This window comes from Lepisma saccharinum, chromosome 13, assembly GCF_977018435.1.
Source record: "Lepisma saccharinum chromosome 13, izLepSacc3.1, whole genome shotgun sequence".
Taxonomy (NCBI): Eukaryota; Metazoa; Arthropoda; class Insecta; order Zygentoma; family Lepismatidae; genus Lepisma; species Lepisma saccharinum.
In genome coordinates, this window is record NC_139241.1 from 10,473,415 (window position 1) to 10,964,228 (window position 490,814).

The 490,814-nt window shown below is 38.2% G+C and overlaps 3 protein-coding genes across 7 annotated transcripts; 2 read left to right on the forward strand and 1 right to left on the reverse strand.

Annotated features, from left to right (window-relative positions):
* The first annotated feature begins 4,226 nt into the window (after window positions 1-4,226).
* LOC145997166 (uncharacterized) lies at window positions 4,227-181,600 on the forward strand. Of its 4 annotated transcripts, XM_083133846.1 has the most exons (11): window positions 4,227-4,370; window positions 95,772-95,937; window positions 136,949-137,098; window positions 139,788-139,948; window positions 143,658-143,840; window positions 144,885-144,987; window positions 151,888-152,019; window positions 159,871-160,238; window positions 165,607-165,735; window positions 170,026-170,184; window positions 171,391-181,600. In XM_083133846.1, the coding sequence occupies exons 2-11, from the start codon at window positions 95,822-95,824 to the stop codon at window positions 172,950-172,952; spliced, it is 3,063 nt and encodes a 1,020-aa protein (XP_082989972.1). In that variant the 5' UTR covers window positions 4,227-4,370; window positions 95,772-95,821; the 3' UTR covers window positions 172,953-181,600. The 4 variants fall into 4 exon arrangements, with proteins under 4 accessions (XP_082989972.1, XP_082989974.1, XP_082989975.1 ...); XM_083133848.1 differs by lacking the exon at window positions 151,888-152,019; XM_083133849.1 differs by lacking the exon at window positions 136,949-137,098.
* Window positions 181,601-190,094: 8,494 nt separating this feature from the next.
* LOC145997167 (glycine receptor subunit alpha-4-like) lies at window positions 190,095-476,280 on the reverse strand. Of its 2 annotated transcripts, none has more exons than XM_083133850.1 (11): window positions 342,235-342,450; window positions 299,210-299,361; window positions 229,728-229,795; window positions 224,703-224,850; window positions 222,240-222,330; window positions 221,683-221,765; window positions 217,076-217,210; window positions 215,054-215,252; window positions 211,752-211,856; window positions 202,543-202,660; window positions 190,095-192,718 (listed from the first exon to the last, which is right to left on the reverse strand). In XM_083133850.1, exons 1-11 carry the CDS (start codon window positions 342,291-342,293, stop codon window positions 192,515-192,517), a joined length of 1,362 nt encoding a protein of 453 aa, XP_082989976.1. In that variant the 5' UTR covers window positions 342,294-342,450; the 3' UTR covers window positions 190,095-192,514. The 2 variants fall into 2 exon arrangements, with proteins under 2 accessions (XP_082989976.1, XP_082989977.1); XM_083133851.1 differs by lacking the exon at window positions 342,235-342,450 and adding an exon at window positions 476,212-476,280 and having other exon boundaries at window positions 190,096-192,718.
* Window positions 476,281-478,432: 2,152 nt separating this feature from the next.
* Window positions 478,433-479,020, forward strand: LOC145996695 (protein GVQW3-like). Its single transcript, XM_083133213.1, has one exon. It carries the CDS (start codon window positions 478,433-478,435, stop codon window positions 479,018-479,020), a length of 588 nt encoding a protein of 195 aa, XP_082989339.1.
* Window positions 479,021-490,814: the final 11,794 nt, after the last annotated feature.

The window sequence follows — 490,814 nt, forward strand, 5'->3', positions numbered from 1 at the left end:
GCTCTCTCTCGCTCTCGTTTTAGTAATGTTTTATTTAAATATACTAATCTCTTGGCCTCCAACGGATGTATTTATTTGGGCAAGAGAACGCACATTCATATTGTTGTTGGTTTGGTTTATTTTACTTCGCTTTTCTGCCACATTTGGTTATAGCGAAAATGAGGATGATGTGATGAAATTAAGGAAGGGACCTCTAACAATCCAGGCCGGGATTCGAACCCGTGATGAGCGTGCATTCTTGTTCCTGTGTTGTACTCTGCAGTGAATAATGAAATAATTTGAAATGAAAAATGTATCTCAGAACTCAAGAAGCAAAATTAATATTATTGATGAAACTACAAAAAAGTGTGTTTTGTTACCTGTTTTGTTTCTGTGAATAAAGTGGACTTAAAACACCAAATTAACCAACCTTGGGGGAGTTGTTATCACAGCGCGCTACGGCACCGGGAGTTCCGGGTTCGAACCCCGACCTGGGCATGGGTGTTCCTTGTGTTTGTCCCTTCATTAATTTATCGTATCATCTTCGCAATTAATCAAATGTGAGAAAAATGCACGCTAAGTAACAAAAATCAAGTCAAATCATTGATTGATTGCTTGATTTGGTTTATTTTACTTCGCTTTTCCGCCACTTTTGTCTAATCGCGAAGATGATACAATATAATTGATGAAGGGACACACTCAAAGAATACCCATGGCCAAGCCGAAATTCGAACCCAGAATCTCTCGCTTAGTAGTCAAATCAAATGGTTTTCTATTTTCGAATGTGGTGGGGGTTACGTGTACTTTTTTTTAGTACTCATTCATCATTTTGCAATCTTTTCCTGTTATTGACGTTCTATTTTTAGAAATAATGAGCCCTAAAGGGGGGAGGGGTATGAGCCACACCAATGCCCCCTTGAGCACGCCACTGATTGCTACCCCAAGTTTCGACGTCACCGCACGTCACTGTTCAAGAAGTAGGTGGTGGGTCGGGTCTCGCGTGTGTCAGTGTCCGACGTGCGTTATGTTGGTGTAAGTTTAAAACGTCATTACGCTCATTATGAGTGATCAAAGAGTAAGACTCAGTGGGTCACAATACAAGAAGAGAAAAGCGAAGAAAGATGAAAAGCAGGAAGCATTTCTTTAGAAGGCCCCGAAAATCATTTAAATAAAGTAAAAATAAGGAAAAAACAAGGTAAAAGTTGAAAATGTAATTTATATAATTCATGCCATATCGCTTTGTTACATTTTTTGTATGATGGTATGTACATATCGCTTTATTACATTTTTTGCATACTATCATTTAATTAATACTGCATGCCGTTAATAGTGAGAATAGTAATACAGAAAATAAGGTTTTTTTTTTTTAATTCTTGATAAACGGTTTGGGGGAGCGGCAGAGCTTGCTTGGCCTATGGGCGGTAAAAAGTAAAAGTGTTCCCCTGTGCTTAGCACCACGCCATGAAGGCGTATAGGGGGTATGGGGGTAACGCCCCACACTTTCTTGATCCGGTCGTGAGTGGAGGTGATGTGATCAGCATCACGCCCCTGACCGCCTTTACCCCCCAGGTACCCATGTTATTCGACGCTGGGTGGGTGCCGGGGCCACTTCCAACGTTAGAAAAGTTCCCGGATTTGAACCGGCCGGGGATCGAACCCGGGACCTTGAGCATGGTAGTCAGACGCGTTACCGACTGAGCCACCGCGGCCTATGGGCGGTAAGGAGGTAAATCCGGCCCTGAGTCCAGAGTTCTCTGTTCATAAAGTAAGAACTGTTTTTGACACACGGGGACGTAGCTAGGTTGATAAGTTTGGAGGGGCCCAAATGTCAGAAATTTCTCGATCAAATCATTAAGAAAATTAACAACAACCAACATTATGTATGTATGTGAGGATATACTATCAGTAGCGAAGCGTAGTCTTACGAAGGAGGCAAGCAATGTTTCAGTACAACAAAACATGTAGTACAATGGCACGCCAAGAGGGGGATTAAAGGTTTATAGCCTCATTGGCCCGGTCGCTGGATTTGTCAAAATATCATAATAAAGTGACGGTTCTAAAAATAAACCATATGATCCTCAAACGTCACATTTACTTTCGAAATTCCAGATAACGTTATTCGTATGGTAGTAAACGTCTTACATATGCGAACTTTCCGCATACGACTAAAGGGGTACGTAATTTCTTATTTATTTATTAGTACTTTTATTTGTTCATTATTTTTTAATGTGGGCAAACGGTGACCAAACGGATTTAGGTAAAATAACTCATTTATTTAATTTACACTGCGTGATTGTAATTTAGGATTTGTGGGCACCCTAAAAATCGCATTCGGAGTCAAACATTAAAATAAAAAGTTAAACACAAACTTTAAAAATTTCATTTCAAACCAAAGAAACACATGCATAGACGATGTACTCACCACAATAAATTCCAAACTCCTTTGCATATATAGGAAATTTCCCGCTATCGAACAATTCAACAAATCTTAGGGCCTCAAGGTTCTCAAAACGTGAAGACACTCGCATGCTCTTTCCACAATTGGAAAGCATCCACGCAAGATCACTTTGGAAATCTCTGAAACGACCGGAAGTGATACCAACCTATTTCCTTAATTTTATCCCTCATGGGAAGGAAAGATATATCAGTATGGAGATAGAAATTAAGCGGTGGAATCAGAATCATTATAGCAGAAAGAGTATATACATAATATTTAAGTAATAAAGTGTCATACAGAGGCGGGGCCGGGGCCGGGGGAGGGTTGCCCCCCCCCTTTGGCCCAGTATTCCTAAGAAAAGGAAAGTCAAAGGCAGGAAAATATGACAAAATGAGGAGACTACTAAAAAAAATCCTGGGAGCACCACTTGTGTCATAATAATAAAACTTAAAACATGTTCTTGTGTTCATAATGTGTACAATGTATACGATTTAATTGTGCTGTGTAAATATCAGTAGAGAGTTCTTTTTAGATAGCTTTATTTTCACCCCAAGTTTTATTCAAAAGCAGTCAATTTATTGAATGTGGTTGTAAAATTTGTGAAACAGCTCACTTGAATTACTGTGTAAATAATTTGGCAGTTGCAAACACTGGTGCGGTCAACACTTTTGACGTAATTTGAGCTGCACCGAGCTGGACACAGGGTGCAGACCAAGGTCCGTCGAATCTTCCCTCCCTCCCTGGGTTAACTCTTCACGGGGGTGCAGACATTTCACTTCCTGGAAACACAAACCCCCGCCCTTTACCATCTCGCCCGAACTCCCAATATCCATTTTTTTTACGCGTTTTACAATTCGCGAAATCTAAAATAAATTGTAATATAAAATGATATATATGGAATTTAGAACAATGATAATAACTTATTTTAGTTATTTTATGACTAAGAATTATTTTTATATTCGCGATCTTGTTTACGTGTTCATGAAGACAAATATTCTTTACTCGTAGTTTTTGGTGGCAATATATCCTTCTGCTTTCGGTTGAGCTCGGCTATTTTCGGGAATAACGCAAGCTCAGCAAGCAGAGCTTTTGGCAGAAGCGTTGTGGACGGGTTCCACTCGAATTTCACCCTTCGCCATGTGACTCCTTCGGGTGCGTTATTTTCCCACAGAGCAGCCACAAGCAATGAGGCTGGTGCTTGCTACAGAGCTGCTGAGGGAGTTTGCGGCCGTAATTTTTCGCGAAATCGAGTGCGATGGAAACGAAATAAGGCTAAAACATTAAGTACATTAAATGATATTCGAATAATGCAAGCAGTGCTTGCATTGCTTGTATTATTTCTTCGCCTCTGTATACTATGTAAGTATGGATGGATATATATGGAAAAAGTATACCATGCACTTATCCATCTCTCGAGGTGAGTTTTGAATCTACTGCGTAGATAATCGTTCCCTTTCCATTCTGCAATCCAATAGCTCCGTACAAAGTATATTTTTTAAAGTTGTAAAGTTTCGGTTTTATGACACTACCCAGTCTAAAAGTGACCTAATACGACGAAGCTACCAAAGTTATAAACTCAAACTTTACTGGACTTATTTACTTTCCAAATAATAGCCCCCTACACCTCAGGGCCCTCCTACATTGCGGAGGTTGCGGGGGCGGCCGCTACGCCACTGAGCGGACTCAAAAACTTTGGCATTATTTGCGCCTTTTGACAATACTGCTTCTTGCGCCAACAACCAGGCGGCGCTTTTGCCAAGCTTTTGCCTTAGCTTTAATTCGAATAGTTCCCACGAGAGAGCAGCAAATTTCCGTCATTGAAGATGGCTCTCGAAGTGAGGTGTTAGTTGTTAGGTTAGTGAACGGATACCTGCCGTGCATGGAAACGCGTAATTTGTAATATGATTTTAAGTGACAAAGAAGTGATAGAATTCGGAACGATGAAATCTGAAAGGTAAGTACTTGTGTTTTATATTTCAACAAGTAATAAATACATGTCAAACGATACACCATATGATGATAGGTGGGTGAGGGCGTGTGAGGTAAACAGTGCCGGAATATGTGTGTTCTTGTAATCATTCGTACTATTTCGTCTGCGATACTAGTTTTGTGCAAATATGATTTATTTATTTTCCAACTATTTACCTAAAAAATGTGTACTACAAATTAAGCAATGATAATCCAGTATACCGTTAGCATTAATGATTTCCTTCTCCACCCAATCTAATGGATGGTCCATTAGTAATTTGCGAACCTTATTTGCAAACTTTGCCAAAGGAGAATGTCCCAATATATCCAGCTCTCAAAAATATAATTAACTTACCTTGTATTGTGTTGCCACACAATGTTTTGTAAAAATTGAAAGCAACACGTATCTGTTTCTTTCGGTTGCCAATCCAAGTTCGGTGTATGCGAAATTGTAATTTAAAAAAAAAACAGATGTGGGTTCCGGTGGTGGAGGGTACACCCTCGAAAATTATGTTTTTTTCGTTTTATAATGAAAATTTATTGATCCTTTTTCGAAAAAAAGGTTATTTATACCTGCGGAAACGAGAAATAACATATTTCGTCCAAAACAATGACCAGTGTAATTGAATTCTCTCATGTCCCAGTAGTTCTTTTCGTGCAATGCTCTCTATGCACGCACAAAGCGGTGGAAAACACGCGAAATTGCTGCCAACATGAAAACAGTAAAAAGCTAGGTTAACCAAATGAAAGAATAACTGCAACAAAGATGTAAAATTATTAACAACATCATACCTAACGTGACCAAAACAAACCATTCCTAAAAGGAAAACATTAATAAAAATTCTCCTTGCATACCACCTTATCCACCACACCCTATTTCCAGTGTTTAATGGTTGTGTGTTTCAATTTGAGTATTTTACTAACAATACACTAGCATTAGAAGTAGGGAAGGATATTTGAATCCCAATTATCTGAATCTCATATTGTATACTTAAATGCAAAATGTGCAAATGCTGATGCACGAAAAGTAACATTCCTAATCTTACAACGCAATTAATAAACACCATTAAATCCAACACTCATAATGAAATAAAACCGGTCATAGCTGACTTTGCAGGGTGAAATACATCAAGAGGCACATGAATGTTATACTGCTTTTGCAGGGTTTTTTATTTGTAAGTACCAGTTGTACACACATTCAAAGGGCAGAAAAATGCACGTGATTTTTTAAATTTATAGATTCCAGTTTTATATCTAGCCAAATAACCGAGATAACAGATCCCAATTAATTTCTTAAATGTTCACATAACCAAACCTGCTAATTGTTAGAGCTGAAATTCATTTTTTTAAAAAACTTTTAATAAGACATCTCTGTCAGCTGAAAAGAACAAAAAATGTTCATAATCATTATAATGTTCATGAACCATGCAAAAACTTTTCAACTTTCTTCTACCAGTGATACATATGGTGAATTCTTTATATTTCTGTCATTTCTATTTTTCCAACCACAACATGTTTAAAACCATCACACATGTGTCACTTGGTTCGCTCTAGGGTGGTTTCAATTAAATTTTATGCATGAATTCAGATTGACCTCGGTTATTTATCTTGAAAAGTTTATTGTTCTTACAAGCACATAAACACAATAATAAATGTCTGATGAAGGGAGTGCATGTTCTCCCAAAATGTTATATTAAATATGGTGTTTATCTGCTTGTAAGAACTGTAAACTAAATTAGAAATAATTCTACAATGCAAGCAATACATACATACAAGTAAAAATTTAAACACTTTTTGTTGCTTTCCATTGATGTTGTATTTCTCTAGGTCAATTTTTTTATATATAAACACACACACACATATATTTCGAGTTCACTTATGGAGATTTCCATTCCCCTTTCTTTAAATAAGAAGTACAGGCCATGTGAGAAAGATGCATGACCGTAATTGAAGCGACCACCCTTCAAGAACAGTCTCGCAGTTTAGTCTTGGACTGGAAGCGAAAATGTTTCGAATTTGCACTTCGACTGCAGTGCCAAATACGATCAGTAGATTAAACGGTACTACTTTAGTATACCAGAGACACCTGTCAATGATTTATTTCGCACTTTTTTACATTGCTAACGTACTATTCTGCATTGCGGAACATTTATTTAGGTGAAATAATGAATTTCTAACGAAAATAATGTATATTTCTTACATTAACGAGTACTTACTGTTCTTCCTTATTTCCACACAATATGGCGATAGCTTACCCGTTCATCGCCCGTTGTGCCAGTGTTTTGTCGATTTCGAGTGTGCATGCAGTGTTGCAACATTGTTCACCGAAAAATACCTAAATTTAAAAAAAATTAAAAACTCTATACGAAATTTTTTCACGAAAAAAAGTTCAATTTTTGACATAAAGAGTAATTATTAAACCACTGTCGTTAGCCCAAAAAAACATTGACGTTAGCCCCAAAAATTCACGATAGCCCCATGAACCATCACAGGAACGAGGTATGCCTACTAGGTTAGGTTAGGTTCCATTAGCACTCCTTTCGTTCAATTTAGCATATACGGACGACATGTCATCTTATAGCAAAAAGATGGCGTGAGTTGAAACACTGACTACGGTGTTTATGTCATCAAACACATGGAACATTGTGCTCTCATGCAGAAAGCAAATGGCAGCAGTAGCAATAGCGCGTCGGAAAGAGATTTTCGTAGAAAACCACATGCATTCGCATTAAAATGAATCAAAACTACATTACCGAAGATCAACAACGCTACAGAAAATGATTTGCGTAAGTACTTTCCCCTGTAAATTTGAAGAAATCCGTCTCTGCTATAGTAAAGTGTTACCGATTAAACTAAGAACACACTCAGGAGATGTACTATGTAGAAATTTTCAGCGAAACATGCAGGACTCGAACCTGGGTTTCTGGCATACGTGCCATTGCTCTACCACTGAGCTAACGAGTCGGCCTGCCCTCACCTGATTTTTCGCTATCACTGTTTTTTGTATTGCAAAGTTATTCATTCTGTTACAGTTAAGCCTTCTTTTGGAAGGCCACTCCGCTGCAAGAATTAAATAATTTTAATCCAATTTTATATTAATTAATAAATTTAATGTTTTAAGATCATATTTCAAAATGTGTAGCTTTTGTGTCACCAGTTTTACACCCAAGCCCTTCATTTAAAGAAAAGAAAAGCCCCCCGAGGAAAGAGAGCTGGCATCTGAAGTAGTTTTATTGTTTTCTACCCCTGTGAATGAGTATGTTGATTTTTTGCCAAAGATGCTGATGGCGGTATTTTGGTGTCTGCAAATAACAAACTGGTTAGTGAATTGGTCAGAATCATTGCCAAACCATACTAAATCCCTGACAGGGCCTTTTCGATGGCACAGTGGTAGCATCGTTGCCTTGTAATAAAGGGGTCCCGGGTTCAATACCCGTTTGAGGCACTTAGTGCTTCGAATCCAACTTTAAATTGTAGGTTTGGCCTTACTGTGCATAAAGTAGACTTAAAACACTAAATCAATCAATCAACTAAATCCCTGATTATAGGACTGACCTCTATGTCAAAGTGGTTAGCACAATGTGTACGATGCCAGGTGTCCAAGGCAGGGTTGGCATTTTGCATGTTTTTTTTTTTTCAATAAACCCAACCCAGTTTTTTTTTAGATGAAACCTGAGCAAAACTGAGTTTTATTTGGTTTTTCATGTTATGTTTATAAATATATATACTCCCTCTGTCCCATAATTATAGTCCGGTATGCCAAAGTGGTAGTACAGTAATGACGGACGAAGAGCCAGATGGAAAGCACAATTTGTACTGATCCTTGAGTAATAAAGTTGTATGACTCATTCCCGTGGTTCATGTTCTTCTTCTGTATACACCAATGTCACAGTTTGAATATCGGACAATTATTATGACAACAAACAAAAATGTACCGGACAATAATTATGGGACAGAGGGAGTATTTTAAAAATTAAATACATTATTCCCTGATTCAATTTGTATTGTTTTAGTTCACTGAATCAAAAACTATTTCATATTTTCTGTTAAAAATAGTTTCGTGGTTAAAAATTGTCAATCAAGGTCTCACACCTTGAAATGATTAAACTAAAGACATACATAACCCATGCTGCAATAGACCATTGAGGGCCCAGGCCTACCTACCGACTGCCGGCCGCAATTCCACCTGATCCTACTCCGAGGTGGGAGATCATACACCCAATTACACTACGAATCCCCAGTCGTCCTCGTAAGTTTTCATGTTCTGAAAAATTTGACCAACAGTTTGATTCTACTCTTGCGGAATGGTGTAACAGTTAATATATCTATGATCAGTTCCCAGGGTTGCACATTGCAATACTATACTAATACTTGATAGCTGTGGTGGTTTAGTCAACCTCCGCGACTGAGTGGTTAGCACAGCACTCTTCAATGCCAGGAATCCCGGGTTCGAATCCTGGTTTCGACTTGGATGTTTGTTCCAATGATAATACTGAGAAAATAGAAAGATGCTACTGCTTGGGGGTATTACTTTTATTAAAAAAAAAATTGACTGCCATGCAGAAGACCCGGGTTCAAATCTTGGTGTGATCGAAGGTCGGATTTTTTCCGATTTTGCTATCACCATAATAAAATTCAAGTATAATTCCCAGTTTTCAAGGTGAACTTTCCAAAAATTCAAGGTCACCAAAAGATGTTTTCTCTATTTCAACCTTACGTATTACCGCTTCTCACCACCCACACACATACACACACAAATATATTAACAATATATAGGGTCTGTGTGATTCCAATGTATCCAAAAATTCTAGATCAATTCAAATAAACTGCACATATTCAGACTCAAAATACATTTACAAACACAAGTTACTTATGTTACGGGACATTAGTATGTACGAAAAATTGTTAATTGTATAAGAATTTTAAGCTGAAATTTACCTATTCAACTTCAGGATATATTATCTTGCATAATCTTGTGTCTATCATTTAGATTGTTCTACAAAGGACACTAAGAAAGTAAACGGATCAAGAGAATTCAATTTTATTTTTCACGTAGCTTTCTTTTCCTTCCTCGATAAAAATAAAGTTAATCGGTTAAAAACTTGCCTCAGAGCATTTATAAATTCAATGGGATATGGTTTGATTGATTGAGTTGATGTTTTAAGTCCACTTTATACACAGAAAGGCTAATTGGGACTTTACCTAAAGTTTAAAGTGGGATCTGAACTACTATGTGCCTCCACCGGGTATCAAACCCCAAACCCCTTGATTGCAAGACAACGACGCTACCAATGCGCCATGGGGATGCCCTCAATGGGATATGGTTTAATAAATGCTGCAATTTTTCAAATCTACAGAGAAAAATTCACGCAGAATTCAAGGAATTCCCGGTGAGTGGCCACCCTAGATATGCACGGGGAACTTTACCTTTACCTACTATACAACATACGGTAGCTGCACACATACACACTTTTAAATCTGCTACAAAACAGTTTGTTCAGAGTTGTTCTCCCATTATTTTTGTGGATGTTTCAAGTTTAAATATTTCCTACATGTCTTAACCATGCCAAAATTATAAGGCTGGCATATTTAATTGTCTCGACTGATTTCATCCAAATGGAACACCGTATCCATCCTCCAAAATATCTGGTTGCTATGAAACTAACAGTTTCCATGGACAAGACATTAGTGGCTCGCATTTGGATCCCAACATACATATGCACTACTGTATATTGTTAAAAAAAAATATTTGTCAAGCCATAGCTTAAGAAATGCCCTAAAATAAATGTATTTTCTTAATGTCGAAAAATGTAGTTAAGGGTGATATTTGAAAGTGGCATCAGAATTTGGAGCTACCTCAGAATATGAAAAATCAATTTTTCAACAATGCAAATGCAAAATAAAATCATTCCATTGGTGTATCTATTGGCAACATGAATTTCAGTTTAAAAACTCTAAAATTGCTACAGATATCGTTGTCTCAAAATTGGTGACCCTTCCGACCACAGACTATATTACATTTTTTTTATTAAAAACTTCAAGCTCAAGTAATGTCCTAACGTAGCTGAGACTTGGTTTTCTTAATCTACGAAAATCTAACCTCAAATATTTGCATAACTTAAAGCTCTCGCAAGGCATGTTAAATCAGTCTGCCGTCCACCATCTTTAAACCTGGTGACATTTTTTTCTCAAATACAATGTGACACCAACCCTTTCAGTTATGTTGTAACTCTAAAAATTGCAACTCGAAAGCTTTACATTTATGGCAAGATGTATGTTTGCGATTTTACCACCACTCCTCTCCTAAACTAAGAAATATAATTTTTAAAAGTTTTACTGCAAAATTGCTGACCGATGAATTATCTACAATGACTGAATTTAATTCCCTATACTCCGAGAATGCATTGCCAACAGCATGGTATAGAGTATGCGTGCAACATGAGGAAAATCAGTTTTTCATTCACCATCTTGAAACACATTGTTCAATTTCACTCACATGTAATATCATTGCAGTCTGGCAAGTTTTCTAGCTGCAGAAACATGTTATCATGGTCACTAAATAGATGACGTCTTTCTAAATCTTGCATTATGTTTCGATAATTTTATTGTGAATTTACAGTGCAAGTAATGTCACAATGCTCCTGAAAGTTTTATGCAAAAAGCTCGAAATTGTAGTCTCTAAAAAGGTTTGAAAATGTCAAAAATGGTCAAAATATGAAAGTATACGTATGCATTATATTTACTTGAGTACCCCACACCCCCTATATTTAAGATAAAAAGAAATCGTGGTATATTATGAGAGTACTAGACTTCTTGGGCATAGAGCTCCTAACCACAAATAACATTTATCCTACATGGGCAAGCAACCCATTACGTTCAATCAATGCACTGAACTGGAGGGAGGGAGGGGTCACTGTCTCAGTGGAAGGCCTTGGAAAGATAACAGAACATTTGCACACATACTAAATTTTGAGAAATGAAATGGATCATTTGAAAAGTGTTTGGTTTAATTATACCACAGTTAACCTTTTATACTTTCATGACATTTCAATAAAATGTACTCAATTCTCCTTTGTAATGCTTTATACATGGAAAAATTTATTGTAACAGTTGATCGTCACAGTGGCTTGCCCACATACGGAAGTGACTGATATCTAAAGTGCTCCCACATTTCAAAATTATAAGCTTTGTTCATTCATTGTTTTATCTAAATATTTCAGACCCTTTTAATTTTTTGTTTCTTGGATAAATGTTCATATTATTTCTGTTAAAAGTCTATTTCTAGCATGATTTGAGAAAAATATCATGAAAAAACCTACTGTAACTTGTACCACATTAATTATTTTGAGTATTATAAGGTTGGCTAAGCTTTTATTTTACAAGTTTTCTCAAAATGTTGATAATTCTGGAACCTTACAATTATTTAAAGGAATAATTTACATTATCTGAAAACCCCACATTTTGAGTGGGGGTTTCCTGAAAAAATCCGCGTGGGGAAAAATGGGCTAGGCCCACCCAGGACAACCCTGGTCCAAGGTGTGAAGCTCAGCATGGGTGGTGTTTGTGAATGTCCCTTCCATCAGTTTCATCATATGATCCGATCACTCATCTCCATCATTGAGATTAGCCAAAACTGGCAGAAAATTTATGCTAAGTAACAAAAGTCAAATCAAAATTGTGATGCTACTGGTTTGCAATATCAAACTTCTTCGAAGGTAACAAAGTTTGTCCGGGAGACCGAGATCGATTTCGGGAGACTCCTTTCCATTCTGGGAGGGTTGGCAAACCTAGTGGCAGGAAAGCGAAGTAACATGAAGTAAATTAATCAATTTAAAAGAAAAAGAATTGGGGGAAAATGACTTTACTTTCCCAAATTGATTCCTTATACCTTGTGTCTCAAACTTCTTGATAGACCATTGTGTGTTAAGGTGCAAAAAATGTAAAAACGCTTTATATTACATGAGGAATCTTTTAATAGTAGTCACGGAAATTCCTTATGTGGATAAGGTTTTACCCCTCCTTGTCGATAGTATAAATATTAAATCAAGTCTGAGCATGGCCATCGCTAGAAATTCAGGGTTGCTATGCCTCTGGAAAGCAGGAAAATGTGAGGAAATTTTTCAGATCGTCTGGAATTTCTGTGCGTTTTGGAGTCTGCAGGAGAAAAAGTTGCAAAACGAACAAGCAGTTCACTTCCACTTCTGGATTAAATGATTCCACTCCCAAAAGATATTCAGTTTAGAAACTTGTTTCTTTCATTCTTATGATTCTCAGTCTTGTGCAAAATTATGGTTCCTTCAAATTTCTGTAATAAATTTTCACTTATATAATACTAGATATTAGAAAGAATATCAAAGTAAAACTTGCAGTCCAAATATCTGATTGATAACTAAAGTACATTCACAATATGACCATAATTATCTGAAAGGTTGGTGAAGATGAGGTTATCGTCTATTATTTTATAGATCTTAGTCTTGTTGGCATTTCCTATAGAATTCCTATATGCAACAAAAACTTCACTAAATATGTACCTACTAATAAATGCAAAACTGCAACATTTTCTACGACACTATAAATCCTCTAGAAAATGTAAAATTGTGTATGGTTTAATGAAGATTATGTTATTTATGAACTTTTTCTGTTGTTTTTATATTGTGGAGATCTGTTATGGTGAAATAATGTACCTCTGTTACCTTAGCCTGAAGGCTAGATGCACATGATTGTAGCATCCAAAACATTTGATGCCGATTGTTATTTTACATTTTACTCTTCGAATTTTCATGTGTTCTTGTTTGTGTAGAATGAAATTTGCAAAAAAAAAACTTGTGAAAGTGAATATTCATAATAATTAACAGATTAAATATTTAGTTGAAAAACAAGGTTCAAAAGGAAAAATCATAATGATTAACACGTCTGGAAAAATTTCATTTTTGGACTGGAAAACGTGGAAATATCAGGGAATTTCATAATCAAAAAATCTTAGTAACCCTGAAATTTTTCTAGGGTGGGGGGGTCAAGCCATTGATGAAGCTTGAGTAGTAGAAGTAATAACAATAATAACTTTCACGGTTATAATTGTTATTATTCAATAATAATTATTAAAAATAAAACCAATTATAATCCAATTTTTTATTATTATATGAATGGGGAGACTTTGCTAGGCGATGCACCAGATGAGTGAATATCCTGCATAAAGGTCTTTTTTTTTAAAATATATATTTTAATAAAGTTAGTGTACTGAAATTTATAGTTATTGTATTGCCTTTTTACACACCTCGTTCAAGAAAAGGCTTCAAAAGTTAGGGGTAACTTTTTTCATAAAATCTATGTTGTTTGACCTCTCACGTGAAGTATAATTTTTGTAACTGGAACCATTTATTCTTGGTAGTGTCTGCTGCCACTTTAATTTTCTGCTGTAACCTCAAAAGAGACATGCGCGTGGCAACAGATCCGGTCTTCGTTTTATCGTGATTTCATCATGCTATATATACAATTAGTCTGTAACTCACACTTGTGAATTTTTAGCGATTACTTACACAACATGTTTCAAGATTAGGTCCCTTAACATACTTCTAATAATAAACCTAAATGTTCTCATAGTTAGGTCAGGTTATGTTAGCATTAAAATAATATCGCTAAATGATTTCTAGAAGAAAAATAAAAGTTCTAAATTACCTGTACATTCATTCCCACTAGTCATAAACTTGCATTTTTCTCTTCTTCATCTGGTCTTAAGATTTGTAATATCCTCTTCTCATTGATAAGAGAAGGCATACTAGTATAATTGACGTTCGTACACATAGAGGTGCTGATTGTGCCAGTGACCATTATTTAGTAATTGCTAAATTAAGAGAAAAACTCGCAGTGATAAATCATAAGCAACAAAATCTAAAAGTTATAAAATTTGATACAGGAAAGTTTACTGATGAAAGAATTAAGAAAGATTACCAAATTAAACTGTCAAATAGATTTGATGTTTTGCAGGATTTAAATGATGATGAAAATATAAATAAAACAGACGTAAATAAGAATTGGGAGCACATACGTAATGCAATAGAATCAGCAGCTAAAGAAAGTATAGGATACCATAAACCGAGAAAAAGTAAGGCATGGTTTGATTATGAATGTCATAATCTAATAGAAATAAGAAATCAGGCTAGACTTAGGTGGTTAAATAACTCTGATGATACAAATCTAAACAATTATAATAGAATAAAGTGAGAAGTTAACCGCACGTTTAGAAGTAAAAAAAGATATTACTTGAAAAGCAAAATTAACGAAATTGAAACAAACAGCAAAAATAAAAATATCAGAGATTTATATAAAGGTGTAAATGAGTTTAGAAAGGGGTGGCAACCTAAAGTAAACTTGATAAAAGATAAAGACGGTGATTTTCTAGCTGACCCAAGCGATATTCTAAATAGATGGAAGAACTACTTTAATGACCTTTTAAATGTCCATGTAGGAGATAAATCAGAAGTAAATGAAGTACACACAGCAGAACCTTTAGTTTCAGAACCTAACTTGACTGAAGTTAAAGATGCTATTAAAAGGCTAACAAAGAATAACAAAGCACCTGGCATTGATTTAATACCAGCTGAGTTAATTAAATATGGTGGAAATTCATTAATATGTCAAATTCATAAATTAATTTGTTTAATATGGAATAAAGAAGAAATCCCTCAACAGTGGAAAGAATCCATAATTGTTCCTGTGTTTAAAAAAGGTGATAAAATGAACTGCAATAATTACCGTGGAATTTCTCTACTCTCAACAACATATAAAATATTATCTAATATTCTTTTAACAAGACTAACCCCATATGCTAATGAAATTATAGGTGATTATCAATGTGGATTTAAACGCAACAGATCAACTACAGATCAAATTTTTCACATCAGACAGACACTTGAAAAAAAGTGGGAATATAATCAAAATGTCCATCAGCTATTCATTGATTTCAAAAAAGCATATGATTCGGTCAAAAGAGATAAATTATATAATATACTAGTAGAGTTTGGAATACCTAAGAATCTTGTTAGTATGATAAAAATATGCACCAGTGAAACAGAAAGTAAAATTCGTGTGGTTAGGAGGTCTCAATTAGTGAGTATGCGAAATATTACAAAAATCGGGGAGGAGTCCAGTATTGTAAATTCGCTCCTTCATTAATTGTGGTAGCACCGAGCAGAAAGATTTGGTAAGTAAATGTGTATATATTATCTTCTGTTTTGCATGCTCATGAGGTGTTGTTTTTTTTAGTCGCTTTACTTCGCGTAGGGAGATTTTGACTACGTCTGTAGGGACATTGCCGGAAAATGGTTAGCAACACTGTCGGCTACCAGACGTAGTGAGTCTACGATCATGTTCACTTATGTTTACGTTTATCAGCACGCGCTATGAGTACGCGTGTTGTTTATACTGTTATTGAGCTTGTGTTCTATCCAGTGCAAGTGCTTTATTGTGTGTTAATTGTTATTCATTCATTAGTTATTCCGCTAAACAAATATAGTCTTGAACAAAAGAGTTTTTATGTACGATAATTACGTGAAAACGAACTCTTGCAGAAAAGTGGTCAGGCAATTACGAGAGACAGGATCTCTTGAACCTAAGAAACGTGTCGTATTGCTGTTGAAGGAGGTCATTTTCAATATCTCTTATAACACAGGAGGTTAGTGATCATCATTATTATTACTTTTAAATATCATTTTACGCTTTCGGTTTGCTTTATGCGCCGGGATGCTGTCTTCCCTTTCTGTCAACTGAGGATAAAGTAGCGATGTCGAATCTAAGATTAGATGTCAGAAATAAGGTGCCAGAAATATTTGTATTTGGGAGGACACCTTTTCCAGCATCCTTGCGACAAGGTACGTGCTTATTTCAATTGTAATTGTAACTGTAATTGTGAAAAGTGGAAAACATTACAAAACAAGCCGTTTCTGTTACGGACTTCCTGTAACGCAATTTGCCGGGACCTGTTGCATGAAGGCGCCGCTGGGCGGCCGACGGTCTCGCGGTAAACGACTGAAATAACCTCCGTGTACTTGTTACATTTAAGATACGTATAATGAAATTGTAATTTAGTGTCTCATTTTTTAAAGTTTTGCTGTGGTAGACACATCCGTTTGTTCAATAGTGTAAGATAAAAGTAAAGTGCTCCCCTGTGCTTTACACCACGTCATGAAGGCATATAGGGGGTGTAGGGTTAGGGCCCCACACTTTCTCGATCTCAGCCGAGCTGGGGGTGATGTTATCAGCACCACGCCCCTGACCGCCTTTACCCACCTTCAGGTACCCACTTTATACGACGCTGGGTGGGCGAGCCCGGGTCTCTCGCATGGTAGTCAGACGACCCCTAACGACTGAGCTACCGCGGCTTATCAATGTTCAATAGTGTAACATTATTTTATTTCTTATTTTATAGTTTGATGTTTTACTTAGGAATATATTGATTTTGATTTTCAATTTCCCGTTGCTGTGTAATGACGGGGGGGGGGGGGGGAGCAGCAGATGCCGCGGTTGGCCAGGGCGGCGAAATGGCTAGCGCCGGCCCTGCTCTCGACTCCCATGAGTCTGACGACACCTCTGCCCTTTACCTTTTATTGTTTTTGAAAGAGGAATAGCCTGCCTTAACTATTACAACTAAAAATGTATATATCAGCTGTCTGTGAGGGTTGTGAATGATGTAGTAAGTGGGTCAGACGATTAAGATCAGTCACGTGAGCATGACCACACCTTTTATCCTTATCTTCATGCATCTGACAAGAAAAAGAAAGATAACAGCAGCTGATAGTTACGATTTTCTGCAATTTGAATTGTGTGTTTTCCAATGCTTACATTTACTTACACTGTCTAGGGAATATGTGGAGCAAGGCCGCGCGTAACGGAAGACAAGGGGAGAAAGCGAGTGGGCGGAGCATTGCCGTGAGTTTTGCTGCAAGCGACTGCTAGCTGCAGCCGCGTTTCTCCCTCGCTCCTCCTGTGACTACTTGCGAAGAGATTTGTTTTCGTTCGCTCGCTCCAGACAAAGCATGTGCGAACATGCCATTTTCGATTACCATACCGGTATATATGGACCTTCGGAACAGGGGTGGATCATGCCCCCCTCTGGGAAATGTAAGTCAACCAAAAATTATACATTTCACATGAATTTTCTATGGCTGAGCCGATACCAGTGGTATCTGTAACGCAAAGTGTCGGTTGGAATTTATTTATCGTTACTCCTGCATTTTTTGTCTTTCGCAGGGTCTAATTATCCTGGAAATTATGCAAAATTTAAAGTTTATTTTTATTGTTACTGTAATAACATAACATGCAATCTAATAATTTTATGTAATTGAACATTTTAAAGCAAAAGGGTTGGTAATTGATTCATATAATTAGAGGGAAATACGTACACACAAATATTAACCAATATTTTGAACAACTTTCAATTACAGTAAAACTTCGTTAATCCGGACTAATGGGGAGATAAGTTGACCAGATTAACTGAAATAACCTAAAAGACCAGTAGAAAGTGCATTAAAACTCCGTTTATAGCAACAAAACAAATTTATTATTGTGTGTTTAAAGGGAATAGGCCTAAATACACTATACAGTATGGTACGAAGCCTGCGGGAAACAGAATTTCATCAGCTTGACTGCCTTTTCTTTGGGAAGTTCGCTTGTTGACTTCTAGCCACATTTTATGAGGAAACTTGTAATATAAAGGCTTAGCCAAGCTTATAATGCTCAAAGTAATTAATGTGGTACGCAGAGGTCACTATACATACGGCGCTCACTCTGCGTATCTCTATGGATCCATCTGGCTCAGAGGGCTGCACAACGGCCAGAATCGCTTACTAGGCCCGCCTGGCTGGTCGGGCGGGCGAGTAAAACTATATATAGTGGAACCACAAGCAAAAAAACCTGCGCAGAAGCACATCGCGCCGGCGGGTGCGCGAAAGGGCAGGGGGGAAGGAACATTCAGCCGGCTCACGTCAGCGTTGCCAGGCCTATTGATTTCTCGGGTGAATTCCTTAATAAACTATTGCTATGGAACCTCCAACGGCCAGCTCAAAAACACGTTTCCTGCTCATCTTTACTTGAACATAGAGGGGTGATGTGGAATGGAACTCCACTCAGCCGTGAAAAGTGCTGTTTGAACTGTGAAATTATGTCAAACGCTACTAAATTGAGCTAGGAAATAATTTTATTGCTTTTACTACATTACTATTTTAGATGGCTGTATTTTATCCCACCCTAAACTCTATTTCTATTTTAGTTATTTTACGTCGCTTTTGTGCCTCTACCGGAAAGTACGACAATATGGATGAATGAAAAACTGATGAAATGGATAAAATGACACAGACACAGTGAAAAACGTCCTTGCCTTACTAGGTAGAAACACTGACTTCGTAGCGTGGGCAAATTATGTTATACATGTATGTGTTTGTGTGTGTGTGTGTGTGTATTTCTACCAGATGGGGAGGATGGGTGGCACCCTAGCATAAGCGTTGCTATCTTGAATTATTGAGGAAGACATGCTGTCTAATTCACCAAATATATTTCACATACGTAATGCATTTTTCATTATGGTGCAGGACGCGTGCCTACCCCTATCGATAGCTGTACACCGAACACCAGCAGAAGGCAAATTGATTTGTTATTGTTAGCATTCGACTTGAAAGATTGTGGAAAATCGCTGACAACGAAAGGCGGCACGTTAGCTTCACCTGTGAACACAACTTTCTACCATTTCCTGTCATAAAAATTCCTCGCGATAATAGAGGCATCCCAACCCCTTGTGTCGATGCTGAAAAAGGGCAAATTTGAGGGTGTTTTCCACGCACCCTCTAACCGGAAAATGCGGAAGAGATGAAAGATGTTGGTCGGTTCCTTCGGGCGGTTTACTTTCTTTTGTTTGAAACATGTCCACTCCTGAAATGGAGATCTTCGGTATATTTTTGCCAAACACAGGGTGCTGAGTTTAGCACCATTGTTACAAAAGTATCTGTGACGTTTACACCGTAAACAATGCCCCTTGCCCCCCCCCCCACCAGTGCGCACAACGATGCCGCCCCTCCTCCCCAAGAACATAGTTCATCCGCTACTATTAGATCATCTGATTTTGTAGCAGAACTTCTGGTTTCCAAGGAACAATCTCCCGAATTTTTCAAATCTGACCTGGCAACCCTGCCCCGAACACCGATAACGGCAGGGAAGTTGCGCGAACGCTTTGGACGGAAGGTTTTTTCCTTGTGGTCGAGCTATACCTGGGTTTTGACCAGGGAGTCGTAACGTACCCAATTTGCGTTACACGTTACGTTCCATTTTGTAGGAGGAAGAGTATGGTTCAGCTGCTGGTACCCATGTAACGTAACGAAATGCAATATGTTACAGACTGACGTTACAGAGAACGTAACAAAATGTATTATGGTAGATATTAACGTTATAAAGGAACGGAACGAAATGAGCACATTGGAACATAACGTAATATGCAATATGGTATATACTACCGTTACAAGGATACAAGGAACGTAGTAACGAAATGCATTGTGGTATATACTAGCGTTACAAAAAAACGTAACGAAATGCAACATGGTAGTAAATAACGGTACATAGGAACGTAATGAATGCAATCCTCCGTAACGGAACGAAGTGAAAGGCAATATGGTTAATTAACGTTACATAGGAATGTAACAAAATGTAAACCACTGTAGCGGAACGGAACAAAATGCAGTTGGGTACATACCATCTGCATAAGGAACGTAAATAAATTCAGTATGGTAGATGTTAACGTTACAAGGAAAGAACAATTCACAAATGTTTGCTAGTAACGTTATAGGTGCGTGACAAATATAATCTATTAAACATCAAGGAAGAAAAAGGAATAGCCCAAATCTCTTGCCATTCATTGGAACATTGCGAAAAATAACTCAGTATATTGTGTGGGATTAATGTTTCGTTAAAAATATGGTTGTTTGTAAATTAATGAATTTCCACCAGGGTTGTTAAAGGATCAGGAATTTTAAATCAATTCAATTCAGGTTCAGCAGGGAATATTAGCAAGCATAAATGGATCTGGACCGTAAAGAGCCTTTTTATGTTTAAGGTATTTAAATAAGTTCCAGGAACCTTTTTTCTGGATCAATTGAAATACGGCACAGGGTCCTTCGTTCCGGATCAATTTAAAGACGGTCTAAGTTCCATATTTGAAATGAAACAATACGCAACTTGGACCGAATTTACACTGTGATAGAACAGGTTCCGGTATTGTTGCGGAACCCAATAGAACCCATTAGTTGATGGGTTCGTGGACGTTTAAAAACCCTGATTTGAAAATTACACTTTTGGCTCGAAATTGAATAAACCTTCCATGTAGTGTAGAAATGAGTAGCCATAGGCGTGCGCACGAAGTCCAAAGGGGGGGTTAATGCCCCGCCCTAATCATGGACGTCTGCAGATATTTTCGACGGAGGGAGAAGCGAGGTATTTTTCCATGGGGCATATTACCCCGATAATAGTGTTGCCCCCTCAAGAAACACCACTTGAATTCGAAATTATCGCATTCCTGCATACCCATTATAATAATTAATGTAAATTACTATGACTGGAATCAAATTATACGTGTGAAATATATACTTTTAGCTGACATTCGTTTTCTAAAGGAGAGAGGTGGCCATCCGCACCCCCCTTTCAGATTTCCATGCCCCTATATTATTATACTTTAATCCAGAAAGTTAGGGGAGAGGAATTTTATCGCCGGTTATTAAACTATATTATGCTCTTGAAGAAAATGAAGTATTTTTAAGCCAATGAAAGTTCACAAAACAACTACGGCTAAAGAAGGTGCAGTGGCGCAACCACAGGGGGGGGGGGAGATTGGGCCTCAACCTTGGACGGAAATCAATTCTAAGGGGTAAGGTTGCAAACATTGAACTATGGAAAGAAAGGTTGCAGAATCTAAGAGTTGCAGGACAAAACGATACTAAAGACGGATTTAGTTTTCACGTCTTTCGTGCATTATTTCTTCCAGACGGTCAAGAGCATCTGCAAGGAGGCACAGAAGGGCAATTGCCCCCTTTCGATTTATATCTTTATACAAATGTAAATAAAGTTATATAAAATTGTCTAGCTCGTTTCGCTCGCAATATCTGCTTTTCTTACAGTCTTGTCAATTTCAAACCCTTAGCTATAGTGGAACCATGAGCAAAACAACCTGCGCAGACCCACGACTCCTGTACACCATACTCCCGCTTGTAGGGGAGGGGGAGAGTGGACCATGCTTCCTTATGGCCCGAGGTGGAGGGAAGAAGGGAAAGCTGCGCGGGGACTTTTCGTCCCAAGGTTTTTTTCCTTGTGGTCGATGTATAGGGGACGGCGGCAGTCAGCCCTGGACGCCGAACGATGTAAATAGAAAAAAAAAATGTAAAAGAGAATGTCATGGGCCTCCATGATTTTTTTGCGCCATATTAAATCAATATTGTTTTCAGTTTGCAAAAATTTGGATCTAAAAGTTTTCTTGATCGCTTCGCTAGCAATTTATTTTCTGTAATGCATTGTAAATTACCAGAGGGAGAAGTAACAAGAAGTAAGTACGTCAGACTATTACAAACAGTTGAGTCTTAAATGTATGAACAATTGTTTGGGGGAGAAGAAGCGCACACATTTCAGAGGCATATTTTTTGTTGTTTGTTGTGGGGCGAATGAATTCATTATGTAATGTATTAATATAGGCTATATAAATTGTGTACGTATAATAATAGTGCCATTATTACTACTATTATTAATAGTTTATCCAAGTACTCCCCCCGCAGACAAGAATTTGTGGTTACTCCTCTGAGGGGGTGCATCATTTTCTATGTAATTGAAAACTATCGCGCTTCGTTCTCTGGCAAATTTCTTAAAAATAAAAGTAAGGACATTTTGAACAGGACACTTAATAACATAATGGCGATGTCTTCCATTCCTAACTCCCAGGTGTGGGCAGACGTTGTAACATGCACTTTTAGTGACCATTGATTTCTACCATAAATTGCTACTACTAGATAGTGAACATAGAAGTGCATGTTTGGACACACGCCAGAGATTGTGCTTATGGCAATGGTCATCGTTAGTGCTCGAAAGTTGATGTGTGTGTGTGTTCAGTAGACTTTCAGCTATGCAATTGCGGGCGCGCACTTATGTGTGTGTAACAAATTTACTTTGTTTTTATATAGTCTTGTGCAACGTACGCATACTGTACTTTAGCGAGGACAAGAATTTACATGACCCCAACTCAACCATGCAAAAATTAAACTTTGATAGTTATTGGAGCCCATTTTAATATTACAATTGTGGGTTCAGTATTTTTGAGGTATCGATAAGACATGTGGAACGACTGATTCTAACAAAATGAGTCAAGTTCAAAAGATATGTGGATGCTATTTGTCATCTCCATTTACATTCCATGCTGTTACACGGGATGATTTGGTAGTAGAGTGATTGACTATTCGGTTTCCATTCTTCAAAAACTCATTGTCCAGAACATTAGAAAGTAACATGCTGATTTGGATACACACACAGGCAGACACGTGCGTCCATCAAGGTAATTAATGTACATTAATTTGCATTTGCGTGCGTCTTTTGATAATTTATCAGATGCCATGCAATAATTACTTAGACAAGATAATGACAATGATGTTGCCATTTTTTGATATTTTATTAAGAGAATTTTATAACAAGAGAACTAAACTTAACCTTAGGAAGTAGCGTGTTTGAAAAACAAGAATTGATTTTAGGTTACATATTAGGAGGCTAACAGTAACGTCTGTTATTGAGTGGTGTTCCTGAGTAATGTGCTCTAAATGTTACATTTTGAGGTACATTCTAAAATGGCTGTCAAATTTATCATAAAAAATCTAAAAATTTACACTAATCTCTCACAAAGAAACAGATATCATGGGAATTAATACAATAAAAAAAAATTAGGATTTGTTCACCAACCAAGGAATAACAATATTTGCCATATATTCAACTCCCTACAACATCGAAGCTCAATTTTTTTTAAAAAAATGTAAATATACATATATTTAAAGTATGCATTCGTACTGTATAAGCATAAGAATAGAACGGAGGTTCTGAAAAGTATATATTGAAACAGTTTTTAAAATTTTGTTGAATATCTTTATTATTCTCTTAATCATTCCAAGGTAAATTCTAAAACAAGGAAAAAAAAGACCTTATTACTTAAAAAACTAGAGAAATTTTGTATCTTTCAAAACAAAGCAAATACACTGTCATTTCCTTCAGGTGTCAATTTAAAACTAAACAGAATTCCACAAATTTGACATGAATAAAAATATATTTCATACTCTTGTATAACATCAGTATATCTGTGCAATTTTGTGAACAGGTAAGACAGCTACTCAAAACTAAATTTATTAATTACTAGGAAACATTAAACAAGTACGAGCAAAATTGTTCTTTTAATTAAATTACTTCTTATGGAACCTCTGAAAAGATTTTCTTTGGTTACAGCTACTTATGTATAATGAACTATAAGATCACAAAAAAAATCAAGTAATTATATACATTATTAATCTAGACAGTAATATTCCCCACATTTTCAACATGTTGTACAAGATCTTTCTGTGGTGTATCATTGGATTCCACAAAGTTTGCTACAATGTTTGTAGTCAATTCTGTGCTGCTATTTCTGAGATTGCTTTTTAATGAAGATTTAGTTAGATTTTTTTTCATGAAAATATAATTATTTCTAATAACAAGTATGTCATCAATAATTTCGGTTGCCATATTACACCTGAGTGGGTTTAGTATGAATTTCAGAGATGAAAAGAGTCTCTCGACACTAACTTGTGTTGCAGGAGTAGAGAGAACAATACAAGCCAAAATGTACAATTCGGGACAACTTGATTTTCTAATTTCCCAGAAATTTAGAACATTTTCAGTCCTTTTCAGTCTTCGAGTTGAAACAAAGTAAGTGTCCAATAATGACGCAATATTAAACTTTGGTGCAGATATGGTATTCCGCCGCAATAAATCTTGTTTCTTTAAGTAGTTTGTGACATGGTCACTGTCATCATCTTCAGTGCTGGAATCTTCTTGTTTCTTTACCTCTCCACACACTGATAAGGATTTCATGTGTTCAAGTCTTAACCACAACTTCTGGAGATACACCTTCGCCACATGGATGTTTTCTTCACTTAAAACAGAAAAGTACCTGGGATCCATGTAAATAGAAGCAAGAAATCCTGGATACTCAAATAATGATGGAAGTCTCTCTTCGTTATTGACATATAATGCTTGTTTTTCTCGTTTGTCCATGCCCTCTACTATGTGGCGTGCAAGGTCTGTGTTGATTGTTGATGTTTTAAGGCGACACTCCAGCCATATCCCGTAGAAGTCGCCAAGTAGAATCTGTTCTTCTTGCAGCCTCTTTGTGGCTACTTTGGCTGGTTCCAGTGACGTCAAAATAGCCTCAATGTATATCCAGTCTTCTTGCTTTATTTTAACTTGCTCTTGATAGTAATCCCCTATGAACTTTTTAAGTGTAAAAAGTGACTGGAGCATATCATTTGTGCTGTTCCATCTTGTCGGGACATCAAGGGATGGTACCGGCAGTGATTCTGCATTCAATTGACGCCGTGCTGTAGGCGATCGTAAGACACGGCATGCTGCTTGACATGTCACAATAATATCCTTAACTTCAGGAATGGAATTGAGAGCATCATTTACGACTAAATGAAGAGTATGCGACGCGCAACGAACGGATTGGAGACGATAATCTTTACTCGTCAATTCCATTTCAATATCTTCATCTTCGTAAGTGTCTTGAGAAATATTAGACATCTGTGTTTCTTGATCTTCCCCAATAAGTTTCCCGGCTTTAATCATGTTTGCTCCAGTGTCTGTAGTTAAACTATATATATTCTCCACGGGCACATTATACTTATCCAGAATGTTCAACAATTCGTAACGCAAATTGCTACCTGTTTGAGACACAAATAACTCTTGAACTGACAAAGTACGCAATTGGAGAGCCCCATTTACAACAAACTGAACGTTGACACCAAAGAATGATCGTCCATTTTTCGAAGTAGAATCAACTTTTAGATGTATCAATTTTCCCTCCATTTCGCCGCGTATTGTTTCTCTGATCTGCTGGGCCTGACTGAATAGCATGTTCCGTACACCTTCCTTGTTCACGATAAACCTGCAGAGAATAAAATTTGCTTTCATCCTTAATTGATAAGTTGTTTCTTGATTTTTGAAATTTTCAAGACATTTGTTTCAAACCCAAAATAGAATTAAAATTCTTAAAAATATTTTTCAAATAGTATGAATTAATTATATTATCAAGCTTTCATCAACTAGGCAAATGCTACAAATATGAGAAAGCAGAACACTTTTTTGGTGAAAGTGAAAAAGATTGTTATTTAAAACCATAATAGGTTAACCTCTATCAGTGTGTCTAGAAACTAACGCAGCTTGCATGCAATAAACAGTGTTATTTGATGCAATCAACGCTCTTTAGTAAAGTTTGAACTAATGAGGAAGTTATAACACCACCCTCCCTGGTCACAGCACTGGGCTTTGGCAATAGGTCTTTTTGCTTCATTCAGATATACCTAAGGCTGTGAAAAGGATATATGTGACACCTATATTTTTTTTATTTTCTAAAATATATTAACAATAGTATATAGGGGATATCTAAATAAGTTGTACTGCATGCTCAGTTCCATCCAGCACTGGAAAGCTACAGAATGTTAGCATAACCTGTCTCTAGGCATATGGAGTACAGTGAGTTTGTTTTGTCTCTGCGCAGAGTTAGCACGTGATATGGGACAGATGCCGGCACTTTCGTCCCGTAACGTCTAGCATGCAGACAATTATACAGTATTTATATTACATATTCCGACCTAACCTGTGTTATAAGAGTTTAAAACGAACGCACTGTATATGTAACAACTTTGTAAAATTGAGGAAAATTTGACATAATATTTGAAAACTTTATATTAATTAGTTTTGTTTGAGTGTACAAAAGTGTGTTAAATATCATTTGATGAAAAAATGTGTCTCATACATATCAGTCTTCAGAAAATTACTTTTCCAGACAGTTATACTTAGTTTACTTATTCAAAGAGTAACTGTTGCAGTTGAAATTACTCATGATTATGTCAGTGAGTAACTAGTTTTACAGTTATTTGAAAAACTAACTTAACGTAATTGCATTCCTTCTAAACATTGTAAGGATATACAGAACTCTCTACCTTCATTACATGAGGCTGGATCAATAAAATCAATGTATTTGAAGTAACCTGAAATGAATTTCTAAGGAATTCTAACTAAAGAAGGTAGCTGTAACCGTAGCAGAGTTTCATTTTTGCAATAGATGTAACTTTATGACGTTACTTTTACTATTCTTTAAGACAAATTTTTAACTTTAAAATTTGTAGCGTTGGGGGAAAAAGTTAAATTTCGCAACACTGTTTCAACTATGGGCTCCCGCGTAGCCAAATTATTAGTGATTTAACATTTGGCGCTAGCGGTCCAGGGTTAAATTCCTGGTGGGAGCCCTCCAAAATTTCAGTCCTACCCAGCTACGCGAGGACAGTAGTTGAGCTAGTTAAGGAGCGGGTTCTGTCTTGAAAGCCAGAAATAGCTGCGATGGACTATGCGCGGACCAAGCGTCATCCTTTGAAAAATCAGCTTAGAGTTGTTGGCATTTGAATAATTAGTCTTGTTTGTATACGTCAAATTGATTTAAGGGCCTTTCTCTTAGAGGGGTAGTTTAGCTTCCAACTATTTCTTTTCTGGACGCTTTTGTTTCCTTTTTTTTTTCGGAATCTCCTACTAAGGCAAGAAAGCTGGGCTTCGTTCCATTTTGAATTTAGGACATCCACGCTTTGTTGCAATTCGTCATTTCTAGTTGCTCATTAAAACTTCAGTGTTTGGTTTAATCTTGATTGTTGTCATAATATTACAATGCGATGACATACCACAGACATAAAATCCAAAATAAAATTTCTTAAATATTTATTTTCTTGTAATTAATGATCATTGGGTGTGTTCAATTTTTCGCAATAAAATATCCAACAGAAAGTAACTGCAAAAGTAAGTTATTCTTAAATTGAGTAGCTGCACCGAACCTACTTTTTGAACCAAGCAACTGACTCTAGTAACTTTCCGAACACTGATTAAGACTGTCCGTTACTAACAATGAAAATAATTTCATTCGTATACAATGTGAACATACTAAGGAATACATGTAAAGGACAATCTGACGACATTGATGAAAATACGCACCTGTCAGAAGCTGGCATCGCTTCCAAAAGAGGATTCACTATATCTTGAAATGCTTGGTCATTCATCAGTGAAAAAGGACGTCCGTGCTCCGAGATGAGTCGGATGCAAGACTGCCTGAGGATGTCTGCGGTCATCTTTACATTTAGGAGAATATTGGCTTTCGGATTACTAGAGATAGCATTTCTCATTTTCTTCTTCTGCAGAAATGACAGCTTATCTTGATGCCTCCGCTTGATATGTTTCTCTAGGTTACCACTATGATCTCCCTATAAAGAAAATAGTTTTATTCATACTGAAAGAATTAATATCAAAGTAAAATCTATGTGCGAGTTTGTGTATTCGTACAATATACCCATATACGTAAATATATGGAGACCACTAACTGTCATTATATAACAATATGCTTAATGTATGGAGATTAGTCACAAATTGGAATCCCAGCACTTTTTACGCCTGATTAAAATACTATAGAATACCCTACACATAGTGGATGGTAGTGAGCTCGCCCTGTTGAATAGGATGGGATTTCTGAGTGGAATGTTCAATGCAGCATATTGATCAAGATACAACAACTGAATTACGGCGAAGTAGGTTAGAAACCCTGCGTGCTCAAGAGCAGCTTCGATAAGGCACCTGAATTGTCTAGAGCTGAACAAGGAAATGGGCGATCTTTATTTCCCAAGGCCATTCCGCAAAACTAATGCCACAAGAAGTTTCCTGTGTGGATTTGTGAGCATGAAATTGTAGGTTGATGATAGTACTACAAGACGTCAAGTGGATTTTTTCCGTTTCGTTATTTTATATCGCTTTGCTACCTATAGAGTTTGAATAACTAATTAATCATTTGATGAGCAGACAAACACAAAGTAGCCGATCCCGTGGCAAATTAATTAGCGTAATACAATGCGAAGTCTAAAGTCTGATTAGAACCTGGACTAGAAGATATTGTCTTTATACCACTTCCATCATCTATCGCATCCTTTATCATCGCGATTAACAGTGGTAGACGCGAAATAAAAATAGAACCTTTGCAAGGACGTCCGAAAGAGGGGCAAGGGGTGGACGACCCCCCTGGAAAATGAAAGTCAACCAAAAATTATATATATATATATATATATATATATATATCACATATAATGTCATTTCAGCTACAATAATATATGTTAATTATTGCATGAACATAACTTCAAATTAAAGTAATGTTTTTTTTTAAAAGACAACACTTATGGTGTAGGACATGCACCTTGTTTCCCCCCCTGGAAAAAACTACCTTGCTTGCCCTTCCCTGAAAAAAAATGCGGGCGTCCATGAACCATTGGTATCTACTTCGGAGTATAAAGCGTTGTTTCTTCAATGTATAGCGCGGAAGTAGACCGCAACAGCCTCTTATTTGACAGGAAATAGCAACACGAGAATAGGGATTCCTCGTATTTTAGATTTTCTCAAACTAATTTCAAGTATGTGGTGGAAATTCCTTCTATATAGTATGCAAATCGAGGTTTGCAGTTTGAATGGGCGTATTCCTTTTCTCGGTTTTTCCTGGAGACGATATTTTCAATTACTTTGAAGCATTTTGTACCATTTTTTATTTTTATAAGCAATTTCATTAATTATACATATGATAGAATGATCTAAACATGAAACTCATTGTCTCTTCCAATGATTAACAGTTTTCCTTGCCTTTCATTACGCTAGGCCTCTCAGTCGCTATCTTTGTTGTGAACCTAGATTAAGTGTGGGGCTTATCCTCTATGCTTTCATCATACAGCATGGCTGTGGGCTACATGCTTGACATCTTAACACAACTCCTTTCAAATATTTCTCGGGAAACGTATTTCACCTATCGTCCTACGGGAATCAGACGAACGTAACTACAAAAATGCGGTTTTCAGTTTTGTTAAAAAAAAAATCCTCTGAAGGGTATTTGAAGTAAATCGACATTTTTCCACTTCTAATTCTTATCTGTAAGACTGAGTCACGTTTAACAGTCAGACTTTATGCACAGTAAGGCTAATCGGAACTGAACCTACAGTTTATAAAATTGGATCCGAACCACTGTGTGCCTCCACCGGGTATCGAACCCGGGACCCCTGGAATACAAGGCGACGACGCTACCACTGCGACATCGGGGAAGCCGACCTTCACTTCAAGTATCGCTATCACTTTTTAGTAGTCAAGGAGTATTGCATTCATTTCAATTTGGAGTAAGAGTTCAGCATTCACGTAAATCAGCAAACTTTGAGTTTTAGATACAATGTTCAATAACAACTTATATCGTCACGGCCAACAAAATAATGGCCATGAAAAAATTAGTATCAAGACACCATACTAAAATTGCTGCTTGAAGAACACCGTAAAGACTAAAGTCGTTGCCTGCTCCGTGACTGATCAGCTAAGCTGCTATTTGAAACCCTGGCTAAGGTATGGACGTACCATTGAGTTTGTCCCAATATCTATTCAACCTCAACATAGTAAATAACTGAAGAGGTAGGAAAGCTACGTAAAATTGCCGAAATAGGAAATAAAATACTCCTCTACCCCCCACACATGCATATGGAGCCGAGTTTTGAAATGCCGAAGCAACTATTGCCCACGGTCAGACTATATCAGTTGCTTTCAAACGTTAACATGATGAAATGAACGTTTCTATATGCACCTCCATGCAAATAATTTCATAGAATCCCAAATAAAGTTAAATTAATTAATGTATTGAAACTAGGCATTTGAATTTTCCCAAGGCAAACCTGCAGACATGAAAAGATCTGCCCATAGTCTTCAAGCACCTTTAAATACGCTGGCTCATAGCAGAATGTGATGTGTGAGCAAGAGTGCACTCGTGCACAATCCTACGTGTAATTTACAAACGTTAATTATTTTCCATTTCCTTTCGCCTGCATCCTAACATTTTTTTAATCCACGACAATCAGAGCAAAAAGTTTAGTTAGTTTTTTATGATAAGATTGAATTCCTGCAGAAATGAACAGAAACTACTGTGGGACCACAAGGATATAAACCTGAGCAGACTCGCGGCTCGCGTGCACCGTACTCTCGCGTGGAGGAGAGGGGCACAGTAAAGCATGCTTTCTTATGGCCAGAGCTGAATGGAAGAAGGAAAATCTGTGCGTACACTTTTCGGCGTTTTTTTTTCCCTTGTGGTCGCTCTATACGACGTATAACCCCATTGCACTCTAAACTAAGGCTCTCCGACATTTAGACGAGCTGTTTTCAGTTTCCTTTTTCGAGACCACGTTCTCTACGTTGACCCTCACTGGCAGAACAATTGAGAGGAAGAATGTAACTTATAAGATAGAAAACACTTATGATGTTTAAATAGTAATAACACGATCAAGGTGGCTTCGGTCTAGAACGGCTATGAGATTCGACAAGTTAAGATAAGTCCCATCCTGAAATCCTAAATAACGGAATTTACGGCGAGAACTGAAACATTTCAACCTGCCCGAAGATTGCACTTACCGCAACTTTCTTTCCGCAGCCCGGAATAAGACAGTGAGATTCTCGTCGTATGTCATCAAAGGAGAAAAACATGCGAACGGGATTTTTTCTCTTTCTTCCCTTGGATAGCGAAGAACCTTCTCCTTCCATTGTAACCAATCGTAAAAGACCGAGATTCCCATTCACGCTAGTTTTAAGGATCCCAATTTCTTCATCTACCTCCGCTGTAAAATGTAGTTCTAACCTCCTACCCCTCCCTTAAATCGAACACTGCGAATCTGATTGGCTCCATGTAGAAGCAGCTTGTGGCGTATTTGTACACTGCTGAAAAATGCAGAAGCAGAAATAGTTATTTCCGTGGGTTAAAGCAAGATATATATATATATATATATATATATATATATATATATATATATATATCTTGCTTTAGTATATATATATACTAAAATGACAAAAAGGTAAGTAAAATAACCTAATTCAATTAATCATATACATATACACACCAGAACGATTATCGCCTGCACCATATTACTGAACAAATCCAAAATAAAACTTTATAATCACTCATTCCACTAAATGCCCTTGAGAACTGGAGATAGGTTGTCGTCGTCTTCTTTGTTTGGCACACACCGCCTATTAGCGATTTCTTGCCAGAGGTCCTATTTGGTAGTATTACACTTCTCTTAAGAAAAACACTTGAGGTGTTTTATCAAACTTTCTAGGGTGCACGCAGTGATTCTAATCCATTTCACCAAAAATATACTTTTGTCCCTATGGATTCATGTCTCACCATATGTACGCTTAGATTTATTTATTGATTTATTTATTTCAGATGTTACCCCTAATGAAGTTAAGGAGTTTTCATGTAATGCCCTTGCATTTTCTTTCTTGTGTCCCTCTGCTTTGATACCGAAATGCTCTTTTGTTGTAAAACACACCTACAAATACTTAAAAAAATAATAATTCTAAAACGTATTAGCTAAAAAATACATTTTTCTTGGACTTCTTTATTAGGCACAAATGTGTACACTAAATACATATTCAACAAATACAAAGTGAGATCACTTACCTTTAAGAAGCCGGGTTCGCATCCAGGATAAAACGTTCAATAAATGTTAGTATTAATATCTCCATTTCCTCTCTTCTTTTTCACTTTGAATTCCATCAAATAAACAGGCGTAATTCTGCAATTCCCCATCATTTGACATTTACAATCAGTGAATATGATAACAAAAGTGCTCACATGTCTACAAATGTCTTTATACTTCACTACCTTCGAGACGTTACGTTGTTCACGTCGCAAACAACAGAAAAACGCTTCGCTAAATAGGTAGACTCTCGAATATTTGGCCAGATAAGACGTTTTCATTTTAAGGCATGTCAGACACATTTTAAATGAAGGAACGTTAGAATTTTTTTTAAAAAAATATCTTCGGTATCGTAGATGTGTGATACAAAGTGGAACAATTTTGAAAAAATACAATTTAGTCAGATATTAAATTATGAACGTTGGACTTTACATAGCAGCAACATTAATATTCGGATACACTTAATAAAATAAGGAACAAAGGAAGTAGCTAAAAATGAGTACATAAAAAATATTACGTGGTAGAGTGGCACAGCACGCTACGACGCCAGGGGTTCCGGTTTCGAATCCCGACCTGTGCAGGAGTGTTCTTTGTGATTGTCCCTTCATCAGTTTCACCATTTCGTCGCTCATACTCATCGTTGCTTTCTTAACCGCCAGATTACCATTTCGGATGTACAGACGGGATAAAATGAAATGTACTTCCGTTTTCCTACCAACTCAGAAGCGAGTTGGAAACTCTTCATTGCTCCTGTATAGATAAGAAAGTGGGGGAGGGCAATAGCAGACAAGGCCAGCACGCAAACTTGTTTCCGGCAAAGCGTCTTGTTGGAGTCTTGGCAGTTTGTGGAAGGATTTTGTGTTCCTCCCCCACCCCAACCCCGCCTTTCTCTCTCTCCTTGAGTTTGTGTTTGTGTGTGTGTGTGTGTGTGTGCGCGCGCGCCGACACCTGTTTCATTTTAAGTTTGACGTATTTTTATTGCATCGACTAATTGCTGTCATGACTGGAAATGAAACAGGTTAGCAATGGAGACATAATGAGGGATCAAAAATACAAAAATTCCGGGCATGAGTACTTAGTAGTAGTAAAGGTAAGGTAAAGTTCGTCGTGCGTATAGAACCGTGCCATGAAGGCACATTTAAGGGTTTGTGGCAGTAGGGTGTCGCATATTCTCGAGTTCGGACATTTTGGAGGTCATATGACCAGCACCACGCTCCAGCCGTCTTTACTCCCCAAGGATGTAGAAGAAACGAGAAAATAAAAATGTTTTACATTCTGCGTATGTGACAAGTAATTTTTTGGATATTGTCTTTGAAGTATCTGTTAACATCCTAACCCGCAATTTTGTTTAAGGATAAAACTGGTTGAAGGCCGCGAGTGTTCCTGAGAAGTAATGAACATATCACAGAACGCGCAATAGTTTAGCTCGCGTTTTTCTGAAAAAAAAGAAAGAATGATATACAAATCAATTCTACGAATGCTTACGTCATTGTGACCATGGAGTGCATTTTGCACACTAACGAGGATCTGGCGTCATGACATAAGGTCAGTATAATGGTCTGTGGGGTTTGGACTGTGTCCTATCCATTTACGTTTGTAGTTGTCCTTTCACAAATTTCATCTTAACACACCTTTCATACTTATCTTTGTGATTACCCAAAAGTGGAAGAAAAGCGAAATAAAATAAATAAACACATCGATTATTGTGTCCCTGCGTTTTTCAATCTTTCTTCATGACCGAAAATTTATGTTTCACTGATGTAATGCATCACTTTAATCATGTGAATTATTTTCCGTCATCGTTGTGTGCTTAATCATTCCTTAAAGCATAGACTCTAATGCTGTTGTCCTTAGTGTAATTGATCTTATTGTGTGGAAGTTTTGATGTGGACAAAATAATGGTGAAGAATAAATCTCAATTGATTGTTCGAAATTTAAAATATAATAACTCCGAGGTGACGCATATTAACTGTTCTTAGTTCGATGTCAAAGAACGATTTCTCCTATACATTAAGAAGGATTCCGGCCTCCGTGGTAGAGTGGTTAGCACAGCTTGCTTAAACACCGGCTTTGGCATTGTGTTCATTCGGTGTTCATTGTGAGTGTCCCTTCATTAATTTCATCATTTCATCGACCATCCTCATCGTCGCGTTTAGCCAAAAGTGGCACAAGAAGCGAATTAAAATAAAGCAAATCAATCAATCAATCGATCATAGGGTCTCCGGTTTCATAGAGCAGTATGCAAAGCACTTCGTCATGGATGCCCTCAAAATTCAAATAATAATTTGCAACAGAAAACCTGCTATTAGAGTATTTTAATAGTTTAGGCATATTAACAATTCACGTCAACCAACAATAAACAATTTATTGATTGATTTTCTTTTATTATACTTCGCTTTTTGTGCCACTTTTGGCTAATTTGCAAAGATCAAACATTCATGGCCAGGCCAGGATTCGAACCCGGAACCCCTGGTTCTGAGATTTCGGCCTGTGTATGGGGTTGGTGGCCATCCACCGTCGTGAGGAAATTGAGGAGCTACAAATTAGTAGCGTGACGCGGCCATGGAAACCTGCAAAGACTGAAGACCACAGATTAGCTGAAGACTTGTCTTGTTAACCACGCGTCACCCCATAATTCCAACCTCGGCAGGTGGAAGTGAAGCCGGCAGTCGGTAGGTAGGACGTGGCCCTCACGGACCGTTGCGTCACGGGTTATTATTATTATTATTATTATTATCATCATCTTCAATCAAATAAAGCTTTATCGTTATATATTACCGTATTTCATCGCATAATCGTCGCACCCTGTTTTTCAATCCAAAGAGAGAGAGGAGGGGGGGAAGGCAGAACACAAAATCCTTCCACAAACTGCCAAGACTCCAACATAAAGCTTGCTGGAAACAAGTTTCCGTGGTGGCCTTGTCTGCTACTGCCCTCCCCCACTTTCTTATCTATACAGGAGCAATGAAGAGTTTCCAACTCGCTTCTGAGTTGGTAGGAAAACGGAAGTACATTTCATTTTATCCCGTCTGTAAAGCAGTCCCAATGTCTGCTCCAAGTTGCACAGCTGCTTTCAGAGCCCTTGGTTTGAGAAGAGGGTGGGGGTGAGGAAAGGGTCTTGATTTTTCATACCGAAGCTCCTTCATTTCTTTCTTCCATTTATCTTGGTTGAATTTTCTGAGATACGGAATTTACCTCATTTTGCTTTTCATTACGTTTTATTGCGTTACCCACGGTACGCTTACATGTACTTAACATTTTCAATTTCCTTGCACGTACCGACACCCTTTGGTTAGATACGGCAAATATAAATAGCTGTCGTTCGTCAAATGTTGTTTTTTTGTTTTGTTACCCATTTTTCTCGTACTTCAGTCAGGGATCAATGCAGTTACTCATAACAGATGTAGTCAGGAAGTAGCATGAATTGTTCTTTCCCCGCATTGTAGTTGACCGGTAAAAAACTATGTAACAGTAACAGAAGGCTTTCAAGATTTGTCTGAATATTAAAGTGATCTTTTTTTTCACACCCAAATATAAATAACTAATTTCAGATTTGAAAACGTAACAGGGGTGTAAGGGGTGACCTTCCACGCAGTACATACACCCAATCGTCAAAATCAGTTCCACGTAGTACACCCTGGGCTGCCTTTTGCTGACTAACAAGTCTCTGGCGACTGGCCAGTATAATTCTGTATGTTCTCCTGCTTTTTGTCATGTGTGCTGAGTGCCCCTTTACAGCCTCAGCTTTTAACCTAAGTCAGAATATTTTCATATTTCAGTTATGCGACCTTACAGTTATGTTATTTGTTGTGGTAAGGGGCTGGACCCAGTATAACGTGGCGGGTGCAAAATAGCCTAAGTGCTGAAACACCCAAAATTAAACAAAAAAAGAAAAACGTAACAGGGAATATAGCTTTAATAAATGCGTATAAATATTTCACAATGGATTATATTTATGTACATGTTGTTAATTGTGAAATATTGTGAAGAAATGAAACAAAATGCTACGTTTCGGTTACTAATGTGAGCCACTGTATATGTAATGTTTTTATTTCATTAACAATGTACAATGGTCAAATACAACTTTGCAGACCTCCGTGGCGGAGCGGTTAGCACATCGCAATACGACGCCACAGGTCCCGAGTTCGTATCCCAGCCTATGCATCATTTTCATTTTTCTTTGTGATGTCCTTTCGTCAATTTTGTAATTTCATCACCCATCCTCGTCTTCGCGATTAGCCAAAAGTGGCAGAAAACCAAAGTTAAATATAACAAATCAAAATCAAACATTACTTGGCATGACAAGAATGGATAGGTTATTTTGAAGCTGCTGTTATTAAAAGCAAATTTTATGTAGCTTTCCTAGACAGAAGTTTCAAACACAGAAACTGATTGATTGGATAACGCCTGTGGATTCCTACTCGAGCAGAAAATGTATATGTTTCCATTTATTACTTACAACAATAGCAGACTGATTTCCCGCTAAATCAAAGAAAACTTGCATTCACAGTTACAAATTGACGTGTTGAATGATTTCTCTCACTCCAATTCTGCTTAATCGAACAGCACACCACAACGTGGGTCATTAAATATTTGCAACTTACTCTCGAGTTCCTCAACTAAAAATAAATTGACTGCGAAACAAGACCTCGTCTGCGATAACTATATACCACGTTATATGAAGAGTATACGCAAGTTGAAATTCCATCATAATAATTTGAATTCTTCTAGTAGCTACAAACATATTTTTTCATACATATTTTCTTAGCAAAATATGAAGTTCCTCACTTCAACAAGGATAACATATACACAGTATTCCACAAGAGTTTTTAGTTCGAGCTAGTCGTAATATGAATATACACGTCACTTCATTACTTAGTTTAAAAAAAGTGCCAGGCAATGTGAATTCGACGGCATGCCTGAAATTATTTGCAGTATCTCATGTATCAAGGGGGCTTTTTAAGTAAAATGAAGGACACATACCACATGCTTGGGTCAATTGAGAGTAGTAGAAACGTAATTATACTGCATGTTGCAACTGAAACAGTATCCTCGAAGCCGAAGTCGTTGAGTGATCCACTCATAAACTCTCTACCAAACATTTCAAGTTCGAGTAGACACCTGGGCATGAGCGTTTTCTTTGGTAACCATCCCTTCATAGATTTAATATGATCATCATTAATGTTCATAGTCGCGATTATCTACAAGTGGCAGAAAAGCGATACAAGAACAATACAAAAGTAGAAGAAACAAAAGAGGATAAAAGGATGAACTTAGTTAATGATAGGAAGTTTTATAAAATTACTGTTTCTTGAAGAATCTTGTCCTTTGTTCCGATTGTATTTCTCAGTCACACGTTGCTCAATGTCCATGTCGACTGTCGTTCTTACATTCTTGAAAATTACTTTAATGTCTGCCTATGCTCTTCTTTCAAACGTGGTAGGCGCTCTGTCTGTTTCTACACCACAAAGTTTAATTCATCTCCTGTCCAAAAAGGCACGAATTACTGAAAGTAATTTTCAAAATTGTAAGCAGATGAGGGCCCTTGTAAAATACGTGTACTGTCCTTTTATTCGCTTAGTTTTGAGAATCACTCTCCATACAATTGTTGCCTACTTCAGAGTCCAAAGGCCCTGTCTAGCTACAGACCAGTTGCGCAAACGCGGTTTCATTTGTTTCGTACACAAATTCCATCCTTTATACGTATTTTCTACTTGCTAAAAGCAGCGGCGGCTCAAGGGGGAGAGCCGCCGTGCCATGGCACTACCCTCAGAAGAAATGCATACCTAGCCCCTAGCCCAAGTATTGTTAAATTAATACATTGATAGTTTACAGACAATGAGATTCGAATCTTTCAATCGGTCAAGCTGACGTGACGACCGCCCCAACCACAGACTAGATATGAACCGCCCCAACCTCCTCACTGCATCGCCAGCTGTTTCGTATCCTCGGCGAGGCAGCGGTCGGCGCCACCCAAGGGCTGGCCTAACCAAGTTGAAACGCGTGCAGAGGGTTGGTGAAGTCTCAGCGAGTAACCTTTGCACCATAAGCCGGGAAGAAGGTGGCAGGGGGTGGTGTTAGCCAATGGGGTTAGCCCATAAGACACCAGCCGTGCCCGTTTAGCACAGCGAGGGAACTTTCTCAGTGTTGACACCGTTGCCATCTTCAGAGATAAGTCGCTAAATACGACGGATTTGTACGACCCGTTGGGGAAGTAATTCGTGAAAAAGGTACTATCTACTTTTCTGCCAACATTTGGAGAAACGAACCTAGTATTTTTCCGAAGTTAAATGAACATTTTGATAATAGATAGATGCGCCTAGAGGGCCATCCAGACTTTTTAAAAATATAAAAGTAAAAATTCCTTTGGCATTTCGACAATTTCTTTTTACATCAAATGTAGAATATTTTCAACGTCCAGTTGGAATACGTGTGCATGGGGGAGGAGAAGGTGAGAAGATTTGCTTTCCCTTCCTCTTGTAATTGTGTTTTTAGTGAAGTGTCCTGTAGTGTTTAAAGATAGGTTAGTGAGTGAAGATGAATCGTATTAGTGTGTTATTACTTAAACACACTGTTTTCCACGTTACCAAACAAGGATATACATCTTGGCCAGTGGGGCAACCTCAAGGAGGGGGGCCAAGGCATTGCGGAGGTTTTTTTTCTTCGATTTCTTGATCACGTTGACAGTACCCGCCGGCCGCCACTGGCTAAAAGTGCCTTTCATATCGCCTCAGGGCGTTGTCTACTCGGATGCTTCGTGATCGAAGGTCACGTGTACAAAGTTTCAGATTTTCCGATTTGCGTGGTGCTGCTGCTATCAGTTCGGTTCGCCTTCTCAAGGTCGCGCAGCAAGCAATTATTTTTCGTCTTCCGATAGGAAAAAGCTTGCCTCTCGCTTATGTGGACGAACGCGTGGCACGGATGACTTTTTGGCTCGACCATGGTTGGTCCTTTATGTTTCGTCCTTCAGCATTTTAATCTAAGAACGAATCATTCTCATCGAAAAACATAATGTATTTTTTTTTAATTGATGTAACACATGTAAACCGAGAGCGAGAGATAGATAGATAGATAGATAGAAACGTTTTCCTTCAACAAACGTTTGTTTTCCTATTGTATAAAGTGAACGCACATGTTAAAATTCATCTTGCATAGATATTCAAATTAGAACAAATTCACGTAAAGTGATTAAGTATGCAGAAAAGAAATATATTTGTGATAAATACATAGTTAGTCAGTAAATTCCGATAACCAGAATTCTGTCACGCCGAATGAAACGTTTTGTTTTACAATTTAATGTTTTCACTGACATCCAAAACGAAAATACGTATTATAACTTAATGACTTTCAAGGTGTCAAAATATTGTAATGTTACTATGCTGCCGATCACAATTATGAGAACGCTACGGGTCCCGGGTCCGAATCCCGGCCTGGGCGTGGATGTTTGTGAGTGTGCATTCATCAATTTCATATTGTTATCACCAATCACCATCTTCGAGAATTAGCCAAAAGTGGCAAAAAAAAAGCGAAGTCAAATACAGCAAATCAAAATCAAACAATTATGAGACTTCTTCGAAAACGCCTTCGATAACGGTATTTGCTATTCGTAACGGATATGTGTATCACTTTTTCGAAACAGACTTTTGTGGAGGAAAAGAACTGTAACGTTACAAAAGTAACGAGCACAATTATACGAGAGACCTATGTTATTCTCTCCGGAACACGGCATCGGACACGGTATTGCACATCGGAACGTCTGTATGATACCAGCTATAAATAACGTTGTTGCTTTGAAAAAAGGAGTGTAACGTTTTTTTCAGTAGTGACCTCAATTAAGTTACTGGTTAATTGTAACGTTACTATCACTTTCCACACACACTAAAGTTACTAGTCAATACGTGACGAACCTCTTTCTTACCCTGTAACGTTACTGGTTGCCGGCAATGGATGTAACGTTAAAGTGTCACGTGAAGACCTACTCCTTTAGAGATCAGTTATGGTTCGGTACCGTTATGCACACCTGTAACGTAATGTTCATATACCTGAGGTAACGTTTCTGTTCACGAAAAAAGTTATTCTGTTTCTGGTTGTAACGTAACGGAAACCGTAATTGAAAATACCGTTCCATTTCGTTACGTTACGACTCCCTGGTTTTGACCCGTCAAGCATCGAAAGCCCACAGGTAACTGGAAGGCCTTGCAAGACGAAGCTTGCTTATCTTCAGCGAACTCTCATTCCGGTTTTGCACCGTCTCCAGATACATGAGTCACGCAGTCACCGTTGCCAACTTTTAGATTCTAAACTGTTCTAGGAGCACTTAAAATGTTCATCACTTTTATCAATTTGAAATTGCAGACATTTATTCCTTGCTAGAAAACATTTGTATCGCTCACACCCAGTGGCGACGATTGGGTTCCAAAACTAGAGGGCCAAAGTGCAAATGGGGGGGGGGGGGGCAAGGATAATTTAATTTCCCTTGATACATGAGGTTAGCGTGGTGCAAAAGTAGCAAAAAATGGGGGGGGGGGGCAACTGCTGACACCTGTACAGAAGTACGAACCAAGTTTCGCAAAAAGTGCCATCGTAAATACTTTGGAACTTTGTGTGACTGCTGGTTGTTCTACATTATACTTTTTTGGGGGTGCTCCCCTATGGCGCAGTGGTAGTGTCGTCGCCTTGTAATCAAAGGGTACCAGGTTCGATACCCGGTGGAAGCACATGATGGTTCGGATCCCAATTTAAACTATAGGTCCAGTCCCGATTAGCCTTATTGTGCATAAATTGACCAAATAAATGAATCAATCAATCAAACTGATTTGCTCTCTGGTGTAATTTTACCAATTCATTATCCGAATTAGTTGCTCAAGATGGAAGGACGCACATAAAATGTCAGTGCTTGATAGAGCGGAGGGAAGGGAGTGCGCTAAACCACAATCCTGTCTAGGGGCCCAATGTATCTACCTACAAGCTCTTCTACACAATCGGTTTCAACATCAGCAAATCTTAAAACGATAGTCATTTGCACAATAAATGTGAAATGTTTGATGTAATCAACTGATACAGCTAATTTGACTTTTTTTAAATTAGCAATTTTGACTTTTTTTTAATTAGCAATTTTGACTTTGTTGCACATAAATTGTACCAGTTAACTTTGAATTTTAGGACTTAGATGATAATAATAACTGTGAATCTCATTTTGTTGTTACGTCTTAATGTTCTTGTAATATTAAATATTTGACGCAGTGGTGTAACAAAATCGTAAAGTACGCGTCCGCAAGAAATAAACTTGGGTCCCTCAAGTACAGTCAGCTTCTTCCAGGAAACTTACGTAATTACTTAGAATGGCTGGTTGTGGCTGCACTTACATTAATAACTATACAAATCGATGCTCTAACTCTGAATTTTCACATATTGCAACATATCTTTCTTTGACATTTATGTATTCAAAAGAAGAAAATACAAATACTTACTTATCCCTTCCCCCAAACAGAAGGCGGTACAGGATACAGAGAACACTGGAAGCTAGTGTAGAGCTATCAAGGAGAAGAAACTTTCCTAAAGCACTTGATTTCAGATTTAAGCACATTCCTGAAACATAGAACTTGATCAGGAAATTCGGAAGATAAATCATCTTCGTGCCCGTTACAGAGGGCAATAGCTGCGTCTGAAGTTGTAGGAACGGAGGAACTGCTAATATTATCCATACCCTTCTTCAGTTTAAAACACCAGAAGCATTTAAATGCCCCATACTTTGCTCCGTGGCAGTTTGAGGTGCTTTACCGTTAACATATTAAAATCGGGTAGGCTATGCAAGGTCACGACACAGAAGAAAAATGGATAAAAATGTCCAAGCAATTTTTGCGTTGATGTTTCTCATGAGAAATGAGAATTATTTTGACTTTTTCGGGGCTCCTTAGGCTTAGAGCTCCCGCCCGCCTCTGATTTGACGTATTCATTCAAATTATAACGTTAAACTAGAATATAAAAGCCAGATAAAAAGTTCTAAATTTTATTGCCCACAAAAATTAGCCTTTTCTATCTTTCTCACTTCCATTTATTACGTTTTTCGTATCAACCTCATAGGACGCGAGGCCCAGGGTGGTCGCCCACTTCGCTCGCCCCTTGCTACGCCAATGATTCTACAATCTCAAGGCACCTGCACCTAGCAGAAATTCAAATATTTCCATGCGTAGTGAAATATAATGGCCGTTGGCAACACTGACAGTAGTGCTCGCCGTCTATCTGCAAGAACTACATCGAGTCTCACGGGTCTTCTTAAGACTCGGGTAATAGAAAAACCTGGCAGGCATCGATGCCTGTGCAAAACTGTGACGAGAAGCTCGCTTGCGCGATGTCGAACACCTGGGCTTGACGTGCGTGTTGCATATTATTGTAGGCGCGCCTCCTCTCAGACGGGTTTTCTCCGGGTGCAGCTGGCTCTGAGTAACTGTAAAAAAACAAACTATGTCAATCCATCTGGCCCTGTGTCTGAGTCTCTGAGAGCCAGCAACTGTCTGAGTAACTGAATCTGAGCATCTGAGAGCCCGCAACAAGTCGGAACACGGTATATTATATACCTCCGACAAACTGGCCAACCCCTACCCACAGTTTTAAGGCCCTATTTTTACTTTTCAAACAGGAATGTCGTTGAGGGAAAACAACTGTTGGTTTCCCCGGCTACCAAGGAAAAAACAACCTAGGCCAGAACATTTACAAACATATTTCCATTTTTACATATGTATTTCCATGTGCGTAAAAAGCACACCGCGTATGTTGGGATCCAAATGATGGCCACTAATGTTTTGTCCATGGGAACTGTAAGTTTCATAGCAACCAGATATTTTCGAGGATGGATGAAATCAGTCAAGACAATTAAATATGTCAGCCTTATAATTTTGGCATGGTTAATACACGGAGGAGATATTTAAACTTGAAACATCCACAAATTTAATGGGAAAACATAACTGTGAACAAACTGTATTGAAGCAGATTTAAAAGTGTGTATGTGTGCAGCTACCGTATGTTGTATAGTATATAAAGGTAAAAGTTCCCCGTGCATATAGCACCGTGCCATCAAGGCACATTCAGGGGATATGGGGGTTGAGACCAACATATTCATGATCTCGGCCATTTTGGAGGTGATGTGATCACAACCAAACTCCGGCTGCCTTTACCCCCCAGAACCCATTGATTTGAGGCTGGGTGAGTTCCAGAGCTGCTTTGTGCAGGGACAAGACCGGAAAAATTCCAATCTTAGATCGCCCACCCCAAGATTCGAACCTGGGTCTTCTGCATGGCAGTCAGCCAGCCTGTCTACTTTTTTTTAAATATATATATATATTTGTAATAAAAGTAATACCCCTAAGCAGTAGTATCTTTCTATTTTCTCAATTTTTACACACATCAAATTTCTCTCTATTATCATTGGAACAAACATCCAAGTCCAAACCAGGATTCGAACCCGGGACTCCTGGCATTGCAGCATGCTGTGATAACCATTCCGCCGGGGAGTTTGACTAAACCACCACAGCTCTCAAGTATTAGTATAGTATTGTAATACGAAACCCTGGGAAATGATCATTAACTCTTACGCCATCCAGCAAGAGTATAATCAAACTGTTGGTCAATTTTTTCAGAAAATAATATTTTAGATAATTTAATTATTTGTACCACACTGTGGCTGTGCGGTCATGTTTTGGGCTCCGGCTATGAGACGTGTGCAGGTTTGAGTCTCCTTTAGAAAATATAACAGCTTTTCTCCTGAGATTTCGGCCTGTGTATGAGGCTGGCGAATACTCACCTTCATGATTAAATTAGGGAGCTACGAATGAGTGGCGTAACCCAGTCATGAAAACCTACGACGACGACTGGGGGTTCGTAGTGCTGACCACACGTCACCCCGTAACTAGTTGGATTATCTCCCACCTCAGAGTAGGATCAGGTGGAATTGCGGCCGCCAGTCGGTAGGTATGCCTGGGCCCTCAATGGTCTGTTGCGGCACGGGTTATGTACTTTTAGTTTAATCATTTCAAGTTGTGAGACCTTGATTGCCAATTCTTAACTATGTTATCATAAAATATCAAATAGTTTTTCATTTTGTGAACTAAAACAATACAAATTGAATGTTCCAATATATTACTATCAGGGAAATATATATATTTATAAACATAATCTGAAAAAACCCAGTTTTGCCCGGGTTTTATATGAAAAACCCGAAAAAATCACCCGGGTTGGGTTTTTTCGAAGAGAAAAAACAGGCAAAATGCCAACCCTGTCGTTAAGCCGGACTTCGCTTAATCCGGACAGGCAAAAAATAAAAAAAAAGCAGAATGCAAGGTTTTAAATGTGGCTAGAAGTCAACAAGAGAACTTCCCAAAGAAATGGCAGTCAACCACTGATGAAATTCTGTTTCCCGCAGACTTTGTACTGTACTGTATAGTGCATTTAGGCCTATGCCCTTTAAATACTTCATAATAAACGTGTTTTGTTGCTATCAACGGAGTTTTAATGCACTTTCTACTGTTTTTTTAGGTTATTTCAGGTAATCCGGACTTTCGTTAAACCGGTCAACTTATCCCCCCATTATTCCGGATTAACGAGGTTTTACTGTATACTGTAATTTAAAATAGAAGCTTCCACAAGTAGTTTAGTTTGACAAGGAAAGAAAAGTTATAAGGAACGCAGGCATTTAGTAGTGATGTCCCTCAAATCGCCCAACTATATTTTGTCGCTAGTGCGCGCTAGGCGTAACGGAACTAGCTCTTGTCGAATTATGCAAGGTTTTCCCAGGTCGCCGAAAAAATAAAACAAATGAAGCTCGTAAATGACTTGCAACGCATACCAAGCGTTTTGGTAACGGAGCGAGCAAGGCTCGTGCCTTACGTCGGACCAGAACCCAAAATCAAGTATTTTAAAGGCACAAGGCAGATGCTCTTTTTTTTTCTTTTTTCTTTTCAAGAAAACATCAAACTGATCTTGATTTTGCTGGAAGCTGGATCGGTCGGCGTTCCTTCGCAGAAATCGACCTGGCGTGGAAGGTGACGTCACAACTGTCCGTTACGTCACAATTACAAGATCCCAAGTTCACCAACCTGTGAAAATCTAATAAGGCCATGCGACCGGCGTTTTTTCCGAAGTGGGTGAATTGCGCGCGGGGAAGATTGGCTTCGAGTGACTACGGAGGACTCTCCCAAGTCATTTTCTCATGCCTTGATCGGGACGTGGTTTCAGCGCCAGGAACCGCCTGTGGGTATTTTTACTCTTTTGTAATCGAGGAGTCGCGGGTTCGATACTCGATGGAGGCACATAGTGGTTCGGATCCCACTTTAAACTGTAGGTCCAGTCCCGATTAGCCTTTCTATGCATAAAGGGGACTTACAAACAAACTCGACATATTCATCAGATTCGTTAAATATGCGTGGGTTGGAAATTTAATAGTGGCAACTATTTATTCTCAAATGATACAAAAGAGCACCAGCATATTGTACAACCGTGTCCAGCGATGTGGAACTCGTAGTATACCTGTAGCAGCACCTGCTCTGTTGTTGGGTGGAATGGAGCCGTCTATTGCCTGAAGAATCTCTGGAACAGTTCGGAAGCGAATGTCCTTCATCTTACGGATCAAATCAAAGTCACAGGCGGCTTGAGTCTGGGCAGTATGAGGGGTGGTAGAGCATCTGCCAGCCCCATCGAGCTAACAAATCAGCCACGGGTTGCGCTACATGCGCCCGAGCATTGTCCTGCAAAATGACGGGAGGATTCGGCAGAAAGTGTCCTTCCGCCACGCAGGTCGCAAGTTAGGTTTAAAAAAATGAACAGTAATACCACAGACAAGTTGATAAGGTAATAAAATTAATTTGTCGGTGGTAATACTGCGCATTGACTGTCTGCCCTGGTGGTACGGCGAGAATCACCATAACTTTCACATTAGTGGGGTTCTGACTACACAACTTGAGATCTCCAACGATATTCTATTCCTCTCGGCACTGCGCATGCGCCTAGTGTTGGATGGAAGAGTCCCTTTACTGGGAGGTAGCTTACTAACTAGCAAACTAACATGTGGTATAAGTGAGAAGAACCGGTTCCGTTTCATGGCGTATACACAGCAGTGGTGCCACTATTAAATTTCCAACCCACGTATATGCCTGGTCCTTACAAACCTTTCAAAACACGACATTCTATCCAATCTTGAAATACAGGACTTTTCTCTTGCCATCAAATTTCGTCTCTGAATCATGAATGGACAAGTTCTCACTTGCCGCTTTTTCTATCTGGATCCCAGTACCAACAAATGACACAACTTCTTTTACACAAAAGCTCCAAGGCTATGCTTAGAACAAAGGCCAATTCCTTATGGACTGCAAAACTTCTAGGGGTGCAAGGGGAGTTATTTTTCTGAAGGCGCTCAAATGTCAACGCCCTGGACTGCATATTGCAGACTAACGAGGCTCTGCCGTATGAGCCTGCATCCAGGATAATCCTCTGCGTGACTTGTGTTTGTTCCTTCGTCTATTTAATCTTATCACTAGGGCCCGGAACCTTATGTCCTATAAAACTGTAAAATATGTATGTAATTATGTCATAAAATTTAAAAATATGTCAGAAAAAGGTAGAAATATTCCCAGTAAAGACAAAAATATGCACAACAGTACTTTGGAATATCTCATTATACGGGATTTTATTGTCTTCCAAGGAAGATCGACTATGATGGGGGTGGAGTATTAAATGAAGCCAGAACGTCGCACAACAATGAGAGAACGTTTTCCCTCAATAATGTTTGCATGGCTATTAATTGTCGGCGGGATATTATTATTGTTGTATTTTTAGTTGGTAACAAAATACGGCATCTGCTTTTAAATTCTTCGTTCGTAATTTCCTCATCCATAATGCGCTAAATATACGAAGAAAAATTATAAAATAACAAGAGTATATGCAAGACAATTACTTATACAGAAATATGTCTTATTACGAGAAAATTGAAGAAATATGTTGTAAAAACGCGAAATTGGTAAAATATGTCAAAATATGCTTTATCAAGTTGGTCTATTTCGACTGATTTTCATCAGATACGTAAAGATCTCACCCCAGTACACGATCCGATGCCAAATAAAAAATATGTTTTGACAAAGTCCCGGGCACTACTTATCACCGTTCATCCACATCGTCGCGATTGGCCAAAAGTGGCAGAAATGCAACGTGAAATAAAGCAATCAATGGTTTACCTGTGTATAGTTCGATAAGAGGAGTTTCTCCCCATACTTTACCCTCGTGAAGTATAGGGCGATCCTTCTCAATTACGGATGCTTGTTCACATATCCTTTTTTCTCAATGTATCATGATTGCAATTTAACCTATGCAGACTCCGGCATCAGCTTGTTGTGCCTGACTGCAATTAACTAATTGACTTACTCGAAGAGGGAGCTTGATGGAGGCTTTCATCTGACACGTTTACATGTGAGAGATCGCGTTTCGCTTGGCAAATATTTAATTTAGCCTCGTGGATAAAGTACAGGGTTATTCAGAATGAACTAAACAACTTTATAAATGTTTGCTTCAATGGAAGATTACGTTTGAGTTTTGAGTTGGCGTTTTAAGTCCACTTTGTGCCCAGTAAGACTAATCCTGACTGGACCTACAGTTTAAAGTGGAATCCGAACCACTATGTGCCTCCAACGGGTATCGAACCCGGGACCCCTTGGAAAATTACGTTCAGAGAATCAACTTGCAGTGACAATTGCAAAAATATGGTAGTTGTGTCGTGCCTTTGCACCCAAGTGGAGTGAGCAGGCTACTCAGTCTTATTAAAGTGTGGAAAAAAACCGGGAATGTTAATTAAACCTTAACCATTAGCTTACCCCTCGTATATGAGTTTAAAGACAATAGGCAGCAATATAATTTAAGAGGCAAATGTCTTTTCCAGCCGGCCTCCGTGGCGGAATGGTTAGCACAGCGCTCTACCACACAAGGGGTTCCCGGGTTCGAATCCCGGTCTAGGCATGGGTGTTCTTTGTTAATGTTCGTTCATCTATTTCACCGTATTTTCAGTCATCATAGTCTTCGCTATTAGCCAAAAGTGGCATAAGTGCGAAGTAAGATAAATCAAAGCAAATCCCTCTACAAGGAGAGATGAGATTGGGGACGGGGGGAAGAGAGAAATAGGGAGAAATAAGAGTTAAGACGACAAACGTGAGACAGGAGAAACGATTCACACACACACTCACAGTGAGAGAAGATTAATGAACAAATAGAGGCAGATTGTAAAAAAAATGTGTGTATATATATATATACAGGGTGTTAATTTTAACTTGACATATGAAAATAGCGGGAGTGATATGCATGTGAGGAAAATTTGGTCCAAACAAACCATGATCCTTGTCGGGGGGGAAAGTTAATGGCGTACAAATGAGGCCCCGCACAGGGCCCCCCTGGGGGGCAGGGGGGGCACGTTGTGTTTTTCAAATAGGAACCCCCGAATTTTGTTTCATTTTGGGATTCGCGGAGTCAAAATAAATAATAATTATGCTTGACATGGGTGCAACACATGCGAAATAAAAAAGATATGGCCATGTGTATGTTTGGAAACACGTAAATGTCGTGCATGGAAAAACCGTAACAAGCCCCCACGAAAATACGAAGAATGGCGTGTGCAGAGGAAAATTTCATTGCTGTCGATGGTGTCATTGAAGAGTGGAAGAAGTACCAAAAGAAGAGTGCGGAGGGGATAGGGAGAGGGGGCAGCATGCAACGAACAAAGTGGAAATACATCTGCTGGATTAATGCAGATGGCATGGATATGAAGGAAACACAAAAACGTATTCAGGGATGCCAGAAAAGTGTAGGAGATGGGAAGGATGGAATGCAAATACTATTACCCTCGAACCTGTGGGGTGCTTGTTTCAAGGGAGTCCCCTTGCCTCTCACATGTGGGGTGCTTGTTTCAAGTGAGTCACCGTGCCTCTCACCTGTGGGGTGCTTGTTTCACGTGAGTCCCTTTGCCTCTCACCTGTGGGGTGCTTGTTTTACGTGAGTCCCCTTGCCTCTCACCTGTGGGGTGCTTGTTTCACGTGAGTCCCCTTGCCTCTCACCTGTGGGGTGCTTGTTTCACGTGAGTCCCCTTGCCTCTCACCTGTGGGGGTGGGGTGGTGCGTGGGCATACATGCCTTACCCAAGCAAATGCTCGAAATGGTGACCATGAACGTCGATGCATTTATTTATTCTTGCATGAAATGACTGTTCACAACGCAAAAGTGTGGCGGCATCAATTTGTGTGCAAGCATTTCGTATTCGTTGCATCATGTCGTTGCGCGTTGTGGGTACAGTTTGATACACCATTCCTTTAAGAAAACCCCACAAAAAGAAATCTGGCGCAGTAAGGTCTGGTGATCTAGCCGGCCAATTGACAGGACCACGTCGTCCGATCCAGGGATGATGGAACTTGCGCGTTAATACTTCCCGAGCTATGGCAGCATAATGCGCCGGACAACCATCATGCTGATACCACATGGCCTGTCGCTGTGCAAGGCTTAGATCCTCCAGCAATATCGGTAGTTCGTCCTGCAAGAAATTGCGATACTTTCGCCCATTCAATGTACCGTCAATGAAAAACGGACCAATGAGTTTGTCACCCATGATGCCACACCATACGTTCACTGACCACGGGCGTTGATGTTCAACTTCACGCAACCAGTGTGGGTTGTCGGCACTCCAGTAGTGCATGTTGTGCCGGTTAACCTGGCCATGGTTTGTGAATGTTGCTTCGTCGGAGAACAGAACATCCCGAAAGAATGCCGGATTTCGATGTATTTGACCACGTGCCCATTCACAAAACACCATCCGTGCACGGAAATCATCACCATGAAGTTCCTGGTGCAGGGACACATGGTACGGGTGAAACTTGTGCCTCTTGAGTATGTTCCAAACACTGACATGGGACATCCCACTCTGGCGAGCTATGTTACGCGTGCTGGAATGGGGATCATACGCCACTGCAGCTAATACAGCGATTTCATTATTTTCCCCAGTGACAGTTCTTCGACGCCGTCTTTGTTGCGGACACACGCTTCCTACTGTTGCAAATTGCTTGACAACCCTGGCGAAAGTCGACCGCGAACGCACTCTGTTCGGATAGCGTCTGGCATATTCGGTGACAGCATTGTGCACATTCCGTCGACATTCACCATACATGAATATAATTTCAATTCTGTCTTCCACAGATACACGCTCCATCGTCCTAGGTATACCTGCACTTTTACCCTGCACTCACTTCGAACACGGGCACGTCAACTAACCTTCTGAAGCACTCACGCCCAATAACCACCTACTTCCCCAAGTAAACACGGGCACAGAGAGCTGACTTCAGCGCAAGGTCAAATGGCCTAGTTTGTACCTTACGTGTGGCTGGCGTCTGATAACACAGCTGATCCGACAACGTCGGTGGCGATAACATACTCTTCGCGTGAGTTCTGAAAACACTATTTACATCCCCTACCCCTTCACTTTTCTGGCACAGTTCGTTATTTTGTTTCCCTCATATCCTTGGCATCTGCATTAATCCAGCAGATGTATTTCCACTTTGTTCGTTGCATGCTGCCCCTTCCCCCTATCCCCTCCGCACTCTTCTTTTGGTACTTCTTCCACTCTTCAATGACACCATCGACAGCAATGAAATTTTCCTCTGCACACGCCATTCTTCGTATTTTCGTGGGGGCCTGTTACCGTTTTTCCATGCACGACATTTACGTGTTTCCAAACATACACATGGCCATATCTTTTTTATTTCGCATGTTGTTGCACCCATGTCAAGCATAATTATTATTTATTTTGACTCCGCGAATCCCAAAATGAAACAAAATTCGGGGGTTCCTATTTGAAAAACACAACGTGCCCCCCCCTTGCCCCCAGGGGGGGCCCTGTGCGGGGCTCATTTGTACGCCATTAACTTCCCCCCCCCCGACAAGGATCATGGTTTGTTTGGACCAAATTTTCCTCACAATGCATATCACTCCCGCTATTTTCATATGTCAAGTTAAAATTAACACCCTGTATATATATATATATATATATATATATATATCAGGAGCGTATATTCTAGGCTATCTGCGAAGCCTGAAGTCTAGAGAATAAAATACAGGTAAAGAATCGATCAGAAATGGTAAATAAAATTATTCGTATCGGTGATATGTTGGTGGTGATTGGCAACCTGATTTCTTGTGAGTTGGCAACCTGATTTTTTGTGAGTTGGCAACCTGATTTTTTAAGAGTTGGCAACCTGATTTCTTAGGAGTTGGCAACCTGATTTCTTAAGAGTTGGCAACCTGATTTCTTAAGAGTTGGCAACCTGATTTCTTAAGAGTTGGCAACCTGATTTCTTAGAAGTTGGCAACCTGATTTCTTAGGTGTTGGTAAACTTATTTCTATTCATAGCCTAGGACCATGTAACATAGTGAGATAGCCCAGACATTTGACTCGGTATACGCCACTAATATATATATATATATATATATATATATATATATATATATACATACACACACACACACACACACACACACACACACACACACCCACACCGGGTGGGGCACTTAAAAGTACCACTGGAAATATTTCGTGAACAACAATGAATGTTGAAAAACTACTTTTGCAGATATATAGGTATGAGAGGGGCTCATGAAATTAGTGGACACAATACGTTAAACTACGTAAGGGAGTACGATTTTCAACACAAACTTAGTTTTTTTTTAATGGAAACCCCATTTTATTTTTAGCTCATTTAAAAGTATGGAAAAAATCATTATGAATGGCGTTTGTTACATTGTAATACTTGAAGTAGTTCTCAAGTAATTGCAAGGTGAAGTTGAGCGTGAAGGCGCAACCCCACTATGACTGTCGGCAGAGCCGAGCGTATATGCCATCTTGCATACAGCCTGCACGCTTGTGCTGCATTTTTTCCTACACTCGCCAGAGATAAGTATCATCTCGACCTTTTCAGAGTTTGAAAATGCTATTTTCTCAGACAAAGTTCTGACGTAAGTACACTATCACAAGCGTTTGGTTTAACAGTGTACTTTGTTACCCCCCTTGCTTTATTTGATATCTTAATGATTTGTCATGACCAAACGAGAAGAGTTTGTTGTTCCAGTGTACTAAAAATTATGACGTAAATGAATGAACACCAACTAAAAATTAGAAAGATGTTAATGTAACTGATAGCGGAATGTTTAAAATTTGTACTTTTTAATTAACAAATATTTGTTAACTCAGAAAGATGCATCAGAACCATTTAGATAATTTGCAAACTACACATTTTATTTTTATTGTATCCCGCAGTTGTTGGAACGTAACAAATTTCCTAAGCACAGCACATATTATGGAAGAGTAACATGTTTGTTACGATACACGAATGGCGTCAAAAGGGGGGGGGGGATGGATATGTATGTTATGACACACGAATCAACTTGTGAGAATGTTTGTTTCATGCGTCAACTTCACGTTACAATTACTTCCTACTTGACGTATTACAATGTAACAAATGCCATTCTTAATGAATTTTTCCGTACTTTCAAATGAGTTAAAAATAAAATGGGGTTTCCGTTAAAGAAAAAACTAAGTTTGTGTTTGAAAATCGTACTTCCTTACGTAGTTTAACGTATTGTGTCCACTAATTACATGAACTCCTCTCATACTTATATATCTGCGAAAGCAGTTTTTCAATATTCATTGTTGTTCACGAAATATTTCCGGTGGTACTTTTAGGTGTCCCACCCTCGTATATATTGTATTGCACCGCATAATCGTGGCACCCTGTTTTTTTCAATCCAAAAATTGATGTAAGCCTTTCTTCACGTAATCGCTGCATGAGATGACGAAACAAATGATAGTAACGCAGCAGATTAAATTTGGTAAATCCGTACATCATAATTCACAACACTGTAGTAAATTTTCGCAAGTGTAACATTGCACAAATCAATAACAACTAATGTGTGTTACATTTTTACAGACCCGCAAAAATGCTCGCTTAACTATCCCGAAAAAAAATATTTGCGTCGATTCGGACTATTCACTTTTAACCCATATTCGCGAGTATTTCGTGCATCAGTAATTCCATACACACACACATCCATACACTTTCTTTTCTTTTATTAACACTCAAACTTTCCTTATTTCATGGCTACTATGTAACACCCTACATGCTCATGCAAATTCATCTAATTTTCCTTAGTTGTAGCATTTGAATATATATATATATATATATTTTACGACATAGGGCATCAAGTCATTATTTGTATTAATATTCTTCTAACTAAAATTTTGTATGGCTTAATTGTAACCCTATAAATAATAATAATAATCCTAACATTGCATCAAGAGTTTACTTAATACGATAAGTACCGGCGATGCTGACATTTATTTAAAAAAGGAAAACGCTTCGTATAATGGTCGCACCTCACTTTTTTTCCAAAAAAAAAAGAAAAAAGAAAGTGGCATAAATTATGCGGTGAGATGCTGCATTTCGTATCTTTCTTTGACCCTCTGGTTCTCTCTCTCACTCTTTTCCTGCCTTCGTTTGTTTCTCGGTCTCTAGACATAAAGAGGTAGTTTGGTGCCTATTTCTCCCCTATCATATGTAGATTAATCTTGTCGAGGTAGTCCCGTCTTCCACGTTCAGACAATGTAATTGCTTTTGCATATTAAGATGATTTTTGATTTATTGATTTCGTTTATTTTACTTCGTTTTTCTGCCACTTTTGGCTAATCGTGAAGATCAGGATGACAGATGAAATTGATGAAGGGACCTCACAACGAATACCCATTCCGGAATTCAAACCCGGGACACCTAGCGTCGTAGAACGCTGTGCTGACCACCACTACGCCTATAAATTGTTTCAGTGCCGTGAAATTTGAATAAATAAATTGCCATGTTTATACTGATCACGGGCCCAACTGGTGGCTGACATTATTTTTGCTACATAGCTCTGTTTGTCCACAAATCGTCTTGTGTAGTGTGTGGCTCTATGAGTGTCAACAACCTCAGTTGCGAAGTAAAAGCTGCAGGGGTAACATCGCTCTGCCGTTACAACGTTGCCAAGCGTACGTCTGTTTTTATTAGCTTGTTTGTTCAGTGTTTTGGTGTCTTGTGCAGTAATTTTCGTCCTTTGTGTACTGTTGTGCAACTTTTATTCAGCAACGGCGCTGATCAACTCGCTATCTCCTCCGTTTTACAGTACATTTGGCAACATGCTGTGTATTCGACGCTCATTTGTTACGCCCCTCCAGGAACTTTCGTTGGCTTGTGACACGAAAATGCCCGATGTCAGTCGAAGAGAGTTCAGCTGATCGCTGATTCGTTGTTCCCAGCCGCCAGCTGTAAATACGAGCGATAGCTATAGGGCGCGCTTTAGACGAACGCATTCTTCTTAGCATTTTTCTTCACATTTATGCCCTGACGAAAATGCTACCGTGTAAAGTGAAAAATCTCATGGCATTTCTCAATGATAGGATCCGTCCTATTTCCGTAACAGGGGGGGCTCACGGGTTATCGGGGGGGGGGGCTTTGTAAACCAAGTCCAATTTTGAAAGGTTTAACAGTATTTAATGAAGGTAAATTATATGGGGGGTCATTAAGTCATATGAATTTTAGAACTATCATACAAATACTACATTTTTCTATATCTTTTAAAACATCGTTTTTTTGAAGTGTTGCCTGCTACTGACATCATCCCTCACTACACACCCCATACTACTTTTGATGATGCAGATATTTATATCACACAAGAGAAAATGCACAATACTCAATCATAGTGCCTGCAGTACATTCCACCCCCGGCGGAAGCAATGAAACTCCCCTTCGTTCATAAAACTTGGGAGCTGTTGACCTTTGACGCAGATGCGGAGGGAATTTGCATGATGACATCAAAGTCACAGGTTTCTGTCTAAACGGGAGGTCGCAACAGGGATAGTGAAGTTACAGATAAAGAAGCTGCCCTGTGAAAGAACCTTCTAGAATCTAGAGAAGAGAGTTCTAAATACTTGCCGCTACTTATTCTTCATCTTATAAATAAGATGAACTATATTAGCTGTTGTTCATGTTCTGTGAATTTATCCTTCACGGAAGTTTTGAGCAAAATAATATCTGCTGTATACATTTTTACTTTTCACTGCAAACAAATTACAGGAAGGAGTTTTGCCTAATATCAAAGGGGCTGACGGCACTTGGCCACCCCTGGCTACGGGCCTGAGCATAACCAATCAGAAGCGAGCTCTAGGTCACGAGTGCAGATGCAATGGCGGCCGAGTGAAAAGTAAACAAAATGTATCACTTCACGTTTTTTAAAGCGGATAACTATTCAACCGAGAGGAATAACGTTTCGTGTAAAACGTTATTAGGTACAAAACGATGGCGCTGATTAAATACATACTTTAGAGCGTTTACTGTACACGTATGGAAGAATATTTTAATTGTTTCAATTGTAAACACCGTGAATTCAACATAGATGGTGCAACTCGACGTGTCTTTCGTGCTATATGTATTTAGCATCGTAATCCCAAAAGCTTCCGTGAAAAGTACTATCCGTTATATAAGATTTTTGGAAGCATTTACGTAGTACCATTATGCTAGCAAAAATGTTAAATTAAATGCTTCCGTCTAAGGCGGGCTTAACACACAACGCTTCCCCTCGCACCATCTCTGACTCCTTTGAGCAAAAAGGCTTGACGGCCGCCGAGCTAGACGCTTCAGAGTCTACGACACTTTTTTCTTCCGCTTCGAGAACCTGAAGAAGTCTTTGCCGGAAGAAGCCGAGACGTTCCCCTTCAGTGGTGGCGACGCAGTTTATTTCTGGGTCCAAATATTCAGGTAAAAAATAAAATAAAAAACAGGGAACTATACGTACCCTTTCCCTTGAGACGGGGGAGGGCTGAGATATTAACTAAAGCGATTTAAAAGATTGTAAGGGAAGAAGGCAGTTGCGTGTTTGATCTAAATCCGAATAACGACTACGTCATTCGCTTCTTAACATTCAATATTGTTTTTGTAGCGTATGATGTGGCGTACTCGGCTAATTGATTGGGGCTAGATTCCCCTACCCGTATTTCTGAATACGCTACAGCAAGTCCTTACTGGCCTACTAAAAATCTCAAAAGTCAAAGAATTTCTTCGAAATATTCAACAACTTTGGAAATTCGGGGTTTACCTTAAAAATATTCAAGAGCTCGAAGTCGTAGAATGTCTTACAAATATTAAAAAAAATAAACTCAAAGGTAAGAAAATTTCTTAGAATTATTCAAACTCTTAAACGTCGGGGATTTTGTTAGAAATATTAAAAATATCAAAAGTCGGAACTTCTTAGAAATATTAAAGAGCTCAGAAATATTAGAAGTTTAGAAATATTTTTTTAAAAATACTCAAACGTCATGTAATTCCTTCGAGATATTCAAAACCTCAGAAATTCGAGAAATTCTTAGCTATTTAAAAACGCCGAAACATGAGAGAATTTCCTGCAAATATTTAAAAAAAACTAAAAAAAAACTTGACAAGTCAGAATATATGAAATGTGATTGTTGGTATTTTGAACAATAGATGTTCTTATATGATATGAAATACTTGAAAAGAGTGCTTCTTGCAGCTGTTGTCAATATTTTCATTCCCAAATTTTAATGTTAACCATGTTAAAGTAAGGTAAAACATTATACAATGTTCTTGAAACTTATTTTTAAGAAGGCCTGGTAAACCTAGGATAATCAAAGAATTTGCCTTGGCAAAAATGAATGGGAACCTTGGGAGTAGGCTGAACAGTATGGATTGCATCACAAATCCATTTGGCAAAGCCGTAGAATTGGGTTCCTTGTTTCTGGCATATCGCGTTCGTTGGCTGCCCTGGCGTATGACAGTGCCGTCGTTGTTCTGTTTTGCTCTGAGCCATTTGCAGTTTCTTTTTTAAGGGTCTGAATGAGCTCATTCGAGATTAGCTGTCACGGATAGTGGGCGTCGGTTAATAAATTAATTTACGTCCTGTTCGATGCAGCACTTCGTTTGAGGCTCGGGGAGCAATTTTCGTTGCGGAGAGGGCGTTGTTCCGGAATTCTTTCAGCGAATTATATTTCGCTGTGCACACATGCCATAAAGGGGTGATGTGGAGGTATAGGGCTCCACATATTCTTGATCTCGGCCATAGTTGGGATGACAGGGTTCCTACCCGTCCTGGAAAATCTGGAATTTTAAAATACTCCTTCCAGGCATGGAAACGTTATGAAATTTCACATTTTTCCAAGCTGTACCTGAAATTTTGGAGATTGTCCTGGAAATTCCTTTGTCCCGTTTTATTTGTATGAATTACAATAAGTTTTCATTTAAAACAGGCCAGTGTCATGACAGTGGTTTATTTACTTATGTCACGTTGCTGTGTACTGTAGTCATAGTTTTGTGATAAGTTTTATTTTTGTGATTGAAGTATAATGTATAATGCCCCATGTTTTTGTATTATTTTGTATAGCTCAGAGGTAGAAAATATGATGATAATAATAATGGTTAAGAAAAAGGGTTTGCTCTCCTAAATATTCCAAGTTTTCTAAGGATATTATTCTTGTTTATTTGTAATACAAGATGGTAATTTTTTATAAACGTATATATACACTTGTGTTTATTTTTTCTACCTTTGTATTTTTTCTGTATTGTAAAAATTAAATAACCTTCATTATACTAAGAAATGAAAGGTGTGGAAAGGAGGAGGTGTAGAGGAGTTGGGAACTGCATTAAAAAAATTTAGAACTTTTTTTTTTTTTTTTAATAATGCTTACTTTCTACACTTGTCCTGGAGCAATTGTAGAAAATCCTTGAAAAGTCCTGGAAATGTCCTGGAAAAAATGCATGATTTTGTGTAGGAAGCCTGGATAATGTGATCATCAGTATCACACTCGGCCGCCTTTACCCCCCCACGTTTGCCTCCAGGTATCCATTATATGAGGCTGGGTGGGCCTCAGAGCCCCGCCAAAACAGGAAAATGACTGGGAAAATTCCTAGAAAGATAGAAAGAAACTACATGGAGTAGAAGAAATAATACTAGTAACTTTGGCAGCAGGTATTTGTGGAGCTGATGGATGGAGCGATGTGGATAAATTTGGTAAAGCAAAACTTTCTGAATTAAAACGATGATATTAGGTTCAAACATGGGAGGCTGGTTAGCCATCCTTGCTGCTATAAAATTTCCTATTAAAGTTTGTGGTCTTGTTTGTATTGCAACAATCCTTTGTCTATTATAGTAATACTAGCTGATCCCGGCTTTGCCCGGGTATTTATTTATCCCAATCTTCTATTAGACAGGAAAATAATAAATTCTAACTATAGTGTAAAATGTAACTAATTTTATTTACAGGTATTTAAAAGTATATATACAGTATACAAATTATAATGTAAAATATTTTACAAATTCACTATAATATTAACTTAACTAAAAATTGATTATAAACATCATTTTTAGTTTCACCTCCAGGAGCAAGAATAAATAAATTGAACGGCACAGGAAGTCTCACTATTCATCTTAGCGACCCCGAAAGCTATGGATTCCACACTAATAACGGTCGTTTTCGATTGTTTTTACATGTCACCCCTTCCCACCCCCACCCGTAGGGGTGTCTTACCCCCACAGTATTTTTTTCCAGATTGTAAGTCATAGTCGTTCGAGAGTTATGCCGGAACAAGCATCATATATAAAAACATACATCCATTTATATATATATATAGATAGATAAAATTTAATTCCATCCATATTTCTCTTCTACTTCTTCTCTTACCCAGCAAGTACGTGTTTTTTTTTTACTCCAGATCACCTGCCACGGGATTCGAACCCTGGTCTTTCGCGTGGTAACCAGATGCCCTACAAACTACCGCAGATACTTAAAGTTATAAGCAAGGAAACGTATTTGTATTTTTTTATTATCTAGCGCCGCATTTCTGCCGTTTTGGCTAATCGCGACGATGGTGATGAGTGATGAAATTGATGAACCCATGTCCAGGCCTGGATTGGAACCCAGGACTCCTGACGTCGTAGTGCAGGTATACTATATCCCAGGAATCTCTGGAACAAGCCAACGAAACAAGTGTCTGCGCAAGTAGTGACGCAAGACGGCTCCACTAATGAACACGTGAGAGGGAACGGGATTGCGTGGAGGGGGAAATCGAATGCAGTTCCCAGCTGTTTGCATCAGCGTGTACTTCTTCGCTCCGCCCACCTCCATCCTATCCTTCTGCACGACCTTGCTTCAGAGATCCACTGGATGGAGTGTAAGGAGACATGCTTATTCCCTTGAAGCATCAGTGCTTTTGTGTTTACTGGCAGAAACTGAGGTTGTTTCATTTTCTTTTATTATGTCCGTTGGCGTCAAAATGCACTGTGGCGTCCTCAATGGGGGTTGGTGGGAATCATAACCCCCCACCTTTCGCCCACACAAAGGCAAGAACAGATAAAATCAGAGCTAACTACTAAAGAAAAGTATACGTACCCCCCCCCCCCACCTTGACACGATCCGTCACCTGTGGCGGAGTGATTATCACATCGCGCTACGACGCCAGGGGTCCCTGATTCGAATCCTCGCCTGGGTATGGATGTTTGGAGTGTCCATTCATCAGTTTCATCATGTCATCACTCATCCCCATCTTCGCAAATTAGCCAAAAAGTGGCATAAAAAGCGAAGTAAAATAAAGGAAATCAATCAATCAATCCTCGGCACGGTTGTGCACTAAATTACTAAGTGAAATTATTATTATTTTATTATCATTTATTATTATTTCCATAGGGTTACAATTAAGCCATACAACATTTCATTTTGAACAAAATTAATACAAATAATGACTTGATATAGTAAAAAAAATATGCAAAAGCTACATCTAAGGAAAATGTGATGAATTTACATTAGTATAGGAGTGACTACTTGCCTCCCTTCTTCGCACTCATACATTCTCAATAAAACTTACATCATTCGATTTTACGTTCAGAACTATGAGAAAATAAACATGAATATGTTGAATGATCTCAGATCTGTTTCTGTTAAGCTTCACCAAAACGAAAGGAATTCTACCCAGTTGCTACGGCTTTTCGTTCGTCGAAAATTGTACCGTTGATAGTGGCACGCAAACGTGTCTGGTCAGTTTCGTTTCACCAGATTCCCTATTTCCTTATTCGTAACTGAATCTTTGATTTGAGGAATATAATCCATACTTACCTACATTATTGTTCGAATGTACGGTCGTCTCGCTTACCGCGCTTTCTAGAATTCACCAGCGTGCATCAGACTGGTGCACCAAAAATGACGTCAAATTCGGTGAAATTCGGAAAGCTTCATACTGAAACAAGTGAAAGGTAGGTTCGGAATGCGCACGCATATCTGCGTTTATGCGGGAAAATTCACCATGAGTGACTAAAGCACAGAAGATATTTCATGAATATTATATATCTTCACTTAACGTCATCTTATTTTGCATGTGCAGCACGAATTTAAGTGGTATTATTTTGTAAAGATATCGAATCTCGCAAATGGAAGCATTCCTGCATGTTTCAGCAGAAGGTGGACGCATGTTTTGATGCATCGGCATACTTTTATTGCATGCAAGTGAAGGGGTAGTGGTAGTAGTTAAAATGTCGGCAGTTTATGCCTGCATCCAGTTTATTTGCCCTCCGTGCAACAAAATGGGCGTGACATTCCGTACTATTGCCTACAGAACGCATATCACGAATCGGGAGAAGCTTCTGTGCAGACGACGCCATTTTGATTCACCACCAGTAGCGTAGCGTCCCAATACGCCCGGCGTTCCCTGATTTAAAATTTTAAAAATGCGTAAATGCTGTAAATATAAAGTAAAACGTGACTAATTATATACGTGTTTGAGCATAATGGCATTATAAAAGCTATTTTTCGCGATCCGTCTACAACGCTCCACTAACAGCTCTCCTTGTAGCATTTCTCTAATGTCTTTGCTAGGTTTGGCGTACAGGACCATGCCTGCCTGTAGGCAGAGAGAAGGAGGGAAAGCTTGTGGCTTGGATCTCTACAGCACGGGCGAAATGCCCTCGCCATACGCGGGCGTACGGAGACCTGATTGATTCTAGGGGCCATGTGACCTTTCCTGCCTTCCGATTCAAGGAGCTGTACTTCCGATGCAGACGACAGAAGTAGAATACCTACCCGGTTTTTAGCGCTCGTGCCTCTGCTCATGCTGCGTGATGCTACAATAAGCAATATTGACTGACGTATCTTTCTTTAATGACCACTGCATCGTGTAATTTATCTAACTGCCTAATATTGTGCCAGTGGAAATGTTTAGTATTCGTTTCAAAACTCTTAACATTGTATGATCTCTTGACAAAATTATTTTAAAATGTTTATCAGCATTCTCAAGATACAATAAACAGTGGTCTGAAACTCTGAATTACTACTAATAGGCACTGTTACGTCAGTAGAGTGTACGATTGTTGGATCATCCACCCCCCTTCGTGTCAGTGTGTTTTGCACAGCGCGAGAGGTTTCCGGTTCGAATCCCGAGCCTACGCATGTTTGTTCTTTGTGAGTGTCTCTTCATCAATATCATCACTCATATTCATATTTGCGATTAGCCAAAAGTGATAGAAAGCGAAGTAAAATGAACCAAATCATTCAATAGTTGTATCATCCACAACAATGAAGTCTACTGTTGTTCTAAAGGCGCTTGTGATTGAGGTAGGTTTTTTAATTACTTGCGTCATGCCGAAAGGTTTCCTTGATTATAAAATACTGTTTTGCTACACATGTGTTACGTGTGGAGCAAAATACTCCGAATGGTGTGCGGTGTTTCTGACTTGAGCAATCTAATTAAAAATGGTATAGAACAACAGTGCTCCAAGTATTTATTGCACACTGAGGCATCTTATTTTCTACATAAAACAAGCATGGATCATGTTTTATCGGAACCCGGCTGACTTAATGTAATAAACACAATGAGATTGCGATTTTAAATAGACAATACATATGTCGGCTAATTCCATAAGTAAACTCTTAAGCAAAAAAAAAAAAAAAAAAAAGGCCTACCCTTCCTTCTAACTTGGCGTTCCCATCCGAAATGCTCATGCTACGCCACTGTTCACCACCTACACCACCTCTTGAGGCTGGTGTAAATAGACGACGTCATGGTTTAACCTGGTGAAAGCTTTGGTGCGCCCCGGTGAAATACGGAACGCCGAAGCGTGCATCAGCCGTGCACCAACCCGTCCACCGGTGAAATCTGGAAAGCGCGGTTATTAGCGTCCCAATTCACTCCTTTCTACAGCATTTCTACAACCCAATGTAATCTACGCGTAGATTACGTGTAGAAAACGCATGTAGACGTAAACTTATAGTCTACGGCACATCACTGGATGAGAGTGACGTTAACTCCCGAAAGCGTGGAATCCTTTTCACTCCTAGAGAATCTTTTCATCAATCTAATGCAGTTTTCACGTGATTGTTCTGTGCAGATAGTAACTAAAAATTATTTCCGTTACTAACAATGAATATAATACGCTTTCTGCTTTTTTGTAACTTTCCTGGGAGGGGGGTCAACGTACATGTTCGAACCCTTCCTGATGTCCATGGTCTCCCAACATTAACACTAGGGCCAGGATATTTATGACTTAGCATATTTTTTTTAGTAAGGGTGATGTATTCTCTAAATATATAGAAATTTTTATTATGAAGAAACTAATTGAATTAAGGTGCTTTTTAAGGACATATTTTGGCATATTTGGCCATTTCTACGTGATAAAGCATATTTTGATGGATTTTCGGTCATATTCAGCATATTTTCGCTTTTTCAAGAAATATACAGTCATTTTCCAAATGGATTCGTTCTTACTCCCATGTTCACTCGAGTTTTTTTTTGGACTGCAGCAAAATCTTTTTCATTTTTAATTGAATATTTACAGAAAGTATTCGTTGTGCATTTCAACTCATCAGGGCCCATAAAGTGAACTAAAATTAGTATGTATATGTAAATATTTCAGCATCAGTTAGATATTGATGTTTGAAACAGTCTAGTTATAAGGGAATATTTTTCAAATTATAGCCCCCCCTGGCACTGCCATCAGCCCCCTTGACATTAGGTTAAACTATTGTGTATACTTTGTTTGCAGTGAAGGGTGAAAATGCTCACAACTTTAAGGATAAATCCACAGAACATGAACAATAGGTATTACATTCGCTCATCTTGTTTATGAGCTGAAGTCTAAGTAGCTGCAAGCAGTGGTGGCGATTAGGGGGGAGCGAAGGGGGGCCGTTGCCCCCTCACTTTTCGCCACTTTTGCCCCCGCATTATGCTAAACCTTATCTACAAAGGGAAATATACTCCTTCCCGGTTTTGGAACTCAATCGCCGCCACTGGCTGCAAGTATTTGGAAGATTATGTAGACTTTGTAAGTTCTATCGTAGGATAGCTTCCTTATCTGTACCTTCACAGTCCCTGTTGCGATCTCCCGTTTAGACAGAAATCTGCGACTGTCATCATGCAAATTCCCTTTGTAAGTGCATGAAAGATCAACTGCTCCCAAGTTTTGGGAACGAAGGGGAGTTTCATTGCTTCGGTCGGGTGTGGAATGTACTGTTGGCACTGTGATTGAATATTGTGAATTTTTTTGTGTGATATCAATATCTGTATCATATAAAGTAGTATGCAGTGCTTAAGGGATGATTTCAGCATCAGAGATGTTTTAAAAGGTGTAGAAAAATGTAGTATTTGTATGTTATTTATAATATTTTTATAACTTAATGACCCTCCCCTTCCCTCCACACAATTTACCTTCATTTAATACTGTTAATTTTTTAAAAAATGGACTTATTTACAAGGCCCCCTGATAACCCGTGACCCCCTCCCACCCCGAGATCAATTCTAGCTACGGGCCTGCTCCCGTCTGTGCCTAATCTTCAATAGATATCTATATGTATGGTGTCAAAAAATAGAAGCAATTTTAAGCGTGTTTTTTAAGAAGAAATAAAGAAATCGATTGAAATAAAAATTCTGATTTAATTTTTTTTTTAAAATGATAAAAAAATATTTTTTAAAGAACCTGATTTTTATCCACCCTGACAAACACGCAATATGGCGCCCGTTTGATTTAGTGTTTTAAGTCCACTTTATGCACAGTAAGGCTAATCGGGACTGGACCTACAGTTTGAAGTGGATTCCGAACCACTTGTGCGTCCACCGGGTATCGAACTCGGGACCCCTTGATTACAAGGCAATGACGCTACCACAGCACCAGGGGGGAGGCCCAATATTGCGCCCGTATAAAACGTATGGAAGCGATTTCTCTTCGAACATAAGCAACACTCGCCTTCATCGGAAGAGTTTGGCAATCCTCTGTGGTTCCTCGTAAGCAGGAGAGAGTCTACAAGATTTTTCGTGGCACCGCGCTGGGTCACGTGGCCTCGAGGGAATTTTTCCAGGTGTATTCGCCTTTAGCCTTATGACCCAAACGGTGCGTAATTCTTTTCCTAACAGAAGAAGCATTCGGTAATTTTCATTTTTCTTCCTGTCGAACGGATTATCCTTGCGTTAAGAGGAAGTTATCCTGGCGCTACTCGAGCGTGCAAGGAATCGCACCTTCCTCAAGATCCGTATCAGGTTCCGGTTGTTGAAAGCGAGAACTGTACCAGCTACAAAGCGGTCCCTGCGCCAGTGTTGCAAACCCTACCTTTCCCTGTCGGCGAGTTTGTTAATGGCCCAGGAAGCCATAAATTCTAATGGGTTCTATTGGGTTCCGTTGCAGGACCGAAACCTTCTTCTCGCACAATTTAAATTCGGTCCAAGTTGCGTATTGTTTAATTTAAGAAAAAAAAGGTTCCTGGACCGTCTTTAAATTGATCTGGAAAAAAGGTTCATGGACCTAATTGATTGCTGATTTTCTCTCCTGGACCGGAATTGATTTTATTTAAAATTCCTGAACCTTTAACCTGTCGGTACGCCAACAATGTACGAGCGAGATCAAATGAAAACATTAATTTCTTTTTGTTTTCTATCTACTACTATTGGGGTGTAAGGAGTGTCCGCTAAACTGCATCTCTGCAGGCTAACGAGCGATGGCGCTTGCGATATTTTATTACAAAGAATGTTTTCTGTGATTTGCAGGCTGTCAGTTACAGCAATTAACTGCCGTGTCGAACAAAATAAATTTTCAAAAGAGACATTAGAATCGTGTTGGCTACCGTAAGGGGCAGGATTCGGAAGGAAATATTAATAATTCTGACGTTCGGGACTGTAAGAATTCTCCATTTCATAACCAGGTCGGGAGATTTTGGAGACCGTAAATTTTCGAAATTTCCCGATGCGGTGAAAATCTCGAATTGTACACATTTATTTAACCCTCAAGTGCTTGTTTTTTTTACACTTCTGGGATCAAACCTCTTGATTTCTAGAAATTTAAGACACAGTGCAGAACATTTCAAGAAACCTCTTTTGAAGAACATCCTTGGAAATTTCTCAGCTGTTCGGGATTACGAAAAGTCGGGAACAGATGGCCTCCCCGATGGCGTAGTGGTAACGTCGTCGCCTTGTAATCAAGGGGTCTACATAGTGGTTCGGATCCCACTTTAAACTGTAGGTCCAGGACCTCCCCGAAGGCGCAGTGGTAGCGTCGTCGCCTTGTAATCAAGGGGTCCCGGGTTCGATACCCGGTGGAGGCACATGGCACAGTGGTTCGGATCGCATTTAAACTGTAGGTCCAGTCCCGATTAGCCTTTCTGTGCATAAAGTCGACTTAAAACAACAATTCAATCAATCAGTCAAACTGTAGGTCTAGTTCCGATTAGCCTTCTTGTGCATAAAGTGAACTTAAAACAACAAATCAATCGGGAACTGACCTTCATAATAATTCACACCCATTTTGAATTATTACTTTTTTTTGTAGTGCCCGTCGACATGTAAATACATGGATGAGTGGTACCATGAAGGATAGTAGCATAAGTTGTATCTTTTTATATCTGTTCATTGTGAAAAAGTACAAACATACATAGAACTGTTCATCAACAAAGTGATAGTTTATGGAAAGCAAGCAAAGCGAATGTAAGACTCAAGTCTGAACTTGTATACGATGGTAAAATTAAAGTTTGTGTGAATGTAGGGCAAGATATGAAATCTCACGCAGCTTTTAAGCTGCGTAAGAAGATTCTTAGTCCTGGCACACTTATTGATTTTATTTATGCCAAGAGATCCTGTATAATGTGACGGATGCAAATAGCCAAAGTGCTGACGCACTCAAAACTTTTAGTTCATTCATTCTATCGAGAAGCTTTCTGCATGGGTTGCACAATTTTGCATTACACACCTACGTTTGCCTGAAGTGACATGGGGAAATCTCAGGGATTACTGTCATTACTGAAATTGTGCTGTGGCAAGCTGGCCAGTATAAAAACAGTGGATGTTGAGCAAACGTAGGATCTTCTGGACCCAGCAATATTACAGAGCTGACGAACTCTTATGTACATGCACTAGTATAGGGCCAACGCAGCGGCCCAATGTCCTAGCTAGGTGAAACTTCCACGAGGTTTCCTTCCATATCGGGAGCAGAGATGTCGATTTGACTTTGGCTTCGCGAGACCCGGTCTCCAAACTCAAGGACGGCCTCCGACTTCACACGGCCTCTGCCTCCGAACTCCCATCTCGGCCTCCGAGCTCAATCTCGCTCTCCAGCCTCACACGACCTGTGCCTCCGAACTCCATCTCGCTCTCCAGCCTCACACAGCCTCTGCCTCCGAACTACATCTCGCTCTCCAGCCTCACACGGCCTCTTCCCCCGAACTTCATCTCGTTCTCCAGCGTCACACGGCCTCTGCTTCCGAACTTCATCCCGGCCTCCAGCCTCACACGGCCTCTTCCTCCGAACTCATCGCTCCAACCTCACACGGCCTATTGCCTAAGAACTCCATCTCGCTCTCCAGCCTCACACGGCCTATTGCCTCCGAACTCCATCTCGCCCTCCAGCCTCAGACGGCCTCTTCCTCCGAGCTTCATCTCGTTCTCCAGCGTCAAAAGGCCTCTGCCTCCTAACTCCATCTCGGCCTCCAGCCTCACACGGCCTATTGCCTCCGAACTCCATCTCGGCCTCCAGCCTCACACGGCCTATTGCCCCCGAACTCCATCTCGGCCTCCAGCCTCACATGGCCTATTGCCTCCGAACTCCATCTCGCCCTCCAGCCTCACACGGCCTATTGCCTCGGAACTCCTCGCTCTCCAGCCTCATACGGCCTCTTCCTCCGAACTCCATCCTGGCCTCCAGCCTCACACGGCCTCGGATTCCGAACTCCATCCCGGCCTCCAGCCTCACAAGGCCTCGGCTTCCGAACTCCATCCCGGCCTCCAGCCTAAGACGGCCTCTTCCTCCGAACTTCAACTCGTTATCCAGCGTCAAAAGGCCTCTGCCTCCGAACTCTATCTCGCCCTCCAGCCTCACACGGCCTCTTCCTCCGAACTTCATCTCGTTCTCCAGCGTCACACGGCCTCGGCTTCCGAACTCCATCCCGGCCTCGGCTTCTGAACTCCATCCCGGCCTCCAGCCTCACACGGCCTCTTCCTCCGAACTCCTCGCTCCAACCTCTCACGGCCTATTGCCTCCGAACTCCATCTCGCCCTCCAGCCTCACATGGCCTCTTCCTACGAACTTCATCTCGTTCTCCAGAGTCACACGGCCTCTGCTTCCGAACTCCATCTCGGCCTTCAGCCTCACACGGCCTCTTCCTCCGAACTCCTCGCTCTCCAGCCTCACATGGCCTCTTCCTCCGAACCCCTCGCTCACCAGCCTCACACGGCCTATTGCCTCCGAACTCCATCTCGCACTCCAGCCTCAGACGTCCTCTGCCTCCGAACTCCATCTCCTCCTCCAGTCTCACACGGCCTCTGCTTCGAACTCCATGTTGGTTTCCAGCCTCACACGTCGTCTGCCTCTGAACTCAATCTCGTCCTCCAGCTTCATACAATTTCTGCCTTTACTTCTGGAAATGCCCCTGTTTTTTTTTTGTTTTTCGAAGTTACTTCAGGCAAAGAAAAATGGCAAATATGGAGATTAACTATCATTCATCCTGTCATTTAATCTAGCAAGCTAGAGAACAGCGGCTCTACGAGTTGACTAGGCTTCATCTAGGTTTTGTCTATTTCACAGGCATCTCAATACCAACGCCTTTGTACATACGTAAATAGCAATAATAACATAACTCCGTGACAGAGTGGTTATTACAGGACGCGACGCGGGCCCGAATTCTGATCCCGACTTGGGTATGATAGTTCTTTGAGTGTGTCCCTTCATCAGTTGCACCACTCATCCGCATCGTCGCTATTACGTAGAAATGGCAGAGAAGCGACGGGAAATAATCAAAATACAAACAAACACGATTAATCTTAAAACTTTTGTTTGAAACTAACCTCATCGCTAGCTCAGGGGCGGTTGAAGATGAAAATTTCATCCGGACGAGGTGAATTTTTGTCGCCCCTTACTTTTCACCCTGCCTCCCCCCGTATCTTTCTAACCTGGTCCCCCTACTTTCCACCTTCCTACAATAAAGATCACGACGATGTGATATATTTGCGGTTTTAATGACGAAAAATAGTAGCCTTACTTTTAAATTACTTTAAGTGTTACTTTTAAAGTGTAATAGTTATATGTTTATTTAATATTTAAGATGATGACAACCTCTAAGGTTATATTACTACATGATTTTGCAATATACTTATTATGTTATGCAGCAGTAACTTCAATGAATTCTTGTCAACAATTAATTTCCCTCTCTTTAAAACAAATAGCCAAACATCTGGTGGAGGCACACACATAAAAATGTTTGGTTATAGGTGACGAACAAACGATTGTTTACTAGAACCATTTTTTTTAGTGATCGTGCACATTTCCTTAAGGTTGCCAAAAAAAAATATTCAAAATTACCAAATTTACTCGTAAATACAGTAGTGAAAATTACCAAAGTTTTGTGTTTGCGGTTAACAAAACAGCTCAACGATTTTTTTTTTCTGCGCACATAGTGGTTTGGATCCCACTTTAAACTGTAGGTCCAGTCTCAATTAGCATTTCTGTACATAAAGTGTACTTGAAAATAAACTCAAACATACAGATAGCTGCGTTTATGTAATCAGATATAGGGTTTTGACGCCCCGTCAGTCACCCGCCCCTTAACCCGCCCCTCCACTAGTTTGTCAGGACACAGAAAGGATGCGATTTTTTTCCCCCGTATGAGCTTTTCTATCAGATCGGATAGACTTGAATTGAGACAACGAAAGAACAAGTCACATGTGAGGAAAACAATTTGACTACACTAGTCAACTCTTGAGTTAGTTCAAGTGTACACTGTAAAAAAAAATACACTTTCTGCACATTTTTGGAACACTTCCTAGAAACTACTTTTGATCACTTCTTGTACACATTAAATGTGCACAAGAAGTGTACAGGAAGTGCTTCAATAGTGTACAGGAAGTGCTTCAATAGTGTACAGGAAGTGTACAAAAAGTGCAGCAAAAGAAGTGTACAGGAAGTGTGCAAGAAGTGCTTCCAATGTAAATGTGTCCCAAAAGTGTGTAAGAAGTGTGCTGCAGAAACTACTTTTGATCACTTCTGGTACACTTTACACATTTGGAACACTTGTGAAAATACTTGAGCGACACTTTCAGAACACATTGAAAGCACTTCTTGCACACATGAGATATATCGCAATTCAGTACTCATACTTAGTTTCTAGAATAAAAATACAGTTGAGTCACATTGAACTTGACAATTGAAGGAGGAAAAAGCAACAACTTTCACACAGAACTCAAAGTGTGTCAATTGACACACAAAAGTGCGTAATTTTTTTGACTCCAATGACACATTAAAAATGCATCAAACTGAAAGATGCACCTAAATGCATCGAAATAAATGTGTCAAATGACACATTAAAGTGGATATTTCGGTTGATGCACCTAAACGTGTCGTTGGAGTCAAAAAATTTGATGCATCTTTAGTGTGTAGAGTGACACATTGAAATGCATCAATTTTTTTCTTTTCTTGCATACCTGCAAGGGAAAAGTTCCAATACATTTCTCCACTGTAAAACAAATTTCACTTTTCAAACACTCTCTTGAAGCACTTCACATTTAATGTGCTTCAGAAGTGTTGTATATGCTGAAAAAGTGATGGAAAGGAATATTGTCAATATTATATATTCTGCAAGTGTGTTAAGTGCATTCTAGAAATTATTTTATCATTTATAGTACACTTCCCACATTTAGAACATGCTGAAAACACTTCTTAGTACACAAGGAAATAATTTATCAGTACTGTAATATTTTAGGCGGAGGGAGCTTAGTGTAAATTTCTCTAGTGCAGGGTAATGGGGGTGCTAAGCTACATTTAATTAAAAAATTGAGCTTGTTCACATTTGTGCATATATAAACACACCTTTCTGCTTCAAAGTGGCATGGCCTTGTGAGTTCATGGTTGGTTATATGTGCAAATTTTGAATTGAATATTGAAACTGAAATGACACTTTCAGGAGATATTGAAAATAACTTTTGCACAAAATGAGAGATCATAGCTGAAAAAAGAAAGTAAATAAATTTTTCTTCTCATTTAATCTACATGTTTATGCCTTATCGTGTATACATGCAGATTAACAATCACAAGAATAAACCAAATAGGAAAAAAATTCAATTATGAACAAAAAATAAATGATGCAGGAGTAAAGAAGCATTGTCATTAAACAGAAAAAAATCAACAACCTGTAACCTAAAATGAATATAAAACACAGAAACACTATGAATACCATTTTCAATCACCACACCATTGTTGCTAATGAACAATAAGAGAAACTTAGGTGCAATTCATAGTAACAAATGATACAGAAGATCCTGAGACAGAACATTTATTGTTTGTCACAGATACACTGGTACTTAATGCATAGTCTGCTTTCAATCCTTGAACTTCTCACATAAGATAGATGACTTGAGGTGACAGTCTGTCTTTATGTATGCCTAATAGTATACATATACTGGACTAATACCATACATGTAGCACAACTTTTGGGGTAGTCTAATTCAAAACTATAGTATATGTCAACAAGTGCATAGATAAATGTTCGTAAAGTGGCACACTGCACTTTCTAGCATCTGCAGCTACCGGGACAACATTCCTTCCACTAATAGTGCCAGCTAGGGTGCTTCTTTCTCAAAATCTTTTGTTACCAAACGGTGATAATTCCTGAAAATAAATGAAGCATGCATAAATATCATATTTTTTTCTTGAATTTAATTACAAAACATCACATTTATTCCTGATCAAGTATTATCCAATTAAGCACAATCTCTCTCTTGCAATGAGACTTAACTATGCATCAACCCACAAAAAAAGAAAAAAATACATGGTAGAACAATGCCCTCAAATGGCTGTTGTACACTGACATTAAATTTGACTTATTTAATATCTGCCATGACCCAAGAACACAATGCTTTGACATTCAAGCAGATCCCTGTACCAATTTGCTTCCCTTTTACCTACACTAAATTCCATGACTCCACATCCCTTTGAGGGGTCAAGGCCTGCCAGACAGACAGCTTTTCATTGGATAATATGTGCTTAACGCATTGTGTACCATCAGCACTGTTACTGGTGTTCAAGCTCACAGTATTTTATTTATTGCATGTAGCTCCCCAACTGTTATGATGTTGGGTTAATACAGAACTTTGGAACTCCAAAGAGTTCAAACCAAGAACCACTCATATTAAAGACAACAACAGTAACCAAGAATTCAGCTCTTCTATTTTACTAATGACTACAAAATATTTAGAATCCAACTTGTCAACTTCTAAACCTTTAGTATATTACTTTCACTGTTCCTCCCCTCAACTACAGCAATTAAAGTTTGTATGCGCTTACCTTTGATGCATGAAGACGGGTACACAAAAATACTCCTATACAGGCCAGACTTGAACCCGAAACTCATCACAAGAGCACTTTCTCCTTTATGTTGCATGTCTTTGCACAGGGCCAAGAAAATATTGATGTGAAGTTACTGTAAAACAAAACAAATACCATATTTACTGGTATGAAACAGAGAACATTCAAGGTTTATTTAAATTAGCACTGGGAAAATATTACCATACCCAGGTGGTGTAAATATAATAGCAATAATATTCTTTGTAAAACTATAGAGGAGACAGATTCTGAAATATACTTATAAGCCAAAACAAAGTGATTAAAGATATAGCATACTCAATTTAGTTCATTTATATTACTTTTCTGTTCATAAACGTTTATCCTATACATAAAAAATTGATTTAAAAAATACAAGACGAATTTTTCCTGTTTATATCATATAATATGAATGTGAAACAGTCAACACTTTATCACAGAGGAACATTTCTTGGAGCTTTGAAAATATAATAATTAGGAACTTATGTGAGACTAAAACAGATGAAGAGAATGCATGGTTTTAAATTATGTAATTTGTATATGAATTACAATTGGAAACTCTTCATAACTTATGCCCGACCCTGTGGCCGAGTGGTTAGCACATCGCGCTGCGACGCCAAGGGTCCCGGGTTCGAATCCCGGTCGGGCTTGGTTGTTTGTGAATGTCCATTCATCAATTTCATCATTTCATCACTCATCCCCATCTTCGCAAATTAGCCAAGAGGCACAAAACGCGAAGTAAAATAAACTAAATCAATCAATCTTCATAACTTATCTCTCTTTTCTTCTCTTCCCTCCCCCTCTCACTCTTTTCTCCTTCCCATCCCACCACCTCTCTTTCCCTCACAAAAGGATAGAAAATTTGAGAGGGAGAGAGAAAGGCAGACTGAGGGCTCACTCTATCACTCTCCTCTTCTCTCTCACTCTTTTCTTCCTTCTCTCTTTCCTTTTTCTGTTCCTTCAGAGAAAGGATGACTGTCTCACACACATATTTCTCTGTCTGTCTCCCTCTAGGAGAGAAGAAAAATGGAAGAAATGCAGTGAGAGAGAAAGGGAAGATGACACACACACACACACATATTTCTCTCTCTCTAAATGAGACACACACTCTCATACATATGTGTGTGTGTTGGAGAGAAGAAAAATGATAAATCCAGTGAGAGACACAGAGAGCGAGAGAGAGATAAAGGAGAAGAGGGAATAAAAGACATGAGTGAGGGAAGGAGTCTATTTCGCTCTGACAAAGAGAGAGGCTGAATAGAGAAAGCAAGTGGAAAGAAAAGAGAAAAGAAAGGATGAAACAAAAAGAAAAACAAATAAGAGGAGAAAGAGTTCTCTCTGCTCCTCTACCACTTTCCATGACTAAATGTCATTGTAATAATTAAATTTCCAAGTCTTTGATGTGCATAAAAGTTTGTATGTTAACAGAAAAAAATACCATTCCATATCTCAAGCAATTAAGAAAGTGAAAGAGAATATACATGACTGTTTCTCGTGTTGGCCATTATTTTTGTATAGTTAAGTTACTTAAAATAATTTATCACTTGCACAAAAAAATATTTAGAGTGGTGTATTCTGGATTTTCCATCTGTGGATGACAGTTTGTATTTAAAGGTGGTAGGAAAAATTTAGAGCCAAAATTACTTTATGACTTAAAAATGCATATTCCACATGTCATTAGGATAATAGGCATTGCTACAGACACTTTTGAAAGGAAGCATAAAAAGAGGTAATATGCACAAATAGATAAAATAAAATAAAAGAGACAAGATATAGTTATTGCACATTAAGCAGTATAAAAGCAAAATTAAACAGCAAAATTGACATGATATCCTTATCTATAACATCTATGAGTATAAAAATAATTTTCCACAAGAGAATTCCACTACTGAAAGAGAGAGAGACAGACAGAGAGACTACAAACCTTAACAGTTAAGCATATTGAATTAACCTAAGTCTCATTTATAAAACTGGTATCAAAGGTATGAGGGGGTTAAGATCTGATCATTATGTCATCCAATAAGAAGCTATTCAGATTGTGAGTGATGTTATGAGTTATCAGGATTTTCGAAAGGAGGAGTGGTACATATGCTTATTTTTATTAATGAGCCCTCAATTTGCCATTTTTTCTGCCTTTGATGTTTTTTTTTCAACATTTTTTAAGGAATACTGAGCAAAAGAGGTGGTTATAAGTTGTGACCCCCACCAATCCCCTTTTGATATGCCACATTGATGTTGCGTCAAGCAGTTTAATAAATCTGAGCCTTAAATGTACCTAATGTTGAAGCGAAGGAAATATATTCTGAAGACAGTTTAAATTAATTCAACTTTGACTTCTTCTATTTATATTTGTTAACTCGCAAGTCCAAATTTCAAACACGAGGAATACTTTTATCATGGTAAATTGTCTACGGAAAGTGAGATTTCTTATCACTGATTGATTTGGAAATGCAAATATTCATGTTTCAGATAACAATATGTAACACACACTTACCTTTTGCATCCTTGGTGGGTAGATATCCACAATAAGCACAGAATAATCCTTCTTCAGTCGAATCATATGCCTCACAATTCTCTGCACGACAATAGCTTCTGAATATTTCTCTCTTGTCTTCATGACAGGAATAATAGGTGCCTTAAGAATAATAATAAAAGAAACTTTTGCATGAGAACTAGTGATATCAAAACAAAATACTAGTTGAGTATATCAATTTAATGGCACAGTTAAGAATAATGAACAACAGACAAGTAGCATTTAAAAATATTTTTTTTATAAAGTCCTAGGATGATCATTTCATTCTTATTACTAAGATGAGTGATATATATTTTTTTTATTGTTTAAAGTGATGTTGGTATGGAATGTTAATTCGATATTATCCATTGTCTAGTTCTTGAAACTACACTGGATATGGAAAATATCCAATTAATATTGCGTGCTAATGTGGCGCGCCCAAGGAGAGTTATTGGTGGGGGTTATAACCCCCTTTCGCCTGCACTTAAAAAAAAAAAAGAAGAACGCCAGACGTACGAAAAGATGGCAAAATGAGGACGGACCACAAAAGAAAGTGCGCACGCCACTGATAGAACCATTGTCTCTAGCATTCATGGATTTTTTAATATAATATTTCTTATCTTTCACATATATAAGGTTAAGATATTCTAGATTTTTATTACGCCTACTCCTCTTTTCTAAAAGAAAAAAAAAATAACATCCAGAATGTGTAAATGCCTCTCGTTCGTTTCCATATTTCTTTCCCCCTCACTCGCTTCCCTATTTCTCTCTCTCTCCCATGTACTCGTAATTTTTCCCTTTACCCTCTCCCTCGGTTCTTGTATTCCGCTCCTCTTCGGTGTATGACTATGTATCTCTTCTCTTTCCTTCACTCTCTGTCCGGTTCTTCAATTCTCTTCCTTTCTCATATTCTCTGCCGCTTCTTTCATCTATTTTTCTCTCCTTTAAAGCACTTCTTTCTTATGATGACATGCGAACATGATGTAAATATTTCCAACATCTCCACATAAGAAAAAGTGTTTTAAAAGAAATAAAAGAATGGGAGATGGAAGAAGCGGCAGAGAATGTGAGAAAGGAATAGAATTAAAGAGTCAGACAGAGAATGAAGGAAAGAGAAAAGAGACAGATAAAGATAAAGGAGCGAGTCGGGCACACACACACGGTGAAGAGAGAGAGGAGGAGAAGAGAATTGTTTGAAATGTTGGTTTTAACTACACTTTATGTACAAATAGGTTGGTCGGAACGGACCTATAGTTTAAAGCGTGATCCCAATCACTGCGCAATGTGTCTGCAGCAGGTATCGAACCCGAGATCCTTTGATTACAAGCCAATGACGTAATCAGCCATCGGGAGGGAGACCGAGGACAAGAGAGGAAAGAGGCCGAGTCAGAGACAGGCGGGCGAGAGAGAAATAGAGGAACACAAGAGAGATAAAGCAATAGAAAAACGAGCGAAATAGAGAAGCAAGAATTGGAGAGAATGATATATATCTCTGTGGAGATAATAAAGAGAGAGAGAAAGAGGAACAAGTAGAAAAGAACAAACAGAAATAGAAAATGACAGAGAAAGAAATATAAAAATGGAGAAAGAAATAGATGAGAGAGAGAGAGAGAGAAATATAGAAGCAAAGCAAGCGAAAAGAGGCAGGCAAGGAAGAGGAATAATAACAGAGAGAGAGAGAGAATAAAGAAGAAACAGGCCGAAAATGTGAGGGTAAACATAGGGAAATGAATGCTCGAAAACAGAGGAAATAAACAGGAAGGAAGAGATACTAAAATGAGAAATGAAGAAATCTCCCATTTTGGTGTAATCGTTGGGTCTGACCAGGTTCTTTCCTTTATTCGCGCGTTTATAATTAGGCAGTTAAATCAGAATTTCAGCGAACAAAGAAACATATAAAATGAAATTGTAGAAAACATGCATAAATACTTACTTTTCTTATTCCGAAAATCTTTGGTGGTAGTTCGTTCTCCCCTGAATCTGCACAGAACTACAATACACAGTACACAATGCGAAATGAAGCACTACTGAAACACGTGTCGCGAGAAGACGCCAACCAAGCGAAATGCTTCCGGCGATTGCGAAAGTTGTCTTCAACCCCTCATGCCTCTCAAGATGTACCGTTACGGTGGTGAGTCATGAGGGGTTGTTTGTCCAGAATTTTTCAGTAGCGAGCAGGTGGAAGAGTAAGAATAAACTTAGAACCAAAATAACCATAAGTTGGGACTCTGGGAAAAATTTCCTGTTTTGATTTTATTTTTGTTATTTAGCTTCGTATCACTTCCACTTTTGGCTAATCGCGACGATGAGGATGAGTGATGAAATTGATGAAGAGACACGCACCCATCTCCAGTCCGGGATTCGATCTCGGGACCACTTTCGTCGTAGCTCGTTGTGGTCTTTCATATCTGTGCATCGTTAAAAAGAATAAAAAGACAAATAACTATTCGGAACAAATGACAATTGAAATTTGGTTAAAATGTGGGGCTTATATTCGGGCCAATACGGTATACCTATAAAAAGAAGCGAGGCGAATCCAGTTTCTATCTAATGAACGTACGGTAGTCTATACTTGTTAACAACTCCAAAGTATATTCAATTCAATGTCAATTTTATTGTTTGTAAGGTAATGATAATAACCAGCGCTCTTTTCCTGGTATATTTTAAAATTTATAAACATGCCGCAATATTTTCAATAGTTCTTACGATGAACACAAGAACAAACAGATGTGAAGTGTACCGAAACCTTTCTTCCCAATAATAGAACATTGATAACAACGCTAATAACACGGAAATTTTAACTTTCTATGGCTGAAGGGAAATAGGTCAAATCTTACTCTTAAAATCCTGTGCTTAAAATAATAATTTAATAATCGGGTCGTACATCTCTGCTACACTTAACGTTCCCTAACATTTTTATCGAAGAGAGTTCACCAAAAATGACAAAACGGGTATTATTTTTACAGTGTACAAACAATGTACCAATAATAAAATATTAGTGGCTTGTACGTACATGCATGGGTGGCACCAATTGTGATGTGACATTTTATATATGTTACTGCTTTATATAATGAAATTGATTTATGTTCATAAGATATTAATTTGTCAAAAAAGTATAAAATGACAATTGATATGACCAACAACACAAAATGAAATCATGTGCTACAAAGTGTACAAGAAGTGTACAGACTTACTTTAAACAAAAGTGTACAGAAAGCGTTGAAGAAGTGCACACAACTTTGAATGTGTCCCCAAAGTGTGCAACAAGTGTACAAAATTTCGTCATTTCGGGTCGCACACATCTAGAACACTTTAAGTACACTTTTGCAACACCTTCAGTACACATCTTGTGCATATTATATGCAAGAAAGTGTACCAAAAGTGTACAAGAAGTGTATTTTTTTTTACAGTGTAGAGACAACACTTACGTATTCTCCTCGAGCTTCCAGCGTCCGCATGGACATCTGTAGTTGGCCTGGAATTTAAACTCAATGAAGAACTTTTGCCTTGAGTAAAAGTAGAATAGAATTATTTCATCTGCCCGTGTCGTGCCGTCTGTTTTTCAGTGTACTTTCATAGCTACCGTTACAAGCTTCAACAATGTATAATTATTAATGAATGCGTGAACATTGTTGTGCTCCAAATATATATATTAAAAAATCTGAGGTCGTGTTCACATCGATAAACGCTACATGTACACATTGTTTTTATACATTTGCCCGCATTCACTTGTCTTGGAGAATCTGTATCTCGACAGTTCTGCCCAAATATTAAAAATAAGTAAAAGTGGTTGAGAGCTTGTGCAATAGGAAGTTGTTTCTAGAATGGATTTCTTTAGTGGCGTACTAAGTACATTCTCTTGTGGGATGCAGATGAGCTCTTCCTATGAGCAGTGTTGCCATGATGCGGACAATTTCCCTTTTCACTTTTTAGTCCATTTCTCCCCTCCTTCATCTTAGAAAAATCTATACCTGCAATCACAAGACTTTCTTCTCATCGACTATTATTATTATTTTGTTATTAATTAATCCAAAGAAAGCATTTACAGAAATGCTTGCAGAGATTAAATTAAAATAACAGGAAAATATTATTAATGTAGTTCTACATTTTCGAAAAAAATCTACGAAAATTTTGAGGACAACAGTTACTGTTACGCTTATATAATTTTTGGTATTATAATTTTAAAAGTTGAATAATGAAAGGCATTAATTCTTCCCAAACCAAATTTAAATTATTGTGTTTTTGATACGAATAACTTGCATAACTAATGTCTTTCATACTTGAAAGGACTTGAATCTAATATTTGAGGTTGATGTATCCAATTTTGATATTTTTCATAAAATTTCATTTCCCCCTTATCTACCGCGCTACGACGCCAGGGGTCCCGCGTTCGAATCCCGGCCTACACATGAGAACCCCTTCATCAATTTCATGATATCTTCACTCATCCTCATCTTCGCGACTAGCCAAAAGCGGAAGAAAAGCGACGATGAAAGCTTTCGCCATGGCGACGAGTAGCGGAGGTATGCATACACCAATAATTCATGAAAAAGGCATAAAAGAGAACCTTAGCCCATAATGACAATAGTCAATAAAATAAACACATTTCCATTAATTAGTATTGCATTGAAATAACCGAAGAATTAATGAGTTAGCTTGAAACGTAGTCGGATCATGATTTGAAGTGTTCAACCTGGTGCACTTCCCAGTGGAAATGTAGCTGTCGCCCGTTAGGTTCATCGAAGTCTTATTGTTAATTATAGACATCGTCCATGGAGAAAAACTTAACTTTAGGCGTTACAGGAATGGATAATACAGTTAATCTTGTTCAGTTGACTATTTATTGTCGCCACTTTTTACCTAGCACGTTGTCTCTCCGCCGAAGGTTCCAGGTTCGAGTCGTCGTCTAGGCATGTTCCTTTCTCTGGGAAAGTCCCCATAAGCTTATACAGGCTTGACGAGGAAAATGTTCATATCTTCGCCGGGGTAGATCATTTTAAATGAAATTCTAACAGTAGGGATGGGCTGGACCGAATCTCTGAAAATTGGAAAATCGAATCCTGACGGTTTTGAATTCCTGAAATCGAGGATTCGAATTCAGTATTCAGGATTGGAGATTCCAAGCTAAGATTCTGATTCAAATCCAGTATTCGGCATTCGAGATTTGAAGCCAGGATTCGGATTCGCTTCCAGGAAATCCAGTTTTCTGGATTGGAGATTTGAATTCAGTATTCGGGATTGGAGATTGGAATTTAGTATTCGGGATTTGAGATTGGAATTTAGTATTCGGGATTGGAGATTGGAATTTAGTATTCGGGATTGGAGATTGGAATTTAGTATTCGGGATTGGAGATTGGAATTTAGTATTCGGGATTGGAGATTGGAATTTAGTATTCGGGATTGGAGATTGGAATTTAGTATTCGCGATTGGAGATTGGAATTTAGTATTCGGGATTGGAGATTGGAATTTAGTATTCGGGATTCGAGATTGGAATTTAGTATTCGGGATTCGAGATTGGAATTTAGTATTCGGGATTCGAGATTGGAATTTAGTATTCGGGATTCGACATTGGAATTTAGTATTCGGGATTCGAGATTGGAATTTAGTATTCGGGATTGGAGATTGGAATTTAGTATTCGGGATTCGAGATTGGAATTTAGTATTCGGGATTCGAGATTGGAAATTAGTATTCGGGATTGGAGATTGGAAATTAGTATTCGGGATTCGAGATTGGAATTTAGTATTCGGGATTCGAGATTGGAATTTAGTATTTGGGATTCGAGATTGGAAATCAGTTTTCTGGATTCGAGAGTGGAATTCAGTTTTCTGGATTCGAGATTGGAATTCTGTTTTCTGGATTCGAGATTGGAATTCTGTTTTCTGGATTGGAATTCAGTATTCGGGATTCGAGATTGGTATTCAAGGATTCGGGTAATTGACTTCATATTCAATACCCCGTCCGTAGTTATCAGGCTGCTCTCCGTAAAGCCAAATCCTTTGATTTTTCGCCTTAAAATTCCCGTTTTCTCCCATTTGCAGGAAAAAAGTCTAGTAAAATTTCCCTTGGCGCTGCAACACTGCCCTGTGGACGCGGATGAGCGGAGAGAGAGATGACGAAGCGGCCAAATCCAACGTGAATGAAGCCGAGGCCAGAATCTAGGGAGAGGAAACGGTGTGTGTGAACTTTGCGTCGCCTTAGGGAAAACCTGTCGGATGGCATTCTTTTGTGTCGTCTTCGCAGGTTGGAAAATGGTTTATGCAACAACCGTGTCGAATTATTCCGAGGTAGGGTCGCAGTGCTACATGCTTCTCGCTGCTCACAATGCCGTGGAGCTGCAGGTATTGTTCGAGTGGAGGAAAGATGTAAAAGAGGAGCGCTCTTGCATTGACCTTAGGACTCTGAACGCACAAGAAGGGGGATCTAATTGTTTCTCCGTTCCCCGTGCATATAGCACCGTGCCATGAAGGCACATTCAGGGGATGTGGGGTTAGGGACCCACACGTTCTGGATCTCGGCCATTTTGGAGGTAATGTGATCAGCATCACGCTCCGGCCGCTTTTACCCCCCAGGGTTGCCACCAGGTACCCATTGGTTTGAGGCTGGGTGAGCCCCGGAGCCGCTTTATGCGGGGACAAGGCCGGAAGAATTCCGACCTCTGGAATCGAACCCGGGTCTCACACGTGGTAGCCACACGCCCTACCGACTAGACAGGCAAAAGTACTGAGCTAATTTCTGCTGAAACAGATATTTTTCAGTTGTTTTCTTCGGCCACTCCAGGCAAGTGCTAGGATGGTACCAGAGGTGGAAATGGGTTTCAGTGACTTGGGAAAACAGCACCATTGGCGTCAATAGAACATTCTCAAAGGAGGATCAGTCAGAGTTGATTTCTGAAGTGGTAAGAGAGGATATAAGATTATATGAGTGAGAGAAACATGTAAATCAAGCGAGAGTGAAGGAGGTAGCAAGAGGGAGAGAGAATGAAAGGTACTCGAGAGAGAGAGAGAGCGGGAGAACATGATCGAGACATAAATGAAACAAGATAGAGGAAGAGAAGGAAATAAAAATAAGTGAAACAAGAGGGGGAGGAGAGTAAAATACGCTCGAGAAAGCGATAGAGGGAGAGAAAGTGAAATGAAAAAAGAAGGATAGAGAAAACCGGGGGAAGAGCAATAAATTAGAGAGAGAGAGTAAACGTCACTCGAGACAAAGATAGAGAAAAATAAATAAATGAAACAGAAAAAGAGAGGGAGAAAGAGATGAATGAAACAAAGAGAGAGAGGAAATTGAAGTAAATGAAACGAGCGAGAGAGAAGTAAATAATAAAAAGAGAGATAGAAAATAATATATTTTAGAAGGAAATGGAGGGAGAGAAAGAAAAAATAAACAAGAAAGAAGGATAGAAGGAAAGAGATAAATGAAAGAGAAAAAATAGGGTGACGAAGAAAGGGAAAGAAATGAAACGTGAGGACAGAGAAATAAAATAAACGATAGCGTTAGAAAATGAGTGAAGACCAAGAAGAGTGCATGTTTCCATGTACCTGCACAAAACATGACATTGCATTTAAATAACTTTCTTACATTGAGTTTTCCTTTGTCGATAACAACACAAAGATCCTATCGAGTGGTGTTTTTTACACATTCAAGATTACCTTCAAGAGTACAAACAGGAGCAACTTGAGATACACATTTTTAATGAAGCTTCAAGTTACCAGCACCGTGAGACCACTTAGAGCAAGCGCATTATCATGTCTGGGAGAGTTTTGCTGATAATAATGTTGGTATTGATATCGTTATCCATTTGAAATACGAAATGTCTTTTCCGCCTTTGCAACACAACTGAGGTGTTTTCCATGAGTCTCCGTATTTCAAGTTTCCTGCGAAGGCATTAACAAACGTCAAATTGTAAGAACCTTTCAATTAATTTCCATTGTTGTATGATTTGGACGTAGATTTTTGATACAAACAATGTTCTTAGGTGATAAGTTTTGTAAAATTTCCTGTTTTATTCAATCAAACTGCAAATTGTTCTTGAACCGTATTTTCAAACAAGTTGCTTATTATCTGTTCGACATGCAGTAGGTGAGACATCGAACACGTAAATGAATATCAATACGTATAATAATAGTTAATAATAACATTTGAGTTACATTAAAAAAGGATTGAATATTTCAATTTAGACTATAGACGTTTAATACGAGCGGAGAGTGGAAAATTTTGAGCCTCGCAGGAAAGGTGTGTTTGAGCTACAGTTTCTCATGGTTTCTCTACATAATCACATGATATCTATAATCACCCCCCAGATCAATGCACTTATGCATTCTGTGCTTCAATTTGTTTACAGCCATCTGGTAGAATGCTTTGTCCCACTGAATGACCGCCTTAATGACCTCATCATCCGTGTGGAAGTGACGTCCTCGAAGTGAATTCTTCACAGCAAGGGAACAGATGAAAATGTGACGGGGCCAGGTCGGGGGAATAAGTTGGATGGGGAAGTGCGGTAAAGCCACACTCGACCAAAGCAGCCGTTGCAGTGAGGCCTTTCCGACAGAGGTACCGAATCACGGCCCTGTCGGCCACTCTCTTCTCCGACACTTCATTCATTTTCAACCTGACAAAAGAATAGAAGAAAACATGTGGATTTCATAAAAGTTCGCAATAAATCTCAAACCTTACATCCTCCAAAATTTTAACTACCTAGCTTCACTTCTTCCATGTGAGGTTCAAAACTTTTCACTCTCCCCCCGTATATTTCTTTGAATATTTTGGATTCGACTTTTTAAGGCTAATCGGGGCTGTACCTACAGTTTAAAGTGGGACGTTACTATTACACCGTTAGGGAGGCTTATTTATATTTGATGTGTATTCTGATATATTTATTATCAATTTATTCATTATCAACCTTTGTACGGATTATTTTAAATGTATACATATATTTTGTTATAAATTTCCAAATGAGCAAAATTTACTGTGCACTGTCTGATTGATTTAATTTATTTGGTGCTTTGCATTTTTGTCATTTTTGGCTAATCGCGAGAATGAATGGTGATAAAATTAAATGAATGGACAAAACAAAACAAGTCTTCCAGAGGATTATATGGCTGCATGTACAGACGCCAGAGCCTCGTTAGTGTACAAAATGAAGTTCAGGGTGCACTACGTGGAAGTGAGGTCGACATTTGGGTGTCTTCAGAAAGTGTCACTCCTTCTGTCCAGTGATAAACAGATAAATGAATATGAATACGTATAATTGACTGTAGATAAAAGTCATGTGCTCCTCTTGTGCTTTGCATCACACCATGAAGGCGTAGGGTGTGGAGTTAGAGCCCCACAGTTTCTTGATCACTGTCAAAGGTGGGAGGTGATCTGATCAGCACCACGCCCCTGGCCGCCTTTACCGCTCCCCCCCAGAAGTTCCTCCAGGTACCCACTTTATACGACGCTGGGTGGGCGCCGGAACCACTAGAACAGGTGGAAAAAATCCCGGTTCTCCCATGCCGGGAATGGAACCCGGGTCTCTCGCATGCTAGTCAGACGAAATTGACTGTAGATAAGTAATATTTTTATTTTTAAAGTACACTTTATGCACTGTTAGCCTTATCTGGACCGGTCCTGCATTTTAAAGTGGCATCCAAACCACCATGTCCCTCCACGGGGTATCGAACCGGGGACCCATTGATTACAAGACAACGACGTTACCAATACGCCATCGGGGAGGCCTATGTACACAATTTATAAATTAATATATTTATGTGTGAATGAAATGTGGAAATGAGCCAGAAGGGCGGATAAAAATGGTAAAGTAGGAAACAGTCAATACTTAACAAACCCAGAAAAAGGAAGAAACGTTGATTTCTCGCCTCCAGGTCTGCAGCCAGAGTTTTATTTCAGAGGGGCTCACCCCTTATCAGCAGCCGCCATCTAAAGACATTAATTTCACAGTATATTACAACTTATTATTGAAGATGTTTAATCCTGCTGAGAAAGTAAAATTAATTAAAGCTATACACTATTTAAATTAGATATTTATAGGATTTCGGGAGGCTGTTCAGCCCACGAACCCTTCCCCTGGCTATGTGCTACCATCCTCATGTTCACAGTAGAAGCACAGAATAGTGAAGTTGTTATCTGAACAGCAGTGTAGCCAGAGAGAAGTGATAGATAACAGGCGTTGACGAGAAAGTACTTTTACCAGTGTTTACTGCATAGTTGGCACCCACCATCAATTCATCATATCATTACTCATCCTCGTTTTCGCGATTAGGCAAAAGTGCAGAAAAACGGAGTAAAATAACTGAAATCAATCAACTTAGCAACATTTACTGTGCACTGTTAAAATGATTAATTTATGCACAGGAAGGCTAATCGACGTGGGCGTACCTTGGGACCTAATTTTAAGGGGGCAGAATCAAACTGCCTAATTTTGAGGGGGCAGAATCAAACTCTGCCTAATTTTGAGGGGGCAGAATCAAACTCTGCCTAATTTTGAGGGGGCAGAATCAAACTGCCTAATTTTGAGGGGGAAGAATCAAACTCTGCCTAATTTTGAGGAGACAGAATCAAACTGGGCCTAATTTTGGGGGGGGGACAGAATTTATTGATTGAGTTGGTGTTTTAAGTCCGCTTTATGCACAGAAAGGCTAATCGGGACTGGACCTTCAGTTTAAAGTGTGATCCGAACCACTATGTGCCTCTACCGGGGAGGGTGCAGAATGAAACTGGGCCTAATTTTTGAGGGGGTGAAATAAAACCTGGGGCCTAACTTTGGGGGAAGAGATTCTACAAGTTTTCCATCACGTAAAAATAGCGTCCAGGATTATTTGCTAAATCACAAATATTACTCTTTATTACTTTGCTCCTCATGTCCCCTAACTTGTAAATTTTAATAAACCAGCAAATTTTGGGAGGGCAAGTACCCCCTTTGACCCCGCCAAGTTACGCCTATGTCTGGACCTACAGTTTAAAGTGGGATCCTGTGCACTCTTAAAAGACAGCATAATTACACCGTTGTGCGCCGCAGAATAAATAAATCCCTACAACACTACGAGCGATAAAATTAGGTGAACTAAACGACCTAGTTTAAAAAACGCCAACTCATTTCAATATAAATGATCTCGAAAGTGTGAGGGGCGATCGACTTGAGCGAATGATGGAACCTGTTCCTGAAATATTTTTCTAGTAATAATCCTGTTACATGACCTGGCAGAAGCGCCTCCGGATTTCATGCAGAAAAGTGGGGTGAAGCGCTGCGGGGTCGAAAAAAAGAAAATGAAGCGGATTCTTAGCAACCGCTTCGTGCTTTTTACTTCCTTTCGGATCGTCGTGAAGAATTTTGAATCGAAGTGACATGGCATCCTGTACGAGTCGAGCCATTTCAACAAGCTAATTGGTATTTTTTTTTTTTGTTATTTCCGCTTTGCGTTATGAATAGATATGCTAAATTGCTCTTGCTTGCTTGTTTGTTACTTTAGCACATCACACATGACTCTGAAGATGCCAGGTTGAAAGAGGTGATGAACAAGGGCGTATTTAGGGAGACCCAGAGGCTCTGGACCCCGCCACCCTCCAAGAGACTTACCAAGCACTAAAATTAAACAATGGAAATATACAGGGTGTGGCAGAGAGGACGAACGTTTTTTTTAAAAGAACCAAAATCGTTAATTATTGCTTAAAAAATATTAACAGCAGTGTGTTCATATTGCATTATTAGCATTTGACAACATCAAGTGTGAAAAACAACATCTGTCAAGTGGTGTCCCATTACGGTCTTCAAAAAAGTAAGGACCAATGACGCTAGTCCAATAGTAGCTACACCAAACTGTCACTTTTAGGTTGTGCAGCAGTCTTTCGTGCAGTTCTCTCGGATTTTCAAGAGCCCAATAACGACAATTCTGTTGATTAACCATACCATTGAGATAAAAATAAGCTTCATCACTCATTAAACAAAATCAAGTCTTTTTTCTCAAAAATTGATTCCATCTGGCGCGCGCAGTTCAGCCGCTGTGCATAGTCCCCTGGTCTCAACTTTTGCGCAACGACCAATTTGTAGGGTGAAAATGCAGGTCTTCATGCAAAATACGCCTTACCGAACGATTATCTATGCCAAGTGCAGAAGCATGCTTCCGAGCAGAGCGACACGGACTGCGCAGCAAAGCTTGTCTGACGCGTTTCACATTTTCTGGGGTACGTTCTGTTCGTGAGGCCCCCATCGGTCTTTTATTCATTAATGTACCGCGTGTACGAAGTGCATGTATCAAACGTAAGATCGTGTTACGAGTAGGAGCAGCCTGATTTCGATGGATGTTAAATCGGCGACGAAACTCATGCTGAACTGTCGTAGGCAAAAACGCGGTGCTCTATCGTCCACGGCGCCATGACTTCACCTGGGGGGGGGGGGGGGAAGCAAGCTTAGATCCCACGAAGCGAATGGTACTTGCCGGACATCTGTCCCTCCCCATGAGGCTGAGTACTAGCCATTCCAAAAACGTTCGTCCTCTCTGCATCACCCTCTACTTGTTTAGCATTTATTGTGTAATCTATGATTATAATTTCTTTTGAACTTATTGGAAGGAAAGGATTATTTTGGGATGATTCAGATTGAAAGGACAGTACCAAAGATTTATGCTTGCACACTACTATTTATGATAATATGCATAAAATATTAATCATGAACTTTACTTTTCGCCAACTGAATGTAACATCGCTTTTTTATTCAATACATATTCAATTCTTCATCTATTTGACATTAATTTATTTCTCAGGGCACCTGTTTTTATGCAAATTATGCCAACCTTAACTACAGATGAAAAACTACAGATCTAATCTACAGATAAGCTAGATAATGAATTCGTTCTGTTATATCTGATTTTTATTCGGTCTTTTTACTTATTCATGTAATAATAATATAATATTAATTAATTTGTATATTTTAATTAATGTTAATTGAATTTTGGTGTTTCATTTTGGGATAACTTTGGAAACAGGAATAAGAAAATAATCTGACAGTGGTATACCTCATTCAATGAAGAGGAAAAAAACATCGAATAATAATGGGAATACTTCCGTAACAGCTGAATTGTGATCAAATTACGGCAAAAGCACTGACATTAGAAGACGTGAAACAGATCATTTTTATAGTCCATCGAATGAGAATCATGACCAAAAAAATGGTCTCTTTATGATCATTACTTCCAGGAGGATACCTCAGCTCGTAGGTCTGGAACTGAGGTTTCAGGAGGGGGGGAGCACCGGGGAGGGGGACGGGGACTATAGGATATTGCATTTCTCGTAGTGTTCTAACAGAAGACCAAAATTCGGCTTTTATGGAATTAATCCTGACATTCGATATCACCCCTTCCTCCCTTCATTGACTGGTATATAAGGTGTTTATTGTGAATATTCGTCTGAAGAAGACCCCGTTAGAGGGTGGAAACGTTACGTATGTATATTTTTTATGCTATAAAAGTTTGCCTTGTTCGGCATTTTAATGTTTTATTAACATGGAAACGGGGCTTAACAGTGTTGCATTTAATTGTGTAACATACTTTATTCTCCACAAAATTGAACATACACACGTTTATACGAGGGGCGATCAGGTTGCTCCGACCCTAACATAGAAGGAATGACATTATGATTGATTTTTTATTTTGTTATTGTTTAGTGATCCTTTATATGCTTTAATTCCGAATTGCAAGTCTGAGTGGCGTACAGTTTTCTTTTTACGGGGGTTTAACTGAATTAAGTTGTGTCAATGTTGCAGAATGGAGAAATCTGAGGTGAGAGCGGTGATCAAATATTTTGTGAAGAAGAAGTGGACGGTATCCAAAATTCATGAGGACTTGGTGGATACATTATGGGACAGTGCTCCTTCATACAGTATGGTGAAGAGATGGTATCGTGAGTTTAATTGTGGGAGAGAGCCGTGTGAGGATGAACATGCAGGTGGAGTGCCAAAAACTGTCATGACAACCGAAAACATTAACAAAGTCCACGATATAATGCTGAAGGATCGTCGAGTTACTATCCGTCATGTTGCTGAGATGTGTGGCCTGTCATATGGCACTGTGCAAAACATAATTACCCAGGAATTGCAAATGAAAAAAATTGCTGCAAGATGATTCCCTCGAAACCTTACCCCAGATCAGAAGCGCACCCGAGTGCTCATCAGTCAAGAACTTCTTGACAAGTTTCGTGCTGATATAGAATATTTCCTTGCCCGATTTGTAACTATGGATGAAACATGGGTCCATCACTTCGACCCAGAAACAAAATCACAAAGCATGGAGTGGAAACACCCACATTCTCCACCAACGAAGAAGTTCAAGGTGCAAACGTCAGCCAAGAAGGTGAAGGCCTCAATTTTCTGGGACTGCAAGGGTGTCCTTCTTGTGAACCATCTACAAAGAAGCCAAACCATCACTGGCACATACTACAGTGACCTAATCAAGAAATTACGTGATTCCATCAAGAAAAAGAGGCGTAGGATGTTGACCCGTGGTGTGCTCCTTCACCAGGACAATGCCCCTGTCCACACCTCACACATTGCGAGGGCTGCTATCACAGATGCATCGTTCGAATTGTTGCCCCACCCTCCCTATTCCCAAGATTTGACCCCCAGTGATTTCCATTTGTTCAAACATTTGAAGAATGACATTCGTGGGCAAAAATTTTATGATGATTCTGAGGTGATAAGGGCTGTGGACTCATGGTTGGAGGACCAGTCGGAAGAATTTTTTTTGCAAGGTATCCAGGCGTTGGAGCACCGATGGGAGAAGTGCATTGGAGTTGCAGGGGAGTATGTTGAAAAATAAAAAAAAAATTGAAACCCTATTGCTGCTCTTTCTATGTTAGGGTCAGAGCAACCTGATCGCCCCTCGTATATGCAAGGTCAAAGGTCACATTATGTGACCTTGAAGTGAAAATTTCAATATTTTCATATATAGATATTTTGTATGAAAACTATGCTCCCTTAGCTTCAAAACAAGCTCAAGATGAAAGTTATACCGTAATTGGAAGCAAATTTATGAATTGTTTTATTTGACCTTGTAAGCACATAAGTTTTACATTTGCTACAAGGTTGGCAACCCTGCTGTATGAATACCGTGTATCACTGAAGGCTAAAATTTTACTATGTAAGTTACTTCAAGTCTTACCATCTGCCGAATTTATTTCATGAAAATCTGAAATGGTCGAGTTGAAAAGTTCATTTTTTTGGTGATGATTTGGCATTGAATGACTCATATATGTACATAAAATTAGTTTTAATGACGATTTATTAATAGAAGCAGTGAAAAAGCCACTAATTTTATCTTATAGCCTTTTGGAACATACTTTAAGCTTCAATTTGAAAGAAAAAATGGCATGATAACTGCAGTGCCTTTTAGTGATAATGCAATTTTAGTAACGTCAGACGTTGACACAATAAAAATCAACATTATTTACAATACAATATTTTTTTCTGACTCTCAATGCAAAGGAATCTTGGTGATAACTTTTGAAATGGAATACACATAAAAAAAATTCAAAGTGATATGTCGATTTGACTCTTTAGAAATAACTTTTTCTGTTAAGCACTGCAGGTCAGGCCACCACCATGGCCTTGGCAATGACTGATCCGTGCAAAATTCTGAAACTTTAGCCTCCTGTTTCTCAGTAACTATGAGGTCTAGAGAATAAAAAAAAAATGCATGTGTTCATATCTTGTTAGTATTAACGAATACACTAAGTTTCATTAAGATCTGAATCGGTGGGTGTCATGACCTGGGTGATTTGACGTAGAATCAGTCATCTGTTTTTTCCCGTCATGATCCGCCCCCACTCAGAGGGCTCTGAGCAGGGGAACTTAAATTACAACAACTTGCTGGTTAACGAGGCTCTGGCGCCTGAAGTCGCAGCTGTGATGGTTTTATTGTATTCTGCCATGTGGATTTCTCATAGCCTTATAACTAGAGCCTGGATTTGTATGCAATTACTAGGGCTAGGATTTTCATGACTTAGCATATTTTTTTTTTGGTAAGGGTGATGTGTTCCCTAAATATATAGATATAGAATTTCTGGTATTTTCGTTTCGCTTTTAGGATTATGCAAAACACCTAGAAACTTGGCATCGGTGGACGAGAAAGCTACTTTCCTGTACGTAGCGACACAGTATGTTACCTTGTACAAAAGTATGTATTTTCATTCGATCTTTCTGTGGGCGCTTTTTTTTCTTTACAATTTGTTTCGAAATATACAAAGAGCTCTATTGCATATTTTTATATTCTACAGTAATTCGATGTGAAAAATAATTAATAGTTTACAAAATTGGTTTCTTAAATATGTACACGTTGCTGTGCTTTTTTGAGTTTATAAATTTTGATGCAAATTTGAATTTGAACAACTTATGTCCTTAAAATTATGTTGAATATGTTCAAATAAAATAAATATCTAGCAGAATTCTTGAAATTTCTTGGATACTCTATTATTATTAATATTACATATTCTTTGATACTACATATTTAGCTACATATCCTTTTTATAATACATATTTTATCAATTATTGTTACATGTTTATCCATATTGTGTACTTCGATATTGCATAAAAATCCGGGGTCTACTTATAACCATTCGTCCTCGTCTTTGCGATTAACCAAAAGAGGCAGAAAATAACAAAAATAAAAGAATAGTGCAAATACAGATCCACCATCTACCTTTCGTAACAGATACCAGCGGCGCGTGCCAAATCCTTTTGTATCTCGTGGATGCAGGATCAGGCAGGTAATTTATTCTTATAGTTGCAGCCGGGGTATATCGTAATCCAGTTTTCTTTCCGCTTGTTGTACCTTTCTACACTTTTGTTTTTTTCTCTCGTGTGCCCCATGGCGTGTCCTTTATTCGTGCATCACTTGGTTTACGATTCAATTCCGTACCACTGGCACTCAAACCCATTTCCAGGTAGGTGTCTGAAGTCGCAAGGCTCGGCAAACATTTTCACGGATGTTGAGTTTCAATTATTCCCAAGGCTAAACGGGATTCGGATGCAGTTTGTGGAAAAGCAATAAATTCACGTCGGCATTGTGTGCCTGGTTGGGCGACGTACCTAAGGGAGCTTTCACACCGAAGCGACACGAGCTAATTAAATTTAAAGCAAACCGCGCATGCGCGAACAGATGGAGGCGACACGATGCACGGATATTGGAAAAAAGGCCCAGTCAGATCGACACGCAAGCAACAAGCAACAGGTGCAACTTGTAGTGTCGCTTCGGCTCGATCGGGAGTTTTCAGACCGAAGCGACACGTGTCTCTTGGAAACCAATCTTGAGAAATAAACGAACAGAAGCGACACGACAAGCTGCACGTGTCGCTCTGACTGGGTCGTATTCTCAATAACCGTGCATCGTGTTGCCTCGGTCTGTTGCCCGCGCATGCGCGGTGAATGTTTCGCTTTAGAGTGAAGAGGCTCGTGTTGCTTGTCGCTTAGTGAATGGATGATATTCAGCGAACAACTTCCCCCACAATTCCTTGCGCAGGCCCGCAGCCATGATTGTGGCAAATGTTTTGGAGTGTGTTGGAAGCCCGTTTCATAAGTATTGGGATCACAGCTTTTATGGCAGTGATTCAAGGTACAAATATAACGATTATATGCCAAATGTAGTATTTCACATTTCGCTAAGACTCTTAACAATGACCAGAGTATCTAAAAAGATGCTATTTGCCACAAAACAACGCCATGAGAAACATGCTCCATAGTCCTGTATTTCTTCGTAACACGAAGAAATACAGGACTATGGAGCATGTTTCTCATGAAATCAGTCGGGCCTATCTGATAGTGCAGTGACTAATGCTATCCCTTGTAATCGAAGGATCCAAAATTCGATTCCCGGTGGAGGGGAATTAAAAACAAATTTAAAAGAATATTCTTAAAAAAATGTGAATTAAAAACAAACTTTGTCTCGTGAAAATGATAATTTATAGAAATGTTCTGAAGTACAAAATTGTGTACTATATTTTTTAAGGCCGTAACGTATCGTTGTCACTTTTCGTATGTGTATTGAGACAGCCATAGAAGATATGCTGAAAAGTATATACAAATATACGCATACTGCGAACGCATCCTCTGATTGATAAGCAGCATTTAATTTTCTTTTATTTTCTTTGTGAACGTTATTAGAGATCGTACAGCAACCACACGCGTTGCAAAGCATGTGGATGTAAAGAGTAGCATAAAAGTCAAATAACGTTAGCCATAAACACAGTATTTGCCTTTTAAATACGATTCATATTTCACCTTGGATTGGAAAAATCACGCCATCTTAACCACCGAAGAAACTGTATGAAGGTTCTCTCACAATTAATACATAAACAATGGCATGCACACAAGACAAACTCATTATTTCACCAAAGAAAACTTCATTAGAAAATCCACAAAAATACAATTAAAAATGTTAAACATCGGATCATTTTCATGCACGCAGCATATGCTTCGCTTCACGCTTGCTCTGGTTTGCCGGACTGATGCCGGACCACGTGCGGATTTAGCCAATTTCCCATCATGCTCTGCGTTGCTGACGTCATCCATTCTCCTTGTGGCTTGTCGCATGTCGTTTCGGTCTGAAAGCTCCCGTACATTGAAGGGGTTCGCGTCGCTTGGCGATTCCGTGTGAAATCACCGTGTCGTGTGTTGCTTCAGTCTGCGCGGTCAATTTACAACTCTACGCTGGGAAGAAATTAAGCACTGTCGATGCCATCAGTGTTGGCGGGACTGACAGAGACGATTCCACACAGGTAAAACAGCGGCAGCGAAAAATCAGGCGATACGTTACGTTTCGACCTTACAGCAAGGTCTTCCTCAGACTGAACCAAATTAAAATTAAATAATACTGGAAGATTTACATATTGTGTTGTTTTACAATAAATTCTGCCTAGGTCAGCAGGCTTAATAGCGTTGCTACATAATAATAATAATAATACAGAGTGGACAGTGACATTTCTTAGGAAATGTTTCATGCACTGCTCTTGCATAATGTGGAGGGGCCCCATCTTGTTGGAAGTACAGGTCATGTGAATTAGGCAGTTGTAACTGTGGAACAACTTGAATCATTAGCATTTCGAGATATTTATCGCCTGTGAGTGGTCCATCAAACAAAATTGCTCCTCAAACACCAGAACTTGAAATACCACCCTGAATAGCATGGCCGTATTTAGAGGGGGGGTTTCTAGGGTTCAAACCCCCCCCGAAACTTCTGACATGTTGGATTAATGGAAGTTCAGAAACCAAAATTTGTAACAAATTTTCAATTTTTTTTTCGAAGCATCACAAAAATACATGGAGACAATGTTGAAACGATCGAGCTAGAATTTTCATACATTTGGAATTCTGAAACTTGAGTGAAACAGGATTTATTCTCAGAATCGTAGCCCACCCGCGACCCCTCCATTATCACTTCTGTTGTCATCTTTCCAGTGATGCTCCTGCGTCACAAGGAATATAGATTGAAGATTCCCTTATGATTGTCCCAAAATTCCCTTTCCAGCTTTTAAATTCCCTGTCCGATAAAGTCGAAAATCCCCCTTGATAGGAGTTCAAACCTAGGATCTCCAGTTATGTAGCGCATTACGTTCGCGAGTGAGGTTACAATCCATGCACCAGGCTAAGTTTTTAAAAAGAATAACTGGTTCCACAGTTTTCAAAATTCCAAAAATTTAATTTTATAGTCAAACAACAAAAGCTTTATGACTAAAATTTCCATTTAACTTTTAAATCTTTTCTCTTGAAGGTATCTAAAGTTTAATGACGAAGTATAATAATTGTGCATTTCAGTACACACTGTATGAAACGTAAAAAAAACAAAAAGAAACTTGTGCTGGATATTCACTCATCTGCTGGACTGAGTAAGCTCCCTCAAGGATATAACAATAATATAATAATAATAATTATTAGTATTAGTATTATTATTATGGAATAAAATTGTTTTATTATTATGAAATTTTAATTATTATTGTACAATTATTGTTATTATTTTTATTATTCAAATTTCTGGCGACGCCCATGGGAAGAATTATGAATGAACCCCCCCCGAAATTTTTTCCTGCCTACGGCCATGCTGAATAGTGACACCAGGCTGGTTTAGTTGTTGCTCTAATGTTAAATGCATGTTCTCAGTATACCAGTAAACATGTTAATATGACCGGATAATTTGAAAGAAGCTTCATCAGTCAACATAATGTTATCCTAAATTATTGAATTTTCTCTTAATTTCGTTCAGCATGATCTCACTAAATTGCATCCGCCTGTCTGGGTCGTCCCCCAATAAGCCATGAATTAGCCGTGGACGATACGCTTTAAACCCAATAGTTATAATGAGCATCATTGTTATAGAGTAACGCGACGATTGTGTTTACACAAACCCTATTCCACCTACTGTCCACCTACTTTTGGTTCACTCCAGTGGCCTAACTAAGTCAAAGGTCTGGGGTATGTCACTGTGTCATAAGGTCCTAGGCTATGAATAGAAATAAGTTTACCAACTCATAAGCAATCAGGTTGCCAACTCATAAGGAATAAGGTTGCCAACTCATAAGGAATAAGGTTGCCAACTCATAAGGAATAAGGTTGCCAACTCATAGGAAATCACGTTGCCAACTCATAGGAAATCACGTTGCCAACTCATAGGAAATCAGGTTGCCAACTCATAAGCAATCAGGTTGTCAACTCATAGGAAATCAGTTGAAATCAGTTTGCCAACTCATAGGAAATCAGGTTGCCAACTCATAGGAAATCAGGTTGTCAACTCATAGGAAATCAGTTGAAATCAGTTTGCCAACTCATACGAAATCAGGTTGCCAACTCACACGAAATCAGGTTGCCAACTCACAAGAAATCAGGTTGCCAACTCCAGAATCACAATCATCGTCATATCACTGATATGAATAATTTTATTTACAATTTCTGATCGATTTTTCGCCTGTATTTTATTCTCTAGACTTCAGGCTTCACAGATAGCCTAGCTGGCCTAGAATATACGTTCCTGGTTCACTCTGTATATTTGGAATTGAGTTTGATTTATTAGTTTATAAAAATTATTATTATTTTGATAGTATTCAATGTTTGCATATAATATGTGCTTCTCCTTTCAGAGCACGATGATCCTGGGAGAGGTGCAGCCTGGCCGGGCTGTGGACTGAGGATGGTGGGCGACCCGGGAAGCCCCGAGACGTGGCTTTGGGCTGTGACGGCCGGTAGCGCGGTGGCCCTCGTGGCGGTCATCACGGCATGCATCTGCGGCTGCAGGAGGACTCCCAAGTAAGTACTTGCAATGGACATCTTAAATCACGCTATGTTGTGTCAGATTCCTTTGTGAATGTATAGATGAGAGCGAGTAATGCGAGGGAACCTGTTTCGACGATTCTCATTAGTTGTATTCAGTGCTCGAAGTGGGGGGAATCCTATTTATTTATTTACCCTCAACAGAGACAAGTCTCCAATTGCAGAAGGTAGCAATATAAAATTTATACACATGTACAGTGAACGGCAGTAAAACTGGGACACCCAGATACTGAACCACTCGCTTTCCTCCAATCCCTCTCCCTCTCTTTGAAAGAAAGAGAGGAGAGAGAAACTCTTTTTCTCTCGTCCTCTTTCTCTCTTTCCTTCTGGGCCTCCTCCATGGCGCAGTGGTAGCGTCATTGCCTTGTAATCAAGGGGTCCCGGGTTCGATACCCGGTGGAGGCACAAGTGGTTCGGATCCCACTTTAAACTGTAGGTCCAGTCCCGATTAGCCTTACAGTGCATAAAGTGGACTTAAAACACCAACTCAAACCAACTCTCTTTCCTTCATTCATTCTTTCTTTCTTTCTTTCTTTCTACTTATCTTTCTCTCTTTTTCTTTCTATATTTCTCTCTTCTCTCTTCCTCTTTCTCTCTTTTTCTTTCTATATATCTCTATCTCTTCTCTTTATCTCATTCTCTCTCTTTATCTTTCTCTTCTCCTTCTTTCTTTTACTTTCCCCTCCCCCCTCTCTCTCTCTTTAAAAGAGAGAAGAAAGGAGAAAATACTTTATATCTCTCTCTCCCCTCCTTCCTTCTTCTCTTCCTCGGAGATAGAGAAAGAGAGAGAAAGAGTTGTGTAATCAATTTCATGATCGATTTCGCCGATAGTAGAGAGAGGAAGAAAATAGGAGAAGAAGAAGGATGAAGAATTCTATCTGAAGGAGAGAAAGTGAAAGGGAGAAAGAGAGAGAGAGGAGAGAGAAAGCAGAAATAAAGAGAGAGAGAGAGGAAGGGTGCAGGCCTCTTTCTCTTCCTCTGACCTCCGTCGTGTGTTACCTAACTCGACGGCGCTGATAGAAGTTGGCATTGAACATTTTCTATTAAAATCCACTTGTCGCCGCACAGTTAGGCAACACACATAACGCCTCGCAGGAAAACTACTAGTTCAGAATCTAGGTGTCAACTTGATTTGCGGGTGACTGTACGCATATATAAACACCGAACATACACCCATCCTTTCTCTCACCATCTCTCCCTCCTGCCGCCTCCACACACACACACACACACACACAAATATTCACATACATATCAGTGTTTGGAAGTAACTCAGTTACAAGTAGCAGTTACTTTTTCTGAAGAAATGTAACTGTAACTAGTTACTTTTAAAACCAAGTAGCTGTAACTGAGTTACTTTTTTCGAATAGAAGTAACGTTTCAACAGTTACTTTTACAGTTACATTTAGAGTTCTCGATGACACTTAAGTTGCTATATAAGGGTCGTAAATTATTGGTATTTAGGACTCAAAGTGAACCAGAACCATCCATAAACTACCAGTTTCTGCTGCGATACAAATGTCCATCCTTTGTTACATTAATTCCTGCAAACAATGGAAGAGGAAAAGAGAAAGTTGTCGAACTAGCATTGTCTCCTGTCCATGGCCAGTCCCTAGGCTCTGGGTTCCAAGCATTTCAGAGTGACAGGTATATCACAGGTTTCATCTTTCGTTTGGTAGTACTTAATTGTAAGCGATATGAATAAGTCTGAAGAAGGATGGATTTCCCAGAAGCAGGAAGATGAGATTAGGAGGAGGATTCTTTCCTATTGCTGTCAGTTTGCCATTTCAGTTGTGTGCTGTGAAGTGTCTAGTTTCTGTAGTTTGTTCAGCTGTGGCCTCATAATTGTCCCCCTCGTGTAAGCAGCATCTGATAGATCTCTTTCTTTTTTATTACAATTAGTAATCGATTTGTGTAATTTGTTTGCAAGAAAATTTCCAATAGGAAGTAACTGTAACTGAGTTACTTTTTAAATCGAACAACTGTTACTTTTTTAAGCAAGTAACTGTAACTAGTTACCTTTTAAAAAGTAACTTTCCGAACACTAATACATATATAATACATAGCACATAAAAATACATACATACACACATCTTGCTGACAGAACAAGTTTACTACTAAACTGTAACAACAAATGTTTTCAGATATTTACACATTTCACCTGAACCACACAAAACACGCATCACAAACACTGGTACTATTTTTTTTGGGGGGGGATGCTGTTTTTTAATGTTTTCTTTAATTTTATATATGAAAATGATAAGAGCCACTGCAAGAGCCAAAAATGAAATGTTGGTAACGAACCACACAACTGTCTACAGGCAGACCCTAGACTGTTCTCGCGCTTTTTACCTGGAATCCTTCGCTTATCTCTTTTAGAATCGGAGTACATGCATACGGTCACGGGCACATCTAAGCCGAATATTTGTTGGATGAGTCACTGCTGGAAAATTGAAAGAAAAGCACATTTCCCTCCCAATAATAATAATATTTTACTTCATCTTTATTTCAATAAATTATTAAAATAAATGCAATAAATAGGAGTAGTTGCTCAAGTTACAACCGTCCGACAATATCTTCGCCTGACGAGTCGGTCTTGGAAAACTTCGAAACTTCAGAGAAATTTTTCTCAGTAATGCCTGGCTAGTGCGCGCTACAATCTTGTCATATCAGATAACGTACCCAACCACCACACGAAGTTCCACCCCAAACTCAATTTCAGGGTGTAAGGGGTAACCTTCTGGTAAGGCACCCAAAAGTCGACCCACTTCCACTTCCACTCCTTGGCCAACGAGGTTCTGGCGTCTGGACTTGCAGCCAGTATAATCCTTTGTAGGGGCGTGTTTTGTCCTTATATGAGCTGACATCTTCTTTACAGCCTGAGCTTTTAACAATTTTTAGTCGTTAGACCATGTTTAAGGCGAATAGGGACAATTACGCACCAGGCATGCATTTATACTAATATCGTTGGAATGAGCAATGCTACTAAAAAGATTGATTGATTGATTGAGTTAGTGTTTTAAGTCCACTTTATGCACAGTAAGGCTAATCGGGACTGGACCTACAGTTTAAAGTGGGATCCGAACCACTTGTGCCTCCACCGGGTATCGAACCCGGGACCCCTTGATTACAAGGCAATGACGCTACCACTGCGCCATCGGGGAGGCCACTTCTACTAAAAAGATCTCCGCTAGAAATGAAGAGTATGAATTTCTCCTCATGTGGCAAGTGGAAGCGGTTTCCTAAGTTGATTATTAAGCCTTATACGATTTTTGAAAAATATGATGAATTAGTATTTACCGAATCCCATGTATTCCTTATGGGACTTCAACTTCAAGTTACGGCTCATCAAATGGGAGTTTCGACTTTTCCTACTACTATGACATAGTTCAACGTGTCCTTTTTCCGTCCATGTACTTTTCTACGTCATCGGATGTTTGATATTCCCGAGAGAACGAATAAAATAATGGTCCCATAAGCCTACTGCATTTCTCCTTGCCTCCTACGGCCATCCTGGCAGTGTTGCCAAACCTGATGTGCATAAAGAGCTAAGTTTCACCATTAATATAGCTAAAGAGGACTTTCAAGGAACTAGATTAACGAAGGCTGCATAAAGTGCCTACTAGGGTAATTTTAGTTGTCAGAGGGGGGGGGGGGGGTGCTGCTATTACCGTTATCTTTAAAGTGATGGCAATTTATTCTTAGTTTTCACCGCCTAGATTTGGCGGCATCACCAATCTCAATAATCCAATGATGTTAATATAAAATCGAAAATAAAGGGTTCCCGGATAACAAAATTGTCATCTTCATCTTAGCCACAGCGCTATATATAAAAATACATGGGGAGGAAAGAAGAGGTGGGTGACTCAGCCTATAGCTATACGAATATCACGCCACGTGCAAAATGTACACTCATGGCAAAAGTTGTTATTTATGGGCCGGAGCCAGTGGTGGCAACAGAGTGGGGCAGAGGGCGGGTGCCACAGTTCACAGTCAAACGAGTGCACGAAAGAGCCAGATCTGGCTTCAAAAGAGCGAAGTTGGCAACAGTGATCAGCAGCTGCCCCAGCGAGAAAGACCTAGGGGAAATTGTCCCTCCTCGCCTTAAGGGACAGATCCCCGTGTAATGCGATGGGCGCAAATAGCCTCAGTGCTCAAGCACCCAAGATATTTGTTTGAATGAGAAAAATGAATGAATTAAGGTAGGGGGCACAAATATCATCCCCTAGTCATTTTTGCTTACCTGGAGACCATAATAAATTACGTAAGAACTCCAAAATTTTATATAACCTGCGTCAACTATCTCTTTACCTGGAAACCGAGTCCAAGCGCCTGTATAATCAATTGTTAGTACCAAAAAACAATAATTTCGAAAGTACTCGCATATCGCAAAACAAAAAAGAGCGTGCCTAATTTCGTCCCCCCAAAACAAGGTCGCAAGAAAGAGAGTAATAATGATTTGCCAAGATATTCATGTTACTTACAAAAGGTCATTACAAAAAATTAGTCCAAGGTGGCGAACTGAAAACAAATTTAGAACTACTCAGAAACAATATTATGTTTACTTTAAAAGAAATTTAAGTTATTTCTTGTTTGTAAGATGAACCTTTAGCCTTCGAAGCAAGTATCACAAAAAAATTGCAACGTTTTGGGCGCCGTAGTCGTTGAACGATATGAAACATTTGTACTGCGGATCCCGTGGACTAAATTAGGAACATGACGGGGGACGAAATTAGGAACAACCCTCAAACTAACTTGGCGGTTCCTACCTGTCCAACAAGTGACCTTGACACGCACGCACCCTTCTATAAACGTACCTACGCCAATGACATCCAGCGAAAATAAAACCTACTCTCATACTGGGCTTAAATGACTGCTAACAATGATATTGCAAGAAGTAACCTTATCACGAAACCGAAACTTCTTTATTACACCGGACCATCATTTGTCTTGAGCCCAAAATTTTCACAGCTGGCTCTGTTTGCCTTCCCCAATCCTCAATGCTGGCGCCGATTGTGCTCCGATATACCGAGGCGGACGAAATTGGGTGCGGGGACAAAATTCGGCCCCCCTGCCTTTCTTTTAAAATGAGTAATGAAGTTAAGAGGCGTAATTTCTTAGGAGTCTCTCTTCAATTTTGTTTTAGTTAAGGAGCTTATCCCCGTATTGCGTGACTGTCTAAAATAGCCTATATGCTGAGGTGCCTATACTATGAAAATCAATCAATCAGTTTTCTTACCCATAGCCTCTCTGTGATAGGGCTTTACATACCTTTTCATTTGTTTCAGTTAGTTTCTAAACTGTGTCTTCTTGGAAACAGAAGATGAAAAAGCGCCTGTGAAGAGACGCAGAAATGCTACCCAAAAGCTTCATCTTGTGTGAAATCGTCGAGATGAGAAACGAGATCTCATGCTGTGTGGGGAAAACAGCCGAGATCAGGATGTCTACCTCATGCCTCGCGAATGGCTCCAGTGGCCTTGTTCAGTCGCCGCCTGCCTGCATAAGCGCAATTAAGTTTTTTGGCAATTAAGCATTGTTGCACCGGGAGAGCAAAAGTAGCAATTGCGAAATGCCTGCGTCGTAATGGACTATTTTGGTAATGTCGATTAGCGAGCCACAGGTTTTAAGAAACATTCATCTCTCTCTCTTTCTACAAAGTAACTGTCTGGTATCCTAAACCCGAAGGTTCATTGCAACATACTGTGCAACGGGTACTGTCTTGCTCATTCCCTCCTTTCCGCCCGTCTTATAACGATACAGTACCGCTGCTCGCCGACCTCCATGGAGGAGTGGTTAGCACAATGCATTATGCCAGAGGTCCCAGTTCATGGGTGTTCTTTGTGAGTGTCCCTTCGTCACTCATCCTCGTCATCGCGATTAGCCAAAAGTGGCCAAAAAGCGATGTGAAATAAACCATACTAAACAGTACTGCTGCTCGCTTTCCATTCCGCACGTGTACACGATTGATTGATTAATAGTAATAGATTATATGATGGATTGATTTGGTTTAGTTTACTTAACTTTTCTGCCGCTTTTGGCTAATCACGATGATGTAGATGAGTGATGAAGAAATTGAAGAACAGACACACTCAAAGAACAAACCATCCCTGCCGGGATTCGAACTCGGGACTCTGGCGTCGTAGCACGCTATGATAACCACTTCGCCACGGGAGTTGACATATACAGGGTGTATCAGAAGTGATAACGCAAACTGAACCGGTGAAAAGTGCGCGATGGCAGAAGCAAAACAGTCTCAGTAAACATGGGGTCGTAGGCTATCCGTTTGCGAGGTAATTGCGAATGTAAGGTTAGGATCCCACACGGACTTGATTGTGTGTACACGTCGTACGCTTGTCTCCTTGCCCATTCCGTGGTTTTTTGTTTAAAACTGAACACTGCCGAAAGGGGGTGTTGTAAACAAACCATACGTCCTGAGCAGGGAAGGCTTAACAGGCACGCCACTTGTAAAGTGACAATCCTACTATGTGTACAAACAATGAAGCCAGTAGCGGATCGTAACCATAGGTTGGCAATGATCGCGCAAACTGTTCGTTTGCAACCCCATGTACTGAGATTTTTTTTTGCTTCTACTATCGTGCACTTTTCAGCGTTTCCGTTTGCGCTGTCACTTCTGATACACCCTGTATATCCATCTTGTAAACTCTGTTCACATGAAGTGGCACATTTGATAGGGTTGAACAGTTGAAATATGTGCCACTTTATGTGAACAGTAGTGAACAACAGTCCAGACGGACAAATTTCCTTCCGTTGAATGAGGCATCATTGCCGACACGTCACTTGAGTAAAAACCACTTGCCTCGAGTCTGTCTTGTACAGAATTGGTCAGCTTTTTGTTATTCGCGCCAACAAAACGGAACTAAAATTTCAACAGGAAACACGAGAAAAAAATATTTCACGTTTTGAAATCTGACGACAGATGTTTATGAAAACGCCAATTTTATATTGAGGGTATCTACCAGTCAAGTATGTCAACGGTAGGTCAAGGAAAAGTCAAGAAATTATGCTTTTGGTCAAGAATTTTTGCTATTTTTTTTACAGTATAGTGAACTTACATTGTTATATACCTGTACTGGGATTTGATAAAATTGAATAATTGGAAGTTTAAAATTGTGTTGAATTGTAGTTAGGATTTGTTCATTTTCTTTCCTAAGATTAACATCCTTGTATGCTTGAAGTTTTGTAAAAATATTAAATAAAGTAATGTGGCCATTCCCCATCCAGAATGAAGTCTAAAGCATTAATTTGTACATGCATTAATAACTACATGTAAATCAAGTCAAAATCTCTTGTTAAAGTACAACTTCATTTTTCATCTTAACCGGCCTTGTGTTAGAGGTTTTTTATTGAATAAAAATATATATTCTTCTTAATTTTGCAACTACACCTAAGTAGGGGACGATTAAATAAATGCTAGGAAAAAATGGGGGGGAAGGTCAAGAAAACTGCAAGAGGTCAAGAATTTTGGATTTGTTATTTTGGTAGATACCCTGATATTGCACAGCTAGCAGATTTAACCTCCCCGCAGTGCAATTCTTGCACCGAAATGTTTTTATCGTACATTTGAACTAATGAAACTACCTGTTTAATAGGTTAGTGCGAACTTGGCTTAAGCATTGAACAATTAAGTGCAGGAGGAAGTGAAGGAATCAGAGCGTTGCATTGCATCCTGCCTGTGTCGATCGGGAGATACGTGCCTTCAAGGGTCCCGCTGCGGGGAGTGATGAAGTAAGATTAAGCTGCAAGGGATAAGTAGTTATTGTGCTTACTTGATGGCCATTCATCGTCGCGATTTACCAAAGAAATAGAGAAGCGGCGCGTGTGTTCTTGAGTTGAGTTCTTGTTTTAGGTCCACTTTAGCACAGATAGGCTAATTGGGACTGGACCTACAGTATAAAGTGGGATCCGAATCACTGTGTGTCTCCATCAGGTATCGAATCCTGGATCTTTTGATTACTATACCGCGTTTGGTAGAACCTGTCCCGCTTCCCGCGCTAGGGAGCGCTCGACAGTTTCGGTGCCAATGAGAAACGAGGAAAAAATCGTCTGCTGGGCAGCGAGGAGCGAATGGAAGCCAGAAGAGAGGCGCTTACGTAGACGCTGTTGTGACGTTGCGTATTTTAATTGGCTGCCTGGCTTTGACTTTCCCCAGCACGGAGAAAAGGGAGCGACCAGCTAGCGCGAGAACCGGGACAGGTTGTAACAAACGCGGTATAGGTGATGACGTTAACACTATATGCCATCGGGGACAAAATAGAATTAGGAGAAGAGTGATAGTTTCACACCAAGTGTGCATTCATTTCAATGTCGTCAGAATGGGCAGTGCTACTGAAAAAAAAAAAAAAACATTGTACAAGAGAGTTTGAACATCTTCACATGTTGCAAGTGGAAGTGTTTTTTTGAAGTTGATTGTTAAGCTATTATGTATTTACAGAATCCCATGCATTCCTTATGGAGAAGTAACTTTAACTTACGGCTAATCAAATGGAAGTTTCGCCTTTTCCCCACCACAAACAAAATCTTCAACCTGTCCTCTTTCCGTTCATTTGTTTTTCTACTCCATCGGAAGTTTGATATTCCAAAGAGAACAAGTAAAATTAAACTCTCATAAGCGTAAGTTTCATTCCCTTCTATACAGCGCACAACCCTCTGCAGTTCGCCGCGGTGTGGGAGGGGAGGTAAAGAATAAAACGGGGACTAGAGTAGTACGATAATTTCTGTGATTTAGTGGATAATTCTGTGTCCCATTTATTTATTGAAGCCAACTTCGGTGGCAGAGAGTTTAGCACATCTCGTTAGGATGGTTGGTGTCCCAGGTTCGAATCCTGGACTGGCCATAGGTTTTCTCTGTTTGTCCCTTCATCAGTTGCATCTTATAATTACTCATCCTGATCGCTATTAGCCAAAAGTGGCAGGAAAGCGAAGTAAAATAAATCACTCGATCATTGAAGGCTATCACGGGTTCGATGCGCTTTTTACAGTGCCTCGGATTACACTTTAAACTGTAGGTCCAGTCTCGATTGCCCATAACACCGTCAGTGCGTAAGTAAATTTCTAGACCATACTGCAGAGGGGGCTATTGAACCTTTACATCCTCCGCAAAGATGCGAGAACAGAAGCACGAATTGGCATCGCAATAATTAATATCCCCACTGCACCATCCGCTCCCTTGTGTAGGTCTCGCCCTGCCATGTAAGTCCACGCCTGGAAACGTGGAGAATGCCGAACAAGAAGAACCAATCATGTTGGAAGATATGCGATCGAATTTCGTCGTGCCTCATGTGGGCTGTTCTACGCTCTCAAAAGTCGCAGGATCATGTTTATGGGTTCAGGAGGTCAATGTTAACGGCGTGTTTCTCTTTCGCCTTGACAGCCTCAACTGCTGTAGACCAACGAGGCTCTGGCGCCTGAACAAACCAGGATAATCCTTTGTGAGGTCGTGTTGTCCTGTGTTTGTCCTTGTGTGTGCTGAGTGTCCCTTCACAGCCTCAACTTTAAACTAGTGTGTGGATATTTTATCCCCAGAGAGAGTATAGTTTTGGTTCTTGCCAAGGAATCTATGACTGCATAAGCTTTTTAAAAAATATGAGTGAGGAAGTTTTTGACACACATATGTTATTTTCTTGTTAAGGCCCAGACCTCAGTTTTATTTTAGTTAAGAGGCTTATTATTATTATTATTATTGCAAATTTGAGACTAACTTTGTGCGTGTGAGTGTGTGTGTGCGTGCATGTTCCAGATATTCTTGAGGTAAGTTTATGAAGTGATGATGTTCATATTAATCGTCCAATAACCATGCTTAGATAGTTTTCAGGCTGGTTAAGATAAAGAAGTAAAAGCACTTTACAACGTTAGGAACGTTTCCTATGAAGGGAAAAATTCTAAAGGAGCTGACGAAGGTAGTACTTTATATACGTAAAAAACTCTCCACACGTAACGTTTCAATCCTATATCGGGGCTGACCTCCGTGGCGGAGTGGTTAGCACAGCGCGCTACGACGCCAGGGGTCCCAGGTTCAAAACATTTCATATATATATATTTTTTTTTTACGTAAGTAAAGGATTGCCTTGGTGAGCAGCTTTAGTGTTTTTCTAACATGGAAACAAAAGTTAATCGTGTTACCATTTCCCATAAATGTCAGCACGGCGTGTAATTAAATAATGTGGCAGGAAAATATTGGAAAGCACGTCCTTAATGATGATGGCACGGGAATCGCACGTTAGAGAATGTGACGTGACCGATTAACGCGTCTTGGGTTAGAAAGTTCGGAGAGGATATGGCTTTATCATCAGGAAATTAAAATTTTCCTTTCGTTTACTTGCTGCGGAAAATGCACCTTTTTAAAGTTATTTGTTTTAAAAATAAGAATCGTTGTTTTATAGTAGGATAAGATTTACCAATCATTGGGTTTCGTGATGGTATGTTGATAGTGCGTATACGAGGGCCACACTGAAAGTTTCGGGAAAATGACATAAAGAACAAGAATGAAAGTACATCAATTTTTTATTGCTTTTCAAAATATTCACCCTTTACAGCAATGCATTGTTTTATGCGATGGAAACAATTGTTGAAACAGTTATGCCAGTCTGAAGTTGGTACCTGCGAGACATGAATTTCGTATGCTTCGATAGCCTCTTCGGGAGTGAAAAATCGCTTACCACGCAACTTGTTCTTAATTGTTGGGACCAAAATAAAAAAAAAATCACATGGGGCTAAGTCAGGTGAATAAGCTGGATGAGTCATGAGTTCAACTTGTTCATGGTCCAGAAAGTTCCTTGTGTCAGATGCTGTGTACGAGCTGGCATTGTCATGATGCAGAATGATTCGACGATTGGGGTTTGAAGTTCTGAGCACGTGGAGTACTTGTGGCAGGCAAATTGTGGTATACCATTGTGCATTGACTGTTCTACGATTCTCTAGTGCAACAGTCGCAATGTGACCTGATTTACCGAAAAAAGAGGCAACCATTTTTTTCGACACACTGCGTGCACGAACAATTTTCGTTGGTTTAGGGTGATCCTGGAACACCCACACAGCAGATTGTTGCTTTGTTTCAGGTTCATAAGAGTAAATCCACGATTCATCGCCTGTGACGATGTTAAACACAAGATTTGATGATCCCGACTTGAACCGTTTGATCATATCCTTGCACCACTTCACACGGTCGTCTTTTTGTGCTTTTGTTAAATTGTGTGGGATCCAACGGGCACAAAGCTTTTTCACACCTAAATGATTGTGCAAAATTGTTTGTATTTGACTCATGCCAATACCTAAGGAACCCTGAATTTCGCGATAAGTCACGTGTCGATCACTGTTGATTAGTTCACGAACTGCATCAATGTTTTCTGGCACAATGGCTGTCGATGGGCGGCCTTCACGAATTTCATCACTAAGGCTAACCCGGCCACATCTGAATTCTTGAAACCAGCGATAAATTGTCGTCTTTGATTGGGCATCTTCGTGAAAAGTTTCGATCATTCGAGGAACACACCGTTGCTGTGTTAAACCTTGCCGAAAATCATAATAAATCATGGCACGTAAGTTCTCTCTTGTTAATTCCATTTTTTTTTTTTACAAACACCTCACTTCAAACTTCTATCCTGAAACGAAAACGAATCCGTGTTACATCAGTCCTTGTAATTACAGTCGATAAATATCACAGTTTATAAATATAACAAAATCTAACAGATTGCATAGTTGCCAGTACCTGATTCCTGAAACTTTCAGTGCGGCCCTCGTACAGTACGATTTGCTTTTAGAAGTAATGCTTTTGCACTTCATATTATATGCACGAACGTCACTTACTTCTCCTACTTTTATCTTGACAATTACGTTGCAGTAAAATTTACGTACCTACCTAGATCGAGCAACTCGCTTCCACTTGTCTGTGCCTTGTCGATGGCGTTATGGTAACGTCGTCGCCTTGTAATCAAGGGATCTCGGGTTCAATACCCGGTGGAGCCACATTGCAGAATGGTTCTGAAACTAACACTTTAAACTAAGTCCAGTCCCGATTAGCCTTACTGTACATAAAAACAATTCAATCAATCAACCAATCGCTTTCACTTGTGGAGGCCAGCGACCTCTACGTTCTGTGAGAGTATCCCACCTGCACCTCAAGGCCACTAAACAGTTGAGGGGAATCCGCTTGCGTTGACAGGTATAAAAATACTGCGTTTCTTTCGCGTCCTGTTTCTTTTGCCGATATTACAAATCCACAGTGCTCTGTTACTCACGAATCTGATGAAGAGAGCACGAACGCGACCGACGATGCCTCCCGTGCAAGGAATATCTGTATTAGAGGAAGATTATTTCCATAACACCTTTGGCTGTTATACATTTGAAGCTTCGGAACGAGTCACAACTCTCGAAGCAGCCAAGGAACGAAGCGAGCCACTGACGTCCGCTCAACCCAGAACCTCTCGCTAAGCACCCTGCTCAGGCTCTACACGCCCAATAGGCTCGCTAGATAGACTCGCGTAGTCCGCTGCAGATGTTCCGAAAGTAATTCGACTCTACTAAGATTACCGTATGATAAACTACTGCCAAAATAACAAAATGCAAACATTTTGGAAATGTCTGCTATTGTTACAACAAGAATCTGAAATGAATTCATAATATGATGGTTTGTGTTACCATATTAGCCAAATATAGAAATATAGCTACATATAGTCCAGTATGGCAAATGAAGTCCCGTATCAACGAAGTACATGCGTGCCAAATGTGAAATATATAGTTTGATTGATTTGTTTATTTGATTTAGTTTGCTTCGCTTATCTGCCACTTTTGAGAACGAATGGTGATGACTAGGGATAGGATTTTCATGACTTAGCATATTTTTTTTTGGTAAGAGTGATGTGTTCCCCAAACATATAGAAATTCATATTATGAAGAAACTAATTAAGTTAAGGTGGTTTTTAAGGGCATATTTTGGCATATTTGGCCATTTTTGCCTGATACAACATATTTTGATGGATTTTCGGTCATATTCAGCATATTTTTGCATTTTCAAGAAATATACAGTCATTTTCGAAGTGGATTCGATTCGTTCTTACTCCCATGTTTACTCGAGAGGTTTTTTTATTTTCATTTTTTACTGTAGCAAAATCTTTTTCATTTTTCTTTGAAAATTTAGAGAAAGTATTAATTGTGCATTGCAACTCAGGGCCCATGAAGTGAACTAAAAATAGTACGTATGTGAAAATATCTCAGCATAAGTTAGATATTGATGTTTGAAACAGTCTAGTTATTCAAATTATAGTGCATATTCTGTAAAATGTTAGGTCATAAGAGCATATTTTATTTTGAATATTTTGGTGATTTTTAGGGCATAAAACTCCTAGCTCTAGTGATGACTGATTAGGTGGATGAAGGGACAAAAACACACGTGGACGCGAATTCCATAGAGGACTTTACTGACTGAGAGTCCAGACGTCAGAACCTCGTTAATCTGAAATAATGTAGTCCAGGGTTACTATTGTCATTTGTTGTCATTTGGGTGTGTCCACACAAAGGGTCACCCCGTACACCAATTTCACATCGAACTTTTGTGAATAACAGCCGGTTTTGAATCGTCAGTAGGCGAGATTTCTGGCCTATCATGAACTTAGTTTAAACGGAAAGATAATAGTAAGAATAACAACAACAACAATAATTATTAATCATAAAAATACAGTGTGCTCCAAAAGTCGCGCACTCCAAAAACGGGTTTTCATCATTGTAAATTATCACCACATATTTTTCAAATGTTTCTGATTCTCAGTTTCTTCCATGCAGGGAATTGTAGAAATTAATTAATTCAAAATTTTAAACTGGTAGTGTTTCTAACCAAGAGAATATGCAACTAAAATCTTACTTTTTTCTCTCCTTGAAATCTCAAAAATCCACCAAGTGCTACACTGTGTGTACTACTACTACTACCACTTTCGGTCAGCATGGTGTCTGTCACAAACCTTCGATTCTTAAACCCTGTGATAATTCCGTATCCGTTTTTCTCACCGAAATTGCCATTCTGGATGGAATTACTCTGACTTGTGCAAGTGGCATTCAAAACGTCTCCTTCCGGCACTCGCGCTGTTGTAAAAAATACAACAATGTATAATTTTTAAAAGTAAATGGAGAAGCTTGGTCACCAACAATGGAATCCACCAATATATTCGTTTGTTGGTCCTTCCTCATAGTTACTGCTAAATATGTGGTTTTATTACTCACTCGTGTAGTTGCAACAGAAGAATGAAGCAGTGAATGTCTCTGTTGTACTGTGTCCTATATGTTCAGTAGACATTATAAATATTTTGCCTAAAAAATTGTCTGAAAGTTTTAATTGTTTAAAAATTGTTTCCGCTGTTTATTTTATTTAATGATTAATAGAATTAATTATTCATAGAATTTCTGTCTAAATAACATAAATAAATATTAAATTCTATGTATAGGTAATGTTCAGTAGAGATTAGATTTTACCTAAAACTTGTCAGAGTTTGAAGAGTATATTTTGTTAACCTTTTTATTTTATTCATGATTGATAGAATTAGTGTAAAAAGCATTAATAAATATTAAGAAAATAAGAAAAAACTACTTTATTGAAGAATTGCAATTCTGTGACTGAAAATAGTGAGTGTTGTAAAAAAACAATGCGCGAATACTCATGTGACAGAAATAAGCGCGAGTGCCGGAGGGTTAAACACATGTAAGTGGGCGAGGGTTTATAATGCAGGAAGCTCCCACAATTTTCATATGGTTGCGCGACTTTTGATACACTCTGTAGTAAAAACAGAAAGCATTTGTACTGATTCGAGTGCTAATAATCCCTTTGCGTCGTTGTAATTTGTAAGAATTCTGCACCAAGTGACTTGTTAACGGAATCCTCGAAATAATCCTTATGACGAACAACACACGTCACTCACGATGACATGGCTCTTTGTGGAGAACAGAGGAGACCTCCCACGTAAGATTAGTTCATCCGATTTGCAAACTTCATCCTCAGAAAGAGTGTAATGTTAGGCTGTAACATGACTAATTAGGATACACATTGTGCTTTTACGAACTTCACTTAGCTCTTCTTCCCTCTTTTCTCCCACCTCTCTCTCTCCTCATTTTTCCCGCCTCCTCTTTTTATCCTCTCTCTCTCTCCCTCCGTATCTCATCGTGTATTTTCCTCTTTCCATAATTTTTCTTCCTTCCTTACTTCCTCTCAATATCTCTCTCTCTCTCTCTCTTGTACATGGCTGAGCCGATACCGATACCAGTGGTATTGGTATCGGAAAGTATCGGTTGGAATTCATCTACCGATACCAGCCGATACTTCTCCGGCATTTTGATCTTTCACGGGATCCGCAAAAATGTGCAATTCCTTTTTATTTTGCACAAATTCTGTACGAGAACTACTTTTTTTTTTAGTACATAACATGTATTTTAGTATTATGATGTAATATCTGAATATTCTAAAGCAAATTTCTTAGTAAATTGATGCATATGATTGGAGAAGAATATTTACACACCAATATTGATCAGTACTTTGAACAAATTTTAATTCTTGCAATTTTCAAGTATTGGTGGGTATCAGTAAGAGTATCGGCATGGGTACCGGTTCAAAGCGGTATCGGATATATATATATATATATATATATATATATATATATATATATATATATATATATATATATATATATATTTAAGATAGATAAAGATGCAAGATAGAGAGAGAGAGAACAATCAGGTAACAAATTTGTAGCTTATAGAGTTCTTCAACCGGGTACAAAGTTAGTCGGCCTTGTACCCGTAGTCATCCACTTGCGTCGTGAGTTTGGTAGTGAAGCCGACCTCCTTGACGAAGTGGTTATGACAGCCCGCTACGATTCCAGGGGTCCCGTGTTCGAATCCAAGGCTGTGCATAGTGAGTGTCCCTTCATGAATTTCATCATGTCGCCAACTTGTTTTCATCGTCGCGATTTTGCGAAAAGTGGTAGAAAAGCGACAATAACGAAAATCAAACCAAATAAAAAAAAAAGAACTGGTTTTGCAGTTTTTCCTTCTAGATTTTTGAACAAGGAGGGGGGACGGGTGATTTTTGTAGCTATGAATTTTTCACTCTGGCAATAACGGGGGGAGGGGTGTGTGAAATCACATGTGCTCTCAATATTAACCTTAATACACCATGAGCATTCGCATAACCCCCTAAGCCCCCCCCCCCTTCATTTTCGAATGAGGAGGAGCTCATCAAAAAGGAAACGAGAGGACCGGTCCAGGTTCAAGGGGTTCGCTGTGCTAGCAACCACCGGAGCAACAGAGAGAAAACCAGAGAATGTGTTAGAATATTGACGAGGGCTATGTACTGCAGAATTTTAGATGTCGTCACCCAGGGGTAGAAAATACACAGTTTTTAAAATAATCGATATTTCGAGTTCGCTTACGGAAAATATCAATTACTTTTTTTTAAAAAAAATAACGAGCACAGTATGTGCTTTGTAATGTTTGTGTGTTTTCTGTATCATTAAATGATAGTAATAAATATGCCATAAATGTTTGCACTGTTGCTAACAAAATTTTAAAATCTGCAGTATGGTTATTCATGCTGGTACCGGTAGGACCTTCTTTTGGAAGACCACTCCCGCACAATAATTAATCACTTTTAATCCAATCTTGTTAAATTAAAGTTTTAAGATATTTCAAAATGTGTTGCTTTATGTTAGTTGGGCTTATGGTTTTCTTAGACCCCCCCCCCAAATAGAAACTGGCGTCTAAATTATTCTGCTCCTGTCGTCACCAATCACTTGCAAACTCTATTTTCAGAAGACAGCTTACGTACAGCTCGTGCTATATACCATTTGATTACGATAGTTCAACAGTTCTTCTTGTTCAGCACATACTCTGAACTTTTCAACATCAAAAATATATTCTCAAAGCCGGAATGTCGGTGGCGAAAAAACTCTACATTCATTCAAGAAGAATGTCCATCTGTAGATAAGACAACATTCCCTAACCTGCACATAATGTTGAACATTGCGCAGTGTCTGCTAGTGTTGCCAAACCGGATGCGCATGGAAGAGCCAAGTTGAACCTGAAATATGGCATTTAAGGATCTAGATTTTCGAAAGGGTGTCAAGAAAGAGTCAAGAAGTTATGCTTGTGGTCAAGAATTTTTGCTAGTTTTTATGAATTTACATTGTTATATACCTGTACTTGGATTTGATAAAATTGAATATTTGGAAATCTAAAATTATATTCAGTTGTGGTTAGAGTTTGTTCACTTTGTTTCTTAAGAATTGTATTCTTGTATGCGTGAAGTTCTGTAAAAATATTAAATAGAATAAAGTGGCCATTCCCCATCCAGGATGAAGTCTGAAGCATTAATTTTTACATGCGTTAATAATTAAAGCAATTCTAAATCTCTTGTTAAAGTACAACTTCAGTTTTCATCTTAACCAGCCTTGTGGTAGGGATTTTTCATTTTAATAAAAATATCTATTTTCTTAATTTGCGTTGCGAAAAACGAAAAGGAAGCTCAAGAAAAAGTCAAGAATTTTCAATTTGTTATTTTGGTAGACATCCTGTTTTAAATGCGACCCCTTAATAATCTCGCTGCAACAAGGAGCTCGTCAAACCACCAACTTGGTAAGTGTTAAATATCGTGATGGACATGCTGTGGATACGAATTTATTGGTAATATAATAGTGAAGGGGTTAGATTTGGAGCCAAATTTACTCTGGTGGAGCTAAAACGTTCCTTGGAACATTTTGAAGTTTTAAGAGCCAAAAAAGCCAGATCTGGTTCCAAAAGAGCTAAATTGGCAACCGTGCCAGTGTGTTCGGCCACCAGTGTTGCCAACTTGGCTCTTTTGGGGCCAGAACTGGCCCTTTTGAGTACGTACTCAGCCCCAAAATTCAGCAAAAGCCCCAAGGGGCTTTTTAGCCCTACAGAGAGAAATCTTGCTACAAATCTAGCCCTTTCAGTAATGAAATGTTTTTTTGGTATTTTCAGTAAAGTAAACTCATATTTTCAGCTTAATAAGAACCATTGCAACACGCAAGGAAGAATTCACATAACCGACCCTCCTCTGCACCTGCAAGCTCGTCCTGCGACCCCTCCTGGGGAGCAGGTAGCAAGTGCACATTCTCACACCCCCTTGTGTTGGCATGCTGTGCAGCCCGAGGCGAATTACGGATAGCGTCGATTCCAGGAAATGCCAATCTTTGTTCAGTTGCATTGCATCTGGTCGTTGAAAGTTCACAGAAATGCGGTGCGGAATCGACGAATCGTTCGTAACAGTGAGGCTCGACCAGAGACTAGTTCGTGCGTGTTTCGGTTTCAGAAATTTTGCACCAAAAAACACCCAAGAATTAAGAACCAGATTTTTTTTCAGTACGCAGCCGCACCTTTGTAAATCTAGCCCCTTGGATGTGAATTTTAGCTCCATTTTGGGTGCGATTTAGCCCGTTTTTCTCTCGTACTGTTGGCAACACTGTCGGCCACCGCTGAACAGTCTTTATCTGCAAATGAGAAGTATTACAAGGCTAAGGTAACCATGCGCAAGATAGAATTTCTTCCTTATCACTGAATATAGAAAGGGAAATTGTATTGGACGAATTCAAAGAAAATCTTCAGGAATTTATTCAGAAGTGCAAAAAATTACTTGTATTGAAGTTTCAGGTAAGACAATTATATAATTTGTGTAAGGTCTTAATTGAAAAAGAGCAAAGGATCTAATCGCAAGATGTTCTGGTTGTAGTGAAATTAGGAAAGTGCAAAGTTTCGTTGTAGACAGATTCTCGCTGGCGTAGGGTGACCAGACACATACATTCAAGAAAGACGACAGAGCATGGCGAAAAAGGAGGACAAAGTCATAAAAAAGAGGACACCGCAAAAAATTGCAACACATTTGCTATTACTCATAATTTAAGCAATATAAATGGGTGTTCTTTGTGAGTGTCCCTTCATCAAAATCATCATATCATACCCATCATTGCGATTAGCCAAAAGTGGCAGAAAAGTGAAGTAAAATAAATCAAATCAATCAATCGAAGAGGAATAGCACAGACAACATGCGCTCCAGAAGTCTCAGAGGGCAAAGCAACGAGTTAGAACTTAGAATAATATAATGACTAGTGTGTGGAATTTTGCCTATTGGCCTTTTTAATTCCTTTGTAGTAAATCATAGGCTTTAGTGTTTAAAGTTCGTTTCATGGTATTTGTAGTCCAAAAACGCATTTTTATAGTGCCTATAAATGCCTATTTTGCTTAATCGTGCCAAAAAATGGCTGTTCTTCAATTTTGAAATACTTAAGCTTTTTTTACGTGCATTTGGCTTTCCCTTCATTGAAGAAGGCTTTGTTGATGTTGTACTGACTGATATCTGGTATTCGGCAGATTTGAGGGTCTCAATTGAAACATTGATTAAACTATATATTTTTTGTTACAATGGGGCAGATTGTTTTTCATGATTTGTTCAAATTCGCACAGTCGTTAGCACAAGCTCTTTTTGTGAAAATTAATTAACTCACGATTCCCAGCAAATGTGAATTTCGATGTAAAGAGTATTAATAGTTTGTTAATCGTTAGCGCACTTTTATGTATAAACTGAAGTGCTGACACAGTATAACTGTGCATTGTAAGAAGAATATGAAATAAGTTCACATTCATTGCCTATTTTAATGTTATTTTTAAATTTTAGGGTGCCTTTTTAGTGCCTATTTTCGTGCTTTTTAAGTGCCTATTTTCATCATTTTGGTGCCTATTTCAGAGGGTTTTAGTGCCTATAAATCCGCACCCTACTAATGACTCAGTGTGGCAAAGTGATCGTGTTCAGCTCCCAGGTGCTAGGCGAGCATTGATCTACCCAGTGTGAAAGTATTCTCTATGCAGCACATTTGCTATGGTCGATGTCATACTCTTTCAAAAAAAGGAGAACATTTACCGATTTCTAAAAAATCCGACTGGACACCGGACAGACACCTAAAAAGGAGGACATGTCCGTATAAAAGAGGACGTTTGGTCACCCTACGCTGGCGTCCACAAGTGGAAGCGGCTGACGTATGCTGTGGGTCGATTTTTTGGTTCCTAGTGTTTTCTCCACAAACAGTTAATTTCGTGCAACTTATTTGTATTTATAATTGCGTGCATAGTGAAGTTTCTCATGCACAATACCGACACACATACTCTTACCGAATTCTCACCGATACTGGTGCTTGAGAAAGTAACAATTAAGAGTTGTTCGAGATATTGATTAATATTAATTGGTCATTAATCCACTCCAATTATAATCATCAGTTTACCATAGTTTTGTTTTCTAAGTACACTACAAAAGCATTTAATGTGATGCCTATGTCTTGAAAATAATGTCACTCAGGTGGGCACCTCAAACAAACCTCTGCACGTCGACGTACAGCAGTCCTAGCCTTGTGCAGCATCTCCAGAGGAATTTGCTGTATTGCAGCGCGAATACTCTTCGTTAAGTCACGCAATGTTTCAGGTCGGGTCATGTAGACCTTTGCTGATACAGTCGTTCTGAAGTTTCTTAACCAATTCTGTCGTGTCCCATTTCTTCCATTGTTGAACTGACGCCTGAATCTACGTTGCGTTATAGTGGCAGAATCGTTATTCTTTAAGTAACGTTCCACTGCGAATGCACAATGCTCGTTCGACCAACGCTCCATGGCTACTAGGCTATGCACTGTTGCACACAATTACACACGAATTTGCGCGCCACCTGTCGGGAGATTCTGGTGGCGCGATATTTAAATCGTCTCAGTATTTCTGCCGCACCCTGTAGAGGAGAAGGTCTAAATATGGGCGAAGGTTTAAATATGGTTTTTCGAGTTATCAGCGCTCCCGGGTGCTGCAGCCTGGCAGAGGCTTTGGAAATGGTTATCTGTCAAGGACAAAGGTTGCGGCGCCAATTCGCAAGAGAAAGAGGTGGTTAGTTTCGGCCTTGGACGCTGTTATAGAATTGAGACCTCCGAAAACTTTTTGCAGGTATGTTTTAACTCTGCGTTTTCTGAATTCTCATCTGCTTTGTATAGGTTATGATATTAGCGGTACATAAAACAAATGTGGGTTTTTATAATGCCATGATTTGTTTGCGAAATATGTACCACAGGGAGCGAAAATAAATTGAAGAAAAATAGCGTGATGGTCTAAATATGGGCTATGACATGAGGTCTAATGTTGAGATCACATTTTCAACAAATATTTGGAGGTTTTTCTTAATTTCGATTTTTCCCATTCCGCGTGATTTTCAAAACAACAGATTATTCATAAATATGAATTTTATAATGTTTTAGCGATAAATTTTAATTTTAATTGCTTTTTGTGATATTGCCACTAGGAGCCCATATTTTGAAATATATCATTTTACCATTTTTTGGAATTGCTTTTTTTTAAAAAAAAAAATGGAGACCTTCTAGGCTATACTTTAGTATGCTATTACATTTAAGTGTATATTTCATAGATATGCATTTTAAAGGCAGGTGCTTGATATATTAATTTTTTTCCTCCGAAAATTACAACATAAAAAGGTAGGCCCATATTTAGACCTTTTCCTCTACCTGTTACGTAATCCAAAAATACAGTTTCCTCATATTGTAATATTGGTACAAAGTAAATTTCAGAATAATTAGGCTCCTTGAAACAGTCTCGCGTCATTTTTGCGGACCCTACGAATGATCCTGAAGCTGAGAAAGTATCGGTACATAAAATCCAAGCGATACTTTCAGATGCCGACACCACAGTCCTAAATATACCCTTTTGTCATGATTTTCAATTTTCATACAATTTATTAGATTTCTATGGGCTTCGAAATGTCCAAGGAATGTCGTGCTATGCTTGTACAATTCAAGAAAAGAAATAAATATTTCATTCCACTGTCACGAAAATTTATATGAAACCTGATTTCGTGTTACTGGATCAGTCAATAGAGTGTACCGTGGATCGGCCTGTCGAAGTAGTTCAATAGAATGCGTTTTTAGTCACACTGACCCATTTATTGCTATCTTCGATCCTTTTTCTTGCTACCTTCGTTCAAAGTACAGGAAGTGTTAGCTCGATATGGCTTTCCATAGATGTAACCGCGATAACTGTCCTGATTTCAGGAAAATTTATCAGCTTGTCACGGACCTGTCTGCCACAAGGTGTCAATATACCTGACAGAGGGAAATATTGCTCCCTTATATACTTCATTCATTTCAGTGCATTTAACGCCGCATACACCGAGAAAAAGATTGGTTTATAATCGTCTGGTACGAATTGTCCACGATGGTAATGCTCCGGAATAGTACTATATTATTTTATAGGACAGCTTCGGACAAATATTTCAATTTCTGCTGAAAATCTTTCATCATTTCCACTTTCCGTCTTAAGACTCCTTGCCCCACGAAATCCGGATCGCACCTTTAGTACATGTTTTCAAGACGCAAGCGAAACACTTTTTACTAGGCACAAATTGAATTTGCTGAATTGCAGAAAAGTGTTGAAGACCCGTAATGCAACACACCATTTTAAACCCCACATCATTGTGAAGAATATGTGATCGTGCGTGTGTCTCCTTTGCTGTTGTGTGCCCGTGTCTGTGGTTATGTATTTTCTTTGTATTTTTATTCCCTTGTAATTTTTATACCTATTGTTTTCTTCTTTTTATATTTTGATGTAGACTACTAAATTCAAAAATTGTGTGAACATGGTCAAGTGGAAGAAAAAGACCCGCATCCTTAACTTTGCCAACAAGACGAAATAAAATAAATGAATAAATATAAAGAAACTCGGACTTATCCTTCTCACAGTCTTAACGAGACGTGTGGCCTAGAGATGGCCAATCCTAATTTTTTACTATCCGGAATTCGGATAGTAAAACCTAAGAATTTCGGGCGCAACTTGATGACTAGTCATATTCGGTAGTGTGCATCGCTCCGTATATTTGCCAGACACCAGACAATATGGCCAAAATTCCGATTGTTGAATTCAGATTTCATCACGGTACGCAGGCATTTTTTTTTTCATGGTTCTATTTCTATTTATGTCTGTTAAACACATACTTCGGAATTTTAGTGATTACTTAACGTCATGCTTGCTTGAGAATGTTTTTCTGCATGCTCCTATATATGTTTTTTTTCTGTTGCAACCAGCCATTCGTTTACTGTGTTCTTGATTACGGACCGTCGCTACCATCTAGTTCACATGTGTGCTTTGAAGGGATTTCGTAGTTAGGCGAATCGTGTTTAGGGTTCTTAGTATTCAAATGACATATTTCTATGGTTAGGTTAGACAGGCCTAGCTTAGGGCCCTTAGTATTACAGTAATTTCCGTAAATATTTTCAACATCTCAATCATATTGCTGCTAGGCTCAAGCATGGCACGCCTTTTATTTGTGTCGGCAGCTACATTCCATGTGTGACAGCATTTCACATCTTCTCTTTGTTCCAACCTTGCGGATATGCTCCCCCTGCACCCTTCAAACAGGCTCATAGGAAGGATTTTATTTCGGGGGGGATCATCCCTAATTAGCAGCTGCCATCTTTAGAAGAAAAAGTGGGAGGCAGAACCCTAAAGATGATTTTTTTCAGTATATTACAAATTATTATGCAAGATGTTTAATCCTGCTAATGAAGTTAAATTAATTACCACTGTACACTATTTAAATTAGATATTTGTAGGATTTGTAGAAAGTGTTGCGTTCAAGCTGAATCGATTCGTGTATTAAGTACACGAGCAATGATAACAATAAATACAACACCGAGATAAGCATTCCATTGGAATGTCGAAGCGACGTGTAATGAATGTGTCAGAGCAACGTGCACTGAACTGTTTGTGGTTGCAGTCAGTTGTAATAATAGCATTGCATTGCTCAATACAATAGATACCAATGCTATTGTTTGACGAACCTTGACTTACTAATTCCACTGTGATATGTGTTTAATTCCTGCTTAATGTGCAGTGAGCCTCTCGGTCATTTCTTGTAAGAACTCATTGCGAATAATTAATTGTTGTCTTTATTTGAGAAAGTATAGTCTTCTTATAATGTTCCTGGATGGAGTAATTTTACATTGTTGGGATGTGAATTAGAAGTTAGGTGTTTGGAATATTGTTATATTAGGCAATAGGTGTTAGGCAAGGCTTTGGAATTCAACAACCCATTGTATCTGTCTGGTGGATGTTGTCTTTTTGCCAACATATGCCACCGTGCCTATCACCTATTGCCTAATTATCAATATTCCAAACTTTTTGTGCCTAATAAGATTAAGAGCGCTAGAATATCAACTTTCACTTTCATTTCAAAACACGAGCTTTTGTGTTTTACGTCCACTTTATGCACAGATCGGCTAATCGGCTAAAGTAGAATTCGGGCCGCTGTGCAATGTGCCTCCAACCGGTATCGAACCAGGAACTGCTTGATTACAAAGCCACGCTGTCACCACAATCAGGGAGGCCCTAATTTAAAAACTAATACTACAGCTTAACCAAATATTAAACTCGAGAACTAAAATGAACAGTGATTAGTGCTTCTTTCTTCTCGCTTTTCCCTTCTCTCATGCCTTTTGACATGGCCGTATTTAGAGGGGGGTTTAGGGTTCAAACACCCCCCCCCCAAAAAAAATCCTTTCATCTTTTTGAAAATACTATGGTAGATTCAGCATGCTTTCGATGAGACGCTTAATGTGTCCCTCTATCTGCACGGTTTGTGCATAACATCCACTAAAAGCTTTTATTTTAGTTTCACTCTGGGTAGTGATATATCAGCTGAAAATCTGACTTCAGTGAGAAACTGTGTTGGTACAGTAAGTGAAGTTTTTTTTTTCTCATTATGTATGTCCGAGTGAACCATCCCAAGCCTTTAGCCGCAGTTGTAAAGGGTTTCAGTTTCACTGTGCAGTTGTCAAAGCATTTAAGAGTCCTCATCACAATTTAACCTCTGCTCTTACCCAAGAGACGTCACAGAACTGCTTCAGAGACTTCGGGAAATTTCAGATGAAGAGGTCAGCCAAATCTTTCAAACTGCTTTTGAAAAGTATCAACAGACATTCAATTCTGAAATTGCGTTCCAAGAATAACAAAACGCACCCCACACACGAAAAACGCGAAAACTATCCTCGTAAAATTATAGAGAGGGGATGGGCACCCCTGGCTGGAGCCTCCTCCCCAATTTTCTTCCTTCTGGATACGCCCCTGCTGATATGTTTATGGACGCAAGAATCGAATGAGGCTTTTCCGAACATAAGTCCGTACCCGTTATCGCTTACCATGTCCAGTGAAGGCAGGAAAGTTCTTTCACTTTTCCCTTTCGATAGTCGCTTGAGGAAGTTCCTTATCTTTTTAATTACTGGATGAAAGCTTCGGCTGAAAGTGAATTTATGAAGTTGCACGTTTCGCTTCTTGGCTTCCACGTGCTTCCTCGCGAAGAAACTTTACGTTTCCTTTCTTTATGAATCTCGTTAGTCAAAAGGAAAATGGGAAGACGCACCTGCTGTATTCGTTCCCCTGCCCATGTTCCAGGAACTCTTAAAGCCACAGACGTGAAATTCGTTGGCCAGACGGTCTGATGGTTCACAGACGACATATCGTATAGTTTCGTATCGAGAATGGGAAACTTGTCTCGATATTTGTGCAAGTCAAGAACCTGAATTGGAAGACTGACATTGGTAAACGCTGTAAGTGCCAACATAATTCAATCAGTTTTCCACGTTAAACTGTGCAATGTTCCATGCTTTATAATGTGGTAAACGTGAAATGTAGCTGGTAGCCCTCTAAGTAGTTCAAAGGGCGTGTAAAGAGGTTAGTAGTGTGAACGTTCTTACGGGCTGATGTGCTGAACGATGCGATTTCCCAACACTTTCGCTTTTGGCACTTACAACGTTTACCACTTTTAGTTCTCAATTATCATCAGTAAGGCTCGGAAGTTGATAACCTAACAAAATGACCTATAGAATAGCATTAAAAATGACCTAAAAATAATTTTGAAAGCTTGATTTTTCTCAAATTACGAGAGAGTAGTTGAATAATTCGATGAACCCCGTTGTTTGGCGGTTTAAACTACTGAGGCAAAGGATAAAAGTAGTGCTAATGTAGTTTTCTTAATTTTTGTTTCAAGGTTGCATAAAATACACCAAGGTTTTTCTGTACAAGACATTTACCTTCTTTCAGATAAAGTAATCCAGGCGTTCCCAAACATTTTCGTTTCACTGCGCCATTGATGTTTCAAGATTTCTCCGCGGCGCCCAAGTCTGAAACTAGGCATTTGTAACACTTAACAACGTTCAGTTAGTGTCGTTAGGTTGCTTGCCTTAAGTTTAAAAACAAACACATTTCAAATTCACAAACATTTTAAGTGTAAGAACTACTAAAACCATGTGAAGACTAACAAGTAAGTGTAATTTCAGTGAAAATATTGCAACTTTTCTTTGGGAACCACTGCAGTATTCGGTCAGCATGTGAAAATACAGTTGAATGGCTTATTGCAGAAAGGGACCTGAGTCACTTTTGCACAATTCTGAGAAAGACAAGAAAAATCGTATAATATTGAGAGTGTAAGAAAGAAATGTGCTGTTGTTGGCTCAAATTTTTAGCATAATGAATAGTTAATTTTGCAACCCTAAATGCGCCCTCCTGCAGTATGCTGCTAGAGACAGAGGAGATGAAAAAGTTGTGACTCCGATACCTCAAAAATGTGACTCAGGTCCCTTTCTGCAATAAGCCATTCAGTTGTATTTCGCGTTGTGACTAATCTTTACTATAAACCACAGATTAAAACAATAATAGTGGCACAGCAAGGTAACCTTAAAGTTTCACACAAAGTATTTTAAGTTCGCAATTAGTGTAACAAATAAATGTTACTGTTATAAATGTTACTCCACCCACTCGCTTTTCCCCCCTTTCTACCGTTATGCGCGGCCTTGCTCCACCGATTTCCAAGACAGAGTATAGGTTGATGATCGTAGACAGTGATACACACTTTTGTTTTCCCAACAGGATGGAACGGTAAGCACACAAATACCAACCTCTCAATAGTAGTATATTATACATACTACTACTACCAGTCCAGGCATGATGTTTAGAACATCATGTTTCTAACCTTTATAGCGTGGTTTTTCGTTTAAACATTGTTCGCTTCTATCCACCGTTTAAAACTTAATAAATCAGGGTGTCTACCCGTCAAGAATGTCAAGAAATCAACAGGTAGGTCAAGAAAGTCAAGAAATTATGCTTGTGGTCAAGATTTTTTTTTTTTTCTCAGTATAGTGTACCTGTACCGGGATTTGATAAAATTAAATATTTGGAAATCTAACGTTGTAGAGAGTTCTGCTTAAGATTTTTCGCTTTGTATAAAAATATTAATTAAAGTAATATAGCCATTCCCCATTCAGGATGAAGTCTGAAGTATTGATTTTTACATGCATTAATAATTAAAGCAAGTCTAAAATCTCTTGTTAACGTACAGCTTCAGTTTTTGTCTTAACCACCTTGCGGTAGGAGTTTTTCATTGAATAAAAATATATATTTTCTTAATTTCCAACTATACCTAAGTAAGGGGCGATTAAATACATGTTAAGAAAAATGGAAAAAAGGCCAAGAAAAAGTCAAGAATTTTGGATTTGTTACTTTGATAGACACCCTGTAAATTTGTTAAAGGGACCTTTCAGACCGAAACGACATGTGGCAAGTGACACGGTTACCTTCAGTCTATAAGCAAGCATTCGTCGGAAATGCGCGAACAAAAGACCGATGTGACAGGATGAACAATATTCAGACAACTGATCGTCCCGAGCAACACGTGCAGTTTGTCGTGTCACTTCAGAAGTGACACGTGTCGGGTGTCGGTTCGGTCTGGAAGCTCCCAAAACAAGGTTACCAGATTTTTAAAACAACAAAATTTTTACTGAAGGAAGAACGGGGCGGCAAAATGTACACATTTTAATATAAAACACTTACGTTTGAAATCTCATTAAATTAATACTGTGCAAATAACTTTCGTAATATGGTGACATGCAATGCTTTAGAAATCATTCATTGTTATTTTACCGATGAATGGATTCTTTTTCAGTACATCCTTTTTTTTTAATAACATTTTGTTAAAGTTTATACACGTGTGATTTAAGTTCGCCTTCTTAATGAACATAAATTTGAAAAAGAGCGTTCTTGTCACTTGTCTACAAACCATTCGTGTACGAAAACTCGTTCAGTGAGGACATTAGTTCCAGGTAAGCAGAGAAGAAACTGCAGTGGTCCCTGGTTCGAACCCTGGCCTGGGCATGAATGTTTGTGAGTGTCCATTCATCATATCATATCACTCATTCCCATCTACAAATTAGCCAAAAGTGGCACAAGAAGCGAAGTAAAATAAAGCAAATCAATCAACAGAAGAAACTCCAATATTTAAGCAAATTGCAATATGGTAGATTATTGACATTGAAATGTCAAATCATTTCTACCCAGCAATGCCATAGTTCATAGTAACAGTATGATGAGATGAGTAGCAGATGAGCCGCTGTGGCCTAGTCGGTGGGGCGTTTGACTGCCCGGGATAGATTCGGGTAAAGGCGGCCCCACATCCCCTAAATGTGTCCATAGCACGGTGTTATATGCACAGAGAACTTTATATATCTTTTTACCATAGTGTCAGTAGAGAAGGTATATTGTTGCAGTAATTATGTGCCGATAAGTAATTGTCACAAGAAAGGGACATTTTGTCGTCATGTTTTACGTTAAAAAAACATCGTGACAAAAAAAGGGACTGTCCCGTCTGGTCACCTTATCCCAAAACAAAACAAAATAAAAAAAGCCGACAACTCTGGTAAATACGGGAAAGGCAATCACGTTGGCATATCCGCGTAGAAAGAAAGCTTAAAATCAATTAATGCAATTAGGACTCGAGCACCCTGTCTCGACACTGAAAGGCAGTAACGGACGTCATAACTCCTCACGATTGGCTGTCGTAAAAAAAGCGGAAGGAAACGCCGATGCCTGCGGTCAAAATCCTCCAATATATATTTAAACAAAAAAAAGTGAAGAGGCAATTAATGTTAACGATCCATTAACTTCGGGAGGAGCAGAGCGAATGTCTCAAACCATGTAGCAAGTGTTGCGGCAAGGATTGCCAACCCTCCCGGAATGACGAGATTTAGTATTTTTATTATTATTTTCTAGTTTGCATTTGCAGAGCGAAGAAATTTGTTATTGCAAACCAAACAATTACACTTCACAATATTATAAGGAAGATCGTCAAAAATGAGTCATTGTTTAAGTAAATGGAGGGAGGAATAAATATGAAGTTTACATTGTTGTGTCGAACCGTCTATACAAGAGCTGCAGAAAACTGAAACAAATACATTTTTGCGTCAAAGTCTACACACTTATTTATTTCCCTCCTTCCAATATTGCTAAGTGTAGATTTAGTTCGTAGTATGTTACAGCGGGATTAGTGCGTTACAGTATTCAAATGTATTCAGTGAGTTTCCAATGCTAATTCAGAGGTTCAGAGCAGAAGTGAACAGTTGCGGAGATCGGGGGGGGGGGGAGGCATTTCTACACTTTTGCCCCCGCACTATGCTAAACCTTATCTACAAATTGAAATATACTGTCTTTGCCCCCCCCCCCCCCAGTTTTGGCACCTACAAACCCCCGGTTTTGGAACCCAATCGCCGCCACTGCAAGTGGGTTATCCGTGACTCCATTGAAGACTGCTTTTGAGAAAAAGGCACATTTAGTTAACTTAGTCCTATGTTTAGCTGTTGGAGCACAAACATACTGGTGCCTCTATCAGCAAGAATTTGAAACTGAGGACACTCACCAGGAATTCCTTCAATTCTGGGAATTCTACGTGTATTATTGGCTCCGGAAATTATACGTGAATTCTGCGTGAATTTTTCTCCATAGACGTGAAAAATTGCAACTTTTATTAATTTATACATATTTATAAATGACCTTGGGCAATTTTTTCACAGTTTAAGTTTTATTTTTATCAAGGAAGGAAAAGAAATCCCCCTGGAAAACAGAACAGAATTATCTAAATTCCTTTACTTTTTTAGTGTCCTTAGTAGAACAATCTATCTGACAGACGGAAGATTTTTGCAAGATATATCTTGAATTTGATTAGTTAAATTTGAGTTTGAAATTCGTGTGCAATTATAAAATAACTACCATTTAATTGAATTGGATTATAATTTTTGGATACATTGGAATCACAGACACTCTTTATATTGGTAATGTACTTTTCTGTGTATGTGTGCGGTGGTGAGAGGCGGTAATGTGTAATAGAGGAAACATCTGCTTCTACTCTTAAGTTTATGGAATGTTTGCCTTGAAAACCGGGAATTCTTTTTGAATTTTATCATGGCCTAGAGTGGCCACTCTGTGGAAGATACTTATGTCTAGCACTGAAATGTTGATACTTCACAGTTTTAAATTATACTCGAAAAGTGCAGTTCCGACGCTTGTGCTCTGAACTCATATATTTCTAAATATAGGTATAAATAAACTTATTGTAATTAATTTTGAAGAATTTGTTGTAACATTACGGTTTCAAAAGAGTCTGTGCATTATTATATTCATTTTGTGTTCACAGAAGCAAGACCACAAACAGGTTAACAGCTGATGTTCAGGAAGTAAATCTTCCAGAAAATATTAATCCTAAGGGTTTGGAGGCTGTTTACAAATCTCCTGGAATTTTATTGTTTAAAGTTGGCAAGCCTGGCGGCGGCAGTTTTACTTTCTGTGCTTATTCTCGGTGACGTCATTGATTTGCTCAGCGGGTAATAGACGATGAGAGGCATTCACCGCTGAAGAAGAAAGGAAATTACTCGGAACGCGTTTCGTTTGAAAAATGCCACGCCGTTTAGCAGCTCATATTCGCACGAAATCAGGAATGCGATAATTGGTAGCAATTTCTCACAAACTGCCAATTACGCATTGCGAACTTTGAGGTATTTTTTTTCTGCGCCAGGAAGCAACGTGGGAAACAAATAATTTTTCTGGCGTAGTAAAATATGTTATTTATATTTCTGAGAAGAGTAAAGCAACTGTCCATTAAATCGCTATTGAAATTAACCGTTAGAGAGTTTTGACAATTACCAGACTTTGAAACTCGCGTCATTCCTGGTGCCGCGTATGTAATGTTGTTTTTAAGTGTTAGGCACATCCACGTAGCGGAGTGGTTACCAGACCCTACTACAACCCCCAGGCGTCCTGGGTTCCGTTCCTTCATCATATCATCACTCATCCTCATCTTCGCGATTAGCCAAACGTGGCAGAAAAGCGAAGCAATATAAACCCAATCAATCAATCGAACACACTTTTAACTCCTTATCATCCATGTTGGAAGACGATGACAGTGTTTTAACAAATGTTTTGCCCTTGAAATGTTTTTACTGTCTGTGAAGAAGTTTGTAGGGTATCCCAGGCACATAGCCAGGGGGAGGGCTCGGGGAAATGAAGCCCGTCCCCCCGAAATCCTACAAATATCTAATTTAAAAGGTGTATTGTGGTAATTAATTTTACTTCCTTAGCGGATTAAACATTTTGTACGATAAGTTGTAATATACTGAGGAATTCATCTTCAGGGATTCTACCCCTCCACCTTTTCGCCTTTAGATGGCGGTTGCTGATAAGGGATTAGCCCCCTCCCCTCGAAAATAAAAACCTTTCGACCTTGCACTTTTAACCTGTCTGAAGGGGATCTTTACAACCCTTTTTAAACTTTAAAGTAAGATAAGATGATTTTCCCCCGAAGGGTGCAAGAGGCCGTATGTTCCGACGCAGCTAATGACTTTTCATTGTTGCAGTCAGTGAATTACTGTCAGGGCTGTTTATTGTTTTGTTAAGTTGTGCATCATTTTTTACCTTATGCAGGCAATATTGACCCAGCTTTTTATTTAAACTATTCGAAATGGTATTTGTTCGTCTTAGATAGAATCTGACGTGCGGATTCTCCGCATATTCTTTAACCGCGGTGACCGGGATAATTCCAGTATACTGATAATTTGAACATACGGATAATTCAATCATTCGGATATACGGATAGAAAATTATCCCGGATTTTATCATGATTTGACCATCCCTAATTGCTTCCTTGAAGAAAACCCCTTCAAGAACGTAATACACGCCTCTGCTTTTGCTGTGCGCGGTTTTCCCCTTTCACGATACAAACTCTTGGCATTTAATAAACTTGACGACGTGTTGAAGAACGCCGTGCATTCCGGCAACGCAGGGGCGGGATTACATGGCAAGCAGCTGATTGCTTGAAACTTGGACGACAGTGACAGAGGGGCTTTCTCTTCGTGGTAGAGCAGTTGAACCGAAAACTGTTATCTACCACTTTTCAGAGTCACGAGAGATGTCAGTCGAGTACTGCATGGGACCACTTTTGCTTGGTCGTACTCGTTGCAGTCTCCCATTCTCGAGTGTATACAATAGAATGTCACTTTAATGTGACAAGAATCGTAGACACATATATGTAAAATGTCTACCCTAGTAGTTTCAGCCCACAATCATCTATTTGTATTGGTAAGATCATAGGCGTGCGCAGACCCTCTGATTAGGGGGGCAAAAGCCTTCATGCGTTAAGCCGGAAAAGATAACCTCATTTTATCCCACTGTTTTAGTTTCATTGTATATATATACACAAAGCATTCATTCCCTGACATTCGCTACGAGACTCGGCGGCAAGCGGTCCGGCATCAGCGCTTGTCTTTCCCGGTGAACGGGTCCGCGACAGTCGCACGCTACAGTCTGTTTTTTTTTCGCTCTCCCTGCCTTCGCTCTCTTTCCCTTTCTGTTGACGTCGCAGACCGACGCCAGTATAATCCTCCCTCGGAAGTTGTGTTGTGTCGTGTCCGTGTGTTGAAGATTGTGGCTTAATATGGCACCACAAAAGTTTACATTACAACAAAGGATTTATCTTGTCGAGTTTTACTTCGGAAAGAGGAATTGTGGACAAGTGCGACTACGTTTTGCAACGAAAATCTAAAAAATAAAGTATACAAAGACAATCCGCACACCATCCGTGAGTTAAAAGAGAGTATTGTACGAGAAATCTGGAGAATTACGGTAGACGAACTTGCACGTGTAAATGCCAATTTCCTTCGGAGATGCCAGGAATGTGTTGCAGCAGATAGACATCATTTTCAACACCTTCTGTAGTCAAGGTTAGTACACAATATGAAAACTGTAATTTTAATAGCCGACTCTAGCGACTGTCGCGGACCCGTTCACCGGGAAAGACAAACGCTGATGCCGGGCCGTTTGCCGCCGAGTCTCGTAGCGAATGTCAGGGAATGCTCTGTGTATATAATGCATCAACATAGAGGCACCATAACGAATAAATAAATTGTCTCTGTGCCGCGCTCCTTTTCTTTCAAACAATTGCGTTCGTATATTTAAGACAAAACTGTTTAGCAGCAAGAGTCGGAAGTACATAGTAGTTATAACTTCTCTCTCTGGTAATTTACAATGCATTACTACAGAAAACAATAAAATTGCGAGCGAAGGGAGCAAGAAAATGTTAGATCCAAATTTTTGCAAACTGAAAACAATATTGATTTAATATGGCACAAGAAATTTTACGGGGGCACCATAGCATTCTCTTTTACATTTTTTTTTCATTTAGATCGTTCGGCGCCCAGGGTCAACTCCCACCGCGCCCTACCTATGGCTCGGAACTTGACAAGACTGTAAGAAAAATATAAATTTTACGAAATGTATATTTATTTGTATAAAATTTGATATCGATGAACGCAATTGCCCCTCTGTGTCCCCTTCAGGTATTATTTTCCGTCTGGAAAAAATAATGCAAGAAAGACGCGAAAACTAATTCCATGATGAGCATCCTTTTGTCCTGCTACTCTTAGATTCTACTAGTCTTGCTTTCTTTCTTTTACCTCAATGTTTGAATGTCAACTAAAAAGTATATATTTCACACGTATAATTTGATTTCAGTCATAGTAATTTACAATAATGCGATAATTTCAAATTCAAGTGGTGTTTTTGAGGGGGGCAATGTGCCCCATGGAAAAATACCTTGATCGTCTCTCCGTGGAAAAAAATCTGTGGACGTCCATGATTACGGAGAGGGGGGCAATTGCCCCCCCCCCCCCGTGCGCACGCCTATGCGTAAGATACACTAAACTACAGTTTAACCTGGAGATGGCTATGTTCACTTGAAGCTTAACGCCCACTGATATGCTGAGAAACGCGGCTACAGAACTTCTGTTGTCTGCTTCTATTAAAATCAAATGATGTAACGCCATACAAGTGTATTGTATTTTAGGGCATCAAAGTCAGACACATCAAGTTCCAGATCATCCACACGTTGTCCATTTGCGATAAGAAACTGGGCAATATGGAGGATGAATACCCTCGATCAACACGCCATTGTTCTACACATGTGTTCTTGTGCGCCTTGAGAGACGATAATGAAATGCACAAGCTATTATTTGATAAAATATATCTTTCATGGAGAACAGCATGCATTTCCTATACAAGACAGTCAGCATTTTTCAAGGGTTTTCCAGAACTTTGATACTTGTAGATTAAAGATTAGCGATAATGGAGTGCTTCTTAAGTACTTTCATTTGTAAAGGCTTTCATATTGACAGTATTGATTAATAGCGTTAAAAGGCTAAGAATTGATAAACTATCTGGTTTACAGTCCCAACATGTTTTTCATTGGTTCTTCGTAACCCTAAAGTAATCACCATTCATCCCCGTTTCATTTGTCTCGCTGCACATCTCAGGATTAGTGATCATCCACAATAGGAACGGTTGCCCACTTATTCTTCTCTCCTCTACTTTATGTACACTCACCGGCAATAGAAATGGGACACTTGATCCTGAAATACTCTCTTCGCTGCAAGGCGTTGTGTGTGTTGCCTAACTCTAGGGCGATAAGTGGATTTTAATTGCAAATTTTCAATGGTAGGTTCTGCCACTTACCGCCTTGCAGGGAAAAGAGTATTTCGAGCTAACTGTAGACCAGGCGAACGAGAACAAGTCTCTGCGCAAGTAGTGATGGCTACGCAAGATGGCTCCACCAATGAACAGAGAGAGGAACGGGATTGCGTAATGAGAGACGGGAGTTACCCGATTTCTCTGCTTCGCTCTGGAAGCGTTCCAAACTTTTGAAAGCGACAATACGGTACGGACATGGCAAACGGACCGTATTATTGTCTCCAGTTCCGTACGCTTGGTTTAAGAATTTCTTAGGGACATATTAGGGATAGAACAGCAAGTGCTAATTTTGACAAGCCGTGCATTTAGCGTACTGACTAAGGTCTGGATCGTACGTCCGTACATGCCATGAAATTTCCGTTCATGTACAGTCAGGACCGTACGGTTGGCAACGCTGCGCTTTCACCACTCGATTTCCCTCCTCCTCTGCCGATATGCGCGGTCCGGCTCTGCAGTTAGCTGGGACAGGGCATAGGTGCTCTCCCCAGCTACTTTATTGTCCGGGAATCCTTCATATTCGATTTCATACGACCATCGGTGGAGTATTGAGATGGGTGATGCCGCTGGATCAAGACAGTGAAAACTAAGAATAAGTTGTCATCACTTTGAAGTTAACGGTAAAGCTGACCCCCCCCCCCCTGACACCTAAAATTACCCTAGGAGGCACTTTATCCAGCCTTCGTTAATCTATCTCCTTGAAAGTCAACTTTAGCTTCATTTAAGGTGATAATTTAGCTCTTTCATGCACATCAAGTTTAGCAACTGCAATTTTGGCTGTAGGAGGCAAGGAGAAATGTATTATTTTATTTGTTCTCTCAGAAATATCAAATATCCAATGGCGTAGAAAAGTACATGGACGGAAAGAGGACACATTGAACAATTTCTTGGTTTTAGGAAAGGTCGAAACTCCCATTTGATTAGCCGTAACTTGAAGTTGATACATGGGAATCTGTAAATACTTATTCATCATATTTTTCAAACATCGTGTCTAGCTTAAAAACTGAAAAGGTACTGCTTCCACTTGCAACACGGAGAGAAATTCATACTCTCTTGTCCAGTCGGAGTTTTTTTTTTAGTAGCAGTGACCATTCCGACGATATTGAAATAAATGCACAACTGGTGTGAAAGTGTCACTTCCCCTTAACACATTATAATTTATTTCGATTTGTCAGTCCGTCTGCTTGTAGCAGTAAAATAACTGACTGTTACTTCCTTTAACAATAATAAATATACATTTCTAATTCATGCTCGAGCCCCCTCCCCCTTCTTCACTTCTCATTCCCCCACCACCCCATTCACCAAATAGATTGTCATATCAGAAAGCCAACCTCCGTAATGGAGTGGTTAGCACAACACATACGACTCCAGGAGTCCCGGGTTTTAATTCCAGCGTGCCCATGAGTATTCTTTGTGAGTGTCCCTTTATTAATTCCATCATATCATCACTCATCCTCATCTTCATGGTTAGCATGAAAAGCGAAGTAAAATAATCCAAATCATATCAGAAAGTCTTCGTCACCTTGCTCGATCCCTGGTGGAGACTCAAAATGGTTTGGAACCCACTTTAAACTGTATGTCCATTCCCGATTAGCCTCTCTGTGTATAAAATGGACTTAAAAACAAACTCATATTAGAAAAACCTTCATTTCATTCAAATTTCACCATATGTTTTTCATCTCGAATATATAATAGAATTAGGCATTTACCGTAATGAATTAACAACAACCAATAAGAGAGTGACTCTTCAAAGTGTCAAATATTCATACAAAAAAATTGAATGTCATTCCAGATTTCAGCATAAGCTTTTCATCTCAAAAATAAGAAGAATTAGGAATTTTCTGCAATGAATTATCAGTGACCAAGAACAGAATGATTCTTCAAAGTGTCAAATTTTAATCCATCTAATTTATTGCACAGTAGGAGTAGAGGATGTAGATTACAAGGTAGGGCCTTTGATCTATTATTTTTAGTGATGTGGATCTGATGCTTATACAAACTAAGTTCATCAGACAAAAAATTAGGCACTTAATTTCTGAGACATTATGAACTTCAGACACACTGAACAAGGAATATCTGTCGATAAATAGCTGCATTCTTTGTGTGCTTCAAGGTTCGTGATGAGCAGTTGTGGTGTGCAACAAGTTTTTTGGTTGCCATGGGAAAAGTACAGCAGCCATGACTGATCAAGTTTAACCTAATCAAAGGGCACAGAATAAAATAAAGTTGGGGTGTGTCAAAACTGACATACAAATCTACCAGCACTGGTGGACATCCCAATCAATTGGTAATCATCACGAATTGAGGTAGACAGACGAAACTCGAGGATATAGACTGCTGCATATGTCACGCATTGTGAGTAAACTGCTTTGCAAACAGCAAGATTGCAGTCATTGGAGGTTCCTCACAACCCATTTCTGACAGAATACACACAGGACTACAACATGCCATGGGTACCTAGAAATATGCTCTTTCTAACAGCTGCACATAAGTTGCAGTGGACACAAATACACCAACAATGCATTGTTGACAACTGGAAACTTGTTTTGTGGTCACATTAGTGATTTCTGTTTGTACCTGAATGATCCTGGTGGGTGTCAGGTTCATACTAGACTGAATGATGACCGAAAACTGTGCACAAGGTGTGACTCAAGACTCTTGCCTCGAATATGTGTCATCACCACCATGAGTCGCAGCCCATGTTTCATCCTTCCCCCATCCTATTTCTAACCCTCTGCATGCTACCAAAACATGCAGAAACCTGTCTCTTCAAGTTAACCCTAGCAATACCAAGGGGGGGGGGGGGGAAGGGGCTCTCAGGACCACTGATTCATTTTTTGCGTATTACATGTATATCCATCAATGTATAAATTCAGAAAAAATAGTAATTGTTCTTTGCAATATTTAGAATGACATCGCGTGATTTTTCCCAAATATGTTCATTAAAAAGTTACTTTATTTTGTTGATATTGTTTATGGGCCTCAAAGGCCCACCCCTTGGTAATTCTAAGGAAAGATTTCGCAATGATGTTTTAAAGGTATTTCAATACATGAGAGGATATATTCAATTGCTAAACTATAGTAACAATTTGAAATAATGAATATATGGGTAGTAGAAAAAAAGATAACTTTGCTAGAATTTTGCACAGTTTAAGCATTGTTCCAAGTATCAACATTGTAATTGAAGAAAAGTAATAAATGTTACAGTGATTTACTATAATTACTTAAAAATCATTATGTAATTTATCTTTCATGTATAATCCATAACAAAACATGAAAGTAGTGTCTAATTAGTTAACTTATGTGTACAAATGACAGAAAACACGCATCAGTCCAGTTCAATTGAACTTTCATTCATGGGTCTCTAAGCCCCCCCCCCCCCCTCCTCCCCTTGGTAAGCCGTGTAACAAAAAATACCTTGGCATTGCTAGGGTTAATATAAGAAGGTTTGACTTGAAGTACTGTACTATTCTGTACTTTTGATGCTGACAATTATAATTTTCCATGGATGCTAAAACCAAATTTGAGGGTTCACTAAAAACTAAATTTATAACATATTTGGGTTGGTAATAGTGATTTAGGTTCATTACAGTCAAATGTTCACTACATACAGAGTTGCAAAATAAACCCGCTGTATTTATTTTTGACGAACAACAACACAGAATGTACATAAATAATGGGAATTTATATTTGCTTGTATTATGAGGACACGTTTCTTTACAGGAAAAGAGACACCTGGGTAAACATGCTTTGATATTGCATTTCTGTACAAGTTCCTTCTCATTCTGTATAGTCACATTGCACTTGCTGTTTTATAATGACTGCATGCTACTGACTTTGACTTGATTGAACTACTGCCATTCCTTCATAGCACTAGCACTTGGAGGAATGTCCAAAGTCACACTCTTCTTGTATGTACTGTGCTTTATGCGAGTCTTGTCAGTGTAAGTGTATATTGAAACTTGTATTATATTAAGTTGCTTTTTGTATTTGCAAATTCAAATGTCTTTTGTTATATAATATGTGGGTATTTCCAGCACAATCTGAAAGAACTAACCTAGATGCCTATGCTTTTTTTTTCTTTTAAAATAGTGTGGAAAGAAAAAAGACACTCGGGAATTCTTGTTGGAGTCCAATTGAGTTCATTGAGATCATTCTCTTGTGTATTATATCCATTCACCACCTATTCTCATTTGGATACTGCAGGGAAATTAACTCTTACTCAGTAAACTGAACTCATAATTTATTTTGCGTTACAATTTGGACTGAGCGAATACCACTTTGAACCAATACCGATATACTTACCGATACTGATTCTTGAAAATTTTAACAATTGGAAGTTGTTCAAAGTATTGATCAATATTAGTGGGCGAGTATTCCAAGTATTCCACTCCAACTATAGGCATCAATTTACCAAAGTTTTGCTTTAAAATATTAAAAACTGACATCATAATATTAAAAAATACCTGCTGTGTAATCACAAAATACAGTTTTTTTCACATAATAATGGTACAAAATTAATGAAAATTTCAGGGTCTCACCGATGGCACAGTGGTATCGTCGTCACCTTGTAATCAAGGGGTCCCAGGTTTGATACCCGGTGGAGGCACATAGTGCTTTGGATCTCATTTTAAACTGTAGATCCAGTCCCGATTAACTTTACTGTGCATAAAGTGAACTTAAAACACCAAATCAATCAATCAATCAATCAATGGAAATTTCGAAATTTCAAGGATAATTAGACACTGCGTAAGTGTCGTGCGACATTTTTGCAGACCCTGCGAGCGATCACAATGCTGGAAAAGTATGGACCGGTATAGGCAACAAAATCCAACTGTTGTTTTCCAATACTGATATCACTGGTCTCAACCATAGTTCCAATTTTTCTTGTGTTCACTTTTATATTTGTGCTCGATTTTGCTGAGCACATTGAATGGTGGACTTGCAATCAATCCCACCACTGAAGGTGCCGACCTTGTTGCTTCTTTGTGAGAGTCTGTTCATTAATTCCATGTAATTCTCATCCATCCTTGTCGTCAGGGTTAGCCAAAGAATGGATGAGCCAATGGCAGTTGTATTGATACCGGAATGTAACAGTTGGAGTTTGGGAAGTATTAAATTTTGTTATTAAATGATTATCTTATGTGAAATTATGAATATTTCAAAGCAGAACTGTAATATATTCTGAAATGTACTTCTGCATAGTCAGTAGTACAAGAGGTCCCAGGTTCGATTCCTGGCGGGAGCCTTCAAAATGTTGGTGTTAACCTAGTATCATTAGACAATTGGGAAACTACTTGAAAAGAAGTAGAAGCAATGCGACTCGATGCGCTGACCGTGCATCATCCAATGAGAAACCCACTGTGGCAGGCCTGGCTGTTGAGCTTGAAGTTTAGTTTCTTCTTAAATTGAATAGTTACTGTTTACAAGTATCAATGGAGCCATGGTGGTCTAGTCAGTATGACGTCTGACTGCCACGTGGGAGACCCGGGTTCGATTCCTGGGGTGGGTGATCTAAGGTCGGAATTTTTCCAGCCTTGGCTCTGGAGCTCATCCAGCCTCAAATCAATGTCTACCTGGTGGCAACCCGGGGAAGGGGGTAAAGACAGCCAGAGTGTGGTGCTGATCACATCAACTTCAAAATGGCAGAGATCGAGAATGTGTGGGGCCCCTACCCCCACATCCCCTAAATGTGCCTTCATGGCACCATGCTATTAAGCATGGGGAACTTTATCTGTACCTTTCAAGTGTCAATATTGGTGGGAATTGCTGAGTGTCGTCAATGGAATCATTATGAATTCAAAGTGTTATCAGATCAGCCGTAGCCAAAAGTGGTTAAAAAACTGTGCAAATCAACAAAAACTCAACAGTAAAAATACATAGATGACATAAAATTACACGACAAAGCAAGAACAATGTATAGGCTATAGTTCTTTCTACTGTGTTCACATATTTCTTTTCTGTTGTAAAGGAATGACATTTGTGTAAATTGTCATGGCTTGTGTGAGGTCCATGTTAATTTGTGTAATGAATGTATATTTTGTTTTTGGCACAGGAACGATCTCTTAGGTGTTGAAGGAAGAGTGAAAATAACAAACCCTGAGGAGGCAGCTAATTTTAAACATGACGGAAGCGCTCCTAATATGGGAGATGGGCATATTGCTGTGGATGGAAAGTGTACTGATAATGGCCCTGCAAATAAAAGGTTGTGTAGCCTTATTTGCATGCAGATATTCGAAATAAGACTAAATTTGGGATGTATATACATGTATGCAAATATACTTGACTGATGGTAATAATAAGCACGTGTACAGTGACATTTTTTCTTTCTGACGGAACCTTTCACTTGCTGTCTTGTTAGCACAGTATACTTGATGCACGTCTAGCATGTAAATGAACAAACCTATGAAAGAAATGCACAAGCACATTTTATCTAGAGATATCCATTTGGTAGGTACACGGGGAGAGGTAATCATTAGAATCGACTAACTATTCACTTTTCTGTGCAGTTTTTGGATCATGATTGATTTTGCCACTGAATGCAAAGATTAATAGTAATTTGATTCGAATAGATCATACAAGCACAACGAAAGTTCAGGGACCAAGTGGAATATTAAGCAATATTTCTCAAGTTGCAGTCAATAAATGTATAATTTTGTGTACATATTAATCCCAAAATTGGCTTATTTGAATAAGTAGTTAGGAAAAAAAAATTGATGGTTATTTTATGGTACCAAATTTATTGTTTTGTAGCCCTTTTTTTTTAATGATTGTTTTTAGAATTTATAATTGGCACCTGTAATGGGAACACGTGATATCCCAAAATCTGGATAATTACATCTGCTTAGCATTTCTTCTGGAGCATTCCTGTGAAACTTCATGTGATTTGCTTTTGCTGGTGTCTCGATATTCACAATAGTTTAATAGGTTTACATAGCCAAGAAACCATTGCAGATATCTAGGCAACAACAAAAACAAACTGTTCGTGTGAAAGCTCTAGAAGGAATGTCTCAGATTTTGGAATATCATAGCAGTTTTTCGAAAGAAAAGAAAATACTGAAAAATGCTTTGATCGCATGGGTCAAAGGTCCACCTGGGCCTTAGGTTGTAATTCATTCAAAATTGAAAGTGTGCGAAGATCGAAGTGCCTTATTTACACATTGTCAAATTCTGTAGTAAAGCAGATGGTTACCCCTTGGGTGTGTAGGTGGATCTCTGATCTCATATTCTCAGTTGTGATCCTAAAGGTGGCTCCATGCTCCAAGATCACCCACAGGGTGATGAGAGGCTGGGTGAGCCCCAGAGTGGCTTATGCAGAGATTTAGAAAGAAAAATTACTGCCAATAAGTCTCTCCAACATATCAGACATTTGCCTTGACCAACTAGATTCTAAGTATGGAGAATAAATGTGATTTCCAGGAACTGACCACCATGAAATTTTACTAACACCAAAAAGAACTGATATAAATACTGATTGTGGATGTTATGCTCATAAATTGAAAATATTTTGTGAGGTTCCTGAAATATTCATTTACATTGTTCACTCATGACACCATGGATCTATTGTGTCTTGCTGCTGAAAATAAGGTTTTCATTAGAAATTAGAAGTGGGACAGTTTAATCGGTACTCTATTGGTATCTGCCGATATTACAGATATTTTACCGATCTGATATATCTATAAATATCTTATAATTTAGTGCAAAATTCTGTCATTTTATTGTAATTTTTATTTTTAAAAAGTAAATGTCTAAATATGCAACTTCTTTTGCACTGCAGTCACCTGGAAAGACACATTTATTAAGGAGGTCAATGAACCATTCAGGTCTTCAAGGACCATTTGGAATTTTTTATTGGATTGGTAGAGAGTCAGTTTCGGATGGATACTTTATCAGTATCGGCCAAAATTTCATATTCGCCCATCCCTCTTAGAAATGTAGTTTACAGAAATGAAGGGATGCTATGGAGCTTATCTTGATGTTTCGAATATTGCCAGAAAATGGCATATTGCAACCAGTATCAGAATCTGTACATATACGAGGTGTGGCTAGAAGAAAACCGGATTGACATTGCTGTCAATAAACGGCAAGCACACCAAGGTCAAGCAGTGCATGTGTGCATAACATGATATCCTGCCTATCGACTGTGTGATTGCCCAGAGTGCGTGTATGTTTTCTTATGCTGCGAGTTCATATCCCTGCCTCTAGGCGACACTCAAATCACCCACTTCACTCACAGTGCTTTGTGCAATGTGTTGGCTCCCAAGGTCACGGGATCTTACACAGTGTGTGTGTGTGTGTGACTTCTTTTTGTGGGGTTTCCTCAAAGACAGGGTATTTGTCTCACCAATGCTGCGTGATAACGCAGCTCTAAGCGACAGGCCTATGTTGATGCAAGTGTGACAAGAACTAGACTATCGTGTTGATGTGTGCTGTGTCACCCATGGTGCACACATTGGACATCTGTTTGCGTACAAAATACTGTTTGAGTTCCTCGTTCGTTTTGGCCTGGTTCATTAATGTAACTTCAATACTTTACTTGCAATAAATTTTTGTAACCCCTTACTTATTTTTGAAACACCAGGGTATTCTTCACATATTATTCTACTGGCTTGGAAATTTGGCTGCATGAAACATATATTCAGACTGACCAATGTGCAATAGATAGAAAATATGTGGTTTGGTAGAAAGGTTTGCAAACATAATGTAAGTGTACATCATTAGAGCTGTATTCACAGCATTTTAACCCAACCGGAAATATTAAGTAACATTCATTTTCTACTGTGGATTGCATGAACAACATAGAAGAGAATGTTCCTTGTACTGATACTATCCAAAATGACCTTAATAGAAATATAAAAGTGATATTATTTTCACGAGGTAACTTTTAATTGTAGGGCATCAACAGCTAACAGGAGTCTACCAGCTATTCCAGTTCATAACAATGAAACCGTGGTTCCAGTGGATGGAGATGAACAGTGGGAACCAAATGGCCCCAGTGGGGACACGAGTTCCGAGTTGTATGCCACAGTTGGGGATAACAGTTCAGCAGCTCAGGGTAAGTGGAAGATATTCCCAGTCTTCGTGCCTCATTTTAGAATTGTGTGCGTGAATTCTCGATGGACCAATTTAGTGTGATGTCACTGAATAAGATTAGTCCAAATAAATAATGTCACATGGTGTTTCCCAATCCATACCATCCATAGCAATCCCAAACCATGTGATGCATCAGGATTGGAACAGGACTGGCTTTCCTGTTTTTTTACAAGCAGGGGAGGGGGTGGAGGGAATGTAATCTCATCACATAGTTTCCAGGTGCATGTAAGTAATACTATTTTCATGAAAATTTCCAAGTTCCTTTTTCTTGTTTTCAGTAATTGCATGATGTATACAGTTTCAAAACACACCTTTTGGGGCACTGAAACACCAGCATTGTTGCCAATGCACAGTCTTAATTTATAAAAACAACGATTTTGCTAGTTTCCCCTTAAAGACACCTCATCTGATTGGCTATCGGTAGAAATGAACATTTCTTTTTTCACTGCCATAGATGCCGAGCTAATCCACCTAACCAAACTGAAAATTACCAATGTCATGTTCGTACAAGTGTGTTATGTGCCGTTTTTCATGCTTTGTAAAAAATTTCATTTACACTTCCTGTTACAACTGGCAACACTGCATAGACACTAATGAAATCCAATCCTTGTTCCCCGATTTAAAAATATATAAATGAACAAGGCTTCAATTTGGTATAAGGATTATACGTGTACCACTTCCGGGTCAAATGTTGTACTATCCCCAACTCCGGTTTGCGTTGTAAATGGAACACCCGGTATTTGCTCTATTTATTTATGCAACAGTTTTCAATAATTGATATCAGTGGAATTGGAAAGAGTATGGTTGTTAGTGCAAAGTATCAATTCAGCCTTAGTCCTAACATAAGCTATTAATATGCTATATTAACAATGTATGATAGGAATGCATGTGAAGCACTTCAATTTTTTAAAAGTCAGTACCAGAAGTAAGCACATATTCCTAATGCCAATAGTTAGATTCCAAAACATTGTATGCCAGTGATCAATATCTGTGTACAGTCGTGAATAAAAATACATCCCCATAGAGCCTTCTTAATATCAGTAGTCTTATGGGGGAAGTATTTCTTTCCAGGATTGTACATACACCTTGGTTGGGATGGGCTTTCAAAAAGTACTGTAATGGAATGGGAGGGAATGGTGTAAATGTATTGGATGGACAAATTCTAGCAGGACAAGGTCCTTTCAAACTTTTAACACCCTTAAAAAAACAAGGATTTTGCCTGTGGCATTTACAATTAGAAATGTCACTGTGTACAATGGCCAATAATCTCACAGACAGAGAGAAACAGTGTGGGAGACAGGCCACTGACGTTACCAGAATTTCTGGTGGCCACGCCTGCACTAGGAGGAGCTTCAATATAAAGGGCATTGATTGGCTATTGCAGTCGCATGGATCTCCACTGTGCATACAGGTTCATCAGCCATGGGATATGGTGAACTGTCTTGAGGTTCCCTTGTCTTTGTTTGTAAAGTATTTCACACTTGTCTGTGAAGACAATATTCAACCGCTTCCTTCATAATAATATACTAAAAATGTATAATGTATCTGTGGTGGTAAAATATATATGTAAACTGAATCTCCAAGCAACTTTCTCAACAGGAAAAGTTTTTGTATTTGATAAAAAGAGTGGGGGCTCAGCTTGACCTTTGCAGGGTTGCTACGCATCTGGAAAACCTAGAAAACAGGGAAATGTCAGGGCATTGGGCTTGTCAAGGAAATGTCAGGGAAATTTTGCAGATCGTCTGGAATTTTCGTGCATTTAGGAGTCTGCAAGAGAAAGAGTTGCAAAGTGAACAAGCTGTTCACTTCCACTTCTGGATTTGGTTCTTGTGATTCCACTCCCCAAAAAGATTCAGTTTAGAAACTTTTTTCTTTCGTTCTTATGATTCTCAGTCTTGTGCAAAATTATGGTTCCTTCAAATTTCTGTAATAAATTTTCACTTATATAATACTAGATATTAGAAAGAATATCAAAGTAAAACTTGCAGTCCAGGTATGTGATTGATAACTAAAGCACATTGACAATATGATCATAATTATCAGATAGGTTGGTGAAGATGAGATTTTATAGATCTTAGTCTTGTTGGCATTTTCTGTAGAATTCCTGCATGCAACAAAAATGTCTCTAGATGCTGTGTACTCATAAATGTAAGCAAAAATGCAGCATTTTCTACGACATTATATTGTAAATCTGCTAGAAAATGAAAAATTGTGTATTGTTTATGAACTTTTTCTATTGTTTTTTATATTGTGGAGATCTGTTATGGTGAAATAATGTACCTCTGTTACCTTAGCCTGAAGGCTAGATGCACACACGTGATTGTAGAACCCAATACATTTGATGCCGATTGTAATTTTACATTTTACTCTTCGAATTGTCACGTGTTTTTGTGTGTGTAGAATGAAATTTGGTATAAAAAAAGTTGCGAAAGTGAATATTCATAATAATTAACCGATTATATATTTAATTGAAAAACACAAGGTTCAAAAGCAGAAGTCATGATGATAAACAGGTCTGGAAGGATTTCATTTTTTGACTCGAAAACCTGTAAATGTCAGGGAATTTCATAATAAAAAGATCATAGCAACCCTGCTTTGGCTTTTGCCAGTAAAGCCATTTTCGAAAATTTCTCAAAATTTCTCTTCTTTTGAAAATTGCTATGATATTTCAAAATCTGAAAAAGAAATACCTGCTTAGAATTGTGCATGTGAATGAATCTCCATGTGTTTGCTCTTTAGATATTGACAGTGGTTCCATGGCTACATAAGCCCAACTATTGCAAATATCTAGACAACAGCAAAAGCAAACTAGATGAAGATTCATGTGAATGTACTAAAAGGAATTCTAAACACTTGTTTTTTTTTGTTTTTCTTTCTTTCAGATTTTGAAATATCATAGGATTTTGTTTTAAAGAACCTTGACATTGTAAGTTGTGTGGCAATTAAGTTATACAGAGTTCCCACACACCTGGAAATATGAAAGAAATTTAAATCCCATGGAATTCTCAGGGAAAATCACTTAATTGATCTATGAGTCTCATTGAAGTTAATTTTGACGGTATACAATCAAACTTCGAACTTTGGGGCAGAACCAAACTTGGAACTTAACTTTGAGGGTATACAATCAAACTTAGGACTTTGGGCGCAGAATCAAAGATGGAACTTGAACTTTGAGGGTGTACAATCAAACTTAAGACTTCGGGGGCAGGATCAAGCTTGGGACTTAACTTTGAGGGTGTAGAGTCAAACTTAGGACTTTGAGGACAGAATCGAACTTGGGACTTAACTTCGGGGTGTAGAATCGACAAGATTTCCATCCCATAAAAATAGCATCCAGGACTATTTTGGTAAGTAACTTACATTTGTGCAATCATAAAAAAATACTCCTCAATACATTACTCATCAGGAGGTTAACAAAATTATCCTTCACTTTTAAATTTAGTAGCCTGAATATTGGGCGGGGAAGGCTTGCCCCTGCCAATTCACACCTATGGTAGAAATGAAAAATGGTATGATTATGATGAGAAATGGAGGAGGCCATTGTAAAATAAAGAAATCTGAAAAAAAAAAAAAATGGGGATTCTGGAAAACTTAGGGAAAATACATTCAGAGTTCATGTGGGAACTCTTGTTATACTGTGGAAACGTTACCAATGTGTTTACTTGTTTCAGAAACTAACCGGCCTAGTACCCGTCCTATTAAGAAACGTCCTGCTCCGTGCATTCCGTCTGCATCGTGCCAGAATAGTGCAGGGAAAGCAAGGTCTTCACCGGGGTCAAATAGACAAAGTGGTGACAGCACCAGCCAGTATTCGCCTATCAAGATTGAGCATCCTTATGACCGTGTGAAGAAAAGTAAGTTTTTGAATTCATATTTACCTCTTCTTTTAAGTGCTCTTAAACGGTGCCAGTATGACTTTTTTTTTTTAGTTTAAATCTGTGTCAGTAGCTATTCTTCCTTTTTCTTGTTTGTATTGCTGTGGAGATGCAATACAAATTTTTGCATCCCACTTTAAACTAGAGATTCAGTGTCAATTAGGCACTCTGTGCAGATACTGGACTTAGATAAATCGGTGTTACTTCTCTTTTCAGAAATCACAGTTGTTTTTTTTTTAATATTGTGTTGTGGAACGTGTTTAAGCACGTGCAAACGTGTTTACAAGGACATTCTGACTATTTTAGCTCTTAGTGTGAATTGGAACTCTTCATAGCAATTGGGAAATTTGAAAATAGTTCTGATTATCATGTATGTATTTTCCTCAGATATTGCTGAATTCCTAACTTGATTCAGTAATTATTTTTGTGTATTTAAAGGTATTATGTTAGTAAGTTTAAGAAAATACAAACAAAAAAAATTCTAAACCTTTGGGTGCAGGGACTTTTTTAACACCCTGTAATTTCTAGGTATTGTTCTTGTAAACAGTAAACAAATATATTTTTTTCAAATGGTTCAATATGTAATTCATATTTAAAATTGGGAAAAGTTTGTTTTGTATATATTGAATTTTTCTTTAGTGAATAGTTATTTTCCGTTGCTAATGAATAACATTGGGATTGTGTTGCTAGAAATTAGAATTTTTCTCTCATAGTTTATACCTGTTACAAGCATAAAAACAAATTTTGTTATAACATTTTGGGAAAAACACGCTCCCTTTATCAGGCATTTATTTTCAGTTTGATTCATGCTTTTTTCCCTGTCTTTGTACTCTGAAAAAATGAAAATCGAGGTTGCACTGTATTACATCAAAATTTCAAGCAATTGCTGAAGTTTCGTCCCATAACAACAGTTTTTTTTTTTCAATATTGTTTATTAGGTTGCACTATTTTATTTTATTGAAATCTGACTTTTCTATATGTAAGCTAGAAAACTGCTAAATATACTGTTTGTATAATTTACAGGTGAAAACCCATATGCGCAATTGCAAGCCGATGATGAAGTGGAAACAGACACAGAGAACTGTAACCTCTCGCAGGAGTATGGGGAGAGAAGGGGATCATTAAGGTAGGAATCATGTGATTAGAAATTTGTAGAAAATACTTATTACCGAACGTTTTGCACACATGTTAACCTCTATTCTTATATGTGATGGCTTACTTTCTCTCTGTAGAATTTTTTTTTGTTGTTGCTTTGATTACTTACAAAACTTATTTTAATTTCAATAGAATTCTCTGCAATGAAGATATAATTGTAAAAACCTCCCTATGAAATTTATGGGTTTATTTACCAATACGTGTAAGTGGGTGGGTTATGTGAAGGGAACATGAACACAAAAATCACTGGTAGAAAAGTTATTTGAGAAAGCTCAAAGACCTTCAAATCAGTTTCCTTTGAAGTGACACGTAGTCAGTGCATGGAATACATTTGCTGCTGTTCTGTCTTTTTGAACTGAGTCGACTACTATTCCTTGTAAATTAACTCCCCAACTGTACTCATGATGATGGGTCATAAAGATGATCCTGTATGTGTGTGACTTTTCTTGGCTGATATGCAGTCAGTGCTTCATATTTCATCACCACTGTTTTCTGCCTTCAAGACCAGAGCCCATTGACGTCCGGAAAGGGGGGCAAGGAGGGGCCACCCCCTCCCTTCCTGGAAATGGAATGACCACCTAAAAATTATCTATTTCACACATAATTTCATTTCAGTCACAGTAATTTGTGTTAATTATTATAAATTCGTTGAAGAAACATGATAATTTCAGACTGAAATAGTGTTTTTTAGGGGGAAATGTGCTTCACAATGGGGGGGGGGAACACCTTGCTTTCCCCTCCCTGGAAAAATCCTGCGGACGTTCATGCCAGAGCCCATTACTTCTCTTCAGCTAACTCCTCAATTGTCCTCATGATGCTGGGTCGACACTGAAAATTTCAAATTTCTACCAGGGATCGCACCTGGAACCACTTGCACCAAGTGCAAGAGTGCTAACCACATAGCTATGTAAGATCTTTAGAGCATCATATACATAACATGATATCTGTCTGTTGATTTTCATACTTACATGCTACTTGTGAACATCGAGTGATTACTTTTACTGCAGCATTTGTGGTACAGTTTCAAGTGTACACTCACCTCACTTAATACTCCAGCAGTTTGTTTCTTTATACAGCGTATTTGCAAAAGATACAATCCAGTTTACATGATTGGATTACAATAAAGCTATAATTTCTACACCTTCCCCATGTAATACAATGCTCATTCTTCTTAATAAAGATGGAAAAGCTCCTAACCTTGTATACAAAGAAATAAGTGTATCAATGTACACTGTGTAAGACACATCATATTACTAAAATTGTTGACCCTGTACAATAGCACCTTTTTATCATTCTGCTTAATGCACAAGAAACTTGTAGATAGAACTGTATACAATTGAATGGAGTAGTTGAGCAATATGTTATTGTTACACCTAATATAACAGTAATATTTCAAGCACAAGTAGGTCACTTTTTCTGCAATGTAATCACACCATCGAAACACTTGTCATGCAATTTCAGAGCAACCATTCGAAGACTGCCAAGCAATGAAACGTTCTATTTAAGGATGGTCTTTTTAACGTTGCTACACTTTTTTCCCACTGTTCAGTGTAACGGGAAACTGGTTTTTGATATTTGTCTGGAAATACACAGTACAGTCAATAAGTTCATGGACTGGCCTCATAGTGTTGCTGTGGTGCACTACAGCTAATAGGTTGCACCATAGCAGATAGGTTGCACCATGGGATGGTGCCATGTCAGTTCTCTCGTCCCAGTAAGAGGCAGTTGCTTGCATACAGTGTAAGCAGAAGTACAGTCTCTGTTGTGAAGGGTAGTTGAATGCCACCAGCGAAACTAGAGAATGTCTCAGTTTGAGCAAGGGGCAAATGTCAAGTTCTGCCAAAAATTAGACAAACCCTATAGTGAAAAGTTTCAGATCATGAAGCAAGTATATGGTGACGATGCCTTGGACCTCGGTGCTGTGTTTAAGTGGCAGCAATGCTTTGCGCAGGGGAGAGACAGTTTGGAGGGTGACGAGCGTACTGGTCGGCCACAAACGAGCTGAACTGAACACAAGATCGAAGAAGTAGCAATGTTGGGGTGTGCCATGTGATTTCTGTCTCTTCCCCACATGAAAGCAAAGCTACGTGGGCGTGGATTTCATTCGGCTGAGGAAATGATCACTGCCACAAGAGAAGCCGTACAGGATCTTCCTTCCAATATCTTTCAGCAGTGTTTCCAATAGTTACACCAATGTTGGCAGATGTGTGTGCGTAGCGACTATTTTGAGGGACGATGTGGATATGTGTAAGTGTACGCCATGTTGCGTGGCTGCCTACATTCTGAGGTGCCAGTCCATGAACTTATTGACTGTGGTAGTATGTTCTGACTGTGGTAGTATGTTCTACACTTAGTACTTCTGTAGCTTATGGATAGAAATTCTGTCAACATATTTTTTACTGGAGCAGTTTGGGTGAGTGGTTATGATGACAAAGTCATATCCAGTGGTTCAGCCAGTAATCCTGACTGACATTTCTCTGGTGCTTTCCTCAGTCACCCCAGGCAAATGTTGGGATGGTATCTTTGACAAAGACCACAGACATTTCCTTCCATTGCCCTCCCACTTCCCTATTGCAGCTAATGTAGTGGCATAATTAATTAAGTAAAATCAACCAGCAAGCAAGTTTTGTTAGACATTGAAATTTACTATTAATTGTACTTCCCCATGCTAAAAATGAAACAGGTAAGTTAACATGGTTCTTAGCAGTGTGCACAAATAAATATTATTTTCTCGCGTGTAAGTAGCCTCTCGTTTATGTAGTGGCAGTCAGTTCTACTCACATTCATTAGTAAAGGAGTGAAAAGAACAGGACGTGGTGCACAATGACTTAAACTTTACAAAGAATTTTTAAATATTCCATATGTATATACATAATACAGGTAAGTTGTTCATTCTAGACAGTGTCCAAAAGAGAAATCTGGTTTTTGGAGATTAAATATTTTTATTAGATTAAGAATCAGAATCAGAATCTATTAGTACAACTCTATGTGTGCACCATTAATAGCACACCAGACATCAACACGGTATTCTACCTCAGACCACACTTGTTCTTCTTAAAGGTTGGCATAACCACTTTTTGAAGATGCAAAATATTGTAATACAGTTATTTTTAGTGGTTTTTATTTTTCCTGCGACATTTCATCCTGGTTTCCCAGAACTTTTCCCACCAAGATAAACACACACACACACACAACCTTACACAACCTTACATGGCCAGTCACCCTACATTTCTGTAGGTGACTAGAAGTTGGAGGTGTAAGAGTGCCTAGCCAACCTCATATAAGGTTGTGTGTTGTGTTTATCTTGGTGGACAATCGCACGTTATTTCAAATTATCCAAGTAAAAGGTTAAAAAATTTGAATTACATATGAATTTTTAACATTGGTTACAATAGGAATTTCAAGGGGAATAAACTTCAGTTCGAATTTCAGACTAATTTAATTATCCAAGTTCGAATTAAAAAGATGTATTTGCAATGATTGTGCATTTCACAAGCTTGTTTATTCTTTTGGAAGTGTAATACGAGGGTCACTATTTATATTTTGAGCCTAACAATGAAAAAACAGGAATTTGGCATTGAGAACTGCTTTATTGTTTTTCGAAGTATTCTCCTTTATGGTCAATACACTTTTGCATTCGTTCGAACCAATTGTCAAAGCAGTTTTTCCAATCTTCTTGAGACACCTCCATAATATGGTTTTTGAACGCATCAACGGCATCTTCCGCCGACGAAAATCGTTGTCCACGCAATTTATTCTTGACATTCGGGAACAATTAGAAGTCATTGGGTGCCAAATCAGGACTGTATGGCGGATGACCCATCAATTCGATTTTTTGACTGATTAAATTCGTTATACCAGCGTTTCACAGTGGCAAAGGATGGGACTTCATCGCCAAATGTGGAAGTAAGTTGATCGATGCACTCTTGTCTTGATAATCCACGTCGAAAATCGTAAAAAATCATCGCACGAAAATGTTCACGAGTTAATTCCATTTTATTGTTGTTGTGCAATCTCCAAGGCAACATAAACAACACAAATGAAGCTATTGACAAAACATTTGAAGTACGTTATGGTCAATAATGCCAGACGATTCCCTGCAAACGTCAAATCGCGCCTAACTTCAATCAATGTTGGCAAGGCTCAAAATATAAATAGTGGCCCTCGTATATTACCTTTAGTGTCATTGACTGTTTTGGCTACCATATGTATTTGTGTGACGGTAAATCACATGGTAGAAAATAAAACTGTTATTGAACCCACCAAAGACTTGATACTTCTTTCTGTGATGATTGTGTAGAATAGAGGGTGAGATTTTAAAATACTACTTAGGTCTGTCAGTCTAAAGAGGGACATAGAAATCTGGTAAACAAGCTACTTGGGAAGGTAGTATGCACTTATCATACAAGTACTAAATTATTTTTTTTCAGATTATTGTAGATAATCTTCACTCCTCACTAACACTTTTCATTTCTTACATTTAAGGGTGACATGCACTGTTTTACTATGTGTTGATCTGTTTTTAGAAGTTATTGCTTGATTTCTTTAATATTTTTTTTCCTCTTAGTTATTTAGTTTGGTGGTGGTTTTGTTGATATTTTATTTGCTAGTACAAGTTCTATATTATTTCATTCTTGCTTCTGTATTTAATATGAGCCGATTCTGAGATCTTGGGGGCTTTCAGATTTGATTCCAGTGGTTTTAGTTCTATTTTAAATAGTCCAGTTGCAATCATCTTGTTACTGCAAGAAGTAAACTTAAAGGAGCGTGACAAAACCTATGATATTGAAATTTTAAAATTTAATTCTCTGCAATTATGATTGTACATAACACATGTTTGTGAAATTTAATGTGTGTTTGCAATTGCTTTTTTTGTTGCTAATTTGCAACACAGAATTCACCAAACTATTTTATTGCAAAATTGTATATTCCCCAGCGATTTGAGGCAATGAACTCCAGTACTCTTGCCTCGACATAGTTCAAGTTCTCAGCCATGGAAAAAGTGCCATTGACTCGAAAACTGATAATCTAATGTTGTCATAGGTTGAGAGGAATGCTTACCCTGCTCTCATACATTGTGTGCTAATAATTCATCTGTTTTCTGATAGAAAACCGAGAAGTTTAACCTGACAGCTGCAGTGACTAATCTTAGGCCTGCTTTAGATGAAAGCGTTTTTCTCGACGTTTATGCCATGACCAAAATGCTACTGTACAAAGTGAAAAATCTTACGGCATTTCTGATACCACGACATATTTCATGGCATTTCTCAAGGATATAATCAGTCCTATTTCCATAGCATTTTTTGAAGCACAACCAATCAGAAGTGAGCTCTAGGTCACGAGCAGGGGTGCCCCCTAGGCACGTCATGTGGACAAAATTTTATATCAATTCTATATATCTTCACCCAAAAATCGGGGGATAGTTTATTTTGATTGACTTGTTATTAGTTTTTATTAGGGATGGGACCGATTAATCGGTACTCTATCAGTATCTGCCGATAAATGTCGATAAATATTTGATAATTTAGTGCAAAATTCTGCCATTTTGTTGTAATTTTTATGGATAATCTCCATGCCGTAATTTCTAAAAAAGTAAATGTCTAAATATGCAATTTCTTTTTCACTGCAGTCACCTTAAAACACACATTTATTAAGGAGGTCAATGAACCTTTCAGGTTCTTCAAGGACCATTTCTAATTTTATATCGGATCGGTAGAATATCGGTTATCAGTATCGGTAAATTTTATATCTTTACTTATCGATATCGGACAAAATTTCATGTCGGGCCATCTCTAGTTTTTATGTACAGTTTCTCTACCTACCTGTGGGTGATCGCGATAATGGGGTTGGAATGAAACATCAGCTCTTATGCTTTTAGAATCTGTTCAGAAGAGGGGGAAGAGGGACGTGCTGTTCGCATTAATACTACGTTAGTCAAACAGACAAACTGTTAAGAATAAGATGCAGTACGCTAACAATGGCAGTGAACCTGAGCAGTTTTGTACGTTTTATGTTAGCAAACATGAAAGCCTAATGTACCTAACGTAAACATATGTTGCTTAAATATGTCTGTATTATATTGTTCCGCAAATTTTGCCTGACCAAAATAATTTGAGTAAATAATTCGGCATAAAGGAGGGGGGGCAAGGGTAGTGTTCTACCTTGGGGAGGAGTGCATCATAGGCTTTTGGAGGGGGGGATTGGCACCCCTGGTCACGAGTGTGTAGATGCAATAGTGGCTGAGTGAGATGTAAACAACGTATCACTTCACATTTTTAAAAGCCAATAACTATTCAACAGAGAGGAAGGGCGTTTCATATAAAACAGTATTAGGTACAAAACAATAGCGCTGCTTAAATACGTACTTTATAGCATTTACTGTACACGTATGGAAGAATATTTTAGTTGTTTCAATTGTAAACACAGTGAACTCACTATAGATGGAGTAACTTGACGTGCCTTTCGTTTGTTATACATTGTAATCGCAAAAGCTAACCGAAATGTTATATGAAGTGCTTCCATGTAATGTACTATCTGCTGTAAGATTTTTGGAAGCATTTACATAGCATTTATGCTAGCATAAATGTTAAAGGAAATGCTTCCGTCTAGAGCGGGTCTTGATCCTTTTTCTTTCTTTAATGTATCTTCTTCAGTTTGATACAGTTTCTGCATTGATCACCGCATCCTCTCACAATAATAATAATAATATATCAGTATCCGATCATGACTTTTGGGCCACCCTGTCGTATTTGCTTAAAAATGTAGCAAAAAATGTGAATTGGCTCATTTCATTTTCCTGTTTCTATCTCCTGTTTGCCTTGCTAGTGTTCTTGGGAAGCGGTGTCTTACTCTGAAGCTTAATTATTTCTAGCATTCTTAGTCTTGGTATTGGCATGGAGTCTTCCTTGAACTGCTCAAGATGGAACACTCCACATACTTTAGGAAGAGCCTGGGATGTGGCCGTTACGAAAGACGAGAGTGGATCTCAGCCTCTCCTGTCTAGGTGAGTATCCCTCTACAATGAAGGGAGACAAACGGCTGCTGTCATGACGAGTGATGTTCCTTAGGAGACCTTTTTCTTTTGTAGTGCTTCTCTGCTGATATACCTGATATGTTCTGAGAGCATGCTTTACTCTTGTAGACAATTGTACTGTTTGTTACCATACGGTATTCTGTATACTCCCAAGTTTTTGTAATTCGCGGTAGTCTTGGTCCTGACCACCTCAAACTTTTGAATTATTATTACGATATTTACTTCTCTTGCAGTCACGGCAGACAAAAATGTTTCCTTTGCTTGTGCCTGCATATATATACACATGGTGGTTCAAAAGTCTGGCACTACCCATATAATTTCTATAGATATTATTGGACATGAATAAGACCAAGTTCTGCAACTTTTGATGCATGTTACGCATCCCGTCCACCATCTTGGAGGTGTCATATTTGATTCAAGTTAAATTTTTCAAATGGGAATAGGGGCATGTGACATATCAAAATCATGTGAAATTTTCTGCCAAATTGAATGGTGAAATCCATTTGAAGATATCTAGAATAATTTTCAAGTTATTGCATATGATATGTTACATTAGGTAGGAACAGCTCCTGACAGAACATGCTCAATATGTATACTTTTTCAGCTACATGCATCGGCAAACGTTGCTCTCAGTCCATATGAACCCAAATTAGTGCCAGGTGTAATTATAAAACAACGCGAGAATAATGCGTTCCTGCAACTGCCACACACATTTTACCACAGTTGCATAAATCTGACAATTTACATACCCCCCCCCCCCCCAAAAGATGTTTCATAGAGTTAAATTCTGTGGGCGTGTTGGTCATCCAACAGACCCCACCACCCCAATGACCAGGGAAATGAAGACCAAGATGCACACAAACAGGAGCAGCGTAGGGAGGGGTGTACCATCCTGCTGGAAGAAGTTAGGACAACCACCAGCTTCATTTATGCATTGCTAAAACCATGGTTGCTGTTTCAGGGCGCTTCCTGTGTGAATCAATTTCTGGACGAGGTTCACTAGCACCACTACACTATAAATAAAGATTGGCCTCTACTCAGGGTGTCTGTGGTTGAAGTTACCTGGAACTTCCCTTGCATTCCGTCCACCACAATGTAATCTAGTGTCAATATGCTTTTCTTTCATCAAAGACATCACATTTCACTGCATTACAAGGAACAAACGTTGATGAGTACCATGCAATTAACAATAGCATTCTTTATCTTTAATAGAAAATAACTTGGAAACAATTAATATCTTAAAATTGATTTCACCATTCGATTTGGATGAAAATTTTGCATGATTTTGATGGATCACATGCCCCTATTTCCATTTGAAAAAATAAGTTGAATCTAATATGGCGGATCCAAGATGGTTGACGGAGTGTGTAGCAAGCATCAAAGATGCATCACTTGGCCTCCTAGGTATTGCATATGGTTGGTTACCTTCATGTCCAATAATATCTGTAGAAATTATATGGCTGGTTCCAGACTGGTAAAAATAAATCCCTGGAGGGTAAAAGGCATCCAGAGCATGGTGCTCATCACATCACCCCCCTCTCCGAAGCGAGAAAAAACTGACCGAGATCATAAATGGGTTAGGCTCTGTCTCCACATCTCGCTACCTGCCAAGAAGGAACATCCATTGTTTGAATTACAAGGTGTTTTTATCGATTCATTGCGACATAGTGGTAACATCGTTGCCTTGTAATCAAGAGGTCCAAAGTTCAATACCCAGTGGAGGCACATAGTGGTTTGGATCCCACTTTAAACTGTAGATGCAGTCTCGATTAGCCTATCTGTGCATAAAGTAAACTTAAAAACAAAACTCCAACAAACACAACAATGGTAATTTTCTCCCAACCTGTGCAAATGATTAGGTATATGCTGAAGAAAACATTACTCACTACACTTTTAGTTCTCTCTGCTACTGTCATAATGCAATATTGGTTTCTGACACTTTGATTCTAACAGATAAATATAGAGGTAATTTTGAAACTAGAGGAAGCAGGACATAAACTTCCATGTTGTTTTTGCTCTTGTCAATACTGGAATTTTTTTTAAAAAATTTTTGTAGTCAATATCTCTATAGTAATTACCAGTGCTAGGATTTTTATGACCTAAAAAGACCAAAAAATGCAAAGTAAAATATGCTATTACGACCAAAAATTTTACAAAATATGCACTATAATTTGAATAATATTCCCTTATAACTAGACTGTTTCAAACATTAATATCTAACTTATGCTGAAATATTTACATATACATACTAATTTTAGTTCTTTATGGGCCCTGATGAGTTGAAATGCACAATGAAAACTTTCTGTAAATTTTCAATTAAAAACGAAAAAGATTTTGCTGCAGTTAAAAGAAAAAACCCTCGAGTGAACATGGGAGTAAGAATGAATCCACTTGGAAAATGACTGTATTTCTTGAAAAAGCGAAAATATGCTGAATATGACCGAAAATCCATCAAAATATGCTCTATCATGCAGAAATGGCCAAATATGCCCTTAAAAAGCACCTTAATTTAATTACTTTCTTCACAATATGAATTTCTATATATTTAGGTAACATATCAACCTTACCAAAAAAAAATACGCTAAGTCATAAAAATCCTAGCCTTGGTAATTACATTAAGTGGTGAACAATGAAATGGATTGAGGACATGAAACACTAAAACACTTTGTAGTGTGTAGCACTAACCACTAAAGGATCCTGGCATGTTACCAGTAAGGTACTGAAATTGTGATTTGGATGATGATAATGAAATAACATCTATGGAAAAGAGTGGAATACATAAGTGTGAACTAAATTAATTTTAAATATAAAATATTTCAGGTTTATCAATAAGGCAAGGTTGCTTGGCAGTCTAAAAATATAATTTATGCATGCACCTTTTCAACTTTGTGTCCTGGTCACTGTATGCACTCATATCAATGTGTAATGTGTTGAGCTTTTTTTGCTTTTCCAGTGCATGTAGAATGGTAGACAGCTATAAAATTACTAATACGAATAAGTGATATTCCACCAATTCAATTTAAAATTGCATATGTTCCTTGAATAATAAGACTGGTTCATTATAGTGCAAAAGGTACTAGGGATGGCCAAATCCGGATAAAATTTTACCCGGATGTCAGATATTTTCTATCCAGATTATATGGATTATCCAGATATCTGATAATGCATTTATTTTTTCAGACTAATGACTGTCTGTCACCTGGACCCACAACCAGTATAATGCTCTTTGTAGTTTGTGCAGTGTCATGCTTATGTGTTTGTGATGTCCTTTCATCTCATATCATCTAATAATCAATCATTAGATGTTCGAATTACTCACAAGATTAACAATATAGATTCAGTTTTATTTATGTTTTTTGCGAGTATAGTTCATTCGAAAGAGGAAGATTTTGAACTAGATATGACATAATCAAGAGGGGAGGGAGGGGAAATCATGAACAAAATACAGCCGGTCCGACTGCTTCCACATTAGCAAGGGAAGCTCGTTGCAGACAACCTGACTGTGAAATAGTGCACGTTTTTTAGAATGTTAAAGGTTTTTACAGTTTTTAAAATTTATACAGGAGGACCAATAAATTTTTATAATAGGTTTTAACTTAGGTAACGATGGCTTTTAAGCACGTAAATTGTCAGTGTGTAATTGATCTTCCTATATTTTTTCCCCGCTCACATTTCACCTAATCCTTGATCCTGTTGACTATGGAAGAAATATTTTGACGAAGCCAAGACCCTATGAATTGCTTATAACCTGAAGAAGAGAGAAGTTATCTCTCGAAACGTCGTAATTGAAGAACGAGCTATACTCGCAAAAAACGTAAGTAAAACTGAATCTATATTCTTAATCAATCATTCATCTTCATCATCATGATTAGCCAGAAAAATAAAAGATAACTCCCATGGATTGATTGGTACAGATTAAAATTGAATATGAGGGGAGCTTCTTCTAAGACCAACACTTGAACAGGTCTTCTGTAGTAAATTTTTTTTCTGGAAAAATATGTTATCCTGTGAAGGTAGACTTCTTATCAAAATTAAAATCTGAGATTGATAATCTCCAGGCTGTATAGAAGCACTCGGCAAACATAAGAACAGAACACAGGACAACACACAACCTCGTGAAGGATTTATACTGGCCGTAAGCCCAGGCATGAGAACCTTGTTAGTCTGCAAGAATTCAGTCCCCTGGTATACTATGTGGAAGAGAGATTGATTTTTGCATGCCTTCCCTGATGGTCAGTAGTGGCCTACATGTTGTTGGTAAAATTGCTCATAATTTTTTGGTAAAATTGCTCATAATTTTACCTATCTTTTATTTGTATAAATTCTGTATTATTGTTTTTAATGACTTGTACAAAGGTGTAGTTCATATATATCCTCTTTTTAAAGTAAATGGTTAAATTCACACAATTTTTTTGAAAAGAAATCTGTTAAAGTCACATGGTTACATATGGTAATTAGGAAAGTGAATGAACCATTCCGATCGTTCCAGTATAAGGAAAAAATTCTTATCACTATATACCTACTTCATAGTAACATTGCTTAATGGTAATTTGTGCTCACTATTCAAGTGTGGTTTGAGTTGTTCTTGCTGCAGAAATTGTGCACGATTCTTCAGTTTGGTGCTGGTTTTCATTTCCTTTTCTAACACCAAGTTTTGTAGCAGCACTGTTCTAATCTGTGCCCACAGACCCCACATGGAGAATGTAGCATACCTGAATCCAATTTCTGCACAGAAAACAGGACATGACCTGGACAAGATAATGAAGAGTGTGCTTGTTTATTTTATTTCAAAAGTGTGCGTGGCATTCTTGGCACCAAGGAATGTGAAATATGTTGCACATGCGAGAAATTACTTTGTACGATTGTAACTTTCCATAAACAATCACATCCTTCATAGCTAAATTTCATATTTTTGTACAATGGCTGTGTTATTCAGTTTTCGTGTACAGGAGTGTGTCACACTGGCCAAATTCTGTGAGCAAATATGTTACGGAGCTTTCTGACTGAAGCAACAGCTTGTCATGTCACTTCAGTACGAAATATTTCATTTTTTTTCTGTAGGTTTCTTTCAAATTGACACATGGATCTTGTTGCTTGTCTATTTGGTCTGAAAACTTTGTAATGTTCTTTAGATCTTGAACATTTTGCTCTGATAATGAATTTATAAGTGATGAAAAATTAGGAAATAAGTAAATATTACTAGGCCAATTTTTACTATGTTGCTTTTACTTGCCACTACTTAAATACGTTACACTATTGCAATTGTTTAATTAGAGCTGTGGTAGTCTAGTCGGTATGGTGTCTGACTGCCACACAGGAAACCAGGGTTCGATTCCTGGGCTGGGTGATCTAAGGTCAGAATTTTTCTGGCCTTTCCCTGCAGAAATTGGCTCTGGGGATCACCAGTCTCAAATCAATTGATACCTGGGGGTAAAGGCAGCTAGAGCATGGTGCTAATCACATCACCTCCAAAATGGCCAAGATCGAAAATGTGTGGGACCCTACTTTCATATCCCGTAAAATGTGCCTTCATGGCACAGTGCTACATGCGCTGGGAACTTTACCTTATCAATTATTTAATTGTTTGTACGAAGATGGAAGGGGTTATAAATATACCTGTCATACATTTCCTGTTGTTATAATTTAAATGCAACTCAGTTTCCAATATGGCTTTGTCATCATCTTTCACAACTGTTGTGTAGAACTTTTGGAGGAAGAGGTTAAGGTGGAGGCAAGTGCTTGTGACATATCGTATTAGGAACAGCAAATTATATTATATATGTACAGGGAGTATTCCATTCTGAGGGCCTCCCCGATGGTGCAGTGGTAGCATCGTCACCTTGTAATCAAGGGGTCCCAGGTTCGATACCCGGTGGAGGCACATAGTGGTTCGGATTCCACTTTAAACTGGCGCATAGTGGTTTGGATCCCACTTTAAACTGTAGGTCCAGTCCCAATTAGCCTTACTGTGCATAAAGTGGACTTAAAATACCAACTCAAAGTATACCAGTCTAAAAATCCTGGGATTGTCAGCAAATTTACAGTTTCTGGAAAAATCATGCAAATGTACTTTTTTAGGGAAAAATAAGTTTTTTGGTAATTGTACAGTAAAACTAGATTTTGAGAACAAAAATATTTAAATTTGATTTGGACAAATATACATCAGTTTAATGTACAATATAATTACAGTACAAATTGTACATACGTATTACATACTCTACAAAAAGGGGCCATGTTTTGATCATGTAGAAATCTACTGCAATATGTGGTAAGTGGCAATTCCAACTTTCCTGTTGCAATTTGAGGGGAGAGTGTTTGGTAAATAGTTAGATATATCACTATATTTTGCTATAAATCTGTTTTATGTGCATTATAATTGTTATGAATGTTCTAATCATTAGTTTAATCATTTTGAGTATTACATAGAAACTCACCCTGATACTTAACTTGCTTCTTTCCAATTACCCAACCGTCAGTTACTGTTCAATTCTCTTCACATTGTTAACTTTCCATGTAAAGAGAATATTCTAAAACTTGGTTAAATGGGATCTACATGTGTGTGTTTAGCTAAAGTATAGTGGCCTTACGCAAGACATGTTCATTTACAATAATTGTCCAAATGATTTTCCGGGTTCGATACCTTGTGGAAGTACATTGCACAGAGGTTTGTATGCCTCTTTAAACTGTAGGTCCAGCCTCTTGCTCCCCCCCAAAAAAATTAACCACTTAGGGGAGCAAAGTAATAAAGAGTAATATTTGTAATTTCAGAAACGTCACAGTTATTTAGCAGATAATCCTGGATGCTGTTTTTATGGGATGGATAACTTTTCGATTCTCTTCCCTCAAAGTTAAGCCCCATGTTTGATTGTACCCCCTCAAAATTAGGCCCCAAGTTTAATTCTGTCCCCTCAAAATCAGGCCCAGTTTAATTCTGCCCCTTCAAAATTAGGCCCAGTTTTGTTCTGTTCCCTCAAAATTAGGCACAGTTTATTTCTACCCCCTCAAAATTAGGCCCCAGGTTTAATTTTGCCCCCTCAAAATTAGGCCAGGTTTAAATCTGCCCCCTCAATATTAGGCCCAGTTTTGTTCTGTCCCTTCAAAATTAGACCCAGTTCAATTCTGCCCCCTCAAAATTAGACCCAGTTTAATTCTGCCCTCTCAAAATTAGACCCAGTGTAATTCTGCCCCCTCAAACTTAGGTCCCAAGTTATGTCCATGAATCCAGTCCCAATTAACCTCTGTGCATAAAGTGGGCTTAAAACAAAAACTCCAAATGATTTTGTCTGTAAAAGTAAAGGAATTTGTTTTTTATGAAATTGTAGACACCGTAATGCAGAACAATGTAAAATCAAAATACTGTTGGGATTAAGTTTAAAATTTACAATATTGTAACCTTGTAGCAGATTCTGTTAAGTCTTGGCTAGACTTTTGGCTGTCGCGAAGACAGTTGGTTTTTTTTCTTCAAATTGTCCTCTCTTTTCCAAAAACCATTATGATATTCCAAAATCTGAAAAATGTCATCAACTTAGAATTACTTTTACGACATTCAGATTTTCTTTCGCTGTTATCTAGATATTATCAATAGTTTAATAGACTTACATAGTAAGTAGACAAACTATTCCAAGTTGATATAATGTTTCAGATTTTGAAATATTATAATGGTTTTTCGAAAAGAGAAGAAAATTTGAAAAAATAATAAAAAAAATAATAAACCTTGCCATGGCATCACCTGAAGGTCCAGCTAAGCCTCAATAACGGCTGACCCGCTAGATTTTGTAGGAGATGTTGCAACACTGCTATTATAATTATTTACAATTACAGAAACGAGGATGTAACTAGTATCCACCAATCATTGTCAAGTGGAGTGAGCGAAGACTCACCACGGCCATCTTCGTCTCTGTCGAGCAACCCCATACCCCCACCAAGGTCACGTGGCACGCGGAAATCATCTTCGCACAACTCTTTGATGTCGCCAACGTCGGTCACTGCTCTGCCTGGTAGCATAGAATCCAATGACGACGACAGCCCTACCTCCGTTCCTGACATACCCGCAGCCACTGCCATTGCAGGTGGGATATCGGCCAATCAGGATCTTCCGTACATGACCCCACCAATCCCGAGGGACACGCCTCCTCCAGTGTTTCCAAATCAGCAGGCCAACTTCAGTGGCGACTCTCAGGACTCAAATAGTGAGTATTATATTAAGTGCCAGCAATTTGAAAATCGTTTTCAATGTATCATCATAGAATAATGGAACCATTTTTGTCGGTTCAGTGTCTTGGGTATTCTGTTCTTATATCTTATTTATTTTGTATAGACTGAACATGGTGTATCATTAGCGTACGCAGGATTTTATCAGGGGGGGGGAAGTTATACTTTCTGCAAATTCACATTACCATTGTTTTATTATACTTTGATTAAATAATAATAATACACATAATTAATTAATAATACTTATAATTAATTAGTTGAATTAGTACTACTAATAATAATACCACTACCACTATTAAGTAGTAGAGATCGACATAAATATAATATTTATGAAAGCAATAGAACGAAATTACTTTCTAGTCATTCGATTTTTAAGAAATTCTGGGAGCATTTTTTTCTTTCCTTGTTACGAAATAATTGTCTAGTCAACAAGCTGAGACATTTTAAAGAGAGACATTCAGAAACTCAAAAGTGCCGCGGTAAACAATGGGAAAGGGGACTGGTGACTGTATTCTTGTCTGCCTAGTCCTTACCGCTTACAATGAACCAATAAAAAAAAAAAGTGTTCCCCTGTGCATAGCACCACGCCATGAAGGCGTATAGGGGGTGTGGGGGTAACGCCCCACACTTTCTTGATCCGGTCGTGAGTGGGGGTGATGTGATCAGCATCACGCCCCTAACCGCCTTTACCCCCCAGGGTTTCCCCCAGGTACCCATGTTATTCGACGCTGGGTGGGTGCCGGGGCCGCTTTCACCGTTAGAAAAGTTCCCGGATTTGAACCGGCCGGGGATCGAACCCGGGACCTTGAGCATGGTAGTCAGACGCGTTACCGACTGAGCCACCGCGGCCACTACAATGAACCAATAACTTTCTTTAGTTAATTAATTCTCATTGTTCACACAAAAAAAACAAAAAACATATTCATTGAACACTGTTGCGGCTGAGGTACAAAACAACATTTTTCTCTCTTAAATCATAATTGCTCTCATATTTTATTTTCAATAATTTCAAGTTTATTTTGAAGGCATTGACTCTGAAAGACGTGTGTTTGGAATGTTGTGCTTTTCTCCGTGCTGCATTGGAATAATAATTCAAATTATTATTATTATTAATAGTAGTAGTTGTAGTAGTAGTAGAAGTATTGTCGCATATCGTTGACTGATAAATGTGCCATTTTTTATTTTTTAGCAGCATTTTTCATAATATTTAAAATGCTCAAGGGGGGTGTTTAAACCCCATAAACCCCACCCCCTTGCATACGCCACTGCAGTGTATGCGAATTTCTGGAAGTAGGCTGGCTATGTTAACAGCTACTCAACTGCGTTCTAGGACTGAGCCAATATTGGTGCCAACATAATCATATTGGCTGATGCCAATGGTATCCGTATCAGAAAGTATCGTTTGGAATATATTTTCCAATACTGGTTGATACTTTTCTAGCATTTTGATATTTCGTCTGATCTGCAAAAAATGCCGTGCTTCAATTTTGCAGAGCCTAATTATCCTGAAAAGTATGCCAAATTTGACGTTTATTTTGTCCTACAGTGGTTCCAGACAGAGAATGGACTTGGAAATTCTATTTTTATCTTTTCTGTCGAAAGCCAGGCAGGGTCACATGAACCGCCGAACCAATCGGCTTTGTCCAGTTGCCGTGGTGAGGGTAAATTCTCGTGGTATTCTGCGTTGCCAATTTTTTCGTTTTGTGTCATTTTTTAAACAAGTGGCACCCCCAACCAGGTCAAGCATGGCGGTTGCCGCAGCACAGCAAGTGAATGGGTCTTCGATTCCCAGCCTCTCCCTGAAATGAGAGTGAAGCGGGCATGTTGACAGGAAGAGGTGTCGTGTACGACTGGACGGAAATCAGTTGGGTAGCAACCGGTAGCAACACCCCTTTTTTCCCCTTGAACTGGAGGCAGAAAGTCTGAGTTTCCTCAAGTCCATTCTTTGGCCAGGCAGACTTTAGTTTTGTATGAAAAACTGGATTTTGTGATTACATAACATGTAAAAATAATAATAATAAACTGTGGCGTAAGAAGCCCATTGATAGCCTGGGCCTACCAACTGGCTGACGGCCTCACTCCCACCTGATCCTACACACTCACTCCCTCGAGGTGGGAGATCATTCAAACAGTTACGAAGTGACATGTGGTCAGTACGACAAATCCTCAGTCGTTGTTGTAGGTTTCTATGACCTGTTTACGCTAATCATTCATAGCTCCCCAATTTCCTCATGATGGTGGGTGGCCACTGGTCCCATACACAGGGTGAAATCTCAGGAAAAGTTATGATTCTTCCAAGAGACTCGAACTTGTATGCATCCTGTAGCCAGAGCCCAAAGCATGATGCCTTAGGCCACGGTGCAGGAACACGTAACATGTATTTACGAGGGTTACTTTTTAAGTAAGGTCCGTTTTGCAATAAAAAAGAAGTAAGTAAATAAAAAAAATTATTTTCTAATTTACACACACTTCTCTCTATTTTTCTACATAATTTCCTTGCCGGTTAAAACATTTATCGTAATGAACTAAGAGTTTTTGGATACCCTCCTCATAGAACTCTGCTGCCTGTGATGATAGCCAGTTACTCACAGTCGTTTTTACTTCTTCATCAGTGTCTAAATGCTTGCCGCCCAGGAAGGTCTTCAGATGGCGGAAGAAGTGGTAGTCGCTAGGTGCAAGGTCAGAACTGTAGGGTGGATGATCGTAAACCTCCCAGCCAAAAGATTCGATCAGAGCTTGAGTTTGAGCTGCAGCATGTGGCCTTGCATTGTCATGAATCAGTACGACGGATGCTGCTCAAAGAATGCCAGGAGCCTACGCACACTCTCATTCCCACGCGCACGTGCAATTTCAAACGGTATTCACAAACAGACCTTGCACATAGCGACTACCACCTCTTCCACCATCTGAAAACCTTCCTGGGTGGTAACCGTTTAGACACTGATGAAGAAGTTAAAACGACTGTGAGTAACTGGCTATCATGACAGGCTGGCAGAGTTCTATGAGGAGGGTATCCAAAAGCTCGTAGTTCGTTACGATAAATGTTTAAACCGGCAAAAAAATTATGTAGAAAAATAGAGAAGTGTATGTAAATTCAGAAAATAAATGTTTTTTTTAAATAAATTTACTTACTTCATTTTTATTGCAAAATAGACCTTACTTAAAAAATAACCCTCGTATTTTAATATTCTGACGTGATTCTTGTATGTTACAAAGCAAAACACTTGATAAATTGCTGCATATAATTAGAGTGGGATACTTAACCACTAATTTTAATCAATATTTTGAAGAACTGTTAATTGATACAATTTTTAAACATTGGTGTGAGTGGGAATCTGTAAGAAACATCTTCGGTATGGGTGTCAGTTCAAAGTGGTATCAGGTTGGCTGTACTGCCTTCTCAAATGATAGGAGCTGCGTTTGGAAATGGTTGTTAATATGGCTAAGCCAATACTCTCGTCAATTTGCACTTATACTAATACTTGAACATTGAAATAATAGTTCAGAATATTTATTAGTTTTAAAATATGGCCTTTAAATGGATCAGTTTCTTTTATTTAAAATATTCAGAATTTATCAGAAGATAATTATTTAATCGCAAACTCAATTTTTCTCTCCTGTGCTGTTGCCAAATTAATGAAAATTATTTATTCTCCATAATTTCCAGTATATTTAGACCACAAAAAGGTCTTGTGAGGCATTCTTGCAGACTCCATGAGGCATTCGGGCTGCAGAAAATTTATCAGCTGATATCAGTGATTCAATACCAACCAATACTTTCTGGTAGTACTGGTAAAAAAAAAAAAAATAAATAAAGTGCTCCCCTGTGCTATGCACCACGCCATGAAGGCGCATAGAAGGTGTGGGGTTTGGGCCCCACACTTTCTTGATCATGGCCGAAGGTAGGGGTGGGGGGTAAAGGCGACCAAGGGTGTGGTGCTGGTAGTACTGGTATTTGCCAATAATGATCGTGATACAGTGACGGCAAATAGGAGGTGGGGTGGGGTGGGGAAGTTGCCCCCCACACACTTTTTGTCACTTTTGCTCCCACACTATGCTAAACCTTATGTACCAAGGGAAAGTAAACTGTCCTTGCCCCCCCCCCCTTCCCCGAAGTTATATCAGTATCTCCTACATACCAGCCGATACTTTTCTTCATGGGGTCAGCAAAAATGTAGCGTTACACTTTGCAGAGTCTAATTATCTTTGAATATCTGTAACAACTTTTCGTTGTTTCAATTTTCAAGCATCGGTATCAGTAGAAATCCGTAAAAGTATCAGCATTGCTATCGGTTCAAAATGGTATCAGCTCAGCTGTAAAAGAGATCCAAGAAGAAGAAGAAGAAGAAAAAAATGCAATTCCTACAATAATGAAATTAAAACCTTTTAACATTTTGTAAGTACAGTGGAACTGAACCTCTGTTATTTGGTTTTCAGGGAATTGTGGCCAGTTGTTGTGATTTTGCAGACATGAAATTTTTTGCATCAAATCATCAATAGCAGAATTGTAGCTCAATGAATAATCAACCATTCATCTACGAATATTCACACCATCAACGTGTAACATAAAGCTATTTTACAATCCCACTACAAGGTTTTTCCTACAAGGTAGGCTTACCAGCTTGTATAAGAAACCTGCGTCCAAATGTTGACATATTTGTGGCAGAAGTCTCCTTCCAGCAATTGTTAAGAATGTATTGTGTAATTTTCATTTTTTTTTCTGTTTGATCTTGTATTTATTTTGTTTAGTTGTTGTTTTGCTGCTGTTACTGTTTCAGTATAAATGGTCATTCAGTACTGTATCTGAAACATTAGGTAAATAAGAGGGAAATATTTATAGAAAATAACATAATGTAGATTGGTTTATATTACTCACTTTTAAATAAAATAAACAACGTTAAATTGTGTTAAGTTAAGTTTAACACTACTTACGTGAGTGAGTATGAAGCTTTTTTGGAACAACGTTTCAGGGTCCTACTGCCCCCTTCATCAGGTTTGTAAATATTTTTCTAAGCACTGAACATAGTGCCGCGTTAAAATATTTACGAACCTGATGAAGGGGGCAGTAGGACCCTGAAATGTTGTTCCAAAAAAGCTTCATACTCACTCACGTAAGTAGTGTTAAACTTAACTTAACACAATTTAACGTTGTTTATTTTATTTAAAGAAAATAGAAAGAGAGAGAGAGAGAAAATTTTGTATGATTTTGTTTATTGAGACCAGAAAAGTAAGATGCAAGAAGTGAAAAGTGTAACTGCATGTACTTGTGCTGATTTGTTCATTTATTCACCTTTTTAACTATTCTTTAGAGGTCCTTTTTTTAACAAACCTGTCTTTGTGTTGCAGAAGGATACACGAGTATCAGTGTGAGGGAACCACTTGCGGAAATCAAAGCTCAGACACGAGGGGCAACGCCACGGAGCAGGATTCATGAGATAACTGACCCTCATTACTCTACGGTATCCGATGATTCAGGCAAGTTCGCAGTTGATCATTTGCATGATTGATTAATTAGGTTTATTTTACTTAGTTTTTCTGCTAATTTTGGCCTACCGCGAAGGTTGGGATGAGTTCTGATATGATGAAACTAATAAATGGATACTCATATGGAAAGTCCATGCCTAGGCCAGGATTCGAACCCAGGACACCTGGCATCATAATGCACTGTCCTAACCATTTGGACATGGAGGGTCGGCTGATTATTTGCATGAGAAATTATTAACTTTCTGACAAATTCAGTGTGCATGCGCTTATTTTTGCCATGATAGTGCATTATAGTATTTTTTGGTAATTCATTCTAATGAGTTCTAGCTTCAATTTTCCGCCCACTTTTTGTTGGCGATCACTTTTGTTCCCTGTCTGGTGGCTTTATCATGCATGCCTCAGTAGAATGAATTATCTATCTCCGCATAACGGCCAAACAGATATCTTTAGGTACAATGTGTATTTTTTGGTGTCCAAAATATTTAGAATGTTCATTCTTAGGGAGATTTTACATTGATATGACCTGTAACACACGGCATGTTCCTAGGCATCTGAATGCAAGTCACTTAACCCATCCGAATACCATTTCATTTCAATATTTTTTCCTGTGAAATACGATTTAATTCCAGCCTCCGGCCATGGAAGTTGAAGGACAGTACGGAACTTTAAATTTCTTAAAAACTATTCAACTAATTTACATGAAATTTTAGATTGTTACAGTGGAAGACCATTAGTACATGTTAGAATAAACAAATTAATTGTAAATCTAATATAAATTACCTAATAGTTCTGCTTTATGTGGTATAGCTTGAAACATTCCGGCATGTGCAGTGCAACTTTACATTTCTCACACTCCCAACGGCTACTTGACTTCTTGTTTTGTGCAGAACACACTTTGCACTGTCTTGATGGATTCTGTTTTATAGCATTTGGAGGGATTTGCTGAAGGAAATGTTCCCAATTGGCACACTGAAGTCTCATAGGTGTGTCTCCGGAAGGGCATCCTCTTCGGGCATATTCTGGCAGGGCAAGTTCCTCCAAGATTTGCTCTATTACCAGAAGTCTGAATTCGTTAAATTTGAAACCCTTGATAGATGGCCTAATCTTCTTGTATATGACATATGCATTGTAGAAAGCTAAGTCTAACATATAGAAAAATATTTTCTTATATGCCTTCAAGTAACGACGCATGATTGGAAATGATGCCAGCTGCTGATCCATTCTATCAACCCCACCCATTCCCTTGTTGTAGTCAATCACTACCATAGGTTTCGAAATAGGTTCTTTTGTCTTTCTGTTCTTCTTCCCTGCGTTTGTCATATTTATGTCATCATGGTATGGTAGACAACAATGAGACAGATTTCCGGTCAATCCACTTGATGGCAATCATATTTTGGCTGTACATAGCAGAAGCCTCACCTTTCTTCAACTGTTTGGCTTTCAGTTCCTTTGGCATTTGTTTCCTGGGTAGGCGTACAGTACCCACAACGTTTGTCTTTGCATCTAACAATTTATTGCACAAAATGGGAGATGTGTACCAGTTGTCGATATACAGAGTGTAGCCATTATGGAGTGAAGGTTGCATGAGATGGAGTACAATGTATTCATGTTCAGGGATGTTTTGCTTTGTATTTTTTTTGCCTGTGTATATGCTAAATTGGTGACAGTAGCCAGTAGAGGATTCACACAATTTGTAATATTTTATCCCAAACCTAGCCCTCTTAGTTGGATTAAACTGGACAAAAGAAAGTCTTCCCCTGCACTTCACAAGACTTTCATCAATTGCAGTGTCTTGTTCAGGTGTGTAAACATGCTGGAATCTACTACTGATATACTCCATAGGTTGTCTGATTTTGGCTAGCTTATCTTCTGGATTCAAATTATTGTTATTTACAAAATGTAAATACCTCATGATCAAAACAAATCTTTTGAATGGCATGACAGTAGCAAAAAATGGAGTTTCTGAGAGTTTTCTAGTACTCCAGTAGCTTTGCAGGCTTTCTTTTTTTACCTGGGACTGAAGGACACACACTGTTGTGTCAAACCATTTAGATTCACTACTATTGGATTGTTGATCACCATTGAGTTCTGCATTGTTTATTTTGCTTTGTGCATAGATGTTCGTTTCCCTAGATATACTAGCCCATAAATCATCCTGAAGGAACTTTTTCACTACATCGCAAGCTCTGGGAGAATCCCCTAATGAACGCAGAACAATGTTATTTACACCAGGCTTACCTGAAAATGGTAATTTCTTTGGTATTTCATTTTGGGGACACGATTCCGACCATTTCCAGTCTTCGAACTTGCTTCTCTTGGGGGTTTCAACAATTTCCCCCTCACTTTCACTACTTCCACCAGAGGGACCACTTTCACTAATGCTACAAGAATCACTCTCTTCATTCCCGTCATCAAAATCCACATTTTCATCTTCGTCACTATCAAAAAGCAAATCTTCTTCTATCAACGAATCTTCAACAAATCTTCTTCGCGACATGTTTCCAAGACGTAACAAACGAAGGTTTGTTTATATGAGAAATTACTGAAGAAAACAAGCTTGAATCGGTATGAAAAATTTAGCATCACAAACATAGACGTCACAGATTCAACAGATCATACAACCTCTGCTATCTATGAGCAAAAGAAGAAACTACGTGATGAAAATCGGGAGGCAGTCAATTCGACGGCTAGGTATGGCAAGCAAACTTCAAGTCGGGCCGTCGAATCGACGACTAGGTATGCGGATGGGTTAAGAAACCCTAAGATATAATTGCAACATTTCACACTGGAGTGATTCAAAGACGCTGCACATGTCACTTGCTGCTAGCATGTCACACAGACAGAGCCATTCTTCCTGTACCCTGTCCCGGCTGTTTCTGGAGCTAGCTGTGCATCGCTGTAAGAGAATGGTTGGGAGGGGGGGAGCAAATCAAGTGGGCAGAAGCAGTACATGCTGCTCGAAGGCTGGTAACTGCAGTTGCTCCCCCTCACTCTTCATGCAATACCATTCCCTCTCGCATGTTCATTGGTGGAGCCATCTCACGCCACTACTTGTGCAGAGACTTGCTTTTGTTCTCTTGCTCCAGTGATACGTGGGACAGGGTATAGAGCATGTTCAGGAAGTGCCTATTCCAGTGTGCAGTTTGTGGAAAGTGTTGTTATCACTTTGGTGTAAAATCTCCCTAAATGTTAATGTTGAAATTATGGTTGACTGTTTTCCACTTTGAACTTGTACCGATACTCCTGTTAATTTCCAGCAATGCTTGGAAATTGTGACAGGTTGTATAAAATATCAATAAACCCTTTGTGGATGAGTGACGGGCATAGCCCATCATCCAATTTTTGTCCAATAAGACTGGCAACAGGTTCAATTCCAGGGTGGTCCATCAAGTGACGGATTTTTTTTTTTACTTTATCCCTGCATAAAGTGGCTAGAAGTTCATACAGTGTGTACAACGTTGGAGGGTAAAGATAACCAGGGTATGGTATAAATCACGTCGCCTCCATAAAATGGCTCACACTGAGACTGTGCAGGGCCCCATGTGCCTGCATGGGATGGTACAATGAGTACGAGAAACTTTACCATAGAATAATTTAGATCCGTATGCGTTTGATTGATTGAATTATTGTGTTAAGTCCACTTTATGCACATAAAGGCTAGTCGGGATTGGACCTACATTTTAAAGTGGGATACGAACCACCGTACCATGTGCGGCCACCAGGTATCAAACCTGAGACCCCTTGATTACAAGATGAGAATGTTATCATTACACCATCGGGGAGGCCCAGACCCATGAAGGTGTTTCAGCAACTTAACTGCAAATTTCATTTCAAAAGTATACTTTTGCATGTAATTTTGTGTCATTTCATGACAAAATGAATAAGAAAATGCCTTCCCGTTCTTTATTATCATATAATATTTTCTCACACTTTGTGTTCCATCAAAAACAAAATATATATGTCCATAGAGATTCAGTTTGATCTGATGCCTATACAACTCACATCAGCCTTCTCTTGAAGTAAGTACTAGTTTTCGTCAAGGTGAATCTTTAGCAAAATAACATTTGAACTCGTTTGTTTCTAGGCCTCCCCGATGGCGCAGTGGTAGCGTCGTCGCCTTGTAATCAAGGAGTCCCGGGTTCGATTTCCGGTGGAGGCACATAGTGGTTCAGATCCCACTTTAAACTGTAGGTCCAGTACCGATTAGCCTTACTGTGCATAAAGTGGACTTAAAATGCCAAATCAATCAATCAATCTATCTATCTTTTGTTTCCACTCCAGACGAGATGTATGCAGCTATTGAGGATCCGACTCAAGTGTACACGAGCGGAAGTGAAACATACGCACAGATACATCCGCCGGGTGAGAATTTCCACCATCCTCCACAACCACCAAGTGTCGACAGCTTGAAGCATGTGGCCCAGGCACATTCTCGTCAGGGTGAGTTCTGTAGTCATAGTGAAATGATAATTGAATTTGTTAGTGATACATAGTGATTTATGACTGCAGTGTACATGTCCACAAACTTTCTCCATACTTATATTTACATGCCCCCTGCCTTAAAATTCTGATACGTTTTCCAGTTTGTTTTTTATTGGTTGTGAAATTGAAGCTAGTGATAAATTAATGTATTTTTAACCACCACACAAAACAAATAGTGAAATCCCGATTTTTACATTTTCAGCTGGGTTCCCTGAAAAATATAAAATCGAGGTTCGGCTGTAAACAGCATGATAAAAGACACTTAAAATGTCCAAGGTTATGACTGGAGCCAGGGTTGAGAGATTAGTAGCAGATTTTGTGATGTCACTACTCTAGTGATGGAGTTGAAAGCTTGGACAGACTTTGAAAGTGTCTTTTATCATGCTGTTTATTTGTTTTGTGTCATGTGTAACAAAAATGTAGATATCACTTGACATAAGAAGTTTTTTAATGTCATATGTTAAATTAAAGCACACACTCACTCCCTCTCCCTTTCCCCCCATCACTTGCTGCAAGGGCTGGACCCTCTGCTTTGCCATGTATGTAATGTTATTTTAAGTATTGAATGTGCCAATTTGAAGACAGAGTTCACAATAAAATACCTTAACTTTCATTCAGCACTTAAATACGTTTTAAGAAAATCTGCACATTGGTAATTACGTCCTGACATCACAATGCAAGGTTCAGTTGCCTTCAGGTATACATACCTATAAAGGAGCTTTCAGAGCAGAGTGACTTATGCTGAACATCTGAACATTAATAGACAGATAAACCACCAGATCCAGTTTCTACAATTAATTCACAACACATCAACCTTTAAATTATGTAGAAGATTTTTTTCAGTTCAACGCCATTGTTACTATTTACTGTAATAAGGGAATTGCGTCTAGTGCTATATTGGGAAACCTTGTAAGCAATATCTCTCTTCATGGGAGATTGTCACTGTCAATCTTTGATGAGAGCATATTATGTACAAACACACTTATTTTGTTAATTCTTAAGTATAGTGTTTGTAATTTAAGTGATTCCAATCACTCTTCATATTTAAGATTTCTGAGTTTTCATACAAGGTATGAATAGGGTATTAGAGTAAATATGGTGTTCTTGAAGAATGTAGGGTATTAGAGTAAATATGGTATACGAGTTAACTTTTCTTTTTTCCAGCATCGTCATCCAGTGCAACCAGCTCTGTGGCTAATTTGGGGTCTCCAAAGCCAGAGAAGCGCCAAGCGAACTCCCCTCTCCCTCCCCCTCCCCCTCCTGCCTCTGAAGCATCCGAACTGTACTCGGTGGTGGACAAATCGAGAAAGCTCTCTCGAGGTGCAGAGGAGTCTACTTCAAAATGCGTGGAGGAAATGTATGCCAAAGTGAACAAGAAGAAGAGTGCAGGTTCCTTGGCTACTTCGAAGCAGAGCGAATCGAATGCCGGTGCGGTTGGCTATTCGGAACCTTCCGCTGGAAACTGGACGGGAGATGGAGCCGAAGTGAGACGACCCATGTTGCAGCAACCGGTGATGTCGCCGTATCCTTTGCTGGGCGACGATAATTTTCAGAGACATTCTGTGGACATGTGGTTAAATAAAAGTGAACCGATGGAGGAGAAGTTCCATGATGCACTGGGGGCGAGACCGAAAAGGAAGCAGAGCACCGATTCCAACGAGATGAAGGATTCTACTTCCGTGTCGAGTTCCGACCATGACGTCGTCGTAGATGAGCCGTTTGAGAACTTTGGTAGCAGGAAGAGTAGGAATACGGGATACGAAACCGTAGCTGGCGGAGTTGTATCAGATAATATAAAGAGTGACGAAAGTGATCCGGGGTACGAAATCGTGAAACATAAAAGCGTGAGTAATAGTGCTGTCACGTCAAGAATAGGGTCGAGATTAAGATCTGCCCAGGCAACGGATGAGGAATGCGAACCGGGGTACGAAAGTGTGAAACGGGAAGAGGCAAGCGGGTATGATCCTGGGTACGAAGTTGTGAAATCTATGTTGCAAAGAAATAACACGTCGTTGGATTCCGATCCCACGTACGAAGAACTGAAACCAAAGAAAGGTGTTTACGGTGATAGTTTGCCTGAACCTGGATATGAAGTTGTCAAATCTGAAAATGCCGCAGCAGTGGAAACTGACAGCGACCCAAATTATGAAAAAGTTTCAAATGTTCAGGAAGCAGGCTTCCATTCCTCCGCGTATCAGAACTATGAAACTGTGAGATCCATGAGGCAAACACGTGAAGAAATCGTGGAACCAAACTACGAAGTGTTAGCCGACGTGAATAGAACGGAAGGTAGCATGTACGAACCCAACTATGAGACACTGCATCACAACAACGATCAGGACCAGGATGATCCGAACTATGAAAGCGTGAAATATTTTGGCGTGTCATCTTCGTCTCCTTACAGCCCTCCTTACGAAAGACTTCATAACGAAGAGAATAAGGATTCGGACAATGACACCGTACCGGGTTACGAAAAGGTGAAGAAGCAGTCGGCTGCTTCTTGTGCAGGCAACAGATACGTTCAACCCGAGCCGGAAGGACCCGAGTTCACAGAGATTGATTTGGGACATGGTGACGTGGCTCCTGTGGAAAATAACGGTGGGTATTTGCAGCAAGAAGATGCACTTCATGACAGCCCTTGTGCCATGTATGCTCAGGTGAGAAAAAACAAAAAAGCATCTACTGATCAGTCAGTGAGTGATAATTCACATTCAGGTACCGTATAAGGATTCTTTTGTGAAATATTCTATTGTAGTACTTCTATTATCGTTAGCCCTGTAAATATGTTTTTAGTGCTTTTTAAACCAAAGTGAACTCTGCGTAGTAGTTTAATTGATGATAATATTCAATTTGTGTGTGACTGTGTGTGTGTGTGTGTGTGCGAGTGTGTTTGTTGACATACATGTGCATTTAATAACTGATAAACAACTGTTATCAGAGCAGAAACCTAGTAAATGGATTTTTTTTAAAAGTTGCATTTTCATCTGTGCATTTTATTTAAATTTGTATATATTTTATGTATTGTATAAACGTATATATACAGGCATTTCTAAACACAGTTCGACGACAGTACAATATGCTATGCTTATTCAGATGTGGTAAGAACACATGAAAAAAGTGTACCAACTTCGAATAGTTTTTGGAAAATTTCATCTTGACACACCTTAACAGCAATTGTTCGTACTGTATTCTTAGGAAACTTTCCATGGGTACTTCTTCCAACTAAAGATTTTATATTTTATGTATGGTAATAAATGGGATTAATTAGATGCCATTGCTGTTATAACCTTAGATGCCATTGTATAGTAAACAGAATATAACATGAGCAGTGTTATTTTTTGTTATATTTACTTGCTTTGACTTTGTGTCTTCTTTGCTTAAAAATTTTGATGAAATCGTTCTGTTTGCTTTTATTGTAAAAATATACATACTTTTTTATGTAACAAGAAGTGATTATATATATTGTACATATGACTCATGTTATTTAAGTTTTTAAAAAGTTTCTGATCATGTTTGCATTTCTTTGCTTTATTTACATTGAAGAGTTTTCTTTGATCGTGGAGTATTGGAGTAGAAAACAATAGAATGCACTATTTTCATGCTTTCCCCTCCCACAGAAAAGTATTCCACATATATTTTGAATAATAGGTTTGCTAAATTTGTCTAAATTGGCACAAGTAAATTCATAATTTGTTGTACACAACATTTCTGCATTGAAGGAATCACTCGTACTGATTCTAACCAATCTGACAATCATTGTGACAGTTTAAAATTGCCCAGAGTAGTAATAAATATTTATATATTAATTCACTCATAACAATATCATGCCAATCTGTCAGTGTGTTATTGGCATTGGCGATTAATATGTCAGATAACAATTGTATTGATATGAATGAATATCATTTCACTCACAGTTGAAATTACTAACTCTGGAGCATTCCCAGATTTTGCATTTTCCCACATTATGCACTCAATCTTGATGGTCTCAACGTAGCAAAATGTTACAAAATTTTCATCCATTTTGCTTTCCCATATTTTAAGTTTTATCAACTTGGTCTCTTGAAAAAATGTAAAGTCAAGGTTCCATTGTATATACATGCAACTACCAAAAGAACATAATTTTTTTTATCATTCTGACCGAAACATGGAAACTTTCAATAGTATTTAAAAATAAATATTTGTCTTGTACATGACAAGTTCTTTACAACACTAACATATTAATTGCCATTCGTACCTTTAACTTCCTCATTTTGCTTTGTAAGAGAGGTTTAACACTGAAGCAATGCATGTTGCATGTCATTTGAGAACGTTGGATGCAGGCTATGGTGTGAATGGTTGTTACTGATTTGCCTTTTCCAAAGTGACATGTCACATACTAACTTTGTTGTGAAATCTCCCTAAGAAGGGCAGCTAGTGGACAATGCAATAAAGAGGGTACACTGTAAAATATTTGAAGGAATTTGCCAGCATTCTGTCTATGTTTAACAGATAAGTTTGCCATTAAAGCTTGGCCGACGGCAGCCAAGCCATTTTCGAAATTTCTTCTCCTGTTGAGAAACCTCTATAATTTCCAAATTGTGAAAATTATATCTACTTAAAATTCCTTTCCGAGGGTTCACGTGAATCTTCATGTGGTTAGTTTTGCTGTAGTCTACACATTCACTATAGTTTCATGGCTACATAAGCCTATTAAACTATTGATAATATCTAGACAACATCATTATATCTAACCAGTGATGATGAATACTGCCTGTATATATACATAATTTTAATCACAATTCTAGGCTGTTGAGGAAAAGGACTTAAAGCCAAATAATGCAATTTTACAGCAGACTGCTTTTTACATGACTGTTTAGAAGCCCAATAAAAAATTATACTGATAATATTGATTCAGTGTGACTTGGATAAAAGCAACAGAATATCGCAGTGACTTATGTGCCTTTTCCCCGAACACCCTAGAATCACTGATAATACATGCTTGTTGTAGCAGTAGAACTTTTGTCTTTCATCATTTTGATTAACTGTCTTGTCTTTCATCATTGTGATTAACTGTCTTTCTGTTGCATAAAAAATAATTATAAAACAACATACAGTGCAACCCCGATTTTAGTTTCCAGGTTTTTACACTTTACACTATTATCAATCTTCATGGTTTAAACAGATCAACATGCTATATAATTTTCCCAGATTGTTCATTTCCCCACATTTTTTTTTTTTTTCGTGGTTTCCTGAAAAACAAAATCGAGGTTCCCCTGTAGAATCACCACAGACTAAGTGGATCATTCTCTCTCTTGTGATACGTGTAATAAACACACTGTGCTCAAATCTTCAATGGCTGCTTGCATTTCTTACTATATATGTACCAGTGCGAAACAGTGGATGTGTCAATAGCAGCTAAGTAAATTTATACAGTTTACCATAATGTACTCTTAAGACTGAAGTGTGACATTCTGGTTGTACAAAAAATGTAGTTGTCAGTGTAAATTTGTATGTTGTAATTTTATACTATATTGACGCTGTAAGGATTCTTCTTTATATATGCTTAGTGAAAGAGATAAACCAGGCATGTTGCTAACCTTGTACGAAGTTAGCCATTTTTTTTATAGAAAGTAAGAATGTTTTTTAAAAATATATGTTCGAAGAAATGTTTGTACTTTTTTTCCAAATCGTATGATTTTTTTCGAAAATTTCATGAAATTTTAACATAATTTTTGTATATTCATTGTTTGATAATATTTGTCTTAAGTAAAAGTGTTCATGCAATTTGTTAACTCCCAATGCAAGAGTGACATTTGAGGTAAGTAAATTGTGCATTGAAACAATTGAATTTTTTAAACATTGATTTATATTTGGATATGAAACTACAGTGTCATGGGTTTTGTGAAGTAGTTTTATGTGCTCTTTTTATGCATTAGTTCTTGTTGCAACTGTTTCTTGTGATTCATTGAGATGTAATATGATGTTCAATATACCATATTTCACCACATAATTGTCACAGATTTTATGCCAGGTTTTTTTTCTGAAAAAAAGAGTAGGTTTTGACATAATATGAACTTTTTTAATTGTGGCAGGATTACTGGTACTTAAAAATAATTTATTATTAAACTGATTAGGATGTATGGAATGACATAACAATTGAATATAGTTCAAATCAACAAAGGCTACATCATTTATTTTTGACAATTTAGCAAAAATTTTTCCCTTCTGAGAATAAAGTTTTTTTTTATTTGTGCATTATAGTAGAAATATTAAACTTCAGACAAATTACTACAGTGTACTACAAAGTACAGAATTACAAAATTTAGTCTTCTGTGCTGCTATCATTGGTTTCATTATCTGAAATACTGATGTGACGATTACGGACCGAAAAGCAGGGTGTGATGATTTTGCAGTGAAATATGGTAGTTTGCCTTGCAGATATGGCTATTCTTCAAAATGATTTAAATTATATTAACTGCTTCATTTCATCATAGTTTGAATTTTCCTTTAGTTCAGTTTGGAATGTCCTCCCGCCACCTATCTTCTCTGTTTAATGTAATAGGTGCTCATATACAGTTACTATATACATTGAAAGAACAAAGAATATAAAAAAAGACATTGTTGTAAATGACATTAACCTCTTAATCTATGTTTATATGTGTGTGTGCATATATAAGATGGTTCACTTATCAATACAACAAACAAGAGTGGGTTTAAATTTTTGCCCAGTTTCATATATTTTTAGATTCTGATTTATAAGAGATAGAATATATTTGTGAACATTCAGTGTGTTTTGCTCTGAGAAAAATTAAATTAGCGACAAAGGCTATAAAGAGAAAGCTCATGTAAAATATAAATTTTCTTATTCTTACATTCTTTTTTACAAGAAAATTTTGAGATTTTCAGTCTTGTAAAGTAGAAAATATCACATTCCAGCCTTTTTTTTTTTCTTAAAAATTATTTGGGTGTGTGATATAGGCTTACTTTTGTAAATTATCAAAATAGATTTGCATCTGATGTGTCTACATGAGAAAACAAAATTAAATAGTTTAACTTGTTTCAAGAGCATGAGAATAATCATTAAAATTTGCAATCAATTAATTAAATTCTTTAAATTTGAAATAACCAGTGCAGGGTGGCTACTCACCGGGAACTCCTTGAGTTCCGGGAATTCTGCGTGAATTATTGGCTCCGGAATTATACATGAATTCTGCTTGAATTTTTCTCTGTAGACGTGAAAAATTGCAACATTTATTAATCCAAATCATATTGAATTTATACATATTGATAAAAGTCCTGAGGCAAGTTTTTCACAGTTTAGTTTTTATTTCTATCAAGGAAGGAAGCGTGGAAAATGAAACAGAATTCTCTCAACCCATTTACTTGTTATTGTCCTTTGCAGAACAATATCGGACAGATGGACAATATCTTGAAGATGATTAGGTAAATTTTAGTCTGAAATTCTTATACAATTAACAATTTTTCGTAGATTAGAATACAAACCTGAACATTTGTGACTTGTGTTTGTAGATGTATTTCGAGTCTGAGTATATGACGTGGCAAACGTAAACTCGGCACCTTAAATTAAATATTTTAAATGTAATATACCGTTTAATTTAATTTAATTTGAATTTTTGGATACATTGAGATCACACACACACTTTATACTGTTAATTTATTTGTGTATGGGTGGTGAGAGGCAGTAATACGAAAGTTGAAATAGAGAAAACATGTGCTTGTAGCCTTGCATTTTTTGAAAATTCACCTTGAAAACCGGGAATTATACTTGAATTTTATCGTGGCCTTCGAGTAGCAACCCTGCAGTGAAAAGTGGCATAGGGAAACATGTAGCTACAATATGGATATTTTTTGCTGCTTATTTGAATAATATATATTTTGTTAAAGTTGTGAATAGGTTGAAAGCTCATTGAAATCTGTCCAGAATTGTGAAATTAATTCTCATGGTTAAATGTTAATGACTTTTGCTTCCCTAAACATTTTGCCTTTAAAAAAATGTCTTAGAAATTCTTGAGAACAGACATAACACAAGTCATTAGAAATATTGCTTGAATCAAAATAATTTATATTTACATCGAAATAGTTTAAGAGGTTAACATGAAACTGAAGTCGCAATGAATTATAGTTGATATATGTCAGATGTTTGTATGTAAATATTTGTTGATCTAAGTTGCATTTTGGAATGGCAGATGTTGGCCAGTTACATTCATGTTTTTTATACCAGATTCATTATTACATTGACAAGAAATAAAGTACAAGTGCACACTCGTCAGTATTAATTGCATAGGAATAAATACTTGTGATTTGTTGATGTGAAGAGTTCTACCACAGACAGTGAATGCAACTACGCAAGTGTAGGTAATAACAGTATGTTGCATCTCCTGCAAATTCAGGTAATATTTTATTTGTAAATAAGTTGCAGCAGTGTCTTGTTGAAACTTTCAAAAAATTATATTTTTTGTAATGTCGCATCAGAGCTGACTGTTGTTAGGCATTCATTTGCAGTATTCAATAGCTGTAGAATTTTAAGTGTTCTTCGCTAAAATTAGAATTTCTAACATATAGTTGCTTATTTGATATAGAGTCTAAAGTGCCAGTGGTTTTTTTTCATGTGTTTTCCTTCTTTTGAATTTAAGTGTCATAGACTGAGATGTGACTATGCCATTGGGAACGCCCTGTTGTTCTTTTCTGAAACTAATAACAGAGTCTTGTAACTCTCTATTTACAGAGTGAAATATCTTACATTTTTCAGCTATTGTTACAAGGCTTTTGTTGTTCAACCATACTCAAGTTGATAAATGATATAAATATGAGAAATTTCAACTCACCATGCCAAGAATACACGTTTTGTTTAAATTGCAGTTACTTCATAATTTGAATCGAGATATTTTGTTTCGTGGACCAACTATGCAACATAATGTGAATGTGACTATTTAGTTACTACATTAATAAGAACTGAGGAGTAAAAATGACAGCTACTTGTGAAAAGAAAAAGAAAATGGTGTCAGCTGACTCCATGCAAAGGAAATTGAAATGTATTAATCCCCAAAATTTGAAATACGTTGCTTTAAGATGTGAGCCACAACAGAAGTAAGTCATAGAAAAGATGATATATTTATGAATGGGTGAAACCTTTTATGGTGAAGCATAGGAACTATCAAATATTTGGGTTAATTTATGAGAAATCTGGAAAGGTTTGTGTTAGGAAGGAGTGTGTTGCCACCTAATGCCGATGCATGTCACTTGAACACCGACCAATCACGTGAAGGCTTATGCAGCATGCGACATCTGCCGTAAATCATTGCTGTGGCCAGTTCATTCTTAAGTGACATGACTCCCCTGTCGCTTGTCACTTCAGTGTGAAAACTCAGTAAGACATCCAGTAACAGATGTGCTTCTGTTATTTTGGAACTGTTTAAAATTTATTTCAGCTTTCTGTGCCAGGAAATTATTCGCATACAGATTCATACAAGCAAGATTACTCTCTGCAAGATTAGGCCAATTCGTGTTCCATACATGTACATTCTTATACATCATCATCAGAATCATCCTCAAACCTATTTCTGGGTCAGCATAGAAGTCTCGTTTTCCACCATTCCCCTATCTTTACTGTATACAATTCTTCACACCCTCTGTACTACCTAACCTTTATGCATCTTTGCTTTTCTTGTAACCTTTTTACCAATCCTTGAGCACTGCCAGTCTCATCTATTTTAAATGCCCAATCCACCAAAAAGTACAGGGTGCCCCACAAAAAGGTAACCAAATTTATTAAGCATTTTGCAACTTTATAGGGGACACTATAACTCGCAATTAATTGCATTTTTGTCCATCCCCTTATGTAATAATGTGCCTACATTTTCTTTTATTAACAAACTCTTTAGAATATCATGTTATGCATAATTTAGTTGTATTTGTGTATTTTAAAGTAAGATTATTTAAGCTTCGGCTACATTATTTTCAGATGAATGGAAATGATATATATTTTTTGTATTCGATAATTACTGGGACATCTTTGTGCTAGAATTTTTAACAGAAATACGATTGTCTACTGAGATAAACTTAGTCATGTCGTTTAGTAACGTAAAGCAAAAGGCATAAGTGTAACAGCTTCTGCCATAAGTAGGGGACTGTGTCAGCAACAACCAACCACGTCGGTGAACTGGCCACTACCAATGCCAACACTTGCTGCACCCAATGCCAATGGCCTCTGCATGTTATGACATATTCCCTTCTTGCACACCAGCCTGTTCTTGTTTCCTTCTGTGATGAAATGGGCAACATGAGACCATTGGCAAGTGTCCACGTTACTCAACTTGCACTGCCGGGTATTCAGTACAGTAATGCCTTTTGCCTTATAATTCTTACTTAAAATTTCATTTTGTGAATACAGTGAAACCTTGATTTTACGTTCTCAGATTTTACATTTTCCCGCATTATACCCAACATAGCAAAATGTTATAAAATTACCTCGATTTTACATTTTCCCCCATTTTAAGTTCTTGCAGCTTGGTCCCCTGAAAAAACGTAAAATTGAGATTCCACTGTACTTCAGAATTGAACTGCACACATTAGTGATTAAACACCGTTCTGAGAATAGTTCGAACAACAGAACTATATTTTAACTATAAAATATCTAAAACTGTGCAGACCATCTCCAAAGTTATAATTCTATTTCGTAATCACTAAAGGTCACAGTAAAGGTGTAATCTCAGGCTATCACCCAAGTGAATTCTGGAAGGACTTCCAAGCTTTCAAGAGCTAACGTCACTTTCATCTTCAGAGTAATGAGATCTGATGACAGTGACGTTGGCTCTCAAAAGCATAGAAATCCACAGCTCACCTGGTTGATAGCCCGAGAGAATTATTCATCATTCGCCGCCAGGAAAGCTTCAAGCCTTACTTCAAGTATATTAGCTTCTAAAAATACTGTTACTTTTATTGTTGTTATTTTCTTTGTTAATGAACTTAAGTTTCGTTAATAACGGGAAACTTCCCTTGCCATGCAGGTTTGGTCATCACAGTACCCTCGCAGTGGTTGTACCCTATTCTTCTGATTCCTAACGCAACCACATGATGAGGTACTGTGTATGAATTCGTAAAAATGAGAAAAAAAATGTAATACTAGCAGCTTCTCAAGCTTGGCAGGAACATTACCTGCTATCCAGCATAGTTTGATCCATTCTGTACCCACCGTAATCTTGTAACCAAAAGAGCACGGTTATCTGTTCCTGGGAGTAGTTCTCCGAGCTCTTAAGACATGTTGAGCAAGGCAGCCGTAGGTATTTTCACTATGATGTAGTTTCTTGTAGCTTAGCTCTTCATGTTGAACATTACTCACCCATATTCAGTGTTTGGTGTTTATCTGGTCCAAGGTGCTTTTTTTTTTTCTTCAGTCACATAACAGTGATTGTTCTCATGGTATTTATTAGTCAAGAATGTAAGAACATTGTTTCTGATGTTGTTATTTTACAAATTTGTATCATTTTCAATATGTGTGCATTGCACTAGTATTTATTAGGGCTGAGCCAATACTCTTACTGATGCTTAAAGATTGTAACAATTAAAAGTTATTAAAAATATTAATCAACATTAATATGTAAGTAATCCAGTACAAATTATGTGCATCAATTTACCAGATTTTTGTTTTAAAATGTGCAAAGAATTACAGTAAAGTATATGAAATAGCTGTCACTTTATCCCAGAATCCATTTCAAATTTTGAATCATTTGCATCTTTATTAGACTCCTCGAAAGTCTGATATTTTTCAGTCAGACTTTTCATAGCTCTTTACTTTAAATAATGTTATTCATCATGATTCATCATTTACACAGTTTGTTTATATTGCTTAATTGTAAAATGGATTGCAAAATTTTGGAAATCACTTTTTTTTTTAGCTTATTTCCGATGCACCTTCTTCCAGCTAAGCACCATTTTTGCTTCTTTCATCTGATGGTAAGATATGAGTAGGATAACTGGGTGATCATTTCTAGTACTACCAGCAAGGAAATGTTCCGAAAGTACAGTGTGTTTTAAAAGTCCTGCAGGATTCTAAAAACTTATAACTTTTAAAGTAATAGGTTTATTACAATGAAATATTGTTTTGTTTCAAAGAGGAAACTTTAAAAGTAATGTTGATGTTTGGTTCATCGTCAGATTTTCAGCTGGACACCATTCACGTTGAAACACTCTTGCAACCTTCGTTTGAATCTGAGAATTGCGTTCTGATGGAGCTCATCCAGAATGTTGTTGTTCTTGGCCTCCCACTATGTGGCAAGTCTGCTACACTTCCCACAGCCTTAAACTTTTCGTACCATCTCTGGATACTTGTCTCTGCTGGAGGTGGTTTTCTGGAACCTTCTCCACACCAAAATACAAGATTTTAACAAGCCATCACACGCACTGAGCTTTTTCGTGCATCAATGCCATTTTGGAATCACCTGCGCACACGTCATTCAGCAGTGTGAACAGAGCAAATTTTTAAGTCTTCCTCTGTGTAAAAAAAAAAAAAATGTCACTGTAACAAACCAATTACTTTAAAGCTATAGCTTTTCCGAACCCTGCAGAACTTTTAAAACACTCTGTACATTATTATTATTTTCCACAGTCATAGCAGAATTGAATATATGTAAATAAAGTGCTTCACATTTTGTAAATGGTACACCATGAAGGCTTTAGCACTTAGTTGTCTCTTTGGTATATTCTGTAGTTTCAAATAAACAAATGTATTTTATTACAATCAAAAGATGGGAAGTATATGCAAATGGTTTCATGCAAGAATTATGATGCTCTTTTCTTCAAAACATTAGTGTGCATGCGGGGAGGGGGGTATAGATTGAACGGAAATATTTCATTGAATCATTAATAAAAATATATATTCTACTTCTGTTAGGTTTTAACATGAGGAAATAATTCCTTATTACATAGTTCCTAAAAAATTGTATGAATGTGTAATGCCAATTAAATGTATTTGCTGTCAAGACAAACAGAGTTAATTTTGAAAGATTTTCAATAAATACCTGCCGAGTTGAATGTGTTGCTTGTAAAGAGAAAGATTTTGCACCACAAGCTACACAGTTGACGAAACAACAGCATATCCTAACAGTTAGGTATGAGTTTGTACCATAAGATCATGAAAAGGATAATCGGAACTATAGGTGACAAAGATATCAAGAAACAAATGCATTTTTTAAAGACAGATTAGCATGCATTTTATTTATCTATCAACGTTCAGTATCTCTATTGTTCATTTTGTACATTTTTCCACCTTCATGCATTCAATAAGCTGAATCCCACACTGAACGACATAAGCCTAAAGTAAAGTAAAGTAAAGTAAAGTTGGGACCCCACAATTTTTTATCACAGCCGAAGGTGATGTGATCAGCACCATGCCCCTGGCCACCCAGAGTTTCCTCAAGGAACCCACTTTGTATGATGCTGGGTGGGCACCGGAGCCACTTGAACAGGTGGAAAAAGTCCTGGTTCTCCCCCACCGGAGATGGGATCTCGGGGTCTCTAGCATGGTAGTCAGATAATCTAAGGACTAAGATACCACCTAAATTATTAAAAGTTTCAATCAGATTATCTCTGTCTTGTAATTTATTTTACAACAGTTCAGTTGCTTTCAAATTGATCTAATGTTCACGAAACAGCATAGATCACTGTGATCCATTCAAAATTATATATAGAATAGAGATATTTCAGCGTTTTAATGTGCTGCTGGACCATTGGTTTATCTCATCAAAGGCTTTTTCAAAAATATGTCTAATTTGGAAAAGCCTCTAAGATATTCCAAAGTCTGTAAAATGTCATCCGTTTGGAATTTCTTGTAGAGCATTCAAGTGTGTGGGTCAAGTTTCACTGTAATAGTTTGTGGCACTATAAGCATTTCTGTTCTAGAAACTGATGAATGGAAACCATATGAAGAATATTCATAATTTTCATACACAAACTACCACTTACAAGGAACAGGGTAGCTTCAATGCATTTAATTATTTTTCATTTAGTCCTCGTGCAAAATATTTACCGTATCTTCCAAATAATCTTTAGTGGTGAGGATATTATTACCGTCACAATTTTTGTGTATAAATACGAATGAGGGAAACAACATTTTCATGCATTTCACACAGCATTTTTACAACATCCAAAAGTTTGCATCATTATTCAAATAGCCTTCAAAAAATACACTGTGGCCCAAACAAAACTATACCTGAACATTATTATCATCTTTGTTTGGGCCACCCTATGTGTTCCCATTTAATATATCACTACAAACTAGCTGCTTCTAGGTTTCTTGTTTTTGCTTTGTGTCTGTCAATTTCCTGCAAATTAGCTTCCGTTATATGCATGTTGTTGATTGGTGATAAAAGAAAGTCAACATGCTGAAATCGGAAGCGGAACTTTCTTTGCTCAGAATACCTGTCAACAGTGGTGTTACATAAACGTAACAGGGTACAATGTCTTGTCTTGTCGAAGGAAATAGAAGTAATTGTGTTTGATTGGTGCAACGTGCACGGCACAAGTAAATGGTACTCACTTTAGCCAGTATAGGTGACAAAGAAGAGGCAGTAAAGGAAAATTCTTTATTGTGGTATGATGTTCCTATTTAAAATTAATTATTGTGAATACTGCATGGCGGGGAATGTTTTCTATTAATGTGCAATATATATATATATATATATATATACTGTCAAGGTTAGGTTTATCACACATTGTATAATTGAGTATGTACTTCCACGTTGGTGTTTTCATTGTTATCAGATTAATTTGAAAGAGCTACTGCCTTCATTAGCGCAGGTTGTGTCATATAGGACAGAGTTGATAACATGTTACAGCTTTTACTTCCATTTGGCAGTAGCAGTTGGGAATATGGAACTTCACCTACACAATTAATACTATTACTTTTATTATTGATATGATATGTAAATTCACACATTTCTACTGATATATTTTAGAAGGAGGTTCATTCTAGCATCTCACCTTCAAAGATAATTGAAAAGTTGTTCTTTTTAGTTAACCCTGCATTAGGTATGCAATTTTCTGTAACATACTGTCACCCAACCTTTAAACTGTCTTTTAAAGCCTGATATATTCTGCGAACTATACTGCCAGTGGCATACATATATACATGGTGGCACGGAGCTGATTGACACATTTCAAATGGTCATAGGTAATATATGGAAACAGGGAAAATAAGCAAAACCGTCTATAAATACATCCAAGTATGCTATTTGTAACTTACAGTTATAAGCTTATTTTTAAAAAAAACTACATTGGGCAGATGTCCTCCGTTTACATCAATGCTGTTGCAAGCGTGTCTGGATATTGCGTCCATAGGACCTTATCAACAGCAGCAACTCCCGTCAACAATGGCTTGTTTGAGTTTTTGAATAGTCATGGTACGTTGCTTCAAATTTCTTCACCTAAAGTCATATGGTATTCCGAGACCGTACATGTCCATGTCGACCAACATTGAACTGTCGTCTAAAGACACACTGCACTCCTGTCACAGACTTAGTTTTTTAATAACTGTGTAGCACTTTGTTTCATTGCAACTGACTACATATGAAATGGCATTCTCTCCTCTACCGTTCCCTTTCCTGTGAATCTCCCAGTGCAATATTCAAATTTGAAATGTGTCAGTCAGCTCCAGGCTACCCTGTATATACGTATGTATAGAGATTGTCATAAAATTTGAAGTTGTTGGACTTCTATTTTGTTGTACTTGGTGTTTTATTTCTGTTATATGTAATTAATATATAATAAATACATACAATAAATTAGAATTCTTGAGCTAAACCAGGTCAAATTTTCAGAATATGCCACTGTATACAGAATGTTCTTTCTTTGTCTTTGATCTAAGTTCGGCTGTGTAGTTTTGCTGCACTTCTAAGCAACGTAATATTATAAAGTTGTCAGTTCCATGCGTGGGTGACAGTTGTTACCCATGTGCCTGAATATACGTAACAACTGAAAAAGTATCATGTTTACTTTCATCACTAACACACACTTACATGTTCCCCCATTCCTCACTAACCCATCTCTGTGCAACATCAGAATCTACTGTGTGATCTGTCTTTAGATGCTCTGATGTCCTTGTCACTTATGACACTGGTCACCCACACACGTAATGGAGGGTTAAGAATTAAGATGTGCATTGATATTAGTGGTACTGGTTTTTTCCAAACTTGTAGCAGTTTAGCAATCTGTTTCACAAGCAGATAGTGTAACGTACTTAATCCGTAACACCCTTTCAAATTTTCTTTGACATCCTGTCGTCACTCTGAAGTCAATATTGAACACGCATGCTATAAGTAAGCAAGTTTAATTTTGTGGCACAGTATCTCTTTGAGGGTCAAGAAGCTTTTGTTTTCGTGATGTGCTATCAATGCTTCAATTGTTATGGTAAGTATTAGCTGGCTTTTGCACTTAGCTCCACAATTGATCTAACAATGCAGAGTTACGATGACTTTGAGATTCCCAGTGGGGACCAATCTGGAACCACTCGCACCAAAGAGAAGTGCTAACCAATCGCCTTAGTGGGGATACATATAAGTAAGTAATATGCATTATGTGTACACATCCTGAATTTGATAGACTTTAAGAGTAGACTCTGCCCGTGTCCGAAAGGTGCAAGACCATACTTGAAGCGAGCATCCTCCGAGAACGGTCTCACAATGCGGTCTTGAAGCTGTGGACTGGAAGCAAAAGGTCTTTCGAATTGCACTTCGACTACAGCGCCAAATATGATCAGTAGATAAAGCTGAGAACACATTGTTTTCCCAGCATTTTCTTATACATAAATTTCCTCACATTAGAAGAACTTCAACCAACAACTTGTTGGCTTTTTTACCTCGGTGATTTCAAACAAATGAACAACGAGTGCAGGAGTCACATGATCAAGCCTGCAACAATCCATGCTCTGTGCTGTGGTCTCGATTGCTCACGTACTTGGAGCTTTCGAATTGCACTAGGTGTCAACTTCTGTCAAAACCATTCAAGTCTGCTGTTTGTACCTTTCAGCCTCTGTTTGGTATAATTAATATTCCTTTTTCTCTTTTCCGTATTCATTCTGCTTATAATAATGATTGTTAAGTTTTGGCATCTACAATATCTCAAGTTTCGCCACTTTTTTTGATGGGTGGATTCTGTTCAGTGTGGTTGAGGGATTCTCATTCAAACTAAGTGCAACTAGATTTGTATGCATATTAATAAATAATTTGTTATTACTTTAATGAACTTGACTGGATAAAAACCAGCAGAAGGAGCATTTCTTTCTTAAACAAAAATTAATAACTAATTTTGAACAATTTAAGTGCAAATGAATGTCACACAACTTGACTGCCCTGTCTTTGAAAAATAGTAAATTATATTTATGTACAACTCAGTTAAATATTTCTGCATTATGCTGTGTACTAATCTTTCTCTCGTCCTTTATTTACTAATTAAATGACTCAGAGTAGAAAATTATTTTCATAAAGTAGTTGGGTGCAATTGTGTTGAGATAAAATGATTGCGTTAGTCTTTTTTTTTTTTTTTTTTTTTTTGCATTCTGTTCATCATAGGCAGACTACATGTAAATTGTTATACTTTAACTGTACTAAGGCAACAATTACAGGTAAAGTTTCATCTATCTTTATGTGTATAGTATAATATATTGTTGTATTATTAATGTTTGGCTTAATAACAAAAGACATTATATATGTATATACATAACATTACAAGTTAACATTGAAATGTAAAATTTTCATAAACTTTTATCATTTATTGTATAGGTACTTGTATGAATTTAATTGTGAAAATGCTATTTATTTATTGTAGTTTCTTAATAAAATGTAGTTGTTGACATATTAACTGTTTATAGAAAGTGTAACAACATATAGTTGTTTGAATGATGTGGTGCTTCTTTTTTCTATAAATAAAATTTCAATTCAAGAATAGAAATTACTATACATTTGGACAGTGAATATTACAGGAGCCTAAAGCAATACAGCATGTTTGTAATTGCTTGTAAATTGTGATAACCAATAAAGAAACAATTTAGAGCAATTTTTAAACAAGTGATCTATTTTTTTGTTTCCTATATGATCTGGTATGTACACGTACTTCTTTTTTCCAATCAGGAAACCCGCCACAAATATTTGGTCATGTGCTTTGATGAAGGAAGTGAACAGTGGTGGCGATTAGCGAGTGCAAGGAGGCAGTTGCCCCCCACTTTTTTGCCACTTTTGCTCCCGCGCTATTCTAAACCTTACCTCATATGTATCAAGAGAGAGTAATCTGTTGTTGCCCCACCCAGTTTTGGAACCCAATCGCCGACACTGGAAGTGAATATATCTTTCAGAATTCGTACAAAATTTGAATGCTTTGTACTGGAGTGCATAGTGCCCACAGGGAAATTTGGTGGTGGGATCATTATGGACTGAGGGTGTTTTCACATACTACAGGGTGTCTACCAGTCAATAAAAACTAAAGAAATCAAGAAGTCAATAAAAAGTCAAGAAACCATACTTGTGGTCAAAAATATTTGCTGTCACTATGACTTGACTGATTTATTTTATTTGACTTCACTTTTCTGCCTTTTTTGGCTAATCGTGAAAATGAGGATGAATGGTAGTAAGATAAGATGGATGAAGGGACAATATAAGGATGAAAACACCAGCCTTGCATAAAATTATACTGGTTGTGAGTCCAGACGACACGAGCCTTGCTAGGCGGCCAAATGTAGTCCAGGATGCATCATTAGATAAAGAAAGCAAGTGCAATACTCTTGTTAAATACAGCTTTAGTTTTCATCTCAACTGGCCTTAAATAAATATGTATTATCTTGATTGCTAATTTCAAACTTTACCTAAGTAGGGGTCGAATAAATAAAGGTTAAGAAAAATTTAAAAAGTCTAGGATTTTCGATTTTGGTAGACACTCTGTAGTATAACGTGGCACATTGGTGTTTGTTCATGGCCATTGTACTTGCAATCATACTGTACAAATCTAAACAAGAAGATGCCCGCAACATTATGCCGATTTTACAGAATGAGCCCCTGTTACTAGCAGGATGGCAATGCCAGGTGTAATTTTGCTACCGTTTGAGGTGGTATCAAGACAACAACACTTGAACTGGCCTGCTCAGAGCCCTGACCTCAATCCCATTGAACACATTTGGAATGAGTTGGACCTGCGAGTGAGGTCTCGGGAGATACAGCCAACGTACATTGCCCACCTGTACTTTTGCAACATGAATGGTGAAATATTCCAGAGGACACCCTCCACAATCTAGTCAAGAACTTGCCTCGAAGAGTGGCTGTTGTTATAGCAGCAAGAGATCGCACAACCAGGTTTGACAGAGCACGGACCCCAGATAAACATTTCCATTGACTTCCAATGGAATAATTACAAACCAGAAGTGTCCATGACTGTTCAATGGCACATTACGATTATGAATATCAGTAATGATGAAGGAAACTAATGAAATGTTTAGTATTAAAAGTTATAAAATTAGTTTTACAGTTAATTTTTGCTGCAAACAACTTACACAATGGTCATTAATTATCATAAAAATAAATATGTGAAGACTTACATCTGTTTTATTTATGTCTCATACATAATATAAATCTTCATATATTAATATTATTAGTACAAAACAAAAAATAAGATGCAGCAAAACACTGAAATCTTAAAAGTGCAATTATAAATGACAAATTGCAATGAAGTGTGGATTTTCTAAATTTGATATGCAACAAAGCTTAGCTTCCTTGACTTGAGGTGATTCCACAAAATTCATTTCACCTTAGCATCCAGGGAAGACATCTGGCTGGAAAGAGGGTTGCCAAATGTAGCTCTTCCCAATGTTAAAATTTTAAGGCTAACAATTTATGTGTTGAAAGTAACTGTTGATAACATTATTTCTACTGTAAAAAGTAACTCTGTTTTATGTGCAAATACTTACTTTTAAAAGTAGCTAGTTACAGTTAGAATCCCTCAAAAAGTAATTACTTCCAAATGCTGGTAATATTGATACACGGTATACAGTAGAATGAACTATGAACCACAATTCAGTATTCCCACAATATTTTCATTACACTTTTTTCTTCATAATACACACTTTCATTTAATCAAGCTAAGCAGGTAAGGCCCACTATTTTTAGTGAATATTAATATTATTAGCAGTTTATTGTAATTGCATTGAGCATCTGTTTTATTGTACAGGGTGCCTGAGAAGTCCTCACACCCCTAAATGATGATAGTACATATTATATATGTCACATTTATTTAGTTTAACATATGTGCCTATTTATTTACATCATAACTTACTTGCGAATTTTACATTATATTACAATACATCGTTTGCCCTGTGCACTGTCATTTGATTAGTAGCCATTCCTCAACATCGTAACTACGTCCGCTCACATCAGCCCTGTGTGCAACAACTGACACGAACTCAAGTGAGCATTCCTTGTGACGTTCAGAGCAGGGATGCCAACCATGAAAACGGAATTATTCCTAAGCAACCAAATACCAGGCAATTTTCGACAGTCACAACAGGATACATACAAGAAGGTGTACAGGGACTTCTTGGACACCCTGTAGATAACACTGGCACTGCAGGAAGATAAAACCACACACACATTGAGAGAATGATAAATTACATTTATTTGTATATTGTATGAACAAACAATGATCCTGGAAATGACAATGTACCAGAACAATTCATAAATACATTTGAACAATAGTGAATACAGCTGTTCCCACACTTTCTTTATTGAAGCATATATGTCATGTAGTACTGCAGCACATAAAAAAACATGTTACAAAATATATAAACATAATAAGTTTCCATCTGCATGTAAAATCAATACAGTCTTTAAAACATTCATCACCAGAAAATAAGTTAAACACTGCAGGTACCTGAGAATCATACTCCTAATTTATATGTTTTTGGGTAAAGTACATTAGAGATAGAGATTGAGTAGGGGTGTGATGTGTATTTAAGCATTGTAAGCAATGTTTACAAATAAAGAAAATAATATCTAATTCTGCATGTAATCATACAGGGTGAAATGTTATGTATTCAAATGTTGTGCCTGAATCACACAAGGCTAGATTTCCTATGGAATTTTCCAGTTAGACTTGGACTAGTTGTGTAGTACTTGCTCATCTGCTAGTTTTCACCTCATGCAATACATGTGATCTCAGGATCTTGTCTCTATATGTTATTGATAATGTAAAACAGTTAATGTTGAGTTGATACCACTTTGAATCAATACCAGTACTCTTAGTGATTCCCACCAATCGCAATGCTTGAAAATTGTAACGATTAAAAGATGTTCAAAATATTTATTGATATTAGTGTGTAAGTATTACAGGCTAATTATATGCATCAATTTACCAATAGTTTTGCATTAAAATATTTAAGAATTACATCAGAAAATATGTGTTATGTAATCACAAAGTCCCGTTTCTGCACAAAACTTGTGCAAAATAAATTAATAATTAGGCTTCACAAAAGTCTCACATGGCATTTTTGTGGACCCTCATGAAATACCAAAATTCTGGAAAAAAATATTGGCACGCATCGATAAATAAATTCCAACCAATACTTTCCAATACCGATACATCGGCATTGGTATCGGCTCATCCCTAAATACAGTACAATATACTTCATGAATATAAATTAGCAATTATATTGAAGTAAATAATCATTGGTAACTTGATTTCAGGCAAATCTTAAGTAAAACTGTGTAAACACTGAAATCCATTCACAACCAATTGTGTTGTGCATAATATTATACTATAGTTTGTACAGTGGAATCCATGAGTATTACTGTGCAAATTGTCCATCACCATGTTTGTGCACTTTAGTTGACTGAATAAGAGCTTCAAGAATTAAAAGAAAACTCAAAACAAGCTGTTGACAACGTTTGCACCAGCATACATAAAAATCCATCGTGTAAAAACACACAGGATGCAAGAGAAAAATTAATGAATATAGTCATGGACAATTTGTGCAGTAATACTCATGGATCCAACTGTAAATGTATATGCATAATCTTTTCATACTTACACATAAGTAATCATCATTGTGTGGAAACATTGAAGAGACAAACATAATAAATAAATACTCAGCAAGCATACAAAATAGTAAATACACTTGATCAGGAACTTTCAGGAGGAAACCAAGTTGAGCACTTTGTTTAAAATTCTTTTCAGTGAGTGAGAGCATAAAAAATTACCTAAAATTTAAGTATGTATGTAAAGTTCCAAGTTTCCCATAGGAAACTTTTTCTTCTTGTGGTTACGTCCTGTTAACAAGCAGCCATGGCCAGTAAAATATATTGAAGACAACAAATGCAAGTGGAATTAATATGGCACTACCATATTCCACTGCCTTCAGAGTTCGTTTGGTGGGTCCTTCTTTCCATAAGACGTCATCCGAGCCGAAAGTACATTGACCGTTAACAGGTACAGGGACAGTTGATTCCATATCACCATCCGTGTTCTGTGAAATGCATGACAATGCGTAAAATTACTTCATGATCTGCAATGATAAATGATCTAGCATTTTCAATAACTATGTTTAATAGAAATATACAGGGTATCTATAAAAGAACTCCGGGGTTTTAAACAATCATAATGAGAAAATGGTATTAGATAACTCGGGTTAGTTAATTACTTTGAAATCAGTAGCTCATCAAGTTTTATTCACGCCATTTGGAGTTTATTCCAACAAAGGTTCGCAATGCTGCACGGTGTTGACCTTGAAGTGGCCGAGCCGAACCCAGTCAGTGCAGTTCAGTGCAATGGAGACGCCGCCACAGAAGGTGCAGTGTGTGATAAGGGTTGTAGAAACTGGATCTGTTATTACTGTACAGCAGAATTTTCGACGTCAGTATGGTGGTGTTTAGCCTTTGGGCAAAACCATTCGTCAATGGCTTAAGGCATTTAAAGAAACTGGAAGTGTGGATTGCACGGCCTCCAAGAAGTCCGGACCTTACTCCCTTATACTTTTTCCTATGGGGACATGTGAAGAACATGGTTTATGCGGAGAAAATTCAAGATGTCAACCATCTAAGGCAAAGAATTATCGCATCTGTGGCAACCATCACCCCAGACATGCTGGCCAGGACGTGGCAAGGAGTTGATTATCGTTTGGATGTGTGCCGTGCTAGAAACGGGGCATACATTGGAATTTACTAAATTGTAAACAAAACTTGATAACATTACCTTCAAAAATATGTATTTACTTTTTCCTGAGTTTCAGTTTTTAATAAAATATTTAGCTTCAAAACCCAGGAGTTATTTTATAGATACCCTGTATTTAAGGCATGGTTGGCCCTTTTAGCCGATGCCAGCAAAGCAATTTTTGAAATCTTACCTTTTGAAAATCTGCTACAATATCCAAAGTTGAAAAAATTGTCTTCTCAGAATTCCTTCTAGAACATTCATGTAAATGTTTGTGTGGTTTGCTTTTGCTGATGTCTAGATACCAATACTTTAAAAAAACTCAATATGCTGACCAAGGCAGAAATTTATTTTATTATAAAACATAAACTAAACGTAACGTTTCAACCTTCTAGCAAGGTCTTCTTCAGACTATGTACCAAGTACAAATGTAACAAGGTACAATAAAGGACGATATATATACACAAAAATAACTCCCCTCTAAACTATTAGAAAGTTGTTTTCCTGGAACATTCCAGCAGGTGGCCTTCCTTTGTCAACTGTAGTTTCACCTGACAGGCTATGTAGCTAAACATTTTCTTTCATCTGGAAGGTGGTTGGACTCTTTTATCTCACGCTCTTTTTCCTTTTTCTTCATTCTTCTTTCTCCTTCTCTCCTCTTTCTCCCTTGTCCTTTCCACTCTTTCTAACACCTTCTTCCATTCTTTATTTATCATCAGTCCCCCATTCCAGTTCATTGTGTCTTCTTCACCTTTCTTCTCTATTTCCTTGGCCTCCTTCCAATTTCTCACTAGTATTCTCTTCTCCCCTCCTATCTGCTTAGCCTCATCCCACTCTATGTCATGTCCTGTTTCTCTCGTGTGTTTAAATATCGCATTTCTCTCTTCTCTCTTAAGTCGTACATCATCCCTATGTTGTTTCAACCTGTCTTTCAGCCTCTATTTCGTTTCTCCTATGTACACACACTGACATTCTTTACATTTCACTTCGTAGATAATCCCTTCCTCTTCCTCTTCTCTGTTTTCCTTTTTCTTGTTTGCATTCTTCGCTATTCTTAAGATGCTTCTCCCTCCCTTCCTGTAAGTTTTAATGCCCGTTTTTCTAAGCACTTTGCATATCTTTTCTGTGGTCTTCCCCATACTCCTTATTCCAAACCTCCTGTCTTTTTCTTTCTCTTCCTTTTTTTCTTTTTCTTCCAATTCTCCCCTGCCACTTTTCTTCCTTCTTCTGTTTATGTCCAGTCTATCCTCCTCCTCGTAGCCATTCTTTTCCAGCTGTTTCCATTGGCTATTTATTTTGCCTTCTTTTTCACATTCTTTCGTGCATATTTTCTTGATTCTGTCCTCCATATTCTTTATAAAATTTATTTTTGTCACCTCACTTACATCACTTCTTTTGTGGCAGAATACCCCTGCTGCACACTTCTTCTGATGCCAAGCGGTTTCAATTTCTTGTCCTCTCTTCCTTTTCATCAGTATATCCAGGTAGCTTATCTTGTCTTAGAAAGGTGTTAGAAAGAGTGGAAAGGACAAGAGAGAAAGAGGAGAGAAGAAGGGAAAAGAGCGTGAGATAAAGAGTCCAACCACCTTCCAGATGAAAGAAAATGTTTAGCTACATAGCCTGTCAGGTGAAACTACAGTTGACAAGGGAAGGCCACCTGCTGGAATGTTCCAGGAAAACAACTTTCTAATAGTCTGGAGGGGAGTTATTTTTGTGTGTATATATACAACCTTAGTGACAATGAAGTTCGACCAGTCACAAATATAGGAGTGCGTTGTGAAAGAAGGAGAACACATGCATATGCTGAACATATTTTATTCAGCAGGCTACATGGAACAAAGGAAAACATAAATTTCCGCTGCAACGCAGCAATGTATGGTGTCCACACAAAATAAAACATTTTCGTCCATCTACACGTGACATTGAAGCTCGACCACTGTTAGAGGGGATCCTGTTTACCATGGTGTGATGCCGCCCCGTCGGCGAATAACTGTGGCAATGCATCGGGGCATGCTGCGGACGAGTCGTTCAAGGTATTCCACATCGATGCGGTGCCATTCCTCCTGCAGGCAGGCGATAAGAGCAGCCACTGTCGTGGGTCCCCTCTGTTGCACACGTCGCTTAAGAACACGCCACACATTCTCAATGGGCGAGAGGTCGGGACTCGATGGTGGCCATGGCAGAGTTCCCACGTGATGGCGAGTCAACCATTCTCTTGTCAGCCACGCTGTATGAGGCCTGGCATTGTCATGTTGAAAGATGAGACGCCGCCTGTGGAACAGGTGCCTTCGCACTGTTGGAAGATGCCGCTCCAGTATGCGTGTATAGGCGTGTGCATTCACAATGCCCTCACAGACGTGTAGTGGGCCAACCCCAGATGCCGTCATGCATCCCCATACCATCACTGACGCAGGTTTCTGTACCCGACGTGCATAACATTTTGCTTCATTCTGTTCCTCCTTCCGACAAATGACTGTTTTCCGTATTTTCCCGTACACAACATTGAAAATGGATTCGTCCGTCCACAAAACCCTGTTCCACTGCCGAAATGTCCATCCCCGGTACATTCGTGCCCACCGTAGTCGATTGCCTTTGTTCAACATGGAAAGGAAGGGTTTACGTTTCGCCTCGTACACTCGGTAACCGCATCGCTGTAGGTAACAGCGAATGGTTCTGGTTGACACTTCAATGTGAAAGCGTTCTCGAGTCCACAGTCGTAATTTGGCCACAGAAACATGATTGTTGGTCTGGATATAGCACCTAAATATCCGTAGGTCACGCACGCTCAGCAGGCGTTTTCGACTAGGGGCCTTACCTGGCTCTGTAGTACCTGTATTTTGGTGGTGTTTGATGATGCAGTGGACGGTTGACTTGGGTAAGTTCTGTTGGCGCCCTATTTCCCGTTCACTGAGTCCATCCCGTTGCAACTCCACCACTCTTCTCCTCACGGTGTTGTCAATAGGTTTGCCCCTGGCCATGGTGATGATGCACTGCGGTTCCTCTGTGCACAGCACGAGCTTATATATGGCGGACTCCCTTATCGTGTCCGTGACGTCATGCTTCCGTCGAATGCGCCACTATCTGGAATTTTCCGTATGGGTCTGGTGCCTGGTCGAAGTTCAATGTCACGCGTATAGTTCCCCGTTTTCGTTCTTTACGTGACCTTGGGTGCAACATGCTGGGATCACGATTCTTGCCTGCTCACACGCCTCCTCTTACACACATGCGTCACTTCTGCGGGTCACCCATTCCACCGCCTATGCCTCTAACTAACTAACTAACTAACTCCCTAGCCTTCTTAAACCCGAAGGTTCATGGCTGCAGCAACACAGGCCTTCCATCTTTCCCTATCTTGAGCAAGTTCTATACACTCTTTTCCATCCCTACCGATTTCCCTTAGGTCCATCTCAACGTTGTCCCTCCATCTTCGTCTTGGCCTTCCTACAGGTCTCTTACCATCAGGTTTACCAACAAGAATCCTGTAAACTCCTCTTTCCTCTCCCATTCGTGCCACATGGCCTGCCCACCTAAGTCTTCTTGATTTAATTATTCTAATAATATCTGGACATGAATACAAATTATGTAGTTCTAAATTATGTAACCTTCTCCACTCACCTGTCTCCTCATCCCTTTTAGGTCCAAAGATTTTCCTAAGGATCTTATTTTCAAATACTCTCAATTTATGTTCCTCTTTCAATGTAAGGGACCAAGTTTCACATCCATATAATACTACAGGCAAAATTACGGTTTTGTATATTTTAACTTTTAGTTTCTTAGATATTAAATGAGAAGACAAAAGTTTATGAAGAGAGAAGTAACATGCATTTCCTGAATTAAGCCTACTTTTTATTTCCTCTTTAATATAATTTTCATTTGTTAATATTACTCCTAAGTATTTGAATTTGGAAACTGGTTCAAACGAGTTGTTATCAATAATTAGATTTTGATTATTACCTAACACTTGGTTTCGGCCTGTAAGCATATATTTAGTTTTCTCTTTGTTAACTTCCAAACCTATCTCTTTAGCAGTTTTGAAAAATATTTTAGCATTATTCTTAATTGTAATCACATCATCCCCTAGTAAGTCTACATCATCTGCATATGCTAACAACTGAGTCACACCATTTAATTTTAGTCCTTCTTTAGTTTCTTTTACCTTCCTAAAAGCATATTCTAAGGCAAAATTAAAGAGCAATGGAGATAATGCATCTCCTTGTTTTAACCCATCATGAATTGTAAATTTGTCAGACATATTAATACCCACACGAATTTTACTTTCTGTTTCACTGGTGCATATTTTTATCATACTAACAAGCTTCTTAGGTATTCCAAACTCTACTAATATATTATATAATTTATCTCTTTTGACCGAATCATATGCTTTTTTGAAATCAATGAATAGCTGATGGACATTTTGATTATATTCCCACTTTTTTTCAAGTGTCTGTCTGATGTGAAAAATTTGATCTGTAGTTGATCTGTTACGTTTAAATCCACATTGATAATCACCTATAATTTCATTAGCATATGGGGTTAATCTTGTTAAAAGAATGTTAGACAATATTTTGTATGTTGTTGAGAGTAGAGAAATTCCACGGTAATTATTGCAGTTCATTTTATCACCTTTTTTAAACACAGGAACAATTATGGATTCTTTCCACTGTTGAGGAATTTCTTCTTTATTCCATATTAAACAAATTAATTTATGAATTTGACATATTAATGAATTTTCACCATATTTAATTAACTCAGCTGGTATTAAATCAATGCCAGGTGCTTTGTTATTCTTTAGCCTTTTAATAGCATCTATAACTTCAGTCAAGTTAGGTTCTGGAACTAAAGGTTTTGCTGTGTGTACTTCATTTACTTCTGATTTATCTCCTACATGGACATTTAAAAGGTCATTAAAGTAGTTCTTCCATCTATTTAGAATATCGCTTGGGTCAGCTAGAAAATCACCGTCTTTATCTTTTATCAAGTTTACTTTAGGTTGCCACCCCTTTCTAAACTCATTTACACCTTTATATAGATCTCTGATATTTTTATTTTTGCTGTTTGTTTCAATTTCGTTAATTTTGCTTTTCAAGTAATCTCTTTTTTTACTTCTAAACGTGCGGTTAACTTCTCGCTTTATTCTATTATAATTGTTTAGATTTGTATCATTAGAGTTATTTAACCACCTAAGTCTAGCCTGATTTCTTATTTCTATTAGATTATGACATTCATTATCAAACCATGGCTTACTTTTTCTTAGTTTATGGTATCCTATACTTTCTTTAGCTGCTGATTCTATTGCATTACGTATGTGCTCCCAATTCTTATTTACATCTGTTTCATTTATATTTTCATCATCATTTAAATCCTGCAAAACATCAAATCTATTTGACAGTTTAATTTGGTAATCTTTCTTAATTCTTTCATCAGTAAACTTTCCTGTATCAAATTTTAGAACTTTTAGATTTTGTTGCTTATGATTTATCACTGAGAGTCTTTCTCTTAATTTAGCAATTACTAAATAATGGTCACTGGCACAGTCAGCACCTCTATGTGTACGAACGTCAATTATACTAGTATGCCTTCTCTTATCAATGAGAATATGATCTATGTGATTATGAGTTTTACCATCTGGAGAAGACCAGGTATATTTATGGATATCTTTATGTTTAAAAGTGGTACTTTTCACAATTAAATTCTTTGAGGTTGCAAAAGTAATCAATCTTATACCATTCTCATTACTTAATTCATGAAGACTTTCTTTACCAATCGTGGGTTTAAATGTCTCTTCTTTGCCAATCTGTGCATTACAGTCACCTAACAGAATTTTCATATCATACTGAGAAAATTTATCAAAGACCTGTTCTAACTCTGTATAAAAATCATCTTTAGTATTATCATCTTTATCTTCCGTTGGTGCATGTATGTTTATTAAAATAATTTTACACCACCTACCCTGTAAAACTGCATATGATATCCTATCATTAATAAATTCTACTGTTTTAAGAGCCGAGATAATTCTATTATTTATGAAAAAGCCTGTTCCAAAATTATGATTTTCAGTACCACCATAGAAAAAAGTATAATTTTTAGTTTTACAATTCCCTTCTCCTGGCCACCTAACTTCCTGGACAGCTACTACATCTAATTTATACTTAACTATCTCATTAACTGTACACTGAAATGTCCCAGGCCGGTAAAGGCTCAGAACATTCCAGGTGCCTAATTTAATATTCTTATTCCTAACGTAGATCTTATCCTTAGTCCAGGGACCTCCCAAAGTAGTCCCCACCCGGAGATCCGAACGGGGGACTATTTTACCTCCGGAATATTTTACCTTGGGAACATCCATGGCCTTATATTGCTGTTTCTTGACATTTTTTTTTTTACAGTGCAGAGTTGTCAGCTCTACGCCTAACCCCCAATATGAATGGAGGAACTACTACACAAGACAAACACAAACACATTAGACAGCACAATTACTACACAAGATGAACACAAACACATTTGACAGCACAACTACTACACAAGACACACGCAAACACATCACAACTATAACACAATATAAACACAAACACACCACAACTACTACACAATATAAACATAAACAAACTACACACCACAACTACTACACAAGACAAACACAAACAAATTAGACAGCACAACTACTATGCAAGACAAAACAAACATACTAGACAGCACAACTACTACACAAGACAATCCCAACCACACTAGACAGCACACCTACTACTACTATGCCTCTGTGCATTTAATCATGTATTCCTTTCTGGTCGAACTTCATTGTCACCAAGGTTGTATATCATCCTTTTTTGTACCTTGTTTCAGTTGTACTTGGTACAGAGTCTGAAGAAGACCTTGCAAGAATGTTGAAACGTTACGTTTAGTTTATGTTTTATAATAAAATAAATTTCTGCCTTGGTCAGCATATTGAGTTTTTCATATCATGGAAACAAGGCTTAATGGTGTTACAATACTTTAATAGGCCTATGTAGCCATGAAGCTATTGCAAAAATCTAGACAACAGTGAAATGAAACCACACGAAGATTCACATGAATATTCTAGAATGGTGGTTCTCAAACTTTTTTCTCATTGTACCCCTTTAGTCGTAACTAAACGTCTAATGTACCCCTGCCATAGGTTTTGTGAATTTGTTTTGGCTGGCTGATCGGTGGGAAGTTTTTGATATTTTGGAGGCATTTATCTGGAATAGAGCAATAGGGTATGTGGAAAGATTGTAAATCCTACATTTATTGTTTTATTGTGTGTTCCTACTTTTTTATATATATATATAATTATAATCTTTATAATTAGTTAGAAAAATACAAATGTGAAACATATGTATGTTAAGAAGTACATATATAAAGAAACTAATTTTCATATATAATTTCCAGATTTATTGAAGAAAAAGTAAAGAACAAAAATAAGTTTGTAAACCAACTGTGAAGCACAATTTTGGAGTTTTCTTAATTGTAAATCCTCAGTTTCTAGTGAGAAGGATGCGCCTGTCACAGTTTCTTGATATCTATCTGGTTGTGCACTTTAAACTTTCAAACGGAGATTTGGCTCAAAATTTAGTCCATTATAGATTTATAATGAGTATTTTATTTAAAAAAATATGTGAAGCAAATATAAGAGTGTCAGTGACAAAATCAGCCTTATTTTCCTGTTGAATTTTAAAGCTATGAAGTCTGCTCTACACACCTGCAGAAAAAATGTTGTCGTGTGGGTATTCTCGACATTTATTTTCCGAGCTGTTTGCGTACCCCCTTCAAGTCGTTAATGTACCCATGGAGGTACACGTGCCACAGTTTGAGAACCACTGTTCTAGAATACATCATTTTTCAAGTTTGAATATCATAGCAGTTTTTCGAAAAGTGAGGAAATTTTGAAAATGGCATCGCTGCTATTGGCCAAAGGTCCAACTTAGCCTTAAACCAGAAACCTTTATGTTGCATTGGGCCTTTGTAGACAAGGTCACCCAATGAAGTAAGACTTGAAGCTTTCCTAGTGACGAATGATGAAAAGATTCTCTTGGGCTATCGACCAGGTGAGTTATGGAAAAGATTCCAAGCTTTCGAGAGCTAACGACACACTCATCTTCAGGGTAGAAGTGTCTTTTCATTGGGTGATGCATATAACCATGCTCAATTCACTTTCTGCAGTGGAGCAAATTCAGATTATGTATTCCAGTACTCCTAATGGATATAAGAATGCTGCAGAGACAGAATAGGTAAAACAATAAAAAAAAATATTCAGTGCAGAAGCATTGAAATTTAATATCTGAGAAAATACAATATTTTTATCATTAATTTAATTACTTTTTAACCCCTTAAGTGCATAGTTTGCACATGTCAAATCTTTCCCGTAGTTGGTAATTTTATAAATACAAGTCCTCATTACTCTCCAAAAGTGAGTCTTCTATACTCGAAGAAGATAGATAGATGACAAACTTACTGCTTTGAGCCATTGTGGAAAAATGCAAGACTTCAAAAGCAAGAAGACAAGTGTCCCGAGTTTGAATCCCAGCCTGGCATGGGTGTTCTTTGTGATTGCCCATCATCATCATTAGCCAAAATTGGCAGAAAAGTTATATAAAATAATGTAATTCAATCAAGCAAGCAAGCAAGCATCTCATGTGGCTCTTGAATTGAAATGTACAGTGGGAACCATTAATTTTCTCTTACATCCTGTGTGTTTTTATTTGATGGATTTTTATGTATGCTGGTGCAGAAGTTGTCAGCAGCTTGTTTTGAGTTTTCTTTTAATTCTTGAAGCTCGTATTGGACTAAATAAAATGGATGAACATGGTTATGGACAATTTGCATGGTAATACTCATGGATCCAACTGTACCTTGGCTCCAAGTGCAAGATGAACAGAGCTGGCAGTGTGCCAATGTGGAAGCAGTGTCTCCATCTTCTGGTGATTATGGCACATTAAATACTTGAGAGCTTGTGAAGAGTGGCATCTCATGATGGAAATGCGAACTAACTCAATAATGAAAGAAGCTGATCAATAGCTCGTCATATGCAAGAGATATTAGCCAAAAAAATATGGAGGATGGATATATCCATTGGACCCACAGCAGATAACAAGTGGGGCTAAGTACTATAGCAAGTATACTTACAGGCTTGTTGGCTTGAAACGATGTTTCAGATGTTAAACTGCGAAACCTTCCTCTTTCATTGACTACTGCATTTGGAGTGTCGGCATCCTTAGCCTTCTTCTTCAGGATTTGGTCTATCCTAAATGACACAAGGGGTAAACATTTTGAATAGATAAGAGGTATGACCAAGTGGAACAGACTTGTCTGTACATCAGTTATCACTAAACCATATAGGTCAAACAAAAATTGCCTTCATCGATGAGCATAATTGTTTGCTTTTTCTTTTGTCAACTTCATCTACTCATTATGTATTCATATTGTTGCAATTGACCTAAAGAAACAGAAAAACTATATAGTTACTAAAATGCGAACAAACAAGGATGGACACTGCTCCATGCCTATGGTTCAGTATTAGAAATCCAAACATGATATTCTGGCTAAATGCTACTTATACTGTATTTCTAAACTATCTTTTTCACTACCTACCAACCCATGCGGTACAAATCTCCAAAGGATATCCATTGGATATACACAATGGATATCCATTGGACATCCATAAGATATCCACATCTGCATATCTATTGGATGCCCATGGGATCTCCATTTCAGAATATGAACTGGATGTCCATGAGATATCCAATCCTGGATATTCAGTATATGCCTACTTGTTACCCAAGAATTGACCTTAATACTGTATGTATATTATGGCCGCAGTGGATCAGTCGGTAACACGTATGACTACCATGCTAAAGGTCCCGGGTTCGATCCCCGGCCGGTTCAAATCCAGGAACTTTTCTAACGTTGGAAGTGGCCCTGGTGCCCACCCAGCATCGAATGACATGGGTACCTGGGGGAAACCCTGGGGGGTAAAGGCAGTCAGGGGCGTGATGCTGATCACATCACCCCCACTCACGATCGGATCAAGAAAGTGTGGGGCGTTACCCAAAAAAAACCTATATGCCTTCATGGCATGGTGCTAAGCACAGGGGAAAACTTTACTTTTTTTTTACTGTATGTATATTGGTATCTTTGGAAAGAGTAACTCATAGTATCTAGTCATCCACCTATAGGGGCTATCCACCGGAAGGAAGTGCCTTCGTGCGGATGCCATCCTTGTAGCACAACAACTTCCAGTTAGTAGGCTCACAACATGCCGCTAAAGGGAGTTGAGATTGTGTCATGTCTGAAAGGAACAAATGGGTGTGTACAAGGAGGATGTAAACTACGATCAGGGCTAAATAATCTTTCACGGAGCTCTCTTCATCCATTTCCTCGAGATCTAGGTGCCAAAATAATTGCATTCAAGCTGTCAGGCGTGAAAATTGGAAGCCCATTAGCAGGAGTAAACTCTGCAGTAATGACAACGGATGTGCAGGAACCCAAAAAGTCAGGACCTGAAAAAAAAAATCCTGTTCCGATCCAGACTTCGGAAAAAAATTATAGACAGAGTTTAAAAGTAGTTTATTCCCTACATATTTTTTTTTTTTTGTACTAAATGTCCGAAATTTATTTGAAATTAGCAGTTTTTATTCCAGAAATGCAAAATGAATCATCACCCGAGGGTGAAATTGTATGTATAATTAACATTTTTTTTGTATCGGGTAATGTTGAATATTTTCCGCTCCTATAATCTCCCAATTTAGTCGGGAAATAACATTATTTTCCCCATTTTGAACGTCAGGACTTAAAAAATACCCCATCCTGTTTCCTTCCCAACCAAAAATTTTGCATCTAAGAAACCCCTTGCACTTCATTAAAGGTAGAAGAGAAAGCATTCAAATCTCGGATTTTCTCTCTGCTTTAGTGATATGAGCAAAAATATTACCTTTTCACTTCAAAAGATGCTCGGTCGTAGTCAGATAGGTTACACGTTACGTTCTTGAATTACATACAAACTGTATTAAATTTATGTGTAACCAGATTTTTTTTCGTGTGTGTGTGTGTGTGTGTGTAACCAGAGGAAATATTTTTTTGTGTAACCAGAAAATTAAGTGTGGGTACCATTATGAATTTTCGTCTTTTGCAATGGAAATCTGTTCAACATTGATAGAGAAGAGGTCCTAGGTTTGAACACCATGCTCAGGCAATGGTGTGTCATTGAGTTTGTCCCATCATTAATTTTTCCAGTTTATTATTCATCTTCATCGTCATGTTTAACACAAATAGCAGAAAATTGACTTAAAATAACAAGGAGCGTTTTGTATTTCTGCTTTCAAACGGGAACGAAACCAGCAAGTGTACGTTACCGCACCCCTCTGACTCGCCCTGACTGAAGAAAGAAGAAAAAGAGCCCATTTTTCAGTTTTTTATATGTCCATACATCTCGCACTTTTTCACTTAAAATATAAATGTATGCATCCAAAGATTTACATGCTTTAAGCACTCTCACTCGTCGCTCTGTAGGAAAATTACTTTCTATTAAATATGTCGGCTACAAATATCGCCAATGCAATGACGATCAGCAAATGGATCTCATCCTGGAATAATGCCGTATTACTAGGGTTACCAGACATCCGGATTTTCCATGACATGTCGTACATTTTAGCCTTATGTCCGGCGTCCGGGAGGAATTTGAAAAATATCATAAATATCCTACATTTTGAGCGTCACATAATATTAATTAGGAAAATACGTAACAGATAAAAGTCATGCAAATTACACGTCTATGGACTGCGCTTCCAAACTCAATAGTGAAATTTATTTTGATTCAGTCATTGCACAAAAAGAATGAGGTTTGTCCTACTATTAAACAAACTGGAAAACGGAAGCAATTAATGAACAAACTCTTGGGACCACTCTCTGATAACGTCACTGTTCAATGCCTGAGCAGAATTTCTTGCCTTAGGGTTTATACTGATAGAACAAGGTGTTGCCCATTCTTACTCAATATTCAATATAATTTGATTGTAAAGCAGGAGTAAAGAGAACAAAGTTATTCAGGGTGTCTGCCAGTCAAGAAAGTCATGGAAGTCAAGAAAAAGTAAACAAATTAACAAGTAGGTCAAGAAGTCAATAAAAAGGCAACAAATTATTCTTGTGGTCAATAATTTTTGCTATTGATTGGTTGATTTAGTTTATTTTACTTCACTTTTTTCTGTCCCATCAGCTAATCGCGAAGATGAGGATGAATGATGGTAAGATAAGATGGATGAATGGATAATCATAAACAGACATAATCCATAATAAACATAATCATAATCCAGATGCCAAAGCCTCGCTTGTCTGCCAAACACAGTTCAGGGTGCATTAATACGAAATAGCAGATGTAATTCTCTTCTTAAATTCAGCTTCACTTTTCATCTTAACTGGCCCTTTGGTAGGGATTTTCATTAAATAAATATTTATTTTCTTAATTACTAATTTCCAACTTTACCTAAGTAGGATCTAGAAAAGTCCAGAAAAAGTCAAGATTTCTGGATGTATTATTTTGGTAGACATCCTGTTATTGAACTAAAAACTACCCAAGATGAAATCATTTTAAATTACAGTAATTGCTGAATATTTGTTTGCCATTACAGGTCATAATTCAAATGTTGAGAGAGTACTTTCATTATCATCAGCACAACAGACTCACGAGAGAATTATTTTTTCATAAAGTCTGTAAAATGTTTGGTAGTGGTCCCTATAATTTCGACGAGTTTGACTGTCCACTCTAACATCAATATATAGTTTGACAAAACCTGAAATTTTGATAAAAATTGTCTCCTCTGAGAAGTACCACTTAAATCAAGTAGTAAGAGGTGCATTGATTAGTATGATTGCAAGTTTTGAAATATTGCATTTAAACATTCGTTGGGAAATAATTTTTTTAAAAACTGAAAAGGGTCATTTTTCAACTATTTCCTAACGTGTTCTATAGAAATATGTATTATTTATTGAGAATGTGTTGCATCCTACATTTTGACTTAATGTCCTACATTTTTTGACAGCATGTCCTACATTTCCCTTACAGCGATCTGGTAACCATACGTATTACTTCCTAGTTTCTCATCCAATTGATATGCAAATGCCTCTACTTTGCCCTGATATATCTTATTCTCCTCGTCATCAAGTGCTTTTATATGATCCATTTCATCTGGTATATAAAATGAGAAGAAAGGCCACAAGTACGCACTTGAATTACCCAGCTGCCGTGAACCGGAAGTTGTTGTGCTACAGTTCCACAATCGATTGTGCCGTTCGATGTGTTTTTGTTTACTCGTGGATAGCCCTATATGTTAGGACTCAATTCTGTGATACAGTCTTAAATCATAACTCAGAAATATATCACCCAAAGGCATAGTGTCATGTGTAGGCTCATTTTCTGATCCTGCGAGTCATGCTTGGCCTCTACTACAGCAAAAGTTCCTTAGCTTCAAGTCTTTGTGTCTATCTCACCATGCCAGTTTGCATTGTACAAGTTGTGCTGTTTGCACGTGGTCATGCAGAATAATATCAAAATAAGTACATACTCTACTTATCATGAATATGCCTGTGAATATACAATATTTTTTGGATGTGTAAACGTTGATAAACATCTGGATGTAGGACAACAATGTACATGTTGTTCCAGCTGTTTTTGAAGTAACTTAAAACTAAAAGTATTTTGAAATATCATACGTGTGGTGTAGTTATATGTTTATTTAGAAGAATTGAATGATTTCAGGAAAATTATAATTCTATTAAGGCCATTTAGTTGTAGGCCTTGAACAATTGCGACTGCCTTTCTGACATTGATATGCTACAACCTAAATGATATTTCGTTTCTTCGAAAAATGGAAATGGTTGTGGAAAAAGGACCAGTTTTGCCAACTACTAGGGATTTTTCTTCAGGTTTCAATATCATAAGTGTTGGTTGGATCAATATGCAACTGTGTATTGTCAACAGTTACACTTGCATTTTTTGGAACACTCGTATTCTTGTGCAAGGACTTCATAAAAACTATTTTGATATGGATAAAAAGTCAAGATTCCTGGATAGTGTGTCTTATTTTTGTGGGTTTGTTTACGTTTGTGTCCTTCCCTTTACATAGGGGTATATATTTTTGAACATTGCATGCAATGCAGTTACTTGTTTGGCATACTGCATGGTTTTGTCATTGGTGCGATTACAGCTTCATTGGGAGTGATTATAGCCCACACCATAATTAGATATTTCCTGGCCAATTTTTCGTCCTGAGATTCTTCAACAACGAAAATGCACGAGCGATTCTCTCTGTTATATCAGGACCTCAAGCCTTCAAAGTTGTGGTGCTTGCAAGATTGACATCGATTCCTTTTGGTCTCCAAAATGCCATTCTTGCTGTAAGTACAAGTTTTGTTTTCGTTTCTTAATCAGAAATGCTTATAACAAAGTATAAAGGTGATGCAAAAGGAAGAGTTAACAACAAGGCTATCAGAAAGGCTATATTGGAGCCAAAAAGCTCTGTCCTTATTTTATTTCATATCTGTACCATACATATGATGATCTAGAGTATGTTAGGCCAGTTAAATTAGGTTTCATGGGTATTTTTATTTCTGCACGTGCTTCCTTTTCCTGCAAGTATGTACATATACAACACTGTTTAATACAAGAGAAGACTCCCCAAAAGTGTCAGGATTACTGCAACTTACACTTAAGGAACAATGATTTTCATGATTAATGGTTTCCATGATTTAACTAGAATTATATAGCGAAGGTTTCTGTGATGATTTGTATTTTTAAAATATTATGTTATCCCAGCGTAGGAATGTGACGACCCCATCGCCCAGTGGCTTGTTCACTGCAGTTAGTCAACCAACAGAGTGAAATGGTTAAAATTTTGCTTTGTTGGGATCTACAGAGCTGTCCTGTCATGGCTCTATGAGCATCCCACAATTGGCAGAAGTGGGGTATGGTTGGTGGACTACTATGTGATCCTCCCAGCTAGATCCAAGGGATCCGCTGACCAACGACAGATGCGGTCCTCCATTCATATTGGGGGTTAGGCATAGAGCTGACAACTCTGCACTGTAAAAAGACATGTCAAGAAACAGTAATATGAGGCCATGGATGTTCCCAAGGTAAAATATTCCGGAGGTAAAATAGTCCCCCGTTCAGATCTCCAGGTGGGGACTACTTTTGGAGGTCCCTGGATTAAGGATAAGATTTACATTAGGAATAAGGATATTAAATTAGGCACCTGGAATGTTCTGATCCTTTACCGGCCTGGGGCATTTCAGTGTACAGTTAAGGAGATAGTTAAGTATAAATTAGATGTAGTAGCTGTCCAGGAAGTTAGGTGGCCAGGAGAAGGGAATTGTAAAACTAAAAATTATACATTTCTTTATGGTGGTACTGAAAATCATGATTAAATCAAGAAGACTTGGGTGGGCAGGCCATGTAGCATGAATGGGAAAGGAAAGAAGAGTTTACAGGATTCTTGTTGGGAAACATGATGGTAAGAGACCAGTAGGAAGACCAAGATGAAGATGGAGGGATAACGTTGAGATGGACCTAAAGGAAATTGGTAGGGATAGAAAAGGGTATATACGAGGGATGATCGAAAAAAAAAGGTTACAAAGCCTATTATGGCGTATGTGGTAGACATAGCTGGAAGATCAACACACCTGATGATGGACGGCACTCAACACTAGTCCTCGATGTAATCACCTTTTTTTTTTCAAGCACTTGTCACAACGGTAGATGAGGTTTTCCATACCGGTTGCACAGAAATCCGCGTCAAGTTCTCGTAGCCACCGTGAGGCAGCTCTTTTGACATCATCACATGTCAGATAATGGTGGTCAGCCAACCAAATGGTAGTCCCAGCTCAGCTGATATTGAGCGTAATGTTCTTCTTCTGTGCTCACGAATACACTCATCCACAAGAGCAGAGTTCATGTCAGTGGTTGAGGTACTGGGCCTACCGCTGTGTCCAGGGTTGTCATTAACAATACTGGTCCATCCTTATTTGAAGGCACAACACCACCGCTACATGTTGCCTTGAAATTGTCCCCTCGCCATACACCTCCACAATCTGCCTATGAATGTCAGCAGGTGTAGTGTTTTTGGCCCACAGGAACCGCACCACTGCCCTCACTTCTACTCTTGACCAATTTTCTAGACGAGTCACCATTTTAAATGTCCGCTTCTCGGGTATACATGGTCAGAATCCGAAGTCTTCAAACTCGCAACAAGACAAACATGTTATTAATTTACACATAAATTTTAATTACGTTACAGTGAATAAAACAAAAGTTATATGCTTTGTAACCTTTTTTTCTGATCATCCCTCGTAGATCTTGCTCAGGATAGGGACAGATAGAAGGCCAGTGTTGCTGCAGCCATGAACCTTCGGGTTTAAGAAGGTTAGAGAGTTAGTTAGTTAGTGTGAACGTGTGTGTGTGTGTGTGTATGTGAGAGAGATGGAGAGAGAGAGAGGGGGGAGGGGTAATGTCCAAACAATGTTTAGTAAATGTTCAGATTGGTCAGTTCTGGCCCAGAACATATCCTTTTCTTAACCACAAATAAAAACATCCAGATGATGTGATGCTCCATTCATGTGAACAACATACCACTAATATCCAAATATATAAAAATGATTGTAGAATATCCTGAAACGTCCATTCTGGATATCCTATGAATTTCTCTTAGATGAGAGACTCCTGAAGGCACCCAAATGTTATCTTCCTTCCATGTAGTACATCCTGCATTGTTGCAGACTAACCAGGCTCTTGCATTTGGACTCTCATCCAGTATAATCCTCTGTGAGAATTGTGTTGTGTCCTGTCCATGTGTGTTAGTGATTGCCCTTTCATCAATTTCATCTTATCATCATTCACCCTCATCTTCACAATTACTAAAAAGTGAAGTGACATGAAACATTTTAATCAATCAATGGATGGGCATACAGATATCCAATGGATATTAGATATCCAGAACTTGTCCTGTATGGGACAGACATTTCATAGAAGCTTGCATCTCCTGGTGTATACAAAGCTCCATGTCAGTGACAAGAAAGCTATATTGGGGAAAATCATCAACGGTACAGAGCAGATTAAGAGAGCATGTGAAAAATGCTATGAAATTAGGGATCAGAAAGATTAGTCAGTACTCTATCAGCATCAGCCAACATAGGCATATTTTTTTATCAATAAAATTACCAATAATTTTACCGATAAAATATATCTATAAATATTCTATAATTTTGTGTCATATTCTGTCATTTTGTTATAATTTTTGTGGATGTAAACATGTAATCTCCATTCCCTACTGCTGTGTGGTTTTAATGCACACAGCTGGAAAATGTAACTATATATGTAGAAGTTTGGATATTTGTAAATGTTCTTGCCTAGGTTCGTTTTTGCTCGGTAGCCGGGGAAGCCGATGGTTGTTTTCCCTAAACAGCCTGTGTGAAAGGTAACAATAGGGCTTTCGCCCTACTGGTTGTGGGCGGGCCAGTTTGTCGGACGTGTAAATACTAGGGTCCGACTTGGTACAGACACTCAGATACTCAGATAGTTGCCAGCTCTCTGATACTCTGATACGAGGCTCTGCGTGATAAACTGCGGTGATGGGTTAGCGCTATGCTAAATAGTGTGCTTGTAGAGTGAAGTTCTGGAAGTCCTGTTAAGTACATTTTTCTGTTTTGGGGCAAAAGGCAACCAGGAGCAGTGGTTAATGGATTGATTTGGTGTTTTAAGTCCACTTTATGCACACTAAGGCTAATCGGGACTGGACCTACAGTTTAAACCCAGGACTCCTTGATTACAAGGCGACGACGCTACCACTGGGCCATCGGGGAGGCCCATTAATGGATTGTAACGTAAAGATATATATGTGGAAAATAGGAGGGGTGTCAATAAAAATTGCCGTGAGATATTTTTCTTTTCAGAACTACTTTTTTCAACAATAAATGTTAGATATTCAGCTTCTTCTTGCATTGCAGTCATCTGCTAACATACATACATTAAAGAGGTCAATAAACCATTTCATATCGGATTGGTAGGATATTGGTGAAATTGGTGTTGGTACATTTTACATCCGGACTTCCATGTATAATGGTCAAAATTTTGTATTGGCCCATCCTTAATGAAATAAAATTCTAAATGTGGCCTTTCACAGCAGAACTGAACTGGATACACCATTGTCTCCAATATAGTACCCTACAAAAAAGTTATTTGACCACATTCAGCAATTTAGAAGATCTTGGACAACAATAAGCAAGACAGATCAGCATACATTCAATCTATGTAAAGCACAAAATTTCCAAGGAACATATAAATTGCTTACCTGAGGACTGTAGCATACTCAACCAGGGTGAAGAAAACACAAATGATACATGTCACCATCCAGATATCCAGGGCTTTAATGTAGCTCACACTTGGAGTACTTTGTCTGCAAAATTAATGTCAAGTGTCAATATATCTAGGAATACACTGATGGCAATATCAGAAAGTATCAGTGGAATTTACTCAGTGATACTGGCCTCTTTTCCAAAATTTCGATATTTTGCAGTGCCTTCAAAAATATCATGCAACACTTTTGTGGAAATTATCCAATATTTGAAATTCTCATGTATTTTGCACAGGTGTTATGTGAAAGAAAAACAGAATCTGTTTTAATATTCTGATGTAATTTTGGAACATTTTAAAATGAAATGCTGGTAAATTATTGTTTTAACATTAATCAATAATTTAAACAATTTTTAATTGTTACAATTTTCAGACATTAGTATTGGTGTAGGTGAGACTTGGTATCAGTATAGATTCAAAGGTTCTGAGCTCTGGTTTCAAGATATTTTAGATGCAAGAGAGATTAGATTAGAACTGCGTAATTTACACCCAAATTTGGATGAGATGTATTTTGACCATTTGCGCTTGTTATTATACAAAAATGAAAATATTTTGAACATACAAAAACATTCAAAATAAGGAAACAATGTACAAATATACAATTCAAGTAAGTGTACTATTAGGGAGATTTCATACTTAAGTGACATGCGGCATATAATAAATTCTATATTTCCATAGACCCATATCCATGGGTGTGGAAAATGTCATACAATACTAAATATTAAAAATGGAGTAGGATTACAATGAAAAGAACAAAATGCAAACACAAAAATGCAAATAAATCATATGGGTTAAACATAAACAGTTATAAGTAGGGACATTGAATTTTCACGATGCGAGAAATCGCGAAATGTGAATAAAAGATGAAATTTTGAACATTCTGCATGTAACTACACCCCCAATGATGAAATATGCATGAGTTTCAGTCGCGAAGTAATGCGAAATGTGTGCTTTTCCACGAAATCGACGCTTTTTCGCGAAATAATCGTGAAGTATCATCAAATTAAGTAAAAAACATGCAAAAACTGGCAATCGAGGTTGTGCGCGCAAACTGTCGATTTGTAACGAAACGTTTGCTTAAAGTTTCCTACCACTTGCAGCTGAAGAACGTTTTATCTTCGAACACATCAGGAAAACGCTGCAAGTTGTAATTTCCCAATCACATAATCTCAGTTCGAAAACTTCGCCCCTGTCAAGCTGCATTTCTTTCTTCCCCCGAATGTCGACTCAACTTCCAGTTTCATTGGACTTGCTAGCTGTAGCAGCGATAAGATTAGTCTGTTCCCGCACATCAAGGGAAACAATGGTGTCATTTGTGTTCAGTCCTGAATGAATTTTGTTTATCATCATGTGATTTTCAACATGTGTTTGTGTATGTGCAGTAGTGATTATTTTATTTGTTGGACAGCAAGGATATCCTTTAAATACGTACAATGAATAAATCACTTGAGATATGCAAATTAGAAATGAAGTGATTTTGTGTTGATGTTTTCTTTTTGGTTGGACAGCTAAGTACTTGTGTATGTGTACAGTATATAAAAATGAAGTAGTTTATCAATTTATAGCTCTTTTGTATGTTGTTTTCTCTCATAATGAAAAAGTGTGTGCCAATTTTTTTTTTCACCGCTGGTATATACCGCTGATCTAACATTTTATTTACCGCTCTCCTCAGTTTTTATTTACCATAAATTTGTGTCCCTAGTTATAAGTGTCACATACTAAACTTGTAAAAGAGAAAATCCAAATATAGGAGACATGCAATATCAAAAGAATTTAAATGCTTCAATTTACTAATCCAGTTTTACTATTGAAATTCATTGAGATTATATAGAGGTATATCTCTTAAATACTGTTTAATTGCTTTCAGTTTCTTGTGAGTTTCTGTAATTTGTTTGATGTGTGTGGGAAGTTTGTTATGGTATTTTATTCCTGCAACATGAGGTGATTTCACTGAGAGAACAAGTCTGTGTGCTTGCATGTGGAAGTTCTCTTTTTGACGTGTGTTGTGCTGATGGACGGTCGAATTCTTATCTAATTTACGGTGTTTTAGTACATATTCAATTACTTTGTAAATATATAGGGAATATATGTTATAATTTTATTTTCTCTAAATAATTTTCTACATGAGTTTCTAATTGGTATTTTGAACACATACCGTATTGCTCTTTTCTGGCTCTTTCACCTGGCACTTAAGACATAAATGCAACCATTCACACCTGTGCTGTGTAGATCACTCAGAATAAGCTAATTTACTCTAGTGTGCATTGTGTCAGTTCGATGTGCTGGTCACACACTCATGTGCAATGAATGCTTTTTTCAGAGTCTAGAAGTGGTGGTGGTTTTTTCGAAGAGTCGCTTGCCACTTTGATGTAAAAAGTTCCTGGGCGAAATGATTTTCTCTTGGAATATCCAAGGTTGAAAATTGTTTATCATGGCAGACACTTTCTGTATGTCCTTTACATGGTGGCACATTCTGCAAATTTCTTCTGGTTTACAGCAACAATTCTTATTTATTGTACACTACATCTAGATTAATTAGATGTAATAGATATGAACCACCAACACAGGCATGCAATTGTAACAAGAACTGGTGCCCATCAACTTCATATTTTTCTACAATTTCCATACTTTTCATAAAATTTCCCCATTTTCCTAAAACCGAACCTAGATTTCCATGCACCAAGGGAAATTTCTCTCACACTGCCTGTGCCAAACATGGCACAGAAAGCAGGAAGGAACAAGCAGTTTTCTGCAACTCCAAAACTGTTTACAGAGATGGAACAAACCCCACAGGCCATGTGCTTTTAAATAACCACTTGCTTCAGCTTCCTCATCCTCCCCGGGGAGGAACTCCGGTGGTCAGAAGGGTGCGATGTAGAACGACCAGTGGCGTACATAAACCAGTTTTTTGGTTCTATAAATAATTTACTAAAATTCTGATTTACAAGCTTGTTTTAATAGTTTGCATAATATATAATGAGTATTTATCATATATTAAAACTAAATGTATACAAATATAAGAAAAAAAGCTGGTTTACCGGTGGTAAAGGTGGCAACATGGAGAATATGCCACTGCCTGTGTAGGTTCCTTCACAACCTTTTTTAACTTTAAGGTAAGGATTTTAGATAGGAATTTTTCCTGTATATTCTAAACAGTGCAAAATGGCCAAGTGTGCTAATGAACTCAAAAATTTTCATTCACTTTTCACAAATTTTTAATAGATTCATGAAATTCCTTACCTCACAGCAGCAAACATGGCTGTCAAAGTGAGAAGCGTTGTCATGCAAATGGCCATCCTCCCAGGAACACTTTCACGTGGCACCAAGAAAGACAACCATGACACTATAACAAACAATCCACTGGGTACATACGTTTGCAGCACGTGATAATTCACCCTACGGCGCAGAACGAGAGACATCGTGATGGCTGGATAACTTCCTGGATGAGGAAATAAAGCATAATTTGTAGAGAAAGGGAAACCTTGCCCAACACAGATACTGTATATAGAAATTTTGCTTATTGCATGCTTATATAGCAGCAGAGTAAAATATTTGGCACTGAAAAGAGAGCTGATACAGTCCCAAAATGGTTCAATTCACCTGGTATCATTGCACTAAATGCAGGTTGTTTTAGTTTGGTTATAACATGAGACTGGCCTTGTCACTAACAGTGTGGCATCATTTGGGACATCAGTATCATAGATGAGAAACATCCACTTTTTATTTAAACTCATGAATCACATGTAGTAATTACATATATATTGTGACTATTGCAGAAAGTGGAATTTGTAAAAATAAAAAGTTAAACTGTGTTGCAAAGAGTTAGTGAAAGAAGAGTAATGCTGGAAGTGGTTAAGAAAGGAAAAAAAAAAAAGTAATTGGCTGGGTCACTGGCTACTAAGAAGTGCTAAAAGATGGAGTGGAAGTAATGGCTAACAGGGAAAGGATCATGGAAGAACATACATGTGTGTGCCCAAATAACCAAAAGTGGGTCGGGTCGTCCAACGTTGGGGCAATCATACTGAAAATGGTTGGTCAAACAAAAGAACAATCCGTAGGGCGATGGTAATTTTGGCCCCATGTGTGGTTTTATTTTGAGCCAATGTATGGAAAACCAAAGTATAGATAGGTTTCTGTTGTCACATATTTATTGTGAGGTCAAATATAAACTAGTACAAATTATGTGTGAGAAAAAAATACACAGCACTTTCTCATTCATATGATATCATTGTTTTCAAAGTACCACCAAATGATAGCACATAAACTTTCGCGAGTTAACTTAGTTTTCCTCCTATCGTGGAATTTAGTCTGCAAATAACATTGTTTATTTAACATACATAGATCTTGAACCACTTTCACAAGAATACTTGTAAGAATGTTCTCGCTCTGCTACAGCTAAACAGACAAACAATAAGCAATTCCCAACACATCTTTCATCCATGGCAGCTGACAAAGGACTCATGAGTGACTGCAAGTTAAGAATAGCTTCTACTTTCATTAACAAAATCTTATATGTCCAGTGACTGAAATATTAAAAAAGATACACTGTTACACGTCATTTATTTTACACTCTAGAATTTACAGTATTCCATTGAAAATTGTCTTAATATGAGAAACTAGTTTTTAAACTGATTTTGACTCACTTTTCCATGGTTGGGCAAACGACAATAACTGTTGGCCCAACATAAGACCAAATTCAATTTCCCAACTTTCCCACATAAAAATTGCAGTTGACCCAATAGTTCTGGTTACTTGGGTGTATAAAGGGAGACAGAGAGAGAGAGAAATATATGCAGTGGTCCAGTTGGCAGATCCAGTAAAGATGAAGTTCTTATCTAGACTAAAAGTAATAAAATATCTCTGAGGACTAAAATTTCCATACCTACGTATGCTGTAAAGGGGAACCCAGAACACAAATAGACAGAATGCAGAACAACACATGGCACCACATACGATTATACTGGCTGTAGGCCCAGGCATCAGAGCCTCTTCGTTTGTAAGATTGAAATTACTGAAGTGTACTCTGTGGAAGTGAGGTCGTCTTTTGGGTGCCTTCTCAAAAGATCACCACTTACACCCTACGTAATTGTTACCTGAACAATTAACATGCATACATTAATATATTAATGCCAGCTTTTCATGGCATTATATGATTTCAGCCACGCATGCTGAAATATGTTGTCATTTACATTAAAATTCAACCATGTTTATATACTATATATAATATTTAAATAAGGAATGCAAACTTCACATTAAACATACCAGAGGGGAAATTAGTATCATCTCTATCACCAATGAAAGTCAGGCTGTGATCAAAATGAGGAAGTCGTCTTGCGATGTTCATTGAGTTTCCTTCTGGTCTCCAAGCAAAAGTTAGCATGTCCCTGGTGTATGCATCTGGTATAAATAAAACAGATTTTGTACAGTTAAGTGAATGAAAAATGTGCAGTAAATTAAACTAGTGTGCTATTACACCATGTTCTGTTTACAGTGGGGGAATACACATAAATCCACACATGCAATATTAAATAAGAATTTACCTTTACATGCCTTACAAATATTCTTTTTTAAAAAAAGATCATACTTAATCATAACAGTGACATATACAGGGACGTAAAGGAGCTGAACATGAGAGACGAACAGTATGGATTTAGAAGAGACAGGTCAACAGTACCTAGGTAGGTCTGATATTCACCATAAGACAATTACAGGAAAGGCACTACAAGTATGGAAAATATTTGATTATGGCATTCCTAGATATAAAAAGGCATACAATAGCATGGACAGAACAAAGATTTGGAAGGCTTTAAGAGAGAAATGCGTCGAGGAAGAGATAGTGTTAGTCCATGAACCAGGACCTCAAATTTAGGCGATCGGTACCACTCAGGAGGGGGGGGGGGGGGATGGGTTCTCATATGATTTTTTTGGAAGGTCTGGATGCCTGGAGCTGAATAATGTGTGATAGCATCTCTTAACGCTTTGCCTTTTATCAGATATTATTGAATTAGTAACCATAGCTGAAAAATAATGGCAAAGGATGATGATGATGAGTGACACAAACAATATGCATGTATTGATAACTATCAAACCATGCCTTCCCCGATGGTGTAGTGGTTACTACATTGCCTGTAAGCAAGGGATCCCAGGACAATATCTGGTGAAGGCACGCATTGGTTCAAATCCCCCTTTAAACTGAAGGTCCAGTCCCGATTAGCTTATATGTGTATAAGGTGAACTTAAAAATCAAACTCAATACTAATAACTAGGGAGACAAATTTATGGTAAATAAAAACTGAGGAGAGCAGTAAATAAAATGTTAGATCAGCGGTATATACCAGCGGTGGAAAAAAAATTGGCACACACTTTTTCATTATGAGAGGAAACAACATACAAAAGAGCTATAAATTGATAAACTACTTCATTTTTATATACTGTACACATACTTAGCTGCCCAACAAAAAAAAAACCTCAACACAAAATTACTTCATTTCTAAATTGCATATCTCAAGTGATTTATTCATTGTATGTATTTAAAGGATATTCTTGCTGTCCAACAAATAAAATAATCACTACTGCACATACACACACACATGTTGAAACTCACATGTTGATAAACAAAATTCATTCATGACTGAACACAAATAACAACATTGTTTCCCTTGATGTGCGGGAACAGACTAATCTTATCGCTGCTACAGCTAAGCAAGTTCAATGAAACTGGAAGTTGAGTAGACATTCGGGGGAATAAAGAAATGAATGCAGCTTGACAGGGAGCGAAGATTTCGAACTGAGATTATGTCCATGGGAAATCCAAATTTGCAGCATCTTCCTGATGTGATCGAAGATAAACTGTTCTTCAGCTGCAAGTGGTAGGAAACTTTACGCAAACGTATCGTTACAAATCGACAGTTTGCCCGCACAACCTTGATTGCCGGTTTTTGCATGTTTTCTACTTAATTTGATGATATTTCATGGTTATTTCGGGAAAAAGCGTTCATTTCATGAAAAAGCACACACTTCGTGAATAAAACTCATACATATTTCATCATTGGGGGTGTAGTTACGTGCAGAATGTTCAAAATTGCATCTTTTTTTCACATTTCGTGATTTCACGCATCGCGAAAATTCAAAATCCCTACTAATAAATAATAAATAAATTCATTTTCCAAACAGTATATTTTATTGAGCACAGGAGGGGCCAGAAGTCATGAAGGAGATTTTAAATATTTTTATAATTCATTTTCTAACATATTCTCATTATTTTTTACAGGCTGATAGAAAAATATTGGAGAGAGTTAAATTTGGAAAGTTATACAGTTGAACAATGTGGCAAAATTATTCAATCTTACTTTGAAAGTTCAACATATTCAATAGCTCACATATTGCCTTTATTGAAAAGTCCCATATTATTTGTTCCTGGGGATATTTAAAGTATATAGCAACATGCTCATCCAATCATAGATCTAAAGAAAATATCAAATACAGAAATGTAAGTGTTATTTGCAAATACAGTGGAGCCTTGGGGTAACAAATGCCTTGCACAATGACCATCCCACATAACAAACATACACACAGGCTGGAAAATTTTCCATGTAATGAACCCAGTCTCACATTATGAACAGCAAATATTTTACTGAACTTGGGAACAGATTACAATTATTCCCATAGTAACCTATGGAAAACAGCACCCCACATTACAAATGCCATCCTGGGACAGATTGCATTCATTATGCAAGGCCACTGGCATACCTGGAGGGAGGGAGCTGAAGAGGCTACAGCTCCCCCTGAAATTTTTAGAAAATAAGAAATTCAAATGAAGGTAAGTAATGAAGTCGGAAAAAAAAACTTGCCCCCGATAACCATTTTTGTGTTTAAATAACTTTAAAAACAAAGGTTTAAAATGGTAATTGGAGCTCATATCTCATGAAAATAAAACGCCAACAACAGGGTATCACCAAAAATGATTTACGCTGATTTATTCTATGATCCAAGCAAATATTTAATCTCACTCTGTTCAGTAAAGGTTAGATTCACAACACTGTATCCGTTTTCACATTCAGCTGTAGATATTGGTACAATTTTAATTGAATTCACATAATCCTTGAGTGAGGTGAAAATTTGTTTTGGATTTTCTTTGTAGATGTGAAAATATTTAATTAGTGACGCACATATGTTTTCACTTACATTAAAGTTCACCTGACATGACTCCATAAAACAAACGCTCATCTACAAGCCATGTGTGTGTGCATTTAATAGGACTACACGCAAAAAGAGACTTAAGTTTTCAAACCAGCTACCAAAGATTGACAAAATAACTTTCGAAGGTATGGTTTTACTCTAATTCCTGAACTACCATCCTCCTATGTGATGAATCAATAATTTTCAATGTTTCAAGAGTAGCCATGCCAATTTCTTGCTTTTCTCTAAGAACTGAAGCATTTTGGTTTTGATTATACAGTGAAGTACTTTCAGTATTTGTGTAGTCTTAAAATATTGCAAATTCCATCATGAATAACTACTTTGACAAATGTCTTACCAATCCTTGAAACATGAAATTCCCATGAGTCAATTGGGGGCCATCTTGACTTATTTTTACAAATCGCAACAAACACTACAGATCTCAACAAGCTCTCGAACAGGATTAAACGATGAAGGGACTCAACATACGTTAAAAACACTGCCCAGTTTTAGTATTTGATAGAAAAGTACCTACTTGTGAAACACCAGTAGTCTGAAAACATACAGAATACATGGCATCTAAAAGAGAGACAAGCCAGGGCACCAATTTTTCAAAAACATTGGGTGGGTTCAAACACTTGATCTATAAGTTCAAAAAAATCACATAAATTATTGGGTGGGTTCGGGTCCCACTAACTCATATAAATTGGTGCCACTGTACAAAGTCGACATATATTGCATAATGATTTTTTTTTGTAGGTATGGTGTGGTAAACTTAATTGAATTCAACTGGAACACCATAAGTACGATATAGTTTACAAGTGGGTTGGAAATAATGATCCCTGGTTGAGATGTGTCATTCATAAGATTTGATGTTTCAAAGAGAGAAGGGAAGGAGGGTGAGAATCCTACCTATCGACCCTTCAAATCGCACCCTGTATTAAAATTAATAGATGCATGTTTGTTCGCTACTTTCAAATGACAAAAAATTCTGATTTCCGCTCCATTACATTCCAAATGAACCCAAAACAATGTCTAGGGGCAGGCGCGCGCGCGCGCGCGCGCGCGCACGCACGCACGCACGCATGCACGCACGCACGCACGCACGCACGCACACACACACACACACACACACACACACACACACACACACACACACACACACACACACACACACACACACACACACACACACACACACACACACACACACACACACACACACACACACACACACACACACACACACACACACACACACACACACACACACACACACACACACACACACACACACACACACACACACACACACACACACACACACACACACACACACACACACACACACACACACACACACACACACACACACATATATATGTACGAATTTTGTACCTTGCACATGAAAAACGTTTCTCTCCCACTGTTTATGCACCATCCAAGTTCTCAAGTTCCCCCTCCCCCGAACAAAATCTTGCATACGCCAGTGTGCAAGGCACTCCTGTACAATAAAACACTGTAAAAATAGCATTTTGAGTGAAAGCTTATGAAAATTATAATTCAAAATTGTTATAACTCAGAATCTATATTTTATATTTTTGATAATAAAAGTAAATGCAATCTTAAAGTTATAGAGTTTTAAACATCCACTCCTAACTTCTACCCTATAATTTAAATAAGCAACTTACAACTTTCTATTCTTATGTCACATATTTGCGTATCTGCTGGGTACAGCTTGAAGTCCATAGGACAAGCTACTTTCATTGTAATCCTGTGAAAGCAAGAACATGGAACTGTAGTAATTTTTTCTGAACAAAAGTAGCAAAATGAGAAATATAACATATATATTCTAGCTCAAAGTTTATTTTTCAAGTGATAAAGGTTTTACAGAAACTTATATTAATACAAAAATAAAAGCAATATATGCACAAGATAAGTAGATTATGATTTTTTATGAGATGCTTACATGTGATATTAACCAAGCACTCAGTGGCGGCGATTGGGTTCCAAAACCAGGGGGGCAAGGTGCCAAAACTGGGGGGGGGGGGACAAAGACAGTATATTTCCCTTTTTATATAAGATTTAGCATAGTGTGGCAGCAAAAGTGGCAAAAAGTGGGGGACAACTGCCCCCTTCCCTAATCGCCGCCACTGCAAGCACTCGTATTTCTGTTACTTTGTTCCAATATTGGTTGTGAAGAAAAATTCCCTGCTTTAAATTATTTTTTTACATTATTGTTACCTACCTTGCAGAATATCTTACTGTATGATTTGGATAAATTCTCAGAGAAGCTGGCTGAGTTAGAATCCTTGGTATAATTACATCTTTTGTGTAATCTATAATTCATAAAAGAAAGCAAAATTAGTAAGTTTTATTGGAGGGGAAATGTGGATATGTTAATATCAAGTTAGTCATTCTATATATCATGTGTCAGATAAAGTTATTAAAAGTTCAAATCTGTATGTTAGCAGCCTTTTTTAAAAATTCTTTTTAATACTTTTATTTTCTATGTGAATATTATTTCCTTAACAATTATTTTAATTTCATGATTATAAAATATTATGCACAAAGTGAACATTATTTTTCTTTACTTTTCTCATGGACTATTAATTTATTTTGCATTATGAAAAGTTGAATATTTTGAATCATGTTCTTGAACTAATGCATTGATAAGTATTAAAAGTTGTAAGTAGTAGAAGGCCATCTTTAACTTGAAATTTTGTTTCAACGACCAAATATATAAATTGGGATATAAAATAAAATAATAAAAAAAACACCTCTTTCAGAGGGTTGCCAGACATTGTGTTTCTACAGAAAATATTGTATTCTTCAATTTGTTTTTATCTCTTTTCAAAATTTATATTGGAATATATAAAATATATCACTGTTGTGCGTTAGTGTATAAAAGCTTTTTTCTTACTTTCCATTCAATGTGTGCCCTGTACTGGCAAAGTAGAAATAGAGCGACTCAACTTTCTCATAAGAATCTTACACTTACATGTGTAAAAACACATGTTGATAAAAGTATAATAAATCTGTAGAATGAAATATAATTACTAAGAACTAGAAGTATAAAATAAATCTTTAGAAATAAATTCTGTTTAGTACAGTCCCGGACACTTCTGGGTTGATTATTAAGACCCAGAAATGTCTATGGCTGAACAAACATTAGTGATTAAATTTTGTGTCCAAAGTTTTCTCTAAAAGCAAAAATTGCAGTTTTGAGGTATTTACAAATGTTTGCTTTTTTGGTAACACTTTATACCTATGAGTATCAGTCAAACATAAACTGGAATTTGTTCCATACAGCTGCACAAATAAATATATCCACTTAGGACCAATCGGAGATCAAGGTAGGTGTGTCTGAGACTCATTCTGTACAATACAGTTCCACCTTTGAAACATTCAGTCAGCAGCAAGCACAATGAGTGAGCAAGCAGTACCAATCTCAGTTGTACAAAGTATTATTTTAAATTTCTTGTCAAAGAAAGTGTACAGATGAGTGAAATTTTGCGAAGATTAAAGGAGCATGTTGGCAGTGAAACATTCTCCAAAACACAAGTCTTTGTTTGTTATAAAAAAAAATGTGAATTGACTTGAATATGTGCAGAGTATGACTCATGTGTGGCTACCCAAGCAAGACTGACAACAGACTGCTTGATCTCAAGAAAAATTGTGAATATGCAGTGGATTTGGTGGAACATCCTCCTTGTATCTCTGATCTCTCACCCTGTGATTATCATTTGTTTGGACTACTTAAGGAGGCATTGGGAGGTCAATGTTTCAAGAGTATGAGCATCTTCTAGAACTCGACAGCAACCCCCATCTTTCCAAGGCACAGGCATTAAAAAATTGCCAATTCGGTGGCGATTGCTATGATTGTAGTGGAATATATACAGAAAAATAAGCCATTAGCATTTCTGAAATATTTTCATGCAGTAAAAAGTGAGAGCGAAATTTTGGTTTATATTTGACTGACCCATGTAGAATACCAAACACTAGGAACGCAGAGGAAAACTAAGAAGAGTGAAACAAAGAGCTATAAGAATCATAGCTGGAGTAAAGAAAACTTATTCATGTAGAACTCTTTTCCGTAAACTAAATGTGTTAACTCTCCCCTGCATATACATTTATGAATGCTTAATTTATGTTAAGCAAAATATTTCCAACTTTGCCACAAATGAGGAAATACATGGCCTAAACACAAGATATAAAGACAAACTTCACATAAAACACTGCCGCCTTAACTTATGTAAGAAAGGTCCCTTAAACTCTTCCATAGATCTCTACAATAAACTACCACAAGATGTGAGGAAAGAACCAAAATTGATGATATTCAAGCACAAGATAAAATCAATGCTTCTGAAGCATGTTTTTTATTCTATAGCTGAATACATGGAAGCGACTTTTACATAAGACAAATGTACATAATGTATTATAATCACATATCATTCTTGTAAAATTAAATGTCAAATGAAAGTGGATAATTAGTATCACCTAGAAGTAGGCTGCAATGTTCTATATCTTCTCATGTTATATTTTTTTGTGATTTTGATATAATACGGCTATATATTTTGTATTTGTAAAATCTATTAATGTAATATTGTATTGTAATGTAAGTATTGACATGTCCTATATTACCATGTACTGTAATTTGTACACACCGGTAGTCCTTGGATGCAAATAAACTAAACTAAACTAAACTAACCTGTGTACACATCTGGAACCCACATTTTGGAAATGATTATGGGGCTTATGCTAACATACTTCTTAGGGTTACCATCAGCAAAGAATTGATCCACGTTCAGTCTTCTGTCGATCCAGTAAATTCTTAGGTTCATTTCTACGCTGATGTCCTGGAGAAAAAGAAACAAGAATTGATAACATGAAACATACATACACACACACACACACACACACACACACACACACGAGCAACATAAATCAGTAGCAGGTGATGAATGAAGCAGGGAAACAGTTCACAAGCAAACTAAATGAATAATAGATATGAGATTTCACTTTGAGGGGCATACATTTTGACATACAAGTAAGAATAATTATAATTTATTAGGAATTGATCATGTTCAGTACCTAACAAGCTCTTTACCGAAGGTCCTGGGTTCGAATCCTGGTCAGGGCATTTGTAATTCATCGTGCTTGTTTCTTCATGTATTCACTGTGGTATAAGAAAAAAATTCCAGGTGTGTGTGTGGGATTTCAGTAACTTCTTTTAGAGCATTGCAATTTTGTATAAATTACATATAGCACCCCAGAACCTAAAATTTAGGGCCTTCCCGATGGCCTAATGGTACCTGGGGTTCCAGGTTCATTACTTTGTGGAGGTGGTTTGGATCCCAGTTTAAACTGTAGGTCCAGTCCCTACCTTTCTGTCAGGGACAGCGACAGGGGTGATCATGGGTGGGCAAGCACCCACCCAACAATTCCTGTGCCCACCCAATCAAATTCTCTAAGTACATATACTTAGAGATATGTGAATGTTGCAATAAATAAGTGTATTCTGGTGTTATCACATCTTCTAATGAATATTATCTATACTAGAAATGTTCACATATCATCATCCCATAAAAAGCTGATTTAACTTTGTCATAGAAAGCAAAAGGAATTACCAGAGATCTTGAAACAAGAAGACTGACCAATTGTATGCTTCTTGATTAGAAGCAGCTAGTGAGCTTAGGTGGTGCAAAATTATGCAGGGTATGGTCAAATTGAGATCAGGATTTAGGGTGAGCTTGAGTGCTGTAGCTCCGGGCCTTCGCTGGGTAAAAAACTGCTTTGAAAAGTACCACATAAAGAAAATATTAGGTACTTCGGATGTGATGAAAGAAATGTAGAAATACGTCCCACCTCATGTTGCTTGGCGAAAAGTTATAACTGAAACTGTGGAGGAGATTGGGGTGGGGTCTTGGTGTTGTATGCTCTGGGTCTTCGCATATATAAATCCCGGCCTGCGTATGATTAAAACAATCTCTAAATAAACAAATAAGAACCTCGGCGTTGCTTCCTCCAGCAACACAATAAATTATTTCGACTTTTTAATTAAGTCTACATTGAAATTCCAGAAGGGTCTCTTTCCTTGTTTCATTACACTTTTTATAAAGGGTGTCTCAGAAATATTTTCGTTTTTAAAACTATTAAAATAAATACTTAAGTTTTTGTATAAAGATAAATTTATTACCAAAAGAAAGCTTAAACATTAAATTTTTATTTGTGGAAAAGAGTATTGGACAAATGGTGACCGTTCATATTTTCACATTTAATTATTCTTGAACTAAAGTTTTCGATCACTCGCCGAAGCATTGCATGAGGAATAGCATTGATTTCATCTGTAATTGTTTGCTTCAATTCTCTCAAATTTTGTGGCATTGGGGTGTATACCTTACTCTTAAGGTAACCCCATAAGAAAAAATCTGCTGGTGTCAAATAGGGACTTCTTGGTGGCCATTTAATGTCCACTCTGGGAATAACTGATGAAGAAGAGCATTCAGTGAATCATTGGTGACGTGAGAAGTGGAAAAACGTGTTTCTGCTGTAGCCATCATGGTTCTGAATTGCAGAAGTTTAAAAAGTCCTAATCATTTGGCAGTAGCGCTCAGAAGTTACAGTTTGAGCATTACCATGATCATCTTCAACAAAATAAGGGTCAATGGTGCACATGGTCAACGTTCCTGTTCGATCTTGATGACCTTGGACATCCCGGTTGTTTAATTGTCATAGTGCTTCCAGTGTTTTCAAACTTTCTCACCCAATATTTAATTAAATTTGTGATTGGGACGTCTCTTATTTGTGCCAGGTTATAATGATGCACAACAACATAAGAATCATTACTTTTATCAAATGCACGAACACAAAAAAGCATGTGCCCGACCTTGTGGCCGAGTGGTTAGCACATCGCACTGCGACACCAAGGGTCCCGGGTTCGAATCCCGGTCGGGCTTGGTTCTTTGTGAATGTCCATTCATCAATTTCATCATTTCATCACTCATCCCCATCTTCGCAAATTAGCCAAGAGGCACAAAACGCGAAGTAAAATAAACTAAATCAATCAATCAATCACAAAAAGCATGTTACTGCCCCATAAAGCACTCCGTGGCAACTAAATATTAACAATGTTGGCAAGCGTTTGCGATACTCCGCAACATGCAAATTGCCCCAGAGGGGGGATTCAAAGACGAAAATATTTCTGAGACACCCTATATTTATATTTTACATACCTGTCCTTTTCAAATATCTGCATGGTATACAAAATAACAACTTTGTATTTGTTCCACTAATAAATACTAATAAGAATCAATCACAATAACCACTACAATACTGAGGTATATTAATTTTGATGTAACAGTTATGTGGGTTTGGAAAAAGCAACAGAATTATTGAATTGATAAAGGGTGGCTAATTCTATTTAGAAATCCTAGTTCCACACATAAATTTTGCCTATCAGTTACGTAATCATGCGATTTTTATTGTGATTAACTTACGTAGAATTAAAAGAAGAAGGGGTTGGGAGGAAAGCTTTGTTTTGAGGGCATCAGAGAACAAATCAATCACGATGAGAATGGTTTAAACTTTAGAAGCATCAGAGGTTTAGCCGAAAAGGTCAACAGAATCTGTAGATGCAGATGAAGTAAAAAGGAAAAGGCTTGTCATGAAGTATCCATAAGAAAATTTTGTTTATTTGCTTTTAAGTCGAATTCTATGCTCAGATAGTCTAATTGGGACTAAACCTATAGTTTAAACTGCAGTCCGAATCAGTGTGCATTGTGCTTCCACCAGGGGAGGGGACAGTAGAAACCAGAACCTCTTCATTATAAGGCGACAACGTTATGCCATTGGAGAAAAAATATACAGAACTCACAGGGAACGTGTTATATTATCACCATAAAAGATGCCATTTAAGAGGGTGCATTCCAGAGACAAATATTTGAGACTTTCTGAGAACAACATTATTGTTCACGGAGTTAGCTGCCTTGATCCAACAATGAAACAATGTGAAATTGAAACTACCACCTCAACTTTTGAAGTGGTATGAACTAATGAAACTCCACTTTTGGAAGAGTAAGTTGTTGCTGATTCGACTGATTTGTTCTATGTGAAGTCACTTTTCTGCTAATTTTGACTAATGGCGACAATAAGGTTCAATGGTGATTAAATGAAAGTGACGAAGGGGGGAAAACAAATACAGGCAGGCATCGATTGATTGATTTGTTTTATTTTACTTCACTTTTTGTGCCACTTTTTTGGCTAATTTGCGAAGATGCAGATGAGTAATGATTTGATGAAATTGATGAATGGACAATCACAAACATCCATGCCCAGGCCAGGATTCGAACCCGGAACCCCTGATGTCGTAGCGCGATGTGCTAACCACTCCGCCACGGGGGCCGGTCTGCAGACATCGAAAATACAACCCCCCACAAATTATTATTTTGACTGTGGTTCCAGGCGCCAGAGACTCGTTCGCTTGCAAGATTAAAGTTTCTAGGGTATGAAGGATAGAGGTTGAAATTTGGGCGCTTTCAAAAAGGTGATGTTATACAACCCAAGTCATCTGTGAAAAAGAGATGAATTACCGGGTATAGTGATCAATTTCGATGAATTCGTTGTGTCCAAAATCACATTTTACAAAATGTAAACTATTTGTTACCTCAGTGCATGTGTTCATATAACCATACGTGTGTTACTTCTCCCGCATGAGTAACGAAGACTTACTTCAGAAAACGAATAACAATTTAGCTAACAGATTTTTCAATGTTACTTGATTATTACTTTTGGGCAATATTTTGTCAAAATAGCCTTTCATAAGCCTGGGGATACTTTATGCAGAATGAACAAAGAATTAGTTTCTCCGTGTGTGTGTGTTTACATTCCCAATAAGACATTAATTTTAATCTAAATATCCAGTGGCGGCGATTAGAAGGAGCGAGGGGAAGTTCCCCCTCCTCTCGCCACATTTTGCCACTTGTTGCACCCGCACTATGGCCTCTTAATGTTAAGACTTTCGACAAAAAATGTAAACTGTCCTTGCCCCCAAGTTTTGGCACCCGATCGCCGTTACTGCAAACATTCAGATATGATGAAAATAATATGATCAGGAACATGCATTTAAATTACGAGAAAGTAATTTAATCCTTCACCATTGGCTACCATCACAATTTCCATCACTGACGCCTAATATATAAAGTGGAGAAGTTATGTGCCTTGCATTCTGTGCACTTTAAGGACAAAATGTGACGCAACCAATTCACATTTATTTCACTACATTGACATGAAGGAAAGAATGTGATTAGAATGTATGGCTGCACACACACAAACACCTACCTTGAAATAATTCTGGCGCCACCCCTGCTTTCTGTGCATAAATTGGACTTAAAAACAAATCAATCAATTAGAAGTGGTGGTGGTGGGGGGGGGGGGTTATAGATCTCCATGCGTTCAGATTTTCTCAGGGAAGAAAAGACCAATGAAAAGGTTGGGAAAAAATAGCATAACTGAATCAGAAGTTAGATCTCAGTCCACTCATAAAATTCTGTCCAGATCATTGATTACATTAAATATATATTTCAGTTCAATTCTGCTCTTTTTACTTACTATACTTTTATTCTCTCCTTTTTGCAACAAAGCAATTTTATGGTAAAGAAATATAATCACCACACATAGCATTTGACATATTTAATTTTTAACAAGTAAGCAACATATGGTAAAGTTCAAAACTAACCTGTTGTAGCTCATTGATGTCTGGAATATTTTTCACACTAACAGAAAATAGTACTGGTATGGCACTGCCTGAAAATAATAAGATTTTTTTTATAACACAAATAATAATAGTAATAACAATAATCAGTGGCGTGGCGTGACTTTTTCAAAAGTGTTACCAGTCATCAGACGTTATTATCTCCACCCTACCCTCCCTCCCCCCAAAAAACATGCCTTTGATCTGGATTCTTGTTGATTTCGTTCTTTTTTTTCTTTTACAATCCGCTCAATGATTTATGTAGCCACAATCACTCCTAGAAAGAACTACCGCTCATGAGAGAGTTACCACAGATTAATAAGATCGCTTACTTCCTATCTCTCCTTTGTAATCTGTGCGTATACCAAACCGGACATGTGGAGCCACCCTACGGCTGTTTCGAAACGTAAAGCGTTGTCATAGCAACCTCTCCGCCAATCATATCTTACTCTTGGCAGTGACAGTTGAATGCGTCTCAGCGCAATGATCCGCTCACCCCACCCTTCCATTCCTGCTTTTATTTTCTGCTAATAATTCGGGACTTATTTCGTAAGGTCGAATTAATTATTTTATATAAGTGCATAAAAATGTTCTACAAGGATAAATACCATTGTTCAGTTAATGCACGTTACGTTTGAATGATTTCTACATCTAAGTTACGAGATGTACAGAATAAGTAGCCCAGAAGCACAACATACGAAAATAATTTCAAGTTCCTGAAATTCCAGCACGTAAATCATTCCGTTGTGCATGAATAATGGTCCGTGTATTATCTGTGGTAATAAGTATTTTTATGTCGTATTCTCCCTATTATGCGTTGCTTTTCTGACATTTTGGGCAAATCGCGATTTTATCTACAGCGATTACTTTGTTCGTAGATCAATGCGTTTTACCCCTCCCTCGTCGTTGTTTATTTAGCGTCGCATTTTTTCCAATTTTAGGCTAATCGCGACGATGCTATGAAAAATTGATGACACAAAGAAAGCTCTAACAGGGATTCGAACCCAGGACCCCTGCATTAACCGAACAATGGTATTTTTCCTTGTAGAACATTTTTATGAACTTAAATAAAATAAATACTACGACCTTACGAGACATGTCCCGAATTATTAGCAGAAAATAAAAGCAGGAATGGAAGGGTGGGGTGAGCTTCTCATTGCGCTACCAAAAGTGTTCTAAAGGGCGCTCGAGCCATGTTGCAACATTTCCCAAATTGTCTCTTTCTCTTCATAACAATTGCTGCACAGTTTAACGTGGGTGGCAATCTGCAGGATACAGCATACTTAATACCAGCAACTCTTTCTGGTGCCGTCACTGTAATTTTCTCTCTTGTGTAGGCCTACCATATTCAATCGCAAGATGTAGACACTTCTGATTTACCAATGTAGAAAATTCCATTCATCTGTCTATGGCCTCATAAAACGAAAGACAAATGCATCCACTTTCTCTGCAATTGATATCAGTGGAGTACCCTGAGGAGGAGGGGGGGATTTGATGCTGAAAATGCCAGGGAAACAAAAGACAGGATTCGAAGGTTTTGTCTCAGGAAATAAGAATAAATCATAAAATGTATATTAAAAACTACTGATGGAACATTAACGCTATTCATCTAACGAAAACATTACAAATCAGCTGGCGGCTTGTAGGTATGAAATATACTGGAATAAAAGATATATACATATAGTCAGTCAGTACTTGTTTTCCAAACTTAACCACCATCCTAAGAAAATTGGGGACCTACAAGTGAGTAGCGTAACCCAGTCTGGGAAATCTCCTATAACAGCTGAGGGTTCGATGTGCTGACCCTACGTCACCCCATTACTGGTTGAAGATCTCTACACCTCTAGGTAGGGTTGTGGGAGGCAGACTGGCAGTCAGTTGATAGGCCAAGGACCTTCCAGGGCTGTAGAGCAGTGGATCCCAACCTTTTTCAGTCGGGGCCCCACCTTGAAGGATATTACACTTCATGGGACCCATAAGATGGGAACCAGCGGAATTACTTTGTAGGGGTGTGCACCTAGTCTATAATCATATATTTGCTCTTTTACAACAACACGGCCTGAATTTAAATTGTTAAAACAATATATCTAAGTAATTTAAGGTAATAGGTTTTTAAGACCCAGTTAACAAAGTTTCGAGCCCAACTTCCCGACCCACCAAATGTCCCCTCAGGACCCAGGAGTGGGTCGCACCCTATATGTTGAGAAACTATTCTGTAGAACCATGGGTTATGTTATGCTGTAGATGAAAGTAAATATTTTACACTACAGTTAATTTCTATCACAACTTACATTCAGTGTTCTGTAGATGAAATAATATTTTGGAAACTACAACATAGAAACTAGTTCAGTGCCATCTACCATGAGAGAATAGAATAAAATAATAGCTATGAGTGACACAGCTCATTGGGGAAGTTATCAAACAGAATAATTTCTGGAATAAAATTGTAATTGTTTTAATTATATCAGTCTATTTCTCTGTAAAAACTACTATGATGGTGATAATGAATAGTTATAGGAAAATAGAGTAAGAAAAGGTCACACCTTACACAAGTTAACCTAGAATGCCTATATAGCAACCACCTCATCTCGAAGTTGTACCTATATGGAGAGGCATAGTGGTTCGGATCCCACTTTAAACTGTAGTTCCAGTCCCGATTGGCCTTACTGTGAATAAAGTTGACTTAAAACACCAAATCAATCAATCAATCGAAGTTGTATGAAATTTCACTTTTCTGGTTTGCATGAGAGTAATTTCAACCCATTTCTAAAAACGTGTGAATGTTTGTAAGATATATTATTAACTAATCACTGCATGCTTATTCATTTTAGTATTTGTCAAAAATCCCTAATTTTTAATCTAGAATGGGAGTAGGAGTATGTCATACAAGCGAGTTTTGTTCTAAGTTACTTACTGGAACCACTCTACATATTGACTACAATTTCATCATATGGCATTACATATTTCATAGTTACACAAAAATCTGGACTCGAAATATGAATGTCTTAGAATAAAAAAGAAAGCAGTCATTGAGTATGTAGGATCAAGCTAGATAAGCACACTCCCAGCCCCCCCACTCCTAAACACACACACAATGGAATTAAAAATACACCACTGAAAGATCTTATGCTGCACAGATATGTATTTTATATATTCATATACTTAATACAGTACTGAAGATGTTACAATCCATGCATTCAGAATAAATATTGCACATGAATTTTTTAAAGCTAATTAAAAAACAAAAGAAATGTGCAAATTTCCAGCTGATGACAAAGAAACCAACCGTATTTTTTGCAATTTAGAGAGATTTCACACCAAAGTGACATGTGACATATGACACTTGGAAATGAACCAATGAACAGCAACATTTCACTCATAGTGGATGCCATATTGACAAAATCCCTGCTACTTCTAAATAATGTCACACATGTTTCTAGTCAGTCTAAAAGAAAGTGAACATAAAGAGTTAATAAATAATCATTCTTTCAAGCTTCACACTATCAGGTCAATCATTTGTGCATGTTTCTCAAATCATCCCTTCCATCAAGAAGTAAATTTAACTTGGCCTCGTATTGAACATAGGTGTCTCACTCATGATGATTTGCTGCAAGGGCTAGTCCATCCAATGTGTCATGTCTAAATGTTAAGTGATTGGCTTATTCCTACCTAATGTGGAGATTCTACTTTCCTCAAACTTTTGATCTTACCAATTATTGACCAGGTTGGGAGATAATGAAAGCACTTTAAGAAATGTCATTACCTTTTTGAGAAGAGCTGGGCTCTTATACTCTCTCTGAGGAAGTTCGTAGTTTTGTGTATATCCTTTGCAAGTCTTTATAACATTTCACTTTCAACCTTTCTCAAGGGGCTCTTCACACCCATTTTTTAACTCAGGTACGGGTTCGATACCCGGTGGAGACCCATAGTGTTTCGGATCCCACTTTAAACGGTAGTTTCAACCAAATTAGCCTTTCTGTGCATAAAGTAGACCTAAAAGAACAGTTCAAACTCAAGTAAGGATATTAGATAAGAGGATTCTTCCTCACATACATTGAATGGCCCAATATGGTCATTATGCCTACAAGTCCCAAAATTTATTTCAAGCATCTTACTTCCAATTACACATATAAATTATACTGTTAGCATTAAACATATGGAATATAAAGTAAAAGACTATAAGAAATCCTTAAAACCCTACATCAAATAATTTCCACTGTATTGAATATTATCATAATATTGTTAATGAAATTCCATTAGACAAACCATTGTGTCATACTGATAGGTTTCTTGGTCGGACACTCACTATGGTGACATGTTATACTTCACCAAGAATGAATTTACATGTTGAAATACTCCAGAAGAGAACAGTTTCAGAGTAAGTACATTACTCTTAATGATTTAATACTCATACTGTGGAAATGTAAAACATTATATTCTATTGCTAATAACAAATGTAAGGGAAAATAAACAAACACGTTGTTATTGAGGTATATATATATTTATTGAATCACTAGTAATTAATATATTTTGCATAAGGTATGATAATCTATTTGAGGTCCTACAGACTTTCACTGGAATAAAAGTTACTGAAATTATTAAAGCATCATTAACACACTCAACAAACATTTCCATAGTAGGTTCACATATGTACAGTCTCAAACAGAAAAATATGTGCATTTTATTTCCTTTAATCAAACTTTTCAAATATTTTACAGGACTGTTTAGCTGAAAATCATATCTTTTTCATCCATCCTGCTTGGAATATTTAGTGAAACATTAAATACATTTGTTTCTAACATCCTCAAGCAATGTATTGTGTTGTTAGGTGTTATGTACTTTAAGCAAAATTTATCTCTAAAGCATATATTTTTTTAATGCAGAAAAGGGAAAATACAATTTCTTATGCATGAGCCACATAACTGATGACAATGTTATTCCATAAGAAATGCAATATACTTACTTGGTTCTACATCTGGGTATGCATCATGCACTAACTTATTTCTATTAGAATTCATAAACATTTGCTCTGAAAGATTGTCTCCACAAAATCTGTAACTTTTGTATGTTTTGTGCCTCAAGTCCTTTCGCCATATTTTCTCCAACCATATCTTAGCTCTACGAGAAAAATAAAAGATGAAAAGTTATTTTAGAAACATATAACTATGCAAGACAAAGCATTCTGCATTTTATGTCACTCAAAAAAGATAAATTCCATGATGCAAGAGTTGTTTGTGAGCTAAGGTCAAAGCGTGTCAACACAAAGAAAAGTTACTGAAAATGAATATGCATTAGATCACTATCTGTATCTGTTGAATACAGTAGTGTCAAATGTATAAGGGTCCATTCTATGATAGCTCCTTCAACAATTGCGCAAAATCTTATGAGCTTGTCACCATTCAATTGATTTATTTTTACTCAATTTTCACATTATTTCTCATCGTAACTACTTCTTATGGCACCATACAGTGTGTGGTAATGCAAATAAAAAAATATTATAAATATTGCACTAAACTTCCTAATGAAGCAAAGTTTTACCACATTATCTTTTAGAAAGAGTCCCTGAAGCTTACTGCCTAACCTACAACTGGCTAACAATGCAATTTTTGTCATTAAATGGATCATGGAATCTATTCCCGGGAGTGCTTTCAAGAAAGATGTTATGACACAACATATTTTTGAAGAAGATACCAGGACAGGAAATATGTCAACAAATCAAAATCACCCATACCATCTAGTAGATCAAAGCCCATGACCAACAACAAGAGCTATTACAGCAATAATATTAACTACAGGTATAATTAGATGATTCCATCAACAAAATATATTATTATTAATAATAGGAGTAACATCCATAATTCTGTAGGGTTGAATTAAAGCACATAGATTAAAATGCGATTTGAAACACAAAATCTTCCTCCCGTGGCACCAGTGAGAAAGGATTTTTCTTTACAGTAACACATGTGTAAATGTTCGTAAAATATTTTGCATATATTGCACTTGGTTAGTTACACTCATTTCGTTTCCAAAACTAGTGATTACTTATGATTTGGTTCAATGTATGCTTTCGTAGTTAGGTTAGGCAGGCCAGGTTTGGTTCTCTTAGCATTATAAATAAATTACCTAAATTCATTTTGCTAAGGTTTCGATTTACTTCTACATTAATTCACACTAGTCTACGATACTTACAGTCCCTTGTCAATGGAAAATACATTGTCCTTGGGAAGCGTGCAAGCTTGCGTAAGGCAATTTTTAAGTTGTTTTTTCAACATAAATATATATTTTTAAAAAAAATCCAAAGAGTGCTAATTACTTTAAGAAAGGTTCAAATTTCGTGTGACAATGATTGCTAAAATTCTACGATAATTAGTCTTCCTGCTAAGAGAATTTTTAAAAAAATCATAGAACGATAGGAACCATTACCTTAGGTTTCATTGCTTTAATATTTACACGCCTTTTTTCATCTCCTGTACATGTTGACAAAGTTTTAAATGCTAGAAGAAATAAACTTCATGCAGAAGCGAATAGGAGCGCGATAACTTGCAACTTTCTACATTATAACATGTACAAATGAGCTTTTCCGAACTTCAAACAAACTTCAAGTCATTCCTACTATTCTCGTTGGCTTCCTATCCTCCTGTGTAACTTATAAATAACATTAAGTTACAAAATCGAACCTTTAATCTTTCAGACGTTTTTTTTAACACATGTCCTTTTACTTAAATGAAGCAAAATACAGAATACGAAGACATGCTAGGAATTATTCTCCGTGGAAACTAACTTTATGGAAATTATTTTTACATAAAGAGCGAACAGAATTCATAAATAACTAACCTTTCAGGATATGACAGAACACGAACACAGCTCTTGATTCCTCTTCTGACAGTTTTTACAATAAAAATCTGCACAATAAGCCATTGTTTTTATTTTTTGTTCTTCTACATCCTTATTAAAATAGTTAGTGTACGTCCATGACAGATCATATGGAACGATGCAAGGTTATTAGAAGTATAGGTTGGGCCAATCCGTTGTTTACTCGTAATGACGAAACGACGGTAAGAGGTGAATTTATCCATGAAATGAATTCCAAATCTATGCGCTAGTGTTGCACTATGCAGATAGGAAACCATGCCAGAAACTGAACACACGAAATCGAGTACACTAATGAGTATTTCCACCCATTTACATTTTGTGGCTTCAGACAAATTGAAAATAAATATAGATAGGTACTTATTGTTATGCGGGACAGAATATTTTTGATCGGAACGGGAATTATTTTTAAATCTCGACATTCGGGACGGGAAATATTCACAATTTCTCGACTAGTCGGGAAATCTCAAATTCTCATTTTCACCTTAAGTGATTTTCTTTGCATTTCTGGAATGAAAACTAACAATTTCCGATAAGTTCCAGACACTTGCAATGTAGAAAACGTCAAGAATTAATACCGTTTTAAAATGACCATTCGGTATTTCCCGACTGCTCGGGATCCAGAAATTTAGGGAAGTCATTTGCTGAAGTCGTGATAGGGACGGAATTTTTCTTTCCTATCCCGGTCCCGACTTTCGGAGATACCGCACACCACTTGTTATTATTATTTATTTTAGTTCAACACAAGATACATTTTCCAAGTACGTTGAACATAATATATACGTTATGTACGTTTTTCAAAAGGATTCTTCGGTCACCGAGCTTTGGATTCATGTGGAAACGCTAACGTGAATCATGCTAATGCTAGAATCTGCAATGGTCAATCACAGTTCCCCTTACTTACAAGAGCGACCACAAGAAAAATAACCTTCCTCCTCTTCCGTTTAACTCGGACTATAAGAGAGCATGCTCCACTCTCCCCCTCCCCTCCACACTGGAGTACGGTGCACAGGAGTCGCGAGTCTGCGCAGGTTTCTTTGCTTGTGGTTCCACTATACGTTGTGGTTGCTACTAGTTAGTTCATTGACCTAAGTTCTTGGAAACCTTGGTTCCATCATGGACGTCACATACGAATGATAAATCGCATTTTGGAGTCACTATTCATTTATTTATAAATGACGTCACGTAACTGCAAGAAGAAGCACCAGTAAAAATAATCGCCACCAGAGTTCCAGTTACAAGCTAACTGTACATTGAAAAACAGAAATTTTCACTAACTTCCAGTTACGTGCTAACATGAACCTTAACTGAACATTGAAAAAACGGCCCTAAACCAAAAAAAAACTCAAATAATGAATTCGACAATGTAAATTGATGAGATTTAGTAAATCATTTGATGAAGTGAACTAATTCTGAGTGGACTAATCGCAAAGGACATAATCAGCTCAGATCCTATTACTTCTTCATGGTATGTGACGTAAAGTTCCCGCCCAACCGTTTGACGGCGTTAGTGGTTATCGCATCTCCTTTTCCATAGCCTGTAGTACACAACCTCATCTAGACATTGTTCTTGTTCTGGTGTTTAATATCTGCATACTGCAACATTGTCGTGTTGTCATTTCACGTGACTTCACATTGAAGTGATGCATTCACTTGGCCGGTCACACGTCATCGCACGCAAAAACTTCAACCGTTACCATGGTTTTGGGCCAGGGCTGGAACGATGTTACGTCATGTAGAAGTATTGACTTTAAAAATACGATTTTTCTTATACATGTTTAAGAAGGGAAAGGCATTTAATAAAATACAAAATCACGTACAAGTGATCATCATTGATTAATAGATACATAAACTAATTTTTTAATGAGAAAATTAGGATTTAGCATCGATGGTGGTGCCGACTGGTAGCTGGTTAATTCATGCACGAACAAATGAATTCCGAAATTAACCTTATTCGGATTTTTGCACCAGTGCGGGAGGCCTGGAGTTACCGTGAAAATCCAGCGAATAGTAGTCGAGCCTTGTCAACCATCTATGTTTCTTTGCATAGAGGTGGAAAGGGGAAGAAGAACCACACATTCGGGTCAGTTTGACGTTTCTGCGGTGAGCAGACGACAGAATTCCCCTCCTCCGGTGGTGGAAGGGAAGTCCAGATGTACGTTCTACTGTTGCCAACTTAGTTTTTTGGAGCAAGGTTTGTCCAAATCACGAATCGCATCAAGTACTTATCTTTTCGTCTATTACGTAAATGGTCTCAGTTGTAGTTAAATCCAGCTTTGGCTTTGCAGTCTGGCTCTTGTTGCTTCAGAGAAATAGTATCCCCGTTTTAGGTGGGATTTAGCTCACTTATAGAAATCCAATGTGACAACACTTGCTGATCCGGTAGGCTGCAGCGGCAACAGGGCCCCTAAACAGGCATATGAATAACCCTCTAGCACACTTGCCTCCAAGTCTTTCCCCGCCCCGCTGTTCCCTTGCATTGGCGACCTTTCCTCTTGTTGCCTCTTGAGGGTAGCGGAACGGCCTGTCTCTTCACTTTTGTCGGCTGCAGAATAAATGTCCTCTGCAATATACACTCAACTGCAATGCTGTCGGTTAACTTATTTAACAATGTTGTTATTTTATTGAGAAAAAAAAACTTTTTAATTTATTTACATTTTGCTGTTACCTGCGGTAACACCGGTTACATGCACGCCACACCTCTGATAATAATAGAATTAAGCACACTTACATGGACGTCTGCAGGATTTTTTCCAGGGAGGGGCAAGGAAGGAATTTTTTTCCAGGGGGGGCAAACAAGGCACATTTTCTCCAAAAATATTGTTGTTCCCTAAAAAAACATTGCTTAAATTCGAATTTATGGTGTTCATGCAATAATTAACACATATTATTGTGGCTAAAATAAAATTATATGTGTGAAATACATAATTTTTGGTTGACTTTCATTTTCCAGGGGGGGGCCACGGCCCCCCTTGCCTCCCCTTCCGGATGCCCATGCACACTTATATACAAATAGTTTGTTATTACAGAATGCAATTTGGCACACAGAGCGTTTGAAAAATATTGCCAAAAACAGTTTCACTCTTTCCAGCAAATCCCACAAGAATAAACTCCAGTAATTATTTTATTATTTTTACACTGGATGTGTAACCAAAATTTACCTTCACGCGGAAATTTCAATTGGAAAAGTGAGTCAAATGACTTTTCATTCATGCTTTCCACAGGAAAATGAACTTTAAAAGATCATTGAAAAGTTCATAAGCTTTCATAAGTACATAAATACAAAAATGTACTTTTGCTCTGTATTAAATTTCATCTAGTTTGTTTTCCAAACCAATTTGGTTCCAAATTTCTCGCTATATTTCTTTTATGTGTTGTTTAGTGTTGGAGAGGGGTTTGCTACATGACTGTATTTAAACTTTTTTTTTAGGTTTCAAACCTCCCCTCACTCCATGAAACTACTGGCATGTTAGAGTTGGATTAAGTTGCAAGTTCAGAAATCAAAATCAACAATTCATTCTCAAATACTTATTGAATGCTATACAATACAAAAATACAATGGGAAGACAATGCTGAGAGAATCCTTCATTGGGACAATTGAGCTAGAATTGTCAAACTTGGAACTCATGAAACTTGTGTGAAACTAGTTTTATTCTTGGAATCACAGCTCACCCCCGACCTCTAACATACTGGAAATTCTCTTACAATAATCCCAAGCTTTCCAATCCAACCTTTAAATTCCCTGCAATAAGTGTTTTAATCTTCCCTTAACGAGGGTTCAAACCTGGAACCCCCTGAGTTTATGGTGCATTACTCTCATCACTGCACCGCACCCATCTTAGTATATAGATTTAATGTATGTTCTGTACCATAAAGCACATGCTTGTATAGTGCACAGTGGCTGTATATAGCTAATACTGTACAGCATCAATTATGAGTAGAGTAACCAGATATCCTCTTTTATCCGGACATGTTCTCCTTTTTAGGTGACTGGCATCCGGGCAGATTTTTCAGAAATCTGTAATTGTCCTACTTTTTGGGAAAGAGTATAGCATTGACCATAGCAAATGTGCTGCATAGAGAATGCTTCCACACATAATTGATCATCATTTAAGACATATCACTTGGGGCACGTTAAGCATTCGAGCAATGCTCTCCTTAGTATCTGGGAGTGAGCATGATCACTTTGCCCGACCGAGTCATAAGTATTATTCATTCTAAGTATTGCTTTACCCTCCGAACGCATCCCAGACTATTGGAACACACTCTGCAGTTCATTTTCGACTTATAGATTTCATTCTTTTCACTTCCCTTTTCCGCCCCTTTTGGCTAATCGCGAAGATGAGATTGAGCGATGATATGATGATTTTGATGAAGACACACTCACAAAGAACATCCATGCCCAGGATGGGATTCGAACCCAGACAGGTGTGATAACCACTCTGCCACGGAGTTTGGCCAGTTCCTTTTCAAGTCATACATATGAATGCGTTACAGAAACGGGCAGTCAGAATTTTGATTATTAAGTAATATTTACTTTCATGAAATAACTAAGCGAAAGTGTAAATTCAACAATGATCTCGCAAGAAAATATCCAGCATTTAAAGAATGGAAGAAACAAATATGAGGTAAAGTGTAAGGTGGTTGTCACTTTCCCCTGCTGTTGAATGAAAGAGTACTATAGAAATGTTCGTGGCATTAAAATCATATTTCTTGTCCCAATCTAAACTACCTAAAATTTTAATTACGTTTTTTTTTGGAAATAAGTTAAAGTGAAGCTTACGTGTTACACTTGCATTCACTTATGGGGATATTTCAACCAAGAATTTTCAAATGAGTAAAATTCTGTGCTTCAAAATATTTCTTAGTTTTGATTGTCAAGTGTTAAAGAATGGATTAATAGATTGCTTTCTTTGCTTAAAGGTATGATAGATTTTTTATATTGAATAATTATGAGTAGAGCCCGGAAGTTTGGCAAAATGCCTCTTTTTATCTACTGCATATATTGATAAAATTTTTCCGGATATACGTTTCTTATGTTGTTTCGAATGTTTTAGAAGCCTTTTCATTTTGCCTATTTTGCCTATTTGGGACCCCACTGCCTATTTTTTAATTATAATGCCTTTTTTTGCCTTTTTCAATGAAATTTGACATTTCTTTAAAAAAAATATGTGTATATAAATTATTTTTCTCCCAAAAAACGTTGTTGGCATTTATTTTTCTTCCGTTTATTATGTGAATAATTTTCGCCTTATTTAAGTAATATTGAACTCACGCATGTTTCTACATTGCTGAAGGAGAAAAGTGTGAGAAAAATGTATTTCATGCTGAGTCAGTATATTGCCTTTCGGTTAACATTTCTTGTGCATGATTGACTGCTGAAGTGGACAGGTTGATTTCGAACACAAAGAAAATATTTCTGAAATCTCCCTCTCGAATCCGAAAATTTCAGGAAGTTGCAATTGAGCTTAGTTTACCTCAGCAACCAGTCTTGACGAGATAGGGAACCTGGATATCAGCAGCTATATGTTATGCTAACAACCTTCAAAAAATCAGTGAGGTGATCGATGCTCTTCCAGAAAATGAAGCGGCTTCAATTTGTGAAGTGAAAACACTCCTGTGCTATTCAAGTGTACTTTTGCACATTATGGTGCATTGCCAGAGACAATTACAATTATAGCATCCATGAAAATCTTCGAGGAATCTATGCAGCAGATGATGGAAGTGCCAGGAGAAAAGGGGTGAGCTGTTGCGGAAAAGTGCTAACGGGTAGTGAGTGCAAATGAGGACTTGAAACAATTGAAAACAATTTGTGATATTCTAAAAGGTGAAAATGCTGTTACCAAAATGAGTCCAGCTACATTAGCTTGTTATATGTATGCTCCAATAACTTCTGTCGAAGTAAAAAGATCATTTTCTATTATGAAAAACATTCTCTCTGACAGACTACTATCAATGAATGTTGAGAACTTAAAAAACACCTTGTAGTTATGTGCAATCAAGACGGAGAAAATTGAAATGCTCTTCCCAATTTAGATTTTAACATTTTGCCAGATATTGTAGATAAAAGTAAGCGACTTCTAAATGTGCCTTTTTTCATTTTTAGTGCCTATTTACCACATTATAAATGCCTTTTTGCCTGCCTATTTTAACGAAAATAAATGCCTGAACTTCCGGGCTCTAATTATGAGTAATAACAAATGTGTTGTAATTTTTTGCAGTGTCCTCTTTTTTATTACTTTGTCCTCCTTTTTCGCCATGCTCTGTCCTCTTTTTTGAATGTATGTGTCTGGTCACCCTAATTATGAGTGCCTCCTTTTCTCCAAAAGTTTTTTTTGTCTACAGCCATGCAATGAAGTTGATTTTCTTGCAAATGAAGAATGGTGTTTTTTTTTTACATTTCTGAGTAACCACTGGCATATGTTGGAGGCGTGGCATATGTATTGTGAGTGAAATGAACGTCAGCAGGTGTTGGGCCTGCCTATGATTTAATGGGTAGTTTTCTTTGCATACCAGCAGTGAAATATCCCTGATTCGACAGGCACATCAGGAGCGAAAGAAGAAATGCTTCTTCCCTTCCCCATTAATCTTTTCAGTCCTGCTGCATTTGGGGGGTTCAGTGTTCATGTGCAAAGGAGCCTCCACTGAGGAAAAAGTGCTTTGAAAAGGGACACAAAATGTAAAAAAGTATATGAGATAATTGAAATGTGATAAAATATGACTAAACATCTGACATAGCAGACCTAAAAGTTATAACTGAAATTGCATATTGCGGGGCCTCACAATGTTGTTAGCTCTGGGGTCTCCACACTTACAAATCCGCATATGACTCCAACTCATATTATGGTATAATATGAAGATATGAAATTGCTTGGAAGGAGAGGAAACTCACTGCTGAAACAGTCATACCGTACCACCACACGGGGCCTTACGCTTCTGTATATATGGAACATAAATTTTGTATCAGGATGGTAAAAGTCTAAAAAGAGAGCAAAAAAGAATGCATTTTTAAAAGGTCAGAAAGGTGCTTTTGCCATATATTTATTACATTTAATATACCAATCAACAATGCATAAATTGAGCGAAAGGATTATCATAATCTCAGGGCTTCATCTTGTCAGCTTCTCTCTTATGATCCCATTTCCATTGAGTATTAGCATCATGTATCTGATAGGAATGTATCAGTATCAGTAACAAATGAATTCATATTGACATAATATGTTTTTTTTCAACAGCTTGTAGTGCTGAACAAGGCAACAACTAGCAAAAAACGTTATCAAGAAAAGTTGTTTGCCTGGTGTCAAATTTTGCCGGTGGTTAAAAGCGAACTCTGTGTTATGATAATTTTCTCTTCTGCGTAAAGTTATATATAAAAAAGAGAACCATTTTTACTATCCATGTCAAGTAGTGTGTCGAATTAATGGACATTTCCACTTTGAAATGAAAAACGTTTTAAATCCATTCATTTTACAGATAATGACACAAACATGAGATGTGCAAAATTTCTCGGCGATATTTGTTTTGGTTCTCAAGAAACGCCTTCAAACACCGCTGAAATTCACCTCCTACATCACTAATTTGAAAACGTCCTCTCCACAGACACTACATCCTCTGACGTCATCACTTAGATATGCGTGCAGGCACAGGCAGGGCTTCTGCTCGTCCCGTCAACTTAGCATGAACCACGGAAGCGACAGCAAAGTTACTTGTTACTGTGTAAAACAAGTATCTTGTAACTTCCAGTGCAAAAATCTGTGCTCCATTTCTTGTAGATGAATTATGCCCTAGCAGTATAGCAGTATTTTACTATAATTCAGCCACTCGGTAGAGGGTTTTCCAATTAGGGGGTGACAAAGCAAAACTTGTAACGGTCAATGGCTGAACACGTGAACAGCCTTGTTCATTGCGAATACATAGGTTGGTTCTGACTGGCAAGAACATAATGTTATAGGAATGCCTTTTCTGGAATTACAATCATTTTCGTCATAATATTTTCTTCGTAAATTTTAAGATAATACGTTTAGAACACTCTGGTTTACACGGCAATTTCTGCAATATTAGAGGTGATACGGTATAAAAAGGTACGGGGAGTTTTTAAATTTCCTGCAGTAAATGACAGTTTTCTTCAGTCAATATATATATTGCAAATTTTTGTATTTACCCTACTTTTACGTCGCTTTTCCGTCACTTTGTTTAACCGCAACGGTGAGAACTCATGGTTAATTTAGTATGTATCTTCTCTAACATCACATTTTTCCCACTTTTGGCTAATCGCTACAATGAAGATGAATGACTACAAGCAGTATTCGAAGTCGGGGTGCAGGAGGACACCCCCCCCCCCCCCACACACACACATACACACTACCACCACCAACAACAAGCACAATCTAAGTATCACCCAACCTGCCACGATATGAGACGAACTTTTTCTTCTGCCCCATCTCATTTCGAAAACATTCACCTGTCCCATCTCCTTTTATGAGACGAGAAGGAAAATGTCTCGTCTCGTGAGCAACACTAACATTAACAATAGAAGCATCCCCCTAGCTGTCCCCAAAGTCTCGAGCAAACATCCTCCCATGTAACAATTTACAGTTCAATGAAATGTCACTCACAAGGAAACAGTCATGCCCAGGTCGAGAGTCAAACCTGGAACATTCGACTTCCTCAGATAAATCATGAATTTTGAGTATAATAATTACAACACCAGTTCATTCCTGGTAATTCTGAATCTGCGGTTTGGTTTGCATATATAAGCAGGATAATATTCAGTTTTCGAGGGCTTGTACCGTCAAAACGAGGAGTAAAAAAATATATATATTAAGAAAGGTTTTTTTTTTGTATTTATAATGATAAGAGAAGCCTTTGAATACGTTGTTAATTCTATATTTTTCGAGACTTGAGACGAGAACGAGAACGAGAATTGTCCTCCCAAACAGAGATGGATGTTTATAAATCGAGACGAGACTGTCAATGAGACATTTACAAATAAACACGAGACAGACATTTACAATTCTCAACGAGAACGAGACCTCTGAAATAAAGCAACTAAATCATCCGAGAAACCGAACTGTACCAATTTTTGTAAAAGGATGCGGTGATTTAGCTTATCAAACGCTTTTGCAAAGTCAGTGTAAATTACATCTACTGCTTGTGCTGTCTAGTATGTTTGTGTAGTAGTTGTACTGTCTAGTATGTTTGTCTTGCCTTGCGTAGTAGTTGTGTTGTCTAATTTGTTTGTGTTTGTCTTGTGTAGTAGTTGTGGTGTGTAGTTTGTTTGTGTTTATATTGTGTAGTAGTTATGGGGTGTTTGTGTTTATATTGTGTTATAGTTGTGATGTGTTTGTGTGTGTCTTGTGTAGTAGTTGTGCTATCTAATGTGTTTGTGTCCATCTTGTGCAGTAATTGTGCTGTCTAATGTGTTTGTGTTTGTCTTGTGTAGTAGTTCCTCCATTCATATTGGGGGTTAGGCGTAGAGCTGACAACTCTGCACTGTAAAAAGCCATGTCAAGAATCAGCAATATAAGGCCATGGATGTTCCCAAGGTAAAATATTCCGGAGGTAAAATAGTCCCCCGTTCGGATCTCCGGGTGGGGACTACTTTGGGAGGTCCCTGGACTAAGGATAAGATCTACATTAGGAATAAGGATATTAAATTAGGCACCTGGAATGTTCTGAGCCTTTACCGGCCTGGGGCATTTCAGTGTACAGTTAATGAGATACTTAAGTATAAATTAGATGTAGTAGCTGTCCAGGAAGTTAGGTGGCCAGGAGAAGGGAATTGTAAAACTAAAAATTATACTTTTTTCTATGGTGGTACTGAAAATCATAATTTTGGAACTGGCTTTTTTATAAATAATAGAATTATCTCGGCTCTTAAAACAGTAGAATTTATTAATGATAGGATATCATATGCAGTTTTACAGGGTAGGTGGTGTAAAATTATTTTAATAAACATACATGCACCAACGGAAGATAAAGATGATAATACTAAAGATGATTTTTATACAGAGTTAGAACAGGTCTTTGATAAATTTTCTCAGTATGATATGAAAATTCTGTTAGGTGACTGTAATGCACAGATTGGCAAAGAAGAGACATTTAAACCTACGATTGGTAAAGAAAGTCTTCATGAATTAAGTAATGATAATGGTATAAGATTGATTACTTTTGCAACCTCAAAGAATTTAATTGTGAAAAGTACCACTTTTAAACATAAAGATATCCATAAATATACCTGGTCTTCTCCAGATGGTAAAACTCATAATCAGATAGATCATATTCTCATTGATAAGAGAAGACATACTAGTATAATTGACGTTCGTACACATAGAGGTGCGGACTGTGCCAGTGACCATTATTTAGTAATTGCTAAATTAAGAGAAAGACTCTCAGTGTTAAATCATAAGCAACAAAATCTAAAAGTTCTAAAATTTGATACAGGAAAGTTTACTGATGAAAGAATTAAGAAAGATTACCAAATTAAACTGTCAAATAGATTTGATGTTTTGCAGGATTTAAATGATGATGAAAATATAAATGAAACAGACGTAAATAAGAATTGGGAGCACATACGTAATGCAATAGAATCAGCAGCTAAAGAAAGTATAGGATACCATAAACCGAGAAAAAGTAAGCCATGGTTTGATAATGAATGTCATAATCTAATAGAAATAAGAAATGAGGCTAGACTTAGGTGGTTAAATAACTCTGATGATACAAATCTAAACAATTATAATAGAATAAAGCGAGAAGTTAACCGAACGTTTAGAAGTAAAAAAAGAGATTACTTGAAAAGCAAAATTAACGAAATTGAAACAAACAGCAAAAATAAAAATATCAGAGATTTATATAAAGGTGTAAATGAGTTTAGAAAGGGGTGGCAACCTAAAGTAAACTTGATAAAAGATAAAGACGGTGATTTTCTTGCTGACCCAAGCGATATTCTAAATAGATGGAAGAACTACTTTAATGACCTTTTAAATGTCCATGTAGGAGATAAATCAGAAGTGAATGAAGTACACACAGCAGAACCTTTAGTTAAAGAACCTAACTTGACTGAAGTTAAAGATGCTATTAAAAGGCTAAAGAATAACAAAGCACCTGGCATTGATTTAATACCAGCTGAGTTAATTAAATATGGTGGAAATTCATTAATATGTCAAATTCATAAATTAATTTGTTTAATATGGAATAAAGAAGAAATCCCTCAACAGTGGAAAGAATCCATAATTGTCCCTGTGTTTAAAAAAGGTGATAAAATGAACTGCAATAATTACCGTGGAATTTCTCTACTCTCAACAACATATAAAATATTATCTAACATTCTTTTAACAAGACTAACCCCATATGCTAATGAAATTATAGGTGATTCAGATCAACTACAGATCAAATTTTTCATATCAGACAGACACTTGAAAAAAAGTGGGAATATAATCAAAATGTCCATCAACTATTCATTGATTTCAAAAAAGCATATGATTCGGTCAAAAGAGATAAATTATATAATATATTAGTAGAGTTTGGAATACCTAAGAAGCTTGTTAGTATGATAAAAATATGCACCAGTGAAACAGAAAGTAAAATTCGTGTGGGTATTAATATGTCTGACAAATTTACAATTCATGATGGGTTAAAACAAGGAGATGCATTATCTCCTTTGCTCTTTAATTTTGCCTTAGAATATGCTGTTAGGAAGGTAAAAGAAACTAACGAAGGACTAAAATTAAATGGTGTGACTCAGTTGTTAGCATATGCAGATGATGTAGACTTACTGGGGGATGATGTGAATACAATTAAGAATAATGCTAAAATATTTTTCAAAACTGCTAAAGAGATAGGTTTGGAAGTTAACAAAGAGAAAACTAAATATATGCTTACAGGCCGAAACCAAGTGTTAGGTAATAATCAAAATCTAATTATTGATAACAACTCGTTTGAACCAGTTTCCAAATTCAAATACTTAGGAGTAATATTAACAAATGAAAATTATATTAAAGAGGAAATAAAAAGTAGGCTTAATTCAGGAAATGCATGTTACTTCTCTCTTCATAAACTTTTGTCTTCTCGTTTAATATCTAAGAAACTAAAAGTTAAAATATACAAAACAGTAATTTTGCCTGTAGTATTATATGGATGTGAAACTTGGTCCCTTACATTGACAGAGGAACATAAATTGAGAGTATTTGAGAAAAAAATCCTTAGGAAAATCTTTGGACCTAAAAGGGATGAGGAGACAGGTGAGTGGAGAAGGTTACATAATTTAGAACTACATAATTTGTATTCATGTCCAGATATTATTAGAATAATTAAATCAAGAAGACTTAGGTGGGCAGGCCATGTGGCACGAATGGGAGAGGAAAGAGGAGTATACAGGATTCTTGTTGGGAAACCTGATGGTAAGAGACCTGTAGGAAGGCCAAGACGAAGAGGGAGGGACAACGTTGAGATGGACCTAAGGGAAATCGGTAGGGATGGAAAAGAGTATATAGATCTTGCTCAAGATAGGGAAAGATGGAAGGCCTGTGTTGCTGCAGCCATGAACCTTCGGGTTTAAGAAGGCTAGAGAGTTAGTTAGTTAGTTAACGAGAACGAGACCAAGGCTGCCATGTCTCGTCTCGATAGGATCCTTAGTGGTGAAGTTGTGAACCAACCAATTAATGCGTTCGGGGTAACGAGATGAGGCGGCTTTTTTCGCAGTACAAAATTCAAAATATATCGTAACCATTTCAGTATGGGATATTGTTATAAACATGGGCGTATATATAGTATATAGTTCACGGGGTGGGGGTGGATCAACTTTTGGTATGATTAGGGTTGCTTTATTTCGTAAGTGAAAATCCAGGACACTGCTGGCCGGAAGCTTGTTGGGAAGCAGGAGGTGCTGGACCCGACAAAATTGTGTGTATGTAGTCACGAAGTCACGCTAGTATTGATAGTTTTGTGTTCATCTTGTGTCACTGCGTTTTTTTTTAAAAAAAAAAACAAATATCTTTAACATGACTCGAGGGGGGAAAATAACTGATTTGACAGTCTCAATGCAGTTACTTATCGCAAAAATTCCGAAACTATCAGGAAATTGCAGACATTTGGTCTGCAGTCCCATCTGGTGTATGGAATAACGTAATTTCCTTCCCATCCGTAATCCCGTCCTACGTCTCTAATTTAAGAGAATAAAATAAGTTCGAAGAATTTTTTATGAACAAGCTGATGAACAGGTAACTCTGGTAATTTTACTGAACAAAAGGGGGGTGAACCCGTTGAACCCCCTTAAATATGCCCTTGGTTATACACATTATTTCCTTGTAATAATTATACATAAACTAAGTACCAGTAGCGTACGCAGGATTTCATCAAGGGGGGGGTTATATCTAAAACTTTCTCCAAATTCACATTACCATTGTTTTATTATACTTTAATTAAATAATAATACTCATAATTAATTAATAATACTTATAATTAATTAATTAGTTGAATTACTACCAATAATACTACTAATACCACTACTACTATTAAGTAGTAGAGATCTACATAAATATAGTATTTATGAAAGCAATAAAACGAAATTAATTTCTAGTAATTCGATTTTTAACAAATTCTAGAGCATTTTTTTCTTTCTTACGAAATAATTGTCTACATAACGAGATGAGACATTTTAAGTGTGAAGAAAATCCATAAAAACTAGAAAATATATTAAAATAAATTGAAATAATCAAAGTACGGAACTCATCCAAGAAGCTGCGGGGGTCTGGTCAGTAGGGCATCTAACAACCATGCGGGAGATCCGGATTCGGTTCACGGAATTGGTTGGAATTTTTCCGGCTTTGTCGCCGCATAAATATCCCCGATAATTCACATCTGGATTGTCTCACTGTTATTACCAACAAAACATTTTACAATAATTAAGCTTATTGTCGTTTCAATTCAGAAATTCAAACGTGCCGCGGGAAGGTGGACTGGTGACTGAGTTATTCTTGTCGGCCTAGCCTTTGTCTATACATTAGCCGCTTTCAACGAACCAAGAACTTTCTTTAGTTAATGCTCATTGTTCACACAAAAAAATAAATGATCATTGAACATTGTTGCAGCAGAGATACAAAACAACTTTTTTGCTCTTTAAAATCATAGTTGCCCTTATACATTATTTTCAAGAATTCGTGTTTATTTTCAAGGCATTCACTCTTAAAGACGCGTGTTTGGAATGCTGTGCTTTTCTCCGTGCTGCATGGGAATAATAATTCAAATTATATTATTATTATTATTATTAGTAGTAGTAGTAGTAGTGTCGCAGGTCCGACAGTGATAAATTGGTAATTTTTATTTTTTCCACAGCATTTTTCATAATATTTCAAAAGCTCAAGGGGGGGGTTTAAACCCCGTAACCCCCCCTTGCGTACGCCACTGCTAAGTACACTAGACTCTCGCTAATCCGGCCCTCAATAGTCCGCCCTCTCAGTAGTCCGGCCCACATCCGGCCTGTAGTCACTCAAGCAGAAATTACGCGCACAACAATGAATTATCGTGTTCAACAATGTTGTTAGTTAAAAATGTTAAACAATGCTATACATATGTACAGTATTTGAAATTGTGACTTTCTTACAGTAAAGTTCAGTACATACTATGGCTTCTAAAAGGAAACACGTAAAGTACAGCCTGTATAGTCCCTATGTGTTTAAACTACATATTAATACGTAATTTCCAACCAGGCCCGTAGCCAGGAATTCTTAGTAGGGGGGGCAAAGTCAATCACAGAGGGGGCAAATTTTTAATATATTGTGTCGCATTGGCAGATATAGCAGGGTGCACTTGCCCCCCTCCCCCAAAAGCTATAAGTAACAGGAAAGGGATGATATCTTGAAACTCCAACGAAAAAAAAAAGTTCGAGCAACATCAAATAACAGTATTTCGAAAATGAGCTTTCCGGGCTGCCAAAGAATACAAAGATAAAGTCTAGTCGGGACTGTATCTACTTGATATTTACAGGTCGATAATGTTAATAGACTATTAATATGTAGTACCAACAGCTTTGAGTTTCTCTGTAGAGCTGATTAAGGGAGCTTTTTACAAATCGTGCTTCATAATGTTTCCCTCTAGTTTCCAGTATGCAAGATTTTTACGCACAAAGGAATCTAATGAGAATCCAACTACAAATGTTGTCGCTTTTTAACCAAAATAACAAATGTGAAACACTATCACATTTTCATTATGTTTGATACTAACTAAGCTGTCCTACATCTTTCACCAGCCAACCTCTAGGGTGGGATGGTTACACAACGCACTACGAAGCCAAGGGTCCCAGTTTCGAGTCTGGGCATAAGTGTTCTTTGTGAGGAGAGGCGCAACTTCTGGCGTACGCTACAGCCCCCTCATAAATTTTGAAAAATTGACATTTTCAAGTAAAAGCACCATAAACTCTGGAAAAACCAGAGTGGTAAATTCAAGCCCTATAAAATTATCCCCAGGTGACATTTTTGAGAGTGGAAAGTTGTAAATATACGATATATCTTATTGTGTATTCCGCACACTAGAAAGCAGTCAGGGATGCCAAATTTTGAAAAACACTGGGTTCTTATAAGTTTCAAAACTCTCAAATTCTCCCTTCCACGTATTATGATATTAATACGCACCAAACTCGCTATTTTAAAAATATTATTTATTGATTTTAATACGAAAATATATAACAATAAAATATAATAATAATAACACGACAAATTGTTAGGTGTTCCCACGGACCCCTATAAGTTTGCGTCACTGAAAGCATCCACCTATACAATTCCAGCCCCTCCAGAAAAAAAAATCCTGCCTACGCCAGTGGACGCAACCAAGAATTTTTTGTCTGGAGGGGGGCCAGTACCAGGACAAACATGCAAATAATAATAATTTTAATATAGTAGTGGTAGTAGTAGTAATAATAGTAGCATCAAAGATGTTTTTAAAAATCGCGCAAGGAGGGGTTAGAAGTCGGTGCTAAAACATTTGTGATGGAACAAATGATTTGAAAATGTTTTTCCAACACGTTCAATTTCACATTAGCTAATACTGGAAAACAAGCACACAACTGTATTTTTGAAAGATACAAAATGCATGATGAACATAATCCTATTTGTACATGTGACATGTATTACTTTCATGTAAAACATATATTTTATCCATGCAACATGGTACGACGTAAAATAAGAAAATACATAAGTATGCAACATGTTAACGCTAAATTGTGTATGCATTCAAAGTTTCTTTAATATATACAGTATATTATTTATGAGAATACATTAAATACATTACATAATTAATTTATCCGCCTCATAACAAGTCAACAGTAAAAATAATACAAATTTTGTCTCTTTTTCCTCAAAAGAATTATTCGTGCATTTGAAACAAAACTATTTATCAGCAACAGTCTGAAGTAGCTACATATGTGATCTTACTTCTCTCTCGGGTAAATTAAGAATGCATTATAGAAAACAATCATATTGGGATCGATGAGAGCAAGAATATTTTTAGATCCAAATTTTTCAAACTGAAAACATATTGACTTATTAGGGTGCAAATAATTTCACAGGGCACCATGGCACTTTCTTTAACACATTTTTTATTTCATTTAGACCGTTTTGGCCCCATAGCTATGGCTCTGAACTTGGACTATAACAATAGGAGATATTGCGAGCGAAGCGAGCAAGAAAATTTTATGAAAATTTGAAACCAATGGGGACAATTGACCCTCTGTGTCCCCCCCTGCAAGTTCCCTTGCCCATCTGGAAGAAAAAACTAATTCCATCTTGAATATCCATTTGTCCTACTATTCTTAGATTCTGCTAGTCTTGTTTTTTTACTTAAATGTTTGCCCCCTAGAATGGACTTCCGTTCAAGGTTGGGGGGACAATGCCCCCTGCCCCCTGTGGTTGCGGCACTGTTTGTGAGTGCCTCTTCATCAATTTCACGTCATCACTCATTGTCGCGATTAGCTAGAAGTGGCAGAAAAGCAACGCTAAGTAACAAAAAATTAATATCCATTCCCTCTCTCTACTGCATGAATCACTATTACCAAATGGTAGACTTGGGAAAAAAAAACTAAGTAGTTCAAACTTCATAGCAACACATCCAAGAAAAACATTCAACCACATTAGGCACCTTTAATATAAGACTTCTCAAAATGTCATAACTGTTCTAGATACTGAAAATTACGAAATAATTTCCCGAAGTCTGAATCAGGCAGAAATTCCCCGCCCCCCCAATCCTAGTATGACATTATTAGGAATCCCACATACTTAATTAAATCACAAAATCAATAAGTGTCTTTGTTAAATTGCTACAGTAATAGAGGATATAATTGTAAAGATTAGTGAGAATACCAGGTTGGATTGTGTTCTGTATATTTCACAGGGGGGGCAAAGCAGGCTCTCAGGGGGGGCAGTTGCCCCCCCTGCCCCCCCTCTAGCTACGGGCCTGTTTCCAACCCTCTCAATAATCCCGCACTTCCGCGAATCCGGCACCCATATGTGCAAGGAATGGCCGGATAAGCGAGAGTCGTGTATTAATATGTACTGTGCAACTGATGTAATCTTCTCAGTGTATTTTCTCTTAATTGCCCCAAAATATTTGATCATAACTTGCGCAACAGAAATGAAACACAAACTGAAATTGCTTTATGGAAAATAAAGTAAAATAGGCGTTATAAATAAAGTGAAGAATGTGAAAATTCTTATTTTGCACTACATAGGTTACGGTAAATTTCGATAAATTTAAGTTTAAAATATATATATTTTTGAAAGTTTGGTCAGCAACCAATTTTACAAGCAATATCTTTCGCATGACCTGAGAACACGCACGCAGCAGAACCCTTTCATTTATCTTGCACGTGAGCAGCTGGGATATTTCATGGTAATGATCATTACAAAGCATAGCTTTCCTTTCCACTATCGCTCCTTCTTCCATTATTTAAATCTGTACAGATTTGTAATCTGTACATGTTCGCTCACTGTGGGCTACCCGCAGTAAACTGGACGCTCGAAGCAGACGACAAACGAGCTGTTTCTAAGTAGTGACGTATTAACATAGCGGGCGCAACGCTAGCCTCGCAACTTTGGAAGTCTCGTTTTTGCCTTAAACTGGACGCAGAGAAACGCGAGAACTTGCAGGGGTCATTTTTCCAGGGTGTAGTTTTTAAAATTGTTGTAAAAAAATTGAGTGGAAATATCCATTATTAACAACAACTGTGAAAATACAAGTATAGTCATATAGAATTATTAAATATTATTCGTTAACGCACTACCTCACAATAATAAATCACTTCATTTGTAAAAATTACTAGTGTCGTAAACAAAAAAAAAAAAAATGCAAATATTAACTTTGTTTAAAGCCTGATATCTTCCTTCTAGTTTTGAACTGATATTAATCTATTGTGTTCCTACATCATTTCTAAGGTCAAAATCAAATTAAACGTGTGATTTAATATAACAGCAGCACGTCCAGCATCGGATTGAAATAAGACAGTTTCCTGTCTGAAATGCAGACACAACTATTGTGCTGCCATCTGCAATTAGCTTTGTTTGAACAGCACCTTTCTGTCACTGGCGCCAAATGCCAATGCAATCGTTTACGTGCACTTCGAATCAGATCAAACGAAATGTTCACAGGCATAGGACGCAATTTAATTTGAAAGACCACGCGTCATTTTACTGAGAATAGACAGGTCTTCTGCTGTCACTGACGATAAATTCCCCATGAAATGTGCAATCAAAGCTTCTTTATTGGCGTACCGAAACAGAACCAGACAAGAGCAAACTGTCCGACGATCCTTTGTATGCCAAACCGGAAAAAAATTATTCCCGTGTCTCATTGTCAAACGTCTCGATTGGGAACTGAAGTCGCTTTTGTTCCACACTAATCTATTAATGCACGCCAAGATGGAAGAATTGGCTGCGAATCCCAAGATGTTTAAGAATAATCACTGCCTTAATTATTCGATTGCCTCCTCGACATGAACAGTGTTGTAAATTTAAGAAACTCCAGCAATAACAAGCTAATATTTTTTCTTGGAAACAATTTTTTACGATGTATAAGTAATGAGAAACTACTGTAAAGAGGAGTGAATAAAAATACGTAGCAAATTGTCCATCGCTTGTAGTTCGCATATTTTATTTATTTATTTAACAAGTGGTTTCAAATACAGCATTAGCCATTTTACATTAGAATGTACTAACAGTAGAAATTTACAACAAAAAATACAGCAACAACAATAACAAAAAAATAGCATACAAAAACTAAAATTACATGCAATAAAGCAACTTACATGCTTTTACGTACACAACAGCCTTTTAAAGCGTGCTTGATTTTCAAACAAGTGTATTTGGCTTGCTAAATTATTGTATTGGCTGGGTAATCTGTATAACAGGGAATGCTGGATGAGGCATAATCTTGGCATCTGACAAGCGAAGATATGAGTGCTTCTTGTTGTACGAGACGTCGCTCCAAAGTGAATTTCCTGGACAAGGCCATCACTTCTGACGTTCCCATTGGCTACTTTATGTAGGAATATATCGTCTGCCAGTTTATGTCTTTCGTGAGGAGTATGGATATTTAACATTTTCAGAAGGATGGGTTTTTGCAAATGTTTTGTGGATGGAATTCTGTGACGAACAACGGCCAGGAAGAAATTTAGAACGGGATTTAGTCTATCTAAATTTGTGTGGCATGCCATGGACAGATCGGAGAGCAGTATTCAATTTTAGACGAAACGAAAGATTTGTAGGAAGTGCTTAGAGCAGACAAGTTGTCTATTTCAGTAAAACAATTAAATAGAGCAGACCCACCATACGCATGGAACCCTTAGTGACTGCGGAGATGTGCTCAGAAAAGGAAAGTTTCTCATCAAATATGACGCCTAGGTCCTTCTGAGCCGTAATTCTATGAACACAATAATTTTCAATGAAGCATTTTGTATTTAATGTGTTTTTCTTCAAGGAGAAGGCCACACTAGTAGTACATGTTTTTAGGGTTAAGTTTCAAAGTCTAATTCAAAATTTCATTCCGAGGTTTCAGAAATCTTGAAGCTCGCGCTAGTAACCCCGTTGATTAACGTTTCAACTATGTATAAAATAATGTATTATAATACAACTAGTGCATAGCCAGATTAAAACCAATAGATAAATAAATTTAAAAGCAGAGATGAGGAAGGGAAAGTTTTGTTCCAAAGAAAATGGAAATTGTTTTTGTGAACAAAGAACTTTCAACAATGATTCAGTGGCGTTAAATCGCTAGGGGACACACCTACGTAAGAAAAGTGAACAGTTTTCTTGCATGCGTTTGCGAGTGACGCTTCTAAAACATACATATCCAGATTCGAACCCAGGCTTATAATATACCTGACGTCAGTTCTACTACCAGTGCTCAGTAAGTTAGCTGTTACATAAATAAGCGAGTTTCGCCAACGGCCAGTAGCTTAGCAATTTGTTCATTGTGAATTTGCTCTTTCATTTGCCAGATGTGCGTGTGTATGCACTTTAGGCGTGTGTGTGTGTGAGAGAAAGAAGTCACCGATCTGTAATAATACTACCTTACATAGCTTGGTAGATGATAGGAGAGCATTTTAGTAAATTTCAATAGCTGTTACTCTAAACCGCGTGAGACATTTCATTGGTAGATTGATTTGAAAATGATCGCCCCTACTCCCGCCACAAAAGCCTCTTTATACAGTGTTCGAATCAAACTAAATGGGGGGGGGGGGCCTAAACAGAATTCTTTCTGCACATTTAAGCACTTTTTGTGCGTTATCACTTGGACCCGGAACTTTATGTCCTATAAAACTGTAAAATATGTATGTAATTATGTCATAAAAATTGAAAAATATGCCAGAAAAAGGTAGAAATATTCCCAGTAAATCCAAAAATATGCACAACAGTACTTTCGAATTTCTCATAATACGGGATTCAGTATCTTCCAGGGAAGATCGACTAGGGAGGGGTGGAGTATTAAATGAAGCCAGAATCCCGCACAACAATGAGATAACATTTTCCCTCAATAATGTTTGCATGGCTATTAATTGTCGGCGGGATAAAAAAGGGGGCGTATTATTGTTCTATTTTTAGTTGGTAAGAAAAGACTGCATCTGCTTTTAAATTCTTCGTTCGTAATTTCCTTATCCTGGCATCGATAATATGAAATATCAGTTGCGCTAAATATACGAATAAAAATTATAAAATAACAGAGTATATGCAAGACAATTACGAAATTATACAGAAATATGTCTTATTTCGAGAAAATTGAAGAAATATGTTGTAAAAACGCGAAATTTTTATAATATGTGAAAATATGCTTTATCAAGTTGGTCTATTTCGGCTGATTTTCATCAGATATGTAAAGATCTCACCCCAGTACACGATCCGATGCCAAATGAAAAATATGTTATAACATAACGTCCCGGGCCCTAACCTAATAGAAGCCAATTCAAATTGTCATTCAATAATATCACTAAAGTACACTATTGAAGTCGAATTTCAATGGACTATATTTTAATTTAAAAATTCTACAGTGCCTTTCTTCGCCTCGGTGGCCGCGGAGCGGAGGCTAGCTCGGCGAGAAGTAAGAGCGCATCTGCCGGCATTTAGACCCGCAGCTGTACGCTGACTTGCCACTGGACGCGTCAGTGTTTCATTATCCAGATAGCTGGTGTCCAGTTTGCACGTGTTTGTGAAGTGTTAAGTTGTTAACAAGTGTTTTAGATTGTTTAGTTTTAGTTTACGTATTACTGGTGCTTTTCTGCAGTCCTAATAATGCCACGTACAATTTAAAACAATTGTAGGAAAGTCAGAAGGCGTTTTTCAGCAGAATTTCCAGATGTTCCGTTCCACACAGAGAGAGTGTTCGAATACTTGTGAACAAATTTAGGGAAACAGGGTGTTTCTTCATAAGAAGCTAATAGTAAAACGGCGTGTGCTTACGGAGGAGAAACTAGACGACGTTAGAGCAGGATTGGAACAAACTCCTCAGAAATCCATTCGGCGCCTTGCACAAGCAACAAATATCTCCATTTCGTCTGTGTGGTAAGCTACCAAGCTTTTAAACCTGAAGCCACACATTGGAAGAATTGCAAGAAAATGTCAGGAAAATAACTGAAGCAATTTCGGAAGATGAAAATTGTTGGTGAAAATTTATTTTAAAAATGCCGTAAATGTGTGCAAGCAGGAGGACATCGTTGCCAACACCTCTTCTAACAAGGTACGTGCTCATTTTAAATGTAACTGTGAATGTTAAATGTACAGTGGGATCCATAAGTATTGCTCAGCAAATTGTCCATGACTATTTTCGTTGGTCTTTATCTTCATCCTACGCATTTTTAATGACTGTATTTTTACCCTATACTTGTTCAGAGGTTGTAAGCAGATTGTTTGGTGTTTTGTGTCAGTTCTTGAAGCTCTCAGTGCATAAAACAAAGCGAGTAAACGTGGTGATGGACAATTTGCTTGGTAATACTTATGGATCCCACTGTACGAGCTTATTTCATTACATAGCTAGCGGTTCCACTTACGCGGATGTGGCATCCAGTTTGCGGGCAGACGCCCTCTCGTTGACTATCACGCTAGTCACCACTCTGCGGACACCTAGGCTAAGAAAGGCACTGTAGTGTTGAATAACAGTGGAAGAAAGGTTGATCGGCTTCAGAAACTTTTACCCCTTACACTGAGCCACCTTTATAATGTAACTTATGGCAGCTAAGAGTAAGTTCAACGACTACAGGGCAAGAACCATAGATGACAGTGAGTAGAAGAGCGGGCTGGAAAGCCAATGGAGTATAGATGAGTATATACGCAATTCTACACACAGAACCCCAAATGCGTCAATTGACACAAATACGAGGATCATGTAGAAAGAAGTTATTACATTATCACTAGGGCTAGGATTTTTATGACTTAGCATATTTTTTTTTTGGTAAGGGTGATGTGTTCCCTAAATATATAGAAATTCGAATTGTGAAGAAACTAATTGAATTAAGGTGCTTTTTAAGGGCATATTTTGGCATATTTGGCCATTTCTACATGATAAAGCATATTTTGATGGATTTTCGGTCATATTCAGCATATTTTCTCTTTTTTAAGAAATATACAGTCATTTTTCAAGTGGATTCGTTCTTACTCCCATGTTCACTCAAGGTTTTTTTTTTTTACTGCAGCAAAATCATTTTAATTTTTAATTGAAAATTTGCAAAAAGTATTCATTGTGCATTTCAACTCATCAGGGCCCATAAAGTGAACTAAAAATAGTATGTATATGTAAATATTTCAGCATAAGTTAGATATTGATGTTTGAAACAGTCTAGTTATAAGGGCATATTTTTCAATTATAGTGCATATTTTGTAAAGTTTTAGGTCATAAGAGCATATTTTATTTTGCATATTATGGTGATCTTTAGGTCATAAAAATCTTAGCCCTAATTATAACTATCTACTTATATATTTGCGAAATACGAAGTTACTATATTCTTTTGTAATAGTCTCCGGCCGAGAATAGCACATGTTGCCAAATTTCTCACGACACGTCAGCGGAATCGTTTTTCCGTATAACACCGAGGGACCGCCCTAAGGCCAGCCACTATGTCATTTATGGCCTTGAAGCAATGTCCTCCTAGAGCTTACGAAAGATGCCATAGTCTCAAGAACTCAATACCAGACTGCTTTAACACTACTCAATCCAACCACTCAAGCAGTTGCCCCACTGATTTTGCAACGTGGCACCTTGAGTTGTGGTGCGGGACAATCGGGTGTCTCGCCAGAAGCGTTGGTCATTTCCGACCAATCGCTGGACGAAGGTGATTCTCCAGAAAGTTACTGTAATACTCACTGTTCACTGTAACTCGCTTCGTTACTGTTTGACAAAGGAAAACAACTTCCTACGCAACGAGACCTAAGCAACAAGAATCATCATATAAATGTCGCTTGGAACTTTCGCGATTTTGGCTAATCAGTATGGTGAACCTCTTAACCACTGTTGGACAATGAAGGATTACTTCATCACCACAGGCTTGCACAAGTTCTCTGATACTTCGCAGCATCTCTTTCACGTGTAACTTGAATTTTGAACGCAATTATACACTCATAAAAAATAATAATAATGAATATTTTTATATTGGGCACAAAATGTTTGGAATATTGTTATATTAGGCAATAGGTGATAGGTGATTAGGCACGGTGGTATATGAAGACGAAGACACAAGAACATCCAGCAGACAGATACCATGTGTTGTTGCATTTCAAGGCTGTGACTACTATCACCTAATGCGTAATATAAAAATATTCCAAACTTGTTGTGAGGAGTGTATTTTTTTCAACAAAATACACACTTTTTCTCAGGGTCAAGATTCTATTTTGCAATGCGATGACATCGCTGATGCACCTAAAACAATTGCATTTAGGGGGAACACTGCTGTGTTATAAAACAAAATAACCTGAAAACATTGAAAATGACAGTACTTGGCACAATTTAAGTTAAATGGTATCAAGGGAATACAACAGAATAGTCATAGAAAAGTTTTTCGCGTCAGAACAATGTTTATTAGCATCCCAGTTTCTACAAAAGTTTTATCTTGTATTTGGAAATTGCAGCTTACTTGAAATGCTTATATTCCTCACCTGATTGAATCTTCTCACCGCTTTTTATCAGGCCCGTAGCCAGGTAGGGGCCAGGGGGGTCTGAACTCCCCTGGTACTGCCGTCAGCCCCCTTGACATTAGGTAAAACTATTTTGTGTAACTTGTTTGCAGTAAAGAGTGAAAATGTAGACAACAAATATTACTTTGCTCACAACTTGGTGAAGGATAAATTAATAGAACATGAACAGCAGCTATTCCATTCGCTCATCTTGTTTATGAGCAGAAGTCTAAGTAGCTGCAAGTATTCAGAAGATTCTCTAGAGTTTAGAAAGTTCTTTCATAGGAGAGCTTCTTTATCTGTACCTTTGCTGTCTCTGTTGCGGCCTCCTCTTTAGACAGAAATCTGTGACTTTGACGCCATTATCTGCATTCCTTCCACATTTGTGTCAAAGGTAAATAGCTCCCAATTTTTGCGAACGAAGGGGAGTTTTATTGTTTCAGCAGGTGGTGGAATATACTCTGAAAGGACTATGGATATTGTGCATTTCTTCTTGTATGATATAAATATCTGTATCATCAAAAGTAGTATGGAGTGTGTAGTAAGGGATGATGTCAGGAGCATTCAATTAACACTTCAAGAGATGTTTTAGAAGATATAAAGAAAACTGTAGTATTTGTATGATATTTCTAAATTCTATATTATATTAACTTTATGACCTCCACCCATACATAATTTACCTTCATTTAATACTGTTAGTTTTTTTTAGAAATGGACATGGTTTACATGCCCCCTCCTGATAACCCATGAGCCCCCCAGGAGATCAGTTCTGGCTAGGGGCCTGCTTTTTGTTAGCACTTTGTCGTACATTCCCGTACTGAAAAATTTAATTACACTTGACGGTTAATAATAATGCAATTTGTTTATCGCCTGTTTGGTTACCATAAACTATTTATTTTCTGGTTATTCCAAACTTTTTGTCTGTGAAGAGTTAAACAATATTTTCGGCTGAAAATAAGTTATGAAAAAGGGGTGCGGAAAAAAAATATGGCGTGTGGATGCACCCCACCCCCACCCCCCTGGTGCCGCCCCTGCTCACAGACAGTAGTATCTGGTATTGTAGTAGTGCCATTGTGTCAGGGCCCACGTTCTGGTACGTTTTTCATGTAACTAGAATGTCCCTGACTCGCAAAATGACAGTAAGCATTTAGTTGTTTTAATTGGCTTTCTTGTCTGTTGTTGTGTGTCTATCTAAACAATACCCTAACGTAGTACAATGCCTCGTCAGTCAGTGCTTTATGTTAATCGTGTGCACGTAACCCGGATTTACTTATATGCACTAAAACAGTGTTGGGTATGTACATTTATTTTTTGTTATTTTAATCAAAATATGGGCTTACAAATGCGAAAAATTGTATTTTTATTAAACAAGCGGCTCACCCAGTTAAACAAAATATAGCTAGATATTAGCCTTGCAATGCAAATTTCAAATCCAAAATGTTCTTTACTTTCTGTTATCAAAACAATGGATTACCAAATTAAGCTTACACGACTCAATTGTAATGTAAAATTCAAATACAAAATGTACTTCTATGGGATAATTACGGGTGATTTAACTTATTTGTCAAAAAATAATATAAAATCAATTAACACACGTATGGCATTATTATAGATACAGCATTAAATAATAATAAATGGAGAGTAAGTATACTGGCCTTCATTAAATTTTGTAAACAATCTTGGCTTCGACAATAGTCCAGGCCAGTGGCGTCGCTAGGCCATCTGCTTTGGGGGGGCTGCAACCAGATACATGACTTACTACTATTGTAAATATTTTTAATGTTTGAAATCAAGGTACCTTTATAAGGTATGCCATTCCCGAGGTTCCGAGATTTATTCCCATGATGCTGTGCGCGCTATGACGTCATTAAGCGGACAGAATGGAATTTACTTCGTTAGCGTTTACGGAAGCTTGCCATAAATGTATTGATTTTTATGTGTACGCACCTTTTCTTGAAGTGCCCGTATAATGAGTACAAATCATCTTGTCTGTTCTGTTGCCACGTGCAAAAATAATGGAAGGAAATCGTCTGGAATAAAATACCATTGCTTCCCAAAAAATAAGTTGCTGCAGCAGGAATGGGTGAATCGTTGCAAACGAAGAGAGAAGTTTAACGTTAACAATTCACGTGTATGTTCAGTTCACTTTTTACCTGAAGATTACAAAAGAGACCTGAAAAATGAATTATTAGGGTTGCCTTTGAAAAAAGAACTTCGAGCCGAAGCAGTTCCAAATCAGCACGTTCCTAATTGGCACGGAATGCCAAGCACATCACAAGAATCTGTAAGTAATGCATTTCTATAAATCAAATCAATGTAAAGTTAAGTTTAGATTGTGTAATGGTTCTTTGCCCTTACCCGTGTGAGATAGGTCAAGAATGGTCATTACAATTTTATTGTTACGTACTTAGTGTTGGTCTTAATACTGGGTTGGAAATGTTATGTTTAACAGCCTTATTATTATCCACGCTTTTAAAATGCCTTAGACAGCAGCAACTTACGAGTTGCACAATTAACTTTTCATAAATTATTCAAATTAAAGAGGTTCAATTTGTTTCTCCAAACTTCAGACTTATTTCCACATTACTCCAAACGCCCTCCACATCATCACATGTGTAACTTCTAAAAACCACTACACGATCAAAACTCAATTTCTGGATATTTATTTACTAAATATTGAGAGTAATATAGACCCTTTCAGCTTTGAAGCTCAAACATCACCGAGAAATAAATACTTTGATTATCCCGTGGATAGCCAACACTAATTTTAATTTACACTTGTATTCACATTGTGCTCGTTTGTAGACAAATTTGTATTATACAATTAGTTGAGAAAATTTAATATACGACTTATAAAACAGACGTTTTGCCCTTGCACATCCTTTGAACATTCTCGTCAAACATTGAGGTTGTAGATAATAGCTAAAGAAGCGATCATTGTAATGCATACGTATCAAAACGAATAAAGTTCTATCAATGATATTTTAATTATAATATTATAACACAATATATTGTCATGGGAAGGCGAACAAGCACCAAAAACGTAAAGAGTCAGTCACATTACAATATATATTTATCATAGTATAAATAAATATATAATTTAAAGACACCATACAAAATCTAATACTTTGTGTTTCTGGATTGAATTGAATTTATTTTATATAAGCTCAAATGAGCCACAGTGGTCCAGTCGGTTAGGCGTCTGACTGCCACGCTGAAGACCCGGTTTTTCCATCTTTATACCGAAGTTCCAGAGTTCAAGTTCCAGCGTGGGCATGAGTGTTCTTTGTGAGTGTCTCTTCATCAATTTAATATAATCACCACTTATCCTCATCGTTAGCCAAAATGGAAGGAAAGAGATGCTAAATAACAAAAACACAATTACAAAATCATCCTAATCGCAATCAACTTGGAGAATCTGAAGAGTAACGTAAAATAGCTAACATACAAATACATACCATCTGTATGAAAGTGTTAATAAACTACAGAGTGGGTGAAAAATAACTCATAATTAGAAATATTTAATAACCATAATATTAATTGATCGATTTTAATGGAACCAGTTATACGTCGCACAGTAGAATGGCACAAATTTACAAGTGCTAGAAGTTCACATAGGCACAATTGTTAAAATTCCACATGTGCCAGAACATGCCGAATGCAATTCTCCAACTGATCCAAAGTCTTTGGCTTTGTTTTATAAACTTCTTCCTTCGCCCACTTCAACACTTAAAAGTCACGTAGGGTGAGGTCAGGGCTTCTTGCTGGCCATTCATGTGGACCGCGACAACCCAGCCAACGTCCCGGTAATTTGATGTCGAGTCAGTCACGAACAGTGCGTGCAAAATACGAAAGGGCACCACCTTGCATGACTATGACTTCATTTAAGTTTTAATAGAGAGTTATTTCTCACCCACCATGAACTTAGCAATTATTGTGATACTTACAATATTGTCTTTTTTTAGGTTGAAGCAAGAAGACAGCGCCTTCAATCAAGAGAGATAAGAATCAGGGCAATGTCGAAGCTAAAGGGACTCTCACCAATTAAACTAAAATGCAGTCAAATGACTAATACTCAACCTATCATAAAGTTACAGGAAGTTACTGAAGCTCGTGAGGAAATTAACAAATTAAGATCTGAAATCGAACGTTTAAAGAAGATTAATTCAGCGAAAGACACGGCGTTAAAGAAATACGATGCAGCTTTAAAGAAAGCAAAATATTTAGGTTCTGTGAAGAATGCACGGAAAGTGCTATTGACAAAGACTTATAAAAACAAGGTAGTGAATAAGGAAGTATACAAAATATTGTCCAGGTGTTTTACAAAAGGGCAGGTTAAGTGCTTGTTAAGTGAAGGGAAACGAGTGAGGTGGAATTCAGAAGACATTGCAAATGCATTAGTTTTGAGGGCTCTCTCAACAAAATCATATTCATTTTTGAGAAAACGTAACGTTCCACTTCCTGGACGTTCAACTCTTCAAAAGTGGACTAAATCATTTAAATGCAGACCTGGAGTTTTAAATGAAGTATTATGTTTATTGAAAGCTAAAACAAGTGATTTTAGCGACATGGAACGCCTTACTGTACTTTCGTTTGACGAAATGAATATTGACTGTCGCATCTGCTACGATTCGTGTGATGATAAAATATTAGGACCACATAATAATGTCCAAGTAGTCATGCTTAGAGGTTTGTGCGTTCAGTGGAAGCAACCTGTGTATTATGATTTTGATATAACCATGACAAGTAAATTGCTTCAAAATATTATCGAAGAATGTGAGAAATCAGGATTGAAAATTGTAGCAGTCACGTGTGATATGGGGGGAAAGAATGCCAAGGTGGCGAAGGAATTGTGTATTGATAAATCGAAAACTTTTTTTTCGAACCCTGTTGACTCTAACAGGAAGGTGTGGTTTTTCTACGACGTCCCCCATCTTCTAAAGCTTTTGCGAAACCATTTTTTAGACGAGGAATTTATTTTACCCAGTGGTACAGTAATAAAGAGAAGTCTCATAGAAGAACTTCTGGAACGCCAGGCATCAGAACTGACAGTAACTCATCACATAACAGATGCTCACATAAATGTGAAAGGTCGTGCCCGTCAAAATGTAAAAATGGCTGCAAGATTATTATCTCGCCACACAGCATGCGCCATACAACATGTGTTACACAAAGACCGTGAAGCAAAGTTCTTCCAACTAGTAAATGATGCCTTCGACGTATTAAATTCTAGACGTCCTTACGACAACAAAACGCCATTGCGTAGTGGTTACGGTCTTAATATCCAAAGTCAAGAAAATACCATAAAGAGGTTTGCAGAAATTTGCTCACAATTGCGTGTCGGAAAGAGAAGTAGCATACTTCCATTTCAAAAAGGTTTCCTAATATCAATAAAATCTGTGATTGGTTTATTCGAAGAAGTCAAAGCATTCAACGTACCATATATTCTTACCTCCCATCTGAACCAGGACTGTTTAGAAAATTTGTTTTCACGAATCCGAGGTCTTGGCATTTTTCATAATTGCCCGTCACCTTTCGAGGTGCGCAATAGAATTCGGTTGCTCATTATGACAGGAAATGCTTACGACATTCCCCTCTCTACAAGTGCTCCAGTTTCTGCTTCTGAAAAACGCCAGGAATGTGCAGAAACTACCGAAGATCAAGAAGAAAACTTAAAAGATTTTATAACTAATGAACTTTTTATAGGAATTGTTGATGAGAAAAATGTAACATCTTTTCAGAACACGTCACAGGTTACAGTAGATCTAGACTTACTTTCACATGAGACCTTACATGCAGACTCGACAACTTTACAATGTGATCAAGACGTTAATTTGGATGCATTGCGTTATCTTGGTGGATATATCGCACACAAGTGTCGCCATATCAACAAACATTTGGGAAAGCCAGGCACAACATTTCCAATTCCTGACGAAAGTTCCAGTGACAGTGATTGGATAGCCATTATATCTCGTGGAGGGCTTACAGTTCCATCAGATCAATGGATGGACACCATAAAACAGTTTGAGATTGCATTTGCACTTTTCCACGGAGAAAGATATGCAAATGCTCCCAGCGTTATGACTTCGTTGTGCAAGATATTAAAGGAAAAATTCCAGGATATTCACGAGAAAGTTATATCAGAATATGTCCGGACAAGAACTTTCATTAGAATTAGACATTTAAATAAGTCTCTCCAAACAGATGCAATAAATAGGTCAGCAGCAAAGAAAAGCCGGCAGTGGACTACATCGACAAGAAATCACGCAAAATAATGTATGATGAAATAAAAACTATGCATTGTTTTGGAATAAATGTATTCTCCTATCGCGTATTTCATCTCTTGTTATCAAATTAAATTAACAGTTTTGGTCAGGCACGTATTTAAACATTTATTTCGGGGAGGGCGAACCAAGTGTCTCAGAAATAATAATATAAACGCTTAAATTAAAATAATTATATTATTATTATATTAAATTAAAATAATATTAATTAATAAATATTAAATTAATATTGTAGGTAAAAATCGGTGTAAGAATAGAGATATAAAAGCATGTATTCATTATCTAGCCTACGTGTAATTAAGATCGCTAAATTTGTATAAAAGCAAATGCCCTGGCAAGGAAATCAGGTTCGAATCCCGGCCTGGGTATGGATGTTTGTGAATGTCCATTCATAAATTTCATCATCACGACTCGTCCCCATCTTCGCAATTAGCCAAAAGTTGCAGAAAAGTGAAGTAAAATAAACCAAATAAAAAAAATAGATTTAATATTTCATATTTGTGTTGATTGATTGAATTCGCGTTTTAAGTCCGCTTTTTGCACAGAAAGGCTAATTGGGACTGGACCTACAGTTTAAAGTTGGATCCGAACCACTATGTGCCTACACCGGGTATCGAACCCGGGACCCCCTTGACTACAAGGCGACGGCGCTACCACTAGGCCATCGGGGAGGCCATATTTGTGTTGCTTCACAAGACTTATTTTCTAATTGCGCACTGTATTATTAGTAAAACACATTTTATGTGTGTGTTGGATATGGTATGAGATTTAATTAGGAAAAGCGATGGATAATGTAATATTTATACAAAGTAAATTAATGTATTATGTTCTTACAACAAATGTAACTATTGCAGAATAGGAAGCCAGTGCCAAAATTCCTTTTTTTTTTTAATTCCTCGCAGTAGTAAATATTGTTACAAATAAAATTTAAAAATTTAGATCCTCAACTCAGGTGGATAAGAGACCAAATTATAATTCTCAGCTTGCATTTACCTCCGATTACACTGGTCTACATATGAAAAAAAGATTTCTGCTGACTTAGATATTTTAACTGATTCTATATAATTTGAGGTCGCTGATTCCAAATATGTAGTCAGAAAATGTGTATCACGTCACAATTTTTCACAAATCACATTTGAAAATTTTCACAATATTATAATACTGGGCTAAACTCCAACAATTTTTCATATAGATATCTGCACATAATGAAATTTCTTTTTCTGTTGACTTAGATATTTTAACTGATTCTATATAATTTGAGGTCGCTGATTCCAAATATGTAGTCAGAAAATGTGTATCACGTCACAATTTTTCACAAATCACATTTGAAAATTTTCACAATATTATAATACTGGGCTAAACTCCAAGAATTTTCCATATAGATATCTGCACATAATGAAATTTCTTTTTCTGCTGACTTACATATTATAACTGATTCTATATAATTTGAGGTCGCTGATTCCAAATATGTAGTCAGAAAAAGTGTATCACGTCACAATTTTTCACAAATCACATTTGAAAATTTTCACAATATTATAATACTGGGCTAAACTCCAACAATTTTCCATATAGATATCTGCACATAATGAAATTATAGGACTATACATAAGGTGGCGGAGCTGATAACAGGTATTAAGTTGCATTGTTTGACAAGTCACATTTCAAAATTTTCAGAAAATTATATCCGGCTACATTCCAACAGCACTTGCAAAGAGAATGCGACGTAGTCAGATGTTCAATCAGAGTATCACGTCACGTTGTTTAACAAACATACGTTTCTATTTTCTCAATAGGGAGTTCTTAATGAACAAAAAGTTTAGGTAATTCCGGCAAATTGATCAATTTGTTTCACGAGCACATACAGTCAGCACCTGATGCCTGTACTTATGCTAAACTTAACATACACCACAGAATAGCACAACATGCATACCTACTTAGGCAAAATTATTCGTTTCTTTGATTTTCTGGAGTACGTGGCCTCAGGAACGTCACGCTGCAAGCACCAGCAATAGTCGGCCATCATGTTTTCATTCCATCTCCTGTGATATCGGTGCTCCGTGGCTTTTATGTCTTGGTGGAAGCGTTCGCCCTGTTCTTCACTTACGGCACCAAGATTGGACGGAAATACATCTAAGCGGCTGTGCAGGAAGTGAAGCCTGACACTCATATTTACTCCTAACTTTTGAAACGTCACCAACAAATTTTCAACTAGAACCTCGTAGTTGTGCGCCCTGAAGTTTCCAAGAAAGTTTGTATTGACATCAGAAAATGCACAGCATACATCTTTCTTTGTGTGGTTAATTGTTTGTAAGAATTCTTCATCTTCCATTAGCATCCTTATCTGAGGACCATCAAAATACCTGCTTTTACTTTCTCATGCGTCAATGCAGGACATTTTGAGCAAATGTATTTAAAGCAAGCCCCATTCTTATCCAGAGCTTTTACATACTGCTTCATTAATTCCAACTTAATGTGCAGTGGAGCAAGTAACACTTCCTTAGGATCAACAAGCGGCTTGTTCTGGATGTTTTTCGCCCCGACTTCAAAGCTTTTCCTGGCAGGCCACAGTCTTCGTAACCGATGTTCGTTCCTTGCTCGACTGTCCCATAAATACAAAAAGCATGGATATTTCGTGAAACCTGCTTGTTGACCAAGTAACATTGAAATGACCTTGAGATCTTCACACACAAGCCAACTGTCATTTGCATACTTTTTTTCTTTCGAAGCAGTTCTTTCATTGTTTCGTAGCTTTCCTTCAAATGTACGGAGTGGCCAACAGGAATGGATGCTAACTTATTGCCATTATGTATCAACACACACTTCAAACTCCTCTTGCTATCAATAAAAAGCCTCCATTCTTCTGCATTATACGTACATCCCATAGCTTCAATTAGTCCCTTCGCATCTGTACAATAGACAAATTCTTCGTCCCTTTGAAAATATCTTAATAGAGGCCTCTCTCTGTCCCGATACATGAAGGTTGTTCCAGACGCTAACATATTTCTTTCCTTTAGTCTACACAGGCCCTGCATACTTTATGAGGTGCCCAGGATTTATCTTGGTCACCCAATTTAATCCCGAAATATGCACTATACGCTTTCCTTACTAAGTTAGTAATATTTGTCCTTTGTTTTGAGGTTAACAATGTTCGAATAACTGAATTAAATAATAATCACTATAATGTTCCATGTGCTGCCATCTTGTGACCTCTTTACGGACTACGTTGTTTCATTGCTCTAAATATACATCCCTAATATTAGATAATTTTCTATTTTCCTCCGAAACCCGACGTGATAGAAGAAAACGGATTTCGGTTTTGGATTTACCACCCTCGAATTACTAAAGAACAACCATCAGACTCCAGTCAGCAAAATGGACGTAGACCAGTGTTATTAGAAGTATCATTCGACCGAAAAGCAATCTCTGACTGTTGGCTGGTAAATGCAACGTGCCTAAAATACAGGAAAACGTAACAGCATAATCGTTCCATTATTTTTTTTTTGTATTTGTATTACTTTTGTTTTATTTCAAGTATAATTTACCTCTTGGCTAATCGCAAAGATGAAAATGAATGGTGAGTAGATGAAATGGATGAAGGGATGATCACAAATCCATGTGGATCACAAACAGCACAGTGTAATACACAGATTGTTGGTTGTTGATTGTTGGATTGTTGTTGATCCCTTCGGCCCTCGACCCGAACTAGCACTACACTGAGGCTCCGGAAGATCCGCTGTCGTCAATGTCTTCAGCTTTGGACCCCAACTGGAACTAATAGTAGACTTCGTTACTTTACGGTATTTAGTCCATTTCATCTTAGAATCACTAGATCTTATAAAGCCACCAATGGACACTGACGGATCACCAATCGACAGTATGAATGAACTGTCACACTTACCTTTGAATTCTCATTAACAGATTCTGTTGTACAGATCAACTTGGAAATTGAAGCCACGTATTTTAACCTCATTATATTCTAGAATGTTCCGCAGATAAAACGATTCGTTAATGTTACCAGTATTTCGACTCCTTCTCTTATTCATGAACTTTCCCTCTCGCGCTTTCCAGAGATTAAAAAATTACCATGAATCGCCCTACGTGTGGCGCTACGTTTGCAGCTTCCAAATGCTGACAAGTCTTTACATAGTGCAGCGACAACACCGAAAGCTCAAAAAAAGTTTTAATGCAATATTATCAACAACAGGGTTATAGAACAGTCTCCGTATTGCCTTGGTAAGTATTTCTCTCCTTATATCATCGGCACACTATTCAAGAAAACAAAAACCTAATTTTATGTAGTGTAAACTGAAAAAAAATTAAGGTGGACTCCAGCCCCCTGATCCCACCTTGGGTGCGCGCTATTAACAATAACAGGGTTATAGAACATTCTGTGTCTTGCCTCGATAATTATTTCTCTCAAATTATCATCACATTATTTAAGAAGCCATGAACCTAATTTTATGTAGCGTAATTTCCTGAAGGGGGTGCTGGAGACCCCTGATTCCCAGCTTGGATACGTGCTTGACTCGATAATTATTCCTCTCCTTAAATTATCGTCACATTATTTTATTTCCGACCACAAGAAACCAAATACCTAATTTTATCTATTGTAAACAGAAAACTTTTTGGGGGGTTCGAGCCCCCTAAGCTCCCCCTTGGATACGTGCCTGCTACGAGTGTCCCTTCATCAATTTAAACTAATCATCACTCATCCTGTTCGTCGCGATTAGCCAAAAGTGGAAGAAGACGATAAATAACAAAAACAAATTTATCCTCATCGTAGCGATCAACTGGAGAATGTTAAAAGTAGCGTAAAAATATTAAAGGGAAATTCCAGGACATTCAGTAAAAAGACATATCAGAATATGCCCGGACAAGAACTTTCCTTAGAATGAGACATTTAAAATAAATGCAATAGGTTAGCTGGAAAGAAAAGCCGGCAGTGGACTACAGCCTGCAGGGACAAGATATCACGCAAAAAATAAACTATGCATTGTTTCGGAATAAATGTATTCTTCTATCGCGTATTTGATCTCTTGCTGTCAAATCAAATTAACAGCTTTGGTGTATAATATCAAAAGATGCATGAAAACACAGCGTTTCATGGGCCATCTGCTACATTCTACGCATAGCTTTCAACCGCTCGTGTCCGCTTGGTGACGTCACAAGCTCTAGCCAATAACGTGCAAGTCGCGGAGTGGCCCCCCCTGGTTTGAAATAGCAAAGTGATTAATAAGACAATAATATATAACAAGCATAAGGAATTAAAACTAACATAGATTTACTGCATTAATTTTTATGAAAACAGATGAATATTCTTGTTCTGTTTTTCTAATGCTGGTGAACTATGTCTTTATGTATCAGCTGTACTCTGCGGTTCGAATTTCTTGCAAAATTATCAATAACACAATCCACACACAATTCATGACACTCTTCCTTTTCCGATTTCCGATTTCAGGCGCTTACTTCGAATAATAAATTTGTCCATAGTTGTACGAACAACAGTAATGTCACAAAAAGCTTTGATAACAAACTCACAATATCACAAACTCAGTAACACAAAACGCACCACTACCGTTTCCTCGTGTAGCAACCGTTGTGAAAATAGAACAAATGACGGCGATCGTTTGCACTGTTGCCAGCTAAAGACATGACGTGTCAGATGTAAGATCGTGGTTTAAAAAAGCTATGTCACAACGAAACGATTCTTTCCCAGAATATGTATCTACAGGTATGTTCCTGCATTAACAATTGTTCAAATATGTTTTCTCGAAATACTGTATGTAATAATAGCTAAAAATTGGGGGGGCTTATCGAGGGATTGGGGGGGCTGAAGCCCCCTCCAAAAGGGCCTAGCGACGCCACTGGTCCAGGCAAATTAGAAAAAAAAATGGAAAAAATTCCAACAGAGATAAAAATTGGTAGATATCACCAGTATGGTATTTCAAACAACATACTAAAAGTCCCCGACAATCCGAGTTGTGCTCTGTCCGCCATATTGGAAAATGGCGGATGAACGGGGACGTTTGATCATAATTGGTTTATTAACTAAAAATGGTGAAGGCTGAGCCGAAAATGTGTTCAGACATAAATTAAAGAAAATAAAATTTCCAATAACTGTAAGAAGATAAATTTTTGTGATTTAACCAACCATTTCACTGTTAATAATATATGTAATTTCTTTACAAGTGCTGCCCGTTGTGGAACTTGGATGTAATGTATGTGATCATCGGAAAACAAACTGAATAACCTTTTTGGCAAGGCAACAATGGATATAACTCAATATTGTATTATTTGTGAACAAACGTTGAGTGAAGGTGACACTGTGGTTGTGATAAAAGGCTTAAATGCTATAAAGAGCAGCAGTTTACGTCAAAAAGATGGAATATTTGAGAAATTGGAAAATGAGACGAATGTGAGGTTACATATTAAGTGCCGTAAAGACTATATTCGCGAGAGTAGTATTACTGCTGCAAATAATCGTTCACCACAAAATTCAATACGCCTTTGATCAGCAGTACATATATTTGACTTCAAACGTGATTGCTTGTTTTGCAGTGAAGTTTGTGATTTTCAAGCAGAAACGAAAAAGAATGTGAACAGACGAGCTAAAATATTTGAAGTTCGATCCTTAACATTCAAGGATCAAATCATTGAAGCTGCCATCAAGAGGAACGATGATTGGGAAAGGACAGTGCTTGATCGAATTCTTACAGTTATTGATCTAGTTGCAGTTGAGGCTAGGTATCACCATCCTTGTTTCATTCAATTTTACACATCCTCACCTATATCGGGAAAACGTGGTAGGCCTGAAGATAAGTGTATTTCTATAGCATTTCTGTAGTTATGCTGCTACCTTGATAATGATAACGACGAGTGTCAGTACTCGATGAATCAACTTATGACGAAGATGAAGGAATATCTTACACAATATACTGATGTCTCAGAAACAACTCTTAAGAAACACCTATGTGATCACTATGGAGAAGATATGATAATAAAAACACGTAAAGGGCAAACCGCTACAGTATGTTTCCGTGATACAGGATATAAAATATTATCCAACAGTTGGTACACACAGAAATAAGCTGTCGCAATAATTCGGGAAGATATAGGATCTGAAACATATGACAAAAGATATGTATCCAAATCCACATGAATGCTTGAAGACAGGTAATGATATGGTTCCAGAGACATTAAGGGTCTTTACAGAGGGTGTGATTATGAAACGAATAAAAGGAAATGAAGACTCCATCAAAAGAAAATGTATGTGTTGAGCATGCTATTATATCAGCAGTAAGACCACGGTCATTCAATTCAATGATTCAGATTGGACTTGCAGTTCATCTACATAGACATTTTTGTTCAAGAAATCTTATTGATATGTTATCAAGCATGGGTTTATGTGCATCCTACAATGAAGCCATATTGTATCTTACTTCTGCAATGTTAAGTGATGAGGAAATTGTTGCTGACAAGGAATTATAGAATCGCTTTGTTTTTGATAATGCAGGCGTCAATGTTTGGACCTTGGACGGACTAGGAACTTTCCACAATATGGGGAGTATTATGTGCACTACTCCTGCGAGATCTGTTCATCCCAGAAAAGAAATTGTTCGATTGAAGAAGCAACCATTAGAATGTTACCTTGCCAAATTTGGTAATGTTCCATTACGCACATACGTTGTGCCTGCTGTCCGTAGCCTGCAGAAAATCAAGATTAAAGAAATTGAATACACCAAACAGGTAGCACCATCAGTCCATGTTGCATCACTTCTTGATTTTGTATGGATGTGTGGAAATCACCTTACCTTGTTACCAAGTCCAAATTGGAGTAGTTATATGGAGCTTGCCACTGAAGGTAGCAACGAATATCACGTTGCTGAAATAAGTGTATTACCATTTATAAAGTTGCCGACAAGTCCAGATGCCATATACTCATCCCTTATGTTCGCAGTTGAAGAATGCATGAAATTTGGTCAAAAGACATGTATTGTTACTTTCGACCAACTTCTATATCTGAAAGCCTCTGAAATTGTTGCGGCTTCTCTAGACAACGGAGATACAGTATGTCGTCACTTGTCTTTCCTCTAGGTGGATTCCACATGCTTATGTCGTACATGGGAGCGATAGGATACATGATGAGGGGAAGCGGATTGGAAGAAGCTTGGTCAGTAATATATATTATTCGTTACAAGTCACGAAATAAAAGTGTAAAACTTCAATCAACACCAGGCAAATTTGATTACAAAATAATGGGAAAAGTTTCCACAGAGTTAAATTTATTTTTTACATTATTGGATTATATTGGTTAAATTTATTTTTTACATTATTAGATAGGTTGGTTAAATCACAAAAATGTATCTTCTTTACAGTTATTGGAAATTTTATTTTCTTTAATTTATGTCTGAACCAGTGGCGTAGCGTGATTCTATGAAAGGTGTAAGGCTTTCTTAGATAAACCTGACCTGAATATTGTAAGGAAAACCCCAAAACATTTTAACTAAATAGAATCTATTTGAATCTAAGTCATGTATCGGCATACTCAATTTCAAACACAAAATGAACACACTCTATGTTAACAATAACAGCATATGTATTACTTAATGAAAATTCTCATTTATACTGTAACTCGATCGGACGATCCCTTAGTCTGAACACCTCAATCACGTCGTCGTAGAATCGGGAGTTTCTGGTCAATTTCTTTAGCAGCTCCTTTTCAATGGATATCAGTCCCAAGTCAGATTTCCTTGCCTGAGTCTGTGTGCTGCGTTGAAATGTATGAATCCTCTTCAGTGTAGAAAAGGACCTTTCCACCGACGAGCTTGAGGCAGGAACATTGAGGAACAATTCTGTTAGTTTGTACACTTGTTCAACAGCTTCATTGAAATGGACAGTACGTAAGTACTCATGAAGTTCAAACACACTCTTTACTCGATATTCGGCTTCAGAATAAATTGCCTATAGCTCAACTTTCAACTGGTAGCAATTGACAAATTTCACATACAGTTTAGTTAAGGACACAAACTCTTCTTCTGGAAAGGCCATGTTATATTTTTATTCTTATTATTATTTTTCTTTCACTAAAAAAGGCATTTGTGGGAAATGCGTAGAATACAATTCGCAAATGCATTCGAGAATATTACTCATTATCACGGTTACGATATTTGCTCACATTTTGAAAAGCATATCAAGCAACTTAGTGAAAGGAAAAGGTCAAAAAAAATTCTGTAAATCATAACGCTAAGTATTACGCGCATGCTTTAACATTACGGGCAACTAGGATGCACGCGCAAAACTTTGCGGGCGCTGCCGGATCTAGGATTGCCAGACATTCCTCTTTTATCGTTAACTTCGCTGCTTCTAATGGAGGTAATATCCAACATTAAACCATCTCGTTTGTGAACTTAATAGTTAGTTTACACATTAAAAATGACACCCGTTTTGTTACACCTCCCGTCAAGCATTGTTGAAATAACGCGGGAGTAGAATTTCTTTGTTCTCTTCCGACCGTGGCAAGCATATGAGTCATACGCAGCGGCAACCATGCCAGCGTAAGCTTCGCCTGCCTGGGGATAGAAATTCTCGCCAGTTAGCACCCGCTGTAATGCGCCTTACATCTGGTTCGGAATCGGGGTGCCCTGTCATTGGTTGAGAAGATAATACGTAAGCAAACACACCCGCCATGGGCGAGTCCAAATCATTTCTTCCATTCACCTAGACGTAAGTCCTCTGAAGAAGCCTTACAGAGAAACAACTCGAATCAAAACAAGTCCTCAATTGTTTCGTTAAAAGATCTACTTGCAGTCTGATATTTATGTGTGTGTTCAAGCCATAAATACGGGAATGAAATACGTTTTCTTCAATAATTTCAACTTGTAAGGTGGACTTACAAGCCTTACGTGGGCACTACGCCGCTGGTCTGAACACATTTTCGGCTCAACCTTCACCATTTTTAGTTAATAAAGCAATTATGATCAAACGTCACCGTTCATCCGCCATTTTCCAATATGGCGGACAGAGCACAACTCGGATTGTCGGGGACTTTTAGTATGTTGTTTCAAATACCATACTGGTGATATCTACCGATTTTTATCTCTGTTGGAAATTTTTCCATTCTTTTATGACATTTTGCCTACTTTTACTGGACTACAAGCCAATTACCCTTGGCTACTCGGTTCTACCCCACTTTCCCCTATGCATTTACATATAAATCCGTACCCTGACGATAATGATGATGATGATGATAATGATGTTAAGAACCATAACACCATACTGTCTAGGTTAATGCATTTACTACTAGTATGTTATGTCATTGTAATGCAGTCTCAATATTATTTATTTCACGTCTACACTACAGCTCACAGAGCCAATCCGTGAATTAAATGCCACGCTTCGTATAAGAAAGCAACTTTTAAACAATCTTTACAATACAAACATAGTGCTTGACCTTGCAGCTGAAAAAGCACCAGCAAGTTTATTGTTTTGACTTGAAACGTAATCTACCCGTCATCTGATCGCACAGAAGGAAAGCGATTCCTTTCTAAACGCGGCTTATTTTTCTTGGAAGAAACACCAACAGTTAAAAATAATTCTTTGAGGTCCTACGGGCGTCAATGATTTCCTATGTCGAAACAACTGTCACTCCCAGATTTATCAAAGTAAGTTTGATGCAAGTTCGATGTAAGTGGTACTCGGCAAGTGAGTGTTGGCGAGCACATTCGCTTTGCAGAAACTGCCGAAAGTTTACAGCTAGTTATGACAAGCTTTATGCAGGCTTGCATTGGCAAGTTTGTTGAAATTTCGACTTATGGTAACTAGATAGCGGACTTGGTGCGGGACACATGCAGATGCTAACACTTCATGAAAATCGATTCTTCAGATATGTTGATAGCACAAAATTTTCACTCCTAGTCAACTTACACGTACTATTTTCACAATTACAATTCTAATAATGCCTACGTTGTTAGGTTAGGATGCCAGGTTTAGGCCTGTTAGCAACCCATTTTCGCGACATGTTAACAGCTGGATGTGCCACTTACACGACCCACTAGATAGCAGGGCGCAAGCTTGCTGCAGGTTTCTTCCTTGGAATGGAACTTGCTGCAGGATTCTTCACTTGGAATGGCACTTGCTGCAGGATTCTTCACTTGGAATGGCACTTGCTGCAGGATTCTTCACTTCGAATGACAGGCTTGCTGCAGGTTTCTTCGCTTGGAATGGCAAGCTTGCTGTAGACTTCTTCACTTGGAATGGAAAACGTGGTGCAGGCTTCTTTACTTGGAATAGCACTTGCTGCAGGCTTCTTCACTTAGAATGGCACTTGCTGCAGGATTCTTCACTTGGAATGACAGGCTTGCTGCTGGTTTCTTCGCTTGGAATGGCAAGCTTGCTGTAGACTTCTTCACTTGGAATGGAAAACTTGCTGCAGGCTTCTTCACTTGGAATGGCACTTGCTGCAGGATTCTTCACTTGGAATAACAAGCTTGCTGCAGGATACTTCACTTGAAATGGCACTTGCTGCAGGATTCTTCACTTGGAATGGCAGGCTTGCTGCAGGTTTCTTCGCTTGGAATGGCAAGCTTGCTGTAGACTTCTTCACTTGGAATGGAAAACTTGCTGCAGGCTTCTTCACTTGGAAGGGCACTTGCTGCAGGCTTCTTCACTTGGAATGGCATTTGCTGCAGGCTTCTTCACTTGGAATGGCACTTGCTACAGGATTCTTCACTTGGAATGGCAGGCCTGCTGCAGATTTCTTCGCTTGGAATGGCAAGCTTGCTGTAGACTTCTTCACTACGAATGGAAAACTTGCTGCAGGCTTCTTCACTTGGAATGGCAAGTTTGCTGCAGGCACTTGGAATGGCAAGCTTGCTTCAGGATTGCAGAAAATTGTCTGTGCTATCTGGGATGTAGTAAAGAACGTACAAGCAGGAGGGTGGCGTAGTTGCTTCACCCATATCGCTAGGGTGAGCATCAGGTATCTCTCAAGATGGTGAGGGTGGGGGGATTGTAGTAACGTCTTTCGAAGCTTTTTGATACGTTGTTTACATCTCACACGGCCGCCATTACAACTGCGCTTGTGACCTAGAGGTCGCTTTTGATTGGTTATGCTACGAAAATGCTACGGAAATAGGACGGATCCTATCCTTGAGAAATGCCATGGAATATGCCATGGCATCTGAAAGATTTTTAACTTTGTACGGTAGAATTTTCATCATGGCATAAATGTTAATAAAAATGCTAAGGATTATGCTTTCGTCTAAAGCGGGTTTAAGAAACAAAAAATACCTCAAAAACTTAACATTTCTTGTTTTCTAGGCTTTAAAAAAGTAAAATTTTCCATACTTACGTGTTTCTCAAAATATTACCTCCCCCGCCCCCCACCCCCCAAAAAATTATGGTGCGTCTTATGTGGAAAATAATCCAGACAGCTACATGAGGCTACGTGTAAATAGAGGTTTCCCACGATTTGTCACATTTTATCGAAACTTATTGATTGCATCACTGAGCATGGTGGCCAGAATGACGCGTACACAATAGAAACTAAGATTTTGGGGCTACTCAAGAAGGAGGTTTGGCGCCCTTCTGGCAGCGGCGCACCGATTAGTCGCCCAGGCGGGAACTCCGAAATTCTACTTGCCTCAATCTGCGATGTTAAAAGGACTGAAGACGTCAAAAAATTAGTCCTGTGTTTTGGAGATATATATATATATATATATATATATATATATATATATATATATATATATATATATATATATATTTGAATGAGCGAGTTGTTCGAAAAAAGAGTTCCTGTAAATGTACTTATTTCAGAGTGAGAATAATAATTATTATCTCAAATTTAACATAGTTATATCCTGATCAGTTACACATAAATTTGTGTGTTTGTGTGTAATACAGCATTCAATTACATGTTAGTGCAAAAAATGTCTGTGTCCAACTAGTGCCAAATAGAATTTAAGAATTCGTGAACCTAGCTGAATGGTAATATTAATTACATGGATGATTGATTACATGATTACATTGTTTATATGTCCGTATTATTGTGCATACATTGTCTGAAATTGTGCAGTTCGAAGTGTAAAAGTCACGTCTTTACAACTTATTTACTTTCTAGCTACAGTGGAGGATTTCCACTAACTTCTTTAATAATATGCTATGTTCCGGTTTACAAGAATTATGTGCTTGATGCTTGCCATGACGTGAAAGAAATATAATGTACGTCAATATAATTTTATGACTGTTCAATTTTAATAGCCTATTTCACAAATAGGCTACATTGTGGATAATTTTGTACCTTTGTACTCAGTAGTAGATGTTACATTTTCTCTTTGTCTATTATTTCTATAAAAAACAGGAAGATCTTTATGATTATATTTATGACTAGAGCTCGGAAGTTGAAGACCTATAAATTGCCAAAAAAAGACCTATAAAAAGACCTAAAGATATCAAAAAAGGACCTAAAAACGGAAAAAGAACGTATAAATGTGATCCAAATTAATTAATAACTTCAATTTTAATTACATATTTTATGAATAAAAAAAATACAAAATTCTGGTGGTATGGAAAGCACAGTGTGAAAAACTATATGAATGAAATTAATCTTCTTTCAGACATTATATATTTTTAGATTAACATAATTTGAAAAATCATATTTGAAGAATCATATTTGGCCTAACCACAATAGGGTTACAGAAATAGGACTTGGGAAACCTTACCTCAGTTGGCATTGAAGTATATCACAATAGTCATGTCCAGCGCGACCTTCCAGACAAGTTACGGTTAAAGGACCTTGTACCGTACCTGCTTCAGTCGTCCAAAAATGTTTTTTCTCTCGTTTCAGGGATGGTTCAAATATATTTATTTATTTTTATTTCTGTACTACAGAAAGGATGTTTAAGAGGTGATGAACTGAGGATGATTCGAATTGAGAATGCGCAGTAAAAACGTAGTCGAAAGAAGGTGAAGTTGCAAAAAAAGCCTTTAAGACCTAAAAAAGGCTAAGAAAGGACCAATAAGTCAAAAAACGCCGAAAAAGGCAAAAATGAACAAATAAAACCCACCTTTTCCTGGCCTACAATGACCCAAAATGAACATATATTATGTTGAGCCTCGTCTTCGGAGACTAGGGACAAAAAGGATTTTTCCTCAACTTCCGACCCCTATTTATGACTATTCGTTAACGAAAAATTAAAAATGTGTACTTGTGTCACCAGCATTTAAGATATTTGAAAATGTAGAAGGAAAGTCTGTATACAAGTTGCTAAAGTAAAAATTACTATGTAAAGAATAACGATTCGTACCCTTGCACAGTCAGTCATTGTGATTTCATGTAGCCTATTTGCTTTATATACATTTATGCTATGTCGAATAGTAGGAGAGGGCAACTTTCTCACGATGGTGGGTGGCCACGGGTCCCATACGCCGGCCGAAATCTCAGGACAAAAGTTGTTACGCTTCCGCCAGGAAACTCGAACCTGCGCAAGTCCCGTAGCCAGCGCCCAAAGCATGAGGCCTCAGATCTAATAAAAATGAGGTCATTGCTCTACGAGTTATTGTAAAATTAACTTCCGTTACTACTTTTTAAAGTAGAGTTAACTGCAACTAATGCCCGCATCACACGCAACTGGATTATTAGTAGGTATGCCCTAGTTGGCGCTGGACTGGCTACCAATTCGCTAGTTTTCGCCTCACACGATACTTATCAGCGTACTTGTCGATAGACTTTTGTTCCCATACGAGGGAAGTTGTAATGGCGGCCGCGTGAGATGTAAACAATGTATCACTTCACATTTTTAAAAGCCGATAACTATTCAACCGAGAGGAATAACGTTTCGTATAAAACGTTATTAGGTACAAAACAATGGCGCTGCTTAAATACATACTTTACAACGTTTACTGTGCACGTATGGAAGAATACTTTAGTTGTTTCAAATGTAAACACCGTGCACTCAACATAGATGGTGTAACTCAACTCGCCTTTCATGCTGTATACGTTATACATTGCTGGAGTAACACTCGGAAACCACAGACAAAAGCGCTCTCACAAATTATCTTCACATGGCCAAACTTTGCTCTGATTGGCTGTTCCACAGAATCCAGTCGAGGAAAGCTAGTAGCAATTAGAACATGTCCTATTTGTCCAAACCAGTCAAGCAGTCAGCCAGGCGGTCATGATTGCTACCTAGAAAGTTAGTTCAACGCCAACTAGGGTACTCCTACTAGAAATCCAGTTCCGTGTGATAGGGGCTTAAGCTACACTTCCAAAAAAGTAACAGTAATGCAATTACTTTTAACTTTCCAAGAACTTGTAAAAGAAATTTCAGTCCCTTCTCTCTTTTTTCACCACTCAACGTTTCTCACAGCTACCAAATGAGCTCCACGTGCCCGTCTTCAAGATTTTCTGAAATGTTTAGCTTGGAACCCCCTCGGGTGTATTTGTGTATTTCCGTCGGAGGTTGTCGCTGGTGACAAGGGGATTTCACAGTGCCTGGAGCGAGGAGAGCTGAACGAGATCCAAGGAAGAAATGTGGTGCCTGGATTTCTGTTAATTACCACCTAACTTTGGGGGGTCCAGAATGGAAAAGTTTTCCATTCCATAAAAATAGCGCCCAGGACTATTTCGCTAAATAAATGCTACATTTGCAAAATTGTAAAATTTAATTTCTTGAAGTAATGTGTATATTAATGCACAACTTTAAATGGGAAATTAGAAAACCCAATGGAAAATTAAACATTCACTGTGCACGAGATTCAAGCGCCACATTTCGATCTGGTGGTGAAAATTTGAACTATTTTTTTCTCATCAGCATTCGTTTTCCCGTGTTCTCCATAGCCTCTATACCAAGTTTCATCACATTCCAATGCTTCGAATGGGTTCCAGAAGGCTCGGACTAGGACAACTTTAATTATGACTACTTGGTATTTGTATTGTGTTCTTTTTTGTTATTTGAGGCATCTTTTTATTAATCGTGATGCATCAGCATAATAAAAATCCTTTCATGAAGTTTCGTATCGTGCCGTCGAAGTCGACAGAATCGAGATGCTGCCTTACAGTACAGTTCCCATTTCTACCGCCAAGAGTCAGTTCGAACGCCACCAACCTCCCTTGTAATCAAGGGGTCCCGGGTTCGATACCCGGTGGAGGCACATAGTGGTTCGGATTCCACTTTAAACTGTAGGTCCAGTCCCAATTAGCCTTACTACAGCGCCTTGAATAACGTAGTGTGGAAAACGACCCAAGAAACTGGTTCCCCAGACGGATGAGAAACATAGATGGCAGTGCGATCAATCTCCGTGCTAAGTTTCTTATGAAAGTAATGCGGCTTAGTTAGTTTTTGGAATATATTATGTAGATTTGTTTGTCTTGAAAGGCGGTAAGTGAATTGATGGAAACAGTTATATTTGTGGAGTGATTTGCAGTCAAGAAATGACATTAATTTGGAAAGAAAAGTAAAATAAAATTAATAAATAAATAGCATGCGTAACACAAGATGAAACATCGCAAAGTGATTCCGGACGTCAGGTGTTGGATTGTGTACTAGAGTTTTATTTTTCTATGTTATTAGAATATAAATAGTATCCTGAGAGATATTTCATACCGAGGCGACAAACCACAAGTGTCGCTTGGAAGCGAGCAGTCCGTAATCAATGCAGCCTTTCGAACCGTAAGGACACAAGCTCTGACTGCACCGTTTCCTCAAGGAGATTTTACACCAAAGCGACACGTGACAAACGATACGAGGATTTCACACCAAAGCGACACGGGTCCTTCGGTCCAAGGCAACTTTCACACCGAAGCGACACATGTTGCTTGGAAACGAGCCAATCAAGAGCAACATTTCACATGGTAGCGGCATGAAGGGAAACACAGGCCAGCGTTCGGTTGGTGAAATCCTCAAGCGATAAGTGTCGCGTGCCGCTTGTCGCTTTGGTGCGCAATCTCCCTAAAGCAAGACACTCATTGCATCGCGCATGCGCGAACAACAAACCACGGCAACATGTTGCAAGCTATTGAGGAAATGGCACAGTTTGAGCGACGCACAAGCGACAAAGCGACACGTGTGACTTATCGTGTCGCCTACATCTGTTGTTGTAATGTGCGGTTTTTCGTGTCGCCTATCTGTTGTTCGCACAATTAGCAGCGAACGTTTGCCAATAGACTGAAGGCACCATGTCGCTTGTCACTTTGTTGGGAACTCCGCCCGTAGCGCGTCGCTTCGGTCTGAGTACCCTTCCTTTTTCCGACTGAAGTAACAAGTAGCACGCGAATACGCCATATGAACGTGTCGTTTGCTGTTTGGACCCTCATGTGCAATGAATGCTATTTTAGTCTGGAAGTGTGTGTCACTAGTGTGACAGTGTGAACATCCCGTGTCGCTTGTCCCATTGGTTTGAAAGTTTCCTTACACTCATGTCGATGGCACTAAGAAAGTTTTGTGGGGTTCTCCTTGTCGTTTCATGGAATCATCATTATCATCATCGCCGCGATTAGTTTAAAGCGGAAGAAAAGAGACCGTAAATATCCAAAATACAAATGCTTCAGTGTGTATATCTTTAAAAGAAATGATGATGATGATAATAATAATGAACCTAATTCATACACAAAAATTTAGTTGCCAAGAGCATTCCACGCGTATTTTTTCTCCCGTATTATTAACGAAAGTATGACGATAACAGGACGTGGTCGACTGTCTAGAATGTTCAAATGTTCGTTAATATCTTCGCGACCACTGCACCAAATATCATAGCAATTATCACATTCATAGAAATGCTTCATGTAAAAGGATCAGACGTTGCAGCGAAAACTCCATTTACTTCCATTATAAGCAGACGAATACCAAGCACCGGGTTCAACACCAGCGCCTCTAGCGGATCATTTTCGAGTGGAACCAGCCAGAACGCGCAGAACTGTGCCGTTTTCCACACTACGTTATTCAAGGCGCTGTAGCCTTACTGTGCATAAAGTGGACTTAAAACACTAAATCAACCAACCAGCCACCAACCTCGCTCTGGGGGTACAGGTTCACAGGACGTAAATAGAAGGCCATACACCAAACAAACATCATAATGATTTCCGCCTATTTACTAGTTAAACTGAAAATTTGGCGTGCAATTTCTTCTTTTACTATTTTTTTTTAATATGGTGTTATCGGTAAAATGTCCAAGTAAAACTGTGTTTGACATCATCTATTCAGTAAAATGGCATCTACAAAGTGAAAGTTGCAATATGGCTGCCAAGCGCAGGGCCACAGCGAGTTGAAGCGTGCATCTGTCGCGCCTCTCCCCTCTCCCCTCCAACTCGACCTATGCTGCCAATTCGGACACGACCTCTGCCTGATACATAATGGTACTCCTCCATTCTTATCGAGGTGTTGCGAGTTTGCATACCTATCCGAGGTTCCACTTTTTTTTAATTTATTTATTTATTTTTAATTCCTATCGGAGCGGTTGCAACATACCGTACTTTCTGTAATATTTTCTCAAATTTTCATAGATTTAAGAGTGAGTGAACTTCCTTGGCACTTCTCTTAATATGCTGTAGAGCAACCACAAGGAAAATAACCTTCGGCCAAAAGTCTCCGCGCACCTTCCCCCTCCATCGGTTCAACTCGGACCATAAGGAGGTATGCTCCACTCTGACCCTCCCCTCCACGCGGGAGTACGCTGCACCAGGAGTCGCTGTTCTGGGCAGGTTCTTTTGACTGTCGTTCCACTAAACGATCAAATTCTGTGAAGTGAGGATATATTATAGCCATAGCATATTCCAATCGGTCCTAATTCCCTTAGCATTTTTCGTAGCATAACCAATCACAAGCGAGCTTCAGGTCACAAGTGCATATGTAAATGGCAGCCGGGTGAGATGTAAACAACGTTTCACTTCACAATTTTAAAAGCCGATAATTGTTCAATCAAGAAGGATACGTTTTCCATAAAATCAATGGCTCTGCTTAAACATACTTGACAGCGCATAGAGCACGTATGAATGAATACACTAGTTGTTTGACTTGTAAACACTGGATACTGGCTCATGAACAGAAATATCTCTGTGAGATTGAATTAAATAACAATTTCCTCTTTTAAATTACATCTTTTCCTCTCTAAATGTATTAATTATTAAATGAAAACGTTCTCTGCACGCTTCGCATTGCAATCGCAAATGCTAACAGGAATGTTATGTGAAATGGTACCGTGTAAAGTATTGCCTGCTATAGATATCACTAGAAGAGTTTAGAAGAATTTCTGCTAGCAAAAATATTAAAGGAAATCCTTCCGTCTAAAGCGTGCCTAAAGGTACAGTCAACGACAAAGATAATGGTAGGCAAATTGTCCACCGCTATTTTAATTACTTTTATATTCTACATTCTGTTTTAAGGAATGAAACTATATTGGTTTGAAGCAGGCATTGTTCTCTGCTTATTGACGTCATTATTTCAATTCATTGTCATCACATTGTATAATACAGGCCGAATTAAAATAGTGGTGGACAATTCGCCTACTGTTTCTTTCGGCGTTGGGTGTACAGTAGGATGCATAAGTATTCCTCGGCAAATTGTCCACGACTACTTTCACTACTTTTTCTCTTTCAACTTACGTGGTTTTAAGGAATGAATTTTATGTATGCTAGCGCAGAAGAGGTTGTCAACAGGTTGTATGTCGTTTCGTTTCAATTTCTCAAGCTCTGATTGCGTAAAACAATGACAAAGAACATGGTGATGGACAATTTGCTTGGTAATACTTATGCATCCCCAGTCTCATTGGATCCGATTTCGTCAGAACTTTTGCACTGGCGTACATGGCAGAAAACAGCACCATTCAAATAGATGTGGGTGATTGCATTTGAACAGATATGCTCCGGAGTGTGTGGACTTATTTCACGGACCACGGATTCGAACCAAATGATTTTGTTTTTTTGGCGGAATGAGGCAGAAGTGTAGTATCGTGCGGTATTTACGCTTGACTTAATGTGCTGTTTTGGTGGAAATAGTGGACAATAAAAAGTTTATGGACTTGGTTTACGAACGTAAGCCATTAGAAACGCATCAATGAAGAACAGTGAAGGCGCCAGGGGAAAGTGACTGGGGGCGACAAAATATTGCACTGGGGCATTCATATTACTCAAGCACCAAATATATGCTCGCGCATATCCCTTCGAGCTAATGTAACAATGATGTAACGCCTGAAAACACAAGCATATTTATTGATATTTAGCTCTTTTCATTCGTGAAGTCAGGAAATAATGAAAGAACATTCGGCTCTCGAATCTTGAGCAATAGCCACATAAACATACATACTAAAACTAAATTTATTTGAGTGAGTGAAGTTGGTAGCCTACTATAAAAAAGAGAGGTGATAAAATGTAGAGTACACCACACAGAAAAGATGTTAATCGCCACACTAGAAGGGATTGTTATTCGATATTCCATTAATGCCAGTTGGGTGGGAGGGGAGTGGAGGATCTGACTGGGGGCAGCCACCTCCCTGCCTCCCTTCTGGCAACGTAAACCTTATTCCTTATTAATAGGGATCGGAAGTTGATGACATAAAATCTTTTCTTCTGGATCTTGAAGACATGCTAAACGTGATACGAGGAGAGGCTGAGAAGTATTGAGCCTTACTCGAAAAAAAATGAGTTAGGAAGCTGAAATTTGCAGGGTGTACTGGCCAATTCTTCTATATGTAATGGTGCAAAAATCGACTTTCTATGATTTTAACTTCCCTTTATTTTTCAGGTCCAAAGTGAAAATGGCAGTACCACCAGGAAAGTTGTATGAATGTTGCATGGCAATGCCTCCCCACACACACACTGCATGCTTTCAAGTGTTGCCCCATCCACCCTATTCGCCTGACCTGGCTCGATCTGACTATCATCTGTTCCCCATCTGAAAAAAAAAACACCTAAAGGGACAACGATTTGGGAGTGTTCAGGAGGCAACTAATGCTGGAAATGAGTGGTTGCTCCAGAAGTCGGAAAAATTTTATTTGCAGGGACTTAAGAAACTGCAGGACAGATGTCGCAAGTGCATTGACTTCCTGGGGGAATAGGTAGGATAGTGTGGCAGTTACAGCTCAATACTCAATACTTATCATCCTCCCCTCGTAGTAGTCTCTTTTCTTAAATTAGAACCAGAAAACATTGTTTTTATTTTTCATTTTTTCATTATCGACCATTTTGGCTGTTAGGTCATATTTCAGTGTTCTTTTGCCGTCTTTTTGTAATTTTTGTATTATTTTTGAGGTTTTTTTTTGCTCCTTCCCTATTGCTTCTTTAATTTTAAACCAATTTGCTAGCATAACTTACACATTCAAATTTAATAACAATGTGTTATTGGTAAGTATGCCATTGATCAAAATTACGGTCGATGAAAAATCTCAATATTATTTTTAACTTAAATCTTTGATAATTGATTAAGTAATAAATTGTGGTGATATTTTTTCCCCTCCAGCACACTTAAAAATACTTTGTGTGAAATCTACTCTCAGGTTCCCTTGCTGGCCACTAATATCACTTTAATCTCTGTGGTTTCAATATAACTGTTAAAATCAGTCACAATATATAAAATATATAGCCTATATATATAATCTGATGTACGCGAAACACAACTGTATTCGGATCCTGACAGACTACCATATCGTGCAAGGACCACTCTGTAAGACGTTGAATGACATACAGAAAAACATTGGGGTGTATTTCATGTACCAGGTATCCAAAAAAGTTCATGCCGTATTTTGCAGTGAGACATAAAGACACTGTAATTTCTGGCAAATGTATTTTATTCAGAAAAATAAGCTCCTTCAGCTTCAATTACATTATCCCAACGAGATACAAGCTTATAAATCCCGCATTTGCAAAAGTTCTGGTCCCTAGGAGCAAAACAATTGTCCTATGACCTGCGTGACATCATCTCGGTTTAGGAACTGTTGCTCACGCAAATGGTTATCCATGGCCAAAAACAAGTGAAAGTCAGATGAGGCAATGTCCGGGGAATAAGGAGGAAGAGGTAAAATTTCCCAACCAAGTGTGTTGATTACCTCCTTGGTCGCTTTCTCCGTATGAGGTCTAGCGTTGTCTTGAAGAAGGATTACTCCTTTCCTGTTGACAAGTGCTGGCTGCTTCGGACGCAGTGCAGCTGCAACCCTTTGCAACTGGGACGAGTACACCTCGTATGTGATGGTTTTGCCATGCTCTAGCAATTCAAAGTGCACAACACCAGCGCTGGTCCATCAAACACAGAGCAGAACCTTCTGTTGATGAATGTTTTCTTTGGGGGTCAATGCAACACAACCAGGGGACGACCAATGATGTTTTCTTTTGCGGTTACTGTATAACACCCATTTCTCGTCACATGTCAATATCTGGTCCAGGAATGGGGCTTTCTTGTGGCGTGACAGCAATGATGCGCAAATGGTGAGCCGCTGGCGTTGGTTTTCATCGGACAAAACGTGAGGAACCCACTTACTGAGCTTCCAAGACTTCCCAAGGTTGTGCAGAAGAAATCGAATGGTTTCCTCTGACACTCCAAACCCTTGTGCAAGTTCTTTGCACGTTTGCTGTGGATCGCGCTCGATGATCTCCTTCAGCAGTATTTCGTCGATAGTGGCGGGGCGTCCAGCTCGAGGCTTGTTCTGGAGGCTCTCATCGCCCGATGCAAAGCGACTGAACCACTTTCGCGCTGTGCGCTCACTCACTGATGCCTCTCCAAACGCGGAGCATATCTTTCGAGCAGCGGCTGCAGCATTGCTGCCAAATTTGAACTCATACAGTAAACACGGCCGTAAAACGTCCTTTGACACTGACATGTTCCCTTCAGGATTGTAGTTTCTACAGACCTGCTGCCTATGCGACCGACACGCCTCCCAACTCTGCACTGACTGACGATTGCCGGGAATGTAAACTTCTGATGTCATCCAGACAGGATTGCCGACACATGCCGTTTGACTTTCACTTTTCGTTCCAGCGGCACGAACTTTTTTGGATACCTGGTAACTGTGAAGTAAAAATAAAGAAAACCATATTGTCAATTAATTCCATCTTTCCATTTCCATCGGTATAGTTTAAACAACCAAACAGCGGTTTTTGTCGAATTATTAAACTTCTCTCTCGTAATTTATGAGGGGTGTAAGCAGTGGCGGCTCGTGGTCTGACTCTATGGGTGTGCACTTCAGTCTATCGTCCAGAAGTGTAATACCACCCCTGTGAAATACTCACAGCCGTTTGGCGTACATAATGAAGCTTAATATATTGGCAACCCAAGTTTTGATCACCTTTCACTGAAAATGGGGCTATGACAGAGTTATACGTATTTCATGATTTTTTTTACACGAATTTTTTTACAAATTTCAAATATTTCGGAAATTATCCAGCCAATCACGAGAAGAGCGATGTTATTGTGCAGTATGTAATTCAGCATTCGATAACCTGACAAGATCACTCAAAACATAGAAATACCGATCTACAATATCAATACTATTGTCGATTTGCAAAATATTTCGTAAAAACTTTCTCCCCGGCTCTGCCGATATTAATGAACAAGGAGAATAATAACATTGGCGTACACCAAAGAAGCCGATCCAACTACTACATGGAGGAAATCAGTTGTAATCTATCTAGCTTTTGTTTATTTCTAATGACAGACTGATCGAACCAAGCAAATCAAGCGAAATCAAGAGAATAATAAATGCTAAAGCAAATAACAGTACTCACTAAGTTCACACTGCCCTGCTTCGTAATCGTAGTTCAGAATTTTCCTTCCCTTCCGCCGTATCCATATATTACTGCAGTTGTTACAGCCTTTGTAGCTAACTTCCCTCCAAAAATTCAATAACGTTAAATCTGCTTTCGCTATGTACAGTTTCCCATGAAATCAAACACTTTGCACTGAAACAGGGACGACCATTTGACAGCATTAAATAATTTTGTAACGCAGTAACAGCCACACACAATGCAATACAGCTGACTATTTGATGCACGCTCCCTTCTCGCGGGTTGATAATTCGACACAGAGACCGTTTATTTTGACCAAGATGCACGAAGCAAATGCATGCTTAAAACGCCCGTTTTGGTTTTAGTTGCCCTCTCCTCCTTTTCTTCCCCTGTTATGCTCGGGACAATATACCATCGAAATTTCCCTTTCATAAAAAAAATCCCTCAATTTGCAATGATGTATGGGTTGCATCGACTCCGTCACAAGATCTCCAATGGAATGGGTTTGCAACACTACATTTGCTCGCACACAGATCGCTGCGTTCACAGCCTTCCTAAATGATGCAACCTCCTCTCACACGGCGCTCAAGCCAAAACACCCAATCAGCGTCCTCTACGCGACTGCTGCACCAGCGTCATAGCGAGCGAAACTACCATTGTGTTCAAGCCCCGATCGTGGCCTGGTCTACGTGGGTTGATACGCAGGCTTCTCCACCACCTCTCTTGGTGGAGCGGCGTGGGAACACTTGATGTTTCGAAGAAGATAGAGTTCAATAAATAAGTATAATAATAATGATTTGCATTACAGATTTATTTGGGTGTGCACGTGCGAATGTGCGAATAGGCGGAAGCCGCTACTGGGTGTAAGGGGTGACATTCCACGAAGTACACACAATTGTCAACCTCACTTCCACGTAGTACACCCTGGACTGCTTTTTACAGACTAACGAGGCTCTGGCGACTGGCCCTACGGCCAGTTTAATTCTGTGTGTTGTCCTGTTTTTTGTCCTTATGGGTGCTGTGCTTACAGCCTCAGCTTTTAACCTAAGTGAGAATATTTTAAGATTTTAGTTATGCGACATAACAGTTATGTTGTTTGTAATATCAAGGGGCTGGACCCTGTATAACGTGACGGGTGAAAAATAGCCAAAGTGCTGATGCACCCAAATTTTTAACTTCAAATTCAAATTAATAATTTATGAAAAATCAAGCTTTCGTTGAAAGAACGAAATATATTTTACGTCATTTTTAAATAATTTTAAGATCATTCATTCTATACATAGTTTTTTTTTAAATTTTTTAGATCGAACTTCCGAGACTTAGTTACTAAAATACCAAAGGTGTGCGCACGGGATGAGAACGTGAATTTTTGAAAATTCCGACGTTCTGGGCGGGAATAATTCACCATTTCCAAACTAAGTCTGACATTTTGGGGCGAGACATGTTCTAAATTTATCGATAGTGTTAACATTTTGAACTTTACACGCTATTCCTCCCTCAATTGATTGTTCTTGCAGGATAGACTGGAATAAAAACTGCTTATATCAAGACTCAAGACATTTCCGAATCTTTTGTCATCGAGAAGTAAACTTTTAAACATGATCGTTTGAAATTTCCCAAAGTCGGGATAGGACGGAAAATTTTCTTCCAGAGCTCCCCCTCTCCAGTATATTATGTTCAGATAAATTTTAAAAGCTGAGATGTCCTCAATCTTAGTGATATATGTACACCTTAAACTTATTAGCAAAGGAATATGGACATTTTGGTGAACATTTACCATTTTAACCCACTAAAATCGAACATACACCACTCACAATTAAAAATTCTGGATAAGCTCTTGCTCATTGTGAAAGTCTATTCCGTAAATAATGATTAATTATAATAAATAATTATGTATTATATGTTTTGCGTATGACCTCCTTTTTCATTCTTAACTCTATTTGCATTACTTATTTGTTTATCTAAAAAAAACACCTTTTCTCTATTCATTCATTGATGCAAAGTTTTCAATGAGCTCTCCGTAATCTAGAGATGAGGGAATTACCTTCGCACTGGAGAGAATTGACAGCGAATTAATTGACTCTTTCCTGTGACATACTCGATCTCAAATAAGTTTTCATAAACATAAGCTTCGAAAAACGTCTCTCGGTACTTGCTACATTAACAGGGGCAGATCTTTCCATGCAACTTTCATGCTGTTCGATCTTCAGCCCTTCGCTTTGTACCAGTGTGACCAATTTATTTTGATGTCGTCAAGCATTTGGTATGTTCTTCTTCCACGGATCTTCTCTTCCTCGACCATTCCTTCAATAGCATCCATTTAGGATACAGTTTCTTCTCAACCAGTGACCCAACTAATTTCTTTTCCTCTTGAAGATTATCTCCAGCATTGATCTCTTTTCCCCAAACCCTTTCTAGCACTCAGTGGCGTAGCGGCCGCCCCCCAACCCCCGCAATGCCCCCCCCCCTAGGTGTTGGTCCCTCAATGTGCTCCTAAAATTGTATATAATCGCAGAAATTCCACTGATAGTGTCTCTTAAAAAATAATCGAATTTCGAAACAGAAATCTGGTTCCCAGTAACATCATGTGACGACGTCTGCGATAATAAGCAATGGCGTATTGTCTCAGCCAGAGGAGCCCGTGTAACTTGTCATGTGGGTCCTCTCCGAAATGCAGAAATAACTTACTTGCTCTGCAAATGACAAACGATAGGAAAATACCCCTCATCTCATACCGTTACAACTACGCAATTTGTCGTAAACGTAGTGTATTGTGTCAATTGTCCGCAGTTATGAATCCAGTAGAAAGATTGAGTTGCTCAACCAGTCGATTCCTCATTGCTAAACAATAAACGTCAAACTTGGTATTTCATGACCTTTTACCGCTAATATTAGTGTCACACGTGTTATTTAAAATGTAACTTCGCACTAAATATTTTCAAGGGGCTCCAAGCCTTTTCATATTGAAATAAGAGCTGAAATTAATTTCCCACACTGTCTATACCTGTTACGTTTTACATCAAAGGGGCCCCAAAATTCAGGAGGTAGAGCCCAGGGGCAATTATCCCTTTACCCTTAGGGCCATTATCTCCTCCTCTGCCACGCAGGGTATACACCGCATGAGCTAAAGGTGACCATTATTTTGTGTAATTTTGAAGTTAATTTTTCTTACATATTGAAATTTTGTAGACATTTCCTCTTTCGAATTAGTTCATATTTTCCCATGTGTTACGATTTTGTGATCTGCAGTGTTCGAAGTGGAAATTCCTAGTAGCGAATAATATCCTTCTTCGAGTTTGGGGATAGAAGGAAGGATCCTTGTATGGAACAACTTGAAGACAATGCAGTAGGTGGAGGAGAATGATTATGCAAATTCGAGCACTGATGATCTATAAAATGGTTCTTGTTTCATGAAAAAGTATTTAAGAAATATATGATCAATGGTCTATCGAAAAGAAATTGCAGCGTTAAAATTTAATAATGATATTGAGGTTCACTAACCTGTGGCCAGAGTCGAAAGGTCCGGTCATCGGAAGATGCGGCGATGACCAAGCAAGATAAAAAAAATATTGCATTTTAAATATTTTAGAGAAGTAAAAAAAAAAAAAGTCAGAATACTCGCATATTTGTGCGAAATAAGCCAAGCGACAGTATGAAGCAGCTCGAAAGACGCAAGAGATTCGGTAATCTTAGCGCATCGAAATGAGGACCCAGTACTTCCCCTCGCGCCGAACCCTCCCGCCAAGTTTCCTATTGAAGGCAATGGTGTTAGAAGCCTCAGCTCATCGCAGAATGGTGCGAATCCCTCTGGTCTCTGCCGGTGCCGAGAACAGCCGAACCTGGGTCATAACAGGCCCTTTTTTTAGCCCCCGTCCCCGTGTTTACAGCTACGGCAGGGTTTCTCTGGAGCTATCAAGATTATTCCGCGTGTCCAGTGGCGTGCTCAAGGAGAGATTGGTGAGGGTCATAATCCCAGCTTAGGCTCAATATTCTTAAAAAAGAAAAAAAAGAAAAAAGATCGTGACAGGCAGGAAAAGATGGCAAAATGAGGAATGACTACTAAAAAGTACATGTAACCCCCCGCCTCCTTTGAAAATCCTGGGCACGCCACTTCGAATGTCTATTTCCACTTGTTAAGAGGAAAAGCACATATTGAACGATATGAAATCTGTTTTTCTTTATCAAAACAACAATTGGAGATATTGTTCACCTTGGAGGCGGACCATAAAGGTTCTTAGTTCTTACCTTTAAACGCAACAATTGAGGTGTTTGCATTTCAGTTTCTATCATATTTAATAATTCTCATCGTGTGGGATAGAATTATGTCTTTTGTAGTCGTAAGGTCTGTGGTATGAGCTTTTACATTGAGGCTCTGTCCGAACGGTGCAAAGTACATACTTGAAGTGTGGTTTTGACGGAAGGTACGTCACCTAGTACAGTTCGAAAGCGCCAAGAAGCACGCAAATACGCAGCTCTCAGCACAGATGCTTGGTGACTAGGTCACGTGATATCCACACTCGTTGCTCATTTGTTTTGAATCGCGGAGATAGAAAGCCAGCAACACGGGTTAAATATGCGTTATGGGTCAGCAAGTTGTTGGTTAGTGTGGAAATGTATGTGTACGAACATTTGAAAAAGCTATGTGATTTCTATGGTTATAAACAAGTGTTTAAAACGTGAGGGAAACAACGTTTCCTCAGTTCTATCTACTGATCTTATTTGGCGCTGCAGTCGAAGTACAATTCGAAAGACTTTCACTTCCAGTCCACGACCTGAAGACCACACTCCAAGACCATACTCGGAGGATGGTCGCTTCAAGTACGGTCTTGCACCTTTGGGACACGGCCTGAATTGGCAGTGACCTTGGCGTTTATCGCAGAGAAATATTGTGCCCCGCCCCCTCTCTGTTAAAAGATCGACCCAAGACGTTTGGCAAATCTTGCGATGACTACATAAAAATGTCACGCTTCGTCACTGCCTGTGGCAACCTCTTTTGGTGTGTGTGTGTGTGTAGGCGGAGGTGGGGGGGGGGGGGGGGCAAGGCTCAGTTCTTCCAAGCGGCATTTCATTGAGTGACAAATTTTCATTGAAAAGTATCCCATCGCAGCTTTATTATCTATCTCTCAAGACTGTAGACCGCGGCTATTTCTAGGTAGCAGATTGCAGTACAGCACAACGACAATCTAGAGGTCCAGTTCAACCCCCATAACTGAAGTGATATTTTGCTTCAGTATATTACTCACTATCAGTATTAGAAGGCTAATGATAGCGACTCTTAAGAATGAATCTTGGCCTGACGCAGGCAGAGGACGGCTTAGGGTCTGATATATGTAACCCCATTAAAAAAAAATGATTCAAGCAAAAAATACGAAGGACGTACAATAGTTAGCTAGCTCCCCCACCCCCAGTTGTTCAAGAAATTTACTTTTACCGCAAATACGTCCGTCCCACTCTGGTTTCATATATTTTTTGTCACTAAAGGGGCCCCCAATATTTTACTTGCAGGGGGCCCCAGAGAACTGCGCTACTACACTACTAGCACTGTTTTATTTCTAATTTTTTCTGTCAATTTTACCGTTCCATTCGTCTCCATAACCACATTTCCAGAGCTTCCAGTCGCTTTTTCTCTCTTGTTCTCAATGTTCATGTGTCTGCACCAACAGATCTACACTCCATACAAAGCATTTCATTAGTCTTTTCCTCAGTTCTTTGTTCAGAGATCTTACTTTTAATTCTTCGCTGCATTTCATAGCATTGCTTATGATTAGGGCTCGGATAATTATGCATTTTGCATATTGCATATGCAAATGCATATTTAAGGATTTTTAACTAAACATGCATCTTTCATATGCAGGTGCATATTTGTATGAAAATAGGTTGATGTTGTGCATATTTTTGTATCCACAACCAACACCGAGCATATACTGTAATTATTTATTTATTTATTTATTTATTCAAAGTTTCAGATACAGCACTTTTAAGGCCTTTTTACACTGAAAACTCTAACAAATAACAAGAACAAGTCAAGATGGTTTAAGGTAAAAACAAGAAAAGTTAAATATAAACATAAGGCATAAACAAGGAAACAAACAAAGATTTACATATTCATTTTTAGGGAAGATCGGAAAATGCTTTCAGGGGCAAAAATGTCTATGTTTGTGAGTAGTTTATTGTAGAACTGGGGCAGCCTGTGGAATAGAGTTCGCTGTATAAGGGAAAGCCTAGCTGTGGAGGTGTGGAACAATTCAGTGTTTTGGGTTGATCGAGAGGGAACTCTGAAGTTGAATTCTGTAAGAATTCTTAATTTTCCATTGATGATTTTATAGAAAAATTTCATATCGGCCATATCGCGTCGGGTCTGCAGTAACTGAATGTTCAAAGTAGTCAGGATGTCAGGTTTCTGAAGATGCCGCAAAAAAGGAATTCTATGACGAACAATGGCGGTAAAGAAGCTGAGGACGGAATCCATGCTAGAAAGATTTGTATTGGAAGCCATGGCCCAGACTGGAGAACAGTATTCGAGAATCGGAGAAATGAATGACTTGAAAAACAGGCTAAGAGAAGTTGGAGTATCAATTTCAGTGAATCTGTGGAGGAGGCCTAAGAGGCGCATTGCATTCTCCTCGCTTCTCTTCTCTTTTCTTTATCTTTTCTCTGTCTTTCTTCTTTTAACAACTTCAAACAAGCATCAAAATTATAGAAGACTTAAAGAGGCCCTCGCTCAGGTTGAAGATCCTGTGTATGTACAGAAATTGGATGCAGTATTGAAGACGAACAGTGGGTTTGCAACAATGGTGAAAGTTTGCAAAATTCTGCATACAAATGGACAACGTGTGGATGACCTGGAACTTGATGTGTCTGACTTTGTTGCTCTAAAATACGTCCACTTGTATCTTGCGAAGTGGAACGTGTGTTTTCTGAATATAAGACTATTCTAGCTGAAAACTGAAGGAGTTTCAAGTTCGAAAATTTGAGACATCATGATCTTGATCTGTAATGTATTGTGTTTCATTTAATGCAGAACCATATTAATTGAAAAAAAAAAATATGTGTATCGAATGAGCATTCAGAATAATTCATATTCATTGCCTGGCATGTAATCTTTCATAGTTTGTAGTATACAGCATTTATAAATTAAACGGGTTTTTAAAGTGCATATTTAAGTGCATATTTTACACTTTTTAGTGCATATTTGCATGCATATTTTGCGTTTTTTTAGTGCATAACTATCTGAGCTCTACTTATGATATATCCAAGATATTTAAAGCTGTTTAAAGCTGGTAGCAGGTATTGTCAACAAAATTCTGAATGCAATATATGTGTTTGAAAAGGAGTCTGAAAGATGCCGAATGTATTGTAGAGTTTGTTCTGCTGTTTTCATTTCCTGACGTTGACTTAACAATGACCAATGATGAACTTATGAACACGATGAACTTATCAATGGGCAGCTTCTGCACTTCAAAGCACAAGAAAGAAGAAACATAGAACTAGATTGTTCTTAAGCACGGAAATTGTGTGAATCGTTGCTCGAAGCAAAGTTGAATATACAATTTTTCTGAACTGTGAAAGGCGCTTTGTTTTTCTTTTAACCGTACACATTAATGCACTGTAAATGCAGAAAATCTTTATCGTCTAAAAAGTATTTTAATATGGTATTTCCCGATGATAATAAATATCTTATCTAATTTTATTCTGTATATGAGTGGCATGGCGCGGAGGCCCTGACGCGCGGGGACTCAGGCAAGTGCCCGAGTTGCCCTCCCCGAAGACCGGACTCTGTTTTCAATAAAGGGTTTTCGGACAGTACCATTCCAATACATCCAGCACATCCAACTCTACAAACACACTGACAATATTTCTGATGCAATGTGACTACTATACATCGCTGGAACACGGGAATGTAAAATTTGAGCAGAAGCTGGGTCCAATGTGACCACAAACAGCCCTCAAAAAAGGCAATGTACTTACCGTTGATAAGAGGAGGGGCTTCCAACCTGCTGTAGTTAGCTGGGATGATACCTTCGACGAAGGCCGCTTCCGTTGGCGACCCTTGCTCCGTAGAGAAGTGAGGCTGGGAGCACAGCGAAAGCGATGCCAAGATGGCGGTCGACAAGAGGACTCTAGAAAAACAAAATGGAAGATTATTGGCTTCTAGATATTGTTCACCTTCCTGCTGAATAATTAAATAACATAATAATATAGTTTATTCTTGCTTAGTGTTAAGCACAACGATGACCAGATACAGCACCACGTCCGCATCAACACGTGGCCTCCTCGATGGCGTAGTGGTAACGTCGTCTGCTTGTAATCAATTTTTCCCGAGTTCGATGACCAGTGGACGTACAAAGTGGTTCGGATCACACTTTTTGAGCTGTAGATCCAGTCCCTATTAGCAGGCACGTATCTAGAAATATATTTCGGGGGGTGTCCGAACCAAGTGTCTCAATAATAATAATAATAATAATAATAATAATAATAATAATAATAATAATAATAAAAATAATAATGTCTAAATTAAAATAAGTTATAATTAAATAAAATATTATTTAAATATGTAAATTTATTAATATTGTAATTTTATTATTATACTAATACGTAAAAATATGGTATAAGAATATATATATAGCCTATATATAGGCTATAACTAACATCATGTATTTATTATCTAGCTTGCGTGTACTTAAGATCGCCAAAATTTGTATAAATACAAGAAAATTAATGTCAAATAGATAATGAATTGAATATTTATCCAATAATAAAAAAAGATGTTAGATACAGTTGACGAAATGTAAAGTTCCTGATGAATATTTCTTGCATATTATCATTAGTAGTAGTGTGCTTAAATCTTAATTTGTACTGTCCTTCAAAGCAGTATGATCCAAATATAATAATAATAAATATAATAGTAATAACCCTTGCCTTCTGAATGCATAGGAAATAAATAACCATCGATTATAGTACAATTTAATACAGTTATGCTGAAAAGTACATTTTCATTATTTTATTTTAGAATTTGGTAAGTCTTTCGGGGGGGGTCCGGACCCCCTGCACCCCCTCTAAATACGTCCTTGCGCTATTAGCTATCTGTACAAAAAGTGGACTTCAAACAAAAACTCAAACGTTCACAGCAACATATTATTATTTTAATTATCTATGAAAGGTTTTCATCAGCCGATCACCGTTGTTAGAATTTATTAATAACAGATACATTTGTCTAGTCCCATATTTAGGGATCTTGCAAGCAATAGCTCTCAAGAAATAGTCAATTTGATGAGAGCATTTTCTGTTCAAATACACTTATATTTTTGTCTGTCTTAAATACACAGTTTGTAAATTAAAATATTCCAACATTTACATGTTAAATTACAATTCATTTTTCATACACAATAACCAGACAACTAGTTTCTGAATATATTCTCTTTTTACCATATGGCATTGTACGCACAACTAAGCTCCAAAATTAAAAACCATATTCAAATTCAAGTATTGGACTACAGTTGTGACATATAAAAATCAGAAAGTTTCAAATTTGTTAAGTGCAATTGAAAAAAAATTAAAACCTAGTAACTTTTTTCCTTTTTTTACAAGTTTATTTTATTATGTGTCCATCAAATAAGAAGGAAGAATCAACAATTATTCCTAGATCCTTATTACTACAGCAAGTTTAATAAAATAATTGGAAACAACAAAGTACGTCTTTCTCGTACATCTCATCACTTTACATTTAAGCCGCTTTTTATTTTTCTAAAAACTTTTGTGTCAGCAGCATAAAAGACATAATAATATAATAATAATTCATAAGGCCTCCCCGACGGCACAGTGGTAGCGTCGTCGCCTTGTAATCAAGGGGTCCCGGGTTCGATACCCGGTGGAGGCAAAAGTGGTTCGGAGCCCACTTTAAACTGTAGGTCCAGTCCCGATTAGCCTTACTGTGCATAAAGTGGACTTAAACACCAAATCAACCAACTAATAATAATTCATATATTTCTATATAGCATGTGGGCCAATGGTTGGTTTTTTATGTTCATTGCTACAGGTGAACGATATTTTGGGGAAAATGAAAAAAATCTCGTTTTTGAAGTTAGAAGTCTGTGGTTTGGAGGGGGGGGGGCAATGCCTCAGCCACACACCAGATCAGTCACATGGCGCAAAGTTATGAATATATGTAGTAATTTGTATTTTTGTATTTTAGCGTCACTTTTCTTGCCACTTTTGGTTAATTCCGATGAAGAGGAATGATGATTGGATGAAGGGAGTCTCACCCATGCCAAGGCTGGAAGTCGAACCCGAAAACTTCGACATTTAATCTCGATTTTTGGTGGCAAAATTTCTGACGTCCACGTCCTGAGTGTCTTATCGGGAAACTGAAGTCACGCAATCAAATTTTTCGATTTAATGAGGGAATATACAATGTCCTTGTGGAGTTTTAACAATTTCCTCTTGTGTACAGTTATCGTGTCTGCCTAGCATGCAAAAATGTTCTCCCTCAATATTTCCACGCATTTCCCAGAAAGTTGCATGCAACGTTAACCCGTTACACAATCTACTCAGAATTGAATCAATGTTATGATTTTTCTGGTTCCCGTTTCGAAATTATTGATTTGAAAGCACAAAGCAAGTTATTGATGAAGGAATTGGGAGCATAAAAGTCGAAACATTAATTTGCCTCAAACATCGCTCAGAAGCTCGCAAGTTGAACGCTCATTCACCCCACATTCCACCGGATGCAGAGCCGAGCAACTAGAATTTTCCACTCGGCTCTGCACAGTCAGCAAGGCAACGGCCCTCGCCAGCGGTGAGTGCACCTCCAATGTAAATTTCCATCTGCATCCAGGGATACCCCAGGTGCACAGTGGAGGTGCAAAGTCCACCAACCTATGACTCAAATCCAATGAATAAAACCGCTGGAGACAGTAAATCGATCTCTCACTTCGCTCCAATATCACCACCAAACTGATCGACGAGAAGAGGACGACGGCCTGCTGAGAGATCGCGACAGCACGAGGCGGCAACAAGCGAGAAGTCCATAGCAGTCCGGATTAAGCCAACCGAAGAATCTGCAACAATAAAACAAGTCGCCGAATTGCCTGCCGTCTCTTATCGTCATCTTCGATCTCTCCAGCGGACACCTGTCACCGTCGCCGACGCCAGAAGCCGAGGGCCAGACCAACAGCAAGGGGTGAGTAGCGTTCAACAACACAGGCTCCCAACAATCCTTCATCAGCCTCCTTAAGGGTAGAGGTGGTTAGCCAAGTCAAACTTAAGACCTACTGTATTTATCTGAGCTACGTCCCGGCGTGACTCGATCCCGTACCTAACCCGACGTCACGCTACATCCACTCCGTGGATTTCCATAAAATTTTAATTTTTTTTTTTACGTCACTCAAAACCCCATAATCTAAAATCCCCGCCGCACACAGCAGCAACCCTAGAAGTTCTTCTTTTTCGATAAAACACTTCGTATTATAAACTCCCCACTTGTAATTTTTTTTCTTCCGCTCACTATCTTTCATTTCTTGTGAATAAGTGCATAAAAAATTCCCCCTCCCTAAATTCGCATGAACGAATCCCAAATTATTCTTCACGAAGAGCTAGACCGTTCTCTTGACCAGATTCTCTCCTTAGCCTCCGCTATTAATTCCCCCGCTCCTTCCCCCCGAATAACCAGATCCAAGGCTCAACATCCCGATTATCCACAGTTTCTAGGTGGTCTAGAAACTCCCAAACGAAAAAAGAAACACCCAGAACCCCAAACCAGTACACCTAAAACTAACACCCCTACCACCATCAATCCTACCCCTACCACTATCAATCCATCCCCGTCAATAATGTCCGTAAATATACCCCATGGCTTATACCCCGCCCCCTTCACAGGAAAAAACCCTCAAGAAGTTGAGCAGTTTTTTGAAAAGTTCGATAGCATTGCGGGCGCTTTGGCGTGGGAGGAAAATAAAAACGCGAAATGTTGCCATTGTTCCTCGCAGACATAGCGCTCACATTTTTGAACGATCTCAAGAAGCAGCCAAACTTCAACACCCTCACCTTTCCGCAAATCAAAAAAGAATTAATTTCATTATTTAAAGGCAGTCACCTAGTCAGCATGCCCATCCAAATTTTATTAGAGACAAAGCAGGAAATTAACCAACCCATTCATGATTACGTAATTCGTAAGAAAAATCTCGTCCTTCAATTCTTCCCGCAAGCGACGAACCCTCAAATCCTTTCTTATGTTGTGTCGGGACTTCGATCTAAACACATCGCTGCGATAGGAGACAAAGAGTTCACCGACACAAGTTCTCTTATTGCACATCTGCAGAATCAAGAAAGGCAAGACATGCTGATTCAAGCTAGACGCAATGAGGAACAAAGTGAAGCGATGAAACTGATAGATGCCGCTAAGTACATGCATTCCATTTACGCAACAGCCTCCCCTCAGTTTCCCAGCTGTACGCAACCACAGGTCAGCAACACTCATCCTTTCCCCACACCTCAGCCTGCTTCGTCATTTGTGACGTATTCCCCCCCTACCCCCCTCCCGCAGATCTCTCAAGCTCCATACAACTTTCTTTCGCAGCAACCTTATCAAGTAACAGCAGCTCTCCCGACCAACTCGTGGCAGGTCCAAACCACGCCCACAGCCTCTCCTTCCCTCCCCTCAAGTCAAACTCCAAACACGCAGTCTGCTAGTTCTCCCAGCGCGGCCGTTTCCCAGTCTTGCAACGCAATTCTGCCATCTGGCGGTTCAACAGCGAACCAACTAGATTCAGTCACGAACCAATTGCAAACCTTAACATTAGAAAATAAAGTTGAAGCGTTGTGTCACACTGTCCAGAACCTGGCAGATCAAATACAATCAAATAACACTAATCAATTTCAGACCCGGCCTACTTTTTACGGCCAGGGGAATGGCAATCGCAGAGGTTCTACTCGCGGCATGAGACGTAATTTCAGATCTCGAGGTGGAAATAATAATTCAGCCGGGGGGCGACAAAATTCACAGTTTTCGCAATGCCAGATCTGTTTCCGGTCAAATCACTCTACCAGGGACTGTTTTTATAATCCAAACAATGAAAACAAGGGCGATTTAAACTGAAAAACCGTGTGAATCGATGGGACGGATCCACACGCAAGACAAAATTTGACACAGTTCCTATCCTTGAAAAAAACAACCTATTCTTCATTCAAGCTCATGTAAATAATAACCCCCTAGAAATTATGATTGACAACGCAAGCCAAATTAGTATTTGTCCTCAGCATTTAATTCCACCCAATGCAAAGAAAATTCAAATGCACAGCATTATTAAAGGCGTCACTGGTAACAGACTTCCTATCTCAGAAATTGTAATACTCCCCCTTCACATAGGAAGATATAGGTACTTCCACCCTTTTAGAGTTGTGCAATCCAAAGAATTACCTCCTCTCCTTGGCAATGACTTCTTGAAGACACAAAATTGTGACATTTCACTTAGTACTAACCTGTTAACTCTTAGACGCTTAGGCCATATTCCGAACTATAACCTTCCCACAAAATCACACACCTACACCATCCCTGATGTAATTTTTTCTAAACTACACCCTACTAGCAACCAACACAGTTTAGTAACAATCCCAGAAAATGTAACCCTAAAACCTAGAACCCGAACATATGTTCCAGTTTCCATCACTCCCCCCCTCCCCCACAATATCCTACTCACACCCTCTCAGGAAACACTCCTTACATACAATATCCTCATACCCCATGCTCTCCTTAACACTTCTTCCCCCCTGTTACTAATTCATAACCCCTCAGAGAAACCAGTCACACTCAAATCCAACACCCCACTTGGCCAAGCAACCCCATGTGACATTCTAGTAGACATGACAGACACATCCAACACTGATATGACTACCACGACATACGCATGCACAGAAGACAATACAGACAACACAAGACTGAAGGAAAGTCAGAAAAAATTTGACCCATCTTGCATCAGTATTAACCCTGACTTATCAGAGGCAGACAAACAGAAAATCATACAGTTAGTATTTGATTATGCTGATGTTTTAGCTTGGAAAGGCGATAAACTCACCACAACCCCAATTTATGAGTACGACATTGACATTGGCAACAATCACCCTCCTTATATGAGACAATACCCCATCCCTTTGAATCTTAGAGAGCAAATGAAAATTGAGCTTAACAAGCTCTTACAAGATGGCATCATTCGCAGGTCAGAAGGTAGTCCATTCCGACACCCAGTTCTCTTAGTGCGCAAGCGAGACAATTCGTTCCGCGTGGTGTCTGACCTTCGGGCACTGAATAAAATTATTCAGCCCTCTTCTCTCCCAACACCTAACATTGACAACATTTTAGCAGACATGGCAGGCAAGAAATATTACACAACCCTTGACCTTAAATCGGCATTTTTTCAGGTAAAATTAACAGAAAGGTCGAAGAAAATGACCTCTTTTGCAATTAGTAATTGTGGAAATTACGAGTATGAAGTACTGCCAATGGGATTGAAGACAAGTAGTCAGGTCATGAACAATGTAATGTCTATGGCTCTATCTGGCATAGATAGTTCCGAGATATCAGCATATACGGATGACATAATTTGCTACACAAACTCAGTTGACGCAATGCTACAAGTTTTACATAAAGTCTTTGCTAAATTACGTGCAGCCAATTTGAAACTAGGGCCAAATAAATGTAAATTTTGCTTTGAGGAAATTCCAGTCTTAGGCCATCTCGTGTCGCAAAAGGGATTTAAAATTTCTGATCACATCCTGCGTGCAATCAAAGAATTCCCTCCACCTAAATCTAAGAAGAATTTGAAATCTTTCCTAGGCATATGCAATTTCATCAGACGCTATGTACAAGGGTTTGCGGAACCCGCAGAATGTTTGTTCAAATTACTCAAAAAGAAAGTAAACTTTCATTGGCATGAAGAGCATCAGAAAAGCTTTGAGGCATTAAAAGACAAAATTATTTCCGCACCCATTCTTAGACCTTATGACCCAAAGCAGACTTCATGCGTATACATCGACGCGTCATACCAGGGTATAGGCGGTTGTCTTATGCAGAAAGATACTGATGGAATACTGCATCCGATAGCTTTCTGCAGCAGACACCTTACAGACACTGAGAAAAAAGCAGATGTCTTTTCTCTTGAAATTGCAGCAGCCTTTTATGTCCTAAAATCATTCAAATTCTTCTTAATCAACACACCCTTTATAGTTTTCACAGATAACCATGCATTGTCTTACCTTAGAACAACAAAACAGTTGTCCGGGGTCCTTGCTCGAAGATCACTCTTCTTCCAAGAGTTCGACTTCCAAATCCACCATATCCCATCATCACAAAATGGTATTGCTGATGCATTATCGAGGAATCCTGTAGACCCAGCCCCTTCCTTGCCCAACGACACAGCACAAGACACTTCCCTTGACACAGACGAGGAGGACATACTAAATCAAGTCTTCGTGTTACAATCCGATGACTTTGACATAGGTACGGCACAAAGAGAGGACCCATACTTACAAGCATTAATCAAAATTCATGAAAACCACCCAGATGCCGATCACAAATTAGAGAAAACAGCCTACTCATTTGTTCTTGACAACGGAATCCTTTATAGGAACACTAAATTTTCACCAGGCTATAGAAGACAGTTATGTATTCCCCAAAAACTAAGAAAAGAAGTGTTTCAATTAATTCACTGTAACAAAATGATGGCCGCACATCAAGGTGCTGCTAAAACATACTCCCATCTCTCTTTACGCTACTATTGGCCTAATCTAAAGAAATATGTGTACGCTGCAGTACGCAAATGCAATGAATGTCAAGTAGCAAAAAGAGCTCACGGAGCCGTACAACATACACTGCAAACGAGCCCACCCGCTAGTCATCCCTTTAGCCAAATACATATTGACGTGTGTGGACCACTGACTTCAAACTCTGACACAGGACACAAATATTTTCTATCCGTTGTTGACAATTGTACCAGATTTGCCATAACTACAACCCTCCCCAACCATGATGCCAACTCAATAGCTAACGCCCTTGTCTCGCATGTTTTTCTCATTTTTGGTCTTCCAGAGACGATTATGCTTGACAGGAGCTCCCCCAACTGTAGCAAATTAATACAGGAATTATCCAAAATTACTGGTGTCACATTAAAATTTGTTGATACTGCTGCCCACTTCAGAAATGGTGTAGTCGAATCATCTTTTCACTACTTGAAATCCATCATGAAAACTTATGTGGTACAAAAACAAGGTAAATGGCATGAACTTTTGGCTAGCGCGACCCATGCTCACAATGTAAGTACACATCTTGGCATGAACAACTCCCCCTATTTTTTACTATTTGGACAACACCCTAGGTTAATTGCAGATGCTGTTCTCCCTACTAATCCCAACACCACTATCCACTCTAATGAACAGAGAATAGAACAACTCCAAGCCGCTCGAGAACTAGCACACAAACATTTAGCAAAGCGATTTGAGCAGCAAAAACAATGTGCCGACAAAAAGACACAACAAACAACCTACTCCCCGGGACAATTAGTGTATATTTTGGACACTACCCCTCATCCCCACGTACCCAAGGTATTTTCCTCCTCCTACAAATTTCAAGGGAAAATAATTTCACAAAACGACGCCAATTCCTATCTGGTGGAATACACCGATGGTCGTGGCAAACTGAAAACCGATGCTATCACGATTCACCGTTTGAAACCAAGGCACCTTGACTCGGACGAGTCTGTCACTTAAATATTCAATTTTTCCATTTGTCACCGTTGCACAGTCCATTCACACTTTATAACTATACTTTTCGCACCCACATGTCAATATAATACTTGTATTTTCGCATTTTTTTTTTCGCAACGTGATTTTTTCACCAAGCCGCACACAAGAACGAGCACATGTAAAAACGGAAGTTCCGCCATTTTGATTCACGTAGTACCCTCTTCTTCCTGTTCCCTCCTCCTCAACACTGTACACATAAAAGAGTCGGGAATTAACTTTAAAAGCAAGTTCGAAGACTAAAATAAACTTTTAATGTTCCACAAAGTAATAATAATAAAGAAGTAGAAAGTAAAAACGGCCAATCAGGAACGTAGTCTCTCAACTGACTACTGGTTGAGTACGTGAATTTTCCACTCGCTAGCGACAACGCGATTTTTTTTTCTGTCTGCAGCAAGCAGATTGTACAAAAAAAAAAAAACTCGCACAAGTATCTGCGCATGCGCGACCTACCCGTAGACGAATCTCGCACAGCTGACGATTTAGTAATCGCTTCGGCTCGAGCAAATACATCGCGGAGCGCAAAACGTAAACAAATGGTAATAAAATACAAACAAATAAAAATGCAGAAGTTTATATTATAAACTATTCAGTCTCGAGAATCTCTTGCATTACAATTTGTTAATCCTTCTCTTTTATAATTTTTCATTAGTGATCTTTTACCTTTTTATTCGAGTAGCTTACTCGGAAAACAATTTTTTTTCCATCACAAATCTCATGCTTAATACATGATATTTTTTTTTTATGCAAACTCAGTTTTAAAATTGTATCTTTGTCCCTTTCAGGGTTCACTAACGACAATGGCAGTAATGTTACCACTTTCCTTTTTTTCCCTCATTTTTTCGGTCACCACGGCGACTGAACATGTGAAAATTATCTCGGGAATTTATCTGAGAGAACTATCAGGAACCATCCCTTATCATTATACCATCCCCATCTACTACAATGTGAAATTACAAATGCCTAAACCCCAACACTTCCCATCAACACTACATAATGCCATGTGCAATAAAGGTGAAGAAGATTCCAACCAATGTAAACTTGCGGTCCAACTCCAAAATTTTCATTCACACCTTTCCCTCTTCACACGACCCACCCCCAACACTTCCGTAGTTAGACAAAAGCGTGCACTCCTTGGCTTTATCAGTAGCATTGCTAACTATTGCTGTGATTTTGCCACTACTAAGCAACTAGAACCCCTATTCCAAAATGCTCATGAAGTAAAACAAACGATATCTAACATTAAATTACAACTGCAAGCTAATCATATTTTTTTATCAAAATTTAACTGGTGAAATTCACTCTTTCCAACATCAGATTGAGGATGTTTTTACTGAATATGCTAACCACTCTGATAGTCTGGCTCGAAATCAGGAAGCATTGATTAATAAACTCAAAAATTTAACAATCAAAGATGCGCATCAAGCACAGGCATATCTCATCGAATTTATGACCCTAACCTTGCAGCTTAGCCAATTTTTCACCCTTTTTGAATATGAGAATACCATTAACAATTGTAAACATCATTTTCTCTCTGAACATGTTGTATCTAAAACAACACTGCACCGAGACTTGAAAAAGATTCAAAAAAATATTCTTCCTACTGGATTTGATATAGCGATTCCTCTCACACTTATTGACATGTATTATCAGATACCACTGTCCCAATGCAGAATTTCTGCTGATGCTGTCAATATTGAGTTGAAAGTGCCTATCACTTCCACTCAGAAGAAATACAAACTTTATTTAGCAATCCCTGTACCCTTTTCTATCAAAATTTAACGTGCGTAGTGTCGCATAATCCATCGTATATCGCCATCGATGATACTCATAATGTTGTCACCATTAGTGGTACAGACCTTGAAAATTGTCAGGTCCATACACAGAAATTGTGCCTTCTGCCTTCTCACACAGGAAGACACGATGGGCTCAATTTCTGTTTTTCCAAATTGATTCAAGCAACAACCGTGGCTGATACGATGAATGGGTGTACCTACACATGTCACGAATCCCACCTCACTGATGTGGTCAAATTAGATTTAAATGTTTATGCAATAATTAATCCTCCTCCTACCATCACCTTTTTTTATGCTAATGGCTCCACTTTACATTATAATCTTACCACTTTTCATGAACCCGGTGCAGTATTGTTACACGTGGCTTGCCGTACAGATGTACTTATCACCCCCGATATCAAAATTCATGCTATCTTTCCTTGCGGTTTCGATCATTCAACAATCCACCGAACCATTCATATCCTTCCTGCTGCCTGGACTAACAATCCCAATTTTCTACTCGACACCCATTATAAAATTTCCCCACTTGTGAATGCAACGGCTCTTTATCATAAACAATGGACATTTCATATCCCTCACCTTAACCTCTCCCAATATAAAGTTCTTGACATCCCTCCCATAACTCCACTTTACAGACATGCGGATTTTCCCATCATTATAATTTTTGTCTGGCTCACATGTCTCACTCTAGGTGTCATATACCAATTTAAACTTCTCCACATTCCCCTTTTCTTATGTTTTACTTCTAAGGCTCGTGCACTTACCCCTCATGACCTTGTAAAATCTCCTGCACATACAACCTCCTATCTCTTCTTAATTTTCATAGCTCTCCTGCTTCTTTGTATTTGCATTACTTACATGTACTTACGTCTAAAACGTCACACTTCTTGCTGTTCATGTTGTCACCGGCGAACCCCATCTCCTCCTAAGACATGTTCCATCCCTATTATTAGTCCTCCTATTTCCGTAACTGCTATATCTCAACGTCCCGCACATTCCCCACCACCCCCTCCCACTCTTCGTCAACTTACAACTCCCACTCGCTTAGCTCCTCCTCTTCCCACACGTATCACCTTCGATGATGGCTACTGTCTACCCACCCCTGTCATTTCACTTATGTCACCTTCGCTTCCAACCTTTACTCTTCCGCACTTAGGCGAACACCTTTTATTATAACTTCCCCTTCCCTACGCTTGTCGGCTCCCCCTTGCACAACGTCACCATCTGGACATACTACACTCACGGCGTTTCTCAAGCATCTCTTCGGCAGTTCCGTATAGAGCCAGTCACCCAGCAGTCGGTCAGCGAGGAATCATCATGGCGCAGCAGTCATCCTGGAGCAGCTGTACAAGCAGCCAGCCAGCAGCCATCTATTGCAGACACCATGCAGCCTGCCTACCAGCTGACATCTATTGCAGACATCATGCAGCCAGCAGGCATCCTATTGCAGCCAGCCAGACATCATGCAGCCAGCCAGCCAGGAGCCTTCCCATCGCAGCAGACATCATACAGCCAGGCAGCCTGCACATATTCTATTGCAGACATCCTATTGCAGCCAGCCAGACACCATGCAAACATCATGCAGCCAGCCAGCCAGGAGCCTTCCCATTGCAGCAGACATCATACAGCCTGCCAGCCAGCTCATATTCTATTGCAGACGTCATACAGCCAGCCAGCCAGCACATATTCTATTGCAGACATCCTGATGCAGACATCATGTAGCCAGCCAGCCAGGAGACCTCCTATTGCAGCAGACATCATGATGCAGACATCATGCAGCCGGCCAGCCAGCAGATAGCTTATTGCAGCACACCATGCAGACATCATGCAGCCAGCCAGACACCATGCCGCCATCCTGCAGCAAGCACATAAACATGTAGCCAGCAGACCACAGGCAGCCTGCAGCTCAGAATACCACCAGCGGTCAGCATTCCAGCTGAACATGCAGCCAGACCCGTGCAGTACCAGCTATACCGACAGCTCCAACTTTTTTTTATTTTATTTTTACACATTATTATATACAGGGTTTTTATTTTTCTTTACTCAATGTACCTTCAATTATTATTTCAAATATACTCTCCATAACCATCTCTACTCTGCTTCGTAACCACTCACAGTGGATACATCTTGGCCAGGGGAATGATGAAGGAATTGGGAGCATAAAAGTCGAAACATTAATTTGCCTCAAACATCGCTCAGAAGCTCGCAAGTTGAACGCTCATTCACCCCACATTCCACCGGATGCAGAGCCGAGCAACTAGAATTTTCCACTCGGCTCTGCACAGTCAGCAAGGCAACGGCCCTCGCCAGCGGTGAGTGCACCTCCACTGTAAATTTCCATCTGCATCCAGGGATACCCCAGGTGCACAGTGGAGGTGCAAAGTCCACCAACCTATGACTCAAATCCAATGTATAAAACCGCTGGAGACAGTAAATCGATCTCTCACTTCGCTCCAATATCACCACCAAACTGATCGACGAGAAGAGGACGACGGCCTGCTGAGAGATCGCGACAGCACGAGGCGGCAACAAGCGAGAAGTCCATAGCAGTCCGGATTAAGCCAACCGAAGAATCTGCAAGAATAAAACAAGTCGCCGAATTGCCTGCCGTCTCTTATCGTCATCTTCGATCTCTCCAGCGGACACCTGTCACCGTCGCCGACGCCAGAAGCCGAGGGCCAGACCAACAGCAAGGGGTGAGTAGCGTTCAACAACACAGGCTCCCAACAATCCTTCATCAGCCTCCTTAAGGGTAGAGGTGGTTAGCCAAGTCAAACTTAAGACCTACTGTATTTATCTGAGCTACGTCCCGGCGTGACTCGATCCCGTACCTAACCCGACGTCACGCTACATTATATTGCCGCACGACGAAAATGTAGTATCAGAATATTTCACGTGTACATTTCATTTTCTTGCTATACGCCGATTTTCTACCTCTTTAGGATGAACGTGGCGATGAGTATAAATGAGGATTATAAGAAAATAATGAAGAAACAATAGAACATCCATGTCAATGCTGCATCAAATCCAGACTCTATAATCACAATATCGTGTTGAATCGACCACTCAACGAGCTCTGTCACCGAGGTTGCTATTAGTATTGTTATTTTGAAGGGCTACGGTGATATAAGGTGATACGAATAGTCGGGGATTTGATAGCCATGGTAGAAATTTATCAGTTTGTAACTGTATAATTGGCCCACCTCATTCGCGGACATAATCACTCTGACATTTTATTTTTGCGGATACATTATGGGTGACACAATAAAAGCTCAGAATATAGAAGACGAGAATTACTGTAGCTATCGTGACGGTTGATGCAGAGGCGCAGGAGCGAACACGGTACTAACTTCTATTCATTCTATTTTATCAAGAGTTAAATTTGTAGAGATAATTTGGGATACCCTGCATATTGAAAAAGAGTGTTTTTCTTCCGTTTAATGAATTTTTACTTGAAATTTTATAATGTACTTAGTTGTATCAAAGCAAGTAACGAAAGAATCATATTTCAGTCAACTAATTGATTCCATTGCATGAAATCACTCCATCCTGACGTCGACATTTTCAACTGAATTACAGGTGGGAAAAATTGTTTGCGTAATATTACCCTAAGGTAAAGGTTACTCCTAACGTCCATGCAGTAACATATTTAGCTGCAGAAGTCATAGCTAGAGAGCCTGAAATGTGAGGCATAAAAGACAGCACCACCCTTTCTCCCGTAAAATGAATGTCAGACAAAAGTGCATTCCATTGATTTTTATAGTGGACTGATAAATTCAAAATCAAGGCTGGTATAATTTCGTTACAGGAACGCAACCGTTTGAAATGAGATAGTATCGATTTGGGGGGAAAATATCTTGCTTGCCTCTTCCTGAATAAAATCATACGAACAACCTTGGCTTCTACGCTTCGACACTATAATCTGTGCTTCGAGACGCGAACAAAACGCTCCCGGTGTATGCGATTACAACGCCACTCGGCAGTCCCCGGAATTTCTTTGTCCAAGATTGACTTCTCTGACGTCACGTGAAATAGGCAGAACAGCGAATTAAGATAAACTTGAATTCTTGGTAGAATGTACAGGTGTGATTACGTCATATTTCAAGCTTCAATTACTATGTGTCCTTCTCGAAAATGGCCTCCGAATTTTGCTGAATCATTGGACTTTCCAAGTGAATCGTTACGTCATTGTTTGCGGCTTTGAAGATCTTGGGGACTCGTGTGTTCTTCCTCTTTGGTGCTGTACAATAATAAGAAGTAACGCCCACAACCAATAAAGACCATGACCACAGCTTTCTTCAAATTCATGATTGAAACGTCTATGGCCAGTGTTGCCTCAAGAAGCGAGATTTCCCGAAATTATTTCAACGATCGTGTCTATCCATGTGAGCTGACTTACTTACTTGACTTAATTCCTGTTGTTCCCTGTGGAATATAGGGCATCAACAAAGCATCTCCACCTGGTCCTACTGACGGCAAATCTCTTCACTGTATCCCAGCTCTTTCCTTCCTCCAATGCCTCAGGGTGAACAGATCTTCGCCACTTCTGTCTAGGCCTCCCATCTTTTCCTTCTTCACTGTGGGTTCCAGTCTGTAGTCTCTCTCTCCCGAGAGCCTCATTTTCCTTCCTCAACGAAAGCCCTATCCAATTCCATTTTCGGCGCTTTATTTGTATGGACACCTCAGTTTCTCCAAAGTTCTTGGTTTTGAATCACTTCTGGCCAAAAGATATTCATTTTTTTTCTCGGGCGGCGATTGATGAAGGTCTGTAGTTTAGAGGTGATCGTTTTTGTTACCTTCCATGTCTCAGACCCATATAACAGTACAGACTTAACATTTCTTCGAAAAATACGAAGTTTGGTCTTCATATATATATCTTCTTGTTTTGCCATATTGGATAGAGCCTCACAAAGGTGTCATTTGCTTTTTGGATACTTAGAGAAACATCCTGTGCAGCCTCTCCGTCTTTTGCCATCATACTACCCAGGTAAGTAAAGTTATCCACATTTTCAATAATCTCTTCACCAATAATAAACGGGTCTGTTTTTGTGAAGTTACTCCTCAGTGCCTTGGTCTTCTTGAAGTTAATCACAAGTCTTACTTTTTTTTTGCACTTTCTATCAAATCTGCTAGTTTTGTTTGCATGTCACCATGTGCTTCAGACAAGATGCACAAATCATCTGCAAAATCAAGGTCTTCTAGTCTGTTAGTTAATCCCCATTGGATACCACGTCTTTTCCCTCCTATTACATTTCGCATCACTGCATCAATCACAATCGGGAACATTGTGGGTGATAATATACAACCTTGCCTCACTCCAGACTGCACATCTATTGGCTCAGATACACGGCCTTCATGTATAACTCTACATGTATAATCACGATAAGTTTCTAGGATAAGATCAATAATTTTTGTGGGCACTCCATATCGTCTAACTTCCTTCCACATTGCCTTTCTGTTGACCGAGTGAAGTGCTTTCTCGAAATCAACGAAAACTGTATACAGACGAGATGACCATTCTATACATTGCTCCAAAATTATCCGCAAGATGTTAATTTGATCGATACAAGAGCGATTTGGTCGAAATCCTGCCTGTTCTCTTCTGAGTCTCAAGTTAACATGTTCCTTAATTCTGTTTAGGATAACTCTAGTGAAGATCTTACTCGGAATGGAGAGAAGTGCTATACATCTCCAGTTGTCACACTTTGATGTATCCCCCTTTTTCGGTAGATTTACCAACAGGCCACTCCTCCAGTCCTTAGGCATATCTCCCTGTATCCATATCTTCTCAAATAAGGGCTGCAACATATTTGCTGTGGTGTTTATGTCAATTTTCATCACATCCAGTGGCATGTTGTCAACACCCGCTGCTTTAAAACTACGTATCTCTTTCAGAGCCTGTTTAATTTATCCTACTGTTGGAACATCAGTCCTAATTCTTACTCTGTGGTCAACATCACCATCATTTTCCTCTTTCCCCTGGTCTGTATGAGCATCCAAAGAGTGATTAAGGATTGAAGAGAAGTGTTCCTCCCAACGTTTCAGTTGGTCCTCAATATTCGTAAGGAGGGTACCATCTTTACTTCTCGCTGGTCGATTTCTCTGCATTGTGGTGTACTGCAATGCCAAATTTATTCCTTGGAGGAACAGTTCGGAAATGAATGTGTCTCCCATTCTCTGTCTCTGCCTGAACTGCGAGCGAAGGGTGCATGTTGATAGATGGAGGGGGCATCAGTATTATGGGTGAAAATATGCCTCCTTTGTCCCCCACTGGGAAAAAAATTACCTTGCTTGCCCCTCCCTGGAAAAATCCTGCGGACTTCCATGTGACTGGGGTGTAAGGGGTACATTTTTCGGAAGGCTCTCAAGTCTCAATTTTCTTCCACGTAGTGTACCTTAGGCGTAGTATATTCTAGAACTGTTATATAAAACTGGAATTTTTAAATAAATTTAAATCCATTTAAAATGTTTCCAAAATAGTGAATTTTGTTGGTATTGTTATTGAATGAGTGACAATTTCGAATAACATCTACTAGATACAGTGGTATCCACGAGCATTGCCGTGCAAATTGTCCATCACCGTGTTCGTGCACTTTGTTTGACACAATAAGAGCTTCAAGAATTAAACGAAAACTCAAATCAAGCTGTTGACAACTTCTGTACCAGCATACATAAAAATTCATCGCTTTAAAACACATAGGATGTAATAGAAAAATTAATAAAAATACAATTGGACAATTTACACGGACAATTTGCACGGTAATACTCATGGATCCCACTGTACGTCAAAAAATGTTTCAATGTGGGGGAAAAAATTTAATTCAGTTGGTCTCCTTACGGCTTGTTTACTTTTCCAAGTGTAACAGGTGAGACAACCTAGAATAAAACGCAATGATATGTACTCTAAGACAATGAGATGGAGAGAGAGTTATAAAAAATCTTAGTATTGTGATTTTGCTAAGGTCGTGTATAGTAATAGTGACATTGTACAACTGAGTGTGCATTCATAGTGATAAGACCTCAATAAACCTTGAGTACAAGGTAAGAGATTACGTTTTCACTTTGCATTACGTCCTGGGAAATTACAGGAGAGTCTCATAACCCTATCGCGCAAGGAGATTGGGCAGTTCACCGTTAGTATTTCTCACTAGACGGAACAGGCTTTCTAAAATTTGAGACGAGACGGCACGTGAAAAGTCTCGTCTCGTCTCGAAAGTCTCAAAAAAATTCAAACAAAATAATAAATCAGTTTCAAATACTTGGATCAAGTATTTCCTTTTGAAACTGAAATCAACGTCTATTACATGAAAATAAGGCTATCCTACTTATTTTTAATACTCTAATGAAACCCAGCATTACTTTCCATTTAAGAGTTCATTCAAGGTTATTAATTGTATGTTGTGATAGAATTATAGATACAAGTACATTGCTAAAATACCCATTCAGATATCTATGTTTGTGTAAAAATATTGTGATAGAGAACTGTCCTCGATAAGTTCTCTGAATATGGGAACGTAATAAAAAAATTGTGAACCGTATGCTTGTCGCTTGCGTGTCGCTCAGACTGGGCTGCTTCTCAATATCGTGCATCGTGTCACCTCGGTCTGTTGGTAGTGCATGCGCAGTGAATACTTGCCTACAAACTAAAGGAGCTTGTGAAGCTTGTTACTTCGGTGCCAAACCCCTTGTCGCATAGTGCGTGTCGCTTGTCTCCTGTCACGTGTCGCTTTAAGATGTCACCAATCGAATGTAAGCTTGTGCGTCAAGCCACTGCGGTGTGAAATGTTTGCGTTGAATGTATAGCGTGTCGCTTGTCGCTTCGCTTTGGTTCTTTCATGGGCTCCTCAAACATGCCGCGCAACACTTCCGCGAAGTCAAATTATCCTGTAAATTATGCAAAATTCGAAGATTCTTTTAATTTCACACCATTTTATGTGAAAAAACTTAATTTTTTATAACATGCAAGGCTATACTGCATAAGCGACCTTCGCGTTTTACCGTTTCGGAGTAAAGAAAAAAAAGTTCACTCGTAGTACTTAATTCGTGCTTTGAATTGACACTGCATTTTTCATTTAGCAGTTCCTGTTTTACATTACTAACCATGGCTGCTTTCCTGAATCCAAATCCATGTTGTAAACACACAGTATTGCCAGGTCGAACTTTGGTTTTTAACGTGGATATGTATGCGAATTTCCACTAGGATTCAACTTTCTTTATTTCGTGTTTTCATCCTTATTTATGATTTTCATTTTATTTTTGGATATTGAAGTTTCTATTTTTTAATAACAGTAAAATATTTTCGTTAATTTAAATTATTTTTCTTTAATTTCTTTGAGAAATGTATGGTAATTGTTTATTTTATTGTTCAAGGTTGTCCTAGCGTTATGCGATAAGGGAGACCCTGACTTCACTTGCCTCCCTTATCGCACAACTTCAGGACAACCTTACGTTGTGACGCCACTCGAGGAATGCATACGTTATTAGGTTAGGTCAGTTAGATTTGGTTCTCCTAGCATGAATACACTGCAAATGTATTATTTATGCTAAGATAACTAAACCCAACAATCCTAACATAACAAATTAGGCATTCAGTCTTACATCTGCACGTAAATTAGGCTCATTATGTTTCATTTATAATGGAGGTTTCTCAAACTTAATACTACGTTTTCTTCCACTTCCCATTGTTTCCTCACCATAAATCCTACATTTCTGTAATCCTTGATTCATACCCTTTCCAACAATGTATCATACATATTTCTATTAGGAAGGGTCGATTCGACATCCTTAACCTTCCTAATAGAAATATGTATGATACATCGTTGGAAAGGGTATAAATCCTACCAACATTTTAAACAAATTTTAATTATAACGATTTTCAAGCATATATCGGTATCGGTGGGAATTGGTGAGAATATCGGCATCGGTATGTTCAAAGAAGTTTCGGCTCAGTCGTATTTTTAACGCGATACAAGCTTGAAAGCAATGTTATTACTGGCTATTGACGAAACTCGCTTATTTATATAAGTAACAACTAACTTACTGAGTCCCGGGAGTAGAACTGACGTCAGGTATATTATAAGCCTGGGTTCGAATCTAGTAACGTATGGTTTAGAAGCATCACACGCAAATACATGCAGAGAAAAATTACATCTAAATTCACTTCTCTGAAGTAGGTTTGTCTCCTAGCGATTTAACACCACTGCATTATTGTTGAAAGTGAGCAGATTACACACTGTTCACAAAAACAATTTCCATTATACTTGAAACAAAATTTATTCTTCCTCGTCCCTGCATCTAAATTATTGATCTGTTTTTAAACGTTTGGCTATGCACCAGTTGCATTCTAATACATTGAAACGTTGAAAAGTAAATCGATGTGGTTCTAGAGGTTGACAAAAGTGAAAATATACATTGTTGTGAATGAAACTTTTCCGAAATATTTTTATGCATTTGTTGGAAGCCCCGCTACAAAGAAAAGCCGAAACATATTTCCACCTCACTTAAATATCATATGAATTCAAACGAAATTGTGCCATGTGAACGCGGGTTCAGTGCCAAGAATCGAACCATTACTGATCAGTGAGATTAAAATTTGTTTGGATCATAGAATGCATCGCGGTAAATCAATTTCGGTGACACCCCGCTGTTAGCGTTTATTGTTTCTTTCATGAGACATGAGCTCCAATTACAATTTCCAACGTTCTATTTAAAAGTTATTCCAAGACAAAAATGGTTATCGGGGGTCATTTTAAGTTTTTCTCTAACTTCATTTTCTAAACATTTCAGGGGGGCTGTAGCCCCTTCAGTCCCCTTCTGCGTACGTCAGTGGTTAGAAGTTAGTATGGAAAGAAATAGAAGTGAACGAGTTCTAGTTAATTTTACAAGCATGTAGTCTTATACTATTTTGGAGATTTATTTTCAATCTCAAAATTTGATTTGCTAGTTCAAAAATTTTCAGATACAGGTTGCAATTCTTATCAAGTCTGAATTGCATTTGAAGCATCGCAGACAATACCGTACGTTCTTTAAAAAAGTATCCATTATTTTGAAGTATTGTACTATAAATCGTATGTTAACAACAAAACAAAAAAATGATATGAACAACTTTACGGACAATTGTTATGGTGGAGTGCGATGCTCCATTGCCATTTATATCTTCCTTTTTAAGTAGTGAGAGCTACAAGAATTTTAAAAAATAAAACTATTGGTGCACCAGCATACGTAAAAATTCAGTCCACGATTTCCTCCCAAGCGGGAACATTAGCGCTGATAACAAAGTCGAAGGCATCAATTTCCTCTCGAAGAAGTGGAGGAACGAAAAGTGGGTGGAGAGAGCAACAACCTTGCTGGTCACAGCGATGACGTAAACTTTCCTGTCCAAGGTCACCGTGTAACCGCAAGTGCCGGATGCAACTTTCGCGAAGAGCGAGGATCGAGTTCAGTTGCACTGGCGAAGAATTTATGCACTTTTACGTTGCTGCACCACCAAATCTTATTCAGTTCCCGACAGAATTAGAAACCGTATCTGAATCCATCGTTAATACCATAGAACTACTACCAATCAGAATTGAGGAGCACACTGGCCAGCTGAAGTAGGAAGTAGAAGAAGAAGAAAGGCAATAGATGTTCGACTGATTATTCAAGGCAGCTTAAAGAAGAAAAAGATTCGACCAATACAAATGATTGGGGCGAATATTTTATTTGTTGATTGGAGAGTCTTTAAATAAATAGTTCGTATGTCTAAATCTCCTACTGTGATACTGTTATTTTACTTTCATAACCGACGCGAATACTATTTTGAATTAAACAGTAAATACTCAATAGCCACATACGTATGTTGTATGTACATCTGTGGTATGTATATGTACTCTCTGATTTGTTGGCTGTAACAAATAAACTGTGCTGTGTGTAGCACGTTAATAAATTAATCTGCTAGTGTTGTAATGATATATATGTTATGAATTGTAATTAGTTCTTCATGAACTTCAAAGTAAATTTCACAATAAGTATTTTGGAGCAAAGAAGTGTCAATGAAGTATAAATATAGGCTAATATGTTAACTTAATGTAAACACCACAAGTTTCGCACTTCGAATGTTGTGAAGTTTATGTAATTTAATTGACTAGTTCGTATTGGGGGATATAATTCAAAACCGTTCGAGAAGGGTTTCATTAGAATATACAACTTCTATCGTAATAGGCTATACGGGTAATGCAACTTTATGCTAGTGTGTCCGTAAAGTGGTATCAACTTGAAATAACATATGCTATATACTCACATTCACTGCCACGGGTTACGTGTGCTACATTCTCCAACGGTGCCAATGTTATTCTTTTAAGAAAAAACATTCTTTCCCCAAATCTCCAGCATTTATTAGCAACTAAACTTGCGAAGTGGTATACCGTGTTTGTGCAGTCGCCATTTTTAAAGATGATATTTTAAGGATCGTGTGAGACCCCTTTTTTTGCTGCCTTCGCGAACTGAAGACGTAAAAAATCTTATGGTAGTTTTGAGTCGGAGGTGGGTAGGGAAGTGAGGACCCTCCTAACCACCGTGTGAGACTGGCTTAAGAATGAATGATGATAATTAGATGAAACATGACACCCTTGCTCTGGCTAGTGTTGCCCACGAGACGAGACTTTGGCCTGTCTCGTCTCGTGGAAATGCTATGAAATGCTGTCTCGTCTCGAAAATATTCGTTTGTCAAAGGGACACATGATCAATCTCGTCTCGTCTCGAATTTTTAAAAGCCTGTCCCGTCTCGTCCCGTGGGCAACACTAGCTCTGGCCTACCGAAGTCAAGGTCATAAGTTGAATATTGAACGCGCTTCACTGCCGAAATGTAGAATAAATCATTATATTTAATTTGGAAAAGTAAAATCCAGAAAATTCTAGAAATAAATATCCACTTTCAACCAAAACTAGTTTCACTTTATGATTTACTAATTCATACCGATGTAAATATTTGTACAGTCCATGTAAGAATTGATTGCGCAAACACACACATACACACACAAACATATACTTACATACATATGTACACTGTGAACAATTATACGCCTACTATACTTTTTTCTTTTAACTTCACTCTTCTGCCACTTTTGGGTAATTGCGAAGATGAGCACAAGTGGATATGATTGATTGAGTTGGTGTTTTAAGTCCACTTTATGCACAGTAAGGCTAATTGGGACTGAACCTACAGTTTAAAGTGGGATCCGAAAAACTATTTGCCTTTACCGGGTATCGAACCTGGGACCCCTTCATTCCAAGGCGACGACGGTACCACTGCGCCATCGGGGAGGCACTGATGATACTATAAAATTCATGAAGAGACACTCACAAAGATCATTCATGTCCATGCCGAGATTCGAACCCGGGACCCCTGGCATCGTAGCGTGTTGTGTGAACCACTCCGCCACGGAAGTCGGCTGATTTAGTGGCGACAGCCTACTTTTTACAAATATAGTCCATTCGAGACAGGAAAAAGAGCCAATGTATTTAATTTCGATTCAAGACATATATATTTTCGATACATCGATAACAGTGGCGTGCCAGGACTTTCGAAAGGAGGGGGTTCTGTATACCTTTTTTAGGGGTGTGCGGGACAGAATTTTTTGGGTCGGGACGAGAAATTTTTTAAATCCCGACATTCGGGATGGGAAAAATTCGCAATTTCTGACATAGTCGGGAAATTTTCGGGACGGGAAATGTTCGAAATTTCCCGAAGGTCTTGAAATCTCGAATTCTACACGTCTTTTTCAGCTTATATGATTGTTTTTGCATTTCTGGAATAAAACCTAACAATTTACGATAAGTTCCAGAGACTTATTATGCAGAAAACGTTGAGAATTAACGACTTTTTAAAATGACCATTCTGTATTTCCTGACTGCTAGGTATCCCGAAAAGTCGGGAAGTCATTTCCCAAAGTCGGAATTGGGACAGGAAATTTTTTTCCCGATCCCGGTCCCGACTTTTCGGGATCCCGAACACCCCTACATTTTTTAGTGGTCAGTCCTATTTTTTTATATCTTTTCCTGCCTTTGATGTTCTTCTTTTTAAGAATACTGAGCCGGGGGGGGGGGGGTATGACCTCACAAACCCCCTCCCCCTGGGCACGCCACTGATCGGTAAGCAAAAGTGCTTTTATCCAGTTGCATGGATGTTTTTCCTTCTATCCCTTATAAAATCAAAAACTCAAATATAAAAGTCAATGAAGTACCTACTTTGCTCCTTACGTACAATGAAATGTTAACGTGCGCTCAACAAACAATTGAAACTTTTTACTTCCACGGATATAATATAATTTAAATTTTCATCGTACAAATAATATGTGAATTTCTGAGCAAAAAATTGAGATCATATAAAAATCAATTTCCCATTCCTTGTTACGTTTGCTCATAATTTTATTCAAAGCCGGGGATAGGTGTAACCAGACTTGTTTCCGGGTATTTTCCTAGAAAGAGTGACGTCACATTTTGATGCGCCTTTCCTTTGCGCAAGGACACTACACGTTGATGGAATTTCCTCGTTACGTGTCATGGTTCATGGTTACATTCATATCACACAATCATTCGTGACTTAACGTTTTGCTATTTAGCTTAGTTACAATATCTATATCCTTGTTTGATATTTTAGGACGCTACAATTACAATTTAATTGACTGATTGCTTCGGCTTATTTCTCTTTGCTTTTCTGCCACTTTTGGCTAATCGCGAAGATGAGGATGAGTGATGATATGGTGAAATTACTGAAGGGACACTCACAAAGAACTCCCATACCCAGATCGGGATTCGAACCCGGGATCCCTGGTGTCGTAGAGCATTGTCCTAGCTATACTGCGTTTGTTACAACCTGTCCCGGTTCCCGCGCTAGCTGGCCGCTGGCTTTTCTCCGTGCTGGGGAAAGTCAAAGCCAGGCAGCCAATTAAAATACGCAACGTCGCAACAGCGTCTACGTAAGCGCCTCTCTTCTGGCTTCCATTCGCTCCTCGCTTCCCCAGCAGACGATTTTTTCCTCGTTTCTCATTGGCACCAAAACTGTCGAGCGATCGCTAGCGCGGGAAACGGGACAGGTTGTAACAAACGCGGTATAGTGTTGACCGATATATCGTCCACACGATATATCGCGATATTGAAAAACTATCATCCAGGCGAAATCAACTAGACGATATATCCTCACGATATTTTGGCGATATATATCGTGTCGACGATGTATCCTCACGATGTTTTGGCGATATATATCGTGTCGACGACATATCCTCACGATATTTTGGCGATATATATCGTGTCGACGATATATCCTCACGATATTTTAGCGATATATATCGGGTCGACGATATACCGCCGATATCACGATACGGAAAAAAATATCGCATTGTTTCATCTGTAACGATATTTTCTCGACGATATATCGTGATATCAAATTTCCGATATCGTTCATCCCTAGTCCTAACCACTCCGCCACGAAGATTGGCAATTTCAATTTGGAATTGCATTGCCTAGGCGGTTTATCTAATTTTACTGATTTTTGTCCGAATTTTCTCAATATCAGGATAATGTAATTTTATGGTGGCAGTAGACCCTACAAATCCATAAGTAGCAGACGAAGTCCGGCAAAATTTGTTTCACGTCCACTTTATGCTCAGAAAGGCTATCGGGATTTCATAAACAGTTTAAAGTGGGATCTGGATCACTATGCAATTTGCCTCAGCCGGGGATCCATATACTGTAATACCATCAGTTACCTCGCTATTGTTTTCAGTAGAGAAATGTGTTTTCATAAGAGTCTGATATGATCGATATTTTTATGTGACGTCACCAGTAGAAAATATGGCACTAATATATTTATTTTTGTGAAAGAAAGCGTAATTTCCTTGTTATTATATGTAATAATGCACCTTGTTTGTAATGTATATCTTTTGCTTATTGTTTATTGTATTTCATGCTACGTTATGGGTAATTTAATGTATCTTTATGTTTGAGAGAGTGCACTATACGAATTTGTATTTCAAAACATGCATAGATGTTAGTTTTGTTGGTAGCATCTTTTGTAAATAGTGAGTGATTCATCTGTACTTGAATCTGTGTTCTCGAAAATAGTATAAAAGCGAGGATATCGCGTAAGAAATAACACACTTTCGCCACGGATCGACGAAGCTTTTAAACTTAAAAATAACTCCTCTGTGTTGTGCATACATCTTGGTATGGTAGTTCGGGGCGCAAGCTAGGCCTATGTGATCGCCGATAGCCATGCATTGATGCTATGCACAATACTGTAACCATTCTACGTTAAATAATAAAGCTAGCCTAATAATTATTTTGGAATAAAAGGCTAAAGAGCAAATATTGGCTCAGTTATCATTGCATATCTCTTGGTGTGGTAGTTCGGGGCGAAAGCTAGGTCTATGTGATCATAGGCATGCCGATAGCCACGCATTGAGTTTATGCGTTTTTAGTTGAGTCAATTCATCGACAAAGCGAAATCCTCGCCTTCGTCTCAAGTATATTTGCATTATAATTGCCATAAATAAAGAATTGAACCTTTTAGTTTATCTACTGCAGCAATGTGGTTTTATTTCTCTGTGCTGTGAATATTGTCTTTGCCTAACACTATCCCTGCACCTGAGAGGAGTCTGTGTACTTCACCGAGTCTCATCGTTCACCGCTGATTATTATTAAGTTATTATTAATAAATATAATAATACGTTTAATAGTATAATAATACAGGCTTGAACGTATCAAGTCGTTCACTTTCAATTTGTTGAAGGGGGGGAGGGGACATGCTGTATAATACGCCAGTATCTTGCATGTACAGTGGGATCCATGAGTATTACCGTGCAAATTGTCCATGACTATTTTCATTCATTTTTCTCTTGCATTCTATGTGTTTTTGAGCGATGGAATTTTTATGTATGCTGGTGGAGAAGTTGTCAACAGCTTGTTTTCAGTGTTCTTTTAATTCTTGAAGCTCTTATTGGGTCAAATAAAGTGCACGAACATGGGGATGGACAATTTGCGCGGTATTACTCATGGATCCCACTGTACTTTATACATGTTATGGATTATTTGGAGGAGGCATCCCCCCTTCTCTCCGCTGCTGTTGGTTTCATATTCTTTAACTGTACAAAATGTTGAAATGAAACAAGTCTAATGTTCGAGGTGCATATCAAAAGTTCTCACCGTTTTGCTCTAATTCAAAAACAGAGAATCCTTATGTATGAATTAAGGTGTAACTCTGGAAAATTACAAGCTTCCAACTGTAACAATTTTTATCTGCGACGGAAAGTTGTTTTTCACACTGCTCTCAAACGATGAATTTTGCTGTTGGAGGAGCAACGTGCCGTGATTAAGGCTCGACTGATCCTAACAGCCGTAAGGGCGAATTCTTTCAAATTGTCTTCTCCATTCCAAAACCTCTTTGATATTCCAATATATGAAAAATTACATAGCTTAGAACTCGTTCTAGAGCATTGACGTGAATTTTCGTGTAGTTTGCTTTCACTGTTATCTAGATATTCTCAAAAGTTTCGCGATTACGTAAGTCTATTCAATTATTGATAATATCTACGACTACATAACAGTGAAAGCAAACTACACGAAAATTCACGTCAGTGCTCTAGACGAAATTGTAAACGTGTGTAATGTTTCATATTTTGGAATATCAAAGAGGTTTTTCGAATGGAGAGAAAAATTGGAAAAAAAATCGCCCTTTCGGCTGCCAAAGAGGTTCAGTCGAGACTGAAGTTTTTGTCTGCACGTCACTAGTTGAGGGATGTTTGTGAAGACAATGTCCTTGCTGACTGTACTATTCGGAAGTGGGTTCGTGAATTTACTGGCGGGCGGGAATAACTAAAGATTTACCAAGGTTTTGCCGCCCCATTTTTGACACCACCCAGAAAAAACTTGTATTTTGGCCTTGGTCATGGATGACAGAAGGCTAGCTGTTGAGGATATCTGTAACCTTACAGGATTCTCTCATGGCACTTTCAAAAGAATTTGACAGAACACGTGAAGTTATCCAAGCTTAGTTCACGTTATGTATCTCGGCAGCTGCATAGATAAAAAAATCAGAATGGGAGAAAATTCAAACAAATAAACAAAAAGAGAGAGTGATACAAAGAAAGTGGCCTCCCGATGACGTAGTGGTAGCGTCGTCGCCTTTGAATCAAGGGATCCCGAGTTCGATACCCGGTGGAGGTACATAGTGATTTGGATCCCACTTTAAAATAGGCCCAGTCCCGATTAGCCTTACTGTGCATAAAGTGGACTTAAAACACCAAATCAATCAATTAAAACAAAGTGATACAGAGAAAATACAAAGAAAGAAAGGGATCGATACAAATAAATGGAGAAACATTCAATGAGAGTGATAGATACAAAGGAAAAAAAAAGAAAAAGGTAAAGTGCTCCCCTGTGCATAGAACCACGCCATGAAGGCGTATAAGTAGTAGGAAAGTATATATTATAAACTCAGGAAAGGAAGAGCCCCCCTCAAGCAGATTTGCTTACACTTAAAACAAGCTCAACATGAGCATATGAGCTTTTTGCTCAAGTGTGGAACCCTGTCTAATCCAAGATTTTTGTAAAAATGCCCTCGGGAATTTTTTGTGAAAGGAAGAGCCCCCTCAGATTGATTTGCCCATACTTAAAACTATGCTAAGTTCTCTTATCATCTTATTGCTTATAGTGTGTTTTTCTGTCAAAATCCCAGGAATCTTGAATTGATATTTATTGGGTTCTGAGAGCCAGTAGAGTGTGGTGCATGGTTTTTATTGCCTTGTAATCAAAAGGCTCGGGTTTGAATCCTGGTAAAATGTGAAGCCTCCCCTGATGGCAAAATGTTAATATTGTTGTCTTGTAAACAAGGGGCTCTGGGTTCAAGTCCTGATAGATTGAAATACATGTGGCAAAATAATATTTCCATACGTGAGATTTTGAGAATAATTACTGCTAGTTGATATACAACTCCCAGATCTGAAAACCTGGTAAAAGTGTTATACAACAGAGCCTAGTTAATAGCTGTTGTCTGGGTATAAAATCACATTAACTGCTGTTATATTTTTATGAAGCAAAACTCTCTGATCAATACAATAGAATAGAGGTCAAGCAAACATAATTAATTGCTTGCATGTTCTTCTAATCTTTTAATCAATCCTATGTTTTGGCCAGCAATAAATTATTGCTTGCCCGGGAAAATTATATTTCTTTTATGCCAACAGATATAATCTACACTGCGTCTTTTCAGAGAGAAATAACATATTATTCATCATCAAAGAGTAATTGCCTTCTTTCTGTATGCCAGCAGATATAATCTATATTGTGTCTTTTCAGAGAGAAATAACATATTATTCATCATCAAAGAGTAATTGCCTTCTTTCTGTATGCCTGGGAGATTTTATCTGTTGGCTTAACCTGCACTATGTTTTTTCAAAGGGAAATTACATGTCATTTATCATGGGACTCAAAGAGAAAATTCTTATCTACACTGTGCACCCCTTCAGAGAAAATTACTTGCTATCCATCATATTGAGGAAATTCCTAGTAATAATTATATTGGCTTCTTGGATATAGTCATGCAAACTGAATTGTATTTTAGGTTTGGTCTTGTCGCAATAATATAAGCCCCGAGTCTGTAACTTACAGAATATATTTCTGTATTTCAGCTTTCCTGCAACAGGCAGATGTGGTATAAAATTTAGGTAAGTAATAAAGCTTTCCTGCTGCAAGCAGAAGTGTTGTAGACATAATTTTATGGCCTATAATCAAGATTTCAAACCTGGCAGAGTGCATAGGCCTCCCTGACAGCAAAGTGTGTTGTGCAACAGCATAATATCTTCTAGAATTGCTCTGTGACCCTCTCATTTCTTACATCATAAACATATGATTTTTCACCTATGAGAATAACACTACATATGGTGTCATCAGGTAATGCCTCATGGAATTCACAGATAATTTTAATATTTGTCCTGTCATTCACCACAACTTGTTTCCTTTTTGAAGTGTTGATTACAAACATGGATCTCTGTGCTTTGAATTCATCTGGAGTGTAATACATATCAGTATTGCCTGTAGTGACACGTTTGAAGGAAGAAAATGCCTCATATAATTTGAGGAAATCATTCTTGGACATGTCTAAATTATAATTTTCTCTAGGAAAGACCTCATTTCTGCCATTTTTAAGATATATGTTCTTGATGTTGCAGTTATCAAATTTGCTTGAATTTTTTTCCTGATTATTGTGTCTTCCAGTCTGAAACAATACCACCACAAAATCAGGCATGTCATATTGAATACTGGAGAATGAATTTGTGGCATCAAATTCATAATATGTACCAGATGCGGGCTTCTGTACACATTGATATGTATAAAATTGTAAAGGAATCTGTGGATTTTTTATTATATCTGCTTTGTATTTAAGAGCATAACTGGCCTCATATTCAACAACTGGGATTCTTAACTCCATAGTCTGAATAATGCATTTGCCTACATCTGGTAGGGTATTGGGCAGAGCTTCCCCTGTAGAGTTTATTGCACTGTACCTCATCAAATCATTATTATCATTTGCAGCTCTTCTAAATGTAATTCTTAACCCACCCTTCCACATAATATCTTTGAAATCTGAGAAGAATCCTGGCAATAGGCGCATGGGGAACAGCACTGTGTGGTTCTTAGATAATATCTTATCACCAGCCTCAAATCCACCGATTTTGTAGTATGAAGCCTCTGTTTTGGATAATTTTAATGTGGCCAAAGCTGTGGAGGTAATGCCGGGATAATCCACTCTGTTTATAACAACGCCATGCTTTCTGATCTCAATTTCAGAGAATAGATGTGGCACAAAATTGTCTACAAGTCTTATATTTGAATTTGCCGGATAATCTGTTCCATCGAGCTTTACAACATCAAATTTGATGTATAAATCTGCTCTGTGGGGGTGTATAAATCCATCCCCTACATCAAGATCAACCTCAATTTCTGTGTTGGGTTGATTTAAATTTGCAAATGTCCTCCTGTTTGGAGGGAATGATTGAAGCTCATAACTCTCAATATTTTCCATTTTCTTCTTGTATGTATTTTTATTTAAATATTAATCTCTATGATTGCAGTTGTTGTGGCTCCAGCAAAATCAACTAATTCTTCTTTTTCATTAGTGACCATCAATTCAATATAATCTATTCTATTATGGCACGCAGGAAAATATAATGTTGGGGATGGATTGTAGATGATGGGCTCCATGAATTCAGAATTAGGTTTGAATGTTGCAATGATGCCTGTTTGTTTGTGAGAGCCTATACCATTTGATTTGGTGATCATACCCTCTGCTATATTACAGTGTATATTCAGAGTCTCTATGGCTAAGAATTTGGGTATATTCATAGCAGTGTGTTTGATGCCTGGTTCAAGTTTTGTGTTGTTCTCAAATCCCAACAGCTCTCCTATAGTACCCAGATTCACTGTTTCTGTGGCAGATACAATTTCTACTCTGTGAGTGACAGAATTTTGACTTAACACTACACCTCTGGGTAATTGAGCATTTAGAGTGGATAGATTATACTGCCCTGGAGTAATGACAATTTTTTCATCCCCAACTGCAATTGTGTTGTTGTGGTGTGTAATATTAGGGATTAGGTACATGCCATAAAATGCCCTGAGAGCTATTGTTTTGGGATACACTATGTCATCATGTAATTTGAGTTTCAATATTGAATTTTGGCTGGTGAGATGAAATACCCCCATGATGTTTCAGATACCACAAGGCTTTTTGAAAATCTTCAATTGATGGTTTATTTATTTGAGACATATATCTAAGAACAGATAAACACAAATGTCCGCAATTAACATCTTTGAAGTTTTGAACACGGGCATTATTGTAATAAAGATTAGCTGAATTTAGATATTTTATTAAATTTTCAGGTGGAACACCTCCAAATGAATCAAACACAAATGCCTCATTTTTTAAATATTTAAGATAACAGATCCAGTGAGTGCCCTGATTTTTGTACTTATCCAAATTAACAATGCCACACTCTTTGTTGAGTGGTTGTTCTGGTAAAGAATCAGACATGTACACACCTCTAAAATATTTGATGCCCAGTGGCTTGATTAAAGCTTCAATATCTTGGTTTGTAAGCGGCTCTTGTTTTTTTTAAACTTATTCATGGCTCTCTTAACACCTTTGCCCTGTTTCTCCATTGCCAGGTTATGGCGCTTCTGCTCATCTAATTCTGCCCTATTTTTCTTGGCATCTATTACTGTTTTTGCTATTGCAGCTGATCCCCCAGCCAAGCTCCCCACAGCCCCGAGAGCAGCTAAGATGGCAGGGATGGTAAATATAAATCCCCCCACATGTGATTTTTTTCTTGATTGCTGTAATTTTTTTAATTGGGGGGTACTAAGTAACAATTTCATACCATGCCCCTTTGCAAGACAAGAATTTTTTTTCTTGCGCTGTTTTTTGGTCAAAAGACTGTCAATAGTTTTAAGAGATTTGAGACCTGCATAAGGTATTTGATACATAACACCCTTGGCCTTCATTGTAGGTTTATTATATACATATTCACAACCCCCACCCCAATTTTTGTTTGGTACTCATAGCTATGGTGGTTCCCAATGCTGCTATTTTTTCACTCAAAGAAGCATCTTTGCTTACAATTCTACCAAATGCAGCCTCTTCTAATTTCTTATCTGCAACATGTCTCTTGTCAAGATCAGAATGTGTGTTGTATGCAATATCATGGTCTCTACAAGCAGCATCTAAGGGATTAACACCAGGATCCCCTCTGTTTAATCTATGATCTAATTTTGTGCCTGGACCACAATATTGATAGCCTGGAATAAGTAGTTCAAATGGCAGCTTGTTTATAATATCATTAACAAGACCCCGACCCTCAGAAATATTCCAAAATTTAGGTGGTAGAGTATTAATAATTTTTATGAGATATCCAATCCCCTTAGTGTCATTCACTATAAAATTAGACAATTTTGTGCTTATCATGTCCATAATTCCAACCTTTTCATTGTAAAAATTGTGGTTCCCAGCATTTTCCTCCCCAGCTATCACCAATAACCTATCTTCAAGTTTCCTGACATCATCAACCCAGACAAATTCTTTAGGCAGGGTGTTGTATTGTTTGATTCCACTGCCAGTCTTGATCTGTGACCATATGGGCTTGATTAAATTATTGTATTTTGCCCCACTGCTAGACTTGACTCTTTTTTGTGTGGGATCATTGTTCTGGTATAGAGCATCTGATTTTATTAATATTTCTTTGTAATACTCATAATCCTGATCTGTATAGCTGCCAGGCCTTTTCCTAGTCATCAGTTCCCACAATCCAGGTGTTCCGAGATACTTAACAAAAGCACCTTTTTCTCCAAGTCGAGATTCTGAATATACAATTATATCATCTCCCATAAATGTTACTCTGAAATTGCCAATTCTATGTATGATGCTGCCATCAAGCTCTGTGTCAGCATATAAGCCAAAAACCTCATCTTTATTGTCTTTAGGTGTGGTTAAATATTTTTGAGCAAGAAGACCCAATTCAATAGGATCCTGACTAGCCTCAATTCTTCTAGGAGCAATAGGACTAGGTGTATGAATACTGGAAAGTGGGGTGAATGGATAATCTAATATGTTCCTTGCAGCGACAGGTACAAGCTCTGTGATCAAATTTTGATTTTGCTCTGTAACAGTTTTGATATTTTTACCTAAATTATTAATAGCATCAATTACAGGCTGTTCTGTTTGTTTGTGTTTTTCATAAATTCCACGGTTCTCTGATTTCCATCCCTTAAATCTTTTTACAAGATAATCTCTTAATTTAAGATCATCAATGATTGGCCTTTTCATGGTTATTTATTTAAGTTTCAGTGTCTAGAAAATTGTTGATTTTATTTCTGTATTTGCCACTATTGGGTGTTCTTGTCATATCAATTGTGACAAACCCCTAACTGTCCTGGTTCCAGCACTTGCTGCAAATCTTGGAAAAATCATTGTAGCTCAGGTCCCCACCTACATATTCATCATGTATGTGTTTGAGGTTGGTATGGTCTTGATGAAACACACATATAAAATTGCTATTGTCTCGGATCAGCTGCTTGGGTATTTTTGAAAAAGTCTGTGCCAGGTAGAAGCAATCAATGTTTTTGTGCCGGCCCTGTGTAAAGAAATTTCTAACCTTGTTTTGATTATCCAATATAATATCATCAAACACAACAATAGAATTATCGAGACATTCATGAAGTGGCTTAACATCTGGTTCAAAAGTGGCTATATCCAATCCATCATATAGTTTCATCAGCTGCTGATATTTTAATTGTTCCAAGCTCTTAGAGAAGATATACAAGTGCCTGTTTTTCCAGTCTAACCAGTTGGGTGCCAATAAAAAATTATCAACCATTAGTGTAGTTTTACCACAAGCAGATGGCCCAACAATAAGACACCTAATATTATCAGGTAGCAATTTGCCATTTCTCTTATTCTGTTGTTCAGGTTCTGGCAGCCTTTTTATAACATCCCAGGTGCTCATATTATTATTTTGTTTGCATCGATCCAGCTGTGTTCTGGAAGTCCCAGCCATTTGACAAGTAACTTGTTGCCTTTTCTGCGGATGATTTTTTCTATGAGATATGTGTCAGGCTGTTTAGTTTTGCTGAGCTCTTGTTCATAGAACCTGCCTTTGAGAATTTCTCCTCGGTGATCCTTTATTATATATGTGTTAAGGGTCCCAGGTTTAACTTGAACCACTGTAAATAATTCAGTGCTCCAGTTTCTTGTAAAGCCTCTCTTGAATAAGTGCTTATATTTGCTTATTCTTACTTGATCCCCCACCTTGTATTTGGCCTTTCTTGTTGTTGGCTGGTATCTAGGATAATAAACAGTGCTGATCAATTTTTGCTCATCAGATGAAGTTACTTCAGAGGGTTTCATGTTGATTGTGGAATGGACCGAGCTGTTATATTTATGTAGAAGTTCTGGAAGAATATTAATCCATTTATAATTACCTTGGAGGGTAAATTGCTTATACATAAGATTTTTTAAGGTTCTGTTGAATCTATCTACAATTGAGGCCTTGAGGTCACTGTAACTCGAATAATGTTGTATTGCCTGGCTTTTAATAAATTGTTGAAACACTGAATTATAAAATTCTTTGCCATTATCTGTTTGCAAATAGCGCGGGGATCTTCCACTCTGATTGATGATTGTCCTGATGGCTTCTGTAACACATTTTCCAGTCTTGGATTTGAGTGGCACAGCCCAGGCAAATTTTGAAAATGTATCTATAACAGTGAGTAGATACTTGTAGCCCTTGTTGATTTTGTCTAAGTTTTTCAACTGCCCACTTGCCATTTCAATCAAGTCGCTTTGCCATAAATCATCTATGCCCTTTGTGACTACTGGGAGTCTCTTAAAATTATGTCTGGCCTGTCTGTGTAATTCATCAACAATAATTTGTCTAGACATAATATGTAAACAAGAATATTGCAACTATGGGGTGTTCAGCAGCTGATACTGCAGGATTTTCTAAATATAATTTGTCTCCAATTTGTATTTTAAATTCCAAAGAGCCATCATCTTCAGCATAGGCTGTTTCTAATGTATTGGGGTCTGTAAAATCCTGTAACTCTACACTGGTGATTTTCACTTTGTTATCAGCATTTGTTATTGATAAGGTGGGGTAGTGGTGTGCCTGTGGCTGAAGCCAATATTTGATCTTGATAGGTCTCAATGTGCCCCCAACAAAAAATTGGTAATAAAATTGTGCAGGGGACAGCATATATATTTTGCCTCCTGGTGTAAATGGAGAATCATATTCTTTGTTGGGGATGCTGTACAATTCAAGAATTACTGAATGTTTTGGATTCTCGATTATGCCTGTTATTTCCTTTTCTGCTGTGAGCAATCTGCTTGTTACAGATTCAAGGTGCTCATTGATGGTTCTAACAACATCATCATGGCCTGGCTTGATTTTTATGTCCACAACGAGTTTCTTGTATTGCTGCACAATTTCTTGTAGCTGGGTGGCAAAAACAGACAGAGCATTTGCTTGATTGGATTCCATGGTCCCTAGCTGTTGCTTGATATTAGCTACAATTTGTTGCAAATTTTCAACAACTGCCAATTTTGAATTTTGAGCTGTAAGATCATGGACCTGTCTTCTGATATCCTCAAACAGGGCATGCAGTTCATTAATATGTTGATTGGTTGGAAGAGTGGCCACTGTCTGAGTGAGATGTTTGATCTCTGCCTGGATATTCTTGATATCTTCTGATTTCAATATCCTATTCACTGCCCTCTTAATATTTTTAAGTTCCTGTGATGTAGGAAGATTTGATACTGTATTTTGCAAAAATTCAAGTGCCAATTTTATATTGTTTAATTCAGAAGCATCAGCCACATTTTGCATAGCATTTTGGAGCAGGGCTATATCTGCCTGAGAGGGTGTGGATTGTTGTAAAATTTCAAGTTTTGTTTGGATATCATCAATCAAGTGATGAAAATGAGATAGTTCAGATTCAGTGTTGAGGTTTTCAAGCTTTGTGATTTGGTGCTGGACACTGACAAGGGTATCTACAATTCCAGGCAATCGGGATTCTAGTACATTTGCCAAATCACTTTGCACTGCTGCTATTGTACCTTCAAGATGGGTTATGGAACTTTGAATTTTTCCAAAATCTTCATATGTTTCAAGTTGCAGCTTAATATTTGCAACACTCCGAGTTATTGCATTCAAAGCATCAGAAGATGGCAAATTGTTCATAAAATTTTCAAGTGTCTCAATTTTTTCTTTAACCTCGGCTATGGCATTGTTCAAGGGGTCCAGATTAGGTATTTGGAGTGACTGAATCTGTTCCTTTAGAGTGGAAATCACTAGATCAAAATCTTCTTGTGATTTTATGCTTTTGACAATTGTTTGGAGCTGTGCCTGGACATTATTTATTTGCTCTTCTAATTGCTGTTTCAATTGCTCAGAATTGGTGGCTTGGGTCTTAAATTTGGCTTGAAGAGCTGCTACAGCTTCTTCCAAACTTTGAAAATTATCCAATGTGGCCAAATCAGTATATTTCTGAAGCAACAATTTGAGTTCAGAATCAATTTTAAGAAGAGGGTCCATGCATTGTGATTGCAAATTTGTAATTTCTAATTGAAGACTGGCATTGAGTGTAGTTTGTAAAGCTTGTAAATCACTTCTTAATTTCTTGACTCTGACATCAAGCATCAAAATCTCATCACTGTGATCTTCATGTCTTGTATGGCCAAAAATATCATTAGGCATTTTGTTTTAGTGGTTATTTATTATAGAATATCTGATTCTTAATTCTATAAAAAAAGGTATAAGCTTATCATAAGATCCAGGGACCTCAATATATAAGCAATCACCAGCAGAAACAGTATAAACAGTGCCAGAAACCATGTTTGAGTGCTTAATTCTATAAATATTTCTCCCTATTGAAATTTTAACATCACCCTCAGGAGTTGTAATAAATTGCAATTGCCCACCTACAGGTAATTGGTAATGATTTAAATTATTGTTAAATATGTACAATATTTTGCCTGTTTCATCATCAATATCTGTAAGTATGCTGTTCAGATGAATAATTAACAAGCCACTCAGTTTAGACAGCATATCAGAAGAGGGTTGTGGTGTTGGCAGGTCCATAATAGCCTGTTTTTTGAACCCAAATAAGTTCATAGGCATGTTTATTTATTTCAAATCATGCTCTGGAATTGGGCATTGATTCCCATTTTTCAAATCACAATGACCCCATGGTAAAGTATGTATACCACATGATAAAATACATCTCTTATCATCATGTGGGTCCAAAGCCACTTTTCTTACAATATTGCTAGTCAATAAGTGATCCACACTCTGAATTCTGGATTCTGATGTTCTGATTAAACTCTGGGATTTGAGGCAATTTTTATAATCTTCAAATTCAAGCTCTTTTTCCACAGTTACTTTGCCAATGCCCTTGGCCTTTTTGGCAGCAACACCACTACATGTTTTAAAACTGTACATCTTGGCACTTAACCCAGCAAATTCCACAATAACATCACCAAGTGTCTCATCTTTTAACTTGCCGGGCACCTTTTTGTTGTGGTGGTGTTGAATCTCTTTATGTTCACTGGTATCAAAATATTTAAACAATTCAGGCTGTGCTATATCTTGATAAACATCTTCTGTTTGAATATCAAGAACAAAACTATCCGTGTCCATGTACATCAATTTTACACGATCCTTATAAAAAGGTTTCAACACATCATAATACAATATTAACATATGTAATTTGGCCAATTCCAATATTGCAGCCCCTACATAAATAGGTTTATCAAACTTAATCTTTGTTTTTTTCATGTTGAAAAGTGCCATATTTTCATCATAAATTCTTCTATAATTGAAATTAGGCTTTGCAACCAATTTTTTGCTCAGGCTGGGGTCAGTAATTATTTTAACATCGGTATGTTTTCTGACATTTTCAATTGTTTTGCCATATACAGAATTGACCATCAATTTAAACAAGGCCTTATCAAATTGGCTCTTTGCAGATGTTCGAAGCTCCGTGTTTGTATCAATATATGGTTTCAACCATTCTGAGTGCCTGAACCTTAAGACTTTGCCAAGTTTGGTCACTTGAACACCATGATGCATCAGGAACTGGAGGTTTTTGTAATATATGACATAACCCTGTTTTGGCTCCAGTGTCATCATGAGCTTCTTCTGTTTAGAGCCAGGTGAGCACTTAACCTCGGGAATTGGGGGCAGATCAGAAAATTTGTTGTGCAAATCATCAGGAATTGTCAGATCAACCTCTAAGAAGAGGCCATAATTACTGTCATCAAAGTCCTGAAGATCTTCAATATTGAAATCTTCAACCCATTCAAGCCCTGCATATGGCAATTTATCCATCATAGCGTGACCATAGAGGCTGTTGGCATCTACATACAGTATATAATTTGATGGCAATTCTGGATCATAATCAGGCATATATTTGTTATTTGCTCTGGCATATCTCTGGGAACATTGCACCATGCCTCCTCTTATATCTTGCTCCATAAACAGATACTTATTTTGATCTGGGATCAAATCCAATTGCATTTTAGTGTTCAAAAACATTGAAGACCATGCTAGGCCCGGGGCACTGTAAAAATATATTGGGTCCAGTTTATAATTTTGCATGGAAGATTTTCTGAATGCCTGCAATATATCAGCTAAGAGGGTCACATCAAGTTTTAAATATGCCATGTGATAATCACCAAATGTCTGGCATTTTAAATTGTTCCACATCAATTGGGCATGGTGATAATCTTCATCAGTGATTCCAGATCCTCTGATTTTGCTGTAAAACTCTTCTTGTGGTGGCAAAGAACATTCATCAAATTTAGAAAAATCTGTAACATAATCATATGGATATACACCCTTCCGCCTAATTAATTTCAGGTCCTGATTTGGAAACAAGGCACATGTAATTTTGAATTGATCATCAGATAATTGAGTGGCCAGTGTAGCCAGGCTAGCCGATAAAATTCTGTAAGAATCAAGAAATCTTATGTGAATAGGAACACCATTAACTTTAATTATTTTGCTAATAGCAATATATTTCTCATCATTTTCAGCTAAAATATTTAAATTCTGCTTGTCAAACCCCTCATATCTGATCAAATGATGGAAATCATAATTGGATGCTCCATGGCAAAATATGGGGACAAATTTTGGTCTCTTGATCTTAATATTACAGCTATTACACAGGGCCATTAAGAATTTACCATCTGTATGAGAATGGTGTTTCACCTTGATATTTGTATCTGAAAATTCAGAATCACATACCGGGCATTTTTCTGCATTGTTGAAATCTTCAATCTGTTTCTCTGTTAAAGGCAACATGGGTTTTGATTTTAATAAAATATTAGATGCTATGTCACGGCACTCATTTTCTATTTTATGTGCAAATATTTTGATGGCATCTGGTCCCATGTATGAATCTTTTTTACTAACAACACCATCCTGTACAACCACATAATAAAAGCTGGAAGGTTCATGTAGCTGGTATGGTGTAATTGAAGATTCTTCAGGATCTGGATTGCAGAATGCAAGAGGTTTGAGGTTTGATTCAAAATCACAGACAATATATGCTGGGTGTTCCAACAAGGCTTCAAACTTTTTGAATTTTGCATTTTCACTTGGATTAGGCATCACCATATGAACAGGTTTATGGTTGCCACAATATTTCAGATGCTCAATTAACTTGTTTTTAGCAATTTCTGCATTCACTTTACAAACCCCTTTTATTATTTTTTTACCATCAAATACAGCTAAGCATCTTCTGCACAACTTGAATATTATATTGGATTTATCTAGTTGTGTTCTCACTAAAGCTTCAAGATTATGTATCAGAGTGTAATGATATGTGCCATCCCCTTCAATTAAGAGCAAATGAATTGGAATAGCAGATTCATCATCAAGTGTACTGATTCTGAGAGGTGCTATCAAGCAATTATCACGACCAGTGGAACAAATAAATACATTAATAGATAATTGTTTGCCATTAATATGCCTGGCCTTTTTTTCAAATTTATCAATATTCTGAACAGACATTGGATATTCTAAACCCTCCATTGCCTCATCAAAATCATGTTCATATTGTTTGTAATAACTTATTCTCTGAGGATTCCTTGAAACTGGATACAAAGCAGCTAATATACACCACAAAAAGCATTTCTGGTCGGTATTTTCTATATTAACCACGGCTCTTCTGTTTTTAATATTGGCAGGTAATGGCAGATATGTAGATCCTTGTAATGGGCTGAATTCAGAAATATTAACATATAACTTGTGTGGAGAGCCGCATAGGCTCCATCCAGACTCTTTTGCTGCAAATTCAGAGTGTTTAATATTCAATTGATCCATCAAACTGCTTATTATTGTGTCTGAATTTGCATTTGAATATACCGGTACAGTTTCTGTTTTGTGGGGCTGTGTAAATTTTGTGCCATTTGGCTTCTTATATTGTGTATACAATTTGAGGGACAGCTTATAAGAGCCATTTTGTGCATTAAGAATTGCCTGCAGATCAGGATTTATACTGTTCAAAAAATTCTCAATGCCACATCTTGGCTCTGATACAAACCGGTAATCCCTAAGTTGGGCATTAAAACTGCTATGGATAGGTTCATAGCGTGGCTGCTTTGCTGCTCTGGCATTAAGAGGTGCTTCATGCTTTCTTTTCAGACCAGATGTGGATGGTTGTGGGGGCAATATTGATGATTGTGCAGAGCAAGTATCTTTATGTGTATATGTGAAGTATTGCATGCTGTATTTTCTATTGCATTTGGGGCAAATTTTTGTGGGAGTTCTGTATTTGTCTGGGTTACAAATCTTTTGGTGTCTGGCCCAATTAGAGCTAAATATATTTTTATTGCACTGATTGCAATATTTTTGATTTGGCATTTTTGCTGTTGTTTATTATATACAATTTCCTGGGTTTCAATTCAAAACTTTATACTGAATAAAAAATATCAGTTGGGTTCAGCTGTGTGATTTGTGTGTATATATATGTGTGTGTATGTGTGTATGTGTGTTAATATTTTTGGCTTTGGTATTTATATAAAATTTCCTGGGTTTTAAATCTAATCTCTATGCTTATCTTATGACAGGTTGTAAAGCCAATAGCCCACAAGTGGAAAAAGAGAATAAATATTCATTCACACTGACCTTCCGCAAATACCTGCACGAACATGCATATCTTGAATGGCAATGACCCAGCACTGAGTATTATGTATTGATTTTTGTATAACAAGCTGGGACAAATATAAGCCTGACCCTAAATAAGAGTGGATTACAACAAACAAGCTAGATGTAACAAATATCAGGCAAAATATTGTTCAATATATTTAATATTCATATTAAATCAAGCAGGCCTGTAAGTATGAGAAGCACTGTAAAAACACATCTGTTCTCCTCAGCCACTCTCACAATATTGGCTGATGCAATATTGTTTGCATGCAAAGCTTCAATGCTCGGGAATTTCTGTAAGTACTGGCGCTGAGGAGAAACATGCAAAACAAAAATCAATACTACCGTCTCGGGAATTGTACACACTGACACAGAGGAGAAACATGCAAACATATAATATAAGAAATGAGAGTGTCACGGAGCAATTCTAGAGGGTCTCTGCATATTGCATTGTTTTAATATTAGATAAACAATTTGAACCTGGTATCCAATTGAACTTAAACCTGAAGTAAATATGTATGGGTGTGGGTGAGGGTGGCTTAATTTCAGGCGTAGCCAAAAAAATATCAATTTTTGACAAGTTTATGGACAAAAATCTGGCTGATGCAACTTTTGTAAGTATCGGCAAATCAATCTGAGGGGGCTCTTCCTTTCACAAAAAATTCCCGAGGGCATTTTTACAAAAATCTTGGATTAGACAGGGTTCCACACTTGAGCAAAAAGCTCATATGCTCATGTTGAGCTTGTTTTAAGTGTAAGCAAATCTGCTTGAGGGGGGCTCTTCCTTTCCTGAGTTTATAATATATACTTTCCTACTACTCGTATAGGGGGTGTGGGGGTAACGCCCCACACTTAGAGAAAATTTAAAGAAATTAAGAAAAAGAGCAATATAAAAAATGGGAGAAAATTCAAAAAATGGAGAAACAAAAAAAAGGAAACGAGCCACACAAAGAATCGGAGGAAATTAAAAAATGGAGAAACCAAAAAAAAGAAGAAAGAAAACGAGCGACACTATGAATGGGAGAAAATTCAAAGAATGGAGAAACCAAAAAAAAGAAAACGAACGACACAAAGAATGGGAGAAACTTAAAAAAATAGAGAAACCAAAAAAGAAAGAAAACGAGCGACGACACAAAGAATGGGAAAAATTTCAAAGAAAGAATCAAACAAAGATTGATTGATTGATTGATTTAGTTTATTTTACTTCGCGTTTTGTGCCTCTTGGCTAATTTGCGAAGATGGGGATGAGTGATTAAATGATGAAATTGATGAATGGACATTCACAAACAACCAAGCCCGAGAGGGATTCGAACCCGGGACCCCTAGCGTTGCAGCGCGAGAGCTAACCATTCGGCCACAGGGTCCGGCAAATCAAACAAAGAGAGCGATACAAAGAAAAGGAGAAAATTCAAAGAAAGTGTGAGATACAAAGAATGGGAGAAAATTTTAAAAAAATTGAGAAACAAAGAAAGAAAGAGGGATACAAAGAATGGGAGAAAAATACATAGAAAGTGATTCAAAGTGATGCAGAGAAAATTCAAAGAAATAAGGAGATCGATACAAAGGAAAGAGAGAGAGAGAGTAAGAAAGATTGTTAGTAGCCATAAACTCAAAAACAGAGCTCACATCCGAACAAAATTCCTTAACTTCGTCACTGTACTGAGCAAGAGTTTACCTGCATATCCAGTGTGACCACAGAGGAACCTGAAATTTACACCTGGCATCCGGAGTCATTAAAGTCCACCCACGTAAACTGGATCTGCCACTTCACTTTAAAACCTAGAAAAGAAATCGCTGGAGAATCGCCAAGATAAACAGTTACAAACGAAGCCACAGAGTGTCAATCCAAGCAGCGATTATCCAGCTTGAAAGGTGCATTTACAAGGATAAACACGTTAGCACCGGAATAATGAAGAGGCATTAAGAAACTCGCTGTGATTCTCGACTTCGCGCCTTTTTATCTAAGCAATTGGTTGCACAACTTTACTCGAAGCCTCGAAGCTGCAAGGCGATGATGTCACCCAGCGCCGCTGTTGACGGACTGCAGAAACTGTCATTTTGAGTGGATACTCCTCTACCTCTTCGCCTTTGAAGATCAAAAATATACACCTCTAAGCGCATGTACGTATGCTGCGTGTAGCCATCCAATGAAAACATTACCATGTTATATATGTAGTTATGCTTTGAATGACGAAAAATAACAGCCTTATTTTTAAAATACTCAAGTGTTACTGTTAAAGAACACGTTTATTGAAGGTAGCCTATGTGCTTACTTAATACCTAAATAATGGCACCAAAATAATATAAATATATTAGCTTAAATTGCTACATGACTCTGCAAAATACTTATTATGTTACGCAGCATTAACTTCAATTAATTCTTGTTACCCATAAATCCAAATCTTTTTAAAACAATTAGTCATGCACACGGTGGAGGCACATAGTGGTTCGGATAAAGGAGAAAAATTCAAGGCAGAGAAACAGAGGGAAAAATATAAAATAAAGAAAAAGAAATACATAGGTAAATAATCGGAGGAGAAAGAGTATGAGAGAGAGAAGCAAGAGAGAGAGGAAGAAAAGGCCAGAGGAACAGAAAGAAAAAGAAGAGAAATATGAGATAAACAAGAGAAGATAAAAGAGATAGAGAAGGAAAAAGAGAAACAAGAAGAAAGAGAGAGTAAGATGTGAGAGAATCAAAAAGAAAGAAAAGGAGAGAGAGAGAGTAATGAGAGAAAAAGGAAAAGAGAAAACAGGAGAAGAGAGAGAGAGAAAGATAAGATAAAAACGAAAAAAAGATATATAGAAAGAAAAGTGTAACAGGACGAAGAGAAAGATGGTAGAGAAACAAAAAGATAGAAAATTAGAGAAAAGGGAGAATAACAGGATGAACGAATGAGAGAAACAAGTAAAAAGAAAACGAGAGACACGTAGGAAAATAGAAAATAGAAAGAAATTGAAATATGAGGAAAAAGAAAGATAGAAAACGGAAAAGAAAGAGAATAGAGAAACAAATGAGCAAAGAGATAAAAAGAGGGAGAGAGAAAGTCAGAACGATATAAAGACAAGAAGAAATAAGTAAATAAAACCAACCCGAAACAAATGAGTCTGACTTTACTATACTTTGTGATAAAGGGGGTGGGAGTAGCTAAGAAAAATGAAAACTGTGCGCTGCACATACACGAATTTTTCACTTTGCAGATTGGCAAGACGCAAAGTAAGTATATAATATAGTTGCAAGATGGATGCAATTAATGGGAAAAGTGCAGCAGTGCTCTGGTCTTGAGTATCCTGCACTGTGTCGCAGAAACATTGCCGACACGAAAAGTAATGTTATTGTAAGTAAGCATCGCACCGTAAGTTTGCTACTCTCGTTCAAGGCCATTTACACGGAAGCATTATGAATAACATTTTTGCTAACATAAACGCTACGTAAACGCTTCCAAACAATCTTGTAGCATTTTTACAACAGACAGTACTTTACACGAAAACATTCGTGTAACATTCCGGTTAGTATTTGGGTATCACTGATGGCACGCTTCTCAATCACCTTTCTTGGTCAAGCACCTCCCTTCGTCTTCTAACGTCACACTAAATGCTTTCCTTGTTAGATTAGGCATGGTGGGCTCTTAGCATTAATATGATGCAAATTTTATGACGTCACAAGTTGAGGCCCGGGGCTTGGCCAAGAAGGTGGTCCGGAATTGCTATAAGTGAGACCTGTAAATATTTGCAATTGCTATGCGAAGTGTGCAAAGAACATTATATAATACACACACAGCACGAAAGGCGTAACAAGTTAGGTGATTTTCATCTAATTAATAAATATAAAGAGGAAGGATGTAACTTAAAGGAGGAAATTGTTATTTAATTAATAAGATATAGTGTATACAAACCGAAACTCTACAAGTGCTATTGGTGTAGATCTATTAATGGTTGGATTGATTTCGTTTATTTTACTTCACTTTTCTTCCACTTTCGGCTAATCGCGAAGATGTGAATGATTGATGATATCATGAATATATGAATGAAATCTAATTGATTTGTGCAAAAACTAATATACAATAATAATATAATTTGAACTAATTTGTTATTTATTGGCATTATTAACCAGCTCATAGTTTGCTGCTTTATAAGTATCTGACATACAGAGAAGAAAAAATGATTCCTTTTGTATACATATTTAATAATAATAATAATAATAATAATAATAATAATAATATATATGTAAATATTTAGTAATTTACTTTTTATACAGTATGTAATAATATAATATTAATAATTCATGTATGTATGTATGTATGTATGTATGTATGTATGTATGTATATACGTATGTACATACGAGAGTTGCTCAGTAGTGCCCCACATTTTTTTTCTCATTCCAGAATGAAGAGAGCAGTGTGCAAATGGAAGGGTAGCAACATTGAAATGTAATGCCCACATGTGTGTAAGTACATGGTCGTCTGACAGATAGCGCCGCAGTAGTGGTCTGTGAAAATGGCGTCTGTGAGTGACACATATTATTACAAACACCAAATTGTAATTGAATTCTTAGTGGCGGAGAAAGACAGTGTGGGAAACATTCACAAACAGTTGCTGTGCTGTGTATGGAAGTTCTTTGGTCGATAGGAGCACTTTTCGATGGTGGGTGCAGAGAGTTAAGGGTTCAGGAAATGGAAAAATGGAGCTGCATGATCGGCCGCGGTGAGACGAGCTTTGTTTGGCGCTGGTGTAAGGCCGTGGATGTCGATGGACATTATGTAGAAATATAACATGTATAAAGTAAACATTTAGTTGTACTGTGAGCGATTATCATACAATTTGAATAAACAGTTTCCAAGAAAATAAATTGGTGGGCATTACTTTCTGAGCAACCCTTGGTATGTATTTTAATTAAGATCTCCCTTCCCTCACCCTTTCAATGGTTTCGCACTCTGGAGAGGATTTAATTTGAAAGAAACTTTGACGTCATTCCTGCCCCCTTCAGTGTGTTAGCAATGCTCCAACGGTACAGCTACTGCCACTGTAGCAGTGATATCGCTCCATTCACCCGGGAAGAAATGGAGCAGAGCCGCTATCTCAAGGTCATCGGAGAGTTCTTTGTAGTCTCGATCGACGGGAGGAAGCAGACATCCAGGAATTGTGAGTTTCTGAATACGAACGAAAGATAGATTCGCAAGATTATATTATTGCCAAAGGAAAAAGGTAGACATGTGAATCACCATTGCCTTTGGTGGTCGAAAGCATCAAGTGCTCTACTTTCGATCTCGCCATCAAGCCCCAAGGCGTGTAATTCGGGGTTCCCTTTAAATAATAAAAAATTCAACATGTACATACAGGGTGAGTCAAAAGTCCCTGACCACCCCTTATAAAATGAAAGGGAATGTAGATTGGAGCAATAGGTCATAATAGTAATATGTTTGGCCTAGGGGGAAACGTTTTGGTGCATGTCATGACAACGTGCGCCATCTTGGTGACCGCCATCTTGGATCCAACTTCATTTCTTTAAATGGTTGATTGAATGATTGATTGATTGTTTATTTTACTTCGCGTTTTGTGCCTCTTGGCTAATTTGCGAAGATGGGGATGAGTGATGAAATTGATGAATGGACATTCACAAACAACCAAGCCCGAGCGGGATTCGAAACCGGGACCCTTGGCGTCTCATTTCTTTAAATGGGAAGGGGAGCATGTTGGGTATTGTTTTGGGCTAGAATTTCACCAGGAATTCAGAGGTGAAGTCAGATTTATGAAAACTTATTTACCTGTCCCGCACCGTGATCTGTAACAACTTCTCTCCTGTGCCCACTTCCCACTTCTGCTAAGACCTGTTGAATTGGGCCAGCAGTTGGTAGGAAGGCCCTGGCTCTCACGGGCTGTTACGTCACGGGTTATTATTATACATTTATCTACTATACACATCTTAAAGTACCCAAACTTTACACTTTGGCACCTTTTTGCAACATGTGCGATGAGACCGGATGGGAGGGGGAATCAAAATATATTTCCTTAGTAATTCATTTAATTTAGCTGGTTCCAATTCACTTTTGCTACTACGTACACCATATTTAATGGATTATATAAAGAAAATTAAAAATTTACTGGAAGGGGAGCAGTTGAAGTAAAGTGTTCAATTAAATTCTTGAAAAATTACTTTCAGTAATATGATGATAGTAGACAGGCTGTCGTAATTAAATACTTTATCTAGAATAGGACATGATCTGAGGGCATGGGCACTCCTGTGGAAATGGGTTTTCTGTGAGTGTCCTTTTTACCAATTTTATCCACGGTTAATTATCACTAGGGCACGGAAGTTGCGGAAAAATCCTCTTTTTTCCCTAGTGTCCGAAGACGAGGCCCAACATAATATATGTTCATTTTGGGTCATTGTAGGCCAGAAAAGGGTGGGTTTTATTTGTCCTTTTTTGCCTTTTTCGGCGTTTTTTGGCTTATTGGTCCTTTTTTAGCCCTTTTTTTTAGGTTTTAACGGCTTTTTTTGCAACTTCACCTTCTTTCGACTACGTTTTTACTGCCCATTCTCAATTCGAATCATCATCAGTTCATCACCTCTTAAACATCCTTTCTGTAGTAAAGAAATAAAATAAGAAATAAGTAAATATATTTTTGGACGACTGAAGCAGGTACGGTACAAGGTCCTTTAACCGTAACTTGTCTGGAAGATCGCGCTGTAAGTGGCAACTTTCTCTTGTTTTCAAGCTTTCAGTTTTTCGCACTGTGTGTTCCATACCACCAGAATTTTGTATTTTTTTTATTCATTAAATATGTAATTAAAATAAAGTTATTAATTAATTTGGATCACATTTATACGTCCTTTTTTCCTTTTTTATGTTCTTTTATAGGTCTTTTTTTTTCTATTTTAAGGTCTTCAACTTCCGAGCCCCAATTATCACTCATCGACACGATTAGCCAAAAGTGACATAAAAGTGACTATATAACAAAAAACACGAAATACGTATATTTCAACTAAGTTGCCCAAGGATACTAAAATGTTAATCAATAATAAATAAATATAATAAATAACCCCTGCCTCGAGAGCCCTTAAAGGGCCTAGACCGATCTCCCGACTGCCAGTCTCCCTCCCACAATCCTACCTAGAGGTGTGGAGATCTTCAACCGGTAATGAGGTGACGTGGGGTCAGCACGTCGAACTCCCAGCCATTATAGGAAATTTTTATGACCGGGTTACGCTACTCACTCGTAGCTCCCCAATTTCCTCACGATGGTGGGTTGCCACCGGCCCTGTACACAGGCCGAAAACCGAGAGACAGAACCCAGGCGCACTCGAACCCATGCCGTCCCGCAGTCGGGAGTCCAAAGCACAGCGCCTTAGACCGCGCAGCCACGGAGGAAGACTTCTAAAATGTTAATAGTTATAATAATAATCATTATTAGTGATGTTGTCGATTAATTGTTTGAGTTTATGTTTTAAGTCCACTTTATGCACAGTTAGGCACCTAACCTAACCAAAACTAATCTGGACTGAACTGGAATCCCAACCACTATGTGCCTCAACGGTTATCTAACCCGAACCCCTTGATTTGAAGGCTTGGACGGTAACCATTATTTGTAAACGGGTCCCTCGTTGTTAATGTTGTTAAACATTTATCAATTAATCAATCGTATTTTGATTTGATTCTTGTGTCAGTAGCCCTTCCCTAGGGCTGAGCGTGTCCATGCCTTCTCGAACAGATGAAAGTGTTAAATTGATGAATGCGCTGTACAGAGAAACCAGATCCAAACATGTGCAGAAGGAGCTGGAAAAACAGAATTTCGGTCATCCGGAGCAAGTTCAGTGACCCAGTGGTCAAGGTCAATGACCAAGAAGCGCTTGCACTTCTAGCAGGTTAACGCACTAATCTTCCGCTGTGTCTGACGCAACGCAATTCCAGCCTCATTAAGGACCAATGCTTAAGCAATTATTCCAGTGCCTGTCTGTCAATCATCTGCACATTCGACAAATAACACGTGCTTTTTTCTGCAATCATAAGCTCTGAACGTGGCAGTTGAGAGAGTGGGGCGTCGAAATAGTCAGTGAATCAAATCAATATGACTCACACTTAAAATCAATAAGACTACAGATCAAAAAAGAAATATTGACCATACAGGACTGTTGATATACAATAAATCATCTAATCACTGCAAGCAAATGTGGAAGAAGCAATTCAGAAAACGCAACTCCTCCTAGAAAACATGTACTACAGAGCAGGGTGCGAAATTCTGGGGGGACAGGGGGAATTTCCCTCCCACCGACTATCTTGGTCTAAAAATCCCCCCCACCAAAAATATTCGGGGGGAGAGTTTGGGTTGTAACAACAAAGATATGCAATTACTTTTGACTTCAAATATACTTCAAACATGCATTAGAGAGTGAAAACATGCATTTGAGTGTTGCATGATTTCACTTATCTTTCACTCACTCACTTTCAAGTAACCATTAACAGATTTACACCAGTAATAATACATGCACAATAAAAAAAACGATTGATTCATTTGCTTTATTTTACTTCGTTTTTCTACCATTTTTGGCTAATTGCTACGATAAAAATAAAACGAAAATGCAAGACAGATAAAAGTATGAAACCTTATTGATTTATATTAACATAAAGCAAAAACTAAACAAAAGCTCATACATAATAAAACAATTTCAATCATTTTGTAATTTATGAACATTTTTGACCAGTTGGTATAGAAATTACGTACTTTGCTGCTTCATAAATATCTGATATATATTAAAGTAACAGATGAATTGCTTCATTGCTTAACAATGTACATATTTAAATATTTGGTGATTTACTTTTATATGTAATAATAAATGTGTTTTATAATAATTCATATGCATGAATTATTTATTATATTTATGTGGGTGGGTGTGTAAATTAAGATCTTCCTCCCCCACCAGTCTACAATGATTTCGGGCTCTGCTACAAAGTGAATTAATTCCTAGCAAAATGAAGGAACCAAATGAATATGAAGGATGGAATATAAAGAGCGATAAACATATATGTCTACTTCGTTAATCCTTATATCGTTACGAATATATGTTTGTACACTCAATATCTATGTAATGTTCAAATACATTTTATATTGGAATGTACTCTTGTAATATGCAATGTAATGTGATACCTTGTAATCGACGAAACTATGGATCATTGTAATCCTTAAGGTGAATAATGAATCAATCAACCAATCAGCAACCTCCCACCTCCGTGGAAATTGGCATTGTTCATTTCAAGTTACAAATAAGTAAAAACCTTCTTATTTTTATTGTTAAAAACAGAAATGATGTTCATTTAGTTAGCATTCGAACAGAATAACCAAAATAAAAATCAGCATGACATCGAAAAAAATGAGTGTACAGGAACCAGGTTAAATTTTCATAATATACCATTTAATGTAAAGAATAAATAGTTCCACGGTTTCTAAAATTAAAAAGAAATAGAATTGTATGTGCGGGATAAGCTTTGTGAGTAAACTGTCAACCTGATATTACAGCCTTTTCCTGAACGAGGTGTGGAAAAGTTAGCAACAAAATAACGAATGTCCAAAAAATCACGCAATCGAGATTTTGAACACACGTAACTTTTGTACAAAAAGCGATAGAAACTTGACTCTTACACTGGGTATTAGGCCTAACTTTGCATATGCGGATGTTCTTCAAACATTAAACAAGAAAATCATACTCTAAATGAAGGTACCCGGTGGAGGCACATGGTACAGTGGTTCGGATCCCACTTTAAACTGTAGGTCCAGTCCCGATTAGCCTTTCTGTGCATAAAGTGGACTTAAAACAACAATTCAATCAATCAATTAATCTAAATGAAGGTTCAGTATGCGGAAAAAGTTACTAAGTATTAAAAATGTTTTTTGTACGAAACGAAGTATAAACAAACATGGATAAGAGACAGCTGTGGAGTCGTTTAGAAAAAATTTCGATATGCATCGATGATCTGTGTAGGTATTTATGGAAATGATAAAAGAACGATACATTTTTACGCATTTTTTCCCTTCCCGATGCGCATATATATTGGAATTATAAATGCTATGCTTTAAGTAATTAATATGATTATAACACTGATTATTATATATATATATGTATTTTATACATATATGTAATTTATATAATCATATTTCCATTATTCATGTTGAAAATGTGAATGTTAATGTTAAATGGTCGTAGCCAAGAGCAATGTCTGCACTGGAATAAATTGTTCAGAGATAAACATCATTTCCATTTCGTTTCCATCCCACACTTTTACTTTTAGCGAAGTCAATAAGTGACACGTCAAGCACTTACAACAAGCATTAATTTACTATCTTCTGTATTGTCGTTGTTTGTTTGCTGTTCTGAGAACGTTGCTTAGGAACTACAGTGCTTAAGCAATTGATTCAGCGTGCTGACACGGAACACCGCCACGCAAAGTTTGCTAATTGCGAGTTCAGAAACACACATGCACGCACATGACGTACTGTTGCATTTTGAGAAAAGTTTCATACACTTTATCTACACTGGATGTGTATTCATAAAATACAGAAAATTTTGGTTAGTGGTGTCTTTTTTTCTTCATAGTATATGAGGTTTGACAATTAAGTTCGCGAACTCATCCTGGAAAAAATGCTACATACCTCATTGCTGAATATCTCTAAAGTACTCCCCTTGGGAAGAAGCACAGACGCCTGTGTCGAGTCCATCCTTGAAAGCAATTTTGGAACTATTTTCCTGGAATGTTCATCAGAGCTGTCGTCGTATTACCCATGATGCCCTGAATGTCATCAAAATATATTCCTTTAAATATTTTCTTTATCTTTGGGTAAAGAAAAAGTCATTGGGGGCCAAGACTTTTTCATCACCAGTGATAACACGGCCCAAACCATCGTCTTGCTTTTCCAAAAGGTCTTGGCAAACTTCGACTCTCCTTTGCTATTGTTCATCGTTTAGCCCATTCGGGACCACTTTCCACACACATTTCTCATGCCAAGATTTTCAGTTAAAATTTCCCTGTTTCTCTGTCGATTAAATTACTTAATCTGTTGTGTTCCTCACAGTCAGTCTAGATTTTGACGCACAATTCGATTAATTTTTGCAGTGTTTTCCCAAGTCCTGCTTCTTCATGGCCTCTTTCATTACTGACGCTTTCTTTTCCTTCAGAAAAACCTGTAATCTATTTGTACACTGCTGTTTCTTCATGGCATTATTCCCATAAACTTGGACTAACATGTCCTTTATACACTTCCACTGTTGCCAAGTTTAACAAGAAATTTAGTATTGTTTGTTCATTGTTCTAATTTAAGCTCCGATTTTCTCGCGACAGCGCACAGTCATGCAAAACCAATAATGAACGCACTCAGCAAGACACCGCCATACGTCGACACGAACACAGCCGTGAAACACTGATATATAAAGGTTATGAAATCTTACCGAGCTGTTCGTAGAGTGTTGTCAAGGTATGTATGCGCACGGTGGCAAGTTCGCGAACTTAAGAGGCTATATCATGGGCAGCGGAAAAACAGACCTTCATTCAGAACACTTTTACTCGAAAACTATTTGAGACATTTGAATGAGCTTTGTGGTGAATTGATTAGAAAGGATGAATCTTAACAGTGAATATTGAAATTTTTTTATCACTTCCATATTTTAAAAGTTATTAGCTGTCAAATATCTCACTTTTTGGATCGGCGTAGAGAGCCCGATTCTAAGTTACTGTAAAAATTAAACCTTGCAAGGCTTTCTTGCATCCTTCCTGAGTAAACTGATTTTTTGTTTTTTCAAATTGAGAGGCCCATTGTGACAATACGCCATTTGCAAACATTGATATGCATTTTCAAACAGCTTTGAGAATGGCTTTATTCGAGCCATAGTGGGGCTGGCCATCGGCTGGCGAGGTTATGTTCAAGTCCTACAAGTTCATCCGTCTGCCGATAGATGACTCTGACCAAGTTTTACAATAGTGGGCGTGGCTTCGCTTACTTCTTCTTCTACCCTTGGTATTGTCTTTTCCCTTGGGGGCGGCTTTTGACCGTGCTCCGACCATTTCGGAAAATCCAAAGTTGATTTCCTTCACCCGGCTGTTTTTTCATTGTGTTCCATTTGTCTTATTTCTATTTTCCAAAAGGATAAATACATTAATACAGAGACTGTCCCAATTGAATCTTACATACATTATAGCAAAATTAAAGTTAGTTTTAAGTCAATTACATGCATAAATAGGGTAATCGGGACTGGGGCTACAGGATAAAGTGGGATCCAGACCACTGTGTAGTTCTACCGGGGATCGATCGTGAGACCCCTTGAATACAAGTCGAGATAATTACTACTAATTTCATCGAGGAAACTCAATGACTTATTTGGGGAGGGGTCCGGACCCCTCCCCAAGAAAGACTTTCCAAGTGCAAAAATTAAATAATGAAAATATATTTGTGTAGCATTCATTTATTACATAATCGATGGTTATAATTTCCTTTGAACTTATTGATTGATTTGTAGTTTCTAAGTCCACTTTTTGCACAGAAAGGCTAATCGGGACTGGACTTACAGTTTAAAGTGAGATTCGAACCACTACTTGCATCCACCGGGTATCCAACCCGGGATCCCTTGATTACAAGGCAACGACGATACCGCTGCGCCATCGAGGAGGCCCACTCTTTGAACTTATTGGAAGAAAATTTGGAATTAGGGGGCTTAGAAGGACAGTACCAATTACCAAAGATTTATGATTGCACGCTACTATTTATAACAATATACATAAAATATTAATCAGGAACTTTACTTTTCGCTAACCGGATCTAACATTCTCTTTTATTCAATAAATATTCAATTCTTCATCAATTTGAAATGAATTTCTTTGTCAGGGCACTTGTTTTTTATGCAAATTATGCCGATCTTAACTACAGGTAAGCTAGATAATGAATACGTGCTGTTATCCGATCTTTTTACCTATTTATGTGGTAATAATATAATTTTAACTTAAACATTATATTATTATTATTATTCCTGACACAATTGGTTCGGTGTATTTCTAGATACGTGGCTTGGGAGGCCCTATAGAAATTACAGCGAAAGGAAGTGAGACAGTCGGGTACTCTTTTAAACTCTAAATCTTGTTCTTGTCCCAAGTTATGTAAAAGCTCTCTCGTTTTCGTCTCGAACTCTGAATACATTTTCAATTATAGTCACATTAACTTCAACGCATTTTTAAAATACAATTTGTGTCTATACAAAGAACACGCTTGGGCAATACATTCACATTTAAAGAACACCGATCTATTTCATAAAGAGGTAAGACAACTATGCTGAAGGTAGATATTTAAATTTTAAAAATAATTCACTGCACATTCAATTATACTATATGTAATGTTATGTTATAATAATGGAACCCACATCTTGCAAATTTTTTAATTCTAGTTTCATTGATATTTTACTTTGGATATTATGTGAATACATTAATCGTGATGGAGGGAGAAAACACACCGGAACGACAAGTGACCGGCGACACGTGTCGCTTGAGAATTGCACCAATCGAGCGTAGGCATGTGCTGCCTGTCATGCCGCTACGGTGTGAAACGTTGCTGCTGATTGGCTCGTTCCCAAGCGACATGTGGTGCGTGTCGCTTCGGTGTGAGTTCTCCCTAACAGGGCGAGTGACAATGAATTCAATTACATCTTCATAGCTTGTTCATGACTGAAAGAACCTACTCGTGTCGCATGTCGCTCGGATTGGGACTTTCTCTCAATATCGTGTATCATGTCGACTCGGTTTGTTGTTCGTGCATGTTTTGCTTTAAACTGAATAGGCTCTTGTTGCTTGATGTGAATGTCCCGTGTCGCTTGGGAACGAGCCAGTCAACAGCAACGTTTCTCAATGTATCTGCAGACCGAAGTGACAAGCGACACATACTTCTAGAGAACCACATCTTCACATAAATATATTTTGATATTCAAATTTTACGTGATCGATACTAAGAGGGTTCCTACCCTTGCAGCCACTTCTGTAACCTTTTTAGCACATATGCTCTTAAGCTGACAATAACTATTAGTTAATCATTTTCAAATGCCATTTTAACATGAATTAATTCAGAGAACAACCAGTGTAGCATACAGGTATGAATAAGCGCATGATTTTCTAATTTCACTATATGTTTCCATTCACCACACCTACCATAGTTTATCAGAAAGATATTAATTTACATTGAAGAACGAGATCAGATCCTGCGTGGCCTAGGGACACGAGATCGAGTATGAGACTCCGTCTCTAAAATAGAGCCAAACCAGAATTGGAGGTAGGATATTTATTCCTTCTCATGTGTGAGCCGACGAGCTGTAGCTATGTATACAGTTGTGAAATACGTTTTCTACCGCACTTTCCTTTTCGTTTTGGAGAAAAACTACCAGTTGCCCTTTAGTTTCTAATAATTTTTGACACCTCTGATTTCCCAACACCAGCCACTTCAGCGATTTGCCGCACAGTCATGGATGTGTTCTCACTCAATGTAATAATTCTAGAACGTTTTCTGGGTGTTATATCCATACTGAAAACACGTAGGAACACGGAGCACAACAAAAGCGTGTTTACTACAGCCAAGCACTCACAGAAGTCTGTTGGTTAATAATTGGCATTGCACCACAACGACAATAATGAAACAACAGAAATGAAATTGTTGCAATTGTTGTAAACAGTATCAAGTACGCATCAAACAGTTAGCTGATACTACTAGTATAAGTTTATGTTACGTATTTATTCGATTATCTCCCATAAAGCGTGGAGAACTGTGGAAGGGTGATTTTTCTCTCTTTGTCCGCATTAATTTGCACATCACTGTATGTGTGAGTGTGAGTGTGTGTGCCCGTATCTATAGGTTAGATTACCATTCTTATATGTAATTTTCTTTGTATTTCTTATTTCTCTGTAATTTTAATATATATTTTTATTTTTCAATATTTTAATTATTTCACATTCATATTTTTTTGTAAACATGGTCAAGTGGAAGAAAAGGCTCCACAGTCTTAACTTCGCCATGTAAAAGAAGACGAAATAAATAAATAAATAAATATAGATACATTGTTTGAAAAGTAATAATAATTCAAAGGAATTTTAATGGTACACTTCTATGGTACGCCTAAATGATCGGGCAAGAAATGTTATGTTAATTGCGCAGTACTTCCACATTTATGGTAAACACTAACAAATACTGCTGTTTCACTACATCTAACTCGGATGATCTTTCTTCTTCCTCGCCGTTACCTCATTTCTGCAGGTTTCATTTTTTAAATTAGTATTTCATACTCTCGGTCTCGACTACTTCAAACATACCTGAACGTTATTTATTACCTTCATTATTTACAGATTATCATAATCGAAATTACAATCATAAAGATAAATCGTAAGTGTCAACTGTGAACCTGTGCGCCGTCATTTCACATATTCAGGCGAATTCAGTTTTCCGAGGTTCTAAGAGTTGAAACAAGACGCCAGCCCCATAGATCAGTCCCTGGGCAGGATTGTCGTTTGATGCCTCCCTTTCCCCCGCACTACTAAGCACCGACATTTTATACTTTTTTCTTATGCAATGGTTTTTAATATTTACATATTACAAATTGTGAAATGATGAAACAATTAAAACTCAGTAAATGAAACAACAATAATATACTAGACCTTGGTGGCGTCCCTTCATCATCATCGCGATTAGCCGATGTTGGCTAAAAAATGACGCTCAATAACAGAAATTGAATAAAATATATAAATAATACTTGTTAAATTTGAAGATCAGTAAAGCCGGCGAATGGCAAAACTGTCATAAAAGTAACAACAATAACAGCGGCGCAGTGTAGCGACCATTTTACTTTCGTAAAGTGTTTGCGTTCCTAGAAACTACTCTATCCCTCTCCAATAGTCGGGGCATCAACCCATCTCATGGTAGGTGTAAAGAAAATCCACCCACTGTTTATAAGTTAGACTGTAAATATTTATTTCCCACCAGAATACTTCCGATCTGCAGCAAATTTGAGCACCAGACCTTGAATATAGTTGTTTTTAATATACGAAGATAAAAGATACTCGTTCGTCTCGAGAACAATCCAATCAACGTTCGTCTAATATCACTAAGGTAAGGACGTAGGGCAGTGCGGGCTATTCTCAAAATTATATTATTGGTATCCTGAGATCCATTCCAACCCTATTAAACAAACACTTCAACTACCCCAACTTACGAGGAATTTATACTCAAGCCCTCAGCCTCGAACCCCTGTCCTTTAGTAATTTCAAGAATCTGAAATATTACATGCAGATATTCTGAAAATACACAGTTTCATTTCATGCAATGTACAAAGAGAAATGTCATTCCTTTAAATTAACAGTTCCTGTCACGTTTCACACAGTTGTAGGATAACATGTCACACAAACCTGCGTTCAATCAAGCGACACGGATATTTCACACCGTCTAAAGCAAAATATTCACTGTGCATGCGCGAACAACAGGCCAGGGCGACACGATGCACCGTATGAAAAATAACTCAGTCCGAGGGACACACAAGCAACAGACAACACAAGCTGAATGGTTGATTGCGTTTATTACTGAGAGCCAGTTACCAAGAGACACGTGTTGCTTCGATATGAAGTAAGCAGCTTTTGAAGCACAGTATGAATAGTTAGTAGACAAACAACAGCAGTGACAAAACATATGTAATGATATATATATATATATATATATATATATATATATATATATATATATATATATATAGAGAGAGAGAGAGAGAGAGAGAGAGAGAAAGAAAGAAAATTGCCTACAAATCCGCACCCTAATCAAAATTTATTAAACATATCAAAACATATTTTTTCATTCATCAATTTTTTACGCTTACAATAACCGCTAATTATTACTAAATCAATTTTTGTATTTTCCATCTAATATCTTATTCTATTTAGCTCTTGCCAGTAGGCACTTTATCTTCATATGTACATTTTTTTTTGGCCTCCATCTCATCAGACTTAGGCTATCATTCATTAATTTCCTCAATTATCTCATCCAACTCGTTTGCATTTCTACCCTTCTACATAGGAGTTGTAGCTTACCTGGCGACGTCAATTGAACAGGGGAGGTCAAATCAGCGTTAGCTTCCATCGTATACATTGCTCTCATCTTCAGGGATGAGATGTTGTTGCTATGTATGTGCTCGAAACGTTGGAAGATAACGCCGATATAATCTGGCTGGTACACCTGTTCGAATCCTTCTACATGCTAAATTGAAACAACAATCTTTCGTAATCATTAAACAGGATGGAATAAATAGCGGGGAGGCTTTTGTAATATTAGTAATTTAAATTACATCCCCATTAAAAACTTAGCATCCTCGATGGCGAAGTGGTAGCGTCGTCACCTTGTAATCAAAGGATCCCGGGTTCCATGCCTGGCCCAGTCCCGATTAGCCTTACTGTGCATAAAGTGGACTTAAAACACCAAATCAATAAATCATTAAGAATTAATTTTAAAATTTTATAATGAATTTCGGGTGAAAGATTCAATATACTAACCTTCATTATTAATTCAATGTCTAGAGAATTATAAAAAATTGGGGGGAGGTTGTATTTATATACACGAACGCTCGGGAGCCAATATAAGTTTACAACCTGCAAATCGGGTTTTCTCTACCGATTCAATATCTCCAATGTTGTTTGTGCTGCACCTGATTCAAAATCGGTCATAATTTATTTCGGAAATTATTTTTGGGAGAATAAAGACAGTCGATAGGAGAGCTTGACTGCCATTCGATTCCCGGAGGAGAGGGTGAGGAAAGTGGGCTCTCCCACTGCATGGGGTGCATCTAAGTACAAGGGACTCTTCTATATAACTACGGGGGAGCATAGAGACGATTTGCATCGCCTCTATAAATAACCGAGACTGTGAATATGTAAAGGGCCACCACCACCCACCCACCAATATGCCTTCAAAACACATTGCATAATTCAGGTAGGTGGCTTTACCAATTTCTTTCAAATACAAGTAGCTAATTATAGTAACAAAACATATTTTTATACATAATTGGATTTTTCAAAATTACAATAAAATAACAACCAATTTTGTTGTAATTCTATAAAGAATAAGTTAACGTAGGCCAGAATCGGTGAACTTCCCGTTCGGACAAATGTCGCAGTTGAAGTAGTGGTCTAAACAGGTAAAAACTGCTTACTGGCACGTAATCTGACTTAAATTTGGCATAAAGCAGTCTATTTTTTAGTTTGAAAGACCTTGTGACATTGGTAAACTTCAATATACAAATCCAGCTTTTAACTATAGCTTTATTAATAAAAATAGGAGCTGCTCCATTTCACATTTGAATACCAGAAGTTATAGAAGGAATAACATGAATTAACTGCTTAGTAATAACAACTATTCAAAAAATTGCCCCATCAACATTGCTTAGTTATGTAATTAACAATTTAAACATAATCTTAATTTTGACAATTAGAACATCAGCAATTATTGGAGCAATTGGAGGGTTAAATCAAACCTCGTTACGAAAAATTATAGCCTTTTCATCAATTAACCACATATCATGAGTTATTCTAAGAATAACATCAGAAGATAATACCTGGTTAACATATTTACTACTATATATTCTTATAACTACCTCTACCATTATGTTATTTTCAATAAACAAAACATACTACGTCCATCAACTGTTTATATTAAAACTTCCACCCATTAAAAAAATATCCTTATTCATATCAATATTATCTCTTGGTGGACTACCACCTTTACTAGGGTTTTTACCAAAATGGATAGTCATTATCCAAACAACCAACTTTAAGCAATTAATTATAATTATAATTCTAATTAGTATATCGTTGTTAACCCTATATTATTACTTACGAACCTCACTTACATCAATTTTAATAAATTATAAAACTAACATATGAAATATTATTAACAACAAACCATTAAATTTAAAAGAATAAGTATTATCGGTAGTTACAATTTTTATTTCAGTATGTGGATTACCTATAATTCAACCAATTTACATATCTCTATAAAATCTTCATAAGGTCTTAAGTTAATTTTAAACTAATGACCTTCAAAGTCATAAATAAAGGGTACTCTTTTAGGCCTTAATACACATATGTATCACCCTGAAATTGCAGTTCAAAATTATTATTCTTAACTATAAAGCCAAAATTTAATGAGAGAGTATTAAACTCATAAATAAATTTACAGTTTATCACCTATAACTTCAGTCATCTCATTCTTGCAACGATGATTATTTTCTACTAACCATAAAGATATTGGTACAATATATTTAATTTTCGGAGTATGATCGGGAATAGTTGGAACATCATTAAGTATCTTAATCCGTATAGAATTAGGCCAGCCAGGAAGTTTAATTGGAGATGATCAAATCTACAATGTGATTGTAACTGCACACGCATTTATTATAATTTTTTTCATAGTAATACCTATTATAATTGGGGGATTTGGAAACTGACTAGTACCTTTAATAATTGGAGCCCCAGATATAGCCTTCCCACGATTAAATAATATAAGATTTTGATTACTACCCCCATCATTAACTCTACTATTATCAGGAAGAATTGTAGAGAGTGGTGGAGGAACTGGTTGAACAGTGTATCCTCCACTATCTGCAGGAATTGCACATGCTGGAGCCTCTGTAGATTTATCCATTTTTTCATTACATTTAGCGGGAGTATCCTCTATTCTAGGGGCAGTAAATTTTATTACAACAGTAATTAATATACGAACTATAGGAATATCCATAGAACGAGTACCATTATTCGTATGATCAGTAGTAATCACTGCAGTTCTACTATTATTATCACTACCAGTTCTAGCGGGAGCAATTACAATACTATTAACAGATCGAAATTTAAATACCTCATTTTTTGACCCATCTGGTGGTGGAGACCCAATCTTATATCAACACCTATTCTGATTCTTTGGACACCCAGAAGTGTATATTCTAATCCTACCGGGATTTGGAATAATTTCACATATTGTAACTCAAGAAAGAGGTAAAAAAGAAACATTTGGAGTTCTTGGAATAATTTATGCAATAATAGCAATTGGATTCCTAGGATTTATTGTATGAGCACACCATATATTTACTGTGGGAATAGATGTTGATACCCGAGCATATTTTACTGCAGCTACAATAATTATCGCTGTACCAACAGGGATTAAGGTATTTAGATGAATTGCAACACTACATGGAACACAAATTAATTACTCTCCATCAATATTATGAGCATTAGGATTTATTTTCTTATTTACAATAGGGGGATTAACAGGAGTAGTATTAGCAAATTCATCACTAGACATTGTGCTACACGACACATACTATGTTGTAGCACATTTTCATTATGTATTATCTATAGGAGCAGTATTTGCTATTATAGCAGGACTAGTACATTGATTTCCATTATTTACAGGAGTAATAATAAATCCAGATTGATTAAAAATTCAATTTATCTCAATATTTATTGGAGTCAACTTAACATTCTTCCCACAACATTTTTTAGGATTAAGAGGAATACCACGACGATATTCGGATTATCCAGATGCGTATACAATATGAAATATTGTTTCAAGATTAGGATCAATCCTATCATTTACAGCAGTAATTATTATAATTTTTATTACCTGAGAAGGGATGACAAGTGCCCGACCAACATTATTTAATCTACAACAAGCATCATCAATTGAATGATATCAAATGTCACCCCCCTCTGAACATACATATTCAGAACTTCCAATACTACTTACTAACAACTAATTTTTAAGGTGGCAGAGAAGTGCATTGAATTTAAGCTTCAAATATAAGGGATATCCCTTACTTAAAAGTGGCAACCTGAAATCAAGTAGGATTACAAGATAGATCCTCCCCATTAATAGAACAAATAATATTTTTCCATGACCACACAATATTAATTTTAATTATAATTACAGTATTAGTAGGGTACTTAATAGCATCATTATTTAATAACAAATTGACAAACCGAATACTTTTAGAAGGACAAACATTAGAAACAATATGAACAATTATACCAGCAATTACCCTAGTTTTTATTGCCCTACCCTCTCTACGTTTATTATATCTATTAGATGAAATCAATCAACCTTCATTAACTCTTAAAACTATTGGACATCAATGATACTGAAGTTATGAATATTCCGATTTTATAAAGGCAGAATTTGATTCATACATATCCCCAACAAATGAAATATCTATAGACTCATTTCGATTGTTAGATGTAGACAATCGAACAGTATTACCAATTAACATAGATATCCGAGTACTAACTACATCTGCAGATGTATTACACTCATGAGCCATACCGTCTATGGGGATTAAAATAGACGCCACCCCAGGACGACTTAACCAGGCAGGAGTAAATATTAGTCGAATTGGCTTATTTTTCGGACAGTGTTCAGAAATTTGTGGTTCTAACCATAGATTCATACCAATTATTGTTGAAACTACAACTCACAAATCTTTTATTAATTGATTAATAAAAATTATACAAGAATCATTAGATGACTGAAAAGTAAGTAATGGTCTCTTAAACCACAAAATAGTAATATAACAACTACTTCTAATGAAAAAGTTAGTTAACATATAACATAGGAATGTCAAACCTAAATTATCTTTATAGATACTTTTTTATTCCACAAATATACCCATTAAATTGAATTATCCTATTTATAATATTTATATCAATTTATTTTCTATTTATAATCATCAATTATTATAATTATAGTAAATTATTAAATAGTAACAACTTTAAAATAGAAAATAAACCAAAAATTAAATACTGAAAATGATAACAAGACTATTCTCATCATTTGACCCAACATCATCAATTATAAATATATCATTAAATTGAATAAGAACATTCCTGGGATTATTAATAATCCCAGCCCCATTTTGATTAATACAATCACGAACCTCTATATTATATAACATAATAATAATAAAGTTACATGAAGAATTTAAAACATTTTTAGGAATAATTAGTCACCAGGGAAGAACCCTAATATTTATTAGTATATTTTCAATAATCTTATTTAATAATTCAATAGGATTACTACCCTATGTATTTACTAGATCAAGTCATTTAGTATTTACCCTAACACTAGCCCTACCAATATGATTATCATTTATATTATTTGGGTGAATCAATAATACAAAACACATATTAGCACACCTAGTACCGGAAGGTGTGCCAGCACTATTAATACCAATTATAGTAGGTATTGAAATAATTAGAAATCTAATCCGTCCAATAACCCTATCAGTGCGACTAGCAGCAAATATAATAGTCGGACATTTAATAATATCAATAATTGGAAATACAGGAATAATATTAGAAATTATTGGACTTTCAATATTAATTTTAGCACAAATTATATTAATTATTATAGAAACAGCCGTAGCATTTATCCAATCTTATGTATTTGCCTTATTAATTGCTATTTATTCTAGAGAATCAAAATAACTAATGTCAGCAAACCAAAACCACCCCTATCACCTAGTAGATCAGAGTCCATGACCAGCAACAGGAGCTATTAGAGCAATAATATTAACAACAGGGATAATTAGATGATTTCACCAACAAAATATAATTTTATTATCAATAGGAATAACAACTATACTTCTTACAATAATTCAATGATGACGAGATATTTCACGAGAGGGAACATATCAAGGATTACATACAAATCAAGTTATAATAGGACTACGATGGGGTATAATTCTATTTATTATTTCAGAGGTATTATTTTTTGTATCATTCTTTTGAGCATTTTTCCATAGAAGATTATCCCCACCAATTGAACTAGGAATATTATGACCACCAAGGGGAATTACTCCATTTAACCCAATACAAGTACCCTTATTAAATACAGCAATTTTACTAGCCTCAGGAGTAACAGTAACATGAGCCCATCATGGGTTACTAGAAAAAAACCACTCACATACAACGCAAGCCCTTATATTAACATTAATATTAGGAATATATTTTACTATTCTTCAGGCATATGAATATTATGAATCCCCCTTTACTATCGCTGATGCAGTATATGGATCCACATTCTTTATAGCAACAGGATTTCATGGGTTACATGTTATTATTGGATCAACATTCCTAGGGGTATGCTTAGCTCGACACATCTTATGTCATTTTTCACCAACACATCACTTCGGATTTGAAGCAGCAGCCTGATATTGTCATAGAGTAATCCTTACGCTGTAAATATAATTTTTTTAGCTCCCCCCATCGGAGACATCTGGGCTCAAAATTTTGAAAAAGAGAATCAAGAAACGATCAAAGAGCTATAACAGTAATTCAGCCGAAATACTCTGATATTACATAACTTCCCTAAAAAAAAGATCCTAAACTTTGAATTTTGGTCAAAATCAATATGTTGAAAAAATACACGAAACATACAATGTAGCTTGAAATGAACTGAAAACAATGTTTCTTTACCCAAGCTAGATGAGTTATCATAATTACCGCAACTGTCTACAAAGGCTAAAAATTCCGCAAATCATAAGTCAAACATGGCTGCAGTTTTTAAACGAAATCAAGTTTAGGAAAATACTACCCTTGCATAGGGGTTACAACAACAAAAATATATATAAATAGAAAAAGTTGACCATTTTGTTAATTATTATCTTTTTGCAAAACATGGTATTAAATAACCATATTTTGCTTTAGACCTAATATTAATTAAAATATGCAAGTTTGATTAAATTAGTGCATATATTGCGTATCAGTGAAAGTTTTATAAAAATAGATCAAATACATTCACAGTGTTGGTTTTATGCAAGGATAATGTTGGAAAATTTTCCGCTTGAAATCATTCACACTGAGAATCGAACCTGGGTTTACTACGTGGCAGTCCGATGTCATATTTTATCTGCTTTTCTCATATATCAGTTTTTACTCAGTTCCATATTTTTTCACATTCACATTCAGAACATAAACATCCATGTCTTACTCGGGATTCGAACCCGGGACCCCTGCTGTCGAAGCGCGCTGCGCTAACTACCTCGCCCCGGAGGTCAATAATATACTACTGGGACTCCTTATTCGTTGAAGAGAAGACGCTTTCACAATTATGTATGTTACAAGCCACATATTGTTGCTGCAGGACTCTATATTATCGTCTGGAATTTTGACACGAAATGGTAAGATCAGCTTTTGGCAGTGAAGACCCGAACAGCAAAACCTAGGACATGTCTGAGGACAGAAATGACAAGGGTTTTACGACCTGTCAATCACTAACTGCAGGTGTACCGGAGGAGGCGTGTACTTGATGAGTCTCGCGAAGCGGGCCTGGACAAAACATCTGGTGGTGTAAACGCTGTGCGCGCTCTATCGGCAAAAGGAAGGCGAATTCGGAAAAGGCCTTTCCATGATATACAGTCTTAATTGTCAGACCTCGTATACAATAAACCTTTGTATTGTAAGTGTAAGTATTATACTATATAATCATGGGCGTATTTAAGGGAGGTTTAACGGGTCCAAATCCCACCCTTTTGGTTCAGTAAAATTACCAGATTATCTGTTCTATCCGATTGTTCATAAACATTTCTTCGGACTTATTTTATTCTCCTAAATTAGAGACGTATAGGACGGGATACGGATGGGAAGGGAATTACGTAATTCCACACACCAGATGAGACTGCAGACCAAATGTCTGCAATTTCCTGATAGTTTCGGAATTTCTGTGATAAGAAACTGCGTTGGGACTGTCAAATCAGTTAAATGTTTTCCTCCTCGAGTCTTCTTAAAGGAATTTGTTTTTTTTTCTAAACCCAGTGCAAGAAAACCAGGGAAACGCCGTAACATTCTCAAGTTGTTTGACACAAGATGGACAGAAAAGTTGTTTTCATCTCTTTCTTTCTCTTTCTTCTCTTCTCTTCCCTCCCTCTCCCTTCCTTGCTTTATCTGTCGTTCTTTCTCTTTTCTTCCTCGGTTTCTCTCTTTCTCACTTTTCTTCTTCAGTTTCTCTATTCTTCTCTCTCTTTCTCACTTTTCTTCTTCAGTTTCTCTATTCTTCTCTCTCTCTCTCTCTCTCACTTTTTCCTCAGTTTCTGTATTTTTCTCTTTCTCACTTTCTCTATTTTTCTCTCTTTCTCACTTTTCTTCCTCAGTTTCTCTATTCTTCTCTCTCTTTCTCACTTTTCTTCCTGAGTTTCTGTATTTTTCTTTCTCACTTTCCTTTCTCGGTTTCTCTATTTTTCTCTCTTTCTCACTTTTCTTCTTCAGTTTCTCTATTCTTCTCTCTTTCTCTCTTTCTCACTTCTCTTCCTTAGTTTCTCTATTCTTCTCTCTCTTTCTCACTTTTCTTCTTCAGTTTCTCTATTCTTCTCTCTCTCTCTCTCTCACTTTTTTCCTCAGTTTCTGTATTTTTCTCTTTCTCACTTTCTCTATTTTTCTCTCTTTCTCACTTTTCTTCTTCAGTTTCTCTATTCTTCTCTCTTTCTCTCTTTCTCACTTCTCTTCCTTAGTTTCTCTATTTTTCCATCTTTTCACTTTTCTTTCTCTCTTTTATATCCATCCCCTCTAGAGACCTTTGGTCCACTGTAGTGTGTGCATTTTCATCCGTTAACAGAATATTTCCACCCTTCATTTCTCTTCTTGCTTCTCCCATCACGCCTACAACATATTTATTGTATTTTGGTGCAATATTTTCCCTCTTGTGCGCCATATTTTATCACACATGACTTTCAATTCCCAGACAACTGCCACAAAATTGCCACACAGTAGATATTTCAATTTATCATGTTTCTGTGGACCGTGATTCCTTGAGCAGAGGAAATAACAAGAATTCCATGTAATTGCTGTGTGAGGCGTATTCAGGTTATTCAGCAGAGTTACATAACAGCAAACGCGTTCTGCGTAAGCCAGCGTGGAAAAAGTAATTTTTCACGCCTTTCCCACTCATTAAATGACTCGTGTTCATGCATGTCTTCTTCTTTCCTTTGTTTAGCAACATTGGAAGTGCTCATTGTTGCCATATGTGGAGATATATACCTACAGGTAAGATTTTTTTTTGCCACGTTTTCCTCAAGCCTCAAATGTTTTTAAAATGTGTTGTCATTGACTCTGTCACAGGAATCATACTTTTGGTCTCAGAATCGCATTTGATTTTTTTTGACAGAGTAGGCTATACGGTAGGCGCTTTTAGTACGCTTTAAAATTCAACGTCTCGGCCAATCAGGGGGCACAAACACTTGATCCAAAAGTAATATTAGCACTATTAACGGGGGGGTGCAGGGGGTTTCCCCCACCAAACATTTCATGCCGGCAAAGGATTTTTTCCCCAGAAATGTCTTTATCCCTCTCATACCATTTCTTAACTATGTAAAAAAAAAAAAAACAATTGAAAAATCATTCGTGTGAATTAATGGCCCAGTCATCGAAGATTTCTCTGCCGAAAAATATGCATGCTTGTGAATTAAAGAACACCATTCAGCAACTGACCAACACGGAGGCAGGCATCGATCCATAAAAGTTTCTCTAGGCGCATTCCTGCTACTCCCTGGAGGCATATGTCGGAAGTAGATGGAAACACTGCGCATGTTTCTCAATCGTAGTCATTATCTTGATAACATGTGTATTGTGGAAGGAATCCGTTTTCTGGCTTCGAATTACAATAGCGAACTTCGAACAATTATTGTTAAGTCTACACAGATTCTCAGCATCTGCATTGATTAATAATTGATAGTATTTTCATTAAACGTTAAGATTTGTAAATACCTATAAGTGATCCCCGTAGCCCATTTCTGTTAAATGTATATAATGGTAGCAGTGATTTCTTTGCTAACAGGTGCTTATATAAATTACACCATCACTTGGCTACATAAAAGACTAAAATGTAATGTTTGATTAGCGTTTTAAACTCAAATTTCGGTTTGTATTTGCCAATATGTAACATCGTTCTTCTGAACTTTAATCAAGTGGGTTCAAAGTCCGTTTTATGCACAGCTAGACTAATCAAGACCAAACCAATAATTCAGAAAGTTGGTTTTGATCCATTGAAAAGTGCCTTAACGAGAATCGAACCAAGAATAGCTTTTAACACTATCCAACCAGTGCTAAAAGTCGACAGTCCTTATGGCAGTGTTGTTTGCACGATATTGTCAGACACAAGGTTTATATTATCACATTATTTGAGGAAATTTATGTTGGTAGGGGGGGGGGGGGAATAGCTCTCTTAAATACACACCACTGTTTATGGGAAACAGGGCCGTATCAAGGATTGTTGAGACCCCTGGGCAAAATGTTTTGTGGGGCCCCCCATTTTTTAAAAAAAAATTTACTAGGAGCCACATTAGCTCAATAAGTTAACCACCAATTTTCAGAAGTTGAAATGGTAGACCTGATTTTAGAATCAGTAGTAATTCACAATCGAACATATCGCAGATAGGTTTGCAGGGAGAATAGCGCTGTAAAATAATGTTACAGGACGAAAATTACAGCGCTATAGCAGAAGTAAAATTCTGCGTCTAAATGTCTACAGTATATTATGAAGAGTGAACACCGTAACTACAATATATAGTAAATACTAGAGGGGTTCAAACGGAAACAGAGAACTGAGCAGTAGACTGTACTTTATACTTACGTACATAATTTATTATAAATGACATTATTTACAATTAAGAGTAAATATGTCACTACATATGCACGGTCCATCTGCTGGACAATTACCGACAGGTTCATTGTGGAAATTGTAGTAACTACACATTCTTCAAGAAAATTTCCAAAGGCTTAACACTTATAGTAGATACATTTTTCTTGCCTTTTTCGCTGAAAATTCATCTACTACGAATCATCGAAGTCGATTTCACGAAGAAGTTCATGTTCAATGCTTAACACATTGGGGTCTCACGACGGGCATAGCCCGCAGTGCACTTAAAGTCATTGTGGACGAACGACGGGCATAGCCCGTCCTGAGGTATGAAATCGTATTGCCGATTGAACGACGGGCTATGCTCGTACTTCGTCACATGCGCGTGTTCATTCAAGCCCCTCTGTTGAAATTCCGACCGCTAAGTGACTCATGTGCTATTTTTATCTCGCACCTGCGACTGTTTGTTGTCGAGTTGATGTACTGTGCATTGTTTAGAATGGCGTCGTTAGATCCAGACTGCATAGAGGATTCCGCCCCAGAGTTTGAAGTTAGCGACGATTTTGATGATGCAGATGAATTTGAAGATTTGGTAGGTAGGTTATATTTGTAATAATTATTGTCGACAATATAAACAGTGTTGCAAACTCTAGTATTATATGAATGAAGTGAGAAGAGGTAATTGTTTTGGTCTATTCATCTTGCCTCTTGCTTGATTCTCCTACATGCACTGATGTATTTTTAGTTTTTCCATTTATTATTTTCTATAGTGTATGTAAAATGAAAATGTATTTTATTTATTTAGTTTATTTATTTATTTCTTTAATTTTTACAGATGACGCAGAACCAACTGATACATCGTCTGGTCCTGTCCTACAGCCACTTTTTCATACGAAAGATTATTACTTGTAATTTGTAATTATTTTTTGTTATGTGCACATAAGAAGTATTCTTATGCAAGATTCAAAAGATGTATTGATAGTTTATGTAGTTAATTATTGAAATTTCCAGATTACGAACTTAAAATATCTCTATATTAACATTTGTTACAATGTTGTACTTTTTTCTTCTTTACAAAACATTGCTGAAAAAAATATTAAAAAACGTCTGAAAATGAAAATAAAATTTAACGAATTTTTGTTCATTGAAAAGAGGAAGTTTTGTAGATTTAAGAAATATGTGATTTAATAAAAACAAATTAAAAATATTTTTCCTATGATTTTTTGAAAAACAACCAAAAACCGCAGACCAGAGGTAACAAATCTGTATTATGAGGCCAGACCCGAATGTGTTAATAAACAAAGATTGGATGAGCGATCCTGTCCCATGGCAGCACGAAACCTGTTTTTCACTAATTTCATTTTTGAGAAGGATCTTCTTCTGCTGCAGTTTGTTACCATTAAGACCAATTAAATTCTAAAGAGAATTTCGACATTGGGAAATGTACTGCGGAACGGTCCTTACATATAATATTATACATGGACAGTTCCATTGGGATGTCTTCCTGATGTTTGACATTGCTACTGCTTAGAACTCACAGTTTTAATACGATGTTATTAACGAAAGAAAGTTATGTACTTCGTTGGATTATTTATTATCTTAATCGTATCTGAGAATTTATTGTTTAAATAAGTGTGCCTTATTTCCACACCACAGCCAAACAAATCCATGGTATAAAGTATACCGAGCTTCAGATATCTACAAACAGATCGACGGAGAGCTGTGCTACAATTGGATCCAGAAGAGTGTAACGACCTTGCGTGGTCGCCACATTTAACGACCCTGCGCGGTCGCAATATTGTATTTTTTTAAGAAGGTTTGGATAAAGAGTGCATGCCACAAGTCCCTGCGAAGCATACACTTTTAGTTTAAATGTGTTAACGGATCCACCTCTACGTTTATTAGCTTCGACCCTGCGTGATCGCTCTATTCTGTAAACGTTAACGGATCCACCTCTACGTTTATTAGCTTCGACCCTGCGTGGTCGCTGTATTCGGTGAATGTTATCATTTATTGTCATTTATACTGTTCAATTCGTTAAAGAGTCCTGCGAGGCTCAATATCAATTTTATTGTCTGAATGCACACAGTTTTAGTTTAAATTGACACGTACAACTAGTGATTTTCCCACTAGTGTTTTCTTAATGTCACTTCTTGGATGTTTCTCAGTACGAAGGTTCCAATATGTAAAAAAATGAGTTAGCAACGCGTACTGGTAGTTAAAATTTTCACCACCAATGCGCCGCCCCCGCGAGTATAAAGCCAGCGCAGCTAGGCCCGAAGTTCAGTTGGCTCCCTGAAGTCAACGGGCAAGCTTCAAGGGTTAATCGGCCTCCCAGCCTGAAGACTAGAAACCATTCCAGAAGGAAGGAAGCGGAAGAAGAAGAAGAGCCTAGCAGCAACCTACTTACCTGGTCCGATCGCTTCGGCTGATAGGAGCTCAGGTTCTACCTGCCCCGCTTGTCTGGGAGCACCCGGACCTTCCTTTCTAACCTGCCCTCCCTGCATCGGAGACACCGGTTGGCTCGCCAATTCCCCGCTAACGCAGGGGGGGTGTCGCGGCAATCCTTTGATCCTTTTACCCAGCGCCCGCTATTCGGGGTACCGATTGGTTTCGGTCAATTCCCGGCTGTGGTTGGGGGTACTACGCACAACCTACTCTCTCTTTCAGGGGAACCCGTGACGACTGCGGCGACCAGGCCCTAAATAAAATTAGGTCCCCATACTCCCCTTGGCGCCTCAGGAATGAATTGGATGTTCCCTGTCCCCACCCCCCATTTTCTTCGCGTCTAAAGGTGGTACAGGTAAATGCACGTAAGGGATACAGGTAAAGACTCGTGTGCTAACGGACATCCTTGTGTTCTGATTATAATAAACATTATAGATATATATATATACATAAACCTGGTTTAATCTTTCTTTACACACAGCAAGCCCTGAGGTATTTCTTAGTCTTTGTACTACGACTGAATCAGTTAGCACACATGGGAAGACTTTTGCCGACCACCCAACTGCAGTGTTTAGCGTGTTGAACGCAGCCACTACCAGTACTCCTGCGCTGTGGTGCTGAGCTCTGCGTGGGGTGGACGTTGCAAGAGTGTAGACATACGACAATATATTTTTTTTTATTCTTAAAATACAACTTATGTAATTTTACACAAGCATAGCCTGCTGGTTAAAATATTCTATTAGTGGAGGCCCTTCAGAACTTCCTTTTGGTGGGGGCCCCGGGGCAATTGCCCCAGTTGCCCATAGGCTAATCCGGCCCTGATGGGAAAGCTGGCAAAACACTGTGTAACTTCAAATTGAAGACAACAAATTGGGAAAGACACTTATTTTTACTCTTTCAAACGAGATGACAGTCTATTGTTGCAATTTGATTGACCGTGATAGAGTTATCGAGGGAACAGAGGCGTGGCGTGCTTGTAGCCGGTGTTACCGCAGGTAACAGCAAAATGTAAAGAATTAAAAAGTTGTTTCAATAAAATGACAACATTGTTAAATACGTTAATGAACACCGTTGCCGTCGAGTAGATATTGCCTAGGACATTTTTTCTGCAGCCGACGGAAGTGGAGAGGGAGGCCGGTCTGCTACTCTGAAGAGGCAACAAGGAAGAAGAGCAATGCAAGGAAAGAGCGGGGAAGGACTTTGGGGCATAGCATAGTGTGCTATGGGGTTATTCATATGCCTGTTAAGGGGCCCTGTTGCCGTTCAGACCTACCGGGTCAGCCAGTGTTGTCACATCGGGTTAGCAGAAAAAGAGCTAAATCCCGCCTAAAATAGGAATACCATTTCTGTGAAGCAACTAGAGGCAGACTGCAGAGCCAAGGCTGGATTAAACTACAACTGAGACCAGTTAGGTAATAGACGAAAATATAGTTCCCTGGTGTAATTCGTGATTTGGACAAACCTTGCTCAAAATACTAAGTTGGCAAGAGTAGTACGTACAGCTGGGTTTCCCTTCCACGAAGGAGCGGAGTTCTGTCGTCTGCTCAGTGCTCACCACACAAACGTCAAACTGACCCGAGAAAAGTGTGGTTCTTCTTCTTCCCCTTCGCAGCTCATTTCAAAGAAACAGAAACAGATGAAGAATTGACAAAGGTCTACCACTATTCATTGGATTTCCGTGGTAACTGTCTCATGAGTGGTAGTTCTTTCTAGGTGTGTTTGTGGCTAAATCACTGTGCTGATTGCAAAACAAGAACGAAATGAACAAATGTCTAGCTCGAAGACATGTTTACTTTACCGGGGAAGGGGGGAGGGGGTGATAACGTCTAGCAGGCATAATTGTCGTACTGATAACCTGTAACACTTTTGAAAAAGTCACGCCACGCCACTGCGACTGCGAGGGAAAGATGAGTATTAAACAATTATTTTGAAAACTAAATCAATTTGTTCAAGGTAATCTCTGTCCGTTCCCAGCGCTACGGTTTATAATGTTAACAATGCGCTCATCAACAATGAATCTTTGCTTACTGTTTTCGATAATTGTATACGCAGCCACGAGCAGTGCTAGACGTTTCACTAACTCATAGGAAATGAGTAATACTATCTGATCAATAGCAGTAGGCTATTTGGAAAGTTAATCTTGAAAGTAACTGCTTTGTAGTTAGAGTTACTTTGCTCAAAAAGTAATTTAGTCACAGTTACTACTACTGTTTTTGAAATGTAACTTCGTTACAGTTATCCTTACTTTAAAAAATACTTTTGGGACATTCCACTTTCAAGGGTGGGACGTACAGACTACAATTAAGCAACCCGGGTTCGATAACCGGTGGAGACACATATAGTGGTTTGGATCCCACTTTAAACTGTAGGTCCAATCCCGATTAGCTTTACTGTGCATACAGTGGACTTGAAACAACAAATCAAATCAAAATCAAAAATATAATTAAGCAACATATTTCTCACAGTTTCTGTGCAATGAATTATGAAACTAAATACTGTTGATTAAACGTAACTACCCTCAAAACACTTTCCCAGATTTAGCTATAAGTGATCAATATTTTGTCATGGATGGGACAGATAACACACTACCTCTTAAATTAATAAGAACTTTATTTTAATTTCTGGGAGGGCCTCTCCGATGGCGCAGGGGTAGCGTTGTTGCCTTGTACTCAAGGGGTCCAGGTTCGATACCCGGTGGAGGCACATAATGGTTCGGATCCCACTCTAAACTGTATGTCCAGTCATAAAGTGGACGTAAAACACCAACTCAATCAATCATATTAATATCTGGGAATTTTCAATTGATGAAAAATAAATTATTTAAGACAATAAGGGAAGCCAATTGACCTTTGAATATTCTAGTGGAGTTGATCCGGTCCCCGTGGTGGAATGGTTAGCACAACGCGCTACGACGTCAGGGGTCTCGGGTTCGAATCTCGGTCTGGATATGGATGTTTGTTTGTGTCCATTCATCAATTTCATCATATCATCACTCATCCCCATCTTCGCAAATTAGCCAAAAGTGGCACAAGAAGCGAAGTAAAATAAGCAAATCAATCAATCTAGTGGAGTTATGGGGAAATGCAACAGTTAAAGGAGAAATTAATTGTTTTTTGGTGTCACGGGTGGGACACAATACAAAACACGAGTGAATAAAAAAGTTAAAATAAACTAACAACATGTAAAATACCTTCTAATTTCTAACAAAATTATGTATAATACTGGAATTTTTATCCAAAAGACAGATCTAGATTGTTGACTCACAAGATAGAGTACTTAAGATACTTACTTAAGTACAAGATAACTTAATTTAAAAATTTTGGCACTTTGACATGGAATACCCCTTGATTACCATCTAAAATTCAGATACATTTTCATTAAATTATAATAACTGTCATTGACCAGCGCTACAGACACTGGAATCGCCGAATTCTCGGCATCCGGTTGTGCAGCGCATCTTCCGACGGCTCGTGTCCATGACAACCCTTTGTGTCACCCCTGTCAACACATGTTTATTCAAGCACAAAACTGTTCAATCTGTATTGTATTAATCTATGTTGGAATATTTTCTTTAAAAATGTGTTATTGTTAATGTTACAATAGGTAATGAATTGTTTAACTTAAATCAGGAAAAAATGCTGAAACTATGAAAATATAAAATAACTATGTAGTAACCATGGTAAATTGTAAACAAAATTATGATATAAAAGAGCTAGACTTTTGTAAACCTACGGGACATTCTCCTGGTTGCCGAAAGGCTGATGGTTCAGGGGACGTTGGGTAAATATCTTGCTTTAATCTTCGGATTGGCTGGTGTACTTGTACTCCATTTGGCAGATATTACACAAACCCAACTCTGAATAAGGCGTTCTCCTGCATCATAAAAAAGACCAGGGTTATAAACTTCGGTACAACTAATAGGTTAGGCCTACAAGTTGTATCGGGTGAACTGTCTGTTTGAAAAAAGTGTTTGTATATCATCGGAAGTTTAAATAAATCTTCGAGTAAAAGATCTTAATGATCTTTCATTTCAAACCTACATAGGTGATAATTAAAAATAAATCCTGCACCACAGACCTCGCAAGGGCTTGGTCCTACTAACCCTTAGAAGCCTTTGAGAAGTCCGATAAAAGGGTTGTAACCGACTAACATAAAGCCCTAAAGGCAGAAGGTGCGTGTACCTTGCTGACGTCCGCTTCTGTTGGGTCCTTAGCCACGTGGGCATACAAGGGGAACGAAGCAGCCGATGCTGCCGCAAAGTCTACTGCGACGTTGTCGTCCACCTTCTGCCAGCTAGGACCTGCAGAATGTTTTTCGTTCTTCTCTTATTGAAACGTGGCAGGCAGAGTGGGATGAGATAAGGGGGAACATGCTTCGAGCTATCAAGCCCATCACTGATGCTTGACGTCTCGTCCCTCCCTCCGAGAAGAAGTAAACTTAATGTGGCTCCGAATAGGACACAGCCGTCTGACCAATGGTCACTTGTTACAAGGACTGGAGTCTCCGCTGTGTCCTACTTGTAACGTTGTTTTAAGCGTCCGGCACGACCTCAGACAGAGTTTTAAAGTTTCCAACACTTTGTCATGTATGTTGGGAGACGATGACAGTGTTTTAGCCAATGTTTTTAGATTTTTGAGAAGAACAGGCCTCTTCCAGTTTCTGATGTGTTTTCTTTCAATATCCTTACCATTTTTAACGTGTTTGTCCTATGCAGGTCCATTTACAAAATGCATTTTAACCTTTTTAAAGGTTCTTTTTACACCCTTTTTTTAAAATTTTGAAGTAATGGTTTTATATAAGGAGATCTTCCCCGCACACATTGAAGGGTGCAAAATGGCCTAATGTGCCGACGCACCCAAAAAAATGTAACTAATTCAATCAATCAATCGTACCTATTACTTATTTTTCGTGTTAATAGAAAATGCAAAAAGTGTCCAAGTGATTTATTAGCATATCAGATTTGTGGAGCACATATGGAACGGTAGCCGGACAATTGCGATGAACACAGTTAGAAGTGAAAGGGCAGTTGGACAATTGCAAAGACATTTTAAATCTTCTATCAAATTGAAGGGTGACTTAACACCCCGTACAATACCTCTCACAAGAGAATTATGGGAAATGTTGATATTTTCGGCTGGGAATTTGGTTCAATCAAGTTTTTGAACATGGGCTAGAGCCAACAGACAACTTTCGAAGTGACCCGTTTCCTCATATGTGCGAATACACTTAACAACTCTCTCGTCTTTTCTGCCCTTCTAGATTAAGTTCCATCCTCATGTACTTGATGTTGGTGCCTTCTGCTTGGCTCTTGAGGCAGGCCAGAACGACATGAATTTTTGGAAGCGGTCTTCCAAGCCACCTATTTATTTTGTTGTTCCAACCTTCTACAGCATTATTAGTTCTGTGGCGCCTTTGGTTAGGTTAGGTTGTAAAGTGACCTTCACCATCAAAATCATCGCAATTGTCCGTGATTTGGCTTCATCGCAATTGTCCGCCATCGCAATTGTCCTAGATTTATATGAAACAGCCCAGAAGCTCTTCAGGGCAGCTTTGAGGAACATGTGATTTTCTTTTTCTTTTTAGCGATGAGAGCATGGGCGTCGGCAGGGCTTTCGAACCGATCGGTCGACCCCCCTGGAAATTTCCATCTACTTTATTTCAATTTATGGCAATTTATAATCGAAGCACTTTATTTCACCTCATTTTGCGTCATTGTTTAAAAATGGTCTTTGAGATATCGAATTTGGTACGAAACTTTCATAATTTGCAACACTGAAACTATGTTAATTTGTAACTTTCACATGTTTTGAAGCATCTTATACTACTGCGTTTGCTGCTGCTGCTCCTACTGCTAATAATGTTAGGAGTAACTATTATGTAATCCTGGTTGTATATGTATATTATTCATATAATAAACTTATTGGATGCTAAAATAAACTAAACTAAAACTGCTACTGCTACTACTGCTGCCACTACTACTACTAGTAATAATAATAATAATAATAACAATTTAAAATACCGATAATGCAAACATTTTAAAAATGAACCCCTCTTTGACAAACTTCTGCATATGCCACTGGTCTGTATCACAATATTTTTGAGGGGAGGGAGTGTCCTCGACATCTTCGTTTCGACCCCCCCCCCCTAGGAAAATTTCTGGCGACGCCCATGGATGAGAGTTGTTCGCTTCGACTTTGTATTAATTACTCTGCTAGAAAACAAATAAATATTTTGAAATAAAAATATAATAGAGAAGAAGGGAAATAATAAATAGATCACTAGAAGTACAAAAAATTAATTTGAATAAACTAAATGTGGTGAAATACGCCTTAGGGTGAGCGCGACGACGTGACTCAAGCCTGCACGACCGATCCTGGGTTAAATCATCCACATTCTATTAATAGTAGTATTACTATTGTTATTTCAGGTTGCAACGTTGCAAGAAATTCTGTTTGAGGAGAGCAGTGCTGCTTTCAACTTCCATCTCGTGAATATCAATCCGCGAGTCCTTGCTTTTCTCGCCAAAGTTCAACATCTGCGATTCGAGGTTGTCAACTTCTTTCGTTGATGAAAAAGCTTTGTTGAGAACTTCTTTCATGTCAGAGGATTAAACAAAAAACCTTGTCCTGCACACATGGGCAATATAAATAACTTAAAACTTCTTATGAGTAGATTCTTGATAGCAGGGCTGACGTTAGAAAACATGAGGTCTTTATATTCAATAATAACACTGTTAAACCTTGTTTACATGTTAATAAAACATTAAAATGCAGACCAAGCCAGACTGTTATAGTATAAAAATATACATAAAAACGTAACGTTTCCACCCTCTAACAGGGTCTTCCTCAGACGAAACTTCACAAGAAAAAAATATTTTTGTTGTTGTTGTTGTTGTTGTTGTTGTGAAGTTTCGTCTAAAGAAGATCCTGTTAAGAGGGTGGAAACGTTATGGTTTTATGTATATTTGTATACTATAAAAGTTGGTCTTGGTCAGCATTTTAATGTTTTACTTGTCACGTGCCAGTTCCGATGACACAATGAAAAACACAAGGAAGAAATGTTTCCCGAAAGCGACGAGAGATGGCAGCACGCCATATAAAAAAGAGCAGAGTTCATTATAGAAACTAGGAGCGGAGAAGAGCGATTATATATATTATAGTAAATGAAAAATATATATAGGAAGAGTATAAAAATTATAGAAGGAGTAAATAAAATGTTGTAAATAGCCATTTAAGATAATTAAGCATATGCTCATATATGAAACAATTAGGAAAGTTAATAAGTGAGCAAATGAATTCAGAAATGAATCTCTCTCTCCTCTTTGATCTTCTGACGAGGAGAACATCGTCAGCTTTTGTATTTGTCCGTCCCTCGGTGGCGCTGTGTTCAATTAGACGCCCCGAAGCACCCCGAAGCACTTACGGCTGCGCTTCTTATTAGACGCACTGGGCCATAGGCATCGCTTGCTGTTAGCGATCCTGGGCTATTATTCCCTTTTTGGTCGTTACATAGGAGGTGGCGCTACTGTCAGTTCAGTCGACCCTACTCTTTCTATAAGTATAGCTTGTATCTTTTGCCAAAGAAACGGGGAAAGTGAGGGCATATATGTAATAAATAAGATTATGCTTTAAAAGGAAAGACAATAAATTAGAAGAAAGAAAAGAAGAATAAGCCTTCTCAAAAATTAGAAAGAAGAAGAAGCTTTTTCCTAAATAGAAAGAAGAAGAAGAAGTCTTTTCCAAAAATAGAAGAAAGAAAAGAAGAATAACCCTTTTCCAAAAATAGAAAGAAAAGAAGAAGAAGTCTTTTCCAAAAACTTAGAAAGAAGAAGAAGCCTTTTCCTAAATAGAAAGAAGAAGAAGTCTTTTCCAAAAATAGAAAGAAGAAAAGAAGAAGAAGCCTTTTCCCAGATCAAAGATAGGAAGGAAGAATAAGCCTTTTCCCAGAAATTACGAGAAGAAAGAAGATTTCCTTTCAATTATTCATATATGTATAAGAAGAATATAACCGACGTAAATTTGGAATCAGCATATATATATATATATATTTCAATGTAGATACAAGCTTCGCTATATATTTTCTCTGTATTGTGTATAGTTTCCAGAATATAGATCCGCATTTAACTATATCCTCTTGGCTATAAAAACGCTTTCTTATTTGGAATTCTCGAATAAAGAACCTATCCCCTGAGATTAAGACATTTCTATAGGCGTGGTAAATAACATTTAAGTACGTACCCCCAAAGGGCGTAGCATACTTTATATTCAGTGTTCGAAGTGGAAATTCCCAGCTTGGGAGATGCTTGTTCCAGGTTGGGGATGGGCGGAGGGATGCTTGTGTAGTTCAACATCGATGCAATGAAGCTACATGGGGCTGGGGAATGTTTTACGCAAATCTTCTTAACTGAGGGGTTAGCATCATGGGAGCCCGCAAGATTTTTCCTCAGGGGGGGGAGGAGGGGGCAGAGTAAGATTTCATATGTTGCCACTCCGTCACAGAACTTGTATTTTACCTCTTTAATTTTTGTTGATATTATTATTTTAAAAATAAAATTGAAATTGAGCGAGAATGCCTTGGCGCTGATAACAAATTCCGTACTTGAGTCCACTATTTAAATAGAAACTGCATTCACCTTGCGTTCTTTCCATAAACATCTATGACTTTGGTGATGAACAATTCATTATATTTTTTGTAATTTTCCACGATGCACAGATATCAAACAGGTACTACTTAATCGACTCTCTTTCATGGCACCTATGATCCATGTTTTACGCATCGAAGGGCACTGCTTGAAAGTTCAATTCAAAATGACGGCTCTTGAATTATCAAGGTCACGTGCCAACTCCGGAAAATGATTTCCGACTTCCGGGAATCCCGAACAGTAGAGAAATTCCAATGGATCGTATTTGAAATTGGCGCCTTGGTTAGACATTTTTGCGATAACAGCGTCTAAAATTTCTTGAAATTAACAATTTTTATTCCAGAAGTGCAAAACAATCACTTGAGGTTGGGAAGGGTAAAGTAAAGTATGTAAAATTTGAGATTTTCCCTGCGTCGGGAAATTTCGAAAGTTTCCCGTCCCGAAACTGATCCGGAAATGGCCAATTTTTTAGTCCCGAACGACAAGAATATAAAAAAAATTCCTTTCCAATCACGTCCCGACCAGAAAGCAGTGAAGAAGATTCTGATGTCTGTGGTGAAAACGTTCTTTCGTTATTTTGTTAGACATGGCAGTAATTGCTGTAATTTACAGCCTGTAAGCACAGAAGGCCATATTATTTACAATAAAATATCACCATTCGAATTGCATTGTCCTTCCCCAGATATCTCCTTGCGAGCTCCCATTCACTGCTTATATTTTGAAAATTGAGAATATAGACAACTTCCATTTCTTGTGAATATTCCTCTCCTTTCGAGAAATTGCTGTGATATTCCAAAATCTGAAAAATTACATAATCTTAAAATTCCTTCTATAGCATTCTCGTGAATCTTCCTGTCGTTTGCTTTCGTGATTGTCTGTGGTATTCGCAATAGTTTCATGGCTACGGAAGCCTGTTTTCCATCAGAAATATCCGCCGCAACTCATCCAGGATTGCGCACAAATCTCACTGACCTGTTTTGCGCACAGATTTTGATCGAACGTTGCCACTTTGATAGCTTTAAAGTCTGTGCGCAAAACTGTTTTTTTTCTTTAGACAAGAAGAGAGAGAGAAAGTAGATTGATTGAATGATTGATTTGGTGTTTTAAAACCACTTTATGTACTGCAAGGCTAATCGGGACTAGACCTACAGTTTAAAGTGGGATCCGAACCACTATGTGCCTCCACCGGGTTCGAACCCGGGACCCCTTGATTACAAGAGAGAAATTAGAAATAAGAAATTAGAAATAAAATAGTAAATTTCTTAAGGATTAAATTAAAATATATAATTTGACTAGTAAATGTAGCAAGTCAAGAAAGGTTAGGTTAGGTTAGGCAAAACACAGCAAAAACACGTGTAAGTCCACACACACACACACACACACACACACACACAAACAAACACAACAGAAGTGAGAACGGCTTGTGAACATTTTACATCTGACAACATCGCTTCATTTTTTTGTGCGCAATCCTGTACATTGTGACAGCTTGTCAACGGCTTATCAGATATCACTGATAAAACCGGAAAAGTGTGCGCAATCCGGCTGTAACCGAAATATCAAAGCAACCCTACCCAGACGAAAATTCATGTTCTAATATGAAATCTAAGAAGATGTAATTGTTCAAAATTGTCTTTTGTAAAGGAGAGAAACTATAATTTAATCCTTTCGCTGTTGTTCTGCTGCTTCTGATTGATTAAAATTTAAAATGTAGACGTTTTGCTGCTTAGGCTCACGGAGTTTGCATATTTGGGTTTCATTTCACACGTAAGGCTATGACAGAGTTCATCCTGTATGAGGATGGGCTGTGAGCGTTCCTTCGTCGATTTCATCTAAAAGCCATTCATCGTCGCGATTAGCCTTAAGAGGCAGAAAAGCGACGTAAACTACAAAATAGAAATGCTTTGATGAGGTTGGGTTTGGTTTTCTTAGTATTTCTGCAACTTTCCTCGTTTTATGTTGTGACGTCATTCATCGAAGAGCGAAGCTGGTGCTGGAATTACGTCAGAAAAATGAAACGCATTCCGGAACGAGTGTCATTTCAGAGTATCCTAGTTGTGAGAAGTGCAAGATGGCAGTTTCCAGATAAAATGTAGCTTGCAGAATGTTTTACACGAATGAACTGCAAACAGGGTGTTTCTTCATAATTATCATCAAAAATTAATATTAATTTTCGTGAAATTATAACTATCGCAAGTTTATACAGTACATAAAAATAAAGAGGCAGCAGAATTCAAAGTAAGCTCTTATACTTGAAAAATTACAACACGTTAAACATTTGTAGAAACAAATATTGTTCTCATTTTTTTACTGTTGAAGAGATAAGGAAACTGGAATTTCCACCCAGACACTGTTTCTTCTTCCTATCTCTCTCTTTTATTCTCTTCCAGCCATTATTTCCCTCTTTATTACTATCTCTTGATTTTCATGTTCTTCCTTTTCACATTTATCTTCTCTCCTGTTCTTTCCCTTTCTGTTTCTCCCTGTTTCTTTCTTTTTACTTTCATTTTCCTCCCTTTTCCCATTTTCTTCCTCTGTTTCTGTTTCTCTTAATATCTCTCTACTCTCCTTGCCATTCTTCCTTTCTACCTCTCTCAACCCATATCTTCCATTATTTATTTCTCTCACTTTTCTTCCTGTTTCTGTCTTTTCTTCGCTCCTCTCTCTCTTTTCTTCATTGCCGCTCATTCTTCTTTCTCTCTCTTACTCTGTCAAATTGTTCCCCCTCTCTTTTCTTCCTTAGTTTTTATTTTATTTTTTCTCTCCTTTCTCTTCCTGTTTATCCTTTACATTTATTTCTTTCTCTCCTGCTTTCTTTTGGTCTCTATCTATCACTTTCTCCCTCTTCACACCTCACCTAACCTGTTAGATGGCTGAGACCTGAGACTCTGCCCCCAAAAAATTCCGGAGGGCTTTTGACAACGGCATATTATAAAATATGCTAATTATAAAATAATACTTCTTTATGGGATGTTTATTATATTTAAGACAATGTTCTATTAAACACTATTGCATTAACTGTTATTTGTATGTCGTTATAATTTAAATCGGGAAGTTGTTTTACATGATACAGAGCATAGAAATCTGTAGCTAGCAGTGGGATGTCCACAGGATAGTGTTGGTAGGGATCATCATCAAAGACGCAACCAGTACGTTTTTAATGGGGAGGTGCAGGCTGCTGAAAGAGCATTTCGAATGCCATGAGTAGGCAAATGGTGCAAAATAATTATAATATTTTTTAAAAGTTAACTCCAAGAGGGGTTGCCCCCTCAATTCCCTTCGGTGTGCCTATGATCAAAACAACTCTTGTGCGGCATTCCTTTAAAAGAGAAGAAATTCATGGAAATATGACAAAATATAGAACAGACTACTAAAAATGACGGAGCGTGGTGCCGATCACATCCCCTCCACAATTCCCCCATATGTCTACGCGGCATTTAGTAATGTGCAGGTTTTTACCAGGGATGGCGAAATCCGGATAACATTTTACCCAGATATCGGATAATTTTCTATCCGGATATCTGGATTATCCGTTGCATTCGAAATGGATATCGGATAATTTTCTATCCGGATTTCAAATATCCGAATATCCGATATCCGAATTATCCGTTGCATCCGAAATGGATATCGGACAATTTTCTATCCGGATTTCAAATATCCGGATATCCGGATATCAGACATCCGGATTATCCGTTGCATCCGAAATGGATATCGGACAATTTTCTATCCGGATTTCAAATATCCGGATATCCGATATCCGGATTATCCGTTGCATCCTAAATGGATATCGGATAATTTTCTATCCGGATTTCAAATATCCGGATATCCGAATTATCCGTTGCATCCGAAATGGATATCGGATAATTTTCTATCCGGATTTCAAATATCCGGATATCCGATATCAGATAATTTGAAATCCAGATTTCGTGGCCATCCCAAGTTTTTACCTTGCAAGAAAAGAAAACATAACACCTTTTTTATGAAAATTCTGCATGAGTCACCGTCATTGTTAGTTACCTGCACAGTGCAACGGAAATAAATCTCAATCAAATGTTTATCGGAGCAGCAGCGCAGGTCGTGCACGCAAATTTCACATCACGGGTCTCAATTGTGACTTCCTGGAGGCGAGAGGCAAGATTACGTGGCCGACAGGTTCCGGTTATCGAAGGAGGACCTTGCCCCTCATAAAGGAGACTGCATGTTTTATATTGCACGCAGCACTAAAGAATAGAGCTAAATTTCAGATCAATATTTTCCTGCTTTTTCGCTTGGCGAGTCACGAAAGAATCCTGCTTAGATTTAACCAGTCTTATGGCAGTTACCATGGGGAGAGATATATAAAATTTGGGCCCCTAGGATATCCTTTGGGCCCTGCCGAAATTATTATTATTATTAATTTTTGTTATCACGGTACTTCAGTTCCACTAATTGCATGCTCTGTATTAAAAACACTTGTAAACTTTAAAAAATACAAATGTCTGATTAAAAACTATTCGTTATACTTCGTTTTGGTATAAAGCTTCACTTGTGCTGTGCATTTCGCCACACTTTTACGTGACCCCAGAAAATAGGGTTGTGGTATAAGAAGTTATTTAAACACTAAAACCTCTATCCTTCTACCTTTCATAAAATAAGAAAGTAAGAGGGCTTCACATGTTGTTTTATTTTGCTATCGTAATTTTAAGGAATTTTAATAGTCGATGATTTTTGTCCCTTCAGCAGAGAATAGGATAGCCTAGTGGCAAATGTCCCCCTGGTTAGCATAAGAAACAGCAAGCCAAATTTCCACAACCGCTTTTCTTAAAACGAACTGGTTTCTCAACTTATTACCAAACTGGAACTCATGTACTTGCTCAGCAACTTACTAGCGAACTAACTTGCCCACAGGAAGGAAGGAAGAGAGAGGAAGCCACATAAACAGAGGAGAAAGTAAGAAAGAGTAGGAGACAGAGAGAGTGAGATACGAGGAAAATAGAGAAACAAACAGAAGCAGAAAAGTGAGAAAAAGACAGAAACGAAGAAAAGGTGAGGAAAACAGGAACGAAAGAGAGAGAGAGAAAGAGGGAGAGAAATGCAAGAAAGTAGAGAAATAAGAGAGAGGGAGAGGAAGAAAAAGACGGAAGTTCAAAAAGAAAGAGAAATGCAAGAAAAGAGAAATAAAAGAGAGGAAGAAAAGTGAGAGAATTGCAGAAAGGGAAGAAATAAAAGGAGATAGAGAGAAGAAAAGAGAAACAGGACGAAAGGGAGAAAAATAAAGAAAAAAAAGAGACGGAGGAAGAAGAAAAGGAGAGAGAGAAGAAAGACAGAAAATATAGGGAAATGAAAGAGGAATAAACAGGGGACCAAAGACAGAGAAAAGGAGCTGGAGAAACAGGAAAACAAACAGATAACAAGAGAGAAGTAACCAGAGAAAACCAGAAAGGAAAATAGAATAAAGCATCTCATTCGTCCACCCTTTGAGCCAAAACCCCTAAAAATTCTCTGTCGACGCCTCTGGGTTTCCCCTGTCATTCTATTTTTCTGTCAGCCAACATATTACAAGATATAATATGGTACGGAGACAACATTATGCCAGTGGGCACCGGTAGAGTGAAGTCACCTCGTCTTAAGTTTGCACAGCACGCTACGATGCCAGGGGTCCCATGTTCGAATCCTGATTCCTCCCGGGTTCGATCCTCCGTGAGAACTCTATAGGTTAGGTCTGGTTCACTGCACTTTTCGATTCTCTCTGCACTTTCGCGCCTATAAAAACTACAACTGGCGGCTGATCTTGACGGCTATTTCTGTTTTTTTCTGTCCCCCCAATCGTCTTCGGGGGGAGTGTGGCTCGATGGGCGTCAACAAACTCAGGCTCTGTCCGAAAGGTACAAAGTACGGACTTGAAGTATGGTCTTGGCGGAAGTGACGTCATCTATAGCACAAGGGAAAAAACCTTCCGTCAAAAGCGTTAGCGCATCTTCACTGCCGTTGTCGGTGCTCGGGGCAGTGTTGCCAGATCAGACTTGAAAAAATCGGCAGATTGTTCCTTGGGAACAGAAGACCTGCTACAAAATCAGATTATCTAATAGTAGCGGATGAACGGCGTTCTCGGGGGCAGGGGGCAGCATAGGCGTGCGCACTGGGGGGAGGGGCAAGGGGACGTCCGCAGATTTTTTCCAGCGAAGGGGATAAACGAGGCATATTACCCCGTAATAATGTTGGCCTCTCAGAAAACGCCACTTGAGTTTGAAATTATCACGTTCATACATCCCTATTATAATAATGGATGTAAATTACTGTGACTGAAATCAACTCATACATCTGAAATAATAGATACTTTTATGTCAACATTCATTTTCCAGAAGGGGAGGGGGTGGCGACCATCCTTGCACTTCCTTCTGGACGTCCATGCCGCTATATAATTTTGTAGAAAATTAAGTATTTAAGTATAGAATAATATATTAAGGATAGAAAATTAAGTATTTTCAAACCGATGAAAGTTGGAAGCAACTACGGAGGAGGGGTGATTATCTCCTTTGTAATTGAACTATGCCGCTTCGTTCTCTAGCAAATTTCTTGTTATTAACACTCACATGCTTTATTCGTCAGTTATGCTGCCTCTATGTTGATGCATTTAATATATATACATTATATAATATATACATACACACACACACACACACACATGTATAAAATAATTTGTTAAAGGTACGAAGTCAGTGTTTCTACCTCGTAAGGCAAGGACGTTTCACTGTGTTTGTGTCACTTCATCCATTTCATCAGTTTTTCATTCATCCATATTGTCGTACTTACCCGTAGAGGCACAAAAGCGTCGTAAAATAACTAAAATAGAAATAGATTTTCGAGTGGGATTAGTGTTGCCCACGAGACGGGACTTTGGCCTGTCTCGTCTCGTGGAAGTCTCGTGGAAATGCTGTCTCGTCTCGAAAATATTCGTTTGTCTCATGACACATGGTCAATCTCGTCTCGTCTCGAATTTTTAAAAGCCTGTCCCGTCTCGTCCCGTGGACAACACTAAGTGGGATAAAATACAACCATCTAAAAATAGTAATGTAGTAATAGTAATAAAATAATAATAATGTCCTAGCACAATTGAGTATCGTTTGGCATAATTTCACAGTTCAAACAGCACTTTTCATGGCTGAGTGGAGTTCCACTCTACTTATCTCTCCCCTCCATGTTCAAGTAAGATGAGCAGGAAACGTGTTTTTGAGCAGGCCGTTGGAGGTGCCATAGCAATAGTTTATTAAGGAATTCTCCCAAGAAATCAATAGGTCTGGCAACACTGACATTGGCCGCGCCGAAGGCTTCTTCTCCCACCCGCCAGCGCGATGAGGTTCTGCGCAGGTTTCTTTCCTTGTAATTCCACTATAGTACAGTTCGAAAGAGCCAAGACCAGAAGTACGCAAGTGCACAGCGTGCAATACAGACGGGAGCTGCCTAGGTGACGTGATTTCCACACTCGTTGTTCATTTGTTTAAAATCACGGAGGTAGAAAGCCAGCAACACAGGTTAAATATACGTTATGGGCCAGCAAGTTGTTTTAAAGTTCTTATAATGCGTAGAAATGTATGTGTACGAACATTTGAAAATGTTATGTGATTTCTATGGTGAAAAACAAGTGTTTAAAACGTGGGGAAAACAACGAGTACTAAAGTTTTATCTACTGATCGTATTTGGCGCTGCAGTCGAAGTGCAATTCGAAAGACTTTCACTTCCAGTCCACGACTTCAAGACCGCACTCCAAGACCATACAGGAGGATGCTCGCTTCAAGTACGGTCTTGCACCTTTCGGACACGGCCTCTGTTGCGAAGTAAAAGCTGAAGGGATCATATTGCTTTCCAGAAGCAACGTTGCCAAGCGTACTTCTGTTTTTGCCAGTTGTCTATTTGCGTGTTTGTAGTGTGTTTGCGTGTGAAACTCCCTCATGTAGGACCACGTGTGCACTTGTACCATTAACACCCCGCTGATTTCTAGTGCTGGCAACATTGTTGCCCGAGAAGACTCTTTCTCGCTTTACAGTACGTTTGGCAACATGTGGTGGACCCAACGCTCATTTGTTTTGTTCCGCGAACAACGTTCGGTACCTTGTGACTCGAAAATGGCCGATTTCAGTCGAAGAAAATTCAACTGATCGCCAATTCGCTGTTTCCCAGCCGCCAGATGGAGTTGCGTTCAGTTGGTTCCAAAGTGCAACACTGAGTCGTCGATTTGGTTTCACGTGGTGTATTTGGTGTCTGCACCAGGGTGCGAAATTATTGAAAACTGGTGGGGGGAGAAACCGCCTCCCCCACAAAGATATGTGTAAATTATATGATATACATGTTTGTAATGTTATTAAAAGTAAAAATAAATTACTCAATTAAAAATATATTGTTATTATTAATTACATGAAGATGAAGGAAATTAGTGTTACTTTTATACACATCAGATATTGTAAAACAGCTAACTAATTCCTTTAGTAACTGGTTAAAGATGTTAATAAATTATGAAATAGTTTAAGTGGTTTTATTATGTGTAAGTTTTTGTTTAGCTTGTGCACTATGTTAATATAAATCAATTAGATTCCAGTTATTATTTTCTTGCATTATTGTTTTACTTTTATTGTGCGTATTGATGTATACCGCGTTTGTTATAACCTGTCCCGGTTCCCGCGCTAGTTGCTCCCTGGCTTTTCTCGGTGCTGGGGAAAGTCAAAGCCAGGCAGCCAATTAAAATACGCAACGTCGCAACAGCGTCTACGTAAGCGCCTCTCTTCTGGCTTCCATTCGCTCCTAGCTGCCCAGCAGACGATTTTTTCCTCGTTTCTCATTGGCACCGAAACTGTCGAGCGCTCCCTAGCGCGGGAAAGGGGACAGGTTGTAACAAACGCGGTATAGATTTGTTTACAATCTCTCGAGAGAGAATGCATTCAATACTCACAACTACAATAATTTGTGTTTTTTCGATACTATTCTTAGTAAAGCATATTTGAAATTAAAAGTAATTGCTTATATTTTGTTTGTTACAACAAGAAGTCTCCCCCCGAAATTTTTTGGTGGGGGGATTTTTGAGGCCGAGATTGTTGGTGTGGGGAAATCCCCTTGCCCTGTCCCCCCAGGATTTCGCACCCTGATCTGCACTGCTTGCACTACGTCCTTGAGCGGTGTACAATGTGGTATATGGTCACGTGATGCGTGATAAGAACCAATCAAATGAACCTTTAAAGCAGTAGGCATGCATTTGTTGAACTCGTATACCTGGTTGAACACAGTTTACTTGCACTAGTCTGACACGGGATGTACAGTCAGAGTAAGCGGCAATAAACATAAGACACCTTAAGATTTGAAGATCTCCACACCTCTAGGTAGGATTGTGGGACGGAGGCTGGCAGTCGGGTCATAGTCTAAGGTCCTTACAAGGCGGTCGAGCCACGGGTTATTATTTATTACTAGCTGACAGCCCGGCGTTGCCCGGGTATTTATTTATCCCAATCTTCTATTAGACAGGAAAATAATGAATTCTAACTATAGTGTGAAATTAACTTGGAGTTGAACGGCATTGGGAGTGTCACTATTCATCTGAGCGACCCCGAAAAGTATGGATTCCACACTAATATCGGTCGTTTTCGATTATTTTTACATGTCACCCCTTTCTACTCCCACCCCCGCCCCTAGGGGTGCCAGGGGTGTCTTACCCCCACAGTATTTCTTTCCAGATTGTAAGTGATATGTGTTGAAAAAGCTCGAGGATAGCAATATCACACCTTCTGTGTAGGCAACCAACTTTGCCGTAATGTGTTGCAGGAGGCATAACTTGCAGGATATGGCACGAAAATGCCACCCAACAGAATGCTATTTTATGTCCCCTTCACACTCCATCCCTAGGGGTGCCAGGGGTGTCTTACCCCCACAGTATTTCTTTCGAGATTTCAAGTGATACGTGTACCAAGTTTGGTTGAAATCGCTCCAGGCGTTCGAGAGTTATGCCGGAACAAACACACACAAATACATCCATTTTTATATATAGAGATAGATTATTATTATAAATCCTAAAATATTCACTTTCCTGCAAGGCCTAATTCTATGGGGATAAGAGGATTTTAATAATACATTTTCAATGGCGATTTCTACCATCGCCGTAGAGTTAGGCAACACTCATAACGCGTTGCAAGGAAGCGAGTATTTCTGGATGTAGATATCCCATTTATATTGGCGGTGACTGTACCTGCCCAACACCTGGTGTCAAAAAGTGCACCGAACTAGACAGGGCTTATAATTTCGGTTAGAGTACTGCATTGGACCAATTTCGCTCGAAAATACTCGATCGAATCTTCCACGCTCGAGCATGATACGCTCGATCGTACCGCACTCGTAATAGAATGATTGACAACGTCCCGTAATTCAAAGCCTAATAAGCATCACTGTCAACATAAAGCCCATACATGGATGGAAACCACTCTATGCAATTACAATTCTAAATAATAATTCCGATATTATTATGCAAGACTCAAATACAGCACATATGAAATTATGCAATATCTACAGACGGAAACGGAAAATGGATACACATGCTGACAGACCTGCCTGAGCAATTACAAATATTGTATCACAGTGCAACAAATACTTTCTACGTGTACATCATTGTTCACTTACCGAAAAAGATGGTAAATTTCTTATCTCCGGAAAACAGATTTCTTCAAATTTACAGGAGAAATTACTTGCCGAATGCAGTTTCTTTATAGTTCTGGAAGTTCGGGGAAGTGTTTTCTCGCATCGTTCATTGAATTTTGCCGGTAAATCATATATTTTTCGATATAAATGTGTGGCCGATGCACGAAAGCTCTTGCATCCATTTACTTCCAGGTAGATGTAGCCTGTGTGTGATGACGTAATCCCGGTCAGTGTTTCGAAACACGTGATTTTGTAACTGAAGAAGGTATGTTTCCGCAAATGGTTTGTGGGGCTATGTGTCAATGGTTCGTGGGGCTATGTGTCAATGGTTCGTTGGGCTATGCGAATATGGTGTGTGGGGCTACGCATATTTTTTTCTAAACCTATTTTTAACTAGTGTAACCTAAACGTGACCCTACCTAACCTAACCTTACCGGAAATGGTTCGTGGGGCTATGTATGAATGGTTCGTGGGGCTATGCGTCAATGGTTTGTGGGGCTACGTAGGTATTTTTGGGTGCAGTGGGGTGGAAACACTGCATGTCGAGTACGGTAGTGAAACGGTGACCGCCATTTTGCGTGTTACCGAAGGCAAAAACAAACGAAGAAAACTTACGAGTAAGTAGAAAATAGAGCTTATTTCCGTGAAATAAGCGAAATGCCACCTTCAGCAATGTTTCTCAATGCAGAATACGTAAGTACGAATATTGAAATTAAATGAACTAGCAAATTTCAGCCGTTTTCCGGTGATAAGAAATTTATCAAAAAGATAATGATATTCTGCGAAATAATAAAATGCAGAAATATAAAATGTCAGCCTTTCTAGTTTAAGCCCATAATCATCTATTTCATTTTCACATATCTCGGTATATACAAAAACTGCATTTTAACAAGGGGATGATGAGTATGTTCACTTATTTTTAATTTCACTTCGCTTTTTACTTCACGATCCATATTTGAAGGCCCACTAGAGTAGACAAATGACGGAAATACGTGTACTAATAGGGTTCGAGAGTTCGAGTGTATTTCGCTCGTTCGGTCGTTTTTCGCTCGAGCGGAAGAACTATCAATTCTGTGTGCCATCTAGCGTTGTGTTGAAGAATGCCTCAAAGTTTGGCAACACAGGGGCAGGATTGCTCGGCAAGCAGCTGATTGCATCCCTTCTCTCGCTTAGGGCTGAAAATTCGACGACAGTGCCGAGGGTTATTCTCTTCTTGGTAGAGAAGTACTTGGAAAAACGTTCTAGAAACTTTAGGGACAACAGCGATGGGACTCTACGCGCTTATTACGTGATTTCCATTGAAGAAATAATAGTAATATAATTCGGCGGCAACATTTTTCCCGCGCTGAATACAACAAAAATCACCCCCAACTTTTCTCTCTTTTGCACACAATCCCCAAGACCGGTCCATAAATTTCGTAACCCAATACACGACATTCTTATTTTTAAAAACTTGTCATACTCACCAGTTTTCACCTATCAAATATGGAGTTATCTCTTACTAATTGTTGGAACATGTCATTGTCGCCACATCGACACGTTATGACAGACTAACGTAACAATGACCCAAGATAAAATTGACATGTTCAAGAACCAAAATGTAACAGAAAATATTGCAAATATGTTTCGATTTTTTTGAAAAAATTGTTATCGTATGTATTCTAACTAACTAACTAACTAACTCTCTAGCCTTCTTAAACCCGAAGGTTCATGGCTGCAGCAACACAGGCCTTCCATCTGTCCCTATCTTGAGCAAGATCTATATACTCTTTTCCAGCCCTACCGATTTCCCTTAGGTCCATCTCAACGTTGACCCTCCATCTTCGTCTTGGTCTTCCTACAGGTCTCTTACCATCAGGTTTCCCAACAAGAATCCTGTAAACTCCTCTTTTCTCTCCCATTCGTGCCACATGGCCTGCTCACCTAAGTCGTCTTGATTTAAATTATTCTAATAATATCTGGACATGAATACAAATTATGTAGTTCTAAATTATGTAACCTTCTCCACTCACCTGTCTCCTCATCCCTTTTAGGTCCAAATATTTTCCTAAGGATCATATTTTCAAATACTCTCAATTTATGTTCCTCTTTCAATGTAAGGAACCAAGTTTCACATCCATATAATACTACAGGCAAAATTACTGTTTTGTATATTTTAACTTTTAGTTTCTTAGATATTAAACGAGAAGACAAAAGTTTATGAAGAGAAAAGTAAGATGCATTTCCTGAATTAAGCCTACTTTTTATTTCCTCTTTAATATAATTTTCATGTGTTAATATTACTCCTAAGTATTTGAATTTGGAAACTGGTTCAAAGGAGTTGTTATCAATAATTAGATTTTGATTATTACCTAACACTTGGTTTCGGCCTGTAAGCATATATTTAGTTTTCTCTTTGTTAACTTCCAAACCTATCTCTTTAGCAGTTTTGAAAAATATTTTAGAATTATTCTTGATTGTACTTATATCATCCCCTAATAAGTCTACATCATCTGCATATGCTAAGAACTGAGTCACACCATTTAATTTTAGTCCTTCGTTAGTTTCTTTTACCTTCCTTACAGCATATTCTAAGGCAAAATTAAAGAGCAATGGAGATAATGCATGTCCTTGTTTTAACCCATGTATGTATTCTACATATATATATATTAAGAACTAAACGTAATTATGAACTAAACGTGATTAGGACAAGAGAGGAGGGAGGGAGAAGAGAGAGAATGAAAGATTAATATAGGAAGAATGAAGAAAAGAAAAAGTGTTGCCAAACCAGATCAACATATAAGAGCTAAGAATGGCTTTATTTTCGAAGGCACGATAAAGTGCCTCCTAAGGTAGGGTTACCAGACGTCCGGTTTTTCCCGGACATGTCCTACATTCTAGCCTTATGTCCGGCGTCCGGGAGGAATTTGAAAAATATCATAAATGTCCTACATTTTGAGCATCACATAATATTAATTAGGAATATACGTAAGAGTAAAATGAAACAAGTTACAAGTCTATTGACTGCGCTTCCCTACTCAATAGTGGGGCCTCCCCAATGGCGCAGTGGTAGCGTCATTGCCTTGTAATCAAGGGGTCCCGGGTTCGATACCCGGTGGAGGCACATAGTGGTTCGGATCCCACTTTAAACTGTAGGTCCAGTCCCGATTAGCCTTACTGTGCACAAAGTGGACTTAAAACACCAAATCAAATCAAATCCTTACTCAATAGTGAAATTTATTTTGATTCAGTCATTGCCCAAAAAGAAAAAAAGTTTGTCCTGCTATTAAACAAACGGGAAAACGGAAGCAATTAATGAATAAAGTTTTGGGACCACTTTCTGATAACGTCACTGTTCATTGCCCGAGCAGAATTTCTTGCCTTAGGGTTTATACTGATGGAACAAGGTGTTGCCCATTCTTATTCAATATTCAATATAATTTGATTGTAAAGCAGGGGTATAGATAACAAAGTTATTCAGGGTGTCTGCCAGTCAAGAAAGTCACGGAAGTCAAGAAATAGTAAAGAAATCAACAAGCAGGTCAAGAAGTCAATAAAAAGGCAATAAATTATTCTTGTGGTCAAGAATTCTTGCTATTATGACTGATTGATTGAATTTATTTATTTTACTTCACTTTTTTCTGTCCCTTTGACTAATCGCGAAGATGAAGATGAATGATGGTAAGATGAAGGGAGAGTCAGAAACATATAGGGACAACCGACACAAGCCCCACATGAGATTATACTGGCTGAGAGGGTGAGAGTCCAGACCCCAAAGCCTCGCTTGTCTGCCAAACACAGTTCAGGATGCATTAATACGAGAAAGCAGATCTAATTCTCTTCTTAAATTCAACTTCAGTTTTTATATTAACTGGCCCTTTAGTAGGGGTTTTCATTAAATAAATAGTTATTTTCTTAATTACTAATTTCCAACTTTACCTAAGTAGGGGTCGAATAAATAAACGTTAAGAAAACGGTAAAAAGGTCTAGAAAAGTCCAGAAAAAGTCAAGAATCCTGGATGTGCTATTTTGGTAAACTACCAAAGATTAAACTTCTGGAACTACAGTATTTTAAATTACGGTAATTGCTGAATATTTCTTTGCCATTACAGGTTATAATTCAAATGTTGAGGGAGTACTTTCATTACCATCAGCACAACAGACTCACGAGAGAAATTATTTTTCATAAAGTCTGGAAAATGTATGTCATAATTTCAAAGAATTTGACTGTCCACTCTAACATAAATAGAGTTTGACTATACCTGAAATTTTGATAAAAATTGTCTTCTCTGAGAAGTACCACTTAAATCATGTAGTAACAAGTGCATTAATTAGTATGATTGCAGTAGTATGATTTGTGATATAACCAGGACGAGAAAGTATGAACCCCCCTCAGGCAGATTTGGCTACACTTAAAACTTGCTCAACATGCCCATATGAGCTTTTTGCTCAAGTGTGGTACTCCGTCTAATCCAAGATTTTTGTAAAAATGCCCTCGGGAATTTCCCGTGAAAGTATGACCCCCCTCCCACACACACACACACACACACACACACACACACACACACACACACACACACACACACACACACACACACACACACACACACACACACATTTACTTCCGGTCCACTTCCGCTCCACTTCCGGTTTAAGTTCAATTGGGCACCAGGCTCAACTTGCATATCTAGTACTAAAACAATGTAATTCTTCTAGAATTGTTCTGTGACTCTCTCATTTCTTACATCATAAACATATGATTTTTCACCTATGAGAATAACAATACATATGGTGTCATCGGGGAGTGTATCGTGGAATTCACAGATAATTTTAATGTTTGTCCTGTCATTAACCACAACTTGTTTCCTTTGTTGATGACAAACATGGGTCTCTGTGCTTTGAATTCATCTGGTGTGTAATACATGTCAGTATTGCCAGTAGTGACCCTTTTGTATGCTGTAAATGCTTCATATAATTTAAGGAAATCATCCTTGGACATGACTAAATTATAATTTTCTCTAGGAAATACCTCATTTCTGCCATTTTTAAGATATATGTTCTTGATGTTGCAGTTATCAAATTTACTTGATTTTTTTCCTGATTATTGTGTCTTCCAGTCTGAAACAGCACCACCACAAAATCCGGCATGTCATATTGTATACTGGAGAATGAATTTGTAGTATCAAACTCATAATAAGTACCAGTGGCAGGCTTCTGTACAAATTGATATGTATAAAATTGTAAAGGAATCTGTGGATTTTTTATTATATCTGCTTTGTATTTAAGAGCATAACTGGCTTCATATTCAACAACCGGGATTCTTAGCTCCATAGTCTGAATAAGGCACTTGCCCTCATCAGGTAGGGTATTAGGCAGAGTAGTAAGACCCCCCCGTCTGTTCCACCTAAACCGGAAATGAGATAAGATAAGAGCGGAAATGAGATAAGATAAGGGGTAGGCGTTTTGTGAGTTAATTAGAGTGTGTTTCGAGCCGCCAGGAAGTGATAAGATAAGAGGTGGGTCGTTAAGTGTTTTTCTTGGAACTCTGGAGATAAAGGGGAGCAGGAGGAAACTTGTTCGTGGAATGAAAGTTTTTAAATGTGTGTGTTTTTTTTTGTTTTGTAATGGGTGTTACCGTAACGTCCCCTGTGTTTGAATCTGGAGTTGAGCTGTTGTTAATGAGGACTTGATAAGGGTTTCTGTTGGGGCGTAAATGACTGTTGAAGTTGATAAGAGTCGACGGTTGAGAAGATAAAGGAGTTGGAAAGGAAATGTGTTGGGATGTTGAAGCGCTATGGAGAGATTGTGGAACACGTGTTGGGACATGTCGGGTGTTTCTTGGGATGGGCATGTAGAAGTTCGTGGGAACGTTGATAAGGTATGACTGTGTGCAGGATACGTTAGTAGGCGGTGGAATGGAGAGCGGGCAAAAAGGAAAAAAAGTTTCCGAGAGGCAGCATGTGAATAGAATAAAAAAAGTTGTGTTCTCGGAGGAGGTGGAGATTCATAGTATACCGGGAAAAGAGGAGGACCGACGAGGCACGTGGGCGTTGGATGCCTTGCGCGAGAGAATGCGCAGAGAATATCAGGGAATTTGAGGAGGGGTAGGTAGGTATATAAAAGGTTTTGCCGTGTTTCACTTACACAGTTCGGCAGACTGTACGCTATCAGGTAGTAATCATCTGCGATTTTGCTGACACTTGTTCCTGGACACCCTTGCTGACACTTGTTCCTGGACGAGCTAGGTATAAAATCAGTATTCCGAGGTGAGTACTATAGGTTTCGTACGCCTATACGTGAGTAAAATGTAAATAGAACCTATGCTCGGAAATCCAAAATGGCGACCGGAAGTGAGGTTATTTTGGAAACGGTAAGACTTAGGAAAAATCTGTTTGCGGATTCATCATGTATGCCTATATGTGAGTAAAATGTAAATAGAACCTATGCTCGGAAATCCAAAATGGCGACCGGAAGTGGGATTATCTTGGAAACGGTAAGACTTAGGAAAAATCTGTTTGCGGATTCATCACGTACGCCTATATGTGAGTAAAATGTAAATAGAACCTATGCTCGGAAATCCAAAATGGCGACCGGAAGTGGGTTTATTTTGGAAACGGTAAGACTTAGGAAAAATCTGTTTGCGGATTCATCATGTACACCTATACGTGAGTAAAATGTAAATAGAACCTATGCTCGGAAATCCAAAATGGCGACCGGAAGTGAGGTTATTTTGGAAACGGTAAGACTTAGGAAAAATCTGTTTGCGGATTCATCACGTACGCCTATATGTGAGTAAAATGTAAATAGAACCTATGCTCGGAAATCCAAAATGGCGACCGGAAGTGGGTTTATTTTGGAAACGGTAAGACTTAGGAAAAATCTGTTTGCGGATTCATCACGTATGCCTATATGTGAGTAAAATGTAAATAGAACCTATGCTCGGAAATCCAAAATGGCGACCGGAAGTGGGGTTATCTTGGAAACGGTAAGACTTAGGAAAAATCTGTTTGCGGATTCATCATGTACACCTATACGTGAGTAAAATGTAAATAGAACCTATGCTCGGAAATCCAAAATGGCGACCGGAAGTGGGTTTATTTTGGAAACGGTAAGACTTAGGAAAAATCTGTTTGCGGATTCATCATGTACGCCTATACGTGAGTAAAATGTAAATAGAACCTATGCTCGGAAATCCAAAATGGCGACCGGAAGTGGGTTTATTTTGGAAACGGTAAGACTTAGGAAAAATCTGTTTGCGGATTCATCACGTACGCCTATACGTGAGTAAAATGTGAATAGAACCTATGCTTATAATACTGACGTGTGCATAAATAACAGTTTTTCTTTTATTTTCAGATGGCATTGTTACCTTTTGATTTCGACCTTTTGTATGCTGACCTTAAGAACGAGAATCAGAAGGGAGAAAGAAGAAACCTATGGAATAAGAACCAGGCTAAACATGCGGAGAAACATATTGCGTGTTACGTCGACTTTTGCGAAGAAAACAACTTAGCGGAAGATCTGTTAAAAAATCTGGAAGAAGTGTGCAAAGATATGGAAGTGAGAATCGACAATCTGATAAAAATGTTTTCATGTATAATCGGGAAAAAAGAAAAATCTGCGGTATTCGGGGATTTCGTCGAAAATATAAAACGTGGGCAGTATGTACCTTCCCATCTATCTCTTCGAGTGTGCTTTGAATTGATGGAGTTATTTAAAGGTGTCAGACAGCAGAAACAAGAGGAGAAAATGGGGGACGAGGAGAAAGGAATGGAGAAGAGAATGGTGGAGCTTTTGAAAAAAAGAAAATTGAACAGGTAGAACTAACATTTCTAATACACTAACACACTGTTCAATTTTCTGCGGTTGCATTCGAAGAGATAGATGGGAAGTTTATTGATTTGTTGCAATACAATTATTCACCTGTAGAGTTTCATTATGTGTAACAATTTCTGTGTATATATTTTGTAAACTGATGATCGGCACTATTGATTTGTTACAACACTGATATTATATAATTACTCACCTGTAGAGTTTCATTACGTGTAAAAATTTCTGTGTATATATTTTGTAAACTGATGATCGACACCAATAAAGATTGCGATGTGTAAATATGAACTTATTATTTGCCAAAATGAAATTAATATAAGGTGCTTACATCGTCCCCGTTCTCCATTCTGATCCTTCGTTAACAATTTCAAAGTGTGAAATGATCGTAGAGAAACATATGCAGCTGCCGCAAACACAGATTCCAGTATCATATCGTCTTTCAAGATAGTAAGTTGATTGCTGAATCTGGCTAATTGGTATATCCGGTAAACTCGGATTGCAGTATCATATCAAATCCGGTCTAGCTCAATTAGGAGCCGAGCTATTTGCTTATCTACGTCCTTCTTCCTTTGGCGATAGATAAACATTTCGGACGTTCCTTCGTTAAGAATTTATCTACATCCTGTGTTTACAGATAAACATGAAAACCCTTACATAGCGATATCTACAAGGAAAACATGTGGTGAAGACGGTTAACCATTTCCAGGATAATTACATAGGGTCAGTAGAACCGTTAGGATCGGAGATAAATGTTGCGTCATGTTTGCGTATATAAAGAACGGCGTTCTCTCCACAAAACAGTCTTCGTGAAATAATCATTGTACGATCATGGACGTACAGTTATCCGCTGACGAATTACTGGCGTTATACAGGGATGGGTATTTCAAGACACCCGAACAGTTACGTGAAGTGTTAGCATACGTCGCCCAAAAAATCATTTTAGGGGAAAGTGTCTTGTTAATTGGCGAGTATGACCGATTACTACAAGCAGTGACAACGTCCGTACCAGAACTTTCCGGACGAGGACGGACATCCTTGGAACAGACTGTACCAGCATCGACATCGAATCCTGTAACATCGAATCTAGTTTTATCACCACAAACTTCGGGAAATGTTTTATCCAGACCAGATACGGAGTCTCGTTCAGGACCGTCTTGGAGATTTGATTCATCCGGACCAACATGGAGGATAGATCAAGCAGGATCGCCATGGGGGACTGAGGAACCAGGACCATCGTGGAGGACGGATCAACCAGGATTATCGTGGAGGACTGACCAGTCAAGATCATCATGGAGCACAAACCAACCAGGACCATCTCGAAGAAACAGTGCTGAATTATTGGCAGACTCAACAACAGAAGAAAATCCTACAGTTGTAGAAAATAAAGGTAGGAAATCTCGTAAAAGAAAATATGTTTTACCAAATACTGAGTCTATCGGTAACATTACTGTACATAATATTAAAGATATGCAGTATCCTAGATTTAGATCTACAGGTCATCGTATAGAATTTAGTTTTGAACCTCCTTCGGAAAATATTGATCCTCATGAATGGATTCGAGAGGGGCTCACAAACCTTCTTAACTTTATCAAAAGACATGCTAAAGATGAAGATAAAATTGGTTTGAGAATATCTAATTTATCAGATGTAAAAGTAGATGACATCTATGTAGCATGGCACAGAAGTGACCAATTACATGCAGATATGTTATGGGATATTGTAGGCAGAATACTCCAAAGTGCAAAGACATTTTTGATTACTGATCATCTAGTTCTACGTGCTGATCATGTAAGTATTCCTGTGGGGGTGGAGGACTACGTGCTTACAGTGCACCAAACCATATATTGGTTGCACAGAAAACAAGTATAGTTTCAGTGAAGAGTTTAAAACAACCTCTATGTCTAGCAGAGAGTTTAGTTATTGGTAAAGCTCGTGCTGACAATGATCCAAATTATAAATCATATGTAAATGGAAGAAATTTGCAGAAACCTGTATTTGAACTCATGAGTAAAGCAGGAGTGAATTTAGGAATTAACGGAGGAGGAATTCCAGAACTTCGAAAATTCCAGCAGTATCTGGTGGATTACAAAATTATTGTCCATAATAATCTTCGTGACCCAAAAGATATTTTATTCGAAGGTCAGATACAGAACGCATCGAAACATATATATCTTTTGTATGACAGTACAAGACAACATTTTGATGTCATTGTAAACAGAGTGGGTGCATTTGCAGCAAAAGACGTGTGTGTAGGGTGTAATGAACTTATCTTTGATAAACCACACACCCACAGGTGTAAAGAAATGTGTCCAATGTGTCGTGGAATACCACCATGTATACAGGAAAGTAATTTTAGAAAAACATGTGAAATATGCCATCGTTTATTCAAAAACAGTCAATGCTTTACAAAACATATGTCTACAACTTTTAGAAAGGGAACTGTGTGTAAAGAGATTCAGCAGTGTGAAAAGTGCCACAGAATAATTCTAACAAATAACCGACGTGAAAAAGTGCACAATTGTGAGAAGAAATATTGTACAGTATGTAGTCTGGTAAAACCTATAAACCATTTATGTTATATGGGTGTTCCAAAACCGAAAGGTGGTTCTAAATTTCTTTTCATATTTTACGATTTTGAGTGTTATACAGATATTCCTAATACTGATAAAGAAAACTCATTCATCCATGTACCTAATTTAATCGTGTTACAAACAGCATGTCATAAATGTTATCTTTCGGAAGATCTATCTACACCGTGTAAGGTTTGCGGAATTAGACAACATATATTTTGGGAGGATCCTGTTGACACATTCCTATCCTATTTGCAACTACAGAATAAATTTCCACACATCATCATCTGTGCACATAATGCACGAGGGTACGATTGCACGTTTATTTTACGAAGAATGTTGGAGACCAAAATGAATCCGAGGGTTATTCTCAATGGGACGAAAATTATGAGTATGAGATATGAAAACTTGTATTTTATCGACAGTCTGAATTTTGTTCATTCGGCATTGTCAGAGTTTTCTAAAATTTTTGGATTACCTACCCAGAAGGGACATTATCCCCACTTGTGGAATACAGAACAAAACAAGAATTATGTCGGAGAAATACCACCACCGTCAGCATATGGCTATGATCGCATGAAAAATGTAGATGAACAGAAAACATTTCTATTGTGGTACAACGAAGAGAAAAATACTAACAGAATATTTGATAACAGAAAAGAACTTTTAGCATATTGTATCAAGGATGTTACTGTTTTGAGGCAGGGGTGTTTGAAATTGAGATCGGATTTCATAGAAATCTGTAAAATAGACATCTTTAGAGAATGTATCACCATAGCCTCTGTCTGTTCTCTGATATACAGGTCCAAATTCATGTCTGCCAACACGATTGGAATAATTCCAAAAGGAGGATACCACCATGCTGATACAATGTCGAAATTTGCTCTAAAATGGTTGACACACATTGAGAAGGAGAAAAATATCATTCTTATTCACGGGGGACGAACTCGTGAGAAATATGTATTAGGTGGGCGATACAAAGTAGATGGGTATCATGAAGAGACTAACACAGTATATGAAGCATTAGGATGTTTTTGGCATGGTTGTCAACGATGTATGCCCGTCAGAAGAAATACACACCCCCAATACACAGATGTAGATGGTGATGAACAGAGTGGGAAAGAAGATAATGAACAAGATTTATTGAATACTGCAGGATTTCGATATGAGATGACATGTCGTAAGTTAGCAGCACTCAGGATTGAAGGGTATAATGTTGAAGTAATGTGGGAATGTGATTTCAACAGATTCCTCAAAGAAAATCCTGCTATAAATGTGCATCTTTCATCTCATCCTATTGTAGAATGCACACCCTTAAACCCTCGAGATGCTCTCTACGGTGGTAGAGTAGAGACTGTCAGAACCTATTACCAAACAAAGGAAAATGAAACCATCTGTTATAGGGATTTCACCAGTCTATACCCTTATGTAAACAAATACTGCTGTTATCCTGTTGGACACCCTAAAATATTTCTTGGTGAAGATATTCCTGTCGTAGATGAAATTCTGAAAATGGAAGGTCTCATCAAATGTAGAATATTACCTCCAAGACATCTTCTACACCCCGTTCTACCGGCAAAAATTAACCAGAAATTAATGTTCGTTTTGTGTAAAAAATGTGCTCTTCAAACACAGTGTGAAGAAAGGTGTGAACATTCTCCAGACGAACGTGCACTAGATGGAACTTGGGTTATAGCCGAAGTTAGAAAAGCATGCAGTTTAGGTTATAACGTTCTAGCTGTTTTGGAAGTGTGGCAGTATGAAACTGTGCAGTATGATCCATCATCTAAGACAGGAGGATTATTTACAGGATATGTAAATACTTTCCTTAAGATTAAACAAGAAGCAAGTGGGTGGCCTGCATGGTGCCTCACTGAAGAAGATAAAGAACGTTACATACAAAACTATTTCAGCAAAGAAGGAATTCTTCTAGATGAATCCAAAATAGAGATAAACCCTGGAAAACGTACCCTTGCAAAACTATGTCTAAATTCTTTGTGGGGAAAATTCTGTCAACGGGAAAATCTGTCCCAAACAAGTATCATTACAGAAACAAAAGATTTTCTAGACAAAATGACTGATCCTAACATAACAATTAACAGTGTACTATATCTGAATCAGGAGACTGTTATAGTGCATTGGAAATATATCCAGGAAGTTCTCAAACAAAACACGAAAATTAATGTTCCTATAGCAGCCTTTACTACATGTCATGCACGTCTAAAATTGTATGAACTGTTGGAGAAATTAGGGGACAGAGTATGTTATTGTGATACTGATTCAGTCATATATATAGATGCCCCTGATATGATCTACCATCCTGAAATAGGTGATGCACTCGGTGAACTGACAGATGAGCTAGAATCTTTTGGTAACGAAGCAGTTTGTAGGGAATTTGTTTCAACAGGACCAAAATGTTACAGTCTTAAGGTATGTAAACCAGAATGTGCACCCGAATATATATGTAAAATTAAAGGAATCACATTGAATGTAGGAGCCTCACAGGTAGTAAATTTCGACACCATGTGTCGTATGATTAAAGGTGAAGAATTAGAAGTTGTGGTGAAAAATATTTTTCGTATAAGAAGAACGAAAGAACTCAGAGTAATCACCACAAACGAACAAAAAATTTTTCAAGCTGTGTTGTTAAAACGTAGGTTTTCTGAAGACTTCCTCTCCTACCCATTCGGGTATTATTAAGTGTACAGGCAGATAATTTTGTAATATCCACAATGGTGAACAATGTTGTGTGAAATATAACATTTTTTGTTTTGTATATATAATATTTTTTGTATATAATAAATACTATGTGTATAGACAGATAATTTTCTAAATTGTCATTGGTCAATAATTTTATGTTTAAAATATAACATTTTGTGGTTTTGTATGTAATAAATATGTGTTCTTGTAGAAATGTAGTATGTAAATATGTTTCACATTTTGTAAAAAAAGTAATGCTATGTAGATATATTGTCAATTTATGTATATATTATGGTAACAGAGTCAGAAACTACTGTGTTATCTTCTACCCATTTGCGTATTACTAAATGTACAGACAAATAATTTTCTAATATTGCCAATGGTGATTTTTATATAAATATATATTATGGTAACAGAATCAAAAACTATCATTTGTCTTTCGAATTCCTCCAATTCACTATCGTAAAAATTCTAAAACATGGTGTTTCCTAAACTTGTTCATCCTTTTACAATGATGGTCTGTGGAGCATCAGGGAGTGGTAAAACTACTTTCGTGACAAACCTTGTCGATTCTATTGCTCATCTTGTAGAAGGGTCTGTTAAAAAAATAGTATGGTGTTACGATCAGGAAAACAGTACCCCCAAAAATATTGGTAATGTAGAATACCATAAAGGAATTGTTGATTGGCAATCGTGGAACGGTAAAACACCCACCCTTGTAATTTTAGATGATCTTATGATGGTTGCTCAAGGAGAAAAAGTTGCCGATCTTTTCACAAAAGGTAGTCACCACAAGAATATTTCGGTAGTCTTCATAACACAGAATCTTTTCCACCAGGGAAAAAATTGTAGAGATATCTCTTTAAACGTAAAACATTTTGTCATATTCAAAAATCCACGAGATATGAACCAATTCACCGTGTTCGCACGACAACTTCATCCTCACCGTATGAAAGAACTCGAAAAAGTATATATAGATGCAACAAAACACCCTTTCAGTTATTTGTATATTGATCTTTCCCAGTCAACACCTGATCCTCTACGTTATCAAACAGATATTTTTAACAAGGATTATTCGACAGCATATCTTCCTCACGAATGTCTAAAACATCGAGATGAAGAGAACGAGGAAGAGACGTACCAGTTCACATTCTAAACATAATATTTCGTTGAAGAAACACTCACCTTTTTTACACTTGCTGAAAAATTCTCCAACAAAAGTTCGTAAATCCTTGCTAAAGAGTGCTCCTAAGAAATCAATTCGTTTCATAAGCGAGTGCTGTCTAAATGTTTTAAAAGGTAACGTAAAACTTAAACCTTCTGTAAAACGTCGTCTGACACCTTACAAGAAGGTTTTACGTAATCTTGTAAAACCCAAAGTGAACATCGAAAAACGAAGAAACATTCTCGTCCAGAAAGGAGGGTTTCTACCTTTACTTCTAGGTTCCTTGTTATCGGGACTTCTTGGAACTCTTCTCCCACACTAAAATGTCATCTGCTTTCAAAAAAATGATTGTTTTATCACCAGAACAGTTAGAACGTATTCGAAATATCGAATCGTCTGTGCACCACAAATTATCAATTTTAGATAAAAAAATGAGTGATATCCTAAAAATGAAAAACATATCGGACGATCAAAAATGGCGTCTTTACAGAAAAGAACTGGACGAGTATTTATGGCTGAGTCGAAAATCCAAAGAACCATTACAGATTCCCATTGTTCAAGATAACGACGGTTCTTCTACTATTTCACCAGTATCGACGTATTTTCCTCAGAATCTGGCAGAGACGTTACCCCGTAATACACGTCATCAGTTACAGAATATCATCGATGAGTACCAATCCACGGCACAACATTTGATAGACGAACGTCAGGAAAAAACACTTCCGGATCCGAAAACATTGAACTTCTCATCGTCGCCAACGGAAAGCCCTGGACCGTCTCATCGACAGAAGAAGAAGAAGAAGAAAGTGACCGTCCGTGTTTCCAGGAAAACTACACCTTTTCTGAGAACGCCTGACGCTTACAAACTGGTTCCTCTGAGAAAAAGCCGTAGACAGAGAGATCGGTCATGGGAGTCTCTAAGCTGAAACACGATAAAATTCTCACCAAAATATATTACGATCCCCGACACCACGCTTCATTCTCATCTGTAGATCGTCTGTGGAAAGCGGTACGGGATAAAAATATATCCCGCGATACGGTGAAAAAATGGCTGATGCATCAGGAAACCTACACTCTCCACAAACCGGCGAGAAAAAGGTTCCCTCGAAATCGTTACAATGTGTGGAACATAGACATGCTTTGGGAAGCTGATCTCAACGACATGACATCAATACAAAAACATAACGACGGATACAAATATCTTCTGACAGTGATCGACGTATTTTCAAAATATGCCTTTGCATTACCGCTAAAAAATAAAACAAGCAATTCGGTAACCGAAGCTTTCAAAACTATTTTCGAAGAAAACAAACGGAAACCTGTAACACTACAGACCGACCAAGGAACGGAATTTACAAATTCTACATTCCAGAAATTTTTAAAAAATGAACATGTACAATTTTCGACAGCTACAAATTATCCTGTGAAAGCTAGTGTAGTGGAACGTTTCAACAGAACATTAAAAGAACGGATGTGGAAATATTTCACCTCAAAACAAACAAGACGTTATGTAGATATTTTACCACAACTTCTCGAAGGTTATAATACGACAATCCATAGTTCCATAGGAATGGCCCCTCGAGATGTCAACGAGACAAATGTTTACATTGTGTGGAAAAGACTCAACAAACCTGACAAACATGTCTCGCAACCATCTTCAGATCTGAATGTTGGTGATATCGTACGAATTTCTGTAGTCAAAGGACATTTCGAGAAAGGATACGAACAATCGTGGTCACGAGAACTTTTCAAAATCCATTCCCTTGTTCAGCGAACACCTGTACCTGTATACATATTAGACGACTTAAATGAAGAACCAGTAAAAGGTACATTTTACAAACATGAACTGCAGAAAGTTTATTCGGATCCTGAAGAAGAGTATAAAATTGATAAAATTTTGAACACCCGGGGAAAAGGAAAAAAATTGGAATACCTGGTTCGTTGGCTCGGATATCCACCTAGTTTCGATTCGTGGATCAAGGCATCTTCCGTAAAACAGTTATCGGAAAAATAATTTCCAAAACATATTTATATCAAAATATAACGTTACTGCGATCCAGTGAGTCCTCTGTGTTCGGCGAGAATGGACGAAAATTTCTACGTTTACCTCCTATCATCTGCATCGGAGGAATATTTTCCAGACAACACACTCACCCATTTCACCGTAAAACTTGCTAAACGGATCGATCTGTCTCCAGAATTGTGGGAAGTCGGATTGGCAGAACTACATTATTCAACTCTATACGACAATGTTTTGGAAACTGATTCTGGAATGTTAACTCTTCCTGTTCGGACATATGCAAGTGCTGAGGACCTAGTCTCTACCATCATCGAATCTCTCCCCGACGACCTGGAAATAAGGAGATCCGTTCTCGAGAAATTCTGGCATTTTTTGACGGAACCGCAATGGGGAACATTTGGATCTACTGTTTGTGCGGATAACACACTCTATATTAACGAACAACCATTTTATTTTCCTGCAACAACATATACGATAGAGGATCTGATTTATTTCCTGAAAACAGACCCTGCTAATGTAGCTGTTCCTACTCATCTCAGGTTTTTCTTCAAAGAGGCTGTGTACAAACATCTATCCGTGATAGGGGTTCCTAAGCCTGAACCTGACGATGCTCCAACAAATACCGTTACACCCATAAACGAAACTGATGACTATGCTAAATTTCGATATGACATATTGAAATCTATTTATTCTACGCACGCACAGTCCAATAGCGTTGTGGATAAAAACCCATATATATTTATTTACTCCGATCTGGTGAAACAACAATTGGTCGGGGGAGAAATGGTACGTCTCTTGCGTCTTACCCGAAAACAGTGTTCGGACACAAATACGTCTTGCACAGTACCCGTAGCCCATCAATCATTCGACCCGATTCATTACGTTCCTCTGGATAAAGCCTCTTTCGAAACAATAGAAATTGCTTTGTACGATAGAAAAGGAAATTTTTTACCTTTGAGAACTGGGTCCGTACCCACAATCGCTGTTTTACATTTTCGTAGAAAAGCAAAGTCCTTTTAAAAAACAGTAGACAGCTATTTCTCTCAGTCTTTGTCGAAAAGCGAATGAATCACCATGAATTCGCAGACCGAATATTATAGTAACCAAATCCGTGGAGGAATTGGCCCCATCTACCGTTCAACTAGAAATCAAAAAGGGAGAGGATTGGGGTCACTTTTCGCAGGACTGTTTAGAATGGTGAAACCTCTACTCTGGAGCGGTGCAAAGACGATCGGAAGAGAAGCTTTAAAAACAGGAGCTAACATTATCACCGACATTGCAACAAGCCAACAAACTCCGAAAACTATTGTTCGTCAACGGGTACGTGAAGCAGGTCAAAATCTTCAAAGTAAAGCACAACGAAAAATCGACTCTCTGGTAGGTTCCGGTATAAGAACCAAACCTGCAACAAGAATTGCTCAGTTGATGTTAAAACGTTCAGCCACCCGTATTAGAACATCTACGATCCGTAAAAAACAAGCATCCGAAAAACGAAGGAAAACATCTGCAAAATCTAGGAGAACACGTAAAAGAAAAATCAAACAGAAGGTCTCAGGGAAAGATATTTTTGGATAATGATGGCGGATAACATGTGCATGATCTCGCAGTTCGACCTCTTCCGGAAAAAACCTATTCAGCAAAATGTGGAAAAAACGTACACAGCCACCTACAAGCCTATCGCTTCCATCGATAATCAGAATATAATTCAGTTTGTCATACCGGCGGCAGGAACTGATTTTCTCGATCTTTCATCTGCCTATCTTCGTCTGCAAACGCAAATGGTTAAACAGGATGGAAGTCCCATGAGTGCTTCCGAAACCGAAAATGCCCTCACAAAAAACTGCGGGGTCGTGAATTATCTTCTCCATTCACTCTTTTCCCAATGTACAGTGACTCTCAACGGCATTGCTGTAACAACCGCCGATAACAATTACGCATATAAAGCAATCTTCGAAGCAGCTATCAATTACGGAAGCGATGCCGCAAACACGCATCTCACGAATGCCCTGTGGTATTTGGACACACCTGAACATCAAGATCAAATCACTGCCGACAACACAGGTTTCACCACAAGAAAAAAATTTTTCCAGTATGTTCCGACGACCGGAAATCCTACGGAAGTGACAGCCGTGGTCGACCTTATGGGAAAACTTCACATAGATTTCTTCCACCAGTCTAAATACCTGCTCAACGGTGTTGAAGTGCGCATAGATCTAGCTAGATCACGTGACGCTTTTTACATCTGGGGAGACCAGACATCACCTACAGTAAGAATAAAAATTTTAAAGGCTGTTCTCGAAATAAATCACATCATTCCTACTCCTACCACCAGTTTGGCCATAGACAGAGCACTCACTTACGCTCCTGCTCATTATCCGTTCACCAGAAGCGTCATCAAAGCTTATTCTTACGTCGCCGGAACGCAACAGATTTCGATCGATAATGCTTTTCAAGGTCCTTTTCCGAATGTTGTTCTTTTTGCTATGGTATCCACCGCCAGCTTTCTCGGAGACAGTAAGAAAAATCCGTTCGACTTTAGAAGTTTTAACCTATCTTCTTTCCATCTTGTGAAAAATGGAGAACTCGTACCTTCCGAACCTTTACACATCACCACAGGAGGAAACAGCGGATTGATAACACGTGCCTATCAAACTCTATTTTCCGGTACAGGCATTCACCACGCCAATTACGGACACCAGATCACACGGAAAATGTTCGAGAACGGATTCTTTTTCCTGATTTACGACATAACGCCAGACTCTTCAGGAAACGACACGCACACCAGTCTCCAGGAACAAGGCATCATCGGAGCCGAGATGCAGTTTTCTCCTCAGCTGTCGGAAAATATAACATGCCTTTTGTATGCTGAATTTGAATCTGCAGTAGATATACCTAAAGATAGAAGTGTCATCCTCCATCAGTGAGACCGAATTTTCCATAAATATGTGTGCCTGTGTTTCTGACTCCCAGTGTTACCGAAATAGCTCTTATGTAAACATTATACTGCTTGTGATGGAAAAACCTACCAAAGTGATAACCCGTACTATCAAGCATAGTAGTGTTTCTTCGGAAGTGACAACTTCAAAACCTGTGAACATACAAGTGTTTCCCGAACTACTTGACAACAGCCCTGGAAGCATAGAAATGACCAAAAACAGACACATTATTATACATTATTGAAAACATAAGCAGCATGAACACATCGCAGATCAGACAGATTCTATCTCGTAACTGTTCCACCAGAAACATTTTTTACGGTGTTTACCCGAGAGATCTTTTACCTCGGACGTTTCCTAAGCCAGCCTTGATCATCGCAAACACTGACAAGTCCGACTCCCGGGGTACACACTGGGTGGCCTTCTATTTCGACAAAAACAATGTGGCGGAGTATTTCGATTCATACGGATTTCATCCTTTCTATCAAGAATTCGTAACTTTCCTGAACAGTCATTCCTCGGTCTGGACTTACAACAGCATTCCCTTACAGGGAGTATTGGCCACAACATGCGGTTATTACTGTTGCGTGTATGCTTATTACAAAGCACGTCACGTTACAACCAAGGATTTCATCCAGACATTTCCACCAGGTATCAGTAAAGATGGATATATCCTGCACCGTTTTCGTCAGATCTTCAAATGTTTACCACATTCCAAGTGTCCCAGAGGGGAACAAACGTGTTGTTCTATCCACACAATCCAGGCTCGTGTCATGAAGAAATCTATTTAAAATGTGTGCTGCGTATCTTTCTCTCAGTGCCATCGAGACAGTTCTAGTGAACACATCATGGAACCTCCTGCTGTTTCTATAATGGAGAAACACGACAAACTTGTGACGCGCATGACTAATCAGGATGATGTTTCCAAACGTAAACCTCGAAAACGTGTGCAACCCATTAAATTAGAAACCATTACTATCAAGAACGAGGCGGCTGACGAAGGAATGGATGTGACTACAGACTGTGATTTCATAAAGAGACGTAGGGAAATTGGTTTTTCCACAGACAAAATCGAGTGTCCTAAACTACATGACGTAGATGCATGTTTAGATCTCTATCTTGCAAACACATATTTTCTGAACAAGGAAAAAAACAAGTACGTAGCCATAGGATTCGAAAAGGAATCCCCTTTCAATTTGGTGTGGGAGTTTTCGCAACAGGGGAGATCACCCGTACGCATCCATTCTAAGCAGATTAGAGAACTGTGTGCTTCAAAATCTGACTTACTGAATTACGTCGACACTGGTCGACGATTCAACTATTTGGTTACTGGAAATATCACCGTTAGTGGTGTAAATTTTTTCGGGAAACGTTGCATCTCGATGTATCAACATCATTCACCGGATGCTTTCATTTTCACAGCCTCTGAACTACATTTATTTATGTGTAATCTTTTCAGACCTCTGCAAAAATTAATGAACGAACGTTATCATAAATTACAACCCGAAATGGAGGCTTTTGTATATTGTATAAAAAAGAATATGGTTTCAGAAAAAAAAGAAGTACCCGATGTATTGAACTATTTTTATATACTTTGGTACAACGAACTGATGATTGAAATATATCTTGAGAACAATCTTGGACACACATTGGTATTGTAAATAAAATCTGTTATATATTTGCTGTTGTAAACTATCCATTGTATTTCATATTGTAAATAAACCATTGTTACTTTTATGTATTATGTAAAATTACCATTATCGATGTCCATATGTAAATATATTTCACACCGTGATCGAATCATTGTTAACCTATATATACAATTATAAATAAAACATTTGTAAATGTGCAAAAAATCTTTTATTTCTCGTATTTATTACAATAGAAACTGTACATCTTCCAGACATTTTCAACTGCACAATTTTTTTTCACGTTCTCACATTTACTATGTTCTCTGCATTTTCCTGCAGTCTTTTTCACACTATCCAACTTTGGACATTCAAGTTCTTCGATGTTGCGCACAGATATTTTACCCATACGTTTTTCTCCAAGTAATTTTTCCAACCATTTTATTTTCTCCATACCTTTGACGTACACTTCCTGATTCACAAGCATAAAATATAAAACGTCTCCTAATTTCTCATACGGTAGCCACCCATCTCCCCAGTTCAGGCCGTGTTTGTTGGTACGGAGCCAGTAATTCACCCGGCGATACTTTTCACTCAACAAGTGAAAACCATATGGAGATTTTACTAAACAGTCAAATGCGCTGTCGAAAGGAAATTTTAAAATCCCCACTTCTTTCCACACAAATTCTCCTCCTGCTCCGCGAAGACCTTGAACGTCCAAAAAACAGGCATCCATTTTGTTCAACAGGTGAAAACACTTAAGGTATCTTCAATGCTGCCCCGGCATACGGCACACTTGTCCAATTGAGAGGCGCAGAGACCACAGGCTACAAAATGTCGACACGGAAGAATTACCACACTGCAAGAGTTTTCAAAACATATTTTACAGAGTAGCACTGAATCCACACTCTGATTATCGGACGTTTTTTCAGTAGTTTCCACACTGTCGCAATATTTGCAACTTTTCGAATCACTGTGTAACGCTGCAACACTCTGTATGTAACTACAGGCTGGTATTGCCTGGTAATGTTCTAGAATCGGGCAATCTTCGGATGTCCAATCACACACTCCGTACCCACAATGGAAACATATTACCCTATCACTGAATCCTGAATAATAAAAACCTGCAGTGACTAATTCTTCAGCAGTCTGACGTAATCCTATTGGCCACTTTCGGTAAGTCTTGTATCTCGCATTCACCGACATATAATCGGTGGTAAAAGGACCACCTGCTATCAGACGAGTATGGTAAGTATACACTCTCATATGTCGAACAAAGAAAACTCGTATGATACCGTAGGTGGTGGCGTTGTAGGTATCGGGTATGAAGGTTCAGCCAGAATATTCTCAAAATCAGATACTGTAGGTGACGGGGTCCTCGGTATCGGCGATAAAGGTTCAGCCAGAATATCCTCAGGATCGTCGGGGAACAGCCGTCTGCGAAAATCGAAACCTTCGGGAGGAACCACAGGGAAACAAGGATGTCCTTCTAAGTTAAGTAACAATGGACGATCACAGCCAGAACACCACACGGAATTTCTGTCTGCCAACAAAGAAAGCCACTCTTTCACTCTCTTCTTCAAAGCTTCGCCTAACTCTTCCTTCCTGCGACGTAGTTCGCAGATACACCCGTGACTCGGAAATCCTGTTCTCTCGTCACCTCTTCTTTTCCTCTCTTCTAGCTCCTTCAAAGTCTCGCAGCGACGGTGAAGTCTTTTTCCTGAACCGTTGACCACGTGACATCCACACCAGGGAGATTCAGGTATCGCTACATACATAAACGGGAAATAACTCAGCAACCGATCCAGGACCGTTCGATCGCTGTCCAGATCGCCGCAAGACCGAACAACTTCCCAGAACTCTTCGTAACTGATCTCGTAGAAATTCACACCATTATCAGACAAACGTGTACCACTTACATCCATCCTCACATGATACTAAGATCCTCCATCCTTTCTATTTATACCCTTTTCCCTCCTACGTCACCATTTCCGTTAAACAAACTTCAAACTACAAGGCTACGCCCAAAACATGTTCGGGCATGTTCACACAGAACCGTTACACCACCCAGAAATTGCAAATTCATACAAACCTACGCCCAAAACATGTTCGGGCATGTTCTATTCAGACAGAAAACCGTTACACCCATTTCCAGTAATCTCAGACTCATCAACGGTCTCAAACGGGAAACGCCCCCCAAAAATAGACACCTATCTCATCAACACAGGAAACCCTTATCAAGTCCTCATTAACAACAGCTCAACTCCAGATTCAAACACAGGGGACGTTACGGTAACACCCATTACAAAACAAAAAAAAACACACACATTTAAAAACTTTCATTCCACGAACAAGTTTCCTCCTGCTCCCCTTTATCTCCAGAGTTCCAAGAAAAACACTTAACGACCCACCTCTTATCTTATCACTTCCTGGCGGCTCGAAACACACTCTAATTAACTCACAAAACGCCTACCCCTTATCTCACCATTTCCGCTCTTATCTTATCTCATTTCCGGTTTTGGTGGAACAGACGGGGGGGTCTTACTACTGGCAGAGCTTCCCCTGTAGAGTTTAATGCACTGTACCTCATCAAAGTATTATTGTCATTGGCAGCTCTTCTAAATGTGATTCTTAAACCACCCTTCCACATAATATCTTTGTAATCTGAGAAGAATCCTGGCAACAGGCGCATGGGGAACAGCACTGTGTGGCTCTTAGATATAATTTTATCACCAGCCTCAAATCCACCTATTTTGTAGTAAGAAGCCTCGGTTTTGGATAATTTTAGTGTGGCCAAAGCTGTGGAGGTAATGCCGGGATAATCCACTCTGTTTATAACAACACCATGTTTTCTGATCTCAATTTCAGAGAACAGATGTGGCACAAAATTGTCTACCAATCTTATATTTGAATTTGCCGGATAATCTGTTCCATCGAGCTTTACAACATCAAATTTGATGTATAGATCTGCTCTGTGGGGGTGTATAAAGCCATCCCCTACATCAAGATCAACCTCAATCTCTGTGTTGGGTTGATTTAAATTTGCAAATGTCCTCCTGTTTGGAGGGAATGATTGTAGCTCATAACTCTCAATATTTTCCATTTTTTTTGTATGTATTTTTATTTAAATATTAATCTCTATGATAGCAGTTGTTGTGGCTCCAGCAAAATCAACTAATTCTTCTTTTTCATTAGTGACCATCAACTCAATATAATCTATTCTATTATGGCACACAGGAAAATATAATGTTGGGGATGGAGTGTTCAGAATTAGGTTTAAATGTTGCAATGATCCCAGTTTGTTTGTGAGTGCCTATGCCATTTGATTTGGTGATCATACCCTCGGCCACATTACAGTGAATATTTAGAGTCTCTATGGCTAAGAATTTAGGTATATTAATAGCAGTGTGTTTGATGGCTGGTTCAAGTTTTGTGTTGTTCTCAAAGCCTAACAGCTCTCCTATAATACCCAGATCCACTGTTTCTGTAGCAGATACAATCTCTACTCTGTGAGTGACAGAATTTTGAGTTAATACTATACCTCTGGGTAATTGAGCATTTAGAGTGGACAGATTATACTGCCCTGGAGTGATGACAATTTTTTGATCCCCAACTGCAATTTTGTTGTTGTGGTGTGTAATATTAGGGATCAAGTACATGCCATAAAATGCTCTGAGAGCTATTGTTTTGGGATACACTATATCATCATGTAATTTGAGTTTCAATATTGAATTTTGGCTGGTGAGATGGAATAACCCCATGATGTTTTAAATACCACAGGGCCTTTTGAAAATTTTCAATTGATGGTTTATTTATTTGAGACATATATCTAAGAACAGATAAACACAAATGTCCACAATTAACATCTTTGAAGTTTTGAACACGGGCATTATTGTAATAAAGATTAGTTGATTTTAGATATTTTATTAAATTTTCAGGTGGAACACCTCCAAATGAATCAAACACAAATGCCTCATCTTTTAAATATTTAAGATAACAAATCCAGTGAGTGCCCTGATTTTTGTACTTATCCAAATTAACAATGCCACACTCTTTGTTGAGTGGTTGTTCTGGTAAAGAATCAGACATGTACACACCTCTAAAATTTTTGATGTCCAGTGGCTTGATTAAAACTTCAATTTCTTGGTTTGTAAGCGGCTCTTGTTTTTTTTTAAACTTATTCATGGCTCTCTTAACACCTTTGTCTTGTTTCTCCATGGCCAGGTTATGGCGCTTTATTTCATCTAATTCTGCCTTATTTTTCTTGGCATCTATTACTGTTTTTGCTATGGCAGCTGATCCCCCAGCCAAGCTCCCAACAGCCCCAAGTGCTGCTAAGATGGCCGGGATAGTAAATATGAAACCCTCCACATGTGATTTTTTTCTAGATTGTTGTAATTTTTTTAATTGGGGGGTACTAAGTAATAATTTCATACCATGGCCCTCGGCAAGACAAGAGCTTTTTTTCTTGCGCTGCTTTTTGGTTAAAAGGCTATCAATAGTTTTAAGAGATTTAAGACCTGCATAAGGTATTTGATACATAACACCCTTGGCCTTCATTCTAGGTTTATTACATACATATTCACAGCCCCCACCCCAGTTTTTGTTTGGTGTTCATAGCTATGGTGGTCCCCAATGCTGCTATTTTTTCACTTAAAGAAGCATCTTTGCTTACAAATCTACCAAATGCAGCCTCTTCTAATTTCTTGTCTGCAACATGTCTCTTGTCAAGATCAGAATGTGTGTTGTATGCTATGTCATGGTCTCTACACGCAGCATCTAGGGGATTAACACCAGGATCACCTCTGTTTAATCTATGGTCCAATTTTGTGCCTGGACCACAATACTGATAGCCTGGAATGTGTAATTCAAATGGCAGCTTGTTTATAATGTCATTAACCAACCCCCGACCCTCAGAAATATTCCAAAATTTAGGTGGTAGAGTATTAATAATTTTTATAAGATATCCAATCCCCTTAGTGTCATTCACTATAAAATTAGACAATTTTTTGCTTATCATGTTCATAATTCCAACCTTTTCATTGTAAAAATTGTGGTTGCCAGCATTTTCCTCCCCAGCTATCACCAATAACCTATCTACAAGTTTCCTGACATCATCAACCCACACAAATTCTTTAGGCAGGGTGTTGTATTGTTTGATTCCACTGCCAGTCTTGATCTGTGACCATATGGGCTTGATTAAATTGTTGTATTTTGCTCCACTGCTAGACTTGACTCTTTTTTGTGTGGGATCATTGTTCTGGTATAGAGCATCTGATTTTATTAATATTTCTTTGTAGTGCTCATAATCTTGATCTGTATAGCTGCCAGGCCTTTTCCTAGTCATCAGTTCCCACAATCCAGGTGTGCCGGGATATTTAACAAAACCACCTTTTTCTCCAAGATGAGATTCTGAATATACAATGAGATCATCTCCCATAAATGTTACTCTGAAATTGCCAATTCTATGTATGATGCTACCATCACGCTCTGTGTCAGCATATAAGCCAAAGACCTCATCTTTGTTGTCTTTAGGTGTGCTTAAATATTTTTGAGCAAGAAGACCCAATTCAATAGGATCCTGAGTAGCTTCAATTCTTCGAGGAGCAACAGGACTAGGTGTATGAATACTAGAAAGTGGGGTGATTGGATAATCTAATATGTTCCTTGCAGCTACAGGTACAAGCTCTGTGATCAAATTTTGATTTTGCTCTGTAACAGTTTTGATATTTTTACCTAATTCACTAATAGCATCAATAATAGGCTGTTCTGTTTGTTTGTGTTGTTCATAAATTCCTCGGTTCTCTGATTTCCATCCCTTAAATCTTTTTACAAGATAATCTCTTAATTTAAGATCATCAATGATTGGCCTTTTCATGGTTATTTATATATGTTTCAATGTCTAGAAAATTGTTAATTTTATTTCTGTATTTACCACTATTGGGTTTTCTTGTCATATCAATTGTGACAAACCCATAACTGTCCTGGATCCAGCACCTACTGCAAAACTTGGAAAAATCATTGTAGCTCAAGTCCCCACCTACATATTCATCATGTATGTGTTTGAGGTTGGTATGATCTTGATGAAACACACATATAAAATTGCTGTTGTCTCGGATCAGCTGCTTGGGTATTTTAGAAAAAGTCTGTGCCAGGTAGAAGCAATCAATGTTTTTGTGTCGGCCTTGTGTAAAGAAATTTCTAACCTTGTTTTGATTATCCAGTATAATGTCATCAAACACAACAACAGAATTATCGAGACATTCATGGAGTGGCTTAACATCTGATTCAAAAGTGGCAATATCCAATCCATCATATAGCTTCATCAGCTGCTGATATTTTAATTGTTCCAAGCTCTTAGAGAAGACATACAAGTGCCTATTTTTCCAGTCTAACCAGTTGGGTGCCAATAAAAAATTATCAATCATTAGTGTAGTTTTACCACAAGCTGATGGCCCAACAATAAGACATCTAATATTATCAGGCAGCAACTTGCCATTTCTCTTAATCTGCTATTCAGGTTCTGGCAGCCTTTTTATAACATCCCAGGTGCTCATATTATCACTTTGTCTGCATCGATCCAGCTGTGTTCTGGAAGTCCTAGCCATTTGACAAATAACTTGTTGCCTTTTCTGCGGATGATTTTTTCTATGAGATATGTGTCAGGCTGTTTAGTTTTGTTGAGTTCTTCATCATAGGACCGGCCTTTGAGAATTTCTCCTCGGTGGTCTTTTATTATATATGTGTTAAGGGTCCCAGGTTTAATTTGAACCACTGTAAATAATTCAGTGCTCCAGTTTCTTGTAAAGCCTCTTTTGAATAAGTGCTTATATTTGCTGATTCTTACTTGATCACCCACCTTGTATTTGGCCTTTCTTGTTGTTGGCTGGTATCTAGGATAATAAACAGTCCTGATCAATTTTTGCTCATCAGATGAAGTTACTTCAGAGGGTTTCATGTTGATTGTGGAATGGACCGAGTCGTTATATTTATGTAGAAGTTCTGGAAGAATATTAAGCCATTTATAATTACCTTGAAGTGTAAATTGTTTATACATAAGATTTTTTAGGGTTTTGTTGAATCTCTCTACAATTGAGGCCTTGAGATCACTGTAACTCGAATAATGTTGTATTGACTGGCTTTTAATAAATTGTTGGAACACAGAATTATAAAATTCTTTGCCATTATCTGTTTGCAAATAGCGCGGTGATCTTCCACTCTGATTGATGATTGTCCTGAAGGCTTCTGTAACACATTTTCCAGTCTTGGATTTGAGTGGCACAGCCCAGGAAAATTTTGAAAATGTGTCTATGACAGTGAGTAGATACTTGTAGCCCTTGTTGATTTTGTCTAAGTTTTTCAGCTGTCCACTTGCCATCTCAATCAAGTCGCTCTGCCATAAATCATCTATGCCTTTTGTAACTACTGGCAGTCTCTTATAATTATATCTGGCTTGTCTGTGTAATTCATCAACAATAATTTGTCTAGACATAATATGTAAACAGGAATATTGCAACTATGGGGTGTTCAGCAGCTGATACTACAGGATTTTCTAAATATAATTTGTCTCCTATTTGTATATGAAATTCCAGAGAGCCATCATCTTCAGCGTAAGATGTTTCTAATGTATTGGGATCTGTAAAATCCTCTAACTCCACACTGCTGATTTTTGGTTTGTTGTCAGCATTTGTTATTGATAAAGTAGGGTAGTGGTGTGCCTGTGGTTGAAGCCAATATTTGATCTTGATTGGTCTCAGTGTGCCCCCAACAAAAAATTGGTGATAAAATTGTGCAGGGGACAGCATATATATTTTGCCACCTGGTGTAAATGGTGAATCATATTCTTTGTTGGGGATGCTGTACAATTCAAGAATTACTGTATGTTTTGGATTCTCGATTATGCCTGTTATTTCTTTTTCTGCTGTAAGCAATCTGCTTGTTACAGATTCAAGGTGCTCATTGATGGTCCTAACAACATCATCATGGCCTGGCTTGATTTTTATGTCCACAACAAGTTTCTTGTATTGTTGCACAATCTCTTGAAGCTGGGTGGCAAAAACAGACAAAGCATTTGCTTGATTGGATTCCATGGTCCCTAGCTGTTGCTTGATATTAGCTACAATTTGCTGTAAATTTTCAACAATTGCCAATTTTGAATTTTGAGCAGTAAGATCACGGACCTGTCTTCCGATATCCTCAAACAGGGCATGCAGTTCATTAATATGTTGATTGGTTGGTAGAGTGGCCACTGTCTGAGTAAGTTGTTTGATCTCTGTCTGGATATTCTTGATATCTTCTGATTTCAATATGCGATTCACTGCTCTCTTAATATTTTTAAGTTCCTGTGATGTAGGCAGATTTGTTACAGTATTTTGCAAAGATTAAAGTGCCAATTTCACATTATTTAATTCAGAAGCATCAGCCACATTTTGCATAGCATTTTGGAGCAGGGCTATATCTGCCTGAGTGGGTGTTGATTGTTGTAAAATTTCAAGTTTTGTTTGGATATCATCGATCAAGTGATGAAAATGAGATAGCTCAGATTCAGTGTTGAGGTTTTCAAACTTTGTGATCTGTTGCTGGACACTGACAAGTGTGTCTACAATACCAGGCAGGCGGGATTCTAGAGATTCTTGTACATTTGTCAAATCACTTTGCACTGCTGCTATTGTACCCTCAAGATGGGTTATGGTACTTTGAATTTTTCCAAAATCTTCATATGTTTCAAGTTGCAGCTTAATGTTGGCAACACTCCGAGTTATTGCACTCAAAGCATCAGAAGATGGCAAGTTGTTCATAAAATTTTCAAGTGTCTCAATTTTTTCTTTAACCTCGGCTATGGCATTGTTCAAGGGGTCCAGATTAGGTATCTGGAGTGATTGAATCTGTTCTTTTAGAGTGGAAATCACTAGATCAAAATCTTCTTGTGATTTTATGCTTTTGACAATTGTTTGGAGCTGTGTCTGGACATTATTTATCTGCTCTTCCAATTGCTGTTTCAATTGCTCAGAGTTGGTGGCCTGGGTCTTAAATTTGGCTTGAAGAGCTGCTACAGCTTCTTCTAAACTTTGAAAATTATCCAATGTGGCCAAATCAGTATATTTCTGAAGCAATAATTTGAGTTCTGAGTCAATTTTAAGAAGAGGGTCCATGCATTGTGATTGTAAATTTGTAATTTCTAGTTGAAGACTGGCATTGAGTGTGGTTTGTAAAGCTTGTAAATCACTTCTTAATTTCTTGACTCTGACATCAAGCATCAGAATCTCATCACTGTGATCTTCATGCCTTGTATGGCCAAATATATCATTAGGCATTTTGTTTTAGTGGTTATTTATTATTGAATATCTGATTCTTAATTCTATAAAAAAAGGTATAAGCTTGTCATAGAATCCAGGGACCTCAATATATAAGCAGTCACCAGCAGAAACAGTATATACAGTGCCAGAAATCATGTTTGAGTGCTTAATTCTATAAATATTTCTCCCTACTGAAATCTTGACATTACCCTCAGGGGTTGTAATAAATTGCAATTGACCACCTACAGGTAATTGGTAATGATTTAAATTATTGTTAAATATGTACAATGTTTTACCTGTTTCATCATCAACATCTGTAAGTATGCTGTTCAGATGAATAACACTGGTCCACATATGAAAAAAAGATTTCTGCTGACTTAGATATTTTAACTGATTCTATATAATTTGAGGTCGCTGATTCCAAATATGTGGTCAGAAAAAGTGTATCACGTCACAATTTTTCACAAATCACATTTGAAAATTTTCACAATATTATAATACTGGGCTAAACTCCAACAATTTTCCATATAGATATCTGCACATAATGAAATTATAGGACTATACATAAGGTGGCGGAGCTGATAACAGGTATTAAGTTGCATTGTTTGACAAGTCACATTTCAAAATTTCCAGAAAATTATATCCGGCTACATTCCAACAGCACTTGCAAAGAGAATGCGACGTAGTTAGATGTCCATGCAGAGTATCACGTCACGTTGTTCAACAAACGTACGTTTCTATTTTCTCAATAGGGAGTTCTTAATGGACAAAAAGTTTAGGTAATTCCGGCAAATTGATCAATTTGTTTCACGAGCACATACAGTCAACACCTGATGCCTGTACTTATGCTAAACTTAACATACACCACAGAATAGCACAACATGCATACCTACTTAGGCAGAATTTTTCGTTTCTTTGATTTTCTGGAGTACGTGGCCTCAGGAACGTCACGCTGCAAGCACCAGCAATAGTCGGCCATCATGTTTTTATTCCATCGCCCCTGATATAGGCGCTCTATGGTTTTTATGTCTTGGTGGAAGCGTTCGCCCTGTTCTTCACTTACGGCACCAAGATTCGACGGAAATACATCTAAGTGGCTGTGCAGGAAGTGAAGCTTGACACTTATATTTACTCCTTTTGAAACGTCACCAACAAATTTTCAACTAGAACCTCGTAGTTGTGCGCCCTGAAGTTTCCAAGAAAGTTTGTATTGTCATCAGAAAAGGCACACCATGCATCTTTCTCTGTGCGGTTCATTGTTTGTAAGAATTCTTCATCTTTCATTAGCATCCTTATCTGAGGACCATCAAAAATACCTGTTTGTACTTTCTCAGGCGTCAATGCAGGAAATTTTGAGCAAATGTATTTAAAGCAAGCCTCATTCTTATCCACAGCTTTTACATACTGCTTCATTAATTCCAATTTAATGTGCAGTGGAGGAAGTAACACTTCCTTAGGATCAACAAGCGGCTTGTTCAGGATGTTTTTCGCCCCGACTTCAAAGCTTTTCCTGGCAGGCCACAGTCTTCGTACCTAATGTTCGTTCCTTGCTCGACTGTCCCATAAATACAAAAAGCATGGATATTTCGTAAAACCTGCTTGTTGACCAAGTAACATTGAAATGACCTTGAGATCTCGGCACACAAGTCAACTGTCATTTGCATACTTTTTTTTTCTTTGGAAGCAGTTCTTTCATTGTTTCGTAGCTTTCCTTCAAATGTACGGAGTGGCCAACAGGAATGGATGCTAACTTATTGCCATTATGCATCAACACACACTTCAAACTCCTCTTGCTGTCAAAAAAAGCCTCCATTCTTCTGCATTATACGTACATCCCATAGCTTCAATTAGTCCCTTCACATCTGTACAATAGACATATTCTTCGTCACTTTGAAAATATCTTAATAGATGCCTATCTCTGTCCAGATACATGAAAGTTGTTCCAGACGCTAACATATTTATTTCCGTCTTTTCTACACAGGTCCTGCATACTTTATGAGGTGCCCAGGATTTATCTTGGTCACCCAATTTAATTCCGAAATATGCACTATATGCTTTCCTTACAAAGTTAGTAATATTTGTTCTTTGTTTTGAGGTTAACAATGTTCGAATAACTGATTTAAATAATAATCATTATAATATTCCATGTGCTGCCATCTTCTGACCTCTTTACAGACTACGTTGTTTCATTGCTCTAAATATACATCCCTAATATTAGATAACTTTCCATTTTCCTCCGAAACCTGACGTGATAGAAAAAAACGGATTTCGGTTTTGGATTTACCACCCTCGAAGTACTAAAGAACAACCATCAGCCTCCAGTCAGCAAAATGGACGTAGACCAGTGTAATTAACAAAGCACTTGGTTTAGATATCATATCAGAAGAGGGTTGTGGTGTTGGCAGGTCCACAATAGCCTGTTTTTTGAACCCAAATAAGTTCATAGGCATGTTTATTTATTTCAAATCATGCTCTGTAATTGGGCATTGATTGCCACTTTTCAAATCACAATGACCCCATGGTAGAGTATGTATGCCACATGATAAAATGCATCTCTTATCATCATGTGGATCCAGAGCCACTTTTCTTACAATATTTGTAGTCAACAAGTGATCCACACTCTGAATTCTGGATTCTGATGTTCTGATTGTGCTACATGATTTGAGGCAATTTTTGTAATCTTCAAATTCAAGCTCTTTGTCTACAGTCACTCTGCCAATGCCCTTGGCCTTTTTGGCAACAGCGCCACTACATGTTTCAAAACTGTACATCTTGGCCCTTAACCCAGCAAATGCCACAATAACATCACCAAGTGTCTCATCTTTTAACTTGCCAGGCACCTTTTTGTTGTGGGGTTTAATTTTTGAATGTTCAGTGGTATCAAAATATTTAAACAATTCAGGCTGTGCTATATCTTGATAAACATCTTCTGTTTGAATATCAAGAACAAAACTATCTGTGTCCATGTACATCAGTTTTACACGATCCTTATAAAAAGGCTTCAACACATTATAATACAATTTTAACATGTGTAATTTGGCCAATTCCAATATCACAGCCCCTACATAAATAGGCTTATCAAACTTAATCTTTGTTTTTTTCATGTTGAAAAGTGCCATATTTTCATCATAAATTCTTCTGTAATTGAAGTTGGGCTTTGCAATCAATTTTTTGCTCCGGCTGGGGTCAGTAATTATTTTAACATCAATATGTTTTCTGACATTTTCTATTGTTTTGCCATACACAGAATTGACCATCAATTTAAACAAGGTCTTATCAAATTGGCTCATTGCTGATGTTCGAAGCTCTGTGTTTGTATCAATATATGGTTTCAACCATCTTGAGTGCTTGAACCTCAAAACTTTTCCAACTTTGGTCACTTGGACAACATGTTTCATCAGGAACTGGAGGTTTTTGTAATATAAGACATAATCCTGTTTCGGCTCTAGAGTCATCATCAATTTCTTCTGTTTAGAGCCAGGTGAACACTTAACCTCAGGAATTGGGGGCAGATCAGAAAATGTGTTGTGTAAATTATCAGGAATTGTCAGATCAACCTCTAAGAACAGGCCATAGTTACTGTCATCAAAATCCTTAAGATCTTCAATATTGAAATCTTCAACCCACTCAAGCCCTGCATATGGCAATTTATCCATCATAGCATAACCATACAGGCTATTGGCATCTACATACAGTATATAATTTGATGGCCGTGCTGAATCATAATTGGGAATATATTTGTTATTTGCTCTGGCATATCTCTGAGAACATTGCACCATGCCTCCTCTTATACATTGTTCCATAAACAGATACATGTCTTGATCCTGGATCAGATCCAATTGCATTTTAGTGTTTAAAAACATTGCAGACCATGCTAGGCCCGGAGCACTGTAAAAATATATTGGATCCAGCTTATAATTTTGCATGGAAGATTTTCTAAATGCCTGAAGTATATCAGCTAAGAGAGTGACATCAAGTTTTAAATAAGCCTTGTGATAATCACCAAATGTCTGGCATTTTAAATTGTTCCACATCAACTGGGCATGGTGATAATCTTCATCAGTGATTCCAGATCCTCTGATTTTGCTGTAAAACTCTTGTTGTGGTGGCAGAGAACACTCTTCAAATTTAGAAAAATCTGTAACATAATCATATGGATATACACCCTTCCGCCTAATTAATTTCAGGTCCTGATTTGGAAACAAAGCACATGTGATTTTGAATTGATCATCAGATAATTGAGTGGCCAGTGTAGCCAGGCTAGCAGACAGAATTCTGTATGAATCAAGAAATCTTAAGTGAATAGGAACACCATTAACTTTAATTATTTTGCTAATGGCAATATATTTTTCATTATTTTCAGTTAAAATATTTAAATTCTGCTTGTCAAACCGCTCGTACCTGATCAAATGATGAAAATCATAATTGGATGCACCATGGCAAAATATAGGGACAAATTTTGATCTCTGGATCTTAATATTACAGCTATTACACAGGGCCATTAAGAATTTACCATCTGTATGAGAATGGTGTTTCACCTTGATATTTGTATCTGAAAATTCAGAATCACATACCGGGCATTTTTCTGCATTGTTGAAATCTTCAATCTGCTCCTCTGTTAAAGGCAACATAGGTTTTGATTTTAATAAAACATTAGATGCTATGTCATGGCACTCATTTTCTATTCTATTCTATCTGCAAATTCTTTGATGGCATCTGCTCCCATGTATAAATCTTCTTTACTAACAACACCATCCTGTACAATCACATAATAAAAACTAGAAGGTTCATGTAACTGGTATGATGTAATTGAAGGTTCATCAGGATCTGGGCTGCAGAATGCAAGGGGTTTGAGGTTTGATTCAAAATCACAGACTATATATGCTGGGTGTTCCAACAAGGCTTCAAATTTTTTGAATTTGGCATTTTCATTTGGGTTAGGCATAAGCATATGAACAGGTTTATGGTTGCCACAGTATTTCAGATGCTCAATTAACTTGTTTTTAGCAATTTCTGAATTCTTTTCACAAACACCATTCGCCATTTTTCTACCATCAAATACAATTAAACATCTTCTGCACAACTTGAATATTGTATTGGATTTGTCTAGTTGTGTTCTGACTAAAGCTTCAAGATTTTGTATCAGAGTATAATGGTGTGTATCATCCCCTTCAATTAAGAGCAGATCAATCGGAACAGCAGAATCATCATCAAATGTACTGATTCTGAGAGGTGCTATCAAGCAATTGCCACGGCCAGTAAAACAAATAAATACATTAATAGATAATTGTTTACCATTAATATCCCGGGCCTTTTTTTCATATTTATCAATATTCTGAACAGACATTGGATATTCTAAACCCTCCATTGCCTCATCAAAATCATGTTCATGTTGTTTATAATAAGTTATTCTCTCAGGATTCCTTGAAACTGGATACAAAGCAGCTAAAATACACCACAAAAAGCATTTCTCATCATTATTTTTTATGTTAACCACGGCTGTTTTGTTTTTAATATTGGCAGGTAAAGGCAAATATGTAGATCCTTGTAATGGGCTGAATTCAGAAATATTAACATAGAGCTTGTGTGGAGATCCGCATAGGCTCCATCCAGACTCTTTTGCTGCAAATTCAGAGTGTTTAATATTCAATTGATCTATCAAACTGCTTATTATTTTGTCTGAATTTGCATTTGAATATAATGGTGTGTATCATCCCCTTTATGATATGAGAGCCTATGCGGATCTCCACACAAGTTTTCTATGGTGGTACTGAAAAACATAATTTTGGAACAGGCTTTTTCATAAATAATAGAATTATCTCGGCTCTTAAAACAGTAGAATTTATTAATGATAGGATATCATATGCAGTTTTACAGGGTAGGTGGTGTAAAATTATTTTAATAAACATACATGCTCCAACGGAAGATAAAGATGATAATACTAAAGATGATTTTTATACAGAGTTAGAACAGGTCTTTGATAAATTTTCTCAGTATGATATGAAAATTCTGTTAGGTGACTGTAATGCACAGATTGGCAAAGAAGAGACATTTAAACCCACGATTGGTAAAGAAAGTCTTCATGAATTAAGTAATGATAATGGTATAAGATTGATTACTTTTGCAACCTCAAAGAATTTAAATGTGAAAAGTACCACTTTTAAACATAAAGATATACATAAATATACCTGGTCTTCTCCAGATGGTAAAACTCATAATCAGATAGATCATATTCTCATTGATAAGAGAAGGCATACTAGTATAATTGACGTTCGTACACATAGAGGTGCTGACTGTGCCAGCGACCATTATTTAGTAATTGCTAAATTAAGAGAAAGACTCTCAGTGATAAATCATAAGCAACAAAATCTAAAAGTTATAAAATTTGATACAGGAAAGTTTACTGATGAAAGAATTAAGAAAGATTACCAAATTAAACTGTCAAATAGATTTGATGTTTTGCAGGATTTAAATGATGATGGAAATATAAATGAAACAGACGTAAATAAGAATTGGGAGCACATACGTAATGCAATAGAATCAGCAGCTAAAGAAAGTATAGGATACCATAAACCGAGAAAAAGTAAGCCATGGTTTGATAATGAATGTCATAATCTAATAGAAATAAGAAATCAGGCTAGACTTAGGTGGTTAAATAACTCTGATGATACAAATCTAAACAATTATAATAGAATAAAGCGAGAAGTTAACCGCACGTTTAGAAGTAAGAAAAGAGATTACTTGAAAAGTAAAATTAACGAAATTGAAACAAACAGCAAAAATAAAAATATCAGAGATTTATATAAAGGTGTAAATGAGTTTAGAAAGGGGTGGCAACCTAAAGTAAACTTGATAAAAGATAAAGACGGTGATTTTCTAGCTGACCCAAGTGATATTCTAAATAGATGGAAGAACTACTTTAATGACCTTTTAAATGTCCATGTAGGAGATAAATCAGAAGTAAATGAAGTCCACACAGCAGAACCTTTAGTTCCAGAACCTAACTTGACTGAAGTTAAAGATGCTATTAAAAGGCTAAAGAATAACAAAGCACCTGGCATTGATTTAATACCAGCTGAGTTAATTAAATATGGTGGAAATTCATTAATTTGTTTAATATGGAATAAAGAAGAAATCCCTCAACAGTGGAAAGAATCCATAATTGTTCCTGTGTTTAAAAAAGGTGATAAAATGAACTGCAATAATTACCGTGGAATTTCTCTACTCTCAACAACATACAAAATATTGTCTAACATTCTTTTAACAAGACTAACCCCATATGCTAATGAAATTATAGGTGATTATCAATGTGGATTTAAACGTAACAGATCAATTACAGATCAAATTTTTCACATCAGACAGACACTTGAAAAAAAGTGGGAATATAATCAAAATGTCCATCAGCTATTCATTGATTTCAAAAAAGCATATGATTCGGTCAAAAGAGATAAATTATATAATATATTAGTAGAGTTTGGAATACCTAAGAAGCTTGTTAGTATGATAAAAATATGCACCAGTGAAACAGAAAGTAAAATTCGTGTGGGTATTAATATGTCTGACAAATTTACAATTCATGATGGGTTAAAACAAGGAGATGCATTATCTCCATTGCTCTTTAATTTTGCCTTAGAATATGCTGTTAGGAAGGTAAAAGAAACTAAAGAAGGACTAAAATTAAATGGTGTGACTCAGTTGTTAGCATATGCAGATGATGTAGACTTACTGGGGGATGATGTGAATACAATTAAGAATAATGCTAAAATATTTTTCAAAACTGCTAAAGAGATAGGTTTGGAAGTTAACAAAGAGAAAACTAAATATATGCTTACAGGCCGAAACCAAGTGTTAGGTAATAATCAAAATCTAATTATTGATAACAACTCGATTGAACCAGTTTCCAAATTCAAATACTTAGGAGTAATATTAACAAATGAAAATTATATTAAAGAGGAAATAAAAAGTAGGCTTAATTCAGGAAATGCATGTTACTTCTCTCTTCATAAACTTTTGTCTTCTCGTTTAATATCTAAGAAACTAAAAGTGAAAATATACAAAACCGTAATTTTGCCTGTAGTATTATATGGATGTGAAACTTGGTCCCTTACATTGAAAGAGGAACATAAATTGAGAGTATTTGAAAATAAGATCCTTAGGAAAATCTTTGGACCTAAAAGGGATGAGGAAACAGGCGAGTGGAGAAGGTTACATAATTTAGAACTACATAATTTGTATTCATGTCCAGATATTATTAGAATAATTAAATCAAGAAGACTTAGGTGGGCAGGCCATGTGGCACGAATAGGAGACAAAAGAGGAGTTTACAGGATTCTTGTTGGGAAACCTGATGGTAAGAGACCTGTAGGAAGGCCAAGACGAAGATGGAGGGACAACGTTGAGATGGACCTAAGGGAAATCGGTAGGGATGGAAAAGAGTATATAGATCTTGCTCAAGATAGGGAAAAATGGAAGGCCTGTGTTGCTGCAGCCATGAACCTTCGGGTTTAAGAAGGCTAGAGAGTTAGTTAGTTAGTTAGAATTTGCATTTGAATATACCGGTACAGTTTCTGTTATGTGGGGCTGTGTAAATTTGGTGCCATTTGATTTCTTATATTGTGTAAACAATTTGAGGGACAGCTTATAAGAGCCATTTTGTGCATTTAGAATTGCCTGCACATCAGAATTTATACTGTTCAAAAAATTCTTAATGTCACATTTTGGCTCTGATACAAACCGGTAATCCCTAAGTTGGCCATTAAAACTGCTATGGATGGGTTCATAGCGTGGCTGCTTTGCTGGTCCAGCATTAACAGGTGTTTCATGCTTCCTTTTCAGACCAGATGTAGATGGTTGAGGGGGCAATATTGATGACTGTGCAGAGCAAGTACCTTCATGTTTATATGTGAAGTATTCCATGCTATATTTTCTATGGCATTTAGGGCATATTTTTGTGGGAGTTCTGCATTTGTCTGGATTACAATTCCTTTGATGCCTGGCCCAATTGGGGCTGGTTATATTCTTATTGCATTGATTACAATATTTTTGATTTGGCATTTTTTGTTGTTGGTTTATTATATATATTTCTTGGGATTCAAATCAAAATTCTATGCTTAATAAAAAAATATCAGTTGGGTTCAGCAGTGTGCTTTGTATATTTTGTGTGTGTGTGTATGTGTGTATGTGTGTTAATATTTTTGGCTTTGGTATTTATATAAAATTTCTTGGCATTCAAATCAAAACTCTATACTTAATAAACCTATGACAGGTTGTCAAAAATTCTGTCTATTAAATCAAATAGATTTGTAATTCAATTTATATAAATTTGCAATATTTTTGTGTTTAAAAAAATATGAGCAGCACTGCAACAACACACCCTTACTCTTCAACAACTCTCTCAATACTGGCTGATATGCAATGCAAAATCTCTTTATATAGCCTAAGCACAGACCGCATTGAAAGCATCTGAAACAATAAGCCAATCAGAATATAACACATCATCACATTATGTCATAACCAACCAATCAGAAAACAACACATGTCTAATAATTTATTGCATAATATTGGGTAATAATTTGTTGCAAGACATGATGCAATATAAATAAACCAGAAATAGGCCACAAGTGGACCGGAAGTAGGCAAACCGGAAGTGGACCGGAAGTAGGCAAACCGGAAGTGGACCGGAAGTGGGCAAACCGGAAGTGGACCGGAAGTAAATATGTGTGTGTGTGTGTGTGTGTGTGTGTGTGTGTGTGTGTGTGTGTGTGTGTGTGTGTGTGTGTGTGTGTGTGTTAATACGTTTGGCCTAGTTTTAAGTGTAGCCAAAAAATATCAAGAGGAGCATATTTTTAACAAGCTTATGGACAAAAATCTGGCAGATGTAGATTTTGTAAGTGTAGGCAAATCAATCTGAGGGGGGTCATACTTTCCCGGGAAATTCCCGAGGGCATTTTTACAAAAATCTTGGATTAGACAGAGTTCCACACTTGAGCAAAAAGCTCATATGGGCATGTTGAGCTAGTTTTAAGTGTAGGCAAATCTGCCTGAGGGGGGTTCATACTTTCTTGAAATGGTTATAGGTCAAAACACACTACTGATTGCAAGGTTTGAAATTTTGCACTTAAAAATTCATGAAGAATTCATTTCTTTAAAACTGAAAAGTGTCATTTTTCAACTACTTTCTGACGTATAGAAATATATATATTATTTATTGAGAATGTTTTGTGTCCTACATTTTGACTTAATGTCCTACATTTTGGGACAGCATGTCCTACATTTCCCTTACAGCGATCTGGTAACCCTATCCTAAGGTAATTTTAGATATCAAGCATGGGTGTCTCATATTACCATTAACTTTCAAGTCATGGCAGTTATTCTTAGTTTTCATCGTCTAGGTCAGGCGGTACCACACTCTGAATTATCCATCTCTGCTCGTATGAAATCGAAAATAAAGGATTCCCGGGTATCAATATATTGTCGTCTTCACACCAGCCACGACGCTTAAAAAAATGGATTGGAAGGGAAGGGAGGCCACGGCCATTATGCCACTAAATATCACGTGCAAAATTCATATCCACGGTGAAGTTTATGGAATTGTTACTTCCTTCTTCGTCTATGTGGGCCGGAGCCATAAGGCCCATAGGTGCAGGGAGGTGCGAGTCCCCAGTTCAGAGATTAATTATTTTATTTAAGTATACAGTAAAAGCTCGTTAATCCGGACCCCGATAAGCCAGACTTCGCTTAATCCTGACAGGCGAAAGGAAAAAAAGCAGAATGTAAGGTTTTAAATGTGGCTAGAAGTCAACAAGAGAACTTCCCAAAGAAAAGGCTGTCAATCACTGATGAAATTCTGTTTCCCGCTGACTTTGTACTGTACTGTATAGTGTATTTAGGTCTATGCTCTTTAAATACATCATAGTAAGCGTGTTTTGTTGCTATAAACGGAGTTTTAATGCACTTTCTACTGTTCTTTTAGGTTATTTAAGTTAATCCGGACTTTTGTTAAACCGGTCAACTTATCCCCCCATTTAGTCCGGATTAACGAAGTGTTACTGTACTTTATGCACATACTTTACGCGAATAGGGACTGGACCCACAGTTTTAAGTGGGATTCGAACTACTATGTGCCTCCACCAGGTATCGAACACGGGACTACTTGATTTTGAAAATTTTGAAATTGCATTTGTATTAACACATTTTAAACCCAATAACATGCATCGTAGATCGTAAATAACATTAGGCGTCCCGTCGCAATTCACGTAAGAGGTAGAAAAGGGACGTAAAATAACCAAAGCCCCTTCAAAGTCCGTTAGTTAAAGACCCCCTCAATCAGTGGCGTGCTCAAGGAGGGGTTGGTGGGGGTCTGAACCCAACTCCCTTTGGCTCTTCCTAACAAGGCAGAAAAGATGGCAAAATGAGGAATGACCACTACAAAAAGTATATGTAACCTCCCCTATCAAAAATCCTGGGCACGGTACAGTCCCCAATACGCAACAGTTCAATCATGTAGCTTTGATAGAGCTTCACTCTCTACAGCAAATAGCTCTGTAAGTCTCTGACACATATGATCCTTACTTTTGTAAGCTCGCAACTCTGAACGAACAGCGTTACATATCATGATTGATTGAAATAATCATTTTGGGTGAGTCAGCACTTAGGCTATTTGCAGGGGGGGCTCAGCCTTTTACCAGTAAAATCAACGCTTGCCTCTGAGCACTAAAACATCCTTATATAATTAAATGCTGAAGCTATAAAGGGACACTCAGCACTGTATTATGCCGTTTCGCCTTATTTCGTTTCCACCTCCCCCAATAGAATTTCAAATGATTTATGTGACACGAACTTTGTAAGGCGAAACGGGACATCCCATTTCACCTTATCCTGTTTCGCATTACACACAAAAAATTTCCCAGGGAATATTATCGACTTGAAGGGTAATTCATAATGGGAGCGCAGAGCTTGTGATGTTGCCTGCCTTGGTTCCCATTGTCCTGTAGGTTAGGTTAGGTTAGGTTAGGTTTGGTTAGGTTAGGTTAGGTTAATAATACATTAATAATAATGACCCTTCATGTCGATAATATTCCCTGGTGGGAAATTTTTGTGTGTAAGGCGAAATGGGCCGTAATCCTCAGCACATATAAGCAAGAAGACGCAGCCTTACCGAGGATTATACGGGCTATGAGTTAAGGCGCCAGATCCTCGTTGGCCTGCAACTTTTTTTTGTCCGGTTTTATTTAACAGTTTTCACTTCATCATATTTAGTGTGATAGTGGTGAAATTGTTTCCTTAATGTTCATTTTTATCTACCATATTTTTCTATTTTTAGCGCTTGTAAGAACCACGGTCTAAATAATTATAATAGCCCCACATCGCAAGTAGAAAATGTACGTAAAATTTGCAACAAAGTGAGTTCATAGGGTTACAGATAAAGAAAATGAAAATAAAGGAATAAAGACAAAGACAAAAATTACTTGTTAAAAGAGATCAAAATGCAATTCAATAGTAAAGCAAGTATTTTATCAAAAGTAGAAATAGGATTAAAAAAAGAAGCTATGGAAGAAGGCAGACAAGCGACTGATATACCTCACTATAGGTATTCAGCTAATTTGAACAACAAACAAATACAAAAATAAGTATAATTCCTTTAATTTCTACGCACCAGTTCATTTGAAAAGATTTGTTTCTATTAAGGTTATCGTTCGTGGTATATTTGCACAATTTTCTCTCTTCTTTCCGTCAGAAATTTGTTGTAGTTTACAAGAGTTGATCTTATTGTAAAAAAGGGCTTTCTGATTGACAACAAAGTACTTCGAATTGAACTATACGTATAGATATAATTCTATTCGTGGCTTACTGCTTCATTTTTAAACAGTAGGAGGTGTGACCATTTAATTCCCAGAATGCCCCTGTGAAAAGCAAAGTTTGCTTACCTGTACACTGTCGACGCCTTCCAAAGGCTCTCCTTGTGAAGCTATGCACTTTGTGAGACGATGGCGCCTCTACCGGATAGTCTTTAAAATCACGTTCGGGAATACCTCCGACTAACGTTGTTATGCTGCGTTTGATGTTAGGAACATTAGCAAATCTTTGTCCTTTCAGGTGATTTTCCAATATTGTCAAGAGCCAGAAATCGCATGGGGCTAAGTGAGGAGAATGAAGTACATGCTCCATTTTTGTAATGGATTTATTTCTTAACCAGGAACTGTTTAACGCATCATCCGCAGGTAGCATCGTCATGATTGAGAATCCACTTCACAAGCAAGAGTTAGGAGGTTTTTCCTCCGAACATATTCCCGTAACCTTGTCAGCACTTAAAAATAACCATTTTGTCCTTGTGCAATGAATTCATAGTGAACTATTCCCTTATGTTCGAAGAAACACGTGAACTTGAACTTCCTGCTTTTTTAACAGAGGTGAATTCTGTTTTTCCAATGTAGGTATTGCTTTTGTTTCCGGATCGAATTGAAAACGCCACGTTTCGTCACCGGTAACGACCCTATCAAACATTTCTGTATTGTGTAAAAGATAAGGTGCAATGTGTTGTTTCTGGTTAACTGTCAAGATTCAGGGTACCATATATTCATATTTTCTTACCGCCAACACTTTACCACTAATACGTACCACTTTCTCTGCTGCTCAGGATCGAATGACTTATTTGGTCTGCGGCTCACATAAACGCAAGTTGAAACATGTCCTAACGTGTCTGGGCACATGCGTTTTCCTGACTGAAGTCCTCAGCTACACTCTGAGAGACCGAAAACGAGACGAGCCTGTGCTCATCTCGTCTCAATACCATCCGTTGATACGGATTATGTGGGTAGTAGGAATCTTGACAACGTGAGTTTCGAGAAATCCATAGCTGCTTATTTGTGTAAATGTGTAGCACGTATAGAGCATTATTGTGAACTAATAATGCGAGATGATGATGCTTCCAATAATGTTTCGCGTAAACAAAATACTTAATATCCCAAGTAACAACCTTTCGATTGTTGCCGTGTCGGCAAAAGCGTTTTAGGGTACGGATGTTCTTTTCAAGCTCTCCGCTCAGTCACACGGCCTCGCACTCAATCATGAATTCGAAAGTTGCTTTTGCCCCAGCCGACCATCTGGCTGCAGCAGCTCTACAGTCTTCGGACGAAGAGGCGACCTTTGGATGCTGCTGGTCCAACCTCCCCTGCGCCCTCCGCAGGCGACGGAGAAGAAGGACAAAGAAGACGCGTTCCACCTGCGTCGTCTATTTGCAAGAAGGAGGAAGAGAGGTTGCCGTTCATTTTGAATCGGCACATCTTGATGACCGTGTGGTCTCCGATGTTCTGCATGACGAACCCCGGTCCTCAGGAACACTTGTTCCAGTAGTTTGTTCACCTCAAGACGTAGAGACAGTAGCTTTAGATGCCTCCCAGATCACTCCTGCCATATACACAGGCTGTGACGAGGCAAAGGTAGTTGGTGAAAATTCCAGTGTTGTTTGTGATAAGCGCTTCCCAGGGACACTTGTTTCTCTGGTTTGTGCGTCTGGGGATGCAAAGAAAGTAGTTATAGATGCCTCTCAGATCACTCCTGCCACATACACAGGCCGTGACGAGGCAATGGTAGTTGGTGAAAATTACAGTAAAGTTTCCAGTGTTTATCAGTGCAAAAGTCTAAATTCTGTGGCCTCCGGTCAAACTGTGTTCTACACAAGACACGACGAGGCAAAGTCTCTTCCTGACCAAGACTTTTCAGATATTGACATTATTGTTTCCAACATATCACCAGATAGTGACAAAATGGCTGACGTGATGGTCGCCTCGAATTCCAACCAATCAAGTTTACCATGCTCTGTATGCGAAATGCCTCTTGCGGAGACGTTTCCACTTGCAGTTCATGAGATTTGCAAAGAACTCCGAAACCATGATTTGGATATAAATGTATCGGTGCCTCGACAGACGACGCCAGCGCCTCAACCACTAGTGGAAGTTGATTGTGTTTCCATCTCTCAAAATACATTACCCGAAAGTGACGAAAACTCTGATAGAAATAACTCTATCGAGCAGAACGAACTTATTAGAGTCGATTTTGCACTTGTCTCTTCTGATCGCCCCGAGCAACCAATGATTGAAGACATTTCAAGTTTTCCACATCCTTCAACACACGATTCAGATACAGGTGAGCAACACAAAGTTACAGTGAAAGATGAAAAGTGTATTTCACTTGTTCTGCCACCCACAGCTGACAAAGAAGGCCCAGTAGTTAGTGCTTCTGAAGCCAGAAGCTACAACATTTTACACGCGCCCGCCGAGCTGGAAGACATGTGTCTCAGCCAATCGGCAGACCGAAATGCGCACGAAGTTGTAAGTGACATTTGTAATGACGCTCCTCTAGAAAGCAGCCCTCAGAAAGAAGTTTCTCTCCCTGAAGCCTTGGATTCCACAACAGACTCAGCCCATTCATCGACCGCCGATCTGAAAGATAAGCCTTTCATCAAACAAGTTGACCCAAATACACAGAAAACAGAGAGTGACAACGCTAACGATTCTCCTGTAGAAAGCAGCCCTCAGAAGGAAGTTTCTCTCCCTGAAGCCTTGGATTCCACAACAGACTCAGCCCATTCATCGACCGCCGATCTGAAAGATAAGCCTTTCATCAAACAAGTTGACCCAAATACGCAGAAAACAGAGAGTGACAACGCTAACGATTCTCCTGTAGAAAGCAGCCCTCAGAAGGAAGTTTCTCTCCCTGAAGCCTTGGATTTCACAACAGACTCAGCCCATTCATCGACCGCCGATCTGAAAGATAAGCCTTTCATCAAACAAGTTGACCCAAATACGCAGAAAACAGTGCGTGGCAACACTAACGACTTTCCTCGAGAAAGCAATCCTCAGAAGGAAATTTATCTCCCTGAAGCCTCTGATGCCATAGCAGAAGCCCAGCAAGTGTTGGAGAACCCCACATCACCAGAAAATGAACATAAGGCAAAGTCATACCATTCATTACCCATCGAGATTCAAGAGATGTATTTTGGCGAACCGGCAGAGCGAAATGCGCAGGAAACCGTGAGTGAATCAGAGGTTGAAGACATGGCAGAATCAACTGATTCATCGGTGAGCTCGGACGAAGATTCCTGTGACTCTCCGTCTAGCCAAAAGAAGAAGGAGAAAGTAAAGAGCATTCTGACTTTCCTCTTCTCAAAGAAGAAGCCGAAAAAAAATAAAATCCTCACTTTCTTCGTCACTATGTTGTTGCCTATCTGGCTCATCTGCTTCGTTGTCGTGCCCCAAGCATCTCTCATGGGATCTGGAAATCCTGACCGTTCCTGTTGTGATATTAGTCGCAGACACATTCTTTACCCTATGGCCATATATAACGGCAATTACCCTCTCGTTCTAGGACGAACGTGTAACGCAGCATATGCAAATAACATGTCCATAGAACTTCAAGAAGAAGTACTGCCAAAAGCCTGGCTTGAATCAAGCCTTGCAGATGTAATCACCAAGTGCGATGAACCACAGCTACATTTGGTTGTGGTGCAAGATAACGTGGAAGGTGCCCTAAATCTTTCATATGCGGCATCCCAAGTGAACGGAATTCATACTCAAGTCCGGAATGTTGTACCAAGAAAGAGCATACTAAAGACAGACCATTGCGAACGTGTGTTTGAAATCAGTTTTGGAGACGTTCCTCGGAAGGAGCAGACGTTCGGGGGAACTCCCGCATTTGAAGTTACTCTCGACGACGTCTGCTCAGCAGTCAGTCCATTTCTCCAGTCACCCGTGTTACTTCCAGTTAATGAGTTTACTTTTCAGGAAGACCAATATCAAGTTCCGCTAGTCGTTCCAAGCACCGACAGAAGACATTTCTGCCCTCTTCCACAGATAGTAAGAGGTGCACATGACGGTAACAAAACCGTCGCAAGTGACATTTCTATGAACGTTCGTGTCGAAGTTGAGGGCATTGAATTTTGTGAAATTGGTGTGTTCTTGAACACGCCTGATAAGGACACACAAGTAAAGCGAAGAAGAGAACAATGTAGTATCCTCAATAAATACGACTTACCTCGCATTTACCCAAGATTAGTTTCTCCTTTTGGGGTCACGACAGGAATAGAGCACGGACCGGAAACACCGCCAAGATGTTTCTGTGACCAGAAGCAAGATCCTCTGCAGACATTCCTCGGCGCTTTCCTTGGGGCCATGCTGTGGGCGGCGTATCTGTGGTCCAATTGGAACTTTGAAGATATGTTCCCACCTGTTGAAAGAAAGCTCTCTCCAGAGGAAGAGTACGAGCCGATCGAGAATATTTTGAAGAGGAAGAAGAAAGCCTACCAGGCACATCTATGGGCTTTGGGCTTGGAAAAGTCACGTGAGTTGGCTTCTGTCCCACACCCCAGCAGATACAATAGGGCTTTGAGTTTCACCACGCAGACGGATAGCAAAGAAATAGGCCCATACTGCCGGGAACTGATAGAGAGGGCATCGAGGATAAGGCACTTAAAAGCCATCGATTGGTTGAAGCGTGATAGAGTATTACCGCGCCCAGTCAGACGACGCAAGATGACCCAGTTAGGTTCATCCAGCAATATGAACGACAGGATTCTGCAGCAAGCCGAGACAGATGTTGCAGAGACTCGCGAGATGCCGAAACCATTGAAATCTTGCCTGAAAGGACCGGCGTCGAAACCCCGAAACCTGCGCGTGAAGTTCACGTCACCGGCTGAAAAGGATTTACCTGATGAGCCGCTTACCGCCACGCAGTTTCCAGGATCCTCCGATCACCCACTGGATGGTCGTGACGTCCAGGACATGAGAGTTCCAGCGCCCGGAGGCAAGGAGGAAGCGGCAGTTGTGGGTCGCGGCACCCGAAGGAGGGGATACCGTCGTGTCCACAGGAAGACCAAGAGGAAGAAAGATGAAACAAAACTCCCCGAAGCGGAGTCGGACCAACATGACCAAGACTCCCACACCTGATGAATCACTATATACAATACCTAATTCAATTATTCAAAGAACGTAGTCAGGAAGTAGATTTAAAGGAACGATATAATATTTCTTCTCCAAAGTACAATTGTCAAAGATGTATAGAAATTCTGTTTAATAAAGTGTAAAAGTATGTGAGCAGTCTTGATTGAAAAATATAATCTTGAAACATTATTACAATGTTGGAGTGAAAATAAATCATTAGATTTTGTAATTACAGACATTAAATCCCTGTAAAACAGATAAGTAGACATTGTAAATGGTGAAAATAGAAAAGAAAAATAAACTATTAAATAAGAAAGACACCAAAATATGCTGTAAACTTGACTTTTTCAGTTGTGCACTTATCAATTTGTTTAAACACTAGTACATGTTTGAAGAAATTAAATTAAACATTATTAGTTTAACATTAGTATTCCCTCTGTCAAAATGCTTACATTGATAAAACATACCATCAGAACAGTGTTCAAGAGACATTATAGCCCTGTTGTGTTGTAAAGACTTCGAAGCAGGGGGGGGAGGGTAGCTAAGCTGGTATGTTTTGGGGGGATAAAAAATTATACACACACACACACACACCATTTTTTCAGAACACTTCCCTGGAATTTTTCACCAAATTAAAAATTCTGGATAAATCTCTGGGATTGGTGTTTTCTTTGCTAGGCTGTGTATCTCCTACATTTCAACTGATAATTAAGTCAGTCCTATTCCTATCATAATGAGTAACGTAACGAGAAAAAATATGCAAAGTTAGATAAAATGAATAATAATAATAATAATAATAATAATAAAGAAACGAAAACAGAAGGAAACAGAAAAGTGCAGAATACTTTTTACAACCGCATAACCAAGTATCAGCTTCGTACCCTGAATCACAAAATCGACGCACTTTATTTTTCGTTTCTGTTACTATGCCTGCTAGAGAAGGAAGGGGTGGGCCTACCTACATCCACAAGTTTCTTCTTGGCTGCAAAATCCTTGCTGGATAATGGCGTCTTCAACAAGTTCTCCACCCCACCGCACAATCACAATCACTTTATTCCATAATGCACTTTACTATCACACCACAGCACAGGGCCGACAGTCCGCTTTCAATAGATGGAATTCGCAAAAGCAATACCTCGACAACAAGAACGGGGAAACAAAAAAAAAAAAAACAGATCCAAAATTGGTCACTGCTCAAAGCAGTGATCTTTCGGACTGTGAGGGGAATATCCCTCTCGAATATAAATAAATTGACTCTCTTGCCTTAAAATTCCCTATATTTAGTAAAAAAAAAATTAATATTAATTATAAAAGAAATGCTCACTAATTGTAGGGACATATCCAGAAATTTCTATCAAAGGACATGTAAGTGCTTTCTTAGGATACTGTAAAAGCAAATCTAGCACCTAAAAGATCATAAACAGGCTTTTCGAACGCTGTTCGAAGAGTGTTTGAATCACGGACTACGTAATTAATAATACAATGCGTCCATTTCGATCTTCAGCCGAGAGATCGGGAGAAGCGTGGCGGGCGGCGCTGGCGGAGATGCCGACATTTGCGGCCTGTAAAGCCCGCTTATGTTTATGGACATATGCAGACATTTATATAAATATTGCAAAACGAGCACTAAATTGTGTTATAATTTATCATCTGTAATTCATCCAAGTTCTGCTCTTATATACACAAAAAATACGCTTTAAAAACAATGTAAAGAGCCACAGATAATAAAACATTTTAATCATAGTTTTGACCAGTAACGTCCTGCTTAAGTTTATATCCTTGAAAGAGTTTTGTGTCGATGGGGATCGTTTGGAGGTTTCGAATGTGCAACACCGTATCAAGATTACGCTGTAGACGAAACCGTTAAAAGTCAATGGTGTTCATGAGCTTCCTTGCAATCCGTGCTCGAGTTTTTTGTTCCTTCGCGACAGAGCTGTGAATATAGTGGCGAGCAGATGTAAACCAAGAGCGTGTTAATTTCGTACTGTGCGCAAGAGTGTTATTATTGGTTACTTGCCGTTACTTGTTTGTGTTATTGCAGTGTGTATGTGTGTTGTGTCAGTAAGAGGATTGGAATGCAAGCCGCAAGGTTCACGTTACGAGGGGGCTGATAAGTTCTCGGCCCGACCCAGAAGGACTTTAGCTACAGGCACGAAAGTTTCAGGCTATTCAACGTATTCTCCCCGAAAGTCTACACACTTGGCACTTGGTGGATATCAGTTTGAATAACTCTTATAACACAGGTTAGTGTTCGTTTTGCAATATTTATATAAATGTCTGCATATGTCCATAAAAATAAGCGGGCATTACAGGCCGCAAATGTCGGCATCTCCGTCAGCGCCGCCCGCCACGCTTCTCCCGATCTCTTGGCTGAAGATCGAAATGGACGCACAGTATTTGGTTCACATTTGACATGAAATTTTTAAAATTGGTTCAATCTTCAGCTTTCATTAACATTTATTTATTTATTTATTTATTTATTTTTGCACTTTTTAGGTCAATTATTACCAGCTGAGTTCATACATAAACGGAAAACTGGGATCTTACTATTTCTGATGTTTATGCTCTCCTACAAGCTAAAAACAGAAACAAGAATTTAGCACATCAATATGTATCTAGTTTTCCCGTATCCCGCTCATTTTTAGGTTTCTCCTTTTTCCCCTTCCTGTTAGATTTTTGCTTCAGAATTCCCTGTTCATGGAGAAAAAAAACCTCCTTGAAGCACCACCGGCTCAAATTTCCTTTTCAGTCAACCATTCATACCCGACAACGCTGAAGGTCCTCCTCTTGCAGGACCTGTGTCTCGCTGGCGCGTTATCAGTGAAGCCAACCCAAGAATAATGGTGCTTAAGCTGGTACAAGTTTAAAAAGTCGTTTGTAAGTTGAGGATATAAATAAAACAAGAGGGCCACTTTTCGTTGTGGTTGAATTTTCTCAAACTTTTCACGTATAACGTCGAACCCATGCCGTTGGTTGAACCATTCGAATTTATATTTACGTTTTTGTTATAAATTAATATTAATAATATGAAAATCACAGAACAATTTAGTAGTATGTAGCATAATTTCGGAGTTTAAACGACACCATGGATGTCCAGAAGGGGCAAGGCAAGGAGACACTTCCTGAAAAATGAATGTCAACCATTTTCTCACACAATTTCACTTCAGTCACATCAAATTGTTAATTATTGTAAGGGCGTTGCAGAAAAATGTTAACTTCAAACTGAATTAGTACATTTTGAGAAGGGAAATATACCTAGTTTACCCCAAACCCTCAAAAAAAAAATACTTTCCTTAATCCTCCCTGGTGGAAAGAAATACTGCGGACGTCCATCAACAGCACTTTTTCTAAACATGAGGTTTGCAACGCTGCTGTAAGCCTGTGGCCGTAGGTTTACAAACCTAGGGTTTGGCTCGCTCTTCTCCCTATATTCCTTGCTCTTCTCCATCCAGATACGGTAGGCACTGCTCCTACGCGGTCAGAAATTTATAAGGCAACATTCAGAAGGCTTACAACTTTCCACAAGCAGAAGGCGGGAGTTCCCATGTGCCCCCTGGTGCTGAAGTGTTGCAATCTAACAAACAGGATCTCGAAGACTGGTATCGGGCGGAGTTGAACTTTGAAGTTTTTTACGAATTTTGCCATATAATTACATACATTTTACTAGAACTAATAAAGTGTAAGCCGGCTTACACGGCTTACATGGACGCTCCCCGCCTGGTTACAACCAAGAAGTGTCCGTGATTGTACATGCTCACTTCTTGAATATATACCTCTGACACTGGAGCATACGCACATTTTTAGTAATTGATTGATTGATGTACAACCTAATGTCATGCACTTCAAATCAGCTGTTACATTATTCATTCCTAACTTAACAGCGTGTAAACGAACCTAATTACTCTGCCGTCAACGAAGATGTGATCTAAAGATTTAATTGCAACCCAAGGATGGAAGTTTATTTGCGTATCCTGAGAGTTTATGCAACCCTACAGATTGAGGCATACATTATGATTGCATATATAGAAGGATAAAATTTTAATTGTTCGAGAAGTGAACTCCGGGCGATGAAATACTATAATTAACACGACTGCAAGTCATTACCAATTTATAGTTACACCTCACAAGTCGATGCGGTGTAAATTTGCTGCGAGTCTAAGCAGTGGCGTAAATAACACCCACGCAACCCCCGCGGTTGCACGAGCTTCGGGAGCGCAGTAAGAATGATAAATTAAGAATGTTCACAATTTTTTTTTTATTTTCGGCGTTAAAATATATTTTCAAACAAATATATTAGCTATATTTCTATGCCCCTACAACTGCAAACAGAAAATGTTAATCATTAGAAAAGTAGAAAGTAGATTACCAGATTAGAAGAAAACCTTCATTAGCTTAATAGTTGATGTCGCCGAATGGTAGATGACAAGCAAGGGAATGCACTCCCCGCCCCTACTTACAAATTTCTACCAAACGGGAAAGAAAAACATTTCTTGGACGAACTTGCAAAATAAGTTGGCTTTTTCGACCCAGTGGATTGTTTTAAAGTAAAGATTTTCTACTGTGCTTTAGATATTTCATTGCAGAAGTTATGTCCGCATATTACACCCTATTATAATCGTTGGAGTGCCCTCTTTACAGTGGTGAATAAGTACAATTATTGTATACTAGTGTTATTTATTTGGCATAAAATAACAAAATTTACAAAACTTGATAAACTTGAACTTCGGTTGTCTCTGATTTCAGAATGGCATGATTTAAAATTATCTCCTGCTTACAACGCACAGTAATGTTCCTTAATTATAACACAAAGAAGTTCCATGTGCTGATATTAATTAAAATCGAAAAGTGGGAAACTCCACTATGGAATTCATAAATTAATTGTGGTGCTATAGCACGTCCTGTGCTCTTGCGTTCGTATTTCGTGTTTTTGTTATTCCGTGCCAATTTTGGCAACGATGGTTAGGAAAACGACATTGTTCTACAAAATACTAAAAATACAATTTCGTGTAATATGCATAATACTGAAAAATAAACTTAAAAAAATGTTGATGTGATCAGAATGTATTATTGCATAATCAGTTCATCTTTCCTAATTTAACTGATTACACTGTTATAATTTCCTCCTAAGTCGAATCTCCATGATAATGGCAAATGGATGGTTCCTTTAACTAAAATTTATCAATGGTTTGCACCAGCATCGTTTTCAAGTAAGTTATTGCGTTAATAGTAATTATTATTATTGATGTTGTTAATTGACATATTTTTTAATGAAAAGTCATACTCTTTTCATATGCCTTACTCAGTTTCACTTGAAAATCTATAGCCTACTTGCTTTTAAAAACACGGACTTTTCTCCACTTACTATAAAAGAAATGCATCGCATTTATTGGAAACCTTCGGAATATTCAAAATGCATTCAGAAATATGTGGGCAATACATCCCAGAAGATTTCGTTTTGTTTTTAATAGTTACTACCTGATTGTCCCGCGTTGCCCGGGTATTTATTTATCCCAATCTTCTATTAGACAGGAAAATAATGAATTCTAACTATAGTGTAAAATGAAGTTGGAGTTGACGGGCATTGGGAGTGTCACTATTCATCTTAGCGACCTCGAAAACTATGGATTCCACACTAATGTCTGTCGTTTTCGATTATTTTTACATGTCACACCCCTTCCACCCCCACCCCTAGGGGTGGCAGGGGTGTCTTACCACCACAGTATTTCTTTCCATATTGCAAGTGATATGTGTACCAAGTTTGGTTGAAATCGCTCCAGGCGTTCGAGAATTACGCCGGAACAAACATACACACTCACACTCACACTCACACACACACACACACACACACACACACACACACACACACACACACACATACACACACACACACACACACACACATACGTACATACATACATTTATATATATATATATAGATGAGACTGTAAATCCGTACTGCCCAAACAATAGTTATAAACAATACAGGTGATTGTTACATGTAAAAAAAAAAGAGTGCTTAGTAATGATGCAACAATGAGACTATCCTGTGAATATCTATGGTTTTCACTTTTTCAAAGAGTCAAGGAGTACAATTTACTTCCTCTTCTCATTTCCATCCTATATGAATATGCCTGGAAATGTCAACTCGACATACAAACAGTGCAACAGTGCAAAAATAGTACTTTATTTGCAAAATTGGTTTGTTTCACTGGTGACTTTCGTGACAGTCTTCTGAAACCGGACATTCTACAAGAAAGAGGAACGTTGACCAAAGACGTCAGCCTTTAGTTGATAGGGCCAAAACAAGGAATGGAAGGGAAATTAAATCGAGTAGACATATCTACAATGAGATGCTGATACTTTGAGAATCCACAGTAACAGTCTCCAATCTGCTAAGAGAAGCTATTTCAGTACAAGGTAGGTAATACCAATGATTGGAAGGAGGGGGGAGTGAAACTAACGGATTTGAGTATAAATCAAAATTTTGTCAACAACAGTCACATTAGAATTTTTGTTTATATAGGAGAATAAATCCACATTACGTCAATAAGAAATGTAGATGCAAAAAGATGCATCTTTAAAGCACCCAATCTTCAATAATATTTTGGGACCGCTTGAAATTGATTCTATTGAAAATGATAAAACAAATGGACATATTTAATTATTATTGTGAAATTTAGTAGAACGTGCCACATAACTATTGTCCAGAAATTCGTACTAAAACTAAAACTATTAAATTGTAATAAATTTTCTGCAACAACGGAACTCCCACGCTCAGATTAAGACTTGAAGCCTGGAAATTGCGAATCAAACCCAAAACCTGTTCGACCATCGAGTCATCTAAAAAGTAGCTATTATTGTTGACAGAAATATTTTAGGTTATTATTTGGAAAGGAATAGCAGTATGACAATAGTAGAGCAAAATACGTAATAATATGCAATGAAAGAGCACATATATGAATTAATATCCAGAGCAAGACTTGAGCTCCCACAATGGCTTCGAACATATATACAGAGTGTCCCGAAATAGTGTTTACACTCTTTGAACGTCAATGACAGGGACACTAATAACAGCAAGCACGAACTATTTTTGGTGTCACGTACCAAAATGATGGGTTCCCCTGAGACACATTTCTTTCTCTTCACGACAGATCGTGACGGACTTCAACGATGGAGAAGAAGTCTTGTCATCCAATACACAAAAAGCAAGGTGAAGGCGAAGGAACTCAGTTGTGCACCATTTCACCCCCCCCCCCCAAGGGTCCTGTTTTTGATCAGGTACGTGTAACGAATCGACTGACCGTATCCTATTCTCAAGTAACTTCATTTATGTCTATGCCTTTCTGTAATTATACGAGGGTCATTTTTTTAATGGTGATTACATGCTCTTAGGTGCATGCTACTAGGCCATTTCATCTCAAATCATATAATAAATAATAATAAATGTGTCACTTTACAATTACAAAATCAGCTGAAGAAAATACATGATGAAGTAAAGGACCACATGATCAAAAATATAATATTTTCCTTTTCTGTTGATTTCTTACAATGTTGGAAACTCACAAATAAACACAGCATTTGGTAATAAAAAAACTAAGCATGGAAAATTTTGTTATTTTCAAACTACTATAAATTAAAAAATATAGAGACTTAAGGATTCCTTTGTTTGAAAGCTTGTTCAAAGTAGTTCCCAAACATTATAAATAAATACATTTACGAAACCCTCCTCAACTCAAAATTAAAAATCAAAATATAAAAAATTGGAGATCGGATGGTGCAAGGTAAGGAGAATAAAAGGGATGGTGTAGAATTCATAGCCAAAGCAGCTTACTTTCCTTTGGCCGAAATGAGCATTGTGAACAGGATCATTTCCTTTTCAAGAGACGGACACCGTTGAAAAGCATAGTGTGGCTTTTATTATTGATGGTGTTCCGTAATTTACCCGCCAACGAGGCATTATGGGAGCAGTTACTGTGGTCCCTTATGGTACCAAAACATTGTGAGCGTCAACTTGCCAGTGGAGGGTTGGACACGTGCCTTCTTTGGTCCTGGCCAATCGTAGTGCTTCAATTTCTTACACTGTGCTTTAGTTTTTCTAAGCCATAGAGATGATCTCACGTCTCATCCTGTGTAATAATTAGCCTGGCGAAAACGTCCTCTTGGTTTGCTTGGCACATGGCTGGAAGTTCGATGGAGCACCTGACTCTGTAGTCCTTCTGGAAAGGTGGGAGAAACCGGGAACTCAACGAGCTGAAACCTTCTGCATTTGCAGATGCTCCTTGGTGATTTCTTCACAGATGCCAAAGTGACCTTGACTCTGTTATCTAGCTCCCTAATGCTTATGCGGCGACCTTCTATGACTGCAGCCTCAACTTTGTTGACAATGGCTGACTGTGGTCGCTCGGCAATAGGAACCGTTTCCTCCGATGCCCCACCACGTTAGAGTTGCCTATGCGAGTGCTATATGACATCACAGGATGGGTAAACTGGGTCATAGAACTTCATCATCTCCTGGGAAAATTGTTGGGTTGTGTTTCATTTCAGGAAGGAGGTCCTGGTAACTGCTCTGTACTCCATTAGCTCCATCCTCACACCTTAACAGTTTGTACTTCATGTCTACGAAAAAGTGTGTCACATATAAAATTGGTATATCTGTTATTATGGATCATTCTTGATAAACGACACTAACATTATTATCTTTTTCAGGTTCAGTTAATTTGAAGATTTAACAAAAAAAAATCTAGATACTTACCCTTAAATAAAAAGAAAAACCCTCCCTCGACCAATGGCCTGTTTGGCCACGGGAAAAGAATGAGGTTCCATTTTCTAAGGGTTGCCTCAGCCTTAGGGGGGAAGGGGAAGGGCAGGGGAGGGTGAGGCCCACAGTTTCCATAAGGCCCTGAGTTTCATGAAGCTTGTTTTGACTTAAGGTCCATCCGAGCCTGAGTGATCGAAGAACCAACTTGAAATTATATTTTGGTCTTTTCGTCTAAAGGCAGGGAGGGTTCCATGAACCCTTGAACCAGTCGCCATGGTGAGGGGAAATTATTGTGGTATTCTGCTTTGCCAAACTTGTACCTGACAGCAAAACAGGTGGCAGAAGCATCCCCAAGAACGCCAAGGGGCGGCTAAGCCAAAGGTTCGCCAACAAATGGATCTCCCATTCTCTCTCCCTCCCACTGAACTGCAATCGAAGTGTTCATGTTGCCAGCAGGTGTCATTTAAGACTGAGCAAAAATCAGGCGTGTGTCAACAGCACATTTTACACTAGGAAACTCCCGGATTTGGAGACGAAAAGGCTGGGTTTGTTGAAGTTGGTTCATTGATTGCTTGGGCATCGGGCCGTGTTCGAATCTGTCTTGTTCCCCGTCGCTTTCCCCTACCGTTCAAGGGGCCTCATTGGACGACTTAAACGTAGAACTGTTACCTCTTTCTCCTGCCAGGTGGCAGTTGCACTCAGAGTGCACTTGTCGATAGCAACTCGATATCGGAGGCAGTTTGTCTGCCGCCATTACCAGAATATACGTAGTTAGAGAATTGGTTAGTTCATTGGACTCCAGCCTAACTATTGCCTATTTTGGGGAGAGCAGGAAAAGGCTTAGTAAGGGTGCACTTGTCGCACTTCCTTCTCTCCTCCCAAATTGTGACGCAGATTCAGAGAAGAACGGTTCGGGAATTCGACGGGTACTAAGGTGCACCCAGTGCTCGAAATGAGGGGAACACGGGGGATGCTATTCCCCAGTTAAGAAAATCTGAGGGAAGCATCCATTCAGCTGAGATAATTTGCTCAAGCATTCCCCTACCTGCTTCATTGCCTCCACGCTGATGCATTCGATCATGTCTAAACTCAGCGAAGCGTCCCCCAACTATACTTTGTCCCAGGACTAAGGCTACGCATAACGTTAGAGAAGGGGAGAAAGAAAGTGGGCGGAGCGAAGCAATCCCCGCTCTTGCCAACAGCTGCACTCACTTTCCACTCACGTGTTCATTCGTCGAACCCTCTTGTGATACTACTTGCTCAGTGAATTTTTTATCATCCTCCAGAGATTCCCTGGACAGAGTATAGGAATTCCCACTTCGAGCGAGGGCTGCACCTGCGGATTCGGGCACGACCCACAGGCCAAAACGGGCTTAATGGAATCCAGCCCTACAGGGGGGAGAACTAGCACTGCGGAGGGGTGAATGGCCAGTGGGCGACGTAACCCAAGTCGGTGGGGACGTAGGCGCCAGCGGCTGCTGAAAAGCACTCGTTGGTGAAAACTCCACACTTGCACCCTGATGTGCCACGGGGGATGGGTCCTCTGGGAACCTGGACGTTGTGTCAGTTGGTGTGATGGTGATGTCGCTCCGGGGAGGGCTCGTTACTGTGGGTGCCGTGAGGGGTGGGGGAGGCAGCGGCGGCTGGTGGTCCGAATTATAAGGATCAGTCAATGGGAAACAGGCCACCTCGCACGTCTCGACGTGTAGATGCCGAGGTTCCACGAAACGCCTGCTGCCACTGGAAGGGGGTTCCATTGTCGCCCGGTAGATGGCAGTCGCGTTGCTGGCTCGTATGAAGCAGTGCGAGTGTGAGCCGTGTGAAGTGCAGACGTGGAGGGACTTGCCGTCCGGCATATCGTGAAGGCCAATATGGAAGAGCAGCGAGCAGTCATGCGTTTCCTGTTGACGGAAGGCGCTAGTACGCGAGACATTCATCGTCAAATGACGGCATTGTATGGGGAACATTGTTCATCTCTGTCGAGGGTGAAGGAGTTCAGTCGGAGGTTCCTTCGGGAAGGAAGAACGTCAATGCAGGACGATCCAAGACCTGGACCACACGGCCAATCCGGTACCGGTTACACAGATTTCGGTGGAAAACACTCCAGCACCTACCTCACAACCCGGACATGTTCCCGTGCGATTATGTCATCTTTGATAGGCTGAAACGGACACCGCGTCGTCATCGCTTAAACTTGGACGCTGAGGTGAAGGATGCAGTGAGTGATTGGTTGTTGCAGCAACCGCCCACCTTCTACAGGGCTGCCAATGACCTACAGCCAGGAAGGTGGGACAAATGCCTCAACGTCTTCGGGGATTACTTTAAAGGTGAGCACATAGTTTCATAGTTATACAGGGTGGCCTGTTTTTCACTGACTGGCACTTATACATTATAAATAAACACTTAAATGCACATGTGCCTTAAACTGAGAATTTAGGAGGCTGAAAGATCAACCATGATATACATTTACTACGGTAAAGGTATCTGTTTAATACTATAAAAGTTGATCAACATGAAACTCAGTGTTCGAAGGGAGAGGTTTAGAATGAAAAGATACGACTCCAGCAACTTCCGTCATACACATGCTGAAGCACTGTAAGAGAGACCAAACAACATTAGTCACCAATGTAGCAATGTTGTGTATTATTAACTATGATCTTACTTTTAACCAGGAAGTTCAGTACTAGCCAATTCAGTACATGCAAGGATTTACTAGCAAATCTTTGCATATACTGAATAAGGTATAGAAGTACTATTACTAGTGTAGTGGTAGTGTAAAAGCTGAAAAATTCAGTTTTCGTTTCAATCTTTACAACATGTTTTGTAGTCTTAGCTGTTTGCATATGTTCAAATAAAAATAATAAATTCTTAACAAATAATATACAACATCGTTATATTGGTTGCTAATGTTGTTTGTTCTCTGTTAGAGTGCTTCAGCATGTGTATGATGGAAGTTGCTGAAGACGTCTGTATCTTTTCATTCTAAATCTGGCCCTTCGAGCTTTTATAGGGTAACTTAGGGTTAATCGGGTCAAAAAACAACCCATGTAAATATTTCCTACAATTTCATTCACATTTTAAATTATCGGGAACATGTTAATAAAGCGATCCTTTAATTGTAATTTCCATTAACTAATAATTTGTTAAGTTCTCAAATTGTTTGGCCTGTAGAATTTAGACTTCAACTCTGCAAGACCCTACTCACCCTTAAGAGTTTGGGTGAATCGGGTCGAATCTAAAGGTGAGATGGCTCAATTACCTAACTTCGAAATATGCATTATCAGTCTTGGATACAAATCTTATGTTTAGAGAGTAGAAAATTCTCTATTGCTGACACATCTTCTATAAATAAACTTTTTCCTCTGTTGTGCAGTCACACATTTCCTGTGATAACCATCTTTAGATCGTCTTGCCACTGTACCTAATAAATCAATTTCACACAAAATGGTACTTCACATTAAAGAGCCCACAAACAGTATTGTTACCTTCATCAGTGACTTTTTCGACTCCGAACATAATGACGATGATGAAAGCATGTGGCTGACTTGAAAAAATTGAACGCAAATTTCTCACATAACTGAGGTCGAGGCAAAATCCACCAACATAATTTTAGTAACTGCGATGCCAGTTCATCCATCTGCTCCTCGGTCAAAGTAGCTTACCCCCTTTTTTCTTAGGAATTTGTCCTGGCCACTATGTATTATTCTTTTTGGAGATTTGAATAAGGAACACCAAACAGTTCTGTCGCATTTCCTTGGTTCCTACCTTCCCTAAATGTCTTAATCGCTTTTCTACATGACCTCCTCATTCCACGATATTGACGATTTCTATATACATTTTCCCCATCTGCAGGAGACAAATTAATTTAGTAGCCTGTTTCAGAGCAAATGGATAAGTCATGTGTTGACCCCCTATTCACCCGATCTTCGTGACCCTAACCCCCAAAAGTGCAACATTTTTCTGTTCACCAGTTGGATACACTGTACCAACGATAAAGATGCTCAAATGGTCTTTAAAATATCGCATGTAGTACAGTAAAACACTAATAAATATCCATAGCCATTTTCAAAGCAAAGTTGTCTTCGTCTACTTCAGGTCCGTAGCAAGAATTGTTCTCCAGAGGGGCTCACGAGTTATCAGGGGGGGGGGGGCTCATGGGTTATCAGGGGCTTTGTAAATCAAGTCCATTTTTCAAAAGTTTGTATTAAATGAAGGTAAACTATGTTTGTGGGGGAGGGGGTCATTAAGTTACATAAAGTTTAGAAATATCACACAAATAGCTACTACATTTTTCTATATATTTTAAAATATCACTTGAAGTGTTAATTGGCTGCCACTGAAATCGTTCCGTACGCACTCCATACTACGTTTGATGATACAGATATTTATATTACCCAAGAAAAGATGGACAATATTCAATCATAGTGCCTAGTGTACATTCCACTCCCCGGCCGAAACAATAAAACTCCCCTTCGTTCCCAAAACTTGGGAGCTGTTAACCCTTGACGCAGGTGCGGAGGAAATTTGCATAATGACATCAAAGTCGCAGATTTCTGTCTAAACGGGAGGTTGCAACAGAGACAGCGAAGGTACAGATAAAGAAGCTCCCCTGTGAAGAAACTTTCTGAAGTCTAGAGAAGAGAATCTCCTATGTTCCCTGAATTTATCCTTGACCAAAGTTGTGAGCAAAATAATTTCTGCTGTCTACATTTTCACATTACACAAAATGGTTTTACCTAATGTCAAGGGGGCTGACCTCAGTGCTAGGGGGCTGAGCCCCCGCCCTGACCCCTGCCTGGCTACGGGCCTGGTCTATTTACATGTAACCCGAGTATTATCTGTAGATCTTGGCAGCTCAAAACACACTATTTATTGGTAGCTTCTACGTTCAACAAATACTACAAGTTCCAAAAATTTCAAAATATTCAACCTGTCTACCGATTCACCGTAAGTTGCCTTAGTTTTAACAGATAACTTTACTGTAGTAAATGTGCATTATGATTGACCCTTAAGCCTCTAAATTCTCAATTTAAGGAACATGTGCATTAAAGTGTTTATTTGTATTTATAATATATAAAGGTAAGTCAGTGGAAAACAGGCCACCCTGTATGACTATGAAACCATGTGCTCTCCTAAAAAGTAATTCCCGTAGACGTTGAGGAATTTGTCCCACCGTCCTTGCAGAAGGTTATTGGCAGCCCTGTAGAAGGTAGGCGGTTGCCGCAATAACCAATCACTCACTGCATCCTTCACCGCAGCATCCAAGTTGAACCGGAGACCACGGAGTGCCCGTTTCAGCTCACCAAGGATGGCATGATCGAACGGAGACATGTCCGGCTCATAAGGTGGGTGCTGGAGTATTTCTCACCGAAATCTGTGTAACAGGTCCCGGACGTCATTGGCCGTGTGGTGCTGGTCGTGGAAATTCCTGCAGTGACGTTCTTTCTTCGCGAAGGAACCTCCGACAACAGTCCTTCACCCTCGACAGAGATGAACAATGCTCCTCATACACTGCCGTCATTCGATGGTGAATGTCTCGCGTATTAGCGCCTTCCGCCACGAGGAAACGCACGACTGCTCGCTGCTCTTCCTTACTGGCCTCCGCGATGTGCCGGACGGCAAGTCCCTGCACGTCTGCACTTCACACGGCTCACACTCGCACTGCTTCATACGAGCCAGCAGCGCGACGGCCATCTACCGGGCGAGAACGGAACCCCCTTCCAGTGGCAGCAGGAGTTTCGTGGAGTCAAGGCGTCTACACGTCGAGATACGAGGTGGCCTGTTTTCCACCGACTGACCCTTATAGGTGACGAGCTAGTAGGAAAAATGGGGTAATAGAAATTTAAAATTAGATCAAAGTTATACATATTTATTAGAAAATGGGTTTTCTAATAAGTATGTGTAACCTTTGATCTAATTTTATCTATTACCCCAGAGAGAAAATTAGACAAAAGTTATATATACGTATTAGAAAATGGGATTTCTAGTAAGTATGTGTAACTATTGATCTAATTTTCTCTTTATATTATTTTGTTACTAGCTCTTCATCTAATTCGGACCCACCAGCCGCCGCTTAAATCGATCTCCATCCTCTTTTCTTCTTAGTTGTGGTAGGAAACATTCCGTTTCTGCGCCGTAGGGAAGGGGTTGCATGTAAACAGTCTCCTGTCGCATCCAGGCAGTTCGCTCTCCTTTGCATTTTCTTAGCAGCTCTAGATATTCCCCCAGTGACACATGGTGCCACTATCAGAACAGTCTATTGAAAGTACGTAAAATTCTCAAGCAACATTTTTCTGTTATTACACGTTGAATAACAACACACATGATAAGGTATCCATTTTCTTACCAGGATTCGAACCTAGGATATTGATACAACGGAAAGGATGAAGGGACTATCACAAACACAAATGGTTCAGTTAAGGGTATAAACAGGAAAACATTTAATACATTATTTTCTTTAAGATACTGAATACGTTGTTATTACTAGTAATGAGGTGCATGGACGTGTGGCAAAATTATGAAAGGATCAGCATGGATTAGTTGAGAATGAATAGTTAGTATATAATTTTCTAATACATTTTAACAAGTGCCATGTAAGCATCCATGGCTGCATACCCCGATACTCTCCAGTATTTTTCCTGATTAGGGATGGCCACTGGTAACAAGAGGCAAGGAAGAATGATGAAGAGTTAGTTAGGCCCGAATTTCCTGTTAGAGTACGCGAGGAAATTTTTGTATTTCCACTGTTTCTGAGGTAACAGTGAAGCGGAATGTTTTGTGATTTGGGTGCTCTTCGGCTGCCAGGGGTGGCTGGATCGCTATAGTTCCCTCATTCCTTGCTTAGTCCTCTAGTCTAATAGACTTTCCGTCCTTTATTCTATTAGTACTTTCCGTCCTTTATTCTATTTGTACTTTCCGTCCTTTGTTCCATTAGCACTTTCTGTCCTTTGTTCTATTAGTACTTTCTGTCCTTCAATCTATTAGCACTTTCCGTCCTTTGTTCCATTAGCACTTTCCGTCCTTTGTTCTATTAGTACTTTCCGTCCTTTGTTCTATTAGCACTTTCCGTCCTTTGTTCTATTAGTACTATCCGTCCTTTGTTCTATTAGCACTTTCCGTCCTTTGTTCTATTAGTACTTTCCGTCCTTTGTTCTATTAGTACTTTCCGTCCTTTGTTCTATTAGTACTATCCGTCCTTTGTTCCATTAGTACTTTCCGTCCTTTATTCTATTAGTACTTTCCGTCCTTTGTTCCATTGTACTTTCCGTCCTTTGTTCCATTAGCACTTTCTGTCCTTTAATCTATTAGCACTTTCCGTCCTTTGTTCTATTAGCACTTTCCGTCCTTTGTTCTATTAGTACTTTCCGTCCTTTGTTCCATTAGCACTTTCCGTCCTTTGTTCCATTAGCACTTTCTGTCCTTTAATCTATTAGCATTTTCCGTCCTTTGTTCTATTAGCACTTTCCGTCCTTTGTTCTATTAGTACTTTCCGTCCTTTGTTCCATTAGCACTTTCCGTTCTTTGTTCCATTAGTACTTTCCGTCCTTTATTCTATTAGCACTTTCCGTCCTTTATTCTATTAGTACTTTCCGTCCTTTGTTCCATTAGCACTTTCCGTCCTTTGTTCCATTAGTACTTTCCGTCCTTTATTCTATTAGCACTTTCCGTCCTTTATTCTATTAGTACTTTCCGTCCTTTATTCTATTAGTACTTTCCGTCCTTTATTCTATTAGTACTTTCCGTCCTTTGTTCCATTGTACTTTCCGTCCTTTGTTCCATTAGCACTTTCTGTCCTTTAATCTATTAGCACTTTCCGTCCTTTGTTCTATTAGTACTTTCCGTCCTTTGTTCCATTAGCACTTTCTGTCCTTTGTTCTATTAGCACTTTCCGTCTTTTGTTCTATTAGTACTTTCCGTCCTTTGTTCCATTAGCACTTTCCGTCCTTTGTTCCATTAGCACTTTCTGTCCTTTAATCTATTAGCACTTTCCGTCCTTTGTTCTATTAGCACTTTCCGTCCTTTGTTCTATTAGTACTTTCCGTCCTTTGTTCCATTAACACTTTCCGTCCTTTGTTCCATTAGCACTTTCTGTCCTTTAATCTATTAACACTTTCCGTCCTTTGTTCTATTAGCACTTTCCGTCCTTTGTTCCATTAGAACTTTCCGTCCTTTGTTCCATTAGCACTTTCCGTCCTTTGTTCCATTAGCACTTTCTGTCCTTTGTTCTATTAGCACTTTCCGTCTTTTGTTCTATTAGCACTTTCCGTCCTTTGTTCTATTAGTACTTTCCGTCCTTTGTTCTATTAGTACTTTCCGTCCTTTGTTCCATTAGTACTTTCCGTCCTTTATTCTATTAGTACTTTCCGTCCTTTGTTCCATTGTACTTTCCGTCCTTTGTTCCATTAGCACTTTCTGTCCTTTAATCTATTAGCACTTTCCGTCCTTTGTTCTATTAGAACTTTCCGTCCTTTGTTCTATTAGTACTTTCCGTCCTTTGTTCTATTAGTACTTTCCGTCCTTTGTTCTATTAGCACTTTCCGTCCTTTGTTCCATTAGTACTTTCCGTCCTTTATTCTATTAGTACTTTCCGACCTTTGTTCTATTAGTACTGTAGCCTTCTATGTCTTTCTTTGGTGTGGGCCTCTTTCGCCTCTTGCGGCGCTCGCTACGGCGGGTCCCCCTCTGGGCACACCACCACTGCACCATCCGATACAGCGTTTGGGAACCCGGGGGATCCATCCCCAAGTGGCGGGAGGGATCTGGTGGGAAGCAGGGTGGAAGACGGAGTTATTCCCACGTCCCCTCCGACCTGGAAGTCTTCCACTGTCCAGGATCTTCTCCTCGGTGTTGGTTTTCCCCCCAGAGGGACCTGGGGGTCTCTTGGAGGGGGCCACGGGGCCCTCAAGGGATTTAGGGTGGGGGTGGGATGGGTGAGCGATTGACTCTCCAAAACATCTAAGGCTGAGGAAATCAGAGAGTGGAACTCGAGTCCGCGGCGACATGGCAAAAGGGAAAACAATTGATTAACAGAAGCTAAAGGGCAGGAATCTGGGTCAAATTATGCAACCATGAAGGCTTTCAGATGAAGGAATGCAGCAAGTAACAGTAAGTTTCGTTACTTTTTGTAGTAGAGTAACAGAAAGAAGTAGTTCGAATGTAAAAACAGAGGTAATCTTATTGATATTAATATTGGTTGAGTATTCCACATAGACACGTTTCAGTTATTTTATGAAGTAGCAATAGCATTTAGTTTAACAATATATTTTGTAGTTTCTGCAGTTGAATTACCGAAAAGAAATTCAGTTTTACAATATTGTACTCACCAAATCCAAACTTACTTGTCACATTCCAGTTTCCGTATATGGAGACTAGCCAAGTAGTGTATGATTCTGTATAATAGCACAGAGTTTGATGTCATTGGCTACGAATACCAATGGTTATGATTACAAATGCAAAATGCCTTAAGGCATCGTGCACTACAACCTGTGCTACAACCATATGCACAGGATTAAAGTGTATTTTTTTCTGACATTTCCAGAAAGGCTTAGCCTGGCAGCTTTTAAGCCGATTTTGTCCATGAATTATTATTTTTTTTTTTTTGACCCTATCAACTGTTAGTCGATTTTAGTCATCTTTCTGAGTTTTTTTGCAAAATGTATTTAGTTCACTATGCACTTATTTTTCCCATGAGTCACTTTTGCACAATTCTGAGGAAAACAAGAAAAATCGTATAATATTGAGAGTGTAAGAAAGAAATCTGCTGTTGTTGGCTCAAATTTTCACCATAATGAATAGTTAATTTTGCAACCCTCAATGCGCCCCCCTGCAGTATGCTGCTAGAGACAGTGGAGATGAAAAAGTACCATTAACTCCGATACCTCAAAAATGTGACTCAGGTCCCTTTCTGCAATAAGCCATTCATATACAGGGAGGTTATTTCAGTCGTTCACCGCCAGCGTGACGGCCGTTCGGCGGACTCTTCATGCAACAGGTCCCGGCAAATTGCATTACAGGAAGTCCGTAACAGAAACCGCTTGTTTTCTAATGTTTCCACTTTTCACAATTACAGTTACAATTACAATTGAAATAAGCACGTACCTTGTCGCAAGTATGCTGGAAAAGGTGTCCTCTCAAATACAAATATTTCTGGCACCATATTTCTGACATCTAATCTTAGATTAGTCATCGCTACTTTATCCTCAGTTGTCAAGACAGCGCCGGCAGCTTATCGGGGGTTGGGTGAGTTGTCAGCCGCGAGAGGGCGCTTCATACTGCACGTGTCGGCAGTGATGCCAACCGTAGGGACATGTCCCTAAGCATAGGGACTTTTCACTAAATTTCGCCCGCGTAGGAACGTAGGGACAGATTTTGCCAAATGAGGGAAAACGTAGGTACTTTTTTCAATCTTGGTAAATGACATTTTATGAATTAGTTTATCTGGATACTTTAGCGAAGAGGAGAAAAAAGAACTAACTAACAAATCTCCATCAGAATTTTGGAACATGTTATCGGTTACCAAAAACTTTCAAGGCAAGTTCCTTTTTGAAAACATTTCCACTCTCGCGAAAATAGTGCTAACATTGCCACATTCTAAAGCGGAAACGGAAAGAATATTTTCAATGTTAAGTGATACAAAAACAAAAAAGGGAAATAAAATGGGACCAGAATTGTTAAAGACTGCAGGAAATACAGCATCACCAACCAACATCTATCTCTGCACAGCAGCAGCATGTATGACTTCAAATAACATAATCAACAGTAAACGACTCAACGTTATTCATTAGGGGTGTGCGGGATCCTTTACTTTAAAAAGTCGTTAATTCTCGACGTTTTCTGCCTTGTAAGTTTCTGGAACTTATCGAAAATTGTAAGTTTTTATTCTAGAAATGCAAAAACAATCACTTAAAGTGAAAATGACTTGTAAAATTCGAGATTTCCAGTGCTTCGGGAAATTTCGAACATTTCCCGTCCCGAAAATTTTCCGACTTGGTCGGGAAATTGCAAATTTTTCAGTCCCGAATGTCGGGATTTAAAAAAATTACCGTCCCGATCCCGTCCCGACCCAAAAAATTCTGTCCCGCACACCCCTATTATTTATTAAGGCAAGAATTTACAATACCGGACCCTTCTGTAATTTCTATGCTACGTCTTATACTCACGAAATAATTATTCGTGATGATTTATCTCAAGTTAACATGTTGGGGTGAGGGGGAAAAAATGTTAATTAACGTGTAGAAGTTGTAAAATAAGCATTTCAATTCTCGCAATGATTCTCCGTATACAAGTATGGTAGCCATATTTGTTGATATGAACAAATTACAATTAGTTACGCTGTCTACAGCGTTGCCACACTGTTTATTTCATACTTGGAGAGCATGGATTGTGTAAGAATAGCGGAAGAGAACAGTAAAAAAGTTGTTAATGTTATACAGATTGTTAGGTGGAGTGTGCAGGAGGGCTAATTAATAAACTTATTCATTTCAGTATATTGCCCAAAGAACGTGCTTACATGTGACAGCGACAATCACGATGTAGAAGAACTGATTTGATTACAGGTAAATTTGGCAACATTACATCAATCATAAAATTGCAGGATACTAAAATGGCGTCTTCGATGATGTTAAAGTGCTACGAAAAAAATATTTTTTATCGGTTCGTAATCACAATTACCGCAAAACCATTCAGGAATAGCCCCACTGAGCATTCTCGGTAAGGTTAGGTTAAGTTAGGTTAGGCAAGGCAAACATAGTTAAAATTTGGGCTCGAAAAACGGGTAGCCCAACAAACCATTGACGGATAGCCCTACGAACCATTCAGGTACAAAAAAGGTAAAGTGTTTCCCTGTGCATAGCACCACGCCATGAAGGCGTATAGGGGGTGTGAGGGTAACGCCCCACACTTTCTTGATCCGGTCGTGAGTGGGGGTGATGTGATCAGCATCACGCCCCTGACCGCCTTTACCCCCCAGGGTTTCCCCCAGGTACCCATGTTATTCGACGCTGGGTAGGCGCCGGAGCCGCTTCCAGGTACGGTTAGGTTAAGTTAGGATAGGCAAATGTAAATTCGCTCCTTCATTAATTGTGGAAGCACCGAGCAGAAAGATTTGGTAAGTAAATGTGTATATTTTATCTTCTGTTCTGCATGCTCATGAGGTGATAATTTTTTTAGTCGCTTTACTTGGCGTAGGGACATTTGGTCAGTTGTAGGGACATTTTGACTACGTCTGTAGGGACATTGCCGAAAAATGGTTAGCAACACTGTCGGCTACCAGACGTCAGTGTACGTTCATGTTCACTTCTGTTTGCGTTTATCAGTACACGTGTTGCTTATACTGTGTTATTGTAATGTGCTACTCATGGCCAGTGCTTTATGCTTTATTGTGTGTTAATTGTTATTCATTCATTAGTTATGTCGTTAAACAAATATAGTCTTGAACAGAGAGTTTTTATGTACGATAATTACGTGAAAACGAATTCTTGCAGAAAAGTGGTCAGGGAATTACGATAGACAGGATCTCTTGAACCTAAGAAACGTGTTGTATTGCTGTTAAAGGAGGTCATTTTCAACATCTCTTATAACACAGGAGGTTAGTGATCATCATTATTATTACTTTTAAATATCATTTTACACTTTCGGTTTGCTTTATGCGCCGGGATGCTGTCTTCCCTTTCTGACAACTGACGATAAAGTAACGATGTCTAATCTAAGATTTTCTGTCAGAAATAAGGTGCCAGAAATATTTGTATTTGGGAGGACACCTTTTCCACACACACACAGCATCCTTGCGACAAGGTACGTGCTTATTTCAATTGTAATTGTAACTGTAATTGTGAAAAGTGGAAACATTACAAAACAAGCGGTTTCTGTTACGGACTTCCTGAACGCAATTTGCCGGGACCTGTTGCATGAAGAGTCTGCCGAACGGCCGACACGCTGGCGGTGAACGACTGAAATAACCTCCCTGTATATATACTGTTTGTTAGATCGTCAAATTACATCTTCTTGCATATCCATAAAGAAGCCATATAGTGGGAGGAATGGGATCCGTGAGCAGGGCAATTAGTAGGGACATTGAATTTTCGCGATGCGCTAAATCGCGAAATGTGAAAAAAAGATGCAATTTTGAACATTCTGGATGTAACTACACCCCCAATGATGAAATATGCATGAGTTTTATTCGCGAAGTAATGCGAAATGTGTGCTTTTCCACGAAATGAACGCTTTTACGCAAAATAACTGTGAAATATCATCAAATTAAGTAGAAAACACGCAAAAACCGGCAATCGAGGTTGTGAGCGCAAACTGTCGATTTATAACAAAACGTTTGCCAAAAGTTTCCTACCACTTGCAGCTGAAGAACGTTTTATCTTCGATCACATCAGGAAGACGCTGCAAATTGGGATTTCTGATTAACATAATCTCAGTTCGAAAACTTCGCTCCCTGTCAAGCTGCATTCCTTTCTTCCCCCGAATGTCTACTCAACTTCCAGTTTCATTGAACTTCCTAGCTGTAGCAACGATAAGATTAGTTCGTTTTTTTCCACCGCTGGTATATACCGCTGATCTAACATTTTTTTACCGCTCTCCACAGTTTTTATTTACCATAAATTTGTCTCCCAATTAGAGATGTAGGGAATGGAACTCCAAGGCGACGCAAACCATTATATAATTTATCTCGTTCTCTGTCGAAATTAGGACATTGTAGAAAAAGATGTGTGGCATCTTGATTAACTTCTCCACATGTGCATGCTTGTTTTGTTGTAATGTGTAATCGTGCTAAATGATCATTAGTGCGAACCAGGCCCGTAGCTAGAGGGGAGGCAAGGGGGGCAACTGCCCCCCCTGAGAGCATGCTTTGCCCCCCCTGTGAAAAATACAGAACACATTCCTACCTGGAATTCTCACTAATCTTTACAATTATATCCTGTATTACTCTAGCAACACGAAGGCGTGTCGGATTCCGTATAATGTCGTATCAGGATTGGGGGGATTCCCTTCCAGATTCAGATTTCGGAAAATGATTTCGCAATTTTCATTATCTAGAACAGTTGTGACACTTTGAGTAGTCTTGTATGAAAAGTGTTAATGTATTTGGATGTTTTTTTTCTCGAATGTGTTGCTATGAAGTTTGAACTGCATAATTTCATAATTTTTTGTTTCCCAAGTCTATCTTTTGGTAATAGCGAGAGAAAGGGAGTGGATATTTGATTTTTGTTACTTAGCATTGCTTTTCTGCCACATCCAGCTAATCGTGGAGATGAGTGATGACGTGAAATTGATGAAGAGACACTCACAAACAGTGCTGCAACCACAAGGGGGCAGGGGCATTGTCGTTCCCCCCAATCTTGGAGGGAAGTCCAATCTAGGGGGGCAAGCATTGAAGTAAAGAAACATGACTAGCAGAATCTAAGAATAACAGGACAAATGGATACTCAAGATGGAATTAGTTTTCAAGTGTTTCTTGCATTTTTCTTCCAGACGGCTAAGGGCACTTACAGGGGGCACAGAGTGGCAATTGCATCCCCGATTTCAAATTTTATACAAATAAAAGTACATTTCGTAAAATTTCCTTGCTCGCTTCGCTCGCAAAAATAATATCTACTATTCTTCTAGTCCGTAGTGCAGAACCGCAGCTAGGGGTCAGTGGGAGTCAACCCTGGGCCAAAACAATCTAAATGAAAAAAAAAATGTTAAAGAGATTCCTATGGCGCCCAGTGAAATTAAATCAATATTGTTTTCAGTTTGCAAATATTTGGATCTAAAGATTTTCCTGCTTGCTTTGATCCCAATATGATTATTTTCTGTAATACATTCTAAATTACCTGAGAGAGAAGTAAGGCCAGATATATACTTCAGATTGTTGTCGCACATTTGAGAGACAATTTGGCGGATGAATTGATCATGTAATGTATTTAAATAATATAAAGAAACTTTGAATACGTACACAATTTAGAGTTAACATGTTGCATATGTATTTTCTTATTTTATGTCGCTCCATGTTGCATATGTGTAAAAAATATGCTGTAGATGAAAGTTGTACGTGTCATATGTGCAAAAAGAATAATGTCATGCATATTCTGTCTTTCAAAAATACAGTTTGTGTGCTTGTTTTCCATTACTACCTAATATGAAATTGAACGTATTGGAAAAATATTTCAAAGCATTTGTTCAAACACAAATGCTTTAGCACCGACTTCTACCCCCTTTTGCATGATTTACGACAATAATAACGTCCTTTTAATGCTATTATTGTTACTACCACTACCACCACTATATTACTATTATTATAATTGGCATGTTTGTTCTGGTACTTGACCCCTCTCCATATAAAGATTTGTGGTTTCGCCTCTGTTCACAAAGAACATTCATGCCCAGGCTCTAACCTGGAACCCCTGGCTTCGTAGTGTGTTATGTAACCATCCCACCATGGAGGTCGGCTAGTGGAAGATGTAGGACAGCTTACTGGCTCAAATTATTATCAAACACGATGAAAATGTGATAGTTTTTCACATTTATTATTTCGTTTAGAAAGCGATAAAATTTGTAGTGTGAGACAGGTTACACTAAGCATCTTATGAAATATAAATGTGAATTTCAAATCTTATGAATCATTTCTCTATGCAAACGCATTAAATTTGATAAGCAACATAGGTGTGTGTCATGATATCCATTTTATAAAGGGAAAGTTAAGTTTTAACCCTGACTGTTTGCATAGCATGTTATATATATTGCTCTCAAGAATTTTAAACGGCAGTAAAAATAAATTACATTTGCAACTGCGAAGCTTACAATGGGATTGCATACATTAAGGTCATAAGATGCTATATTTCGATTGCTTGTAACATCGAAAGAAGAATTAGACGAGTAAATAGTCATTGATAAAAGTTGCCTTCCTTGATGTCCTGTACACACTGTGAAAATTTTCGATGTTATCAGGCAGCACCCTATGAATATAGGTTCAAGAAAATGACAAGTAGAAAAAATCTGCAGTGAAATAAATACGATTGAAAATCTCTCAAATTATTTTCTATTTATTTTCTTATATTTATAATATTACATTGTGTCTGTAGCAGACGTTGTCTGTTAAAGTACCTCATGCACAACCTAATTTTTTGACAAATAATTATGTCAACTCTTCTGCTATGGAGTTGATTCTCCTAATTTTGTTCATATATCTTAAACCATTCTGTGACTGGCAGAAATCAGTATCAGCATAAAAAACCCTGATATTTTGGGTTTGTACGCTTCTGCTCAAAAAGTGGTGGCGATAAGTGGCCCAGAGACCTCGCTTTTTCGGAAATGGGGTAAGGCGAAGGATGCCCCTTAGATCATTTGGTTTCGTACCGTAATCATTAAGGAAGGTATTTTTTCATAACGTAAAGAGGATACAACATTTCCCTCTATAAAACTTGATATGAAATATGAATGATGACACTGTAATCCAAGAAGTCATTGATCAATCAAAGGATTCTTATTTGTTTGTCGGGTGTCAAACACATGTATTTCAATGACACAATATTTTGCAAAATGGTTAACGTAACCAGTAGGCAAACATTGTCTGTAGTGATGCAAGTCTCTCCCCTTTGAAGCAAATAGGAGCCATGTTTTAGCAAGTAGGCCTACAAAAAATTATACAAATTTTTACACAATTCATCAAAGTGTAGATAACATGTAACCATTATTATTTAATTAATTCGATTTTTCTTGCATAACACAACATAATGGTGGTGTTGGATTCTCTTTAGATTCCTTTGTGTGTAAAAATATTGCATACTGGAAATTATAGTGCATTATGAAGCACAATTTATAAAGGACTTCCTTAATCAGTTCCGCAGAGAAGCCCAAAGTTACATATTAATCGTCTATTAACATTATTGACATGTAAATATAAAGTAGATAAAATCCGAATTAGCCTATATATGTTAAACTTCATCTTTGTATTCTTTGTTAGTCCGAAAGGTCATTATCGAAATATTGTTATTTGATGTTGCTCGAACTTTTTTTGTTCGTTGGATTTTCAAGATATCATCCCTTTCCTGTTACCATAGAATAGTTAGAACCTAACCTAACCTAACCTAACTAGTCTATGCTGTTACTTATCACGTTTGGAGGAGGGGGGCAAGCGCCCCTCTGTACCCTGCTATATCTGCCAATGCAACACAATATATTAAAAATTTGACCCCTCTAGGATTGACTTTGCCCCCCCTAGTAAGCAATCCTGGCTACGGGCCTGGTGCGAACATGACCTGTACGTAGACGTATTATAAAAGTAATAACTGATCTTGGAAGAATATATGAGTAGTACCAAGGTTTGTTTTGTGAATGTTCTGCAAGAGATTTATATGTATTGCCCGCGGATTGAAATTGTTCCATACACATCCATGAATTTAAAATATTAGAAATAGCTTCAATCTTCAATATTGAGAGCTTTGTTATTCTTGTACAGTGGGATGTATTAGTATTACCAAGCAAATTGTTTATTCTCTGTTTTATGCAAAGAGAGCTTCGAGAAGAAGTCAAACACGCTGCTGGCAACCTCTGTACCAGCATACGTAAAAATCCCAGTTTCGAAACACACCTAGATTAAGATTAACAACCAAAAAAATTGGGACGTATATATATGACGTTTTTGTTTCATACTATACGATGGGTGACTGAAAGGTTTTGAACTTAAGACGGTAGCAAGGCAAACCAAATTATATTTTTGATAGTGTCATTCTTCATTAGTATCATGTCCTGTGTTCGTGTTTCTTACGTTTCTCGTTTTTTTTATTGCAGGGTTTTGAAGAAGGTGCACTGATTTGTTGAAAGTAGAGAAATTGGAGTATCTTGAGGTGATCAAATACCTTCATATGAAAGAAATATCACCATCAGAAATCCACCTCAACACTTTACATGACACAGCCTCTTCATATGCCACAGTCAAACGCTGGGTACAACAGTTCAAGAGTGACATGGAGACAGTTGAAGAAGAACGTGAGGTCCAGGACACCAGCAACTGCCACCATCAAAAGAAAACATTGACCTTGTTCTGGACATGATCATGAAGATCGCCGATTGTCAACACGTCAAGTAGTAGACAGATTAGGCATCTCACACAAGAGAGTCGATTACTTTTAGGAGAAAGAGCTTGGCTTCTCAATCGGTCCCAAATCTTCTGACTCCTGAGCAGAAGCGGTCCGGGCACAAGATGTCAAAGGACAATTTGGAACTGTTTGAAGCAGATGTGGACAAGTTTCTTGCTTTCTTGTTTCTTTCTTCCGGCAAACGCCCACGTGGCCCCGGGAAACTGTTCTGTATTTGCTGAAAATGTTACTTTGATGACATATATTGCAAAAAAATTCTTCAGTAAATTTTGTTTGCAGTTTGAAACACTTCTTCAATTTTCAGTAGCACGAACCCAAGCAAGGCATTTCTTTCTGATTTCCCTGTTTCTTGCTTGTTGAACACAAACAGATGTATTGGCAGAGGATGCAGTTAATGGTTTTGTGGTCCGCACCGGTCAGGGAGTGTCAGACCTATTGAAAATGCACTTTTTCTCCCTGCGTCACACCAGATCCAGGAACCCCCAAAACCCGCACTTTCTATTCATCTGGCCCTGCACTGGCTCCATGGGCGCCGAAAGGACGACACAAACAGGAAGATTTAGCTACGGGTGGCTAGAACTTTCTGCGTTAATTATTTTATGGTTCAGAAAAGATATCCCCATGCGTTTCAAATTCCAAGAACAGAATTCTATTGCTTGTCCCTTTTTCGGCGCGTGAATGAATGACATAGCGGTTCTTCTCACATGCACTCAACCCTTCTGCTAATGACCTGCCCTGCAAAGGAGGGAAAAGGCCACTTTCTGAAAATTCGGAAAAACATCGAAGCGGTCGGTTCATCTGTTGATTTGGTGGACAATTGATATCTGTCAGATAGTTTGAAGTAGGATTTGTAGTCCGAGCGGTGGTAAACTTCTGTAAACGCGAGAAGATAGCATCACGAAGTGTTTGTGATCTCATTTTCCTACATCGCGAGTAAAATGTCGAATGACAATGTCGATTGTCTTCCTCTGGAAACAATGGATCAGGATCGACTGATTGACCAAATGTCTTTGACGTTCTAAAAGAGAGTCTGACTACCACACAAGATCCTGGGTTCGATTCCCAAGGTGGTTGATCTCATGTATAATGAAGAATACACCATGTTTCAATTAAGGAAGGAAACTAGGTATTAGCAATTGTTTTACAGCCGTCTGCATGCTGTATAAGAATTATGTTACAAAATGTGTTTATCTTTCTGACTTTGTGGTTTTTCATCATTTAGCCTTCACCTGCAAATGCGGAAACTGCTGCTGCTTAGGTGGCTAGGTTGGCTAGACATACAAATATAATTAATCCTTAGTCATACAGCGAATAATATGATCATGAATTATGAAGAAGCAAATAACTTGTCAAGCATTTTCTGTTTCTATTTGTTGTGCAGTGGTTAACAAGGTGCATTCCGATGCCAGGGGTCCTGGGTTCGAATCCCGGACTGGGCGTTTGTGTTCTTTATGATGGTCCTCTCATCAATGTCACATCACTCATTTTCATCTTCATCTTCACGATTAGCCAAAAAGTGTCAGAAAAGCGAAGTAAAATAAACCAAATCAATCATTTATATATTTCTATATTACGCCGTTTTTCTACCTCTTGGGTTAAATGCGACGATGAGGATGAATGATGAGCCGAAGGAATGGCTATGGGACAGACATGATACAACCATACCTGTCCAATGTCCGAACCTTGGACCTCTGGTTTCGTAGCGTGTTATACTTCAGTGGAATTCTTAGGAAGAAAAACTGTAAAAGTGGGGTGAAAAGAAGCAAAGTTGTACGATGCATAAAAAGACATGTTTAGTTCTTCTAAAACCTTCCAATTATCGAGTTCGTGTTTTAAGTCCACTGTATGCACAGTAACGCTAATCGGGGATCCGAACCACTTGTGCCTCCACCGGGTATCGAACCCGGGACCCCTTGATTACAAGGCGGCGACGCTACCACTGTGTCATCGAGGAGGCCGAGAAAAACTTACAATTAGTCAGTAAAATTAATAATGAGGGACAAGGCCTGCGAAGAGTTCTTTCATTCGGTTGCGCGTGGTCATCACATCGAGTCACATCAAGTCCCATAGAGAAGAATTTGCTTCCATATCGCTTTCAAGTACTTCCCAAATTGTCCTCACGATGTTGGAACAGCACAGAAATTTTGGAACTAATACAAGCAGTCACATGCCCAGGGAAGGGGCTCGGGGGCTGCAGTCCTTTCCCGAAATCCTACAAATATCTGATTTTAATAATGTGTAGTTGTAATTAAATTTACTTCATTAACAGGATTAATCATCTTGTATATGGTAAGTTGCAATATACCAAGAAATTCATCTTCAGCGCATTTACTCCTCCCCCCAACCTTTTCGTCTTTGGATGGCGGCTGCCGATAAGGGATATGCCCCTTCCGAAATCAAATTCTGGCTACCGGCCTGACCACCAAGGATCGAACCTTGAACCTTTCGATTGATTGATTCATTGAACTGGTGTTTTAAGTCCACTTTATGCATAGTGTTGCCCACGGGACGAGACGGGACAGGCTTTTAAAAATTCGAGACGAGACGAGATTGATCATGTGTACCTCTGACAAACGAATATTTTCGAGACGAGACAGCATTTCACAGCATTTCCACGAGACGAGACAGGCCAAAGACTCGTCTCGTGGGCAACACTATTTATGCACATTAAGGCTAATCGGGACTGGACCTACAGTTTAAAGTGAGATCCGAACATTATGTGCCTCCATCGGGAATCGAATCCGGGCACGTTGTTGAACCTGCCGAACCAAAGACGAGAGCGTGATCATTTGAGCGTGTGCGATTTTGTTTTATCCAGTGCCATCATATATTCAGTTTTCCACACACAAATAAGATTGATTTTAAGAAATTAGACGTGTGCATATAATTTCTTATCGTCATCATTCCCCAAGTGAACAATCAGATACCATAGAAGACTCGGGCCCGCCCTTGAACTAAGAGATACCGGATTCGATTCCGGTATGAACTGTATACATGAGATGCCTAATCGGGGCTGGTTCTGCAGTGTAAAGTGGGATCCGAACCACTATGAGGCCCTTGCTCCTTTTCTTTCCAAGACTATATATATACACAGTGGCGTAGCAAGGGGTGGGCGAAGTGGGCGACCGCCCGGGGCCTCGCGCCTAAAGGGCCCTTGCGTCCCAAACGGTTGATGCGAAAAATATAGGCCTAATAGCCTAAATGGAAGTGAGAAAAAATATGGAAGAGGCTAATTTTTGTGCATAATAAAATTAAAATATTCTGCTTTTCTCTGGTTTTAAATTCTAGTTAAACGTTATAATTAAAATGAATACGTCAAATCACGGGCGTAACATGAATGGACTGTCACGACTAAATGGGGATGTCTTTTAGCCTTGTATCAATGGATATGAAACAAAAATTACTCAATGTTGCAGACTGCAAACTTCTGGAGCCTGACTCTCTCTCATCAGACAACCCATTCCTATATGCAAGGACGAAATCGAAATTCTTGCAGAATCTGAAAAATTGTCAATGTTATTTTCGTACGTTTTTATATCTCCACATTATAATATTTCATAGTTCGAGGGGGCTGGGGTCATGGCCTTTGATAACAAGGTGATGGTGTAACGCACCGCCCCGGTAGCCAACTCGTTGAGTTGAGTACTCACGATATCGCCATGAAATTAGCGGGGAAGTGGGGCTAACTTCTGGGTGCCTTCTCGAGAACACGCCCTTAGATATGATAAAGAACTACTGTCGATTCGAATTTATTTACAGTATAATACTCAAAGGACTACTTTTGGAGCTAACATTATTCTGGTGGAGCTAAAAGTCTACTTGGAACATTTCGGAAAAAGAAGGACGGAAAAATTTACGCTTGGCAGAGGTAAGGGGGGGAAGGAATATATAAAAGTGGGGCCCTAAGTTTTCGTTTCATTTCCCCCTAAATTTCGATGGTTTTTTTTTTTTTTTTTACTGCTGTTTAGGGCAAAATTCGGTGTTATTAATTTAAAATCGGTGTTATGTTTACATGCATTTTTACTGAACCTTTTTAGCTTTAGATTTTCACATTGCTTTAGTTCTGGGAAATTGAGACAAATTTTAGTTATAATGACAAAAAAAATGGCTCCCCTTTCTGAGAAATTACCAAATTACTTCCATTTGGAAAACTATTTCATCTCATCAGCCACTAAATGTGAAATGATTGAATGAAAACAGCCAAATCTTTCAACACAATCATACATTTCCCTAGCAATGCCAAAAAATCCCTCTGCAACCTCAAAATACCGTTTTCTGTTCACACACATACACGCCCTCTCCCCCCACCCCCCTTTCGAAACACAACAGGTGCTTCTTCCTGAAAATGTTCCCGTTCCTTAGAAATTTCCCTTCTGGGAAGATCCTCCCCAAGCGAATTCTATTTCAGGACGAGGTTAAACACTCTCAATCACGTCTGCGCCAAACTACAATAAATGAAGCGTGATAATCTCTTTTGAATCGAACTTTCACCAGGTAGACTACAAATGACAGAATAGGTGCGTTTCACCTACGTCACAAACTATTGCATTGTGGGATCGAGCAGCCATGATTGATGCCGGTTCTTGTAAACATACGGAATTCTGGTGGACGGGCGGGAGATTTCAACCTTGTTTACGGTGGTACTTTACAGTTTTCGGTTGTTTAACAGAAACTCACGTTTTCCCTCGAATTTCCGAGAAAGAATAGAAGGTGCGCTTCACGGCACGAGACTCGATAATTGTTGATCAGAAGATACCGCGTCGTGCCAAAGTAAATCGCGCCAACGTTAATGTGCAAAGCAAACATTACAGAGTGTGCAGCGAATATTTCCTCTCAGGTAAGTTCATATGCCACCTTTCTCTGTGACTTTTAGTACGAATGGATCGAACTGGTGTGTTTAATCATACTTGCAATAGTGTTTCCTTGTGGTTTTTTTTTTTTTTTGTAGAAAGGTGCTGATACTTCCGACAAGTTTGATAATAAAAATTATAATATTCAAAGTTTAATCCATCTTGATAATTGCACGTCTGTAGTTGATTATTCATTATATTTCGTTCGTTAACACAAAATATTATTAATTGTTATTTGATCCATGAAAAAAGATGCCGGTAGTAGGCTTTGCGTACTGTCAGAAAAAAAAGAACTGTTTTCAAAGTCTCCCAAATTGATTGATTGATTTGGTTTACTTTACTTCGCTCTTCTGCTAATCGTGGAGACGAGGTTGAGTGTAATGTCTGATAAGGCGAAACTTACACCCATGCTGAGGCTGGGATTCGAACCAGGGACCCCTGGCATCGTAGCGGTACGGAGGCCGGTATATCCCAAATTGTTAAAGCAAGGAGTAAAATTACTCTTTTCGAGCACTTCAACATTTTAAATTACAGCTCTTGAACAAACTTGAAAAAGAAACAGAGACGATAATGACGGAGAATTGGAATTTACAGTTAATCTGTATTGGATGTAAATATTTCAAGCAGAATCCTGACCACTATTAAATACCAAAACAATTGATTCCAGGTAGCTGGGTCAAGTAAACACACTTGAACTACAGTTGGCGAAAGGTTTTAGGCCCCTCTTCATTTCGTTATCGTCCAGCTCATACAGCAAAACTTCTCTTTTTCTACTGAAGAGTTTGAATATATGAAAAATTACCGCTATTTCGAGATGGCACGACGTTGTCATTAATTTTGTGTAATGTTACCGACATTTTACATAGTACTAACAAACGCACAGTTGGCGCAGGTGTAACGAACGCTACGTGGTGGGTATTCCGTTGCAGACGACAATTCGGTGTTATCGTTAAAACTGAAACATCACGTTCCTACATATAAGACAGTGACGTGCTGTGACGTCGACACTTTGTGTAGCAGTCAGTGGCGTGCTCAAGGGGGATGGGGTTGGTGTGGGTCACACCCCTATTCCTAAAAAAAGAATGTCGATAACAGGAAAAGATTGCAAAATGATGAAAGAGTACTAAAAAAAGGTACACGTAAACCCCACCCACATTCGAAAATAAAAAACTATTTGATTTGACTACTAAGCCAGAGATCCTGGGTTCGAATTTCGGCTTGGCCATGGGTATTCTTTGTGTGTGTGTCTTCATCAATTTTATCGTATCATCTTCGCGATTAGCCAAAAGTGGCGGAAAAGCGAAGTAAAATAAACCAAATCAAACAATCAATCAATGATTTGATTTCATTGTTACTTAGCGTCGCTTTTTGTCACATTTGGTTAACTGCGAAGATGATACGATAAAATAAATGAAGGGACAAACACAAATGAACACCCATGCCCAGGTAGGGGTTCGAACTCGGAACTCCTGGTGTCATAGCGCACTGTGATAACCACTCCCCCACGGTTGGTTGATTTGGTGTTTTAAGTACACTTTATGCACAGAAACAAAACAGGTAACAAAACACACTTTTTTGTATTTTCTTCAATAATATTCATTTGGCTTTTTGAGTTCTGAGATACATTTTTCATTCCAAATTATTTCATTATTCACTGCAGAGTACAACACATAGGACAAGAATGCGCACTCATCACGGGTTCGAATCCCGGTCTGGATTGTTCATATGAGGTCCCTTCATCAATTTCATCATATCATCACTCATCCTCATTTTCGCGACAACCAATGTGGCAGAAAAGCGAGTTAAATAAACCAAACCAACAACAATATGAACGTGCGTTCTCTTGCCCAAATAAATACATCCGTATTTATGACTGTTAGAGGCCAAGAGTAGTATATTTAAATAAAACACTACTAAAACGAGAGAGAGCCTGAGCAAATATTTGTAATTTAATCATTATATATTCCATATTTAAAAGAAAGAAAGCATAACATTATTGTCTGGACATAACACGTTCCCATTTCATAAATAATAAAACTACATCCATATTATACATACATATTGTACAACGTGTAAAAGGTTGTGTAAATACAGAGAACATAAGTACTGCAGAAAATTTTACCCTGAGTTCTTTAGAGGATTTACAAAAAAATCTATGAGAAACCGATGGACGAGATGCGCGTGGAAAAGGAAGTGTTGCATATGAACTGTGGCTTTAACAAGGCAATAAATATTGTGATTTGAATATAATTCGAAATGTGAGATTGATTGATCTATCTCTGCTAGACTAGCTACTCCTCAGTGCACGTCACTGATATAAGATGTTACTCGATCCTTGTTCGCATTGAAGATTTTCAACTGATAGATACCCCTAGATACTCCCTTTGGAATGTCATTATCAGGGAACAGATTTGTATGTAAATAAATACATATTTATATATGAAGCTGAAATCAGTTATATTTTGTATTATCTTTGCGCATTATGGCATGTAGACTCGAAAAATACAGTTCTTATTTTCCATATTTTTACATACCAGGCGTTGCGGATACGAAGGGCGAACTCAACAAACGTACATTGTGAGGGGAAATGCGTTTCAAGTTGTCAGGCACAGTACGAACTCCACAAAAAAACTTTGGAAATCAAGCATGAAACATTTCGATCTACTGTTACCAAGCTTTTTGTGGAGTTCGCACTGTGCTTGACAACTTGAAACGCATTTCCCCTCACAATGTACGTTTGTTGAGTTCGCCCTTCGTATCCACAACGCCTCATATATATTACGTTTTGGTTCTAATTTTACATATTTTTGTTATTTGTACATATTATTTCCATATTTCAGAACATTTCCCAACATATGTTTCATATTCACGCAATAACTACATGTCCCCGTGTGACCGAAAGAGTTGAGTGAATTTCTTGCGAATATCTATCTAATTTGAAACACGCTTCCATTACTTCTTACGATATTAAACACACATTTAGTCAATATAAATCCATTTTAAGAGATAACAGAAGGAAATTCACGTTCGAACACTTAGAACAAAATTTTGTTATTCATTGTTTTGGAAACACAAAATGAAAACACATTTTGTGTTGTTTTACAATTAATGTAAATGTAAGCGTACTGTATTTTATGTAGCTCGTGTAGTGTCTTACGTGTATATTATTAAAAATGTATTTATTTACAATTTTAAGTCCATATTTAACTCCATATTTTGGTGAAAATAAGTAAATATGTATTTACATATTTAGCACATTTGTACTACATATAAATTCGTTCGCTGGTCATTACGTTAAAATAGATGGTACAGCTCAGTTCTGTAAATGACTTTACTTGTTCGAGCACGTCACCAAAAGATCTTTATCAATGTTGCTAACCACTCTTCGGCAATGTCCCTACAGACGTATTCAAAATGTTCCTACAACTGACCAAATGTCCCTACGCCAAGTAAAGCGTAGTTCTATCGAGTTCACCACGAACTTGTCTTTTCTTTTTAGGTGTAGAAGTCATGCTGCAACTTACAGCTATGAACTTTAGAAGCTAGAAACGCGCCCACAAACATCAGTCACAAAATAACGAGTATACAGTATTCGCACACACACGTTACGTAGTTATCGTACTCACCAAACTGCAGTATGCAACTGCAATGCAAGATGTGTCAACGTTGCGCAATAATCATACACAAAGGGAAACTGAGCGCGAAGAAAGTGCCACGGACCAGCGAGTAAGCCTTGCATCTTTGCACAATAAAATGTTATTTTCCAACATTGAAAAAAGTCCCTACGTTTTCCCTTGTTTGGCAAAATGTGTCCCTACGCGGGCAAAATATAGTGAAAAGTCTCTATGCGTAGGGACATGTCCCTACGGTTTGCGTTTATCATAAATCCTTTACAGTTTATGAGGTTGATAACGAAGTTGCAAACTTACTATATCATTTACTTTAATTATTATTCTTAACTTTTTCTTCTTTTTTTTGTAGGCTTATATTCTGGAAACACATTACTGGAGTTTTGTGTTTCCGCAGGGTGTAAATATCACAAAACATGACACGAGAGGAAAGTATCGAAGGACGCACACAAAAATGTAGGTGCTTGGTGCTGCGTTGGAGGTCACCACAATTCTACCTTGCGCTCCAAAATATCTAGCTACGGGGCGGTACGAAAGAACCAGATCTGGCTCCAAAGTAGCTGAATTGGCAACAGCGAGAAAGACTGTAGGTTGCGTGTGTCGAAGTAAGGACTTCAAAAATGAATCCTCAGGATCCTGCTTGCACTTATATTTTGCTTCACTTTCTTCTTTATGGGAGCCGCGCTGGTCCAGTCGAAATGTCGACCTCCGTGGGTGAGTGGTTACCACAGCGCGCTACGACGCCAGGGGTTCCAGGTTCGAATCCCGGGTAAGCCATTGATGTTTGTGTAAGTCCAGGGTGCGAAATCGTTGCAGATTGGTGAGGAGGGGAAGGAGCAGAGACACACACACTATATATATATATATATATATATATATATATATATATATATATATATATATATATATATATATATATACACAATTATTAAAAAAAGGTAAAGTGTTCCCCTGTGCTTAGCACCACGCCATGAAGGCGTATAGGGGGTGTGAGGGTAACGCCCCACACTTTCTTGATCCGGTCATGAGTGAGGGTGATGTGATCAGCATCACGCCCCTGACCGCCTTTACCCCCCAGGGTTTCCCCCAGGTACCCATGTTATTCGACACTGGGTGGGCGCCGGGGCCGCTTCCATCGTTAGAAAAGTTCCCGGATTTGAACCGGCCGGGGCAATTATTAAATAATGAAATTATTTTATAAAATATACTATATATTATATCGACTGCCCATTTAAAATTCGATTGCAAATTTTAGATTATAATATACTACCAATGCAATGAACAATGCTTTGCGTGGCTAAGAGGCAAAAATTAAGAGACATTAGGAAGATAATTGTTTCCTGTATAAAATTGACATCTAAATTCTATTACGTGTTTCATTAATATATTTATATACAATACTTTGTGGTGGTTGACGAAAGGCGATGAAAAATGGAGAAGAAATAACAAGTCTGATTAATTTCTGTGTTCATGAATTGCTGGGTTCAGAAGTGCCCTTAGAGATGAGGCTCTTTGTTGTCCGTTCTTTATGTGTTTCAGATATTATTCCAGTACAGTATATTCGACTCCCACACTAATTGTTTATGTTTGTTGTTACAACCAAAACTTTCTCCCGCCTGGAAAAGTTTGGTGGGGGGAAATTTCAGGACAAGATCGTTGGTGGGGGGAATTCCCCCCTGCCCCCTGCCCCCTTCCCCCCGGATTTCGCACCCTATGTAATTCCGAAAAAAATGAGAAAGTAGAGAATTAAGAAAAACTTACACATGAAAAACTGAGAAATAGTATGATGGGGCAACTTGGTTTTTTTTCCCTTTATATATTGAGGAAAAAAATATGTAGGAGGTCGGGACGCGGGAGTGCGCCTGACTGCCACGCTGGAGACCCGGAGTGAGTGATCAAAGGTTGTAATTTTCCCGGACTTGTCCCTGCACAAAGCGACTATACGGTTCACCCAGCCTCAAATAAATATGGGGGCAACCCTGCAGATAAAAGCGGCCGGAGCGTGGTGCTGATCACATCACCTCCTAAAATTGCCACGGGAACTTTACTTTCTTTTTTATGATTGCGCCGGAAAAAAATGTTGGCAGTTTTACACTATATATATTTAAAAATTTATAGCCAACTTCCGTGACGGAGTAGTTATCACAGTGCACTACGGCGCCAGGGTTCCCGGGTTCGAATACCGTCCTGGGCATGGGTGTCCCTTTATCAATTTGATCATATCCTCATCGATTAGATTAGCCGAAAGTGGCGGAAAAGCAACGCTACAAAAGCCAAACCAAACCGTCCTTTAGAATCTAGGTGCATCTATGTTCCCGCAATCCGCATAGCAAGCTCCAGTTTGGCCACGACTGTTTTATAACATCAGTTCAGTGATGACGTCGAAAAGGGAGGGGGGAGGAGGTTCGATTTCCCAGCAAGCAAGAAATCTTGACAAATTAATGTTCTTCTAGCAATGACAATATACATTTTTGTGTGGTACTTAGGTGTACTAAATGTGACTGTCCCACCAGATAATATCCCTCTTCAGCCTTCATTCGTTTTTTTCTGGCACTTTCACTGCATCGTTTGTAAACAAGCTGTATCACAAATGCACAGAAGTAAACTTTTTCCCAGCTAGTTACATCCATAATCACGGGAAAGCTGACAAGGTCGACACGATGACAGCAATGCAACAGCGGAAATAAAATATTGCCACTTTTCTACTTGCATTTTTTGCGCGTTTGGAAACTGCTTCTTAACAGCTGAGAAGTGAAAAAGCATGACCAATGATAGTAAGAAAGGCGACAAGGTCAAAGCATAATGTCGTTCCAAAGAGATTAGAGTTAGACAACAAGTGAACGTGATTAAAATCTTTCCCTACCTTGCCACAAGCCTCTGCATGGCGCACACACTCTCACTGCTACCTGTCACAGTCCATATTTACCGCGAGACTCGAAGCTGCCGGCTGCATGTTTTGTGTTTACCCCTGAATCAGTGTTGCCATCTTCTGGAGGCACAATTTCCCTTTGCAAGGAACAAAATTTTTCTTCTTCGCCAAATTTTTCCCACCATTTAAAGACATCATAAAATAATAATTAATTGATTTATTTTGTTCATTTTATTTCGCATTTCTGCCACTTTTGGCTAATCACGACGATGAGGATGAGTGATGATATGATACAATTGATGATGTCCAGCCGGCCCCCGTCGCGGTTAGCTCATCGCGCTACGACGCCAGAGTCCCGGATTCGAATCCCGGCTTGGGCAGGTGAGTGTCCATTCATCAATTTCATCATACCATCACTCATCCCCATCTTCGCAAATTAGCCAAAAGTGGCATAAAAACGAAGTAAAATAAAGCAAATCAATCAATCAATTGATGACGGCTAGGCAGGGATTCGAACCCGGGGATATAATAATAATAATGATGATGATGATGATGAGTAGTAGGGCTAATAGCAGTAGTAGTTATTGTTGTTATTCTGTTATTTTGGTTAACCCATGTTCATATGTATGAAAAACTTAAATAAATCATCATACATGCTTATAGCTAGCCTCCTCGCTACCGGTGTCAGATATTCCGGGTCACTGGCGGACGTAGATTTTTTTTCGGAGATGGCTGGAATTGTGAAGGTGAATATTAAATAGCTGCGTTTTGAGGGGGGGTTTCAAGGACAAAAAATTGTAATCGGGAGTCATTTTAAGTCGGGATTTCAGTTATGACACGCTTTGATTTGAAAATTTCATTCTCTCAAAATTTCGGGATGGGCTGTAGCCCCATCAGGCCCCATTTGCGTACGTCAATGTTCCGGGTTCAAACCCTGGTCAGGCATTGTCTTTGTTCCATCGTCCAATCCATAAGTGCATAATTCATCCTTATCGTCGCTATTAATCAAAGTAGTAGAAAAGCTACGAATAAACAAAATAGAGGGGTGTAAGGGGTGCTCCTTCCAAATAGTGCACCAAATAGTCAACCTCACTTCCACGTGGACTGCAGACTAACGAGGCTTTGGCGACTGGCCCCATGGCCAGTATAATTTTGTTTATGTTGTCCTGTGTTTTGTCCTTATTTGTGCTTCTTTACAGCCTCAGCTTTTAACGAAAGTCAGAAGATTTTAATATTTTATGATTTTAGTTATGCAACGACGTTAGAGTTGTTATGTGTAACGATAAGGGGCTGGACCCCGTATAATGTGATGGGTGCAAAATAGCCTTAGTGTTGACGCACCCAAAATTTTAAATTCAAATCAAAAACAAAATAGAAATATACTCAAAGAATTGGAAGTAAGAAGTAACCGGGAAGATTTTGAATTCAAAACTCGAACCTGACCTGATCTAATCTGTGCTAATACTAAGCGCGTGTCTTCGAATTTCCATGAAATTTTGGTATTTTTCATTCAATTGCTCATTTCGCTTACAGTTCTGTCCGAATTTCCTTGCAAAAGGGAAATTTCCCTTCAAGTGGCAACACTGTCCTGAATTCGCTCAGCAACGCATGCGCCTAAGACACGTCGGGTATCAACCAATCTGTGCTTTCAGCGCCGAGTACGTAATCGCAATAACAGACCAGACAGCGCGGCTCCAATGAAAAACTTGTACACCTGGAGAGAAGAGACAATGCTTCACCTGGATGGCGAAGCGCGGTGAGTGTTGGTGGTCTTACGATATCGACACCGAGTGTTCAAAGTTTGTATCCTTTGGCGTGGGCATGATGTTCTTTTGTCAGTGTCAGCATAGGCACCAACTTCGGGAGGCAAGACACTTTCTGCCCCCCAAAATTCACATAAAGGGACAGATATTATGTGTTTTCATACAAATACTGTCTATGCCAACATTGCCCTCCCAAAATTTATTTTAAGGCGAAAAGTGACAGTCTCGCACCAGTTGTGCATTTATTTCAATATCGTCGGAATAAACCCTGTTACTATATATATACGAGGGGGTATCCAAAAGTTTTAATTATAATAAAGAAGTTCTAGAGATATTTACATGAAACTTTTTGTGCATACTCAGTGTCATTGCCATGCATACTTGTGCAAATATCAAATCTTTGTCTAACGTAGCTTTCTTTCCAAAGGCTGTAGAAGACATCAATCTGCATGATGAACAAAATTGAAGCCCGAAGTGTCATAAAGTTCCTCCATTTGAAGGGCAACAACGTACGCCAAATCCACGACGAAATGAAAGCTGTGTATGGGGATGAAAGCCCATCATATGACACGGTTGTGAGGTGGAAGAGGAACTTTCAAAGTGGTCACATGTCCCTGACAGACGAGCCACGAGCGGGTAGACCCTCAATCAAAGGTGATTTTGCCATGGTGAAGAAAGTGGAGGCCGTTATCCTCGACGACAGAAGATCGACCATGGAAAGAGTGATGGCGGAGACTGGACTAAGTTACGGAAGTGCGTGGAGGATTATTCATGAGGAACTGCACGTGAATAAGGTGTCTGCACGCTGGGTACCTCGCTTGTTGACACCTCTTCAAAAGCAAACTCGCCACGACTTTTCCCAGCAGAATTTGACTCTGTTGGAGCGGAATGAAGACGATTTTGTTGCTTGTCTCGTCACTATGGACGAGTGCTGGGTATACCTCTACAATCCGGAGACCAAAGAAATGAGCAAGGAGTGGAAACATCCATCCTCCCCCCTCCCAAGAAGGCGAAGGTCCAGAAATCTGCCGGGAAGGTGATGCGGTCCATTTTTTGGGATAGCTGCGGGGTAATCTTAACAGATTACCTTCCGAAGGGCGAGACACTCAACAGCGATTACTACTGCAACCTTCTGGAGAATCTGCGTGATGCATTGAAACAAAAACGTCGTGGCATGATCAGCAAAGGCGTCCGTCTCCTGACCGACAATTCACGCGTCCATACGGGTCAAGCATCCGTTGTCGCCGCCCACCGGTTAGGCTATGAACTTTTGCAGCATCCACCTTATTCGCCTGGTCTTGCGCCAAGCGACTTCTTCCTCTTTCCCGAGATGAAGAAACCACTTCGTGGTCGGTGATTTGACGACAGAGAGGATGTCATTTTCGAAGTGGAACAGTGGTTTTCGAGCAAAGCGGAGGACTTCTACAAAGAGGGCTTAAAACAGGTGAAGAAACGCTGGCAAAAATGTGTGACTCTGCAGGGAGACTACGTGAAGAAGAACTAGCTTTGACCACTGCAAGTGACTATTGTATGTTTTTTTTTATTTCATGCCGATAATTAAAACTTTTGGATAACCCCTCGTATATATATATATATATATATATATATATATATATATATATATATATATATAAAGGCGTACAAGAGAGAATGAATTTCTCCCCATGTTGCAAATGGAATAGATTTTTATGTTGAATCCCATGTATTCTTTATGGAGAAAAAACAACAACTTCAACTTACATTTAATCAAATGGAAGTTTCGACTTTTCATCCTGCCAATCACATCTTCAATCTGTCCTCTTTCCGTTCATATTTTTTTCTATGCCATCGGAAGTTTGATATTCCCAGGAGAACAAATAAAATAATGCTCCCATGAGCGTAATGCATTTTCTTGCCTCATGCGGCCATCCTCGCAGTGTTGCCAAACGTGATGCGCACAAAAGAGCTAAATTTCACCTTAAGTGGAGATAGAATTGACTTTCGAAGAGTTAGATTTACGATTACGAAGTCTGGATAAAGCGACTCCAAGGGTAATGTTACAGTTAACTTTAAAGTAATGACAATGTATTCTTAGTTTTCACCGTCCAGATCAGGCGGCATCACCCATCTCAATAATCCACGGATGGTCGTATGAAATCGAAAATAAAGGATTCCCAGATAAAAATATTATGTCATCTTCACGTCATCCATTTGCGCTATAAAAAGTAGCTGGGGAGGTAAGAGGGGGTGGGGCGACGCAGCCAATATAACAATATCACATGTAAAATGTATATTCATGGCAAGAGTTTGTCTATGTGGGCCGGAGCCAGTGATGGCATCATAGTGGAGCAAGCGATCCAGGTCACAGTCCAATTGCACGAAACAGCCAAATCTGGCTCCAAAAGTGGTAAGATGGCAACAGTGCTCCAAGTCGCCGCCGAGGGGAGAATCTCGCGGAAAGCCTGTCCTTCATCAGTGTCATCCACTGGCGTACGAAGGGCACAGGGGAACTTATATGCTTATAGGTCTACAGTCCCTCTCAAAAATTAGGGAAAATCTAAATTTTGAAATGAAAGCCGTAAAAAACTCGGAAAGAGAAACAGTGGCAACTTTTAACCTTTGGTATGGGTATTGGAAACTGTGGTTGAATTTTATTTCCAGAAACCTGCTGATACTTATCCGGTATTTTAGTATTTAGTGGAGTCCATAAAAACCCAGCGGAGCACTTTCAATGCAAAATACAAGCCTCCATTCATTAAGTTTCCACTAATATTGTGTGAAGAGGTATTTTAATATTCTGATGTAATTGCTGCATGTTTTAAAGCAAAACACCAATAAAACTATGCATATAATTGGAAGCAGTTATTTACACACTTATATTATATCTCAATACTTTAAACAACTTTTAAATATTACAACTTTCAAGCATCGGTATAGGCAGGGACATCGTTAGGGGGCGGGGGGTACTGCCCCCCTCAAACGTCCAATTGGCCCCGGCAAATGTTTCTGTATTTTACTGGAAATTTTAATTTGATGGCAAATATTGCAAAATTGTTCTTCAGTAAATTTTGCTTACAGTTTGAAACACTGCTCCCAAATTTCCCGCGCCATGAACGCCAAAGCAAGACTTGTACTCATTTTTCTAATTCTTGCCTGTCGAAAACAGATGCAACGCAGGAGCTGCCGCTAATGATTTTGTAGCCCGTCCCATTAAGGGAATTCGGAGGTTTTTTGAAAATGTACTTTGACTGGTAAGCGGTAACAGATGTCCCTCGGGATCGACGTTACTCCTTCCGGAACTCTTTGGAAACAATTTTCATTCCTGTCTCAGATTACGGAGACAGTCATAGGCGCCGACTCCATGGAGCTTGGAGGAGGCTGGAGACCCCCCCCCCCAATGTTAACGATGTGGGGTCAGCTGTTCGGTGTCGGTCTGTCAGAGAATTTGGTCTGGTAACCTAAGAAAGAAAAAAAATGTCAAATGTAAGACCTCATTAGCAGACCCCGTGATGGAGTGGTTAGCACATCGCTCTACGACACTAGGGGTCCCGTGTTCAAATTCCGGTCTGAGCATGGGTGTTTGTTGCGTGTTCATTCATCAATTTCATAATATCACCACTCATCCTGATCTTCGCAATTACCCAAATGTGGCAGAAAAGCGAAGTAAAGTAAATCAATCAAGCAAACCCCCAAATACTGGCCTCGCCGATGACGCAGTGGTAGCGTCGCCGCTTGTAATCGAGAGTTCCCGGTTTCGGATCCCACTTTAAACTGTAGGTCCAGTCCCGATTAGCCTTCGTGCATAAAGTGGGCTTAAAACGCCAACTCAATCAAGCAAACCCCCATTAAAATTAGCCACGATTATTATTTTTTTCTTAGTACAATTTTAACCCCCTAGAGTGTATTATCCACTTTTCCAATTCTACCCTCCCGCCACCCGGCCAGAAAAAACATCCTGCGTACTATGGTGAGTGACGTGCGTGTGTATATGAGAGTTTATTTTAATTTAACAACGTCTGTCTGTCTCTCATTCTCTCTATCTCACTCTCCTCATTGATTGAGATACATTCTCACATATACATATATACCCACATACGAGTACATACATAATGTTGGTTGTTGTTAAATTTCTTAATGATTTGATCGAGAAATTTCTGACATTTGCCCCCCCCCCCAAACTGATGAACTTAGCTACGTCCCTGGGTATAGGTAAGAATCAGTAAGAGTGGTATCGACTCAGTCCTAATAATTATGAAATATTTTATTCTGTATTCTGCACCCCCTTCCCCCAAGAATTCAACTGTGTAATATACACGCACCTTTACAGTTCAGTCCCCTCCGAAATAAAATCCTGCCTACGGCAGTGCTTGTATCCAATCATCGATCACCGCAGGCCCTTAACCAGGCAGGGGCCGGGGGGGCTCAGTCCCCCCCGGCAGGGCCGCCAGCCCGCTGCTATTAGGTAAAACTATTTTGTATTCTAATTTCTTTGAGGTGAAGAGTGAAGATGTAGACAGCATATATTAGTTTGTTCAGATAGGATAAATTTACAGAACATGAACAGCAGCTATTACATTTGTTCATTTTGTTTGTGAGCAGAAGTCTAAGCAGCGGCAAGTGTTTAGAAGAATTCCTAGACTTTAGAAAGTTCTTTCATAGGGAGCCTTCTTTGTGTACCTTTCCTGCCCCTGTTGCAGCCTCTCGTGTGACAAGAATCTGTGACTTTAACATCATCATCCACATTCCTTCCACAGCTACCTCAAATGCCAACAGATTCATAGTTTTGGGAACGAAGAGGAGTTTTATTGCTTCGGCCGGGGTACGGTAGGCACTATGATTGAAGTGAATATTGTACATTTTTACTTGTGTGATATAAAATACCCGTATCATCAAAAATAGTGTCAGTAGCAGTCAATTAACACTTCAATAGATGTTTTAAAAGATATAGAAAAAACTGTAGTATTTGCATATTTCTAAATTTTGTTTTAAAACAACATAATGCCGCCCCCCACAATTTATCTGGCCCCCTGAGCCCCCCTTGGATACGTGCTCAACGCAGCATTTGCTTCAAACTTATTCAAAAAGTTTTCAATTATTTCAATTACTGTCCTCACTTGGTCCGTTTCGTGTTTGAATTAACTACACTTATTATTGTATTTTTTTCTCTGCGTTCTGAATATTAAAATAAATACTGAATATAAAACAACGAATTTTATATTAATATTTAACTACACTCATTACTGCATTTTCTTCTCTGCGTTCTAAATATTAAAACAAATACTTAATATAAAACAACGGATGATATATTGTTTATTTCTGTAAGAATAACATATAACTAAAATCTCATGATTATCAATCTCCCTGATTTACTACTATTTTTTTTTAATTCACTAACTCACCTCTAACCATTATGGCGTCATCTCACATCGAGTACCCTAATCGACCTACCTGTATGTATCTACCTTGGTTATATTTACGCGGAGATCTGGCAACATGGCCCTCGGTTGCCATGGCAAACGGTGCTGCCATCTGTTATCGAAAAATTACCACAAAATTGCCTTTAGTACGGCCTTAATACTGTTATTTATTTTAAAAAATGGACTTGGTTTATAAAGCCCCCATGATAACCCATGAGCACCCCCTGGAGATGAATTTGAGCTACGGGCCTGGATCACCGTCACGATAAGCCGAAAAAGGCAAAGAAGCGATGTAGAAAAAAAAAACAGCACTAGTGATATGAGAATAGTTTTGTAGGGAGCAATGATGCAGGAACGTTTTTAATTCACAAGGTTGTCGACAACAGATGATAATGATTTGATCTTAAGAGAAAATTACAATCAAGATTTCTTAAATTGCTTCCAAAAGAATGATGAAAAAATTAATCAACTGAAAGAAACGATCTCTATATTACAGAAGGTTGTTTCACGTTGATGGTAACGATTTCGATCACCAGGGAGCAGCTCGTAGGCACAGCACAGAGCAGCCAGAGCCAGTAGGACGAAAGTACTGTGTGTTGACTTGCAAAAACTATGGTTGGTGTGTGAGTGAGTGTTTATATGGCACTAAAAATTCCAGTCTTTTGGTAGGGGTACATCTGTACCCTTTCCGACGTTAGTTATAGTTATAGCCAGCCAGATAATTAAACAGTACCACATGAAAGCATTCCATGTGTCAAAGATGGGCATCAATGCAGTGTTGAATCGCCATAAAGCTTGCACTGTACCTGTTGCTGGAACCAGTCAAAGTGGACCTCGGACATATCGGAAGCCCAAGCGTTCCTCCGATGCTGTGCGAAAAGTGAGATCCTTGGTGCGATGTAAAAACCCTGCAACGCAAAGAGTGATTGCACAGGCACTGCAATGTTTCCCTGCATCTGTAAATCGCATCATAGCCCAAGATTTACAACTTGTGCGGAAGCACAAAGCTCAAGTTCATAAGTTGCGTGCCTCACATGACCAGGACAGGAAGACCAACAGTCGGAAGCTCTACGAACGCCATCTGGCAGGGGACCGCTAGAAGTATGTGGTGTCCCAGGATGAAGCATGGGTGTATCTGTCGGGATGTGGTAAAAAATGGCCATCTACTATGGTCCACGTGATGCAAGAGGTTGATCTGAGTGGGTACGTGAATGTGCTGAAAGTTTTCCTCCCGGGTTCATGGTTGTTGGTGGTTACTGCCATAACGGCAAACTTCCACTGCGCAGAGTGGAGAAAAAGGCTAAAATAAATGTAGCCTATTACCAGACGAATATTTTGGAGCCACTTAACAGACATGAAATTACTTCTCTCTATGGCAGCGACACATCTCGTGTTGTCATCCACCAGGACAAGGCTTCCAGTCATACGGCAAAGTCCACGTAGGCATACATGGATCGGATGGCACGTGAAACGGGCATTCATGCAATCCCCTTTACAGACATCCCTGTGAAATCCCCCGATGCCTCTTCCATGGATTTTTGTGGGTTTCCGTTGTTGAAACGAGCCTTGGGAAGCAGACGGTCCCGCACAATTGAGAGTCTTCGGAAAGCTTGTCAGGAGGAATATGATCATTTGGACCAATGTGTTCTTCAACGCAGTCTCCTCCAATGGAAACTCCGATGCAGGGCCATTGCTGCAAGACAGGGGTATCACGTGGAGCACCACAGCTCGTGGCGTCAAGGTTTTTCTTAAGGTGAGGTGGGTTCTAACTTTGTTACCATGGACGTGAAACGACCTTCTGTAAATGCTCTGTAGAGAAAACACTGTATTAATCCTAATGATACGTGATCAGTAATTTTTATTATTATTACTATTATTTAAGTTTGATAATATTTTGCTGTCATGCCTGATGAATTTGAATCGATTAACATTGAGATTTCAAATTTAAAGAATGGATGGGGGCCTCACATTCTAATCTGAACCAGGGTTTCATGATATGTTGCTATGCCAATCCCTCCATATATACTACATATGTATATTAGGGTGATGACTTTTTCATTTTTTTCTCAAAAATTATTTCCTGTAGCACAAATGGATGAACTTTTCCCTATTAATGACTAAAATGAGGTATATTCCATTGAAATATTGAAAAAGGTCATGCACAAACAAATTTTATGTTTGCATTTTACCATTTCATAAAATTGTATTAACAACATTTATATATAATATAATTCAGCAAACTGAGTTGTGCAATAATTTATGCACCAGAGAATTGTATGGAATATTCCAGAAAATCATAGAACGCTGTGCGCCGTCCGGCCGGACTGAGACGTCACGGTGACGTAATTACTCGGGAAGCTTCTGTACAGTACTAAAATTTTCTTCAGCTGTTTCGCAGTGTGGTATAAACTGCTATATAAGCGAGGTGTTCAAAGTGGGTAGTTGAGTTTTAATTAGATTAATTTGGTGTCAACATTATTATTGCCTTATTATAACTATTGCACAATGCGCAATTGCGCATTATCCAGAGTATATTATAAAGAAATCCTTGTATTATTTGGTGAGCTACATTGAACTCTCTCGCTAATTATAATTGAGCATCTAATATATTATTAGTGTCTATCTTTTTTTATTTTCTATAATTGTTTTTGCTTGTTTTTAAATAAAATATATGGAAACTCAATAACAGTTTCTTTAATTTGTTACATATTTAATATTTATGTTAAGGCTGTGTAGGAGACAACATGTCGTTCAAGAAGACCTCTTCTAACACAGAGAAGAACAAGGAAACCTGGACAAAAAACTTAGTCCAGTTTCAAGCGCCATCAAGAAGAGGCAACGTGGCAATTTATGAAGCACTCTTGAGTGAACGGAGTTGCATGCCCCTGAAAGGCCACGCCATTGGATGCTTCAAATTTCTTGAATTCACTGCCAAAGAACGGAGAGAGAGGATCGGTCTAATTGCTGTGGAGCTTAAAGCCCTATGGAGCAAAACATTGAACTTCCCGCATGTATCTGATCAAGCCATTTGTGCAAAACTAGCAAACCTTCTGAAAGACTATGAGCGATGCAGAAAGAAACAAAACTTTGATTCATTAAATGAACTGTTTGACTTGACCAAGGTGAAAGGCGAATGGATGTGCAAAGAGGATGAGAACCTCTACAAACTGCAAATTGAGAGCAAGGGCCAGGTTGGTTATTCCAGTTGCGAACGTGCTAGTGCAAAGACCATCCACCCATCCAAGCGAAAGGAAGCAATGGAAGCGACTGTGTCAACACTTACCAGCTCAACGCCACCTGATTGTTCCGACAGTTACACGGACTCATCCGACAACAGCAAAGACAGTCCTTGGGAAGATGAGAATGAAGCATCAACGAGCACAAGGAAGCATAACCCAACAGACATTGCAAGACACCTTGTTACAAGCTCAAAGCTGTGGCCCAAGGAGCAGCAAAGGTGTGCCGCCAGCTTTATGGTGAGGGTATTGAAATCCCAACCCCATGTCCGTCAGCAATACACAAGGCTATCTACACGGGAGCTGCTCAGATGAAGAAGCACTTGGTGAGCACGCTTCATCTGGAGAAGTGGAACATACACTTTGACGGCAAACACATTGATGGCTTTGAATATCCGGCTGTGATCCTCAAGAATGAAGCAAAATAAATTAAGTTGTCTGTACTCAAATTGAAAGATGGGAAAGCTCAAACAATCGCAGAAGTACTCCAGGATGTGTTAGAGGAGTTCAACCTGTGGGGATCAATTGTGATGATTGTTGCCGACACAACAAGCGTGAATACCGGCAAGAAGACAGACGTTGTTGTTCAGCTACAGCAAATGTTCGAAGAGAAAGGTCACCCCAAACCCAAGTTCATCAGTTGCCAGCACCATGTGCTGGATCGCGTTCTTTGCGTTGTCATGGACGATGAGCTCCATGGTTCGACTAAATCACCAAACATCGAGTACTTCTTTGTGCAGGATTTGATGAACAATTATGATAAATTGAAAGCAGCCTTCAGCAACGGTAAAACTGAGATTAAGGAAAGAGGCAGCTGGAGAGACAACATGAAGTTTCTCTACCACCTCACTCGTGTCTTCCGTCACTTCACTGACAGGAATGAGATCCCCTTCGTGAAGTTTCAACAAATCCCAAACATCAGCAATGCACGATGGAACTCTCGTGCCATTCTAGCCCTTCTTGCATTTATTCTGATGCCTGAAACCCGGAACAGACTGCATAAAATTTGTTCATTCATTTCCTACTCATGGGCTGACCATTGGTTCAGAAGTCAATTGTTCCGCGCTGAAGATTTTGATGAACTATCTGCAGTTCTGAATGGCTACCCAACAGGTCTCAAATGCTTGAAAACCCACTGGAAAACCAATCAACATTGCCCGAAGCAACCAGTGCTGTGAGCGTGCGATCAAAGTTACCAATTTAATATTTAATCAATACGTGCAAGTTACCATGCACTTGCACGACTCCAGCCGCAACAAGGACAACCTCCCACTCAGATTCATCCTGTCCAATGACATTATCGTGAATAATTGACTTCCTTGTGTGTTTGATGACCCTATATAATGTTGTATATATGTGACTCTAAAGCTTGTGTTCAATTTTATATCTGCTTACAGTGACTTCAAAAAATGGGCAAAAAACTGATAAATAAATTTTTTTAAATCATTTTGTGCGTGAGGTTTTTTCATCTAATCACCTTGAAAGTAAGATTTTATCTAAACTTTAATGAAAGCTCATCAAATTATGATACAGAGAAATGAGGTTGTAAAAAAGTCATCACCCTAATGTATATGTGTGCGTGTGTGTGTGTGTGTACAGTGCTTCTTTTCTGGTGGTACACAACAGTATGCCATACAGGCTTCTTTTTATACATGATTATACTAATAACTTTATTGTAACGAAAGTTTGAGTTTTGTTTATACACAGACAGGCTAATCGGGACTGATCCACAGTTTAAAGTGGGATCCGAATCACTGTCTCTCCACCAGGTATCAAACCTGGGAGCCACTGATTACTAGGATACGACAATACCACTATGCCATCGGGCAGGCACTATTTTAATGAAAGAAATGGGTGTGTGTGTAACTACATGGATTCAAGTTCAAATTGTAATGTTTAACTAAACGAACACAAAGATACGAGGGTCACTATTTATATTTTGAGCCTAACAATGAAAAAACAGGAATTTGGCATTGAAAACTGCTTTATTGTTTTTCGAAGTATTCTCCTTTATGGTCAATACACTTTTGCATTCGTTCGAACCATTTGTCAAAGCAGTTGTTCCAATCTTCTTGAGACACCTCCATAATATGGTTTTTGAACGCATCAACGGCGTCTTCCGCCGACGAAAATCGTTGTCCACGCAATTTATTCTTGACATTCGGGAACAAGAAGAAGTCATTGGGTGCCAAATCAGGACTGTACGGTGGATGACCCATCAATTCGATTTTTTGACTGTTCATAAAGTCGGTTGTTAGAGAGATGTGTGACAGCTGGCATTGTCTTGATGAAGAATGATCCGACGGCGTTTGTTTGTTTTCCGAATTTGACCGAAGACCTCTGGCAAACAAATTGTTGTGTACTATTCAGAGTTGACAGTTCTACGTTCCTCTCAAGGCACAGTTGCCACATAACCAGTTTTCCCGAAAAAACAGGCGACCATTTGTTTCGATGTGCTTCGAGCGCGAACAACTTTTGTTGATTTGTTCATCTTGAAACACCCATACAGTCGACTGCTGTTTAAGTTCCGGCTCATATGCATATATCCATGATTCGTCACCTGTTACAATCTTATATACGTCTTTTGAAGCACCACGATTGTATTTATTGAGCATTTGTTTGCACCAATTGACGCGAGCATCTTTTTGAGTTTTTGTCAAATTGTGTGGGATCCAACGAGAACATACCTCTCTCACAGCTAAATGATCATGTAATATTTTATATATGCTGGTGGAACTAATGCCTATGGTTGCCTCAATCTCACAGTATGTCACATGACGATCTTGCAGTATTAGGTTTTGAACAGCATCAATGTTTTCTTGAACAACAACTGATTTTGGACGACCTTCGCGAATCTCGTCGGTGAGCGAATGGCGGCCACGATTAAATTCGTTATACCAGCGTTTCACAGTGGCAAAGGATGGGGCTTCATCGCCAAATGTGGAAGTAAGTTGATCGATGCACTCTTGTCTTGATAATCCACGTCGAAAATCGTAAAAAATCATCGCACGAGTTAATTTAATTTTATTGTTGTCGCGCAATCTCCAAGGCAACATAAACAACACAAATGAAGCTATTGACAAAACTTTTGAAGTACGTTATGGTCAATAATGCCAGACGATTCCGTGCAAACGTCAAATCGCGCCTAACTTCAATCAGTGTTGCCAAGGCTCAAAATATAAATAGTGACCCTCGTACATGCATGCTTCAAGCAGGATTTGAATAATGTAGTCACGGACATTTTTCTGGGTTGTAACGACCCTACTCAAAGAGCACTCAAGCAACCCCTCGATGTTCGACCATCAAGTGCCTTATGTTTAGACAACCCAACCAACATTGCAATTCTGTGGCTTGCATACCAATCACAGGTATACATCTCAGTAAATTGAGCAGTGATGAACATTGTCACATGTCATACGAGTATATCGTGTTGTCGAAATGGAATAATACTTGTTCCACGTTATGTTTATTTATTTAATGCTGTTTGGGAACAAACCTGACGGACTTGTTTTATATTTTCACTCATTGCATTACTGTAAATTCTAAATTTTACAATTATATTAATGGATTGGACATAAATATTACTTAGAAATACATCCAACACACGTGAAAACAAACACACAAACGTAAGTTTTAACTTTCAAGCGAATGTCCAAATAACATTATGGAGAAGCACGTAACATTATATGCATATCATGCTATATATATTATTTAATGTTCTCTTTGTGCTTCACATTGCAATCGCTAATGCTAACTGAAATGTTACTTGAAATGCTTCTGTGTAAAGTATTGTCTGCTGTAAAGAATGTCAGGGTATCCACCAAAATAACAAATCTGAAATTCTTGACCTTTTCCCCACCCTTTTATTTTATTATTATTATTTAATGGGGCCCTGCTTATGTATAATTGCAAATTAAGAAAAACAGATATTTTTTATTAAATGAGAACCCCAACAACAAGGCCGGTTAAGATGAAAATTAAAGGTGTAGTTTAACAAGAATTTGCTTTAATTACTAATGCATCTTAAAAATTAATGCTTCAGATTTCATCCTAGATGGAGAATGACCACATTACGTTATTTAATATTTTTACAAAACTTCACATACACAAGAATGTAATTCTTATGAAACAAATTTTATCCACAACTCAATACAATTTTAGATTTCGAATTATTCAATTTTATCAAATCCCAATACAAGTAA

Coding starts and splice junctions, on each gene's coding strand:
- LOC145997167 (XM_083133850.1), bottom strand. CDS start 342,293: ATGACTCCGGATGCCAGGTGTAAATTTCAGGTTCCTCTGTGGTCACAC. Junction 224,851..229,727: donor ACATCAATGAGCTACAACAG/GTTAGTTTTGAA, acceptor CTTTTTCTCCAG/GACATCAGCGTAGAAATGAA. Junction 202,661..211,751: donor GAGTATGCTACAGTCCTCAG/GTAAGCAATTTA, acceptor TGTGTCATTTAG/GATAGACCAAATCCTGAAGA.
- LOC145997166 (XM_083133846.1), top strand. CDS start 95,822: ATGGTGGGCGACCCGGGAAGCCCCGAGACGTGGCTTTGGGCTGTGACG. Junction 137,099..139,787: donor AATGGCCCTGCAAATAAAAG/GTTGTGTAGCCT, acceptor TTTTAATTGTAG/GGCATCAACAGCTAACAGGA. Junction 152,020..159,870: donor TCTCAGCCTCTCCTGTCTAG/GTGAGTATCCCT, acceptor TTACAATTACAG/AAACGAGGATGTAACTAGTA.
- LOC145996695 (XM_083133213.1), top strand. CDS start 478,433: ATGAACAAAATTGAAGCCCGAAGTGTCATAAAGTTCCTCCATTTGAAG.